Raw genomic sequence first — 490,535 nt, 5'->3', positions numbered from 1 at the left:
ATTGGGGAGACCATGCAGACGCTACGACAACGGATGAATGAACATCACTCGACAATCACCAGGCAAGACTGTTCCCTTCCTGTTGGCGAACACTTCAGTGGTCACGGGCATTCAGCCTCTGACCTTCGGGTAAGCGTTCTCCAAGGCGGCCTTCACGACACACGACAGCGCAGAGTCGCTGAACAGAGACTGATAGCCAAGTTCCGCACACATGAGGACGGTCTCAACAGGGATCTTGGGTTCATGTCACACTATCTGTAACCCCCGTGGCTTGCCTGGGTTTGCAAAACCTCACTTACTGTACTGTCTGGAGACAATACACATCTCTTTAAACTGTGATCAGTGCTCCTTCCACTCACATTGTCAGCCACTTTAGGTCTTGAACAGCAGGTTAGGTGTAAAGATTCGCATTCTAATCAGTAATCTGTAAACTGTCTGTGCTTTATATGCTCTGTCTGAGGCCAGAACTCTCCATTCACCTGACGAAGAGGGAAACCTCGAAAGCTTGTGTGTTTACTATCAAATAAACCGGTTGGACTGAAACCTGGTGTTGTCAGACTTTTTACTGTGTTTACCCCAGTCCAACGCTGGCACGTCCACATCATGACTACTATCGACACCACAAACTGCCGGATCCAAGTAGAGAGGATCTCCAAGAAGATTGCGCATATCGACACAGACATCAAGTTTTTACAGAGATGGAAGAAAGCAGACAAGATACCAAAAGGACTACAGATCACGAACCCACTCAGGTCAACCTATAACACAGACTACGCTGAGAGACTTTGCCGTCGCACCTCTCTCATACTCCTCAACCACCTCATACACCAGCTTTACAGCAAATGCCGCACCCTGGAAACTAAAATGGAATACATTTTCTCAACTTGCGCTCAGGATGCAGACCAACTGCGAAACTCTGCCAAGCAGATGAGACAAAGAAACTACACCACCTACATGCACACCAAGAACAGGAAACTTGAGAAACTCAGCATCGCCTCCAGCAACAACCAAGCCTCCCCCGGCACCACAGTAGAAAACAGCACTACCGCAGGGAGGTCTATTGTCAACTTGTCGGACTACACACTTCAACCAGATGAAATCGAAGTTCTCAGTCGAGGGCTCAGTTTCTGCCTCACCACCAAAATGAACCCCATCAGACTCGCAGCAGACACAGAGGAATTCATCAGGCGAATGAGGCTGCGGGAGTTTTTCCACAAACCCCAAGAGGCCTACAGCAAACACAATGAGACAGCCGATGAACCAGAACAGCTGACAGAGAGATCCGCAGTGCAACAACCTAAGAGGAAGGAATCCAATTGGACTCCTCCAGAAGGCCGCTGCCCTCGACTGGACTTGTATGCCCAAACCATCAGGAGGTGCGTTAACACCAGAATCATCAGCCGCACTCACAAGACAGCCCCGAACATCACCCAAGCACAACGCAACGCCATCCACACTCTCAAGACAAACCGCAACATTGTCATCAAACCAGCAGACAAAGGAGGGGCCATCGTCATACTGAACAGAACGGATTACTGTAAAGAAGTGTACCGACAACTAAACAATGAGGAACACTACAGACAATTACCCACAGATCCAACCAAAGAACACACTCGTCAACTCAACAATCTGATCAAGACCTTTGATCCGGACCTTCAGAGCACCCTCCGTGCTCTCATTCCACGTACTCCCCGCATTGGAGATCTCTACTGCCTCCCAAAGATACACAAGGCAAACACACCTGGCCGTCCCATTGTATCGGGCAATGGGATTCTGTGTGAGAACCTCTCCGGCTACGTCAAGGGCATCCTGAAACCCATTGTACAAAGAACCCCCAGCTTTTGTCGTGACACTACGGACTTCCTACAGAAACTCAGCACACGTGGAGCAGTTGAACCAGGGACACTCCTTGTCACAATGGATGTCTCGGCGCTCTACACCAACATCCCCCACAATGATGGCGTTGCTGGGACTGCCTCAGTACTCAATGCTGACAACTGCCAGTTTCCAGATGCAATTTTACAACTCATCCGCTTTATCCTGGACCACAATGTCTTCACCTTCGACAACCAGTTTTTCATCCAGACACACGGAACAGCCATGGGGACCAAATTTGCACCTCAATATGCCAACATCTTCATGCACAAGTTCGAACAAGACTTCTTCACTGCACAGAATCTTCAACCAATGCGATACACTAGATACATCGATGACATCTTCTTCCTTTGGCCTCATGGTGAACAATCACTGAAACAACTATATGATGATATCAACAAATTCCACCCCACCATCAGACTCACCATGGACTATTCCCCAGAATCAGTTGCATTCTTGGACACACGCATCTCTATCAAGGATGGTCACCTCAGCACCTCACTGTACCGCAAGCCCACAGACAATCTCACAATGCTCCACTTCTCCAGCTTCCACCCTAAACATGTTAAAGAAGCCATTCCCTATGGACAAGCCCTCCATATACACAGGATTTGCTCAGATGAGGAGGATCGTGACAGACACCTCCAGACACTGAAAGATGCCCTCTTAAGAACAGGGTATGGCGCTCGACTCATAGATCGACACTTCCGATGCACCACAGCGAAAAACCGCACCGACCTCCTCAAAAGACAAACACAGGACACAGTGGACAGAGTACCCTTCGTCGTCCAGTACTTCCCCGGAGCAGAGAAGCTACGACATCTTCTCCGGAGTCTTTGACACATCATTGATGAAGACGGACATCTCGCCAGGGCCGTCCCCACACCCCCACTTCTTGTCTTCAGACAACCACACAACCTCAAACAGACCATTGTTCACAGCAAACTACCCAGCCTTCAGGGGAACAGTGACCACAACACCACACAACCTTGCCACAGCAACCTCTGCAAGACATGCCGGATCATCGACATGGATACCATCATCACACGTGAGAATACCATCCACCAGGTACACGGTAAATACTCTTGCAACTCGGCCAACATTATCTACCTGATACATTGCAAGAAAGGATGTCCCGAAGCATGGTACATTGGGGAGACCATGCAGACGCTACGACAACGGATGAATGAACATCGCTCGACAATCACCAGGCAAGACTGTTCCCTTCCTGTTGGCGAACACTTCAGTGGTCACGGGCATTCAGCCTCTGACCTTTGGGTAAGCGTTCTCCAAGGCGGCCTTCACGACACACGACAGCGCAGAGTCGCTGAACAGAGACTGATAGCCAAGTTCCGCACACATGAGGACGGTCTCAACAGGGATCTTGGGTTCATGTCACACTATCTGTAACCCCCGTGGCTTGCCTGGGTTTGCAAAACCTCACTCACTGTGCTGTCTGGAGACAATACACATCTCTTTAACCTGTGATCAGTGCTCCTTCCACACACATTGTCAGCCACTTTAGGACTTGAACAGCAGGTTAGGTGTAAAGATTTGCATTCTAATCAGTAATCTCTAAACTGTCTGTGCTTTATATGCTCTGTCTGAGGCCAGAACTCTCCATTCACCTGACGAAGAGGGAAACCTCGAAAGCTTGTGCGTTTACTATCAAATAAATCGGTTGGACTAAAACCTGGTGTTGTCAGACTTTTTACTGTGATCTCCTGTGAATGCAGAGATAATGGAGGCTGATTACCATCTCAACAAAAACCATATCCTGTGAGTTATAGCCTAGACTGTGGACATGAAGTGAATTGAAAGACAGAAAGTTTTGGGTGAAAGACATGTTTGTGCTTTTCTGCCAATGCACCAGAAAAAGGGTTAATGGCAACTGCAATCAGGCCCCTATGTGTCAGTGTTCTAGTTCTACTGAGCTAGTAAAGGTTGCAGCTGAAGAACATCTATTAGGCATCTATATGTTTGCACTTTCTCTCATTCCTGGAAGCAAGTCAGCAAAGCCACAGTCATAAAGAAGAAATTCCTTCAGCTATTCTTCAGAACCAGGAATCTCCAAATCAACTGCTGAAGTTAACACTACCAGCATCACCCATTTTAATGGCTGCAATATGTCACCATCAACTCCTCACTTTGATGCCAAAGACTGATTTGCATATCTTTTTTAACTTTTGTTTTTGGACTTGCTTCTTATTTCTAATCTGTGTTGACGAGTGTTACATTTTGCTATTTTCTTCTCACATTTAGTAACTAATAAGCTCTTTCTTTAACTCAAGAAAACCGAGTTGTAGTGATTCCTTTTAAAACACAAGTACATTTGGATTGGGTAAAGTTACCCATGAGGGAAGAAATCCTTTTAAAGTTCATCTTGTTGCAACCAACTGAGGGATTGAATAAAGAAGGGGAGCCAGATCTTCCATCCTCACCTTGGAGCATAAGAATTTTGGGGAGTATCTCACCAGGGTTAAAGCAAATTGGAGGACCTTACTAGGACTGGTCATAATAAATTGGGGGCTCATAGCCAGAATTGTTCCCATGGGCAAAATGAATGAATTAGACCAGGGAAAGTAAATTGCTTCCTTGAAACAATTTTTAATAACCTGCAAAAAGACTTTCTTGAATCTGTGCTACCAACGTACAGAAATGTCCACATTTGATGCCAGTGCTTTCTCTAGGAGATTTAGAGAAAATTATATTTGAGGATGTGAAAGTTCTGTACTTCAAACAGTTAAAAGCAAGACACTTAGGATTAGAAGAATTTCACCCGAAAAACAAGGAAGCTCCAAATTTTAAAAGGGGTGGCCAGCACTTTACAGATGGAAAATGAGGACAATGAAATGGATAGAGTAGAAATAGAGAAGTTAAATGTGAACGAGTAGAAATTTCAGGAAAAAGAAAAGGGGAAAAGAAAGAGAATAAGGACATGAAACGGCACAGAGAGAAGGAATTTCAGTCAAAAGAAACGGAAAGGAGAAGAAAGAGAGAATAAGGACGGAATAGGGCACGGAGAGAAGAGAAAGGATTTCAGGAAAGACAGCAAGAGAAAATGGAAAGGCAGGAAAGGACTCAAAGAGAAAAGAGTGTTTCAGGACACTGAGAAAGAAGGGAGTTTAACTCAAACTAAGGCGAAGGAATCCTGGGGTGAAGACACCACTAGCTCAAACTTGAAGGCCGAGGCAAGTTGATTTGCTCATTTAACCCCACGGTATGATGAAACGGAGGTGGAAGCCTTCTTTATCTCTTCCAAGCAGTTAAAAAGTGGCCTGTCCAACCTTATCACTGCTGATTAACTTTCAGAGAAAGGTCACAAGGTTTACTCCTTCTTGCCTGAGGAGAGTGTACACACTAAGTATGTACCAGTTAGTGCTGAAGGCATACCGTCGCAAATTCCATACTCTCAGGAAATAGCCCGCCCAGACATATCTGCAATTTGAAAGGCATAAACAACTTGCTTTTGACCAGTGGGTACAGGCACTCAGAAGCCACTTACAAAATCCGCTTTGAAATAATTGTCCTTGAAGAATTTAAAAACTCTATACCCTTCACAACAAGAAAACACTTAGAGGGACAGAGAGTAACAAGGGCAGCCTCACTGAGTGGTGAATATCAGCTGAGCCCAAACCCCTGTTCCAGAAGAGGCTCTCCTCAATTCGCCCCCAAGGAAGGATAGAGGTAGAGATTGGAAACTGAGCACCCAAAGGAGAGAGGGAAATGCTAGGGGACCTTCTCGGGACAGAAAGGGTCATGCTCAAAAAAAAACTGAGGCTGAGAAGCTTGTGTGTTTAACTGCCAGAAGGTAGGGCACATCCAGTCCAACAGCTAGAGGCTGCGTGAAAAGCCATGATGTGGAGATGCCAGCGTTGGACTGGGGTGGGCACAGTAAGAAGTCTCACAACATCAGGTTAAAGTCCAACAGGTTTATTTGGTGGCACGAGCTTTCAGAGTCTCGCTCCTTCTTCAGGTGAGTGAAGAGTTGTGTTCACAAACAGGGCGTACATAGACACAAACTCAATTTACAAGATAATGGTTGGAATGTGAATCTTTACAGGTAATCAAGTCTTAAAGGTACAGACAATGTGAGTGAAGAGCGGGGTAAGCACAGGGTAAAGCGATGTGAAGCGTCTCCAGCCAGGACAGTAAGTGAGGTTTTGCAAGCCCAGGCAAGTCGTCGGGTTTACAGATAGTGCAACATGAACCCAAGATCCCGGTTGGGGCCATCCTCATGTGTGCAGAACTTGACTATCAGTCTCTGCTCAGCGATTCTGCATTGTCGAGTGTCGTGAAGACCACCTTGGAGAATGCTTACCCCGAAGATCAGAGGTTGAGCGCTCTTGACTGCTAAAGTGTTCGTCAACAGGAAGGGAACAGTCTTGCCTGGTGATTGTCTTGTGATGTTCATTCATCCATTGTCGTAGCATCTGCATGGTCTCCCCAATGTACCATGCTTCGGGACATCCTTTCCTGCAGCGTATCAAGTAGACAATGTTGGCCAAGTTGCAAGAATATGTACCGTGTACCTTGTGGATGGTATTCTCATGTGAAATGATTGCATCTGTGTTGATGATCCGGCATGCCTTGCAGAGATTGCTGTGGCAGGGTTGTGTAGTGTTGTGGTCATTGTTCTCCTGAAGGCTGGGTAGTTTGCTGCTGACAATGGTCTGTTTGATGTTGTGCAGAAATTAGGAATGGCCTTAGCGAGATGTTCGTCTTCATCGATGACATGTTGAAGGCTCCAGAGAAGATATCGTAGCTTCTCCACTCTGGGGAAGTTCTGGACGACGAAGGGTACTCTGTCCGCCATGTCCCGCATTTGTCTTCTGAGAAGGTCGGTGTAGTTTTTCGCTGTGGCGTGTTGGAAATGTCGATCGATGAGTCAAGCGCCATATTCTGTTCTTATGAGGGCATCTTTCAGCGTCTGTAGATTCTGTTGCAATCCTCCTCATCTGAGCAGAGGGCTTGACTGTAGGGGATGGCTTCTTTAACATGTTTAGGCTGGAGAAGTGGAGCATCATGAGGTTATCCGTGGGTGAGATGACCGTCCTTGACGGAGATGCATATGTCCAAGAATGCAACCGATTCCGCAGAATAGTCCATGGTGGGCCTGATGATGGGATGAAACTTGTTGATGTCATCATATAGTTGTTTCAGTGATTGTTCTCCATGAATCCAAAGGAAGAAAATGTCATCAATGTATTAGTGTACAGCATCGGTTGAATGTCCTGTGCGGTGAAGAGGTCTTGTTCAAACCTATGCGTAAAGAGGTGCAACTTTGGTCCTCATGGCTGTTCTGTATGTCTGAATGAAGAATTGGTTATTGAAGGTGAAGACATTGTGGACCAGGAAGAAGCAGATGAGTTGTAGAATTGCATTTGGAGATTGGCAATTGTTGGCATTGAGTACTGAGGCAGTTGCAGCAATGCCATCATCGTGGGGGATGCTGGTGTCAAGTGCTCAGACATCCATTGTGATGAGGAGTGCTCCTGGTTCAACTGCTCCATGTGTGCTGAGTTTCTGTAGGAAGTCCACAGTGTCGCGACAAAAGCTGGGGGTTCTTTGTACAATGGATTTCAGGATGCCCTCGACGTAGCCGGAGAGGTTCTCACACAGGGTCCCATTGCCTAATGTAATGGGAAGGCCAGGTGTGTTGGCCTTGTGTATCTTCAGGAGGCAGTAGAGATCTTCAACACGGAGTACGTAGGATGAGAGCATGGAGGGTGCTCTGAAGGTCCAGATCAAAGGTCTTGATTTGTTGCATTGACAGATGTGTTCTTTGGTCAGATCTGTGGATAACTTTATGTCATATTCCTCATCTCTCAGTTGTCAGTACACTTCTTTGCAGTAATCCGTTCTGTTCAGTGTAACAGTGGCCGCTTCTTTGTCTGCTGGTTTGATGACAATGTTGCAGTTGGTCTTGAGAGCGTGGATGGCGTTGTGTTGTGCTTGAGTGATGTTCGGGACTGTCTTGTGAGGGCAGTTGATGAATCTGATGTTGACAAACCTCCTGATGGCTTGGGCATACATGTCCGGTCGAGGGCAGCGGCCTTCTGGAGGAGTCCAATTCGACTCTTTCCTCTTCGGTTGCTGCACTGTGGCTGTCTCTGTTAGCTGTTCCAGTTCATTGGCTGTCTCATTGTATTCGCTGTTGGCCTCTTGGGGTTTGTGGAAGAACTCCCATAGCCTCATTCGCCAGATGAATTCCTCCGAGTCCACAGCAAGACTGATGGGGTCCATTTTGGTGGTGGAGCAGAAATTGAGCCCTCGGCTGAGAACTTTGATTTCGTCTGGTTGAAGTGTGTAGTCCGACAAGTTGACAATAGATTTCCCTGCTGTGGTGCTGTTTTCTACTGTGGTACCAGAGGAGGATTGATTGCTGGTGGCGGAGATGCCGAGTTTCTCAAGTTTCCTGTTCTTGGTCTGCATGCAGATGGCTTAGTTTCATAGTTTTGTCTGCTTGGCAGTGTTTCGCAGCTGGTCTGCGTCCTGAGCAAGAGTTGAGAATATGGATTCTATCTTGGTTTCCAGGTTGCGGCATCAGCTGTAAAGCTGGTGTGTGAGGTAGCTGAGGAGTGTGGGAGAGCTGCAACGGCAAAGTGTCTCAGCGTAGTTTGTGTTATAGGTTGGCTTGAGTGGGTTCGTGATCTGTAGTCCTTTCGGTGTCTTGTCTGCTTTTTTGAAAAGGCAGTGGGATTTACTGGGGCACATACACCCTGTGCAGAGAATGGGAGTCAGTCAGAGGGCATACAAGACTAGGCTATGGCTCTGACTGTGGCTGTGAATCCCTGCAGGGTCACTCCTGAGACGGCAGATGATGTTAAACAAATCTCGGAGAATTACCAGGATTCTGTACCTGAAGAAAAGGCTGGTCACCTTTCCCCAGGATAAAGCAAGTAAGCCTGTAGCAATACTGAGGATACAGGGGCCAGCCATACTGTACTGCTGGGAAAAGGCATGACCTTCCCACCACAGAGTGCAGTAAATGCCAAGGTGTTGCAAAGGGGACTGAAGGAGAGGACATGTCCATTCCTCTGTGTCGGATACATTGCGAGTGTGTTCTTATATCAGGACCATTGACTGTGGGTATCGTCCCCACTTTGCTCCTGGTTAGGGTCAAGCTGCTCTTCGCCAATGACCAACGGGTTCAAAGGTCAATACATCTCCAGTGATCTCAGAGAAGTCCATTTAAGTCAAGGAGACCAAGAAAATGTCTGGCTGTGTGGTAACCCAATCCATAAGCAGCAAGCTCCATCAGAGGAAGTAGAGGTGGTGTTGCAGCTAGAAAGCCCTCTGGTCTGCTTATTGGAAATGTTTCTTGGGAGTCTGGACAATCCTAAGGAAATAGTAAATAAATCTTCCCAAGGTCATTTGAAAATCTCCGAAACTGCTAGGAAAAACACCCAGACAAACATGCCAAGACCCAAAACGTCCAGCCAGGAGATTTTGGGTGAGATTTACGTGGCATGTTTTGTGGCAGTGGAGACAGCTTGCCTTTGGCTGGTGGTGGGATCTTCCACTGTCACGGGGTTTTGACAGTCTACCCTACTTCTTTTAATCATTGTAAACACCTCAAGAAAGTAAACCAAAGAGATTTCAGGAGAGATTGTTTGGAAGATGACAAGGGTATATCTATAGAACTAAGAATGGAAAACATTGGAGACGGTATGACTGGATAAAAGGAAGTTAGGAAAGGTCATTGAGGTGAGGTTTTGAAGCAGGTACACTGATGGAATTTTTGAAAGGTCAGAGGGCAATAACAGAAGGTGCAGCTTCACAAATGTCAAGAAAAGCAGCAGCAGGAGGAGAGAACCCGCTGGAGCAAAGTGATGGCTCTCCTATAGCCAAGTGAGATGGGGAACAAGTACAGGGTAAAAATTGCTAAATATTGCAGCATGAGGACTGATATGTTGGAAGAGCTGAAAAATGGCACAGGAAGGGGAGGAGCTAACAGCAAAAGAAGGAAAGGCAGGACAACAGATTTAATCGCAGACACAGAAGAGGTTGATGAATGTGAATGTACAGAGAGAGGCCAAATAAACCAGTTAGTGCTGTATTTTAAAGTTTGTTTATTGGTGTCACAAGTAGGCTTACATTGACAGTGCAATGAAGTTACTGTGAAAATCCCCTAGTCGCCTGTTTGGGTACACTGAGGGAGAATTTAGCATGGTCAATACACCTAACTAACATGCCTTTTGGACTCTGGAAGGAATCCAGAATATCCAGAGGAAACCCACGCAGACAAGGGGAAAATGTGCAGACTCCACACAGACAGTGACCCAAGTCTCTCGGGAATTGAACCCGAGTCTCTGGCACTGTGAGGCAGCAGTCCCACCATCGTGTCACCCCATGGTAGAAGGATCTGGTACCTAAAGGGCTAACATGGGACTGAGTACAGTATCACCCACATGGAGATTTAACAAAGGCAACAGGCTTATTTGGTAGCACAAGCCACTAGCTTTCGGAGTGCTGCTCCTTCATCAGGTAAGTGGGAGTTCCGTTCACAAACAGGGCATAAAAAGACACAAACTCAATTTACAAAATAATGGTTGTAATATGAGTCTTCACAGGTAATCAAGTCTTAAAGGTATTGACAATGTGAATGGAGAGAGGGTTAAGCGCAGGTTAAAGAGATATGTATTGTCTCCAGCTACTGATAGCCAAGTTCCACACACATGAGGACGGCCTCAACCAGGATCCTGGATTCATCTCACACTACCTGTAACCCCCACGACTTGCCTGGGCTTGCAAAATCTCACTAACTGTCCTAGGTAAAGACAATACACATCTCTTTACCCTGTGCTTAACCCCCTCTGCATTCACATTGTCTGTACCTTTAACACTTGATTACCTGTGAAGACTTGCATTCCGACCATTATTTTATAAATTGAGTTTGTGTGTTTATATGCCCTGTTTGTGAACAGAACTTCCACTTACCTGACGAAGGAGCAGCGCTCCAAAAGCTAGTGGCTTTTGCTACCAAATAAACCTGTTGGACTTCAACCTGGTGTTGTGAGACTTCTTACTGTGTTTACCCCAGTCTAACGCCGGCATCGCCACACCATGATTTAAAAAGGCACATGGCCTAGAGCTAAAGCCCAGCCTAGCAATAAGTAGCAACATGTAACGAATAGTATGGGGTGCTCTCCTTTAACCTCAATGTATATGTACATAATTCAGCACTGTGAATAAATACTCCTTTCTAACTTCAACAAGACGACTTCATGGTGTTCAAGCATACCCATCATGAATAGAACATAAGAACATAAGAAATAGGAGCAGGAGTAGGCCATCTAGCCCTTCGAGCCTGCCCCGCCATTCAATAAGATCATGGCTGATCTGTCGTGGCTCAGTTCCACTTTCCCGCCCTCTCCCCATAACCCTTAATCCCCTCTCTTATCAAGAACCCATCAACCCGCTTCTTAAAAATATTTAGCGAGGCAGCCTCCACCACTTCAACGGGCAGAGAATTCCAGAGATTCACCACCCTTTGAGTGAAGAAGTTCCTCCTCAACTCCGTTCTAAACCGCCTCCCCTTTATCTTGAGGCTGTGCCCCCTAGTCCTACTGTCTTTTTTGAGCGGGAAGAGTCTCTCCACCTCTGTCCTATCCATCCCATTCATCATCTTATACGTCTCAATGAGATCTCCCCTCATTCTTCTAAACTCTAACGAGTACAAGCCTAGTTTATTCAGCCTCTCCTCATAGCTCAATCCCCTCAACTCCGGTATCAGCCTAGTAAACCTCCTCTGCACTCCCTCCAGGGCCAAAATATCCTTGCGCAGATGCGGCGCCCAAAACTGCACACAGTACTCCAGCTGCGGCCTCACCAATGCCCTATACAGCTGCAGCAAGACCTCCCTACTTTTATATTCAATCCCCCTCGCTATGAAGGCCAGCATCCCATTCGCCTTCCTGACCACCTGCTGCACCTGCAAGCTGGGTTTTTGCGACTCATGCACAAGGACCCCGAGGTCCCTCTGCACCGTCGCCTGCTGCAGTTTTTCGCCACGTAAGTAATAGTCCTTCCTACCATTCTTCCTACCAAAGTGGACCACCTCACACTTGCCAACATTAAATTCCATTTGCCATTTCCTGGCCCATTCGCCCAGCCTATCTAGATCCTTCTGCAGACTCTCCACACACTCCGCACAATTTGCCTTTCCCCCAATTTTGGTGTCATCAGCAAATTTCGACACCCTACACTCGGTTCCCTCCTCCAGATCATCTATATAAATGGTAAATAGCTGAGGCCCCAGCACCGACCCCTGGGGCACCCCACTAGTCACCAACCGCCAATCCGAATAGCACCCATTGACCCCCACTCTCTGCCTCCTATTTGACAACCAATCCTCTATCCACGCTAACACCCTACCCCCAACTCCATGTCCCCTGACCTTCTGCAATAACCTCTTGTGAGGTACCTTGTCAAACGCCTTCTGAAAATCCAGAAAGACCACATCCACCGGCTCTCCTCTATCCACTGCCCTAGACACATCCTCATAGAACTCCAGTAAATTTGTCAGACACAACTTCCCTTTAATGAAACCGTGTTGCGTCTGCCCTATCAAGCAATTCCCTTCAAGATGCCTCGCAATTTCCTCCTTAATGACGGATACTAACATTTTACCTACCACAGACGTTAAACTAACCGGCCTATAATTCCCCGCCTTTTGCCTGGCACCCTTCTTAAACAACGGCGTAACATTAGCCGTTTTCCAATCTTCCGGCACTTCCCCGGAATCCAGCGACGTCTGGAAAATAACCACCAAGGCAACCACTATAACCTCCGCCATTTCTTTCAGAACCCTCGGATGCATTCCATCCGGTCCTGGGGACTTGTCCACAATCAGCCCCTCCAGTCTGTCGAGCACTGCCTCTCTAGTAACAGTAATGTCATTGAGACCCTCCAGTCCTACCACCTTTCCATCGCTAACACCCGGCAAATTATTCACGTCCTCCTCCGTGAAGACAGAAACAAAAAAGTTATTCAAGACCTTAGCCATATCCCCATCCCCTACCACTAGCTCCCCTTTCTCATCCTCTAAAGGACGAACGTTCACCCTAGCCAGCCTCTTCCTTTTTATATATTTATAAAAACTCTTGCTATCCTTTTTTATATTAAGTGCTAGCCCAGCTTCATAGCTTCTCCTACCCTCCTTTATCAACTTCTTTGTCAATCTTTGTTGACATTTAAACCTTTCCCAATCCTCTTCTCGCCCACTGCTCTTAGCTACTCTAAATTCCTCCGCTTTTAATTTAACACTTTCCTTCACCTCCTTCATTATCCACGGCTTATTACCTCTCCTCCTACTGTCCTTTTTGACCATCGGAATAAATTTCTGCTGAGCACCAAGAAAGATCTCCTTAAAGATCCTCCACTGCTCCTCAGCAGACCTACCTTCCAACGCGCTCCCCCAGTCCACATTCGCCAATTCTTCTCTCATCCTACCATACTCCCCTCTGTTCAAACAAAGGACGCGTGTCCAGGAACCCACTTTCTCCTCCTCCATCTGCAACAGAAACTCCACCATGCAATGATCACTCTCTCCAAGAGGATCCTTCACCGCAAGGTCCCTAATTCTACCTGCTTCATTACATAGCACCAGATCCAAGATAGCTCGCTCCCTCGTCGGCTCCAACACACACTGTTCAAGGAAATTATCCCGGCAGCATTCCAAGAACTCCTCCTCGAGCCCACCTCGTCCAACATGGGTCGACCAATCAATATGCAGATTGAAATCTCCCATAACTACTGCCGTCCCATTCCTGCACGCCGCACTTATCTGCGCGTTAACAGCCCGCCCCCACCTCCAGATCATTATTCGGGGGCCTATAGACGACACCCACCAGCGTCTTCCTCCCTTTGCTGTTCCTAATCTCCACCCACAACGATTCCACTTTCTGCTCTTTGGCTCCGATATCATCCCTTGCTACCACCGTGATACTATCCTTAATCAGCAGAGCTACGCCACCCCCTCTTTCCTCCTGCCTATCCTTCCTAAACACTTGATAGCCCTGTACATTCATCTCCCAGTCCCTGTCACCTTGCAGCCACGTCTCTGTAATGGCCACCAGATCGTATCCATTTGTGTCGATCTGCGCCACCAGCTCATCCACTTTATTCCGAATGCTTCGTGCATTCAGATAAAGCGCTTTCATCCCAGCCTTCACCTGGACCCTATTTGCCGTAACGCCACCAATTGGGACATCCTCGGCCTCTTCCCTTACCTGTACCCTATCCTTAACCTTAGACCTCGTAGCGTCACCTACCCTCGCACCCTCCCCCCCACTAATTAGTTTAAAGCCCTGTCTACAGTCCTCTTTACTCGATTCGCCAACACTCTGGTCCCAGCACGGTTCAGACCAACCCCATCCCGCCCGAACAAGTCCCACCTACCCCAATACTGGTGCCAATGCCCCATAAATTCGAACCCATTCCTCCCACACCAATCCCTGAGCCACCCATTCACTTCCTTAATCCTGTCAACCCTACGCCCGTCTGCACTCGGTTCAGGCAGTAGCCCAGAGACGACCACCTTGTCGGTTCTACTTTTTAATTCCATTCCCAGCTTCTCATACTCCCTCCCCAGATCCTCAGTCCGCACTTTGCCTACGTCGCCGGCACCCACATGTACCACAACGACCGGATTCTCACCCTCCCACTCCAGGTTCCTCTGCAGCCCAGCTGCGACATCCCATACCCGAGCACCAGGCAGACAACACACCCTTCTGTGCACTTTGTCATTGTGACAAAGGACAGTGTCAATACCCTTCACCCCACTATCTCCAATCACTACTACGTTCCTTTTCACCTTCTCTTTGCCTATGTCCTGCTGCATCACTGTACCGTGTGCAGTTTGCTCACCAACCTCACCTGCCTCGTCCTCTTCCAGACCGGAAGCAAGAACCTCAAACCTGTTATGCAGATTAAGAGGCTGAGGCCTCCGCTCCTCACCCCCCTTCCTCCTCCCAGCAGCCCCCTTTTGTCCCTGACCCTTAGATTTAGCCAGTCTAGGGGGGGTGGATGTCACTTGCACCCCATTGACAATGGCACCCTCTCTCCCCCTGATGAGCCTCAGTGTCTGTAGCTCAGAGGCCAGCTCATCCACCTTGAGCTGGAGCTCCTCCAGCAACCTGCACTTACTACAGACATGGTCACTGGGAAGGACCCTGGGGTCCACCAGTTCCCACATCATACAGAAACCAGTGACAATAGAACAGATCAAGTGCTGGAGAGGGGGTGTTCAGAGTGTCCTTTTCTACCAGACTGATCCTGGTGTGACAAGAAGATTTAGCCACACAGAGATTAGAGAGAAAGTGAGAGGATCACTGCAATGAACTTTATCAAACTGGTAAAGAATTAAATAACAAAAAGAAATGACAAGATTGGTTCTGATGTGGATGTGCTGGCATTGGACTGGGGTAAACACAGTAAAAAGTCTGACAACACCAGGTTTTAGTCCAACCGATTTATTTGATAGTAAACGCACAAGCTTTCGAGGTTTCCCTCTTCGTCAGGTGAATGGAGAGTTCTGGCCTCGGACAGAGCATATAAAGCACAGACAGTTACAATCTCTAAACTGTCTGTGCTTTGTACACCCAAGATTGGTTCTGACAAGGGGTTACACCCAAAATGTCAACTTGATTTTTTTTCTCTTTTTGATGCTGCTGAATGGCCTGATGAGGATTTCCAGCATTTTCTCTTTGTGATTCACATTTCCAGCATTATCTTGCCGGTTTTATATTTTCAGTTTTTAAGAAATTAAATAAATGTGTTAAAGAACAACTCAGAGCACCTCTCCAGAATCTGCCAAAGATTTTTGCATTTTACTTAGCAGTGGCCGACTTCATAGGGTGTGGAAGGAATGTAGTCAGACGTGTCTCCCGACACTGTCAATAGGTGTTTCGTCCAAGATTTACTCCACCAGTCTGACTCAGTCACACTGCCTCTATAAATTGCTAAATAAACAAATCAGCGTTCAGGCCTCTCTTTAATGACTGATATAAGGATTTATGTTCTTCCAGTTTTAGATTGGGGAAGTTTGTTTTTGAGTGGGTCTCCTTGAAATTTCTAAAATGTAAATGTTGCACCAAAATATTTCCAATCACCTTCCTCTTTTACCTGTATAATGATAATGCTTTAGAGACAAACATTTCTCCTATTTTCAGGGTCAAAGAAATAATTTTTTTAATTTGATTGGTATACAGTTTTATTTCTTGCATGCTATACAGACAAAGCATACCGTTCATAGGGAAGAAAAGGAGAGGGTGCAGAATGTAGTGTTACAGTCATAGGTTGGGCGTTGAGAAAGATCAACTTAATATGAGGTCGGTCCATTCAAAAGTCTAATGGCAGCAGGGGAAAAGCTGTTTTTGAGACATGACCTCAGGCTTTGGCACATTTTTCCCAATGGAATAAGGTGGAAGAGAGAATGTCCGGAGTGCATGGGGACCTTGATTATGCTGGCTGCTTTTCCTAGGCAGTGGGAAGTGTAGACAGAGTCAATAGAGGGAAGGATGGTTTCAATGATGGACCGGGCTACATTCATAACCCTTTGTAGTTGTGAGGCTCTGACCCAGTCTGCAGCCACACTGTAGAAAGGGACAAAATGAGCCCATATTTTTTATCTCTGACTCATATTCCTTAGCAAGGACCTTCTTGAAAAGTTCCAGCCTTAAGCTATGACTCCACCTGCTATTGTGTTGATCACAGTTTGAACTTGTTAAAAGCAGTTTTTTTTTAAAACTTTATTCCAATCCAATCAAGTCAAATCAAGTTCCGAGTCCCAACAAGTTGGGACATTCCTGATCCAAGCTGACAAGACAGGGCTCTCACCTCCTGTCTTGGGCTTGACCTACATGATCCAAGCTGATTGGAGTAGGTGTGACTCCACCTCCAAGGCTTGATCTCATTTGTATCTTAGCCAAAAGGCCCAGATGCCGCTTTAAAAAATTGCTTCAAATGAAACTGAAATGTAACCTAATGACCTCAACCAAGTGCAACATGTCGATACTACACTTGAACTTGTTAAAGGCATGGCGAACCATCACATAGTGACACTCAGAGCCATTAAACCCCTCCCAGGGAGACGTCAAAGATTTCACAGTGTTGCAAGAACAGGAGAATCCTTCTGATGACTGAGTCGATATTTATCTCCCAATCAACAACACCAATGAACCAGATGACCTGGTCATTAGCTCCTAGCTGTTTGTGGAAGCTTGCTGTGCACAAATTGTCTGCCACATTTCCTTATATACAACAGTGTATATAGACTTCAAAAGCACTTAATTGACAAAAAATGTTGTCTAAATGCAAGTCCTGTTTTTCCTGTACATCTCATTTATATATCTAAATCCTGCCACAAGTGAATGTACAAGGGGATGAATAGTACAAGGGGTCATGGGAGGGAGTGTGATGGCAGGGGGTGGGGGCTGGGGGGGGAGTAGTTCTGCCCAAGACTGCATCAGTGACCATTGCCAGGATTGTAACGAGTAGGAAGAAGAAAGCCCATGGATCCCCTGAGCAGGTAAGTCCATGGTGTTGGACAGAGAAGGTTTTGGTAGGTCAGTGGGACTTTAGAGGGGGAAGGGGGGTGGATTTAAGGCCGCAAGTAGATAGGAAGGAATTGGGGTGCATTTGATCTTCAGGAAGCAGCTGAATGGCAAAGGGAAGCTCCCAAGGATAGATATCCTCCTCACCCTTGACCACTTAACTTCCTACACTTTGAAAAACTTGGATTAAAAAAATTGCTCCCACCCGGCTGTCCACACCAAACCTTTTATGGCATTGCAGTGTATTATCAGGGTCAATTGGCTCTTAACCAGCCTAACTGACCATTGATTACTTATTTGAATATCGTGGGTGGGCTGCTAATTCCACCACACCCCCCCCTCCCCAGAATTATGTGGGTGAACTCAGGAATGGGTGGGAAGGTGACGGGTAGGCACCTGTCCTATTTTACATGCCCACCCCTGCTAAAACATGTAAAATACAGTCCTGGTGTATGCATCAGGAAACTGTACACCCACATCATCATGGATGCCAATCTTGATGTGGTATTATGAGATGTATTGATGATGTATACCAACGCATGGCAAGGCTGAATTTTTACCAAATTATACTGTAAGGTTATTAAAAAATACTTCTAGTAGGTCTAATTTGCTTTTTAGTCCTTCTTTTAGATTTGATTTCTAATCTCAAGTTCATACATTAATTTGTTCCTTCTCCTATTTTTATCCTTCTGCCACCAAAATGTTTTCAATTGATTTTCAAAATTTTTTTTCATGAGTTCCTGTTCAATGTTGTCCATTTGTTTTGATAGTCTTCTGGTCCCCTTTAACATTCTGAGAAATGTGGTAAAGGGACTGTGGGGAGGGAGGTATTGTCATTTGATCTCAGGCCATTATTGAGACTGCTCTAATACGGCACAACACAGCTCAACATTCAGCACAGTTAGCACTGCGGGCTCACAGTGTCAGAGACCCAGGTTAATTCCAGCCTTGGGTGATTGTCAGTGTGGAGTCTGCACATTCTCTCTGCGTGGGTTTTCTCCTGGCGCTCCAGTTTTCATCCACAGTCCAAAGATGTGCAAGTTAGGTGGAGTGGCCATGCTAAATTGCCTCTTGGTGTCCTAGGATATCCTGGTTAGGGGGATTAGCCACGTTAAATGTGCATGATTACAGGAATAAAGTGGGGAGTGGAGCTGGGTAAAATGCTTTTCAGAGAATCAGTGCAGACTCAATGGGCCTTCTGCGATGTAGGGATTCTATAATTTGCCAGTGCTTTGCCTTCATTTGGCCTCACCCACGTTACCATGGCAACAGCACAAACTTGTTTATATGGGCCTAGCAGGTGTGAAACTATGTTATAACTCACCTTTGTATTACCCATTAAATTCAATTTAATAGCCATAGGTGTTTCTCTACATCCTTTCTCAATTAATTTACTATAGCCTTGATCCCGTCCCCTCACTACGTAAGATGTTTATAGTTTGTTTTTGTTTTCCGCTCTGTTTCTCACTTGCAGCTTAGGGTTTCCTAAAATCGAGAAGCCAAGTTAAGAAGACACCCGGGCCTATAAAAAAGATCAGAAGGATCGTGTCTTAAAGCACCTTTACAGAATGTCCAAAGGTGCCCCACAATCAATAAAGTACAGTGAAACCTGCCCCGATTTAGCGCAAATTCAGATATAACGCGATGAATCATTGGACCTTTTGTTTTTGCTCTTTCCAGGGCACTGAAAAGTTTTTGGTGAGTTAATTTCATGTTTTCTTAGATCAAAATGGAACAAACTGCTAGAAAAAGAAAATCTTTTGCTGTGAAAGGTAAGCTTCACGCTGTTGACGTGATCAAGACTAAAAGTCAAACTCACGTTGCGCGAGACCTCAGGATAGTGGAATCAACACTTTTGTGGCTGGAAATCTCAAGAAGAAAACTTACACGCTTCACTTTGCAAAGTTGAAGAAGAAGGGGGACTAAAAGCCAAACACCTGAAGACAGCCAAAGATGTCAGCCTTGATGACTCCTTGTATAAGTGATTCGTTCAAGCTTGCTCAGAAGGCCTTCCAACTTCTGGTCCTATTCTCAAAGCTCAAGCTGTGAAGTTTGACAAGTAGATGATTGGCAAATCTCGCTCGCTCCGCTGTTTCCACCATGCCAACATGAAATCATTACTATTCGAGTACACGCACGGCAGCAATGCTTGGATGACAAGTGTCATCTTTGAGGATTGGTTTCACAAAACTTTTGTTCCTGCCGTCCACGCTCATTTGCGCAAGGAAAAGCTAGAATCCAAAGCTTTTTTTTGCCTAACAACTGTCCCGCTCATCCGCCAGCTGCCAACCTAGTAAGCCGTAACGGAAAGATCCAAGTTTCTTACCCCACCAAGAACACCACATCCAAGATCCAGCCCCTAGAATCAGGGGATCATCTCTGTGTTCAAGCAGAATTACAGGCAGGAATTTATTCATAGATTTGTAGATGACTCAACAACGCTTGAAACCTATCTGAAAAGCCTGAACGTGAAGGAAGCTTGCCACTTAGGTGGAAAAGCCTGGGCGACAGTCAGCTCGTCATGTAGGCTGGAGATTGGCTGTTGGCTGGAGATCCAGGAGGTGGATCACATAAAAATCCTCCAACTCAGAAGCATTCTAGATTTCGTTCGCAGCCAGCAGAATGCTACATCCAGAATACTACCGGAAGGACATGGAGACTCTGGAGAGAGTGCAGAGGAGGTTTACCAGGATGTTGCCTGGTATGGAAGGACTGGGGTATGAAGAAAGATTGAAGAAATTGGGGCTCTTTTCCCTTGAAAGACGCCGACTGAGGGGGGATCTAATAGAGGTATATAAGATTATGAAGGGTATAGATAGAGTAAACAGAGGTAAGCTATTTCCTATGATAGAGACACGTGGGACAAGGGGCCATGGACTTAAGGTGAGGGGGGAGAGGTCCAACACAGATATTAGAGGGTGGTTTTTCACACAGAGGGTAGTGGGGGTGTGGAATGCTCTGCCAAGTAAGGTGGTGGAGGCAAACACACTAGAGTCCTTTAAGAGTAACTTAGACAGGCACATAACTGAGTTGGAGATGAGTGGATATAGGAGATCCTTTTAAATAAGGGTCATTAGCATTGGGGCATCCCTGGTAATGTAAATGGGTATAGTATGAAAATAATGTTTTTTCTCTTTTCATTCACAGGTTTTAAGTCGGTCCACCTCGTGTCCAACGAGGGGCATACACATGATGGGTCGTACTGGGACTGCTCTTGGTTGTTCGAGATTGGCCTAGTGCTTCATGTCGTTAGTGTGTGCCTAAACTGGACCAGATACTGGGCAAGACGACAGCTCAGTGACTATCACTGATTGCTGTGCAGACACATGGATTTGGGCCGGTGTCTGTGGGAGTTTGCGCATTCTCCCCGTGGTTGCGTGGGTTTTCTCCGGGTGCTTCGGTTTCCTCCCACACCCCAAAGATGTGCTGTTAGGCTGATTGGCAGGAATAAATTGTCCCTAAATCAGTTTCCCTCAATCTGGATGGCCATAAAACATTAGACAGGGGTCATGGGCGGAGAGGGGGCCTGGTGGTGTTGAGATGGCGGCGCGGGCTCGTTGGGCCGAAGGGCCTGTTTCCCGGGCTGTTTTTGTTCTTTGTTTTTGTTCAAGCAAGGAACCCTCGATCACATTTTTAAGAAATAAACTGTTGTTGTTTTGTTTATTTAAAAGCTTGACTAAAAATTAATTTGTTTTAACTTCTACTATAACAACAACGATTTATTTGCGGAATTCTTTAATTAAAAGGTAATTTACTTGCCAAATGGTAAACGTGCAAAAAGAGGGTCAAACAGGGCGATAATAGCGGTGTTTTAGGATGTTAAGTCAACATTGGGTCAATTTGAACCCTGATTTTCTTGAACCCCGATTTAGCACAACCCCGCTTTTTTCACGATAACATTTTATGGACCCCAACCATCGCGGCATAGCGGAGCTGCACTGTATTTCAAAATGTACTTACTGTTGTAATGAAGTGAAATGGTGCAAAAAAAAATTGTGCACAACAAAATTTCTCAAGAAAAATGAAATGAATAACCAGACATACATTTTGCTTATAGTTTTAGCCATATTCGTTAAAGGATAAATGTTAGCTAGGCCGAAAGGGAAAGCCTTCCAGCTTTTCTCCAAATTAAATGTTTATTGGTAATAGTCACAGGGTCACAGGGGCAAGGGTTCAGGCCCCACTCTAAGCTAGGCCTCATTTAGCATCTCACCTTACATAACAGCACTTTTGACAGCGCGGCACTCCCTCAGTACTGCACAAGCATCAGTTCAGATTACAAGCAAGGCAGTAGCACTGTTTAAAAAAAATAAGAGATGAGATAACTCAGATAAATGTGGTGAAGTTGCCTCCAGTTTGAGTCTCAAAAGCCTGAAGATTGAGAAAGAGGGAATTTGGAGGTCCACACAAAGTCAAAAAAAAAGAGTAAGAACAAGACGATGAATTTGGGGTCTGAAAATCCTTGGATAGCCTCCCTCATCAATAGTTCTGCAGGGCAGGGATCCTGGTCACTGCTGACCTCCACTCCTCAACTGTTGGCTCATTCAGAATCAGAATGGGATCACTTGATTGAAATATTTTTTAGAGAACACCCATATTAAGAGAGCAACTTAAACAATTAATAGAGGAAGAGAGCAGGAGATGGATTGTCAGGGATATTCCCCTGAAAAAGGAGCAGCCACATTACAAGTGGTCAGTCCCATGGGCCAGTTATAAAAAGTGATTCCAGGTTTTGTAGGGGGTTGCCTAGGCAATTGATTTTACTCACCTTGCCATTGTTTATTTATTTATTAGTCACAAGTAGGCTTACATTAACACTGCAATTAAGTTATGTGAAAGTCTCCTAGTTGCCACACTCCAGTAACTGTTTGGGTACACTGAGTGAGAATGTAGCGAGGCCAATGCACCTAACCTGCACATCTTTGGGCTGTGGGAGGAAACTGGAGCACCTGGAGGAAACCCAAGCAGACACAAGGAGAACATGCAAACTCCACACAGCCAGTGACCCAAGCCGAAAATCAAACCAGGGTCCCTGGCTCTGTGAGGCAGCAGAGATAACCACTGTGCTACCGTGCTGCCCTCATTGGTGGCTATGCCTTCCGTTCTGAGGTCCTCAACTTTGGAACTTCCCGCCTCAACTTCTCAACCTTAATGCTGTCTTCTTGGAAGACCCTCCATAAAACCCAAAGGATAGAGGATAGCAAACGTGGTCTCGTTATCTAAGAAGGGTAGCAAGGATAACCCGGGTAAATATAGGCCAGTGAGCTTGATGTCCATGGTAGGAAAATTGTTAGAGAAGATTCTTAGAGATAGGATCAAGACACATTTGGAACTGAATAGTCTCATTAGCAAATGACAACATGGTTTTATATGAGGGAGGTCATGCCTCACAAATTTGGTTGAGTTTTTTGAGTAGGTGACAAAAATGATTGATGAGGGAAGGGGCGTGGATGTTGTCTACATGGATTTTAGTAAAGCATTTGACAAGGTCCCTCATGGCAGGCTGGTGCAAAAGGTTAAATCTCACGGGATCAAAGGTGAACTAGCTAGATGGGTGGAGAACTGACTTGGCCATAGAAGACAGAGGGTAGCAGTGGAGGGGTCTTTTTCTGATTGGAGGTCTGTGACCAGTGGTGTTCTGCACGCCTCTCTACAGGGACCTCTGCTGTTTGTGATATATATAAATGATTTGGGAGAAGATATAGCTGGTCTAATTAGTAAGTTTGCGGACAATACAAAGATTGCTGGAGTTGCGGATAGTGATGAACATTGTCAGAGAATACAGCAGGATATAGATAGGCTGGAAAATTGGGCAGAGAAATGGTAGATGGAATTTAATCCAGATAAATGCGAAGTGATGCATTTTGATAGATCTAATGCAGGGGGGAGCTATACAATAACCATCAGGAGTATAGTCACACAGAGGGATCTGGGTGTGCAAGTCCACAGATCCTTAAAGGTGACAGCATAGGTGGAAAAGGCGGTAAAGAAAGCATATGGCATGCTTGCCTTTATTGGAAGGGGGCATAGAGTATAAAAGTTGGCATATGCTGTTGCAATTATATAGAATGTTGGTTCGGCCACATTTGGAATACTGCATCCAGTTCTGGTCGCCACACTACCAGAGGAGGTTTTGGAGAGAGTGCAGAAAAGGTTTACCAGGATGTTGCCTGGTATGCAGGGTATTAGCTATGAGTTGAGATTGAGTAAACTAGGGTTGTTCTCCCTGGAAAGATGGAAGTTGAGGGGTGACCTAATAGAAGTTTATGAAATTATGAAGGGCATAGATAGGGTGAACAGTTGGAAGCTTTTTCCCAGGTCAGAAATGACAAACACAAGGGGTCACAAGTTCAAGATAAGGGGGACAAGTTTCAATACAGATACACGGGGGGCATATTTTACACAGAGGGTGGTGGGGGCCTGAATGCACTACCAAGCAAGGTGGTTGAGGCAGACACACTAGGATCATTTAAGATTTATCTAGCTAGCCACATGAACTGACTGGGAATAGAGGGATACAAACGGATGGTCTAGTTAGGAACATATGATCGGTGCAGGCTTGGTGGGCCAAAGGGCCTGTTCCTATGCTGTATTGTTCTTTGTACCCAGTTGACCAAGCAGTAGAGTGCTGAAAAAAGAGGATTGCTGTCAAACCTTTCCTTCTTACACTCAGCAGAACACAAGTGCAAGATAATCGCAAAGGGAACAACAATGAAAAGAAATTTCTGATTGGTTGGCAATCATTGGTCGTCCTCATGAGTGCAAAGCAAAAAATTTTCTTTTTCAGCAATACTCATGAGGTTATATGTTGAGGTTGGGAGTGTTGTTGTTTTTTTCAGACTGGAGATCTTGGTGAGTCCCACCACTGTTCCAAAGATGATTGGAATGCTAATCTCTTCCCCATGTTCAGAGCACTGTAGAGAAAGTAGATGCACAGGAATTGCAGCAAAGAAGCCATCCGTCCAAAGCCACCTGATCTCAGAGAGCATGCTGCAGGGTAGATGGATGTTTAAAAATCAACAAAGATTGACAAAGAAGTTGATAAAGAAGGGTAGGAGAAACTATGAAGCTGGGCTAGCGCTTAATATAAAAAAGGATAGCAAGAGTTTTTATAAATATATAAAAAGGAAGAGGCTGGCTAGGGTGAATGTAGGTCCTTTAGAGGATGAGAAAGGGGACCTAGTGGTAGGGGATGGGGATATGGCTAAGGTATTGAATAACTTTTTTGTTTCTGTCTTCACGGAGGAGGACGTGAATAATTTGCCGGGTGTTAGCGATGGAAAGGTGGTAGGACTGGAGGGTCTTAATGACATTACTGTTACTAGAGAGGCGGTGCTCGACAGACTGGAGGGGCTGATTGTGGACAAGTCCCCAGGACCGGATGGAATGCATCCGAGGGTTCTGAAAGAAATGGCGGAGGTGATAGTGGATGCCTTGGTGGTTATTTTCCAGACGTCGCTGGATTCCGGGGAAGTGCCGGATGATTGGAAAACGGCTAATGTTACGCCGTTGTTTAAGAAGGGTGCCAGGCAAAAGGCGGGGAATTATAGGCTGGTTAGTTTAACGTCTGTGGTAGGTAAAATGTTAGAATCTGTCATTAAGGAGGAAATTGCGAGGCATCTTGAAGGGAATTGCTTGATAGAGCAGACGCAGCACGGTTTCATTAAAGGGAAGTCGTGTCTGACAAATTTACTGGAGTTCTATGAGGATGTGTCTAGGGCGGTGGATAGAGGAGAGCCGGTGGATGTGGTCTTTCTAGATTTTCAGAAGGCGTTTGACAAAGTGCCTCACAAGAGGTTATTGCAGAAGGTCGAGGGACATGGAGTTGGGGGTAGGGTGTTAGCGTGGATAGAGGATTGGTTGTCAAATAGGAGGCAGAGAGTGGGGGTCAACGGGTGCTATTCGGATTGGCGGATGGTGACTAGTGGAGTGCCCCAGGGGTCGGTGCTGGGGCCTCAGCTTTTTACCATTTATATAGATGATCTGGAGGAGGGAACCGAGTGTAGAGTGTCGAAATTTGCTGATGACACCAAGATTGGGGGAACGGCAAATTGTGCGGAGGGTGTGGAGAGTCTACAGAAGGATCTAGATAGGCTGGGCGAATGGGCCAGGAAATGGCAAATGGAATTTAATGTTGGCAAGTGTGAGGTGGTCCACTTTGGTAGGAAGAATGGTAGGAAGGACTATTACTTACGGGGCGAAAAACTGCAGCAGGCGACGGTGCAGAGGGACCTCGGGGTCCTTGTGCATGAGTCGCAAAAACCCAGCTTGCAGGTGCAGCAGGTGGTCAGGAAGGCGAATGGGATGCTGGCCTTCATAGCGAAGGGGATTGAATATAAAAGTAGGGAGGTCTTGCTGCAGCTGTATAGGGCATTGGTGAGGCCGCAGCTGGAGTACTGTGTGCAGTTTTGGGCGCCGCACCTGCGCAAAGATATTTTGGCCTTGGAGGGAGTGCAGAGGAGGTTTACTAGGCTGATACCGGAGTTGAGGGGGTTGAGCTATGAGGAGAGGCTGAATAAACTGGGCTTGTACTCGTTAGAGTTTAGAAGAATGAGGGGAGATCTCATTGAGACGTATAAGATGATGAATGGGATGGATAGGATAGAGGTGGAAAGACTCTTCCCGCTCAAAAAAGACAGTAGGACTAGGGGGCACAGCCTCAAGATAAAAGGGGGGCGGTTTAGAACGGAGTTGAGGAGGAACTTCTTCACTCAAAGGGTGGTGAATCTCTGGAATTCTCTGCCCGTTGAAGTGGTGGAGGCTGCCTCGCTAAATATTTTTAAGATGCGGGTTGATGGGTTTTTGATAGGAGAGGGGATTAAGGGTTATGGGGAGAAGGCGGGAAAGTGGAACTGAGCAGCGACAGATCAGCCATGATCTTATTGAATGGTGGGGCAGGCTCGAAGGGCTGGATGGCCTACTCCTGCTCCTATTTCTTATGTTCTTATTTTTATGTTCTATTTAGCCTATCAGGAACTGCCTGGATACCTGGCATATCTAGGTCCTGTGTGATTTTGCTCCCTCTCTTGCATCTAATTTCCATGGGAACTCTCCTGACCTGCCATGCTTCTCCTCAATTCTTCAGAGGTTCCACTGATGTTCTGTTGAAATCACAGCCAGAGATCAGGAGAACACTAATGGAGATTCTGGATGATACTGTTTAAGTTCCAGTTTCAGTTTCCAGTATCCACAAACCAGCATCCCGTGCTCAGAAAATTAAATCCAAATCTCTTAACCCCATCGGTAGAACTGTGGACTCATGTAAACAGCGTCAGTTTGAGTGATTGTCTTCTGAGTTAGAAAGTTGTGGGTTCAAGCTGCCACGCTCAGGATTTGAGCACAGGATCTAAACAAGCACTTCAATGCAAAACCAAGGCAGTGCTCCATTGTCAGAGACACATTGCCCACATGAAGTAAGTTGACTTGCCAATTTGTGGGTGTGTGAAAAAGGTCACATATTACAAAGAGCAGAGAATTATTGAGGTCAGTCTTTCCTCAGGCAAACCACAAAAATTTTAATTTACCATCCACCATTTATTTGCTGCCTGTGGGGCCTTGCTGTGAATAAATTGGCCACCATATTTTCAACTGAACCAAAGTGACTGCACTTTATTAGTGATCTATTGGCTGTGAAGTAACAAGTACCAACCATCTCAAGAATAACTTCTTCCCTGCTGCCATCAGACTTTTGAATAAACCTACTTTATATTAAGTTGATCTTTCTCTATACCCTAGCTATGACTGTAACACAACATTCTGCACCCTCTCCTTTCCTTCTCCTCTACGTACTCTATGAACGGTTTGCTTTCTCTGGATAGCATGCAAGAAACAATAGTTTTTACTGTATATCAATACATGTGACAATAATAAATCAAATCAGATCGAAATCAAAGTATTTTTGAACATTCTGAGGACTTGATAAGGTCCTGTGCAAATTCAGGCTGCTTCACAGAATCCAAACTAAAGCACCACCATAACCAGCCATTTTAATGTTGAAAGTTCTTGCAATGCAAGAGTGAACTTGCCAAATACCCAGGAAAAATGCATCTTTCCAGCAGCATTCCGATCTACCAAACTTAGTCTTGATCCTAGAATCAGGAGCTGGCAGTACTAAATTCAGTACCATAGAAAGGCATCTTTTAATGTGTCTCCTGTCAGTGCATGGTGGTAGCAATTAGGCCTCTTTTTTTTTGTTTATAAGAAATAGGAGCAGGAGTAGGCCATCTAGCCCTTCGAGCCTGCCCCGCCATTCAATAAGATCATGGCTGATCTGTTGTGGCTCAGTTCCACATTCCCGCCCTCTCCCCATAACCCTTAATCCCCTCTCTTATCAAAAACCCATCAACCCACGTCTTAAAAATATTTAGCGAGGCAGCCTCCACCACTTCAACGGGCAGAGAATTCCAGAGATTCACCACCCTTTGAGTGAAGAAGTTCCTCCTCAACTCCGTTCTAAACCACCCCCCCCTTTATCTTGAGGCTGTGCCCTCTAGTCCTACTGTCCTTTCTGAGCGGGAAGAGTCTCTCCACCTCTATCCTATCCATCCCATTCATCATCTTATACGTCTCAATGAGATCTCCCCTCATTCTTCTAAACTCTAACGAGTACAAGCCTAGTTTATTCAGCCTCTCCTCATAGCTCAACCCCCTCAACTCCGGTATCAGCCTAGTAAACCTCCTCTGCACTCCCTCCAAAGCCAAAATATCTTTGCGCAGGTGCGGCGCCCAAAACTGCACACAGTACTCCAGCTGTGGCCTCACCAATGCCCTATACAGCTGCAGCAAGACCTCCCTACTTTTATATTCAATCCCCCTCGCTATGAATCTATCCAATTCGATCCAATCAAGTCCAATTCAGAGTCTCATTAGTGAGACATTCCTGATCCAAGCTAAGACAGGGCTCTCACCTCCTGTCTTGGGCTTGACCTACACGATCCAAGCTGATTGCACCTTCTCCAAGGCTTGATGTCATTTGCATCTTAACCAAAATGTCAAGATGCCACTTTTAAAAATTGCTTCAAATGAAGACATGATATAACCTTATGACTTCAACCAAGTACAGCATGTCGATACTACACTTGATCTTAGCCAAAATGCTGAGAAGCAATTAGGCTTCATATATCTGTTTATATTGGGCATCTGCTCTGCAAAGAATCTGCCGCTTTAATTCTTAGTAAAAAGTCTGACAACACCAGGTTTTAGTCCAGCCGATTTATTTGATAGTAAACGCACAAGCTTTCAGGTTAGTCCCTTCGTCAGGTGAATGGAGAGTTCTGGCCTCAGACAGAGCATATAAAGCACAGACTGTTTACAGATTACTGATTAGAATGCGAATCCTTACACCTAACCTGCTGTTCAAGTCCTAAAGTGGCTGACAATGTGAGTGGAAGGAGCACTGATCACAGGTTAAAGAGATGTGTATTGTCTCCAGACAGTACAGTAAGTGAGGTTTTGCAAACCCAGGCAAGTGTTGGGGGTTACAGATAGTACCATCTGTCGCACAATCTGTAACCCCCAACACTTGCCTGGGTTTGCAAAACCTCACTCACTGTACTGTCTGGAGACAATACACATCTCTTTAACCTGTGATCAGTGCTCCTTCCACTCTCATTGTCAGCCACTTTAGGACTTGAACAGCAGGTTAGGTGTAAAGATTCGCATTCTAATCAGTAATCTGTAAACTGTCTGCTTTATATGCTCTGTCTGAGGCCAGAACTCTCCATTCACCTGACGAAGGGACTAACCCGAAAGCTTGTGCGTTTACTATCAAATAAATCGGTTGGACTAAAACCTGGTGTTGTCAGACTTTTTACTGTGTTTACCCCAGTCCAACGCGGGCACATCCACATCATGGCTTTAATCCTTACACAGGGACTACTCTGTAATGGGGTCAGGCAGAGGTGTAAACCACACCTCTTCAGTGCTGTTGGGACTTGTGAATGGACACATAAAAGATAGAACTTGCAAAACAATAAGAAAAAAAACAGCTGACTGTAACAACTAGATGAAGCCTGTTCTCTGCAGAAGGTGAGGAATGTAAAGCCAAACATCAGGGAGCTGCCATCAAGCAACCTATTCAGGCACCTGGTGAAGTTTCTGCCAAACCTGCCTGACCAGTTGAGCAGCAATAACTGAGATACTGTCATCTGACCACTCCCGAAACAGGCCTGCGTAAGTAATCTGAACTTCAGGTCTGCTGCATCCTCGAAAACACCATTAAGAAGAGGAGAGAGTACAAAGGAAGACACCAATTCAGCTCTTTGTGCAGGCATTGTTTTATCATTCAATGTTTCCTGCTCATATAGTTCATGTTTTAATCTTGGAAATGGCCAACTTTTCCACCCAAAGATAATTCCTCCCCTCTTTTGCTAAAGATAATGATGATTCACATCAGGATTTGATTCCACAGGCAATAGATTCAACACCCTTCAGTAAGTTTTGAAAGAGAGCTGGGTAATTACCAGAAAAGGAAGAATTTTACAGGGCTGTGTAAGGATGCAGGGGAGTGGGATTTAGCTTTTTACAAACAACCAACATGATAGGCCTTCTCCCGTGTGGTGTATGATGTGGAAGAAAATTCTGCTGCTGTTGTAATTGCCCCTTTCTGATCACAAACTGTGATTACAACTAACCTGCGACCCAGCCCAGTGCATCACACTAGGCACACCCAAGAAGGGGCATAAAGAACCTTGCAGGTATTGCCTGAAGGCTGTGATGAGGAGTGTGCCACGATTTACGTCATATATAAAAACGTTTGCAAATAAAGCATTCCTATTTCTCAACCAAATGAACTGCCCACTGAATCCAAACAGGAAAGCATTTTAGATTAACAACTGTCGAATGTGTCATCATGTGGGTATGCCGGCGTTGGACTGGCGTAAACACAGTAAAAAGTCTGACAACACCAGGTTTTAGTCCAACCTATTTATTTGATAATATTCTCACAAGCTTTCGAGGGGACAGCCTCTTCGTCAGGTGAATGGAGAGTTCTGGCCTCAGACAGAGCATATAAAGCACAGACAGTTTAGAGATAATCTCTAAACTGTCTGTGCTTTATATGCTCTGTCTGAGGCCAGAACTCTCCATTCACCTGACGAAGAGGCTGTCCCCTCGAAAGCTTGTGAGAATATTATCAAATAAATAGGTTGGACTAAAACCTGGTGTTGTCAGACTTTTGAATGTGTCATCCGCAGCATTGACAAAGTAGAGATATTGGACACTGTGCTCCTCTGCCCTGAACTAAGCTGCAAGGAGGATGTTAGCATAGCAGGAGTAGCAAAGACAAAGAAAATGGGGAGGGAAGGAAATGATCCATGATTAGATTGGGGGGGCAGAGGGGTATAAGAGAGCAGCAGCAAAATGTAGAGAAGCAAAAGTTGCACCCCAAATCCACATGAGTGATTACAGCAGAATATCAAACAACAAAAACCATTGGAATCAAGATAGTTTCTGGGCAATCAGATTCTCAGGAAGTTCTTATGTGTGCTCGTATTCTTGCCGCATCCACCATGATCCTGTTTTTTTAATTTCCTCAATCTCCTCTCTTCCAATGTTCCCTTGGCTTTAACTACCAGCTAACCATTAATTTCAACCACCACTGTTAACTCCTATGCATGTCATAGAATCATAGAATCCCTACAGTGTAGCAGGAGGCCATTCGGCCCATCAAGCCTGCACCAACAACAATCCCACCCAGGCCCTATTCCCCTGCTAACTCACCTGACACTAAGGATCAATTTAGCCTGGCCAATCAAGCTAACCTGCATGGCTTTGGACTCCAACCAGTAGAGAGATCCCCCCCCCGATTCACATTGGCTCCAGTTTTGTTGGAACATTTTGATGCTAGACTTGGTCAAATGCTGCTTTGACGTTGAGGATAATCATTCTCACCTCACTTCTTGAACTCACCTGTCTTGTCCATTTTTGGATAAAGGTAATAAGGGTCAGAGCAGAGTGGTCCTGAATTGAGTGTCGATGAGCAATTCCGTGCCCGTTGGGCACCGCAGGGGCTGAGGTGCCTTATAGACCCCGATAATCACATTTTGATTTGACGTGTCTTAAGTTTCCTTTGTACCTTTTGTTTCTGTTCGGGCCGTTCCCCCTCCTTTTGGGGAGCTGCCCCCTTTTTCTTTGTCCAAATGTAATTTAAGTTTGTTTACTTGGTTTGACCCGAAAGATCAGTGTCGATGAGCAAGTAAGTGCTAGTTAATCGCTCTATTCACAACACCTTTCACCAATTTGCTGATGATCAGGTGTAGATGAAAGGGATGGTATTTTGTCGGAATGCATTTGTCCTGCTTCTTGTGGAGAAAACATAGCACTCAGGAGATGCCAGTGTTGTAACTGGGACAACTTTGCTAGGGTTGTGGCTAGTTTTGGAGCACAAGTCTCCACCTCCAAAGCCAGGGTGCTGCTGGATGTTTGCTGTATAATTCTTTTTGTTTGTTCTCCTTGATGGGCTCTGGAAGTTTTGTTTGCTTGGCTTCCAAATTGCCAGGTCTCTCTCGACATCAAGACTACACTTCCACAGTGGACAACATTGAATTACATCCCAAGGCTCAGCTGTTGTCTCTCTGCTGCTTAAACTTAAAAGTAAGATCAGCCTACTTCCTATACCCCCCACACTGCTGCTGACCCCTGCTCAGCCAATAAGTGGTCTATTGGTTGTACTAGTTTTCCAGCTTCGATTAGAATGACACAGTGGTTAGCACTGCTACCTCACAGTGCTAGGGACCCAGGTTCGATTACGACCTCAGGTCACTGTATGTGCCGAGTTTGCACATTCTCTCCAAGTCTGCATGAGTTTCCTCCGGGTGCTCCAGTTTCCTCCCAAAGTTCTGGGGGTTAGATTGATTGGCCATGATAAATTGCCCCTTATTGTGAGCGGGATTAGGAGGGTAAATATGTGGGTTTACGGGGATATGACCTGGATAGGATTGTTGTAGATGGGCCAAATTGCCTCCTTCTGCACAGTTAATGCTGTGATAATTACAGGCTGCTTTCTGGTTGAACTCTTGGATGAAGTACATGTCTTCAACACTTCTTGATCTTATGGTGACCTCCCACTGTTTTCTTGTCCCATGATCAAGATCTGCACTGTGTCTTTAAGTGGTTTGGAAGGAAATTGTGGTGAATTATTGTAGTGCATCTTGCAGTTGGTAAAAATTGCAAATATAGAGCACCAGTAGTGGAGGGAGTGAATGTTTAAGGTGGTGGATGGGGTGCTAATGAAGTGGGCAGCAACCTGGTTGGCATTGATATTCTTGAGTGTTGTTAGTGTGGTACTTATCCAGGCACGTGGAAAATATTCCATCACACCTTGTTTTGTGCCTTGTAGATGATGGACAGGCTTTGAGGAATCATGAGGTGAGTTATTTTGCATAGAACATGATGTTCTAGCCATGGTTTTATGTGACGATTCCAGTTAAGTTTCAGGTCCGTGGTGAGCAGAATGTTGATGATGGGTGGGGTTCTGTGACAGTAAGACTGTTGAATGCTAAGACAGGTTGGTTAGACTGTCCCTGTTGGAGATGGCCACATACCAGCAGAAGCCTGATTGTTGTCCCGGCCTGGCTGTATTTGAGCCTGGAGGAGGAGTTCACTGTCAGAGTGGCTGGACAATCAGACTTTTCAACATTGTGTTGAGTTATGTGAAGTTGCAGAGGCTAGAGTTTACAAACTGAAGTGTTGATGTCAATCAGTTTGCAGTCCTGATTTGATATCATAATCTGCCTGCTTTACATGCTGCCAGCAGTCATTACATCCATACATGCAAACTCCTTTGCTAACATGGTATCTGGCACATATCCTTTCAGAAGTAACTTGGACAGCATTTTTGACCATCAGGTGCTGGAAAATGACCATGACAGAGCCCACCATCTTCACACTGGCAAGCAGCAGTACAAGAACCAAATACCAATGATATGTGGCATCTACTACATAATGCTCCTGGAATGAGTCAGGCTTCACAGAATACTGGGGAAGTTGTCAAAGTGCTGGCAACACCTCTATGTTCGGTCTGAAAATTCAAACCTCAGGTGAATAAAATCCCTTATATTTGCATTCTGTTGTCTACTAGGTCTCTTGATGGACTCTTTCCCTCTGCCAGATATAGAATAGATTCTAACTGCTCACTCATTCCAAACAGCTAGAGTATTATTACACACCTAGACTCAAAATGTACCATAGGAATAGGTACATAGGAACACGAGTAAGCAATTTATTCTCTTGGACCCGTCCTGCCATTCACTGAGATGTATGGCCTCACCCACATTCCAGTCCTTATTCCTGTTATAAAGTTATGCCTTGTGTTGAAAATGACAGGTTGAGTTTTAAGACTGGGCGCTACTGAAAATCCAAACCTGGGGATTACATCAAGTTGGAATTTACAAAGAGGAAACGAAAGCATCAGTATTTCGAAGCAAGAGCTTTCTCTCTTTGGAGCAGAACCTCGTGAGATTATAATTGTGCCTCATTCAAAGACAATGATGAGAAATGTAAAGCTGAACAGATAACAGTTGTTGCAAACACACCTGCTGTAGCAGTTATGAGATTTGTGTGTGTGAATGTTTGTGTCTTCATACGTGTCTATTTCTCTTTCTCAAACAATGTTACCATGAAATGCTGTTACATTTTTCTAGACTTTTTTCATTTTGCCTGCTGGGGAGGCATTATAAAGCAATACTTTATACAGAATATGGTCAGGATTTTCCACTCCACTCACCCTCACGAAGGGTTTCCCTGCAGACGATACGAAAGTCTTGCCAAAGGCCACAGGGTATTGCATGGTTCACCTGACCCATTGCCAGGGAATCAAACTTTGTCCTTAGCCCCAGTTTCTCCAAAACAACAGAAATAGTTTTTCATAAATATCCTTTCAGTTTCATCTAATACCTTAAAACTCAATCAGATTACCAGCTCACCATCTAAATTCAAAGGAATAAAACTCTAATTTGTATAATCTCATCTTGTAATTTAACACCTGGAGTGTACACAACAATCCCTCCAAAGCCAATATTTTCACCTTAAAGTGCGTTGTCCAGAATTGAGTGCAATAGTTCAGGTGCAATCTAACCGCGGCTTTGCGTAGCTATGGCATGACCTCTTGTATTCTGGTCATCGCCATGTAAAAGCCAACATTTCTTCAATAATTTTGTTATTTTTCTGTAGCTGTTCACATTTTAATGATCTAACTAGAACCCCAGTCAACTCTTCAGACTGCCACTATTTCTACCTTTCCACAATTTATAAAGTCCTTATTACCCTTCTGTTCACATAGATCAAAATCCATTGGCCTCAGATTTGCCCGTTTACTATTAACATCTTTTTGTAATTTTCTGCTTTTATCTATACAGCTTACAATATATTGCATCATGGGCAAATATGGACTTCACATACCATTATCTACTTTCATTCAGGTCTCAGCTATTTTCTCATTACCTCCAGCTGCTCTGCCAATTTCTGAACCACGTTCATAATTTGCTTTTAGGGCTAACAGCTTCTGCTAACAGCCTCCTGTAAGGAATTTTAATCAAATTATTTCAGGTAGTCCACTACTCTAGCCAGCTCTGCAAAGCTCTTTAAAAATCCATACTGGCTCTCTTTGATCAGCAGCTCAGTTACCCTGTTAATTCATAATATCTTAGATATCAGGAGCACTTGTCTATAACACACTAATTTTCCCCTTTTGTTTGTCTTATTACATACCTGCCATCTCAAAGACAAAAGTGCATGCATGTGCGCCAATTTGAACCTAAAAAAAATCTCTTCTCCCTCATGCAGTGTCAAATCTGGCTCAATTTGAAGCACTCTTGTATCTGTCAGAAAATTGTAAGGTCTACTCCAGAACTTGAGCACATGCTTCTTGTGTACAATTAGTTGCTGTGCTTCCCACATTACAACTATTGCACTTAAGCATTTCATTGGCTGCAAGGTGCTTGGAAACAGCCAGTAGTTGTGAAAGGGTTATGTAAATGCATGTCTTTTTCTGTTTTTTTAAACCCCCCCCTCACATGGCTGTAATTTATACCTGTTGCATGATGGCAATGTCAAACCACAATTAAGAATGTGTTAGAGAGAGTTGAATTCAACTTCCAAGTTCAAGTCAGAAGTAGGCTGCAACCAGCCAATGATGAGACATCAATGGAGCATAATGTATTTAATAACTGCTTTTGAAAAAAAATTGTAATAGTGACTGCTGATTAGTTGAAGAGTTTTCACAGTTGCAAAGATAAATGCAATATTCCTCAGTCATCACAAGTTTCCTTTCATGGTTTAACATATCCCCAAACTATTAGAGCTATTAAATCCAATTTCAGGAAAGAATCAGCTGGAACATTTTTGTAAGAGATAGAGCAAAGGTGTTAAATTTCCTTGTGGACCAATTGTTGCTTGGAAAACTGGTGACACATCAACTAAATCTTCAGTTTAGCAACTGCCCTAAACTCAAGTGCCATATCAAGGGTTAATTTATACATTTGTTTTGGGTATCACCATGATGTTCACCCCCTAACATGTGTGGTTGATGTCACCTTGTATTCACCAGGTTCACTGGGGCAGATTCTAGCCCCCACTCACCCATCCCCTCTAAATGAGAGGGTCTTCTACCACGATAAAATGTTAATTAGAAAAAGGTCCAAAATCCATTTCAGCCGACTCACTGAACTTGAAACACTCCTGCCATAAAAACTTAACCTTCAGCTATTTCTGGCTTTAAAAAAAATTTGTACTATTTTCCAACTACCCATCCTTCCTAAATACTAGTTTTACAAATATTCAGACCAAACCCCTGCAAAATTAACCCTGATAGACTGGACAGTGTCTAGATCCATCACATCCCCTGTTTTTTCAATGTCCAGTATTCCTGGGAAAAGATAAAAAAACCACTTCAAAAGACACTGAAGCTCCACTTGAAACATGATACTGTAGGCTTTGAGGGGAACTTGCTCCCAATTGTTCAAAATGGCAACAACAACTTGCCAAACTACATCATGTTAAGACCAAAATACATTAAAATAGGCAGACAAGGAAAGAAATCCAACAGTTTGCATCTCATTTCATTGCGATAGCTCAAATGATTACAAATCTGCAAGTCAAGAAATCAACTGAAAGATCATCCATGGGACAAAACCTCAAATCTCAAGTACACATCCTTGAATGGAGGACAGCTGACAACAATCTTCGTTCTTACATAGCACTGAACTTCCACCAGATAAGAAGTGTCAGTTCATTTGGTGAGTGTTGCAGATTCACCACAAGTACCAAACATGGCCAAGGAATTAGGGTCAAAGTCACATGAGTATCATTAAGAGACTGGAACCACTTGGAATCTGCATGCAATTAAAGGCTCTTCCTCCCATCTTTGGAAGATTTTTTGGGGTATACTGAGATTGACCACAATGTACTAGGTCAAAACAATGGTACAGTAGTGTTTTCCAAACTGTTATTATTATGGAACATCTCAATCTGTCTTAATGGAAGCACGGTACCAACCCTCAGCCAAGATTGAAAACCACTGAAATCAAGTGGGCAGGATCAAATACAACACCACCTAGCCACAACCACATTTAAAAGTGTAACTTGGATTAAAGGGAGCACAATTCTCAACATGTTAAAATGATTGAAAATAGAGATAAGGGTATATGTAAAGAAAAAGCATTAAAATGACCCCACAGCACTCAGAACAGAAGATACTCAGTCTGTCTCATTACTCCCATTGGCTCCATACCCCAGTGTCACTTAATAACTTTGTAAGGATGCTGGGTTTTATGCACCGGCTCATACTCAACTCACTCAAGTTTAAAACTTAGTCAGACAAAGCTTGCAATGGCTTCTCCCAAATCACCATTCCTGCACTGCACACACAATAAAGACATTTTTGCAACTAATTGGGTTTGTTGTGCAAAGAAAGTTAACACAATTACAATCTTTCAATTCATTGGTAAAATAAGAGCAATATTGTTCAGCCTCCAATAGCCCAAGCTATTTTCAACTTCTGGCTTCCTTCCTGCCCTAGGCTCAAATCTGTGTGTGATATTTTCCATTTGTTCTCCAAACCTCTCACCCATGGCTACGTGTGCTCTCAGTTTGACTTGGTTTACTTAAACTGAATTATTCACTTCTGCTCTGTCCTCAAACCCGATTCATCTCTAGCACATCTATTTCAACTGACTTCATGAACTCTACATATTCTTCAAGCTAAGGTACACCTAGAATGAACCAAGGTAAACCTAGAATGAACAATAAATGTTGGTCTGGTTAACAAAAAAAACCTTGTCCCAAACTGCTTCTGAAATATTCTCCACCACTCAGACGTGAAATTTCCTCAAAACCTTCTACTTTGCTATGTTTTCCTTTTCCACACCGATCCCTCATCCTGTCATACAATTGTTTTGCTTTGCACTATTTCAGAATTCTGCTTAGTGAAGCTGTTGCCCTCCAAACACATTCTTCTGATCAATGAAGAGAGGAGCAAGATTTACATCTGGTCCTACTTCCAGCAGGAATAATTCAAATTCCAAAAATCCAAGTGTAGCAATAAGAATCCAGCGTATCAAAACTGAAGAACCACGTTGCAGTTAGATTGTTAAATGCCTTCACTATGAGCATCTCAAATCAGCTCTGTCCAAGTGTCATTCTTCCAAATAGACTGCATTTGGAATAAAATGGTGCTTTGTGATAAAACTGATTCATTCACCTTTGAGGTGGTTATGCAAGAGAGAGATGATCCTGGTTTATTGAAGAATTCTGTAGCTCAACATGGTGCAGCTTTGCAAGCACCCTAGTTTCATTCAATCAACTGCCACATTGACCTGAAGATTAATAATTTATTCTTAAAAATTAAATGCTTTCATACATTAGAAAAGATATAAAAGAAACCCCACAATATACATATATTACACATTTAATATTCCTTTTACAGAAGAGGTGGAAAGGTACCAAATACATTATCACCTATAAAGCAGTACTTGAATTTTAAGTTTCCTCCAATAATATCTTCAATCTTTTTACATGGACAACCTCAATATCAGCTAAGGTTACATGTGGGGTTGTACACTGGCACAGACCATTTTATTGCTCGAAGAGTGATGATAACATGTAGATTTAAATTGTATAGTTAGAAGAGGGAGGAGGATAGACCATAAAGCTTGCTCATACTTTTCTGCTACACAATAGTTAAGTTTTGGGTCTCTTTCTAAGTCATTCCCTCTTGGAAAAAATTAATTTTGTAATGCTCAATTCTAATTATTAACATAACTAACAAGCAGATGAGCTATTTTGAGTGTTGAACATGGCTTATCTATTCTCCAATCTGTAAGGGCTAACTCACCAACCCTTACATTTGAAGTCACTTTAGAGGACTGGTTGAAATATCTACCTTTCTTATCACCAACTGATAAGTTACAGGGAGGTGAACTGTTTATGGTGAAGCTAGTTTCAGGACATACAAAAGACAACAAATTGCTGGGTTGAATGTCAGATACAAGAGGATTGCAGTTTTTAGAACTATTTAACAAATTTATAGGACTTAAAAAGGCAGAAATTACAACTATTTAAAAAAGGCCTTCATCAGGCCAACAGGTGGAGGTGTAACAGACTATCAACTGAATACAATAGATTATTGTTACTCTCAATACTTCACAGGTTCAGTTAAGAGTCCTCAGTATTGCCACGAGGGGTAGGACTGCATACACATTTGATTTCAAGCCCATATATTTGAAGTCCAGTGCCATGCTTTAACTCTCCAGTATAGCATAATAGTACATTGATCCAGCAAGGACAAAGAACTGAAACAAGAAAAACAAACAAGTCAGCTTGCATAGTAAAGTTCATGCCAAATTATCCATTTATAACATGCCAAAGCAGCAATTCCTCCAGTATTACCCAAAGTAGTTCAAGATAATAAGAATGTGCTAATCTGTTTAGTCATGATGTAGGTAGAATAAATTACAGCTAAGATGCCATAGAAATATCCTGCTTCCTGTCTGAAATGCGATGTTCTTTGTTTAACAAGCAATTTAAAAGAGGGCAACCATGACAACATCAACCTAGGTTTTGGTTTCTAGACAAGAGTTCAGCATCAACCCACAGCCCTCATTTTCTCCTCTTTTCCCTCAGACCCGCCCTTCACTGTTTTCCTCAGCCCAAGGCATGACTCAACCCAAGAGACACGAGCCTCAAGTAAAATAAAGCAAATAGATCACTTTCAATTAAATTGAATAGAGTTACAGATTGAAGGGAGTTTTGAGAGGCCCATTTTCTGCATATTGTCTACTTGGTAACATACTATTGCGTCAGTCAACAAAACATCCAAAAACAGCCTCCTTTCATTGCTCAATTACTTGTGCCATGTAGCCTAGAATCTAAACTGAAACAATTGGAGTACCCCTAGATCTCCAAAGTTTGCCCAGCATCCTAGGCCATGGAGGGAAATACAAGATTTCAAACTTAAAGTGGAATTTAGCAATCTAGACTAAGACATACACAAAAATCAAATCTGGGTTTAGCGGCGATTTCTTCCCCACAGTTGAATAATGCAGGCATCACAACTAAGCAACATGTGAATGGCCATTGAGAGAGTCGCACCCAAATGGAGCCAAAACCCAGCATAAACTGTTTTGAGAAAAAAAGGGAGCAGAGAAAGCAATTAAGAAAATCTAAAACATAATAAAATAAAGCTATTTGCAGCTTTAGCTTTATATCCAGCACCAAGTTTAAAAAACAATTAAATATTATGGTGAGTTGCAATGATTAGCTTGGATTGACAAAACCAAGGAATATTCAGAAGGTGGACCAGCAGCTTTCATTCACAATGTTCACACTGAACAACATGGCAGCCTGCAAACTGCACAGACCAAGTAAAATCATTCACACAAAAGGTTTTGAGGGATTGTGCACAACTAAAACTTGAACTATCACACAGCATTGAAATGTGCATGCAAGATGATGAATTAATTAGCAGTAAAATGAGCACAGAAAAAGCACTTACAGTCCAACAGAGGATAGCAAATCCAAACCATGCCACACCCCAAGCATGTCTATTCAGAGGACCAGAGATAAATTCAAAGCATCCCTGCAATAAAAAAGAAAGGCATGTTAGAAAAGCAATTGCATTGTGTAACAATTTTCAATACATTATACAAATAAAATATCAAACTTCATGGGTCATGGAACTGACATTTCCACCTTTGGATTCATTGATCACCTTGAACCGAATGAACACATGGTAGTATTTCATGTACAGTTGAAGCAGACCACAAAAGGAATCATTATTTGTAGAATACAGACTCATTGAATATGGACAAAGAGAGAGAAAACCTGGCACTGAAAATGGTTGCAAATTTGGATTTGCCATAGTTACATTCTCCAACTACTCCATAAACACATCCACAGTACTTACTTTTGAGTTGACTTGCATTGTTACCCAGTGTGGCAACATCAGCACCTCCACGATCAGAACTAGATTTTTTTTGTGCACAGTTCTCTGATCTCTCCAAAAAGAGAGATATAAAACTGGATAGGAACTCAGAACAGCTATTCAAATCTTTATATAATTTGAAAATGAACAGTATGATACTTCAGTGAGTCACCTTGTTCATTTTCAAGCTAACTTCCAACTCTATTCTTATACTGCATCTTTATCATCATGTACAAGAGTCTTGTTTTCCCTTTTCTATCCACAGGAAGTTGTGATTGGTTCCTGACATTCCTGGCTAACCTCTGTATGAGGAAGAGTTGATAATCAAAACTGATGTCACAAACTCCTTTGAAAGTTGTTTTGTAGAATGTCATTGTCAACCCTTGTGTGTATTCCTTTCCTTGCATCACTATCACCTAGTCAGCAACCTCTTGGAGATGATACACAATACTATCACTGTGCATCAGTGGTGGAGGGAGTGAGCCTGTGGATGTAGTGCCAATCAAGTAGGCTGCTTTGTCCTGGATAGCATCCAGCTTCTGGGAGCTGCACTCATCCAGGCAACTCCTGCTCCTATTTCTTATGTTCTTATGTAAGTTAACAACATTGCGGAGCACTCCTAACTCGTGCCTAAATTGTGGCCAGACTTCGGGAGTCAGGAAATCAGTTACTCACCACAGTATTACAAGTTTCTGACCTATTCTTACCACATATTTATATGGCTAATTTTACTTTTATTCACTCATGGGATATGGGGATTGCTGGCTGAGCCAACATTTATTGCCCCTCCAAGTGCCTCACTAGGCCATTTCAGAGGCTATTTAAGAATCAGTCACATTGCTGTGGATCTGAAACCACACCAGGTAAGGACATCAGATTTCCTTCCCTAAAAGGACATTAGTGAACTAGATAGACTTTTACAACTGGCAGTGGTTTCATGGTCATCAGTAGATTCTTAGTTCCAGGGTAGAGTTTTACATTGAAGTGGGCAGGGTCTCTGGTGGGAAGCCTACTCTTGCCCTTGTTAAAGGGCACCTCATGGCCATTTAATAACCACTCAGCCTCATGTTAGGGTTAGAAAGACAAAAGTCAATCTTGGGTAGGAAGGAGGTGCTTCGATCAGAAGCTCCTTCTGTCTGGAGGCACCCTTTTCTTTAGGCCACCCAGCAATCCTTCAAAAGACCTGTCTCTGGAATTCCATATCCTCAAAACAACACCATCATCCCAGAAATTAGTTTTATATCCCTCAAGTAAAGAAATCAAGGCTGTGCAGAGTACTCTAAGTGCAGTCTCACCAATGCCCTGTATAGTTGTAGTAAGGAAGTTGAATAATCCAATCTTTACATTACCTGCCTATGAACGTAACCATTAACACCAAGTTTGCAAGCATCCAACCCCGTGATCGTATTAAATGAGTTGGTTACACAACACTCTCGAGGCCAGGGGAAGTCAGAATCTGAGTGGGTCGATCTGAATGCAGAGTTGAAGTTAATCCAGTCCTCTGGTCCATTTACTCCACAGCAATTATTCTGCAAAAAAAAGTGTGAAGAAAAAAAATATTCAGAGGCACGCTGTCTCCTGAAGAGACAAAAAAAAACATGGTCAAGCAAATCATCCTTTCTTCACCCACCCCTAAACAATTCCTTCTTTCTCACAGCAGAAGAGCTGGAAAAAAAAACTTAAACAGCTAGTGGATTGCCTGCATAATGTGACAAAATACCTTAATGCAACTTTATACTTAGAGTTTGGCAAAATAAGTGTTAGAAATATGGTAATTCTGAAAGTGTGGTTGGGCTTGTCCAATGGAATTTCCACTAGTGGTTGCCCCCATTGCAGGATTCCAGTGGCATGGGGTGGCTTCAATGGGAATTTCCATTAGTAATGGCAGGACCAGAGGATCCAGAACCAGTGAACATCACACTGCCTCCTGCTACTGAGGAAATCTGAGGGGAGGCCTGAGAATTTTGCCCGACAAATGAGATCAGCTTTACGGATTGTCAGAACACAGCTAGAAGATAAACAGATGGAAGAAAAGTTAGAATTTTTTTTGTTTGAAAAGTGGGACAAGACTTGAGTCAAACTTGCAAATGAACACTGATGACCCACAAGAGGAATTTGTTGTCTCATCTGAGACATAGACCAATCTTCCAAAATTCAGAATCTCAATGATCAGTAGTTCTCACCAGCCTGTCCGTCCACCCCCACAAAAGAAAAACCATTCACTGAGATCCATTTTCTGTCCCACACTATTGTATAAAGTAATAAGATTTATTCCAATAACTTTTCAAATCCTGACCTTGGATCCTAAGAAAGTCGTACATACTTTAGTTTACTCATCTCTACTTGTTCCATCCTAATATCACTTAAAGCCAACTTCATCAATATATAAGCTCTCTTCCCCTATCCTGCTTTACTTACCTCAGTCATGACGCGATTCCAAGATTTGGTGAGACCCACGTAGTTTCTGAACTGATCATCATTCTGCCAGTTCTTGTTGTCATACAACTGGAGCATTTGCTTGAGGAAGAAGTTTGGAACTAACTGCAAAATAATTTTTTCGGAAGGTGTTTAAAAAAAAATGTACAAGCTATTCTAACCCACGAGAAAGTCCAATGAAATGAACTCTCAAGATTTTAAAAAAATCATCTAAGGATAATTTGGGCTAGGGCAACAAGTGGAGGTGTTGCCTTCCACCTTCACTTGTCATTTAATATAAGAATTTGGCCATATTGGAAATCATTATGATAGGGGGCATAAATTAACACTGTTATAACAAAGAGTTTAAAGTGGGCTTTACTCTGCTTCTTGCCATCCAGTAACAAATCTGTGTGTCCTTAATGACTCTGAGCTGCCCAAAGTTAAGGAGGTCTACTTGGGATACTGCTGGAGTACCTTGCATCCAAGTATGATTTGCAGACAAAGTGAATTAGAACTTGCAAAATTGCTATAACCTAAAATTGAAGTATTTTCCTTGGATTTGTAGGTGTCCAGAAGGTTAGAATTTCATACTACAAGTTCTGATGTAGTATGAGGTACACCTGCAGGTATAAAATGTGACCTGACTTTTCCAGCTGTTCACACACCAGTGGAATTTTTACCTGTTGTGTATCCCCACTGCAGGATTCCAGTGGCATGGGGTGGTTTCAGTGGGAATTCGCATCAATACTGGCAGGACCAGAGGATCCAGAACCAGTGAACAGCACACTGCCTTCTGCTGCTGAGAAAATCTGAGGGAATCTTCCTTGGAGGTATCAGTATGCAGTGCTTGTGTCTCCCCACCATTGCAAACTCGAATCTTCGGGTGCTGATTTCAACTATCTATAAATTCTCCAGGGTACAACCCTCCGAGAACAGAAGATCTGGGCCATTGTGTTGGAGCTCAGGTCAAACTGGATATGTCCACAGCCAGGTGACAAGGCCATAGTCAATTAAATCAAACAGAACCAATTTTAGTCATAAGTGTTTTCAAAATGTTTGCTGCCAAACTTATTCAATCTTCTCAGCTGAACTTGGTTTATTCTTGATTTCCATCAGAACTTGTAGTACGAAAATCAAATCTTCTGGTCACCAACAAATCCATGGAAAATAGTTCAATTTTAGGTTATAGCACTTTTTCAAGTTCCAATTCACTTTGTCTGCAAATTATACTCAGATAAAAAGGTACCCCAGCAGGGAGACCTCCTTAACCTTGGGCAGCCAATAGTCAATAGGCACACAGGTTTGTTACTGGATAGCAAGAAGCAGAGTAAAGCCCGCTTAAACTCTATGTTATAACAGTGTTAATTTATGCTCCCTATCATCTTAATGATTTCCAATATGCCAAATGACAATCACACACTGGAATTTTTCATGATCTATTCCAGATAGGACTTCAATTCATTAGCCAATGTCACCAGTCAGCTACAAATTGTGATCCTTATATTCAGTAGTGATATGAATATAAAGCTGTCCATGAATGAGAAAGGTTACTTACGTAGTCCCTGTGTGTTGCAGCTGTGATGCATGAAGCAACTTCAAAGATGTAGACAATTAGCATCAAAATAACATACTGAAAAACAGGACAGAAATATGTATGCACCTTAAAACTGCAACGAACAAAATAATCACTGCACATTTCTTGATTAACAGCTTGCTAATCAGAATAGTTGTACTAGCAAGATTGATTTTACATGAAAAGGGTGCAGTGTTTCATTCCGGCAGACATGCTGGAACTTAACTGCCTTCGTTAGTTGGGTATGCACCATAGCAACTGTAATTGTAATTGTAATTAAATCCATCAAACCAAGGAAAGTCAATTTAAAAATCAGAAGTTGACTGTTCTCTCATTTCTTTATAAAAGCAATGCACAAAGAAAGGTGGAATTTTCCCCCAAAATTTGAAGTGTTAAAAGAGATGGTTTTAATAACTCAGAGCTTAGTTTTGATAATTTATGGTACTGTATAATCCAAACACTGTTTGGAGATTCATGCCAATAGGACCTTGGACAGAGATTAATCCTGCCAGAGAAACCAGCAGAGACTGCTTCTGCTGCCAGTGGGCATGCACCTTACTCCCAGTATATTAGGAGGTCTACTCACCTCCCACAAGGGCTCCCTCCAACCCCCAAGACATCTTCTCTCATGAACGAATGTTGAGTCTCTCACCTCCAATCCCCTGCCAGCTATCATCTTTCACCCCTTGCCCTCCCCCCACCACCAGTCCCCAACCACTGATTGAGATTCATTCCCTCCACTGCCCCCCCCAACCATGGACATTCCCCACCTTTATGCCCAGAGGGCAGTGCTACAAGGGGCACTGCTCAGCCCCACCCCCAAGTACCCAGGGGCTTCAATGGCCTTCAGTCTCACCAGTGACGCCATCACATCGGTCCCCATTGGGGATCATCTGTGATCCTTGTCAGTGAAGACCTCCACTGGAGGAGGTTGGAAAGCTAAGTGAGCCCAGACTCACTGATGATACTAAAATGATCTTATTAATACTTAAATAAGGGTCATGCCCTTCCCTGGTGTGAGGCACATTGGCAGAACAGAGCCAACAATATTAGGAGGTAAGAAATCAGACGCAAGCCCAATCTTTCACCTTTAGTTCATACGCTACTCGATTAGTGCAGTAGGGCAGGTGAATGTCTCCCAATGTATCAATTAACTAGTGACAATTCACTGTGCACATGGTAAAGCCCACAATTAGATTAGAAAAGTGCTCAGTTCAAGGAAACCATACTCAGGATGTGTTTCAGGTTGAAACCAATGCTCATAGCCTTACTTCTTCAAAAAGGCAGGTCATGCTCTGGGGCAGGGAAACCCATAACTGAATGCAAATGGTAGAAGTGATTCATAAATCACAACAAGCTGGGAAGAATTGAAACTTACTGCTAAGATAACCTTCCTCGCCGATTTCATGATTCCAAATACGCCAACAATGCTCAGTACAAATAGGCAGAAGCCAACAAAAAGTCCAATCCAAGCTGCAGCAAAAATATCATCATTGTTGGCAGCTGAAAGTAAAGGCCAGAGACCGTGCTGATCCGAAACATGAAAAATGCATTCTGCCATTAACGCAATGCCACATAACTGAAAACAGAAGGAGGAGAGAGTTAATAGACAGTTCTTAAATCTTTTATCTCAAAATGCAACTCACCATACAAACAGAAACATTTCATCTTAGGACTGAGGCGCCAATTAAAAGACTGAACCAGTCTTTTAGTTTGCAGCTGAAGAGGAGATCAGCTAAACATCAGAAAGAAATTCTAACTAAAGAGGCCAATGAGATGAAACATCCAACAATTATTCTTCCAGTAATCAAATTCCAGAGACCAAGCACATTATTTGAACTTGAGATTCTGTGCTGATTTCAAGATTAGTTAGGAGGACTAGACAGGAACATCAGCGGCAAATTCCAGAAGGTGTGGAAAGCATTAAAGAACTTGGAATGCAGTCATCATTATAAAAATGTCCATTGAAATTCTCAATGAGCACTTACTAATTCTCTCATTCACCATCCCATTACAAAAATGTATTTAATCTACCTGCGGGTGAAACTTAAAAAGCCTATCATTCCTGTCAAATATCCGTTTGTCAAGCCCATCCTAAATTGAGGATGAGGATATCTTCCCTATAATTGTAATATCTGATCTCTCCCACTCACATTTCCAACATCATCCAAGAACATAAACCATTTATGGCACCAAATACCATGATTTTGATCAGCTCAGCACACAGACACTTTGCATGTGGAATGCTCCCTGCCTAAACAGTGCCTTCACCATTAAGTTACTGAAGTGCAGCAGCAGGGTGTTAACAATCCTTGCTCATTTCTAGCTCTAAGCTGGAGTCCATACACCCTTCATTAAAAATATTATACAAGTTTGAGCTATACTATTTAGAACCCAATCAAAATATCCTGTTCAATAAACAAGCACAAAAGAGCAGTCTTTCAAGTACTTCTGTGCTTGGCAGTAAGTTTCCTTCAAAATGACATTCCCAGTCTTTCAAGACCTTCTGAATCTGTATAAATGACCAAATATCACTTACACAAAGCAACCTTTTGTGTTCACATCAGATGCCAACGTTAGTTACTCTATTGGTACAGGTATCTGTTATTTCAGTTTCCTCCTTGCGTTTACACACATCAAAAGAAATCCATCCACTCCCAAGCAGCAATTGGGAAATGTTGGAACCACCCTATGAGAAACACACCTATAATTTCATCTTCAATACCAAGCATGGGAATCTCATTTTGAAGGAAACTTATTGCCAAGCACAGAAAATATTAAAAAATTACAATTTTTTGAATAGGATTTAGGTATTAGGGAAGTCTTAGTTTAGATAGCCTTCTCAATCAAAAAAGGCAAAATAAAAGATTGCCTTGGCTTTCACCCAATTTATAGGCCAAAATGGTTGCTTCCACTATTTGGGCAGGTATTTTCTTTAACAAGGCAAACTGATACTTCGAATACCAAGAGTTAGCTGGGAGAAAAATTCAAATTCACATCAAGTCATTCTGGATTTAACATTAGAGAGAGTCAAGTTACTAAGGAACAGAAATGTTGTGAGTGATAACTTAATCTCATTGCAATGCAGGGATTGGGAGAGCAAGTGTGGGAAATCTCAGCTAGTAAGAAAACTGGACAGGAGTCAGTGTCAGGCAATTCAAAGTATAATAACCTGGTACAGTGACAAAGATTTATTAGGGTTTGGTTCTAGGGAATTGTAAAGATTCAATATTAAATGTTTGCAAGGGCTGTTTCCATAGTGGAAGAAAAGAAAGACGTGGCTTTAAAAAAAATGATTAGATCAAACACATTAGTGTGCTGTAGGAAAAGAAAGCACAGATATTTTGCACATTTGAAATTTGGGAGTAATTTTATGCCAACTTGTTAAAATTCAGCTAATTCACTAGATTGGTACCAGCACAAGGAAGCAAACAAATTGGATTAATTTGAAGTAGGGTTGTCAACTGTGAATGAATGTGTTCCTGCAAGTTTCACCACATGACTTGCCCCCCACCTCCCCCCCACTCCAACCATTATTCAACCAACACCCATCCTTGATATTCTGCTTTCCTCTGCTAATTGAAAAGCAAAAGATGTCATTGCCCAATAGATATGCCTTTCCTTTTTCTCCTCCCAATATTTTTGTATTTGGTAAAAAAGATTTAAAAGTAAATGACAGAAAAAATTACTGTCCCAATGATTGTTTTCTCCCCAAGGTTGCATACAGTCGTGTCTATAAGATGTAGGAGCAGAAGTAGGCCATTCAGCCCAATGAAATCATGACTAATCTGATAATCCTCAACTCCACTTTATTCCCTTAACCTTTGATTCCCTCACTGATTAAAAATTTCTCAGCCATGAACAAACTTAATGCCCCAGCCACTGCAGTCTTCAGTGATGAAGAATTCCACAGATTCATTACCTTCAGACAAAATTCCTCCTCATCTGTCCTGGAGGGTTGGAAATTCCACTATAAAAGAAAACATCTGCAATATTTGATTCCAAAAGCCTAGTACTACTGGAACCACTGCTACTTGTCAGACAATTTCTTGAAGTTGATATGCTATTTGATATAGACAGCAAAACGTTTCTATTTGCTCATGCCATTAGGATTCTCCAATTCTATCAGCAGCACTTCTCTACCCACAGGTTTCAAATGGGAAAGCCCATTGACAGTTGTGGGACCAGAGAATCCCGCTGCTAGCAACAGAATGTCGCCTCCCACCAACAGGAAACATATAGATGGAGGCCGGAGAATCTTGTCTACTGAATCATGTGCCAGTCAGCGGTAATAACATGGAAATGTGAAATAATAGGGATATGCAAAACAAAATTACAAACGCAATTTTTCTATAACTGATTACCTTGCTTCCAATGCAATTCTTAAATAGAGCAACATTCAACATACTTTAATAATAAAACAGTCAATACATACCATGATGACCACATTTCCAAAAATGAGTAATCCTTGGAAAACCCTCACTCCAGAAGTTCCTTTGGCCATTTTTGATCAGCTAAAATAGAAAACAGGGAAGAGAAAACACTTGATGTTTAAATGCCTTCATATTTGGCGTATTACAATTACCAGTTTATTTCAGTGGTATTTAATCTCCAGAAAGAGTGTGCTGCATTAGTTTCAGAACGTAACCTATAATCAGATGGTTCCTCTGTTGTGGAATAACTATAACTAAGTTGTGGTTCAAAGTAGCAGAGAATGGCAATACACTTACCAATTCTTTATAATAGCTATTAACAGATCTTTTAAAAACCCACAGGAGGTGAAAAATCCTCAAGTCATGTTTTATATAATGATTTCTATGCACGCACCACAGGACTTCAAACCAAAATGAATTCACAGAGCATCCATAGGCGTGATTGACAGTGTAGCAAATGCATTGCCAAACAAAATTAAGCCCATGACCACATATATCCACAGACCACAATCAGTAAGGATAGGCATCAACACCTCCTCCACAATAATCCTCAACAGCAGTGCCCCATAAGGCTGTGTTTGCAACCCCCTACTATATTCCTTGTACACGTATGACTGTGTGGCCAAATTCCCTTTCAATTCGATTTTCAAGTTTGTTGATGACACCAAGGTAGTGGGTTGGATCTCAAATAATGACGAGAGTATAGGAATGAGATAGAGAATCTGATGAACTACTGTGGCAACAATAATCTCTCCCTCATGTCAACAAAACAAAGGAGATTGTCATCGACTTCAAGAAGCATAGTGGAGAACATGCCCGTCTACATCAATGGGGACAAAGTAGAAAAGATTGAGAGCTTCAAGTTTTTAGGTGTCCAGGTCACCAATAACCTATCCTGGTCTCCCATGCCAACACTATAGTTAAGAAAGCCCACCAACACCTCTACTTTCTCAGAAGACTAAGGAAATTTGGCACGTCAGCTACGATTCTCACCAACTTTCACAGGTACAACCAAAAAGAATGCTTTCTATGGTGCATCACAGCTTGGTATGGCTCCTGCTCTGCCCAAGACAGCAAGGAACTATAAAAGGTAGTGAATGTAGACTAATCGATCACACAAACCATCCATTGACCCTCACTATACTTCCCACTGCCTCAGTGAAGCAGCCAGTATATTTAAGGACCCCACACAAGCCAGACATTCTCTCTTCCACCTTCGGGAAAAAGATAAAAAGTCTGAGGTCACATACTAACTGACTAAAGAACAGCTTCTTCTCTGCTGCTGTCAGACTTCTGGATGGACTTACCTTGCATCAAGTTGCTCTTTCTCTACACCGTAGCTATGATGTAACATTACATTCTGCACTCTCATGTTTCCTTCTCTATGAATGGTATGTTTTGTCTGTATAGCATGCAAGAAACCATAACTTTTCACTGTATGTTAATACACGTGGCAATAATAAATCAAATATCCCGACAGAAATGTGGCTACATCAATGACTATCAGTGCTAAAAGTGTGCACCTACAAGATCCACTGTAGCAACTCATCATGGCTCTGACAACACTTCCTATATTCATCTCTACCACCTGGAAGATGGAGGGCTGTGGATGCAAGTCACACACCATCCTGACTTGAGTTGTTTCTGGGTCAAAATCCTGGAACTTCCTTCCCAATAGGATTGGGACAGCACATCTCTAAATCACATGGACTGCAATGTTTCAAGAAGGTGGCTCAGTTGTCTTTCACACAGGCAACCGTTGGCCTACCTAACAACACTTACCTCATGAGTGAAAATGATCACAGCCAAGACAACTATTGCTGTACTTGGACAGCGAGTAAAACAGTCTCTGTATTTTAACACAGCTTTACATCAAACAACAAAACGCTTGATCAAATAATTTGCTATTAAAGCACATTGAAGGGTAGATGTGATTTCAAAACAAGGCACAGATAATTGAAGGCACAGTGATGAAAATCAAGTATGTAAAAGTTAGCATATGTGTAGCTCTCAGTTACTCTCCCTTTGGGTGGTTGGGGAGATCAGCTAGGATTATCAAGATTTGGCCAAGCTCAAAGTGATCAGTGGCCTCCTGATTCCTGATCAAGTGATCACTTCTTTGATGGATGGCAGAGGACTGCCAGCAGCCAAAATAATTCCACCTAACACCTTCATTTTAAAATGGAGAAAACTCCCAAATAAAGTCACAACTCAAATGACATCTTATACAAATCCATGTGGAAAGGTGATCATATTTACATATCTTAACCCAACATTGAGATTCCATTGTAGAACAAGCACTGTGGAATCCCATCCCCAAATCCCCTCCTTAGATAAAAAAATGCCTGCGGCTCAGAGGCTGTTAGGTGGTAACAGGTTCATCAACATTCTTAGAGAGACAAATGCCAACAATCCAAGTCATCAACTGGGAAAGGATTTACAACCAGGGCCACTAACAACAAAAGTATTTGGTCATTTACACTAAGAAAAAAAACTAAACCAAAACCTCGCCTAAATTACGTGTTGGTTTTCTGGTTACATCACAAGAATAGGTTGAAGATACACTAAAAGAGAGCTACAAATGCACCACACCCAATAGGCAGCATCTATTTACAGGACTGATTCGAGTGTTTTAACCGGTGAAAGAAAATAAAAACCGCTTTGAAATATCACAAACTACAACTCTGTTCTCATAACAGGCAGCATTAGGCTCGAAGGGCTAGATGGCCTACTCCTGCTCCTATTTCTTATTTCTAGAAAGCAGAAGACAATCTAATCAAACTTAAGTTTACCAGCTGAGCTTAAAAAAAATTAATGTTGCTGGAATTTCAACCACTTTCCTGCCCTTTAACTTCAAGTTACAGCGACGGATAATGAACAATCCGAACATATTTCAAAGCCAAAAAAAAGTGCTCGCAAGTTGTTTAAAACTGATAAACGAAACAGATGAAACAGCTAACAATGCAATCCACGCAGCAAGTACTACATAGGCGCTCAGTGCAGTTAGTGGCAAGGCAGATCTAGCTGACTCACCTCGTGTGCGTCTCCCAGCTCCTCTCCCTGAACTGTTCCTACCTCCCAGCTCCTCTCCCTGAACTGTTCCTACCTCTCAGCTCCTCTCTCCTGTATCTACTCTGGGAGGAGCCCCACTTACAACAGTTAAAAGGGCTCAACAGCTCCAACGCTTGCGCACATTGCTGGCCCCCATCCATGCCACACCTGTACAATGCTTTGCTCTCGATTCATTGAGATTTCTTCTTTGTAACGTTAACAGTGTGCCTCCTTTTAGAAAAAAGATAAAAGAAACAATGTATGAAAGGCAGCCACCTTCTGGACAATGGGGAAGTGACATCCGTCTCTTACACTATAGTGTGATTTTTCGCCTTCCAGAAAGACTGAAGTTCAAATGAAACATTGTAGTCAAATGTTGCCTTCAGCCTTAATGGGTTCTCGTCGGAATGTGCGCTGAAGTAAGGTGTCAAACTCTTTCAATTGGCATTTGACACAATATGTGGAGATGCCAGTGTTGGACTGGGGTAAACACAGTAAGAAATCTCACAACACCAGGTTAAAGTCCAACAGGTTTATTTGGTAGCAAAAGCCACAAGCTTTCGGAGCACTGCCCTTTGTCAGGTAAGTGGGAGTTCTGTTCACAACCAGGGCATATAAAGACACAAACTCAATTTACAAAATAATGGTTTGCGAGTTTTTACAGGTAATCAAATCTTAAATGTGAGTGGGGAGAGGGTTAAGCACAAGTTAAAGAGATGTATATTGTCTCAAGACAGGACAGTTACTGAGATTTTGCAAGACCAGGCAAGTTGGGGAGGTTACAGATAGTGTGACATGAACCCAAGATCCCGGTTGAGGCCATCCTCATGCGTACGGAACTTGGCTGTCAGTCTCTGCTCAGCGATTCTGCATTGTGTGTCGTGAAGGCCATCTTAGAGAACGCTTACCCGAAGATCAGAGGCCGAATGCCTGTGACCGCTGAAGTGTTCCCGCACAGGAAGAGAACACTCTTGCCTAGTGATTTTCAAGCAGTGTTCATTCATTTGTTGTTGTAGCGTCTGCATGGTCTCCCCAATGTACCATACCTCAAGACATCCTTTCCTGCAGCGTATCAGGTAGACAACGTTGGTCGAGTTGCAAGAGTTATGTACCGTGTACCTGGTGGATGGTGTTCTCATGTGAGATGATGGCATCAGTGTTGATGATCCAGCACGTCTTGCAGAGGTTGCTGTGGCAGGGTTGTGTAGTGTTGTGATCATTATTCTCCTGAAGGCTGGGTAGTTTGCTGCGGACAGTGGTCTGTTTGAGGTTGTGCGGTTGTTTGAAAGCAAGAACTAGGGATATGGGGATGGCCTTGGCAAGATGTTCATCTTTATCAATGACATGTTGAAGGCTCCAGAGACAATGTCGTAGCTTCTCCGCTCCGGGGAAGTACTGGATGACAAAGGTACTCTGTCCACCGTGTCCCGTGTTTGTCTTCTGAGGAGGTTGGTACGGTTTTTCGCTGTGGCGGATCAGAACCCCGTGTCTGCATGAGTTTCTGCTGGGGCCTCAGGTTTCCTTCCACAGTTTGGAAGACGTACTGGTTAGGTGAATTGGCTATGTTAAATTCTTCCTCAGTGCACCCGAACAGGCACCGGAGTGTGGCGACTTGGGGATTTTCACAGTAACTTCATTGCAATGTTAATGTAAGCCTATTTGTGACACTAATAAATAATAATAATAAAATACCCCTGCATGATACCGTCCAATATCACCCCATGACTTACTAGTTCCCAATTTACAGACTGCAGATCCCCCCTTCCCTCCTGTGTTGCAATCGGTTTATACCAGTCATGCTGCTGTGTTATTCCCTTCACCTGGTCTTGCCTGACAATTAAAATTGAATTTAAATTTTTACTCCATCCTTAAAGTTACAAAGGCAATGCTCAGAGTGGTCCAGGCAAACCCAAATCCATTCCTGGCTTGCTCCAAAAACCACATTCAAATTTCAATTGAATCCAATTCATGGTCCCCCACAAGAGAAACAATCAAGAACAATCAAGAGAATCATTATTTTGTAAATTGAGTTTGTGTCTTTATATGCCCTGTTTGTGAACAGAACTCCCCTTACCTGATGAAGGGGCAGCACTCTGAAAGCTAGTAACTATTAATATAAAATCAGACAGTTAAAAATTACCACAAGTATTTAAATAGGAATAGTGTGGCTAATACTAGTATTGGTCCTCTACAGAGAAAGTCTGGTGAATTTATAAAGGAAAATGAAGAAATAATATCAGCAGAATTAATTTTTAAAATATTTTTACACCATTCTTAAAGTTACAAAGCCAATGCTCAGAGTGGACCAGGCAAACCATTCCTTACTTGCTCTAAATTTAAATTGAATCCAATTCACGGTCCCCACAAGAGAGACATACAAGATCCAAGCTGATACAATAAGGCAATGCACCCCATCATGGGCTTGATATGATGCTTGATCTTAGCAAAATGGCTTTCAAGTAGCAGTGAGATATGGCAGCACCACTGTTAAAGCTAGGCAAAAGCAACTTCTACATACCTCAAAGTCACTAGTGAAATGAAGATTACTAGTTGCACACCATTAATAAATGGTTGTAAATCAGACTGGCCAAATTATCCAGTGGCAGGGCACTTAATTTGTCGGGAGAACACGATTCCAGTGAGTTGGATCTTTAATGAGTATTCATGGTTTGGAAATACTTGCAAATGAGGTTCCCAACATGGATCAGGAGGAAAGCCAAACCACCATCAACATGTCAGGAAAGTCCAAATTAAATTCCCACCAGTGGGAATCTGACTTTCCCCATCACTCCATATTTTGTATCCTTGCCCATGATTCCTGCTACTGGGTGAAAATTCTGCTCATAAGTAGCAATTAATGTAAGCCATGAGCTGGTTTTGATCATTTAATAGGATTAGATGGGTTAAGAAAGGGAAATTTGTCTATTTGGCAAACTCCTGTGTGACGGATCGTGAACAGTAAACTCACACATTATTCTCAGTTATACCTTGCCACTCAAATGAGATCCTAGAACTTCCTATCCATCCAGCAAATACTCAAATTTCTGCTTATTATGTAAGAAAATTCAGCAAAGAATCATCCATAAAGGCACCTCTCATGATGATGATTCATCACTTTGTTGATGCTGTCTCCAATGCCTCTACTTTCTCAGGAGGCTAAGGAAATTTGGCATGTTTGCTATGACTCACCAACTTTTACAGATGCACCAAGGAAAGCATACTTTCCGGTTGTATCACAGCTTGGTATGGCTCCTGCTCTGTCCAAGACCGCAAGAAACTACAAAGTGTTGTGAACAAAGCCCAGTCCATCATGCAAACCAGACTCCCATTCATTGATTCTGTTTACATTTCCCACTGCTTTGGAAAAGCAGCCAGCATAATTAAGGACACCACGCACCAAGGATATAACCTCTTTCACCATCTTTTGTCAGGAAGAAGATACAAATGTCTGAGATCACGTACCAACTGACTGAAGAACAGTTTCTTCCCTGCAGCCATCAGACTCTTGAATGGACTTACCTCGTATTAAGTTGATCTTTCTCTACACTCTAGCTATGACTGTAACACTACATTCTGCATCTTCTTTCCTTCTCTATGTATGCTATGCTTTGTATAACATGCAAGAAACAATACTTTTCACTGTATACCAATACATATGACAATAATAAATCAAATCAAATCAATACCTAATCAACTACAAAACCAAGTCTTGCTTGAAAAATCCAGATTCCCTACCTAGTACAATGGAGGTTCACTGCTTGCTCTGCTCAATCTGAAGAAGGGGGGAACAGTTTGTTTGAGGAAGGGGCGGTGAATTAGCAAACCAAGAGGATACCTTGTTATGCATAAGCATAGATATCAAAGTATTGATCAATGGGAAATGCTTTTGTCCAAATGCAGCTCAATGAAAGGTGTGGGACATGGGGCAGAGGTCCTAGCAAGGCAGTGACATACTGGTATTGTCATTAAACACATGACCCAGAGACCCAGAGTTTGAAATTTGAATTCAATAACAATCTGGTATTAAAAGTCTAATGATGATCATGAAATTGTTATCATTTGTCATCAAAACCAATTCCTTTAGGGAAGGAAATTTTCCATCTTTAACTGGTCTGTCTTACATGGGACTTCAGATACACAGCAGCGTGACCATACCATACCAGTGACCATGTCTGCAGTAAGTGCAGGTTGCTGGAGGAGCTCCAGCTCAGGGTAAATGAGCTGGCCTCTGAGCTACAAACACTGAGGCTCATCAGGGGGAGAGAGGGTGCCATTGTCAATGGGGTGCAAGTGACATCCACCCCCCCTAGACTGGCTAACTCTAAGGGTCAGGGACAAGAGGGGGCTGCTGGGAAGAGGAAGGGGGGTGAGGAGCGGAGGCCTCAGCCTCTTAATCTGCATAACAGGTTTGAGGTTCTTGCTTCCAAGTTGGACGAGAACGAGGCAGGTGAGGTTGGTGAGCAAGCTGCACACGGTACAGTGCTGCAGCAGGACATAGGCAAAGAGAAAAGGAAAAGGAACGTAGTAGTTATTGGGGATAGTGGGGTGAAGGGTATTGACACTGTCCTTTGTCACAATGACAAAGTGCACAGAAGGGTGTGTTGTCTGCCTGGTGCTCGGGTACGGGATGTCGCAGCTGGGCTGCAGAGGAACCTGGAGTGGGAGGGTGAGAATCCGGTCGTTGTGGTACATGTGGGTGCCGGCGACGTAAGCAAAATGCAGACTGAGGATCTGGGGAGGGAGTATGAAAAGCTGGGAATGGAATTAAAAAGTAGAACCGACAAGGTGATTATCTCTGGGCTACTGCCTGAACCGTGTGCAGATGGGCGTAGGGTTGACAGGATTAAGGAAGTGAATGGGTGGCTCAGGGATTGGTGTGGGAGGAATGGGTTTGAATTTATGGGGCATTGGCACCAGTATTGGGGTAGGTGGGACCTGTTCGGGAGGGATGGGGTTGGTCTGAACCGTGCTGGGACCAGAGTGCTGGCGAATCTCCTGCTCCTATTTCTTATGTTCTTATGTTCTTATGTGATTGGCTTGTAAATGCCCACTAGAAAAGCTTATCAAGCCATTCAGCTCTTGTGCAATTAGGGATGGGTAGTAAATGCTAGCCCAACCAGTAACTCATGCATGAATGAATTTTTAAAAAACCACAGGCAAACATGTTATGAAAGAAACATAGAAAATAGAATCAGGAGTAGGCCATTCAGCCCTTTGAGCTTGCTCCACCATTCATTTTGACTATGGCTGATCATCAAATTCAATTTCCTGATCCTCCCTTTCCCATATCCCTTGATCCCTTTAGTCCCGAGAGCTAATTTCTTCTTGAAATCAGATGTTTTGGCCTCAACTACATCCTGTGATAATGAATTTCACACATTCACCACCCTCTAGGTGAAGAAATTTCTTCTCACCTTGGTTCTAAAAGGTTTACTCCTTATTCGCAAACTATGACCCCTAGTTCTGGACTCCCCCACTATTGGGAATATTCTTTCTGAATCTACCCTGTCTAACCCTGTTAGAATTTTATAAGTTTCTTAGATCCCCTCTCACTCTTCTAAACTCCAGTGAATATAATCCTAACCAACTTAATCTCTCCCCATATGACAAACCTGCCATCCCCAGTAATCAGCCTGGTAAACGTTCGCTGTACTCTCTCTATAGCAAGGACATCCGTCCTCAGATAAGGACACTAAAACTGTACGTAATACTCCAGGTGTGGCCTCATCAATGTCCTACACAATTGCAGCAAAACATCCCTACTCAAATACTCAAATCCACTCGCTATGAAGGGCAACATACTATTTGCCTTCTTTACTGTCTGCTGTACTTACGTACTTACTTTCAGTGATTGATGCATGAAGACACCAAGATCCTGCTGAATATCCATCTCTGTCAATTTTTTACCCATTCAACTAATAGTCTGTGTTAATTATTGCTAACAAAGTAGATAACCTCACATTTATCCACACTATGCTGCCAAATAATTAATATACAATGTGAACAGGTGGGGTCCTAGTACAGATCCCTGTGGCACCACACTGGTCACTGACTGCCAATCAGAAAAAGATCCATTTATGCCAACTCTTTGCTTCCTATCTGCTAATCAGATGCTAATATGAGGGGTACAGTGCCCCGTGGGTCACAATTATTAGCATCAAAAAGCACATTGAAAGAGGGCCAAGTGCGACACGGTGGCACAATGGTTAGCTCTGCTGCCTCATAGCTCCAGGGACCCAAGTTCAATTCCCGGTTTGGGTCACTACATGTGTGGAGCTTGCACATTCTCCCCGTGTCTGCGTGGCTTTCCTCCAGTTCCTTCCACAACCCGAAAGACGTGCTGGTTAGGTGCATGGGCCATGGTAAGTTCTCCCTCAGGGTACCTGAACAGGCAACGGATGGAATGTGGCGACTAGGGGATTTTCACAGTAGCTTCATTGCAGTGTTAACATAAGTCTACATGTGACACTAATAAATAAACTTAAACTTGGAGAAAAAAGTGTGCAGCCAATGGATACACTTAGGGTAAATGCAGGGAACAGGAAGGCTGGGGTCCAGGTCAGGCCAGGGGAAGGAGCAGCATAATCAGGATGTGGCTTTACAAGAATCTGAGAGCAGATTCTGGTCTGCTGTCCTCAGAAAGGATCATGGGATCACAAGAGACCAACATAAAAGCAAGCAGAGGGGCGAGGTGACAATTTTCCAGGGAGCGAGACAAAGCCAAAAAAAAACAAGAAATTTTACATAAATTTAAAATTCACCTCCATGACAACATGGCAATTGCAGGCTATGAAGATTCAAAAACCTGAGCTGTTACACAGTCATGATGTGGGAATGCCGGCGTTGGACTGGCGTAAACACAGTCATACTATGTCAGACTTTTTACTGTTACACAGTGACATTTGGAGGCCAAAGTATGTAATTACATGCAGGTGCAAACAGTTTTGATATTAATCCAAAAAAGTCACTGATCTGAAATATTGGCTGGAATTTTACCACCCCACCCACCATGGGAATCAAAGTGGGTGAGGAGCAGACAATGGGAAGGTCCATTGACATCGGGACGAGTGAGGCTGTAAAATCCCGCCCACTATCTCTGTTCCTCTCTCCATGCATGGTGCCTGACTTGCTGAGCATTTTCCTGCAGTATCTGCATTTTATTTTCAGATTCCCAGCAACTGCAGTGTTTTGTTTTTATATATAGCTGCTAATATTACTTGATATTGAATGTATTCAACAACTATTATAGACATAACAGTGTTGCACATAGATTTTGTTAAGGGTTTTAGTTTTAAGATGGTACAATATAGAATTTTCCAATGCATTTTGAAATAGAATATTATGCACTGATCAGCAGGTTCAGTAAATAATAAATTGCATGTTGTAGGCTCTGAAACCTGTTTTCCAAGAATAGCTGCAGAGTTAGCATCATATTTAGTTTAATTCACATCTCAGAACATCACCATTTCAAAATGTATGATTTTTCCATTTCCTATACCACTCATTCTTGAGAGGACTCTGAAACAGATAGTACATTCAGGCCATTCTTGTGCTGATTCTGTTCACCTTAATCTCATGTAGGTTTGTCACACCCTCTTGAATTTGGGTTTTAACTCAAACTCAGGAGGTGAAAGGACAGCGTACTGAGCCCCCCAGTTTCTTTTTGCTCATGTGAAAAGGTGAGACGAGATAATCATTGAATCATAGATACTCTATACACTTTTAGAGAGTATGGAAGGAGGCCATTCAGCCCATTGGGCCTGTGCTGGCCTTGGGCTGACTGAACGGCCCAAGTGGCCTGCACTCACTCCTAATTCTTACAATGTCACAAATGAGATGAGTTAAATTGCTTTTCCTGTGCTGATATTAGCTTGATGCCAAATGCAGGCAATTGGAATTAGCTTAGGGGTTTTAAAAAAGAAAGAGTGGCATGTACAAGTTGGGCCAAAGGGCCTGTTTCCATGCTGTAAACCTCCTATGACTCTATGACCCTATGTGCTGAATGGCATCCTTCTATATGCTTTAATGAGCTAGCACATGCACAATGGGCTGAATGGCTTCCTTATGTGTTCTAGGTTTCTACAATTCAATGAGTACATTATTCCACATGAGAAATAAGAGATTGGGTGGCACAGTGCACTAGTCCCTATGAAAACAGAAATTCTACCTTCCAGGTAATAGTTGAAAGAATGACAAATTATTTTTAAACATTTACAGTAATAGTAATCTAAAAGCACTATTCACTAAATACTATCTTTGTCGACAACTTCTGCTTTAAAACGTAGGCCAGTCTTATGCTGCAGACATAGGCTAGTCGGCTCTCGGCTGATTCTGTTCACCTTACCGTTCTTGGCCAGCTGAAAAAATATACTTCACAGTTATACTTTACATTATCCTTTATGGAGACATTCAATTTTCCCAGAATCAATTCAAAGTGATTCTTGGCTTTTAATAGTTTATTCTTGTTCTTTAATTCTCTCAGCCTGGTAACTAGCAATCCTAGAACTAAGATTTTATTTCCCTGGACACACTTCCTTTAAACTAAGCTGGATAACTCTTCAAGTCTCATTTAATACCCCACAAATTTAGTCTTTTCAATTCAAGCAGAAGCTTCCACATGCATTCTTCAATGGTGAGCATTGGAGACACCTCTGGCCTCTAGCTGTTCCCTCTCTCCTGGATCCAGGCAGCCTGAAGCCACTATCTGTGAAATTCTAGGAAAGCTAGAGACCGGATTTTCAGAGTGGCTTCCTTCTGCATTCTTCTCATGGTAACATGATTCACATGGGCCTTGTATCAAGGTAAGAATGACCATTTATTTCCTTATTAGGCAAACGATTAATACCAGAAATCAACCTAGTGAATCTTCTTGGAAATATTTCCAATGTAAGTATATCTCTCTTTAAGTAAGGATACAAAAATTGTATACAATACTCTAGGTACAATATTACCAAAGTCCTAGCTATACAGTTATGGCAAGAATTTTCTACTTTTATATCCTACCCTCAGCAAGAAAGGACTTCCCATTGGTCTTCTTAATTATTTGCTGTACCTGAATGCAGATATTTTGTGATTCCTGTACAACGACACCCAGACCGCTTGCTATTCTCCTTCACTTTATGACACATTCATCATAACATTGCAAATTTTATTCTTCAGGTGCTTATCTAAATTCCTTTGAAAGCCACCACTGAATCTGCCTTCACCAGATCGTAATCACTCACAATGTCATTTTTGTTAACCATTCCTCTAAATCTGTGTCTTTTGATTCTTGCTCCTTCTGCACCAATGAAGACAGTTTCTCCCTATCTAATCAGGCTTCTCAGGGTCTTGAACACAGTTATCAAACCTCCTCTCAATCTTCTCTTCTCTAAGCAGAACTGCCCCAGACTCTCCAACCTATTCACATCACTGAAATCCCTTAACCCTGGAATCATTTTTGTGAATCTTTTCTGCACCCACTCCAAAATGCTTTCACATCCTTTCCAAGGTGCAATGCTCAGAATTTGGACACAATATTCAGTTGAGGCTAACTATGTTTATAAAAGTTCATCATGACTTCCTCGCTTTAGTGATCTATTCTATTTATTAAATTTAAGATTCCATTTACCTTTGTAACCACTTTCTCAACCTGCCTGACCATCTCATTGATTTGTGTACATGTAACATGTAATTCCTCCGCCACTATTCTCATTGTACCTTTACTTTACACCGCCTCTCTTCATTCTACCTTCCGAAATATATCACTTTCCCTGCTTTGTGTTAAATGTTATTTTTTGTCCCATCAGCCAGTCTGTTTCCCCATGAAGTTGATCATATTTCCCCTCACAGTTCACAATGCTGCCAAGTTTTATGTCATCTGCACATTTTGAAATTGTGTCCCACACAGCCAAGTCTAAGCCATTACTTTATACTTCAGAAAGCAAGAGTTCTGACACTGACCCCCAGGAACCCCACTATATATATATATGCAGTTCAAAATACAATTGTTCATCACTAGCGGTAGACAGAGGGGAACTGGTGGATGTGGTGTTTCTAGATTTTCAAAAGGCATTTGATAAGGTGCCTCACACAAGGTTGCTACAGAAGGTTAGGGTGCATGGAGTTGGGGGTAAGGTGTTAGCGTGGATAGAGGATTGGTTGTCTAATAGGAGGCAGAGAGTTGGTATCAATGGGTGCTATTCTGATTGGCGGTTGGTGACTAGTGGAGTGCCACAGGGATCGGTGCTGGGGCCTCAGCGATTTACCATTTATAGAGATGATCTGGAGGAGGGGTCTGAGTGTAGGGTGACGAAATTTGCTGATGACACGAAGATGAGTGGAAAAGCAAATTGCGTGGAGGGTGTGTAAAGTCTGCAGAGGGATCTGGATAGGCTGAGTGAGTGGGCGAGGACCTGGCAGATGGAGTATAATGTTGGCAAGTGTGAGGTTATCCACTTTGGCAGAAATAATAGTAGGAGGGATTACTATTTAAAGGGCAAAAAGCTGCAGCATGCTATGGTGCAGAGGGACCTGGGGGTCCTTGCGCATGAGCCACAAAACCCAGTCTGTGGGTGCAGCAGGTGATCAAGAAGGCGAATGGTATGCTGGCCTTTATAGCGAGGGGGATAGAATATAAAAGCAGGGAGGTCTTGCTGCAACTGTACAGGACACTGGTGAGGCTGCAGCTGGAGTACTGTGTGCAGTTTTGGTCACTGCACTTGCGCAAAGATATTTTGGCCTTGAAGGGAGTGCAGAGGAGGTTCACTAGGCTGATACCGGAGATGAGGGAGTTGGACTATGAAGAGAGACTAAATAGACTGGGTCTGTACTCGTTGGAGTTTAGAAGGATGAGGGGGGATCTTATAGAGACGTATAATATAATGAAAGGGATGGATAGGGTAGAGGTAGAGAGATTCTTCCCGCTTAGAAAGGTTAGCAGGACTAGAGGGCACAGCCTCAAGATAATGGGCGGGCAGTTTAGATCGGAGTTGAGGAGGAACTTCTTCACTCAAAGGGTGGTGAATCTCTGGAATTCTCTGCCCGTTGAAGTGGTGGAGGCTACCTCGCTAAATATATTTAAGTCATGGGTAGATAGGTTTTTGACAGACAAGGGAATTAAGGGTTATGGGGAGAAAGCGGGAAAGTGGAACTGATCCACTTCATATCAGCCATGATCTTATTGAATGGCGGGGCAGGCTCGAAGAGCTAGATGGCCTACTCCTGCTTCTATTTCTTATGTTCTTATGTTCTTAGTCTCCATTTCTCATAACTCTGCTAATTTTATATTCATGTCGCTACCATCCTGTTCATTCTATTGGCTTTAACTTTGTTGACTTTATTATGTGGCATTTTATAAAATACTTCTTGGAAATAGGGGCAGCACAGTGGCACAGTGGTTAGCACTGCTGCTTCACAGCTCCAGGGATCTGGTTTTGATTCCTGGCTCGGGTCACTGTCTGTGTGGAGTTTGCACATTCTCCTCGTGTCTGCATGGGTTTCCTCTGGGTGCTCCAGTTTTACTCCCACAGTCCAAAGATGTGCGGGTTAGGTTGATTGGCCATGCTAAAATTGCCACTTAGTGTCCTGGGATGTGTAGGTTAGAGGGATTAGCGGGTAAATATGTAGGGATATGGGGGTAGGGCCTGGGTAGGATTGTGGTCGGTGCAGACTTGATGGACTGAAGGGCCTATTTCTGCACTGTAGGATTCTATGTTCTTCTTCAAAACCATTTATGTCATCCTTCATATAATTGTGTTTAGTCCCACATCCTGCTTTCTGCCTGTATTCATCCTTAAATACCCTGTAAAATTACTTACAGAGTAAATGTTTGTGACAGTGGTGGCTGAGTTGCCAGCACACTTGCCCAATATAAGTCAGAACTTTGTTGGTTTAAGTCTGGCTCAAATGTAGGACTGAGGGAGTGCTGCATCCTTCAGAAGTGAGATTTAGACTATCTTGTTTTCGTTTTCAATAGATGTAAAAGATCCATACCACTATATTGGTGCCCTGGCCAATATTTAACCCTCAACAAATGTCAGAAAAAAGTTGTCACTTTATTCTTTGTGGACACCTATTGTGTAAATTGGCTGCCATGTTTCCTGTATTACAACCATAACTACACTCCAAAGGTAAAGTATGGGGTTAATTTTCCAGTTCTGCCCACCATGGAAATTGTCACCAGAGGGACGGAATACTTGACAGACCATTTAAATGTCCTTTGACCTCGGGTGGGATTTTCTGGTCTCAGCACAGGTACAACAGGAAAATCCTGCCCTATGTCACTGACTGGAAAGCACTTTTATGGTTTCCTACAACAGTGAAAAGCACCTTATAAATGCTAGCTTCTTTTACCGCTTTCTTCCGGCTTCCACCGTCTTTTCAGACAGAATATTCCAGTTTCTAACAACTCTCTGGGTGAAAACACTTTCTCTTCTCCTCTCAAGCTATTTTGCCAAATGATTTTAAATCTATGATCTTCTGGTTGTGGGCCCAATCATCAGAGGCTACATAGCCTTTCTTTCCCAAAATCCCATCATCCTGAAAATGTCAGTGGGAAGAGAGAGAGAGATGAGGTTTAATGCCAAGGTTGTAGCTGTGAGAAACTGGAAGCAGCAGCAGCACAGCCAGAAGTTTGGTGAGCTCACATGAGTTGTCTAGATTAGTACATTCAAATGGCATATCCTGCCAACTTCAGCAATTTACCTCATCCACTGCTCAATTCACTAGACCTTCATCACCCAGCAACCAACAATCCCTGTCAATCAGGACTCAGGATGTGGAGATGCTGGTGTTGGACTGGGGTAAACACAGTATGAAGTCTCACAACACCAGGTTAAAATCCAACAGGTTTATTTGGTAATAAACGCCACTACTCAGCCCAGCCCTGCATGTGCTTTACCACACACTCACACAGTTTGAACTGTTCCAAACCCCACACCACAAACACTAGCAGTTATTCAATTACAACAGACACATCACCCCAACATATTGCACAACACTCACTGATGCAGTTTTCTCTTTCTTCCGAGAGAAAGTGGCCCATTGAAGAAAACAACAGGAAAGAATTCAAGTGGAGGCGTTTGCACAACCATGTTGGAGGTAATATGAAGAGATTTTTGATTTGATTTTTGATTTTGATTTGATTTGATTTATTGTCACATGTATTAGTATACAGTGAAAATTATTGTTTCTTGCACACTGTACAGACAAAGCATAATATTCATAAAAAAGGAAAGGAGAGAGTGCGGAATGTAGTGTTACAGTCATAACTAGGGTGTAGAGAAAGATCAATTTAATGCAAGGTAGGCCCATTCAAAAGTCTGATGACAGCTGGGAAGAAGCTGGTCTTGAGTTGGTTGGTACATGACCTCAGACTTTTGTATCTTTTTCCCATTGGAAGAAGTGTGAGGTTATGCACTTTGGAAGGAGAATGGAGGCAAAGACTATTTTTTAAATGGGGAAATGCTTAGGAAATCAGAAACACAAAGGGAGTCCTTGTTCAAGATCCTCCTAAGGTTATCGTACAGGTTCAGTTGGCAGTTAGGAAGGCAAATGCAATGTTAGCATTCATGTCAAGACAGCTAGAATACAAGAGCAGGGACGTACTTCTCAGCCTGTATAAGGCTCTGGTCAGAGCCCATTTGGAATATTGTGAGCAGTTTTGAACCTCATATCTAAAAAAACGATGTGCTGGCCTTGGAAAGGGTCCAGAGGTGGTTCACAAGAATGATTAGTGGAATGAAGAGCTTGTTGTAAGAGGAATAGTGGAGGACTCTGGGTCTGTACTCGTTGGAGTTTAGAAGGATGAGGGGGGATCTTATCAAAACTTACAGGATACTGCAAGGCCTAGATAGAGTGGACATGGAGAGGATATTTCTGCTAATGGGAAAAAGTAGAACCAGAGGGCTCAACTTTAGGCTAAAGGGATGATCCTCAGAGATGAGGAGGAATTTCTTCAGCTAGAGAGTGGTGAATCTGTGGAACTCTTTGCCGCAGAAGGCTGTGGCGGCCAGGTCATTGTATGTCTTTAATACAGAGGTAAGTATTTTCTGGATTAATAAAGAGATTAGGGGTTATGGGAAAAGGCAGGAGGATGGGGGTGAGAAAAATATTAGCCATGATTGAATGGCAGCGCAGACACAATGGGCTGAGTGACCTAATTCTGCTCCTGTGTCTTATAGTCTTATAGAAGGTGTAAGAGAGAATGTCTGGAATGCATGGGGTCCTTAATTATGCTGGCTGCTTTGCTGAGGCAGCGGGAAGTGTAGACAGAGTCGATGGATGGGAGGCTGGTTTGCATGATGGATTGGGCTATGTTCACGATCTTTTGTAGTTTCTTGCAGTCTTGGGCAGAGCAGGATATTGCTGAGGTTGTGCCCACCAAAGGGGGTAAAGGGATTGATGATGAGGGTACTGCATTCTTAAACCTCCTTTCTTTCCATTTCTCCCTCATCCTTCGATCACTTCTAGCAGAGAAAACTGCAAATGGTGCAAGTAGGCACTTTTTACTTTCAAAAGCATCAAAGGAGACAATTTTTACTTCCAAAACCAATCCAATTGTCCCTCATTTTTATTTTGGATGAAAAGAACAAGAAACTGCCCAGCACATGGGGAAAGAAGAAGAAAGTGAAGGTGAAGAGACACCATCGTTCAATGTCACAGTCCCAGCCATCAACTCAGATCAACTGGAACTGTGCATAACTTACAGACTAGGTTAGGAGCAGGATCTATATGTGCTGAGGCACTGGGCATCTAAACAAAAGCCAGGACCTAGGAAAGGATAGCACAGCTAACTGAAGGGTGAGACTGGACACTAGTTTTGCTGCAGAGTTCTCACGTAACTTAGCTGGTCTCAGCTGGATGATGGCTGATGGGTATACATAAGCGAATGCTTGGTGCAACAGAAAGCCTGTTAGTAACCCTGCATAGGAGTATGGAAGAATGTAGCACTAACCTGGCAGGGGTTTTGCGCAGAGCTTGGAGCTCATTCTATCCAAAATGGAATCAGTGGCTGATCTCTATTCACACTCCTGCGGAACCACGATGCACTATTCAATGTTCAATGTCTTAGCTTCCATTGTAGCAGCAGCAGCTTCGACTAAACGTTTGAACTCTGCAAGGGAAGTTCAGACTAAAGTCAAGCAGGCTCAGCAACTATCATGCTGTGAATGACAGTGTTCAAAGGGGTTTGCAGCGTCTCACATCACCAAACAATGACTCGGATTTCTGATGAGCCACTCCGGGGGAGTAGCAGTGGTTCCATGGAGACCTGGCTTGTTGTCCTATCTCAGGATGACAGCATTCTGTCAGTTCCCTTGCTCTTGCCTGTCACAAGTCAACACTGATGCCTCCAAGGCTAAGATGGTGCAACCGGAAACCTGGCTCTCGAGGATTCATCTTTCAAAATCAACTGATGGCCAGCTGTCTTCCACTAGCCACATGGTATCCACTGATGAAACCCTCATTGAAGCACTAGGAGAGACAAAGGAAGAGGCACTAAGGGAATGTACAGGGATGGTAGATTTTTATGTATTGTGATTTAATTCATAAATTTGGATTCAAATGTGTATTTTGTATTGGCTGTTAGTTTTGCATTGTGGAAAGAGGACAATGCAATGGTCAGTGACAGGGGAAAGGTAAAGAGTGTGGGACTGTTGGTGACTGGAGAGTTGTGGTTGAAGTTATGCGTTCTCGCTTATATACATTTGATCACAAAGAGCTTGCTAGGAGGAGAGTGTTTACATTGCAGTCTCTTCTAATGTGTCTCCTCCTACTCCTCAGCTTCTTACCTGATAGATGTTGACAATAGCAAATACACTCCTGAATTGGTCTCGGTAGCAGCTATAATGCTTGAGGACATCAATATGCTCTGTAATAAAAGCAAATACTGCAGATTCTGGAAATCTGAAATAAAAACAGAAAATGCTGGATAAACGTAGCAGGTCTGGCAGCATTTGTTGGGTGAGAAACAGAGTTAACGTTTTGAGTCTGAGTTCTGTAGAAGGGTCACATGAATTTGAAACAGGTCTATTGTTCACGTGTGTTCAGGAAAATGGTGAGGCAATAAGTATGAAGTCAATGATACCCTGTACCGCAGGGAGACCAAAAACCAGCACATCCTTACGCTCACTCTATCTATTTGTGTCTGGCAAGAGGGAATGAGATGAACTTTTTATAAAGAGAGTCTCAGAAACCACCTTTATATGGTACAGCACTGTAAAATGTGCAGCTTTGGTAAGAGCCAAGCACATAAAAGTTAATTACCAAGGCTACTCTGACAGCCTCAGGAAATGTAGTCCTTGTCCTGCTTTGAGAATGGAATTGTGGATGCAGCAGGCTGCAGATTTCAGTCACAACCTCTTTGATGGAACCAACATTTCATTGTCGTTCAAGTTCAGGTATGAGAATTGCACTTTAAACATCCTTGTGGGTATAGCCTCTTCCTCAGACTCCTTCTCCCTCTTCTAGCAGTACACCCTACTCTGCTTGACTGTTTGGGACATCATTGGTGACCATGCAGGGCCATGGGCAGTTCCCCATCTTGCCTGCAGCAAAGACAATCCAGGCTGGAGGTTGCACTAGAACAACATGGAGCCACTGGTCAGGAGCAGGACCCGGCCACCTCTCAGCCCGCGAAGAGGCCAGAAGACAGTAGAGAAGAATACGTGGGCTGGACAGGACTCCGATGAGCTGCTGGGCACCATGTGCCACAGAAGACTCCACCTCAGCAAAGAGACAGTGCAGCACCTGTGCCATGTCATTGCGGACCTGACACCTGCGGAGGAGGAGGTCACCTGCTCCCAGTGGCCAAGAAGTCTATGGCAGCCCTAAACTTCTTTGCCACAGGATCATTCCAAAGCTCAGTTGGAGACTTGTGTAGCGTCTTTCAATCATTGGCCCACAATTCATCCGGGAGGTCATGGATACCCTGTATGCCTGAGCATTCCACTCCATCCAGTTTGACCTGGGCCAGGCACAACTAGTCTGTGGGCTTCTCTGCTATTGCTGATATGCTGCAGGTGCAGTGGGCTATAGACACCACGCATGTCGCTCTGTGAGCCCAGTGGAATCAGGGAGTGCCCTTCACTAAAGACAAAGGGTTCCACTCCCTTAATGTCCAAATTGTGTGCGACCATCTGTTCCAAATCCTGTATGTGTGTGCATGCTACCCGGGGACCACACATGACAGCTTCATCCTGGGGTACTCGAATAACCCAGGGGTCTTTGAGGACCACTCCAGGCTGCCAGGATGAGTGGTGGGGTTGTTACAATGCGGAGGTGATGTTTTCCTCTGTTCAATTTTGGAACCACCCAAAGGGATATACCTTGTCTCGTATGTGTGTGTGTGAGGTAGTAAGAAGTTGTTGGTTTTAGTAAATTAAAGCAGGATCTGACACTCTCTATCATGAAAATAAACAGGTCTTTATTTTTAAAACTGGTGACAACCTTATTAAAGCAATTAACAAATGGAATAAAATCCCAATAGGATGCTGTTCAAATATAATAAGACTTATTCAGGAATAATGAAATATATCATTACAGAATTCAATCACTCTCAAATAATATACAACCAGGCATCTTTTGGAAGCATGAAACTTCTCTGGTGATGCTCTCGGCTGAACACTTTGAGGCGGTATCTCTATTTAGATGGTGATTTTATGGAAACATACATGAAACTGCAAGGTTTACATGAGAATCTCGCCTTCCCTCCTTCCGAGGTGGCAAGCATACGCTAACTGTTATCCCCTCTTTTCTGGGTTTATATCCCTGGAATTACCTTACAGTATTCCCGTGATCTTGCTTGAGGCTGTCAACAACCCTCACATTTGAATTCCATTCGTTCTGTGTCTGCGTGCTTGCTTTAAACTCATTGGTCCAATTCAAAAGTCTGTTTGTCAGGTTGGAACATTGACTATTAAGCTTTGATACAAATGTTGCAAAAATCAGCTTCTGCAGCCTGCCCTTCATAATTTAAAAATCCACAATAAAGACACATGCTTTTTAAAGAGAAAATGCTATATAATTTATTTGTCTTCCTTAGCATTTGCTGAGGGATTATGGTCTCACTTTACCCTCTTGGAAAGTTGAGGCCTTCCACTGGGAACATATAGCTGGATGATTTGAAATGTACAGTATACATTCAAAAGATGTGCACCTTGGGTTGATTGGCCATGTTAAGTTGACCCTAGTGTCAGGGGATTAGCAGGGTAAATATGTGGCGTTATGGGAATAGGGCCTGGGTGGGATTGTGGTCAGTGCAGATTCAATGGGTCAAATGGCCTCCTTCTGCACTGGAGAGCTTCTATTCTATGAATTTTAAGATAAGGACTCCCACTGGACAAGGTTCTCTAATTGGAAAACTCTACCCACAGAGTAAACAGGCAGAGAGAGAAAAGTGACTAAGCCTCTTCTGAAGCCTTGATATAAGACAGTGAAAGGATGAACCAAAGAGATTATCAAGGTTCCAGGTAGAATCTTGGGGTTCACTCTCAACTGGGGAAGCAATCGAAAAGCTGGTCTCAGCAACCAAGATTAGAATGGGGAAACAATGGAAAAGCTTAGAGCTGCTCTCAGCAACCCAGATTAGAGTGGGGAAATGGCAGAATGGTGACTAAAGTTCCTGTTGTTGATTGCTTCTGTCCAGCAATTGTTGTAAATGTGAGCACATGTAACCACTGATAGATATTGATTAGTACACACTGTCAAGGACAATGCCCATTTGTAGGAGGTGCTCGGCCAGGTTCAAATCACAAACCTGAAATAGAGACAAAACTCAGAACCAGCAAATGTACAGCAAACACTAGACGCAAAAACATTGATGCTTTCAGATATTTAATCATCTTTCAGAAAAGGCTGAAGTTATCACAGCTTAACAGCAAAAACATGTAAACTCCACATGATTGCAAATATAGGTGACCTGATTTTCTTGCTTTTTGCATGGAAATGAAATGCTACAACTGATCCATTTGTGGTCATTGATCCCTTGCATTAAGTTCTCTATATGTATACAGTGCTGCACATGATACTACAGTAATGGAAACAATAAGAGAGGACTTGCTAAAATCAAAACAAGTCAAATCCTACATAATGCCTTCATAGCACAATTTGCTGGAGTGCAGATTATTCCACACAGATTTCTTTGTCACGCATCCAAATCAATGCCTGTACCTGTTAAGGAGTGGAAATAGCCAGTTATCAAATATGTACTTTTTTGTGCACATCCTAGAGTAATCAAATATCTGATTTGTGCTAAATTTAAAACACATCAGCATATTCTGTGATACAAAGTCCAGTTTGTGAGAAAAATATAAAACTGTCATAACAGTAGAGAGAAATATTATCACAATTCAACAAGAAATAGTAACATTTTAAGAATTCTTGAAGCAAATATCATAAATATTTTGTGACAGGATCCAGAGAAATTAAAAATAATATAAGCGACAAGGATTATTTGAAGGAAATGGAAGAGTCACCAACTTGCATCACTTGATCCCAAAATCTCAGAATAAGGAAATGGAGAAAAGCTAGTACTGAGAATTTCCCAGGAAGAAAGCAATTTTTGGAGTGAGAGTTTGAGAGGGTAGTCACAACAATAAGGTTGAGGGAGCAGGTTAAGGAAGACTGGGTGACTACCCAAGAACCAGAAAAAGACAACAAGGAAAGATTCATGATAGAGACACCCAAAACAATTTATGCTTTGAAACAAGCTTGAAGCTCTAGCTCCCTCTGGGGAAAATGAGTACTATGGCAGGAGCCTCAAACAAATATCTAACTACATCAGGAGATGGCTCAATAAAAGGACGCTACTAGTGGAATGTGGGGTGGGGAGGGGACGGTGGAGTGATTTCTTGGCATGACTAGAAATGATTAATAATTGGGGGTTTCAAAATCTCATAATTTTGTACAGTCTACACCACACAGTGTTGCCTCCCAGATGTTCAGGTAAGTAAAATGTCACATAGGTTTGAAAAGACTGTGAAGTCAAGAAAGAGTGATCAGTTATCATAGTCCATTTGAAGCTGATTATGTGAATAAGCAATAGTCCGTAGACCTGCAAAATGAGTTTGGGAGATTAGAAAACAATCTTAGGAACAAAAGTTCATGGGTGATAATCTCAAGGTTTTTTTTTCCCTAGCCATGTGCTACAGTAGGGAAGAAAGATTAAATCATTCAAATAGTCGCTTGGTGGTACAGCACTTGAGTACAGTATTAAAAAAGACATGTCGTTGAAGCCTTTTGTTTTACACTCATCAGGACAAACGTAAGAATATCACATTTCAAAGGGAACAACAATTTATACTGAAGAAAAAAAGGGTGCTGTTTGGTTGGCAAGTAGACTCTGATTGGTCGCTGTGTTGTTATGAAGATTGTATCAGGAAACAGTTATCCCCAAGCTTGTTAAGATTGAGAAAAGGAAAGTCAGCTCTGATTGGTCAAGGCATTGCTATGGCGAACTGCTGTTCCCCCATGCTTTTGTATAATTGTAAACGATACAATACCTGGGCACGTTCTTTCTGCTTGCAGAAGACAGGCCCTGCATATGAGTATAGTAGCTTCTAGCAAGCATAAATGAACCACATTGTGAGCCTGACACAATCCTAAATTAGTGTGATTCTTAGTACGCTCTGGATTGTTCAATAATTGTTATCCTATCACAAAATCACATCTAATGTTAGAAACTGAGTTTAGTAAGATCAAGTACAACCAGTACTTTCTTTCTGCCTACTGCAAACAGCTGAAGAGACCAATCAGAATCAGTTAATACAAAAGAGAGAAATAGATGGTGATGGAAGCAATTTGGTAAGAAGGATGGATTTGTTTTAATTGTGGAAAATACCAACATAAAAGAGATGCAACTTACAGGTTATGAGATATAAGCATGGTGAATTTGAAGCAAATATATTACAGGGACACCTACTAATGCTTCATTGCATCAACAGAAACCCCCTAGTTGCAAACTGGGCAAGAATGGAAAATAAACACATTAAGATAGAATTTGTTTAGAAATATAGGGAAAGAGACAGATGGCAATATTGATGCAAAAGTGAAATTATCCTGTTGATGAAGTGTCAACTTTTATTAGAATTTAAATAGAAAAAAAGGCTTATCAAATTATTATGGGTTTATTACAAATTTCCCAACAATGGGAAGCTAATGAAAGAAAACTGCAGTTCGATTAGACAGGAATAAGAAAATTACTTTCCTGGAAGATTTTAATTATCAATTTGCTGTTTGGGACAGAAAGGAAGTAAACAGAGCAAAGGGGCTAGAATTTCTAAGATGTGTGTGGGACTCCTTAAGTGTTGTGGTAGGAGGCCTAAAAAGATAGATGGATTGCTGGATTTGCGATGGGTGATATAATGGATCAGGTAGATGAACTATATTGGATGGTAAGATTCAAGATCATGTCGAGAGGGCAAAAAATTGTAGAAAGCCAAAATAACAGAAGGGATGAGGACAGTTCAAAAAATTAAAAGTAAACTGGTTGAGAAGTGGATGAAGACACTTGAACAAAGTTTGGCATTGCAACAGTGGATTGTAAAAGAACAAATTGCAGAGTTCAGAATAATTACATTCTATTAAAACAAGAAAACTGATGGAAAAGTGTCATGAGGTAAGCAATCAATTGCACAGAAGACAATAATAAGAAATAAAAGCTGAAAAGAGAATATGAGAAATAGGAAAATAGGTTAAAGGAGAAGTTAAGGTTATGTTTGAGGAAACTATTTATAAAACATCAAAAGAAAAGTAAGGGTAATTTAGCAGTCCATCGGTAAAAGAGGATTCTTCAAAGCATGATGGTATTCCTGGGAGAACAGGACTGTCAATCTGTGAATGATGATCAAATGTTACGGAGGTGCAGGAGGACAGACCTGGGTGCATATGTACATAAGTCACTAAAAATAGCAAGATGTGTTGAGAATGCGATTATTAAAAAATACATTATTCTAGGCTTTATTAATATGTGCATAGGACACAAGGATGTTGTGCTAGACCTGTATACGACACTGGTTCAGCCTCAGCTGGAGAATTGTGTCCAGTTCTATATGCTGCACTTTAAGAAAAATGAGAAGGAATGAGTGCAGATTCACAAGAATGGTTCCAGATATGAGGAAGTTTCGTTATGAAAATAGATTGGAGAAGTTGGGATTGTTTTTCTTGAAGAAAAGGAGATTTGATAGAGATATTCAGAATCATCAGGGATCTAGAAAGAGTAAATAGTGAGAAACTGTTTGCATTCATGCAAGGATCGAGAATGAGAAAACATAGATTTAAAGTAATTGGCAAAAGAAACAAAAGCAACAGGAGAAAACCTTTTTTCACTCAGCGAGTAGTTGGGGTCTGGAATACACTACCTGAGACTGTCATGGAGATAGGTTCAATCGAGGCATTCAAAAAGGGAATTAGACTGTCATCTAAAGAGGACAAATGTGCAAGGTTATGGGGAGAAGGCAGGAGAATGGCTCTCTGGGAACTACTCATCCAGAAAGCCGTAACATAAAAAATAGGTGCAGATTAGGCCGGTCAGCCCTTTCGGCTTGCACCACCATTCAATATGATCATGGTTGATCATGCACTTTCAGTATCCCACTCTCTCCATACCTCTTGATCCCTTTTGCCACAAGGGCCACGTCCAGCTCTCTCTTGAACATATCTAATGAACTGGCCCCAACAGCTTTCTGTGGTAGAGAATTCCACAGGTTCACAACTCTCTGAGTGAAGAGGCTCTTCCTCATCTCAATCCTGAATGACTTACCTCTTATTCTTAGACTGTGACCCTTAGTTTGCACTTCTCCAACATCAGGAACATAGTTCCCGCATCTAGCCTATCCAGTCCCATCAAGATTTTACATGTGGGACTGGACAGGCTAGATAGACAGACCAAATGGCCTCCTTTTGAGGATACTCTGTAAGGTATCAGTCTTTTACAAAGAGAAGGATACCTGACGAGGTGAATCCTAAAGCCATGGGAAGTGAAATGATGGATGAAAGGGAATTCTTAACTAAATGTGTCTAGATATCATGGAACAAAATAAGGCAACTAACTCCAAAGGACTAGGTGGGAAGAAGACATGATTTAATAGATACATATGAGGATCTTGAGGAGGACAAGGGAGAACATTTCTGAGCCCCTAAAATTTGTAGGTCAAGACTATGTTGGGTCAGTGTGCTTGCGAGAGGCCTGGGGACTGGGAAATGTAATATCCATTGTCAAAAAGAGAAGGGCACTTTCCAATGCATCAACATCCTTCAGGTATTCTGGTCACCATACTACTGGAAGTATGTTGATGCATTGGAAATGGTGCAGAAGAGATTTACCAGGATGTTGCTTGGTTTGGAGGATATGGACTATGGAGAAAGGTTGAATTGTTTTCATTGGAGCGTCAGGGGATGAGGGGGGCCTGATAGAGAGTTACAAGACTATGATAGGCTTAGATAGAGTGGATAGTCAGAGTCTTTCCCAAAGTCAACGGGTCAATTACTCGGGGGCATAGGTTGAAAGCAAGGGGGGAAATTTAAAATAGATATAAGGGCACACAAAGGGTGGTGAATGCCTGAAATGCGCTGCCTCAGGGGATAGTGGAAGCAGATTCTTTCACAATGATCACGAGGCATCTGAATAGATCCAGGAATAGGCAGGGGATGGAGGGATATGGACTGTGTAGAGGCAACAAAATATTAGATTAAAGAGGCATCTGTGTTGCCACATACTTGGCCTGTTCCTGTGTTGTACAGTTCTTTATAGTGTGGTAACGACAGGCCAGGTAATGTAACATCTTTGGTGGGGAAAACTCAAGAGTCTTGAATGAAAAATGAAGTCACAAGAGTTGACTACTTCCATCCAATGGACTTTGCTCATTTGTAGACCTGGATGCTGAATGGTGGGCACAAAATCAATCTTGGAGCAACAGAACATTCAAGTCCAGCCCATTGTTTGTCCAAAATGTCCATTAGCCAACAATTAGCAGGTGGGAAACCACAAACATTTCCGTTGTATAAACCAAAAACAACTATATCAATTGTAGCAGCCTACAGCCATCCTTCAGAAGTTTAGTAAGGTTTTTGGGATCAGACAGAGAGAGGATATGTCCTCATTTCTTTGTGCTCTGCCACCTTCCTTTCAGCTCAAATCCAACCCTTGTTGTCCCCTGTGATGCCTTACCCTTATCTTGTAGCTTGTTGTCTTCTTGTACATATTATATATTAATATTCGTGTTAGTTTTTTCTTTTGTGGGGTGGTGAATGGTGTGGGTACCCTCATGTGGCAAAACAGAAAGAGTAGGTGGTGGGGGGGGAAGAACAAAGGAATACAGGGTAATAATCTGTTTCTGTCATATTTTAGGAGGTTGCGGGGGGAGGTGGTTGTTGAAGTGGTGTAAGGTTAGAGTAGGGATCCAATTAGGACTTCCTGGTCTCTTTACCTTAGTACCACATTTCACAGTATCATTACCCACTGAGATATCAGGAGAACCTTGGTCGACAGGGCATTATTTAGAAAGATAGTACTGTTCTCATACCTGATGTAACATGAACTCAAGTGGGTCATCTGGTCTTTCATACACCAGATTTTCAGTCATTCTCTGTAAAATAAAACATATTTAAAATCATTTTGGCATTTGCTTATAACGTTTAAATCTAAAATTCAGTCTGAAACGCAAATTGTCAGCATTCCACTCACGTTATTTGGAGAGTCACAAGTTGATTATAATTTAGTTTCACAAGTGATAATTAATAGAATGTGCTTATCTAATAAAAGTTAGCATAGAAGATGAGTTAGTTAATTGCATATATGTATAATCGGTACAGCAAAATTTATTGTGATCTAATCCTGTCATATGATTCATTATCTCTTTACCTGTTCATTTAGCTCACTGAAATTGATTCTTTTCACCTGCTGTAATATTTCACTTTTCGTTTAAATTAATGTGCATTTTTTCCAGAGTATTTTTGTTATACCACAGTTACTGTATTTGTTCTTGTAGACCACAGATTCCATATTAATGCACTAATCTAATATGAATATACAAAAATCTCCTTTGTTCCACCCTCTGCCAATGCTGCTTTCTGTTTGCAACCATCAACATTGGTTTTCCTCCAGTCAGACAGATCTTGAACATTACCATAAATAGAACAGCCCAAGTTTTCCATGCTTGTTTAGTCCAGCCACACTTTTTGATTCCTTCACTTGAAGAAATGGAAAACCTTAGCTAGCATCTCTGGCTCTATTGCATGTGATGACAAAAATACCTTCACTTACAGAGCAGCCAACAACATATAAATTAATTAATCATTTGTGATTTAATACAACTTTCTTATCAGTATAGATTGCACTAATAAGGAAATATGATGTCCAAATCCACACGTAAATTTATTTCAGTTTTTGAGTGTGTTCAAATGAAATCACATTTCACAAGAAACTGCAGACACATTCATTCATAGCAATACCAAGTTAGAATGATCCAAAGAACCAAAAGAAACTGAATGCTAATTGAAAGGGGTTGGTGATCAGTGTACAATAAAATGTCTTTCTTCTCTAGGACCATGAAGTTCAGGACAAACAGGTGAAAATGAACGACCTCACCTAGTTCACAGCGAACATGACTGTACAGCACTAAACTCTCATTGACACTGAATTGACATGCATAGAGCTGTGATTTAATTCTTATGAAAAAGAAATCACATCAATCAAAAATGGACTCTCGTGATATAGGTTTAAGAAACATATTGAAGTTTAAATTCCATTGATAGCAATTTGGCAGAGCCTCTCATTTATTCAGAGCTAATACATTCCCAGCAAAATATTCGCTGTGCTCTGAGCAGTTATTACAGAAAACAAGATTTCCTGCTAAGAGCATGACTGTGTAGGAGCAACTCCACTTGCAGAGCTCAGAGAAATCAGACATCTCCTGCAGTGTCTTTGTGGCAGAAGTCTGCTAATATCCAGAAGACAGCTTACATGTTTATATTCCAGGACACAATTGGTAAAGAATATTATCAAAGAAGCCAATCTTTTTTCATTCTAATGTTTATTTGCAGGATTAAACATTTGAAGCATACCCCTCTTAACTCAACTCCACCTCAGTGTCAATCAGTGCCTCCTTATACTCTTTTGAGCAGCATAAATGGGGTACTTTGTTTTGTGGCACAACAAGTTGTGTTTAATTTATCTGTGGGACATGGGTGTCGCTGGCTGGCTAGCATTTATTGCCCATCCCTGGTTGCCCTTATTCAGAGGGCAGTTGAGAGTCAACCAAATTGCTGTGGCCCTGGGACCACATGTAGACCAGGCCAGGTAAGGAGAGTAGATTTCCTTCCCTAAAGACATTAGTGAACGAGATGGGTTTTTCTGATAATCGATAATGGTTTCATGGTCATCAGTAGATTCTTAATTCCAAATATTTTTTATGGGATTCAAATTCCACAGTCTGCCATGGCAGGATTTGAACCCAAGTCTCCAGAACGTTAGCTGAGTCTCTGGATTAATAGTCTATTGATAATACCACAAGGCTATCACCTCCCCAAACACAAATGGGGTAAAATCAACAGATTAACAAGTTCACAATTTAATAATTTAAGGGAACAGTCCCTTAAAGGGACAGTGTCTCTATAACTGCTTAAGTGAAGGCCCTCCACCTGCATATAATTAAACATAATTTAAGGTCCAAAGAAGTGCAGGTTAGGTTGAATGGCCATGGTAAATTGACCCTCGTGTCAGGGGATTAATAAGGTAAATATGTGAGGTTACGGGAATAGTGTCTGGATGGGACTGTGGATGGTGCAGACTTGATGGGCCGAATGGCCTCCTTCTGCACTGTAGAGTTTCTATGATTCTATGACAATTGGTATACAATTAACATAGATTGGATATCAGCAGTACAGCAGAAAAGTTGAAAGCAAACAAAAGGGACCATGGTGATCCAAAGAAACAAGCATTAAAGAAATGCAAAGGAACTATACAATAGTGAGGACTAATCTGACTAAAACATTAGGATAGTTATAACTTTGGGTATAGTTGTGTCCTTTATGACTTAAGGGGCAGGATTTTTTGGCCATGCTTGCCCCAAAACCAGAAAATCCCACCGAGGTCAATGGGCCTTTGTATGGTCCACACCCTGCCCGCTACAATTTCCGTGGCGGGGGGATGGGAAAATTCCCCTCAAGATTGTGCCAACTGGCTTTGTGTCAATGTAATGATTCCAAACAGCATCCCCAAAATTCCTTAATATCAATCTTACAAAGAGCACCTTCATGCCTCAAATAAATGCACTTCATATGCAACACAAGTTGGCAATCCTCTGCCTCTCTTTTCCATATCATTAGAAAACCCATAAAACCTAATCCTGATGTTCATCTCCCTCTGTGTTCACAAGAACAATTTCAGCCCCATTATTGGAACCGACTAGATGGAGCGAGCCCGATTCTCCCAAAAAAATTCAAAGTGCTGAATTGGTGGAAAACTTGGTGTTATTCACAATTGTATATTTTCAGTAGGAGTTCAGCCTCGAATCTCCCACACTCTGTGCAATGCGAAGGTCACAATCGTGAATCTCACTAAAAGCTCAGAGGGACTCTTCACGCTGGAGTCTGTCGTTTTGGGCCTCCACGCATGCACAGTGCCTTTGAACCATCAGCCTGCAGTTTGTTGGCAAGCTCAATCGCTGGCCAGCCCAGGATCCTCACAGTGTTGCCCTTCTAGCCCCACCCCCCAAAACGGCCCAATTGCAGCGAGCAGAAGCATTCCCAGGCCATCTCAAACAATCTCCCCTGGAGCGCCCCCGATCTCTAGCCCTCCCTAGCAGTGATAATCTCCCATCCCCTATCCGCTACGCCCCCCCCCCCGCCACCCCCCCACCCCAGGGAGGCAGATACCCCCCAGGGGATGTAGAGGCCCCACCCTCCATCCGGGAGGCAGACATACCCTCCACTCCCAGCAGACCACCCCACCCAGCCCAAACCAATCGCTGACCTCCCTCCAGCCCCAACCGATCCTATCTGCAGAGTGGCAGCAGAACCCCACCCTCACCGGTTGCCCCTTGGCCCCACCCACAGTAGGCCTAACCCTTTGGCCCCAACCTACTTGGCCTAGTCCCCTGCCCTTAGGCCCCACCCCCTTGGCACTGCCTGATGACCAGTGGGCAGTGCCAAGGTGCTCCCTGGACATGGACACTTTGCCCCTGGGGACTGCCAGGGTGCCGATGCCTAGGGTGCACTCCACCCCACCTCCCACCGCCCAACCCCCTGGGGGGCTCCAATTGCCCTCCCTTCACTCCAGAAGGATCTCCCGCTAGTTCCCCGCTACTCTAAATCCTGCAGGAGTGAAATACCCCTGGTGGGGTGGGAGATGCTTTTGGGCCTGGAGAATCTGTGCCGGGCCTGGTGATGATATTTAAAATACCTCCCTGAGGCTATTCTTCATGTGTGAAGCTAGACAGTGAGTGTCAGCATCAAAGTCAGGCAAAAGGGCAACAGTGGTTAGCACTGCTGCCTCACAGCGCCAGAGACCTGGGTTCAATTCTGGCCTCGGTCACTGTCTGTGTGGAGTTTGCACATTCTCCCTTGTGTCGGGCTAGGTTGATTGGCCATGGTAAATTGACCCGAATGTCAGGGGAATAATAGAGTAAATATGTGGGGTTACGGGAATAGAGCCTGGGTGGGATTGTGGTCGGTGCAGACTCGATGGGCCAAAAAACCTTCTTCTGCACTGTAGGGATGTTATTGATTCTATGATTCAAAATCATATCCTCATCTAAAGTTAAAGTTTATTTATCAATGTCACAAGTAGGCTTACATTACCACTGCAATGAAGTTACTGTGAAAATCCCTTGGTCGCTGCACTCCGGCACCTATTTGGCTTTACTGAGCACAGACAGTGACCCAAGTCAGAAATTGCACCTGGGTTCCTGGCATTGTGAGACAGCAGTGCTAACCACTGTGCCATCATGCCATCCTCACCTTCTGTCCACAGTGATATTTTTCCAGCAGGAATCAGAATCTGGTGCAGGAACCATGACTGAATTTTCTCCTTCTTAGCCCAGGGATCTGGATACAAGTTGGAAGGATCCTCATGCAAGCTGAGATCATCCAATTTAATAACAAACAAGTAACCTTCCTGCAGCCAAACACATTAATGGTAGATTCTAAAAGCGCTTATGTCTTGGTAAAGTAATATGATCAATGGAACAGAGTAGAGGGGTAACAGTGGACAACTGAAGTAAACCATTTCTAATTCACACAGAACCATTCTTCCCTAAGAGGAGACCATGCAATTTGAAACAGATATCACCAAAGACGAATCCTTTTAGGTAATAGGCAGACTAATAGTAGCCCATAGACTTTGAACAGTACACGAACCTGAAACATCTCTAGAATGTTGTGTTTCTCCATGTACATCACAGATCGAATATATGGATCCTCAAAACATGTTGAAAATTTGTCCTCAGAAAGAGTAGATTTCTGGGCCTCATTAAATGCATCTGAGGACAGAGTTGGAAGCTGATCTGCAATTAGACTTGTCGTGCCAATTTGAGGCTGAGTAGTCATCTCAGTTGCAAATTCAGCTGGAGATTCACCTTCAACTGATGGCCCAGTTTTAGATTCAGCTGCAGCCTCTGCTTCTGAATCAGCTGTAGCCTCTGTTTCTGGTTCAGCTGTAGCCTCTGTTTCTGGTTCAACTGTAGCCTCTGTTTCTGGTTCAACTGTAGCCTCTGTTTCTGGTTCAACTGTAGCCTCTGTTTCTGGCTCAGCTGTAGCCTCTGTTTCTGGCTCAGCCATAGCTTCTGTTTCTGGTTCAACTGTAGCCTCTGTTTCTGGTTCAACTGTAGCCTCTGTTTCTGGTTGAACTGTAGCCTCTGGTTCTGGTTGAACTGCAGCCTCTGTTCCCGGCTCAGCTGTAGCCTCTGTTTCTGGTTCAACTGTAGCCTCTGTTTCTGGTTCAGCTCCAGCCTCTGCTTCTGATTCAACTGCAGTCTCTGCTGCTTCGATGGCTGCCTGTGCTTCTGGCTCAGCTGCAGTCTCCACGAGCGGTTCAGCTGTAGCCTCTACTTCTGTTTGATCTGCCAGCTCAGCTTCTGGTTCAGCTGCAGCCTCTGCAAATGGTTCTGTTGTAGCCTCTGCATCTGATTCAACTGTAGCTTCTGCAAGTGGTTCAGCTGCAGCCTCTGCAGCTGAATCAACCTCCACATCTGGTTCAGCTGCAGCCTCCACATCTGGTTCAGCTGCAGCTTCTGCATCTGGTTCACCTGCTGTTTCTGCTTCTGTTGCAGCCGCAGCCTCTACTTCTGCTTCCATAGCTGCATCCTCTGTTTCTGGTTTGGCAGGGGCCTGTATATCTGATTCAGCTGTATCCTCTGCTTCTGATTGAGCTGTGGGCTCTACTGCAGACTCCGCCATTTGCTTTTCTGCAGGTATGGGATCGTTATTCTTTTTGATTGAAAAAAAAGTGGAAGAGTTCATTGTTAATAAATATATAATTACAATAGTTTGATGCAAGAAGCTGACAATATACTGACTTGATTAGTTTGAATTTTCATTACATAACCAAATGTGCCAAGCTCATTGATGGTACCTGATACATTCTGCTCATGCTAAGTGCCACCCAATTGTGGGGGAATGGCCGTTGATTCAAGAACAAAACATATTATGAAATTACAAAATCAAGGTACAGGAAATCTGAAAATAGAAAGTACTCAGCAAGTCAGGCAGTACCTGTAGAGAGAAAGAGTTACTTTTTCAGATTTGTTCACTCTGTTTATCTCTCCACAGATGCTGCCCAACTTGCGGGGTACTTCAAGTATTTTCTGCTGTGAAACTTAGTTGTTAAAAATATTGCTTTAGCCCTTTGCAGTGACTTTAACATTTACAACTGAACTTTTGCTGCAATCCCCTGACAGCTTGTCCAGGGTTAGGCTGCATAAAATGGATATGATCAACATCCAACGTAAAACTCAGAGCAAAACCTGGAATGATGTATAATGCATGTGGGGAAACAAGTGCATCTTTAGTATTAATATTATGTAAATGACTGTGAGTGATAATCTGCCTTCTAATTCACCACATCACCATGTGTTTTTTGTGGATCTTCTGCCAATGGATATATCATCATGTCTCTTTTGATGATAAAGTTACATAAGAAGCAACAGACAACATTGATCAATTTTTTTTGCAGGGCTGTGTTGCAACAACCGTGCTCTACCAAGGCATCAGAATGTTATTTCAATATCTCAATAGCCCAGTGCAAAACAATCACGATGGTGTCTGTTCCTCATTATACACTGGAGAATATTGGAGAGAAGGGATAAACAAAGCAGGAGTTCTGTACTTAAATGGTTGAGGTATTAAGCAAGGAAGATTGGTGTTCAAATTCACAGAGAATACCAAAATCGGAAGCAATGTAAAGAATTCCGAGGGCCAACGAAACTACAAGGAAATATTTATGAGATGTTGGAATGGGCAAATGAATAGTGGCAAATGAAGTTCAATGTCAAGATATGTGTACTTTGGTGGGTACTTATGGGTGGTTGCACAAAGCAACACATGCAACCTGACTGCCCACGATCTAGTAGGTCTACCTCTTTAGATACCAGTGATATGGACAAATAGATTGACAGAAAGGTAATCAAGGTAATCATGATGCACTTCAAGGCACTGAGAAGTAAGTGGTTACCTGTGGTACAGATAAAAAGAATAGATCAGTTTTGATTGAGACAGATTCTATAATGCAGAGTGGTGAGGCAGATGGTGGAATTTAGATATTTTCTTTTCTGATGTGGCCAAGAGTGCTTCTCAGCCAGGAGGGTTCTGAACATCACAAAACAAATACAAATGTGAGATTCTGTAAAGGGATTTCAAAACATTAAGTTCTAGGCCCTGGAGAAAAGTGTCCAGGCTAATAATTTTTGGATTATTCCCTGTGCCGGGTGCTGAGCCAGACAGGGAGAAAAGGAGGTTGGAAGGATTGCGTAAAAGGGAAGGAGGGTTTCAAATTACTGGGACCAGTTTTGGAGCCTGGAAAGACTGTACAATGGGATGGGATGGCATTGACCTAAAGCAGAAAGGGTAAATAAGATAGCATTGAAAGGTTTAAATTAGTTTGAGGAAGGGGTGTCACGGTGGCATAGTGATTGGCACTGCTGCCTCACAGCACTAGGGAACCGGATTTGACTCCGGCCTTGGGTCACTGTCTGTGTGGAGTTTGCACATTCTCCCCATATCTGTGTGGGTTTCCTCCAGATACTCTGGTTTCCTCCCACAGTCCGAAAGATATGCTGATTAGGTGCATTGGCCGTTGCTAAATTTACCCTCACTGTACTCAGATAGGTGCTGGAATGTGGCAATTAGAGGATTCTCACAGTAACTTCATTGCAGTGTTAATATAAGCCTACTTATGACACTGATAAATAAACTATACTAAAAAAGACTGACTCTATAATCAGTACTGAGCGAGTGTCTTCTCTCTTCAGTGCATGCAAAACATTCATGGAACCTTCTAAAGAAAGGTAGGTGAGTTATCAGTGTCCTGGTCAGCATTTATCTCACTACCAATGCCACCAAAAACAAAGCATCTGTCCATTTATATCATTACATTTTTGGGGTCTTGCTGTGTGCAAATTGCTTGCCAATTTCCTGCCAATAAAAAAAATGCTTAACTTGATGTGAAGCATTTTGGGACATCCTAAGGCAATAAAAGCATAGATACAAGTCCTGGCTTCTAGCAGCTCAGCCAAGAATAACATATGACAAAGTTGCACTTTTGAAATGCTGCGCAACTTTGTCATCTCAGTTTATGCACATAAGTCCCAGAATGTTTCCACTTGAACCAAGTTGAAAGTTTGCTGGAGATCATTCATATATTTTGCTCTAAGTCCATTTCTGTCCTAATATAGTAAAACCAGAAAAATGTTGGAAACACTTGACCTTTTACTGACCTGAAACATTAACCCAGTTTCTCTCTCCACAGTTACTACCTGACCTACTGTCCGCTTTTAATTCAGATTTTCAACATTCAAAGTATATTACTTTCATCTTTTCTTGCAGCTTGCCTGGAGGGTAATATACCAGTTGGACCAGCAGCCCATTTCTGCGCTGTATGTTCTGTGTTTTCATAGATCATAGAATCCTACAGTGCAGAAACAGGCCCTTCAGCCCATCGAGTCTGCACCAACCACAATCCCATCCAGGCCCTATCCCCATATCCCTACACACTTACCCGCTAATCCCTCTAACCTACACATCCCTGAACACTAAGGGGCAATTTTTTAGCATGGCCAATCAACCCAACCCGCACATCTTTGGACTGTGGGAGGAAACCGGAGCGCCCGGAGGAAACCCACGCAGACACGAGGAGAATGTGCAAACTCCAGACAGACAGTGACCCGAGCCAGGAATCGAACCCAGGTCCCTGGAGCTGTGAAGCAGCAGTGCTAACCAATGTGCTACTGTGCTACCCTAATGATCCTTTCCTTCGCGATGACAATTTATTTGGATGCTGTTTGGAAATCTTTGAATTATCTTACATTACAATCATACGTTATTCTACCTAGAATGTAAGGTATGAAAAGTCCCAAGCTGTGGTGCCTTTATTTTAAGACCACAACTAAATCTGTTATATACATGCATTTATTTACAGATAATCTTACAGTCATGGACAATAGGATTAAATAAAATTGCTCTGGATTACTTCCTTTAATTGAAAATAGGCTTCATGGGTATGTTAGCATATCTTTAATTCAGCAGGGAACACAACAAATGCAATCTTGCACATGTATATCATATAACTTCGAGCCTTTTTAGCAGACATCTGTGTTTTATCGAAAAATAGACAGGGAATGGCAGAAATACACCAATCGTAAGTTATTTAGAAGAAAACAAAGATTAAAGTTTTGGGGTGGAGGGATACTTGAGCCTGAAGATATTAATCCATCCAATCACATATTCGTGCCATCACTAAGAATGCCATTTCCACTGCTATTATATTACCCAACTTGACTCACCTGCTGCTGAAACCCTTCTTCTTGCCTTCGTTAAATCTAGACCTGGCTATCCCAACATACTCCTAGCTTGTCTCCCACATTCTACATTTGAGAACATCCAAAACTGTGGAGTGTGTGTCTTAACTCGCATCAAGTCTCATTTACCAACACATCTGTGCTTGCAGATCTACTGAGGCTCACCAATAAGCAGTGTCTTGATTTTAAAATACTCATCCTCGTTTTCAAATCCACCCCGTTTCCTGCTATGGCCTTGTCCTTCCCCATCTCTGCAACTTCCTTTAGTCACACATCCTTCTGAGAAATTTACACTCATCTAATTTTGGGTCTTGAGCATCTCTAAATTTAACCATTCTACCATTTATGACCATGCCTTCAGTTACCTCGGTTTTAAGCTCTGGAATTTTTTTCCGACATCTCTCCACCTCATTGTTCTCCTTTAGATATTCAGTAAAACTTAGCCTTTGCTTGTCTGGACTAACACCTCCTTATGTGACTCATTGTCATATTTTGTTTTCTAATGCTCATGTGACGTGCCTTGGGGTATTTTGTTATGTTCAATATAAATATGAATTGTTGTTATTTTGCTATCAATCATCTTTAGATGTTGACTGACCATTCTGAGCATTTTCACTGTTCTTTTTGAAATGCATTACGGCCACTTTGCTATTTTGACACACATTCCTTAGGGAACCATGTCTACAGTGTTCCATTTCATGGGACACTGCCCTCAGTTACAGGAACAGGAAGAAACTGTAGAACCAAGGTCCTAACAGAATTGAAGAAACAGGGCTGTAAGTAAGACTTTAAAGAGAGAGATTAAAGGAGGGATCTGATAGAAACAACAGTAGCATCAAGGCACATGAAATTAGAGTAAAAGGTCAGGCTAATAAAGTAACATAAAGTATCAGGAATCAGATAAAGTTATAAAACATAAATGTAAGTTAATTTACAAATCAAGTGGGATGAAGAATTAATTTTTTAAAAACAGCTCCCATTGGTGGAAGGATCAGAAACCAGAGGCCATAGATTTAAGATAATTGGCAAAAGAAGCATTGGCGCATGAGGAAATACTTTTTCACCTACAGCAACTGGTTAGGAACTGGAATGCACTGCCTGAGTGTGGTGGAGGCAGATTTAATCAAGGCATTCAAGAGGGAAGTGGATTATTATCTGAAAAGGAAGAATGTGCAGGGCTACAGAGTGTTATTTATTAGTGTCACAAGTAGGCACAACACTGCAATGAAGTTACTGTGAAAATCCCCTAGTCACCACACCTCTTTGGGTACACAAAGGGAGAATTTAGCATGGCCAATACACCTAACCAGCATGTCTTTCAGACTGTGGAAGGAAACTGGCACATCTGGACGAAACCCATGCAGACATGAGGAGAACATGCAAACTGTACAGACAGTGACCCAAGCCGGGAACTGAACCCAGATCCCTGGCACTATGAGGTAGCAGTGCTAACCACTGTGCCACCGTTTCACTCAGGAGAAATGGGGGAATGGCAATGGATGAATTTCTCCTTCAGAGAATCAAGCACGGAGCTGATGGGCCGAATTGTTTCTTTCTGAGCTGTAACTATGCAAAGGTGCGCTTGACAAAAGAGCCGAATGGGGATATGAAGTGGGAGAAGGACCGTAGGAGCACGAATGGTCTGATAGCCAGAAATCACTCAGCAAGTATAGTCTCCGAGCACAAATTGATCTACACCCAATCTGTAAGATTGGCATCTCTGCTCTCTCGACAACTAAGTGGTGAAAAGTTTATAGTTAGTGCCACACTCCCCGGCCCCAAGGGTTTTTACTGTTGTTTTCTCACCAACACCGGATTTCAGAAATGCAGGAACTCATTTCAAGACTTTGTCGTTGTTGTTGCTGGACAATGATTTTGTTCTCCAGCCGCACAGTGCCCAGGGCAGGATGAGCCTGGCTCAGTGTTAAACAGCTCGGCAAGAGTCGGCACAAAGCTACTACGATGCGATTACCTCACTCATTGCTGCACGGATGGACTTCCACACTCTCTTCCTCAAACTCCAACGCTGGGAAATTAAAGCCACTTATTTCCACACAGCACGCCCGACAGTTTCGCCCTCCCTCCCTCCCCTCCCGCCCGCCCGCCCCGCTACCCGCCCGCCCTCAGTGCCTCCCCGACTCCCTCCCTCCCATTGTATCCACTCTCCGAGCGACCGGTTACCCGGGAAACCCATGACAACATACACAGCTGGTCGCCCTGGCAACGCTGTTCTCGCCCCGCCCCCTCGTCGCTCCGGATTGGTTGGTGCGATCCAGGGGGAGGAGTCAATTGGAGTCACGCCACAATTCATTGAGCGTGGGAATAAAACAGTGAAACCAGGATTGCGAGTAACAGTGGGGCTGGGAACACCACAGGCTGGGTTTGGGAGTAACACTGGGACTGGGAACACCACAGACTGGGTTTGGGAGTAACAGTAGAGCTGGGAACACCACAGACTGAGTTTGGGAATAACACTGGGACAAGGAACGCCACAGACTGGGTTTGGGAGTATCACTGGGACTGGGAACTCCACAGACTGGGTTTGGGAATAACATTGGGGCAGGGAACGCCACAGACTGGGCTTGCAGTAACACTGGGACTATGAACACCACAAACTGGGTTTGGGAATAATACTGGGGCAAGGAACACCACAGACTGGGTTTGCAGTAACACTGGAGCTATGAACACCACAGACTGGGTTTGGGATTAACACTGGGGCTGGGAACACCACAGACTGGGTTTGGGAATAACACTGGGGCTGGGAACACCACAGACTGGGTTTTGGAGTAACACTGAAGCTGGGAACACCACTTACCGGGTTTGGGAGTAACAATGGGGCTGCGAACACTGCAGACTGGGTTTGGGAAGAACACTGGGGCTGTGAACACCACAGACTGAGTTTGGGAGTTACACTGGGATTGTGAGCACCATAGACTAAGTTTGGGAAGAACATGGGACAGGGAACACCACAGTTTGGATCTGTGGAAAATACTGGGATTGGGAATATTACATATTGATAAAAGGCAAAATACTGCAGATGCTGAAACAAAAACAGAAAATGCTGGAAAATCTCAACATATCTGGTAGCATCTGTGCGGAAAGCCTTGATGACCCTTCCTCAGAAGCAAGAGCACTTAGCTCTGAGCTCTTAGCTCTGATGAAGAGTCATCCAGACTCAAAATGTTGGCTCTATTCTCGTTGCTGTTGTGAATATTACATTCTGAATCTTTGGATAATATTGGGATTAGAAATACAACAGACTGGATCTGTAGATAACACTGGGACTGGGAATACTACAGACTGGATCTGTGAATAAAACTGAGAATGATAATAGTTGGGATTATGAAGACACGGCCTCAAGTTGACCAAGGATGTGAACTAAACATTGAGGGCTATTCAGTGTTTAGGAAGGACAGACAGAAAGAAAAAAGGTGGTGGAGTTCATTGTTGATTAAAGAAGATATTGATACAATATTGAGAAAGGGTATCAGCACAAACAATGTGGAATCTGTATGGATCAGGTTAAGAAACACCAACAGGCAAAATACATTTGTGAGGGTGGTTTACAGACCATGTAACTGCCATGGTAATATTAGGAATAGCAGTAGATGGGAAATCAGAGATACATGTGACAAAGAAACATCTATGATTATGGATAACTTTAATCTGCTTATAGATTGGGTGAGTCAAATTAAAGTATAATAGAGGAGGAATTTATGGTTATCTGGACTAATAAATTCAGGATCCAATAAGGGAACAGACTATCTTGAAGTGGGTACATAATAGGAAAGGATTAGTTGGCAATCTAGTTGTGACCATCATATAATAGAATCCTTTATCAAGGTGGATAGTGAGGAAGGTAGATGATTCTGACACCAGGGTCCTGAATTTCAATAAAGGTAACTATGATGGTATGAGGCATGAAATGACTACAGTGGACTGAGAAACATTACTGAAAGAAAGGACAGTGGACAAGCAATGGCAGACGTTCAAGGAATGAATAGGAGATCTCAAAAAGTTTTTTTATTCATATTTGGTACAAGAGTGGAAATGAAACTGTGGCCAAACCACGGCTTATAAGGGAAATTAGAGATAGTATTAGATTCAAAGAAGAAATACACAGATGGCAAGAAAGAGCCATAAACATGAGGAGTTTAAAATTTAGCAAAAGTGGATTGATTAAGAAGGACAAAATAGTGTATGAAAATAAATTGTGGGGAACATAAAAGCTGACTGTAAAAGTTTCTATAGGCATTTAAAGAGAAAGAGATTGACAAAATTGAATGTAGGACCCTTACGGTCAGAAACAGGTGAATTCACAATGGGGAACAAGAAAGTGGCTGAGGTGTGGCACAGTAGCACAGTGGTTAGCACTGCTGCTTCACAGCTCCAGGGACCTGGGTTTGATTCCTGGCTTGGGTCACTGCCTGTGTGGAGTTTGCACATTCTCCCTGTGTCTGCGTGGGTTTCCTCGCACAGTCCAAAGATGTGTGGGTTAGGTTGATTGGCCATGCTAAAAGTAAAATGTCCCTTACTGTTCTGGGTTAGAGGGATTAGTGGCTAAATATGTTGGGATATGGGGGTAGGGCCTGGGTGGGATTGTGGTTGGTGCAGACTCGATGGGCCAAATGGCCTTTTCCTGCACGGTAGGAATTCTATGATAACTAGATTCATACTTCACAAAGGAAGACATAAGAAATGTACTGCAAGTTCTGAGAAACACAAGTTTTAGTGAGGAGCTGAAGGAAATCAGTATTAGTAGAGAAATAGTTTTGGGGAGATTAATGAAATTGAAGGCACATAAATCTCCAGGGCCTGATAATTTTCATCCCACAGTACTTAAGGAAGTGACCCTAGAAATAGTTGATCCACTAGTGGGTATTTTCCAAAATTCTGTGGACTCTGGAACAGTTTCTACAGATTGGAGGGAGCTAATGTAAGCCCACTATTCAAAAAAGGAGGTAGAGAGAAAACATGAAACAATAGACTAATGAGACTAACATTAGCAGTAGGGAGATTGCTAGAGTCCATTATCAAGGATTTCATAACTCAACATTTGGAAAGCAGTGGTATAATCAGGCAAAGGCAGCACAGATTTATGAAAGGGATATCATGCTTGACAAATCTACTGGAATTCTTTTATCATGTAATTAGAAGAGTTGACCAGGGAGAACCGGTAGATACGGTTTATTTAGACTTTCAGAAGGCTTTCAACAAGATCTCACATAACAGATTACTATGTAACGTTAAAGCATATGATATTGCAGGTAGTGTATTAAGATGGATAGAAAGCTGGTTAGCAGTCAGGGAGCAAAGATTTGGAATAAATGGGTCTTTTTCCAATTGACAGACATTGACCAGTGGGGTACCGCATGGATCTGTGCTAGGACCCCAACTGTTCACATTATGTATTAATGATTTGGATGAGGGAACTAAATGTATTATCTCCAAATTTGCAGATGATATAAAATTGGGGAAAAAGTGTGGAGGATACCGAGATGCATCAGCATGATTTGGACAGGCTGAGTGAGTGGGCACGAAGACACCAAGATCTCACTGAGTATCCACCTCTCTCAATTTAAATAATAGTATGTACAGTAGATGCAATATAATGTGGATAAATGTGAGATTATCCACTTTGGTAGCAAAAAAGGAAGGCAGATTATTATTTGAATGGGTGTAAATTGAGAGAGGTGGATACTCAGCGAGACCTCAGTGTCCACATGCATCAGTCACTGAAAATAAGCTCGCAGGTACAGCAGGTAGTAAAGAAGGCAAATGGTATGTTGCCCTTCATACTGAGAGGATTTGAGTATAGGAATAGGGATTTTTTACAATAATTGTATAGAATGTAGGGATAGGGATGTTTTACAACAATTGTATAGGTGGTGGGGGAGTCCAGAACTAGGATCACAGTTTGAGGAGAAAGGGTGAACCTTTTAGGACTGAAGAGAAGAGAAATTTCTTTACGCAGAAAGTGGTGAATTTGTGGAATTCACTACTACAGAAAGTAATTGAGGCCAAAATGTTTTGTGACTTCAAGAAGGAATTAGACATAGCTCTTGGGGCTAAAGGGATCAAGGATTGGTGGGGATGGGGAGCAGAGGGGCTGCCAGGGTTGGCAGGGGGTGGTGGTGAAGCTGTGATCAGGTTATTGAATTTGATTATCAGCCATGATCATAATGAATGGGATCACTACAGCTTGGGTCTGGGATTAACACCGGGACTGCAAAAACTACAGACTGGATCTGTGAATAAAACTGCCACTTGAAACACTACAGATAGTGTCTGGAACTATCATTTGGACTGGGAATACTATAGACTGGGATGTGAAAAATACTATCACTGGCAACATTACAGAGTGGGAATGATACTGGAATGGGATTACCCAGGCACTGAGAATTTTACTGGGACTGGGAATATCAAGGCAATGGAAATAACAATTATGACGATGGAAATGTGAACATCATGGACAGTGAGAATGATATAGGTAATAGGAATTGGAAGAATATGGAATATAAATATCAGAAGAAATTCAATGACACAGTGACCTTGACAGCTACTAGCAGAACATGGTGACTTGCTGCAAGAGGACAGATGTCTGTGACCATTTGGGGAGTTGCAGTCTCTTGTGGCACTTGATCTCAATCATCTCCAGGTAGTTCCATCTTTGAAGGTAGACTCTGTATTGAGGTTAAGGCCTACATTGCCTTTCTGCTTTTCCCTACTTCATGTCATCCTGCTGCATGGATTTCAAGCTTTCCTGGAGACAAGTATGCTCCTCATCAACACTGAGCTAAAAATGTGATGATTACAGTGTGCAGTTCCATTTATAATTCTCCATTTAATAAAGCAGTCTATCTCACTTGCAGCAAGACCTGACAGTATTCAGGTTTAGGTTAATCTGTAGAAAGTAATATTTGCGCTACACAGGTGTCAGGCAATGACATCCCCAAAAAGAGTGTCTCACCAACTTTCCTTGACATGCATTGGCATTGCAAGCATTGAATTCTGCACCAATGGTAGTCACCATTTTAACGAAGATGTGTTTTAAAAATACTATTTCTAATTCTCTTTTTACTGGCTGTATTTAAAAGAAAGTAAACTGTAATCTCATAAGACAATGGAGGACTACTAGCTAGCCAGAATATACAACTTGCATTTCACTCAAATTGGGTGGAAAGGGAACAGACACTATCTTGAAACTCTTCAAAGTTTCTGAGATAAAAATCAAAATGCAATCCTGTCCTACGCAACAATGGCTACAACAGACATGGTAATCAAATTCCTCTGAAATATACAGCCAACAGAACTTCTAAGAATTGTTTACCAAGCTGGAGAGATCAGAGAAAACCGAATGCTGTAATAAAAAGCTGCAGGAAGACTGCTTTTCTCACTTCCTCTCTCACAAGTATTGTGTGTGGATTTGCAGAGTAACGAACCTGAGAAGGAAACCTAATGCAAACAAAATATTTTGGGAATAAAACATTGAAATCTACTCCATATAACAGTGCCCAGTAAGGCAACTGAACAAAATGACCACAACATGGAATCAATCACCAAAGGACAATTAATCAAATATTCCTTTCTTTATTTTTTCATAAGCCATAAAACATCTTTAAATTTATTTGCTTGTTCTATCATTTGCATCAGTGCACGTATGGACCCAGGGAATGTGTGATGCTTTAATTCTGATTGTGAACTAGTTAGTTTTTCTTAAATTCTGGAAGTAACGTCTTATTTTATTCTTTGTTTAAACTCAGGAAGCCTGTCTGGCCAATTCTTTATCATTTGAAAGTGTACATAGATTTCAGCACAACTTGTTCCCACATCCAGCCATTAGTCAGCCAACTCATCCATTCTTGTGATGCACTGCCTTTCTGCACCAATTGGAAGAAAAAAAGACTTGTTACCCAGTTGGATGATGCTTGAATGACAATATAACAGTTATTTCCTATCTTTAATATTTTTACTTCTGGTAAAGACAAATGGCGGGAAGCAAAGCATTTTTTTTTAACGTCCTGATGAGTTTCCTCCAGGATCACACACGGTTGTGTCCTGTAGAATGATCTACAGTTGCTGACGGCACCAAGTGAACCCCGGAGGTTTCGCAAGCTAAGGGCTGGTAAAGGATCCTTCACTGCTCCCCCACTCAGGTATCATGTTAATATGGCAGATTAGGCCTAGATGTGCATATTAAAATAGTGTCCATTGGTTTTGATCAGGTGCCCTTGCTACATGAAATTTTAAAAAGCAGTCAATCAGATGAGGGTGGGAAAGCAGAGAATATTTTGACTGATTGGTTTACTCTATTTTGACTGATTCCCATCAGCTGACTTCTGCAATGCCGTGAAGCCAAAATCAAGATAGATAATTTCCCTCAACACACACAAGAAGCTGAGGATGTGATTTCAATAAACGGAACTCTTTAATAACAATTGGATCAGAGCTCACAGATCTGCCGTTGTATTTCACGATGGCCTCAAATTTTGATGGTGGAAAATTCAAGGTCATTTGCCAAGTCCTTCACGCTCCACCCATTCAATGTAGCCTCCTTGATAGTGACGAGCTCTAGAATCAAAATATAGATAAAGTGATGCATATGATATAAAAACTTGCAGTGAATTTCAGGATGCAATTGATGTAAATATTCAGCTATCTAGCTTCTAAGCTACAAGTCCATCGCTTTGAACTTTTCCATATTAGACTTTTAATTGTGTCTGGTTAGCACAGCTAATGGCTCCAAAGTTCATTGAGCTTGCTGGTGACGGGAATTTTGAAGGCGACACAGGGCAGAAATTCCGGCGGAACCCAGAAACATTGATCTCCACCTCACAAAATAAATTTGTCAATGTTACAATTGTGACTGCATTTCAAAAATACTTGATTGGCTCTAAAATACATTTGGACATTCTTAAGGACATGAAAAGCACTAAATAAATGCAGGTTCTTTCCTTTCGTTTAAATGAGTTGTGACACACTGTAAGCACATTGTAAGATTTCAGCAACTCTACTAGCTTTATTTCAGAGGTAAAAAGATAGTTTTCATTGAATTTTCATTATATTTGGGTTCAAATTATTGGACTAATGTCATAACATTTGGATACTCGATGGCAATGACTTAAATATTGTTGAGTCAACTGTTAATTGTAAGGTAATTTGTAAGGTTCACAACACAATTCAACTGTGACACATTGGTAGTGTAACACATGAAACAGACTTAATTCATACACAATATAAGTAAACAATCCAATACACATAAAGGAGTAGCTTTCACTCTCTGTACCTTTTGAGCATGCCAACTAATTCAAGAAACTCATACTCCCTTATACAGCACAGTTTGCTTGCTTCAAAGTTGCATTTCACAGATAAATATGCATGATTTATCTGATCATCCTCAACACCAGTGCCCCACAAGGCTGTGTTCTCAGCCCCATACTATACTCCTTATACACCAATGACTGTGTGGCTAAATTCCCCTTCAATTCAATTTTCAAGTTTGCTGACGACACCACCATAAAGGATCTCAAACAGTGACAAGACAGAGTACAGGAATGAGATAGAAAATCTGGTGAACTGGTGTGGCAGTAATAATCTCTCCCCCAATATCAACAAAACAAAGGAAATTGTCATCAACTTCAGGAAGCATAAAGGAGAACATGCTCCTGTCTACATCAATGGGGACAAAGTAGAAAGGATCGAGAGCTTCAAGTTTTTAGGTGTCCAGATCACCAACAACCGGTCTTGGTCCCCCCATGCCAACACTATAATTAAGAAAGCCCATCAATGCCTCTATTTTCTCAGAAGACTAAGAAAATTTGGCATGTCAGCTACAACTTTCACCAACTTTTACAGACGCACCATAGAAAGCATTCTTTGAAAGTGTCATAGAAAGCATTGGTTGTATCACAGTTTGGTATGGCTCCTGCTCTGCCCAAAACTGCAAGGAACTACAAAAGGTTGTGAATGTAGCCCAATCTATCATGCAAACCAGACTCCCACCCATTGACACCGTATACACTTCCGCTGTCTCGGCAAAGCAGCCAGCATACTTAAGGACCCCACGCACTCCAGAGATTCTCTCTTCCACCTTCTTTCAAACAAAAGTCTGAAGTCACGTACCAACTGATTCAAGAACTGCTTCTACCCTGCTGCTGTCAGACTTTTGAATGGACTTACTTTACATTAAAATGATCTTTCTCTACACCCTAGCTATGACTGTAACACTACATTCTGCATTCTCTTGTTTCCTCCTCTATGAATGGTATGCTTTGTCTGTATAGTATGCAAGAAACAATACTTTTCACTGTATGTTAATACATGTGACAATAATAAATCAAATCAAAAATCTTGAATCCCCTCAAAGATACTTTGTGCAACTAAGACTTTCTGATCTAACTGTTATTGAATCCGTTGAGAACTAGTTTTATTGGCAGTGTATCTTCATAAATATCCCTCTGTACTATTGTTATTTGATCCCTTTTGGCTAACTTTATTACATTAGGCACTAAAATTATTGTCCAGATCAATGTCATTCTAATCACCATTTCCTCATAGAAATATCTCTGTTTTCTTGCTTATCTTTGCTCTATGACCAGTTACAATTACATAGATCAGATTGATCTTTAATCCTGAACTCCAAGATGTTCAACTAATACTCCGTGAGACATAAAAAACTCTGAATGCTTCTTTCTATGAAATAACAAGCTCCACTAGTGTGTTCTATGTTGGATTCTAGGCATGGGACTTGGTTCTTAGACAGACTGTAGACATATTCTGATATCTGCTTAACACTCATGTATTAATGTAACATCAAAACAGGTTACATAAGAACATAAGAAATAGGAGCAGGAGTAGGCCATCTAGCCCTTCGAGCCTGCCCCGCCATTCAATAAGATCATGGCTGATCTGTCGTGGCTCAGTTCCACATTCCCGCCCTCTCCCCATAACCCTTAATCCCCTCGCTTATCAAAAACCCATCAACCCGCGTCTTAAAAATATTTAGCGAGGCAGCCTCCACCACCTCAACGGGCAGAGAATTCCAGAGATTCACCACCCTTTGAGTGAAGAAGTTCCTCCTCAACTCCGTTCTAAACCGCCCCCCCTTTATCTTGAGGCTGTGCCCCCTAGTCCTACTGTCCTTTCTGAGCGGGAAGAGTCTCTCCACCTCTATCCTATCCATCCCATTCATCATCTTAGTTACAGAGTAGGCATGTTACTCCCAGGCATGATTTTGACTTCTCTCAAGAGACACTCTAACATATGACTGACTGATGTCAGTGGTACATCACTAGCTTCACTATATATTAGCATATCCCATCTGTTATTCTACACCTGCCCTCAGTACACTACCCCACTTTCAAAAACAACATGAAACCATGGGCAGATTCTTACCAAAAAAATGGCAAAGCGCTGGGTCCGACTGAAAACCAACATGTTTCTCTCCAGAGAAGCAGGCAGGCCTTTTCATCAGGTGTTTTGACACCTTGTCAAAGAAATGGATGGTGGGGGTGGTGGGCTGTTCCACGCACGGGCAGAGCCTGAGCACATCAGCAAAGCCAAGCTGCATTGAGAACAGGATAAAAAAAAACCTCCCCACCATGGAGGTCTCAGGGGCTGCTCCATGCCCCACAATCAAAGTTGGCATCCCCCATTCCTACAATAAAAGCCAGCATCTCTCCCCCTCTGCGATCATTGTCAGCATCATCCCCTCTCTCCTTCCAACCCCCTCCCCCATCAACATTCATCACCAGCATTGGATATCTTTCTCCCCACCCCCAATCCCCAAACAGCCATCACTGGCACCCAACTCCAACCCCTGGAAAATTGCCAGCTTCAGACACCTCTCACCCACCCATCCCAAAAAGACATTTCCAGCATCCCCACCATTCCCACATCTGCTCCCCCCATCACCACAAATAAATGAATTCCCATCAATGAGGCTCCTGCTAGGGTCCAGCCAACACATTATACAGGTTTAACAGATGGGATATGCTAAATGTATGACGTTGCTGATGATGCACAGTGACATCAGTCAATCATGCATTAGACTCTTTTTCTTTCACTCTCCTGAGATAGAGAGATTGGAATCATGTTCAGGAACAACATGCCCACTGAGAAGTAACCTGCTGAGAAGTAGTACCAATAAACAAATGTTGAACAGAAACCAGAGTATGTCTTAAGTCTGCCTAAGAAACAAGTCCTATGCCTAAATTCCAAAGTAGAAGCATCCATCTCAGAACATGATGGCAGCTGTGGAGGTATCGCTGTAAAAGATACACCAATATTACTGAATGAACCCCAAAGTGGAAAAATCTTTGAAAGCAGCTTGAAAAACGTTAACAGAAGAAGGAGGCACACTGAAGTGAGGTAGCAGTGCTCCAAAAGCTCATGATTCCAACTAAACCTGATCGGCTTTATTTGGTGTTGTAAAACTGCTTACTATTTCTTGATAGTCTTATGGTAATTTTTTTTGAAAATCTTCAATGTTTTTTCAGTTTTTGATACAGCAGTTGAGGATTGTGGCATTGTGAAGAAGCTGTGGCATTCTTTCCAGGGGTTGAAGATCATTCCTCTTCTGAGCTTTTTCCCAGTGCCCTTCAAGAGAGCAACATTTCCCCAGAGGTCCTGAGTTCTCTTCAATCCCAGAAGATCCAAAGATCAATGCTCTTCAGTCTTCCCTTTTGTATCAGTTTTTTGTAACAAAGTCTTCACTGTCTTTGCAGTTCAGTCATCCTGTAACAAACACTCTGCTTCCCAGCAATGCTGATAAAATGTTGCCATACCAGATATGGAAGAAAGGTTTCAAGTTTCCAAAACATCATCCATAAAAGCAGAAAATACTGAGGAACTTTGGATCCCCAGGACTATGACTTGGGGAAGGGAAGAATTGGAGTTGGAATTCAGTAGAGTCTACAGTTGTAACAAAGGAAGGTACAGAAATGTAGTGTAAATAATTAAAGACATAGGGGTGAGCTTGAACCCATGAGAATGGCAGCAGGGGCTCTAGATCCAGCGAAACCTGGAAATGGTGAAGCTCACCAGTAAGATAGCGATTTCCAATTTCTGCTGCCCTTCACCAGTGATGTAATTAGGTTCACACCCACAAAGGGCAAGAGCCTCATATAATGCTTTGTAATGAATTTTCTCCTTCTTCTGCCAACATTTTTCAAGCTGCTTTCAAAGGTTTTTCCACTCTGGGGTTCATTCAGTAATATTGGTGTATCTTTTACAGCGATACCACAGCTGCCATCATGTTCTGAGATGGATGCTTCTACTTTGGACTTTAGGCATAGAACTTTGTTCTTAGACAGACTTCAGACGTAGTCTGGTTTCTGTTCAACACTTGTTTATTGGTACTACATCTCAACATGTTAAGCAGTGGACATGTAGTTCCTGAACATGATTCCAATCTCCCTATCTCAGGAGAATGAAAGAAAAAGAGTCTAACACATGATTAACTGATGTCACTGTGCATCATCAGCATTTAGTATATCCCATCTGTTAAACCCGTATAATAGTGTGGTTAAGATCATAAGAAATGGCCCATTCAGCCTCCTCTGCTACTCAGTAAGTTTATGGCTGACCTTCCACTTCAGCTCCTGCACTATCCCAATATCACTTGATCCACTTAGTTTTTTTTATTGAATGCTGGGTTGCAACATTTATTGCCCATCCCTAATTGCCCTTGAACTGAATGGCTTGCTAGGATATTTCAGGGGGGCAGTTAAGAGTCAACCACATTGCTGTGGAACTGGAGTTATATGAAGGACAGACCAGATTTCCTTCCTTAAAGGACATTAGTGAACCAGATGAATTTTTATGACAATCAACAATGATTCCATGATTATTATTACTTTTAATTCCAGATTTTTACTGAAATCAAATTTCATTATCTGCCACAGTGGGATTCAAACTTGAGTCTCCGCATGACTAGTCCAGTTTTTTAAATTCATTCTTGGGACACAAGCATTGCTAGCTGGCTCGCATTTATCGTCCATCTACAGTTGCCGTTGAGAAGGTGGTGGTGAGCTGCCTTCTTGAAACGCTGTAGTCCATGTGCAGGATTTTAACTCAGCGACTGCGAAGGAACAGTGATATGTTTCCAAGTCAGGATAGTGTGTGGCTTGGAGAGGAACTTGCAGGTGGTGGTGTTCCCATGTATCTGCTGCCCATGTCCTGGTGAATTGCTGAAGTGCATATTGTAGATAGTATATACTGTGTACTATTGTCACTGCGGCAATGGTAACTGGACAGCAGAGGATGGTTGATGGATTTTGAGAGTAAGAGATAAAAGTCCTAAAATTTACTAAGACATCTGGGACCAACTTTGGAGGATATAGACTGTTATCATCTTCTTTGTCTATGGCTTTTACTGAAATCTTTTGATTCAAATCTAGAATCCTCATTTTTAGCACAAAGAATAGCTTTTGAATAATACAGTCGTCACTAGGACGCTTACCGGTAGTTGTAGTTTTTTTTCTCGGTTCTATAAGCACCTACCTCCGAGTATCGGCCTCATTGTTCCTGAGGAGCAGCATCGAGAGGCAGCGATTTTTGGGCGTGTGAGGAGGTCGCAAGAAAGGTACATTTTCTGTTTATATTTTTTAACTTTTTATTTCTAGTTTAAAGTCGCGAGTAGCGGTGGTTTTTTTTAAAAATTAGTTAGAAACCGGAAGTCGTCACTAGGACGCTTACCGGTAGTTGTAGTTTTTTTTCTCGGGTCCCTGACCCTATAAATTAGCGCAGAGAGGATACCCGATCCTCTACACTGGTAGAGAATCCCACCCTCCCACCTCCTCTAACCTAATTATAAGTGTGTGGGAAGTTTTTTTTTAATATTTTTTTTTCTGCTGGTAATTGTTTCAGGGATGGCAGTTCAGGCAGTAAGCTGCATCTCCTGTGGGATGTATGTGGTGAGGGACTCCAGTAGTGTTTCTGGTGATTTTACCTGTAGGAAGTGTGTTCGATTGCAGCTTCTGGAGGAGCGTGTTAAGGAGCTGGAGTTGGAATTAGAGGAACTCCGCATAATTCGGGAGGCGGAGGCGGACATTGATAGGAGTTATAAGGAGATAGTCACTCCTAGAAATGAGTCTTGGGTAAATGCCAGGAAGAGGGGAAAGAAGCAATTGGGGGGACAATCCCCTAGGGCTGTTCCCCTCCAAAATAGGTTTTCGGTCCTGGAGGCTACAGTTGAGGAGGAATCAACTGGAGATAGCCAAAGGGAGCAGGTCTCTGGGGGTGAGCCTATTGTGAAAGCTCAGGTGGTTAGGGGATGTAAAAGATTGGGCCTAGTGATTGGGGACTCCACAGTTAGGGGGACGGATAGGAGAGTCGGAAGTAATGGTAGGGACTCAGGGCTGGTGTGTTGCCTCCCAGGGGCTGGGGTCCAGGATGTATCGGAAAGGGTATTCAGGACTCTTAGGGGAGAGGGAGATCAACCCCAAGTCATAGTTCACGTGGGGATGCATGACATAGGGAGGTTAAGGGAAGGGGATATTAAGCAGAAATTTATGGAGTTGGGGTGGAAACTAAAGGCCAAGTCAGAAAGAGTGGTTATCTCCGGGCTCTTGCCTGTGCCACGGGATAGTTTAGAGCGGAATAGAGAGAGGAAAAGTTTGAACTCGTGGCTGAGGGGATGGTGCAGGAGGGAGGGGTTCAGGTACTTGAGCAATTGGGGCTCATTCTGGGGAAGGTGGGACCTCTATAAGAGTGATGGTCTACACCTGAATCAGAGGGGAACCAATATCCTGGGGGGTAAATTTGCAAAGGCTATGCAGGGAGGTTTAAACTGATTCGGAGGGGGGGGTGGGATCCTGAGTAGAGGGGGTGAAAGTGAGGGGGGCATAGATGGGGACTGCAATGCACGGCATCGTGGGGGTGGGGCAGAGCAGGGTCTGAAATGCGTATACTTTAATGCAAGGAGTATTCGCAATAAAGTGGATGAACTTGCAGCGTGGATCAGTACCTGGGACTTTGATGTTGTGGCCATTTCAGAGACATGGATAGAGCAGGGTCAGGAATGGTTGTTGCAGGTCCCGGGGTTCAAATGCTTCAGTCGGAGTAGAGAAGGAGGTAGAAGGGGGGGAGGGGTAGCATTATTAGTCAAGGACTGTATCACAGTGTCAGAGAGGAAGTTTGATGAGGACTTGTCTGTTGAGGTAGTATGGGCGGAGATTAGAAAAAGGAGAGGAGAGGTCACCCTGTTGGGAGTCTTTTATAGACCTCCTAAAAGTTCTAGAGAGGTTGAGGAAAGGATTGCAGAGACAATCCTGGTTAGGAGTGAAAGTAATAGGGTAATTGTTATGGGGGACTTTAACTTTACTAATATTGATTGGAATTGCTATAGCTCTAGCTCGTTAGAGGGGTCAGTTTTTGTACAAAGCGTGCAGGAAGGTTTTTTGACTCAGTATGTAGATAGGCCAACTAGAGGTGAGGCTATATTGGATTTGGTGCTGGGAAATGAGCCAGACCAGGTGCTAGACTTGGAAGTTGGTGTGCATTTTGGTGATAGTGACCACAATTCGGTTACGTTCACCTTAGTGATGGAAAGGGATAGGCATGAACCTCGGGTCAGTAATTTTAGCTGGGGGAAGGGTAATTATGAGGCTATTAGGAGAGAATTAGGAAGCATAGGTTAGACTAGGAGACTACAGGGACTGGGAACGTCCGAAATGTGGAGTTTTTTCAAGGAGCAGCTACTGCGAGTCCTTGATAGGTATGTCCCTGTCAGGCAAGGAGGAATTGGTCGAGCTAGGGAACCGTGGTGCACTAAAAAAGTTGATTAAAAGTTGGTTAAAAAGAAAAAGGAGGCTTATGTTCGGATGAGACTTGAGGGCTCAGGTAGTGCACTAGAAAGCTTTAGATTGGCTGGGAGGGAGTTGAAGAGTGAGTTAAGAAGGGCTAAAAGAGGACATGAGAAGACTTTGGCTGATAGGATTAAGGAGAATCCTAAGGCGTTCTATAGGTATGTTAAGAACAGAAGGTTGGTTAGGGCAAGATTAGGGCCAGTTACAGACAGCAGAGGGAAGTTGTGTGTGGAACCGGAAGAGATTGGAGAGGCATTGAACCAATATTTCTCTTCGGTGTTCACGCAGGGGGACATAAATGTAGCTGAGGAGAACACTGGGTTGCAGGGGTGTAAACTAGACAGTGTTGCAGTTGATAAGGGGGATGTGCTGGATATTCTTGAGGGTTTAAAAATAGATAAGTCCCCTGGGCCAGACGGGATTTACCCTAGGATTCTCTGGGAGGCAAGAGAGGTGATTGCAGAGCCTCTCGCTCTGATCTTCAGGTCGTCGTTGGTCTCAGGTATAGTGCCGGAAGATTGGAGGATAGCGAATGTTGTCCCATTGTTTAAGAAGGGGAACAGAGACTTCCCCGGGAATTACAGACCGGTGAGTCTTACTTCTGTTGTGGGCAAGGTTTTGGAAAAAATTATTAGGGATAGGATTTATAGTTATTTGGAGAGTAATGAATTGATTGGAGATAGTCAGCATGGTTTTGTAGCGGGTAGGTCATGCCTTACTAACCTTATTGAGTTTTTTGAGAAAGTGACCAAAGAGGTGGATGGGGGTAAGGCAGTTGACGTGGTATATATGGATTTTAGTAAGGCATTTGATAAGGTTCACCATGGAAGGCTTCTGCAGAAAATGCAGATGTATGGGATTGGGGGTAATCTAGGTAATTGGATCAGGAATTGGCTAGCAGATAGGAGGCAGAGGGTGGTGGTTGATGGTAAGTATTCGTCATGGAGTTCGGTTACGAGTGGTGTGCCTCAGGGATCTGTTTTGGGGCCACTGCTGTTTGTAATTTTTATTAATGATCTGGATGAGGGTATAGTTGGGTGGATTAGTAAATTTGCTGATGACACCAAAGTCGGAGGTGTGGTAGATTGTGAGGAAGGGTGTCATAGTTTGCAGGGAGACTTAGACAGGTTGCAGAGCTGGGCCGAGAGGTGGCGGATGGAGTTTAATGCAGAGAAGTGTGAGGTAATTCACTTTGGTAGGAATAACAGATGTGTCAAGTATAGGGCTAACGGGAGGACTCTGAATAGTGTGGATGAACAGAGGGATCTAGGTGTATGTGTACATAGATCCCTGAAAGTTGGGAATCAAGTAGATAAGGTTGTTAAGAAGGCATACGGTGTCTTGGCGTTTATTGGTAGGGGGATTGAATTTAGGAGTTGCAGCATCATGTTACAACTGTACACAACTCTGGTGTGGCCGCACTTGGAGTATTGTGTGCAGTTCTGGTCCCCACATTATAGGAAGGATGTGGAGGCTTTGGAGAGGGTGCAGAGGAGGTTTACCAGGATGTTGCCTGGTATGGAGCGGAGGTCCTATGAGGAGAGACTGAGGAATTTGGGGTTGTTTTCGCTAGAAAGAAGGCGGCTAAGAGGGGATCTTATTGAACATATAAGATGATTAGAGGTTTAGATAGGGTGGACAGTGATAGCCTTTTTCCTCAGATGGAGAAAGCTAGCACGAGGGGGCATGGCTTTAAATTAAGGGGGGGTAGTTATAGGACGGATGTCAGGGGTAGGTTCTTTACCCAGAGGGTGGTGAGGGATTGGAATGCCCTGCCTGCTGCAGTTGTAAATGCGCCTAGTTTGGGGGCGTTTAAGAGATCCGTGGATAGGTTTATGGATGGAAAGGGATTGGTTTAGGTTAGAGAGTCATTGTTTTTTAACTGGTCGGTGCAACATTGTGGGCCGAAGGGCCTGTTCTGCGCTGTAATGTTCTATGTTCTACATTGCCCTGCCACTTTGTCATACTTAACCAATTCCAACGTCTTATCCACCCCCCCATGATACCTTTCCCATGAGCCCCTCCTTCCTGTGCCATTCCATTCCTCCCATGCCATCCCAGCCCCATGCCATCCACCTGTTACTCTTGCATCCCCATCACTCCCAACAATTCCATCTCATCCCTCATGGAAACAATCTCTCCAACCATGGTAAATTTATTGTTGGGTTCCACGTATCTTCCTCAACCTTTGTACTCCAGGGATATCTCTACCTTTCCACTATTGCTATCACAAACTATTGGCAGCCAAAAAGGCATCATGCATTCCACCCGTGGGTCTCCCTGTGCGCCAGGCAATGGCTTTCAATACGCTCAACAAGATACATACCCACTGAACTGACCAATGGCAACAGTCTGAACAGATAACAATTAATTGTTGTTATTATAGATTTAAATAGCCATTATTTATTTCAAACAACTGTTGCTGAATTCAAAGGCAAAATACAGCAGATTCTAGAAATCTGAAATAAAAACAGAAACAATTCAGAGGTTTGTCAGCATCTGTGGAGAGACAAACAAGAGTTACAGGTGGTGACCTTTCATCAACTGAATTCCTATGTGTGTGTGTGCAATGTTATCAGTCTCAGGCCATTGGTAATGATGCTGAAGCAGGTTAGACATCAGTCTCATAAAGCTGGCTTGCACTTCCCTTTTCTTTTTAACTTTAGGTCAATATCAATTAGAACCAGGCAGAAACTGGATCCTTCTTACTACTGACCAAAATTACATATTTGTTCCATGACAAATGTTATCCTCTGGAATTTGGACTAAAGGAAGACCAGGTCCTTTTTGATCTTTTTATTTCCAATTTCCAACATCTGCAGTACTCTGCCTTATTATTCTCTTCGATTTTAACTGGCAGTGGTCTGAAATATAAAGGTGGGAACAACTTGCATACATATACACTGACAAAAGATGAAGAACTTGCATTCAAATAGCGCCTGATCATATCTCCCATAAACATACCAAGGCATTGCTACACAGGAGGGTGAGATTTTATGGTTACCATTGTAAAATCTATAAACGTGGCAAGCATTTTATCAACAAATAGCAGTAAGAATAATTATTCAAGTTGTTTTAGCATGTTAGTAGAAGGAGGATTTTTTTTTAAACCAGACCCCTAGGAGAATTCTGTGCTCTTCTATTGAATTGTGCCATCTGATCTTTAACACCCACCTGAATCAGTTGAGCAGATAGCTCAGAAAAGGAGAGATAACTGCATCAAGAAGGCAATAAACTGTTCTTGTTTCCTCAAAGATGGAAATGCTCTTTCGGCATAACCTTTCGTATTCTCCTCGCCAAGAGGCACAAATAATAACATGAGGTCATATGCTTCCTGATTAATAACGAACAAATGCTTAATATCTGCATGAAATTCCTTTGTTTTCTATTTTAGCAGAGGCATGCATCTTTGAAATTATTTAGCAAATATCATCACTTATCATGAAAAGAATTGCAGGTTTCTATATCTGTTACAGACTCCATTGTAGAAAATGATTTTTCTGGGCCTGATATTTTGTAATGTTTTCGAACTGTACGTACTTAGAATATCCCAGATTCCGAGCTGTTTCTAAGGCAGTCAGGCTTCTTTTACCAGACCGGCAGTGAAAGACAATGTTAGAGTCCTCCTTTTTTGGCTTCTGAGAATTATATGTCTCCTGAAATGGCCCAGCATCCATCTTAAGGGCAGTCTCAACCTGACCTACTGTAAAAAGCAAGATCAAAATCAGTGGGTTTGGGGAATAGAGCATAATTAGATCTTAACCTTAATCATTAAGGTATAAGTATGGAATAATTAATTGACATAGAACAATGAAACTCTATTTTACAGGGAATGTTGATGGAAGTGGGAATCTTGCCCTCAGCCACCTCTTCTGGCTGTCGCACATCATAAAGTTGGATATTATTTTTTGCAATCATCTGCTTCAGCTCTTCAAAATAGACCACCTCAGCTGGAAAACAAAAAAAAAGCACAAAACTCAAAATATAACTGTCTGTATAGTTTTTACAAAACTATAAATGGAGACTAAGCAAAACATATGGTAACGGAACATGTTTTTCATTTGAAAAAGTTCCACTTGCATCTGAAAAAAGGAATAACGGTTCTGACTGTCCTGTGTTTAAAGACTGCAGAGCTTCTTTAGTGTCCTCCCAGCAAGAGGTCCTTATTGAACTGATTCTAAGATGGCAGCTTAAAGAGATTGCCTCATGGCAGGAGTTACCTGAATATAGAAAGTCAGATTGGACGTGTAGTGCTGACTGCATTTCAAATATAAGTCTTTACCCAAACATCAAGTTTTTAAAGTTTAATTCTTAGTGTCACGAGTAGGCTTACATTAACACTGCAAATGAAGTTACTCTGAAAATCCCCTGGTCTAGCCAATCGGTCTAGCTCTTCTGACATTTTTTCAACATAGTAGTGTACATTCACATAGTGTGAATGTACACTATCTCAAGTGTACATAACATATCTCAAGGTGCTTCACATATCTCATAACATATCTCAAGGTGCTTCACATATGCTCATTCAAAAAAAATCTAAAAATATTAGGAGGGCGTTAAGCAAGATTTTGTCAAGGAGATGGATTTCAAGGAGGATCTTAAAGCATGGGAGCAAGGCAATGTAAATAATTTAGTGGCAGGTGAGCTTAAAGATTGAACTCCAGAGTGTGGGTCTAAATAGCAGAAGGCAAACAATGGGCGAGAAGCAAAAGGGCCTAGAGCCAGAAGTGAGTTCAGAGATAGGGGTAAATTGTTAAGTTTTTTTATTAGTGTCACAAGTAGGCTTACATTAACATTGCAATGAAGTTACTGTGAAAATCCCCTAGTTGCCACATCCTGTCACCTGTTCAGGTACACTAATGGAGAATTTAGCATGGCCAATGTACCTAACATGTGGGAGGAAACCAGAGCACCCGGAGGAAACCCATGCAAACACAGGGAGAACGTGCAGACTTTGCACAGACAATGACCCAGGCCAAGATTTGAACCTGGGTCCTTGGTGCTGAGAGGCAGAAATACCGAGATGCCCCCTTTTTTAAGTATTTGAATATAATAACAATCAATTTTAAATTTGCGTTATCAGGGGACTCAAGATGATTTAGAGCAGCTAAGCAGCATAGTTTTGATTGAGCTGAATTTGAGAATTGAGGACTGTAAGCAATCAGAGGAGCACTGGAACAGGCATGTCTGGAGTCTGGATTGCAACAGGACCTTGATCAGTTGGGTCAGTGAGCTGATGATTGGCAGATGGAGTTTAATTTAGACAAATGCAAGGTGATGCATTTCAGTAGATTGAACCAGGGCAGGACTTACTCAGTTAGTGGTAGGGCGTTATGGAGAGTTACAGAACAAAGAGATCTACGGGTACATGTTCATAGTTCCTTGAAAGTAGAGTCACAGGTGGATAGAGTGGTGAAAAAGGCATTCAGCATGCTTGGTTTCGATCAGAATATTGAATACAGGAGTTGGGACATCTTGTTGAAGTTGTACAAGATATTGGTAAGGCCAAACTTCGAATACTGTGTGCAATTCTGGTCACTCTATTATAGAAAGGGTATTATTAGACTAGAAAGAGTGCAGAAAAGATTTACTGAGGTGCTACCGGGACTTGATGAATTGAGTTTTAAGGAGAAGTTGGACAGACTGGGACTTTTTTCTCTGGAGTGTAGGAGGCTGAGGGGTGATCTTATAGAGGTCTATAAAATAATGAGGAGCATAGATCAGCTACATAGTCAATACCTTTTCCCAAAGGTAGGGGAGTCTAAAACTAGAGGGCATAGGTTTAAGGTGAGAGGGGAGAGAAGGTGGTGTGTGTCTGAAACAAGCTGCCAGAGGTAGAAGTAGAGGCGGGTACAATTTTGTCCCTTAAAAAGCATTTAGATAGTTACATTGGTACAATGGGTATAAAGGGATATAGGTGAAATGCAGGCAATTGGGATTAGCTTAGGGGTATTAACAAAGAAAGGATGGCATAGATAAGTTGGGCCGAAGGGCCTGCTGTAAACCTCTATGACTCTAACAGGCTTGCTTCATACCAGATGAAATTGTGGTGTCCACGTTTTCTGTAATGAAGAGAAAATGGGGTTGCAAGTTTCATTTCAGTTTGAAAAGAATGCCAAAGTCATAAGCAGACTTTACATTGAATTATAAAAGCAATCCTTCCAAAAATCCTTCAGTAAGGCACTACATAATAAAGAAATGGATAATGTTGAGCTTGCAGAGTCAGAGTATGAGTACCAGATAGCTAGCTGGCTACAAAACAGACATTAGCAGTAAAGGGTCGGAATTTGGGAAAGCAAAAGACAGAAAGTGGAATTGCACAAGGGATCACTGCTGGATTCACTATCATTTACTTCCATTAATTATTTGGATCAATTAGTTCTAATTGGGGGGAAACAGTCAGTGCTGCAACAAGTTGCAAAAAGACATTTTAAAACTTGTAGAATGGGCATTTAATTGGCTAATAAATTTTGCCACAGATAGGTATTGTTACAGTTCCTGTAAAGACTGACAACTTTTAAAAAGAGATATCAATTTCCCAGTGACCATCTCAAAGGATCATATGATAATATTTCATCATTTTAAAATTTTTACTATAATAATCACATAAAATCAACAGAGGACAAACATTACTTAGTAGGCAATTAATACACTAAACTACAGAAAAGTAATTCTGCGTTAGTTTCTTAACACAAGTGAAAATTCCATACAATATTCATGCATTACACTGTAATCTCAGCAGAAATGTAATCTTGTGTTTAAAGTCTCAAACTTCTCCTGGCTTTAACGAGGATCTCTTCTTCATGATCTACCAGGGTGGATCTTCCAGTGTCCTTTCAAATAAAATGCCGTTCACTCAATCTTCTGAACACAGTTGACTGGACTTCCAGCATCAAGGTTCGCTCTGCTGGCTCCTTGGCCTTTAATTTTCAAGAAACTTTGTTTCTTTGAACCAGGAATCCACCCTCACCAGCACTTTGCTTGGTGTTTAACCAGAAAACAGTAATTTTCTCTTGTTTAACACAGCAGCATCTTTTGTGGGTCTTCTTCCCCAAATCCTTCAGGTCTGACTGACTCGACAGTGGTACAGTGGTTAGCACTGCTGCCTCACAGTGCCAGTGGCCTGGGTTCAGTTCCCGGGTTGGGTCGTTGTCTGTGCAGAGTCTGCACGTTCTCCCTGTGTCTGAATGAGTTTCCTCTGGGTGCTCCAGTTTCCTCTCATTGTGCGAAAGATGTGTCGGTTAGGTGCGTTGCTAAATTCTCCATCAGTATACTCAAATAGGGGCCGGAGTGTGGCAATTAGCAGATTTTCACAGTAACTTCATTGCAATATTAATGTAAGTCTACTTGTGACTAATAAATAAACTTCACTGGGCAGCAGCAAGGCCAGCTGCTTCCACTTTTGCGTCAACATGTTAAAACCGGCACTTGACTTTAAGTTAATTACCAAACATTTGTGTAAATTTAAACCAGGTGTGTTGACCCTGATTGGTCAAAGTATTGCCACGGGAAATTCACGAGGGAGTGGCTGGCCCCGATGCTCTAGTTTAGTCGAAAAAGACACAATGCATGGACGTGATCTCTCTATTTGCAAAGGTTAGGGCCTTTTGAATGAAAATACGTCACTTCTATCTGTAAACAGAGCCACATTGCAAGCCCAGCTGATCATCTTCAATTGGTTGTTAATGTACAATCAAGGTTGTTTAGTAAGAGCAAAATCTTGTCTAATGTTGGACACTATAGGGGCAATTTTATCTTTTTTTTGTGTAAGTGCTGGGTGGACTTGAAACTTTTAGACATGTTTTCAGGCCCCATTCCCAACGCCCTCTGCCTGCAACATTCTGAGTGAGCCTGTTGCTCGCTGTAGAAGCCTACAGACAGGGCTTAACGTGCCAGAAAGTCTGCAGAGGGAGGTAGTGCGCATAAGCAGGCCTCTGATGCTGCACATGCGCATTAGCAGTAGCAGGAGTTTAACAGAAAAGACAGCCCCAAGCAACTATCCCGCCCCTCCGCAATCATGGGGGTCCACAGCCCAAGGTACAGGTCTGTTGACTCCACCCGCCACCCACACCAATCGCAGACTCCCTCCCACCTCCACCAATCACTGACCTGCCACCCTCCCCCCCACCAATCGCTGCAGAGTGGCAGCGGACCCGCTCCCCATTAGCCCCGCCCCCATTGGCCCTTTCCTATTAGCCCCATCCCCCACTGGCCCTTTCCCCTACTGGCCTTGCCCCCATTAGACCTTCCCCATTAGCCCCACCCCGTGGCATGACCCGATGGGCATTGCCCAAGTGCCCAGAGGGCAGTGCTCAGGTGCCAGTATGCCACTGTCAGTCTAGCACTGCCCAAGAGGCACACCCCCTCCCCTTGCCTTAGGCCTCAATGGCCTCTAGTTGCACCAGTGAGGCCATGTCGACTGCTCCCCGTTCATGGAGAGCATGCCTACTCCTTGCCGGTGAGAACCTGTCGTGGTGAGGTCATAAAGGGGGTGCAAACCCAGATGATCCAGCATCAGGTTCACTAAGCAGATGTAAAACAGCATTTAAATAACTTTCCATACAATGACCTGCTTCTCACCCACTTCCGGTGAGAGGCTGACTACACTGGAAATCTGGCGCTCATAAAATGGCGCTGGTCATGAAAACTGGCACCAATCAGCTAAGTGCTTTATGCCCCACTTTACCACCACGCCACACCCAAAGACCAGTGCAACACAACGATAAAATCACCCCCTATGTCTGAATTTTGCAAGCAACGGGTGGTTGAGTAGGGGCAGTACTTCGTGTGTTGCAAGAACCACATAGTAGTAGATTGGGTGTTATAGTCTAGCAGAAGCCAGCGTGGAGATAGTTTTCAATCACCATTATTACCAAGAAAACTGTAGTCATGGAACAAGGTATTGTGTCTCCACTTGTGATCAGACTCAACACACTACTGGAAGCAGTTAGCAAATTTGAGTCTACAGTGACAGACAATCTCTTTTTTGATGAAGAGCTCAGCACATGCATTGAAATGACATCCACCAACTTAGTCAACTAAAATAAAAAGCATGAAGAAACAACAAACTGATTCACAGAATATTGATGCTTATCTATAAGATCTGTGTGCTCAGCACATTGCTGTAGACAGCAAAGCCTGGACAACTAACACCTCCAAGAAAAAAGATTCAATAATGTCAATCTCCAGTATCTCCAAGCAACATTGGCATCACATGGAAAAGACAAAGTAGCCAATCAAGTGGTCCTTTCTAGGGTAAACATGCCGAGCATGCTAGCACTAATCACGCAAAGTATGCTTCATTGGTTTGGACATGTACACACGATGTGAGACAGCCACATCCCCAAGGATATGCTATACATGGAGGTGCCAAGAGACCAGGTGGGTGGCAAGGCTTCAATTCAAGGATGCTATCAAAAGAGGCATCAACATCAATCATGACAAGTGGGAAACACTAGCTGACAATTGATACAAATAGTGAAACCAGCTGTCGGCTGGAATTTGCCACCACCATGGCATGGAATGTGATTCTGAGCCTTGCAATAGTGGTCCGAGGGATCACTGACATAGGCGGAAAGTCTACAGAGAATCAGGAAATGTGGAGAGATTGTGTTCCCAAGTTTCCATCGCCACAGCCAGTGACGTCACGGGGTTCACACCCATGAAGGGCAAGAAACACATTTTAATGGATTTAAATAACTTTTAGTGTGATTATCAAGTCCCCATCTCCGCCACATGATACCCCCTCACCGAATACTGAAACCTCACCCCAGGTTTTCAAGATGAGATTCAGTTGACTGGATTCCCCCTGTTGGGAGAGGGACATGCCCGGGCAGTTTGCCGGCACTAACCCAATACATTATGCCAAGGACAGACAATAGAATTATTTTTTCAGCTTCTGGAATTTCATATTTCATTGTACAAACCCTGTGTAAGTAATGTGAGCAGTGGAAGTGCAGATGAACTGGCTCCCCGCACATCCTGATCTATCCCACAAGAGAAAGATCGAAACCCGTTGTATTGGAAGAGATGTTAATGATTAATTCATCTCTTTCCTAAGGAGGGATAATGGAATCCTGACCAGGAGCATAGAAAGAAATTGTTAAACTGCAATTAATGATTATTGGCCATATTACATGATGAATGTCCCTGGCTGTTTGGACAGTTTTAACACTGCAGTTTTGGGGCTCATGGTGAGGCTGCCTTTTTAACTTCAACTGATATTCATTGCTTTGGTGGTCTTTATAATGTTAAACTAATTTTTCTACCCCCACCTTTTATTGTGTCTTTATGTGCAGAATGGGAAGCGTGTCCCTTTGTCAAAGGGTCGCTTAGATTCGAAAGGTCAGCTCTTTTCTCTTCTTACAGGTGCTGCCAGACCTGCTGAGATTTTCCAGCGTTTTCTCTTTTGGTTTCAGATTCCAACATTCGCAGTATTTTGCTTTTACTCCTTTTTCCAGCCTTTGAATGTGTAAAAAAATCCAACTTTCTCAGTTAATCCTAACTCAAATTGCTTATGGATTATTCTTAAATTTAGATCACATAAACCAAGGGATTGGGAAAACATGCCAACACCCATTCTTTTAAAAATGAATTCAAATCATCTTCTGCTTACAGACGGGTAGTATGAGGAAATCAGTTCAGGTTGTCTGTTTCTCTCTTGTCCGCAGAACTATCTACCTTGCACAGATTCTAAAAACAACTAGAAAATTTAACTTGCTTATGGACGCAATCTTATGATCAATCTTGTTTCTGACTAGCTTTCATTGGTATAAAAATGTCCAAGCACTTTGAAAAGAATGGTCACAAAGATACGCATGACTTCTCCCCATATCTCATTACAGAATTCTACATTATTTTATTGTGCTATTACCTAATTATAGTATTAGTTAAAGGATCAAATGTACTTCCATGTACACAGGCAATCACATAAAAAGATCACTTACAGGAATCTTATTAAGAGAAAGGAAATGACTACTACTGAAGTACACAAAAAAAAACATTTTTTACCTGTTAAATGTCTGCAGTGTGTGTTGAATGTAAGCCTGGTCGTAACCGCAAAAAATGATCTTGACTGTACCACAAACATAGCTCACGTTATTTTATCAAACTCTTACACACAGCAGAAAGAAACAATGTCAAAGAGCAGAATGTAACATTCCCTTTAGTCATTGATGCTTGAGTTAGTCACTCTTTAACAGTGGTTGAGCAATATTAATTTCAGTAAATAGGTTTACCTCCAAGTTTCCAACCTCTTTAGTATCTTTGCTTATATTTTGATTAGGATATACAACCAAACATTTAATTTGTATTTCTGTTTACGGGTATAGACTGACCTATATACATTTTCTGTCAGGTTTCAATATTTACTATTTCCCTTCATATTATAGGTTTAGTTTCCCTTGCTTTTATGCCCCTTCAATTCCTCAAAGTTCTGATAATCGACTTCTAAATAAACAGAAGAGCTATTCTCTAGTTGTCATTGAGGATTTTATCCAATTAATGGGAATCTGAGCCCATGTGGCCTCCCCAACTCTATTAGATCATGGCAGATCTGAAGCTGCACTCCATTTTCTTGCCTATTCTCCGTAACCCTCGGTATCCTTACCTAATAAAGATCCATTGAACTCCACCCTGAAAATTTCAAATGACCCAATATTCTCACCATAATAAAGGAGAATGTTCCAAATTTCTATTATCCATTTGTGAGATTTCAGTGGAATTCTCTAACCTCATCCACAGCTGGGATTCTCCAGACCTGCTACAGTGAGCGCCAAACCCTCCATTCACACTGGCAGCGGTGGCAGGGTGACCAAGATCAGAGAATCCCTATCTACATGTCTAAATAGCCTCACTCTAATTTTATGATTATGCCTCTACCTGCTACCAAAAGTAACATTTTCTCTGCATTTACTTTATTAAATCCTTTTATAATTTTAAAGACTTTGATTAGATCTGCCCTCAAACAAAACTAAAGGAATATAAAGCAACCTTACACAATTTATCTGCTTAATTTAATCCACCCATAAATTCCATCAGTAAAGGGGCTAATTTCTTGTGTGTTTGGCCTCTGCATTTGGATACAAACAAAATGGTAGAGGTGGGAAATCTAACAGAAACAAATTCTGGAAAATTTAGAGCCTGCTCCAGTTTCTGGTCAGGATCTGGGATAGACAAACGGAACTCCCATTTTAAGCAGGGTCATTTTTGCCTGTTGAGGAGGGAGAGGGGGAGGATACAGTTTCCTTTACAGATCTGTGAGCATGCTGGCACTCATTCATCAGTAAGCCCTGTAAAACCTGGCAGTCTCGATCTGCTTTTTTTCTTCTTCCAGGCCCTCTGAAATAATTCGTTCGACACATCAAAAAAGCCATTTAAATTAGATCATGAGCATTCACTCTTTAGGTCTTTCAAGGATCTTTATGATGGCATTAACTTCAGCTTAGCACCAGAAGATTTACGACACAAAACTTTGGGCCACGTTAAAAGTTGTCCTGAACTTGTTCTTGTTTGAAATCAAGACTCTGGGTATACATAGTTGTAAAGATTCTAATATCCTTAAAGAGCCTTTGGTTAAAATGACTCTGTGATGAGTTTTCAGAAGACAAAGTTTGCTGATGACACCACTGTGGTGGGACAGATCTCAAACAATGACGAGACAAGTACAGGGTGAGATAGAAAATCTGGTGAACTGGTGCAACAAAAGTAATCTCTCCCTCATGTCTACAAGACAAAGGAGATAATCATCAACTTCAGGAAGTGTAGTGGAGGACATGGCCCTGGCTACATCAATGGGGACAAAGTAGAAATGTTTAAACACTTCAAGTTTTTAGGTGTTCAGATCACCACAACCTGCTCTGGTCCACCCATGTCAAAACTACAGTTAAGAAAGCTCACCTACACCTCTACTTTCCCAGAAGACTAAGGAAATTTGGCATGTAAGCTACGACTCTCACTATTTTACAGATGCACCATTGAAAACATTCTTTCTGGTTGTATCACAGCTTGGTATGGCTCCTGCTCTGCTCAAGACTGCAAGAAACTACAAAGACCGTGAACGTAGCCCAGTCCATCATGCAAACCAGCTTCCCATCCATACACTTCCCGCTGTCTTGGAAAAGCAGCCAGCAGAAGTAAGGACCCCACGCACCATGTACATACTCTCTTCCACCTTCTTCCATTGGAAAAAAGATACAAATGTCTGAGGTCAAGAATAGCTTCTGCCCAGTGCCATCAGACTTCTGAATGTACCTACCTCACACTAAGTTGATCTTTCTTTACACACTAGCTATGACTGTAACATTACATTCTGCACTCTCTCGCTTCCTTCTCTATGAATGGTATGCTTTGTCTGTACAGTATGCAAGAAACAATACTTTTCACTGTATACTTATACATGTGACAATAATAAATCAAATCAAATCAGCACAGCTGTAGGATAGGTGGCAGGTAACATAATTCTAAAGCTCTGTTATTGTGCATGGGTTGATCTGGCAGGTCAACAATGTTATCATTTTCAGAAACAAAACCTCCAGGAATGGCTTCAGTCATGGTTGGCAATCCTACCTAGTATATTATAATGTCCTATAGGGAGTTGTTTTAAGACAGTGTCCAATGGAAGGAGTTCAAAAAAGATAATGGGGAATGGTACAATTCTCAGTCTGTACTGCATAACATTGGAAATGGGATAGGGGGATATATTAGCAGACAATTCAAAGAGTTATATAAAAGTAACAGGACAATAGTATTGGGTGATTTTAATTATTCCAAGAAAAACTAAAGGACAAAGTGGGATGTATTTTAGACTACACCAAGACTACTCCCTCAGTAAATATGTTTCTTATCCAACAGAGACTCTTGAAAGTCTCTGGAAAGGGTGCAGAGGAGGTTTACCAGGATGTTGCCTGGCATGGAGGGGCTGGGTTACGAGGAAAGGTTGGAGAAACTGGGACTATTCTCCTTGGAAAGACGGAGATTGAGGGGGACATGATAGAGGTATATAAGATACTGAAGGGAATAGATAGAGTTAATAGTGAAAGACTGCTCCCTAGACTGAGTACAAATACGAGAGGTCATGATTTAAGGGTGAGGGGGAGAGGTATAATTTGGAAGTGAGAGGAAGGTTCTTTACGCAGAGAGTTGTGGGGGTATGGAACGCGCTACCGAGTAGGGTGGTGGAGGCAGGAACATTGGACTCGTTTAAGGTTCAGTTAGATAGACACATGAGTGAAACGAGGATGGAGGGTTATGGTAGGGGCTATTAAATAAGGTTAGAACCTCGGGAGACACCGGAAAAGCAGACTTGTAAGATTAACGTTTTTGTCTTTTTATTCCGCAGGTGGAGGTCCACCTCGTGTCAAACGAGGGGCATGCACATGGTGGGTCGTGCGTGGGCTGCTCTTGGAAGTTCCGGGAGTGGCCTAGTACTTCGTGTCGGTGTGTGTGCTTGATCCTGGACCGGTAGACGGGCGCCGCAACAGCTCGGTGACTAGCACTGCTAGCTGTGCAGATATATGGATTTGGGCCTGTGTCTGTGGGAGTTTGCGCATTCTCCCTGTGGTTGCGTGGGTTTCCTCCGGGCGCTCCGGTTTCCTCCCACACCCCAAAGGTGTGCTCTTAGGCTGATTGGTTTTACCAAATTGACACTATTCTCTCCAGAATCTGGCTAAGTTAGGGGTTCCATTCGTAGACACGCAGGGTAGAATAGGTGTAGGGTGATGCGGCGCGCGCAGGCTTGTTGGGCCGAAGGGCCTGTTTCCCGTGCTGGGTTGTTCTTTGTTCTTTGTAAGGACAGTGGCATTGTGTGATATGGTCTTAGGAAATAACTGATTTGAAAGAAGGAAAACAATTACGAAATGTTGGCTGCAGCATAAATTAGGTTCAATGTACAACCAGATAACAAAGTTCAAAGATAAGGGTGTTAGACTTGGGAAGAACAAAATTCAGCTGGATAAGAAAAATGGTTCAAATTCAGTTCGTAGAAAAATCACAAACAGGTTAATAGATCAGAAAGGCAAATTTCAAGAGGACTAGAATACAAGAGCAGGAATGTACTGCTGCAGCTTTATAAGGCTTTGGTCAGACCACATTTGGAGTATTGTGAGCAATTTTAGGCCCCGTAGCTAAGGAGAGATGTGCTGGCCCAGGAGAAGGTTCACGAGAAAGAACCCAGGAATGAAAAGCTTGACATATGAGGGCCATTTGAGGACTCTAGGTCTGTACTTGATGGAGATTAGAAGGATGAGGGGATCTCATTGAAGAGTGGATGTGGGAAAGATGTTTGCATTAGTAAATGAGACTAGGATCCAAGGGCACAATCTCAGAATAAAAGGATGACCCTTTAGAACGGAGATGAGAAGGAATTTCTTCAGCCAGACACAGAAGGCTGTGGAGGCCAGGTCATTGAGTGTATCTAAGACAGAGCTAGATAGTTCTTGATTGGTAAGGAGATCAAAAGTTACGGGAAAAAGGTGGGAAAATGAGGTTGAGAAACGTATCAGCCATGAATGAATTGAGGAGCAGACTCGATGGGCCGAATAGCCTAATTCTGCTTCTATATCTAATGGTCTTATGATCAAACAATGAAAAACAGAGATGTACAGAATGCAAAAGGTTCCTATAAAACAAAAAGCAGTTAACTCTCTTTTACTTTCACGCCTCAGGGGAGGGGGAATCTAAGACCTGTGGGACTCCCCACACCCCCTCCCCTAGCCAAAAAGTTGTGGTGCCAACGCCCCCTCCCAGTTTGTGCCATCCCCTGCCCTGCCCCCACCTGTCTTCATGCCTTGCCCACAGGACGGAGGCAAGAGCACGACAAAACATAGAGACAAAAAGAAACAAGTGCTGCCGCAGTCCTCCAGGTGGGACTCCTCAGGGCAGGGTGGGAGCGGGGCCCCTGAGCCTCGGTTCCGCCCAGTAGAATTCACCTCCCCAGAGTTGTTCTTCTTCAGCCTTCTGGGGGATTGTGGTGGCACCCCTACGTTTGGGTCCCCGGAAAAGACAATAAAAAATAAAAAGAAAAAAAATCCATAACGACAGCATTTTACACTATCTTAATCTTTTTCGTATTTCTGTTTCAGAAACATATACTTAACCTTAGAGATCAGGAACTATAGGTCTTGATAGACTTCAGGCCTAGACATGTGCTTGACGGACTTCAGGCCTTCCAGACTTGGGAATTTTCTGCTTATCTGGGAAGGAACTCGTCTTGTAATCTTGTCCAGAAGGGAAAAACAGAAAATAGCAGTAAGAGGCAGGTCAAATGACTTGGTAGTGAATGCCATCGTAATGGTGTACCCCACGAAGTAGGAGACGGCGGGGGAGGGGGGGGGGGCTGCAGTGTACAGGAGGAAGATCTCAAACCAGGGAAGGGAAAAGGGAGAGACCCCAAAATGTATGTGACAAAATCAAGGGATGGAAAGAGGTCTCTTAAGTAAAATTAAATAAATGAGAAGAGTAATAGTTCTGAATCCAAGGAAGAGCTGCAGGGAGCAGATTTTGAGTGAAGTGGACATAAGAGGAGCCCTGTAGAGCCAAGAAGGCAAATAAAGATTGGTGACTCCATGCTGCAGATTGTTGGTGCAAAGGTACCGCTTTGGAGTGGTTGTGTTCTGCTTGACACAATCAAAGATCTGAAATTGTGTGTAGAAGGTGAAGCCTGAGTTTACTCGGAGATCAAGGAGGAGAATCACATAAGGTCCGATTGAGAGGTGAAGACGTCTGGATGGATGCAACCTGTGAATAGACTTCCAAGGCAAGATCTTCAAATGTGGGAATTGGAAACTCCTGTGAGAAGGATGAGTTTTAGTGAGATTTGTTAGCTCACAACGTGACAAATGTCTGGGTAGGTTGTTGGGAAATCTATGGAATCTATTTTGGTTGCATGTCGTCTATTGTGTAGAACCACAGTTCACCTGTAAATTCACATGTACCTCACGAATGTTGGAGTATAAGCTAGATACTGAACTTGCATAGGAAAGATTATTTTTATTTGTTCAAATCTTGCGGAGTCTTGTGGCTTTATTCACTTAGTGTCTTGAATCTCAAGCTTCATATACTTTTAAACAAAACGTTATTGGTCCCTTACCAGGCACTCCCCCACAATTTAAGGTCTGGCCAAGAATCATAACATCCATTTTAACTCTTTGGGTGAAATTATACCAAAAAATGGCAGGGTGTTGTTTCCAGTGTGAAAAATTGACTGTTTCCCACCAACAGTGTTTTCAATCTGAATCTTATGCTTCATTAGTAATTTTCCATCTGATTCATCCACTTTGCAACAACTTAACTGCTGCATGCACTGGAGAGCTCTATATAAACAACTCCCCAGTACTTGTTCCACAACAATTTCAACATATGGTAACCAAGGAGCCAGCACCATGCTTTTCAGAGGGGACCTTCACCAGGTTGCTGGATGGAGTGAAGCAGAGGCAGGACACACTCTACTCCCGTTCAGGAGACTCAATTTCAGCAGAGTCACGAACCCCACCTAGGATGCAGTGGCAGCTCTGGTGAGTGCAAATGCACTCCAGAAGAGGACAGGGCAGCAGTGTCAGAAGGAGACGAATGGTTTTCTTCACTGAGCCAGGGTAAGTGAATGACCTGCAGTATCTCTATGGACCCCCTCAGACACCCCCACACCCCGAAACATTTCTCTCACTCAGCCACCTCGGCCTTTGCCAACAACAGACACCAGGTACTCACTACCCCTCACTCCCACAGTTATCATATTTCTCCCAGTAGCTGTTATGCTCCTCACACTCCAGTTTCCACTCAAGCCCATGCCTGTGACTCTTCACCACCATCTCCCACCCACATTCTCACTACCTGTGTCACTGCAGGACAAACTCAACCACAAACAATGTGAGGGGGTGCAGCCAGCTTGAGTCATGCCCGAACTCAGTGGATGGAGAGCGCAGGCTCACAATCACCACCTGTCTTTCTTTTCTTATTTTCCCAGTACAATTTAAATATCTCTCATGAACACTGATATAATCGTTAGCACTAATTTTATCATACGCCTTTCATTTTAAATTTCAGTTTACTTTTAAGCACTATATCCATAGGACCCCCTCAGGCCTTGCCTCTTTTTGCTTTACAGGACCAATTTTGAGTTGAAGGAGAAAGTCTGATTGTGGAGGATGATAACAACATGATGAAATTTCTTAATGAAATTGATTCTTAGAAATGGGTATAGAATCGAGAGCGTGGGTGTCATAGAGGATAAAATGGGACAAGTTAGAGATATTGTAGAAAAGAAAGTGGGATCTAGAAACACTTAGCCAAAATTAAAAAGTCACTGGGTCCCAATGCTGTGTACCCTGGGCTGTTGAAAAATATTAGAACAGAAGTAGCAGAAGGTCTGGCCAAAATGTCTAAATTTTTCTTAAATATGCGAATTGTGCCGTGGGAATGGAGAGTAGCTGATGTTATACTCCCGTTCAAGGACAACATTTTAAACAGGACAAGTTAGATGTAATTTTAACCTAACTCCCCCAGTGGGATACTATGAGATCAGGGAAAACGATAGTTTTGTACTGCAATATGGCAGCAGGGAGTAAGATCAGACTGGGTGTAAACTTCCCAAAGTTATCCTGTCAAATTTCCAACAGGTGGGTTAGATTAAAATTGTCCCAAAGAATACATAAATATAGATAAAATAATTTTCAGAGGTATAGGTTAATGAAGTACAGCTGACCTATTATGGCTCCGGGTTAAACAGAAATTCATTTGTTCAAACACTTCCATGGCCTTGCTCCATAATCTCCCCCAGCCCTACATTAACCTAACCCTTTGAGATATCTGAGCTCCTCTAATTCTGGCCTTCAGGGCATCCTCAAGTTGCTTCACCATTGTTACCTAGGCCGCAAGCTCTGGGATACTGTCTCCCTATCTTTCTGCCTCTATTTCATTTACCCATTTAACACCTCACCCTTTGTTGAAATTTTGCTTATTTGGTAGTGGGGTTTGGTGAGGGCCTGGGGAATCACTAACTGTCAGCCTATCTGCTCAACTTTTCAAATACTGGGGGAAGCAATGCTGCTCTTGCCCACCTCAATGCTCCAAAAACCCAGAGTTAAATCTTTTGTTATTCCATTCTTAAAGCTACAAAGTAAATGCTCACAGGGCACAGGGCACGCCTAAATCCATCTCCTTGCTTGCTGCAAATACCAAATTCAAATTGAACCCAATTCATGGCCCTCACAAGAGAGACGTACAAGATTCAACCTGACAAGAAAAGACATTGCACCCCATCTTAATAAGAACATAAGAAATGTGTTCTTATGGACTTGACTTGATCTTAACCAAAAGAGCGTTTCCTGTTAAATCGAAAGCTGGGCTGACGATAGTGTCTGAGCCCCCTTGAGTCCGCACAGCCCGAACAAGAACACGTCCATCAAATCCCAAGCCCCACCCCCTTCACCGGATCTCCAATCCCCGCCCCCTTCGCGCTAACCTCCAAACCCCGCCCCCTTCACCTGATCTCCAAATCCCGTCCCTTCACTTGATTTCCAGACCCCACCCCCTCCGCCCTGATCTGCAAACCCCGCTTCTTTATCCCGTCGTTCAGGCCCCGCCCATTTTGCCCTGATCTCCAAACCCCACCCCTTCGCCAAAGCCTTAGACCCCGCCCCCTCCGCCCTGATCTCCAAACACCGCTCCTTCACCGTGAGCTCCAAACCGCTTTGAATTCCAGACCCCGCCCCTTCGCTCTGATCTCTCGACCCCGCTTTTTCACCATGAGTTCTAAATCCCGCTCCCTTCGCTCTGGATCCCAGACCCCGCCCACTTCGTCCTGAGATCCAAATCCCGCCCCTTTTGCCTGTTATCCGACGGTTGCTGTGAATTCCAGGCCCCGCCCTCAGACGGTTGCTGTGAACTCCAGGCCCCGCCCTCCCACAGACCGCGTGGGAAGACGGTTACCCGGAAGTGCTCGCTGTTGTTTTGGTCGGCTTGCGGGAAGTGACGCGAGGCGCCATTGGCAGTGCACCCGGTGGAAGAGAAGATGGCGGCGGTAGGCTGGAGCTGACACTCAGATTCGGGGGTGGGGGGAAACGGCGCCAACGTTGTTGGCGGTTAAGCGCCGAGGGAGGCCGAGCGTGGAGAAGAGACAGCGCCGGCTCCCCCCAGGAGCTGCTTCTAAAGAGAAGGATAAATTGTGGATGCGGAGCGGCAGCTACTGATGTTGGTGAGTGTGAGGCGTGCAGCACCCGGGAAATCTGCTAGGCACAACGACTGCCCTTACTGCAGATAGGCTAACGGGCGTTAGCTTTCAGATCAAACATTTCCCATCATTTGGTCTGTCTTGTAGTAGGCAGCTGCCTGGACTGTGCGACCCAGAGTGAGAAACACCTGTTTATTTTCTAATTTTAGTAGAAATTCTAAAGAGCAAATTGAGGGTCAAACTTGGGGACTAGAGTTTGTTCTTAAAAAAAATACTTTTTCACCCTGACTCTCGCCATTTGTGGATTACTTAATTTGTTGTATGTATTTTTAAATGAGACTTAGTGAGGTTAGCTTTTCAGGTCTATTTTTAAACATTAGATTTTCGTACATGGCTGAACTTCATTAAACCCACTCATTTCCCTTAGATAACCGGGATTCAAATGGAATGTAATGCACTCAAATGTGTTGAAGCAAATTTTGTTTTAGAAGCGCAGAATTATTTTAGGTGAATAAATGCAGAACTTTAATTTTTGATGTTTTACTTGTGATCGCGTAAGAAAGTGCTTTGCAGGGCAACCTGGCACTGTAATCACCGTACCATTTTAAAATTTTGTATTCTTCAAATCTCATTTTTGAATTTCAGATTGCAAGAATCACGCTGGCAAGTTGTTAAGGAAGATATTTGGTATTAACTTTTGAGATTACAATATTGTATAAATGATATTGAGGGCCATGCTTAGTGCAGTTTTCTTTTGTTCACTCATGGGGTGTGGATGTCTTTGGCAAGAGTGGTATTTGTTGCCCATCCTGGATTAAAATCCATAGAATCCTTAGTGCTAAAGGGGGCCATTTGGCCCATCGAATCTCTGAAAAAGCATCTTACTTCGGCCCCCAGTGCCCTAGTTCCATAACCCCATGCATTTACCATGGCTATCTACAAATGAAAAACGCATGCAGACATAAGGGGAATGTGCAAATTTCACACGGTCACCTAAGGGTGGAATTGAACCTGCACTCTGAGGCAGCAGTGTTAACCACTGTGCCACCATGCTGACTTTTAAGAAGTTGGTGATGAGCTTTGGCCTTGGCAAGACCACACCTGGAGTATTGCTTGCAGTTTGGCCTCCTTACCTAAAAAATGAATGATATACTTGCCTTAGGTGGAGTGCAGGAGATATTTAGTAGCAGATACAGGGATTGGCAGGACTGTTCTATGAGGAGAGAGCGGTTTGACTGGGCCTGTATTCACTGGAATTTATAATGATGAGAGGATATCGGATTGAAACATAGAAAACTCTAACAGGGCTGGACAGATTAGCTACAAGGAGGATGTTTTTATTGAGGGCTAGTTAATGTAATCTCACTATTTAAAAAGAGTAGAGAGAAAACAGGGAATTATAGACCAGTCAGCCTGACTTTGGTAATGAGGAAAATTCTAGAGTCTAATATCAAAGATTCTATAATAGAGCACTTGGAAAACAGTGGCAGGATCGGATAGTGTCAGTATGGATTTATGAATGGAAGTCATGCTTGAGATATCTACTGGAATATTTTGAGTATGTAACTTTATTTATTACTGTCATAATGAGCTTACATTAACACTGCATTGTGTGAAAATCCCCATATCCTATTAAACACTGCAGTGAAAAAGCAATCTGTTTCTTTGATGAACCAAAGGTTCAAAACAGTAATTTATGTTATTGAGATTCTGCAATGTGTAATTGATAGGTTTCAGAAATGATTGAATGCAGAAACACATAAAAGGAAGTTTTTGTTAAACAGAACAGATACAACATGCTAATTCGGAGAAAGAGAAATCAATTTTACAAAGACAATATGATGGATTGCATTAACAGATAGAATACAAATCAAAAAACGTGTTTTGTTACTACATAAAGCTAATCAGATCCTATCTGGAAAATTGTCTGCAGTTTTAGTCACCTATGTTTATATTTATGTATTAGTGTCACAAATAGGCTTATATTAACACTGCAATGAAGTTACTGTGGAAATGCCCTAGTCACCACACTTTGGTGCTTGTTTGGGTAAATTTTATCATGGCCAATGCACCTAACCAGCACGTCTTTCGGACCGTGGGAGGAAACTGGAGCACCCAGAGGAAAACCACGCAGAGATGAGAAGAACATGCAGACTCTGCACGCAGTAACCCAAGCTGGGAATCGAACCCGGGTCCCTGACGCTGAGAGGCAGCAGTGTTAACAACTCTGCCACTGGCTGCCTCAGTGGACAAAAACAAAGACGAGGAATGAATGGGTCTTTTTCCAAATGATAGGCAGTGACTCGCAGGGTACCACAGGAATCAGTGCTAGGACCCCACATATTTACAATTATATTAATTTAGAGAGAGGACTAAATGTAATATCTCCAGACTTGCAGATGACACAAAGTTGGGTGAGCTTTGTCTACAGAGATGCTTCAGTGTGATTTGGACGGGATGAGTGAGTCGGCAAATGCAAATAATGTGAGATTATCTACTTTGGTAGCAAAAATAGGACAATAAATTATTATTTGAATGACTATAAATTGAGAGAGGGGAATGTGCAGCAAGACCTGCATGTCCTCGTACACCAGTCTCGCTGAAGGTAAGCATGCAGGTGGTAAAGGTGGCAAATGGTATGTTGCCTTCATAGGATTTGATACAGGAGCAGGGATGTCTTGTTGCGATTATACAAGACCTTGGCGAGGCCACACCTGGAATATTGTGTGCAGTTTTCGTTTTCTTATCTGAGGAAGGATGTTCTTTGTATAGAGGGACTGCAACGAAGTTTACCAGGCTGATTCCTGGGATGGCAGGACTGACGTATGAGAAGAGATTGAGTCACTTAGCATTATATTTGCTGGAGTTCAGAAGAATGAGGCCAATAAAATGTTAACAGGACTAGACAAGGTATACGCAGGAAGGATGTTTCTGATGGTGGAAGAGTCTAGAACCAAGGGTCATAGTCTTAAGAATACAGGGTAAACCTTTTAGGACTTTAATGAAGAAAAATTTCTTCACCAAAAGTTGTAAGCTTGTGGAATTCACTGCCACGGAAATCAGTTGATGCCAAAGCATTTTTAAGAAGGAGTTAGGTGTAGTTCTTGGGGCAAATGGGATCAAAAGATATGGGGGCAAGGTAGGATCAGGTTGGATGATCAGCCATGATATTGAATGGGGGAGCAAGCTCAAATGGTCTCACCTGTTTTTATTTTCTATGTTTCCCTGATTGGGAAATCTGGATGTGGAGATGCCGGCGTTGGGGTAAAATGGAAAGAAATCCCACAACACCAGTTTAAAGTCCAAACAGGTTTATTTGTAGCAAAAGCTGCAAGCTTTCGGGACAGCCTGTCCCTTCGTCAGGTGGCTGGGAGTTCTGGTCGTAAAAAGGACACAGACACAAACTCAATTTACATGCATAATGATTGGAATGTGAGTCTTTACAGCTAATCAATTCTTCAAGGTACAGACAATGTGAGTGGAAAGAGCTTTAAGCACAAGTTAAAGGGATGTGTATTGTTTCCAGACAGGAAAGTTAGTGAGATTTTGCAAGTCCAGGCAAGTTGTGGGGGTTACAGATAGTGTGACGTGAACCCAGGATCCCGTTGAGGCGTCTCGTGTTTGTCTGGGGAATTTTGAAGCAGGTGGCACCATCTCAGGATACATGGTGGACCATTTAGGAATGAGATGAGTAACAATATCTTTGTGCACATTGTTGCGAACCTATGGAATTCTCTACCACAGAAGGCTGTGGCGGTCAAGTCTCTCGGCCTTTTGGCTAAGATCAAGTGTAGCATCGACATGCTGTGCTTGGTTGAAGTCATTAGTTACGTTTCAGCTTCATTTGAAGCAATTGTTAACAGCGGCATCTCGGCCTTTTGGCTAAGATGCAAATGATCTCATTTGCAGAAGAAGCGATGCCTACTCTGATCAGCTTGGATCATGTAGATCAAGCCCAAGACAGGAGGTGAGAGCCCTGTCTTGTCAGCTTGGATTGGGAATGTCTCAACTTGAGACTCTGAATTGGTCTTGATTTGATCGAATTGGAATAAAAACCAAAAAAAAGAAAGAGATGGATACTTTTAAAAAAATTTTAATGGCATCAAGGACTATGAGGCAAAGGCAAGAAAATCATTGAGATCAGCCATGTTTATATTGAATGGCAGAGCAGACTTGAATGGCCTACTCCTCCTCATAGTTGGTGTTTCTTGTCACTTATCAGCCCAAGCCTGGATGTTGTTTAGATCTTGCTGCAAATGGGCATGGACTACTTCACTATCTGAGGAGTTGCAAATAATGCAGAACATTGTGCAATCATCAGCAAAAAATTTACCTGATTCTCACTGAGTATAATTTTTTATTTGATTTATTATTGTCACATATATTAGCATACAGTGAAAAGTATGTTTTCTTGCGTGCTATACAGACAAAACATACCGTTTGTAGAGAAGGAACGAGAGTGCAGAATGTAGTGTTACAGTCATAGTTAGGATGTAGAGAATGATCAACTTGATGTAAGGTAAGTCCATTCAAAAGTCTGACAGCAGCAAGGAAGAAGCTGTTCTTGAGTCGGTTGGTACGTGACCTCTGACTTTTGTATCTTTTTCCCGAAGGAAGAAGGTGGAAGAGAGGAATCCTAAGTGTATGAGGTCCTTAATTACGCTGGCTGTTCTGCTGAGGCAGCAGAAAGTGTAGACAGAGTCAGTGGATGGGAGATTGGTCTGCTTGATGAATTGGGCTACATTCAAGACCTTTTTTAGTTTCTTGTGGTTTTTATGAGGTTGATGTTACGTTGATTTCATTGCTGCTTTTATGTCAAGGGTTGACATTCTTGATTCACCTCTTAAATTCTGCTCTTTTGTTGGTCTTAGATCAAGGCAGCAATGAGATCATTAACCAAGTTGCCCTAGGGAAAACCCAAACTGTGCATTGATGGGCAAGTTATTGCTGATAAAATGCTGCGTGATAGCACTATCAGGAGACCTATCATCACTTTACTGTTGATTAAGGAAACCCAGTAAATGGTTTGATTGGGCTTGTCCTTTTTTTTGGCAGGACATACCTGGACAATTTTCCATATTGTCACATAGATGTTAGTACTGTAGCTGTACTTAGGCAGTTTGGCTAGGGGTGTGGCCAGTTCTGGAGCACACATTTTCATAACTTCAGCTGGTGTGTTGGCAGGGCTCATTGCCTTTTGATATCCATACCTTTTCTTACTATTTAGTCAAAATAGGCAAGCTGTGCTTGCGCTTAATATAAAAAAGGATAGCAAGAGTTTTTATAAATATATAAAAAGGAAGAGGCTGGCTAGGGTGAACGTTGGTCCCTTAGAGGATGAGAAGGGGGACTTAGTGGTAGGAGATGGGGATATGGCTGAGGTCCTGAATAACTTTTTTGTTTCTGTCTTCACGGAGGAGGACGTGAATAATTTGCCGGGTGTTAGAGATGGAAAGGTGGTAGGACTGGAGGGTCTTAATGACATTACTGTTACTAGAGAGGAGGTGCTCGACAGACTGGAGGGACTGATTGTGGACAAGTCGCCAGGACCGGATGGAATGCATCCGAGGGTTCTGAAAGAAATGGCGGAGGTGATAGTGGATGCCTTGGTGGTTATTTTCCAGACGTCGCTGGATTCCAGGGAAGTGCCAGAAGATTGGAAAACGGCTAATGTTACGCCGTTGTTTAAGAAGGGTGGCAGGCAAAAGGCAGGGAATTATAGGCCGGTTAGTTTAACGTCTGTTGTAGGTAAAATGTTAGAATCCGTCATCAAGGAGGAAATAGCGAGGCATCTTGAGAGGAATTGCTTGATAGAGCAGACGCAGCACGGTTTCGTTAAAGGGAAGTCGTGTCTGACAAAATTACTGGAGTTCTATGAGGATGTGTCTAGGGCGGTGGATAGAGGAGAGCCGGTGGATGTGGTCTTTCTGGATTTTCAGAAGGCGTTTGACAAGGTACCTCACAGGAGGTTATTGCAGAAGGTTAGGGGACAGGGAGTTGGGGATAGGGTGTTAGCGTGGATAGAGGATTGGTTGTCAAATAGGAGGCAGAGAGTGGGGGTCAATGGGTGCTATTCGGATTGGCGGATGGTGACTAGTGGAGTGCCTCGGGTCGGTGCTGGGGCCTCAGCTATTTACCATTTATATAGATGATCTGGAGGAGGGAACCGAGAGTATGGTGTCGAAATTTGCTGATGACACCAAGATTGGAGGAACAGCAAATTGTGCGGAGGGTGTGGAGAGTCTGCAGAAGGATCTAGATAGGCTGGGCGAATGGGCCAGGAACTGGCAAATGGAATTTAATGTTGGCAAGTGCGAGGTGGTCCACTTTGGTAGGAATAATGGTAGGAAGGATTATCACTTACGTGGCGAAAAACTGCAGCAGGCAACGGTGCAGAGGGACCTTGGGGTCTTTGTGCATGAGTCGCAAAAACCCAGCTTGCAGGTGCAGCAGGTGATCAGGAAGGCGAATGGGATGCTGGCCTTCATAGCGAGGGGGATTGAATATAAAAGTAGGGAGGTCTTGCAGCTGTATAGGACATTGGTGAGGCCGCAGCTGGAGTACTGTGTGCAGTTTTGGGCGCCGTACTTACGCAAGGATATTTTGGCCTTGGAGGGAGTGCAGAGGAGGTTTACTAGGCTGATGCCGGAGTTGAGGAGATTGAGCTATGAGGAGAGGCTGATTAAACTAGGCTTGTACTCATTAGAGTTTAGAAGAATGAGGGGAGATCTCATTGAGACATATAAGATGATGAATGGGATGGATAGGATAGAGGTGGAGAGACTCTTCCCACTCAGAAAGGATAATAGGACTAGGGGGCACAGCCTCAAGATAAAGGGGGGGCGGTTTAGAATGGAGTTGAGGAGGAACTTCTTCACTCAAAGGGTGGTGAATCTCTGGAATTCTCTGCCTGTTGAAGTGGTGGAGGCTGCCTCGCTAAATATTTTTAAGACGCGGGTTGATGGGTTTTTGATAAGAGAGGGGATTAAGGGTTATGGGGAGAGGGTGGGAATGTGGAACTGAGCCACGACAGATCAGCCATGATCTTATTGAATGGCGGGGCAGGCTCGAAGGGCTAGATGGCCTACTCCTGCTCCTATTTCTTATGTTCTTAGTCAAGATAGTCTGATGCTGGGACCTCGGGAGGAGGTTGAGATGGATCATCCATTTGGTAATTCTGGCTAAAGATGATTGCACATATTTCTGCCTTGTCTTTTGTACTGATGCATTAGTCTCCCCCATTGCTGAGGATGTATACCAATCTGCCATCACCTTTGTTGGGTCTGTACTACCGCCAGAGCATAACGGGGATAGTGACATTAGCTATAACGTATGATTCTGTGAGTATGACGATGTCAGGCCTATGGGACAACTCTCCCAGTTTTGGCACAAGATGTGGTTACTGCAGAGGACTTTGGAGGATTGATTGGCAGTGTGTGCCTTTCTCATTTCCCATGCCTAGTTAGATGCTGGGTGGTCTGTCCGATTTTATTGTTGTTTGACTTTTTTGTAATAATTTGAAACATCTGAGTTGCTTGACTACTTCAGAGGGCAATTAAGTGTCAACCCACTGTTATGCCCCTGGAATAAGAACATAAGAAATAGGAGCAGGAGTAGGCCATCTAGCCCTTCGAGCCTGCCCCGCCATTCAATAAGATCATGGCTGATCTGTCGTGGCTCAGTTCCACTTTCCCGCCCTCTCCCCATAACCCTTAATCCCCTCTCTTATCAAGAACCCATCAACCCGCTTCTTAAAAATATTTAGCGAGGCAGCCTCCACCACTTCAACGGGCAGAGAATTCCAGAGATTCACCACCCTTTGAGTGAAGAAGTTCCTCCTCAACTCCGTTCTAAACCGCCTCCCCTTTATCTTGAGGCTGTGCCCCCTAGTCCTACTGTCTTTTTTGAGCGGGAAGAGTCTCTCCACCTCTACCCTATCCATCCCATTCATCATCTTATACGTCTCAATGAGATCTCCCCTCATTCTTCTAAACTCTAACGAGTACAAGCCTAGTTTATTCAGCCTCTCCTCATAGCTCAATCCCCTCAACTCCGGTATCAGCCTAGTAAACCTCCTCTGCACTCCCTCCAGGGCCAAAATATCCTTGCGCAGGTGCGGCGCCCAAAACTGCACACAGTACTCCAGCTGCGGCCTCACCAATGCCCTATACAGCTGCAGCAAGACCTCCCTACTTTTATATTCAATCCCCCTCGCTATGAAGGCCAGCATCCCATTCGCCTTCCTGACCACCTGCTGCACCTGCAAGCTGGGTTTTTGCGATTCATGCACAAGGACCCCGAGGTCCCTCTGCACCGTCGCCTGCTGCAGTTTTTCGCCACGTAAGTAATAGTCCTTCCTACCATTCTTCCTACCAAAGTGGACCACCTCACACTTGCCAACATTAAATTCCAAAGGACGTCAGATTTCATTCCTTCCAGAACATGAGTGAATTAGATGGGATTGTTGTACTAACCTATGGTTTCATGGTCACCATTAACAAGACTAGCTTTTTATTCTAGGTCTAATCTAAATTCTCCAGCTGCTGTGGTTGGATTTGAACTCCTGTTTCTGGGGCCTCATGTCCAGGCCTTTGGTTTATTAACCCAGTAACATTACCACAATGCTACCATTCCCTTAATAGTATTCCTATTACTATCACAAACTGATAGCCTGATTTAACATTCTGATATACGATTTCTTGACGAGGATTTTAACAACCATTTTAAAATGTCCAACCTGAAACAGGGCAAAAAACTGGGTATGAACTATAAACAGAAAATAATTGAATTGGCAGAGCTTTGGGTCATATGGCCCAAGTGCTATAGTGTAGGCATACCTGCATCAGAGTATCAAAGTATATCAATTAATTATAATTCCTTAAAAGACGTGACATTTCAGCGTTAATCCTTGGGTGCTTAGTGGTTTGTTTCTTAGTTTTAGCTTGGCAAATTTAAAATAGTTCATAGAAGCCTAAAATTTGCATTTTCTGATAGTTTAGCGGGTAAATACACCTGTCATTAATGTTCAGTTGCATTGGGGTAACAGCTCTTAATCGGGGAAATATGTGGCCATTTTTGCTGAATAAATTCAATGCTGTCAAGTGGGCCAAAATATCCTTGCGCAGGTGCGGCGCCCAAAACTGCACACAGTACTCCAGCTGCGGCCTCACCAATGCCCTATACAGCTGCAGCAAGACCTCCCTACTTTTATATTCAATCCCCCTTGCTATGAAGGCCAGCATCCCATTTGCCTTCCTGACCACCTGCTGCACCTGCAAGCTGGGTTTTTGCGACTCATGCACAAGGACCCCGAGGTCCCTCTGCACCGTCGCCTGCTGCAGTTTTTCGCCACGTAAGTAATAGTCCTTCCTACCATTCTTCCTACCAAAGTGGACCATCTCACACTTGCCAACATTAAATTCCATTTGCCATTTCCTGGCCCATTCGCCCAGCCTATCTAGATCCTTCTGCAGACTCTCCACACCCTCTGCACAATTTGCCTTTCCCCCAATCTTGGTGTCATCAGCAAATTTCGACACCCTGCACTCGGCTCCCTCCTCCAGATCATCTATATAAATGGTAAATAGCTGAGGCCCCAGCACCGACCCCTGGGGCACCCCACTAGTCACCAACCGCCAATCCGAATAGCACCCATTGACCCCCACTCTCTGCCTCCTATTTGACAACCAATCCTCTATCCACGCTAACACCCTACCCCCAACTCCATGTCCCCTGACCTTCTGCAATAACCTCTTGTGAGGGAGGGAGTGCAGAGGAGGTTTACTAGGCTGATACCGGAGTTGAGGGGATTGAGCTATGAGGAGAGGCTGAATAAACTAGGCTTGTACTCGTTAGAGTTTAGAAGAATGAGGGGAGATCTCATTGAGACGTATAAGATGATGAATGGGATGGATAGGATAGAGGTGGAGAGACTCTTCCCGCTCAAAAAAGACAGTAGGACTAGGGGGCACAGCCTCAAGATAAAGGGGAGGCGGTTTAGAACGGAGTTGAGGAGGAACTTCTTCACTCAAAGGGTGGTGAATCTCTGGAATTCTCTGCCCGTTGAAGTGGTGGAGGCTGCCTCGCTAAATATTTTTAAGAAGCGGGTTGATGGGTTCTTGATAAGAGAGGGGATTAAGGGTTATGGGGAGAGGGCGGGAAAGTGGAACTGAGCCACAACAGATCAGCCATGATCTTATTGAATGGCGGGGCAGGCTCGAAGGGCTAGATGGCCTACTCCTGCTCCTATTTCTTATGTTCTTATGACCCCCCGACTTGGATAGTACATGTTTGGATGATGGTAAAGTGTAGGATTGAGCTTGAATGTGATTCCCTCCACAGTTAATCAACTTGCCACAAAGTTTCAACTCAAGATACGAAAAGTAGCTGCTTGGACAAAATAAGATGGCTGCAGTAAGCCAGGACACCAAGAAAGGGGAACCAATTTGAGAAAACGGGAAAACTGTAAATATGTCCTTTTAGGCGTTATCTCTGTCATAAAAACATTAGGGGTTAGCCATTTGAATTGAATTAGGAAACAATATGCAAACTTATTATCATTTTTTTTCTCTTCTATACAGACTAGTGTGGAGCCTCCTTTGGGCAGGAGCACAGGACGGTTGGGTCTGCGGACATCCTCACGGGTTTCATCAATGTTACTCCACGCTCATTCAACAGAAGGTGCACTTGCAGCAGGGTGAGACGACTGTCAGATATTTCCTCTTTTGATAAGATTGGTGTGCTATTTCCAGTCATACAATCTCTCTTACAAGCAGCCTGGCCACGTATTCATGATGCCTACTTGGCTCCTCACCTCTGGGCTGTGTCGAGTGGGCACCTTTGGAGCCATGCCCACGGCTGTGAGGTAGTTGCAGTGTTGCCTTGCTATTGAGCTTTCTATGATTAAACATTTCAGACAGTCAAAAGTCAAACAAATTAACAAATCTTTGTCAACATGCATGCAAATAATACAGTTAAATGCATTCGTGTATAAACGTGGGAGGTATATGTAATCATTATTAACAGTGCACCACTCCCTGCCGTTTTAGGATATCTGTGCGACCTGAAGCCACAGAGGTTTTGAAAAACCTTTTTTGTTTCTTATGGTAATTACTCTCCTTAGGCAACCTGGCGGAAATGAGACCTTTTTGTATAGGGAAATCTGGTCACAGTCCTGTTTCTTGCTTAGTATGCCACCAAATTATCTGGTGGGTATCTAAGTCGTTTTTTTAAAAGAAAATTTGCATTGTGGTAGAATACGACTTGTGCATGCTGTTCTTTCACAAATTTTTACAAAAGGCTTGGTAGAACAAAAATAGAATTCACTAGATCATGAAAAAGAGCATGAGTGAGATGAAGGTGGTTTAAAAAAAGGGTGTGTGTGATATAATACAGGCAAGAACTGAGCTGAAGCTAGGAAGTTCAGAGGGCAAGTCAAATAAATAATGAGAAGTAGAGAGACTATGAGAAGAGACTGGCAGCAAGCCAGAAAGGGAATCCAAAAATTTTCTCTAAGCATATAAAAAGAAGGGTTTGCAGCCAATTAGAGACACTAAAGGAAATTTATACATCAGAGGACTTGCTTGAGATGCTAACCAAGTAATTTGTATCTGCTTTCACCCAGGAAGAAGATGCAAGCAACGCAATAATGAAATGGAGGTACTTGAGGTTTTGGGTGGAATAAAAATTGGTGAAGAGGAGATGTTAGAAAGGCTGGCGGTTCTCAGTTCATAAGTTATCTGGACTGAACTGGGGAACTACAAAATGCTTGGTCTGGATCAGCCTAGCAACCGTAGGTCAATCAGTTTAACCTCAGTAGTGGGAAAGAGTGTAGAAATGACGATCTAAGACAAAATTAAGTCACTTGCCCAAGTGTGAATTAATTAAAGTCAGCAGGAGTTTGTTAAAAGCAAATCATGTTTAACTAACTTGCTTGAATTCTTTGAGGTAATAGAGGGAGTTGTCACATAATAGTGCCACATAATAGGCTTGTTCGCAAAGACAGAGTGACAGGAAGCAGCATAGCAGTTTTTTGTTTTGGTCGAAGGAAGATATTTAGTGTGTTGCCCAAGGGATAGTTATTTGGACCATTGCTTTTCTTAATCTAGATTTGTGTATGCAGGACATAGTTTCAAAATTTGCAGTGACACAAAACTTGAAAGTATTGTGTACTGAGGAAGAAAGTGATAGACTTCTGAAGTGGAATGGGTGGATACATGGCAGATGAAATTTAATGCCAAGAAGTGTGATGTGATATTTTTGCTTGAAGGACAAGGAGAGGCAGTATGAAATAAAGGATACAATTATTAAAAAGGGTGCGGAGTAGAGTCTCCTGGGGGATTATATGTGCCCAAATTATTGAATGTGGCATGGCAGGTTTAGAAAGTGTAAGGTATAATGAATCAAGGGCTTTATAAATCGAGTACAAAAGCAAGGAGGTTATGGCAAGTTATGTTAAACACTGGGACAGCCTCACCTGGAGTATTGTGTCCAATTCTGGGTACCACGCTTTTGGAAGAATGCAAAGGCATTAGGAAGGTTGCAAAAAAAAAATACAAGAATGATTCCAGAGTGAAGGATGCCTGTTACCGGGAAATACTGACAGATCTGGAGCTGTTCTTTTTTTGAGAAGATAAGGTTAAGAGGAAGCTCAAAATCACGAGTAGAGTATATAGGGGAAAACTGTACCCACTGGCAGAAAGATTGAGATTCAGAGGACACTGATCTAAGGTTAATACCAAAATAAGCAAAGATGAGGTGAGGATAAACATTTTTGCACAGCATGTATTTAGGACTCGGAATGTACTGTCTGCAAGTGTAGTGGAGAAAATTCAATCGTGACTTTCATGAGAAAATTGGATAATTATCTGAGCAGAAATCCTTTGCAGGTCAACAGGGAAATGGCAGGGAAGGGGTGAAACTAGCTGATTTGCTATTGCATAGAGTGGCATGGACACACATGACCTCCAGTGCCGTAACCATATGCTTAGATGAAGAAATGTGAAGACATTTTTCTACCTATAGGTTATTCCACATCATGCCTTTTTTTCCCAGATTGGAACAGCATGACAATCATATTTCATAACTGTTAGCAAAATAGTAAGAAGTACCCATTTGAGGGAGAGTCACTGGCTTACCCCAATCCCTCTAATCTGTTTTGAACATGGTTTCTTATGAAAACTTGTGCAGAATCACAAGAGAACTGAAGTTTTCGGCTTGTTTCTTCATATAATCATAGAATAGTATACCACGGAAGGAGGCCATTTGAGGGCTGTTTTTGAAGAGTATTTCAGTTAATGTCTCTCCTCCACTCATACCCCACAACCCTCCTTTCCTGTTTCACTTTATTAACCTGCCAAATTCCTTTCAAAAGCTACTGTTGAATTTGTTTCCAAATTCAAACAAATTCTTGCATAAAGTGTTTCTCATGTCACCTCCAAAGAACGAAGAACAACACAGCGCAGGAAACAGGCCCTTTGGCCCAATGAGCCTGCGCTGCCATTTTAACATTGAGTCACCCCTCCACCCATGACTCTTGTCTACGCTTATGACATTCCACATTGAGGGAAGACTAATTTAGGGACAATTTGTTATGCCAATCAGCCTAACAGCACATCTTTGGGGTGTGGGAGGGAACCGGAGCACCCAGAGAAAACCCAGGCAATTAAATCTGTGCCCTCTGATTATCACCCCTTCAGCCGTTGGGAATTGTTCTCTATTTATCCTATCCAACCTGTTCATGATTATAAATACATCTATCAAATATTCTCTTCAAGCTTTTGTATTCTACTGAGAACAATTTCAGTTTCTCCAGTCTATCTATATAATCGATCCCTTATCCCTGGTACTGTTTTAGTGAATCACTTCTGCACCCTATTGAACGTCCTTCTAAGTTATGGCTTTGAAATACCATTAATAGAATAAGCTAAGTAAAAGTATATATGAAAAAAACATTATTAGAATGTTCAGTAAAAAGTAACATTTTAGTGATATTTAACAAATTGTGGTAGGCTACTATTAAATAGCAAAAAAGCTGCTTTGCTTCTATGGAAGGGGCAATGGAAAACAATGAATTTGTCCTCAGTGCTTTAAATTAACAGTTGGTCATCCTCAGTTATGAGACAGTTGAGTGAAACTGAGAAGCATGCCCACATAAAAGGAAAGCTGATGTCTAAATTGCTGTTCACGTTCATGCAGTTCTTGCTAGTTAATGACTAATTAACAGCCACATTGAAGGTCAGAGTTGAGGCTTGCTTTTACCCCCTCTGTCAATAGGTGTGAGCAGATTATTTTTCAATTAGCAAAATGATTGTCTTCATGGAAAAACAGGTAGAATTCCAGCTGCAGAATGCTGCTCAGTGGTTCATATGGGAAATGTGTTTGTTGATGGGGTTTGGCTGAGATAACCACTGTGGGATTATATCCCATTGACAGTCATAAGATTCCAAACTTGGCAAGCATGCAAGTCCCAGCAGTAAAGCGGACTGGCTGGGAAATTGAAGCTAGCGCCTCCTGATTATGATTGGCTTTCAGCAACAGAACAGTGGGAGTTTAGGTTAGAAACATGGTGGGTTTAATAGTGGAAGCCTCAAAATTGCAGCAGGTGGCAGCACTGTACATGTGTGCATTAGACAAATAATGTTTATATGTAGAACTGTTAAGATGAATAAAGGAACAAATGCAGCAGCTGAATGTAGTTAAGGAAACAAATGCTATTTCCAAGAAAAGCACAAATTTTGACTTAATTTTAACTGCCATAAACTGTAGCACACAGAAATGAACAGTATAAATGAAGTAATGTCCTGCCCTATACTAAAGCCCAGCATGAGCAGCAGTCTCTCAATTGGTGTTCTTCCAGAGAGCCAGCCTGGGTCAAATGGCCTTCTTTCGTGCTGAAACAGTTCTCTGATTTTGCAACTTTACAGTACAGGAATATGCTTGAATGGGCAAAGAGCCATAGACCTATGCTCGAACAAGAGTTTCTGCCTATTTGTACTAGGAAGAAAAATTATCATGCCTGATTGTACTTTCCAGAATTGTTGTGAGCCTTATTAATAGGCTTTATTCAGTGTTTGACAACAGGTGCTGTCTCATATAAAAGGAGTTGCTCCACTTTTTTGCTAGTTAATTACTATTCGTTTGTATTTAAAATGTGTGAATTATCAAAGATTTATGCAACAAATCTGTTTGTGTTTCATATAACGCTGTTGTTTTAGAATCACTAAAATTTCAAAACAAAATGAGGCTGTTTGGCCATCATGTGTGTGCCATAACTAGATTTTACATTTAGAACTTATTGTAATCTAAGTTCCACATCCTTTCTCTGCCGTCTTCTTGAAACCTGTATCTACTGCCAGATGTTTTGTTCCTCTGATTCTAATTTTCAATGCATTTCCCTATCCTTTTTCCCCACATTAATAACAGTGTGCTGAACAGCTTCAGTCTAAATTGTGAGGCTCTCCCTGAAACATTGCCACCTCTTTCCCCACATTCTTAAATAAAGTCAAGACCCATCACTTTGGCTGTGGTTTTATTCACCCTCCCAAACTTGTTTTCCAGATCAGTAACAGATTTCCTTGTGCCTTGGGATGTGCCTTTCATAAAAGGTGCTATCTAGATACAAGTTGTTAGAAAATGGATGTTGAAATTGAGCTGCATTGTGTTTTGTTACTCTGAAAGAGTGAAAGCACAGCCCGACCAGGTGAATTCCAACTTTGATAAAAGCAAAAGTTTATTTTCTTCTTCAAAAAGTGCCCTGCTTAACAGTGAGAGACCTACTTGCATCTTGTAGTATCAGAACGCAGATGTACACCCCTTTTTAGATAACAAAAGCAAGAAAGATCAAATTTTATAGAAAATGAATAGATGGAAGTTGAAGTCAACTCATTTGTCTTATTTTGCTAGCTAAATGTACAGTGGCTTAGCTAGGATTTCAACTGTTGAATAATTTAAAGTTGCAGCAGATTTGCTATTGTTTTATGTTTCTGGTGAGGCAGTATCTTTTTACGTGTCATGGTTTAGGATCAGTGACTTTTTTCTGACAGTCCTGCTACTAAGCCAATTCAAGTTTAAAATTGGCACGTAATGAAATGCAACTTGAAAGGTAATATTTTTGGCATTTAATGATTTACTGATTTAGAGTTGGAGCAGGGATGGCTGAAATGTGTATATTTTTTCCCAATTACAGAAGCATCTTAATTTATCTACCTGAAATAGTAAATTAAATCTTAATTTGCAGCTTCTATGAAGGGATCAAAAAGAAACTTGAGAAATAATTGACTGAATATGTTAACACATGCAAGATGCATAAAACATGCATTGTCCTTGAATCCGGTCACAATGCCAAGAAGCAACTCAGTTGGATGGGTGCAGAAATTGTATGGTTGCTGGCTTCTAATGAAACCTGTCCTAAATATTCATAAATTGGGTCAAGTTTATGCTTGAGAAACTTTATTTCAAGTTCATTAACCTGGACATGCTGTCAGCTTTCGCACAAATGATGACACACAGCTTGACCTCAGCGTCATCTCTCTTGACTCCTTCACTGTCTCTAAATTATTATACTGCCTATCCACTCTTCAGTGCTGTGGACAGAAATTTCTTCCAACTAAATATGGGAAGGTCAAAGCCATTGTCTTCAGTCCTCACCACAAACTGTATTCTCCAGCAAGCAGATCTATTCCTCTTTTTGGCAACTGTTTGAGGCGCAACTATGCTGTTTGCTATCTAGATGTCATATTTGGCATTATCCGTGTCATCATTTCCATCTCCGTGTCATTGACCAATTCTACCCCAACCTCAATTCATTTGTTGCTGAAACTCATCTATGCGGTAGTTACCTCTTGACTGTGACAATGCATTTCTGACCAGCCTTCCACCTGTTATCCTCTGTAAATTCCAGGTCCTAATTGCATCAAGTGGGTTTAAAGAGCTGCCCAAGAGTGTGTGTTTGACGTGAAGTGTGGCAGCACAGGAGGAGGGAAAGATCAAGTCCTATTGGACAGAGGGTTGGGACAGACAGCAACAGAAGATATGCTTTTGGAATGATGGAAACACTTTGCTTCTCCTGATCTCACAAGCAATGTTTTTAAAGTACTAGAATCCTGGTATCATGTCTCCAACCTCCCTTTAGCTTCAGGTTTCCTGAGTACTAGGTGACTTTGCCAGCAGGCAAAAAATTCAAATGGTTCTACCTTCTCCACCTATGCCATAATCTGGTAGATTTGATTATCAGCTCATTATATTATTTGTCTGATTTTCATCGTTCTCATGCCGCTAGTTTGATTGGCATAAAATGAGGTAGGCTGTATAACAGGGTGATTGAGTCTGCCAAGTTAACGCCTGGTGTTGAAGATGGAAAGCTATTACAATTGTGTACAAAGCACTTTTCTTTGGGAAAAGAAACTTGCTGTTTTGTAAAATAACACTGAATAAGAAACCCACACAGACATGAAGAGAAAATGCAAACTCCTCACAGACTGACCCAAGCTGGGAATCAAACCTGGGTCAGTGATTAGCACTGCTGTCTCAAGCGCCAGGAACAGAGGTTCAATTCCTGGCTTGGGTCACTGTCTTGTGTAGTTTGCACATTCTCATGTCTGGATTTCTTCTGGGTGCTTCAGTTTCCTCCCATAGTCCAAAGATGTGCAGGTTAGGTGGATTGGCCATGCTAAATTGCCCCTTAGTGTCAGGGGTATTAGCTAGGATAATCGCATGGGGTTATGGGGATAGGGCCTGAGTTGTATTGTGGTGGTGGCAGACTTGATGGGCTGAATGGCCTCCTTTTGCACTGTAAGATTCTGTTCTAAGAAAGGTCTGTTTGAATTTAAATTTCGCAATTATGTATTTGCATATCAGTTGAATGCTGAATATTTGAGAACATCAGAATTAGCCAGAAAGCTTTGGTTTAAAGGTTGAAACCTGTTAATTTTTTTTTAGTCACGTTGTGGTGATGTTCTTTTTAAAATACATTTTTAAAAATGTGATATATATTTATTATGTTGTATTTAATATTTAAAAATGGATGAAATGAAAAGCTGAAACAGGATGTTAATTGTGTGTTAATCATTTTGTTCTGCTGGGTTAGGCAAAGCCAAGATGGAATTGGAAGTAAGTGATTTCATTGAATTCTAAATATCCTTCAAAACTCAGTTAGTTGTTTCAGGCTATCACTGAAAAATTTAGATTAGAAATAAACACTGATAGCATTAGTAATCATCATAAAAAGATACTGATCGTGAACACAGGCTAATAGTATTTGTATCAAGAATGAGCAGTATAAATGCAAACTGATGATGGTGAACAAAACTTTGGATTGAATGTTCTTGAACTTTAGAAAAATAAATCAAACTTTCCGCTTTGAATTGAGCAAGTGCAGTGACTGAGGGCGGATGTGAATATCAATGCCATTGTAACTAATTTATTTAGTCTGATCTAATTAGTTAGCCTGATCTAAATCCTTGACAACTGTATATAAAAGTACTTGTTAGTTTTACTTTGTTAACCTAGTATAAATGTTAAATTTCTAAAATATAGCTACAAGCATGAGCATTGTGTTATGTCAGAGGTTATAGTATTTGTTGTCAAGAGAAGGGAGCAGCAACTGGGGTGAGCACTAGTGGCTACTAACTCTATCGGATTTTTTAAAGATTAAATGTATGAATCCATATTAAGATTGATCCTTTTGATTGTTTCAGGGTATTAATGGCAGGAAACGTGGATGTGTACAACTCTTCTGTTCATGACTCCTGTGTTTCTTCAGGGTTTAAAACCCTGTATGAAGAGGGATTGCTGTTTGATGTCACACTTGTAATTGAGGACCATCAGTTCCAAGCTCACAAGGCACTACTGGCTACGCAAAGTGACTACTTTCGAATAATGTTCACAGCTGACATGAGGGAGCGGGACCAGAACAAGATTCACCTTAAAGGACTGACTCCAACAGGTTTTAGTCATGTGCTTCAGTTTATGTATTATGGCTCCATTGAACTGAACATGAGCACTGTCCATGAGATCCTGCAGGCAGCCATGTATGTCCAGTTGACTGAAGTGGTGAAATTCTGCTGTTCTTTCCTGTTGTCAAAAATCTGCTTGGATAACTGTGCAGAAATCATGCGGCTCTTGGATGATTTCAGTGTTAATATAGACGGTATCCAAGAACAGCTGGACAAGTTCCTTCTTGAGAATTTCGTGCCACTCATGTCCCGAGCTGACTTTCTGTCCTACTTGAGTGTTGAAAAGCTTTTGTCATGTTTGGAGAATGATCAGCTGAGCCGATTCCCAGAGATTGAGCTTTTTGAGGCTGCGCAGGCCTGGCTGCGACATGACAGAAGCCGTTGGAGGCACACAGATACCATTGTTCAGAATGTCAGGTTTTGTCTGATGAATACGACAAACGTTTTGGAAAAGGTTAGTATGTTTGAAAGCAGTAACCAAGAATCATTTAGCTAGACCATTGTGTGCTGTGGGGAAAATATCAGAGTCCATTTACTCTTTGCTTTAGCTTGCTGATCTGTCATTGTTAGCAATTACTCTGCTTTTTTTTTGCTTCTTTCTTCACTTTCTAGCCATTGCTTTATGCAGTTGCAGATTATGCAGGCTTCTTGTATCACGGAGTGACTTAACGACATTTATGAAAAATAAGATTACAATAACTTTTTGCATGTCATATTGTACTGTGATGTAAAAGTTTTTTGATTTTAAAAGAAACAAAAATATAGATAAAATGCTTTGATATCAAATTGATTTCTTGTTGATACATTTGGGGAAGAAGAGAGATTTCGGAATGTTACTGTAATGCAAGCAGTTATATTAAGCTTTGTAGTAAAAGCTCTAAAGCTCGACTTTAAAATTTCCTCTCAGTGCTTCCCATCTCTGATGCATTGTTGATTGAGGATGGCAGCACAAAGACCTTGGATTTTTGAGAAGCAGATTCTAGGGAGCTTTTTAGTCACTGGTGGTCTTAAACTCTATTTTACGTGGAACTGGGAGTGAACTAGAGTGGTCCTGAATCTAACTGCAAGTATAAAACAATAAGACGGAAGGGCAAGTAATCATGGGTTAAGGGTCAGCATCAGATCACATAGTTGACATTCTCAACAAAATATCTCTATACAATTGGCTATCCAACTGGCTTTGGTTGGTTATCTGGTTGACCGGTGTTATTTACAACTTTGGTGAAATCAACTGATCTTTTTTTAAACTTCACAGAAGAAACTTGCTTTCCAGCAATCATTTTATGGTTTTGTTTTATTTTTCTGCCGTTTGCTCGTGGTCCTGCCATTTCTTTTTTATAGTGCAACTATAGAGAGGGGTCCAAGTGTGTTTGTGTTCAAAATCTTGCATTGACATGTTGGGAACTTTTGTGTGCAGCAGGAGACTGTTAAGTTACTTTGTTGGATCTGTAAACATCCTAGCAAACTCTGCAGAAGCTGTTAAATTTGTGTATGTCATAGTCACCATGAATTCAGAGGAATCAAATAAACAAAGCTCAGGAGATTTGAATTCAGGCGGGTCTTGGTTGGGCTTATTCCCTATAAAGGACAATTATGTACCCTTTTGTACTTGTGTGTGTGCAGATTTAAATACACCTATTTTAGCAAGAAATGTCCTGATCTGTCTCCAATGTTTGTGTGGAATGATTGCAATACAATTGGTTATAACTTCTGTAAGTATGATAATTCTTGTAGTTAAGAAATACAGTGGAGCACACTTAAGATCAATTATTTTTCTCTCCCAAGCTGTGCACTTCTTGCAACCAAGTGGATTGATGTGAGAGTTGCTGTGTGGGTATCTATTAGGAGACCAGAGGAATGGTCTGCTGAGTGTGAATTTTAATTTTCTCCTTCCTTTTAATTGTTAGCAGCGTGATTGTAATGAAGTGGAAGCTTGAGCCTGTGCTCTTTCCTCTTCCCTTTACTTACTCATCTTTCTCCAACATCTTGAGCTCTGCACCACAAATAGCTAATGGTCAGTTCATAGGAGATCCAATTTCCTTCAAAGTTTTGTAAGCCACAAGCAGAACCATTTTGATTTTCAAATTTAAATACCACCTATCAACCTTTTTAAACCAACATTATCAGCAATGATCACTTTTAGAGTCTGTAGCTCAAAGAATATAACTCGCTAATTCAATGAACTACACACACTTTTGTGTCCATACATCCAGTGTTGATTAATATTCAAGCTGACTTTGCTGTTCTAATATGACATGAATGGTGCAGTTTAATAACAGCCTGCAGCTGACATACCCCATCAACCTTGGGTTTCTAGCCATCAGTGATCACTAGATGCCTGTAGTCAAATACAGTACATTATTCACAGTGAGCTAGTGATTCCTGTCTGCTTGAAGTAGATTCTGCCCTATTATACTTCAGTCAACCAATACTGATGGTGAACGATGGGATTGAGACTGAAATGTTTTCAGGCAGGCGAGAATTGAGCTTAAGATGGTTCCACTGTTATCAATCAAAGGCACATGTTACAGATACTGTTATTCAAAGTTGTGATTTGGTGAGGTGGGAATAAAGGAAGCAGAGTAAATATACCACTTTTAGTGTCTGTAATTACCATTCATCTTGTATGTGAAAATGTACACACTTGTGTTGTTGATTTAATTACAGAAACTTTCTTGAGCAAAATAGATGTGTTTATTGTTTTTGTTTGGTGTTTCATTTGGTGGTGGGAGGGAGGGAAGGGACAAGACACACACTTTTACTCTAATACAGCTCACCTTTTGCAGTAACACACCAGTCGTGTGGCGTGGACTGATACTCCCAGCACACATCAAAGTGTGGAGAGCATTTGTACTGGGGATACCAACCTAGCCTGTAAGTCTTTGTGCGTTTATTTGTACATAACGAGTGTAACTAAAACACAAACTTTAAGAATGATTGGAACACTGTGCCAATTTGCGCAGACTGTGTAATAAATAAGATTGGCCATAATCCAAGGAAGAAAGACATGATAGTTTTCATATTTTAAATTAATTTGGAACTTTCCTCATAATTACAGAGGATCTTATTACTGTTTGATTTCTGTATCTCCTCCCTGCCTCCTGAATTAACCAGTTGATCAACCATAACAAAACATGGAGTATGAGAGGTTTTTCCACGTGAGGCTGACAAGGTAACTCAAAGTAATATCACAGTCAATTGTACTTGAATTTTTCAAAATCTGACCAGTCTTACTTTGAGAAGAGGAAAATTATTAAATGGTGCGTTTTAATTTTGCTTGTGCTGAAAAGCACCAGGACTTTGTTTTCTTTTCCCACAAAAATGATGTAATTTTGTGTATTGAAGTTAAATTATTGCTAGGATAAAACAACTGTAGCATGAGGCTAGCTATATTAATCCAGAGTTTTCACACATTCAAAATTCCACCTTGATGTGTATACTATGATGCATTCAGATGCAACAAAATGATACCAAGGACTATCTGACTTTCAGGCACTCATTCTGCATTCTGTCCGATCCATCCACGCTAAGAAAAAGGATTCTTTGCTGCTTTATCATCCAGTATTAAATGGGCAGTATTATCTCTTTACCAACTTCCTTCCATTTCAAATGCTTGTTTTGCTAAGTAATTATTATGGCCTGCTCATAATTGAGGTTGCGTAAGTAGCAAGCTCTTCCTATTAAAACAGTTGTGATGTTGTTTAAGTAACGAGTAGGTTGGATACCATACTACAGCTTTAGAATTACAATACCTTCTCCTGCATCACTGCCTCCCTTAATTCCCCACAACTGCTGTCCTCCAAAGAAAAGTGAATTGCTTCAGGTGATTCATGAACATAATCCTTGTTAAACTTGTTTTTTTTCTTCTCAGGTTAAATGTTTTGTTGGACTTTGGGACTTGTGCACTTAATTGGCTAACTTCTAAAACCAGACATGCTAGGAATTGCTTGGTGTTGAAATAAATATTTTTAAAGGATTAATTCAAATGTATTTTTACAAATTGAATGCTTGGCACAGTAACCCTTACATCCCAGATTTGCAACTATTTTGAGTTTTAATAGTTATTCTTTCATTTTTTTGGCAAGCACTAAGCTTTACTCTTGAGATATTAGTACATCATCCACATGTGACTCATCCTTAGGGGGTTGCCATGCAGGTGTTGTGGAAAACTTTTCAGTGAGCTATTCATTAAAAGTTGCAAGCTTCTAAGATATCCGCAATATTTTTAAGTTTTTACAAGTGAGAGTTTGTTACCCCCAGCACTTTTCTTCAGAGGAAGAGTATTAGTAAGAGGAAATAAAATGTTGGGTACATCCAAAGGATTTTTTCTTAAAAAGGAGAACAGTTTGTGAATTTGCATGAGAGTGATCTCAGCATCCTCAGTTTGCTCTCTGAACTCCTAGCCATGAATAGGAAAAATCAACCAGTGCTTTTTTTGATCACATTATCAAGTTCCCTTTTCTGAAGTTGTGTTATGACAAGCATGGTCTTAACTATGATGCTGCTAGCCTCAGTTGCCAGTATTCATTCTCTTAAGTTTATTAAAGGGGAATTGTGGTGGGAGAATGCAAATATGCAGCAATACCTTTTCCTGTTAGAATGAGACTTGTATGTCATTATGTGTTGTCACATTCTTTATTTGTTTTAAACATAATTTCACTATTTTATATGAAGTGTCATTGAGTGTTCCTTCGTCAAATCTTATAACATCACATAAGGTGTTAGGTGGGAAATCTGCCCATCCCTATGCTGTTTTCTAAAGTTCAAGGAAGTACCAAATTCAACTTGTCATTCCATCGAGGAATCAGGCAATGAAGAACCGTGAAAGATTTCTTGTGGATGGAATTATTTCTTGTGGAAGAAAGTTGTTAGGCCAATTTCTAATGTTTACATTAAAAGGTTGTAGGGAGTGTTTGCAGTGCAGTCACAGGCTACTTATTTATGAAAGTGAAGGTGGTGGGTATATTGATTGTTGCACGTGACTGAAATTTGTCAAGAAATGTGCAAGAAGTAAAAAACAAACTTGCTTCGTATTATAGTTTTTAATTTCTTTTGTATTAACTATGCAAAGCCAGTCCGGGTCAATGTGTATGGTTTTTTTTGTTGTAGCATTCCAGCTGTTCTCTTTCTCTGTTCCCAGATTTTTGCACAAGTGTATATTATTTCCTGATGTGAACAAATGTTGTCCAAAGTCTGTGAAACATAAATTCCCTGGCCCTATCATCAATTTATATAAATAACAAAGGATATTATCACACATTCTCAGTTGAATCCATATGGCAGAACATAATTGCTGTACTTTCAGAAGGAAAAGTTGATAAATGTGACATCAAAATAATATATTTAAGCGAGACTACTTAAATGTTTTCCATTCCCTACAGTATTAAATATCCAGATTATGTTGGAGATGGTCAGATATTTAAGTTTTTAATATAGAGCAATTCAGTTCTAACCTCCACGTGCCATAGTGACTTGATAACTAAACCATTAGGAACAAAGCATGATGGCAAAGTTTAAAATATCTAAAATATTGCCATTGCTGAGGTTTAATTTCCTGAAGAAAATTTGATCCACCTGCACAGTTCTTTTCTCAGAGTTGATGTAATATAGACTAAATATTAATAGATGTATTTTATCACACTTTGCTCATATTCATTTGTAAAGTACTTGGGGCAGAAAGAGCAACATAAAGTTTCTACTTTTCTGTGACAGAGCCACTACTCCTCTAAACAGTCTGCAGTAACATATGAGCTGTGTAATTAGATTTTACATCACTACTTGCACATTGTACTTGTGCATAGTTCATGCGCTTTGCTATTGCTAACTAGTGTGTGATGGCTGGATTGCAATGTTATGCCAAAGTCCTAAAATCGCATAACCATGAAGTCTAGTGCTTTTGATTTTGATTGCTGCAATTGGTGATTTTATTGGGCAAGGACTTTTTTATTGTAAGTACTAATTATATTAGAGTTTAGAAGTGAACTGAAGATTGAAGCAGAGGTATTCTTGTTATTTAAAGTTAATCTTTCCTATTTCCAAATTGTCACCATGTTATTATATGTTCTCATTTCTTCTCAGGTGAAACCATCTGAATTTTATCGCTACTCACGGCAGCTTCGATTTGAGGTTGAGCAGGCTTTAAGTTACTTTCAGAACATTAATCAACAGCCTCTTCTGGAGATGAGATCTAATCACATTCGCTCTGCCAAGGCACAAACTGCAGTTTTCCGAGGAATGATTGGACATAGCATGGTGAATAGCAAGATTCTTCTGTTGCACAGGCCAAGGGTCTGGTGGGAACTCGAGGGTCCACAAGTACCACTGCGACCTGATTGTCTTGCAGTAGTGAACAACTTTGTGTTTCTATTGGGAGGGGAAGAATTGGGTCCTGATGGTGAATTTCATGCCTCGTCCAAAGTTTTCAGGTATGATCCCCGACAAAATTCATGGTTGAGAATGTCTGACATGTCCGTCCCTCGATCTGAGTTTGCTGTTGGCATCATTGGAAAATATATCTATGCTGTGGCAGGGAGAACGAGAGATGAAACCTTTTACTCAACAGAACGTTATGACATAACACAAAACAAATGGGAATTCATTGATCCATATCCAGTTAATAAATATGGCCATGAAGGAACAGTTCTCAACAATAAGCTATACATAACTGGTGGCATAATGTCCTCTTCGACCTCTAAACAAGTGTGTGTATTTGATCCCAGTAAGGAAGGGACTGTAGAACAGCGGACAAGGAGAACACAAGTGGTTACAACATGTTGGGAGAACAAGGCCAAAATGAATTATGCACGCTGTTTTCATAAGATGATAGCCCACAATGGGAAACTCTATGTATTTGGCGGGGTGTGTGTGATTTTACGGGCATCTTTTGAGTCTCAAGGCTGTCCATCCACAGAAGTTTATAATCCTGATACTGACCAATGGACCATCCTAGCATCAATGCCTATAGGTAGAAGTGGACATGGGGTGGCAGTTGTTGAAAAGCAGATAATAGTTCTTGGTGGTCTTTGTTACAATGGCCAGTATAGTGACTCCATACTTACCTTCGATCCAGAAGAAAATAAGTGGAAAGAAGATGAATACCCAAGGATGCCTTGTAAGCTGGATGGCTTGCAAGTCTGCAGCCTTTACTTTCCTGACTTCATATTGGAGCATGTTCGGAGATGTACCTAAGACGTGGCTACGGCTACATTACACTAATCAGCTGGAGGGGAAACAGTAGACCTTTAATGGATTTGGGTGAGAGCAAGTTATGCAGTATTGAAAAAGTATTGCCCTTAAAATACAAGATGCCAAAAGAAGAAGCTGTGTACGTCTTTTATGTGCAGTTCAGTGTTATTTTTTGTTTAACTTTATTAGATGTAGTCTTTGTCAAAAATCTGTAAAAGATTTTAGATTAATTCTCTATCATTTAACCTTTTAAAAAGTCATTAGTTGTGAATGGGGAAGTTTACGTTTGTAACTGTAGTTTACAATTTGCCCCTTGATAGCCTCGCATTATCAGCTTGGCACTCTTAGTAACTGATATAATTTCTGAAGAGCTTACCTAATTTTTTTGGCCATTTTTATAATTTTTTTCTTTTAGTTTCCTCTCATGTTTATAAATCTAGCATCAACTTTGGCCTTTCCACTAAAATCTTTCTTCTCATGAATTTGGAAGCAAGTTTTCCATGATGTCTTTCGTGGTTTGATTGTTCTGGCTCAGAATTATGAACCCATCAAATAATGAATTATTTAGGACAGTAACATTGAAAATACCCCTTGTGCAGTTACTTTAATGCAGGAGGCAACAGAAATCACAAGAGCCAAATAGGAAAACTATTTCTGCGGTTTGTGGGAGGTAGGAAGAGCATGGAGAAAGAAGATGCTGCTGGGAGAATTTTAGAGTGATTCAGCCAATTATTTTGGGGAAATGAAACTTCTTGAAGGAAATTTTGAGTTTCCTTCTGTGTATAAACCTGTGTTTGACAGATTTTTTTGTGTTCCCTTTTCATAAGCTTTAACATGAATACAATCTTTTGGTTTTTACATTTATCTGTAATGTAAAAGTTATATTTTTAGAGTTTCCGAAGGACAGCCCTGGAAACTTAAACTCCAGTGTGAATTGTATCCTACAAATAGCTTAATCGTATAAGCTCATTTAAGAAAGGATTGCTGGTAAATCCTTTATTAGGTCACTGCATCTTTTGTATGTTTAAACTTCATCACCTTTGTGTGAATGTAGGGTTTGAGATAATATAGTAAGTTTTCAATAGAACTACAGAAGTCGGGTAAACAAGTCTCACATCGAATTGAGTTGAAATGAAGTGTATTGTATTTGGATGGTGATAACACTGGAAAGGCTTCTGTTTTAAAAAAATGTTCTGTTCTAAGAACAAGCCATTTTTCAAAATGCATGCAAATGTACATTTTAGTACCATCTCCATGCCATCAGTTATTCTAGAATGGGCAGTAAACCTTTTGCAGCTTGAACAATTTATCTTGCACATTTGTAACAATCTTTGTTTCTCTTTGTGACTCAAAGCTTATTTAAAAAATATTGGACATGTCTACCATTTTAACCATTCTGGAAACCAAAAAAAGTCATGGATTTGATTGTAGGAAAACTAGAAGATTTATCAAAAAAATGTAAAGGGACAAAAAAAAATCAGGAAGTGTAAAAAGTGTTGCAATGTAAATACTGAATCTTATTTTTCACTCTGGGCAAAGTGGATGCATCAAGCTTCCAAATGAAGTGTATTTAGTTAGCTGTAGTCTTGAAAATTTGTGCTACGGAAAATTAAAATGTTTTTAAAAAATTATCACTGAAGTTATTGTTGTAGCAATTAAGCAATCTAAAATTTAAAACCTCTCCGTTACAAGGTGATATCTGTAAATCAACTGGCAATGTTCATTAATTCTGTGGGGGGTGACTAACTATCCATGTCACTTTACAATCTGTTCTAGTTCAATAGGATGCATATTTGCAAACAACCATCTTGCTTGTTCTATAGATTCCATTTCCACTAATGTAACTCTATCTGCTAGACTGTAAGTTACCATTACTTTTAACACACAACTCCCTGTATTGAGTGGTCCGCTTTTTATATCAAGCTTTCAGATGAGGCTAATTTATAATAAAGATTTGAGAAACCTACTTGTGTGCAGGATGAGGGGGGAAGAAATTGAATCAATCCATAAATTAGTCATAAGAAAGACCTTGCGTTGTATAGAAGTATATGTCGCTCACATTTGGTGCCTGGAGACTTTACGCTCTGTTAATGGTATGACTCAATTTGTGTACAAGCCAGATGTCCTGTGCATTTAAAAAATAATAATTTAAAGATCTTGTAGTTGGCAATCGGAAAATACTTAATTCTTTAGTTTTCTGAGCATTTTGGTAACTGTTGTCCCAGGAGTTTTAAGTGCCTACGTTCACAAACTAAACGTGAGAGTAAGATCAGACTGCAAGGATTCTTTAAGTAAATCATTTTGTTCCATTGTGACTAAATTGGGGCACTGCAAAGCACAGTAAACCTAAGCTTCTCTAATACATTAAAGTTTTGAGTAAAAGGGAAGGTTTTCTACATTTGAAACAGATTGTAAATTATAAATGTTGGGCTGTTCTTGGACTATTTCACAAATGCAGCCAATGTAATTAAAGTACAACAAAATAAATTATAGTTTTCTTAAATGCTGTAACTTTTTTTTAGATTTTATTCTCCTACTTGAAGCCTACTCATCTCTGGTCATTGTAGAATCATGGACCAACTGTTCTGTTGGTGCAGGGGGCCACCTTTACCAGCAGGAGCAGGCAGTAGCACTTGCAACCTAAGACAGACCCAAGCTGAAATGTATTTACATGTTAACTGTTTGACAGAATGTTCATGTCTTATTATTTATATTAACTATATCCTCACTGGAAAAAATGGAACCACACTACCATACAATATACAAAATATTCAAATACCCACTTAATCAGTGCAAAAAAATTTTGTGACTTTTTAAAGCTGAAGATATTTGTAAAAATTGTAAAAAGTGTTAAATAAAAGAGTTGACTTTTAAAAATGACTCCTTTATTTGTCAATCCTCCTTGAACAGTTGAACATCTATCAACATATGTTGACTTAATTCCCATTAAAAGTAATGCCAGAAAAATCCCAAAAATAATATTTATGAACTTGTCTTGATTTCTCAGTTTGAAGGAAGAATGGGTTTAAATTTATTTATTTTGTATCTTATTAATGTACCAGTGACTATACAATGATTGTTTTCAACAGTGGCAGTAGACAACTGATCATTAGATGAGTAAAAAAAGTGTGTAATATCTTTTTCATCTCAAAAATGGTCTGTATAAAATTCAGTGAGTGATTTCCTGATGAGTGCATTTAGAATTTTTGACATTGTCAAATGTCAAAAAATGTTTTCACTTTATTTGCATATGCAAATTTTTTGTAATTTATTGTATTTATAATTTTGATTAAACCAATTACTCCCATTCCCTCTACTCAATTGAAATGTTTAAGTAAATGTTTATTTCACCAAGGAAACAAGTTTATCTTTTTAAACGTGGCATGTATATTTGCCTGGACATTGTCTCTTTTCTATGTTAAATTTATGAATATGCTCTGTAAAAATAAAGATGTTATTTTGTTTGCTACAATAGTGATAGGGTGGATCTCTTTCTACCTGCTAACACAATGCTTAATGAGAAATTGAATATTTTAAATATTTTTAGCACTGCTGCCTCACAGCGCCAGGGACCCAGTTCAGTTCCAGGCTTGGGTCACTGTCTGTGTGGAGTTTGCACGTTCTCCCCATGCGTGCATGGGTTTCCTCCAGCTGCTGAGATTTCTTCCCACATTCTGAAAGACGTGTTGGTTAGGTGCATTGGCCCGAAGGGGGGCCCGAGTGTGGCAACGAGGGGAATTTCACAGTAACTTCATTGCAGTGTTTTAAATGTAAGCCTTATTTGTGACTAATAAATAAACTTTAACTTTTAACTTTAAATGCTTGCACCTTAAATTTGCACCTGATGTAAAAATTTAGAGTAACTTGTAGTTTTGCTGAATAAAATCTTTGTTCAGCTAACAGGAGCAGTCCTTAAAAGAAATTGCTCTCAATGGATTAACAGTCTTTTGACTTGTTGCACCATTAAGACGAGAAAATTTCTGTTTTTGAGTTTTTGTCAGTTCTTGAACAAACTAAACTCATTAGGTGTAATTGAAACTGGCCTCAGAATTTCTGGGTTGAATAGTAACAAGATCGGCCATTGTCCTGAAAAGGTGCACAAGTGAGTATTTGCTGTTGACTGGATTTGATTTTGCTGCGATTTTCCCTTGTCAAATAATCTGCTTGTTAACTGGATTTGCACAATATGAACAATCAATTGTGAGAGCTGCTCGTATACACAAAATTACTGTCCTCGGGTCAAGAGTAGAAAAAATGTTCATTTTATTTTCAAGATAAGGAAGTATGAATATCATGACAATGAATGCATTGGTAATAACCAGAAATCACCATGTATAATGCTAAATGGCGACAGTTATGGTTGTAATGCCTAGTATATTGGATTGATTCCCAACCATTCAAACATTGCTCATGCTTGTTTTGAAGACTTGTATTGGTTTTGAAATGTTAATGCTGTTTCTCTCCATAGATGCTGCCAAACCTGCTGCATTTTTCCAACATTTCGTATTGTTTTCTATTTGTGGCTTTTACTGACATTTTCTGCAGGCTGTGGTTAAGCTTGTAAATTTGTAACCATTCTTGGTTTCATATTTCACTGCAGAATTTACTGCATTCCATTCATTGATATTTTAAAAAATAATGTAGGGGAGGGATGATATGGTGCGTCTGTACCAACATACCACATTTCTCAGTTTGAGGTTAACCTGGGATTTCTGCCAGTGTAAAGACCTGGGCATTGTAATCTTGCTGGACATAATTAGCATCAATTCATTTAGCTTTTCTGATGGTTAAGATCTTATCTCAAATTACTTTTTGGTCACCGTTGAATTAATTCCTCAGAGAATTTGTTATTAAAGTTTTCAATTTCAATGTGTTTATAGAAACATGCTTAAAATTTGAAAAATAGCAAATACAGCATTGTACATTAGGGTCTACTTCCTACCACTTCTTAGGTGCTGCCTTCTCAAATGCTTATCGTTAGTACACTTGTAACTCCATTGTCCCTGAAGGAGCTTGTCTGTGCTAGTTCTGGGGGCACTATTACTTTGCCCAAGTAGATAATGAACCTTTTCCTCTTGTAGAGGAACTTTTAAGTATCCAACTGGATTGCTACAAAACAACAGGTGTTAATGGTAGCACTTTTGCTCTTCAGTCTGTAGGTTATGTCTCCAATCCACACTGCAGTGAAATGAGCATACAATCTAGGCTGACACTTCACTGCAGAATTAATGGATTTTAATGGAGAGAAACCATCAGTTGCAGTCTTGGATGAGATGTCAAACTAAAACCCTCTGCAATATCAGATAGATCTTAAAGATCACAGGGCACCTTTTGAAGAAAAGCAGTAACATGTTAGATAGAGGCTTTAATGTGATAAAATATCCAAAGAGGTTTTAAAGGAGCCCTATCAAACAAATTATGATGCCAAACCACATAAGCAGGTATTAGGTCAGCTTGATCAGAAGGGTAGGTTTCAAGGAGTGCTTTAAGGAAGGAGGGTGAAAGAAAGGTATTTGGAGGGAATTCCAAGGTTTAGCACCAAGGCAAACTGAAGGCACAGTCACTGATGGTAAAATGATTAACATCAAGAATGTTTGAGGCCAGAATTAGAAGAACACAGATATGTTGGAGGACTGTGGAATTAGTGAGGATTATGAGGTGGGAAGGATATAGAGACATTTGCAAACAAGAATGAGATTTTTAAAATCAAGACGATGCTTGATTTAAGTCAATGTAAATCAGCAAACAGAACAGATGGGGGACATAAGTTGCTGCAAGTTAAGATATGGGTAACAGTGTTTTGGATTACCTCAGGTTTACAGAATGTGGGAGATCAGCCAGATCAGACAGGAGGTTTCAGCAGCAGATGAGCTGAGACTGGGGTGAGGTTCACTGATGTTAAGGAGGTAGAAAAAGACTCTTAGTGATGGCATTAATATGAGGGAAGTTCAGGTTCAGGATCACATGACAACCAGGTTGCTCGCGAGAGATGGAGTTAGAAACTGGGGAATGAAATTCGGGAAGGGATTTTTCCCAATGCCCTGGCCAATATTTATTCCTGAAATACCACCACTAAAAAGATCATCTGGTCATTCATTTTTGTACTTTTGACCTTTATGTACAAATTGGGTGCCATGTTTCCTGAAATTATGATATTTCAAAAGTAACTAATTTCCTGCAAAATATTTTAGGAACATACCGAGTGGAAAGCAGCTGTCTAAATACAATGCTTTGTTTAAATGCTTAAACAGTGAACCCTGCTGCAATCTGGAGGCTAAGATGCAAGATTGTATTTAACTACATAACATAATGCAATATGGTCTCTTGACAACATATTAGCGGGTGATTAATTCCCATGTACCTTGTGCAGCATGAGTCACATCTTCAGATGAGAAAAATCAGACTAGGGATGGAGGGAAGGAAGGGCAATGTCGTTTGAAGTTCTTGCAACAATGTAATCTATTTACTGTTGCCAAGAGGCCTTAATTTCATGCACTCTAAATGCTTAACATTTACATTGAAAACCTAAAGCCATTCAGTTTGTAATTTATCCTGTGTATGCAACCAGTAGGTTATTAGAATACAGTGTCAAAGTGTAGCCTTCAAAAGCCTTCAAAGGATATTAAGTTTTCTGAACAGTTGTAAATGGTTCTGAACGCAAAGATCAAAGTCTGGCAGCTGATGTATCACTTCCAATATGTAGTCTTATTTAAGTCAGGGAAACGTCCATCTAACAGTCAAGTGAAAGCTCCTGCGTCCAAGCATAGAGTTCATCCACTTCAAGCTCCCACTCTTCATCTGAAGCTAAAAGGGCAACCTGACTTTTCTTCTCTTCATCACAGCTTGTGACAAGCTGAAAACTATCCTGCGCAAGATTGTGTTGAGTGGTTTTATTTAGTTCATCCTGGAAATCACATTGATGAAGAATCATGGATTAAAGAAAGATGAAACAAAATAATCAACAATTAGGTTCTTAAAACTTGATATCAATACTGTATCTTTGTTATGTGGAATGAAAATTAGTTAATTTTCATTAACTAATACAGGCACAATGGGCTGACTGGCCTCTTTCTGTGCTGTAACCTTTGTATGGTTTTGTGGTAAGTAAAACCTTCAATGCAAAGTCATTCATGTGTGCATAAGGTTCTGAAGCTCAATCTGAGTCTACATTTTACAGAACTCGCATACGCAAAGCTCCCTGATACATGCTCAATTCATTGGTCCTGATAATTTGCTCAGTGAACAGGAAACAGCATCCTTCCTTTGTGCTCATCAAGGTAAGGAAATGCTAGGAATGGAACACTGCATTTCAAGTATCCAGTGTCAGCAGTGTGCATTCCCAAGAACAACATCTTGTATTAATCTTAGTGCCTTAAAGTAACAGAAAATTTGATCAAAAAGGCGAATTTTGAGAAGTTTAGTAGAGTGATAGAAATGCAATGAGATTTAGGCGTGTACAGCATGTTGGTAATGGGTAGGCACTTGAGAAGTTGAGTTTCTAAATCTGGCAGAAGCATGGCTAAGGGTTTCAGCATCAGACTGAGCTGGATATGACTACAACTGTTTGTACAACAGAATAAGGTGGGAAAAAGCTACCATGATTTTGCACAATCTGGTTGAGTCAGAGTGAGTGGCTGAGGAAGGGGATTGAATCACTGGAAAGAGTGCCAGATTTTATGGTCGGGCTGAAAGTTTTGTTTTCAATCTTCCACATGTTCAGTTAGAGAAAGATGTGACTCTAAAAGTTTGATGGCACTGAGATGAGCATGGTAAGAAGGCTCACAACATCACGTTTTATTTGGTAGCACAAGCCACAAGCTTTCAGAGTGCAAGGAGCAGCACTCTGAAAGCTTGTGGCTTGTGCTACCAAATAAGCCTGTTGGACTTTAACCTGGTGTTGTGAAACTTAGTGTTTATCCCAATCCAACGCCAGCATCATGGCACTGAGGTGGTCAGGAAGTCAACAGGAGCAGTAGAGTTTGATACCCCAGTCTAAGGATGGAATTTGCTAGCAGATGATTTCACAAAGCAAGTAATATAGATAAGAATGAAAAATCGGCCAAGGATACATTCTGGGGGAAGGCTGGAGGTGAGGATGCAGAAGTGACAAGTGAAGGCTCTTCTGGAGATCTGCCAGCTGTGCTCAAAGCTATAATCGAACCCCATGAGTGAAGTTCTAAGTGTGTGAAAACCGCAAGTGGATCATTTAATTGAAAGTTTGATTAACTTAGTGGATCAGTGAATTATTGTCCAGTATATCACACTGGGGCTATGAAATAAAAGAAATGCAATTATTTTGCCAAACACTGGATTAACTGGTGTAGTCATTGCTCTTTAGGTAACAGAAATAGAGAATTAAAACATCTGTATATAAATCATTGTTTTACCTCTTTATCCAAACCATACAACTTTCTCATTTTGGAGACTTTCAGTTGCGTTTTATAAGAACGGCGTTGTGATTCTCTTGATGTTTTTGAGGAAATTGAGGATCGCCGTGGAGGAAATTGTGACGATACACATGGTGGCCTAGGAATTAAACACATAGCTCTTTCTAGTTTTTAGTTTGTCTATCGATGTACCTTGTGTGTAAATGGGTGGGGCAGGCAGGGTTATGTGGCTGTTGTGTGTATTGTGTTGCAGAATTTCCATCCACCCAACTCACTTTCATGTTAATGACTGGTTTTAATCGCTCTGAAATTAGTCTAGACCAGAAGTGCCCAAAATATTACTGAGCAGGTGCAAACTGACTATGGGAAATCAGGAAGCGATTTCCTGAGTGCCTCCATGAATAGATTCGCCCCATCAACAGGGACCAGATCTGATGGCCTTGCATGGGATCAGAAGCTATTAAAGCTAGGGGCAGGGCCAAGAAGTGCCGCAATCTGTGTTAAAATGAAACTCCAGGCCTAACCCTCCACGGTTTGTAGAAGCAGAGGTGAGTAGTCTTTGCAATGGAGAGGACATCAGGGCAGCAGTTGATCTTGTGGTAAAGGACATTGAGGTGTGAACAGACCTGTTTGGACAATGGATAGTTTTGTTTTATTTTTATTTGTTCATGTATTGGAGATGCTGGCAATGCTAGCATTTATTGCCCATCACTAGTTGTTCTTTAGAAGTTGGTCCATCTTCTTGAACCATTGTTGATCATGTGGTGAAGATTCTCCCAAAGTGCTGTGGTAGGATGTGCAGGATTTTGACTCAACATGAAGGAATGGCAGTGTTTCCTAATCAGGACGGTGTGCATCTTGGAGAGAAATGTGTAGGTAATGATGTTCCTGTGCGACTGTTGCTCTTCTATTTGGCAGAGGTCACAGTTTTGGAGGTGGTGTTGAAGGAGCTTTGGTGAGTTGCTGCAGTGTATAGGTGTAGATGATACAAGTGGCTGTCATATCGCGCTGATGGTGGAGGCAGTGAATGTCTAAGGTGTTTATCAAGCAGCTACTTTGTCCTGGATGTTAAGCTTTATCAGTATTGTTGGAGGTGCATTCATCCAAGCAAGTGAAGAGGGCTCCACTCTTGATTTGTCTCGTAAAAGCTGACCCATTGCTAATGATATGATCAAGGGACTTACTATAAATGAGGAAAAGGAGGGAACTTAGAATGGATTCTTTGGGAATGTATGGGAGGGGAAAAGTTCTGGTCACGACCTTGCATGACCAAGCAACGGCAGTTGCTCAGAGCTAGATAATGGAGCAGCATTGGGAAGAGAATTACCTATCTAATGTGTTAGAGTATTTGGTGACAGGTATCAGTTGTAACTAAATTATCAAACAAAAGCAAACAGCTAGAAATAATCAGCTTTATAATACTGAAGATTACTGTGATAATCTTCACGTCAGCCAATGGAAAGAATTAGAGACAGCATAGGAAACAGGCCCTTTGGTCCCACAAACCTGCTCCACCCATTTTAACACTGAGTGCCTCATTCCAATCCTCCTTCTACCTATGACTTTTGCCTACATCTCGTGGATTCCCCAATAAAGGGGTGCAAATTTAGGGAATTATATGTGCGCCAGATTAAGGGAGATCTAATTTAGGAACAATTTATTAACACCAATCAGCCTAAAAGCACATTTTTGGGTTGTGGGAGGAAACCAGAGCACCTGGAGAAAACCATGCAAGCACGGGGAGAATGTGCAAACTCCCATAGACACTGACCCAAGTCGGAGATCTGACCCGGGTCCCTGTAACTGCACAGCAAACAGTGATAGTCACTGAGCTGTCGTGTTGCCCGTCAACTGGTCCAGTTTAAGCATACGCTAATGACGTGAAGCACTAGGCAACTCTTGAAGCAACATCCAAGAGCAGCCCTCGCACGCCCCACCGCGTGTATGCCCCTTGTTGGCCAACAAGGCGGACCGAATCGCCTGTGGATGTAAAAAAAAAAGAGACATCAATAAACATACAACAGCCTATACAGACATTAACGGAAGATCCCCAATAGTTCCAATGTAAGAGACAGGTGAGCCTTAAAATTCGTTGGATGGCCGATAGGAATCTATTAATTCCCAGGAACGTCCTGAGGCTCTTGATCCTCAACTAGAACATCCTTTGGTATCCCTCCATCTCTAGTCAGCTCCAGCTGACAAAATAGGGTGGTCTTCACTGGCCCAAAATTCAAAGAAACACAGGCCAATACCAATAGCACAGCTCTCCCTATCAGTACTAAAGGCCTCAACTCCCTCTTAGTGACAAGCTCAACCCCTTACTGTAAAGAAAATATTCTTGTGCAAAATATTTACTTTCTCTGTTCTCTCATCCTTGTAAGAATTTTGTCAGAAAATGTATTAAATGTATGTTTATAATGCTGCATTTGTAGGTTTATAATGCTACGACATTTCCATCTTTATCCATCTTATGTAATTTTTCTTTTATTCATTCATGGGCCATGGGCATCACTGGCTGGCCAGCATCTGTTGCCCATTCCTAGTTGCCTTGAGAAGGTGGTGGTGAGCTGCCTTCTTGAATCGCTGCAGTCTATGTTCTGTGGATTGACCAACAATGCCGTTAGGGAGGGAATTCCAGGATTTTGACCCAATGATCGCCAAAGAATAGCAATATATTTCCAACTCACGATGGTGAGTGGCTTGGAGGGGCACTTGCAGATACCCTTGTCCTTTTAAATGGAAGTGGAGTCTGATTTCTGAATATAAAATATTACAAGCATTTCACAAAGTTGCTCCCTTCTATTAGGTACCTGGTTTGAGAGATGGCTTTAATGTGTTGAAGCTGAATTTCTTCAGTAATTGGTTTGGAAAGCATAGTTGGCAATTCCTTCTTCAAACGCTGAGATAAAGTTTTGCTTTGAGCATAGTCCATAATGTCATACATAATTGTTGTTCTGGGTAGATTTGTCAGGGTCAACATTCTCCAGCAGTTGTCTCTTCCCCCGAGATAAGCTGGAGTCTCATCCAGATTACTTGTATACTACACGAGAAAAATATAAACAGCACACTTAACAACCAACTAATTCTTGTAGCATCATTTGTGTGAGTCATGTGATATACGTGAACAACCAAAAGTAGGACAAAAAAGAACCTTATAATCTCCAGTTAAAAATGGTGACAGCGGCAATTAATGGAAAGAGGCGGCTTCATCACCGATGGGCAAGATGGAGTGGTGAAATATTTACAAGTACATTGGATATCCATCCCATTGCACGGATTTTCAGGGCTAAATTAAATGATGGCTGAGAGATTTTATTTTTGAACAAGTGACAATGTTATTGTAATATTTGAATGAAGTCACAACAGTATTATTTTAACATGTATATAGTATCCTATTGATTGTGAGCAAAATTTTCAGCGATTGACCATGTTTCATGCATACCCAGAATTGCCATGGACTGACGTGTGTATGCAAATTAAATTAAAGAACCCAGAAATATGATTGATTTTCAGGCTATTTCTGCAGTGTATTTTTTTTGCTCTTTTCCAGCTGTGACTGAAGAGTTTTTATAACAATAATATTGTTTTTTCTCCCATCAGCTCCATCAATGCGACATTGGGGCTCTCCATGGAAGGAGAAAAGAACCAAGAGAGGAATGCCAGGCAATGGGGAATGCAGCAGATATATTCTGCACCCATCCAATCATATGCTGCCATATTTCCATCTGAATTCTTTGTGCAGAAAAGATAGGCTAAAGGTATAAATGGTTAAATGTAATTTGTTTCATCTCAGTAAGAGTATATATAATTCTGGTCCCAGCAGAATACCCAAAGGAAGCAAGTGCCAGTATAGTATAGGGTTTGCCAATTCTGATTGGTGTATAGCTGGAGGTTTCAGTGCATGATCTTCCATGTTGATTCATCGTGCCTTCAGACTCAGCACTGTCCATCCTGCAGATACGCTGCCTTTCCACAGCAATTGGAAAGGGAAGAAGAAGAAGAACAAAAAATCAGCCTGGGAAACAGGCCCTTCGGCCCAACGAGCCCGCGCCGCCATCTCAACACCACCAGTCCACCTCTCTACCCACGACCCCTGTCTAATGTTTTATGGCCATCCAGATTGAGGGAAACTGATTTAGGGACAATTTATTCCTGCCAATCAGCCTAACAGCACATCTTTGGGGTGTGGGAGGAAACCGAAGCACCCGGAGAAAACCCACGCAACCACGGGGAGAATACGCAAACTCCCACAGACACCGGCCCAAATCCATGTGTCTGCACAGCAATCAGTGATAGTCACTGAGCTGTCGTCTTGCCCAGTATCTTGTCCAGTTTAGGCACACGCTAACGACATGAAGCACTAGGCCAATCTCGAACAACCAAGAGCAGCCCCAGTACGACCCATCGCGTGTATGCCCCTCGTTGGACACGAGGTGGACCGACTTAAAACCTGTGAATGAAAAGAGAAAAAACATTATTTTCATACTATACCCATTTACATTACCAGGGACGCCCCAATGCTAATGACCCTTATTTAAAAGGGTCTCCTATATCCACCCATCTCCAACTCAGTCATGTGCCTAAGTTACTCTTAAAGGACTCTAGCGTGTTTGCCTCCACCACCTTACTTGGCAGAGCATTCCACACCCCCACTACCCTCTGTGTGAAAAACCACCCTCTAATATCTGTGTTGTACCTCTCCCCCCTCACCTTAAGTCCATGGCCCCTTGTCCTACGTGTCTCTATCATAGGAAATAGCTTACCTCTGTTTTACTCTATCTATACCCTTCATAATCTTATATACCTCTATTAGATCCCCCCTCAGTCGGCATCTTTCAAGGGGAAAGAGCCCCAATTTCTTCAATCTTTCTTCATACCCCAGTCCTTCCATACCAGGCAACATCCTGGTAAACCTCCTCTGCACTCTCTCCAGCGTCTCCATGTCCTTCCGGTAGTAAGGCGACCAGAACTGGATGCAGTACTCCAAATGCGGCCTAACCAACGTTCTGTACAACTGCAACATTAGACTCCAGCTCTTATATTCTATACCCCTTCCTATAAAGGCTAACATACCATAGGCTTTCTTCACCACACTCTCCACTTCCACTGCCACCTTCAAAGACTTGTGCACTTGCACCCCCAGGTCTCGCTGCGATTCTATACTCCTTACAGGCTTACCCTTTATCATATAACTTCCCCCTACATTATTCCAGCCAAAATGCATCACCTCACATTTATCCGGATTAAACTCCATTTGCCACATATCTGCCCAATCAACCAGCCTATCAATATCCCGCTGTATTGCCAGACACTGCTCCTCACTGCCCGCCAATCCAGCCATCTTGGTGTCATCAGCAAATTTGCTGATCACACCACCTACTCCCTCTTCCAAATCATTTATATACACTACAAAGAGAAGAGGTCCCAGTACCGAGCCCTGCGGCACACCACTAGTGACAGACCTCCAGCTAGAAAAAGACCCCTCCACTACTACTCTCTGACTCCTCTTTGCAAGCCAGTTCTCTACCCATCTAGGTACCTGACCACATATCCCATGAGCGTTAATCTTCTGTACCAACCTACCATGGGGGACTTTGTCAAACGCCTTACTGAAATCCATATCCACTTTGGTAGGAATAATGGTAGGAAGGACTATTACTTACGTGGCGAAAAACTGCAGCAGGCGACGGTGCAGAGGGACCTTGGGGTCCTTGTGCATGAGTCGCAAAAACCCAGCCTGCAGGTGCAGCAGGTGGTCAGGAAGGCTAATGGGATGCTGGCCTTCATAGCGAGGGGGATTGAATATAAAAGTAGGGAGGTCTTGCTGCAGCTGTATAGGGCACTGGTGAGGCCACAGCTGGAGTACTGTGTGCAGTTTTGGTCGCCGCACTTACGCAAGGATATTTTGGCCTTGGAGGGAATGCAGAGGAGGTTTATTAGGCTGATGCCAGAGTTGAGGGGGTTGAGCTATGAGGAGAGGCTGGATAAACTAGGCTTGTACTCGTTAGAGTTTAGAAGAATGAGGGGAGATCTCATTGAGACGTATAAGATGATGAATGGGATGGATAAGATAGAGGTGGAGAGACTCTTCCCGCTCAGAAAGGACAGTAGGACTAGGGGGCACAGCCTCAAGATAAAGGGGGGGCGGTTTAGAACGGAGTTGAGGAGGAACTTCTTCACTCAAAGGGTGGTGAATCTCTGGAATTCTCTGCCTGTTGAAGTGGTGGAGGCTGCCTCGCTAAATATTTTTAAGACGCAGGTTGATGGGTTTTTGATAAGTGAGGGGATTAAGGGTTACGGGGAGAGGGCGGGAATGTGGAACTGAGCCACGACAGATCAGCCATGATCTTATTGAATGGCGGGGCAGGCTCGAAGGGCTAGATGGCCTACTCCTGCTCCTATTTCTTATGTTCTTGTGACATCAACGGCTTGTCCTTCATCAACCGTTTTTGTCACCTCCTCAAAGAATTCTACCAGATTCGTAAGGCAAGACTTCCCCTTGACAAAGCCATGCTGCGTATCCTTAATCAGATCACAATGCTCCATGTGCGCATACATCCTATCCCTAAGAATCCTCTCCATCAACTTACCTACCACTGACGTTAAGCTCACCGGCCTAAAGTTACCCGGGCTATCCCGCCTACCCTTTTTAAACAATGGTACCATGTTCGCTATCCTCCAGTCCTCTGGGACCTCACCTGTGTCCAAAGAAGAGACAAAGATTCGCGTCAGAGGCCCAGCAATCTCATCCCTCGCCTCTCTAAGCAGCCTAGGATAAATGCAATCGGGCCCCGGAGATTTATCGGTTTTAATGCCATCTAAAAGCCCTAACACTTCTTCCCTCATAATCGATAGATCTTTCAATTGGCCTACCACTCCCTCAATGACCGTACCAGACATCAAGCCCCTCTCCTTTGTGAATACTGACGCAAAGTATTCATTCAGGATCAAGGGGACAAACTCTTTGCTACCCAATTGGATTAATCGTGACTATTGGTGAAACAGTCAATTTTTCTCACCTTCAATATTTTTATAACAAAATTAAAGTGGTCAAAGAGAAGGTAAAACGAACACAGTTCTCCTTAATGCTCCTTTGAGTTCCCGCCTGGGTTTCTTGCAGCAGTGAGCTAGAGATTAATCTTCAGTTTAGAGAGGGTTGGCAATCTTTGTGTGGTAGTCTTGTTTGTAATTCATGGGACGTTTTTGAGTACTAGGAATGCAGATGGGCTATACTTACATACAATATTAGTTTAGTAAATAGTAGCATTACAAACCCAGGTTTCAAACCTGCATATAATCTTTCATTGTAACGATATCAACTTCATCAGCTATTTTGGTTCTTTGATACTGAAGGTTATCCTGTATTATAAGATTGTAGAATTTCCTGCGTCCCATAATTTGGCAGGAAGCTGCAGCTGCCTGTAGAGAAAAGAAACCCAGAATGGCTTTGACGATGATTGAAAATATTTCTGTGAATTATAAAATTAAAGCCTAGAAAAGAAAGGCAATTCATATCACCTTCTCAAACCCTCCCTCCAAAAAACAAAGCACATCACTCAATAAAATTTAAGCAATAAGGCAGTGGGTAATGTTACTGGCTTAGTAACTGGAAACCAGGACCAATAATCTAAAGATAACCAAAAAACAGTTCATTCATTAAACAACTCAGGATTGTCATAAAACACAATTGGTTCACTAATGGTGAAGAAAATCTAGCCTACTTGATATCCAGAACCACCGCAATGTGATTGACCTTTAACTGCCCCCTGAAATGACCTGGCAAGCTGTTCAGTTTGAAGAAAATTGCTACAAAGATCTATAGGCAAGTTTTTCTGACCCTGCCCTCCAATGGGATTGTCTGGTCTGCCAATTTCAATGGACTTTTGATTGGCCCACTGCATTCCCCACAGCGTCAGATAATCCCAGTCTACGATAAGAATAAAACTGGATAGATTTTCAGGTGTTGACCTAGGCTCCAGATTCAGATGTGGTAAAGGAACACCCTACAAAGTCTTTTGGGGACATCTAGGACTTTGTGACAAAATTGGGAGATCTGTCCCCACCGACTAGTCAAGCAACAGCCTGGCATAGTAAAACTCACGGTATTATATTTTTAAGTCAATGTTTTGCGACTCCTCCACTGACAAGATGATCATCAGAGGTGGTGGTGGCACAATGGTATATCATTGGGTGAAAGTGATCCTGGGGGTTCTCAACATTGACTCTGAGGAGGGAATTTTCCTGTTCCACCCACTATGGGAATTTTGGCGGGCATAAGGCAGGCCATGCAAAGGTCCACTGACTTTGGACGCGTTTTTCCTGTTTTGGGGGAGCATGGTCAGAAAATCCTGCCCTGAATCTCAAAGTCCAGTGAAATCAGGTCAAACATAGTCAAGGAAACTGCACACTAATTACCACCTATAAACTTCCCTCAACTGATGAACCTGTTGAAGGAAGATTTAAAGAATAGGTTTAGGAGGAATAATATCCTTGGGTTAGGTGCCTGTATAACAATTTATATTCAATGATACCTGTATAGCAATTTATATTGGTAGGGATAAATAGTATATAATAAATATGTATGAATTTATTGTTATACGATCACAGAAAGCATGCATGTGAGCTCCACCATGTTAACAGGAGTTCAGAATATTAAAACAACACAAAATGGATACTAGCTGTATTAGCCATATTCCTGAACACCATTAGCCTTCAGCATAAGCTTGTGTACAGTTGATCACAGGTACTGGTGACTGGTACCAGTCTATGATCTGAGGTCTCAGATGAAAACCAGACATGGAGGATTAGGGAGTAGAGTCATGGAAGATGATAAGGAGACCCACTAGACAAGGAATATTGTACACTCAATGAATCCAGATGGGAGAAAGAAAGATAATATTGATGAGGTACCATGAGTTGTGTCCATGAGACCATGAGCTGATGATGCACAAGCTCACCTTACATAATGCCTTTTTCATTGGCTATGTGACTGCTGTATGTAATCTGTAATCAATTTTATTGGCAAGATCCAGCCATGATGGGCTGTGTAGATGTTTGAAAAATGTATAAGAATGGATGTTTTTTCTTTGTTTGTCAGAGAGAAAGGCACTGGGTTTAACAGAAGCCATCTCCACACCGGCGAAAATAAACCGTTTGATGCAAGGACCAACCCTGAGCGTTGAGTGATTTCTTTGAGATTCTCTCCCGCTAACAAACTGTTCCATGCCAGACACCACTTGAAAGAGGCACTGAAGGTAGTAAGAGAACTGAATGTGTTCTGCCTGAGGGACTTAAATGTCCATCACTAAAAAGGGCTCATTAACCCCACTACTGATCAGGTTGGCTGAATCTTTAAGGATTTATCTGCCAGACTGGGCCTGTGGCAGGTGATAGAAAAATCAACAAGACCTAGTTTTCACCAATCTACATGTTGAAGATATATCTGTTCATGACAGTGGTAGGACTGACCACCTCTTTGTTGAGACAAAGTATCATCTTTGCACCAAGGATACCATCCATTACAATGTGTTCCACTACCCATGTGTGATTCGAGATACATTCAGAATAAATGTTTCAACTCAAAATTGGGCATCCATGAGACACTGTTGCCCATGATTAGGCAACAGTATTGTTAGTACTGCCCCAATCTGTAGTTACGTGACCCAACATATTTCTCACTCTATCATTATCATCAGTCAAGAGTGCGAAGAGGATAATAGACAAACGTGCCAGAGCAGAGGTGCCAATCTAGTTGCTGATGATTGCGCAGTGTTCCATTCACAGTTTCTCAAATAATGAGGCTGTCTGTGCCCAAATAAAGCATGAGCTGGACAACGTTCTAGCTTGAGATGATGAATAACAAGTAATATTTGCGCCACACAAGTATCAAACAATGGCCATTCCCAGCAAAAGAAAGAATAACCATCTCCTATTGACATTCAACGACATTACTATCGTAAAACCTCCATCGTCAATATCCTGTAGGTCATCATTGACCAGGAAATTACCTGGACAAGCCGCATAAATACTACAAGACCATAAGATAGAGGAGCAAAATTAGGCCACTTGGCCCATCGCATCTGCTCCGCCATTCAATCATGGCTGATATTTTTCTCATCCACATTCTCCTGCCTTTTCCCCATAATCCCTGATCCCTTTATTAATCAAGAACCTAGCTATCTTTGTCTTAAAGATACTTAATGACTTGACTTCCACAACCTTCTGCGGCAAAGAGTTCCACTGATTCACCACTCTCTAGCTGAAGAAATTCCTCCTCATCTCTGTTTTAAAGGATCATCCCTTTAGCTGAAGTTGAGCCCTCTGGTTCTAGTTTTTCCCACTAGTGGAAACATGCTCTCCACAACCACTCTATCCAGGTCTCGCAGTATCCTGTAACTTTCAATAAGAACCCCCCTCATCCTTCTAAACTCCAACGAGTACAGACCCAGAGTCCTCAAACATTCCTCAAATGACAAGCAATATTATGACTCTGCAAAGTCTGTTCTTCATCTATAAACTACAAGTGTGATGGAACAGTCCCCACTTGCCTGGGTGACTGCAACTCCAAAAACACTCAAGAGATTCCATATCATCCAGGACAGTTTGACTGACATCCCTTCCACTCCCTTAAATGTTTAATCCCACCATTCCTGCAGCACTTTGCTGCACTGTGTATCAGTGGGTCCTACAAGATGCACAGCTGCATTTCACCAGGGTGTCTTCAACAGCACCTTCCACTTAGAAGAACAAGGGCATCAGGCACATGGGAACACCACCACGTCAAAGTTCTCTTCCAAGTCATACATCATTATAACTTGAAAATATGCTGCCAACATATTGAGCATATAAGTGAAAGTTACTGATATCAGCTTGATCACAGAACAGTTCATCAAAAACTATTATATGTTTAAACTTCCTACCAGCAAAATTCAAGTGTTTACATTTGGACAAAATAAATCCTACAAACTAACAGCCAGACTACAATACTAATGGAGGGATTAAGAATAATTTGTGCCTCCATATAGAATCCATACCACTCTATGTACCAGGATATATGCCAGATTAGTTCTAGCAAAGCATGTGTATGGGCAAGTGCCAAACAGTGGTTGAAGTCAGCTCCATGTGCATGACCATCAGGTAAAGACAGTATTAAGTTATACTGTGATATCTTCCACAGGTGAATAACTTGATAGCACTCACAGTCAAGGTTCACATTTGATATTGAAAAATGATGCAAGTTACCTCCTGCAGAGGAATCTGCTCCAGCAAGGGAATCAACATTTTCTGGAGAGCAGAAAACAGAAAGGGCAAGCTATGAAAATGGAGTTACCTCAGTTGCAGGCTTGATTATTCTTTTTCCACTGAAGTATTGATTTTTATAATTCCCTGTGTGTTGAAAAATCTTAAACACAAGGATAGGAGGAAATTCTTCTCCGGCAAATCTGAGGGAAAATCAAACAATTGATTTCTGTAAATGGTGCTGGCCATTCTATGTGGATAACTGTGCTGTTCCGTCTTTTAAATTAGAAGCCAAGAGCAGTACATTCCTGGTCCATCATTCAATATTTAAGTGTGCTGATCACACAAATTCAGTAAAAAGTCTGACAACACCAGGTTTAAGTCCAACCGATTTATTTGATAGTAAACTCACTAGCTTTCAAGGTTTCCCTCTTCGTCAGGTGAATGGAGAGTTCTGGCCTTTTTACTGTGTTTACCTCAGTCCAACGCCGGCATATCCACATCATGACACACAAATTCAAACAGGGGTTATCATTGCAATTCTGTCCTATCAGCATTACAGTAGCACAAATGGGCGACATGGTAGCACAATGGTTAGCACTGCTGCTTCACAGCTCCAGGGACCTGGGTTCGATTCCCAGCTTGGGTCACTGTCTGTATGGGGTTTGCACATTCTCCTCGTGTCTGCGTGGGTTTCCTCTGGGTGCTCCGGTTTCCTCCCACAGTCCAAAGATGTGCGAGTTAGGTTGATTGGCCACGCTAAAATTGCCCCTTAATGTCCTGAGATGCGTAGATTAGAGGGATTAGTGGGTAAGTATGTAGGGCTATGGGGGTAGGGCCTGGGTGAGATTGTGGGCCAAATGGCCTCTTTCTGCACTGTAGGGTTTCTGTGATTCTACAAAATAGTACTCTGGTTATACGTGATACCATAAAGCTTACAAAGCAGAACTTGTTAAATATGCAGTAGGAACAATGAAACAGCTCCTAAAGTTTAGCTAATTTTGAAATTAAAAGTAGTTTTCTGCTGATAGATAAAAATTATGAAAAGCTACATATAATTGAACAATTACAGCTCTACTCTGCATTATTATGCATTTCTCAAATACAGACAATTCTGTAGTTGTTTATTTTGCACTTCTCTTTTCTTTATAGGCTTGTTATAGTTTTTTTTGTTAGATAGATCTTACCTGAATCTAACTTTATATGACATGCTGGTGTCCTTTAGGAGCTCAGCATCAGAAGGTTGCAGTTTCCTAAGAATGTCAGTTGTCAGGCAGTGTTCCTATCTCAAAAGAAAACTGTAGTAAATTTATATAAATTTTCACACAAGCGCATTATATGATAAACAGCATGTACGCTTTGGGGAAAAATAGCACTGACTGATTCAAGTACAATGACCTTCTGGGTATAGTGTAGTGAATAAGGTAGAGTTTAGTGAATAAGGTAGATGAGCTTAGGGCGTGGATTGCTGCTTGGGAATGTGATGTGGTGGCCATTACGGAGACTTGGATGTCTCAGGGACAGGACTGGGTACTTCAGGTGCCAGGATTCAGATGCTTCAGGAAGGACAGGGAGGGTGGCAGAAGAGGTGGTGGAGTGGCACTGTTGATCAGGGACAGTGTCATGGCTGCAGAGAAGGAGGATGCCGTGGAGGGACTATCTACAGAGTCTCTGTGGGTGGAAGTTAGGAACAGCAAAGGGTCAAAAACTTTGCTGGGTGTATTCTATAGGCCGCCCAATAGTGACAGGGAAGTTGAGGTGCAGATAGGGAAACAGATTCTAGAGAGATGTAGTAATAACAGAGTTGTCGTGATGGGAGACTTCAATTTCCCAAACATCGACTGGAATATCCCTAGGGTAAGGGGTTTGGATGGGGAGGAGTTTGTTAGGTGTGTTCAGGAAGGTTTCCTGACACAGTACGTGGATAAGCCCACGAGGGGAGAGGCTGTACTTGACCTGGTACTGGTGAATGAACCAGGACAGGTGATGGATCTCTCGGTAGGAGGGCATCTTGGGAATGGTGATCATAATTCTATCTCCTTCACAATTGCATTGGAACGAGATAGGATCAGGCAGGCTAGGAAGGTGTTTGTCTGGAGTAAGGGGAAATACGAAGAAGTCAGGAGGTTACTTGGACAAATAAACTGGAAGGAGGCGTTCTTAGGGAAAAGTACCGAAGGAAGGTGGCGGATATTCAAGGAATGTTTGTCTGGAGCTCTGCATGACAACGTTCCGATGAGACAAGGGGGTTTTGGTAGGTTGAGGGAACTGTGGTGCATGAAGGCTGTGGTGAACCTAGTCAGGAGGAAAAGGAAGGTGTACAAAAGGTTCAGGGAACTAGGAGATGTTAAGGACCTTGAGGAGTATAAGGACTGTAGAAGGGAGCTTAAAAGGGAAATTAGGAGAGCCAGAAGGGGTTATGAGAAGACCTTGGCTGGTAAGATTAAGGAGAATCCCAAGGCCTTCTATAAATATGTGAAAAGTAAAAGGATGAGAACAGAAGGGATAGGACCTACAAAAGGTGAAGGGGGAAAGGTCTGTGTGGAACCAGAAGAAATGGCAGAAGTGCTTAATGAGTACTTTGCCTCAGTATTCACAGTGGAAACTGATCTGGGAGATTTTGCTACGGATTTGCAGCAGATGGAAAAGATTGAGTATGTGGATATTAAGGAGGAGGATGTATTAGAACTTTTGAATTCTATCAAGATAGATAAGTCGCCAGGGCCAGATGGGATGTACCCCAGGATACTGTGGGAGGTGAGGGAAGTGATTGCAGAGCCCCTGGCGATGATCTTTGCGTCGTCAATGGAGACGGGAGAGGTTCCGGAAGATTGGAGGATTGCGGATGTAGTTCCTATTTTCAAGAAAGGGAACAGAGATAGCCCGGGAAATTACCGACCGGTGAGTCTGACCTCAGTGGTTGGTAAGCTGATGGAGAGGCTTCTGAGGGGCAAGATTTACGAGCATTTGGAGAGGTTTGACACGATCAGAAATAGTCAGCATGGTTTTGTCAAGGGCAGGTCGTGCCTTACGAGCCTAGTTGAGTTCTTCGAAAATGTGACTGAACACATTGACGAAGGAAGTGCAGTGGACGTGGTGTACATGGACTTCAGCAAGGCGTTTGATAAGGTCCCCCATGCAAGACTTCTTGAGAAGGTGAGAGGGCATGGGATCCAAGGGCCTTTGGCCTTGTGGATCCAGAACTGGCTTGCCTGCAGAAGGCAGAGAGTGGTTGTGGATGGGTCTTTTTCTGCATGGAGGTCAGTCACCAGTGGAATGCCCCAGGGATCTGTTCTAGGACCCTTGCTGTTTGTCATTTTCATAAATGACCTAGATGAGGAAGTGGAGGGATGGGTAAGTAAGTTCGCTGATGACACGAAGGTCGGTGGTGTTGTGGATGGTCTGGAAGGATGTCAAAAGTTGCAGCAGGACATAAATAGGATGCGGGACTGGGCGGAGAAGTGGCAGATGGACTTCAACGCGGATAAATGTGTAGTCGTCCATTTTGGCAGAACCAATGGGATGAACGAGTACACTATCAAGGGCAGGAGTCTTAGTAGTGTTGAAGAGCAGAAGGATCTTGGGGTCCGGGTCCACAGGACTCTTAAATCGGCCTCGCAGGTGGAGGATGTGGTCAAGAAGGCGTATGGTGTACTGGCCTTCATTAATCGAGGGATTGAGTTTAGGAACCGGGAGGTAATGCTGCAACTTTATAAGACTCTTGTCGGGCCTCATTTGGAGTACTGTGCGCAGTTCTGGTTGTCTCACTATAGGAAGGACGTAGAAGCTATTGAAAGGGTACAGAGGAGATTTACAAGGATGTTGCCTGGACTGGGAGGCATGCCTTATGAAGTTAGGTTGAGGGAGCTGGGACTCTTTTCCCTGGAGAGACGAAGGTTGAGAGGCGACCTGATAGAAGTTTATAAAATGTTGAGAGGAACAGATAGGGTGGATTCTTAGAGGCTATTTCCCCGGGTTGAAATGGTCGCTACGAGAGGACACAGATTTAAGGTGCGGGGAGGCAAGTACAGAAGTGATGTTAGGGGTAAGTTTTTCACTCAGAGGGTGGTGAGTGAATGGAATCGGCTGCCGTCAGTGGTGGTGGAGACGAACTCGCTGGGGTCTTCTAAAAGACTTCTGGATGAGTATATGGGATTTAATGGGATTGGGGGTTATAGATAGGTCTATAGATTAGTAGGTGTTGATATGATCGGCGCAGCTCGTGGGCCGAAGGGCCTGTTTGTGCTGTAGTGTTCTATGTTCTATGTATCTTCTAATGTCAGAAATAACTATTATATTCAGTTAAGTATAATAATATACAAAGAAAGAATTATTGTCTTTTTGTGAATTTTTTTTAGAAAGGATTGGTAAAACTTAATTCAAAGTTCTGGAAACGAAGTGTAACTTTATTGGATGGGCTTTGCTGGTTCAATATCTAATCGTTGGAAAGACTAATGGTGGTTAGCAGATATTTGGATAATAATGCTGGAAAATCTCAGCAGGTCTGACAGCATCTGTGGAGAGAGAACAGAGCTAACATTTCAATTCTGGATGACTTGACACCAATCCTCCACCATGAACATTCACTCCCTTCAACACTGACATATGGTGGCAGCAGTGTGTACCATCTACAAGATGCACTGCAGCAATTTGCCAAGGCTCATCCAACAGCACTGTAGTAGCAAGCATCTCCAACGGGCAAGCTGTCAGAGGGGTCATGTGACCCATTTGGCCAACTAGACTGAATCCTGGGGCTGACAACAGGGTCTCCCAGGCAGTCTGGAGACTGGAGTCCAAGTAATTGGTAGCATCTTTCTCACTCTCTGTATATAGTTACTCCTGTTAATAAATAGCTTTGTAGCTACTCCACTTGGTGGTCACTACTCTACTTGGTGGTCACTACTCTTTCCAAGATGTTACATTTGGCGACGAGGCTCAATGGAGCACTTTCCATTTGCCATGGAGAACAGCTGAGCAGACCTTGTGTACAAATTGTTGGAAGTACATTTAGTCAGCTTCTATTTGGAAAGCTTGAACCATTGTCCCTAATTTTGAGGATTGGGTTCACAATGCTGAACGCCTGCAATTTTTCTTCAAAGCAAACAAACTAGGAGGGAAGAAGAAGCAGAGGGTAATTTTGTTAACAGCCTGCAGTGCCCAAACCTATAAGATAAGGAGCTTGACTTCTCCAGACACTCTGACACTAAAACTTTCGAAGAACTCACAGAAATAGTAAAAAGGCAATATCACCCAAAGCGCTTGGTGACTTTGTAAAGATACAATTTTAACTCAATGGCAATAGACCCTGGGTGGGGGGAGGGGAGGGGGGTGTGGTGATAACAGTTTTTGTGGTGAGATTGAGGCAAATAGCTGAGCATTGCATATTTGGGTCTGCCCTTAATGAGATGTTGAGAGTCTGGCTAGTTCCACAAGACAGAAGGTTGCCCTAACAGGAAGATTTCTCATGAATATTAGTCATTGATGTAGAAGTTTTTAAAAAGTCAAAGCAATGACTTTCTCCAGTTTTTTCATCATTAACAATCTATTAAACAGGTTCTGCTTTTATATTTACCGCTGCACAGATTGTGTGCTTGAGTAGGCGAAATAGTTGTTTATTTCTGTAGGAACACCATGATGTCTGAATAATTCTAGCTGCAAAATTTGGATCAATTCTGAAAGACAGAAAAGTAAAGATCAGCTGATATTATGTCAAAATTGACATCTATTTGAGGGATTCACTAGTACAGACAAAGTAAGAAATACTTTAATCTATCTGATACAAGTAAACGTGCTAATTTTTAAAAATTTGTTCATTGGGCATGAGCAGTGGTGAAGGCCAGCATTTATTGTCCATCCTAATGGCCATGGAGAAGTGAAAATAAGCAATCTTCCTGAAGCACTACATTCCATGTGGTGTAATACCTCTAGGGTAATTTTTCATCTTCAGGATTTTGATCCAGTGACAGTGAAGGAACAGGGATTTATTTCCATTAGGATGCTTTGTGACTTGGGGAATTTGCAGGTAGTAATGTTCTCACGTGCTTACTGCCCTTGTTATTCTAGGCAGAAGAGGTTGCCTGTTTGAAAGGTGCTGTCAAAGGAGACTTGGTGAGTTGCTGCAATGCATCTTGTAGATGGCACATACTGCTGCCACTCTGTGCCTATGTGAAGGGGGTGAATATTTACCATGATGGATGGGTGATAATCAAGATTTGCTTTATCCTGGATGGTGCTGGGCTCCCCCCATGTTATCAGTGGAGGAGTCGCAAAACATTGGCTTAAAAATACAATACCATGAGTTTGACTATGCCAGGCTGTTGCTTGACTAGTCAGTGGGGACAGATCTCTCAATTTTGTCACAAAGTCCTAGATGTCCCCAGAAGACTTTGTAGGGTGTTCCTTTGCTACATCTGAATCTGGAGCCGAGGTCAACGCCCGAAGATCTATACAGTTTTATTCTTATCGTAGGCTGGGATTATCTGACGCTGTGGGGAATGCAGTGGGCCAATCAAAAGTCAAATGAGATTCACGCATCCAAGCAACAATTCATTATTGATTCTTTCTTTCTCTAACTACGTCTCCTCCTTTTCCACTGTAATAGTCTAAAATGGACAGCCTCAGAAATTCTCTACTCCTTCACTTCGACCTCCAAAACCTATGGTGGGAGTCCCGAGAAAGAAAAAAGGTAAATACAGAATGATAGTTACAGTAAAGGAAATATAGCCTCATCTATGTATTGAAGTTTCATTTATTACAATTGTATAGACCACGGTTAGTATGACAAACATTAGCTTATTCCTGACATTTTGGTGGGTCAATTGATTTACTTGTCACAGTGTGAGCTGGAAATATACAAAGCTTTGTGGACAATGAAAACAGTCATTCCACTGAACCTAACAGCATAGCAGTTTAAACATTACATATCATGCTCTGACACAGGAATATATACAAATCTATAATACCATCTAATAGCTAAAACCAAAATAGGTGTAAAGCTTTGACTCCCAGATCTATTTCTTCCTACCTCACTTCCTGTAAAAACTTCAATCTCTTTTCCCTGTTTCTCCATTAGCTGTATTTGCTCTGAAAACATCACTTTCCATACCAGAGTTTCCAAAGTGTTTGACTGAGGAATTCCCTCCACCATGGTAACAGGACTTGCTACGGCATTGGATGTATTTCCCATGCTTCTGCAATTGATCCTTCCTCTCTCGCTCTGCACTATCATTATACAGTTCCTCATCTTTATCTTCCAACCCACCAACTTTTAATTTCAACAGACCACCTTTTGCCACTTCCAATATATCAAATTGCCAAACATGTATTCCCCTCTACTCTTTGTTTTCCAAATAAAAATGTTTCCTCTGTGACAGCTTGATTCATTCACTGTACCACTATTCCTATCACAAGTTCTCCTTCCCAGGCACCTTTCCATGCAAAATCAGGAGGCGAAATGCCTATTTTATCCCACTTCCTCCACACCACTTCATAAACAGTCCATTTTAATGAGACAGCAATTTATATGCACTTCCTCAATTCCAGTTTACTTTATTCACTGCTGATGGTGCAGTCTTCTTTATTATTAAGACAAAATGTAGACTAAGTGACTACTTTATTGAACCCATTACCTGTAAGTTGTGACTCTGATCACCATATTACCTGCCACATTAATTCAATTACCTACTCAGGTGGTTGTAAAAGATCCTAAAGCATAATTCAAAGACGACTGGGGGGAAGAGAGGTGGCTATTCCTTGTGTCCTGGCTACTATTTACTCTTAATAAGAACATAAGAACATAAGAAATAGGAGCAGGAGTAGGCCATCTAGCCCTTCGAGCCTGCCCCGCCATTCAATAAGATCATGGCTGATCTGTTGTGGCTCAGTTCCACTTTCCCGCCCTCTCCCCATAACCCTTAATCCCCTCGCTTATCAAAAACCCATCAACCCGAGTCTTAAAAATATTTAGCGAGGCAGCCTCCACCACCTCAACGGGCAGAGAATTCCAGAGATTCACCACCCTTTGAGTGAAGAAGTTCCTCCTCAACTCCGTTCTAAACCGCCCCCCCTTTTATCTTGAGGCTGTGTCCCCTAGTCCTACTGTCCGTTCTGAGCGGGAAGAGTCTCTCCACCTCTATCCTATCCATCCCATTCATCATCTTATATGTCTCAATGAGATCTCCCCTCATTCTTCTAAACTCTAACGAGTACAAGCCTAGTTTATTCAGCCTCTCCTCATAGCTCAACCCCCTCAACTCCAGCATCAGCCTAGTAAACCTCCTCTGCACTCCCTCCAAGGCCAAAATATCCTTGCGTAAGTGCGGCGACCAAAACTGCACACAGTACTCCAGCTGCGGCCTCACCAGTGCCCTATACAGCTGCAGCAAGACCTCCCTGCTTTTATATTCAATCCCCCTCGCTATGAAGGCCAGCATCCCATTAGCCTTCCTGACCACCTGCTGCACCTGCAGGCTGGGTTTTTGCGACTCATGCACAAGGACCCCAAGGTCCCTCTGCACCGTCGCCTGCTGCAGTTTTTCGCCATGTAAGTAATAGTCCTTCCTACCATTATTCCTACCAAAGTGGACCACCTTGCACTTGCCAACATTAAATTCCATTTGCCAGTTCCTGGCCCATTCGCCCAGCCTATCTAGATCCTTCTGCAGACCCTCCACACCCTCCGCACAATTTGCCGTTCCACCAATCTTGGTGCCATCAGCAAATTTCGACACCATACACTCGGTTCCCTCCTCCAGATCATCTATATAAATGGTAAATAGCTGAGGCCCCAGCACCGACCCCTGGGGCACTCCACTAGTCACCAATCCGAATAGCACCCATTGACCCCCACTCATAATTTAAAAAGATCAACTGTTATTATCACACTGTTGTTTGTGGGAGTTTGCTGTGAGCAAATTACCTGTCCTGCTTCCTACATTAATACTGCTTCAAAATTGCTTCATTAATGGAAAGGACTTTGAGACACCCAGTGGTCATGAAAAGCACTCTAAAAATGCAGCTTTTTCTCTTTTTAAGAAACAGGACCTCATCATTCTTTTAGGCATTTTGCAGACTCTGACCTTAATAATGACTTTACTTCAGATTTTAATTGTGACTCCTATTGTCTCTTTGGCAGGTCATGTGGATGATGCAGGATAGATGTGCTTGTTGGGGAGGAACATTTTAATGGGGATCTACCATTGGAACAGTGGAGGTGATCTGCATCCTTGGTATTGACTTGTTCTTTTTCTCACACAAGCTCCAGGGCGGTTAAAGCCTGCTTAACTTCCCTAATTTCTCATGCTTCTGTTCAAACTTGATTCATCTCCTATTCCCTTTGTGATTCACATATCCTCTGCGACTTCCAGCTGTGCTCGCCCCACGACCAAAACTCCCACCCACAGTCCACGGATCTTTGCATAGTCCTATCCCGTCTGCTACAATTCCCATGGTGGGCAGGATGAGAAAATTCCACCCATGCTGTTCTTCAGTTTGATTGCTTTTATTAGGCCCCATACCAATATCAATTCTGTCATTTAACTATCAGTGGGTTTTCATTAATGCATTCAAAACCATTCAACTTCTTCTCTCTTGTGTGTGTGTGTGTGTGTTTATTTTTTTCCCTTTTTTTCTGTTCCTTTTAAGATAATATTCATTTGAAACATCCATCAGTTGTGGTGAAAAATCATGCTGGATATGGACAGACCTCAGGAAGGACATATTGGCTTTCTAGAGAGCGCAGCATAGCCTTACCAGAATGATACTTGGACACCAAGGGTTGAATTATATGGAGGGGTTACACAAACAGAATTATATTCCCTGTAATTTAGAATGCCTGGGAAAACTGGCAGAATAGATACAGAAATGTTGTTTTGCTAGCTGGGGAATCTAAGACTAGGAGACATAGCCTAAAAATTAAAGCCCGATCTTTCACCAGAGAAGTTAGAAAGCACTTTCTTAAAGGATGGCCGAAGTTTGGAATTCACTTCTGCAAATGCAGTTGAAGTTAGATCAATTGTTAATTTTAAAATCTGGTACTGATAGATTAAGGGATCTGGACTAGCGTATGTAGTTCAGTCATGTCAGTCATCTGTATGGTTTCAAACATACCCTCAAAACCAACCCAACAGCTGCCTGGTTTCAACCTTCCAAAGAAAGAGTGGTCTACCCTCAACAGGTTCAGGATTGGCCCTCGCCACTGCTTGCCCAAACTCCATAGATGGGGCATTAGTGCCGGCCCATTATGTTCCTGTGGGAAAGAATAAACTATGCACCACATTATAGAAGTGTCCAATCCACAGATTCAATGGAGGCCTATCTGCACTCAACACAACAGGAGTGAAAGAAACTACATGCTTAGGGACTTTGCACTTGCTGAATAAATAACTGAATGGCATGCTAAAGGAAATGGCCGATTCCTATAAACTCATCCACTCTCTATACAACTGCTGCTTGATCTGTGCCTCTAGCAATTTTTATTTTTGTATATAGATTATTGTTTTTTAAGTAGAAAGTAAACTGGCAGCACATGAATTGAACCATTTTAAGCAAATTATATCTGTTTCTTTATTATACATATAAGATTATACAAAAACATTTTAATAATCTTTTTTATAATAACCTAAAACCACAGATAAACAAAGAGAAATTTGGAGAGACCATCAGTCTAGCAGTTAAATAAATGCACAGATGGACGGAAGACTGGAACAGTGATAATGTAAAAAGAGAAGTAGGGTTAGGAGATGGGCTATAACTAACAAAGTTATATGTATGCATTTCTTGGTGTGAAAGACAAGTATTTTTGCAGTAATGTAAATATTCCTTTACTCTCTTCTGGTAACCTATTGATGTTACTTATGTTAAACATAGAGTAACCCAAAACAAAACATCTGAATCAATTTATATTGGTAATGAAAAATACTTGTGAATTACTTACATCTTTGATTCACATGTTTGTGTGTGTGATGTTATTTCTTTGTTATTCTGTAATAAGTGATCATTTTGCGGAACTTGTGGACTTTTACTTTCCAATTTAATAGGGTCCATTATTAGTATTGCAAAATCATTCTGAAGACATAAAAATGAGCTAAAGTAATTAACTCATATTTACCATCTGTATCATTAAGTAATGTTTTTTGAAAGTAGTTGAGTGAGGCATCAATGTTGTATCAATACAGTATTATAATTAGGCACTGGATCATTTTCACTTACCATTCGTTTCACAAGAGGAATTTCACATGTTTAAATTATCACAACACGTTAAATATGTGTGAACTTAATTTTTTTGTAGAGTATAATGCATTGGTACTCATACTTACATCTCAATCAACAAGTATAAATCAGAGTCAACTATTGCTTGTAATCTGGTTGTTTATTAAAAGCTGATTATTCTTAAAAAGTATGTAATGGATTGCTCAGCCTTTCCCTCTCCATCCTTATTAGTTTATTGAATTAAAGAGACTCTGTCATCTTCATACTTGAAAAGGTAAATATAGCTACAAATTCTGCAAGGATGAGGCAATTCATTGTGGTGAATTCATGATATAAAGGAGCTTATAGATTGCCTAAACTAGGAGAGCGACAGTAAGGGCAGAATGCTAACCGATACATTCTTTAACAGGTTGTATTCCACAGGACCATCGACCTAAATATTCTTCTTTAGGGGATTATGAAATCAGAAACTCATTGAGGCTGAGATAACACACTTGGAAGTGGCTTTAGGTTTCTGCAAAATAATCCAATATTTGAAGCAGGTAAATTTGTAATGATGTGGTTAGTAATGATATGCCAGCCTTGATGGTGTACTGGCCTTCATCAACCAAGGGATTGAGTTTAGGAGTTGGGAGATAATGTTGCAGCTTTATAGGACTCTAGTCAGACCTCTCTTGGAATACTGTGCTCAGTTCTAGTCGCCTCATTACAGGAAGGATGTGGAAGCTCTTGGAAGGGTGCAGAGGAGATTTACAAGGATGTTGCCTGGATTGGGTGGCATGCCTTATGAGGATAGGTTGAGGGAGCTCGGTCTTTTCTCCTTAGAGAGACGAAGAATGAGAGATGACCTGATAGAAGTGTATAAGATGTTGAGAGGTATAGATTGGGTGGACTCTCAGAGGCTTTTTCCAAGGGCTGGAATGGTTGCTATGAGATGACACAGGTTTAAGGTGCTGGGGCGTAGGTACAGAGGAGATATCAGGGGTAAGTTTTTCACTCAGAGGGTGACGGGTGAATGGAACCGGCTGCCATCAGTGGTGGTGGAGGCAAATTCAATAGGATGTTTCAAGAAACTTCTGGATGAGTACATGGGACTTAATAGAATTAAGGGTTATAGGTAAGCCTAGTAGGATATCATCAGCACAACTTGTGGGCCGAAAGGCCTGTTTGTGCTGTAGTTGTTCTATGTTCTATGATGGTAGTTCAAGGATTCATATATCAATGGCAGCTGAAATTCTTCCCACTAAACTCCAGATAATCACAAAAGTCAGTCAAAGTCACCATATCTCAGATATCTATAGGCTGCTTTCCCCTTTGAGGGGGAAGAACTGACTGGTGGTGATTTAACCTGTGGATCACCACATCTTGGGTAAGGGGCAAGGTTGAGAAGGCAGGCCTTCATGAATAATCTCAGCCGGGACAGGAACTGAACCCACACTGTTGGCATCGCTCTGCAGCACTAACCAGCTGTCTAGCCAATTAAGCTAAACCAACCCCAAAAGCCAATGCACTAGTATGTGTGAAGGTGCCAGCTGCATCAACAACATGAGATTAACTAGTTGTTTCCATATTAAACGTATTTATAAACCAATTGTTAACAGGTTGTCTTTATCAAAATGAAAAAGCATTTGATTCAACCATTAAATGAATCTCTACATACTGGAAATCAGCCATACACAACTTTGGTTGGGGCTATTTTTGTGCTGCAGCAGGGTTAGACAATCTGTTTTAAACAGGAATAGATGTGCTAACCCACCTAATCTGCATGTCTTTTGACTGTGGCAAGAAACCAGAGCACCCGAAGAAAACCCATGCACACATGGGGAGAACATGCAAACTCCACACAGACAGTGACCCGAGGCCAGAATTGATCCCAGGTCCCTGGTGCCATGAAGGCAGCAGTGCTAATGCCCTTATTGTTATTATTATAATTATTATGATTGCCCATCCCTCATTGCCTGTGACAAGGTGGCGTGGAGCTCCCTTCTTGAACTGCTATGGTTCATGTGATGTAGCCCACACTATTTATTTCTGTAGCAGTTTGATACAACTGAATGGCTTGTGAGGCCATTTCAGAATGATGTTAAAAATAAACCACATTGCTACGGGTCTGGAATAATGAGCGGGCAAACTTCCTCCTCTGAAGGGCATTAGTGAAACAGATGCATTTATATGGCAACCTGGTACTCTCTAAATGTCCAGATTTATCAACTGAATCTAAATTCTCTCAGCTACTATGATGGGAATTGAACTCATGAGCCAGAGCATCAATCCAGGCTTCATTTATGGTGAGTTTAAATTATTTTATGGTTCCATTTGCAAATATTTCAGCATTAAAACAAACATTTTGTGGAACAGCACTTTGGGTCAAACTGATTTTTTAAAATTTGCTCATGGGATATGAGTGTCGCTAGTGGGGCCAACATTTGTTGCCCATCCCAGATTGCCCTTGAAGGGACATTTAAGAGTCAGGTATAGGCCACACCAAGCAAGGATGGCAGATTTCCATTCCCTAAAGTACATTAGTGAATCGGATGGGTTTTAACAACAATCGACAATGGTTTCATGGTCATCGATGGATTTTAATTCCAGATTTTAAAAACTGAATTCATATTTCACCATCTGCCATGTGGATTTGTGCCTGTGACCCCAGAGCATTATTTCAGGTCTCTGGATTACTAGTCCAGCGACAATATCACTATGCCACCAGCTGTATAACTGTCTAAAACAAAATGTTTGCGGGGAGTGGGACCAGGCAACTTGGTCTTTCAGAGAGAGTTGGCATAGACACAATGGCCTGAATGGCATCCTGTGCTGTAACCACTCTACCATTCTATCAAAGGAGGATGTAGGCTGCACCAGTTCTGTGGGGTGCCTGTGAAAAGGATGCAACTTTCCAAGCTTTGTCTTCAGGTTCTGCCCCAACAATACGAACCCCAGTATCTGAAAAATATCCCCATGGAGTGACTTAAAGGGGGAAATAGTGAAAATAAGCTTGATAAGTTTGGACCACCCTTGACCCTGAAACATTTTACTAGGTTACCACGCTGCTTGCTATACAGATAGACAAATACCTTGTTGTTGTCTTTCTGAAAGGCATTTACATTTCAGATCAAACAGCTGGAGAAAGGAGGTGCCACCAAATGGCCATGAGTTGAGTGGGGCCTCTCGGGTTGGTACTTTGATGCTGAGGCCAAGGCCGCCCGCTTCCCTCTGACTCTTCACCAGCTCTGCCGCCTTCGCTTCTTGCCCCAAAAGTTAGGGATTCCGGCCAAAAACAGCAAACCCAACAATGTCGCCACACGTCTGGGGAAAGGGAAAAGACCGGCCACTCGATTCAAAACCAGGTTGTTCCAGAGTCCGAGCGGCTGAAAGCGGAATTCAATCCGGTCTCCCTCCCGGCCGGAGAGCAGAAAACCGGCACAGAGTTACCGTTACCAGGCAACAGGAGAGGGCGCGAGACAAATCCCGTCACTGAGGGAGAGAGAGAGAGACTCACACACAGGGAGTGAGAGAGAGGTAAGCAAAGCGGGCGCAATGGAAAGGGGGAGAGGTAGAAACTGTAAACACGTCCACTTCTGCTACTTCAGCAGACTGTGTGTTTTAGCAGAGCTCTCCAGGAGGTCGGATCAGGGAAATTGTGCATGGCCAGCTACTCATTATTCTGCACAGTGGTGCAAGTGTAACCTGCATTCTTTTCTGTAGGATTTTGACTTTGTACTTACCTTGTCTACGATCCAATCTTCTGAAGTTTACAATAGCCCTGTCCATCTAGACTTCCTGCTGCCTCGGAAAAGCAGTCAACATAATCAAGGACGTCATGCACTCCTGACATTCTCTCTTCCACCTTCTCCCATCGGGAAAAAGATACAGAAGTCTGAGGTCACATACCAACAGACTCAAGAACAGCTTCGTCCCTGCTGCTGTCAGACTTTTGAATGGACCTACCTTATATTAAACTGATCTTTCTCTACACTCTACCTATGACTATAGCACTATATTCTGCAGCCTCTCCTTTCCTCTCCGCTGTGTACTCTATGAACAGTATGTCTTGTCTGTGCAGCACACAAAAAACAATACTTTTCACTGTATCCCAATACGTGACAATAATAAATCAAATCTACAAATCTAATAGTTACAGGCATTGTCTTTTTAATCTGAAAAATGACTTTAATTGAAAACTACGTTGTGAATGAAGTATTTTTGCTCTTAATACTACATTTATATGGTGTGCATCTCACCTGTCTATCTTCCTGTTTCTCTTCATCCCTACTATTTTCCTTAAGTTTCTTTCCAATCTGCTTTTCACTCCAAAGTTTTTTCATGCTTATGTCTTTTTCTTCTTTCCTGCTAGGTGGTAGGTGGTAATTGATGCTATGGAGCGTAGCAGGGAAGGAAGCTGCCAACAGTTTTAGGATACATTTTACTAATAGTGGTTTCAGTCTCTTTCCAATACAGTATTTCTCTCCATCTCCTGACTTCCATCTTGTCCTCTATTCCTTGATGTCTTCCCTTTATGTTTCTACCACTTCATCATTTCCATCACTACGTATACCTCTTTTGAACTACTTGCTCAACTCCTGTATCCTTTCATTATACTGTCACTAATCTCACCACCAACACAACATACACTCTGCAAGGACATGAGGCCAGGAAACACCTTATCCTCAACTCAATCCATTCCCTCCCTTCCTAGCCTTCTTTTGTTGAAATAGGCTTTGATTTAAAAATTCATTGTTTAAAAAAGTTAATTGAAAACGAGGAAAGTCTGTCTCTTTGTTATGTATGTTATAGCAATTAGTTTGTGCTTTGAGTCAGGAAAATAGGCTATGTCATTACAGGCTGTCAAATTCAAAATTCAATGTATTTTTTGAACAATTAACTAAAATTAGGATGGAAAAGACACTCAACATAATTTGGTTTCTGAAGTCCATTGAGCACAAAAGGAAATGCTATAGCAGGCATAAAACCATGACAATGCAATTATTTCTGTCTCATTTACACACAGATACAAAACACAATCTTCCTTTCATAAAAAAACTTGGCTAACCTTTGACTAAATATCTGAAATTTATCTTCCACCATTAAAATAAATTGCAAACAATTGAACAGCTAGAAACTAAAGAATATATGTTGCAGATTGCAAAGAGCATGTGAACAAACTCAAAGGCATTCAGAAATGATCTTAGCTAATGTGTATGTAAGCTATTGACACAATCAAACAACTGAATATATGTTCACTAGCTGAAAGATGGAAAATACTCTGTCTGGATATCACTAGAAAACTCTTCAACCCCATTTACATTGGCATTACCTTGCAAAAGTAAATGTGAGATGGAATTAAGGAGAAAAGAATCATTACACAAATAAGTTTGCTGGAGCAGACGAGTGAAGGAGCAGAGAGAGAGCTAAGATTTTACCTGTTAAAAACCTGTTTAAAATAAGTTTAAAGCACTTTGTTCTTTGTAGAACTGTTTAAAGCATTTATTTATTGTATTTACTGCTTTAAGAATTCTGAGGGAGTGGTTAGCAGGCAGTTGTGGGCCATCAGCTTTAAATATCAACTGACCACACGGTGAAGCCTTCCATTGTTTGCTGGAGCAGACGAGTGAAGGAGCAGAGAGAGAGCTAAGATTTTACCTGTTAAAAACCTGTTTAAAATAAGTTTAAAGCACTTTGTTCTTTGTAGAACTGTTTAAAGCATTTATTTATTGTATTTACTGCTTTAAGAATTCTGAGGGAGTGGTTAGCAGGCAGTTGTGGGCCATCAGCTTTAAATATCAACTGACCACACGGTGAAGCCTTCCATTGTTTGCTGGAGCAGACGAGTGAAGGAGCAGAGAGAGAGCTAAGATTTTACCTGTTAAAAACCTGTTTAAAATAAGTTTAAAGCACTTTGTTCTTTGTAGAACTGTTTAAAGCATTTATTTATTGTATTTACTGCTTTAAGAATTCTGAGGGAGTGGTTAGCAGGCAGTTGTGGGCCATCAGCTTTAAATCAGCGCCAGGTTTAAAAGGAGGCCTGGTGTAGACAGCGGGCAGCGGAGTGAGTGGGCAGCAGAGTGAGTGGGAAGCAGAGTGAGTGGGAAGCAGAGTGAGCTACTAGGGCTTAATATCAAAAAAGGGCTGGAAGGAAAAAAGGCCAGGTGAGTTCGTTTGAAAAACAAAAAAAACAAAAAAAATTTTTTTCAAAACTACTACAGTGAATAATGGAGGGGCATGTGATGTGTGGTTTCTGTATGATGTGGGAACTGGTGGACCCTAGGGTTCATCCCAGTGACCATGTCTGCAGTAAGTGCAGGTTGCTGGAGGAGCTCCAGCTCAGGGTAAATGAGCTGGCCTCTGAGCTACAGACACTGAGGCTCATCAGGGGGAGAGAGGGTGCCATTGTCAATGGAGTGCAAGTGACATCCACCCCCCCTAGACTGGCTAAATCTAAGGGTCAGGGACAAGAGGGGGCTGCTGGGAGGAGGAAGGGGGGTGAGGAGCGGAGGCCTCAGCCTCTTAATCTGCATAACAGGTTTGAGGTTCTTGCTTCCAGGCTGGACGAGAACGAGGCAGGTGAGGTTGGTGAGCAAGCTGCACACGGTACAGTGCTGCAGCAGGACATAGGCAAAGAGAAAGGGAAAAGGAACGTAGTAGTGATTGGGGATAGTGGGGTGAAGGGTATTGACACTATCCTTTGTCACAATGACAAAGTGCACAGAAGGGTGTGTTGTCTGCCTGGTGCTCGGGTCCAGGATGTCGCAGCTGGGCTGCAGAGGAACCTGGAGTGGGAGGGTGAGAATCCGGTCGTTGTGGTTCATGTGGGTGCCGGCGACGTAAGCAAAATGCAGACTGAGGATCTGGGGAGGGAGTATGAAAAGCTTGGAATGGAATTAAAAAGTAGAACCGACAAGGTGGTTATCTCTGGGCTACTGCCTGAACCGTGTGCAGATGGGCGTAGGGTTGACAGGATTAAGGAAGTGAATGGGTGGCTCAGGGATTGGTGTGGGAGGAATGGGTTTGAATTTATGGGGCATTGGCACCAGTATTGGGGTAGGTGGGACCTGTTCGGGCGGGATGGGGCTGGTCTGAACCGTGCTGGGACCAGAGTGCTGGCGAATCGAGTAAAGAGGACTGTAGACAGGGCTTTAAACTAATTGGGGGGGGAGGGTGCGAGGGTAGGTGACCTTACGAGGTCTAAAGTTAAGGAGAGTGTACATGTAAGGGAAGAGGCCGAGGATGTCCCAATAATAGAGGGAGTAGGGAGCGTGAGTATAGTTGGTGGCGTTGCGGCAAATAGGGTCCAGGTGAAGGCTGGGATGAAAGCACTTTATCTGAATGCACGAAGCATTCGGAATAAAGTGGATGAGCTGGTGGCGCAGATCGACACAAATGGATACGATCTGGTGGCCATTACAGAGACGTGGCTGCAGGGTGACAGGGAATGGGAACTGAATGTACAGGGCTATCAAGTGTTTAGGAAGGATAGGCAGGAGGGAAAAGCGGGGGGGGCGTAGCTCTGCTGATTAAGGATAGCATCACGGTGGTAACAAGGGTTGATATTGGAGCCAAGGAGCAGAGGGTGGAATCGTTGTGGGTGGAGATTAGGAACAGCAAAGGGAGGAAGACGCTGGTGGGTGTCGCCTATAGGCCCCCGAATAATGATCTGGAGATGGGGTGGGCTGTTAACGCGCAAATAAGTGCGGCGTGCAGGAATGGGATTTCAATCTGCATATTGATTGGTCGACCCATGTTGGACGTGGGGGGCTCGAGGAAGAGTTCTTGGAATGCTGCCGGGATAGTTTCCTCGAACAGTGTGTGTTGGAGCCGACGAGGGAGCGAGCTATCTTGGATCTGGTGCTATGTAATGAAGCGGGTAGAATTAAGGACCTTGTGGTGAAGGATCCTCTTGGGGAGAGTGATCATTGTATGGTGGAGTTTCTGGTGCAGATGGAGGAGGAGAAAGTGGGTTCCCGGACACGCGTCCTTTGTTTGAATAGAGGGGAATACGGTAGGATGAAAGAAGAATTGGCGAATGTTGACTGGGAGAGCACGTTGGAGGGAGGGTCTGTTGAGGAGCAGTGGAGGATCTTTAAGGAGATCTTTCTTGGTGCTCAACGGAAATTTATTCTGATGGTCAAAAAGGATAGTAGGAGGAGAGGTAATAAGCCGTGGATAACGAAGGAGGTGAAGGAAAGTGTTAAACTAAAAGTGGAGGAATTTAAAGTAGCTAAGAGTAGTGGGCGAGAAGGGGATTGGGAGAGGTTTAAATGTCAACAAAGATGGACAAAGAAGTTGATAAGGAAGGGTAGGAGAAACTATGAAGCTGGGCTAGCGCTTAATATAAAAAAAAAGCAAGAGTTTTTATAAATATATAAAAAGGAAGAGGCTGGCTAGGGTGAATGTTGGTCCTTTAGAGGATGAGAAAGGGGACCTAGTGGTAGGGGATGGGGATATGGCTAAGGTATTGAATAAATTTTTTGTTTCTGTCTTCACGGAGGAGGACGTGAATAATTTGCCGGGTGTTAGCGATGGAAAGGTGGTAGGACTGGAGAGTCTTAATGGCATTACTGTTACTAGAAAGGCGGTGCTCGACAGACTGGAGGGGCTGATTGTGGACAAGTCCCCAGGACCGGATGGAATGCATCCGAGGGTTCTGAAAGAAATGGCGGAGGTGATAGTGGATGCCTTGGTGGTTATTTTCCAAACGTCGCTGGATTCCGGGGAAGTGCCGGATGATTGGAAAACGGCTAATGTTACGCCGTTGTTTAAGAAGGGTGCCAGGCAAAAGGTGGGGAATTATAGGCCGGTTAGTTTAACGTCTGTGGTAGGTAAAATGTTAGAATCTGTCATTAACGAGGAAATTGCGAGGCATCTTGAAGGGAATTGCTTGATAGAGCAGACGCAGCACTGTTTCATTAAAGGGAAGTCGTGTCTGACAAATTTACTGGAGTTCTATGAGGATGTGTCTAGGGCGGTGGATAGAGGAGAGCCGGTGGATGTGGTCTTTCTAGATTTTCAGAAGGCGTTTGACAAAGTGCCTCACAAGAGGTTATTGCAGAAGGTCGAGGGACATGGAGTTGGGGGTAGGGTGTTAGCGTGGATAGAGGATTGGTTGTCAAATAGGAGGCAGAGAGTGGGGGTCAACGGGTGCTATTTGGATTGGCGGATGGTGACTAGTGGAGTGCCCCAGGGGTCGGTGCTGGGGCCTCAGCTTTTTACCATTTATATAGATGATCTGGAGGAGGGAACCGAGTGTAGAGTGTTGAAATTTGCTGATGACACCAAGATTGGGGGAACGGCAAATTGTGCGGAGGGTGTGGAGAGTCTGCAGAAGGATCTAGATAGGCTGGGCGAATGGGCCAGGAAATGGCAAATGGAATTTAATGTTGGCAAGTGTGAGGTGGTCCACTTTGGTAGGAATAATGGTAGGAAGGACTATTACTTACGGGGCGAAAAACTGCAGCAGGCGACGGTGCAGAGGGACCTCGGGGTCCTTGTGCATGAGTCGCAAAAACCCAGCTTGCAGGTGCAACAGGTGGTCAGGAAGGCGAATGGGATGCTGGCCTTCATAGCAAAGGGGATTGAATATAAAAGTAGGGAGGTCTTGCTGCAGCTGTATAGGGCATTGGTGAGGCCGCAACTGGAGTACTGTGTGCATTTTTGGGCGCCGCACCTGCGCAAAGATATTTTGGGCTTGGAAGGAGTGCAGAGGAGGTTTACTAGGCTGATACCGGAGTTGAGGGGGTTGAGCTATGAGGAGAGGCTGAATAAACTGGGCTTGTACTCGTTAGAGTTTAGAAGAATGAGAGGAGATCTCATTGAGATGTATAAGATGATGAATGGGATGGATAGGATAGAGGTGGAAAGACTCTTCCCGCTCAAAAAAGACAATAGGACTAGGGGGCACAGCCTCAAGATAAAAGGGGGGCGGTTTAGAACGGAGTTGAGGAAGAACTTCTTCACTCAAAGGGTGGTCAATCTTTGGAATTCTCTGCCCGTTGAAGTGGTAGAGGCTGCCTTGCTAAATATTTTTAAGACGCGGGTTGATGGGTTTTTGATAGGAGAGGGGATTAAGGGTTATGGAGAGAGGGCGGGAAAGTGGAACTGAGCAGCGACAGATCAGCCATGATCTTACTGAATGGCGGGGCAGGCTCGAAGGGCTGGATGGCCTACTCCTGCTCCTATTTCTTATGTTCTTAAGAAATAGAATGAATAAAGCACGAGGCAGCTCAATCCCTTACTTTATAAAATGCAAAAATGCTATGTATATGATTGAGAATTTAATGAACTCAACTGGACGACATTCTATCAATGGATTTTAATGCAAAATGCAGAGCATCATGGACGTTTCATTTTTATTCTCTAAATTAAGGATCCCAGATTTTGCTACGTTTTGAAATTATTTGTGTACTGAAATGATCATAGTTGTACAATCATTCTACTTTATATTTCAATTTTTAGTTTTATGATTGTCTACAACTATGTTACGAATTATTATTTCTTGTTTTATTTGTATTGTCAGTGGAGATTGGTCAGCTAGAAGGCTGGTTCATGATGTGGAGTGATGCCAGTGCGTGTTCAATTCCCTTACCGGCTTAAGTTATCCAAGAAGGCCCATCTTCTCAACCTTGCCCCTTGCCTGAGGTGTGGTAAATGTTAAAATCACCATCAGTCGGCTCTCTCTCTCAAAGCAGAGAGCCGCCTGTGGTCCTCTGGAACTATGGCAAACTGCATTGTCAGTATCTGATGCCATGATGAACTTTCAATAAACTAATCATTATTATCCATCCACAACTTCACTCCATCCTCATCCATCCAACCATTGTCATGGACATGCACAAAAATCCCTGCAGGGAACTTGATTTTCAACATGGTTTTACATTTGAAAATTACCATAAGTTTTAATTGCGCTCTGTTGGCCAAATGGCTTGCACTATGTCCTGTGGTTTTCATTAGAACTGTTTCAAACCTTCCCATTTCATAGTTTGGTTGCTAGGCATATAGAAATTCGTAGCCATTTCATTCATGTTGCCAATGTGGCATAAAGTGTACTTAATTTTGCTACTGTTGGATAGTGAATGACTGAAAACTGGTAATTTTGGTATTGTGGTTTTTGGTTTCCCAGTGACCTTGATCTTCTGCTGCAACACTAAACCTTTTAGTTCTGTAAAACAACTACACCAACTAGCTATTGCTCTGGATCATTCAGTTTGATTTGGCCTTAAGTGCATATATATGTGTATATATATATATATATATACACATACACACACACTTTTTATTTCTGGTGACAATGTAGCCATTCTGATGACTCTCAAGGATTCATTCCAATGCATACTTCTCAAGATTAGGCCAGTAGCTGGTCTCTGTTCTCATAGTGCATTCGGTCTTGGGCAGTTTCCTTCTTCTATTCTCAAACCAGTTTTTCACTAACACCAAATTCCCTTGCTGCAGTGCAGTTATTTGAAGAGTTAGCAAAGGTTACGACTTCCAGCTTGAAATCAGCTAGGTACTTAATTCTTTTTGCCAGGAAATCCTTTTTCTGTTCATTTGCCATACACAATCTGCTCTCTGTGAGTGTCTTAAACTCCTGCGCAACTTCTTGGCAATACAGCATGCATTGCCTGTGTCATCTCATACACTAATTTATAAGGGTAAAATTTCTGAGGTAAAAAAAATTGAGGCCCACTCCTCATTTGAGAATAGCATTTCTTAGCAGAATAAAATGGCTGTCCTATATGCAGGTCGACTTATATGCCTATGACAAATGAATCAGAGTTTTTAAATTTTCCATTTGACTGTAGTAAAATTGCCCTTTCATTAATAGAGAATTTGCTATGATGCCTTAATTCCAGGTAGCAATTGTGATTTATTTTTGAATAGTTTATCTGAGCTATTACTAAAGGATTTGAGAGTAAATAATTACCATTAATGTATTAGTCTGTCAACACAAATATTTGAGTAACAATACACAACTTTATATGATTCCTCAATAAGCAGCCAGTATTACAAGTTTGTCCGAGTAGTTTTTATAAAGCCAGGTTCATCGGAATTAGTCTTGTTTGATCATACTCTCTGTAAATACTAATTTTAGTCTCAAATAATATTCACATATTAATTTATAATTCATACTTTTAATCATATTACAAAAATCATTTCAAACACAATGCATATGCTTTACATCATAAAATTTTATGGTACAGATTCTAGACAATCTCCTATCCAGCTCTCTCTCTCTCCTTTACCAGCGATGACCAGAAATCTGACCCAGCAGCAGATATGCAGAAGTTAGCTAGCGTTTTATGAGAGATTTCATGGAAGCTTGGATGCTCAATTCACAAATTTAAAAATTGCAAATACTGTGGCAGCTTAGCTCTGTTGATACTCTTTTGCTATTTGTGTCAGAAAATTATGTATTCCAGTCCCAGGCCAAGACTTGGGCACACAATCTAGGCCAATCTTTCAAAGTAATACTGAGCAATGCTGCTATATTAAGAGATGAGATATTAAAACTGTGGCTGGAGGTACTCGAAAGAGGAGTTGAGAATCTGTGTGTTTTGGTTAGCATGTCTCTGGTAACTGGACATAGGGACAATTGTTGTTCATGGGATTTTGCCACATGCAAATTGCTTGCCAAATTGTCAACATAATGAATTACTTATGAAGTGAAATTACTTGTGTGAAATGTTTTGGAATATCTGGGAGAGTTGAAAAGCACTATTTAAATTCAACTTTTGATTCTAAAATCCGAAAATTATTCTAAGAAATTAAGATTTTTAAATATTGAAAGCTACTAATTCAATGCCTAGTAGCTTAATATATGCATCTTAAGGCAGCACAATGGCACAGTGGTGAGCACTACTGCCTTATAGCGCCAGGGACCTGGGTTCGATTCCAGTTTGAATCACTGTCCATGCGGAGATCGCATGTTCTCCATGTGTCTGCATGGGTTTCCTCCGGGTGCTCCGGTGTCCTCCCACAGTATGAAGGATGTGTTGGTTAGGTGCATTGGCTATGCTAAATTCTCCCTCAGTGTACCCTAACAGGCGCCTTAGTGTGGCGACTAGGGGATTTTCACAGTACCTTCATTGCAGTGTTAATGTAAGCTTACTTATGACAATAATAAATAAACTTTAAACCTTTTATCTTTCTCTCTGTGCTACTGAAATGCTAATGCATTTAAAATAAGTTAACACTTGTTGAAATAGCACTGGAATTTTAGATGAAAGTTTTAAGCATGTGTAGCCCTACACCCCAGTTTTACAGCCTCATGAAATAGGGGATTGTGCTTGTAAAGTGGTAGTCCTATATAAAATAGGTTATCATGGTGGTGCAGATTCCAACTAACATTTCCACTGATCTACATGAAAAAGGCTGGACAGTTTGTTCAACAATAATCATTAACAGAAATTGGTGGCCATCATTTTAGAATGAGCAACACTCCATATAGATGAATATTTATGAGATTGAGTAGAGAATTAAAACTACAGGTAAAACAAAATTGACTGGTGCAAGAATTATTCATTCACATTATGCAGTACTAGTTCATTATTAAGAACTTTACTATTGAACACGATTCAGGTCACAAAATATTTTAAATTGCAAGGAAATTATCACAAAGTTTTAAAATCATCTTGCTTAATTGGGTGGGTGCGATAGTTTGCATGTTTGATCACCTTCTGCAGAGTTAAAACCAGGCATTATCCCAAAATATGGGAGGAGAAAAAAGGAGAGTATTTCTAAAGTCACTCCCAATCATTTATTTCCCAGTAGCTGATCCACAAAACACTAATAGAGACACAGAAAGAAGTTGCCACACATCCTGAAGACAAATTGGAGCATGGGGATGAATAGAAGAGGGGCTTTATCTTCAACAATTGTATTTATTGCCATTTGTTTCATTGATAAATTTGATTATGGAAAATTACTGATGCTTTTTATTGAATGTTGACACAAGTATTCCAAGATTACAGTTTTGTATCAGAAGTGAACAATTAAAAAAATTCAGCTGTGATATTCAAATATTGTCAGTTTCTGACCACCATAAAGTTCTTAATTGATGCACTCTGCTTCATGACTGCAATCCTCCTAGACTCCAGTACGCAGTGACAATATGAGAAGAAAAGTCAAACTGTCTCAAAAGAATGTCTCTCGACAAAGTGGGCAGGAAGACTTGTTGCTGGAAGTAAACCATCGGTACTGTAAACATAAAAATTTTAAAAAATTAGAAAATGCTGTTAAAGGAAAACAAAATAGAAAAACATTGCAGAGATTTATTCAGAACTTAAAAAGTAGTTTGCATGTAAGCACACAAATTCTTCCTAATTTTTACCTTTAATTGAAAATTGAAGCTAACTCAATCAAGAGCAAGAAATTAAGTTCCAGCAACATAATTCCAGAATGTTCTCAACAAAATAGAGGTCAAAGACCATAAGACATAGGAGCAGAATTAGTTTTCTCGGCCCATCGAATCTGCTCCACCATTCAATCATGGCTGATACTTTTTTCATCCCCATTCTTCTGGCTTTTCCCCATAATCCCTGATCCCCTTATTAATCAAGAATCTATCTATCCCTGTCTTAAAGACCCTCAATGACCTGGCCTCCACAGCCTTCTTTGGCAAAGAGTTCCACAGATTCACAGTCTCTGGCTGAAGAAATTCCCCCTCATCTCTGTCTTAAAGGATCGTCCCTTTAGCCTGAGGTTGTGCCATCTGGTTCTAGTTTTTCCTACTCGTGGAAACATCCTCTCCACATTCATTCTATCCAGGTCTTGCAATATCCTGTAAGTTTCAATAAGATCCCCCCTCATCTTTCTAAACTCCAACGAGTACAGACCCAGAGTCCGCAACTGTTCCTCATATGACAAGCTCTTCATTCCAGTGATCATTCTTGTGAACCTCCACTAGATTCTAAGGCCAGCACATCCTTCCTTAGATATGGGGTCCAAAACTGCTCACAATACTTCAAATGGGGTCTGACCAGAGCATTATACAGCCTCAGAAGTACACCCCTGCTCTTGTATTCTAGCCCTCTGGACAATCAAAGCATCTCTCAATCACCTCTCAATTAACTAGTGTTGTTGCTTTGTGTGTGCACAAAAATATCAAATGTTTCCTAATAGAGCAGATTTTGTATATGAATGTCAGAAGACAAAAATAATTAAAATAACTGGTCAAATATGTCCTTGCTCCCATTACTATCCAGATTTTAGAGATATTTGTCCATGTTCGAAAATTACAACCTCTTTGTAGAAATCAGTGTAATTTTATTCATTTGCTGCAGTATTCCAATCTGAAAAAATGATTTTACCATTATATTGAGCAATATCAATCAGCTATAATACTGAATATTACTCACTGATTTTAATTTTAGACAAAACAGTTTTAGAACAGTGAAACTGACTTGTTAAATTTCAAAACTATTTTAGAAAATGAGAAAGATTAGAAAACAAAACTGAAGGCAAATTTACTAAAAAAGTAGGCCATAAGGACAAAAGGCAAAATATGTTCCAAGGGACATTAGGAAATGTAATAATTAATTAGTGATATTCATCATGGTTAAGGAACAAGTGGAGCTCCTTCAGGCATTACATTTACACAAAATTTGCATTTTCATAACACTGTTATGGGAGAAAAAGTTAATTTTGTAGTAATTAGTTGGGCATACAGCTGAATTAATGTAGTAGCAGAGCTATGCAACGAAATGATAATTTAAAATTTTTGTATTTTGATATTCATGAGGTATAATAATGCAATAGCATAAATGAATACCTTTTTTGCCTTAATCTTGACTATGATTAACTTCTTGATGCATCTTACAAATCAACCTTTTTATTAGTTAAAATTGAGAACATTATTCACCTTCCAAAACAATAGCCAAGATGGGGGCACTGTCTGGAGTTATTTGATATCAAAACCTTTTACATATGAATAAATGTCAAAGGATTTATCAATGGATTGGAGCAGTTCAAACAGGCGAAATTCAATTTATTGAGAATTTCTCTCACCTCTAAAGCAGGTGATGGAGCAAAGAGGAAGAAGAAATAAATAGATTTTTGCATTAGTGAAGATGAGAAAAATAAATTTAAACTTAAAAAATTGGGGCAAATATGATGGAGACAGGGGACAACACAGTATAAGGTTTTTAGTCTTTTTAAAATTAAAATAGCATTTTAAATGTTAAAATTAAAATAAAGTGATCATTATGATAAAACTATTGATGCTTTTGAGTAGCTTTGCAATTATAATATATTTCTGTGTGAACTGAAAGCTTGTTAATTCAGCATGAATGTCATTTCTGTGGTTTGCAGCAGTCTAAGGATTAATAGTTTGCGAGAACATTACAGGCGGTTTTAAAAAATATATCACAAATATCTCCAGTGGATGAGAACCAGGGATGAGTACATCTGTTTTCACAAGTTACGTGATCATTGCAACTTGGGTTAAAGCACTCACTTACATAATCAAAATTATGCCTCATTAGTCCCAAGGTGAAAAAGCAATCACAATTAATAAAGTAGTGTGGGTCAATTAAGTTTAGGACAATATCTATAACAATGCTTCTGGAGATTTTAGGATGTAATCCTTAAAGGAAATCAGTTTTTAAAAAAATTTGCAAAATGTGAATGGCTAGGCCAACATTTTTTGCCATCCCTAATTGCTCTTAAAGGTGGTGGTGAGCGGCCTTCTTAAACTGCTGCAGTCCGCAGTGCTGTTCGGAAGTGAATTCCAATATTCTACCCAGCAACCATGAAGGAACCGCAGCCAAGTCAAAATGGTGAGCGCTTTGGAGGGGAAGCTCCAAGTAGTGGTGTTCCCATGCATCTGCTGCCCTTGTACTTCTAGATGGTAACGGTCATGGGTTTTGAAGATGTTGTCAAAAGAGCCTTGATCAGTTCCTCCATTTTGTTGATGGTACATATGGCTGTCATTGTGCACTGGTGGTGGAAGATGTGACTGTTTGTGGATATGGTGTCAGTCAAGCGGGTTGCTTTATACTGGATGGTGTCAAGCTTTTGGAGTGTTGTTAGAGGTGCAACCATCCAGGCAAGTGGAGAGTATTTGTGACCTGTGCCTTGTAGATGATGGGCAGGCTTTGGGGAGTAAAGAGGCAAGTTACTTGCCACAGGATTCCGAGCCTCTGACCTGCTCTTGCAGCCACAGTATTTACAAGGTTGGTCCACTTCAGCTTCTGCTCAACGGTAATACCCAGAATGTTGATATGAATGTTAAATGAAAAGTTCTCTTAAACTACCACTGTTGAAAAATAGCTTTCCACTTCCATTTCTGCTATGCTCCTTAATGCTTTAAAGTGACAATTTTTGTGAGGGAGTGAGGAAATGTAATGGTTTGGTTTCAAAAGCGCACAGGAACAGGTTTTATATTTGCACACAGTCAGATAGTGAAGTTCATGTTTATGAGAGAATAAAAACAATGGGAGGAATCTTGAGCCTGCATTCTCGTCCACGAGATCACTGGCGGGATCGCAAGATCCAGCAAAACCTAGAAATCATGAATCTCACCAGTGAGATTGAGATACCTGATTTTCCCCACTCTTGGCTGGTGACACAATCAGATTCATGCTGAGAATGGGTAAGAACCGGATTTGTGTTCATTCAAATACATTTCAATCTCATTAAACACTGCCGGTGCCAGAGCTTCCCCTCTCACTAGATCTTCAAACTCAGTTGGTGGGATTTATAATAGGTTTGTCCAGACATGAACCTCCACTGTGGAATTAATTTGTTGTCCAATAATCCTTTAAAAATGGCGTCTCAATCTCAGTGGAAATGGTTTCTGCCTCTAAGAGTCCCCACTTTGCTAGACTGACAGCACTAACCATGCCCACCCTTTTTTTATGGCTGTTAAAGTGACAAGATCAGGAAAGAAAACTGGCCAGCGGAGCTTGAGATTTCCACACCAGTTCTCGCTAGAACTGACACCAAATTCTCACAAGATTCCATCCTTTGAATAAATTTTAAAAGCAACTGGTTCATTAAGAGCCTTCAAGAAAAGGAATCTGCCACCCGTTTCTGGTCTTGTCTACAAGGGACCTGAGTCCCATGTACTGGTTGCCTCTTAATTCCCTCAAAGGCAATAAGGCTGAAAAAGAAGTGCTGTTCCTTGCATCCTGAGAATCAACGTAAAAAGAAATTGAGCTCTATTCAGTTGCTTCCTATCTTTTCAAACATTTGCAAACATCGATAATTTTGCTTAGAAGAAAGCTAATAATCTCGTTGGTGTTTGAGATGTAATTCACAGAAGGTGAAGCACAGCAGATGCTTGCCCCAATAATGGACTATACGTAATATTAAACGATCTATGAAGCATTATAAGGGGACTACTCAGAATTTTTAAAAATATTCAAAGATATTTCATTGTCCATTTTGGACGAAAAAAGTATAGATTAGGGTACTTTCTAGATGGTAGTAGATATCCAAAGATTTGGGGGTTCAGGTGCATAGATCTTTAAAATTCCACAAACAAGTACAAAAAATAATCAAGAAGGCTAATGGAACGCTGGCATTTATATGTAAAGGACTGGAGTATAAAATATAGAGGTTATGCTGCAGCTAAACCCCATTGGTTAGACCCCACTTGGAAAACTGTGAGCAGATCTGGGCACCACACCTTAGGAATGATATACTGGCCTTGGAAGAAGTGTAGTGTAAGTTTACAAGAAAGATACCTGAACTTCAGGGGTTAAGCTATAAGGAGAGATTATCAGGCTTGTTTTGTCTAGAATTTAGAAGGTTAAGGGATGATTTGATCAAAGTCTTCAAGATATTAACAAGAAAAGGCAGGATAAAGATAAACCATTTCCATTGTTTGGAGATTCTAGAACTAGGGGATCTGGTCCAGAAATTAGGGCCAAATCATTCAGGAGAGATGGTAGGAAGCACTTCTACACACAAAGGATGGTAAAAGTTTGCAGATCTCTTCCACAAGGGTGGTAGTGGGGGGTTTTGTCTGAGCCTGGGAAGGTTGACTAGGCTAGCATATAGAATCCAGCATTTAAGTATATTTAAAATGAGCAACTGATGCTAGATCGGTTGCTAATTTTAAATCTGAGATAGATACATTTTTGTTAAGCAAAGGTATTGAAGGATATGGGCCAAAAACAGGTACATGGATTTAGGCTACAGATCAGCAATGATGTTATTGAATGGTATAACAGACTTTAAGGTCTGAATGGCCTATTCCTGTTCCCATGTTCCTCCTGATAGCAATATGGAATCTACAATTTTTAAACACAGTTTGAGGGACTAAATGTCCTGACATAAAAATGGATTTGCTCATGTAATCTGCTTTCTGGCATTGCTTGACAATTCTAAAAATTGTTTTCCTGGTTTAAAGTGCTTACCAAGCAGGCTGAATGGAACTTTTTCTTGCAGGTTCTGCAGGCTTTCTTTGGAAGTGAATAGTTAGAACCATGAATTACTGAAAAGCAGATCATGCATTCCTCAGTTCCTTCAAAACGTTTATCCACATTGCTCTTCCACAATGCAAGGCCTTCCATGATGCTGCCGTTCTATAAAAATAGCAATGCAAAACAATAAAATGTACATAGTTAATTATGAATGTTACAGGAACTACAATAAATTTAATTTGTATCCAAGTTTTTACACCATTTTAAATAGTTATATTAACATAAAAGTAACCATTACTACAAATAAGTACGACACTGATAACCGACAAATGATTTAAGTAATTGGGAATTGTCTCATGTTGATCAATTATGTTAATCTTACTTTGCCTTCATTTGGAAGTCAGTTTGCACTGCTCCAACTAAACCAGGCAGAAAATTACATGAAATAAAAACAAAAAATGTTTTAAAAATTTACCATGACAATAACTGATAGATTTGGTTCAGGTGGCTGAGTAAAAAGGTTAGAAATAAGAGTCCTAACACTGACCCATCTACATCTGATTTTAATTGAGATGGGAATGGGCAATTGGCGGTGGCATGTGAGGGCAGTTGTTCAGTTGACCAATCTACTTCAAGAAAATGCGTTGGTGTTTCAAAAATTCTGAAGATGCAACATTTTGAATTTAACTATGAACGGCTGGGTTTCCTAAACCTCAGGAAACATTGCAAATATATCGAAATGTAGACTATTGGACCCTATGTGCTAACCTAGTCAACCTTCCCAGGCTCACACAAACCCACCCCTCCTACTACTCTTACCCCCTTACAATCCCACCATGATCTCCCCCACAACACAGAGGCCTTCCATGGATCTTTCCAATCACATCAATTTGCTTTGTTAAGTTTGATCATGGATATATAGCTGATACAGTGCTGCACCAGAAGGTCTCCAAAGAACAGTGCAATGAACAGCCAGACCTTTATCACAGCATAAGTAGCGTTAACTGACACCATTATCTCCCCTTTTCCTCTTGACTGTTATTGAGGTACCATTACATGGATGGCAGTAACCTTCCTGTATATTGTCTAAAAAGCCTGTCTTCATGTGAGAACCTCAACAGTGAATGTTTGCAAATTGTTTGACTGAGGATCAATCCTGCTCCCATCTGAAGTTTGGAAACTCACACTTTGGAATTAGGGTCAGTGAATAGTAATTAAAACTGGAGCCCCAATTTATCTTCCCTATCTTTACTTCAAGAGCACTGAGCTAAATACAAATATCTGCAGTGCCATAATGTCTGAGATCTGTTAATTCACCTTGGAACCTAATAGCAAAGAAATGTTAATACAATGACACCACAAGGAAATCTGCTTTAATCTCAGAACACATTTTTACTAAAATTATTGAACAGAGTGAAACAACTCAATTTCTCTGTTAAGTGCCTTTTCTGACAAGACCAACTGGGAAGCTAAAGGTCTTTCTTCCATAAATGTTCCAGCACATTATCCAGATGAAAGAAACAGCCTATTTTACAAGCAAACTGTTCCTAAGGAAACACAGGCACTTAGACCAATTTAAAAAAATCATTATGTAGAACAAAGAGTACTGGGGAGGTTGGGATGAGGAGAAATTTTAAAGCTATGAACAAGTGCTGAAATATGTTAGCTGCTCACAAAATGCTACATGTAGAATACTTATGGGGTGACGGATAGAAATATTTAAAATATTTTTTAAAGAAACTGGTATACAAAGATTAACTTTTTATATTAGACATAAACTAAAGGTTAAAAGAATGCAAACTCATGTTGGGAAAATGGGCAAGACAGAATGAACACATGCAATCATCAATGGCATTTCAGCATTACTGAAAATTGATGGACTCAAGAAAATTATTGTTCCAAAGTTATCAACAATTTAAGGGAAGACTATGAGAGAGGATCCAGATAGGCTTCAATGATGTGCTTCTTAGCTCTTTTCCTGGAGTTTCCACTGTAATTAAATTGAATAACTCAGTACAGGATCTATCATTAACGTTAAAATGTATTGTATCAGTTGTTTATCATGAACAGAGGAAATTTTCCCTCCAACCTATTACCTGAATGGGTTTATAATTTACTTAATACCTTACAAAATATATTTTTCTATATACTCTGGATCACAATGCATCAGAAGTGTCAAGTCAAACAGCAATATGGAATGCAAATACTCAGACTTTTTTTTGGGAGGCACTGAAAAAGCTTACATGGCAAGATGGCAAAATTGAACTTTTACTCCTTTTGGGAGGAGGAATGTTTTCAATATGTTGTTTGATAAACCCAGTTTACTCTGGTGCTTTGCAATTGACATTTGTGCTGAAAGGAAACAAAATAATCAATTTTTCATCCATCTGACTGCACCCAGCAAAGGTAATAAGAGGTGTATTGAACATGTACTAAATTCTATTGCAAAAGTAAAAGATTTTTTCCCCTGTATTATAATCTACAAATAGAAAAACATCAACCTATATCTGACTCTCTGATGCACGAGTAACTCCATTAAAAACTCAAGTTTTTGCATGGAAATTAACTGAAAGTGTACACATTTTGTTCACATAAAAGCTATTCATTTATTCATAAGACAATTATTAATGAAACATAAACTGAAACCCAATGCCAATTGCCTTTAAGACACTTTTACTATTCACTAGTGTCCCTGCCTCATGCTTCAGTGAATAATCCCCAAAAAAACTACTGCAGATAACAGCAATCCCCAGAGCTGATGTGATAAAATGCACATGCTGCCCATGGAGGTTTGGTCACTGGAGAAAAATGTTAATAACAGACAAAAAGAATTAACATTCATTTTTAGTAAATTCTCAACATAGTTTCAATACTGATAAACTATTTATTGTAAATCATTTTATTCATGTAACTGTAAAGTTCTGACATGCTCTCTCTTGGAATTTTTGAAATCATAGTCATACTAGATTTCAACATTTTAAAAATTTATACTTTCCAAACTGGTATAATCCAGGTAGACTGAGAAAATTTATTAGCAGAAAAGTGGTGGGGGTAGGTTGATTTACATGTTGAATATAGGCCTAAACATCCTGTTCTGAGCCAAAAAAATATTGTTGTCACACATGCCTTGTCTATTTATATTTATACAGTGTTATTTAATTTCCTAACAGAAAACAAACATGTGTGTTACAAGATCCTAAAATTAAAGCTCAGTTGAGATTTTAGGATCCTCTAAAGTTTCAGGTTTGTTTCAGCCAACTAAAAGTGGAAAACAAATTCAAGAAAAGCTAACTTTCACCCTGCTTGTAAATTTGCAATGCCCAATTTAGATAAATTAAAATAAACTGAAGAACATAAGAACATGTCTTCATCTCATCTCTGAACAAAACAGGTGCAAGCCATAGGAGAAAACAATTCTAAAATATTTAGTGAAACGGGAATAAATTCTGAAACCAATGTACAGTAAAGTTAATCTGGTTATATAATATAACCTACTGACAGTAGGTTAGTGTTTAACAAATGCTGATTAAGATATCACATTGTGTTTAATCTTACAGTACCTGAAGATTAAGAAACGTATTCAGCTGCATCATCCAGTGGCGCCACTGCTGAACAGCCACACCAACTCGTTTACCACTTTCTACAGTAACTGACCCAAGAGGATAGTTTGTTGGTAAATGTATAACAAGCTCAATGAATATGTCATCCACAGAATAGGTAGCAAGTACCTCTCGGGCCACAGGACGGGCTTTAACCTAATATGAAAGCAAAGGAAAATGGCTGAAAACACCTCAACAGTGCTTTTACAGCTTGCAGAACAGACAATTTTGTTACAGTAAACTAGTTGCTGCAAACATACCACATATTCCAATCATGTAACCAATCTTATAAAGGTACATGGTAATCCAAAATAAAGGTGTTGCTTTATTGTGCAGCAGAAGCATTACTTGCAATAGGAACTAGAATTATAATAGCAATAACACAGATGTGTGATTTTCATGTGTTTCGAAGCACAAATAATAGGATTAAGAAAGCCTGGATTCCATGGAGTTTGATAAGTGATACCAGCAATGAATACCCTAAACCTGTGGAAGTATGATTTGTGAAGACGACAGGACCAGGTGATACTGTTTTTTGTAACACAGCCAAGAAGATATTTTGCAGTACTGAATGTGGTTCTACTGCTGTGTAAAAAACATTAAATATGATGTTAAACATGATAAAAGTGTGAGTGTATACAATCAATGTGAGAGTTGTTCTCTTGTTGCCACAGTCTGTAGTTATTGGGCAAATATTGGAATACAAATTTCAGTATCATAGAGAAATTAGAAATTAACAGTGATCACAATGATAAAAGCAGTATCAAAGTATTTAAACAGCTGAGTCTGAGAGAAATAGCTATTATAGTCAATATCTTAGTAATTGTTAGTTGTTAACTGTTAATTGTCCAGCATAGACTGTCACCCATTCTAACCATGAGGAATGTAAGTGGTGGAGGCTGTGTCAATTAGCCTTTCAAAAATATGCAGAATCTTTGAAGATATCTGGGAATGAATAATTTTAAATTATATCATTTAATTCACTTCAAATCATATTAACCAAGAATTGGAAAAATCTTTCCAAATTTAGCTCGAGCACAAGAATTTCTCCAGTGTTTGTTATTTATAATTTACTGAAACTAACCGGAATAAGAGCCAATATTTCTCAAAAAAAAGTGGTAACGAGTTTTCATGCTGCAAAATAGGATTCTGAATACATCAAAATAATCACTAACCACCATGCTCTTGAATGTTTGTGTACTGGCTTGTACAGCTGAAATTTCCTGTGATGAAAGAATGCTGCTGACGTATTTGCTGGTGTATTTATCAACTGTGCTGGACACCCGCTTGTCTTGATTATTCCACCAAAGGCGAACTGTGGCTGGCAAATCTTCCAAAACGCTATAATATACAGCACAAGCCAACTTGGAAACCTCGGTGTTTAAGGTTTCTGTCTCTAGTTTAAAAAAAATTGCATTACTTGATTTGATATTTATTAAAAATTGTCCTTACGACCAAAATTCAAAATTCTAAAACATCCTAAATGGTTGTGTGATCAGACCAAACAACAGTCACCACGCCAAAGAAACATTAAGATAGGTGACATAAGGTTTGGTAAAAGGTAACTTTTAAGGAATATCTTAAAAAGAAAGAAGAGGGAAAACTGTGTGTGGAATTAGGGAGTTTAGGGCCTACATACCTAATGTTAATAAAACTTTGAGTTAAGGCAGAGGTGATGAAAGAGATTTGTTGCAGTGTTATGTGACTGTTTAAAATAAATTGAGGATAAAAGCAAGTGTTACAAAATGGAAAAAAAGGCTGGAGGATAAACTAAGGGCAAAGGAAAAGCATTCACATCAAAGCTCCACAATGCTATCAGCAGTCCAAATAAAACTAAACAATTCATTCCTCCATATTTATTTAAACATCAACTTTTAGGAAAATCAGAAGAAAATGTCAGTGAGTATACCAAAGATAGTGTGGGTTTAAGTGACTTGAGAATAAATTTCTAAATAATTTTCATTTATTTTTATACCTTGGAAAAGAATGACATGTTTCTCACTGAATAGTGTCCGTAGCCCTTTACTAGCAGAATCAGCAATTTGTCCAGGAATAGTTGGATTTTCTGGCATCAGTCTAAAGAGATATTGCAGTAATCTGTGCAAGCATTTACTCTTACGAAGATAAGTTGCATATATAGCCCGCAACTAGAGAATAGGGAAAACAAAAAAAAGGTCATCTCATATACGGTATGTGCTATTTTGTTTCCAATATCTTGCTACATAAAGATGCAGTTACAATCATTTCAAGTATGTTAAATTTTCCATTTTATAAGTGGTAACGTTCACATTTTTTTTACTGGATCATGCTACTTAACCTAAATGACAATTAATATTTTTGTCATTTCAAAGAAACCTTGCAGTGATTCAAGAATATTATGCTGCACACTCACAAATATCAACACATATTACAATCAACAGCCCTTCTGAGAGGAAAAGTAAAAAGATTGATTTTAGGAAAGATAATCTTTTGAAATAAAACTCCAAGTTATGGAGAGTATCTCGGAATTAGCATTTACTATGCATTGAAGAGTAGAGGAGACAAATTTAAACTTCTAGCATACTGAAAAGTGTAGACAGTTTAGTTTTAATTTTTAAAAAATTATGAAGATTAACAAGTGCCGTAAAATTGGTAAGTCTCAAGGTAAATATTAGGAAAACAAATCGACACCTATTAAAATAAGTTATTGCTACATCAAGTGAAATTAATACATGTTCTTTGCTCAATATATTGCCCATCACATCCAATTAATTATTTCCAGTTTTTTTTTAAGTGTGGTCACTGTTGTAATGCAAGAAACATGGTAGATAAGAGATGCACCTCAAGGTTCGAAAAACAGTAATCTTTTTGATTAGAGATGATGATTATGGGAGAAATACTGATCAACATTCTGGGAAAACTCTTCTCCCCGTCTTCAAAAGTCTCATGATTTTTTTTTGTGTCTACCTGATTGATGAGGCCTTGATTGAATAGCTGATCTGAAAGATAACCTATCTGACAATGCACTGCTCTCTTGGTATTGCGCTAAGCCACTTGACTGGGACCTGAACCAATCACCTCTTCAAAGGCATTAATTCTACCACTGATTCAAAGCTGACAACTTAAGGAACGTTGTTGTAATACTTCTGTTTTTGAACGTTTTCAATTTTACACCAAAGTATTTTACTTTTATTGGTAAGAAGCCCTCAGCTATGTCAATTATTTCATGTGCAATGCACTAACATCAGCATATTCCCAGGTTAACACCTATAAAAACTTGAATAGTGTCAAAGTGTAGTATGAGTTTTTTTTTCTTTTGGAGCATACAGAAGTAACCAAATTATAAAAATTGTAAACAAAAATAAGATAAAGATGGAAAAACAAGTCAGTCAACAACTATGAAGAAACAGTTTGGTCACATATTCTTCCAGGCATTATCCTGACACATAGCCCTCTTCATAGACACAGACTGGCTTGGTGTTGGTTCCAGTTTTTCTTCCTTTTTGTTTAATAACTGTTTTTGTAGGACCAATTTTCTGTTATCTGTTGTTGCGTGTGTGATTTGTAATTATAAATAATAATAATCCATTGATAAAACATGGTAAACACTCAAGACAACTCCAATCCACACATATCTACCTCAGATGGTGATGCTTTGAAAAATATGAGAAGCAGCTTCCATGCAAGCAGGTATCCCAGAATGGAATAGTACGCTTCACTTAGTGGCTCAATATCTGTGTACACTCCAACTGGAATATTACAGAACATATTCTCCAACTCTGCTTCCTGAGTATCAATTACTGACATAAGTGCTGCAGGTGGTGATCTGAAGGATGAAAAAGAAACTCTTAAAATAACATACAAGATTTACATGACTACTACACTGGAAAAACTGTCAATTGGTCCATATGTTCCTTGGTTATTTTTAAATACTTCAAGAATAATTCCAGTTGAAAAACTTTCATAAGAAAGTAAGAAGTACCTCCAAAGTCAATGGGCTGGTGCCCTATTTTCACCAGGATTTATATCCTGATTTATTTATAGAATTGAAATTGTAGGCAACAAGCTGATTAGCAGATTCATATGCCTTTGGAAAGCTCTGCAAGACAAGTTCACTTGGAAGGTTTATGTATTATTAATTATTATTATTCATTATGTATTCAATGTTCATAAACAAATAGCCAAAATATCTTGTTAATTTGCAGGTTTCTTTTGATTATCCTTGGCAATAAATTTGGTGGCTATTCTTAGTGTTAACAGACAATAATGAGCACGATAGTGAAGCCAATGTGAAACTCTAAGTGAAGAAATATTACAAAGTAGGTTTCACACAGTATAGAAGCAAACTCAATAGCAATTGTGTCAATGAGTAAGATTTGTAGTAATTCAAAGTAGCTCTAGGATACAGCAGGATAAATGGAATGATTTAATACTCAATGGCACTTGCAGTCTAAGCTTCATCTTAATCTATGAGTGGAATGAAGAACAATGAAAGGCATTCAGGAGGTCAAAGTTACTTTGATTAAGAGTTCTCAGGCAATTACTTACAAAATGTGCTCTTCGTCATTCCCATTATCATCATAAGATTTCAGATGTTCATTATCAAAGGCAGGTAACTCTGACATTAACCTGGTAGTTACAAATCAGAAGCAATACGGTCACAATGTTTCTTATTTATCCTCAGAAAATATATCGAGGTAGATTATCATTCTCATCACTTGGGCAGTAATCTGGCAAGTATTGCAAGTTCTTTATCATTCAATGCAATGAAACTCAGGCAAGTTCTTCACAGGTTATGCAAACAGCCCCATCACATTACCAAAATTAAAGATGAAAATTTACCCGATAATTCCTATATTTTAGTCTTGTTTAGTCTGTTAATTTTCTTACTTGTGCAATATATGGTAGGTTGTAATTTGCACAGGTCTCGCCTTGCAGAGCAGCAGTGGAGCCAATGTATTCAGAGCTGTCTGAAGTTTGTCAGGTAAATTAGTTTTCTGACCAGCAATGAATTTAGCTGGTAAACTGTGATTCATCAACTGCTTCAATGGAATAAGTGCAGAAGCTTCACCCAAGGCTGTTAACAAACACATTGAGGAGGGGAGAAGAATGGTTCCTTTGCATTCAGCTGTGGAGAAAGTAAAAAAATTAGGGTTGTTTTTGAGGAAGCGTATCTTGCAAATTGATGTTCTCTTAGTATGGGCGGAATTCTCCCCTAAAAATTCGAAGTGTCGCATTGCACGAAAACTAGAGTGGATCATGCTGTTGTTTTCAGTGGGGGTTCAGAGAAGAATCTCCCACACTCTGTGCGCTGCAGAGGCCACCAGCATGAATAATATTAAACGTCAAGGGGCGGGGCTATTCCTGCTGGAGAGGCTGAAATCAGTTCGCTGAGCAGGACAATGTGTACGTACCGATCTGTGCCGGCTGAGATCAACGCATGTGCAGTGCCGGCCCATCACGATCTCCAGCCTCCCGCCAACAGTAACTCACCACCATCCACCGCCCCCCGCCCGCAATCCTGACCTCCCCAGCAGGCTGACCCCACCCCCAGTCCACCCTAATTGTTGGCCTCTCTGCTCCTCTCAACAATCCCTATGCAGAGAGACAGCAGGACCCCCCCCCCCATCGTCCCATAGGATCCACTCCCACCAGTTCCTGCCCCCATGTGTCCCGCCCCATGCTCGATGGACAGTGCCAAGAGGCCCCCTGGGCTTTGGCACTTTGCCCTCAGGTCACAGGCTGGTACTGCCAGAGTACCAATGCCCAGGCCCCCCTCTCCCCCCAACAACTGGGGAGGGAGGGGGGTAAATTGTCCCCCTTCACTCCAGTGGGGTTGGGCTGCAAGCTCCCTGAAAGTGGGGAACTACTGTAATCCTTGCTGAAATGAAATACTCTTGGAGATGCAAGCGGGTCCTGAGTCTTCCGGCGCAGGGAGACACAAGCAGGGCATAAACCCCGCGCATTGGCCAACATGACAATCTCCCGGCTTGCTGCGCTAAAAAATTAGCACAGCAGGATGGGAGAATCACAGCTAATACCTTAAACAGAACAATCTACTGTATGGATGGACAATATACTCAGCATGTTTTTGCAGGTTCAGAATTACTGATCATTCTTACAACTGCAGCTTGCATCTTTTATGATCACAAATGCATATTTTGTCTGTTCAGTTTCGAAGATGAATAATAGAGCACAATTTGCATACACTGTCTATTGGAATATTATCACACATCACATTAATTCTCCTTTCTCTTCAGGTATTTGACTGAATAAACAATCTAAACACTCTAACTGTTTTGAGTCACATGATTTTAACCAATAAACAGTTTTACATAAATAAAATAGAACAACAGGACACATTTTAATGATGCATAATGCATTTTCGAACACTGCTTGATATATAAAAGCAACAAAGATGCAGCATGCTCTCTGTCTCTAGCTTGTGATCCATGCTTCGAGAGACAGAGACAGTCACTTGCAGTAAACTTGTATTGGCATGACTCTTTCCAATTAACCTGGCTCAGATGGTGGCAAGGTCATGACATAGGTCTTAAATGAATATTTTGCATCTGTTTTTATTAAAGAGAAAGATACTACCCAGAACATGGTGACATTGGAGAAAACTCTTTCACTAGGAGGGTTCAAAATTGATAAGGTGGAGGTATTGGATAGGCCATTGGTACTTAAAGTTGATAAAGCTGGGATGCATCCAAGGATATTAAACAAAGTGAAAGTGGGAATTGCACGGGAACTGGTCATAATCTTTCAGTCCTTGCTGGACTCAAATGACCAAGTGACTTTGATTGCCTATTTCTGAAGCCAATGCTATCTCAGTCTCTCCAAATCAGTTGGCAACTGTTGGTAATGATTCTGCATTTTCCCATTAACATCATGTTGGGACACATCTTTTACTTCTATTCTTGTCCCAATACCAATTCCATTGTTGCCTTGCACCCACGTTTAACCTCTCCAATTTTACACTCTAAACCTTTCCTTTTGTTCTTTTCCTCCCCTTCCCGACTTTAAACCTGCTACATCGCAAACTTCTTCCAGTTTTGATGAAATGACATCAGCCCAAACTATTTCTACCTCCATAGATTTTGTCAGACCTGCATTTTCTGTTTGTATTTCACATTTTCAGCATTTGCAGTTTTTTAAATTAAACTTCTGAAAGTCTCAGTCCAACATGAGGGCCGGACAATGTCCGAGAAACCACTCGGTATATTGAGGTCAGAGGTCACATATTCTGCAGCGAGTCATTCACTTCCTGACTTCCCAAAGCCCTTCCACCATCTACAATGCACAAGCCAGCCATGATCACATTGAATGACAAAGCAGGCTCGAAGCGCTAAATGAACTTTCTCTGCTCCTATTTTCTATGCATTTATGTTTCTATGTGATGACATACTCTCCACTTGCTTGGACAAATGCAAGAACATTCAAGCAGCTCAACACTAACCAAGACAAAACAGCCCATAATATTGGCACCCATCCATTGCACTTTACTCATTAATTCCTTTCACCACCAGTGCACTACCTGGTACCATCCATAACGTACACCTCAACAACTTAACTTCTTCAATAGCACTTTCCAAACCCATGATCACCATTGCCGAGAATAACAAAAGCACTAGATGCACAGAATCACCCAAGTTCCCCTCCAAGTCACGCACCATCCTAACTTAGAAACATATTGACATTCCTTCATTATCACTGGGTCAGAATCCGTAAATGCTCTTCCTGACAGCATTGTGAAAATACCTATACTATGCCTTAACGCCATGCAACCTGTAGCTGCTCACCATCGCATTCTCAAGGACAATTAGGGATGGGCTATAAGTGTTGGCTTTGTGATGTCTCTATTCCTTAAATGAATAAAAACACTCACTAACTCATGACTGTACTTGCTTACATTATGTCCAATGGGGCAGCAATAGTAAATAGAATATGTGCCCTATAGTATAGAACGCTTTGGCTTTCAACACATCTTGCCACACCTTTACAGAACTTGTTGATTCAGACAATAGAACATGTGCATAGAAATTACACACAATCTTTTAAGAAGAGAATGACATGTAGCCAGTACAAGTGAGGTGAATTATGCACTCCAGCTTACAAAGTTTGGATTTCAGCCAAGGTAGACACAACACTGTTAGTTTCCAATAATTGAAAACATTAAAACTGGGACAAACCTGCTGGGACATGGGAACATAGTAATTATAACCTTTGGCTATATAAAAATTATACACTTCAATTTCTTCTTCAACAAAAAAACCTGTCCACTTTATTTAAATTAAGCCCACTAAATCCAGACTTTGCAGTATTGATTGTAATTTATTTCATAAATTAATCACCCTCTGGAAGAAAAACATAATTCCCTTCGAGATTTCAGCCTTAGGTATTTCATTTCAGATTAAGTACAAGGTAGCTCTATAATATTAATACTTTTTTAAAAAAAGTGTATTTTCAATCGTAAGGATAATTGGAAGTTTGTCAGCAGCCCTTTAAAATGTGAGATTACTTTTGCAATAAATTGAATTTTCCAATTTTTACACTTGAAAATACCCTGCACAAGAATAAAAATTACAACATGGAAACAGGCTATTTGGTCCAATCAGTCCATGGTGGTTGTTATTCTTTGAGTGAGCAAATAGTTCTAATCATATTCACGCAGCCTATCCCTGTATTCCTTCAACCTCTTTCTCTTCATCCACTTAATTTTTTGAATGCTGATATCGTTTTTGCTTCAACCCTAGAATCGAATTCCACATACCCATAACCCTCTGAAATGACAGCTGATAATCATGAAAAACATACAAAGATCCATGAAAGATTATTTTGCTCAGTTCCCCTTCATATCAATATGGCATTGCCTAACCAATGAACCAGTTTGCTGCTTTCCACTATTGCTATACTATATCTGGTTTCGGACAGTTACGTATCAGACGCGATTCCTTACTTGGCATGCCAAATGCATTCCTGAAAAATGGCGCTCAAATTGAGAACATGCTAACCAGAATAACTTGCCCAAAAGAAAGCATGCAATAAGGGTGGCTTACATTCTGGACCTGTAATTTTTAGATTAATAAATTTATTTTTTGTGTATGAATTGAATGCACTTAGGGTAATTTATGTATTTATTAAACACAAACACTTGAACATGCAACAAGTGATGCCTTACCAAACGTGCATCAATTCAGGAACTCGGGTTGTTAGTTTCAGGATGACATATCAAAGCGCTTTTTAACTGCTGAAACCAAAACTCTTTGGCTGTAATGAAACACTGAAGATGGAAGTTGAACTCCAAGAGATCTGCTGACTTCATAGGGCCAAGGAATGCTGAGTCCAGCTCGTAATCCTATCTGCAGATATTTTGCACAGAGACCCTGGGCAAGTGTAAATTTTATTCACCATAAAAATGTCAGAAAGGGTGCAGTGGCAGATCTGGTACCCACTTCAGAGTCCAAGTTTGGACCTCTCATCAGAAAACCAACATCAAACCTTTCACCAGAGCACCAACATCATTGCCCAACATTTGGCCAACAAACTAATGTTGTAGAAGGGGTTTGAAGAGCACCTTGCCTGTGCCATAACAGCCACTCTTTCAAGATACTTTCCAAATAAGGTGACTGAGCCACGACTCCAAATACTGTAGTGAGATCAAAAGTATGTAAGCAATGACTGCCCAAATGCATTTCTTGGCACATGTGCAGTAAACGTGCTTCATGAAAAATTGAGGTCATGGTCTGCAGCATCATTTGGGAAAGTTTCCTTATTTGAAAACCACTGTGAAATGAAAATGTGTTATTAAAATGCAGTGTGAATAAGAAAGAGTTGTGCAGATAACTCAGTTCCTTCAGAAATATCCAGACACTGCCCATTCTTTCAGATAAAACCTTAAACAGCAGTCCCATCTTCTCTTTCAAAAGACTTAAAAGATCCTACTTAACACCCAAAGAAGAGCTGTGGGGTACTTAAGAACATAAGAACATAAGAAATAGGAGCAGGAGTAGGCCATCTGGCCCTTCGAGCCTGCCCCGCCATTCAATAAGATCATGGCTGATCTGTCGTGGCTCAGTTCCACTTTCCTGCCCTCTCCCCATAACCCTTAATCCCCTCTCTTATCAAAAACCCATCAACCCGCTTCTTAAAAATATTTAGCGAGGCAGCCTCCACCACTTCAACGGGCAGAGAATTCCAGATATTCACCACCCTTTGAGTGAAGAAGTTCCTCCTCAACTCCGTTCTAAACCGCCCCCCCTTTATCTTGAGGCTGTGCCCCCTAGTCCTACTGTCTTTTTTGAGCGGGAAGAGTCTCTCCACCTCTATCCTATCCATCCCATTCATCATCTTATACGTCTCAATGAGATCTCCCCTCATTCTTCTAAACTCTAACGAGTACAAGCCTAGTTTATTCAGCCTCTCCTCATAGCTCAACCCCCTCAACTCTGGTATCAGCCTAGTAAACCTCCTCTGCACTCCCTCCAGGGCCAAAATATCCTTGCGCAGGTGCGGCGCCCAAAACTGCACACAGTACTCCAGCTGCGGCCTCACCAATGCCCTATACAGCTGCCGCAAGACCTCCCTACTTTTATATTCAATCCCCCTCGCTATGAAGGCCAGCATCCCATTCGCCTTCCTGACCACCTGCTGCACCTGCAGGCTGGGTTTTTGCGACTCATGCACAAGGACCCCGAGGTCCCTCTGCACCGTCGCCTGCTGCAATTTTTCGCCACGTAAGTAATAGTCCTTCCTACCATTCTTCCTACCAAAGTGGACCACCTCACACTTGCCAACATTAAATTCCATTTGCCATTTCCTGGCCCATTCGCCCAGCCTATCTAGATCCTTCTGCAGACTCTCCACACCCTCCGCACAATTTGCCTTTCCCCCAATCTTGGTGTCATCAGCAAATTTCGACACCCTACACTCGGTTCCCTCCTCCAGATCATCTATATAAATGGTAAATAGCTGTATTCCCAGCACGATGGTTAATATTTAGTCCTCAACCAACTGAGTCAACAAATTAAGAAGTCATTTATTGTGTTCTTTTGGGGGCTTTACTCTGCTCAAGCTGGCTGTCTCATTTCCCTACATTAGATTGTTGACCAAGTACTTACTTGACTGTAAAGCACTTTGTGATGTCCTGAGATGATGAAAGGTGCCGCATGATTTTTCTTTTTGTCTTGTAACTCAGCTTTGTGACACTGAAGATTTCAAACTGTCTGAATATTTCATAAGAATGATACAGCACAAAAGGTCATTTGACATGTTGTTCCTGTGCCAGCTCTTTAAATGGGCCATCCAATTAGTCTCACTAGCCTACTCTTTCCAAATAACCCTGAAAATCTTTCCACTTTCCCACTCCACAGAGTGCTTCAGAGGGATTCATACTGGTAACTGATGGGGTGGGGCCTCATCCTGCTGGAATGAGTGTACTAAGCAGGCCACTGTGTATGTGCCAATTAGTGAGGAGATTGATGCATAGGCACTGGGTCCCTTGTCGCTGGCTCCTGAATGCCAGTCCCCTTCTCCCGACTGCCAGATTACCAAATGCCCCCCACTCCCAGACCTATTTGATTCCCCCACCCCCACATCCCCTCAATCATCGGCCTACCCAACCCCTTTTCTCTGATTGCCAGCCTCCGTGCCCCCCAACTGCCAGCCCCCCTATCCCATGGCCAATACCGATCACCTCCTACCTCCCTCTTCCACCAATCCTATCACAGAGCGAGGTGTGGGTCCCCCCACTCCCATGATCGCCAATTAGCCCTGTCCCCTCTGGGCCTACCCCTTTGGTGGTGAGTGTCAGGATGCCAGGCTGGCACTTCCCATAAAGCAAGCCCCCTGCCCCCAACCTCCTGAGGGAGGGTAGCTAACTGGCCTCTGTCCCATCAGCAGAGTGATCATACCTGGTCTCTGTTGATGGGGACCAGTTGTAATCGCTGCTGGTGGGAACCGCTCCTGGAGCGTGGATAAGGAGAGAGAGAGAGACTAGCATCCCAGTCGGAATTTCAATGTTATAATGAGTCTCATGCCAATTTCCAGCACAAAGCTGTTACATGGAAGAACACTGCCAGGGAGTTTTGCAATCGGCTGGATGCTGGTCATGAATCCTGCTACAGGACTCCCCCACCTTGATGTTTCCTGGCCCGCTGCGCTGCACAAGCAGCATTTTTTGAGTGAGTTGATTATTCCCACACTCTGCCAAACCAAGGGGACTCCTGATCACTGTTGAGGAATAATTGCTAGTGGCACATATGACTAATGTCAGGGTACGGGGTTGAACTGGATTATAGTTCAACCACAGTTAAAAAAAATCAAGATCAACATAAATTATATTCATTAAGACAAGACATCCATGGGAACATTATCCCCAAAAGCAGTCAACAGCTGGGATTCTCCCAAAAAAAACTAAGTGACCAACGGGCAGGAAAATGAGAGAATTTCCTGGTCGTTCTTTGGGCGTACTTATCTGAATGAATCTCCAACACTCTGCGCATCGGAGTTTTGGGGGGGGGGGGGGGGGGGGGAGGGAGGCTCATCCTGCCCAAGAGGCCAACAGTGAGCCACGGCGGATGTGCCAATCAGTGGGGAGATCGACACATGCACACTGGCTCCCATATCGCCTGCTTCCTGTTACTCCTGGACCCCCACACTGATCGCTGCCTCCCCCTCCTGATCACTGGCCTCCTAACAATCTCTTGATTGCCAGCCTTCCCGAACCATCCCCGAATTGCAGGCTTACCGGATCCTCTCCTCCTCGGGCCAGCCCTGATCTTCCCACCACCTCCCCCCATAACCAGCCCCTACCATCCCCCACCCCCAACACACACACACTGATGACTAACCCTGATTGCCTTCCTTTTCACATTATCCCAGTGCAGAGTGGCAGTGGGTCCCCCACCTCCCTACTCAACAACTGATCACACCCCTCTGGCTTCGCCTCCTTGGCACTGCATGGTCACTAGTGGGCAATGCCAAGGTACCCCTTGGGTAGTGCAGGGTGCTAAGCTAGCGCTGCCCAAGGGGGAACCTCCTCCCATGCCCCCGGTCTCCTGGGGGGTTGGGGAGGCCTCAATGTCCTCTGCACCAACCAGTGAGATGAGGATGCCTATTTCCCGTTAGTGGGGAACAGTTGTAAACCCTGCTGGTGGGAATGTCTCATGGACAGATGAGGAGATGGTAGCAGGCTCAGAGGCTACTGCCCTGGGCCCACTAATCATATTGAAATTTAGATTTCCAGCATGGAGCTGATACCCTGAAGAAAAAAGGGCCTTGGAGACTTCCAATATCCTGCTAAAGGTTCCCCGCTGTTGTCTCCTGGGCTGCTGTGCTACTTGAGCAGCGCAGTGGACTGGAAGAATCCTGGCCAATGTATTTGGGGAAGACAGGGAGAACGTGGCACAAGAAAATAAAAATTCTAAGCACAACTGACACAGGAGAAAAGAAACCTTTTTGTTATACTATTTAATAGAAAACTTGGTTTTGAGGATAATATTAGATTGTCATGAATATCTTTTGTAAGCAACACTCTCCTAACACCTGAAACTAAGGGTGGGATTTTCCAGCCCACCCACTGCCTGGATCATCCAGTCCAGACAAAACTCGATGGAATTTGGCTGGGCCGCTGAAACTCCTATGACAGATCCTGCCATATCCAGGCCGGAAAATCCCAACCTAAATGTCCCTGAAGCACATTTTGGACTTCCTTCTTGATCCCAATATTAAAAATGCAGGAAAAACAACTGTAGCCTATAGAAAGTGTTTTTGTGTGGTGTGGAAAGAAAAATTAATTGCAAGATTGACATGAAAATTAGCTTATACACTCAATATTTACATAAATCTATTGCTTATTTTTTGATTGAAATGTTTTGAGTTCAGTCAATAAAATTCAGAAATGAGTAATTATCCTTGCCTGCAATTTTTAAGAACAGCGGTAACAGCTGTCCATATGCTCCTTCCACAAAGAAGCTGTTCCATTCATTTAGAAGGTTAGCAGGGAGAGTCTTACTTATCTCTGGTGCTATTGTCTGAAACATGTAGCAAAGGTTCGACAGCATACCGCAAATCTGGCAAACAAAATGCAGCACCAGCGGTTTGGAATCAAGTGATACAGTTTCACTCATAGTCTGAAATAAAAAGGACATACACAAAATATATATAGTACGGTGAATTGTCATTCAAATCAACTTGCACATCAAACCTGAGAAGAATAAGTTTGACAGACAAACAAATATAGCACATTGCAAATACCAAGATAAAGAATCACTTAACAGAATGCAGGGTACTATTTAATGTACTATATGCTATCCAGTATGAATACTATAGTCTTTATAAAGTAAACATGTGCCACTCTTGAATAGGAATTTGAGAATTCACACAAACAAATAAACATGTTTGAAACTTAAAGTGCTAAAACTGTTGATTTTTTTCTCAATTCTATGCTCAAGGTGAGGATCTTAACACTTAGAAACAGAACATATGTCCATTTCAGCGCTCAATATTAGCATTAAATATCTTTCAGGAAGCATGGCAAGGTCAATTAAAGCGATAAAGTTCCATCTGTGCTGCCTTAAATTCTGAAGAACATCATTAATGCATCAGTGTGACAATGCTCCATCTTTCAAAATCGTTCATCTTGTAACCTTTCAAAGAAACATTTACGAATTTAGTTTTGATTAGAATTAGTAGCAGAGTTAATACAATAATTTTAAACAGGACTTTAGCAGTGGTATGGAAAAATTGTCAACTTTCAACACATCTTGCTCACTATATAAATAGCCTTATTTTTATTTCCATTGACTTGAACTGAAGAAATTGGAACAGCCAACTTGTACTGCTAGTTTTATGCTTGAATAACAAAAGTGACAATGTACCCCGTGTACTTAATCACAAATTCTAAGTAAGATTTGAAAGAGTAGGTGAACCTTTCAGCAGGACAACAGACTTTACCATCAAAGGAGACAGCTATTTTGAATGTTCTATTTTTTCCAATGATGCTAAATCACAGGAAATGAAATGCAATGCTGCATTAATCTTTTCACAGATACAAAGGCTGCACTCACCTTCATCAACAAGTTAAATCAGTGAGGGGAAGATTAGGCCATCAGAGATTTATTTCAATCTGATTAAGTTCAAGTTATTCCATTTTGACAAATATTTTAGATCCTGGCACTAAATGCATGTACATGCAGAATAGAGCTACAATGACTTGAATCAAGTGGTAGTGTTTTGTTAACAGTCTGAAAGAAAAAGGACAATTCCAAAAAAAATTGCTGCTCTGACACTATATGTACTTATGGGCACAGAAGAGCCACTGTGACTGGCACCACAGCACAGCCACTGTCACTGGCACAAGCCCACTTGCCTCCTGGGACTACTTGACTATTTCTTGTGTTAGCTTTCATTGTCATCATATTGTCACATGATTTTCATCCCAATGCAAATTTGAGGTCATCCAAAACACTGCTCTCCTTGTCTCAACTTGCAGCAAATTCCCTAACATCCTGTTGCTCTAAAGTGGTTCCAGTCAAGCAACATGGATTTTAAAATTCTCATCCTCATTTTCAAATTCCTCACCCCATCCTACCCTACCTCTGTGATCACCTCCAAACCACAATCCTCTGAGGTATCTGTGCTCCTCTAATTCTGACCTCTTGTGCATTCCTGATTATAGCTGCCCCACTATTGGTGGCCACACTTCCAGTTGCTGAAGCCCCAGTCTTGGAATTCCCTCCACCTCTACCATGCCTGCCGCCTTTAAGACACTACTTAAAACCTATCTCTTTCACCAAATTTTTGGTCATCTGACCCAATGCGCCTGATGTATATCAATATCATACTTCATTTATTTAATGCTACTTTGAGGTACCTTGGAATGTTTCATTACATTAAAGGCACTATATAAGTTGTTGCTGTTGTGAATTTAAATGCGAGTGGAGGATGCTGCACATAGCCTACCAAAATACAATTTTTTTCCCTTTAAACTGATTTACTAGGGTGAAAAATCAACATAAATAAATTGAATGTACTGAAAGCCACTGGGACAGTTAACAGTATACATTTATTCACAATTTGGAACCCTAAAAAAGGATGCTAGAATGGAGTTCAGGTTCAACATTCCCTAACAGCTTTCAGTCCCACGTACCATGCAAGGGTACAGACTGCAGATGCCAGATAGAATAGAACAGAATCCCTACAGTGCAAGAGGCCATTCGGCCCATCAAGCCTGTGCCGGCACCAATCCCACCCAGGCCCTATCTCGTAACCCCATGAATTTACCCTGCTTATCTCCCTGACACTAAGGAGCAATTCAACATAGCCAATCAACTTAAGCCACGAGGAAACCGGAGCACCCAGAGAAAACCCATGCAGACAATGGGGAGAATGTGCGACCCAGGATCCTTGGCACTGTGAAGCATCAGTGCTAATCATTGTGCTATCATGCTGCTCTGAATGTCTGGAAGGGAAAGAAAGTTTGATGCAAAACTTACAAAAAGCAGCTTTCTACACTACCCTACTCAGCACAAAGAGTTTAAACCAGGAAGCTGAAGTTAGAATATTTAATTCAAAGCAAAATCATGTAAAGGAAGTGAAGAAGTAAAATATAGGATTGAGAGAAATTTTGAGACAGAAAGAAAAACTTGCACAAAATCTCCAACACTTATTAAAATTGAAAGAAACGAGTCTCCATACTGACAAAAGGACATTTTCAGTGCTAGAGAGGTAGTGAGGGAAGCAATGATGCTCATTGGTGGATTAAAACTTCACTTACACTTGAATGGACAATCACTTGTCAGCTTACTTAGTAGGCATCTAGTGCAGCATCTAGGTGCTGCAACTTCACATCTTTCATGTGTTTGAATGTTGAGCCTTTCAGTGAGTTACCACTGTAGCAAAACTTACAGAAAACAGGACAACAACATCCTAATTTCTATGATAAAAGCAAAATACTGCTGATGCTGAAATCTGAAACAAAAGAAATGCTGGAAAATCTCAGCAGGTCTGACAGTATCTATGGAGAGAGAATAGAATCAATGTCCTCGAAACATTGGCTCTATTCTCTCTCCACAGATGCTGTCAGACCTGAGATTTTCCAGAATTTTCTATTTTTGATCCCAATTTCTATGTTTAATTGCACATGTGCAAATGCCAGAATTTGCAGTCCAATTTACCCTTTAATAGTGGTGGGCGTTGATGATTTCACCGTTATTTTTACTTCAAGATCTGGGCCAGTGTTAATCAAAGTCTTCCTGATGGTTACCAAGAGGTTTGAAATATCCAACTCTCAGGAGATATATTTTGTATTAGCCTTGCTAAATCAACTAATGAAAATCATAATTTTCTTTTCTGAGTAGCAGTCAGTGTCCTTGTTCTAAACTTTACCTCCAACCACGTCAAAATGGAGCACATGATGAAGTCCCACTGTTCACTTGTTACTGAAGTTGGCAAACGTTTGATCAGCAATCTCAAAAAGCGTAGAATTTCCACATTGAGTCCAAGCAGGTAAGACTCAGGAGGCTTTAGAGTGCTGCAGAGAAATTGGAGATGTTAAAACTTTCATAAAACTCTTGTTCACTAAACAACGTAAGCCACAGAGTCAAAGTTCCTCCAAATAACATTTTAAAATGATTTGATAATGCTCTCAACCCAAATATTAGGAACCTCAGGCTTGCTTTAATATGTCACTCTTACTACAAAAGCTGATAATCAGATTTTTTTAATGTGGAATTTTCTAATTTAGCAACATTTCTAGCAACATTATCTAGCTTAGAAAGTGGGTCAAAGCCACTGGAAATCTCAATCAATGCTGCTTGTTAACCAAAAGATTAAAAAAAGCATGATAATCATTTGGGTTGAACAACCACCTAGTTCCCATTTATTATGTTAAGAAGTGTCTTTTTTCTGCTCTATGCCTCCTTCAATATTACCTTAAAGAAAAGGGGAAAAATCATTATGAAATAGAACAGAACGATGGAAAAATTAGCTGAAGGAAGTTATATTTTCAGTTGAGAGCTCAGAACTCTTTGGCTGTTAAATAAAGATTTACAAAATTAATTCAGAGGATTATGAATTATCTGACGAGGAAAGATTAAATAGACTAGCCTTTATTCTCTGGAGTTTAGAAGAAAGAGAGGTGATCTCATTCGAACATACAAAATTCTTACAGGGCTTGACAGGGTAGATGCAGAAGAGATGTTTCCTTTGGCTCAGGGATCTTGAACAAGAGTAAAAGTCTCAGAGTAAGGGGCAGGCCATTTACGGTTGAGATGAGAAGAAATTTCTTCACTCAGAGAATGATGAATCTTTGGAATTCTCTGCTCCAAAGATCCTGTGGAGGCTCAGTTATTGATTGTATTCAAGACGGAGATGAATGATTTTCTACATATTCAAAACATCAAGGGACACATACACAGTGCAGGAAAATGGTGTTGAAGTAGGAGATTAGGCATGATCTTATTGAATGGTGGAGGGGGATTGAAGGGCTGCATGGTCTACTCTTGCTCCTATTTCTTACGTTCTTAGATAGGTCCAATATCAAGGTCAAACAAACATTCCGGTTTGTACTAAATTAACTGGGTTTTCCTTTTACCCACCTGATGCATATATTGATCACCTAAACCGCTTCACTTTTATACTGTTTATTAGCAATTGCAGATTTTGTGGTTCTGAAAAGTGCACATTTTCTGAACTTTGCATCTGCATGAATCTTTACTCTGGATGTTGGCAAATGTGGTTCTTTTAGCCAATAATCATGTTCTAGTTTCCATCCATATTTATAGATTACTTGAAACTTTGTTTTCTATGACCAATATAATCAATATACCACTAGTGATCTGTTCTTGCTCCGAGAGTTCTGCACATAAACCAGGCTGACACTGTAAGAAGTGCCATCATTTGGCTGAAAAATTAAATTAAGTCCTGTCAGTCTTCTCTAGTGGACATTGAATATCCCAAGGCATTATTCAAAAAGGGTAGCTCTCCAGATATCCCCAGCTTTCACAACCAAAATCATCATAAGCTAAAACCTAATCAGTCATCCATTCCCAATTGCAGCATTTGAGTGGCACAGGAAGAAAACCTGCATTTATTTGGCACCATTCAGAGCCTCAGGACATCCTAAAGTACCTCACAGTTAATTAAAAGCTTCTGGAGTGTAGACATTGTGGCAATATAAGAACCTACTGCATTTGAAACATGACAGGAGTCCCTGTACATCAATAGAAATCTAATTTGTGAAATACTCTGAAATAATAAACCGAATATAAAATTTCATCAGGAGATTCACTAGGCAGATCTTACATCGTCCATGTAAACAGCAGATTTAATTTTCTCCTCCATGTTTTCCAACATTCTAATCATTAAAATTATTGCTGTGTTGTGGACTAAAGCAAAGTTATACTTCAACATTAAGCTATCTATACCATCAAGCTCTCTGGTTTTCTAACCACATATGCTCTATAGAGGTTGAATATCAGTGGTTATTGATCAAGAGTAGCACTACACTTGCAAAGGTTTAGAATCTGTCTCAAATTAAAATTTTATCGGGAAAATACAACGCCACTGCATAACGAGGTATTTGGCATAAGATGACTCAATTTTCCCAGTTTAACAGTGTTGTTGAAATATGCTTTACCTACTTTATGTTACGTCCTTACACAAAACATACTAACATTCAACTAAGTTCAATCAAGTATCTCAGCAAAACAAACTCATATGCAAAAAGATTGATTTTGCTACCTATAACTAGTGTTTTTTAAAGTGGCAACTATGGGAACTTAATGTTTTCAGGTAGAATATTTACGTTTTGCACGAAAAATAAGATAGAAAAAAAAGTTACAAGATTAACTTACCAGTCAAACAAAAATATTTCTTCTTCACAATTTCTCCATTCCATAACTGTATTTAATACATTCATAAATAACTGATCATCCACAAGATGCTCATCCACATCAGTTCCATTCTGTATGCAACTATTTATAATGACAAGGCTTCCAAACCCTCCTGTAAATTTAATACAAGCAGCATACATCAGATACATGATTAAGTTATATATACATATCTGTAGCTAAGTAAAATACAAAACAATAACCTCTTACAACTATTAAATGAAATACTTGGCACGATGAGATTTCAGATCTATGGAGCATCATGAATGTGACAGGACCACCAGTGAAATAAATGGTGCGGAAGAAAAGAAATCTGAAACTGTGATAACAAAGAGAGCAGCAGCAGAGCCCATGGAATGTACTATTCATGTTCTCTACCTTTAGCCAATCAATTTTTAATAAATAATTATATAAATAAGTAATCAGAGTAATTCTTTACTAATCAATTAAAATCAAGCTAAATCCTAAACCATATAAACTTACCCAACACCTCACGGTTCAGCTGATAATAAATTAAAATATAGAAATGGTTGCACAGGCAGTGTACCTAGGCTTCAGTATAAGAAAACTTGTGGACAGTCACAGGCTGTCCTAGATTCTAACATTTGTCAGAAATGTCTCTACCTTGAGATGCTCCAGCTCAGAGATGGAGTGTGATTTACAGGCATTCGACAAATAAGGGAGGAGCAGAATATCTGGATAGTTTATAACAAAGTATACTCGCACCTCAGGGTAAAGCACAAGTGCAGGAATGGATGTGTGAGACAGTCAATAGGATAGGAGAATCTAAGGAGACAAAGAAAGAGGTACCACAGACATTCATCCTATCCAGCAGCTATGGTATAGTTGCTGCATGTAAGAATAAGGAGGAAGGCTCTAGGTAGGGTAGTCAGAATAATTTCAGGAACATATAACAGCTTCTGCAACTAGAAATGCTAGTAAGTTGTTTATCTTGTACGCGCATAAAGGACATCTTGTGAGTAACTTAAAATGGGGGGTGAAAGATCCAGTCACAGCCCATGTTGGGATCAATAACATTGGGAAGAAAGGAGAGGAAGTTCAGCTCAGAGCATTAGGAGCTATGAGCTTTAAATTAAGAAGAGGATTCTCCAGAACTGCTAATTATTACCTAAGCCATAAACTAATTGGCACAAGGATAGACCAATCATGATCTATGGATCATTGGCATATCTTCAGCAATCATGTCATCACTGGCTACATTATTCCATAAATAATAGTTTTTTTGTGCTGTCAAGTGCATTGGATTCCTGCATTCCTTAAATGATTTGACAACAATCTCCAGATTTCATCCCAGGCCTCGACAACCCATTCACATAGTGTTGCTAATATCGGAACTAGTATGCTGCCTCCCTTGGTAAATGATTGCTGAAGATATGGCAATAAATACATGAAAGAGGAGATGGAAATTGAGTTTTTGCAAAAGTACTCATTCTTATTCAGTACATAATTAGCCCAACAAGAGAGGAATCACTGATGGAACAGGAAATGAACTAGACAGGATAAGACAAATAAGTGTTCAGGAGCATCCATCATAGACAGACACAATAAGGGCCAATATAACAGACTTCAAAAAGGCTAATCATGAGAGAATGGGATGGCTCTGGGGAAAGGTAGACTGGAAAGAATATTAACGAACAAAAAGATAGAACAGTGTGGGAAATATTGGAAAAAGTGATCAGGAGTAACAAAATCCTACTGAAAAACAAGAACTATCTAGCAAATAATGAAAGGCTGTTGGTGAACCGAGAGATAAAGGCAAATGTTAAACTAAAGAAAAAGGCAGAACCTGAATACAGGCTTATCATATTTCAGTGGTTTATAATCAAACATCGATAAAAGAACAGATATAAATTGGCCTGTATCGGGAACAAGGATGAGGCTCCCCTGAATTATGACATGTTCTCCAGTCAAACTGTGAACAAAGTTGGAGGGAAAACGGTAAATTCAACTAGCCAGGAAAAGAATAGATTCACCATTGTGGTGTTGTGCATGTCGATGGGACAAAGCCTAATTCAAAAGATGATCCGTCGCAAAACAACAATTCCAAAAAAGATGAGTTATCCATGTTTATAAAGGATGGATGGATGAAGGTGGTTTTGAAAATATCCCGGTGGTCTAACCAGCTCTGTTCAACCTTTGGAGGCTTCTCTAAACAAGCCCTTCAAGACTAACATGTATGTCTGGAAAATTGGAGGAGAGAAGACATTTACCAAGACAGGCAGCATACTAGCTCCAATATTAGCAACGCTATGTGAGTGGATTGTAGAGGCCTGGGATGAAATCAGGAGATTGTTGTCAAATTATTTAAGATGTGCAGGAATCCAATGCACTTAATGGCACGAAAAAAAACCCAATTATTTGTGCAATAGCTTAGCCAATGATGACATGATTGCTGAAGATATGCCAATGATCCACATGATGACGCTATTCAAGAAGCAGGTTACGATATGTTATTGGATTCAGAAGACGAGGAGGAGGGTGATTTTTCATGAATTTTAATACACATTCAGGGCATGCTCTGCTGCTAGGTAATACTATCTTTTGTGTTGTAAAATAATGAATAAAATTGTGTAAATTTGTCTACATGGCTTTTGTTTTTGATAAATTTTGGCCATTATTTATTGATTAAAAATTCAACGATTAAAAATACTTTTTCGCTCTCTTTGCACTACTTTTGGACACAAGGTTGACAGGAACAGTCACCGACCTGGTAACTGTGATAGCAAGTCAATAGGAGAGGGTGGATTTCAATCTCTCCAGAATATTCTTCATGTAAAAGTTGATTACTTATTTGTTGACTGTAAAAACAATTTCCAGAAATACTATTGCAGGAATTTCTTTGGCATACTGCTTTATTGATGAATTAACCGTTCTCTATGATCAGTGCTGCATTCTGATCCTGTGATGGCAAGTAGCTCTGCTAACAAAATCTGCCAAGTCTGGCATGAGAAAAGACCTAGTTAAATCAGATTTTGGTTCTGATTTCTAAATCTTTGCAGAAGGAGTCATTGGATAACTAACAGGAATAGAACCAGGATTCATATCCCACCCTCTACCTAGACATATTGTTGTTGTTAAATGCAGTGTCTCTTCAGTCTCTCCGATAAAAGTCAGACACTGCAGAACAGCATGGGATGGCAGCCTCAGACCTATTGGTCTGTGTGGCTCTATTGCATATTATCTCTGCTGACCAAGTTATTAGGGAAGCATGAGATAAAACATTTCTTGGTGTTAATCATTTTAGTTTTTCATCGATACACCCTAATCTGATAACTGATTGTATATGTAAAATAACCAATATTTTGGTCCATATACTTTGTAAATATGCATGTACCAACATATCTGTGTTTATATATTAAAATTCTTGCTTGGTTTGAATGTCCATTGAAAACTGCAATGAAATGTTTCCTGACAATAATTTGCCTGCTAAATTTCAATGTTTATTACTTGTCTCATCAACCCTATTAAACTATCATGTGGTGTAAATTTTACCTTAAAAACGTCTGTGTTCTTCTGGTCTTTACACGGAATGCACAAAAATGCAAATAAGGGTTCAAATAAAATAATCCAAATTATTGCATATTTCATAATGGCAAAATTAAAATTCTCTAATCGGTTCTCTAATTCATTTTAATGCCTCATTTAAGTTATTATCTGAAAGCCTCAGTTTGGGTTGGAAGATGATATTGTTGTTGTGACACAGCTGAATTTTGATTGTGCAGTCTGAGCACGTGCAGTGTATCTACTCTCCCTGCATGCAGCACCACAGTCAGCTGTAATGGTGAAATAATTTTTTCAGCTTCAAGGCAATTGTTTTTCAATAGTATTTGGAGAAAAGTTAGGGACCTAATAAACTTTTTTTAAAGTACAATTTGCATGAAGTAACATTTGACATACAGGAATATCTTTAATGCTCACTTTTTTTTTAAAAAAGATAGAATTTTATAAACAAAGTTTCACTGATGAGAGAATGTGTGGATGTGCAGGAAATCAGTTGAAGGTGAGAAGTTTCTAATGTCTTGCAAATTGCAATTAGGTGGATGTAAGGAGGGAACCAGTTGTAAGGTTAAGAGGGATGAAAGCATTAACAGTGGGGAAGATGGGAGGATATGGAGTCGAGCATACAGTTCAAAGGGTGAGAAAACTGCACAAAAGAAAAATAAGTTGAGAAAGACACAAAAAATTATGCAAAAAAGAGAAAATAAAACAGGAGAAACTAAAAAAGTAAACTGACAAAATTAACAATGAGTCATAAGGTTTCTGGAGAGAGGAACATGCGAGTCTTTTAACTATATATGTATTGTTTAAAATAGAAGTGTATTATTACATTAATTTCTTAAAAATTAACAGAAAATTAACATTAATCTTGATTTTATTTCTCAGCCTTTTTGTTACATAACTGAGTTGAGATGACAAGAGGAGTTTGAGCTTTTGAGTGCAATGAACTGAACTTTACACAAATGAAACTGGAACATCTGGAGATAGCAATTTATTTAAATTCAAATCCTCATCTGAAATCAGTATCTGAATTGAAACATTTCCAAGCTAGCAGCTTCATAATAATTAAATCTTCACTTTGATATAGGGTTCTAATGGTGAGATTCTTTCTTTAATGAAAGGAATAAAGATCTTGGACTTATGTAGTGCTTTCACTCAGAAATTCCACAAAGCACACAAGGACTCAAATTCAATTAAATAAATAACTAGATAGTCTATTTTCAGTGATGCTGGTTGAAGGATAAAGGGCTTTGTGCCAAGACATCAGAGAAATCCCTTACTTTTCTTTGAATAATGCCAAAAGATCTTTTATATCCCTCTGAAAAGGCAGATGGGGCCTTGGTTTAATGTCTCATCTGAAAGATCGCTGCAGCACTTTTTCAGGACTGTACTGAAGTGTCAGCCAAGATTATGTACTCAGTTGTCTGTTGTGCAACTTGAAATTATAAACTCAGAAGAAAGTGCTACCATTGAGCCAAAACTAAGGTTGGAACTGTACCACTGTTTTTCCCATCCTGTCATAGTGAGCGGAGATTTGGCTGGCTGCCAAATTCTCTGACCTCGCTGAAGCATGAGTATGACATGAACGGCGGGTAAGATTATGCCCTAAAACTTGGGTGCAACCTTGCCAGCCATTCATGCCACGCTCCCATTGCAGCGAAGTCAGAGAAGTAGGCATCCAGCCAAATTCAGTGGAATGGAAAAATCCCAGCCGTGACAATGTCAGAGAATCCGGCCTTTCATTTTTTAAACTAAAGATATTTTGACATAAGAACAAATAACACAAAACACTGACCATCAACGCTGGTGATATCTGCACCCTTGCTTGTAGAAAGTTTTGCAGCGCACTGTGTCACAAGAAGATTTTTATCTTCCCGGAGAAGAAATGGAGCAATGCTCTGAATTGTGTGCAGGCTTGCCTCAGTCAAAGGGAAAAATCTGGAAACATAAATTCAAATTACTGAATAAGGATGGTAGCATTCAATTGTCAGGAGATACTCACCAACTGCTTATATCGGAAAAGGAACTTGTAGGTCTCTCAAACAAGTAAAAGTGTTACCTCAGATTGGTAACTAAGGTCTTTTTGATTTATTATTGTCACATGTGTAACATACAGTGAAAAGTATTGTTTCTGGCACTCTATATAGACAAAAACATACCATTCATAGAGAAGGAAACGAGAGAGTGCAGAATGTAATATTGCAGTCACAGCTAGGGTGGAGAGAAAGATCAACTTAATGTAAGGTAAGTCCATTTAAAAGTCTGACAGCAGCAGGGAAGGAGCTGTTCCTGAGTTGGGGTTGGTATGTGTCCTCAGACCTTTGTATCTTTTTCCTGAAGGAAGGAGGTGGAAGAGAGAATGTCCAGGGCGCGTGGTGTCCTTAATTATGCTAGCTGTTTGCCGAGGCAGCAGGAAGTGTAGACAGAGTCAATGGATAGGAGGCTGGTTTGTGTGATGGAATAGGCTACATTCATGACTTTTTGTAGTTCCTTGCAGTCTTTGGCAGAGCAGGAGCCATACCAAGCTGTGATACAACAGAAAGAATACTTTCTTTGGTGCATCTGTAAAAGTTAGAGAGAGTCGTAACCGACCTGCCAAATTTCCTTAGTCTTCTGAGAAAGTAGAGGCATTCTTTCTTAGCTATAGTGTCAGCATGGGGGGACCAAGACAGGTTACTGGTGATCTGGACACCTAAAAACTTGAAGCTCTCGACCCTTTATTTCATCCCCACTGATGTAGAAAGGGGCATGTTCTCCTTCATGCTTTCTGAAGTCGATGACAATTTCCTTTGTTTTGTTGACATTGAGGGAGAGATTATTGTTGCTGCATCAGTTCACCAGATTCTCTATCTCATTCCTGTACTCTATTGTGTCATTGTTTGAGATCTGACTCATTATGGTGGTGTCATCAGCAAACTTGAAAATTGAATTGGAGGGGCATTTGGCTGCACAGTCATAAGGTATAAGAAGTATATTAGGGGACTGAAAACACAGCCTTGTAGGGCACCGGTGTTGAGCATGATTGTGGAGGAGGTGTTGTGGTCTGTGAGTTAGGAAGTTCAGAATCCAGTCTCAGAGAGAGGGATCGAGGCCCAGGTCATGGAGGTTGGAAATGAGTTTCTTGGGAATAATAGTGTTGAAGGCTAAGTAGTAGCCAATAAATAGGAGTCTGACATAGGTATCCTTGTTATCTGGGTGTTCCAGGGTTGAATGCAGGGCCAGGGAAATGGCGTCTGCTATGGATCTGTTGCAGCGATTCACCGCTGCATCAGTGTTCCAAGATGGCAGGACTTCTGCCTGCAATGGCACCTCCATCAATGTTATACTTGAACCTAGTTTCCTATGTTAGGATTCATCCTGTATATACACTGGGTTCATAGCCAGGAAGGAGCCCACACACTTCCTGGTCACAATCTCCTAGCCATGCTAAAGTGGGACTAGAAGTTGCCAGGAAATTAAAGGGGCAGCTGTACCCAAAGATTGGGCCAATTACATCCTCTTAGCTGGGTTCAGATTGGAGGGAGAAAAGGCCAATATTAGACTTTCTCCCTTCATTTCAAAGTCAAATTATTACTAATGCTTCCTAGGGTCTACAACCACCAACTTCCTCATGATAGTTCCAAGAAGTGGCAATACCTATAAGATAAGCAGAAAATTCACTCTAAGTCAGGGCCTTAGGAGTCAAGAGTCATTACTGTAAAAGAGGTGGTCTTCTACCAGCTTCCCATGAAGCAATCCAATTAGTCCCAAACCCAGCCCTGCAACTTTATTTTTCTCAAATTCCAACTAATTTTCTTTTCGAAAACATTCATTAACCCGTACCTCCATCAACCTCATAAGCAGCGAGTTCTGGCTCAGAATGCAAGCAGTTTTTTAAAACAGCCTCACATCACCCCTCTATATCTTCTCCAAAAGCTAAATCTGTGTTCCCTAGTTTTTGTACCATCAGCTAATGGGAACAGCTATTCTTTGTCTACTTTATTTAATCCTGTCATAATCTTGTATAATCTCCCCTCAACCTCTTTGCTCCAAGGAGAATAATTCTAGCTTCTCCAATCTAACTATGTGTCTAAAATCCGTCAACTGCGGAACCAGTCTGTTCAATCTACTCTGCACCCTTTCAAGGACGCTCACACTTTTCTAAAGTGTGGTGACCAGAATTGGATGTAATACTCTGCTTGTGGTCTAAATGAATAAAAAGGAATATTTATAATGGTTTAAAAGATGTTTTTACATTCAACACCTCTATTTATGAAGCCTACATTTTCTATAAATTCAGGGATTGGGCTTCACTGGCTAGACCAGTATTTATTCCCTAATTACTCTTGAGGGGGTTGGGGGCTGGGGGGTGGTGAGCTGCCTTCTTGGGCCACTCAGTCCATGTGGCATAGGTGCACCCACAGTGTTGTTAGGAAGGGAGATCCAGGATTTTGACCCAGTGACAGTGAAGGAACTCGGATATTTCCAAGTCAGGATGGTGAGTGGCTTGGAGGGGAAGTCCCATTTGTAATAAATAATCTTTCAGTTAGTCAAAAGATCAATGCATATTAACCCCAGCACCCCACCCCATTTGAATGCACTGTGCAGCCTGTAGGAATTCTGGGAGGAAGTAAAACATAAAATTCTAACAGAGTTAGATAGGGTAGATTCAGAAAACATGTTCCCAATGGTGAGGAGTCCAAAACTAGGCATCATAGTTTGAGAATAAGAGGTAAACTTTTTAGAACTGAGGTGAGAAGAAATTTCTTCACCCAGAGGGTGGTGAATGTGTGGAATTCACCACGACAGAATGTGGTTGAAGCCAAAACCTCAACTCTGATTTCAAGAAGAAATTAGATAAAGCTTTTGGGCAAAGGGATCAAGGGGGCGGAGGGGGGGAGAGGGGGGCGGAGGGGGGGAGAGGGGGGCGGAGGGGGGGAGAGGGGGGCGGAGGGGGGGAGAGGGGGGCGGAGGGGGGGGAGAGGGGGGGAGAGGGGGGGCGGAGGGGGGGCGGAGGGGGGGCGGAGGGGGGGAGAGGGGGGTGGAGGGGGGGAGAGGGGGGCGGAGGGGGGGAGAGGGGGGCGGAGGGGGGGAGAGGGGGGCGGAGGGGGGGAGAGGGGGGCGGAGGGGGGGGAGAGGGGGGCGGAGGGGGGGAGAGGGGGGCGGAGGGGGGGAGAGGGGGGCGGAGGGGGGGGAGAGGGGGCGGAGGGGGGGGAGAGGGGGCGGAGGGGGGGCGGAGAGGGGAGAGAGGGGGGTTGGAGAATCAGGAATTTGATGATCTGGCCATGATCAAAATGACGGGAGGAGCAGGCTGGAAGAGCCAAACGGCCTGTTTCTAGTTCTAGTTTCAATGTAAATACCAATTGAGACAGTAAGAAAACAGCAGGCTTAAATTTTTCTTTGTTCTTTATTATGAGGACACCCAGATCAGATAGGAATAGAGAAGAGAATACTGTTTAGTGCTCAAACAGAAGCAATTAAAATCAATAGCAATACATTAGTATGACAAAAATAGCATACTGGAAATGGGCTCAAAAGGGAAGAGTTTACCGGAACAAGGTGTTTTAATTACAAGAAATTATATGTGCAAGATTTTTATTATTAAAGGAAAGGAAACATAATAAATAAAATCTTTGAGGGTGCCTTTGTTAGAAAATAAAGTCATTTTAAAAAAAGTAGTTCTGAATCTACAACAGACTCGCCCAGAAATAGAAATGAAGTAACTTGACAAAACAATGTGATAAGTGCAATTAGATCCTAATTGGCTGCAGGATGTTATAACAATTAGATTTAATGGTCTTAAAGGAACAGGTACTATAAACATCAATATCTGTTTTACACTGTGCAATTTTCAAGTCTTTTTTTTCTCTATCTTTTGCCTAACATCAAGCATGAGATTAATGCCTATTCTTGTCAGCTTGGATCTAATAGGTCTCTCACATGGGGACCATGAATTGGATTCAATTTGAATTCGGTTTTGGAGCAAGCAAAGAGATGGATTAAGGACTTGCTCTGTCCATTCTGCGAACTGGCTTCGTAACTCGGAGAAAGGAATAAATTTAAAACAGTACACTCTCTGAAACACTGCAAGCAACCCCATAGAAAATCCACTTTGTGAAATATACAATTTTGAATGTGTAAGATTTCTTTCAGGTAAGTAAGACAAGACAGTATAGAACAGCTCCACCATCAAGATAACAATGTACTAATTCTGCCACGAACAATAAATGTAGGGACACAGTGCAGGAAATTTCAAATAATAATTAAAGTTTAGCTTCTTGAAATGAATATTGTTGAAAAAACTGACAAGCTGTCAAAGATTTTCATTTTATACTAATCAGGACAAATTCGCAAAAATATGAATTCTAAAGTGAACAACAATTTACACTTCACGAGAAGAATGCACTGATTGGTTGGCAAGTGGACTCTAGTTGATAGAGGTGTTGTCATGGAAAAGGCATTAGGGAACAGACAACTGCCAAGCTTTTGTTTAAATTCAAACCAAACAGTTCAACATAGATCGGTCAGGGCATTGCCACGGAGAATGAATCAGGGACTAGTTATTCCCCAAGTTGGCTTATGAGGAAAGACTGGGACTAGATTCACTGGGATCTTATAGAAACATAAAATTATGAACGGGATTAGATAAGATAGAAGCAGGGAGGTTGGTTCCACTGGTGGGTAAAACCAGAACTAGGGGGTGGAAACAGATTTAGGACTGAGCTGAGGAGGGACTTCTTCACCCAAAGGATTATGAATCTGTGGAATTCCTTGCCCAATGATGCAGTTGAGGCTACCTTGTTGAATGTTTTTAAGGCAAAGATAGATAGACTTTTGAACAGTAAAGGAAGTAAGGGTTATGGTGAGTGGGCAGTAAGTGGAGCTGAGTCTACAGAAAGATCTGCCATGATAAAGGTGGTGCAGGCTCAAGGGGCCAAATGGCCTACTCCTGCTTCCAGTTCTTATGTTTTAAGTTTTTGTTCAGTTGAAAAAGGTACACTGCGCGGATATGGAGGGATTTTCCGCAAAACCTGCCGCAGGGATGACCTGCCATTAGTTGCATCATGATCTTCTGGTCCTGCCGGCAATGGTGTTTCCAGTTGAATGCACCCCTTGCTGCCACAAAACACGTGATTCATTGTCAGCAGGACTGGACAATCTCACTGGTGCGGAAGGCTGGATAATTCCATTTGGTATTTCTGTTTGCAAAGGACAGGGCCCTGTGTGTGAATCGATGTAGCTTATAGTACATGTAAATGAGCCACAATAAGGATAATCTTGAATTGTTCTAAGAATAATACTACCAACCAATCAGGATTTTTTAGAAATACTGTCCAATTGTGGAATCACATCTAATGTTCTGAATTTCATAAGCAAAGTAAGCAAACAAAGTCAGTACTTTGCCTGGCCTGAACAGCTGAAGGAACATGCTGTTTGATATGATCCACATGTTATTGAGGAATGCAGTCTAAATACCAGCACCAAAATTCATACAGCATATTACTCTTTTGTGTGATAGGCAGAACATCTTATTGGCTTGACAGCAGCATGCTGTTAGTGGAGAATACCATTTGTGTTGCTACTGCATAGCAGCAATGTGAAATTACTAGTCTTAACTGTTGATCAAATGTTTGAGACGACTCACCCTTGCTAGACTGGGCACTTTTCAAGACAGTAGCCTTAGGCCCATTCAAAAGTCTGTGCAACATAAAGCAAGAAATGATCTGATCACGTAGCATATCCTGTAGGATAGCTTTGGTGTGCCCTATTCAACATCAAGTTTGCACAGTGAGAAAATGGCTCAAAATTGCTGATAAGACCAATCTTTTCGCACATGGAACTGTAGGAAACCTAACACATATATTGACCAGTGAGGGAAGGCTTGAAGTAGACAGCAGTAGAGAACCCATTGACAATTTCTCAACCAGCACATCGAAGAAAGTGGGTTAATTTACTCCACTGCAAAGGTGAACTTGAATACAGGATGAAGCCCATTAAGACGCTTTAACAAATTCTTACATGCAGCTGCAGATTCAAATATAGCAAATGTATCATCTATCATCAGGAGGTTAGGTGTCATTCCAAAGCTGGGTTTCTCATGGAAAACGCCAAATCTGTTGACTGCCAATTGAAAAGCTTGGAAAGTGCACCTCTTTTTGCAATAATACCCAAGTCCTGTCTGTGCCCAAGGTTATTTCGTGACACAGTCAAAACCTTACCTGTCCACTGTAGTGTACAGTCGTTTTAGGTTGCAACCACCATCCACTTTTGTTTGGGTGAGAAACTGAGATACAGTTAAAGCCCAGAGTAATCCATTCTGTAATGATCTATTTGAAAGAAGAAAAAAGTCCTTAGAGGTTTTTGTTCAATCAGGCTTCCAAGGAATTTGGAGAAAAAGGCAGATAAATTGAGGTAACTGAATGGTGGAACAGGTTTCAAGGGCTGAATGGCCTCCTCCTGTTCCCTCTTCTTTACAAAAAGAATTAAGAGAATTTCCTTCCAATAATTTAATTTTCGTCCACTGTTCAAATATATTTGATGGATCAAGTGTGCCTGACATGAAGTAATTTATTCGCAAATGGGGTTTACGAAGATTTGATGTTGATTCCACGGATTTCACACAGGATCATCTAAGTGTAGTTACTTGTCTTTATAAGGTCCATGCTCATTGTTGCTTCTACTGGGAGTTAAGTGTTATATTTTCTCCTTTCTACCTGAGATTCATTTTTGAAAATCTCATTAATATTGAAACTTTTTTTACCGTCAACAAAAGTATTCAACTGTAGCCTTCAAAAGAAATTAAATTCCTGAAAGAAAAAATAATTTCAAAGACATGGCAAAAGAGCAGGGTTATGAGACCAGCTGAACTGTTTTTCCAAAGAGCCGCACAGACTGGATGGGGCAAATAGCTCCAATCTGCATTGTACCATTATGTGATTCTGCTAGAGATGTTATCTGTGTAAAAGTAGGAATTAACCTAATCCTATACGCTGCATCCTATATTAGTGACCAAATTATAGTCAGCACCATCACTGAAGCTTGTTAAGAACATAACCCAGTTCAATGTTTTGATTAAACTATTACAAAAATAGAATTTGAGAATGGGGAGAGGAAAGAGATGTTTCATACTAAAGTTCCAGTTCCCTTAAATTCCTTTTTCTGCTTTCTCAAGGTATTGTGTAAGCAGTAATAATGTAATCAATAGGATCTTTAAGGTCAATCAGATATTGCAATGTAGGATATGTGCAAATCCTGTGTCTGAAAGAAAACATTCAGGATCATTTTCATTGGTACACGCTGTTCAGGATTCAAGATTCTCATTATTTACCCCTTACTGGAGCACTGCAAAATAAAAAAATTGTTTTTGCATAGTTACTGCTCACTTGCACTAAAGTATTGATGTACTCTACTTATTTTTAAACAATGATATAAAATATTTACAGCAGAAGTCAAGATTATTTTTATCTTCCAGCCATTCAATCTCTATGCCTGAAGAGGATCATCATATAGCAGTCAACGTCGCATAAGCAGCAACGTCATGGGATCACCATCACTTTCAAGTCCTAAGTATATCACACTTCATCTGATGTTGACACAGAACTGGAGTATTTTTATTGTTAATGGATCAAATTCCTGGAATTCCCTAACTCGTACCATTGTTGCTGCACTTCATCACAAGGGCAGCAACAGTTCAGGGAGAAGGTTCACCATCACTTTCTCAGGGTGTCTCAGAATGGGTGATGTTGCCATAGTTAAACATAGGCAAAACAAGGGGAAAAAAGTTCCATAAAGTATCATATATTACAAAGGAGCAAAGGTGTTAAAATTCCAATGAATCCACAGCCTCCCAAGTTGAAAAATACTGACCAATTGAGGTACAGGGTCATAAATATTGATAGAGTGCTCCGTCACTGTAAGAGGATAGCATCCATCTCAAAATGTCAGAGTGATTCCATGGTATTCTGGTATAGCACCACTCCAGAAATCAGCCATTAAAATACTGTGGCTATAAGAGCAGGTCAGAGGCTGGGAACTAAGTAGTGGGTACTCACCTCTTAACTCCCCAAAGTCTATCCACTATCTACATTGCACAAGTCAGGCATATGTTGGATTACTCTCCCCTTTCCTAGATTAGTGCAGTTCCAACAACACTTGAAGCTTGACACCATCCAGGACAAAGTAGCCCACTTGATTGGGACCCATCCATAAACATTCATTCCCTCCATGATGAATATATATCGCTCTTCCTTCATGGTCAATAATCATGAAACTCACTCCCTAACGGCGTTGTGGATGTACCTGCACCACGTGGACTGCAACAGTTCACGAAGGCAGCTCACCACTACCTTCTCAAGGTGAATTAGGATGGACAATTAATGCTGGTTGATGCCAGTATCCCATGAATTAATTTTTAAAAAGTCATAATACAATGCAATAAGAGTTTACTGAGTTAATAAATGCTTAGTCACAAAATAAGTTTGATTACCTGCTGAAAAGAGTTTCACACAGTGTGCTACAGGCTTTCCTCAGTCTTTCATATGTAATATCAAATTGAAGAAGCAGCTCACGGTACTTCAAAATAGTAGGACAAAAATCTTTCATTTCTTCACACCATTGCAAAGAGTACAACATCTCTGCAGCAACTAGTAAAAACAAAAACAAAACATAAGAGTTTCCAGAGTATCTCCTGAAATGAAACAGAACACTCAGATGTCTTGAGTCTTTTCATTATGTTGCCACATTTTTGATTATAAACCAAATCAGATTTATTTCACAAATCTAAAGTAGTGTAAAGCTAATCTGTCTATTTAACTTGTGCCCTCTAACATGAAATACATATAAATAGTGAACAGAAATTAATATTAACATATTCTTCTTCACCCCACCTAATAGGGATGCATCAGTCATAATATGAAGGGTGATGATAGGAGACTGATGACTGAAGCACTGGATGAGGCCAGTGGGCTATGAAGGCCTCATGAAGAGTCTTACATCAGTACTTTGAAAATAAATGTAGCCAGGAAAGAAGGTCATTTAGGTTGTGTGTGCTAGATGTTGGACACAGTTGTGTGGTAGAGAAAGTAGTTGGTTGATGGCCTGCAAAATCCCACAGAAAGCATTATTAATCCTTAAAATCCATTGTGATGACCATTGGGAAATCAAGAGAACAGGCTCAACACCTGAGGCATGATACACAAGAGACAACATTATGACACTGCTTTAACAAACCTGGCACTTATTTATTTTTCACTATAAAAACGCCATCATAGAATTCAATGTGTGCTCCTAGCATTAAAATGGTTATATTATTTTCATGATTCTCTTATTTACAGAATAAACATTAGTCTTATGGAAGCAGACAGAAAAACAATGACAAAACAAATGAAATGCAAGAGAGTACCTTTAAAGAAGAGTTACACAATAGAATGATGTAATGAAGTATTAAAGAGACATATCTAAGAAGGTTACCACAGAATCTGCTAACTTGATCCATAGATAGGGTCTTTTAAGAGACTCCTGGATGAGTATATGGGACTTTGTAGGATTGAGGGTTATAGGTAAGCCTAGCAGGTAGAGACATGATTGGCACAACTTGTGGGCCGAAGGGCCTGTTTGTGCTGTAGTTTTTCTATGTTCTATATGTTATGTTTTCTGCTTCTCGTAAGTTAGAAATAATCACACTTTAGATTTAAAATGCCAGAGCTTGTGGACTGATATACTGATATGTTGTTACTCAGCATTTGACTGCAGTGCATCAGGGACACCCCGGGATGTATACTCATATTACAATTAGCTCCTATCTCTGTACGAGTAACATAACAATGTTGAAGCAAAGAAATGAACTCTACGGGAAACAACTAGAAAGTACAATTCACTATGCAAAAAAAACACTTTAGCACAAAGACACAATTCAATACAATCACTGCTGATCTTGGGCTTCAATTCCATTTTGTTGCCATTCTACAGATCCCTTAATTCACCCAGAGACCAAAATTCCATCAATCCCTGCCTTGAATGTATTCAACTGTGGAATATCCATAGAATAGATTGAGAATTCCAGAAATTCACAACACTGTGTGTGAAGTAATTTCTCCTCATCTTAGACCTAAATGATCGGCCCCTTATCCCAAGACTGTGTCCCCGTGTTTTAGATTCCTTGGCCAGCAGGAAAAAAACGCTTAACGCCTACCCTATCAAGCCCCTTCAGAATTTTGAAGGGTTCAATGAGATTGCCTCGGATTCTTCTAAATAGCAGAGTATAAGCCCAATTTATAGCCTCTCATCATGGCTAACCTTCCCATTAAGAAATCTCAGAACACCAGGTTAAAGTCCAACAGGTTTATTCAGTAGCACAAGCTTTTGGAGCATCGCTTCATCTTCAGCTGAGTGGGAGCTGAAGGAGCGATACTCCGAAAGCCTGTGCTACCAAATAACCTGTTGGACTTTAACCTGTGTTGTGAGACTTCTTACTGTGCTTACCCCTGTCCAATGCCAGCATCTCCACGTCATAATCTCCTCATCCCAGGGACCAATTTAGTGAACCTTTGCTGATCATCTTAAAACATTGGAAAACCCTTTTCAAAACAATCAACTGAAATAATTTGCATTTGTAAAAAGTAATTAAGATTTGAGTAAACCGATTAGCAATTTTACTGATATATCATTAGCTACATTGCTAAGGGTTGGATGATTCATTTCTTCTAACATGGCAGTATCCTGTGGTTACGTCACCATCTCAGCTATTGTGAAAAGGTCCCATATGGTGTAAAACAGTTATTTGATTAACATTAGCCATCACTGTGAGAACTAAAACTGTGCTGGTAACTTTAGCCACTTGACACATCTGCTAAGAAGCAACAGAGAAAAAAAAGACAAAGTTTACTGGGTTTTCAATAATCCATAAGGTTAGAAACTCAGTCTAGGCTGCATTACTGGTTATAATCTGGGCTCTTCTGGTATGAACATTTTTATATACGTTTATACCTTGTGCACACACACAAAGCCATAACTTCAAGACATAACTGATCATGTAGCTGGAATGCTGCAATCAGTCTCAATATCACTGAGTTAAGGAGGTGCAAAAACTGCACCTTGTCCTTGCTTCTGCAATTGACACTCGATGAATGAGGCCAAGCTGTGTTCAGTTGTAATTATAGGACAGCCTGCTAGTAATTAAAGTTGTGGTTCACACATGAATAATAACCATGTGATCGATATAGCAGAGGATGATCAGATTTGTGAAAACCCAGCAAGGAATTAAGATAACATAAATTTCATCTGAGCAGAAGATCAGTCTCCAGCTGTGAGAAACTAGTAGAATGCCAAAGAGAGTGTGATTAGCATCAAAAGCAGCAATTAAGACACAAGTATTTACATGTTAATTTATTTTACTGTATTTTGATTTAATTTATGGCATAAACTCAGCTTTTCATACTAGGAGTTGTTTTAAAGTGGTTTATTTGGGTATTTATCTGTATCTTGAATAGGAAATAGATTAATGAATTAGTTAAAAAGGATGTGTCATTAACTTCACCTCTTTTTGGAGATTGCCCCTCCACAGTGTCCAATACCCAACCCACTTCTACCTTCTTCCCAAAACAAGACTGCCCTGGTAGACCAAACATTTCAACCTGTTCCTACCCACTGAACTGATTCTTCCCATCTCAACACTTTCCCCTGCTCTTGCCCAGTCTCTTCACAGTTTGACGTGGAAGCAGTACCATAAAGAAAATTTGTGATTTATTTAGCGTCTGTGGAATGTAATTGTTTTTAAGAATGTCTGAAAAAGACTTTTAAGTTTGAAACAATTGTAAATCAATCAATTGTAATTTTCTTGAATAATCATTAAAAACACTGGCCTGGGTGACCTGGTGATTTCTGGCCTGGAAGCAGTACCAACAGAGAGGGAGTTAAGACAGAAATTTTGTGACTAGACACAAAGGAAAGCTGCAGTAAAAGGAGATTGGAGAAGCACAGTAAGAATTTGTGCACATGTGATGCAGTTAAACAGGATAAAAAGCTGGAAACAGGGTTAGAGCAGGGATTGTGAATTGGACAGTTTTAACTGCTGTTTCTTCAGTTTTGCCAGAGTCAATGACACTGTTTAATGAGAGCTATTAAAGGGGTCGGATAAAGGAATCTCTGGGGAAAGTCTGTGCTAACAAGACTATCATGAATCTAGCTAAGGAGCTTTTACAGGAGTGTACTATTCAGGTGAGAATCATCTCCAGGGATCTTGGATGGAATATGGTTGCCAGTGAACCCAATTTAAGGGCCAAATCGATTGAGTGGGAAAGTGAGAAAGCCAACCTGAGGCCAAGGTAGAAAGACTCAGATAGCAAATGGTGTAATATTGGTGTGAGGAGTGATGCAAATGCTTGTAATTTCATGAGATGGTCTTTATTATATTTGCTATCCCATGTGCAAATTATAGTTTTTACCAACCAATTTATCAGTTAATTTATGTTGATTTAGATTAATGTTCAAGCTACAAAAAATGAAATCATGTCAGCGATTTCTATATTTGAGGGTTATTTGGTAAGTTTGGTTTATAGTTCTCCCATGAGACCATAAGAACACCTGTGACTTTTTGCTGTCCTCAGTCACCTCATCAATTTCCGGCTTTTTGGTCCTAACCTTTTCCTTTTCAACAGGTCTAATCTCCCTAGATCTCCATCCCTCACAAGGATGGTCTTATGGTTCCCTGTTTCTTTCTTGACTGGAGGCACATCACCACCATCACGCTCCTCCATCCACCATCAGCTTTCTCCATCTGACTAAATTTGTTCTCACCTTGAACAACATTTTCTTTAACTATATTTATTTCTTCCAAATAAAAAAAAATTGTTATGGGAACCCATATTAGTCTGAGCTGCACCTGCCTTTTATTGTGGGACCTTTTTCTAGCTCTTTGATGTACACCACTTTTCCTAGTACATTAATGAATTGGTGCTCTTTTCTGTTCTTAGTTGACGTGGAAAGTTTCATCACCTTTGCTTCCAATTTCCACCCATTTCTCGCCTTCACACTGTACATCTCTGACTCTTCCCCTTCTCCCCCTCCCTTGAATTCTCAAGCTACATTTCTGGGGATAGGTTATCAATCAAAATTCACCACAAGACCATAGCTACCTGAACTACACTTTACCACAAGGATTCCATTCCATTCTTTAAGCTTCTCCGTTTCTATGCATTTCTTCTGATGATGCAATTTCAACTTCAGTCCATCCACCATGGCTGACAGGGTCCTCAAACATGATAATGGCTTTCACCCCTTCTCTTCTCTCCCAGAAATGATGTGGTTCCCTGTGTCCTCACATTCCATCGAAGGAGCCTCAGTTTTCAACAGATCACCTTTCACCATTTTTGGCACTCCACGATGCCACCTCCAAATCTACCTTCCCCTCTCCTTTCAGCATTATGGAGGGACCATTCCCTCTGATCCATTCCTCAATCTCTCCCAATATCACCTATTCTCCCCACAACACCTTTCAATGGCTGCCCTTTTCCCTCCTTTTTTCTTACTGCTCAAGTCCCCTAGCAGTTCTTTCAGATCTAATCAATATATATGTACATATTTTTTCCACTTTAATAGAGTAGCATTCATGACTCATGTTGCAACCTCCTCTACAATAGGGAAACCAAACACAGATCCCTTTGCAGAATACTGCTGATCAGTACACAAGTGTGATCCCAAGCTTCTGACTATCTGCAATTTTAATTTTCCACCTTTTTCCTCATTCTGATATCCATCTTTGGTCTCTTGAGGTGTTCCAATGAAGTACAGCTTAAAAGTTGAGAAACAGTACTTCATGTTATGATTAGGCACTTAAAAGCCTTCCACACAACACTGAGTTCAGCAATTTGTAGCCTCTGCCCATTGTGCGTGCTTTTTTGCAGATTTTCATTTTATTGTCTTATTTTCCTCTTTTTCTCTTTTGCATTAGGACAGACATTCATTAATTTGCCATTCACACCTCCTATAGACTTTCACTTCCTTTGACTTCGTACACCATCTCTTTTGCCAGTTAATTTCTCCTGCTTTCCACCCTATCGCAGGCCTCCCCTTTGTCTTTTATCCCATTTCCCATCCTTTCACATACTAAGCCATTAATATAGATCAAGAAAAGCAGTGGTTCCAATACCAACCCCTGGGGAACCCCACTATGTAACTTCCTCCAGTCCAAAAGAACAACCTTTCACCACGACTGTCTGTTTCCATTCACTTAGCCAACCTCATACCATATTGCCACTGTCCCTTTAATTTCATGATCTGTTATGTGGCACTTTATAAAACACCCTTTGGAAGTCCATGTACCACATTAACCATATTGCCTCATCAAAAAACTTAGTCAAATGAGTGAAACGTGATTTGCTTTCAACAAATCCTTGCAGGCTTTTCTTAATTAATCCATATGTGTTCAAGTACCTGTTAGTTTTGTCTCAAACCATTGTTTCTAAAGTTTTCCCACCTCTGAGATTAAACTGATTGGTCTGTAGTTGCTGGGCTGGTCATTATACCCTTTCCTAAACATGGGTACAATATTTGCAATTCTTTAGCCCCCCTATACCACCTTTGTTTTGGGAAGATATTGTATTTGAACATAATGGTAGCTGCCAGTGTGCTAACAATGAATAGATTCTGAGTTTCCAAAGTCCAAGTGTTCAGATGTCAGGTTGTAAAGAGTTGGAATTAAATGGGGAGTTTAAAGCACAAGAGGAAAGAGAGTTGGGCTCTCAAACAGAATTTATCAGCATTTCTACCTGGATACAATCAATCAAATTGCCACGGTGATGGCTGTGAGGTGGAAAGGATACAGGCATTGTGTATCGTGTTACAGGATTTCTTAATATCTCACTGACTATCACAGAGTGGTTAGTCTTCCAGAGTCAGGCAGACAGAGAGAAAGAGAGACATACAGAGAGAGGGAGAGAGAACGAAGCTGAAAGGCTCTATGGTTCACTGTGATAGATTGCGGATGGAAACCATGCTAGGATTGAAAAGACCAAATTTGTGAAAGAAAAGTTCATTTAATTTGTGTTCAAGGGAGGATCTCCAATAATACTCTTATCATAAAGGGCTTTTCTGTAGTTAAAAGTTACCAGATTGAGAAAGGAAACAAAGCAAAATCTCCAAAGCAAAGAGTCATTTTGGACAGAATCTTAAAGAATTGAATGCCTACTCAAAGGGCAGAGTAATGTATCCTCCAAAATGCTTTTTTGCTACAAGTAAAAAGGGAAAAATTCTGTTCTGTAGTTTGAAGTAGAATTTGCCACATACGCAAACATTCCTTTTTTTGTTACATTGAATGTCTTAAAATATGACATTTGTGTCATTCTTTTACCTATTAACTGGCCTCAATTTCTTTTTTTAAATAAAGGTATCAGTCTGTCTGGGGATCTGTATTTTCCACCCTTACATCCCTCAATATCCTCGATGTCTCTACTCTGGTCCTGATGACTTTAACTACAGCTAGTTTATCCAATACTTATCAGCTTTTAGCCCATCTGGTGTCTCAACTTCCTCCTCTTTTGCTGCCACTTTATTGGCAGCACCTTCTTCCTTGGTAAAGACAGATGCAAAGCTCTCATTTAGTATCTCAGCCATGTCATCTGCATCCCATGCTATATTCTCCTTTTTGGTCCTTAATCGGCCCTACCCTTCTTTCTACCAATCTTTTGTTTAATTGCTTTTCGTTGATTGGTGATGTGGGAGTTCAGGTTAATATTATTTATACTTTGAAGTTAGAGTTAAAGGGTAGGTGCAGTACAAGGGTCTTCAGTCTATAGGATAATACAATTCCATTAATCACTGAAAATGTAATTGCTGAAGCACTGGATACATCATAAGAGGGTGAGGTGTTTATGAATCTTGGCTTGCCAATCTGTGGCCATTATTAAGAACTTGTATTTACATTGTATCTTTAATTAGCTTGGTCAATAAGATCGGTGCCAGAAATGTCATAATATGGGGATATTTTAGGGGAGAACTTAGCAACCATCTACAATGGCAGGAGAGGGAGTTAGGACACACAGGTATGCCAAAACCCATGTAACTGGACTGCCCAACAGGTACACAGCATTGAATACATCATCTCACTGGATAGATTAAGGAGAGGTAAAGAGAGGAAATAGTGGAGGCTCTGGCCATTATTTTAAAATTTCTTTACTGTGCCACAGAACTGAAGAGTAGCCATCTCCATTCACGAAGGGAGTGATAGACTGAGTAATTATATTCTAAATGTTAACAGTCGGAAAACCCACAAATTTCATAATTTGAGCTACTTTGGCCAACATTTAGAAACACGAGGATTAAGCAAGGAGAGTCATCATTTTAAGGGAAAGCAGACGATGCGGTGAATAGTTATTTTTCAAAAATTCTAATTAAAGTGGTGATAAGTGGCTTCCCACAGCAGTACCCAAGATGAGAACTCCTAATTCTGTCCATTTTAGGGAGACAGATTTTATGGATGTAAAGGCAGTCTGAATATTAAGTGGACTTGTGTAGTTTAAGAACAAAAGGAATTTATTATTGGAATTGCTTTCAAGTTCTTGTCCCAAATTTGATTCTATCCACAAATCAAGATGCCTCTGACAATGTGAACAGCAGTGATGATGGTCAGATTAATCAAATAGAATAAATAAATATGCAATTTAAACACAGAAAAAAAAATAGCTATTCTACAGGGACTGTTTACTATTAAAGCATACACATTTTCATTTTAGTTACCTTTCAAACTAAAATTCTTCCCATAAAAAAGGTTTGTATATTTATAACATATATGGTTCTAGCACCATATTGACCACTGCACTGTTAGTGTTTAACCACAGAAATATCATTCCACAAGCTGCTTGCTTATTGTTCTCCGGAGCAGTGTACCTGGTGGCTGTGGTGAGTGTTGGATTTACTTTAAAAGCTTTTGACTTCATTTCCGGTTCGCGGAGTTTCTGAGAGTACTTTTTATTTCTGTAGCGGAAGTTAGGCGAGGGGCTAGGTGGGAAGGGAGAGAGGGGGGTATAAAAAGAAGGCAGTAATAGACAGCGGGCAGTGTTGGGAGTGGGCAGCGGAGTGAGTGGGAGCTGAGTGAGAGCTATAAGGGCTTTGGCTCGTTGGGCTTAGGTGAGAGCAAGCTTAGGGAAGGTGAGTTGCCGGTCCCATCTTTCCGGTGTTGCATTTCGGTACATATAATTCCAAGGGAGGTCAGGACATGGCAGGGGCTATGGGAAGGCGCTTTAGCTGTGTCAGATGCCATATGTGGGAGTTCTTGGAGGCATCACGTCTCCCGAAGGCCCACATCTGCGTCAAGTGTTTAGAGCTGCAGCATTTGAGGGCCCGGGTCAGGCAACTGGAGCTGCGTTTAGAGGATGCATTTCTGGTTAGGGAGAATGAGGAGTTAATGGCTATGAACCATGAACAAGTGGAGGTCCCAGGGCCTGGGGGACAGGATGGGTGGGTAACTGTTAGGAGGAGGAAGAGGAAGAAGAAGAATAGTCCTGGTCCAAAGACCACCCCAGTGGCCCCCCAAAAGGCAGGGGTACAAAAGGAAAGACAGGAGGGGCAGAATGACTCAGAGGGAAGGAAGGGGGCTGGCAATGAGATAGTGGTGGGAGATGGGAGGGTCAAAGGAATTGATAGGCGGTTCTGTGGGCAAAAGCATGATTCAAGGATGGTAGTCTGCCTCCCTGGAGCAGGGGTACAGGATGTATCGGGGAGGATAGAAGGAATTTTGAAGGGAGAGGAGACCCAGGCAGAAATAATAATACACATAGGAGAAAAGGACGTAGGGTAGATGAATGTAGGCAATTTAGGGAGTTGGGGGCCAAGCTGAAGAGCAGGGCCTCCAGGGTGGCATTCTCTGGGCTGCTGCCTAGTACCAACAGGGCTAGGAATAATGAGATCATGCAGCTGAATGCGTGGCTGAGGGATTGGTGCAAGGTAGAGGGCTTTACTTTTTTCGATCACTGGGAAGTATTTGTGAGAGAAGGGCACCTGTACAGGAAGGATGAGGAGCATTTGAATGGGAGGGGTACCAATGTCTTAGCTGGGAGGTTAGCTGGAGTGTTTAGGCAGGGTTTAAACTCATATGGAGGGGGGGTGGGGATGAGACTGATAGCTTATTAGGCACTGGGATCGGGAGCGAGTTGGGTGACAGGGTAGATTTGGGTGAAAGGAAAATTATCAGGGGAAAGGAGGATCTGAGTGGGCCTGGAGGGTTGGATTGCGTCTGTTTTAATTCGAGGAGTGTAATGGGTAAGACGGATGAGCTTAGGGCCTTGATGTGGTGGCAGTGACGGAGACGTGGTTAAAGGAAGGGCAGGACTGGCAGCTGAATATTCCTGGGTATAAGTGTTTCAGGTGTGACAGAGAAGGGTTGAAGAGAGGTGGTGGGGTGGCATTGTTAGTTAAGGAGCACATCACAGCAGTGCAGAGGGAGGACAATATGGAGGAGTTAGGGATTGAGTCGCTGTGGGTGGAATTGAGGAATAGAAAGGGAGAAATTACGATGCTAGGGGTATACTATAGGCCACCCAACAGCCCAAGAGCAGTGGAGGAAGGTATTTGTAGAGACGTTTTAGATAGGTGCAGAAAGAATAGGGTGGTTGTAGTGGGTGACTTTAATCTTCCTGGAGTGGATTGGAAGGTGCCTAGAGCTGGGGGTACTGATGGGGAGGAATTTGTAAAATGTGTGTTGGAAGGGTCCTTGGAGCAGTACGTAACTAGCTCGACTAGGGAGGGGGCTATACTGGATTTAGTGTTGGGTAGTAAGCCGGGGCAGGTGGTTGAGGTTGCAGCAGGCGGACATATGGCTAACAGTGACCACAAGTTTGTCTACTTTAGGATAAAAATGGAAAGGGATGAGTGCCGTCCGAAGGGAGGGTGCTGAACTGGGGGAAGGCGAGCTATAGCCGGATTAGGAAGGAGCTGAAGGATACTGATTGGGAGGGGTTGTTAGCGGACAAGTCCACGATTGGCAAGTGGGAGGCTTTCAAGGGCAAACTGATAATGTTGCAGGAAAGGCATGTGCCGGTAAAGAGGAAGGATGGGAAAGGCAGGATTAGCGAGCCGTGGATTACAGGGGATATTGAGAACTTGGTCAGGAAGAAGAGGGTGGCATATGTTAGGCTGAAACAACTGGGAACGGAGAGAGCGCTGGAGGAATATAGAGAGAGTAGGAGGGAGCTTAAAAGGGGAGTTAGAAGGGCGAAAAAGGGGCATGAAATGGCTTTGGCTGATAGGATTAAGGAAAATCCAAAGGCATTTTACTCTTATATTAGGAACAAGAGAGTGGTTAGAGGGAAAATTGGTCCTCTTAGGGACAAAGGACAGGAGCTATGCATCAAGTCTGAGGGAATGGGGGAGATCCTGAATGAATACTTTGCGTCGATATTCACAAAGGAGAGGGGTTTGGTGTCTTGTAATGTCTTGGAGGGAGTTGTAGATCATTTGAAGGAAATATCCATTACGAGGGAGGAAGTGTTAGGGTTTTTAGGTATCATAAAAACGGATAAAGCTCCAGGGCCTGATGGTATTTATCCCAGGCTGCTTAGGGAGGTGAAAGGTGAAATTGCTGGGCCTCTGATGCAAATCTTTGTCTCTTCTTTGGACACAGGTGAGGTCCCGGAGGACTGGAGGGTAGCTAATGTGGTACTGCTGTTTAAAAAGGGCAGTAGGGATAACCCTGGTAATTATAGACCAGTGAGTTTGACATCGGTGGTAGGAAAATTGTTGGAAAAAATTCTTAGGGATAGGATGTATAAGCAATTGGAGCGTTGCGATCTGATTAGGGATACACAACATGGCTTTGTTCAGGGGAGGTCTTGCCTTACGAATCTGGTAGAATTTTTTGAGGAGGTGACAAAAACGGTTGATGATGGGCGAGCCGTTGATGTCATCTATATGGATTTCAGTAAGGCGTTTGACAAAGTCCCTCACGGTAGGCTGATAGAAAAATTTAAGGCACATGGGATACAAGGACAGGTAGCTAGATGGATTGAAAACTGGCTAGGCAACAGGAGACAGATAGTAGTAGTGGAAGGGTCCTTTTCTGGCTGGAGGTCTGTCACCAGTGGTGTGCCACAGGGCTCAGTACTGGGACCTCTTCTTTTCATAATATATATAAACGACTTGGAATAGGGCGTACGTGGTGTGATCAGCAAGATTGCAGATGACACCAAGATGGCAGGATTGGCGGATACTGAGGAAGATTGTCAGGTGACACAGCAGGATATGGACAGGTTGGTATACTGGGGCAGATAGATGGCAGATGGAATTTAATCCTGACAAATGCGAGGTGATGCATTTTGGAAGGAATAATGCAGGGAGGAGTTACATGATAAAAGGTAGACCAATTAAGAGTATAGAAATGCAGAGGGACCTGGGAGTGCAAGTGCACAAGTCTCTGAAGGTGTCAACACAGGTGGAGAAGGTTGCAAAGAAAGCTTATGGAATGCTAGCCTTTATAGGAAGGGCTATAGAGTATAAGAGCTGTCGTCTAATGCTTCAGTTGTACAGAACATTGGTTAGACCGCATTTGGAGTACTGCGTCCAGTTCTGGTCACCTTACTACCGGAAGGACATGGAGACCCTGGAGAGAGTGCAAAGGAGGTTTACCAGGGTGCTGCCTGGTATGGAAGAACTGGGTTATGAGGGAAGATTGGGAAAACTGGGGCTCTTCTCCTTAGAAAGACGGAGATTAAGGGGGGATCTGATAGAGGTGTATAAAATAATGAGGGGTATAGATAGAGTCAACAGTGGCAGGCTTTTCCCTAGATTGGAGACAACTATCACGAGAGGTCACGATCTAAGGGTGAAGGGGGGAGAAGTATAATTTGGATACTAGAGGAAGGTTTTTCACACAGAGGGTCATGGGGGTATGGAATGCGCTACCAAGTAAGGTGGTGGAGGCAGGCATGCTGGACTTGTTTAAGGTTTACTTAGATAGGCACATGAGTGAAACAGGGATGGAGGGTTATATAAGACAGTTTTAAGAAGGGTCAGAGCCTCGGGTCGATACTGGAAATGTAATACTACATGTTAATGTTTTGTCTCTTTTAATCCACAGGTGTCGGTCCACCTTGTTGTCAAACGAGGGGCATGCACACGGTGGGTCGTGCGTGGGCTGCTCTTGGATGTTTTGAGAGTGGCCTAGTAAGAACATAAGAAATAGGAGCAGGAGTAGGCCATCTAGCCCTTCGAGCCTGCCCCGCCATTCAATAACATCATGGCTGATCTGTCGTGGCTCAGTTCCACATTCCCGCCCTCTCCCCATAACCCTTAATCCCCTCGCTTGTCAAAAACCCATCAACCCGCGTCTTAAAAATATTTAGCAAGGCAGCCTCCACCACCTCAACGGGCAGAGAATTCCAGAGATTCACCACCCTTTGAGTGAAGAAGTTCCTCCTCAACTCCGTTCTAAACCGCACCCCCCCTTTATCTTGAGGCTGTGCCCCCTAGTCCTACTGTCCTTTCTGAGCGGGAAGAGTCTCTCCACCTCTATCCTATCCATCTCATTCATCATCTTATACGTCTCAATGAGATCTCCCCTCATTCTTCTAAACTCTAACGAGTACAAGCCTAGTTTATTCAGCCTCTCCTCATAGCTCAACCCCCTCAACTCCGGTATCAGCCTAGTAAACCTCCTCTGCACTCCCTCCAAGGCCAAAATATCCTTGCGTAAGTACGGCGACCAAAACTGCACACAGTATTCCAGCTGCAGCCTCACCAATGCCCTATACAGCCGCAGCAAGACCTCCCTACTTTTATATTCAATCCCCCTCGCTATGAAGGCCAGCATCCCATTAGCCTTCCTGACCACCTGCTGCACCTGCAGGCTGGGTTTTTGCGAATCATGCACAAGTACTTCATGTCGTTGTGTGTGCTTAAACCTGGACCAGCAGACGGGCACCACAACAGCTCAGTGACTACCACTGCTAGCTGTGCAGATACATGGATTTGGGCCAGTGTCTGTGGGAGTTTGCGCATCCTCCCTGTGGTTGCGTGGGTTTCCTCCGGGTGCTCTGGTTTCCTCCCACACCCCAAAGATGTGCTCTTAGGCTGATTGGTGTACCAAATTGACTCTACACTATTCTCCCCTGAATCTGGCTACAATAGGGGTACCATTCGAATACACACGGGGTAAGGTAGGTGTAGGAAAATGCTTTGTCGGAGTGGCGGCGCGTGCTCGTTAGGCCGAAGGACCTGTTTCCCGTGCTGGGTTGTTCTTTGAATTATAAATATTAAATCATTTTCTTAGCTGTCTGGGTCATAAACTATTTCACATGCATCAGTGATTTTTAATTAACAGATATTTATATCTGTAGTTAATTATCTAACAACATGACTAACACCAGTGATTTAGTTTTACTCCCAAGCAAACTTACTTTGTGATGTAGACATGACTGAATGAATTTCTTCCTGTTCATTAAAGTTATCAGCTTCTAGTATCTGTAATAGCACTTGGTTTAATAATGCTGTGGTACACAAATGATTTGGTATCTTGTCAGAAGAGTAAATATCAGTGCCAGCACACAAAGCATCTCTGTTCAGACTCAGCTGCTCCATCAGCAACACTTTACTCAGCCACTGTGAAAAAAACACATGTTAAATTTTGCAAGTTACGTATCATTAAACTTTTAGATGGCATTAAGAAATCAATTTTATTTTTAATTATAAACAGTAAAATTACCAGTCATGTTAGGTCATCAAGTGACATTTAATCATTGAATACAGTGGCTGAAGTTACAATTCAATGAATTAAATTTCAAACAATATTGTATCATTGCATTAAAGGATTACCCAGAAGAAATTCAGAAGCATATAAATTTACAAGAGTTAAATTATAATTACCAGAAACTTAAACAACCATATAAATACTGTGGCTAAAGAACAGGTCAGAGACTGGGAATTCTGCAGCCAGTAACTCATCTCCTGATTCCCAAAGCCTGTCCACCTTCTGCAAGGCACAAGTCAGGTGTGTGATGGAATACACCCCACTTGCCTGGATGAGTGGAGCACAAGACCACTAAAGAAGTCTAACACCGTCTAGGATGAAGCTGCCTGCTTTATTGACACCCAATTCACCACCTTAAACATTGGCTCCCTCCACCACTGACTCACAGTGGCAGCAACATGTGTACCATGCACAAGATGTACTGCAGCAACACAGTCTCTTTCAACAGCACCATCCAAACCCAGATTTCTACTACCAAGAAGCACAAACATGAGCACACCAGCATCTGCAGTTCCTCTCCAAGCTACACACCATCCTGACTTGGAGCTAAATTGTTATTTCTTCACTGGGTCGAAATTCTGGAAGTTCCTTAACTGGACTTTGGATGTATCGACCACACCGGGTGATCTGTAGCAGGTTAAGAAGGTGGCTTGCTTCCTTCTTCTCAAGGTCAATCAGGGATGGGGAACAAATATTGGTCTTGCCAGTGACACTCACTTTTCATGAATAAAAGAAATGGATGCAAGTTTATGTTAGGCTGGACATTACGTTTTACCTGTGGAGTAAGTTTCTGCCTCAGATTTTCCCATTCAGAGTTGTTTGGAGCCATCCATTCAACTAATGTTATGAGATGACCAAGAGGTTGAGGTTGAGTTGCTTTCAGCTTATCAAGCAATGTGTATGTGCAGGAAAGAAGCACCTGAAGGCTTTACAGGAGGAAAAAAAATGAATGAACATCAACCACAAACAATTCTCAAGGAATTAGATAATTATCAATAAAGCAAGTTTTAACACAAATATGATTTTAGATTACTTCCAAAAAGAACAAAACGATGCAGGCCATTTTTTATTTCAGGTGATTTTCAGTTTCCTATGAGATCACTTCTCATTCTTCTGTATTCCAATGAATAGAATCTCAACCTGTCTCAAGACCATCCCTTCAGACCGGGATCATCTTAGTGAACCTGTACTCAACTGCCTCCAATGAAATGATTTCTTTCCTTAAATAAAGGGACCAAAACTGCTCAAAGTACTCCAGACGTGGTCTTACCATATCTTGTACAGTTGCAGCACGACTTCTCTACTCTTATACTCAAATCCCCTTGAAATAAGAGTCAACATCCCATTAGCCATCTTGATAAATTGCTGAATCTGTGTGCTAGCTTTCTGTGTTTTGTACACAAGTACCACCACCGCCCCCGCCAAGTCCCTTTGTGTTGCAGCTTTCTGCAATTTTTCTCCATTTAAATAATGCTCTGTCCTTTTACTCTCCCTTCCAAAACAAACTTCACACTTTCCCACATTATACTCCATCATCAACTTTTTGCCCACCTACTTAACTTATCAATATCTCTTTGTAAACTGATTGTATCCCTCTTGCAACTTAGCTTTTCACCTATTTTTGTGTCCTCTGCAAATCTGGCTACAGTACATTCACTTCCTTCTTCCCTCCAAATCATTAATGACATTGTAAATGGTTGTGGTCCCAGCACTAATCCCTATGAAATTCCATTGGTTACAGGTCACCCACCTGCAAACGAACCCCTTATCCCCACTTGCTGTTTCCTGCCCATTAGCCAATTCTCCACCTATACCAATATACCATCTCCAACACCATGGGCATTTATGATTTAATCTTTAGTGAGGTGTTTGTCAAATGCCTTCTTGAAGTCCAAACACAACATATCCACTGGTTTCCCTCTAAATATTCTGATTGAGACTTCCTCGAAAAACCCAAATAAATTAGTCAGACATTATTTTCTTTTCATGAAGCCATGCTGATCCTGCATGATTAGATTGTGAGTTTCCAAACGTGCTGCCAATACTTCCTTAATAATCGATTCCAACATTTTTCCAACAATAGATGTTAGGGTAATCAGCCTATAGTTACCTGCTTTTTGCCCCCTTCCCTTTTTGAATAGGTGTGTCACATTGGCAGTTTTCCAATTCTCTAATAAGTTCCAATCAATGCATCTACTTTCTCTGCAGCTACTTTTAGGATCCTAGGATGCAAGCCATCAGGGCCAAGGGACTTATCCTGCCTTTAGACCCACTCGTTTGTCTAATACTATTTTTCTAGTGACGGTGATGGTACTTAATTCCTCCCCCATATTCTTTAGTATGAATGAGATGTTCAAAGTATCTTCTCTCGTAAAGACTGATACAAAATATCTGTTTAACTCCTTTGCCATTTCCTTCTTCTCCATAATTATCTCCCCGGATTCGTTTTCTAAGGGGCCTGTGTTCACTTTGAATTCTCACTTTCTTTTTATATATTTAAAGAAGCTCTTGTCAGTTTTAATATTCCTTGCTAGTTCGTGCTTGTAGTTTATTTTCTCTCTCATTATCTCCTTTGCATCATTTAAAAATGCACAAAAAGAATCTATTTTACCATACCTTTAAAAGTTGAGGGTTAAATCACCGTTTATAGGCTGTTGGAATGAATGCCAATTTTCTCCTGAAGACAGAATGGGGCACTGTGATCCTAAAGTCACTGTCAGGTCATTCAGATATTGAATAGTATCAAATAATTTGCATCAGATGAAAGTGTTTTGAAATTATGGTGCAATAAACTGTTGGTTAGTTTTTAGTTTTATTCCCCAGTTTGCCACCCTGCTTCCAAATTGAAAACAAAATTAAAAAAGCATTTTTCCTTTCACCTAGTTTTCCCTTGATTTGGCCACTTCACTTGACTACAGCTTGTTAACAAAACAGGTGCACATTCTGATCTACTTCCAGAGAAATAGTTCATGCTGCTTCTGATTCAAACTTTGAAGTACTTATTTCTGTTCATCAGTCCCTTCTCTTCAATTTGGCTACATGAAAAACCACTGCCCTATTCACTTGCCTTTCCATCTTAAGTACATTTCAAAATGTCACCTGGGACCATATTTTGAATGCGACTCTCCCGATCTCTAAGGCAACGCACTAATAAACTGTATCACTGGATTACTTAATATTTGAATTATATAAATAAATATAATTTAAAACATCGATCTAAAATACTAATGTATTCAAAATCTGACAATATGCTTGCTTGCTGCTTGTTCTTTTTTCAACAAAATATTTGTATGCAATAAGAAATCACTTAGCTCTGGGCAACATTCTTATCATCACACTGCAGCTGGACCTTTCCTACATAATTCTCAAGACTGGAAGTTCAAGAAGAGTAATTACATTTGCTAAGAATACATAATGCAAAAAAGCCTCACCTCAAATTTAACTGCATGATGTAATGGTACATATGTCATAGGACATTATAAGACCAAGAAAGTATGCAATATAATTAAGTAGCTGCTTTACACAACAGGTAAACTAAAACTTATTAGGGTGGATAAGGGTTAGCTTCTCACAGGAAAACATATTTAGAGGTGAACAAAGTATTAGGGAAAAGGTATATTTATTCATTAAATAATACCTCTTCACATCCAGAGCTGATGTTTGGACTTGGCTTTTCAACCATGTTGCACAGTTATGAAAGAAGCCACAGTTTCTAAAATTTCGGTCTTGTTGATTAATTAGTGAAGTTAATCCCAGCAACCAAGTTTGTTGCAGTTTATGCAGATCAGCATCTAAAACAGGATTACAAAACACAATCTTTCAAACAAAAAATAAAATGTATATCAACTTGCTTCAGAAACCTACAGTTTGTTCTGAGATTTGGGAATGTTTCCTCTAAAATTACTGCTTGTTTAAACTCCACAAAGGAATACCCAAGGGTGCATTAATCAAAGTTTCCACATCTGACTTAAAGTATGTGAATATGAGAAAAGAAAATTAAAATGCCACGAGGTTGAAGACTGAGACGTTACATAAATTAAGTGAATAAGTACTAATAGAATGATCGGTATGAAATTGATATCACAGATTGCATTTTATATTGAAATGAACAATAAAATAGCCAAACTATAATTTCCCATTATTTTGACATTCTAAAAGAAATGGTGTAATGCAATTCTCAACGAGGTGACAGTTTGTTCATACAAACATATGAATTTAAAACAGGAGTAGGCCATTTGGGCCCTCAAGCATGCTCCGCCATCTGATCGGATTGTAGTCTCAACTCCATTTTCCTGTCTACCCCTTATAACCTTCGACTCCTGAATCAATCAAGAATTTATCTAGCTCAGCCTTAAAAATATTCAAAGACCTTGCTTCCATTGCACTGTGAGGAAGAGAATTCCACAGACAACTGACTCTCTGTGAGGGAAAAATCTCATCTCTGTCTTAAATGCAAGACTATTTACTTTTAAATTGCTTCCCCTTGTTCATGTCCCCTCAGTAATCTTATATGCTTCAATAATATCACCTTTCGTTCTTCGAAACTCCAATGGATACAGGCATATCCCAACATATCCAATCTTACCTAATAAAATAACCTCTTCATCCCAATAATCAGGTGAGCAAATCTTCTCTGAACTACTTCTAAGGCAATTATATCCTAAAGAGACCAAATTGTACACAGTACTTCAGAATCTAGTCTCACCAATGCCCTGTACAACTGTAACATAACCTCCCCCCTTTTATAATCCATCCCCCTTGCAATAAACAACAACATTCCATTTGCCTTCCAAATCTTGCTGGAACTGCATAATACCTTTTTATGATTCAGATACCAGGACACCCAATTCCTCTATATCTAAAGTTCTAACATTTCTCACCATTTAGATAACATGCTGCTTGTCCATTCTTCCTGCCAAAACGGACATGTTCACATTTTCTCTCATTATACTTCATCTGCCAAACTTTTGTCCACTCACTAACCCATCTCTATCCCTTTGCAGACCCTTGTGCCTTCTTCACAACTTACTCTTCTATCTGTCTCTGTGTCATCAGCAAATTTTGCAACCATACATTCTGTCCCTTCATTCAAATAACTAATACAGATTGCAATTAGTTGGGGTCCCAGCATTGATCACTGTGACACTCCCCAGCTTGCCTACCTGAAAATGATCCATTTATCCCTCTCTACTTCCTGTTAGTTAACCTATTCTCTATCCACGTTAACAAGTTACCCCCTTCACCATGAGCTCTTACTTTGTTTAGCAACCTTTGGTTTGGCACGTGCAGGCTTACCTTTTCCAATGACGCTTGTTATTCCACAAAGAACTTTAATAAATTAGTTCAATACGATTTATCTTTCACAAAGCCAGGTTGACTTTGCCTGACTACATTAAGATTTTCTAAGTGCAGTTCTCCAACCTTGTTACGGAATATTGCATTTCCCCTAATGACTGATGTTAGGACAACTGGTCTGAAGATTCCTACTTTCTGTCTTCCTCCTTTCTTGAATAGTTATATTTTTAATTTTCCAATCTGAGGGGAATGTTGCTGAAACTACAACCAATGCATTTGTCATCTCAACAGACCCTTCAGAAGCAAACCATGAGGTCCTGGGCACCTGTCAATCTTTAATTCTAATAGTTTTCTCCAAACTCTTTCCCTGGTGATGCTGACTGTATTAAGTTCCTCCCTCCCTTTCACCTCTTGATTTGCAATTATTCCTGGAATGTTATTTGTGCCTTTTACAGTGAAGACAGGCACAAAATATCAGTTCAACACTTCCATTTACATATTTTCCATTATTAATTGCCTAGACACTGTCTAGAGAACCAACTCTCTCATTAGTTATTCTTTTCCTTCAGGCATTTGTATTCTAAAAAAATGACTGATCAACAGAAGGGCAGATTTGATTTTAAATTTAAAGTGAAAATATAATTTAATTACTCATTTCCCTTGTAATCTTCTTACCAATGTAAGTTGTATGGATAAATTTGTCATCTGTACATAAGAACATAAGAACATAAGAAATAGGAGCAGGAGTAGGCCATCCAGCCCTTCGAGCCTGCCCCGCCATTCAATAAGATCATGGCTGATCTGTTGCTGCTCAGTTCCACTTTCCCGCTCTCTCCCCATAACCCTTAATTCCCTCTCCTATCAAAAACCCATCAACCCGCGTCTTAAAAATATTTAGCGAGGCAGCCTCCACCACTTCAACGGGCAGAGAATTCCAGAGATTCACCACCCTTTGAGTGAAGAAGTTCCTCCTCAACTCTGTTCTAAACCGCCCCCCTTTTATCTTGAGGCTGTGCCCCCTAGTCCTATTGTCTTTTTTGAGCGGGAAGAGTCTTTCCACCTCTATCCTATCCATCCCATTCATCATCTTATACGTTTCAATGAGATCTCCTCTCATTCTTCTAAACTCCAACGAGTACAAGCCCAGTTTATTCAGCCTCTCCTCATAGCTCAACCCTTTCAACTCCGGTATCAGCCTAGTAAACCTCCTCTGCACTCCCTCCAAGGCCAAAATATCTTTGCGCAGGTGCGGCGCCCAAAAATGCACACAGTACTCCAGTTGCGGCCTCACCAATGCCCTATACAGCTGCAGCAAGACCTCCCTACTTTTATATTCAATCCCCCTCGCTATGAAGGCCAGCATCCCATTCGCCTTCCTGACCACCTGCTGCACCTGCAAGCTGGGTTTTTGCGACTCATGCACAAGGACCCCGAGGTCCCTCTGCACCGTTGCCTGCTGCAGTTTTTCGCCTCGTAAGTAATAGTCCTTCCTACCATTTTTCCTACCAAAGTGGACCACCTCACACTTGCCAACATTAAATTCCATTTGCCATTTCCTGGCCCATTCGCCCAGCCTATCTAGATCCTTCTGCAGACTCTCCACAACCTCCGCACAATTTGCCGTTCCCCCAATCTTGGTGTCATCAGCAAATTTCGACACTCTACACTCGGTTCCCTCCTCCAGATCATCTATATAAATGGTAAAAAGCTGAGGCCCCAGCACCGACCCCTGGGGCACTCCACTAGTCACCATCCGCCAATCTGAATAGCACCCGTTGACTCCCACTCTCTGCCTCCTATTTGACAACCAATCCTCTATCCACGCTAACACCCTACCCCCAACTCCATGTCCCTCGACCTTCTGCAATAACCTCTTGTGAGGCACTTTGTCAAACGCTTTCTGAAAATCTAGAAAGACCACATCTACCGGCTCTCCTCTATCCACCGCCCTAGACACATCCTCATAGAACTCCAGTAAATTTGTCAGACACGACTTCCCTTTAATGAAACCGTGCTGCGTCTGCTCTATCAAGCAATTCCCTTCAAGATGCCTCGCAATTTCCTCCTTAATGACAGATTTTAACATTTTACCTACCACAAATGTTAAACTAACCGGCCTATAATTCCCCGCCTTTTGTCTGGCACCCTTCTTAAACAACGGCGTAACATTAGCCGTTTTCCAATCATCCGGCACTTCCCCGGAATCCAGCGACGTTTGGAAAATAACCACCAAGGCATCCACTATCACCTCCGCCATTTCTTTCAGAACCCTCGGATGCATTCCATCCGGTCCTGGGGACTTGTCCACAATCAGCCCCTCCAGTCTGTCGAGCACCGCCTTTCTAGTAACAGTAATGTCATTAAGACCCTCCAGTCCTACCACCTTTCTATCGCTAACACCCGGCAAATTATTCACGTCCTCCTCCGTGAAGACAGAAACAAAAAAGTTATTCAATACCTTAGCCATATCCCCATCCCCTACCACTAGGTCCCCTTTCTCATCCTCTAAAGGACCAACATTTACCCTAGCCAGCCTCTTCCTTTTTATATATTTATAAAAACTCTTGCTATCCTTTTTTATATTAAGCGCTAGCCCAGCTTCATAGTTTCTCCTGCCCTTCTTTATCAACTTCTTTGTCAATCTTTGTTGACATTTAAACCTCTCCCAATCCTCTTCTCGCCCACTACTCTTAGCTACTCTAAATTCCTCCGCTTTTAGTTTAACACTTTCCTTCACCTCCTTTGTTATCCACGGCTTATTACCTCTCCTCCTACTATCCTTTTTGACCATCGGAATAAATTTCCGTTGAGCACCAAGAAAGATCTCCTTAAAGATCCTCCACTGCTCCTTAACAGACCCTCCCTCCAACGCGCTCTCCCAGTCCACATTCGCCAATTCTTCTCTCATCCTACCGTATTTCCCTCTATTCAAACAAAGGACGCGTGTCTGGGAACCCACTTTCTCCTCCTCCATCTGCACCAGAAACTCCACCATACAATGATCACTCTCCCCAAGAGGGTCCTTCACCACAAGGTCCCTAATTCTACCCGCTTCATTACATAGCACCAGATCCAAGATAGCTCGCTCCCTCGTCGGCTCCAACACACACTGTTCGAGGAAACTATCCCGGCAGCATTCCAAGAACTCTTCCTCGAGCCCCCCACGTCCAACATGGGTCGACCAATCAATATGCAGATTGAAATCCCCCATAACTACGGCCGTCCCATTCCTGCACGCCGCACTTATTTGCGCGTTAACAGCCCGCCCCATCTCCAGATCATTATTCGGGGGCCTATAGACGACACCCACCAGCGTCTTCCTCCCTTTGCTGTTCCTAATCTCCACCCACAACGACTCCACCCTCTGCTCCTTGGCTCCAATATCATCCCTTACTACCACCGTGATGCTATCCTTAATCAGCAGAGCTACGCCCCCCCCTTTTCCCTCCTGTCTATCCTTCCTAAACACTTGATAGCCCTGTACATTCAGCTCCCAGTCCCTGTCACCCTGCAGCCACGTCTCTGTAATGGCCACCAGATCGTATCCATTTGTGTCGATCTGCGCCACCAGCTCATCCACTTTATTCCGAATACTTCGTGCATTCAGATAAAGCGCTTTCATCCCAGCCTTCACCTGGACCCTATTTGCCGCAACGCCACCAACTATACTCACGCCCCCTACTCCCTCTATTATTGGGACATCGTCGGCCTCTTCCCTTACATGTACACTCTCCTTAACTTTAGACCTCGTAAGGTCACCTACCCTCACACCCCCCTAATTAGTTTAAAGCCCTGTCTACAGTCCTCTTTACTCGATTTGCCAGCACTCTGGTCCCAGCACGGTTCAGACCAACCCCAGCCCTCCCGAACAGGTCCCACCTATTCCAATACTGGTGCCAATGCCCCATAAATTCAAACCCATTCCTCCCACACCAATCCCTGAGCCACCCATTCACTTCCTTAATCCTGTCAACCCTACGCCCATCTGCACACGGTTCAGGCAGTAGCCCAGAGATAACCACCTTGTCGGTTCTACTTTTTAATTCCATTCCAAGCTTTTCATACTCCCTCCCCAGATCCTCAGTCTGCATTTTGCTTACGTCGCCGGCACCCACATGTACCACAACGACCGGATTCTCACCCTCCCACTCCAGGTTCCTCTGCAGCCCAGCTGCGACATCCCGTACCCGAGCACCAGGCAGACAACACACCCTTCTGTGCACTTTGTCATTGTGACAAAGGACAGTGTCAATACCCTTCACCCCACTATCCCCAATAATTACTACGTTCCTTTTCCTTTTCTCTTTGCCTATGTTCTGCTGCAGCACTGTACCGTGTACAACTTGCTCACCAACCTTACCTGCCTCGTTCTCGTCCAACTTGGAAGCAAGAACCTCAAACCTGTTATGCAGATTAAGAGGCTGAGGCCTCCGCTCCTCACCCCCCTTCCTCTTCCCAGTAGCCCCCTCTTGTCCCTGACCCTTAGAGTTAGCCAGTCTAGGGGGGGTGGATGTCACTTGCACCCCATTGACAATGGCACCCTCTCTCCCCTTGATGAGCCTCAGTGTCTGTAGCTCAGAGGCCAGCTCATTTACCCTGAGCTGGAGCACCTCCAGCAACCTGCACTTACTGCAGACATGGTCACTGGGATGAACCCTAGGGTCCACCAGTTCCCACATCATACAGAAACCACACATCACATGCCCCTCCATTATTTACTGTAGTAGTTTTGAAAACATTTTTTTTTTTTGGTTTTTTTTGTTTTTTTTGTTTTTCAAACGAACTCACCTGGCCTTTTCTCTTTCAAGCCCTTTTTGATATTAAGCCCTAGTAGCTCACTCTGCTTCCCACTCACTCTGCTGCCCGCTCAGACGCTGCCCGCTGTCTACACCAGGCCTCCTTTTAAACCTGGCGCTGATTTAAATCTGATGAACCACAATTGCCTGCTAACCACTCCCTCAGAATTCTTAAAGCAGTAAATACAATAAATAAATGCTTTAAACAGTTCTACAAAGAACAAAGTGCTTTAAACTTATTTTAAACTGGTTTTTAACAGGTAAAATCTTAGCTGTCTCTCTGCTCCTTCACTCGTCTGCTCCAGCAAACAATGGAAGGCTTCACCTTGTACAACTGCCTTAGACAAGATTCAAGTAAACTCATGTAATAAGAACAAAATAACATTTCCTAGTGGTTGTAAAAATAGATAATGCTTCTTCACAAAAAAATTTCAAAAGATAATCTCTCGCAGCAGCAGAATTTAATTTTTAGAAGTGGCAACAAGAGTAAAAACATTATAGTTGACATGTGAACATCCAAAATGCATTAAGAAGTCTGTGTCTTCTTAAACAGCACTAGCAATGAAAAATTAGTTGATTTGCTCAATGCGACAGTGTAAATAAGTGATTAGTATAAGTGAAGTATAAAAAAGCCAAATAGCTCCATCTGATTATAAAATCTAACAACATTGTTCAGAATACTGAAGAAAATAAATTTCCAAAAATGTAGTTACAACAACAAATGGTGAGACGCAGGACAACAGTGGAAAACTGCAGCACTACGACAGCAATTAGTAATATACTTGCATTATAGTATACTTAGAATTGTTCCAAAAACAACTAACTACTTTTAATAACAATACAACTGTGAGGGCGGAGTGTGGGTGAGGTGGCAGTGATGAGGTAGTAGGTAGGTGAATAGGTGGGTTGGGGTAATTGGGTTTGGAGGGGTTGTCAGATTGGGTGGTAGGAGTTAGTGAAGTAGGGAGGGGTAGTTGGATTGCCAGGGAGGGGGGTCTTCAGGTCAGGGCAGTGGTCAAGTGTTCTGGGAGGGTGGTTAGGAGGTCAGGGAGAAGCCAAATGAGAGTTGGAGTCAAGGGGTCAATGAGAGTGATTGTAGAGTCAGCCTTGTAGTTTCCGGATGTTGGACAAGATTTGAATCTGACTAACGTTTTGTGGAACTATCTGGCAAAGTCCCAAGGCCCTGTCCAAAGTCTCTGACTCTAGCTCAAAGTTAGAGATGTTCAGAGAGGGTCCAGGAGAGCAGGGGAATTGCCAAGTGAAAGACGAAACTTCTTGGGCAATGGGATCAGTATGTCAGGATTTCTGCAGGGTCCTGATGCATCTCCTGGGTCATTGGTCTCTGGCAATACAGTGATCAGATGATCTGGATCCACAAGAAGGAAACTGGCTGGAGATAGAAAATGTCTTATTATTCTGAGAATAGCCTAGCAAATTCAGTCTGGGACAATCTAGGATGATGTGGGTATGCCGGCGTTGGACTGGCGTAAACACAGTAAAAAGTCTGACAAATAAATAGCTTGGACTAAAACCTGGTGTTGTCAGACTTTTTACAATCTAGGATCTCAGAGGGAAGACATCTCATCCTAAAAAGCAAAGAATCCAGTCTTGAAAAAATCATTGCAGGCACAGTGGAGATTTTCTTGTACCTGCAAAATTACAATTAGAATTGTATGCTGCACACCGTCCGATGGGTTCTGAGGTAGAAGGATGAGACACAAAGACTACAAGGGGGTACCATCTATAAGATGCACTGCAGTAATTTTTCAGCCTCCTTTAGCAGTACCTTTTAAACCTGCCATTACCATCTAGAGGATCAAGGACATGGGTACACGACTACCTGCAAATTCCCCTCCAACCCACACGCCATCATGACTTGGAACTATGCCACAATTCTTTCACACTTACTAGGTCAAAATCCTATTTTCCCAGTTTAATAAATTAGATAGGATATGGGGGGGAAGGGGTCACAATTTTATATTACACAAGACTACAAGACTAAACCTAAGTTGGATGTTAGATGGTTCTTCTTCCAGAGAATAAAGGAGCTGTCAAATACTGACTCATGCTCCTGTGAGAGTGGAGTCTGCTTTCTACCTACAAAAAATAGATCTTCCTAGGAAATTATCCAGGGTTTCAATTATCATGATTGAGAAAGGTCAGTAAATAATTTCTCGGATGTTATTTTCCCTTGCAAATTGTCTGGGTTCTCACCTTTCCCTGGTTTTGGATGAAGTGGAAAATTTATATATTGTGGTTCACAACAGTTGTGTGGAATATGTTAGTTGGACAAAATAATTATGTTTCCAGTTCATTGGTGTTCGTGTGCTCAGCATTAAATCTTTAAAGGTTCTGAGTTCTGCTGAAGTGCTTTTGAATATTTTCTTCCCATTTATTTTTAATTATTACTAAACATTTAAACTGCCTAAAAAAAATTGAAGGTGAAAATAGCACTGCAGATTATAATAGTGGTTTAAATAGTTAGAAACATTATCACTGTGACATGCAACCTACTGAAGTAGACAGAAAATCAAGGTGAATGATACAAACATATCAATCCATTTTCTTAACAAGTGAACAGAAAAACTTTTCTAATTACAATAAAATTACTATCATGTCTAATTTTACGACATGTACAAACGTACACAAAATATAACCAAGGGATTGCTATCTAATTTAGCAACAGCATTTTGTTTCATGTTATCTCAATTATCCATGTTTCATGTTATCTGTAATATTTAGACAAATAGAGTAATAAGTAACAAGAGTAATGTTTTTAAATTTATTTTATTTAGGATAACAGAGTTCATTGCTTGTTGAAGGAGGATTGTGGCATCATTCTCTGAAATATAACTTAAATAACTGTTGGCATTAAGATGCATTTCCAATGCAGCAAAATCTGGCAAAGCAAAAAACAGGAGTTTTAATGGGCTGCAGTTCCAAAGAAGAACTAAGAGGCATGGTTTAATGTGCATTACAGTAATTCAATAGGCTGATCTACGTGGTCTGCATGATTGGCTGCACTGCTATCCACATAATAGTGCAACTGCTTGCAGACCGTTTCAATCAAGACTCAAGTGAAATTTTCTCCTACTGAGAAGTCACTCAGATGCATTTAAATATGAAGAATGATTTCTTACAGGATTGGTAACTAAAAATATTCATATATACAGCAAAATAATGAATGCTAAATACATCATTGTTCTTCTAATCATATTGATAGCTATGTCTTCAGTATGTGAAGGTAAGTGCTGTATTTTTACAAAGAATACGTCGAGTGCAAATTATAATTCAGACCAAGATAATCAACATTTTAAACTATGTGCTGAAATCATTTTACTGCGTCACAAAGTAACATCAGTTTTCAACAGCAATGCTTCTTATGTTTAGCTTGCATGGGCTGTAGTTGTTATTAATATGAAGTTAAGGGAATGCCTGTAGCATTCTATTTTGTTACTCTCCGTTTTAGGTGGTAAATACGTTCAGTTGGGCTTTCGAAGTTGAAAGCAACATATGCTTATTTTGTTCTGCAGTAGTATTTAGTTTTTGTTAACGTTTTCTAATGGTTGAAACTAGCTGTGTTTATATTTGTTGCTTATTGATAATACATTTTTAACAGTCACAGTAAGCCATCAAATCCTGAGTGATTTATTTATTCCTTTGTTAGGGCTTCAGCAGTTTGCACGTTGGGCAGAAACAGAGCCAACAGAAGATGTTAGTCAATCAGTAAACCGTATCATTCGCTGCTCAGGGTGTAAACAGTCTGCTACAAAAGAAAATAAACGCGTACGACCCAAACTCTCTCACAAAAGTCCACTGCCTTTCTAAACCAGGTAACAAAAACACAATATTTCATTTAGCTTGTCTTCTCTGGCTACTCTTTAGCACACCTTATTACAAATACTGCTGTGTGAAAATGAACATCAGAGTGGAATGATTAAATAAACTGGTTACAAGAACACTGAAATCTCTAGAGGACAAACAGGTGTTTTTTTTTCAGGATCAGATCCATTACATTTCAGAATGAATTGTTCCTTATTGACAATATCACTAAAAGCTGGTTAAGAGTAAATAGACTGAAAATAAAATACTGGAAGGGTGTTGCTTCTTTCAGATGAAGATGGAGCACGTTTGTAGATGTCAGGCTATAAGGGGAACCATGTGCCATTTAACCTGCATTCTGATCACTGAGTGACAAGATAACAATTATACATTTGGCCAGGACTGCAAATGCAGTCACAACCACAAAATCATCAAGTCAATAAGAGTTAGAGGTCTCTAAAGTAGGGTTCAGAAAACATTTTCAGTCCTTTTCAACTGAAAACCCATCCACCAGCCAAAGCATGCCACTTATCATATCTTCTCTGCAAAGAAAACAGCAAAAAAGGAACAGAAATGAATGGAGTTTGAGAAAATGAGTTGAAAGTAATTGCTAATATTAAGTTGTCTATTATCTGAGCAAAGATATGGATATTTGTACTAGCTTTTAATTAAAAAAAAAACTTTTTAAAGGACCAGTGAATGGTAATAGCTAATGTAGATGACAAATAATTTGTCTTAGACTTTAGCTGGAGCATGTGTAATTGGTATCGATGAGAAGAAAGGCATTTCCCAACAGGAGATGGGAAAATATTGGACACTGATACAACAAGCCCTTTTCACGCATCTCCCAACAGTCTAGTTACAGAGGGGCATACCCTCTTGACCATCTATATACCCTCTTGACCAAATTGGTTCAGTTCACAGTGAAGGGAAAAAGTCCAGTAATGCCCATTTATTCTTGCTTGCATCAATATACTAAATACAGTAAATTAAAATTAAACTAAAAAATGAAAATAATGTTTGGTAATAGAATCAGAATAGCCATTCATTTTCAATCAGTAAGGTAAATCATAAAGTCTGTGCCAGGAAAACAGTTAAGCAGTGCACGAGCAAACACTCAGGCTCTATAGTAAATCAATCATTTGCCTTTTTCCATCAGAACCATAGCAACCTCTTGCAGTCATTCCTTACTTAAAAAGGAATTTGGATTTGAAATACAGGGCCAGTATTGTATCACTGGGCCTGCTGTCCAGTTTGCCACAGTAACGTAAAAACAAAGCCACTTCTATAAATTCAATATAATTTCTCTTCTGTTTATTTTTCTGCCTTACAGACACTCTACTGCACCGAACACACATTTTCTGCAAAGATCATGTCCTGTGCCATCTAGGAATAGAACTACCAAGGACAAACATCCTTTTATGATCTCTTTGAGGAATACAATCTATATTTCTGTTGGAATGCATAAGATATCAGTTTCAGCTGCTCACTACTGCTGCCACAGAAGGATCCCATTTTTTCCAGATGTGAATGTGCCACTTGAGTGAATATAATCAAAAGGTCAAAAGAAAATGCAACATGCTTTGAGACAGCCTGTTCATGACAACCACCATTTTCTCCACATATTCCAGAGCAGACCAATCTATCTGTATGCAAAAACAAACCTTGTTAACAGCTGTTTCTGCTTAACAAAATAAATGATGTGATTGAGAATTAATTTTAAAAGTGATAACCATCTGACATTTGAAATAGCAATATTGAGATTTCAAGAAAATTTGTCATTCCGGATGATTTCATAAGTGAAATACTGCCAATTCCAGGGGATCTACTTGAATTATTCATTGACCACATAAAGAGATAGATAAATACTGGTAAATCAGTACTGAAATATAATCCAAGATTTTGTGAAAAATCTTTAGTTACATTTCAGTGCTACAAGATTGTACTTTGCTATTTTCGGTTAAGAAATTTTCAAGAGGGAAAATAAGATCTTGCCACATACACCCTGAGGACATTGCTTAATGCATTATAAAAAAGCAACAAAATTTACCAAGCATTTGAAAATTTTGTCACAAATTAACGCTGATGCATTTAACAAAAATCAGTTTATAACTGAAGGGAGAATACATAAATGAGAATAGTTATTTCATAAAATAGTTTATTTTCAATCACTAAACTGGCCTGAAGCCTTATGACAAAGTTCTACAATTAAAATTAAATTTACAATTTTTCTTACTATTTTAAAGTTATTGTGCTAATTCAAATTACTCCACTTCTTAGAAATTATATCGAATATTTAGCTCTTTCTGCTGTTGTTTTAGACTTAAACTGTCAGTTGTTCTAAAGAATACTCTGCTCTCTGGGCTGGCTACTTCTAAATTTTCAGATCACAGAATACATAGCTGTTAAATGGTCTACTGCAAGAGAATTCAATATTTTTGTTATTAAAATATAAATTAAAATATATTATTATACTAAATTAGCACTGTGCTGGTCTCCATGCCCATTCTCGACTAACAGTTAATCAGATATGAGACTCCAAAAACCAGCACCAGAGCAATTTAAAAAAAAACGGCATCAGGGCATTATAGTTTGGCCTGATCACAACATGAAAGCAATCATGCCAAATTTATGAGGCATTTCAGTTCTATCATGGGCACATTGGTCACATATTAACTGCCACTAACCATAAGTAAGACAAACATCAGCAGATAGCTATTTATTTAGCTCTGTTACAGACGTTGCCATCTCAAGCGTTTCATTCCCTTTTTGCTCCAATTTTCATTAGCTGTTACAGATTTATAATAAAATAATCCCTTGTTAGCTTGCCTGTTGCTTCAATCTATGGAATCAAATGATTGCCTCGGTACTCAGATTTTCGCACTTTAAGATTCTATCAAATGGTATCTAAGAACTGAATAAAATTCCCTTTAATACCAAAATAAAATTGTACTTTGATTTTGTTCCTCATGAGGTTCTGCATCAAAAATACAGAATTGTGAACTGGTGATTTTTATATGTTTAAATGGGAGAAGTAAAAGAATTTATATAGCTATATATTTGTGGTCAGGAAGTGCTGGAAACACTCAGCAAGTTATTTAGAACTTGTGAAGAGAACTACCAAGTTAATGTTTCAAATAGCCTCCTAGAGGAAAAAAATGCATAGTAGATCAGCATTTAAAAAGACACAGAGAAGGGAAAAAGCACACAAATAAATAAGAAGTAGAATGAATTGTAAAATGTTTACAATGGAAGAGAGGACATGTTTAAATGGTCCAAATTTCAGTCTCTTTGCATTCACCCATGATCACCAACATCATCTTGATAGTCAATGTTCCTTCAGTTACTGCTGTTACCACTTCACGAATTACTGCCTCTGCACTATCACAGAACTGCATGCATGTTCTCTTCAGCAACACTAAGTGTTTGTACAGGTCCTCATTTCAATAATACATCCTTCATCTCATTCAGCATTTCTTTCAAAAACTATATGACATTTCTTCAAGCAACAAGGGCCATAATATCAACAACTCTTGGGGGCCAGCCAGGGCAATTAGAAATGGGTAATAAATGATGGTGTCACCAGCCATTTTCACATCCCATGAACGAATTAAAAAAACGAATCGCCTAATCCCTTGTCCTCTTCACTTTCTTACAATCCCATTTGTCCTCTATTCTCGCCTCTTGCCAGATTTACACTATCCTCTTCAACATACCCCTTTGACTTTAAAAAATCCTTTGTCAACTTCAACCTATTCTGACCCTCGGCTCGGTGAACTCCTGGTTTGACATGATGCTTAGCACCTTTGCCACTTTCATCTTCTTCAACTTTGATCCATCACGAATCTTTTCTCTAGTCTCTTATGTTCTCAATATTTCCACCAAATATCACTGGTATGTTACAAGGCATCAGTTTTCCACTCCCCTCGCTCACTCAAATTTATGTTCCACAAATTTGAAATGCTGATTCTTTCAAGTTTCACCCTTATCAAATCTGCTGCCATGGGACCACTGTTGTTGCATACCACAAAGATCCCCATTTTGATAAAGCCAAACTACATTATACACTGCACTTCTTATCTCCTTTTGGACTATGACCTGTTACTGAACAAACACTCAATTTCCCGGATGGTTGTTACCTCATTTCTTCTTGCAATCCTCCTCCTCACTGCTTCCAACCCGAGTACCACAATCTCATAAGTTAGCCTTATTCGAACTACTCCTCAAGACACACAAAGAGGACATTAGTACATCGATCATTTCAATTTACTTCTGTCCCACCAAACCAATTTCTTCTCATCTTGACATTACTTTATCCTCCCCACCCACCACTGTTCTGTTCAAATTCACCAAATTGAATTCATTTCATTGAATTTGTTCAAATTGACAGATTCACATCTGATAGCAAAAATGATATGTTTGGGATCAGAAAACCAGTATTTTTTGTGATGAAAACTGTTGATCCACAAGTCCTTTACATTATCATCCTTCCTCTGGATGGCCGAAGGTCTTTTCTTTGATAAATGATCCAGCCAATTCCCACCAACCATCACTCTACTCAAACCGGCTGAATATGTTCTCACCTTAAATAACTTCTTTAACTCCACTTCGAAGAAATAAAAGGCGTTAGGTCTAAAAGAAATAATTTGGATCCTGGCACCATCTGCCTTTTTGAAAAGGCTATGATCAAAGTCACAAACAAAGGGGACAGTTCTCCCAAAATAGTCCTAAGTTTGAATTCGCATAAAAACTGGAGTAAATCCCACTGTTTTTTTTAAATCGAAGTTTCAAATTGAATCTTCCACAGTCTGAGCACTGCAGAGTGCATTGGCATAAATCATGCTAAAAAGCTGCGGGTGGGGCTTATTCCTGCTGGAGGGGCCAGTAACATAGCACTGAGCAGGCTACTGCGCATATTTACCAATCTGTCAGTAACGAGATCAGCGTGTGCACTGGCATTGTCAGCCAGTTTAATCGCTGGCCAGCCCTGCGATCCCAAATCATTGACCTATCGACTCCCCCACAGCCTGATTGTTGGCGCCGTCCCCCTACCGGGCATGTCCCGCCAGACTCAATCTCCCTCCCCCAGCAGCCCCAATCTCCCAATCCTCCCCACCCAGATGGCCAGCCCCAATTGCTGGCCTCCCTTCCTCTGCTCACGATCCCAAATGCAAAGTGGCATTGCGGCCTCCCACCCTCACAGCCCCAGAGACTCCATCCGCAATAGACCCCACTCCCTTGGCATTGCTTGATGTCCTGTGGGCATAGCCAAGGTGCCCCCCTGGGCATTGCCACTCTGTCCCATTAGGAGTGGTCAAGGTGGCAATGTCCAGGATGCACCCCTCTTACCCATGAGCCTGTAGCGGGCCTCGATTGTCCTCTTTAATTCCAGTGGTGTCAGGTCGCTAGTTTCCTGCAAATGGGAAGCTATAGCAAACCCTGCTGGAGTGAAACACTCATGGCGGGCGGGCGGGGGGGGCTGCTGCTGCTGGTGGTGGTGTGGTGTGGTGTGGTGTGTGTGTGTGTGTGTGTGTGTGTGTGTGAGATGGTGGTGGTGGTGCAGAAAAGGGAAAGGCTAACGGGACCAGAGATTTCAGTCCCAGGCTCATTAATGATATTTAAAATAGATGTAAATGGTTACTTAAATAAATTATGCAGCTCCACACCAGAAATTGCCACGTAGCTGACGGTGTCAGAAATCTGGCTGCTGGAGACATACGGAGGCCCTGGCACCCTGCGTGAAGACTGCAAAATGGTCTCCGCTTAAGTCTCCCAGCCTGCTGCACTACAAAAGCAGTGCTGCGGGCGGAGAGAATCAACCCCAATATCTTCGATGAATGTGACCACATTGAACTATCTCTACTGATCCACTTCAATGTCTGGAGCCTTTGAGTTCTAAAATATTCTCCTCAAGCCCTCCACCTCTCATGTAGGCTTGACAGTCTTCACTTTTGGCATCTACCAACTTTTTACTCCTTCTCAGCTTATCAGTTGCTCTTGCGTTTTGCTGGATTGTCTGATTTCTATTCCAAAACTGCCTCAGCTATTCATATGTCCAGTGTTTTTTTTAAATTTACATGTGTATGCATGTCTACTCCTTCCTTCTTCTATTATCTATTTTGTCAAATATTTTAATCTGTAATTCTATTAAGTTCTGATGAATAAAGCAGTGGAGGAAGGGTCATTGAATTTATTTCAGACAGATTTTTGGATAGACAAGTGAGACAAAGGCTATGGTATGGAATGGACAGAAAAGTGGAGTTGAGACCAAAATCAGGTCAGCTGACTGAATGGCGGAGCAGGCTCAATGGGCCAAATGGCTTACTTCTGCTCCTACATACTATGTTCCTATGAAGGGTTACACCCGAAATGTTAACTTCTCAGTTCTCTCCATATTTTGGCTAACTTGATAAATGTTTCGAGCATTTTCTATTTTGTTTCAGATCTACAGTTTTAGTTTTTGTATATGCATGTATGGATTTGTGTGAAAAGTACTCTCTTGTACATCATATCATGCTGTATCACTAAAACTAAAGATATTTTAACCCATTTTTTGAAAGACTTCGTTGAGATGTTTTCTGTCACTACCTTTTAATCTGTGTCACACTAGAATAAAGATTAACGTTTCAGTTTTGTGAATTGTATTAAAACATTTGCAGGAAAATCTCTGTTATCCAACACACTCCCAAAATGGGAGATGCTGGTTAATCAATTCTGTCTAGTAACTGAGATATAAGGTAACTTCTGTCTTTTCATCCAATGAGGAAGCAACAGAATGATCAACAGATTTTGAGGTCTCAAAATGTGTGGGAGCGCACAAATCCAGTGGCACTGAGGAGAGATGCTGCTGCACAACAGTGAGAGGCTGAGACTAGAGTCAGGACAGGTTCTAATAATTATTACCAGTGAGTCTGACATTGTTAATCAAAAAACAGATCTGACGCCGGAATTCCTGTTAATAGAAAATTCCGGTCAGCAGAGTGTCTGATGACAGTTTTACTGTACATTTCACTTGTGATAAAAAAGGTCTCAACTGAGGGGGACTAAGTGGGTAAACGGACAAAATACTTTTACTGAGAGATAAGATATCCTTTTACAAAAACATCGGAATGAAAGGTTAATAATGCCATTAAAGTGTTCTTTAAAATGGAATAAAGACAATAGAGTAACATACAACTAGACTGACGACCTACAGACTGCTTTTAAGAAACAATTTATTTTTTCAACAGTTGAAACTTTTCTCAAATGGACTGCACATGTCAACAACGTGATGGACTTTTATAAGGATGACCATTATAGAACACTTCAGATTCACTATAATGCAGATTTTGGAATCCAGCCAAAGACAAGCATCTCACATTAGCACTATAATTAATAATGCATAAGGCAACACAAGTACAAATAGTCCAAATAAAATGACAGAATTATACTATCCAAGTATTGTATTTAAACATTAAAAATTTTTAATGAAAGCAAAAGGCCAACAGCTACTCCGACCTGCAGTATGTTAGCTTGTGCTATCTGACACACATACATGGAAGGCCACTCATCTTTACTTCTTTAAAGAATTCCAGGCGAATTCCTATCTCTCCAAGTAATTGAACAATTACTAATGTGAGTGGGTTGCCATACAACACCCATCCTCCCCAGTCCAAGGTTAAGGGGAAAAAGAGTGGCATTTTAATGTGCAGGAAAGACAAGCAAAGTGCCAAGCCATCAAAAGTATGTGAAACAGGTAAGAAACCTAAACAAGCCTAAGCGCGCAGAAAGGCATGGCTTACTCTTTTATATGGGCTCTATGATGAGCAAGTGTCTCATGAACAAAAGAAGTTTAAACCACCCTGGTTTGTAGTATGGCATTAGCTTGTTTCGTGTCACCGCTCTGCTATTATAATGTTTAAAATATTCAAACGATCTTTGTGGCTTTATGTTATTTATTGCATGGAGGTATGCTAATCCTAAAAATAGTCTTCAGGGTGAAGCCGAATGGAACACAACATATTGATGTACTAATGTATGTTATCTTGGAAGAGTAATAAAGACTGATTCCCTTGTTGTGCTGAGTTCCCTATATTAGAGCACTAAGGCTGAGGCATTGACTGAAGTTTGGTCATATCTTTGAGTGGGGTGGGGTGGGATAAAATATAAATCAATAGAAGTCAGGCATATATAACTAAGCTTCTTCACAATAACTAGCTTAACATTACTTCTGAAGCTATCTACTATGTGCTTCGTAACAAAAATTAATAAGCTTAGAGCCTCAGGCTACATCATCTAATTCTCATTCATACTACAGGAGTGCTTTGGGAGGCACAAGCTTCACCAGCATCAACCCTCAAGCAGAAACAATTCAATGTTCTTGCTGTCAGAGGCAGCAACAAGCTCTTGAGACTGTTGTCAACTAACCAAACTGCTAATGATGGAAAATACAAACAACAGGTACTCTGACAGCAAATAAATCAGGGCAAAGAAATGGGAATCTGGCTGTGGGCATTACCAGCCAGTCATTTCCCCAACTCTGCAATAACTGCAGCTGCACAGGATTTGCATGGCATGTCAAGGCCCACATAAGTACCAGATAACAGCATTCAACTTCTTTCAGACACAGTAAATGTAAAGAGAAGAGCGTATTTAATAATAGCCAGTAACAATGATACAAGTCAGAAATAGCAACAGCTCTTTCAGCCTCTCTATATGTGTGCAGTCACTTTCCCTGCTGTTGCCAAATCCATCAAGCAGTATTAATGTGGGCTGAACATAGAAACAGGAGTAGCCCATTTAGCCTGTTGAATCTGGTCTGCCATTCACTGGGATCATGCTTAATTTGCAGCCTAACTTCATACAACTTTGCCCCATCTCCTTTGACAAACAAAGAAACCCCAATCTAAGTTTTAATATTAACAAATGATCTAATATCAATTAATGCTTGTGGAAGAGAATTCCAAACTTCTACCAGTTTTTGTATGAAGAAATGTTTCCTAATTTCACTCCTGAAGATTCTGATTATGTCCCCTACTTCTAGACATATCAGAAATAGTTTCTCCCAATCTACTCTATTGGTTCCCCTTAATATCTTCACAGAATCTTTATAGTGCATAAGGAGGCCATTTGATCCAGCAAGTCTGCACTGGCTCTCTGGAAGAGAATTCTACCTTGTTCCACTACCTTGCCTTATCCCCTTAATCTTGCAGTCTTTCTTTTCAGATAGCAATCCAATTCCCTTTTGAACATCTGATCAAACCTACAACCATTTCAGGCAGTTCATTCCAGACTCCAACCATCCTCTGGGTGAAAATATTTTAACTCACATAACTCTTTTTTTGCCAATTATTTTGAAACTGCACCCTCTAGTTTTTTATGCCCTGAGTGGGAACAGTTCCTCACTATGTACCTGTCCATACACCTCAAGGTCTTGAATACCTATTAGTCTTCTCTTCTCTAAGGAAAACAGTCCCAACCTGTTCTCAAAGCTATGGTTCTGTATGCCCAGAATCATTCTTGTGAATCTCATCTGTACCCTCCCCAATGCCTTCACATCTGCCTCAAGTGTGGCATGCAGAACTAGACACAGTACTCCAGATGAGACCTATACAAATATCTTATCCAATTTCAACATGACCTCTTTGCTCTTGTATTCGGTGCCCTTATTAATGAAGCCAAAGGTACCATATACTTTTTGATATGCCCTGCTATCCTCAATGACTAGTATACATATACTGCAAGGTCCCTCTGTTCCTGTACCTCCTTTAAAGTTTCTGCCTTTATTTTCTATCACCTCTCCATATTCTTCCTGCCAAAATGAATCACCTCACACTTCTTTGCACTGAATCTCATCTACCACTTGCGTGCCCAATCCACCAACTTGACTATGTGCTTTTGTAGTTCAAGACTATCCTTTTCACAGTTGACGATATTTCCCATTTTCATTTCATCTGCAAATTTTGAAATCAGCCCTGAACACTAATGTCTAGGTCATTAACATATATCTTGACAACTTTGATCAAACATAGAATAGAAGCCCTACAGAACAGGAGGCAACCATTCAGCACACGGAGTCTGCACCGACTCTCCGACAGAGTATTTTACCCAGACCCTATTGCCACTAATTCCCCTAACCTACATATCTTGAGACACTAAGGGGTAATTTAGCATGGCCAATCCACCTATCCTGCACATCTTTGGACAGTGGGAGGGAACTGGAGCACCTGGAGAAAACCCACATAGATATAAAGAGGGCGTGCAAATGCCACATAGACAGTTGCCTCAGGCCAGAATGAACTTGAGTCCTTGACTGTGAGCTAACCACTGTGCCACCCTGCCCCCCTCTGCCTTCTAAATCCAAAGGAAAACAATCCAGGTTTGCGTAATTACATCTCATAATTTAACCCTTGCAGTCCAGGTATCATTCCACTAAATATGTGCTTCATCTGTTCCAAGACCAATATATTTTTGCTAAATGGGGCTTTGTGTACCTGAAGCTACACATTCTTATATTCTATTCTTCCAAATATAAAAGCCAACATTCCACTAGTTTTTTTAAAGTTATTTTCTGTAGCTGTTCATGACATTTTAGTGATGTGTGTGCCTGGAACCTCAAATCTCTTTGGACTTTCACTGTTTCTAAAATTACACCTTTTAAGAAGTATTTGTTCTAATCTTTTGCAGTCCTGAGTATATGTCCTCTCATTTGTCTACACTGAAACCCATTTGTCACAGTTCTGCACATTCATTTAATCTATTAATTAATGTAATTTTATACATCTACACTATTTACAATGCTGTCTGCATTTGCACATACTACTAAGACATTTTCAGCAGAACCTCAGTTATACAAAAGTGATGGGGGTAAAGGCAATGCCCAATTTGGTACTGAATTATACAGGCTGGAGCATCCATGTTTACTTTCTGATTTGTGCCTGGTTACCTGATCTCTCCCAGGGTTCCTATTCCCTGGGCAAAAGGAGGTGGGAAAAGCAGTCAGAATTCTGATTCTTGCTTACTATCATATTGGTTCCTTGTGGAAATTGAGAGGTTGGGGGATAGGGTTTAACTCTCTACTGAAGAATGTTATTTGGATGAGGTAACGTATAGAAGCTATGAAAATATATTTGCCATCAGTTAGCATCTTCAAGGGATCTGGTGAGTTAAGAAAGAAAAAACATTGCTGTGTTTTTGTTTCTGTTTTAAATTATTCAGGTTCACTGAACTATTTCAGTAATGCATCAGTTTGAGAACAGTACAGAAGATCACAAGAAAGGAATTGTGAGCAACTGCCGCATTTCATCTTATATTCTTAGAACATACCAGACAATAAACTCTTATTCAGGCATTAATCTCCATTTGTACTAACCATTCTCCTTTGCGCATGATAGACACTTGTGCCATCTTTGGTACATTCCAACGAATAAGAAGTTGTTCAAGGCACTGAGCTATGTGGCACACAGTCATTCCATCTTGCCAACCTGAAAATAACCCATTTGTACCTACTCTCTGCTCCCTTTCAGCCAGCATGCCTTTTATTTTCCGCACTAACCTTTGATGAGCCACTTTATCAAATGACACATAAGTCCAAGAATGGAAGCCAATCACAGATGCAGGCATTCTGAATAATACAATATTTCCCAAAATAGAAAAAAAATCCAATAGAAGCTACACTATCTTTGACTAAGCACAAATGGTAAAGAAATAATTGGACTGTTAATGCTTGAGTGGAATTGAGTTGAACTGAGGATTTACAAAAAAACAAAATTCAGGAAAAATTAGAAATAGAAACTAAATCATTAACGAGGTAAGTGGTTTCCTTAGGGATTCAAATAGACTGGTGCACAGTGTTATAGCCATATTGCTCAGAGCCAGAGTTGGCAGGAGGGGAGGGAAAGAAAAGTTTGATCTCCACTTTACATTGTCACATGAAGGTAATCACATCACGCAGCAACAAAACTCTGCATGGCGAAGTCTAGCAATCTCCTGCTAGCTATCTTGTATTGTAATAATTACTGCTGCAGCTTCCATTTTTATAGCCTCCTTGGAAGAGAAAAATATTCCAACATGCTTTATAGATCCATAATCAATCAAAACTGGTTTGCAATGCAATGAAGGAAGTAAGCAAGTGGGTGACCAGAAGTTTGATCAAAAACGTATGATTTAAGCATTTGTCTTAAAAGAGGGAGACGGTGAGGCACAAGAGTTTAGGGAGGGAACTCCAGAGCATGGGACCTACATGGATGAAGACGTGAATGCCAGTGGTGGAGGATATATAAGGGGGATTTCATAGGAGGTACTTTAGCATAAAACCAGCAGCAGCAAAGGCCCTTGTGTCAAGTGAATGAAAAATAGATATTTTGTTTTTAAAGAAAATAAGTGTCATTTTTTAAAGTCTCAAATCAACTTCCCTCCATGCTGTAGAAAAAGTAATGAGTTAGTTACAACTCTTGCCCAGTTCCCAAAATGCTTGTGAAAGCATACTGCTAGAGATCCTTCACAGTGTTTAGGTGATAAAGGCATTAATCTTATTGTAGAAATCAGGCTTGTGGTTGCTCATCACCTGATTCCTGATAAATGACAATGCCTTTCAGATAGAGAGTATTAAAATGGCTTATTGCTGTAATTAAAATAGATTTCACTTCACTGTTGAGAGGGAAGTAATAGATTTGGGCAGATAAGAACAACTTTTGCGTGGTGTGCATATATGTGTGGTGGTTATTTATGGATAGTGGAGCTTCTCAACCTTTTTATGTAGCCAGTTTAATTCTTCTATGCTAGAGAATGAGTTTGGTTATTAGAAGTATTAAGCCTCAGCTGGGGGAGAATTAGAAAAGAGGGCAAGGGTATGCCCAATGTTCACAATTGGAGTTCAACATGTATTAAACAGTGCAATATTGCAGTTTATTGCACAGTCAAGTTCTATATATTGATTCTATTCCACTTCACTTCAACGAATGTAATTGAATCACATTTTAAATTTGTTTTAAACTAAAAGTGAAGATACTAAAGAACAACAGTTTTGTAAGTTACTCAATTTAAAATATCCATTTATCCGATAGAAAAGCCATGGACATGTCTCGTAACAGCATAATACCATGCTAACATGTCTAAGGAGCATAGGTGTGCATTACATCAATTTAATTGACATAGAAACACATGTACACATCTTAACATTGCATGAGTTTGAAAATAAAAGCTTAATTTTATAAAATTACACTTCACCTGCAAGATGAGTCTTCTCCTGGCTCTGGGCACAGAGCTGGAAGATTGTATAAAGAAGACCTTCAGCAGAAGACATCTGCAAACATCCCTTGATGGAGCAGAAAAAATTAGATGCCAAATCACAAATGAAGGAAAGTGATGGCTCCAGAGCTCCAGATTTAGATGGGTCCGTCGAGAAATCCTTAGAAAGCGCATAGTGCAGTCTATCTATTATTCTTTCAATATACACCTCATCAATCAAGAACTCTATATAAAAGAAACAATAAAATTAAAAGATACAACTTAATTCAAGACCATGTGGATTCCTTTGTGATGCTATAGTCCAATTTTGGCTTATATTATAGAATCAACATATGAACGAGGAGCTGGAGTAGACCACTCAGCCCCTCAAGCTAGCTTCACCATTTAATAGAATCATGGTTGATCTGATAGTAACCTCAGATGTGTATCTCACCCACTCCTGATAACCCATCACCCATCCTTGCTTATGTGACAATACTGTGCCTTTAAAAATATATTTGTGTCACGTTTCTTGCGAGGTGAACGTTTTCTCTTTCAGCTCTGATTATGGTGCTGATTGTCTATAAACAACAGCCGATATGCTAAGCATGCAGAAAAATAACTGCTCCTAATTAGTGGGGTGTTTGTTTTAATCTAAGTTAATGCATTTTTGTTATTTTTTAGGTTGTCCCCTGGGGTTTCAGAGTAGGATTTAATTAGGTTGGTTGACTTGAGTGTCATGTGCTAATGGGAGGAGCTAGGCTTACAGAGAGACAAGCAGGTAGTTGTGTTTGAATTTGAAAGGTGCAGCTCTTTCTCTCTGAAAATTGAAGTCTAGGACTGGCTAGAAGTCTGCAAAAAGCAAGAGGTATTTTCTTTCTTCCTCTCTCTGTGGAGTTCTGCTGTATAAAGACAGGTTGTAGGGATCATTCATTTGTTTGAATAGACGAGGGGACAGCAATTGATATAAGTTTTATAAATGGTTTTCTTTTATTGAACAAAACTTCAAAAGTAATTAACATGACAGAAGTGAGAAGAGAGCAGACTTGAAGACTGGCTTCACAGCCAGGCCTTGTACAAAAAAATGTACTGAGTTGAGCAAGATCTAAGAACTGAACTAAACATGTACTGAAATAAAAATGTATTTCAATCTTTACCTCATTATCAGAAGTGTTTTTCACATGCCATCTATGTCTATGAAAACAGGTCTTGCAGCTGCTATTATGAAAAGCTTGTTTTGCCTGCATTGTGTACCTTTTAGGAATGCAATTTTTGGCTAATCCAATATCCCTTCTGAGTTTTAAAACGTAGTCAAGTTAGCAGTGTTAGTTAACCCCGACAGTCTAGCATTTAAATGTAATTGCATATGCAGAAATATCTTAAAATGAACTATATGCCTGGATGAAGCAAACAGAGTTAAGCATACATAGGATCTCTCACAAGTCTTTCTCTGGAGACTGATATCCAAGAGAGAGAAGACAGTTCTCTCTCTATATCCCTGTCCAGAGATGTTAGAAGGCAGCTCATGTAAGGCTATGAGTTTTCTCTGATTCTGAAGAGGAGTTTACATTTATGAAGAATATTGCTTGAATTGGAACCAACAGAGATAGCTAGCAGTTAAGAATTATACCTTGTCATGTTTAAGTATTTCAATTCATAAAAGTTGTGATAATTCTTTTAAACTGCACTATGTTTTAATAAAATCATACCTGGAGCAAAACACCTTATGCTCACTAGTGTCAAAATCAAAAACAGTTAGGGTCTAGACTAACTTCATTATATATTTTGGAGTTTCTGATTTGGTCCTAACACTTATTATATAGATTATATCAATAATCTATCCACCTCTGCCTTAAAAATATTCAAAGACTGTGGTTCAATAACCTTTGCAGGAAGAATTCCAAAGACCCATGATCCTCAGAGAAATAAATTCACCTAATTTCTGTTTTAAATGAGCAACCCTCGTTTTAAATTGGTGACCTCTAGTTCTAGATTGTCCCACAAGAGGTAACATCCTCTCCACATCCACCCTGTCAAGATCCCTCAAGATCTTATATGTTTCCACCAAGTCGCCTCCTACCATTCTAAACTCCTGAAGATAGATGCCTAGCCTATCTAATCTTCCCTCATAAGTCATTACCTCTATTCTAGGTATTAAGTTTGGTAAACCCTCTCTAAATTGCTTTCAATGCATATACATCTTCTTTAAATGAAGTGAACAATATTGTACACAAACTCCAAATATGGTCTCACTAGCGCTCTGTACAACTGAAGCATAATCTCCCAACATTTGTAGTTAATTCCCCTCATAATAAATAATAACATTTCATGAACTTTCCTGACCTGCAAACTAGCCTTTGTGATTCATACACTAGGATACCCAGGTCCCTCTGCACCTCAAAGCTCTGCAATTTCTCACCATTTAGATAATATGCTTCTTTTTTATTCTTCCTGTCAAATGAACAATTTCACATTTCCTCACATTATACTCTGTTTGCTAGATCTTTGCCCACTCACTTAAACTATATATTTTTACAGCCTTCTTGTATCCTCCTCATAACTTACTTTCCTTGCTATCTTTGTATCAGAAAATTTGGCAACTATTCCTTCATCCAAGTCATTGTAAACAGTCAAGATTCTGAATCGATCTCTGTGGCACACCACTCATTACATCTTGCCAACCTAAAAAAGACCTATTCTCTCTGCTTCCTGTCCACCAGTCAATCTTCTATCCATGCCAAGGTGTTATCTCCTATAGCATAAGTTTTTATGTTTCACAATAACCTTTGATGTGCCATTTTATCAAATGCCTTCTGGGAATCTAAGTGTAGTACATCGTCTGGTTTCCCTTCATCCACAGCATGTTATTTCCTCAAAGAACTCCAATAAGTTGGTTAAACATGATATTGCTTTCATAAAAACATGTTGACTCTGCCTGATTATCTTGAACTTATCCAAGTACCCTGATACGACTACTTTAATAATAGCTTCTCACATTTCCCTTGCTGTTCCTTATATGCTGTTCCTATATCCTTATATGCTGTTCCTTATATTCCTTCCACCTATCTTTGCATTATATGCTTTTCTTTAAATCTGATGCTATCGCGAATCTTTCTAGTTAACCACTGATGGTAGATCCAACCCTTGGACTTTTTCCTTACTCATTGGAATGTATCTTCTGTACATTCTGACACATCCCCCTAAATAGTTGCCATAGCATCTCTATTGACCCATCCCTTAATGTTAAGCTAATTGGGCTGTAGCTTCCCACTTTTTTTCTCCCTTCCTATTTGAACAGAGTTACGTTGGCTATTTTCCAATCTAAAGGAACCTTCCCCAAATTGAGGGAGTTTTGGAAAATTAAAACCTTAAACTTATCCCTTCCCTCATCCCTAGGTGGAGAAAGCAACTTGACCCTGCCTGCCTTCACTATAACAGATCACAATATTGGTGAACAAAGCTTCTATTGGTCCTCTACTGCACAGCAAGATTCATTTTTACTACAACTACAGAATATGCTATGAGGCAAGTTACAACTTGTTTTCAATTATGCTTCAAAAGGAGTGACTAAAGTTTCATTCTTCAAAAATGATACGTCAGCACAGAAAAGTGACCACCAGATTTCTTTTTCTCTATGTGAAATCAAAGAGGCAAAATACTGCAAAATCGATATGACCTTGTACATTTGTGTTACAAAATATAAAGAAGTCTATGCAGGCAAGATTTTTTTGTATATCTGTATGATGAAAATTGAAATCTTGCTATCTCAAGATGGGAAAGGGAAATAAATTCTACATATTTAGAAAGGTTCAGGATTTTACAAGCTAACACTGCATATGTGAAAAACTGAATGTTGTAAATTATCCATGAGTGATAAAAATAAAGGGTTTATTCACATCTAGTCAAAATGATTCTTTTTACTACCCATTTTTGGAAACAAATTAGGACACAAATCACTGTATTAAAGAAAACTGTGAATTCTCGTCTATTGATAAGCAGGCTCGTTTAACCTTTCCATGGCTTCCAAGATTAAGCAATCTGAGTGTTCCGTTTAAGAACATAAGAAATAGGAGCAGGAGTAGGCCATCTAGCCCTTTGAACCTGCCCTGCCATTCAATAAGATCATGGCTGATCTGAAGTGAATCAGTTTCATGTTCCCGCTTTATCCCCATAACCCTTAATTCCCTTGTCTATCAAAAATCTATCTACCTGTGACTTAAATATATTCAACGAGATAGCCTCCACCACTTCACTTTATGCATACACATAGAGGTGAATGTTCTAGTTGTATCTGCCGCAGGGCTTGTCATGGATGGGACGTTAAATTTGGCAGACCATGTAAAGTCTGCTGATCTCAGGTGGGAATTTCTGGCTTTGCTGCAAGTGTAAACAGTCAGTCCCATCCATAAACTCAACAGCAAAAAAAATCACAACAAGACTCCCATATGAACCCAAACCTAAACAAGTCATTGCAAAATGTGTTTATTTAGAATCTCAATTGCAGATAAAGTCAACTATTTTTAATATAAAAAATACACTAAGCTTTTTTCAATATTAAAGAGGAATTAAGTTTCCAATAAAAGTTAATAAATAACAGAATATCAACAAGTATTTTCCTTTCACTATTTTTACTAAAGTCAATAGAAAGAATCTTTGAAACAGAGTAGTCAGAGTAGTGACCTATTCAGTCCCTCAAACATGTTGTACCATTCATTTAGATCATGGCTGATCAGTACCTTTGGCCCCCTTTGATTTACACCATTATTACACTACCTTTACAAACATCAATCAATCCCAGACTTTAAATTGTTAACTAGCACAACTTCCACAACCTTTTAGAGGAAGCAAGTTCCAGTTTGTCAATGCACCTTTTGGGAAAAAGGGGTTTCCTGGTTTTACTCCTAAAATGTCTCAGTTCAATTTAAAGATTGCGCTTACCTGCTCTGGATTCCTCAACCTAAGGAACTGTTTTCTGATTTTAAACTCCTCAATGAGATTGTATTTTGATTCTGAAAATGTGGAACTTGCTACCTCAAGGAACAGTGCAGTTGCATTTAAGGAGATGTTAGGCAAGCATATATGGTTAGAGAGTTATGACCTGCTAGATGCAGGTGAGGAAAAATAAGAGGAGGCTTTAGCACAATGCCAATATAGATTGGCATTTGGAGTATTGCGTCCAGTTCTGGTCACCTTACCACCGGAAGGACGTGGAGACCCTGGAGAGAGTGCAGAGGAGGTTTACCAGGATGCTGCCTGGTATGGAAGGACTGGGTTATGAGGAAAGATTGGGTAAATTGGGGCTGTTTTCCTTAGAAAGACGGAGATTGAGGGGGGGATCTAACAGAGGTGTATAAGATAATGAAGAGTATAGATAGAGTAAACAGTGGCAGGCTTTTTCCTAGATTGGAGACAAATATCACGAGGGGCCATGGGCTTAAGGTGAGGGGGGAGAGGTATAATTTGGATGCTAGAGGGAGGTTTTTCACACAGAGGGTCGTGGGAGATATGGAATGCACTGCCAAGTAAGGTGGTGGAGGCAGGCATGCTGGACTTGTTTAAGGTTTACTTAGATAGACACATGAGCGAAGTAGGGATGGAGGGTTATAGAAGACTGTTTTAAATAAGGATCAGAGCCTCAGGATGTTCCTGGAAACCAACTGTTCCATGTGTTGATGTTTTTCTCTTTTACTCCGCAGGTGCGTCGGTCCACCTTGTTGTCTAACGAGGGGCATACACACGGTGGGTCGTGCGTGGGCTGCTCTTGGATGTTTCGAGAGTAGCCTAGTACTTCGTGTCGTTTGTGTATGCTTAATACTGGACCAGCAGATGGGCACCACGACAGCTCAGTGACTAACACTGTTTGCTGTGCAGATACATGGATTTGGGCCAGTGTCTGTGGGAGTTTGTGCATTCTCCCTGTGATTGCGTGGGTTTCCTCCCACACCCCAAAGATGTGCTCTTAGGCTGACTGGTGTAACAAATTGTCCCTAAATTATTCTCCCCTTAATCTGGTTTCCAATAGGGGTACGATAAGCATAGACATGGGTCAAGGATGGAGGAGGAAAAACACATTGTTAAGATGGCGATGCGGGCTCGTTGGGCCGAAGGGCCTGTTTCCCATGCTGTGTTGTTCTTTGGTTGGGCTGAATGGCCTGTTTCATGCCATATATCCTATGTAGTCTATAATAACAAGTGACATTCTGAAAGGTTCTTGTATGAAACTTCTGCACGTACCATTATTGATGTGCTCGGACAGAGCTAGCCTAAGTAGCACCCAGCTCTGAGAGTGAACATCTTTTGGCCAATTGCTTGTTATTCCAATTGTACAGAGTTTGTCAGTTAAAAAGACCAGCTTCTCTCCCAACATTTCTCCTTTCAACCAATCAGAAATAGCAGCATATTTAACTGGATCCACACATGCCTGAAAGAAACAGGTTGGAAACGGGTAAGGATAAATATTATCATGCAATATAACTATTGTAGTTAGTTATTTTGAAAAAAGTAATGTTTATAAACATGAATACTGCTGAAAAGAGAGACAGGCTGCCATTGCTTTTCATTTTGCACGCATCAGAGCAAATGTAAGTTTCAAATGATCCCAATAGTTTCTACTACAGGAGAAAGGGGCAAATAAACTCTGATTGGCTGAGTTGTTGCCATGGAAAAAGGATTGAAGAACTATAGGCTTCCTAAGATTCCGGATTATGCAAAAACATGCAAGGGCTTAGAACATTCCTTTCATTTGCAGAGAAGAGCAACTAGGGATAGGCAATAAATGTTGGCCTGGCCAGCGATGCCCATGTCCCGTAAAATGAATTTAAAGGAACTGATCCCTGCATTTCCAATCAGTACTTGTAGTATAAAATGTCGTGATCATTTGAAATTTTACATTCCAGCAATTCTCCTGATAAAATCAAAGCAAAAAGCTTCAGCAATATGTCTCCCTCTTCAGCAATTTTCCAATTCTGTACTATTGAGCAAATGTTTATAAACTTCTGAATATCTTGTTGTAAATTAAATCAAATCATTATTTAAGGTTAGTTTCTTGGTTTTGATGATCAAAAAACACATTACCTATGGCATTAGTTCCTTCTACCTCTAAATATTCAAAATTGGCGCAGAAATAATACCATCTTTTTTACGCAAGTTAAATTTGTTGAATGTGTTGCAAAATTTCATTTAATCTCTATAAATGGAGAAAACCATAGTAAAACTGTCAACATGTGCTTGTAATACCAATTATGTCTACCGGAATTGATGAAAATGGCCAATTTCCAACTTAAATGTGTCACATATTAACAAATGAAACAGATGTTGAAGACAAACAGCTTCTTCGGTCCTCAAAGAACAAACCAACCACAAAGAATTTTAATCAAAATTCTCTCAGTTCAAGTATTTTTACACAGTACGCTACGTACATAATCAAATGACTTAGACATTTTCTGAATCTTACATTTTGAAAGCTGAATGAATAGCAGCTGATTCAAAATTAAATCAACATTACCCATTTATGTTACTGTTGGACATGTAAGTTAAATTTATGAACATGCAAGAAAATCTGCCCTTCTATTTTTAATGAAGTGAGAGATGTGTAAACTCCCAAAGAACGAGTGTTTCTGACACTCTAAACTTTGTAAATAAACATCAACAGTATGAAAAATTACCTTTTGTATAATGAGAGACAGAATGAGCCATCCTTTTTCCATCTACAAAGAAAAAAATAATATTCTTCTGTGAAGAGGTAATGTTGTAACAACTTGCATTTGTATGGCAGCTTTAACACCTGAACTATACCATGGTGCTTCACGGAGATGTCAAAGAAAATTAGATGTTGAGTCAAAGTATTTATTAGAAGTTGTGACTAAAAGACTGTGGTGTCGATGGTGGCCATGATGTGGAGATGCCGGTGTTGGACTGGGGTGAATAAGATGAGGGGTCACATGATACCAGGTTACAGTCCAACAAGTTTATTTGAAATCATGTGCTTTCAGGGCACTGCTCCTTCGCCAGGTGAAGTGATGAAGGAGCAGCGCTCGAAAGCTTGTGATTTCAAATAAACTGATTGGACTATAACCTGGTGTTGTGTGACCTCTCACCTTGACTAAAGGTTTGTTAGATTTAAAGGAAAGTCTTGAAGGAGATGAGAGGGGCAGAGGGATTCTGAGGTTTAGGGAGAGAATTCAGAACTGAAGTCCAAGGCAGCTGTGGCTGGGTGAACGAGATCGAAAATTGCCCGATATCTTCTGAATGTTTAATGAAAAGAAATAGGAGCTCATCCAAAACTCTATGGTGGACAAGCAAATTGACAACACAGAGGCAGCAGTTGGATTTAGAGATTTTTGAGAGGTTTAATTACGTGTCTTTGTAATTTTGGTAAGTACCTTGGAAAGGAGAGAAGCGCAGAAAAAAAATGACACATAAGCAGAAGCTCAGAACAGGTCACAGTACTGACTTGTCACTTGGGTACATGATAAGCACTGTGAAAAGTGGGAAATCAAATAATTCAAATAGGGTAGAAGAAACAAATAACAATGTAGAGAAATTAAAAGTCAATATTAAAGATTTCGCAACTGACAGAAGACATGATAAAAGAACATCCATACTGTGTCCAGCTAGAACCTCATGTCACCGTATTTGGATGAGCCAGGTTTCCACGACATACAATAAGGACACTACTACATTAACATCTCTGTGGCTCTGAAAGCTCTAATCTGTACCATCCTGAAGCAATTCATTCATTGGAACTCAATCCTTCTGCATCTGAGCCAGAACTACAGAAGACAGGATTTAAACTGTGACCTGTAATTCAGACTCAAATTATCAGGTGTTGGGATTCCACTTTTACTTTCAATTTGATAGGATCTGGTACTACAATTGCTAATACAGTGGGCTCAATTTTACAGCTAGATTTGGGTTGTCAATGGGACCCAATATGCCAGGAATTGGAATGGATCAGCAATTTTCCTGGAGGCCATTTTCTAATTAGCTGCTTTGGGGCTGGATGTCCAGTTAAGGATGGCAGGCATGATGGAGAGGCTGCAGAACCAATTTAGAAAGTTGGAAGCTCTAAAACATCTTCCCCATTAACCCAGGTGGAAGGAACTTTGCTACAAAGCTAAAAATGAAGTTGTACTGTCAATCATTAGAGAGCACAATTTGCATTTGTTGCAGTTGATTTAATCTCATGGTTCTCAATTTATAGACATGTCTCACTACTATGTTACTTTAGACTTGGCCAGATGGGCCACAAGACTGGGAGATCCAGGATCAACAATTTATGAATCTAAACAGATAGTACTGCGATTTTTTTCCCTGTTTGACTATAAATCACAGGAATTGTACATGGTTCTCATTTTATAACTCAGCTTTTCACTTATTTCAAATACTCTGAACTCCAATAGCAGCCTGTTCCTTCCCACCTCTGTTGCCCCTTTCGTTCCAAGTCATTTTATTTGTACTCTACATTCACCAGTTTTCACAATTGGCACCATGAAAGCTGCAAGAAAGACAAGGAAAATTGTTGCAGAAACAAACTGTTAAGTGAAAATAAAGGAAGTTACGGAGAAATGGGAGAAGAACATGGCACTATAAATGTTGCAGATATGAGGAAGAACTTTATTCACACACTGAGTGTTCATGATCACGAAGGTGATGGAAATAGAGATTATAATTGACTTCAAAAGAAAGTTGGACGGCACTTGAAGGACATAAACCAGCGGAGCTTCGGGGATAGCACCGGGGACAAGGTCTGATTGAATTGCTCTTCGGAGAGCAGGCATGAAGTTAATGTGAACCCCTTCTATGCTGCAATGACTGTATGTTCTGCTGGGATCAGAGTCCATTGCAGGCAAAGCATGAACAACTGCAAAACAGTCTTGAACATGTTTCAGAACTATTGACCAAAGCTTTAAAAAAAGTGGTAAATAGAATTGCCCTTTATATGTTATATTTATTCACCTACCTCAGAGATTTGATTCAGTATTATTTTCCTTTCATTGTTATTGCAGCAATGAAAAACACTGTAGAGCATATCAACCAAAAAACTTAAGTCAGTTCTAGATTCTTGCACCCAGATTAGGAGTTTGTGAATCAGAAACTGTATGGCAGGGTTATTTGCTATCGCTTTCACTTCATTATTTGTTTCAAGGAAAGATACAGCATTCTCTGGGTTGTCATTTTCCAGTAAAATAGTAAATAGCTTCCTTGATGGAAATGAGCTAACCAGTGTGGACAAGAATGTAAGATGCATTTCAGAGTTCTGTTCATTAACAAAGGTCATGCTCAGTTTGGCAAGTTCACAGACAAGACCTTCCAAAGGCACTGTTCTGGCAGGATGGTTGTCTCCCACATATTCAGATTCCAAAGCATTCTTAGTTCCGAAAGTTAATTCTGTCAGGTGATTGGTAACATTATCATCACGATTCTCGGTTTCTTCTTCGTCAATAAATCTGATTTTTCCTTTCTTTTTCACCGATTGTTTCATAGTGCTGTCAGACTTTCTCAAGAACTTGAGCAAAGATGAGACTCCTTCCAACAAATTTTTGTCAGCTTCTGCACTGCCTACCCGAGACAGGCATGCTTGAGAAAGACCAACCCAAAAATCAGATAACAGTCTTCCGTATGCATCAGCACACTCTTCTATATCCGGATTATAAGTTCGTTTTTCCCACGAGACAAGAGTGTCTGCGAGTTGGGAGAAAGTGCTGGCTTGCAGTTTGGGATACTTCCAAGCAGAATATATAAGAGGTAGTAGCTGTAGAAAATAAGAAGTTCAACTTTATTCTTTCTGAAATTACACAAACAATGTGAAACATTTTTTCTTTATTCTATATACTCTCAGCCTGTATTTGTTCATGTTTTCCTTTCCATACGTCACATACATAACTTCAACTGTCTAAAATTTCTGACAAGCAAGCTATATACAAACCCGACATTCAGGCATTCTGATGTGTAAAATGTTAGCTATCAACAAATAAAAGGATTAAAAATAATGGTACAAAAACAAAAATGCTGAAAATCTCAGCAGGACTGACAGCATCTGTGGAGAGAGAACAGAACTAATGTTTCAAATCTGGATGACTCTTCATCAGATAGATATAATAATGTTGCTATCTCCAGAAAGGCTCCTAACTTTGACAAGGATGCTTAAATTTCTAGTAATTGAAAAGACCGCATGGCAAAAGTTCAAGTTTTAAAACACTCACTGTAACAAACTAAAAGCAACATTGAACTAAACACTATTTAGTAGGCAACTTGTATTTTAAACTACAGAAAAGATCCATCCCCCCCCCCATGTACTTACGGCTGAGATATCCGCGGCAATGGTTATACTGTAAGCTGTTCTTTAAACAGACACTTTATTCTCCTGGAGCCAATCCCAGTAGCCTGTTTCCATTATTTCTTTTGCAGCTTGTAACATCTAATCCCAAAACTGATTTGTACTGAGGGTTTTACTGGAAATTCATTCTCTCTACCCAAGGTTAGGCAAATCTATGAGCCTTTCTTAAATCCTTTAATCTGAGTGCATGCTTCCACTTGCTTTGAGAGTAGTGAACAACAGAAGCCATATTTTCCCTGCTTTCGATGCTTCTATCTTCTGCTCTCTCACAGATTCTTGCGGACTGACGTGTCCATGAGGTTCAGTGATATCTTGACTCAATACCATAATGGCTTTCTGTGGATTTGCCTTCCCAAAGCCCATGCCTAAGACAACATAAATCACTTGGGCCTTCTATCCAGTTGGAAATGTTAATTTGCTATTGTTAACTTCATTCTGCGCTGATACCTCAAAGTATAGCCTTTTATAAAACATGGCATTCCTAACACCTCCCTGTGATTTTACCCAGTCACTGCTCTTACCAATGTTTAGAGATGTGAACATCAAGCAATTTCTTCTTGCTAAGACAACCTGAACTTGCCTTTAATCTTCAATAACCAAGATTTGTTATTGGGCATAATTCAGAGCAGATCACATGACAACATTCATTCTTCCATTTTATCTTAAAGAGACAGTACAACAACATAACAATCTTGCAGCCTTTGTATTTGTAACAATAGTTAAAGTAAATGATGACTTGCATTAAGGCTAAATTCAAAAGGCAAGATGGTGTTTGTTATTTCCTAAGCATGCTATACAAAAGAGTGATAGGATGAAGATTTGTGTCCACAATTCTCCACACAGCAAGTTACCAATCCCATCTTTTGAACAGAACTACCAGTGGCCAGATACTCCGAGCAGTTTTGAATCCACAGTAAGAAGTCTCATAACACCAGGTTAAAGTCCAACAGGTTTATTTGGTAGCAGTTTTGAATCAGTAGGAAAATTAAGGGTTATAGCGCAAAGGCAAGAAATTGGACTTCGTGAGTGTTAAATCAGCCATGATCTCATTAAATGGTGGAGTAAGCCCAACAGGCTGAATGCCTACCTCTGTTCCTATTTCCTATAGTTTAATAGAAGGGAAAAATGCCATAGCCTGTTCCATGGTATATGCATGATGCATAACTATTCTCTTAGACAAGGATATTACGCCACAGGAGAAAATTTCAGAATGGAAACAGAATGAGAAAAACTCAAAAAAAATCAAGGAAAAATCATCACTGGTGAAATGGTACCACAGTACAATAAGATGCATAATGGTGTTGATTAATGGGCTACAGATTCCCAGACTCTCTTGAGTTTTCAATTTTAGCACGAAAATTCTCAACATTTTTATGAAATGTTAGTGTAGCTTTTCATATACCTGTTCATTTATGAGCATTTGTTGGAGTTTCTGCTGATCCTCGGCCTTTCCAAGATTCTGGTGTAGAGTGAAACGCAAACATTCCATAAAAGCTGATACAATTGCTGAACTTTCAGTGCAGCTCATCGAGGCACGCTCGCTCAGTAATCTAATGAACAATAGAAGTACATATTTTTAAAATCACTTGAGAAATTAGTTCTCAAAATTATTGCTACAGAAAAATTGTAAACAATTTGTTCTCAAAAAGAGTTTATATATTCATTAATCTAAATTTTCCAAATAATTTTTTGCACCACTTTTGGGTCACATGATTAAGAGTAACAAAATGAGGCTTCTGAGACATGACAAGGCAGTTTTCAAATTCTGCGTCAGCATTAGAAAGGGGAAAATATTTAAAATTCACAAGGTGTCCTTTGATGAATTTATTTTTGAAACTACATTCAATTACCCTTTGATCACAATCTATTTTGACCACTTGCAGCAAGTAACAATTATACAATCTGGGGCCAAAACCAACCTTATTGCTTTAGAAATAAGGGAGTTGGACCATTTTTAATAGAAGCAAACATAATCCTACCAAAAATATAAACCTTACAAAAGACTTGTGCAGTACAATGCAATGTTCAGAAACCAATGGAGAAGCTTTGCAATCAGAGTCACAACTTAGGTGGGCAGGAAGTGTTGATTTCCAACATATAGCTCCTTTGTTATAAGAGGACTGGCCATTCTTAGCAGGGGGAAGGGGTGGAAATAATACAAGTTAAATGCAGGTGACTCCAAGGTGCAAGCACAGCCACAGAAGATAAGAACACTAACTTTCTGTAATAGACCTGGTCATCTGAAACAAGCTCACAACTCAGCAATGGTAGACTTTCCACGTGAACAGGTACTTTTCTCACTTGGCTCCAGATAACCTGTAAGCTAACATTTTGACAAGTTGTGTGGTTGTATGTGTGGATCAGCAGTGGGGAAGTAGTCAGTGTAGCAGTATCGTGCGTGGGTTTAGCTGATTCAATTCCAGCAACACTCTTGCACACACCTGAAGATGTCTAAGCCTTGATTATTGTTGAAACGTGTTTAAGATGACATAAGTGCAGTACATATACTTCATACCAGATAAGCTGAAATTTTTATCTTGCAATAAAGATCTATGTAAGCTAGATAGTAATAAATATATTTAAACAATTTCTTCACTATTGTCTGTATATGCATCTTTTCACTGCATGATTTATTGTTAAAATATTTTCACTATTTCTGAAAAAGCAAAATTGCTTTAATTAGCTAAACTGGCCAGGTACTGCATTGAATTTCTATTTCACACGTTTATATACTGCTCTGGAGTTTATTCCGTAGTAAACAAAAGTGACAGAAAAAACATTTTCAATGCTCCATATGCTATAAAATACAGCTGAAGCATCCATTTTAAAAATCCCTAATTGAAAAGATGATTTTCTGTTTTACTGCAAAAAGGAACATCCTGGAATAAGACAGTTAATTCTATATTGATCAATCAGATTCCAATCGCTCTTTAAGATTGTCCTATTATAATAAGCCCATTAAAAATCTGAATAGGAAAATTCCTAAAAACATTATATGAAAGGAACAGATTGGATAGCGGTGCAAGAAAATTTAGAGTTTTTTCTCCTCGAATCTCCCCCATCAGCTCAACGTTGTTTCTATTCAGGCCACTTCCAAACACTCCATTTCTTTAACTTTGGTCTTTTGTACATATCCTTTACCCTTTGTTCACAGCAGAGCTTTAAGTCAACTGGATACAACCAGCTGAAAAACCTTTCCAATGCTTCAGCTTCTTCTGCTCCTTAAAAAACTACTCAAAGCATCTCTCTGCTACATTCCTGACATGCAAATTCATTAAGAAATTCAGGAGTGGTCAGAATGGGGGAGTATTTTCAAGTTGGCAACCTGTGACTAGTGCAGTGCCACAAGGATCAGTGTTGGAGACTTAGCTTTTTGAAATCTATTTTAATGACTTAGACCGAGGAGGCAGAGAGTAGTAATGTATTTAAGTTCATTGGTGATACAAAGCTAGGTGGGAATGCAAGCTCTGGGGCGGACACAGAGATTTGGAGATTAAATGAGTGGACAACAAGATTAAAGATTTAATGTGGGGAAGTGAGGCTAATCATTTTCATCACCAGAATAGAAAAACAGAATACTTTTTAAAAGGCATGAAACCCGTAAATGTGGATTTTCAGATAGATGAGTGTACTCATACAAGGAACACAAAAAGTTAACAAGGAGTTACAGCAAGCAATTAGGAAAGCAAGTGGCTTTATTGTAATGAATTAAAGTCCAAGAATAAAGAAATTGTGCTACAATCGTACAGGACTTTGACGAGGCCACAGCTGGAATACTGTGTGCAGTTTTGATTTCCATATTTAAAGAATGAATATTGGAGGCAATATAGCAAAGGTTCACTATATTCACTCAGGGGATGAGGGGGTTGTCCTGTTATCAGAAGGTGAATAAATTGAGTTTATATTCTCATGAGTTTAGAAGAACACGAAGTGATCTCATTGAAATATTCAAGACTAGGTGAGCAATTGAAGTGCCATAGCATACAAGTGAAATGCTGGAAAATGGGATTAGGACAGATGATTAATGACTGATGCAGATACGATGGGTTGAAGAGCCTCTCTTCATGCTGCTAAACTCAATGGGCAAGATTTTCCGCCACATTCGCCCCAAAATCAGAAAACCCTGCCCGTAGTCAACAGATATTTGCATGGTCCACTCCCTGCCCGCTACGATTCCCATGGCAGGTGGGACAGGAAAATTCCATCCTATGACTCTATGATTCTGAAGGAACTGAATAAAGTTGGTACAGAGATTGTTTGCCCTGGCTAGGGAGTATAGACTGGGGGACACAGTTTCAGGATAAGCAGTCACCATTTTGAATTGAAATGAGAATTTCCTTCACTCAGAGTTATGAATCTTCGAAATTCTCTACTCCAGAGGTTTGTGGATGTACTATCATTTAACATATTTAAGGCTGCGATAGCCAGAATTTGGGACTCTCAAAAGGTCAAAGGATACGGGGAGTTAGTGGGAAATGGAGTTGAAGCCTAAGATTAGCCATGCTCATACTGAACAGCAGAGCAGGCTTGTTGTGTGGTCTTCACCTGCTTCAGTTTCTTATGCAGTCACAAAAATAATTTTGAATAGCATATATTATAATCCAGTACGTTCACAGTTGTCATTTTTTGTACTGGGGTTGTCCTTGCTCCTTTCATTTGGATTCAGAGTAATCAAGGTGGAATGGACTTTGACCCAGGAACTAGAAACAAAATAGCAGCATGCTATACCACTGGTCCACTCAATGATCCCCTTTTTTTAAGATTTCTCTTGTCTTCTCTAGAAACCTGTACTCCAGGACTTTTTTTTAAAAAAGTGAAACACCAAATTATGTTATGAAAATTGCCTCAGATCATTCTGTTTTCATTAATAGCTAAATAACATCATAGAGTTTACTAGTGATGGAAACGATCAAACAAATCATACCCCTTGCTAAAGGTACTGAAAAACAAGGTGAAGAACTCCATCTTTGATCCAATTATTTCTTCAGGTAACCTGCTGATAAATGGTAAAAGACTTGGATAGACAAAAGTTGCCAAGCCACGGCCACCTTCTTTAAGAACTGCCCATAGTTTTGGTAAAACTCCTTTCTTCGTATTTACATGAGTCCAGCAATCCTAACAAGAACATAAACAAAATAGATCAGTGTTACTAAAATTTACAGCACTTGATGGAAAACATGAAGTTGGTGAAACCGAAATCTCTGTATGTCAAATAAATTATGAAACCAAATTAGCTACAATATTATGATATAGCACCAATCTTAAATGGAAGATGCTATTAAGAATCTTTACATAAGGAATAGGAGCAGGAGTAAGCCATCTAGCCCTTCGAAACTGCCCTGCCATTCAACAAGATCACGGTTGATCTGAAGTGGATCAGTTCCACTTTCCCGCTTTCTCCCCATAACCCTTAATTCCCTTGTCTATCAGAAACCTATCTACCCGTGACTTAAATATATTCAGCGAGGTAGTCTCCACCGCTTCAATGGGCAGAGAATTCCAGAGACTCACCACCCTTTGAGTGAAGACGTTCCTCCTCAACTCCGATCTAAACTGCGCCCCCCCCAACCCCCCTTATTTTGAGGCTGTGCCCTCTAGTTCTGCTATCCTTTCTAAGCGGGAAGAATCTCTCTATCTCTACCCTATCTAGCCCCTTCATTATTTTGTACGTCTCTATAAGATCCCCCCTCAGCCTTCTAAACTCCAACGAGTACAGACCCAGTCTATTCAATCTCTCCTCATAGGCTAGCCCCCTCATCTCCGGTATCAGCCTAGTGAACCTTCTCTGCACTCCCTCCAAGGCCAATATATCCTTTCGCAAACGTGGCAACCAAAACTGGACACAGTACTCCAGTTGAGGCCTCACCAGTGCCCTGTACAGTTGCAGCAAGACCTCCTTGCTTGTATATTCTAACCCCTTCGCTATGAAGGGCAACATTCCATTTGCCTTCCTGATCACCTGCTGCACCTGCAGACTGGGTTTTTGTAACTCATGCACAAGGACACCCAGGTCCCTCTGCACCGTAGCATGCTGCAGCTTTTCGCCCTTTAAATAATATTTCCTCCTACTATTATTTCTACCAAAGTGGATAACCTCACATTTGCTAATATTATACTCCATCTGCCAGGTCCTCGCCCACTCACTCAGCCTATCCAGATCTCTCTGCAGACTTTCTGCACCTTCCACGCAATTTGCTTTTCCACTCATCTTCATGTCATCAGCAAATTTCGTTACCCTACACTCAGCCCCCTCCTCCAGATCGTCTATGTAAATGGTAAACAGTTGAGGCCCCAGCACTGATCCCTGCGGCACTCCACTAGTCACCAACTGCCAACCAGAATAGCACCCATTGATTCCAACTCTCTGCATCCGATTAGACAACCAATCCTCTATCCACGTTAACACCTTACCCCCAACTCTGTACACCCTAACCTTTTGTAGCAACCTTTTGTGAGGCACCTTATCAAACGCCTTCTGGAAATCTAAAAACACTACATCCACTGGTTCCCCTCTGTCTACTGCACTGGTCACATCCTCACAGAAATCCAATAACTTCATTAAACATGACTTCCCCTTAACGAATCCGTGCTGCATCTGCTTGATCAAACTGTTCTTTTCTAGGTGCCTCGCTATTTCTTCTTTGATGACGGATTCTAGCATTTTTCCAACTACAGACGTTAAACTAACCGGCCTATAATTCCCTGCCTTTTGTCTACTACCTTTTTTAAACAGAGGCGTAACATTAGCCGTTTTCCAATCTTCTGGCACTTCCCCAGAGTCCAGCAAATTTTGATAAATAATTACTAAGGCATCTGCTATCACCTCTGCCATTTCTTTCAGAACCCTGGGGTGCATTCCATCCGGTTCTGGGGACTTGTCTATCTTCAGTCCCATTAGTCTATCAAGCACTGCCTCTCTAGTGACAGTAATTGCATTAAGGACCTCATCTCCTACCATCCTTGTATCTTTAATATTCAGCAAGCTATTTGTGTCCTCCTCCGTGAAGACCGACACAAAAAAACTTATTTAAAGCCTCAGCCATTTCCTCGTCACCTGCTGCTAAATCTCCCCCCTCGTCCTCCAAGGGTCCACCATTCACTCTAGCCAGTCTCTCTTCTTTATATATTTGTAAAAACTTTTACTATCATTCTTTGTATTTAGAGCTAGTTTAGCTTCATACTCTATCTTTCCTTTCTTTATCGCTTTCTTAGTGATTCTTTGTTGTTTTTTAAATCTTTCCCAATCTTTTAATCGCCCATTATTTTTAGCCGCTCTGAATGCATCAGCTTTTAATTTAAATCTCCTTTATTTCCTTTGATAACCATGGCTGTTTATCTTTTCTCTTACAGTCCTTCTTTATCATCAGAATATATTTCTGCTGAGTACTGAAAAAGATCTCCTTAAAAATCCTCCACTATTCCTCAGCCGTCCTACCAACCAATCTGCGCCAATCTACATTCGCCAATTCCACCCTCATCTTATCATACTCCCCTCTGTTCAAAGAGAGGACACAGTTCGGGACCCTACTTTCTCATCCTCCATCCGCATCAGAAACTTTCTCATCCTCCATCTGCATCAGAAACCTTCTCATCCTCCATCTGCATCAGATGGTGCAATTTTATAATTTTTTTCACAGCAACTACAGAATTTCAAAGATCTCTCCTATCTTCATTTATTTGTATTTCTAATAACATTTTAATAAAAACAATTATTTGTTTTATGATGGTGACCATGAAAATTATTGGTAACAAAGGACTGTGAGTAACTCAGTGGTACGAAATCAATATAATGTTCAAATGTGCAAAATTATAAACTCTAATACAAGAGTATAGTTGAGATTGTACACCATTCCACTGAGCCTAAATCAGCAGCTAAGAATAAGGATAAATAGAGGCATAGGGTGTGGAGTTTTGAGTGTAAACTGAACAGATTTACACCCACAAGGCATTTCACTCAATGTTGTAAGATGGTGCTTATCTATCATGCTTTCAAAAATTCTAATAAAAACCAAACTATGTGTCTGTGGCTTCATTGTCCTCTGCTGTAAAACACTCAGTCTACTTCTTTTACTAATTGAATAACCAGCTATGACTTAAAAAGAACTCTGACTTCTTTGACACAAATTGTTTTTATTACTCAAGACTGTCTGAGGAATATTTCCACTTCAGGCAGTGGTAGCTGGAACAGATGGAAAATAAAAATAAATTTTATTCCAGAATTTTCCCCTGCTCCACTTCTCGCCTCCTCTAGCTGTGGTTAATGTTCACCAGACATCCTACTGATATCTATTGACACCTATAAATGGCCACTGTTTATATGCGAGTTCGATTAGGTGCCAATAGCTGACGCACTCAATGGCAGCGACACAGTTGAACACATTACTATTGTCATCCGATACTCACACAGATATAATTCTAGAGCAGCGGTCGCAAGACAATGCTCAGAAGCAAATAGCCTGGCAAACTTCCCCTCCCTTCGCAGGGGTAACTGAGGTAAACAGCAGCATCTCTACTGTTCAGCTGAAATCAACTGACTTTGAGGGTAGATAAGTTCCCTGGGCCAGATGGGGTATATCCTAGGATTCTTTGGGAGGCAAGGGATGAGATTGCAGAGCCTTTAGCTTTGATCTCTTGGTCCTCACCATCCACGGGGATAGTGCCAGAGAACTGGAGAGTGGCAAATGTTGTTCCTCTGTTCAAGAAAGGGAATAGGAATGACCCTGGTAATCATAGGCCAGTTAGTCTTACTTCGATGATCGGTAAGTTAACGGAAAAGGTCCTGAGAGATAGGATTGATGACCATTTGGAAAAATGCAGCTTAATCTGGGATAGTCAGCACAAATTTGTGAAGGGTAAGTCTTGCCTCACAAATTTGATTGAATTCTTTGAGGAGGTAACTAAGTGTGTAGATGAAGGTAGAGCAGTTGATGTTGTATACATAGATTTTAGTAAGGCGTTTGATAAGGTTCCCCATGGTAGGCTCATGAAGAAAGTAAGGAGGTGTGGGATAGAGGGATATTTGGCCAATTGGATAAGTAACTGGCTATCTCATAGAAGACAGAGGGTGGTGGTGGTGGGTGGAAAATTTTCAGACTGGAGACCAGTTACCAGCAGTGTACCACAGGGATCAGTGCTGGGTCCTCTGCTATTTGTGATTTTTATCAATGACTTGGAGGAGGGGACTGAAGGATGAGTCAGTAAATTTGCTGATGACACCAAGATCGGTGGAGTAGTGAATGAGGTGGAGGGCTGTTGTAGGCTGCAAAGGGACATTAATGGGAAGCAGAGCTGGGCCGAAAAGTGGCAGATGGCGTTTAACCCTGGTAAGTGCGAGGTGATTCATTTTGGTAGGACAAATTTGAATGTGGACTACAGGGTCAAGGGCAGGGTTCTGAGGAATGTGGATGAACAGAAAGCTCTTGGGGTTCATATCCACAGATCTCTGAAGGTTGCCACTCAAGTGGACAAAGCCATGAAGAAGGCCTATAGTGTGTTAACGTTTATTAACAGGGTGTTTGAGTTTAAGAGCTGTGGAGTAATGCTGCAACTGTACAGGACCTTGGTGAGACCACATTTGGAATATTGTCTGCAGTTCTGGTCACCTCACTATAAGGAGGATGTGGAAGCATTAGAGAGAGTGCAGAGGAGATTTACCAGAATGCTGCCTGGTTTGGAGGGTAGGTCTTATGAAGAAAGGTTAAGGGAGCGAGGGCTTTTCTCTTTAGGGTGGAGGATGATGAAAGGCGACTTAATAGAGGTTTATAAGATGATAAGGGGATAGAGTGGATGTTCAGAGATTATTTCCTCGGGTGGATGTAGCTGTTACTAGCGGGCATAACTAGAAGGTTCATGGCAGGAGATGTAGGAGGGATATCCGAGGTAGGTTCTTTACTGAGAGAGTAGTTGGAGTGTGAAATGGACTGCCTGCTGTGATAGTGGAGTTGAGATACTTTAGGGACTTTCAAGCGGTTATTGGATGGGCACATGGAGCATACCAGAATGATAGGGAGTGGGATAGCTTGATCTTGGTTTTGGACAAAGCTCGGCACAACATCGAGGGCCGAAGGGCCTGTACTGTGCTGTACTGTGCTATGTTCTATGACTCAGTACAGATCAAATGGTGGTGGTGGTAGCCAGGTGGGGGGGACTTCCCAGTCTGCACGGCTCAACTACTCATTACCATAACCCAGTGCCTACTGAGTACTCCATAGATTCAGGCTGTCTACGTACCTGATTTAAAATAAAACACCAATCATAATTTAGGATGGCACAGTAATTAGCACTTTTGCCTCTCAGCACTAGCGATCCGGGTTCAATTCCAGCCTTGGGTGACTGTGTGGAGTTTGCACATTATCTGCGTGTCTGCTTGGGTTTTCTCTGGGTGTTCCTGTCCTCCCACAGTCCAAAGACATACAGGTTAAGTGGATTAACAGGGCAACCATGTGGGGTTACAGGGATAGGGTGGAGGTGGACCTGTGTCAGATGGTCTTTTGAAGAATCGACGCAGACCCATTGGACCAAATGACCTCTTTCTGCACTGCAGTGATTCTATGATTCGATGATAACTTCACCAAAACAATACATTCAACTAACTTTCTTCAATGTTTTTTAAATCTGATTTGTGCCCGAATCGTCTATTTCAGGCTTCACTTTACCTCAATGCAGGTGAGCACGTAAAGTGCTGCTGTCCAGACAGGAGGGCAGACTACTGGATCCATATCATCTATGCTCAATAGCACAGTGGGGCACACTCTTGCAGCTTCAATCTTCATCAGTTCAGGCAAATATTGGCAAAATGCAATAATTAATTCAAAGAAAGCTGAACGGATCTATCAAATGAAAGAACAAAAGCTGTAAGTGTTTCTGATTCTCACCATTTTGACCAAGATATTGACATTAATATTTCACACTCAGAACAGTATATGGTTGAATCTGATATGCAAAATTCAAATGATCAACAAAATGTACTGTGTAGTCATCACGTTATATTATTTTGAATGAAGGTTAAAAAGTAAGAAACAGACTCTTTTATACAATTAATTTTGCTGTATAAAGGAATCAAATTTCCCTCAATTGTCTTATTCTGCATTGAAATCTCTAAAAGTAAAGTTTTAAGTTCAGATAAAATTAAGCATTAGTTTTGGTGAGATAAAATCTATGCAAGACAATATTTTGATGTTATGTTTGAAATAAAAATGTATCTATTGATAAAAAATAAAAACTACACATTCTTCTTAAGACTCAATTAGAATCATCATGCTTCCTCCTCCAATTTAGAGGCCCACATCGTCTGTGATTTGGACTTTGAACACTGGTAATTGCAGACCTGTAGGTTGAACAAATCCTGCCATTATTCATTCCTCTTCCCACAGATCCTGAAGTTGTCAAACATGACATATTCAGTGAATGGACTATAATATACCTAACAAAAGGTAAATTCAAAATTAGAAACACCGGTCAGCGGTCCAGTGTTTTACTGCTTTACTTTCCTCCTACACTTTACAGTATCCTCCTATCTTTAACAAAATTGTTGAAATAAATACTTCTATGAACATTAACTTCAGTACATAATGAAAATGTGGAAAACATTTAAATTTGAAAACTTTCGCTGTCAAGGAGCTTGATTTCTTGTGTAATAGATGAATTACATATTGTAATATGTCTTTTTTTATATATCAGAGAGTGGTTAAGTCAAACCTGCGGAGTTTTATGTTTGCTGTATTTCCAGAACTTGGGCTGTGATACAAGTTCCATCAGTTTGTCTTTCAAGGCAGCGTTCTCATTTTCAGGGAGAAGATCAAGCAGCTTTTTCAGAGCCAATAGCGAACTTGTAACAACCCTCAAGTATTTGCCTTCCCTTTCTTCCTCAGGCACACTTCTAAGTTTCAACGACAAGTTACAGTTGTAAATTTACAGTGGTACTGGTAGTATTAAAAGTAATCAACTCTGAAAAATAAGTCAAAGATCTCCACATTTTTCAAAAAGTTTTTGCAATAGCAAAAAAAATTACAGTGGTAATAGAGAATCCCGAAGAGAGATTGCCTATGTTTATTTGACTTCATCTTCCAAGCTCCATGGCCAGTAGTCAGGGATCAAAATAATTTTATTTTCTCAAGGATTCTTTGAGATTTTCTGGAGGCCTAACTCTTGATTTTCAGGATTTCCTTCTTTCCTCCATTCTCATTAACTCCATTATTAAATGATGCAGTCACATAATAACATCACCATCTGTACGTGTGCCTTTTGTTCTTTAGAAAGACAAGATAGCACAAATACAAAACGGAAAGAATCTACAATATATAGCAGCTCATCTAATCTAAAGCCATAGGTCAATTAGATCTAAATAATATGCCTGCCACATGTCAATGCTATAATGTCATGTTATTGCCCATCCCCAATTACACACAAGAACCTTGGTGAGCCACCTTCTAGAATTTAACTGAGTGACTTGCCAGGCCATTTCAGAGGACAGTTAAGAGTTAACAACACTGATATGGGTTTGGGATTACTTACAGGCCAAGCAGGGTAAGGATAATTTCTTTCCCTAAAAATCATCAGTGCATCAGATGTTTTTTATTGCAACAATCCAGATTAATTAACTGAGTTTAAGTTCCCTTGTGGAAAGGAAAATCCTGCCTTCCTATCATTAATTCAGGTTTCTGTGCAATTAGTTGAGTAAGGTGAGCTACTCTGCTACCGTTCCCTGTCATGAACTAAACTAGGGTCAAATGTAAAAGCTTCTCAGCACATTCTTATCTTCACTACTCCAGGTCATATGTCCTGATACCCACTTACTTCAATGTCTTATTGAATCAGGACCTAGGAGCATTTACTCTTCAGTACTCTCCCCAAACATAGGCTTCATTCACAGTGCAAACTGGAGTCAACTTGAAGAGATTTGGACGCAAATCACAGCACAAGATATAGCTCAAAGTTGAGCTGACACTGGCACAAAGTGTGATGAAGGATTCTGCAGGGGGGAGTTTTGCTCCCCATTCAATCTGGAGGCAATGTGGACTGCAGATTTTAATCCATTGAAAAATGGAAACTGCTTTCCAAAAATATTACAGTAGTAAATACAAATACAGCTTTAGCAGCAACATAACTAAGGCCAGTGGCACACTTAGGGCAAAATGTAACAGAGGTATAAATAAAAAAGTTTAATGGTTTAAAGAATCTAATATGCAAGCATTTCAAATTAATAGTTCAACGTTATGGGGCTGAAAGCTTTGAAACAGTTCCCTGACAGGAATTGTGATGTGGGTGTATTGCTCACATAAGCTCTTAATCTTCATGGCTTCTCACTTTTTCCCCTGGTCAAGCTTGGACTATGACTGCCATAAGTTCCATAATGAAATATGTTTACCAGGAACTGGGCCTCACACCTGTGCCATCCTTGTTTTGTCTCTCTCATATAAGAGGACGACCTTTCTTTCATTTGTCACCCCTTTTCCGAGGGTTTTGAGGGCAATTTGCATGTTGTCTCCATATATTTTGAACCCTGTCACTAGTGTACTAAGCAAATGCATTTGCAATTATCATGTCAGATATTTCTGAAATTAGATACCTTTGAAAAATTTCAACAAATATCTGATTTGGTGGCTTATAATGGTCCACCAGAGAAAATAAAAGCTCAATGAATTAAAAATTTGGTTATTGTAGCAAACTGGTCCAAGGGGTCACTGCATCTCAAAGTCCATCACACAAACAGGGGAGGTGGTGGCACAGTGGTATTGTCATTGGGCTCGTGATCCAGAGATCCAGGGCAATGCTCTGGAGACCTGGGTTCAAATCCCACCACACGTAGACAGTGAAATTTAAATTCAATAAAGATCTAGGAAAATTAGGGATGGGCAATAAATGCTGGTCCAGCCAGCAATACCCACATCCCTGAACAAATAACATAGCCACAGGAGTATGGGTGAAGTAAGGTGTATAACCTACAAGATAAAATGTAATTGTCTCGATTAGACAGATTTTGAATCTAAATGCAATTTGGAATGTGTTTTAATTTTAGTGTATAGATTACTATATAAAATTCATCACAATATTGTTTTTTAACACAAGAAACTGGAATTAGGCCATTTGATCTTCTAATGGGACTGAAGGTGGACAAGTCCCCAGGACCGGATGGAATGCATCCCAGGGTTCTGAAGGAAATGGCAGAGGTGATAGTGGATGCCTTAGTGATTATTTACCAAAATTCACTGGATTCCGGGGAAGTGCCAGAAGATTGGAAAACGACTAATATTACGCCGCCGTTTAAAAAAGGTAGCAGACAAAGGGCAGGGAATTATAGGCCGGTTAGTTTAACGTCTGTAGTTGGAAAAATGCTTGAATCCGTCATCAAAGAAGAAATAGCGAGGCACCTAGAAAGGAATGGTTTGATAGAGCAGACACAGCACGGATTCATTAAGGGGAAGTCGTATTTGACAAATTTACTGGATTTCTAGGAGGATGTGACTAGTGCGGTAGACAGGGGAACCGGTGGGTGTGGTGTTTCTAGATTTTGAAAAGGCGTTTGATAAGGTGCCTCATAAAAGGTTGCTACAGAAGGTTAGGGTGCACAGAGTTGGGGGTAAGGTGTTAGCGTGGATAGAGGATTGGTCGTCTAATAGGAAGCAGAGAGTTGGTATCAATGGGTGCTATTCTGATTGGCGGTTGGTGACTAGTGGAGTGCCGCAGGGATCGGTGCTGGGGCCTCAGCTATTTACCATTTATATAGATGATCTGGAGAAGGGGGCTGAGTGTAGGGTGACAAAATTTGCTTATGACATGAAGATGAGTGGTAAAGCAAATTGCGTAGAGGGTGTGGAAAGTCTGCAGAGGGATCTGGATAGGCTGAGTGAGTGGGCGAGGACCTGGCAGATGGAATATAATGTTAGCAAGTGTGAGGTTATCCACTTTTGCAGAAATAATAGTAGGAGGGATTACTATTTAAAGGGCGAAAAGCTGCAGCATGCTACAGTGCAGAGAACATAAGAAATAGGAGCAGGAGTAGGCCATCTAGCCCCTCGAGCCTGCCCCGCCATTCAATAAGATCATGGCTGATCTGTCATGTCTCAGTTCCACATTCCCGCCCTCTCCCCATAACCCTTAATCCCCTTGCCTATCAAAAACCTATCAACCCACGTCTTAAAAATATTTAGCGAGGCAGCCTCCACCACTTCAACGGGCAGAAAATTCCAGAAATTCACCACCCTTTGAGTGAAGAAGTTCCTCCTCAAATCCGTTCTAAACCGCCCCCCCTTTATCTTGAGGCTGTGCCCTCTAGTCCTACTGTCCTTTCTGAGCGGGAAGAGCCTCTCCACCTCTATCCTATCCATCCCATTCATCATCTTATATGTCTCAATGAGATCTCCCCTCATTCTTCTAAACTCTAACGAGTACAAGCCTAGTTTATTCAGCCTCTCCTCATAGTTCAACCCCCTCAACTCCAGTATCAGCCTAGTAAACTTCCTCTGCACTCCCTCCAAGGCCAAAATATCCTTGCGTAAGTGCGGCTACCAAAACTGCACACAGTACTCCAGCTGCGGCCTCACCAGTGCCCTATACAGCTGCAGCAAGACCTCCCTACTTTTATATTCAATCCCCCTCGCTATGAAGGCCAGCATCCCATTTGCCTTCCTGACCACCTGCTGCACCTGTAGGCTAGGTTTTTGCGACTCATGCACAAGGACCCCGAGGTCCCTCTGCACCGTTGCATGCTGCAGTTTTTCGCCATGTAAGTAATAGTCTTTCCTACCATTATTCCTACCAAAGTGGACAACCTCACATTTGCCAACATTAAATTCCATTTGCCAGTTCCTGGCCCATTCGCCCAGCCTATCTAGATCCTTCTGCAGACTTTCCACACCCTCCGCACAATTTGCCGTTCCACCAATCTTGGTGTCGTTGGCAAATTTCGACACCATACACTCGGTTCCCTCCTCCAGATCGTCTATATAAATGGTAAATAGCTGAGGCTCAAGCACCGACCCCTGGGGCACTCCACTAGTCACCAACCGCCAATCCGAATAGCACCCATTGACCCCCACTCTCTGCCTCCTATTTGACAGCCAATCCTCTATCCACGCTAACACCCTACCCCCAACTCCATGCCCCCTGACCTTCTGTAATAACCTCTTGTGAGGCGTCTTATCAAACGCCTTCTGAAAATCAAGAAACACCACATCCACCGGTTCTCCTCTATCCACCGCCCTAGACACATCCTCATAGAACTCCAATAAATTCGTCAGACACGACTTCCCCTTAACGAAACCGTGCTGCGTCTGCTCTATCAAACAATTCTCCTCAAGATGCCTCGCTATTTTCTCCTTGATCACGGATTCTAACATTTTACCTACAACAGACGTTAAACTAACCGGCCTATAATTCCCTGCCTTTTACCTGCCACCCTTCTTAAACAACAGCGTAACATTAGCCGTTTTCCAATCTTCCGGCACTTCTCCAGAATCCAGTGACGTTTGGAAAATAATCACCAAAGCATCCACTATCACCTCTGCCATTTCTTTCAGAACCCTTGGATGCATTCCATCTGGTCCTGGGGACTTGTCCACAATCAGTCCCTCCAGTCTGTCGAGCACTGCCTCTCTAGTAACAATAATGTCATTCAGGCCCTCCACTCCTACCATCTTTCCATCACTAACACCCGGCAAATTATTCACGTCCTCCTCCGTGAAGACCGAAACAAAAATGTTATTCAAGGGACCTGGGGGTCCTTGTGCATGAGTTGCAAAAACTCAGTCTGCAGGTGCAGCAGGTGATCAAGAAGGCGAATGGAATGCTGGCCTTTATAGCGAGGGGGATAGAATATAAAAGCAGGAGGTCTTGCTGCAACTGTACAGGATACTGGTGAGGCCGCAGCTGGAGTACTGTGTGCAGTTTTGGTCACCACACTTGCGCAGGGATATTTTGGCCCTGGAGGGAGTGCAGAGGAGGTTCACTAGGCTGATACTGGAGATGAGGGGGTCGGCCTATGAAGAGAGACTAAACAGACTGGGTCTGTACTCGGAGTTTAGATGGATGAGGGGGGATATTATAGAGATGTATAAGATAATGAAAGGGATGGACAGGGTAGAGGTAGAGAGATTCTTCCTGCTTAGAAAGGATAGCAGGACTAGAGGACACAGCCTCAAGATAAGGTGGCGGGGGGGGGGGGGGCGGGGGGGGGGGGGGGTGCAGTTTAGATCGGAGTTGAGGAGGAACTTCTTCACTCAAAGGGTGCTGAATCTCTGGAATTCTCTGCCCGTTGAAGTGGTGGAGGCTACCTCACTAAATATATTTAAGTCACGGATAGATAGGTTTTTGACAGATAAGGGAATTAAGGGTTATGGGGAGAAAGCAGGAAAGTGGAACTGATCCACTTCAGATCAGCCATGATCTTATTGAATGGCAGGGCAGGCTCGAGGGGCTAGATGGCCTGCTCCTGCTCCTATTTCTTATGTTCTTATGATCTGTTGGGTCTGCTCCACCATTCAAAAAGATCATAACTGATCTGATTGTGGCTTTAATACCATTTTCTTTCCTGTCTGCCAGAACACTTGTTTCCCACATCTACCAAATATCTGTCTAATTCAGCCTTGAATCAATAACCCAGTCTCTACAGATGAACAGCCCTTGGAGAATAAATTCCTCATCCCCATTTGCATAGGAGATTCTTTTCTTTTTAAAAAACTGTGTCACCATATTCTAGCTTGTTCCACAAGGGGAAACATCCTTCCAGCATCCACTGTGTCAATCCCCTCAGAAACTTACATGTTTTAATTAGGTCATAAATAATTGCAACCTCAGCACTGTTCCTTGTGACATTTCACTAGTTGCAATTTGCCAAGTGAAAATGACCTATTTTTCCCAACTCTGTCTCCTGTTAGCCAATCCTCAATCTGTTAAAAATCACCTCACCATAATGATCCATCTTATGCTGCAACCTTTTATGTGACATCTGATCGAATTCTTTTTGAAATCCAAATACATCTACTGGTACCCCATTATCCAGCCTGCTTGTTACACCCTCAAAAAACTCTAATGAACCATGTTGAATGTGCCTGATGCTATTATGATTTTCTAAATGTCCTGCTGCATCCTCCTACGTTAACTGGCCTGTACCTTTCTCATTTCTTTAGTGATGTTACATCTGCATCTTTTAAGTCCTCTGTGATCTTTCCAAAATCAAAAGAAATTTGGAAGATTATAACCAATTCATCCATGATCTCCGCAGCCAATTCATCAAAGATTCTTGGATGCAGGCCATCAGGTCCAGGGGAGCAGTCTTTAGTCCCATTACTTTTACTAGTATTTCCTCTCTGGTGATTGTGGTTGTTTTAAATTCCCCTCTCCCTTTTTACCACTGTTTATCTACTATTCTTGGATGCTTTAAGTACCTTCTACTATGAAGACAGATACAAAATAGTTGCTGAAATCCTCTGTCATTTCTTCATTTCCCATTATTAATTCTCCAGTCTCAATATCTGTGGGCCTAATGCTTACCATTGCTAGTGTTCCCTCATGAAGCTTCAATCATCTGTTTTTAAATTTCTTGTTAATTTTCTCTCATACTCCAATCTTCATTTTTTTCAGTTATCCTTTTGTGGTTTCTCAAAGATTCCCAATTTTCTGACTTATAGTTAATATTTACAGCATCATATTACTTTTCTTTCAATTTGACACGATATTTTTTAATATGCCATGGAAAGCATTTCTCCATCTGATACATTTTACTTGAATAATTAAATATCTCCTTAAATGTCTGCCACTGTTTTCTACCATCCTACCTGTTAACTTATTTTTCCAGTCCACTTTAACTAACACTATGTTTATACCCTTTTAAAGACCTTCATTGAAGTTTAAGATGCTAATTGCAGACTCAAGTTCCTCACCCTCACTGTAAAGCACTGCAGATTACACTTTGATATTGTAATCATAGAGTCCCTACAGTGCAGAAGGAGGCTATTTGGCCCCGAGTCTGCACCGACTCTCCGAAAAAGTATCTTACCCAGGACCATCCCCCTCCCTATCTCCATAATCCCACGCATTTACCATGGCTAATTCACCTTACCTGCACATATTTGGATGCTAAGGGGCAATTTAGCATGGCCAATCCACCTAATTTACACATTTTTGGACTGGTGATGATCTGGTCAACAAAAGTTGACATGCATGTTCACATTGATGTATTACAATCACAGATGAACCATTTGCATAAAACATGAGATGGGTGGTACATTCTGAAGTTTATCCCAACAACAGTTTTACAGCAACATTGCTATAGACAGACTTAATGTCTTACTATAAAGGTAGCAGTTGGCTTTAGCAAGAACAACACTGGAATTATGCTCAGGGAATGTTTCTAAATCACAATAATAGAATTTAATGCATCTGGGAGACTGCTTATATAGGAATACATCTTTAACACCATTACTGCTACACTCCATAATTATTTTTTAATAAATTATCTGCAAGCCAAATAACCTACTGTGGATCGCTGAGGGTCTCTGGAGTTTCCTTCAAGATGTAATCATATAGAATCTGTGAAACAGAAAAATTACAGCTACATCATGCATTAAAATAAATTACGGTACAATATTACTGACACATCAACAAAAGATTTATTGTAGGAATACAGCAAGTTTCAAAAACAAAGCTAAACAATTACATATTTATTTTACTTTCCTGCCAATAAATTTTCATTGTTTTACAACCACTAAAATGCAGATACAATTAAAAACTGTGCTTAAAAAATAAGTCACTCTCCTTTGCATTTTTATTCTGAAATTTCATATCCTGCTGACGCTAATGACAGAATATGTTTAGAGGAATTACATAGACAGATGAATTGAATGCATCCCAATTTAGTGGCATTTCTATACACATTAACTAATGGCTTTCATATTGCTTGGCTCAATGATTTGTATCAAGTAACTGTATAATTAATGTAAAGGTGTAAGAAGAATTTATTTCCATTTCCCATTTAAAAGCAGTATCAATAAGCATTTCATTGATAGAGGTCACTGCTGCACAATACATAGGACACAAGTTTGCTTTTGTAGTTCCTCACATAGCAAGTTCAGATCTCTACCATGCACCGAATGGAAAGGAGACATTTTCTCAAAACAAAAAGAAAACACAGCTGGTTTAAGTCATCAATTAACAAATAGTCATAAGCTACTAGTATAGACCTAAGTGAACAATTATGTTCATAGTTAAAAACAGAAGGGATAGAAAACTTTGTCTCAGCATTCATTTTTGACTAATTTAGTTACACCCCTAAAGTACATTGGTATGTTTATGTTACAGGTATTAAACAAATGCATGTTGTTAATGGCTTATCAATCATTGTTCAGCGCTAATATGTAATTTTGCCAATAGATGGCACTGGAATCAAATGTTTTTGCAAAAGATAATTAAAAGTGAAACTGGAAAAGGGAAGGAGTTTGGTATAAAAACAATATTAAAATACGTGTACAATAGGAACATGGAATGAATCAGTAGATCTAAAAAAGATTTCTACACAGTAAATTGGGTCGGTACTGAGGAATGGTGCATTTTTACATTTTTGCCAATATGTCAGCATCAATTGCTTTCAGCTCAGCTACAGCACACTTGGATTCAGGGAAAAATTCCCGCTACCCTGAGGCTATGCCATCAGCCAAAACCACATTAGAATACTCTCAATTGCATTATAGTGATATTTTTAATTTTCCCTTTATGGACTCCCAAAGGTTCATAACGTAGAGCCAATTTGTGACCTCACATCCACAAGGATTTTAGTTGTCAATACGCAAACACATTTTGCAAAGAGAGCTTACCAGCCAATAAAGCAAAGAGACTTTTAAGCCATTAAGGTGTGCTGGATTGAAACACAGTTGTGAGGGGCTTTTTTATTGGACAATTCAGCGGCAACTCTTCTCTCCACACCCCCACCATGCCATGTTCTGGATCAATTTTGTGATCTGACATTTTGGGATGAGTTAAAGAGATAAATGACTGGCATTTAATAGTTTGGTTAGTTAGGCCACATCAATGGGCTTATTTGTACAATATGCACAAGGCGGCAAATGAAAATGAGCATAAACAGTCAGTGCAGGATTAAATCTGGCAATTTCTGACAACGTTCCTGGCTGCCTAGAAAAAGCACAACAATGCTGCTAAAATATAGAAGCCACATCGAACTGTCAATAACACAACCTCTTGTAACTACTAAAAGGCCGGCATGCAAAATTTAACCAGAAATACCAAAGAGAAAGTCAGTTTAAAACTTACATTCATAATTTCTTCTTTACAAAAAGCAACAGCCTCTGGTTGTTTATTTAATGGAAAAGCAACTTGAAATGCTACTTTTGCTGCAGAGGCTGCTGGATTGTAGGTGTCACACTGAGCAATAAGCCAAGGCCCCATAATATTCTTCAAATAAGGTGCTAAGTTTCGCTTCACTTGAAGGATGAGCGGTTCAAATGCCTGCTGTACTGCTTCTCGAACTCGACGGTCATGGTCCTGGAGTTGAGCAAACAGGAATTAATACCGAGCAGAAATTGCCATTCCTAAGTTAAGGATGCTGACATTTTTGATAAACAATGAATAACAGTTGGCAGTAAGCATTAAAGAGTGAATGATTTTGCTTGTGTCTTATGCATTATCTAACTGGTAACATGTATTCAGTACACATGGATATTGTACAAAGTTTCAACCTCACTTCACTAACCAAATTGAAAACATAAAAATGTTAATAAGTGTAACGCTATTACTTAAACGTAACTTCCTTCCATGCACCCCTCTCAATAGGTCATCAGCAAGTTTATCCAGTAGGTAAATGAACCCAAACCAGGAACATCCCAGATGCAATCTGTGGTTTGCATGGAATCATGTGAACTCAATGGAAACATTAGGGTTGGGGATAGGGTCTTGGAGCCCTGAATTAGCAAGGCAGCAATCACCCATGGTTTCCACTTTCGATTGCTAATTGGCATATCAGCTCAGATATAGTGTCAATGTCAGGATTAGGATGACCAAGTTATCCTGGAGTTGAATACATTCAGTATTCAGGTTCGTATGTCAAGAATATCTACCTAAAGTAAGTACTAAAGGTTACTACGGCACAGTATCATAGTAAGGAATAGAAAATTGGATGGGAGAAAATTAATGGAGCAAATCTAAGTTTTAAAAAATTATGAAATATTCAAATATGATGAAATTATACATGGTGCTCTGGGCCCATGTGGGCCTCTCCACTTTATGCAATAGATTCAGAGAGGGCATGCAGATTCCTTGTTTCAATCAATCACCAAGAAATGTGTAAGAACAGCAGGAAAGGATTTGCCATCCTTTTAGAAAGCAGCAAATCTCAGAGCCAAGATCGACATCCTACTACGAATAAATTGCTGATCAACTGTACTTTGAGTCAAGACACATCTAAAATTGAAGTGTATTGAAAATCTCTTCTGTATTGTATTTTTGAAAACAAATACATTGACAATCTGCATATTTATACACAAATAGCAATAACCCTTTTAAGAAGGTTGCTACACCAATCCTTTGCATCAAGGCAAGTTAACAGGCAGGTGCAATCCATGGAATTTTTCTGTTAGAGTTCAGCAAATTTGTACTTTGGAATGCATAGTAAACATTGAAAATTTCAACATTTTAAACAAAATTACCTTTAACAAGCAGTGTCAATTTCAAAGAAGAAAAATCTTGCAGTAGTAAGATCCAAGATTTAATGTAAATGGTATTTTAATTATATTTTGAAGATACACAGGTGAAGGACGTTGTTTAATTAAGTACTTTGAGCACGTCTAAAGATAAACGTTTTCATTTAATTATGCAAGGTTCTTTTAAAATTCTGTTTTGTTACAGTGTCCTTTAAGGGGCTATCAATTTGTTGAATTAGCTATTTTTAATTTGTTTAATTAATACTCAAAAAAGTTGAGAGACAAGCTATTGGGATTAGTAGGTAGGAAGCAGGTATTTGTTGTGCTGCGTTCTGTGAATGAACACATTGTCGAGAAAAGTTTGTGCGTTTGGTTTCATGCTTCGCCAGCTGGCTTTGGATCAATTTAACATTTATAAGTGTAAGTCCTAAATAAAGGAGCAAAAGCACGCTAATTGTTTTTAAAAGGGTTATCACTGTGAGTATATAAAATGTACAGACTGTCGATGTATTTGTTTTCAAAAATACAATACAGAAAAATTTTTTAATACACATTAATTTTAAGGTGTTGATTCTTAGACAGTGGTAACTTCTAAGTTTGTTGATAAAGTGATTAATGTTTAAGCATGCCAATGTGTAGAAGTGAATACTGAAACATAATGATGCAGAGATTGGTAGTAATATTAGTGGAAGCTTAGGACAAATCTACTGTCTGTACGTCTGGCTACAGCTAGTGCACGGTTGTTGTTTTGAGAGAATGTCAGTTGTAAAATTGCATTTAGACCAAGAGTCAAGAATATTAAGATACTAAAAAACACAGGAGAGGAACTAAAAGAACACAACAAAAGTTTTCAAAAAAAAAAATGAAATTAGGAAGCCTCCTTCTGATAAATTAAATACAATGAAGGTAGGAATTATTTTTAAAAGCAGATTTATTACAAATAAAACCATCTGTAATCAAGAAACTTCAACAGAATTGTAGAGAATAAAGCCCTGAAAATTCAAAATGGATCAATAAATTTTGGTTCACATTAAAAAAATTAATAGCTTTTGCAACTACATGACATTTACATAAAAGTTATATTCTGGAATCTTAATACACCACTAGACCCAAGCGATCACAAGGTATCTAGAATTTGTTCAGTCACATGAAAATGCATGGCAGAAACTCGCAACCTCAGTAGATGTCATTGTCAAATCAAGAGACAGCCAATAACAACAATAACTAGAGTTAAATATGACAAGTATTGACAAATGAAATACGTGAGTAACAGATTAGTAATTAGGAACAATGTGGTTACAAACATTCTTAAATTGGGTTAAAACTCCTTTGCATGGTGGATGTGAACTATGATAATACTAGACATTATTGGTGTTGTTTTCATATTTATTGATTTGCAGACTCTGACTACAATATTAAGGGTACTCCACTCCCCACCCCCATCTAACGACAGTCTGCAAAGGGGAGGGTTAAATGTTTCAAAATGGGGAATTTATCCCCAACCTGGCTGCATATGCAAACTTTATCAATTTTACAGCAGTAGGCTTTATGTTGACTCAGCATTTCTCTCCAGGACACTTCATAAACATATTTAAATCAGGCTCCCACAGTACAATGCAAGTCAATTTAATAGTTGCTACCTAGTTCCCAGTGCAGCGAAAAAGAAAAACGGGAGCTTCAAACTCAAGGCAGCAAATGTCTTTTAACAGCACTTCTTATAGCTCAAAAACAGCAGTACCCTCTAGGAAGCCTTTGGTCTGTCGATAACAACTACCCTGCCAAGCCCCAACTTCATATTTTCTCCTCCTGCAAAGGCCTCCCTCTATCCCAATCTCTCACTCCCTCTTTCCTACTAATTGTCAGGAACTGGCCCCAAGGGTCCCCAGTTCTGCAACTTGTTTTTCATACTCAACAACTCACTTGGTTACTGCCAGGTGGAGAATGGAAAATTAAAAAATTATAAAATGCGGCTGTTAAAATGCAGAAGGAACACCACACCCCTGGCTTTGTCAGGTTTCTTATTGTTACCATGCCCTTATTGGCTCCTTGTAAATACTGGACCAAAATCTCAGTTGTAGGCACAACAGATATCACTTATTCGTTTGCATCCGTTCAGTTTAAAACTTATGGGAATAATAAACACAAAGAAGCTTACCAAGGAAATTTTACAGTAAATCCTTGACCAATAAGGAAGAACTCCTTTAATATTCTCTGGGTGTTTCTCTTTGCACATTGTCCCAAACTCTTGTACAGCCTTAGAAGAAACAGGAATTGAGTATTTGATGAGTAATTCAAGCATTAGTAAAATAAAACCTACTCCACACTGAAAATAATGATCGTGAACTTCATAATTTCACAAAACACAATTCTGTTCTCTCAAATTTCATGTGTAATTGAACTCTACCTTCTATACACTGTAACTTTTAAATGATGGGTAATCAATAATCCTAGAATAGCTTGAATCAGAACAGTTCATTTACATTTATCTAAATAATTCATCTTTGGTGCACAGCAAGACAACTAACATCAGAAAAGTAAATACAGCATTGTTGTTTCATTCAAAACTCAACTAATACATGACTAAAAAAAATCCAATCAGCAATTTAATTAAAATAAAAAGAATTAACATTAAAGAGAATCTTTTATAACCTCAGGACATAGAACTTCAGAATTAAAGTACTTTTTAAAATGTAGCTACATTTGTAATGTTGGAAAACATGGCAGACAGTTTGCACGTAGCAGGATTCCCCAAAACAGTAATGATATAAGCAGCCAGATAACCGTGCTGTATACATGCTGTAGGTGCTTTCCAAAGCAGAGAAAAAAATACCTCCTCTTCTAATGGTGCTACAGGACATTGTACATCCAACTGAGTGAGCTGACAAGACCTCTGTTTAACATCTCATCTGAAAGATAGTACAGTGCAATGTTCCCTCGATGTATAGACTATGTGTTCAAGAGTCTGGAGAACATGCTGAACCCATAGTTGGAATGATTGAGAAGCAAGAGTGCCACCACAAAGGGTCTTTGACAAAGGGTCATCTGGACTTGAAACGTCAGTTCTTTTCTCTCCATACAGTTGCTACCAGGTCTGCTGAGATTTTCCAGTGTTTTCTCTTTTGCTGCCACCACAAAGCCAAGTTTAAAATCCAATGCCAAGACTGAGCTTGATAAATCCACACCCAAAAATCAGTGTTAGCAGGTAGTCTAGCAATTGATCTCAATTGGTTTGGCATTTAAAGAGAGTGGAAGGGAATGCCATCTTTTACCCGCAATTCATAAATACATTCAATCATATCAATCAGCAAGTTTGATCCCTGCCTGCAGCAGCTTCGCAATAGTATGATTTCACCCCAAGTTACATAGTTGTTCAATAGGTTCAAGGCCCGTTCCAGATACTTTTGAGCATATAATCAGAGCTCCACTAATGAGTAAACGTATTGTTAAAGATTATATATTTTGAATATATTAGTTAGGTTTGGTACTTGGGAACAGATATAGGTCATTCAGACCCTCGAGCTTACTGTGCTATTCCATTAGCTCAAAGCTGATCTGTAACTCCACTCCATTTATTCCATATCTTCTGAGATCTTTTACAAACAAAAAAAAATCAGTTTTAGTCTTTGTCAATTTACACAGTTTTTTTAGGGACTGGATTCTAAATGTCCATAATACCTTGTGAAAAAGTGCCTTGTAATTCACTCGGAACTGGCATAGTTCCAGTGTTAACAACATGTCCATGCCCCGTTGTTTTATTTATTCTTTCATGGATTGTGGGCATCGCTGACTAGGTCAACATTTTTTGTCCAACACTAATTGCCCTCGAGAAGGAAGTGGTGAGCTTCCTTCCTGAACTGCTGCAATCCATATGGTGCGAGTACACCCACATTGCCGTCAGGAAATGAGTTCCAGGATTTTGATCCAGCAAGAGTGAAGGAAGGTCAATATAGTTCCCTGAGGAACACCACTTGTCACAATCCTCCATTCAGTAACACACCCTTCCACTGCTACCCTCTGTCTTCTTTGACCGACATGATGTAGAGATGTTGGACTGGGGTAAACACAGTAAGAAGTCTCACAACACCAGGTTAGAGTCCAACCAGTTTATTTGATAGTAGTCTCACAAGCTTTTGGAAACGGTGATCCTTCGTCAGGTGTGTGGAAGCTTGTGAGACTACTATCAAACAAACTGGTTGGACTCTAACCTGGTGTTGTGAGACTTCTCACTTCTTTGACCGAGCCAGTTTTGTACCCACCTTGCTAGCTCACCTCTGATCCCATGCAACTTCACCTTCTGCACCAGTCTGCCATGAGAGATGTTGTCAAAGGTCTTACTGAAGTCCATGTAGACAACATCCATTGCCCTACCCTCATCAATCATCTTCATCACTTCCTCGAAAAACTCGATCAAATTAGTGAGACACGACCTCCCCTTCACAAAACCATGTTGCCTCTCACTAATACGTCCACTTATTTCCAAGTGGAATAAATCCTGTCTCGAAGAATCCTCTCCAATAATTTCCCTACCACTGATGTAAGGCTCACCAGCCTGTAATTATAGTTGGATTATTCTTGCTACCCTTCTTAAACAAAGGAACAACACTGGCTATTCTCCAATCCTCTGAGACCTCCTCTGTAGCCAGTGAGGATACGAAGATTTCTCTCAAGGCTGCAGCAATTTCCTTCCTTGCCTCTCTCAGTATTCTGGAGTATATTCTATCAGGCCCTGGGGACTTGTCTACCTTAATGTTTCTCAAGAACTCCAATACCTCCTCCTTTTTGATCTCAACATGACTCAAACTACTTACACACCCTTTCCCAGACTCATCATCCACCAAGTCCTTCTCTTTGATGAATACTGATGCAAAGTACTCATTTAATATCTCACCCATTTCCTCTAGCTCCATGCATAGATTCCCTCCCTTGTCCTTGAGTGGGCCAACCCTCCCCCAGACTACCCTCTTGCTCTTTATATGTATAAAAAGCCTCGGGATTTTCCTTAATCCTGCTGGCCAATGCTTTTTTGTGACCCCTTCTAGCCCTGCTTACTCAAGTTTCTTTCTACTTTCCTTGTATTCCACACTTGCTTTGTGTGTTCCCAACCTCCTAGCTTTGACAAATGCTTCCCTTTCTCTTTGACTAGGTTCACAATATTTCTCATTATCCAAGGATACCAAAACTTATCCTTACTATCCTGACTTGGAAATATCTTACTGTTCCTCCACTTTTGCTGTCCTAAGATACTTTCATGTTAACTAACGTAATCGAGATACATGTTACAACTCCTTTTGCTATGCACCACACTTCTGTCAGACATATGACTTTACAAGATCCAGACCCAATTCATTCTCAGCTTCCAGCAGGCTCATTTCTCCTTTTCACACCGGGTCCTATGAAAACCACCTCACCCCCTCTGCCTGAATAAACTGACTTCCACCAGCAAGGTCCATTTTGGCAACTCAATGTTCCATAAATTGCCAAAAGTCTTGTTTGTTCTGCCTTCTTTTTGAACAGAGAATCAAGTCTCACTAGCATCCTGCTTGACTATTAACACAAGCATAATCTTTCCCTGCTCATCACAGCAGTTGCATTGTTTCTCTCACTATCTCTCTATCTTAAAAAACAGCTGTACCTTTTTTTGTGTGAAGGTTTGAAAACAGTCAGTTGATTTTCATTAAGTTTTGCTTTGGGTTTCTTTTCCATGAAAAACAGATCACATGGGCCTGTCTCCGGGCAGAGGTTTAGTATAGATATGATCCCTCTATTCAGAGCACTTTGTTTCACCTCAAGTGAAAATATAGTGAGATTTAAAACATAACAGTCTCGTAAAATGCCACATTTTTAAGCAATATTTTTCAAAATTTATAATTTACAATATATTCCAAGATTTGCAATATATTTACATGTTACAAAATTTACAATAAATTTGCAATAATGTCAAACATTTTTTCTTTTAACTGTTTGTATCTCAGTCGAAATCTGGATTTCACTTTTGTCATCAGTGTAGTCTATGTCATGAAGAACCTCAAAATCCTGTAATCTAGAATTATAACAATTTTTCCCTATATAAAAATGCATCAGTATAGGCATGATGAGCTGAGTAGCCTTCTTCTATGTTGAACAATTCTTTGGTAACCATATAAAATTAAAGCAAACTTAACTCCTATTAACAGTAGCACATAGGAAGACTTGCTGTAGCTTGTAATTTGTTTTGTCTCTATTTTAACTAGTACCACTGATTTTACCTGTTGTTAGTACCGTGCTCACTGAGATTGCACTGATGCGTTTTTTCCCTGCAAGCATTTTGTTGGGGGAGAAGACCACCATGTGCTAATCACAAAAAAATTAAAAATTATATCCCTCTTGTTAATTCTATGAAAATGCACCAACTCCACAGAGTAAATCTAATTGTGAGAAGGATTGTTGGATTGGGAGGGTTCAACAATATTAGAAAATATGTTTAGTCAATCGAAATTCAGCATTTTGAATATTCATAATTTAACTGTGGGCACAGTATGCATTTTGTTCACCTTATTTATTGAAATAGATTACAAAAAAATTAGAACAACTTATTTTGTAACTCAGACATTTGTCAATACAAGTATTTAAATTGTATCTCAAAGATTATTTTCTGTTTTATTTTCATGATATTGGTCAATTAAAATTACATTACAAAGCACTAATAAAACAAAACACCACCTGTTAAAAATAAAGTTAACTAAGATGCAAAAAAAACCTGAAGATAAATACAATAACTATAACCTCCCAGCCAAAGCTGCATCATTCTATCCTTGAATTTTCAACCAAAGGGCAAGAGTTCAGATTTCAGAGCACTTGCTTTGGCAATTATTTCCATCATAGTTGTAACATGGGATGAGTTAAAAAAAACTAGTCAACTTGTGATTTTTGCTCATAACAAACAAGCAGTGATGCTAAAAGAAAGACACGCAACAGTCTAGAGTGACCTACTCTCCTAAAAAAAAAGTTATGGAAAAAAATGCCATTACAGTAACTGCATCTCTTCCTCTCAATGTCATTGACATGTAGTTGCAAATAAAACCGTAGAGTGTGCTTACACCGCAATGTCTTCTGCAGAAGATGATAGTTGCAATTTCATGTCATTGCGACACTAAGTGAGATCTACCTATCACTTCAACAACTAGACAAAAACAGACTGAACTGTTTAAAAGAGAACATGTTTTGTAAAAAAATGCTGACCAAAAATGGTACCATTAATCACCTGATGTCCGGTGATGTAACTTGACCACTTAACTAGAAAGTTCTGATACAGTTTGCACTATAGACCTCCTCTAATGTGTTGCATAGCATTTCACACCTTGGAGGAGGGGGTGGTGATGGCAGTGTCAAGGTCTACTTCAAACCCAGACTTTTGAAAAGGAAAGCACTGAAAACACAAAGTGACTTTAATCAGTTGTACTTCTGCCATGAAAACAGGAATTGCTGACCAGCCAGATACAATCAATAGGGGTCCCAAAACCAATGTGTAGGATGAAATAGCTGCACCTTCTGTTGGTTTCTGCTCTATCAAAATATGTCAAAAGTGTCTGAATGAAAGATCAAAAATTTGATTATTTGTTTGACAACAACTGCAAATCTTGTTAATCAAATTCACAAACAGAAGACTTAAGTATTTGTTTTGTCAAGCTAAACACAGAGAAAAATCAAAGTCATCTGGAAAAACTGAAGGGAACTGTAGACAATCTTCTACTCTTTCTGAAGACAAAATTGACTCCAGCTCATAAATTTTAAGGAAACGAGCTAACTTCAGAATACTGCAACATTCAACAATCTACATCTCAAGGACAAACAACGGACTTGATTGTATATTCTTTTAACTTTTCTTTAGGCACTTTTCCTACTTCTGAGATGTGTTTGTGTGAGTGTATCGCCACGTTTCATTTTTCATCAGGTTTACCACTAATAAACTTACTCCTTCTTTGATTCAAAAAAGCCTGGTTTTATTTTCTCTTTATTAAAAGGAATGTAAAAAACCTTTGTTGCAATCAACTGAGGGGGCTGAAAACAAAGGAAGCCAATTCACTCCTCACCCAGTTATAAAATAGCAAAGCATACTTTTAATTTTGTGGTTGCATCTCTCTTTGACATTTTGCGTAGGACCATTCGGAAGTCAGCATCCACCAAACCATCCACATCTTCTAAGCCTTGGACTGCAGGAACATAACCCAGTTCATTCTGGTTGGCTCCAAATCCAATAAAGCCTGGGACTGTTCCCTTGTCTTTAGCCAGCAGTTCAGCTGCTTTACCACTGCTGGATGGCTGTAAAAAAAACCCAAAGCAGATCAAATTAGTCTTATATGAACTTCCTTAGGAGCCAAACTAAACATGCAGTGTTCTGACTTCAATTCATTGCAACTATTGAAGAAGATTTTAAAAACGTATTAGGATAAAAATGGGCACTTGATTTGTTAAGAAGCGTAAAAGTTTAGGGTGATAGCACCAAGCTCTAAGCAAATATAATCTTCAATCTCTGCTCAATTCCCAACCTGTGATTTTTCTAAATGTGTGCTAAAATATCTTGGGAGAACAAATTAAAAGGACAGTTACTACTAAGCCAAAGCTTTGTACTCTCAAAGTAATGTCAGAATTTCTAACAAAAACATTTACAAATGAATGGACTGCAATTGGAATTGTCCAGTACTAGTGTTAGCATTCAGAAAATCAGAATTAGGAAGTGGCAAAGACATCTGCAGGAAACAATGATGCCTATGATGTGATATGGACAATATGGAAGTTTTCAGGGCAGAAACAGGTCTACTGAAAAACAAGAAACATTCTCCCACTGACTCCCTCACGAGATGAAGTCAGTCCAGCTCGAATAAAAGGGGCTGCAAATGGTCCACAATGTGCAGTGTTTTCTTAATAACCACATACCACAAAGCAGCCCAGTATAAATCCCAGCAAAATAGGTTCACAATTGAAAAGTTTCCTGGTGATTCTAAGAGTTGCGCATCCATTCCTGAAAATGGATGATGGTAGCATTTGCAGTTACTCCAGAGCTTTTAACATATAGACTAGGCTGACATTCAGTGCAATACAATGGGAGCACTGCACAGTAGAAGTGAGACGTTAAAAACGAAGCCCTGTATGCCCTCACTGGTGGACATAAACAATTCCATGATACTTTATTCAAAGGGAAGGGAGTTCTTCTGGAGTCCTGAGCAATATGTGTCCTTCACCAACAACACTGAGACATGTTAATGGTGATTATTACATTGTCGTGCAGAGATGGACTGTGGAGTTTAATATAGTCATAGAATCCTATAGTGCAGATAAAAACCATTTGGCCCACTGAGTCTGTACTGACCACAATTCCACCCAGGCCCTATCCTCAATACCCTATGCAATTACCCTAGCTAAACTCCCTGACACTAAGGGGAACTTAGCATCCACTTAACTCGATCCACACAGACAGTGACCCAAGACGGGAGTCGAACCCAAGTCCCTAGTGCTGTGAGGCAGCAATGCTAACCACTGTACCACCACCGTGCCACCCTCACTATTCAAATAGTGACTCTTCAGAAGTACTCCCACTGGAACGTCCCAGAATCGTGGAAAAGTGCGACACAGGAGGCCTGCGTATGGCTGGGTGACAAGGTAAGTCCTTGAAAGGGGAGCGAATCTGACGGGGTTACGTTGAAAGGCTTGGGGTGGCGGGGGTCAAGTGGAGCTAACTAGGATAGCTCCTTCCAAAAAGACCACGGGCCGAGCGGCCGCCTCATGTGTGGTTTCATGTAGAGCAGTGCTCCTTTCCGTTTGGTACAGAACGGGACCGAGCCCCTCTCCCTCTGTGCCTGGCACGCAGGCACTAATGACACTCAGTCCCTTACCCGCACATTGCCTTTGGTCCGCTGTTTGTTCTTCCCACCCATCGCGAGCCCACTTGTCCGGCTCGCGGCACTTCCGTTACTTTCAAACAAGTCACCACATTCCCCGCTCACTGCGCCTGCGCCAGGGCTCCCGGTGTGTACTCCTCTTGAACCGACCGGCTAGAAACAATAACCACGAGAGGTGAGTCCTTTTTCCGTGTGTCACAGTCCAAACAGAACAAGTGCTGGCGCGCCACACCATTGTGCAGTGATCGATTTGACCTTTTTTGAAGAGGGGAGGGGGAAATGGCTGGGTAAACCTAGGTGGCACATCACTGCAAGAAATGTAGATTTTTGTCACGGTTTCTGTGCATTTTCACAGTAACTTCATTGCAGTGTTAATGTAAAAAAAAGTAATGGTCTCGATAGTGAGCCCTGAAGCACCCCATTCTGTACTTCTTCGCCATTCCAAGCACAACGTAAGTGCTTCAGCCATGAAACAGATTTTAAAATAAGGCTGATTTCCAATTTCTAGTTCACAATGGTCCTATTTTTTCTGAGTTAAAAATACCAGGGTATCTACCAATGGATATTTCTCTTCAGTAAACTTATGCTCCAGTTTGTTTTAGGCTATTTTCAATAAATATGAGGTACCGTTTCCTTTCTTTGTAATGTACGCTTGATACACAGAAAAGGAAACTTTGCTTTTAGATGTTTGAACTATTGGCATAATTGCAATTATGCTAACAGCAGTCTCCCCAACACAAATTGTTGATTATTGCTGAATTGTTACATATTTACTCCCTAACTCTTTCCTTCCAGAATCCATCAATTACTAATATAATGTCTCTGACATTCAAGATCAGAGTACAGGGGAGGACAGTAGCAGAAGAGGAAACCCAGAAATCCCAGGGATGCAATCGAAATGCTAAATTTAATGACAGGATTTCATTATCAACTTTTAAAATCCTGTTTCCAATTCAGCAGCTGGTCATGTTGACAAATTGACTTTTGTTAGTGAGAAAGACTGCAGCCAAGGATTGTTGGGGGGAAATCGGAACCTGGCAATTAAGAGGGAGTAAAAGATGGACTTTGAAAGCAGGGTTGGGAGTCAGACCGACAATTGGGAACGGAAGGTTGGCTGATCTTCAGGCAGGAAGCTTAGGATCTCAGTAGATCAGGCCAGTGAGAAGGCAGCTGATTTGCACGAGGGGCAATTGGGAACACAGAAGAAACATAATTTACTAAAATAAGTTACTTCTTGGGAAGGCTAAAAAAGCAAATTCAATATCACCTTTGTTCCATAGAGTATTTATTTAGAAACATAGAAAAATTTACAGTACAGAAAATGCTGGATATACTCAGCAGATCAGGTAGAATTCTATGGCTGTTAACAGTTAACATTTCAGGAGATCATTCAGCTCTTTGTGTTCAGACCAGCCGACAAACAGAAAAAAAAGTTAATCCCACTTTCCTGCTCTTGGTCTTTAGCCCAGTATATTACAGTATCTCAAGTGTGTATCTAAATGTCGTTAAAATATGATGACTTATCAATCTATAGATTCTACAAGTAGTTTTGAACAATTGTTCATAACTTGATTTGTTGATAAATATTAATGTAATTATTTTATTTCAGAGTAGACTTATGTCAAGTTTCTTCGTAACCAAAACATGTATTCTGGATGATGAAACTAGCTTTTTAACGATCATTTGAGCTTTTCTTCTCATTGTTACCATTCACAATATTACTGTCCTCAATGCCATTTAGTTGAAGGTAGAACTGGTAAAAGATATTGAGAATCATCACTATTCATCCATTTAAGTTTGCTTTTAAGCGGTTTTCTTTGGTAGGAACCACATTTAGTGTTTCTAATATATCTAACTTCTCTGGTTAATTCATTAACCATGCACCTATTATTGTCATTACTGGATACATCTGATCATAGGAGTCTAAAGATTACAATTAGAATATTGCTAAATTCATACAAGACATATAAAAGCAACATAAAAAGTCAAGGAGGATTAAGATTCCTAGGTGGAAAAATCAAATTATTTTAAAAGCTATTCAGCCAGTACAGACACGATGGACCAAATACCCCCTTCTCTACTGTAACCATTCTATGATTGAATCCATAAGTTTTTGATAAATCTAATTAGATTTCTAATTTCTATAGCTGGATAGGACACTGGAGTGCACTACTATATTGTATGACATTTAGAACGTATTTAAACATTTTTCTGTTACAATAAAACAATGATGTGAACACAAAAATAATTTAAGACATTTTCCCTTCAACACCAAAGTACAATTGGAAAATGTCTCCACATTCCTTTTCATTTAAGAATTGGTACAACTGCCCCAGATCCATATGATTTCCCTTGGTACCATGTACATCAAATATTTTTTCTTCAAAGTCTGTAAACTTGCGAAACATTTGCATCGCAGTATCAACATCAAAGTTTGTAATGTTGAAGGGAACGTCTTCTCTGTGGCGGATTAGAATCCTCTTCCAGGTCAACCGCTTTGCTCTGTAAGGAGATTAGAAATATGTTAGAAGAACGTGGAAGAGGTGGTGCAGTGTGTCAGTACACAAAATTACAACAATGGTACAGTGTTTAGCACTGCTGCCTCATAGATCCAGGGACCTGGGTTCGACTCCTGGCTTAGGTCATTGTCCATGTGGAGTTTGCACATTCTCCCCGTGTCTGTGTGGGTTTCCTCCAACAGTCCAAACACGTGCAGGTTAGGTTGACTGGCCATGCTAAATTGCCCCTTAGTGTCCCGGGATCTTTAGGTTAGAGTGATTAGCTGGATAAATATGTGGGGTTATGGGGAGAGGGCCTGGATGGGATTGTTATTGGTGCAGAATTGATGGGCCAAGTGACCTCCTACAGCACTGCAGGGATTCTATGATGATGGTTTGTGCCTAAGATGACCATAGCACTTAGTTCCCAGTGTTAGCCATATCATTCTGGGAATGCATCAAAATTTAGATCAGGAACTATACTCTTTAACTTACTCAAGTTAGTCAAGCACAATTTACCTATACCAAATCCTTACTGAGATTCATTATCAGCCCCTAATTTTTTGAATGCTGAATAATTTTGTCCTGGATTAAAGTCGCTAAAATGTTGTCCACCATTGTCATTGTGCTGACTTGGCCCATTATTGACAGATTGATGCCTCAGTCATTTTTGTTTGAATTGAGCTGCAACATTTATAATCCCCCAGGTACAATTTACATCTTTGGTTCTGTTAGCAGATAGTCTGCTTTCAATTGGAACAGTTTCTTCGCTCATGTATTTTGCTGCATTATCCTTGATCCATTCAATTGCATTCAACATGCATATCTCACCACAACAGTTCTCTCTCAGATACTGATATATGTGTGTTGTGTGAATACAATAAAAATTAAAGGCAACTCCGTGGATAGAATCCAAACTGGGAAAATCTGTTGGCACCCAGGAGTGCAAATTTATTAATTACAATTCTGTTTACTTAAACAATGATGAGGAATATAAATTCATGTCTTATCCTATGCTCTGTTGCACTTCTTGATGATACTTGTTCTGATAAAACAAATAGTGTACAAAAGTCAAACCTTGTCCAGTATTCTTCACATGCACTCTGTGGCCCTTCCACACAAATCACTCCAGGTTTACCAGGCATACTGAACCCGGTAAGTGAAAGCTCTTTTGCCCACTCGAGAATATTTTTTCTCTTTTCTTTGTTATAGATGTGGTGGCTGTAGATCCAGAGTCGGGTACAAATTACATCTTTGGTTCTGTTAGCAGATAGTCTCCTTTCAGTTGGAACAGTTTCTTTGCTCATGTAGTTTGCTGCATTTTCCTTAATCCATTCAATTGCATTCAACACGCATATCTCACCACAACAGTTCTTTCTTAGATACTCATGAAGATCCATATTTAACTGCCCTTGTTGTGTTCTGTGTATAGCATCAGATCTATAAAAAAGAATGTTAGTTACTTTAAACTAGAGTTTACTGCATTTCTACACAGAAAAATCACTTGAACATATGCTTTCAACCCAACTCTGAGGATTTATGTTTTTTTTAATACAGAACTTCTTCTATAATTGTAAAAAATGCTGAAATAGTCAGCCAGTATAAAAACATTTGGAAAAAACAAATAATGGATAACATTTTGAATGCAAGTGTTTAAACATTTACCTCTGTTTTGGGTTTCCAGATGCTGACAATCATTAATTTTTCATCATTTTCAGTTTTTATTTCAGTACCTGCAGCTTTTGTTTTAAATCTTCCACACTTCTACTGTTTTCCCTGATGATAAAACCATTTATGCTGTACAGTGGAAAACCGCAATTGCAAGTTCTCATTGGAAATCAAAAAGACAGATTTGACAGAAATTCTTGGTTGGCAACCATCAGCATTTTTCTATTTGTGGAATCCAGAGAAGCTGTCCCAAGGAGGGCTTCACTGCTGACCTATGCAGATTGTTTATGCTACAAACTTGTCTTCAAAACTACTCCACTACGTAGATCAACCCTTGAAGGAAAAGAGGGGGTTAAACATCGACTTTCAGCTACTGGAACATTAACAGTGTCCACATCCGATAATATGACAACACCCATGTTCCAATACTTGAATTAAGAAAATAGTTCTAGATCTATCCCAAAAACTTATGGTATCAACAGTTCCCTTCCCATCAGAGACATCACAATGGCTATTGCTTCTCAATACAGACTATACACATATACAATCAAGGCGCTGTTTTACTGGAATTTTCCAACAATCCTATCAGCCTGAATATCTGAGGCGCCAAAGTGCATGCACTTCTCCTCCAGCAGGAATTCTTTTGAGGGCAGGCCACTCACTTATTTGCACACAGTTTCTAGCTGCCTCATAGCAACATTTACAATTTACTTAACCAAGATGTGGGAAGTTACAACAGCAGATAAAAGAAGAAACAAATTAAATAGTGAAACGTTAACTGTTATTCACCAAAAATAGCTTGTCATGTGAGTTATGGCAACCCAAACATTTGGCACTGAAGATTCAATTTCTAGTTCTGTTGTAATTTGAATATGCTTTGTTTATAATGTTTCTTTTCTACCAGTAATTAGAATGATGACTTTACTTTTGCTTAAAATAATCTATTGCACAAATCTGCCTTAAGGGCATATACTGTACCTTGTTGATATTTCTGGTTGCACTGCTGGATAATTTGGAGGAAAGGCACAAGATAATGCACAAACTACCTGCAATAAAAGAAGTAATTCCATTGGAGCAAGGGAAATTACTTTTACATACAATTATTCAAAACAGTCAAAAAGATGTACATAAACATTTGCCAATGCAGTACTGACATTAGGAACATCCAGCTGGAGGTGTACAGTGAACTGAAGTCTTAAAGTCGGTGGGTCCAATAATTTCCCTTGTGTGTAGTCTCTGAGATCTGCTAAAGCCAACGGATCATCCACCTGAAGTTCATTAGGAAACATACTGAACAGAAGTTCCAGTTCAGATATCTGGGCCTCAGCATTAGCAGGACTGCTCATTTTTTAACGAATGGCTCCAAAGAGTGTGATAACCCAAAGAAAACCTAAAATAAGAAAAGTTAACATTTGGCCCTTGATGTGCACAATATGTAAAACTCATATGGTTAAAATGGCATTTTGTTTACATTTCTTAAGGGAAAATTCACTGAAGTTTTTCCTGTAGAATCAGTATGGAGGTCTCCATGAATGGTTTCCTCATTCCTGGTGATGAATGCATATAAGTAAATTATAGGAGAATTATATAAAAGAAAATACTATATTTACAGTCTGTCATCTAAAGCATATTCTAATCCATCATAGAATCCAACAGTGCAAAAGAAGGCCATTCGGCCCATTGAGGCTTCACTGACAACAATCCCACCGAGGTCCTATTCCCGAAGCCCCATGTGTTTACCCTGCTGGTCCCCCTGACATGTTGGGTAAATTTAGCATGGCCAATCAGCCTAACCTGCATATCTTTGGACTGTGGGATGAAACCAGAGCATGTGGAAGAAACCCACGTAGACACAGGGAGAAATATGCAAATGCCACATGGTGACCTGAGGCTGGAATTGAACTCAGGTTTCTGGCACTGTGAGGCAGCAGTGCTAGCCACTGTGCTGCCACCAAATCTTGCCTGTAATCTATAATGAACTGGAAATTTTACCAATTTGCATTCAGTTTTGCCCATTGAACCTCTGGTATCAGAAATTCATCAGAATTATGCCAGGGCTTAAAGGGTTCAATAATTAAACCAAGTTTCATAAATGTATCTCGTATTCCCTTCCATTTATAAGGTTAATGGATAATTTAATCAAGTGTTTAAAATGGTAAAGGGATCTGATATTGTAGATGCAAAGAAGCTATTCCCTCTGGAAGATAACTTCAAAAAGTCAGTGGTGGTTTTAATGTTGCAGCTCAAAAAATATGATGTCTCTGTCCTATTGTTACATATTCAAGTCTGTCATAAATACCTTCTTAGTTACAGTAACACAAGTGGTTTGTGCATCTCACTATTGAGGTCTAATCCTGATAATATTATCAGAATAACTTTCTGAGTATATTTTAATTTATTTCAGCTCCATCACCAAGACTTACACCAACACTGTCCAACCCTTCTGAAACATTCATCTGTGGTTTTGTTACCACTAACTCTGGCTCCTTGTGCATCTCTGATTTTAACCAATGCATCACAGGAGACTGTATGTTCAGCTGCCTTGACCCTAAACTCTGGAATTCCCTAACTAAACCTTTCTGCCTCTCCACCACTCTTTCTTCTAAGATGCTCCTTAAAATCCTGTCTCTTTGACCAGACATTTGGTCATCCACTCTGATATCTCCTGTGGCTTTGGTGGCTGTGTAGAGTTTGCATGTTTCCCCCCAATGTCTGTGTGGGTTTTCTCCAAGTGCTTCAGTTTCTTCCCAGACTCAAAGATGTGCAGGTTAGGTTGATTGGCCATGATAATTTGCTCCTTAGTGTCAGGCTAAATTAGCAGGATAAATATGTGGGGTTATGGGGATAGGGCCTGGGTGAGATTGTTGTCAGTGCAGGCTCAATGGACCAAATGGCCTCCTTCTGCACCATGGGGATTCTATGATTCCAAGAAAAATGTTTTCATTGATATTGCTTCAGTTAAGAACCTTGGAATATTTTACTATATAAATGTAAATTGTTTGATGGCTGCCAGTAAGAGCAGAAGAGTTACTCAGGGTTTCTGTTGCTAAACTATTTTTTTCTGGGCAAGAGAGAAACTTTTTATCTTACTCATAAACTGATCTGTTCCAGCAAGGAGGAATGAAAAGTGATTGATTTTGTATTAAACTGCAGTGCACATTTGTTCTAAACTTGAGAAGGTAGAGAATTAAGTGTAAGCCTTAGCAGTGCAGTTTTAACAGGTATGTATTTACATGTCTATTGTCAGTCAATCCACCGTTCAAAGCCCATCTGTTGAGAATACTGTCAAAGTTGCTGCTGCTTCTTTTACAGTTAAACTTTGCCACTCAATTGGATATTCAAATTTTTTTTCATTTCTCAGAGTAGCTTTCCTATAGAGTGTTTAACAAATTTACAAACACATGCGATAATGTCATTTATACAGTAAATGGCAGAACCTTTAAGACTATTGTTGGGCAGAAGGATCTGGATGCACAGGTACACAGGTCACTGAAAGTGCAACGCAGGTGGAGAAGGTAGTCAAGAAGGCATACAGCATGCTTGCCTTCACCAGCTGGGGCACTGAGTTTAAAAATTGGAAGTCATGTTGCAGCTTTATAAAACCTTAGTTAGACCATACTTGGAATATAGTATTCAATTCTGGTTGCCACACTACGAGAAGAATGTGGAGGCTTTGGAGAGGGTACAGAAAAGATTTACCAGGATGTTGCCTGATATGGAAGGCATTAGCTATGAGGAGAGGTTGGAGATTGGAGGGAGGTTGGTTTCTTCTCACTGGAAAGATGGAGGTTGAGGAGCGACCTGCTAGAAGAGTACAAGATTATGAGGGGCATGAACAGAGTGGATAGTCAGAAGCTTTCTCTCAGGATGGAAGAGTCAGTTACTAGGGGGCACGGGTTTAAGGTTTAAAGAAGATATACGAGGCAATTTTTTTTACACAGAGGGTGGTGGGTGCCTGGAACTTGCTGCTGGGGGAGGTAATGAAACCAGATACGACACTGACTTTTAAGGGGTGTCTTGACAAATACATGAATAGGATGGGAACAGAGGGATATAGTCCCTGGGAGGGTAGGGGGTTTTAGTACAGTCAAGCCGCATTGTCGGTGCAGGCTTGGAGGGCTGAAGGGCCTGTTCCTGTGCTGTAATTTTCTTTGTTCTCACATTTTTGATCTGAATTATTATTGTCATGTGTATTCGTATACAATGAAAAATATTATTTCTTGCACGCTATACAAAGCATACCATACATAGAGAAGGCAAGGAGAAGGTGCAGAACGTAGTGTTACAGTCGACTACCAAGGTATTGTGTCAAGAAAGGTCAACTTAATAGAAGGTAGGTCCATTCTAAAGTCTGATGGCAGCAGGGAGGAAGTTGTTCTTCAGTCACATAGTGAAATGTGTCATAACTTCACTTCCAAGTAATAGCCCTTTTCATTCCACAAGGATGACCCCCTTGCTGGAACAAGGCAGTTTGTGAGTAAGGCAAAAGTCTCTCTTCTGGCTGCCGTATTTTTTTAATTCTCTTCTCAAATTCTATAATAGAGGAACAAAGCTTGGCCTGTCAGGATACTGTACATAGATGTGGTCCTGAATGTAGTATACACACAAATAAATACAACAATGATGCAAAAGACAGAGAAGGCTTAAACTGATCAACATCAAACGGGTCAACGTGTCAGCATAAAAGTAATTCGGTGGGAAGGGCTGGGTGATATTAAATGAAGATAATGTCACCTTGGCCTTCCAGGTCCCTTTATTAGCCATTTTCTGTGGGACACTTATCACATCGAGAACACGAAATTCAATGTTGTAATGTACCTGCTCTTCGGCATTTGTTCTCCAGTTCCGGCTACCGCAGGGCTCTCGGTGAGAGACAGACTGAGACAAAGACAAACTAACTGAGACAGGTTCGACTGAGACTGAGCGAACGGACTTTGTCACTTTTCGGCCACCGTCTCCCCCGGCTGAGCCACGCATGCGTGCTGCTGGATGCCGTTGGTGACCTGGAGGCGCGGTGGTGGCGGCGGCGGCCACGGGAGTGGAGGGCAGCTGGTGAGAGCGAGCCAGGCAACGAAAACTCCGGTAGGGGGACTGTGTGTGAGAAACTGGACCTGGCTTTAGCAGCACTTCGGTATTTCAGTTTGGCCCATTTCACTAAATATTTATTCACGTATTTCGGGAACTCTCAGCAGTGCCTTTGCTACCTCCAGGCATGACTAATCCAACACACTCCTAGCTGGCCTTCCATCTGTCTGTGTGTGTCTTACCTGGCCTTCCATCCTCCGTATATGTGTACTTGAGGTCATCCAAATCTGGGTTACCTGTATCTAAGTTGCACTAATTCCTGTTTATCCTCCACCTCTATGCTCATTGACCTAGTCGAACAGCATCTTGATTTTAAAATTCTCCTTGTTTTGAAACCCTCCCATGTTCTCATCGCTCTTTATTTCTGTAATCTCCTCCAATTGATCTCTTGAGATATCTATATTCATCTAACTCTGGTCTCTTCTGTGCAAGGATGGCACAGTGGTCGGCACTCTGACCTCGGTGTCAGAGTAATAGCCCTTTTCATTCCACAAGGATGACCCCCTTGCTGGAACAAGGCAGTTTGTGAGTAAGGCAAAAGTCTCTCTTCTGGCTGCCGTATTTTTTTAATTCTCTTCTCAAATTCTATAATAGAGGAACAAAGCTTGGCCTGTCAGGATACTGTACATAGATGTGGTCCTGAATGTAGTATACACACAAATAAATACAACAATGATGCAAAAGACAGAGAAGGCTTAAACTGATCAACATGAAACGGGTCAACGGGTCAAGTGCGTTGCACTTTCAGTGACCTGTGTACCTGTGCATCCAGATCCTTCTGCCCAACAATAGTCTTAAAGGTTCTGCCATTTACTGTATAAATGACATTATCGCATGTGTTTAATTCCAGTCTTGGGTGACTGAAGTTTGCAAGTTCTCCCATACGCGCCTGATTTCCTCCAGGTTCTCTAGTTTCCTCCCACACTCTAAAGATGAGCAGATTAGGTTGATTGGCCATGCTAAATTGTCAGGGGGACTAGTGGGGTAAATACATGGGGTTAGGGCCTGGATGGAATTGTTGGTGCAGGCTTGATGGGCTGAATGCCTCCTCCTGCACTGTAGACATTCAATGATCTCATTTTCATCATTCCACCATCAGTGGCCATGTTTTCAGCTAAACTGGGCCTCTGGAATTCCTTCCTGAAACCTCTTTGTTTCAATTAAAACACTCCTTAAACTGAGCCTGTTAGAACATGCTTTTGGTCAACTGCCCTTTTATCTCAGGTGGTGGTGGTCACACCTGGTAGATTAAGTACATCTAATTTGGTCAGCTGAACCCAACTGTTTGGTCAGCCAGGTATGACTGCAAGTGAGGCAGACAGAGGGATCCTGAATTTAGGAATGGAGGAGCCTCAGCTCTTGACCTTGGCCAACACATATGAGGTATTTGCTTCCTGTGTGGATGAGGAAAAGGGCTATAAGGAGGGTAAGCTTGCTGACCACTGCACAGTGGTACAGGATGCATGGGGGGGGAAGGGGGGGGGGGAGAGGGGGGGGAAGGGGGAAGGGGGGGGGGAAGGGGGGGGGAGAGGGGGGGGGGGAGAGGGGGAAGGGGGGGGGGAGGGGGGGGGGAAGGGGGAAGGGGGGGGAGGGGGGGGGGAAGGGGGAAGGGGGGGGGGGAAGGGGGAAGGGGGGGGGGGAGGGGGGAAGGGGGGGGGGAGGGGGGGGGGAAGGGGGAAGGGGGGGGGGGGGAAAGACAAATGGTAGTTGTAGGGTATTCTATAATTAAGGAATTGATAGCATCCTTTGTAAGCAGGATCAAGAGTCCCGCATGGTATGTTGCCTTTCCGGTGCCAGGGTGAGGGACATCTCTCACCAGCTGAAAAGATATTGAAGTGGGAGGGGGAGGATCCCATTGTTGTGGTCCATGTTGGGACAGCATAGGCAAGACAAGGAGAGAGGACCTGTTTGGGGATTATCAGGCACTAGGAACTAAATTAAAGAACAGGTCCTCAAGGATTTATAATCTCCGGATTGCTACCTAAGTCATGTGAATTGGCATTGGAATGAGAAAATTAGAGATGTAAACATGTGGCAAAAGGAGTGGTGCAGGAAAGTGGGGTTACCACCACATCCCTCGACTCCTCAGGCATATCTAAATTGTCATACTGCCTGTCTGACATCCATGACCAGATGAGCAAAAAATTTCTCCAAATAAATATTAGGAAGACTGAAGCAGTTATCTTCTGTTTCCAATACAGACTCCACTCCCTAGCTGCCAATACTATCTGCCTCTCTGGCAACCATCTGATGCTGAACCCAACCATTTGCAACCTTGGGGTCATATTTGATTTTGAGTTCTGATCACATATCTGTCCCAGGAACTGGAACTGCTCATTGCCATCTGTGCAACATTTCACAACTCAGAACCTGTCTCAGCTTATCTGCTGTTAAAATTCATTCATGCCTTCCTAATCCTCTGTCCCTCTTTCCTCCTTTAAAATGTTTGTTAAAATCTATATCTTTCACCAAACTTTCTACTCCAATATCTCGTGGCTCGGTATCATATTTTGTTTTCTAAGCTCCTGTGAAGTACCTTCTGACTTATGTTAGAAGCACTATATAAATAGAAGTTGTTGTTGAAGTTGAAACTCAATTTCTCACTCCACCTGCTCTGAGTTTTCTAATATTTTCCTTTCTTAGTTTCACACTTCCAGCTTTCACAGTATATACAACTATTCGCATTTTGGATCTTAAAAGCACAATAATTCCTCCTATACAAAACTCTTCCATGGGAACTTTATGGATGGAAATCAGAAAAGCTAAATCTACATTGTGGAAGGAGAATAAGATTATAAAATGATGAAACAAAGTGGTCTGTGAATCACATGCATTAGGAATTAGTCACTCATAAGTTTGAACGTGTGATTTACTGGCAATACGAATTGATTAAACACCACCCACATACTGAGAGGGCTGCAATCCATCTCAAGCTCTGATGACAAACTTGATGCTTAGTATTACTCAAAATCTTTTATAAACATTTGAACAAGGCTGAATTGAATACAGATCAAAGACTTACACACCAAGGACATGGTAGTCCTCTGTCCCAAGCCTAAACATTGGGCCAAACAACTTGCATAGAATCATAGGCTACAGTGCAGAAGGAGGCTATTTGGGCCATTGAGTCTGCACCAACCACACCTCACCCAGGCACTGTCCCCATAACCCCATGCATTTACCCTAGCTAGTCGCCTGACATATGGGGCAGTTTAGCCAATCCACCTAACCTGCACATCTTTGGTCTGTGGGAGGAAACCGGAGGAAACCCGTGCAGACACGGAGAGAATGTGCAAACAGATAGTGACCCAAGCCAAGAATTGAGCCCAGGTTCCTGGTAATGTGAGGCAGCAGTGTGAATCAGTGTGCCATCATGCTGCCCCTGATATAGCAGAAACATTATCAAAAATTGATACTTAGCTACAAGAGGAGAAAAGAACATAAGAGTGAGGAGTAGCAGTAGACCATTTGGCCCCTTGAGCCTGCTCCGCCATTCAGTAAGATCATGGCTGATCTTCTCATGGACTCAGTTTTGTTTTATCAGCATACATAGAAGTCTATAGTGCAGAAAGAGGCCCTTCAGCCCATCAAGTCTGCACCGGACACAATCCCACCCAGGCCCTACCTCCATATCCTTACATATTATACCCACTAATCCCTCTAACCTACACATCCCTGGACACTAAGGGGCAATTTTGTTTTTAGCATAGCTAATCAACCTAACCTGCACATCTTTGCACTGTGGGAGGAAACCGGAGTACCAGGAGGAAACCCACGCAGACACGAGGAGAACGTGAAAACTCCACACAGACAGTGACCCGAGCCAGGAATTGAACCCAGAACCCTGGAGCTGTGAAGCAGCAGTGCTAACCACTGTGCTACCGTGCTGCCCAATGTGGAAACTAACGTACCATTTTTGGACTATATTACCAAGGGACAGTTTTTTTAATTTCAGATTTCCAGCATTACAGTATTTTGCTTTAGGCACAATGAGCATTCAGCAAATTAATGAAAATAGGGTTGAGAAGCAGGAAGTAAGTGTCATGGACGACATGACCGAAAAAGGGACAAGGGGAGATAGAGACTAGCGTAAGATACAAATTTAGGGCTAGGAAATGGAGGAAAGTGGCAGAGGCAACTAATTGGATTATCTCAAAGAAGCCCATGAACTATTTGTCATAATGTTGGAGATGAAGGTGTAGAAGATGAGGGGAATGCATAGTAGAAAAGAGGGGCTGGGTGTTATATTTGCATTCCATCTTGGAGTAGTGCTCAGTTCTGGCAGATTAGAGCATGGTACTTTAGTGCTTTATGTGCGTCCAACCAGATTTGGTGTTGAATGGCTAAAGCAGCTGTCTGTTCAAATCTGCATCTCTTGGACATAATGGAGCAGGATGAGGGCCATACTGGGGAAATTACCATTTCCTCAAAGATCTTTCATATGAAATGTATGTTAGCTCTGTTTCTCTCTCTCCCACAGACAGTGATTGAGTTCCTGAATCTTTCTAGCTTTTCTGCTTTTGTTTCAGCTACGTAGATAGTTTTCGACGGTTTGAGCAGAACTGCACACAGATGTGCATTGTCTGTCGACATGCAGGTGGAAGTTGAACTTTTGAATGTGAGGGGTTTGGAAAATTACATTTAGTTATTTGTCCATCTTATGATCCTTGCAGAGACTGGTAACTTTTAAAAAAGAGATGAATTTTCCAGTGGATCATACAAGATTTCACATTTTAAGACTTCTCCTGTAACAAACTAAAATCAATATCAATTAAATTACAGAAAAGGATTTCCCTTTAACTTGCAATGGAAACCCCAATCATGTTTGTACATTATACCGCACTCTCTTTAGAGTGTAGGTTTAAGTTTAAAGTCCAACTCCTTGCAGCATTAATAAGATCCCTTCTTCATGTCCTGCCAAGGTGAATCTTCCAGTATCCTTTTAAACAAGGTGGTCTTCACTCAACCCTTTGAACAGACTCCTCAGTGCAAGGTTCCATCTGGTGATTCTGTAAACTCTTAACATTTCACAAGTTTTGTTTCCTCAAATATTGGCTCCTTCCTGACTACCTCCCTCCTGCAATTCTTTGAAATTGTGCCATGGAATCTTTTGCATCCACTTGAGAGGGATGATGGAAGCTCAGTTTAATGTCCCACCCAAAAGATCTCCATAGACTCCCTTTACACAATTCATGTCAACCTCGATTTTGTACTCAAGATGTGGAGTTGGACTTGAACCTGCAATCTTCTGATTCAGAGGCAACAATATCACCACTGAGCTGCAGCTAATACACAGAGCAGAGGGAGTTCAGAGTTGAGTGAATTTGTGAGGATGCTGGGGAGAAATTGTTTCCTTTATCGGATGATAAATTTAGTGGGGTTTTGAAGATAATATTGCTTATAAGGGAGATGGGAGGTTTGTTTAGTTGTGTGCTGATTATTCAGATGTGATCAGGGTTTGTTTACTCCTGTAGATCCTATAGTCATTTTGTTCATAATGTACATTTGTGAAGTTATTTTTAACATCATTGCATGTTGTTTTTATTTACTATCTTCAGGTGCACAATTTTCCAGATGCTTGGTCTTGAAGTTACCATTCTTTCTTTGTGGGCACTATAGTTGAAGAATACTGAGAGACCATTGAAATGGGAAAGAAAAAGGAAAGACAAAATTCTCCACAGATCGCTGAGACCTGTGGTAAGAAAATGTTTCTTTGATTACAAATTGTGATGTGAGGGCAAGTGAAACGAATAGGAATATGCTCTGAATGTGTCAGCTTGGGTACAATGGTCTGTCTTGTGATGTACTATTCTGTGAACTATGCTTTTCCTACAAAAGTATATTCTTTCACATCATTTCAGTTTTGTTGAGATTCTTTTAGACTATCTTTCATATGTAGAGAGCTGTGGCTCAAATAAATTAGGGTCAAATAAATCAGTAATCAAAACAATTAAAATAAAAGTTGATTTGATTTATTATTGTCACATATTAGTAAACAGTGAAAAGTGTTGTTTCTTGCACGCTATACAAAGCATACTGTTCATAGAGAAGGAAAGGAGAGAGTGCAGAATGTAGTGTTACAGTCATGGCTAGGGTGTAGAGAAAGATCACCTTAATGTGAGGTAGGTCCATTCCAAAGTCTGATGGCAGCAGGGAAGAAGTTGGTCTTGAGTCAGTTGATACATGACCTCAGACTTCCCATGTAAAAGATTACATGTAAAAAAACTGTAAATGTCTGGTGGCTTTGGGTGATACTTGGGTGGAACCTTTGTTTTACTGTAAATGCTCAGTGTTTTCTAAATAGCTATCCATACAAGACATTTATTTTTATTAGTACCGTGTAGAGTAAAATGTATAAGTTGATTGACTGCACTAGTTTTAAAGCACATTGAGGACTCCTTCATGCAACAAGCCTAATTTTGGTTGGTAAATAGACAGCTAGATGTAGCAGGGTAGATACCTGGGTAGTTCTGCATTAAGCAGGGGAGCATTACTTTATTTCTTGCACAATATCACTTGATTTCTTTAATTGACAGAATGCACTACCCTCTAGCTTATCGACCAGGACCCAACTGATCGCAGTTAGAACACTAGCCAGTTTAGAAAGTTTGAAACAAAAGATTTCTAAATGGTGGTTGAAACCAACTGCAACAAATTACAATAAGGCATGAATAAATGGGCACATCATTGTCCAATTTCAACATCATTAAGTATGAAGTGTAACATTTTGAACAAAAAAGGAAGATGTCACATATTACTTGGAAAATAAGAATCTAAACAGGGCAGAGGAACAAGGGGATCTCTGAGTACAAATTCAAAAATCACAACATTACAGCATTCAATAAGGCCATCAAAAAAAGCAAACTAAGTACTAAAATTTATTTCCAGAAGAACTGAATTGAGAAATAGAGATATTATGCTTAAGTCTGTTTGGAACCTTGGCTAGACCACACTTGGAGTACTGTCTTTCTTGAATAAAAATTGAGAGGTAGCTCCCAGAATTCAGACGGAACTTCTAGAGAGTGGTGAGAATGTGGAACTTGTTACCACAGAGAATAGTTGAGGTAAGTAATGTAAATCAGACTTGCCCAGAGTTTGGCCCACCAAGGGTGTCTATTCAATCAGTTTTCAAAATACACTAATAAATCTATCAGCAATAAACATGGAAGGGAAACAGAAGGAAGGTGAGTGGCAGCCCTCAGCCTGAGACCTGATGACCATATCTCTAAAGGTGTGACAGACAGAATGTTTGAGTGTTTGTCTGCTGAGGGTTGGGGGAGAGGGTGTTACGGAGTGTTTGTCTGCCAGGGATGAATTGAAACTGATCAGTTACTGTGGGAGGCAAGAGGAAAAGTAGCTGGAGCCTTAATAGATATCTCCACATCCTGTTTGACCACAGGTGAGGTCTCAGAGGACTGGAGAATAGCCAATGTTGCTCTCTTGTTTAAGAAAGCAGTCAGGGATAATCCAGGAAATTATAGGTCAATGAGCCTCACATCTATGGTGGAAAAGCTTTTGGAGATGATACTGAAGGAGAGGATACATGAACATTTGGAAGAAAATGGACTAGTTAGTGACAAGCAGCATGGTTTTGTATGGGGAAGGTCATGTCTCACCAACTTGATTGAATTTTTTTGAAGAGATGACAAAGATAATTGAGGGAAAGGTGGTGGATGTAGTTTATTTGACAAAGCCCCTCATGACAGACTGATACAAAAGCTAGAATCACATGGGATTTGGAGCAGGCTAGCCAGATGGATATAGACCAAGCTTGATTATAGAAGACAAAGAGTAGTGATGGAAGGGAATTTTTCAGAATAGAGATCTGTAGCTAGTGGTATTTCACAGGGATCAGTGCTGGGACCTCTGCTGTTTGTAGTGTATATAAATGATCTGGAGGGTGGAGCTGCTGATAGTGCCAGGGATTGTCAGAGGATACAACAGGATATAGATAGATTTGAGAATTGGGCACAGAAATGGCAAATGGAGTTTAATCTGGACAAATGTGAGGTGAAATATTTTGAAGGATCAAATTTAGATGTGAAGGTGATTAGGAAGGCATATGGCATGCTTGATTTCGTTAGCCTGGGCATTGAGTACAAGAGTTGGGAAATCATGTTGCAGCTATATAAAACCTTGGTTAGGCCGCGTTTGGAATATTGCGTTCAATTCTGGTCACCACACCACGAGAAGGACGTGGAAACTTTGGAGAGAGTGCAAAGGAGGTTCACTCTGATGTTGCCTGGTCTCGATGGTCTTTGAGAGGCATAGACAGTGTGGGTAGTGTGGCTTTTTCTAAGGATGAAAGTGTCAATTACAAGGGAGTACAGCTTCAAGGTGAGAGGGGGAAAGTACAAGGGAAATGTGCTGGGGAAGTTTTTCATGCAGACATTGATGGGTGCCTCCAAAGCACTGCATGAGGAGATGGTGGAAGCAGGCACATTAGCAACATTTAAGAGATATCTGGATAGGTATGTGAAAAGGGAGGGAATAGAGAGATACAGACCAAGTAAGGGCAGAAGATTTTTTAGTTAGGGCATCGCGATCAGCACAGGCTTGGAGGATGGAAGGGCCTGTTCCTGTGCTGTACTTCTCTTTGTTCTAGTAATTACTGTAGCAAATCAAGAATTATTCTGCCAATATCCTGTAAGCAACAAGTACTGAATTGAAATATTGGGTGCCAGATCAGCAGGAAATTCATAGATTTGTATCAGAATTGCTGCTGTTTATGCTGTTTGTGTTGGAATTGTGTGACTTGTGCCTTTCTTTGCTATTAGAAAGCGATGTAGTTTTGCAGCACTGACTCTAGGGGATGCTTTGGGTCTGCTGTGCCATTTCCTGGCTGAATGTGCTCACAGATTCACAGTCGTTTAGTTCTTCACCTACTTAATTCCCATTGACAGTCACTGAACGTCAGTTTGGGCTATCAGGTGTAGGTCAACGACCTTGAATCAGCCTTAAACTCACACTCTAGGCAGCTGTTGTAAGTGCTAAACTTGGCAGCAGTGAGCAAGCTGTTAATGCAAGATATGTCTGCTTTAGGGCAGGAGCTTCATTCCATTTTAAAAGCCCTTGAATTAAGTTGGATTGCTGTTGGAATTAATTACACTGTTAGGTTGCTTTAGGACAGGAGAGAGAGAAAAAAACAAGAACAATACAGAATTTGCAATCCATCGCTTTTCACCATCTCGGGGCTACCTTGCACGAGTCCCATTCACCCATCACCTCCTGTGCTTGGTGACCAATATTGGTCTCTGGTCAAGCAACTCCTGTTTCTAAATTCTCAGCAAGTAAGCTAATAAATTAGTCTTCTTTGAAGCATGCACGTTTCTTGCTTTTATAACTAGCAAGAGAGATTTCTAATGTCTTATCTTTCGTTCACCCTGTGAGAAAATAATTGAAATATGGCCCCGATCTAAGAAAATTAAATACCCCTGATGTAAATGCATTTAAAGGGAACCAAAGTAAGCACACAGGTGAGAAGGAAATAAAGGGCTTCGCTGAAAGATGAGGAAGGCTTGAAGAAAACTGCAGTAGAGTTAGATGGCCCCGTTTGTCATATTCTGCATCATTCAATATAACAGTGACCAGTGATGTAAATGCACAAAACACGGCCACTGTACAGAGAAAAAATTTTTAAGTTATATTAGCGGTTTCCACATCTCAAAAGTACTTCACTGTCAAAAAGCTACTTTAGAAGTGTCGTCATTGCAGGCAAACAGTAACATCTACTTATGTACCGCAAGCTCCCACAATAAATGGGTTGGTAATCAGTTTTACTATTTGGGATCAGAGTATTAGGAAAACACCTTTGTCCTTCAGATAGCTTCACAGGACATTTTATGTACACCTGAACAGACAAATATTGCATCTGCAAAATATTTTGGTGCAACATTCTCACGTGAACTGTTGGCCTAAATTTTATTTTAAATTTTTTTGGATTCGGGCTTGAATCCATGACCATGTGAAAGTGCTACCCCTCGAAGAAGACTGGAACCGACATTAATCTGTACTACAGAAGAGGTATTTTAGTTCCTGCAAAATCGTGATAAGAAGTAATTGTAACAAAAATGTGAGGCTACGTAGCTTTTAATTAAAAATTTCTTCCTGACTGCCCCCGATTAATGTTCTGTATCTCCAATCTCATAGTAAGGTAAGCAGGTGACCTGCTTTCAGATTATTTGAGTTGCTGTAGTCAACCACTTAGAGGTGCGCATGATCATAGCTATATCGGCCAAGATTTGATAGTCAAAAGTGAAGTGACACTATTTACCATTGACCTCGAAGAATGTTGCCCACGAAGATCTAATAATCACTGGTGTGGACTTTACTTTCTTGACATTAATTCCATTCCAGCTTCAGCTCTAGCATCTAACACCAAGCAGTCCAAGTAACCAGTTATACAATCTACAGTGCAGAACGAGGCCATTTGGTCCATCAAGCCTGCACTGACAACAGTCCCAACCAGGTCGTGTTCTATCTCTACAACCCCACATATTTATCCTCCTAATTCCCTAATATTAGGGGGCAATTTATCATGGCCAATCAACCTAACCTGCACATATTTGAACTGCGGGAGGAAACCAGAGCACCCATGCAGACACACGAAGAATGTGCAAACTCCACACAGTAACCCAAGGCTGGAATTGAACCTGGGTCCCTGGCGCTGTGAGGCAGCAGTGCTAACTACTGTACCGCAGTGCCGCCCCACAGTCACATTGACAATTTTTCACAGACAGCAAGCAAAAGCACTGATTATCCTTTATGTTTAAATCATTTTGCAGAGAATAATAAAGATTGGGATATGCATATGGGATCAAGAAGATGAAATATGTTGAACGTTAAAAAGAAATTAAAGTCTTTGAATATTTAAATTATAATTTAGAAATTTAACATTCCACAGATACAGAATCAGTTTTGCAGGCACTGAGAGATTGTTCAGCAGTAATTAAGGTATGATATGCTGTTTAAAAATCCAATTACACCTCATTCAAGATATAAGATTTTTACAGTGCGACACATGGTGTGTAAAGTGAGAGAGCAGGTAATCACTGGCAGCAACTCCAGGTTTCCAGGTTTAAATACATATATGAATTTGCCAGGAACTGCTGTCAATTTCAGAGTTGTAATGATGAAAAACACTGACATTATAACTGCAAACTCCTGACCAGTAATTTATCTGTCAACTTCGTGGGGCAATATTTTCTTTATATTGGTGCACCAACAAAGACCAAGAATGCAATGGGAATGTACAAATATCAGTCTGTCCTCCTCCTATTCCAAAGTATGACACAATGGCACTGCAGCTTTAACTTTCTGTCAATACATAGCATTACTCTATATTAATATCAGAACATGTTCATTATACATTTTATCATGCATTTGTATTAGGCATATAGCAGCAGTTCAAGTTAAATCTTCCTTTAAACTATTTGAATTTAATCAATACCGTTTTGTGTACAACTCAATACCAAAAATTCTAAACAACCTGTTGCTTAATTTCTGGTTTATTGCAGTGACACAATGTGTACATACTCGTAAGGGACTGAACCTAAACCAGATTAAAAAACAATTGCATCAGCGCTGTTGGAATGCTTGTGAGGACTGCAAAACAAATGTCAAAACAGAGAACAAACACGAACTTGATGACCATCCAACTGTCTGGTTATGTTTAAAATGCGGGCATCAGGTAAATTGCTGTAGTTTTGAGCTATTACTCTGAAACATATTATCCTGGGATCTATGAAAACTTTTGTTCTGGGCCATCTACTTCAGGCTGCTAATTTCCTTGATCACGTTTTCTAAAGAACTTCAAACCTATTGAATGCATTTCATGTTTAGTTTACTTTTGTAGCTAAGAGAACAATATTTTTAGAATGATCTGACAAATGCTGAAATGTATATAACGTCAGGCACGGAGGTAGCTAATTGATTTTTTTTGTGTGTGTTGCCTACAATCATAAGATTTAGTATTTGTCGTTAAAGTCATGTTCAAAATGCTAACTAACTGCAGGGGGCTAGAATCTGAATCACAACAATAACAAATGTAACATTAAGCGTCACAGCAGCACAATTGCACAGTTAAGGAGTACAGTAGTGTAACTGAATAATATTGTGTGGAAATTCACAGTGCAGAATTGTTGTGATTAAGCTCAAAGTTTATACTGTGAGGTGGCATTGATGGCCTTCCATTTTGATCCTATCCCTTATGTAACAGGATAAAGGCAAACAGACTATATCAAGTTAATTATTTAATTAACCTGTATTGTGTAGCTCCATCTCTTCAGTGTTGCAAGTCAGTTTTGATGGGCACTTCTATATTTTTTTAAAAAGCCTTCAGCTTTCTTCCTCCTATTTTTCTTTTTAGTTGCTGTGTTGAACATACTGTTATTTTGTACCCCTGGGTGATGAGGAAAATTGAATGAGCAGAATTTTTTGGAATATTATTTCCAATTAATATCTGCACCAAGAGGAAAATAGGTCTGTGGTAGTTATATCCATTTTCTGTGGCACGTTACCAAGTGGTCTAGAAAAAATAGACATTAAAAATTGAACCATTCCATCCACAAAACTACATTGGCATTTAAAATAAACTTAATGTATAACCATTTTGTCAAAAGTCTCCTGTAATTTGGTGAGCTTTTCAGCAGCAGTCACAGATTCTGAAAAGCTCATGTTGATGCACCCTGTAACTACAATGGAGCAGTGATTACAGGAGTAATAATACAATTGCAATTCATAATTTTATTAACCTGCCAACCTTTATCTACCATCCTGCTACCTGACCAGTCATCGTGGATGCTGGAGACCTGAAATAAAAACAAAAAATGCAGATCAGACAGCATTTATAGAGTGAGAAACCATATTAACGTTTCAGATTGATAACTTTCTCACAACCGCACTGCAATTCAAGTATTGACAGTGTGGTTATACATGTACATATAGTAATTTAATTCATTTCAGGATGGAGGCAAACTAGCATCATCTTTTCTAATTGTTTGCTGTTTAGAGTCACTTGCTGTACAGTGCGATCTGGTTGCAGATATTAGCCCATTTCTCTAGACTGCTTAGTACCTTTCTAGTTCAGCATTTTGTGCATGGGAATATTCAAATTACATTGCAAGTACATATTCTGGTGGGGCAGGGGCATTTGATATGCCATCAGCTGTAAGATTAGTTCAGAGCAGATGCCTCTTAGATGTTCACACCCAATGTTGTGAATGTCTGCAGAGAAAATTCCTTCTTTCTCTGTCAGTACTACCCAATCCTCTAAGCAGGCCTTATATTAATTTTATATATTAAATTCTTGCAAGAAAATTAAGCTTTTCAATTCTGAAATAGCATTTTCAAGTTATGTCCGTAATATTCACTGGTCATGTTTATTTGGTAATCAACTACAAATTATTTCTTTGAAAATTTACAATCATTTTACTACAACAATTAATTCTTCAGTGTGAGATTCATTGAAGTGTTTTAGCAATTTACAGCCACACGCTAAACCCAAAATTGAGTAGTCCTGGAAAATTAATGTGTTGTTTGGGCTCACCTGAGGAAGGAGTAATGCTCCAAAAGTGCATGATTCCAAATAAACCTGTTGGACTTTAACCTGGTGTTGTGAGAATTCTTACTGTGTTTGGAAAAAACAGCCATTCAATGTAGTACTCTAACTTCAAGGAACAAATGAAGTATTCAACTATCTCAGATGGTTAATAGTGCCTGAATTATTCAATTGCACGATGCTCTTGTCATCCTCAAAGGCATTCTTCGTGTAACTTCAACTAAAATAATTGTTAGTCAAATCATGCATGAAAATTATAACTGAATGAAACCTTTGGCCTGCTGCATGTTTCTGTTGTTCCCTTTGTGTAATATAAAATGATTTGTTCGGCATTATACAAAATGTCCTGGCTTGCTTTGTATTTTACAGGGCTGTGGGAGGGACTCTGAAGAACAACATGCTCTTAAGCACTATGAGAAGCAGCATTCAGAATCACATTGTGTGGTTCTTAATTTAGACTCCTGGAGTGTATGGTAGGTTCAGTATCTCATATACAGTGGCAGCTTCATGGATTATCAATGGAATAATAGCATGGAATTTAATTAGTTTTTTGAATCAGTTTATGACACGCTCTTGCTACTCTGATGGTGGATGCTACAATTGAGAATCCTCATAGAACAGTCTGAAACCAAATATCCAACATTAATTAGAATTAGTTACATTTTTTGATGTCTCTAATCCCTGCTGTCTAATAAATATGATGTGGAGATGCTGGCGTTGGACTGGGCTAAACTTAGTAAGAAGTCTCACAGTACCAGCTAAAGTCCAACCGGTTCATTTGGTAGCAGAAGCCACTAGCTTTCAGAGTGCTGCCCTTCATCAGGTGAGTGGGATTTCAGTTCACAAACGTAGAAAGACACAAACTCAGTGTACAAAATAATAGTTGGAATGCAAGTCTTTAAGGTAATCAAGTCTTAAACGTACAGGCAATGTGAGTGGAAAGAAGGTTAAGCACACATTAGAGAGATGGGCATTGTCTCCAGCCAGGACAGTTAGTAAGATTTTGCAAGCCCAGATAAAGTTGTGGAGGTTACAGATAGTGTGACATGAACCCAAGATCTCAGTTGAGGATCTTGTTTTCATCTTGGGTTCTTGGAATCTTGGATTCATGTCACACTAGCTGTAACCCCCACGACTTGCCTGGGCTTGCAAAATCTCACTAACTGTCCTGGCTGGAGACAATGCACATCTCTTTACCCTGTGCTTAACCTGCTCCCCACTCACATTGTCTGTACCTTTGAGACTTGATTACATATAAAGACTCATTCTAATCATTATTTTGTAAATTGAGTTTGTGTCTTTGTATGCCCTATTTGTGAACTAAAATCCCATTCACCTGATGAAGGGACAGCACTCCGAAAACTAGTAGCCTGTGCTACCAAATAAACCTGTTGGACTTTAACCTGGTGTTGTGAGACTTCTTACTATGCCCAATAAATATGATATGGAGATGACAGCATTGGACTGGGGTAGAAACAGTAAGAAGTCTCACAACACCAGGTTAAAGTCCAACAGGTTTATTTGGTGGCACAAGCTACTAGCTTTTGGAGTGCTGCTCCTTCATCGGGTGAGTGGAGTTCTATTCACAAACAGGGCATATAAAGACACAAACTAAATTTACAAAATGGTTGGAATGCGAGTCTCTTCAGGTAATCAAGTGTTAAAGGTACAGACTGAGAGTGGAGAGAGGGTTAAGCATAGGTTTAAGGGATGTGTATTGTCTTCAGCCAGGACAGTTAGTGAGATTTTGCAAGCCCAGGCAAGTTGTGGGGGTTACAGATAGTGTGACGTGAACCCAAGATCACGGTTGAGGCCATCCTCACATGTGCGGAACTTGGCTATCAGTCTCTTTAGCGACTCTGCGTTGTCATGTGTCATGAAGGCCGTCTTGGAGAGCACTTACCCGAAGATCAGAGGCCGAATGCCCATGACCGGTGAAATATTCGCCAACAGGAAGAGAACAGTCTTGCCTAGTGATCGTCAAGTTCATTCATCCGTTGTCGTAGTGTCTGCATGGTTTCCCCAATGTACCATGCCTCAGGACATCCTTTCCTGCAGCATATCAGGTAGACAATGTTGGCCAAGTTGCAAGCGTATGTACCGTGGACTTGGTGGATGGTGTTCTTACGTGAAATGATGGCATCCGTGTTGATGATCCAGCGCGTCTTGCAGAGATTGCTGTGGCAGGGTTGTGTGGTGTCATGGTCACTGTTCTCCTGAAGACTGGGTAGTTTGCTGCTGACAGTGGTCTGTTTGAGATTGTGCGGTGGTTTGAAGGCAAGAAGTGGGATGTGGGGATGGCCGTGGCAAAATGTTTGACTTCATCAATGACATCTGGAGGAGATGATGTATCTTCTCCACTCCAGGCAAGTACTGGATGACAAAGAGTACTCTGTCTGCTGTGTCTCGTGTTTGTTCTCTGAGAAGGTCAGTGCAGGTTTTCACTGTGACGCGTTGGAACTATCAAATGAGTCGAGTGCCATCACCTGTTCTTATGAAGGCATCTTTCAACGAATGGAGGTGTCTGTTGCGATCCTCCTCAGCTGAGCAAATCCTGTGTATAATGAGGGATTGTCCGTAAGGGATGGTTTCTTTAACGTGTTTAGGGTGGAACTTGGAGAAGTGGAGTATCGTGAGGTTATCCGTAAGCTTGCGGTACAGTGAAGTGCTGAGGTGACGGTCCTTGATGGAGATGCGTGTGTCCAAGAATGCACCTGATTCTGGAGAGTAGTCCACGGTGAGTCTGATGGTGGGATGGAACTTGTTGATGTCATCATATAGTTGTTCTAGTGATTGTTCACCATGAGTCCAAAAGAAGAAAATGTCATTGATGTATCTAATGTATAGCATTGGTTGAAGATCCTGTTCAGTGAAGAGGTCTTGTTTGAACTTGTGCATGAAGATGCTGACATATTGAGGTGCGAATTTGGTCCCCATGGCTGTTCTGTGTGTCTGGATGAAGAACTGGTTGTTGAAGGTGAAGACATTGTGGTCCATGATGAAGCGGATGAGTTGTAAAATTGCATCTGGAGATTGACAATTGTCAGCGTTGAGTACTGAGGCAGTTGCAGCAATGCCACTGTGGTGGGTGTAGAGTGCCGAGACATCCATTGTGATGAATGGGAGTGCCCCTGGTTCACCTGCTCCATGTGTGCTGAGTTTCTGTAGGAAGTCCATAGTGTCGCGACAAAAGCTAATAAATACACAGGGCAGGATTTTAAGAGAATTAACTAACGTCACTGAAGTCAGATGTTTGAGCATCAGTGTTATCTGTCACTAAATTGTTTTCCATTGACCAGTGAACCATAAGAAAGCTTGTGGTATGAAATTATAAGCAGCAATGAAGTGTTGATTATGGCTTTAGGAAAAATATTGCTAATTAGAGTAGTGGATGCAGAGAGAGTAGTGTTTGCGGGGTGGGATTGAGCGAGAGGGAAGAATGGAAACAGCTGTATAAGAATACCTTAAAAAAAAGTACTGCTGCAAGATTAAAATGTAGGAGGGATTTTGGAAAGAATTGATGTGATGGACAGAGCATTTGCATTGATTTTGTTTTTGTTTTGATTAACTCGTCATTGTTTTTATACAGGTGCTACTTGTGTGATGCTGAAGTGCATTATGAAGTCAAAGATCAATTAGGTCAAATGGTAACTTGTATCCAAAAAAAGACAGCTGACAAGTGCACCAAAAGAGGTGAGTTACGAGGAGGTTGTTTGCGGTAAATGTTTATATAAATATATATAAAGTATACATCATTAATTCTCACTTTGCTGGATGTTACAGTGCAGTTATTACAGAATGCTGAAAGTTCTCCATAGATTTAACACACACCGATGTAAGAACATAAAGCTGATTTGTACAGTTCCAGTTAAGTTTGCAGCACAAAATTAGACTGCTTATCTGACAAAATCAACTTGAAATGTGTGCAGATATATTGGCATCTGTGGAATATGATTAAATTGAGTGCAGTAGCAGGTGTGATGATACTTGATGTTCAAGTGATTAATGTGAGTAACACAGATGCATCTAGTTTAAATTGTGTTACATTTTATAATTACAGCTGAACTGCCTGAAACAAATGAAAACGGTAAAGGAGTAGAAGACAACACAACAGAAACTGGGAAACCCGAGAAAGGGAAGACTGTGGCACAAAACAGCCAACTGATACCAGTGAAAGGACTCAGCAATCTTGGCAATACCTGCTTTTTTAATGCTGTCATGCAGGTGAATATAAAGCCTTAACGTGAAACACTGTATCGCATTGTTACAAAATATCAGCTATCTAGCTCACATTTTATTTAGTTGACATTTTAAATTCCATTACTAAAAATTGCACGAATGGGAAAACTCAAGATAGTATTGTAATAAGGTATGGATTTTAATCATAGCACAAAAGGATTATTATACTAAAATGTACAATAACTTGTTTCCTCTATTTTCATTAAGGGGTGGGAAGATTAGCCTAAAGTACGATCATTATAAACATCATTTACTGCTGCTGCACTTTCTATTTAAAGACTATTCTCTATCCTGATGCTTTATATAGGAATATTTTTGAATGTTGTTTGATTGAATTTTGCTCATTGAAGTTATTTTACTTTCTAATCACTTCTGATAATTGTAAGAAACAGACGATATCATTATCATTATTTGTTAATCCAGGTCTTATCACAGACTTATGTGCTGAATGAGTTGATTCAGGGGTTAAAAATGAATGAAGCTACAATGACCGTTGTAACACCTGACTCTCTAAATCTGGTAGGTGAATATTTGTGACAAAGCACTTGAAAGGCTTCCATTTTATAGTTTGTAACCTACCATTTTATGAAACTTAACCATTGTATGAGATTAATATTAAAAACTTTTGAGCTTTTATACGCTACCTGTCCTAATATCTGGAAATCTTTGAATGATTTACTCTAAGGAACATTTTACAAAGACTAGCAAAAATCATGATGGCAATTCTCCCCAAAAAATTCTAAGTGTCGCATTTATGTAAAAACTGGAGTAAATCCTGCTGTTTTTTTTCTCAGCGGGAGTTTAAAAATGAATCTCCCACACTCTGTGCACTGCAGAGTGCCTCAGCATGGATCATGCTGAAATTCAATTTGCTAGCATCAAAGCAGTTGAGCGGGCCACTGTGCATGGGCCGATCTGTCAGCGTCAAGATTGGCACATGCGCAGTGACCTTGTGCTGTCGACCTCCAAGTCTTTGGCCCCCCAAACATGTCCGGGCCCCCCCAAAAGAGGCTGACCCCTCACCCCAATGCCCAACTGGTTTCCTCCCTGCCTAGTCACTCAGCCAGATAGCAGAGTGGTAGTGGGGTCCCTCACCAATCACCTCTTACTTATCCCCAGCAGAAGCACCCCACCCCTTGGTAATTCCTGATGCTCAGTGGGCAATGTCAAGGTGCCTCTGGACATTGCTACTTTGCCCCTTGGGCAGTGCCAGGGGGCCCAGACTGGCGGAGCCCAGCCTAATGGGGGCCCTTTATTGCTCACCTTCACTCCAGTGTGGACAGGCTGCCAGCTCCTCCCAATTCGGGTATAGTAAACCTCACTGTAAGGAACCACTCCTGGCAAGTTGGTATCAATGGGTGCTATTCTGATTGGCAGTTGGTGACTAGTGGAGTGCTGCAGGGATCGGTGCTGGGGCCTCAGCTATTTACTATTTATATAGACGATCTGGAGGAGGGGGCTGAGTGTAGGGTGGTGAAATTTGCTGATGACACGAAGATGAGTGGTAAAGCAAATGGTGTGGAAAGTCTGCAGAGGGATCTGGATAGGCTGAGCGAGTTGGGGAGGACCTGGCAGATGGAGTATAATGTTAGCAAGTGTGAGGTTATCCACTTTGGCAGAAATTATAGTAGGAGGGATTACTATTTAAAGGGCGAAAAGCTGCAGCATGCTACGTTTGCAGAGGGACCTGGGGTCCTTGTGCATGAGTAGCAAAAACCCAGTCTGCAGGTGCAGCAGAAGGCGAATGGTATGCTGGCTTTTATAGCTAGGGGGATAGAATATAAAAGCAGGGAGGTCTTGCTGCAACTGTACAGGGTACTGGTGAGGCCGCAGCTGGAGTACTGTGTGCAGTTTTGGTCGCCGCACTTGCGGAAGGATATATTGGCCTTGGAGGGAGTGCAGAGGAGGTTCACTAGGCTGATTCCGGAGATGAGGGGGTTGGACTATGAAGAGAGACTAAATAGACTGGGTCTGTACTCGCTGGAGTTTAGAAGGATGAGGGGGGGATCTTATAGAGACTTATAAGATGATGAAAGGGATGGATAGGGTAGAGATAGAGAGATTCTTCCCGCTTAGAAAGGATAGCAGGACTAGAGGGCGCAGCCTCAAGATAAGGGGGGGGGCGGGGTGCAGGTTAGATCGGAGTGGAGGAGGAACTTCTTCACTCAAAGGGTGGTGAGTCTCTGGAATTCTCTGCCCGTTGAAGTGGTGGCGGCTACCTCACTAAATATATTTAAGTCACGTTAGATAGGTTTTTGACAGACAAGGGAATTAAGGGTTACGGGGGGGGGAAAGTGGAACTGATCCACTTCAGATCAGCCGTGATCTTATTGAATGGCGGAGCAGGCTTGAAGTTCTAGATGGCCTACTCCTGCTCTTATTTCTTGTGTTCTTATGGCGGGGGAGGTAGGGGGGAGCACTAATGAGATTTCAATTGTAGGGAAATAAAGATTACCATAATTTATTCAGTCACACACCAATTTCTAGTGGCACCGGAAATTCAGCTGCCACAGACTAGCGGAGGCCGTGGTGCCCAGCATGGAGCCTGCAAAACCTCATCCACTTAAGTCTGCCGGCCCACTGTGCTACAAAAGCAATGCAGCAGGCTGGGAGAATCGTTTGGCCCATATGTTATAAGACAAGTGAATTTGTAGAATTATCTGTAGAAATTAAAGTACCTTTAACCCCTTACACAAGCTTAATTTTGACTTCTGGTCCAACAATGAAGGATTGTTTATTGGAGGTGACGGTCTAGTTGCACCTCCAGAATTTAGTTTTTCTACAAAAACGTATTAGTAGTTCATGCCAGAAAGTGGACAATTTTCATTCAATAACTGTTACAAAATTATGATGTTTAATTTATTGTAAATCTAATAATTATGCAATTAACTTGTGGACAATTTAGGTTTGATTTCCAGCTTATCTCATGAGGTAGCTTTTTGGCCACTAATTTACCAGTGTCTACAAAGGTCATGAAAATAAAACCACTTTGATCGGAAAAGAGCCCAGTCAGATCCTGGTGTAGTACCCACTAATTGATCAGATATGCAAAATAGTAACTTCTTGAATTGTTTTTTAATTATTTTATGCTGAAGTAGCCACATCATCTGATAATTACGTTAAATATACATGTTTCAGACAATTAGCCTCTTGTCCATAAACTCTATTGTTATGCTTTGGACTTCATATTGGAATTAGGAATTTTCTTGTACTCACCACAGTTGGATATGGCCAAATGTAACTTGCAAGTAATTATAGCCCAAAGAGTGCATATGTAATAATTTTCTAAGTCTGCTCCTGCCAAGTCTCAAAAGCATTATCTTTCAGCAAATGAGTTGCTATTTATTCTGGAGTGAGCGTAGGCTCTTTCTGATGTCCTGGCTAACATTCCTTTCTCCACCAACACAATGCCAGAGAATGATTGCAGTGCCATTTGGGGACCAAGTTGTGCAAAGTAGCTACTGCATTTACCCACATTATAGCAACAATGACATAATGCAATGTGAAGTGCTGAGATGTTTCTGACCGATAATTTCAGTTTTTCTTTTTTCTCTGTTTGCCTTTTAAGACTAAACATTACACTTTTTAAACCAGAAGAAATTTGCAGGGCTATGGCAAAAGAAGAGAGAAATTGAATTAATGGATAGTTCTTTCAAAGAACATACAGATACATTGGGTGGAAGGGTCACCATCAGTTATATAATGCAATGTAAACGAAAGTAAGGGTAAAGATTTCTAGGCATCGGGCATCTTTTCTCTGAGATTATAGTTTCATGGAATAATGCAGCACGGAATTTCACTTGTTTTTTATAGAACCAGAAAACAGGTTGAATAGTCTACTTCTGCCCCTATCAAGTCTGCTCTGCTGTTCGATGAGAATACATAATTCGGTTTTATATAATTTTGAATTTGAATTTTACTTTAAATTATCAGGGACACCTAGAGATTCACCTTGACCAACCAGGACCGCTGTCATCAGCAATGCGCCAATTTCTCCTTGATTTTCAAGACACGAAAAAGAATGTTCTCACCCCGAAGGAACTGTTCACTCAGGTCTGTAAAAAGTGAGTATCCACAGTCATTGCTACACAGGCATGAAACCAATAGTATTCAGACTAAAACATCTGCGTTTTCAGCACAAACATAATTTGAAAATTGTGTTCTAGACTTGAGAAAGGTAGCCTTACGTTGACTAGATAATTCGTAGAATCATAAAATCCCTACTGTGCAGAAGGAGGCCATTAGGCCCATTGAGTCTGCACTGACCACAATCCCACTCAGACCCTATGCTCATAAGTCCACATATTTACGATGCTAATCCTCCTAACTTTAGGGTCAATTTAGCATGGCCAATCCACCTGACTTGCACATCTTTGGACTGTGGAAGGAAACCAGAGCACCCGGAGGAAGCCCAAGGGAGAATGTGCTTAAGGCAGCAGTGTTGGCCACTGTGTTGCTAGTTTATTCCATTTACTTAATTGCCCACATCGACTTTCAATTTTGATGTTTTGTATGTCAGTAAATGGTTCTCCTTGACCTTATTGATAATGTTCCTTCATAATGACAGCGTTCTTCTACTATCTTATATAATCTCTTCTACAATTGAATTATAACTAATGGTGAAAAGAACAGAAAGATGTGCATTCATTTGGCATTTCTCATATTGTCAGTATTCCAAACTGCTAATTGAGTTTTTATTCAAGTGTAGTCACTGCTGCACAAAATGTGGCTGCCAACAAGCAGTTGAACAAGCAGCAAGGCGTAAATAACCTATTTTAGTTTTGATTGTGGGATAATTGTTTGCCAGGAATATACTTCTCTTCTCCAAGAAGTGTTATGGGATATTCTTTGTTTACCTGAGAGGGCAGGCAGGACCTCAGTTTAAAAGCTTATTCTGCTTATGTACCTCAACAAAGTCTTAGTGTAGATCAATGTGCTCAATTCTCGAGTAGCGCTTGAACAAACGACCTCCTGATTCATTGGTGAGAAGACTAAGTTGAGCCTGATTTTAAAAAAATGAATGTTTTGTCTATAGAATATCTGTGTTTCAGATCCATAAGTTGCATTTTGTAACTTTTTCCTCAGAGCTGTACGATTTAAAGGATTTCAACAGCAAGACAGCCAAGAATTGCTTCGTTACTTATTAGATGGAATGAGAACTGAGGAAATCAAAGTAAGTGGACTTCAATGTGTTATAAATTAAACAAGCAGTTTAACTTTCCATGCTATTAAAATTTACGTCTTGATGGAGTCAACCCCTGTAATACTAGTGGCTTTCAATCTCACTCGCTATCTGCCTGCTTCACTCTTTTTACCTTTCCTTCCCTGTTTCTACCTCTCCCGCCCTCCCGCTCTCTACCCCTCTTTCTTTCTTCCTCCCTCCCCCTCCTGCTTTCTAGCCCTCTCTTCCTGCCTCCCCCTCCCACTTTTTAGCCCTCTCTTCCTCCCGCCCCTCCCGCTTTTTAGCCCTCTCTTCCTCCCGCCCCTCCCGCTTTTTACCCCTCTCTTCCTCCCGCCCCTCCCGCTTTCTACCCCACTTGATCTCAGATTTCTGCAGGAAGAGCGATACGTGATTAATGCAGGTGGTTATTCATATTTTTGGCAATTCCACACCGGCAGGTGTAAACATTTTCAATTAAGCTTTTATCCACGTGTAGGGAGTCCTGTAGTGATGATACAATCATTGGCATTTCAAAATTATATAAACTTGTTTGTCGCATCTTTAGAACAAAAATCGCCCGTTTCCACTGTGTACTCTTAAGACTCCGTTTCCTTATCTTCAGTTTATTAAACATAGGTAACAACTTGAAGCAAAAAGACAATTATAAAGCTCACTTTCCATATAGAATCCTGTTTTTAAACATTTATTAAGAATGTTTAGTTATGCAATATGAGCAATAGCACTGGGGTGTTGTTAAACAGAAACAGAGGATGAAAATTCTTTCTTGTGCTTTTTAAAAATTCTTATTTATCCCTTATAGCATTAACATGAATGTGCTTACTGTAAGCAGAGGGGACTGTTCATTTAAAACACCAAGGAGATTTTTCACCATGTAATCCAATGTGGTTCTCAACTTATTTATCCAGGTCTCTTTGCTGTCCTTCACCTTGGATGTTTGAAACTTTGCTGAATGTAATATCAAGAAGTATTTTCAAAAAGCATTTTTAAAATATGTTTAACTCTCAGCGTATAGGTGCTGGCATTTTAAAAGCTTTGAATTACTCTTCAGAGATGATGGAAAATGAAGAATCCAGGAAAACCATGAAAGGTAATACCATAGTATCATCACGTAGTTTTGCTACAGAATATGGGACCCTCCCCCCGCCGTTGCTGTTTGTGTTGAGGTCTTGAGGGGTGATGGAGGAAAGATGAGATTGACCAGATTATTGAAAGACCTTCAATTAAGAGTAAGCCTGGATACACCTGTGATGCACCAGGTCAAACCATCTTTTTAAATTTGACTTATTATTGTCACATGTATTAGCATACAGTGAAAAGTATTGTTTCTTGCATGCTATATGACAAAGCATACCATTCATTGAGAAGGAAAGGAGAGTGTGCAGAATGTAGCGTTGAAGTCATAGCTGAGGTGTAGAGAAAGATCAACTTAATATGTGGTGGATTTGTGTTTTGATCTGTTGATGACTTTAAACTAACATATTTTGTAAGCAACTTAATTGAATTTAAAAAAAAGGTTCCCCTTTAGTATTGATACATCCAATTTTTTTATACTTATGTAACAAGTATGTGGGCACATTCACAGTATTTAAGTGTTTAACAGATTTATTTGTTTTCAGCCATCATTCTTCGTATGTTTTTTGTCTATTTTTATTTGCCTAAAATATATAAGTGACCAACACTGACTAACTTTCAATTCCAGATTTATTAATTAATTGAATTTAGTGTAAAATGATTTCAGTTCCACCAGCTGCCACAATGGTACTTGAACTGTTGTCCACAGAGCATTAGCCCTGGTCTCTTCTAGTTACTAGTCCAGCATCATTACCACTATACTACCGTCTTCCTTATGCTTTCAGGTTACTAAGTCTTTGGACTGGAAAGGATTACTCAGCATCAGTGGTTGTGAATTCCTTTGGTTCGAAATCCAGATTACAGAAAGTATTTTACTTTAATAGAGTTCAAGGGTGTTACTTCCATGTTGCTTACAATTTCTGCTCAGCTCATTAGCAGCCCCTTGTGGTTGAAATCAGATATTCAGTACTGCATAGCTTAGGGCCTGTTATTTGCATGTTAATAATTCCATGCTTGTTCATGCAGAATAATTGAATACATCGGTTTTCTTCCTTAGTGTATGAAAAAGAGGCGTCCATGTTGAACTTTGTTGACCAGGTATTTGGTGGTACATTGACAAGTACAATCATGTGCGAGGAGTGCAAAATGGTGAGATTAATTCCTGTTGATCTATTAAAAAAATTGGATGCAGAATATTAATGGAAAAACAACTTTGTCAATGATATATTAACTGTTCTTAAGAACCCAGTTGATGTTAAATGCTCAGGTGTTCCAAATCCCAGCAGGGAAACATGGAATGCTGGTTCCTAACTTCTTTTTTTGCAATTTGGTATAATCTGAGGAAAGATCGTTGAGGAAGGTTCCAGTCTTGTAATAGTTAAGCAAAATAAATTAAACGGTAAAAGACACAACAAAAAACATATGCTTAACTACAATGGTAGCGACACACAATGTAATTAAATTGACCCAGTTCCAAACTGTTTTCCTAAACTCAGAGCTAAACCTCCCCAAACAACATCTCATCAGTATTAGCACTGTAAACTTACCCCAGCAATACTGACCACACTCTGTGCTTATATCTGTTTTGAGAATTGTTTCTGGTTTAGAATAGCAACCAATGGTGGTTCAAACAGAGATTTCCCAGGAGATGCCTTGTTTGGAGTGAACACAGTATGGCTGTGACCTTGGACCTGCTCTGCTCCGCTTAACTCAGCTCATAGTGCCAGGGTTCATCCTGATGCACTGCTTTTCCTTTTAATGTTTTCTCATATGAACTATTTATCTTAGTGGTCCCTCTTTATGACATTTCTTACATAAATTCACCCTCATCTTCTGTTTTGAAATTTACTATCAGTGCTTTAATTCCTGAAATTTTATGTCCTGTTGTTATCCATTTTGCATGGATAAATATATGTTTATGGTGTTGCTAGACTAATCTGCATAACGAAGACCTCAGTCGCTCTATCTCTCTAACCAATTCCCATTTATTAAGTTTCTTTATTTCATTTTAATGCAACATCTTGACACTATTAGGGATTTGAAAATCGTTTAATTTTGTTACATTGCGTATTTTTGATTCAGTTAATTTGTAAACCAATGTTGTTTTGTTTGTGTATACTCGACCAGTTTTCTTGTCCCTTCCCCTTCACTCTTGTGTTGATTTCTTGTTGAGTTACAATTTCACTGTGCCAGGTATTCTCCAGTACTTTAACCATGTGTTCCCACTTGTTTGTGTGAGTCTTAACAATGAGCATCAGCAGGTTATCTGGATATGGGCGCATCTGAATCTGATCCTGATCTCTGTACAGGTGAACTTCCAGTAAGCAACCTTGGGTACTGTTCAAATTTGGCCCTTGGGCAAATTGCAGCACTTTTAGTCCTGTTCTAGCTGAGGTCACCTAATTAAGAAGAGGCTGGCAATCAAACCTTGAATTTTCCTAATCATATGATGGAATTGCCAGCAGAACATTGAAGCTCTTGCATCAGCCCTGCAAAACCTGAATTGAATAACACAGGAGAATAGTACAGTTTATAGTCCCTGTCTAATATGCCATTGTACAAAAGTGATTTGTGCAATTTGTGTCCTCTCCTTAAATTATTTTGTTTTGAAAACAAAACTGTAGGTTTGCCTGATAATTTAGGAACTTTATATCATGCAGACTCAGGTCTGCTGTCATTCTATGTTTTGTTCAGGTAACTACCTACCAACATGTCTGTGCATGAACTTAATGTCATCATTTCTGTATTTTATAACTAAAATTTATTTTAGGTGCTAAAATTTATTTTTTTTTGAAAATGATAACATTTTAACTACTGAGGAATAACTTGTTATTTTCAGTTTCAAGTTGATTATTTTAATTGTTATCTTCAGGCAATTTGGATCATCGTCTGCATTTAAAACATGGGTCTGATCTGATTTTACAGGATGCACACAAGTTTAAAACATTTTATGCAGAGATGTGATTTCATAGGCTAAGTATACTCAAGGTGATCTGTAACAGTTGTCAGGTTTTATTTAAATACAGATTTAACTCTGATCTAATTCAAGGCAGCAGTTAGAAGGTTACTATTTGCGTGCAATCTACGAACAGGAGAAAATAATTTAATGTTTATGCTGCTGGCTGCTTTGTTAAAGTGCATGTGTATACCTAGGTTAGGACCGTTATCAGGCTCACCTGTACCATCCTGAATGGTAAAATAGTGTGGTGACTCATTAAGAATAGCTACTTGGGTAACATATCAGAGAGCTCTCGTTGCCAAGAAACTACTTTGGCAGTGGCAGAAGAAGAAAATATCTGTTGCTCATCTGCAAATTCAACAATAAATTGCCAAAAAAAGTAATAGAAATATTTTGTCTGCTTTGTTCTCAGGTTACATTAGTAAAAGAATCTTTTTTAGACTTGTCGCTTCCTGTTTTGGATGAACAGGTAAAAATGGTACTGTGGACTCTTTCATTGTTTACATTCTATGTTTTTTCCTGGCTTTTTCCTTCATTTTGATTCCAAGGTCAATGCTTGGAAGCTCATTGCTGCAAAGCCCAAGCTGCATAACAGCTGAATTGGCACTGTTAGCAACAATGTCCCAAAACTTATTCCTGCGGAATATTGTTTGATGTGTAATGTTCTGAGTGTTAAGATAGTTGCTCAATGTATGTTTTTTTTTCCACAATGGCACAGTAATTAAGTGAGCCATGAACAGAAGGGTTCCATATTTTGCACATGGCTGTGCTGTTCATTGATCCCAACCAGAGTAGCCATAGAGGTCATTATAATGATCTTAGCCTCTTAGTGTTGTGGAGGGAAGGCCAATCAAGGTTCCCAACCTCACTACCCAACAGTCGCTGCTGGAACCGTTGTGTAATTGTTGTTGGGTGTTAATTTGGTAAAGGCTAATCAGTTTGATTTGGCAGTGACTGGGATTGTGGTCTTATGAACATAAGAACAGCTTTCTCAAGTCTGTTCTGCCGTTCATTTAGGTCATAACTATTCTGCCTCTTAACTCCATTTGATCATATTCTCATGAGCATTTTGGGTAAGGGTGTTCCGGATTTCCACATCGCTTTGTGTGCAGAAGACCCCACTAAATGGCTGAGCTCTAATTTAAAAAAGATTATTGACTCCCTTCTACTGGGCTGCTCCATCACAGAAACTAATTGCTCTCTACCAAATTAACACCTTTAAAATTTGCTCAATAAGACCATTATCCATCAGTAAAGCTTGCTGGACTTTGCTGCCAATATCCAAACAAGAATCTTGGCTACAGAGTCAGTTTAAGGAAGTTTCTTAAGACCTTGGAATATCCCCCTCCTGAAGGAGTCAGTACTTTCTGGCTGAATATACTATGAAATATTTGATGTGTACACTTATTAATATAACTTTAATTGTCCTTGGAAAAATAGCAGTGCTTTGTCAAAGAATGACTGTTTCTGAGCAGAGATCTGTTTGGTCTGTATCAATAAAGTCACAGCACCCAAACCTTGCAGTATTTTGATGTATTTTGTTGTTCATCTGTCTCGCAGTAATGTGGCAAAATGCACGTGACCTTGTTTGTATTGCAGAGGCTATTCGTAAAAATTATTTTGCATTCAGGGTTATGATTGTCAGTAAATTAATTGTGATGTTTAAATGCAGAATGATAAAAAAGCTTTGGGAAAAAGTGGAAGAAAGACGAGTGAAGATAATCAGAATGATAACCATGGGAATTGTGACGGAAACTTTGTTTCCAAGAACAGAGGCGATGTCTCAACTGGTGTTAGCAAATGCCAACAAAAGAAAGCAAAGAAACAGGCTAGAAAGCAAGCCAAGGTAAAGCGCACCTAACTGTAATCTGAACAAATGTGATCAGCTAGTTTGTCATTTGAATCCACCAAAGGTTATGGCTCAGAAACAACCAGTTGGACTATTGGATCTGTAGTAACACACTGCCCACGCAATCCAAATTAATACCAGTGACCCATTCTCAACTCTCCCCTTTAACCTTGTTCTGTTTTTCATCAACATGCTATTCCTTAGCAACATCATCCAGCAATGTGTTCTCAGGTTCCATGTGAACACTGAAGATACCCAACTCTAACTCACCAGCAACCCACTGACCTCCCCACTCTCTCTCTAAATTGTCCACTGCTGGCCTGACATCCAGTACCAAATGAACGGAAATTTCATCCAACTAAATGTTAGAAAGACTGAACGCATTGGTCCCCTCCACAAACTCCACTCCCAAGACATCAACACTTGCCCTCTGCCTCTCCCTGTTAACTATCTGAGGCTAAACCAAACCATTTATAACTTTTGCGTTCTATTCATCCTCAAGATGAGTTTCTGATGCCACATCCTCTCGAACACCGAACAATTGAAGTAAATTCAGTTTTGTAGGTCTCTCCAAGCTAAGAACCCCCAAGTTCCATAATCATTGAACCATATTATTCACCACATACATCTACCCCCTTGCAGCAACATTGCAAGGAATTTATGCACATACATTGTTACTGGCCCATTCTATATCTCCACCATTGTTGCTATATTATTCAACATCAACTTGTGTAACTTCCCATAGTTCATTATAGGCAAGCTTGAATGCACCTTGTTCATTTTGCATTTGCCTCAAGCACTGAGTCCATCAGGCTGTCCAGCTGTAGGTGCTTCTTTGGGCAGGTCTTGGTCATGCACAGCCTCAAAGTTGTAATTTTCTACCCCATGGACCGTATTTCAAGTCAAGTCCCTACACATCTCTATTCTCTCCCACCCTATCTGGGTACTCTTCTTGAACCATATATCTTAGTTCACCCCCTCCATCTGAACCAGCTCTCTTGTTCCAACATCGGAGGGCAATCTATCAGTATTTCAGCTAACTACAATTAATTTACATCTTAAAAAGTGTGCCAAATGAGTATTGGCATTATTGTTAGCAATTATTTATTGCTAATATATCTTACATAATTAAGCTTATATTTCAAAATCTTATCCCTGTTTGAATCTTCAATCTATACTTTCAGTACATTGTCTCCTTTTATGCTCACTATGTTCTCACTAGGTATACTTGACAAATAATATGATTGGATTATGGGAAAACATCTTGAGTTAATGCATTCAATTTTTGTACTGAAACATCCCTAATTTGCTGATACCAGTGACTTGTTTTGCTTTGCTGCACCCAGTACAGAAAGAAATTTCCACTAACTTGACCTGCATGACATTCTTGGCCAATGTCATTGCTGTGATATTCCGAGCCATGCAAAGATAGATGTTTGCTACTTCTTTTGTTACTTGAATTCTCCTGAAACTGCCACTTTTTTGTTTTGGTTTATTTGTAGAACCAACGTCAACAGCAAAAGCACCAGGCAAAAGTGCTTGATTTGGAGAACTCGCCTGTCAAATGTTCCATGGATGAAGTACAGAATGAAATAGATACTGCTGCTTCAGAAAGCAAGGCTGATCTAGAATCAGATGACATTGTAGAAGAGGTTTCTCCAGAAGAGGGTCTTTCTGATAGCTTACTTCCCGACCAGTGTCGTGGAACCATAAGAGAAGAGTCCATGGAAGAAAATGGCCAAGAACTGAACCAAGACAATATTGATGTAGATAATGAGGAAAAGGAGTCTAGTGAAATTTTACATAAAGAAGAACACTCTGATCATTCCCACAGCTCGAAAAACTTTAACTCTTCAGATATATTTGAGTCAAACACGATGAATGGAAACCAATGTAGTGCACTTTGTTCCAGTGAAGATGAAGAAAATATTATCAATAATATGAATAAATTAAATCTGAATGCGTGCACAGTGAATCAAGATGAAATAACTTTAACCCTGGAGGAGTATAAGAACTCTTCTGGAACTACAAATGATTTGCTTCCTTCCACGAAAGACAAACAGGTGGTTTTTCTGGATCCAGAGAAAGCATTTTGCACCCTGACAGACAATGAACCGTTGAGTATAGAGGACTGTTCTGTTGGGGCTTGTTTACGTCAGTTCACTCAGATAGAAAAACTCATTGGAGCAAATAAACTGCTGTGCGAAGAATGTACCCAAAGACAGCACAAAAATGGATCAAAGAACAATGCCAAAGGTAGTAAAATAACTGAGAATTGTGTTTACAATTTGAAATAACAAATGCCTTGTATTATGGATGCATAGTGTGGGTTTAGTATAATCTATCTTAAATCGTTTGGGATTGGTATGTTATAGCTCTTAAATGCTTATTCCAGAATTTGAACCCAAGTTTAAACACTTGCTACCAATAATATTTGAGTGCAGTAATAATCCCCATTTTGACCAGCATCCCAGGAAGAACTTGGATTTCTATAATGTTCTTAGCATGGTAAAACTTACCAACCTACACAGATGACACAGAAGTGTGATCAGTCAGTAATTTGATGCCAAACCAAAGGAGGAAGACCTTGAGACAGGTGACCAAAAGTTTGGTGAAAGACATACGTTTGAAACAGCGCCTGAAAGAGAGAAGAAGAGGCAAAGGTTTTGGGAGGGAAATTTCACAACTCAGAAGGCCAGTCACAGGATTACTACAAATCATGGTCAGGGTTAAGAGATGTTTGATGTGCTTATATGTATCTCCTAATTCATTATGTTCAGTACCTACAGTTTTGCAGAGATGTTTGAGGGACAACAAGGTCCTCTATGACTGAAAAAAATTAAATTTCATTGGAATATAATCAGACACATTTAATCTTTCCTCCTTTTAAAAATATATGTATGTATATTTGCAGATGAAAAAAAAGTGTACACAAATGCCAGAAAACAAATGCTTATTTCATCTCCGCCTCCAATTCTTACACTTCATTTGAAAAGATTTCAGCAGGTAATCATTCAGAATTGCTTTTCAATACAAAATTTATGCATCTGGTGGGATTCTGTGTTTCTACGTTTTTTTGTTGCATTTGCCAGTGAATTGGTGTGACTTGCATAAAATGAACGTGGAATATGTCTAATGTCCAGACTTTTACAGGCTGTAAATGCAAACTCGAGTATCATCCTATATATTAATGCACGTAAAATGCATTTTGGACAATAAGGTCTTTTTGTTTTGTGGGTATAAATGTAGTAACTTCATTTCAGGAGTGACTAAAACTTCACGTACCTCGTTGGCTGTGAAGTGCTTTGAGTCTGTGAAAGATGCTATATGTTTCAAGTTCATTTTAATGGAAAATATTTTTAAGGACTTTATTGGACACAATTGTTTGGTTTGAAAAATAAAATCTAGATACGCTCGTAAATTCCATGCCTGAAATAAATGGTTTAGTGATCTCTGATCGAAGTTATAAATAACTGTAAATTTTTAGCTGGTAACTACAATTAAGGAGCTTATCAGAATGTAGTTTTTAAAAAATTATTTCATGGAATGTGGGCATTGCGGGCATTTGTTGCCCATCCATAACGGTCATTGAACTGTGTGGCTTGTTAGGCCACTTCAGTGGACAATTAAGAGGCAACCACCATTGCTGTGGGTCTGGAGTCACATGCAGGTCAGATGGGTAAAGCTGGCAGATTTCCTTCCCTAAAGACCATTAATGAACGAGATGGATTGTTACGACAATCAGTGATAGTTTCATGGTTACCATTATTGAGATTAGCTTTTTCTATATTCTAAATATATTAGCTGAATCCAAATTCCAACAGCTGCCATGGTGAGATTCGAACCCATGTCCCCAAAATATTAGCCTGGGTCTCTGACTGAATGATTATACCACTATTTTCTCTGTTTTGAAGAACAAATAATTACTTTTGCAAAAATTGGCATAAAGCAAGTTTATTAAGTTTCAATGCAATTTTTAAAAGTATATTCTGACTTATATTGGCGAAACAGTTAGTTTGAAATATAACATGGACTTTTAAGAAACCATTCTGTGGGCCTAAACATTAGTAACAGTTGAATATTCACTCTTCTGTGATGAGATCAAATGAAAACCAGAATTGCTAGGATTCTTAATGGCTTATCAACTTATTATTCATTTTGTAAAATATGTTTTGCAGAACTATTGCTATAAATTTTAGATTATTTTGGTACATCAGTGAAAGACCAGCTTTATTTTTTGTTATTAATGATTGCGATTATACTAAAAATGTTTTTTTTTTCTCCTTGTAGTTAGGGTTCAATCTCCGTAAAATAAATAAGCATATCCATTTCCCAAAAGTGCTTGATCTTGCTCCGTTCTGTGCACTAAACTGCAAGGTAAGATTTAAAAAACCACATGGTTTCACCCGTTGTTATAACTTTGCAGATGAGGCAGTGTCATTGGTGTCATGAAGTTTTATTACCTTATACATCCAAACCTTTTCTGTCCCAGTTTCCCTCTCTTCTTCTCCCCTTTTCCTGGCAAGTAACTTATGCTAGGAACATTTTCCAAATGAGGCATGATATTGCTGGCAGTAGGTTTGTTTCACTGCATATCCAATAATTCTAATTTGTGTAGGAAAAGAACTGTTGCATTCTGTTTAGAATAAGTATTTCAAAGAATAACATTTACTGGTTTACAGTGAAGGAGTTTAAATTCTGTGTGCTGAAATTCCAATTAATCAATGTAAATGAATAGCAGAAATTACAAACAAAATAATTGAAACAAAAAGTGTGGTTTTTGTTTGAGGTTTTGTTATCCAGTAATTCTCCTTCCCTCACCTATTTTTGATCAATGGTTGCTTGAAGTTCATTGAAGGGTTAGCACAGAAAGAGGCCATTTGGTCAGTAGTGTTCAAGAGCTTGTCACCCTCCCTCATTCCACCCTTTCTGTGATTAAATGAATTCTTAGAGGTTTCATCACGTGATGTGCTCCCAAACTCCAATCATCATTCAGCCAAAATATGCATCTTTGTTATGCACTACTTCACTACACCATTTGGAAAGCAAAATGACTCTTACCCATTTGGATAATGGTTAACTTCAGCCAAACAGCCCATTTTTTTCCCCCCATTTTCAATATTTTATATCTGGTTAAAAAAAAATTTAAAAAATGAAAAGAAAACAAATATTTTAAGTCCTAATATTTTCCTACAGGGTCTTGGAGATTGATCATCAATTCCTGGGGACTCCAGGCCAACCCTGGAGTGTTGACTATCCTAATCAAACTCTCAGGCTGTGCATTCCAGATCTTCACCACTTGCTGAGTAAAAATGTTTTTCTTAATTTGCATTTGATGCTTTTGGCATTCACCTTAAATTGGTATTCTTTGATACTCAGCCCTTTCATAAATAGGAACAGTTCCTCCCTATTTACTCTGTTCAGACCCCTCCAAGTCTCCTCTTAATCTTTTTCCGAAGGAGAACAACCCCAGCTTCTCCGATCTATCCACAAAACTGAGGTTCCTCATACTTGGAATCATTCCCATATATCTTTCTTATCCTTCCTAAAGTGTAGTGCCAAGAATTGGACACAGTTCTCCAGTTGAGATTGGACTAGTGTTTTGTATAGGTTCACCAGAACTTCTATGTTTTTGTACTCTGCCTGATTTCATTTTCTCAACCTGCCCTGCTACCTTCAACAATTTGTGTGCATATACCCAGAAGTTCCACTTCTGCTACGGCCTGTGTAGAATTGTATATTTTGTTTTGCCTTGTTCTTCATACCAGAGTGTATCACACTTCTCTGCATTAAATCTGCTCTGCCTATGCTGCCAGCCTGTTTGTCCTTTTACGTAGAAAATAGGGCTAGGCCATTCGGCCCGTTGAGCTGTTCCTCCATTCAGCATGATCATAGTTGATCATCCAACTCAATAGTCTGATCTCACCTTCCCCTCCCCCATATCCTTTGATCCCTTTCACCCCAAGAGCTATACCCAAATCCTTCTGAAAACATGATGTTTTGGCCTCAACTGCTTTCTACGGCAGTGAATTCCACATGCCCATCACTCTTTGGGTGAAGAAATTTCTCATCTCAGTCCCAAAAAGATTTTCCCCTTTAGACTATGAACCTGGTTCTGAACTCTATCCCTATTCTAAGATAAAAACAATTTGCTAAGAATGCTCGAATCTGAAACAGAAAATACTGGAAAATCTCAGGTCTGACAGCATCTGTGGAGAGAGAAAAGAACCAATGGCTCTTTCTTGTTTTGTCTATCCCCACCCTCCTCACTGTTTAGAATTCAGTTTTGTGTCATCCACAAATTTTGAAATTATGTCTTGGGTGGGCAGACACTAATATTGATGAAGAAAAGAGGTATTCCTAATAACCCTGGGGAACTTCAATTTAATCTTTTTCCTGTCTGAAAGACAATTGTTCACTACGTTGTTTCCTGTCACCCAGTTAATCTCCATATCCATACTGCTAGCGTCCCTTTATTCCATTGATTTTAATGTTGCTGGCTAGCCTATTATGTGGCAATTTTATCAAATACCTTTAGGAAGCTTGTGTATGTAACAATCACAGTACCCTAATCAGTCAAAAACTCAATTGAATTTAACACAATGCATGCTGGCTTTCTGTAATTAACCCACATTTGTCCAAGTGCATGTTAAATTTGTCTTGGATTATCATTTCTAGAAGCTTTCTCACCACCCAGATTAAACTGACTGATCTGTAATTGCTGCGTTTATACTTGCACCTTTTTTGATGTCCAATCCTCTGGCATCGAAGGAGGATTGGATGATAATGACCATTGCTTCTGAAATTTCCACTCATAGTTCCCCCTCATTGTCCTTGGATGCATGTGATCTGGTCCTGATGAGTTATCAACTTTTAAGTTCAACAGCCTTTCTAATACATGGTCTTTATCAATTTTTACCCCATCCAGGATCTCGGCTACCACCTCTGTCACTGTACCTTTGGCAAAGACATACAAAGTGCTTATTTAAAACCTCAGCCATGCCTTCTGCCTCTATATGTAAATCCTCTTTTTGCTCACTAACAGCCCCACTTCTCTTTTCACAATTCATATGCCAACATGTTAAGCATTTGTGATTCATGCCATATCTTCAAATTGGGAAAATCCATTCCCTGTACGTGTCGTGACATAAAGCGTGAAGCTGGCTACAGAATGGTGTGACAGCCGCCTGGTAATAATTTTCCTTCCCTTCTGTTGCACCTTAATTTTCTTGCTGCGGTGTGCTGCAAAACAGTCAGTCTGCACTTAATTTCTTTGCTGGCTGTTTATCGTTATTTAAAGGTGTGAAGATGTGGCTAGATTTGAATAATTGTATTCAATCATTTAATGCTAATAAATACAACAATAAATCTTAAGAGTTTAGTATTTTCCTTGCAACTCAATAGTAACTGTCTTGAGTTAATTGCCATCCCTTTGTTTTGTTACACAGAATGTGACAGCGAACTGTACAAATGTATTATATAGTCTATATGGAGTTGTGGAGCATAGTGGCACTATGCGATCTGGACATTATACAGCTTATGTTAAGGTGCGAACTCCCAGCAGCCAACTTGCTGAATACGCAATGACTAGATGTACACTGCCAGGTAAGTGTTGTCTATAACACTTCATGAATATTATTGCTGGCCAAGTCCATTATATAATTCTGATTATCATTGTTTGAGATAAATAATTAGAATAGATTTAAAGATTAAAAATCCATTTTTAAAATTCTTGTATATCAAAGCAAGGCCAGAATTCTCAAATGTCGTTCACCCTGCCACCACATGCCAGCGGGAACAGAATTGTGCTCAAATAGTCTCCATTCACTGTATCAGGACCAGGGCATCCCAGCCACAGTCAAGGTCTGGCCTCTTTTACTACAGAAGTAAAATTTGTGGTTGCTGGAAATTTGAAACAATGCTGGAGTTAGTCAGCCAATCTGGCAACATCTGCAAAGAGAGATAGTGGTTTCTAACATATTCCGTTTTTAACTCTGCTACTAAATTGATTCAGATTTTAATACCTAAGCAAAGGTAGAAAGAGTACTTATTTGGGGAAATAACTGCAGAAATTTTAAACTGTGCTGCTTACAGGTTTGGAATTCATTTTATCATGTTCATCCATTTCACCCAAAACAATTACAGGTCTTGACATATTGAATTTAAAGATTGTTCCATCTTTTAATTAGTACCTTTTAGAAACAGAAAAATGGGCACTTAGCCTATTACTCTCTTCTTTGATACATTAGAAGGAGGTTTACAGTCACAAATATTTCGAGCAGTGCATTCCTAAACACAACCTTTGGACAGTCCTTCCAGCTCATTTTTAAATTGAATGTCAAAATGATACAAGCCCGTTTGCAGTTAACTTACTGGAACACAGTGCAATTTAAATAAATTCTGTTTTTCAGTAACTTTGAGGGAAAGCTGACTATAAGCCTTTAATGTAATTACCTGGCTTTTTTATTTTAACTACATGGTAATTGACAGTTCTGTTTATTTTGTTAACAGAAAGCAACACAGAACCACCTATGGGTAACTGGTTCCACATAAGCGATACTCGTGTACAAGCTGTGCCAGAGATGAAAGTACTGGGTGCTCAGGCCTACTTGCTGTTTTATGAGAGAATTCTCTAACTGTTGCCTATGAAAGGACATTAACAATTTGTCTCATTTCTGAACAGACCACTTGTTTAATTTCTGGCAGAAAAATAGAAAACGGTGTCAAGGTTCTAAATCTATGCAACATTCAGTGAAATTAAATAATTGTCTACTGTTCAACAAGCTGAGGGAGGAAATGGCTTGTATGATATAAACCCTTATGTGCTACTGTAGGTAAAAACAAATGCTTTGTATTTTGCCTGGATGTTTATTAAACAAAAAAAAGTAGTAATTTTGAAAGTAAGCCATACAAAACTTGAGAATAAAATGTTTTGACCTGAGTACTTTTGATAGCAAAATATACTTCTGATTATACACCATTTTAAAAAATGTTCACAGCCCTAATTTCTTATCCTAAAAGCATGTGAGCATTTCAAAAATTTGAAACCAAATGTTCATGGGAGTCAAAGGGAAGAATTTTAAAAAATTAAATTATTCTACTCATTTAACTGTTGTGAAATGATATTTCCAGGTTTGAAAATGAGGAAAACTATATCTGTTGATCAGACCAATTAGCTTTCACTCAAAGCAAGCAGACACCATTTTGAAACAAATGCATAATACAATGTTGTAAAGTTTATTGATCAAAAGTCATAGGCAATCACAACTGGAATAAAACAAGTTTTTATATTCACTTTGTAATTTTTTGTCTGGTAAATTTGGTAGCATCATAGAGAATAAGATCTTTCAAATCCAGCTTTGTGGTTTTTACAAGCTTGCCTCACTGCAGCTTCCGCCTGCTACCGCCAAACTGTTGGTGGTGTGGTCCTTAACAGCACATCATGGTCTCCAACAAATTACCTCCCACTTTCTAAATCTGAACTGCTTAACTGTTGGCCCTCATTTCCCATAGTATACTACAACCATCAGTTGCCCACAAGATTTGTTCATGGCTGCTTTTGATGATCTTGTCCCTGGAAAAACCATTGACCCTATCATTCCAAGTTGAAGGGGTGCAGCCTTCAGTTTTTTTAACACTAATTTTGGCATCCATGGAGCAACAGTCAAGGGTATTTTTAAATACTTAAGTGTTGTGTTCACTTTTATGTTTTAGACATAAAAATGTTTCAAAGTCAAACAAAAGCTGTATATAATTAATGAAATATGGAGGAAAAATAAACATCTCTTTGCAAAGAAACATTTTAAACTTTGGCACGCACATTTAAAATACCAGCACTGCCCCCTGGCTGAAAGCTGAAACTACTTCAAACTAAAGCACTTGTTCAATTTGCTTTTGGTAATGCATTTAAGTCTGGGTTAAATCAATTTTTAATGCACAAAATGACAAGGAGTAAGTACTACCTTCAACTCGTTCTGCCAAATGTCTCTGATTCTGGGTGGCATGTAACTACTTTAAAGCTACTTAGAATGCAGTGAGCCCCCAGGTGTTTTTAGATCACTTTGCTGTAAACAGATTCACCATACAAGATATTTGATTTGATTTGAATTATTATTGTCAAATGTCTTAACAGTGAAAAGTCTTGTTTCTTGCGTGCTATAGACATAACGAGAAAGTGCAGAATGTAGTGTTAGCATCATAGCGAGGGTGTAGAAAAAGATCCATTTAATGCAAGGGAAGTCTATTCAAAAGTCTGACAGCATGGAAGAAGCTATTTTTTATGTTGGTGGGTACGTGATGTTAGACTTTTGTATCTTTTTCCTGAAGGAAGGTGGAAGAGAATGTCCAGGATGCGTGGGGGTCCTTAATTATGCTGGCTGCGTTGCTGAGGCAGTGGGAAGTGTAGACAATCGATGGAGGCTGGTTTACGTGATAGATTAGGCTGTATTCACAACCTTTTATAGTTTCTTGTGGTCTTGGGTAGAGTAGGAGCCATACCAAGCTGTGACACAACTAGAAAGAACACTTCCTATGGTGTAAACATTGGTGAGAGTCATGGCTGACATGCCAAATTTCCTTAATCTTCTGAGGCAGTAGAGGTGTTGGTGGGCTTTAACTATGTTAGCATGGGGGCACTAGGACATGTGATTGGTGATCTGGACACTTAAACTTGAAGCTCTCAACCCTATTTCATTCCCATTGATGTAGACAAGGGCATATTGTCCTTTATTTCCTTATGTCAACGACAATCTCCTTTTTGTTGACATTGAGGGAAAGATTATTGTTGCCACACCAGTTCATCAGATTTTCTATCTCATTCCTGTATTGTTTTGTCATTGTTTGAGATCTGACCCACTACATTGGTGTTGTCAGTAAACTCACATCAAATTGGAGGGGAATTTGGCTGCACAATCAGATATGAGCATAGTAGGGAGCTCAGAACACAGCCTTGTGGGGCACCAGTGTTGAGGATTATCATGGAGGTCGTGTTGTTGCCTATCCTTGTGTGATCTGAGTTAGGGAGGTGCTGAGGCCCAGGCCACACAGTTTGGAGATGAGTTTCATGGTAACAATACTGGATTCACATTTAGAATAGTTTCATAGTACACTACAGGTGGGAGTCATTAACCTTTATTTCACAACTGCTACAATAAATATTTGTAGAGTTTTCATTTCATGTGCCTGGCAAAATGTCAGGTGCCATATTAAGGTACTGTGATTTCAACTGCTAAGTTGTTAGCACAGTTGAAATTGAAAGTCTAGAGAATATTTAATCAAAAAAAATTTAGGCTATGATGAGCTAGTAAGTTATTAGACAGATACCTTGAAAGTGCATTTCATTTTAAAACAGGAGCAAGTAGATGAAAGCAGCAACAAACTCAGGACCTCTATTTACATCAGTGAAAAGCCCAAGAAACAGAATCTAAGTTTACAACTCAAGTCCTTCTAACACTCAACTGATCCCAAACCACACAACAAAACAAAGGGAATTTAAGGCTCTGAATTACTCAACTTTAAGATAAAGAAAACATGACAGTTTGTTGAAGGTAATGCTGTTGTTGCAGTGCACATGGATTTGAAAAGTGTTTGATAGTGCCCAGACTTAAACTTTATAGCTCTTGAAATAAAAGGGGCAGTGGTAAGGTGGATATAAAATTGACTAAGTAATAGGGAGTAGTGAGTAATGGACAGTTTTTGGACCCTTGCTTTTGTGATTATATATTATATAAACATACATACATCTTGGTGTGAAGAGAACAATAAGGCTTGCAGATGCCAAAACTTGCAAGCATTGTAAACTGAAGAGAACAACTTCAAAACAACATAGTTGGACCGACTGGATAAGTGGCAGATGAAGTTCCATGAAGTGTGATACATTGTTAGAAAGAACATGGATAAACAAAAATAAGGGGTATAATTCTACCAAGTACAGCAGCAGAGAACATTGAAAGTGGTAGGGCAGGTGGCAAGAGCAGTTAATAAAGCATATGATATCCTGGGCTTTAATACAGGCAGAGTACAAGAGCAAGAATGAGAGGGCACAAATTTAAAGTGATGAAAGGAAACAGTCGTTTGGGTCTTAATGCAGTGCTTGGATGTGTGGTTGAGGCACGTTCAATCAAGGCATTCAACAGACCATTAAATAATTATTTGAATAAAGTGTAGAGTCTTGGGGAAAAGGCACCAAGTCCTAATGCTCATTTGGAGAACCAGTACAAACACGATGTACCAAATGGCTTCCTTCTGTACCATAATGGGTGATATTTCATTTTAATACTCAAACTGAGCACTAACATTGAAGATTGTTAATTTGTAAGTGATAAGGAAAATCAAAGTAAACAAAAGACAAGCTTATTTCGGTAGTCAAGTCTTTTATTAGACAGAACAGTGCCAGTATTTTGTGACCCTTCAGCATAATACCACAATTTTGTATCTCATAAGTAAACAAGCTGCATAAATAACAAAACTTAAACAGGTCCAATTTGTACGACAAAGTAGGGTTTCTGCTCAGTACATACATTAGTTGGTAAAAATTAATTCCTAGGTGGTTAAAATTGTTCAGTCATTTTGATCATCATCCCAGTCTTTCTTCTGCGCTGGAGGTTTGGGTCCACCTGCCTGTTTTGCCATTATTATCTGTAAAGAAAAAAACCACCATTGAGGATACTGATAAATTAAAACCAGCAGCAGAATTTGAGTCATGCAGTTATCCAACAGAAGAGCAAATAAAAGCTTGTAGAACAGCTAATGAAAAATTGTTTTTTGGGTGGAATGCAAGATTTTTGAATACACAGGCTGCATTAATCACTTCAGTTTATGAAGCACCTAAAAGTTTCAGATGTATTTAATGAAATACAAAAATAGAGACATGGGAACATCAGCACCTGGAAGTTCCCCACCAAGTCACTCACCATCCTGACTTGGAAATGCATCACCTTTTCCTTTACTGTAGCTGGGTCAAAATCCTGGAACTCCCAACAGCATTGAGATTGTACTTACACAACAGCAAGAGTTCAAGAAGGCAGCTCACCACCACTTTCTCAAGGGCAATAAATGCTGGCTTATCCAGTGATGCCCACATCTCAAATGAACAGAAGGATGTTTAGCTTTCACAGATCAGAAAATAGATCAACGCTGAATTAGATGATTTCAACTAATAACATCTAGAATTTGCATTTGGTTCCAAAGAAACAGTTAAAAATTAACAGATTTCCACTCCCAATTGCAATCCACTGCATCCAGCTGGAGGTGCATATCTAATGTTAGACAAGGACACCCAATAATTTGGGGACATTCTGAAGAATGGGCACTTGGGCAAAGTTCCAAAGATATTTATGGGAACTTTTTACTACAGATTAAGAAAACTCCTAATGTAATTGCACATATTATCCTTCTTCAACTTTCAGTGGAAAACCAGTAAGGAAATGTTTTAAAAACATTTATAATACCTGCAAAACATGAAAACTGAAATAGCCATTTTGTTAAATATCTAACATGTCTTCTCCACAGAACTCTATTTTGTCAACTAAGGATACATTTACAATGATGCTGTTCCATGCAATTCAGAACCATTCTGAGATGCACAAATTAGAGAGGTTAACATTCTCCAAACTCACAAATTGCCACAAAAGACTTGAATATCAGCATTTCAAAAATAGTTTGAGATCCAGGCCTGTATGCTACATATTTTCAAAGCTGCGAAACCCTATGATGCACAGTAAAAATCTAAAACCGAATATCTATGTAAGTGAAGCAACAGACATTTAAAATCCTTCAAGTAAGCCAACATCATTCTGGGAGCCATTACTCACCTGGTCTACTCTCAGAACAGTTACAGCAGCATTGGTGGCAAGCTTAATACCCCAGTATTTAACCAAGTATGGGTCTAGTATTCCAGCCTCCAGCATGTCCTTCAGGCCTGAACCTTCACCCTGAAAAGAATATAATGGGGAAAAAAAAATCAAATCAAATCATCCACTCAACCAATTTAGGAAGACCTAACAATTATTGGGATTTATTTCTCAAAGAAAAGTAACTGATAAAACATTGACTTAGTCTAGTGCAAAAACTGTGTTAAGATATGCCCTCGAGTAACATCTTAGCACATATTCAGTTTTTGGTTTACAATTCCAAATCAAAATGGTCACAGAGTAGTTTTGGTCAGTAAAAAGTTACTGTGGCTACTTGACTCCATGGAAAGACTTAACACAAACGTCTGGTACCAGACACTCGTCATTCTTATAATACAGAAACAGCAGTTCCCATGCATTAAAATAGTGAACTGCTTTGAGGTAAACCATTTGAATGTAAAGTTGTAGTCAATATTTTGGAGTTAATGTTCATTAAAATGAAAAATACAGAAAAAAATTTAGCCACCACTTAGAGCACTACATAAAGCAGCAGTCAGATGAAGAATGAAACTGCTTTGAGAGAATTTACAATTGTATCGTGAATTTTCCCATTATCAGCCCACTTTTCTTCAGCTGTTTTGGTAGATAGGAATCGGCATCATAAAATTAATTGGAATTGGATTTGTTAAAGCAGCTGAATTAAATTCATATTAGGGCTTTTACACCAGAAGTAGAGATTTGCAATCCATCTATATGCGTTAGATATTAGCCAAGATTCCAGAGGCAAAGACAATGCATCCACTTCCTGCTGAGGATGAGAGACTGAAGACATTCAATCCAGAGCATCGGTAACTGTTGCAATGATTAGACAAACTAAGGATTATTGAGGATTAATTACCTCAATATCAAATCCGATGTTTTTGTTTCCTTCCTGATGTACTGCATACAATTTTGAAATGATTTCAGTAGCTCGAACACCAGAGTTCTCAGCCAAAGCTCGTGGAATACTTTCAAAAGCTTCTGCAAATTTCTTGATGCCATATTGCTCAAGACCAGGACATGACTGAAAAGAAACAAAGAAATCAATTATTAATTCTTAACTGCAAATTTCTTAAAAATGACAAACTGCTAGTTTCCTCCCTTACCTCTCCATAAGTTGTGATCCGCTTGGCCAACTCAATTTCAGTTGCTCCTGCACCTGGTACACAGCGTTTATCCTGTTGATTGAACATTTGGTTAATAAGACAGTATAACTGAACAAATTAGACTGTGTAACACACATTAGATTAAATATAAAGAACTACGCAATACAGTCCTTTAACAGTAATAAAGGGATCATTCATCCAGTTAAAACAAGGAAGTTATAAAGTTTATACTCAGTTGCCCCCCACAACAGAAACAAAACTGGTCCGGAGATTAAAACTTAATTTGTAAACCTTAAATTCTAGAATACTTGGTCAACTCTCAAAGGACACACAAGTGGAAATAGTCTTGCATGTATTCTATACACATGTAGACATACAGCTAAAGACAAAGGAAATTACACAATTGCTCATCTCAAGTATCAATCCACCAACTTGAACAATAAGTTTCAAGTCTTCAACACATCATGTAAACCTTAGATGATCGCACACTAAAAATCAGTTAACAGATCCAATATCTAGAGAACCAAAAGAAAACATCTTTCATTAGATTTCAAATCTAATCAGTTTACAGTACCTTTGTGAGAACTTTAAAAATGTTGACACCATCATCAACTGCCCTCTCAACATCATCCATTATATTATCTGTAGAACCACGGACTACAACTGTGGAGATTGCACCATCTTCTTTCTCTGCAATAAGTCATAATCCAGCAATTAGTGTTTATATTGCAGTGAGTAATGATTTCATTTTTGCCTAGTTGAAGTAGTAAAAGATAAGTCTAAGCAGATGCTTGTGTGATATCCATAAAGACATTCTATTTTAGACAGAGTCTAGAGTGGAATTTTGGAAAAAAAAGATTAACTGTGCCATCGTTATACTACATCTATAAAACATGCCAGGTTATTAAAATTGGTAATGAATGCAGAATCACATCCAAAGTACAACTACATTTTGTTGAGAAAAGTTTCTACAGCTCTCAAGCTGTAGTGGAATTGTAAATACACAAATAATCGAGCATGACAAAACTTAAAAATGAAAAGATGACCAACCAACAGCAGGAACAAACACTGTTGACATTTTAACACTGCAGTGCAGCACTGAGGTGGAAGAAATGAAGAACAGCATTGTCAGAGGTGCTACCTTTGGGATGAAATGTTCATCTGTCTGCTCAGGTGGATGTAAAAAAAAATCTGTTACTCCTTTAACAGTAGGGGAGTTATCCCTGGTGTCCTTGCCAATGTTTATCCAACAATATCACAACAACAGATCTGGTCATGCTAACACTGCTGTTTATGGGAGTTCACGGAGATCAAATTAGTAATCGCATTTCCTACATTACCAAAGTGACTATGTCCAAAAGTATCGCACTGGCTCTGAAGTGTATTGAGAGGTCTTGAAGTGCTACGTAAGCTTTTTTTTTATTTTTAAGATTAAAATTACTGTTTCAGACTTCATCAGAATTGAAAAAAAATGAACCACTCTTCCACAAAATAAAATCAAGGAAATATTTTGGTGGGCAAGGAGGAAGGGTTTGATAGATTCTGGCAAAGTGCCCATTTTTTTCTCAGCTGTTTTAAGTGCTTTGTCTGCATCTTTTTATTTACAGATTCTAACTGACTTGCTCTGCTTAACATTTGCTTTTTTTGTTCGTTTCTCTTAGCAAAAATCTTCTGCTTCTCTACGAATTCTTTGCATAGAATTAAAGCAACCAAAGATTTTATATTGCCTGGAAAGTAGCCTCAGAGCACAGATTACATTAAGGACTCCCACATATCTCAACAGCCTAACACACTCATTTTTATATCACTTGTGTTTCTTCTAAAAGAATATTTTATTGAAGTTTAAGTGATATTTAAAACATGGGGACATTTAAAACATAGCTTTGTGACCTATTTAAAATCGGTTAGTTTAAATCCACATACTTGAAAAGGACGATTTAAATACCATTAAATACATGGAATACACAATGCAGCATGTTCACTCACTTCAGGGGAAAGGCGGGGGTGGGTGAACCACCTCAACATAGACTGCAGTTTAAAACAAGTTTTCATTTGACAAACCTATGCTAATGACATGACAAGTTGACAGAACTAAGTCTCCTGTGATTCTTTGTCCCATCAGTGTACAAGGCACTCACAGATGTGTCTGAATTAAAGAGGTCTGAAGAACATATTCTCAAGTGAGCTTATCAAGAGAATGAGTTTATTGTTGACTCAAAAACACCACCTTCCATATTTCTGCTCATAGGAAGCCCAGGCTTCCACATGGAAAAATTTTTTCCCTCAGTAGATTTCAGGGAAAACCGTACTTTGAGATATCAAACATTGATAATCCATACTAAAAACTCACCATGCTTAAATATCACCACCTGTGTGTCACCAACTTCTGACAAATAAACGCTATCACAGTACCCCATTTCTTCTGGAGTAGGTGGTGTCTGAAAAAAGAAAACTAAATTTAAAACTGCATTTAACTTTAATATTGTTAAGAAATTTTATTCACTATTCTACTTACCAATCTTGGAAGGGCTGTACCTCCTACTGTTTTGCATAGTCGTCTTAAATCCCATTTAGAGTTTAACCTGGAAAAAGAAAATGGAGACCATAGATGAGGTCATGAAAATAAGCAATTTAGGCTTATTTTGACTACAATTTGAAACCTTACATGAACAGACATTTTGGAATCAACAGCAAAGCCAATCATCAAATAAGAAGCTAACTGATAGCACACTTATAGCCACAAAATTATAATATTCTGGATCACCTCATTCTTGAATGCCGATTTCCCCACCTCCATGTTTTCCTTCCTCTAAGATCAGTGGTTCCTGCCATGGTACCATCCCACAAGGGCCTTCATTTCTAATAATTCAGACAAGTGGTTGACATGCTGCTGGCTATACTTTTGTTATCTGACTGACAGCACTGCACCCTTACCTAAACCCATCATTCACATGCACACACTTGCCTCAGTAGATCTTTAAAGATCCACAAGCTTCTATACTAATTGAAAATTAAAATGTTTCACCAAATAGAATTATTTACTTGAAATACTGAATAAATGGCCCGGATGCATAATACACAATGGTAATGTCACACTTAGTAAGCTAAGCTGATCTGTGAAAAAAATAAATATTAGCAATCACTGCATCCTAATGGAACACTCGGATCAGCCTCAGCACGAAACAAGGAGAAATTAACGTGGTCCAAAAACGAATTTATAAAGTCACTTGCCTAACCACCATCAGCTGATATTTGTTAGCATAATGCAAAGCCATGTCGGCTACTTTCCCTCCAGTTACGATTAGATTAGCACCAGCATCTGCTATAGCCTTCACTTGAACTTCCATGAGATCCTCCTCTCCTTTGCTGAAAGTCATCAATTCATCTGCATTCTTTAATAAAACTGTACCCTGCAAAAAAAAAATTTCATACTGGAAAAGATTGTTCGCTCCTTATGCAAAATAAACTTGACTACTTCCGGCAACGATTGTGCTCAAATGCAGCTTGGAACAGAAAATTCATACAGAATGTGTTATGGGTCTTTGCATAATGTCAGATGAAATTTAACAAATTATCCCTAAAATTGCTCCTAAGGAGGGTTTAGGTTATCCACGAATATACAATGTGAATACAGCTAAATGAGAGCAAATATGCTCCAGCTCTCAATTTCCATTTTGCAAAATAACCAGAGCAGAATCAGAAGACTTTGAATGAAATCACTTGTGAAAAAACAAATCACGTTTACTAAGATCACTGCCGCAATGTTGCAACTCAAAGTTCGCACAACCATCAGAACTATTTTCTTTTAAAATGGGGAAATGATATTCACCAAACCCAAATCCTCTTACCCGGAGAGATAGTGGCAGCACCGATACCCAATATAGCCATAATCAGATAATATGTGCACAGATAGTAACGCAGGAAGTGACCAAAATGGGAAATATGCATCATACTTTATGAAGGAATAGGCTGCTGACCACCAATGGGATTGAACTTTTTGATGGAAGTTCTGGCTGCAGACCCCTTAACAAGTGCATTATGAAACAACTGGAGAACATAACACTTTCACCACTGTGTGTGACACAAAAGACACTTTCAGACAGTACAAGATTGAAGCTAGAAGCAGCAACAGAACTGATGGTTAAAAAAAATAAACTTACTGACATCAGGTTTATCTGTAGCAATTCTACTTTGACATTTAAACTTAAAAGTTCAGATTAAACAACTCCACTTTGAGCATAACATACATGTAGCATCACGATCCTAACATTAAAAACAGGCCACCAATGTCCCATGAGCAGTCTTTCAAAATAACAGTATATTTTGCATCTATTTTGCATATTTTACAGTTCATAAATACAGATTTTGAAAAGTTATCAAACAGAATCTATGGTACCTTTGTCTCTGTTACCATGCAGTCAAAAGGACAAGAATATATTGCTATTTTAGCATCTTTGACAGAGGTGACATCCCCCTCAGTTTCTCGTTTGAAAACCATTCCATGAAGCACTGATGAAGTAAGCACACCAGATCCCTAAAAAAAATGTATACATTAATATCACACCATGCCCTTTCCAGTCATGCCACTATGATATCATTCAGTTAAGCTAATATTTCTGCCAACAGCCATGAATGCCTCAAAAATCCATTTAAACTAAAAATGTTAATGTTCTGCAAAATTCCAATTTCATTCAACAAAATACTTACAATGCTACAGAAGCAACAACTTGCATTTGTACAACACGTTTAATGCAATAAAACGTCCCAAGGAACTTCACAGGAGTATTATAAAATACTCTGCAGTGATAGTGGAGTCGGACACTTCAGGAACTTTCAAGCGGTTACTGGATAGGCACATGAGGCACACCAGAATTATAGGAAGAGGGATAGCTTGATCTTGGAATTGGACATAGCTCGGCACAACATTGAGGGCCGAAGGGCCTGTACTGTGCTGTAATGTTTAAAACATGAGGTTGAGCCAAATAAGGAGGTATGTCAGATGACCAAAAGCTTTGTCAAAGAACAGGTTTTAAGGGGTTTCTTAAAGGAGAAAACATGGCAGAGAAACAGAGGCGTAGGTAGGGAATTCTAAAGCTTAAAGCCTAGGCAACTGAAGACACAGTCAATGGTGCAGCAATTAAAAATCAGCCTTGGTGATTATTTTCCAAACATCGCTGGATTCTGGGGAAGTGCCGGAAGATTGGAAAACGGCTAATGTTACGCCGTTGTTTAAGAAGGGTGGCAGGCAAAAGGCAGGGAATTATAGGTCGGTTACTTTAACGTCTGTTGTAGGTAAAATGTTAGAATCCGTGATCAAGGAGAAAATAGCGAGGCATCTTGAGGAGAATTGTTTGATAGAGCAGACGCAGCACGGTTTCGTTAAGGGGAAGTCGTGTCTGACGAATTTATTGGAGTTCTATGAGGATGTGTCTAGGGCGGTGGATAGAGGTGGTGTTTCTTGATTTTCAGAAGGTGTTTGATAAGGTGCCGCACAAGAGGTTATTACAGAAGGTCAGGGGGCATGGAGTTGGGGGTAGGGTGTTAGCGTGGATAGGGGATTGGCTGTCAAATAGGAGGCAGAGAGTGGGGGTCAATGGGTGCTATTCGGATTGGCGGTCAGTGACTAGTGGAGTGCCCCAGGGGGTCGGTGCTGGCGCCTCAGCTATTTACCATTTATACAGATGATCTGGAGGAGGGAACCAAGTGTATGGTGTCGAAATTTGCTGATGACACCAAGATTGGTGGAACGGCAAATTGTGCGGAGGGTGTGGAAAGTTTGCAGAAGGATCTAAATAGGCTGGGCGAATGGAATTTAATGTTGGCAAGTCTGAAGTTGTCCACTTTGGTAGGAAGGACTATTACTTACATGGCAAAAAACTGCAGCATGCAACGGTGCAGAGGGACCTCGGGGTCCTTGTGCATGAGTCGCAAAAACCCAGCCTGCAGGTGGTCAGGAAGGCTAATAGGATGCTGGCCTTCATAGCGAGGGGGATTGAATATAAAAGTAGGGAGGTCTTGCTGCAGCTGTATAGGGCATTGGTGAGGCCACAGCTGGAGTACTGTGTGCAGTTTTGGGCGCCGCACTTACGCAAGGATATTTTGGCCTTGGGGGGAGTGCAGAGGAGGTTTACTAGGCTGATACCGGAGTTGAGGGGGTTGAACTATGAGGAGAGGCTGAATAAACTAGGTTTGTACTCGTTAGAGTTTAGAAGAATGAGGGGAGATCTCATTGAGACATATAAGATGATGAATGGGATGGATAGGATAGAGGTGGAGAGGCTCTTCTTGCTCAGAAAGGACAGTAGGACTAGAGGGCACAGCCTCAAGATAAAGGGGGGGGGGCGGTTTAGAACGGAGTTGAGGAGGAACTTCTTCACTCAAAGGGTGGTGAATCTCTGGAATTCTCTGCCCGTTGAAGTGGTGGAGGCTGCCTTGCTAAATATATTTAAGACGCGGGTTGATAGGTTTTTGATAGGCAAGGGGATTAAGGGTTATGGGGAGAGGGCGGGAATGTGGAACTGAGACACAACAGATCAGCCATGATCTTATTGAATGGCGGGGCAGGCTCGAAGGGCTAGATGGCCTACACCTGCTCCTATTTCTTATGGATGCACAAGCAGCCAGAATTAGGAGCGCAAATATCTCGGTCTTTTGGGTCGAACCAAGTAAACAAACTTAAATTACATTCAGACAAAGAAAAAGGGGGCAGCTCCCCAAAAGGAGGGGGAACAGCCCAAACAGAAACAAAAAGTACAAAAGAAACTTAAGACACATCAAATCAAAACATGACTGTCAGGGTCTATAAGGCACCTCAGCCCCTGTGGTGCCCAATGGGCACGGAAGGCCTCGACTGCCCGCGGACACTGCGTGCTCCCTCTCCAGGGACACCCGGCCGCGAACGTAGCCGCAGTAGAGGGGCAGACAGTCGGGACAGATGGCCCTGTTGATCACCCATTGCCTGGACCTGTTGATGGCGCGTCTCGCCAGGCCCAGGAGCAGGTTCACGAGGAGATCGGCATCCTGACCCTCCCCTCTCCGCACCGGGTGTCCGTAGATCAGGAGCTTTTTTAGATTACAGATTAAAAAAAAGACCCTAAAGTGATTTAACAATAAGGATGAAAATTTCAAAATCAAGATATTGTTTGAGTGGGAGCCAATGTAGGCTCAGCAAGCACAGAGGCAACAGGACCTGGCAAGGCTTGGACCAGCAGAAAAGATTTGGGTGCCCCCAGGTATATGGAGGGCAGAATGTGACAGTTGGAATAGTCAAGTGTAGAGGCAACAAAAACATGAAAAGGGGTTTCCGCACCAGATGAACTGAGATGGGGCAAAGTTTGGGAGTAGAAATAGGCTTAGAGAATGAATGAGGTCAGAAGCTCATCTTGCGATCAAATGTGACAAGGCTGCAACAGACTAACCAATCTCAGACCGACAGGCAACCAAAAACTGAAAGCTTTGTTATTTGTATTTAAGGTGTAAATTTTAGAAAGTTTAATACTGGAATAATAGAAGTCTTATTTCACCCATGTGACTCACCAGAATTTTGCAGACCCGAATATTGTCCACATTAAAATGTCCAGATTCTGAGTAGATAGATACTAAAAGGAAAACAAAGTAATTACTATACAAGCTTTCAATAGAATCTGATAGGGTTCCTCACATTAAGTTGTTTTATTTACATATATGAACATAAGAAAGAGGAGTAGGCCATCTAGCCCTTCGAGCCTGCTCCGCCATTCAATAAGATCATGGCTGATCTGAAGTGGATCAGTTCCACTTTCCCACTTTCTCCCCATAACCCTTAATTCCCTTGTCTGTCAAAAACCTATCTAACGTGACTTAAATATATTTAGCAAGGTAGCCTCCACCACTTCAACAGGCAGAGAATTCCAGAGACTCACCACCCTTTGAGTAAAGAAGTTCCTCCTCAACTCCGATCTCAACTGCTCCCCCCCCCCACCGATCTTGAGGCTGCACCCTCTGGTCCTGCTATCCTTTCTAAGCGGAAAAATCTCGCTACCTCCACCCTATCCATCCCTTTCATTACCTTATACGTCTCTATAAGATCCCCCCTCATCCTCCTAAACTCCAACGAGTACAGACCCAGTCTATTTAGTCTCTCTTCATAGTCCAACCCCCTCATCTCCAGTATCAGCCTAGTGAACCTCCTCTGCACTCCCTCCAAGGCCAAAATATCCTTTCGCAAGTGCGGTGACCTAAATATGTATTATTGCTCCCAACCAAACACATACCACATGCTTGTGTGATTAGTTTAGACAGGAAATCAGCATTGCCATATTGTTTGCTCATTACAGCACTTCGAATGACAGGCAATGCATCTTCTGCATCCCGCAGGTTCTTGACAGAGGAACAGATCAGGTCTGGAAGGATCTCTAGAGCCTTTTTGGCCGCTGCCTCATAGCCTTCTATTACCTGCATAATAAAAACAGCACAAAACAAATGGAAAACTTTTTTTTTTCTGTCCAAGGCATTCTTAAATGCTGTGTCTTCCCTCAACAAAAATAGTAATCACACTCAATTTTAGTTAACTTCTAAATCCCTGCTTACCGATCACAGTAGTAATGTACAGCAACTTCAAGCACAGATTCTTACATTTCCTCTGGAACAGATACTAACTGAATCAAGAAGCACAGCTTTATCCAGTAAAGGCACCAATGCCTCTCGGCTAACAAAACTGAACCGAGACAACCACTGAAGCAAAATTCAGACCACCCTGAACCTGTCAGCAATTAGGAACTGTCTCACTATTTAAGGACCCCAAACTTAGAAGGATAAATTACAGAAAGAAATTAAACATGTACTTTGGCCAGAGCCAATTAGCACATATTTATGACAAGTATCCTGTGAAAATATAGCACACAAGGTTCATTGTTTAATATCCATTCCTCAAGCTTTGAACATTACAAAACATATCTCAAAACTACAAAGGGAAAGTTCCAATTTTTTAAAGAAACTACACACCTCGGAGACCGAAAGACCCATTCGCAGAAGTTCCTCAGCTAATTCCAGTAGAGCACCAGAAAAAACTAGCACAAAATTTGTTCCATCTCCGACTTCTTGTTCTTGCATATGGGAAGCCATTACCAACATCTTTGCAGCAGGGTGCTGAACCTGTATCCAACAAATACAATAATTCATTGGGAGAATCACCAAAAATCGAGATTGATTCATAATTGTTTAAATAAGTTTGCATACTGTGGGAAGTTAGGGTTATGAAGACTGGTTCAAGTGACTAGGCTTACTATTGCAACAGAAAAAAAACTGAGGGGAATACATTTAAAGGGTACAGAAGATGTGAAGAACAGCTTGTATTTATACTATGCTTTAAGGTAGACCTCTCAAGATACTTCACACAAGGTGATCAAACAAAATTTCACACCATGCCACAGTGATATTCTGCAGGTTTGGTTATTGTGGCAGGTTTGGACAGCATGTTAAAAGAGAAAATAGTGCAAAGAGATTTAGGGAGAAAATTCAGACACTTATGACCAGGGGAGACAGCTGTCAAAAGCGGAGCAAACACCAGAATTGAAAAGAGCAGAGACATACATATGGGAAATTACTGAGAAAGGGAGGGGATGAGAATCTTAAACAAGTGAAAGCAAGCAACTTATTTATCATGGGCTTTGATGATAGGAACACAAGGAACATAAGTAGACCTAGTGATCAAATCTTTCCACCCAAGAGGATAGTGGATGTATACAATGAAAAGACTGTTGACTCAGGATCAACTGACATCATCTACTGAAAAGCAGGAGAGAAGAATCTCTTCAAATGGAAGAAGTAAATTTATATGCCTTAAAGAGAGCATCAACAGATGGAATGCTTTGGACTTGATCAAGAATTCCACATGTTCTTCTGAATGGAATGCAATGAAAACATTATTCATACCAGCAGGTATCATAATGCTACTGAAGAAAATATCCGAACTTGCAGACATTGCAGACTCAACACAATTTTTTCAACCAGCCTTTGGAAGAACTGTCGCTTTTCTAATGGTTCTATAATTTTTGTGAATTACAGCTGTACTTTGCAAACATAAACAGCTGATGTTAGTACGAAATTGCCAAATTGAAATTAACGTGTCATTAAACAGGCTCCACTCATTGCTAAAAGTAACTTGACCACCAACCTCTAATTCACGTAGTATGGTAGCAGCATCATTGGTGACAAAGAGCTTCTCCACGTGATTGATGACCATTTTATTCATTCCTATGAAGAAATTAAGTCTATTAGTACAAGAGTATCTATAATAAAAACAACAGAATTATATGAAGTAACATAAATGTACCATTTGGACCGTAAGCTGTACGGGTAGTCTGAGCCAGCTCCTTGCAAGCTTGAATATTCCTGTAAACTGCTTCCTCCAAGCCTGAAAAGTGCTGAAAATATACAGAGAAACAGAGCTACTATTATGAAAAATTATGACCCTTGGTGAAGTTAAATGCAGTGAACTAGTGATGAAATAACTTTCACAGAATGATATGAAATCATTCCACTTATTATGCATGCTGTTAGGAAAGTACTAACGCAATTCCCCTCACTAAGATGCTGCTTGACCTGCTAAGTCATTTCCAGCACTTTCTATATAGTGTAATCAATAAGTCAGCTACAAATATATAGTCAATAAAGGATATTAGTTTCTTGCCCATTGGTTTCTAACAAGATCCTCTATGATTCTGCTTCCTCTACCTTACTAGCATCTCAATTTCACCAGTGCTCGTAATCACAACCACTTCCTCAACTAGTGACAGTAGCCAAGTCAAGGGTTATTGACAAGTTAAAGTATTCAACTGCCAACATGCCCTCATGATCCCTTGAATAATTACACACCTTCCATACACCATTTACTGTTTATATGTGTGTTATATCCAAATAGGGCTGTTTCAAATCCAGCCTCACTAACCTCAATTCCAACTCTATACAAACTCCAAACATAAACTCTAGTCTGTACCTTGGCCCATACCTATCTATCATCCCATCATCCTTGACCTATTGGTTCCCATTCCCCGACATGCTGATTTCTTCATTCACACCCTAGCTGTAGCCAACATTGCATTTCTCTTCTGCATTCCAATTTCCGTTAGCACCACCATTGGGTCACACCACCCTCAACACTTAAAGGATGCAGAGAAGATTTACCAAGATGTTGTCTGGCTGAAATTTTTCAGCTATGAAGACAGCTGATTCATTTGAGGTTGTTCTTCTCAGAGCCAAGAGGATTTGATTAAGATGTACAAAATAATGAAGGGCATAGCTAGGGTAGGCAAGAAGAAACTCTTTTCCCTTAGTAGATGGTCAATAACCAGGGGAATAAAGTTAAGGTAATGGGTAGGAGATTTAGAAGGATTTGAGGAAATTCTTCTTCACCCAGTGGGTCATGAGAACCTGGAACTCACTACCTGAAAGGGTGGTAGCAACAGGAATCCTCACATTTAAGAAGCATTTAGATGAGCACTTGAAACACCATATCTTACAAGGCTACAGAACAAGTACTGGAAAATTAATTAGGATAGATAGGTGCTTGATGGCCAGCAGACACAGTAGGCCAAAGGACCTCATCCTGTGCAATAAATCTTTATGACTCAACTCTCACTGACCTTCTGTTTCGTGTCTGCTACAAAGCAATTTACAATGTCTCTCTAGAAAATACAAAAGTCAGTTGTTTGCATATTTTGCACAAGTATAAACGTATTTAAGATTTTTGTGATATGATGGAGACAAGAAAAGTTGGTGACAACCCCCCCCATAAAACAGCTACACCACTAATTGACAAATTAAATTAAATATCAAACCATAAACTTGCAACTAATCTAATACCTTGTAGCCATTCCAAACTCATCCAATTCATCGCTGACAGTGCAAAAAAACTTGAAATGCGACGTTGCTGTACACTCTCATCTTACAACAAACTAGATAACAATTCAGCAAATACTTCCTGACAATGGGAAAAGGATGAACAATACTTGTGAGTCCTAATAACTAACCAATATCTCAACTTTAATAAATGAGATCAGTTATAACTGCAGCTGAAATATGATCCTAATTCACATAATAGATAAGGTGCAGCCACCCGTTGCTTGGTGTTTCATTAAAATCCACCCCCCAAACCCGGGCTCTGGTTACGAACTGGATTCACGGCTTAAACTACAAATTTGTAAATCCAGCACCAACACTATCCCCTTCCTTCCCTTTCGGAGCCTCCTGGTCTCACTGTCAAAGGGGCCGCCTCCCCGCACTAGGCCTCGAGCAGCCCCGCGCACATGCAACCACCGACCCCCCGCCCCGGGCTCAGCCAGAGCCCCGCGGCAGGAACGGACCTCAGCTGAGGATCGGCCCCAAACAGATTATAGGTCCCAGCCGGGTGCGGGCGGGCGGGAATCACCGCCGACATTTCTCGGTCTTTCTGGAACTTTCTCAGCACGCGCTTCTTGAAAAGGCCGGGCACCTTTCTCACGCTCTCCCCCCCCCCCCCCCCCCCGAGCACACCAGTCCTCTTCCCTCTCCACCCATCGACGACCACCTCAACAACGCACCTTCGCGCCGTCTTTTAACATCTGGGCAAAGCCCGGAGCTTTGGGTAAATGCAACGCCATTTTCAGTTACTTTGTGTCGCCCAAAAACCGATAGAGAACCGCCCAGAACACAGTGCTGCTCGCTACCCAGCTCCCTTCCTCCCGGCAGCCAGTGCCTCCACACGCCCTTCTTCCCAGCGGCCACTGCGTCCACGCGCCCTTCTTCCCAGCGGCCACTGCGTCCACGCGCCCTTCTTCCCAGCGGTCACCGTGGTCAGGGCGCCGATGTGTCGGAGCCGGTCTCACCACTGAGGAAAGGTGGACATTGTGTTTTTTTTTGTTTTTTTCTACTTCCCCCGCTTTTAACCGATTGCATGCTATCGAGATATCAAACGGAAGGCAAAGAGCTATCTCAGCTCCCATCAGCATTCCTTGGCCTATTATTCATCCCATGTACACCAGGATTTTAGGATTAGCTTCTGCAGTCGGTGCAGAGATCACCCAAAATTAACTCGTGGCTTCTGTTGACAATTTTCGATTTTACGAACGTACTTGGGAGCATGGGGCGGGGGAACAGAAAATGCTGGAAAATCTCAGCAGGTGTGACAGTATCTGTGGAGAAAGAGAACCAATGTCTCATCCAAACTCGAATCGTTGGTTCTATTCTCTCTGATGTAGAGATGCCGGCGTTGGACTGGGGTGAACACACTAAGAAATCTCACAACACCAGGTTAAAGTCGTTTGGACTAGTCTCTCTCCACAGATGCTGTCAGACCTGCTGAGATTTTCCAGCATTTTCTGTTATTTTCAGTTTCCAACGTCTGCAGTAATTTGCTTTTACTTTAGACGCTTGAAAAGATGAGCAGGTTCATTGAGCCCTGACCCTTCAATCAAATTGAAACTACAACAAATTGCATTCACTAGTAACATTAAAAAAAATTTCAAAGCATTTCACAGGAATGTCAGCAAACAAAATTGGTAACTGAGCTATGGTCACTTGGCCGTAAGTTTGGTGAAAGAAATTCGTTTCTGCCCAAACTCTAGCCCCTCGTTAGGGCAGAATTGATGTTCTTCAGCTAGTGCAGACATGATGGCTGAATGGCCTCCAGCACTGTAAATCTTTTGTTGCTTAAAGCAGGAAAGTGAGGTACCTGAAGGCATACCAGCGATGGAATAATTAAAGTTGGAAATTCTGGAGACCAGAATTAGAAGAGCACAGCTCTCTTGGGGACATGAGTTGGAAGAGATTACAGAGATGGGGAGGGATGAGATGATGGAGGGATTTGAAAACTACGATGAGAATTTTGAAATCAAGATCTTTAATGTCAGTTTGGAACAGTGAGCACAGGTTTGGTTAGCTTAAGGTGTATGGTGCTAGGTCAGTGAGGAGACCTTTGGCATAGGAGTAAAAAAGATTTTCTTCTTTTATAAGTTTCCCCAACTCTTAAATTTTAAATGTTCTAAGCCACTATGAACAACTCACACAGCAAACTTGAGAATGAGATAAAATTGGTTTATTTCACACACATGAAACACGGGAATAAGGTTTCACAATGTCTCCTCCTTCTGCATTCATACATTACAAGAGGGATAAGGGAAAGAGGGATGCAGGGACAGGCCACAATAACAATTCAAGTTATGATTTTAAATGAGTTTCTTCCAAGCATAGGTTGGTTGACTTGATGGCACATGGTTAGCACTTCTGCCTCAAAGTGCCAGTGGCCTGGTTCAATTCCTGCCTTGGATGATTGTGTGGAGTTTGCATGTTCTCTCCATGCCTCCAGGTACTCCGGTTTCCTCCCACAGTCTGAAAGACGTGCTGGTTAGATGCATTGGCCATGCCAATTCTCCCTCAGTGTACCTGAACAGGTGGCAGAGTGTGGCAACTAGGGGATTTTTCACAGTAACTTCATTGCAGTGTTAATGTAAGCCAACTTGTGACAATAATAAATAAACTTAAAATTACAGATATTGAATCTCTGATAATTTGAAATTCCTCTTCGATGATTCATGGGTAATCATGAAAAGCCTTGTCAATTTGAAAAAAAAATAGTTTTTGCACAATAGTCTAGGTGATGTAGATTTGTCTTTATTTTCCATCCCATCTCAGCCAGGACAGTAAGTGAATGGGAAAAATTGTGACAATGGATTGAAATGAGAGATCATCCACTCTAGATCTAAAAGGAAGAGCAGATCACTTTCTAAATGGAAGAAGGCTAGAAACAGTGGAGGTCCAAAGACATTGGAAACGCAAATACAGGTACACAGATGATTAAAATACCCTGGATAGGTATGGAAAGTAATCAAAAAGCCTAATAGAATGCTGGTTTTTATATCTAAAGGACAAGAATGAAAGAGTGTAGATGTTATGCTACAGCTGTCCAAAGCACTGATTAGAGCACACCGACAGTGCTGTGAGCAGTCCTGGGGACTGTGTTTTAGGCACTTTATATTGGATGTGGCGGAAGTGCAGGATGGAGTTAGCAGAATGATACCTGGACACCAAGGGATATTATAAGGAGAGAATTTATAAGTTTAAGGGATAATTTGAACAAAATTTTCAAGATATTGTGGGCTACAGGCAGTGTCAATAGAGTGAAACTATTTCAGTTATTTGGGAAATCTAGGATTGGGGGAGTGGGGAATAGAATGAGAATCAGAGTCTGACCTTTCAGGTATGAAATTAGGAAACACTTCTTCGCAGAAAGGATGGTTGAAATTTGGAACACTTTCACAAGTAGCAATTGATACAAACAAGATCAAATGTCAATTTTAAAACTAAAATTGATAGGCTTTTGTAATCCAAAGTTATAAAGTTATATATGGGACAAAGGATGGAGTTAAGTCACAGATCAACCATGATCAACCAATGAATGGTGGAACCAGCTCAAGGGGCTAAATGGTCTTGTTCTGTTCTTAAATTCCTTTATTTGTTGATAGCGAGAGGTAGAAAGCTTGCCTCGTTTTTGATTCATCAAACCAATAAGTCCCTTTGCCTCCCTATTGCCCCAACTGAGGTATGATGCACAGGCACCTCTCTCAGGTAACCATTATAACGGCTTCGGCCTTGATAATCATGATTTTTCATACGGTTATAGAAAGACATGAAGACAACTTGTATCCTGTCCCCACACATGCAACTTGGAGCCGTGGTTAATTCTTCACCACTTTAAGCTAGGAATGCCAAAGTGAATTGTAAAGCACTGAAAGTCACTTGAGAAGAAATTATCCAATTCAGAGCAGATGGGTATTGAACATGGGACCTTGCAGGTCTGCATGATTCAGCTCCCCATCTAAATTTCCTGGGTTTTCAAGGTGCCACACTACTTTTTTCACATTCAACATTCAGTTAATTCCTTGTTTATTTGGTCAAATGACTGGGTTATTATTCCATTTGTTTACTGTGTGACACTCGGGTTTTAACTAGATTGATTGAATACCTTCCATGATGTGAATAAGTTATTTGGTTTTGGCTAGTTTTGACTCGTAATAATAAATGACACAGATTATATAAATATATAGTGCACTGCTTGTCAATGTGTCATATATAGAGTTACAGTCAGCCTATTGCACAGAAACAGGAAATCTGATCCAACTGCTTCATACTTCACATGAGACTTGTCCAACCCCTCTTTACCCAACCTGTCATCCTCTTCCTTTTCCCTTCATGTGTTCATCTGGCTTCCCCTTAAATGCATCTATCTATTTGCTTTAATTACTCCTTGTGTTGGTGCATTCCAGATTCTCACGCTGTCTTGGTAAAAAAGTTTCTCCTAAATTCTCGATTAGATTTATTAGTAATTATCTTAGAATTATGATTCCCAAGTTTTTGTTTCTCTCACAAATTCTCCCCATCCTATCAACCTTTTCATAATCTTAAAGACCTCTAACAGGTTAAGCCTCAGCCTGTTTAGCCTTCTCTGTTAAGTCTCAATTCCTCTCAGTTATGGAATTTAACTTTGTGTTGATATTCTTTTCCTAATTCTTCTAGTTTCAACAGCATTTCAAAACTTCATTTCTCAGAAGTAAATCAAGTTCCAAATCAAACAAAACTTTCTGTCGATTAAAAACGCACATCCTGCAAGGAGATCTCCAGATTGCAGATTGTTAGCAGTATGCGAGCATGCATACGAAAGGCCTCAGACTGCGATGGAAGCTATAGTACATGATAGGAATGGACCTGGCTTCAGAATCTACTTTCAAAAACACTAACCCACTCAAGCCACAAACTCACCAAAAAAAACCCCAGTTTTTTTTATCTCTCAAAAGCTCTAAGTCCATTTTTTTTCCTTTCCTCTTTCTACTTGTTTACTTCTGCAAAACTCAAGAGTTTCCATTATCCTGCTCTGACTGCAATCTCAAGGCTAGGGTTTGCTCAAGATGTTACACATTACAGTTGCTTAAATTCACCACCACTGTTCTACTACCCACTTGGCAAGTACCATACATACTCATGTTAAAAAGACAAATTTTGAGACCAGTTTTTTGGGACTAAAAATCATGGGGTCAACATTTACATGGGTGATGTTTTCAATGGATTGACAATATATTTTTTGATTTGTGCCCAAGTGAAATCCAAAAAAGACCATCAACACAGAATTTAAAAAAGTAAAAACAAAAGAATTATATTAGATCTATAACATTTTTATAAAGTTATTTTATAACTTTACAAACCATATACATTGCATTCATATCAATTATCTAGCACTTATTCATATTTTTACATTTAACACTACATACATTTCCTTCAACGCAATATACAATAGATTTTCATTCATGTTTGGTCTTTTATGATGAAATCAAACCATTGATATCCTCAGAATTATAATTTGACTCAATTTTTTGGGTTTCGATCACTGAAAAACTGGAGTTGACTTTTACACAAGATATATGAAAAATTATGGATTTCAGAGTTAAAAATTATGGGATGATCTTTACACAAGTATAGAGGGTACATTGATATCACTTTTCCACAGCTGAAGACTATATCTATAGAACTGCATTCCCTTGTTTTAGAGCCCACCCTAATGACTGAAGACTATGGACTTTTTATTTCTGGGCCAGGGTTTTCTTCACCACACTCCAAGGAGCCTGTATGTAAAGTCTCAGGTGTGATTTCTGTTCAGCAATAAATTTCTGATCTTTGTGGGAGTGGCAGCAGGAAACATTACATATGATAGGAACACACCCAGGTTAGTAAGCAGAAGAAACAGCAAGGCCTTTGTACTCGCGATCGGTGTCAGTGACTTTTGTTTGGAAAATGCACGTGTGGACATTGGGTGGAAACAGGATTGAACCTCGGTCCTGATCTTTCCACCAATCAAATAAAGTTTATGGCACGCAATTTCTATGATTTTGCATGAAGAATGACCACATGGGCAGATCACTGAAGGGCTTCTGAGGAACCCCTCACTTTATGTACCTTAATTATGTGCCTTAAGGGCAGAATGAAAGTTAATTGATGAAATAAGCACCTTATTTATTTTGTAATTTATTAATATTGTGATTCTTTTGGTTAACATTGATTAAGTATGCCATGCTATTTGACTACAGGGAGCATTATCGATAAAACATGTTAAAAGCACCAGAGGAGTACGAGATACAATATAAAATGTACAGCACAGAAGGTTGCCTTCAGACCATCGCAAAAATGTCATAAGTGGCTAATCCCACGTTCCAGCTCTTAGTGCAATATTTGGCCATTGTGTTAATGGGATATTACTCTATTAATTACAGTGTCCTGAATGAGAAGAGGAAATCCTTATGTATAAATAATAAATTAAAATTGTATATAATTTTAAAGGGAATTAACTGGATCATACTTTAAAAAGAAAATGGTAACAGGCCAGTTTGGGAATTAGCGGCATGGTGGCACAGTGCTGCCTCACAGTGCCAGGGACCCAGATTCAATTCCCAGGTTGGGTCGCTGTGCAGAATTTGCACATTTTCCCCAGGTCTGCGTGGATTTCCTCCCACGGTCCGAAAGATGTGCTGGTTAGGGGTGCATTGGCAATGCTAAATTCTCCCTCAGTGTCCCTGAACAGGCGCCAGCGTGTGGTATCTAGGGGATTTTCACTGCTAATTCATTGCAGTGTTAATGTAAGCCTACTTATTATACTAATAAATACACACTAGTTTTGTTGAATATTGGCTGTGCAGTTTTTGGATATGGTGTTTAATCTGCCACAAGAGGGCAGCAAACAATGATGCTGTCCCTCACCATGTGATCATTTGGTTCTCTGATTCTCGCTGGTCATGCCCTGATTGAGACTTTTACAGCTCTGCCTTCCTCAGTTCGGAATGAGAAAGAAAAAGCACATGCAAGCACTGAGAACATAAAACAAAGCAGAAAAGGAAGCTAGGTAAGAAAAATTAAATAACCGTGATTTATATGGGGAAATCTGTACATCTTTTACACTAGCCTCAACAGAAACTGGAGTTACCATGCAGAGGGGTGGCCAATGTTTACTATTGGTCTTCCTCATGGTTATAATAAATCCTATAAATAGTGCATAGCTTTACTTTATGGCGAGCAATTTGCTCATGCTTTGCATGCCGTAATTGGAATTATTTACAAAATGTAGTAAACCGTGTTGAGTGGCAATGGATAGATTTCAGCATACTGAAGTCTCAATCCAACCAGTTAAATAAAAACTGAATTGCTGTTTAATAACTGGAGGTTGATAGGGTTCCAGCAAATAACTATGGACTAGTTTCACGTCTATACAGCCTTCAAATAATGTGAGGGATAGAATCCATAGTGTGGAGAAGAAGGCCATTTGGCCCATCAAATCTGCACCAACTCTCTGGAAGAGCATCTTATCAAGGCCCTCCCTGCTCTATCTGTGTAAGCCTGTGCATTTACTGCAGCTAATCCACCTAACCTGCACATTTTTAGACACTCAGGGGCAACTTAGCTTGGGCAATTCACCTAACCTGCACATCTTTGGAGTGTGGGAGGAAACAGAGGAGACCCATGCAGACACGGAGAGAACATGCAAACTCCACACCATCCAAGGCTGGAATCGAACCTGAATCTCTGGCATTAGCACAGTAATATCCACTGTGCCACCATGCCACACTTGAAGCCATTGGTATAGCAAACAACAATTCTTCACATTGATAGACAAATCGCCGTGTACACTGGGCTGGATTCCTGGTCAGCCACTTGTGGAAGCAAAGGCCAATCACTGCAGTACCTTGCCAAGCATAATGTTTGACCAAAACCTGGAAGTCCATGGTCACCAACACTGTCTTAGGAAACAGTACCTGAAGAGAGAGAGTGAGACACTGGGCCGAAGCACCTTGAGTAAACCTCAGAATATCTACACAAGAATAATATGCACTTGTATAACATCTTCAACATAGAAAATGTCGTAAGGTGCTTTACAGAGCTGTGAGGAAAAGATGACACTCAGCCGAAAAAGTAAAGTTTAAGAGGGGTGTGTAAAATGTTGGACTTTTCAGTTGATGTGTTGGGGATCTGAGAACTGGGCCTGGTGATGATTGTCACGCAAGACCTTGTGCTCTGATGGTTTTGAAGTGTTGAGAACGGGAGGTCCCATGTGTAGATGGCAATGAGGATAGGTTGAGGCAGGGCACATTACAGAGGTGAAAACGGCTGTTCCTGGAAAGGACTTGGGGATTGAAACTCAGCTCAGTGTTGGAGGAAACCAAGATTGCGAACAGTCTGGTTCAGCCTAAGGCAGGGTCCGGCATGGAGAATACTGCCAGAAAAGGGGTGCCAAAGTGTGTAATGGGGCAAAACATGATGGCTTCAGTCTTCAGATCATTTAACTGAAGGAAGTTTTGGCTTCTGCAGACGAGATGTTGAAAAAATACTGCGATGGGAGTACAATGACACCCAGGAGATGGTGGAGAAATAAAGCCAGGTATCATCAGTGTATGATGTCACTAAAAGGACCGTATGTATATCCTCTGATAAAGCTTCCAGTCCTACAATCCCTACCACCAAAAAGGAGTTTAGGTAGTAATAACAAGGAACAACATAATCTCCAAATCATCCTCTGAGAATGCTTGGAATGCTGCCGGGATGGTTTCCTTGAGCAGTGTGTGTTAGAGCCGACGAGGGAGCGAGCTATCTTGGATCTGGTGCTATGTAATGAGGCGGGTAGAATTAGGGAACTTGCGGTGAAGGATCCTCTTGGGGAGAGTGATCATTGTGTGGTGGAGTTTCTGGTGCAGATGGAGGAGGAGAAAGTGGGTTCCCGGACACGCGTCCTTTGTTTGAACAGAGGGGAGTACGGTAGGATGAGAGAAGAATTGGCGAATGTTGACTGGGGGAGCGCGTTGGAAGGTAGGTCTGCTGAGGAGCAGTGGAGGATCTTTAAGGAGATCTTTTTTTGTGCTCAGCGGAAATTTATTCCGATGGTCAAAAAGGACCGTAGGAGGAGAGGTAATAAGCCGTGGATAACGAAGGAGGTGAAGGAAAGTGTTAAATTAAAAGCGGAGGCGTTTAGAGTAGCTAAGAGTAGTGGGCGAGAAGAGGATTGGGAGAGGTTTAAATGTCAACAAAGATTGACAAAGAAGTTGATAAAGAAGGGTAGGAGAAACTATGAAGCTGGGCTAGTGCTTAATATAAAAAAGGATAGCAAGAGTTTTTATAAATATATAAAAAGGAAGAGGCTGGCTAGGGTGAACATTGGTCCCTTAGAGGATGAGAAGGGGGACTTAGTGGTAGGGGATGGGGATATCGCGGAGGTCTTGAATAACTTTTTTGTTTCGGTCTTCACGGAGGAGGACGTGAATAATTTGCCAGATGTTAGAGATGGAAAGGTGGTAGGACTGGAGGGTCTCGATGACATTACTGTTACTAGAGAGGTGGTGCTCGACAGACTGGAGGGGGCTGATTGTGGACAAGTCCCCAGGACCAGATGGAATGCATCCAAGGGTTCTGAAGGAAATGGCGGAGGTGTTAGTGGATGCCTTGGTGGTTACTTTCCAGACGTCGCTGGATTCCGGGGAAGTGCCGGAAGATTGGAAAACGGCTAATGTTACGCCATTGTTCAAGAAGGGTGCCAGGCAAAAGGCGGGGAATTATAGGCCTGTTAGTTTAACGTCTGTTGTAGGTAAAATGTTAGAATCCGTCATCAAGGGGGAAATAGCGAGGCATCTTGAGGGGAACTGCTTGATAGAACAGACGCAGCACGGTTTCCTTAAAGGGAAGTCGTGTCTGACAAATTTACTGGAGTTCTATGAGGATGTGTCTAGGGCGGTGGATAGAGGAGAGCCGGTGGATGTGGTCTTTCTGGATTTTCAGAAAGCGTTTGACAAGGTACCTCACAAGAGGTTATTACAGAAGGTCAGGGGGCATGGAGTTGGGGTAGGGTGTTAGCGTGGATAGAGGACTGGTTGTCAAATAGGAGGCAGAGAGTGGGGCTCAATGGGTGCTATTCGGATTGGCGGATGGTGACTAGTGGAGTGCCCCAGGGGTCGGTGCTGGGGCCTCAGCTATTTACCATTTATATAGATGATCTGGAGGAGGGAACCGAGTGTAGGGTGTCGAAATTTGCTGATGACACCAAAATTGGTGGAAAGGCAAATTGTGCGGAGGGTGGGGAGTGTCTACAGAAGGATCTAGATAGGCTGGGCGAATGGGCCAGGAAATGGCAAATGGAATTTAATGTTGGTAAGTGCGAGGTGGTCCACTTTGGTAGGAATAATGGTAGGAAGGATTATTACTTACGTGGAAAAAAACTGCAGCAGGCGACGGTGCAGAGGGACCTCGGGGTCCTTGTGCATGAGTCGCAAAAACCCAGCTTGCAGGTGCAGCAGGTGGTCAGGAAGGCGAATGGGATGCTGGCCTTCATAGCGAGGGGGATTGAATATAAAAGTAGGGAGGTCTTGTTGCGGCTGTATAGGGCGTTGGTGAGGCCGCAGCTGGAGTACTGTGTGCAGTTTTGGGCGCCGTACTTACGCAAGGATATTTTGGCCTTGGAGGGAGTGCAGAGGAGGTTTACTAGGCTGATGCCGGAGTTGAGGGGGTTGAGCTATGAGGAGAGGCTGAATAGATTAGGCTTGTACTCGTTAGAGTTTAGAAGAACGAGGGGAGATCTCATTGAGACATATAAGATGATGAATGGGATGGATAGGATAGAGGTGGAGAGACTCTTCCCGCTCAGAAAGGATAGTAGGACTTGGGGGCATAGCCTCAAGATAAAGGGGGGGTGGTTTAGAACGGAGTTGAGGAGGAACTTCTTCACTCAAAGGGTGGTGAATCTCTGGAATTCTCTGCCCGTTGAAGTGGTGGAGGCTACCTTGCTAAATATTTTTAAGACGCGGGTTGATGGGTTTTTGATGAGAGAGGGGATTAAGGGTTATGGGGAGAGGGCGGGAATGTGGAACTGAGCCACGACAGATCAGCCATGATCTTATTGAATGGCGGGGCAGGCTCGAAGGGCTAGTTGGCCTACTCCTGCTCCTATTTCTTATGTTCTTATGTTCTCTGAGCCATGTGGCATCCTGGCTTGGACATCAATCGATTCCAACAGAGATAGATGATGGTTCTGAAATCTTGGGAGAGAGAATGGGGCGTATTTGTCTTTTTGGCCAAAGGAAGGAGAAGTGCAGTGACAGTGGGCAATGTGTGTTCTTAATCTTTATTACAGATAAATCCAGGAGCTTCTTCAACCTGTTAAAGCAGGAGTTGATAGGGAGAGAAGAATAGGAGGGTGGTTTGTTATAGTGAAAAAAAGCTTGATGTTAGATTTGCTCTCCAATGTGTGAGATTTTGCAGGGAAGATCAACCCTCAAACCACAAGGTAATTAAGCCAGCTGTGGCATTGGATAGCTGTAAGCCAGCTGTGTTTCAGGTTTGCTTGTGTGGACACGAGGGAGCAAAAAATAGACAATTAATGCATCCATGACAGGAATAGCTCACAATGACAGCTTTGCGGGGAATAACATGATTAGAATAGGAATCAATTGGCCCGTTGTGTCTGCTCTGCCATTCAATGAGATCCTGGCTGATCTGCAACTCCATATACTTGCCTTTGCCCCATTTCCCTTAAAATATTGGTTAATAAAAAGCTAACAATCTCATTTTTACGCTTAATAATTGAACGAGCATTAATTTTTAGAAATGATGATTTAGAACAAAATTAACAGTCTCTTGGACAAATGTAGGTTCGTGAAGGAATGCCAGCGTGGATTTGAGAGCAAATCATGTTTAACTGACTGCTTTGAGTTTTTTGATGAGGTTGAACAGAAGGTAGATGGGATTAACACAATTGATGTGGTGTAGATGAACTTCTAAAATACATTTGACAAAGTATCACACTGCCTATCAACAAAGTCAAGAGTCCTTGGCATAATAGCATGGATACAAAGTTGGCTGAGTGACAGGAAAGAGAGACCAGTGGTGAATGGTTGATGTGAATAGTGGAGTTCCTCAGGTGTTCCTCCATTGCCTTCCTCCAGCAAGTTCATTCCAGCGAGAAACTACTCACCTGCTCCACATGTGGGAAGGGATTCACAATGCAAGAATCGCACCCTGGCATGTTTTTTGCACTAAGTGCAGCCTGCCAAGAAAACTGGCACGATTTTGTCACATCTTCTCACTCGTCCAACACTTAGGCGATGATTGTATGACTTTGTCCTGCCCAACTTTCTGTGAGGTATGGTGGTAGGGAGGCAGAAAATCAGGTTCACGCTGGGTTTGTCACTTCCCCTGATTTTGCCAGCAAAATTGGCTTCCCTCCCAGAAAGGACACAAAGCTGATTTAAATGTCATTAATGACTCCCTGATGCTACCATCTAGGCTCACTTAGCTTTTCCATCTGTGATGTTAGCCTACCTTTAAGAGATTTTTTTTAAAATCATGTCCTCTGCAGCTCAGTGTTGTGGAGTTGTCTATAGAAGCCCTTTTATTTCTCCTTCAGTGCAGCTGTGTTTCTTTCTCTCTCCCTCCCCTAGTTTTGGAAGTTCTGCTGGTTAGCTGAAAGCAAGGCTACTTGCTTTCCTGGAGTAGAGAACCTGCTGTTGGTGGCTTGATCAGAGTATCTCCCTGGTGTAAATATATTTAAGTCATGGGTAGATAGGTTTTTGATAGACAGGGGAATTAAGGGTTATGGGGAGAAAGCGGGAAAGTGGAACTGATCCACTTCAGATCAGCCATGATCTTGTTGAATGGTGGGGCAGGCTCGAAGGGCTAGATGGCCTACTCCTGCTCCTATTTCTTATGTTCTGGAAAGCAGTTCTGACTTCAAACTGTTCTAAGTGTACCCAGAAGGCTGCTAGCAGTTATAAGGCTGAGAAGTCAGGATTTTCAATTCTTCAACCAAATGATTCAATTCCAATATCATGTGAGCATTAGTCTTTGCTATGTTAAACTCGTGGAAGGGTTTTGTTTGATTGGAACATCTTAGATATATTTGTTGAGGGTTATACATTCTGGTAGTTGTTTTGTTTTTGTTTGTAATTGATAAAAGTTAATTACTAACTTTCTTTCCATACGTGTTAACTGTACTCTCAAATAAACTTTGTTTGATAAAAGCTCCCTAGTGGGTCATTCGAATCATACCTGAGGTGAAGCATATCATAGTTATCCTAGCTAAATTCAAGATGCAAAACTTGATCCAGGCGGGTTCCATAAAACACTTTGGAGTTTCTAACCTCAACCATGACACACCTCACCAACAGATGTTCTTCCTGACAAGAATCATATATGGTGCCCACCAATAGGGACCACCTAATGGTCTTGCTCAAGGGATCAGAGGCCATCAAAGACCCCCAGGTGGTCGGGCCAGGGCTGGGGAGTGCCCAATGGGCAGTGTCAGCCTGGCATCCTGGCACTGCCAGCCTGGCACCATTACTGTACCAGGGCAGTATCAAGGAAGCAGAGTCAGAGTGGGACAGAGCCAAAAGGTGAAGCCATGATGGCAGGGGTGAGGGGGCTGAGACATGCAGGGAGCTCCTCAGGTGTGGGATGGAAACTCTGTCACAGTGGGTAGGAAGGAGAACTTTGCCAGGGGGTTGATTAGTGATTGGTGAGGGAGGGAGGGAACTCTGCATGATGGTGGGGCATGATCTGTGAACGGGGAGGGAGCTCTTCAAGGGGGGACGCAATCTGAAATTGAGGAGGGAGGGAACTCTGCATGGGGTGGGCAGAGATGATGTCCGTGGGTGAGGCAGGCTCCCAATATACATGCAAGGTCCTGATGACCATGAGAGGTGGGGGTGGGAGCAGGAGATATCCCAGTACACTGCCCAGTAGCACCCCTAGAGCTCAGCAGCTGGCTTCCCAGTGAGCTGAGGCCCCTCCCCCTTGCTGGCGAGAATCGTATCATGGCTTGTTTTCTGTAATAAGTGCCATACGATTGCATTTTGAACTCACCCAAAGAACGAGTCTGAATTCTTTCTGTTTCTCATTCGCACAAAACTTCAGTGTAAAATTCCACCCTTAGAATTGTTTTTGTAAAATTGCAAGTTTCTGAGAGACCAGGTGGCTCACAATCTGGCTAGTGTCTGATAAGAAGTTGATGAGGAATCTGTGGAGATTGTTTTGGGTGATAACGTGGTTTCAGAGTGTGATGTATCCGGCCACAAGTATATAAGGACTGTGCATTTACTTGAACAGTAAGAAGTCTCACAACATCAGGTTAAAGTCCAACAGGTTTATTTGGTAGCACAGCCACTAGCTTTCGGAGCACTGCCCCTTCATCAGGTGAGTGGGAGTCCTGTTCATAAACAGGACATATAAAGACACAAACTCAATTTACAAGATAATGGTTGGAATGCGAGTCTTTACAGGTAATCAAGTCTTAAAGATACAGACAATATGAGTGGAGAGAGGGTTAAGCACAGGTTAGAGATGTGTATTGTCTCCAGCCAGGACAGTTAGTGAGATTTCGCAAGCCCAGGTAAGTCGTGGGGTTTACAGATAGTGTGACATAAACCCAAGATCCCGTTTGAGGCCGTCCTCATGTGTGTGGAACTTAGTATCAGTTTTTGCTCAGTGATTCTGTGTGGTCGTGTGTGGTGAAGGCTGCCTTGAAGAACACTTACCCAAAGATCAGAAGCTGAATGCCCTTAACTACTGAAGTGTTCCCCAACAGGATGAGAGCACTCATGTGGTAATTGTCAAGCAGTGTTCATTCATGCATTGTCATAGCGCCTGCATGGTCTGCTCAATGTACCACGCCTTGGGATATTCTTTCCTGCAGCTTATCAGGTAGACAACGTTGGCCGAGTTGCAAGATTATGTACCGTGTACCTAATGGATAGCGTTCTCACGTGTGATGATGGCATCCATGTCGATGATCCAGCATGTCTAGCAGATGTTGCTGTGGCAGGGTTGTTTGGTGTCGTGGTCACTGTTCTCCTGAAGGCTGGGTAGTGCTGTGGACAATGGTCTGTATGAGGTTGTGCAGTTGTTTGAAGGCAAGAAGTGGGGGTGTAGGGATGGCCTTGGTGAGATGTTCGTCTTCATCGATGATATGTTGAAGGCTCAGGAGAAGATGTCGTAGCTTCTTTGCTCCGGGGAAGTACTGGACAACGAAGGTTACTCTGTCCAGTGTTTGTATTCTGAGGAGGTCGGTGCAGTTTTTCGCTGTGGCACATCGGAACTGTCGATCGATGAGTCGAGTGCCATATCCTGTTCTTATGAAGGCATCTTTTAGCGTCTGGAGGTTTCAGTTATGATCTTCCTCATCTGAACAGATCCTGTGTATACAGAGGACTTGTCTGTAGGGGATGGCTCCTTTAGTGTGTTTAGGGTGGAAGCTGGAGAAGTGGAGGATCATGAGGTTATCCTTGGACTTGCAGTATAGTGAAGTGCTACAACATCTTCTCAGGAGCCTTCAACATATCATCCCCACACCCCACTTCTTGCCTTCAAACAACTGCACAACCTCAAACACTGTCCACAGCAAACAACCCAGTCCTCAGGAGAACAGTGACCACAACACCACACAACCCTGCCACATCAACCACTGCAAGATGTGCTGGATCATCAACATGGATGCCATCATCTCATGTGAGCACACTATCCACCCCGGGGAAACTAGATCAGGGCAAAGACAACATTAAAGAGATGGTGCTGGTGAGGTAGATGGTCAGAGTAGCAGTAGGCAGTGAGGCACGTGACACTAGGAGCAGAGAAATGAGAACAAGGCCCCACTCCAGCAAAGAATGATAGAAAATGATAGCTCGAAAGGAAGAGTGGAGCAGAGCAGAGTCAGCATGAAGTAAATCACCAGGTCATTTCATTTCTTTGCTGTTAAGCTCCATCAACTTAACTAAGAAAGTCTTGTTTTTGCAGAAAGTTTCCAGATGCAGCATTGTGTGTTAGTTTTTAAATCTTCCCCTATTTCCCACTAACAACTTTTCATCTCCAGCTGGCTTGGGCAGGGTGTGAAACAGCTGTTAGTCCATGGCTTGCTGTTGAATGGTGTGCTTTGGAAGCCTGGAGGTCAGCCCAGCAGATCTGAATTAAATCACTGTGGCATGTGTTGTGTTCAGCAGCAAGGATCAGCAGGTAAAATATGTTGGTCAAATGCAGGATCTTCAATGTGCAGGTTAAAAGTACAAGTGTCCAATAATTAATTAGTGTTTGGATAATGCTCAAATTCCTGTTGGCAGTGCTCAAGGCTAAATGTGGTGTTCGGTGATATGAAAGGAATTCAGTGATAATAATCCAAGGTCACCATTGTTGGAACAGGATCAGAGGCCTATTAAATAATATATTTATTTGATAGCTATTTTTGTTTCCTGCTGCTCACAAAACAAAAATAAATTGATACAGGATACATTTTAAATGATAGCGTGAGAACTGATGAGCATAAAGCCAGCTGAAGCCTTGCGACGGTACCAAACATTTTATATTGGAAGGTAAAATGCAAAAGGCAGAATAATTTATGCGCTATTGTGTTGCATGCAAATGGTGATGATTTTATTTAATTTGACCTTGTTTACTGTAAGAAGTTCTACCTTGCTTCCCACAGCTACTACCAAATTATATAGTGCTTGCTGGGAATTTGATATCCACAAAAATGACTTCTTATGATCGAACATTAAATATTACTGATTTAATTCATTGAATCTGCTTCCACCGTATTCCAGATCACAGCAAACGTGGATTTTGTTTCTGTGACAATAACAACTTGTACTTATATAATATCTTTAATGTAATAAAATATCCAAAAGTACTCCTTAAGAACATTACTGTAATGACTTCAATCAGGCCATTGAGATTGGGCTATTGGAATATGAGCTCCCCGATTAAGAAATCATTGATGGCAAATCAGGGAGTCTTTTCCTTGTATTTAACCAGGAGTGTCAGTTCCTCTGGCACTCTCAAAGGTAGACTGCTGACTGATAGCACTCTATACTGTTATTGGAATTGTAAATAAAGGAATTTTGGTGAAGGAACTTCTGCCTCTGAAGACTTATTACAATTACAAAACAAAATTTTATGGCGCGTCCCATAAGGTGATATGAAGACTGATGAGCTTGGTCAAAGTGGTAGATGTTAAGCTGCTTTTTAAAAAAAGAAAGAGAGGTTGAGAAAGAGAATTCCCAATTTTGGAGCCTTAGCAACGAGCGGAAGGTGCGGCCAACAGTGGTGAAGCACTTCAATTGGAGGATAAGCAAAAGGGCAGAATTCAAAGAGTTCAGATAATTGCGGCTGAAGGAGATTACAGAGATTATGTAGAGAGGGATGGAGACAAGAAGGAATTCAAAACAAGGTTGAGAAAATCAATGTGTTTCTTGAGAGGAGCCAATGTAAGTCAGCGAACACAGAGGTGATTGGGGAATAGAACTTAGTGTAAGTTAGGACACGAGAAGCAGAGTTTTGGATAACCTCAAGTTTACAAAGGGTAGAATGTGGGAAACCAGCCAATAGTTAAAATAGTCAAGACCCAAGGTAACAAGAGCATATGTGAGGGTTTTAACAGCAGATGAGTTGGTATAGGGGCAGAGACAAGCAATGTTACAGTAGTGGAAATTGGCGCTCTTAGCATTGGCAGAGATTGATTGCTTAATTAAAAGCTCATTTCATCATCAGATATTGAGATCAACATGCAAACAGTCTACTTTCGGTGGCATGCTAGCACAATGGTGAGCACTGCTGTCTCACAGCACCAAGGACCCAGATTCAATTTTGGCCTCGGGTTGCTGTCTGTGTGGAGTTTGCACATTCTCCCGCTGTCTAGATGGGTTTCCTCTGGGTGCTCCCATTTCATCATGCAGTCCAAAGATGTGCGGGTCAGGTTGTTTGGCCATGCTAAATTGCCCCTCAGTGTCGAGGGTCTAGCTAGGGTAAATGCATGGGTTATGGGGATAGGGTCTGGGTGGGATTGTGGTTAGTGCAGATTGATAGGCCAAATGGCTTCCTTTCACACTGTAGGATTCTATAGTTCAGCCTCAGAAAGTTGACAGGGAGAGGGGTGGGTTTGGTGGCAACAGAGAAGAGCTTATAGTAGGGAACAAAGTCAATAATTCTTTAAGTTTAACTTTTTCCAATACTTAATTGGAGGAAATTTCTGCTTATCCAGTACTGGATGTTGGAGAAGCAAGTTAGAGAAAAGTGGAGGGGTTTGAGAGAGGTTGTGATGAAGTAGAACTGGGTGTTGTCAGCATACTTGTAAGAACTGAGGCTGCCTTTTTGCTTGAAAAACAGAAAATGGTGGATAAACTCAGCCAGTCTAGCAGCATCATGGAGAGAGAAACAGAGTTAATCTTTTGAGTCCATATGACTCTTCATTAGAGCTGAAGAGGGGTTAAAATGTGATGAATTATATAACTGGAGGGGGGTACAGAAAGTGCAACAGAATAGAAGGTCAGGAATAGGTGGTAGTTCAAGAGAGATTGACAAAGATGTCATGGACCCAAGATAGAGGGGGTGTTAATGATGGAATACGGATTGAAGAAGATTTTTGGATGATATGGCTGGGGCATAACATGCAGATGAGAAAGTGCAAGGAAAGATCCTTAAGAACATGAGAGGAAATATTGTGGGAGTGGAAAAGAAGCACCTCTGGTTCTTTTCCCAAAATTTTTAAATCCCTGTCCTCTGGTTATTGTACCTTTCTGCCACTTGGAAGTTTCTTTTTATTTACACTATTGAAGCGCTTCATGATTTTGAATGCCTCTTCCAAACTTCCCATAATCTCTCTACTGTAAGGAGGACAAACCCAGATTCAGTCTCTCAACATAACTGAAGTCCCACATCCCTGGTACCATCCTAACAAATCTCCCCTACACCTGCTCCAAAGCCTTAACATCCTTCCTAAAAGGTGATGTCAAGAATTGCCAGTTGAACAAATTAATCACTAATATTTTGATATTTGATTTGAATTATGTTTAGTAAGGCATGGATCAAGGAGAAAGGAAAATTTATAATCCTATATACTGCTTGGGCTGCGTACTGAAACATCTTCTATACCATAAGAGTTGATTTGATTTATTATTGTCACGTGTTGGGATACAGTGAAAAGTATTGTTTCTTGTGCACTGTGCAGACAAAACATACCGTTCGCAGAAGAAAAGGAGAGGATACAGAATGTAGTGTTGTAGTCGTAGCCAGGGTGTAGAGAAAGATCAAATTAATATAAGATAGGTCCATTCAAAAGTCTGATGGTAGCAGAGGTGTGCCTTGCACCATGGGTTTTTAATATGAAGTAATCAGGGAAGGGTGCAAGGAAATGCCAGGTGTTTCCCCATGGAGATGGAAGAAGAGTTGAAGGGCAAGTCAGACGAGGTCACTCTCATGCATTTGTTAGCAGCCAATTTCAGAATGGCATTGGGAGAAGTTTTATTGCCTGTCCAATTTGCTAGGGAATGGCACGTGGCTTGGGACAACCTAAAAGAAGAGGTGATATAACAAAAAAAGGGAGGTTATAAATAACTGCTGGGGCCCTCAGCAGATTAATTACTAATCGACCCAGCCAGCTTTAAATCTACATTTGTTTTAAATCTGAGCTAACTCCATGCCCATGTGCAGATTCCCAAGGGAAGGCATTCATTGCCAGACTCATGTTTACTGTGAAACTCCAGCGGTCCTCCGATTTTTTTGAAAAGAAAAGGCGTTGATTTTACTGACAAATCATGGGTGGAAGTTTGACTGTCAAATTCAGCAGGCTGTGCTATAACGGACTGCTGCATCTGAAAATGTGGTTATCTGATATGAGTTGTAGAAAACATGCCAAAATATGTCGAGGATTTTCATGTCAGATGAGGCTGACACCTGTCATTACTGTCATTCAAGTGTTATTCATTTCTATTGCACATACGACTATTCTGTCATATTGTGCTGAAGCATAGACACAGAGCCTCAGTTTGGAAAACTGCATCATGGTACATTTACGCACTGTTACAGCTGCAGTCCAAACTGGCTATGTAACCCTGAGCTAATTGGGGTCACAGGCATTTTTACTGACTGGAGTCATGTTGTTTAAAGGAGTTTGCTGTGGCAGACAGGGGTTGTGTGCTGACAATATTTTTTTTTCTCTAGTTTAAAGGCAGTTTGTTTGTGGAGTTTCTAAACTGTAAAACAAAATGCTAGAGGAAGCTTCAGAGACGGAGGAATTCCATCCTGTGTGAATAAAGTTCTGTGCCTTTTTCCCTAGGAGAGGAAGGGAAAGACCGCCTGACAAAAAGGAGGCCCGGGGGAGCCCAGAGCCCATGGGAAGTGCAGGTAACAGCATGCTGTCCTAGCAGCTGTTTCAGCGTCTATTACACTGTCAATTTGTGCATGCAGCAGATGCTTTATCTCACATTTAATCTTTAATACTCTGCAAAGGCAAAGACCAGGCAGGACACAAGTCCATTCAGAACGTTGCATCGGCAGGTGTGGAATTGTGCAAGGTAAGGCAATAGGTGTAATCTATCTGGTTTTATATCAAAAAGTGATTTATTACATTTAAGTTTGTAAAGTTTCTTTGCCTATTTGGAGTTATCCTTTTGATGACTGGCAATTAATTTTGCCTACTGTGAACTTTTATGAAGTATTAAGTTAAATAGAACACATGATCCAGTGTTCTGGATTCTGAAAGTTGTTACCCACAAGGAAGACAGAAAATCCAGTGTATTCTTGTGCTTTGTATCCCAGCCTAGTCGCTTGAGATTATTCCTTATTTTATTTTTAATTTCACATTTGACATTGGAAGGGGATAGGGAGCTCACCCTGGATTACATTTACAAAACTGGCTCCAGCTGAACATTGCTATTTCTTTACATGTGGTGCTAAAAAGGCTTTCTTTTGGAAATGACAATGATTCGCAATACCAATCTTTCCTCCCAGCTAAAGAACAGAAATTACAGCCGGACCTTTAGTCCCATTGACCATATGATTACCACAAGGAGGCTGCCTTCGGATAAACCTGTCCACATTTCCTTGAGCTTAGATGACCTTACAGGTAAGACAACATATATCAGTAACAAAATATGAAGATAAATAGGTTGAGCTATAATGTGGCATCCTTTGGTTAGTATTACTATTTTTATGTATCTAAACATTTGTAAAACTAACATCATTTTTTAAAAAGAAACAGGCTGCACAAGATTTCACTTTTAGGAAATGAAAGGAATTTGAAAATATTAGATTTTTTTGTAGTTGTAGGGAAGAGGCAAATTATCAAATAAAATTTATGTTGTTTTACTGTACTCCAATGACTGACTCACTCCAGCATTTTTTGAATACATCCCAGCGACAATAATTTTTGAAGGTGCAATAAGTAATTGTGTGTGATGTTTGACAATGAGTCCAAGCATGATCTTTCTAAGTTTTATCTAAATTACTTTTCTTTTTCCTGAAGCTATGTACTGTATTTGTTAAGGCAATCCAGGTTCGTTATTTAATCAAAACTAGAAAGTGCTGGAAAATCTCAGCAGGTCTGACAGCATCTGTGGCGAAAGAATAGAGATAATCTATCGAGCCTGGGTGACCCTTTGTCAGAGCTGAAGACAATAGAAAATAGGATGAGATTTATACTGTGATGGGGAGGAGGGAGCTGTGGGGGGTTGGGCGGGGGAGTGGTGTTTGCTTTTGGGGCTGGATAGAGAGCCAGTGGTAGGTGGAGATCGGGGAGATTGACAAAGATGAAGGGAATGTAATTGGTGGTGATTATGACTAAGAAAGCTGCGGATAGTGGCCATTAAGATATCAGAATGTAAATAGCAAAACATAGGTAAGCAGTATGTTAAAGAACAACCTGAAACATGTAACAGATGGCCCTAGTGGGCAGTGGGAAAGGGAGCCAATGGTAAGGGAAAATAGATGAAAGCAAAATTTTAAAAATTGTTTCACTGAAAATAAATTGATGGAAATGGGGTGAAGGTGGTGGGGGAGGGTAGAATTCATGGTCTGAAGTTGCTGAAATCAATGTTACGTCTGGAAGGCTGTAAAGTGCCAGTCAGAAGATGAGGTTGCATTGGGCTTCACTGGAATATTGCAACAGGCCAAGGATGGACATGAGGATACAAGAGAGCGGATGGTTTGTTGAAATGGCAAGCAACAGGAAGGTCTGGGTCTTACTTACGGACGGACTGAAGGTGTTCAGCAAAGGAGTCACTCAGTCTACATTTGGTCTTTCTGATGTAGAGTAGACCAAATTGGGAGCAGCGAATGCAATAGACCAAATTACAGGAGGTGCTCATGAAGCACTGTTTCACTTGAAAAGAATGTCTAGGCCCTGGGATGGTGAGCAGGGAGGAAGTAAAAGTGCAGGTATTGCATGGAAAGGTGCTGTGGGAAGGGAGTGAGATGTTGGTTATAGTGAAGGAGTGGATCAGGGTGTCCCAGAATGCTAATAGGGGAGTGAGGGTGTGATGTATTTGGTGGTGGCATCATGCTAGAGTTGGCAGAAATGGCAGAGGATGATCCTTTATATGCAGGGGCTGGTGTGGGGAAAAGTGAGGACTATCCTGGTTCTGGGAATGAGAGGAGGGGCTGAGAGCAATGGCCTGGGGGATGGGTTAGATGGGATTGAGAGCACTATCAAACATAGTGAGTGGGAGACCACAATTAAGGAAGATGTATCAGCAGCCATTTTGGAAAGTGGCATCATCATTGGAAGAAATGTGGTGGAGGCGAAGGAACTGAAAGAATGGGATGGAGTCCTTACAGGGTGTGGGGTGTGAAGAGCTGTAGTCAAGGTAGCTGCAGGAGTTGGTAGGCGTGTAGTGGATGGATACGGGTGGACTGTCTATTATGCAAAATGGCATCAGAGATGGACCATGTGAAGGTGATAGAGAAATGGAAGTTGGAAATGAAGTTGATAAATTTTTCCAGGTCCAGTCGAGAGAATGAAGCAGCATTGAAATAGTTGTCAATGTACTGGTAAAAGAGTTGTTGGAGGAGGCCAGAATAGGACTGGAACAAGCAAAGTTCCACATTCCTCATAAAAAGACAGGCATAATTAGGACCCTTATGGGTACCTATAGACACACCTTTTATGTGGAGGAAGTGAGACAAGTTAAAGGGAAAATTATTCAATGAGAGAACAGTTCAGCCAGATGGAGGTGAGTGGTGGTGGATGGGGAGTGTTCAGACGTCTTTTCAAGGGAGAAGTGGAGATGGTAGGGGATGGAGGTAGAGGAGGGATTGATTATCCATGGTAAAAAGGAAGCAGTTTGGACAAGGGAATTGGGACTTGCTATCTTTGCAGCACACCATCCTTCTCTCATGTCCACCCTTGGTCTGTGGCAATGTTCCAGTGAAGCCCAAAGCACGCTGGAGAAATAGTTCCTGATGTTCCGTTTAGGCACTTTACAGCCTTCTGGAATTAACCTTGAGTTCAATAACTTCAGACCATGAACTCTCTTCCCCTATATTCACCCCATTTCTATCAATTTGTTTAATTTTATTTTTAAAATTTATATTCATTTCTTCCATTGTTTCATTTTTCAATTTTTAAAATCTCGTTTTCTATCTTTTTCCATTTAGCACTGGTTTCCCTCTGCTCCTCCACTTGGGCCAACTGTTACCTGTTTCAGGTTGTCCTTTGACATACTACCATTACCCATTCTGATCACTTGATGTACCGCTGTCAGCCGCCCTTCTTAGCCAAGATCACCACCATTTACATTCTCTTTGTCTTTTTGTCCATGATAGTTTTTCAATCTCTCCCATCTCCAACAACTGTTAGCTCTCTATCCAGCTCCACAGTATAAATCTCATCCTATTTTCCATTGTCTCCAACTCTGATGAAGAGTCTTCCAGTCTCTAAACGTTGGTTCTATGCTCTCTCTACAGATACTGTCAGACCTGCTGAGATTATCCAACATTTTCTGTTTTTGTTTCAAATTCCAACATCTGCAGTAATTTGCCTTTACCTTAGTCATTTAATCAATTCAGAGTAATGCATGATCTTTTCTATTGTCTGAAGTGATGGGAGATGTGAGCATATTTTCTATTCCACATAGCTTATGGCACCAAGCGCATGAAATAGTGCAGAGCTCATTGGTGCCAGATTTCTGTCCAATGTGCCCAATCTTTCTTGCAGTTTGGTCTAAAGTGTTTTTGCACAAGATACCCAAGAGTTTCAATTCAAGCTATGGTAATTACAGAGTAACCAGCATGTGATCTGTTCCCTGATAAATGGGTGATGAAGCTTAGGCCAGTTCTGATCCAACAGCCTGTGACTGATTGAAGGGGGACCAGCTAGATTTTCGACAAGTACTTTTCTGATAGTGAACTTTGAATGTTGATTTCTGAGAATTGAATTTCCATGATTTTTGCCTGCTTTTTTTGTTCATTTTCTTTATCAAACACCAGATTTTTGGCAGCAATGTTTTTGGCTGCTGCAATTAAAAATCAGAATATGGGAAATTACATAAGTTCTTCCATTCTGTGTTATTTGGAGACGAAAGAAGAGGGTGAGAGAGATGGAACATGAGAAAGGTTTGCTTGTACTGTACCTGAGAAAAGCTGATTGTAATCGCTATCATCCATGAAGTCATGTATACAGAGCCAGGCACAAACTACCTTGATTGTCTGAGGAAAAACAGCCTCTGCAGGAGTTCTCATGTTGGTGAGAGGTATAAAAGCATTCAGTTTGCTGATGTCTGAATACAAACCAGTCGCTATCAAGGCCACCTTAATTCTGTGCTTCCTGCTTCCAAGTTACTGCCATGCACAGTTGTATCAAGCAAGTAATTGATGCATTCTTTACCAGCTCAAGCAACTTAATCAATTTGTCTATGACAACCACTAGCAAAATGAGATGAAACTGCAATTTAACAAAATCTGGAGCATCATTGAACTATTTGGGGCCCAACATTGAGTTCCATTGCCTTTAAGAGCAGGAAGGATTTTTGCTCCGTAAATGAACAGTGATCAATGACAGCAACACAGAATGACGTACATCAATACCTGCTTCCTAGGTAGCAGCCATACCATTTTGACTTTATGAGTGCTAAATTGGAGAAGGATGAGGTGACCTTCAGCCAGTGACAGCACAGGATTGTTTAAATGGCCTGGACAATATCTCTGCTAAATTTGCAGCTGGAGCCATGTGCTAGATTCTTGCAGATAAAGATTTTTAGCTCAATGTAGCGTATGTGAACGGCTTCTAGGCACATATCCTCTGCAGCAGTTGAGCTACTAAGACCTAGCTCTTACAGAAGAAAACTATTTGGATGTAGCTGATATAAACTGTGATCAAATTTATTATCCTGAAAGTGATGAATGTTCACACCATGTGCATTTTTCCCAGTGTTTTCCTGATTGGAATAGCCTTCATTTTCTGATCACTTTCTTGGAAGGTGTACTAAGATTTGAGAAAAGGAACCTAGTTGTCTCAATGTTGCATTGCCCTAGTTTGATTTGATTTGATTTATTACTGTCACATGCATTAGCACATAGTGAAAAGTATTGTTTCTTGTGCACCATACAGACAAAGCATATCTTCATAGAGAAGAAGAGACTACAGAATGTAGTGTTACAGTCATAGCTAGAGTGTAGGGAAAGATCAACTTGTATGTACTGAGCCTGATTTTCATGAACATTGCATTTAAAAACATGTAATGTTTTGAAATGTATGCATGACATTACAATCCAAAATAAGACAGAAGCAGACTGCAGCCTGTTCTAGTCCTGTTCCAATTCATGGTTTGATTTGGTGCTCTCCATAATGACAGCACCTTAATTTAGTACCTGCAAGTGGCATTGAAGTTACCTACTTGATTTCCAATGGATAGGAGTGCTGAACACAAAGTCGAGCCTGTAGCCAGGTTACCTGGAGTGTATAGCAATGCTAGGAGCCAGCCTTCAGGTCATAAAAAAGGTGCAGGGATGTTGAAAACAAGCGCTGTTCAACCACATCTCATCAGATTTGATGAAGTTATTTTCCTGCTGGTGCTGTCGTTCTCGCCTGTCTTGGTGTCAGATTTACTTGTTTTTGAATCAGAGGTAGCTCAGTTGGTAACATTTTTGCCTTTGAGTCAGAAGATTGTGAATATGTATCCCTCAATGGACATCATAAATAGCAGATTATCTGGTCATTATCACATTGCTTTTAGTGGATGCTTCCTGTGCACAACTTGCTGCCACATTTCCTATTTAACAACAGTAATCACAATTTAAAAATACTTTATTGGTTATACATACTTTGAGATCATGAAAGGTGCTGTAGAAATGCAATTTTTTCTTTTTCTCTTTGCTCCCAGCATTATTAGTGCCATCAATGGATTTTCCAATGGGAATCATCTAAGCTGAGGTGTCTGGAAGAGTTACAGGAGCTGTGGAGGGATAACAGGAATGTCAGGCTGCCTGAGGGGTGCACCATGCTCTGTTGGTTATACCTGCACACCTAGTTACAAAGTGAGATGGAATTTCCACACTATGGCCTTGTGGAAGTTCATCTTTTAGAAGTAAATCTCTGATGGTGTTACTTCAATCTGTGAATGCCTAATTCATTGTTCTATTGAACTGTTGTTCAGTCATTACATTATGCTTTACACAACACTGCTTTTTTTCATTCATGGGACATGGGCGTCGCTGGCTGGCCAGCATTTATTGCCCATCCCTAGTTGCCCTTGGGAAGGTGGTGGTGAGCTGCCTTCTTGAACTGCTGCAGTCCATATTCTGTGGGTTGACCCACAATGCCGATAGAGAGGGAATTCCAGGATTTTGATCCAGCGACTACGAAGGAACAGCTTTGAAAGAACAGTGCTTAGTAGGCCATAACTCTTGACATACTACTTATAGAACATAGAACAGTACAGCACAGTACAGGCCCTTCGACCCTCAATGTTGTGCCGACCTATGTCCAAACCCAAGATCAAGCCATCCCACTCCCTATCATTCTGGTGTGCTCTATGTGCCTATCCAGTAACCGCTTGAAAGTTCTTAAAGTGTCAGACTCCATTATCACAGCAGGCAGTGCATTCCACACTCCAGCCACTCTCTGAGTGAAGAATCTACCTTGGACAACCCTCCTATATCTCCCGCCATGAACCTTACAGTTATGCCCCCTAGTAACACCTACACCCACCCCAGGAAATAGTCTCTGCACGTCAACTCTACCTATCCTCCTCATCATCTTGTAAACCTCTGTTAAGTCGCCTCACATCCTCTTCTGCTCTAAAGAGAAAAGCCCCAGCTCCCTCAACCTTTCCTCATAAGACCTACCCTCCAAACCAGGCAGCATCCTGGTAAATCTCGTCTGCAGTCTCTCCAATGCTTCCACATCTTTCTTATAGTGAGGTGACCAGAACTGCACACAATATTCCAAATGTGGTCTCACCAAGGTCCGGTATAGTTGCAGCATAACCCCACAGCTCTTAAACTCAAACCCCCTATTAACCAGGCTGGAAACTGGGAGGAAGGCAGGAAAGTCATTTGAATCTTTTTTAAGATGTTTTAAATGTATTTTATGAAAATGACTAGTTTATCTCTACTGTCTGGTTTTCTGTCTGTTAACCAACCCTGAAACCATAATACCCCAATCCCATGAAGCCTGCCTTTTGTGTAATAATAATATACTTATTAGTTCATGCTGTCTCCCCTCATTTTTACATCCTGTTTCTCTGTTAAAATGCAATTTTCCACAGACTGTCCCCTATAATCTGCTCCTGTATATTGCATGGAATTTGTGTACCGCCTCTAACAATAAGGGTGGGATTCTCCAGCTGTTCACACCAGCGGGATTCTCTGCTCCCGCTGCAGTGAACAAGAGATTTGGCTGAGTGTCAAGCAGTGGCAGGGTGTGAACAGCCGGAGAATTTGGACTTAAGCCATGTATCAATATCTGACATATCAATACGTTAAAAGTACATTAATCACCACTGTCTCTCTCTCTCTTCCCTCTCAAAAGACAGAAAACAACACACAGACCAAAGATTGATTTGGTCAGATTTATTTACAAGCTGGCCAGCTTTCTCCTTTGGTACACATTATCCATAGCAAAAACCCAGTCTGCAGGTGCAGCAGGTGATCAAGAAGGCGAATGGGATGCTGGCCCTTATAGCGAGGGGGTTAGAATATAAATACAGTAAAAAGTCTGACAACACCAGGTTTTAGTCCAACCGATTTATTTGATAATAGATTCACAAGCTTTCGAGGTTTCCCTCTTTGTCAGGTGAGGGAAGAAGAGGGAAACCTCGAAAGCTTGTGAGTCTATTATCAAATAAATCGGTTGGACTAAAACCTGGTGTTGTCAGACTTTTTACTGTGTTTACGCCAGTCCAACGCCGGCATACCCACATCATTTAGAATATAAAAGCAGGGAGGTCTTGCTGCGACTGTACAGGGCACTGGTGAGGCCGCAGCTGGAGTACTGTGTGCAGTTTTGGTCGCCGCACTTGCGCAAGGATATTTTGGCCTTGGTGGGAGTGCAGAGGAGGTTCACTAGGCTGATACCGGAGATGAGGGCGTTGGACTATGAAGAGAGACTAAATAGACTGGGTCTGTACTTGTTGGAGTTTAGAAGGATGAGGGGGGATCTTATAGAGACGTATAAGATAATGAAGGGGATGGATAGGGTAGAGGTAGAGAGATTCTTCCTGCTCAGAAAGGACAGTAGGACTAGAGGGCACTGCCTCAAGATAATGGGGGGGCAGTTTAGAACGGAGTTGAGGAGGAACTTCTTCACTCAAAGGGTGGTGAATCTCTGGAATTCTCTGCCCGTTGATGTGGTGGAGACTACTTCGCTAAATATATTTAAATCACGGGTAGATAGGTTTTTGGTAGGCAAGGGAATTAAGGGTTATGGGGAGAAAGCGGGAAAGTGGAACTGAGCCACTTCAGATCAGCCATGATCTTATTGAATGGCGGGGCAGGCTCGAAGAGCTAGATGGCCTACTCCTGCTCCTACTTCTTATGTTCTTATTATGTTCTTATGTTCATAGCTTTCAGGATAGAATCATAGAATCTCTACAGCGCAGAAGGAGGCCACTTGGTCCATCGAGCCCGCACCAACCACAGTCCCACCCAAGCCCTATTCCTGTAACCCATTTACCCTGATAGACCCCCTGACACTAAGGGGCAATTTAGCATGGCCAATCCACCCAACCCGCACGCCTTTCGGACTGTAGGAGGAAACCGGCGCACCTGGAGGAAACCCACACAGACACGGGGAGAATGTGCAAACTCCATACAGACAGCGAGCCAAACCAGAAACTGAACCCAGCTCCCCGGCACCGCGAGGCAGCAGAGTTGCCTCAGTAAGTTGACTTATATGCACATTTGTTCTCCTGTCAGTAGTATTGTCTCTACACTTTGTGTCAGCACCCCATCAAATAAATGATTATGTCAATGAGTTTATGTTGGAGAATTGAACTCTATTTATAAATTATCTTTTTTGTGGATTTAGGGAAAACATCTTAAATTTTAACATTTTAATCATTTTTCCTACATTTGACCTTATTCACAATGTACTATTAAATGTCTTGTTGTTATACACTTATCTTTGAACAAAATGGGATGTGCTCCTTTGTGGCCTTGCCTTTTTTATTTAATTTTTTTTTAAATAGCCTCTCTTAAATCCTCTCCCTACCTTTCTGGTTTAAAGCCCTATCTACGAGTCTAGTTATACAATTTGGCAGCAGACTGATCCCAGCCCAGGTTAAGTGCAGCCCATCCCAGTGAAACAGCAATTAGGTTTGTAGATTGAGTAAAGGTAGAAAATATGGGCAAATAAGGAGGCAATCTTACAGGGAGTGGGGTGTGAGGAGCTGTGGTCGAGGTAGCTGTGGCTATTGAGAGTTTGGAGTTAAAGCAAGCTTTCAAAGTGGTAGGATCAAACTGAATACTGTGCCTGGTTCTTTCTCATTGTGCTGGATTTGACAATGTTAAGTTACTAATCTTATGAGATTCTGCTGAGGAATTAAAAAAAAACAAAATCTCAAAATAATGTCTCGAGTGCTACCTGAACCATGTACAAATTTGCATAACGTCAAACAGATCAGAGAATTGACTGCATGGCTCAGAGTGATATGCGAGACAGGAGTTTCAACTCATGGGCTATTGGAAAGAGATAGCTGTTTCATTGGGATGGGCTGCACTTAACCTGGGCTGGGATCAGTCTGCTGCCAAATTGTATAACTAAACTCGTAGATAGGGCTTTAAACCAGGAAGGTAGGAAGAGGATTTAAGAGAGGCTATTTAAGAAAAAAATTAAATAAAAAAGGCAAGGCCACAAAGCAGCACATCCCATTTTGTTCAAAGATAAGTGTATAACAACAAGACATTTAATAGTACATTGTGAATAAGTCAAATGTAGGAAAAATGATTAAAATGTTAAAATTTAAGATGTTTTCCCTGAATCCTCAAAGCATTTGTAACAAAATAGAGAAGATAATGACAAACTGCTGACTAAAGTCAGGGAATGTGGAGTCACGGGGCAGGTGATAGAATGATTTGCGAGATGGCTTCAAAACAGAAAGCAGAGAATGGCAATAAAAGATAGTTATTCAGAGTGGCAGAAGGTGGGAAGTGGTGTTCCACAACGATCAGTGCTGGGACCACTGCTTTTAGCAATTTAGGAAGAAGTGGAAGAAGGGAATCGAGGGTTACAATGATCGATTTGGATGAGGAAAAATGGGAGCAGGTTAAAGTGGATGGGATGAATGGCCTATTTCTGTGGCAAATATCTTATGTAGTTCTCTGTAAACAGATCAATAGATTTAATCTGATAGACATTAAAGAGACATGGTTTCATGGTGATCATGATTGGGGAATACATGTTCCAGTCTACTTAACATTTTGAAAAGACAGACAAAGTGGAAAATTTGGTGGGGGCATAATGGGGGACAGGGGAGTGGGGGAAGGCTTGACAACAAAGGATGGCTCAAGAATAGTGGAAGGATCTTGGCTCTAAAGTCCGAGAAGGTGAATTAATATGGGTACAAGTAAGAAATAACAAAGATCAGAAAAGGATGTGGGAGTTTATAGGCCCTCTTACAATAGCTACACTATTGAATAGGCATTACCTCAAAAAATAAGATAGGCTTGTAACAAACACAGTGCAATAATCCTGGGGATTTTAATTTTTGTATAGATTGGACAAATCTAATTGACAAAAGTAGGCTGGAGATTGAAATGCACTCAAGACAATTTGCTGGAACAACACATCATAGAACCAACTAGGGAAGAGGCTAATTTAGATCTTTAGTGCAATGAGGGCTGGATTCATTAGTAGACTTATTGTAAGGGATCATCTGTTGGGAAAGAGTAGTCATAATAAAAAAGAAACAAATATTAAGTTTGAATGTAACTTAATGGTCTGAAATTAGAGTGTTCAACTCTAATAATAAAGATAAATTACATAGAATAAAGACAATTACATAGATATGAGATGAGTTGGATATAGTAGATTTGGAAATTAGGCTCAAAGGCATGACTACAGATGAGCAATGGTGGTTATTTCAATAAATATTTCATAATTCTCAGTGAATCTATATTCCATTGAGAAATAAAATCTACGTGGAAGAAGATAGCCACCAACGGCTGACTAAAAAAGGTAAAGGAAAGTGTTAAATTAGAAGAATAGGCTTCTGATATTGCCAAGAAGAAGACTTACGCAATGTTAGGATTGCATAATACTAACAAAGGATGACCAAAAATTCTTAAAGCGAGAGAAAATAGAACAGATAGTAAGGCAGAAATTTAAGAAAGAATTGTAAGAGTTTCTACAAGTATGTAAAAAGGAAAACAGTAGCCACTGTAAATGCAGGTCGTATTGTTTCAGACAGGAGAAGTTATAATGGGTAGTGGCAATAGGTAAATATTTTCTGTCTGTCGTCACAGTAGAAGACAGAAAAACCACTCCAGAAATAGTAGGGAATCAAGGCCCCGTGAGTGTGATTGATATTGGACCTGGTGTGGAGACCTGTCCACTTTTTAGATTCTTAAATATGTTGAAACGAATATTGCTCGAGATAGCTCATGGTAATATTTTGAAGTTGCATGTTGTTATCGCTGCAGAATGAGGTAGATATTCAGCCTTCCCCTTTGTGTCTTTTTAGTTCTTGGGTTGGTGCTCATTCGTGTCAGTCACATTGCCAGAGACCCGGGTTCAATTTCGGCCTCAGGTTACTGTCTGTGTGGAGTTTGCATTGGGTCTGCGTAGGTTTCCTCTGGGTACCCTAGTTTCCTCCCACAGTCCAAAAGATGAGCGGGTTAGGTGGATTGGCCATGCTAAATTGCCCCTTAGTATCAGGGGGACTAGCTAGGGTAAATTCATGGGGAAGGGGCCTGGGTGGGCTTGTGGTTGGTGTAGACATGATGGGCTGAATGGACTCCTTCTGCATTGTAGGATTCTATGATATTAGTAAAGGTACTGGAGAAATGAACAGGATGGAAAGCTGTTGAATCCCCTGGACCTGACAGTCCTAAAAGCGGTGGCTGCAAAATTAGAGCCAGGCATCCCTTGCTATTTTCTACAGTTCACTAGATTCTAGAATAGTCCCAGTTGGAGTTAAAACAAGCAAATGTAATGCTGCGATTCAAGAAAAGACGGAACAAAAACCAGGAACCACAGGCCAGTTAGCATGATGTCAGCCAATGGAAAATTACTGGAAACCATTCTTAAGCAAGTGACAGCATTACACTTAAGAAAGCATATGATCAGCCAAAATCAATATATTTTGCAAGGGAAATCACATTTGACAAATTCATTAGTTTTTTTTGAAGATATAACTGGTAAGATAGATAGATAAAGGGATCTACTCGGTTTTAGTATATTTGGATTTCAAAAGGCACTTCATATGGTGCCAGAAGAAATGTTGTTAATTGCATAAAACTAGAACTCACAGGATGGGGTGTGGAGGGTGTAATATATTAACATATGTAAGAATTAAAAAATTGACAGGAGGACAAAAAAAATAAGTAGTAAAAAATGGGTTATTTTTCAAATGGCATGCTGTCACCAGTAGGGTGCCACAAGGCTTAGTGCTGGGGTCTCAGCTTCTTACAGTCTACATTAATGACTTAGACAAAAGAGACAGTAAACAATGTATCCAAGTTTGCTGTTGATATAAATCTAGGTGGGAATGCAAGATGTGAGAAGGATTCCAAAGTCTGCAAAGGGATGCAAGTCAACTAAGAGAGTATGTAAAATGATGGCACATGGAGTATATTCCAGGGAAGTTTGAAGTTATTCACTTTGTTAGGAAGAATAGAAAAATTGATTTCTTTTCTCATTGTAAGAAACGAATAGACGTCAGTGTTCAGAGGGATTTGGGTTTCCTTTAGAAACATGGAAATTTAACATTCATGTATATCAAACAGTTAGGAAGGCAAATGGTATGTTGGCCTTCATTGCAAGTTGGATTGGAGTAAAAGAGTCGGGAAGTCTCGTTACAACTGTGCAGAACTTTAGTGGAGCTGCACAGTAATGCTATGCACAGTTTTCATGTCTAAGGAAGGATAAACTTGTGTCGGAGTAAAAAGTTTGCTAGATTGATTTCTGGGCTGAGAGAATTGTTCTCTGACAGCTTTGATTAAAATGGGTTCATATTCTCAACAGTTTAGATCAACAATAAGTGATCTCGTTAAAACATGTATAATTCAGGCAAGGCTTCACAAGGTAGATGCTGGGAGTCTGCTTTGATTGGCTGGAGAGTTCAGAACTAGAAGTCAGATAGTCAGGATAAGGAGCTGGCCATTTTGGACTGAGATAAGGAGAAATTTCTTCACTCTGAATTGCAAACCTTTGGAATTCCCTCTGTCGTGAGAATATTTGAGGCAGAGATCAGTAATCTGTTTGGACTATCAGATGAGAACGTGTAGTTGAGTTTAAGAATCAGTCACAATTTAATTGAATACCAGAGCAAGTTCAAGAGGCTCAATGGCTTACACCTGCTCCTATTCTTAGCTTCTTAAGTTTTTATGTCAACTTGCGCAACTGAGGAAAATAAGTGTATGGGTAACACTGCGTTCTGGAGCTATCATGCAAAAACATAAGGAAATAGACATAAAAAAAGAAAGATATGTAGAAAAACATATTAGTGATTCCCCATAGTGATGTCAGAACAAAATCACCAATGCCAATCTTGTTTGGTGTCTCCTTGTTGTCTTCCCAACTAGGTGCCCAGCTGCCTTCACTTAGTTATAAGATCTTTCTCATTCAGTGTCTCTTAGTAGTGCAAAGTGGGCGGCATGGTTGCACAGTGATTGGCAGTGCTGCTCCATTGCACCAGGGACCTGGGTTCAATTCCTGGCTTGGGTCACTGTCTGTGTGGAGTTTGCACGTTCTCCCCATGTGTGAGTTTCCTCCGGGTGCTCTGATTTCCTCCCACATTCTGAAACACATGCTGGTTAGGTGCATTGACCAGAACAGGCGCCGGACTGTGGCAACAAGTGGAATTTCACAGTAACTTCTTTGCAGTGTTAATGTAAGTTTGACTTGTGACAAATAAATAAACTTTAAGATCTGCTCACTCATCACTAACTAAGTTAAATATAAATTAATTGACCACACAACTAATTCCTTGAAACCTTGCTTCAATAAAATGGCTGCTGTTTTTTCCTACATAACAAGTTATTGCACTTAATTGTTTGCAAAGAGCTTTGGGAAGTCTTGGGAATCCTTACGAGTTTTTATTTATTGCCTTCTAGGTGCTATTGTGCCTTTCAACATCTGTGTCAGGGTCTCACTCGGGGTCTCACTCACTCAGGGAATAGGGTCTCAGTCATTCAAGTGTATATACCGGAATTTTACCACCTCGCCTGCCTGAGGCTTGTAAGATCCCACTCATGGCAAATGGAGAATGCCATTCTATGAGCCTCGCTTGCCCCAATTCTGAGGTGAGAGTGCCGGTAAAATTCCGGCCATAGTTTCCATTATTTAAAACATAGTCCTCTCTCGTTCAGTGCCAGAATTTCTCCACTTAGCAGTAGTGTTTGGAAATCTGAGATTCATTGTCTGGAGTTTCTATTTTACTGTTCTCTGTCATTCAGTGACAGAGTGTTTCTCAATCTCAGTGTCAGCATATCATTCGCTCAATAACAGGTATATTTCACCCAGTGGCATAGTCTTTGTTATTCAGTGTGAAGGTCTGTCTTTGTCCATGCCAGACTGTTCTCCTTGAATCATCGTCAACTGTCCCAAGAATCAAGGGTTTACTCAGGGTCGCAAACTTCTGGAAAGTATTGGCTGATGAGGTGGATTCACTGTTGAGGAGTTGTTCAAAATATTTTCTTAAGGGTGACAGATGGCACTGTCACCCTTAAGAAGATAAACACCATCTTGTGAACGAAGAGGATTTTCTTTCCATGTGACATTGGTCTATAAGTGGCCTTAAGAACATAAGAAATAGGAGCAGGAGTAGGCCACCTAGCCCTTCGAGCCTGCCCCGCCATTCAATAAGATCATGGCTGATCTGTCGTGTCTCAGTTCCACATTCCCGCCCTCTCCCCATAACCCTTAATCCCCTCGCTTATCAAAAACCCATCAACCCGCGTCTTAAAAATATTTAGTGAGGCAGCCTCCACCACTTCAACGGGCAGAGAATTCCAGAGATTCACCACCCTTTGAGTGAAGAAGTTCCTCCTCAACTCCGTTCTAAACCGCCCCCCCTTTATCTTGAGGCTGTGCCCCCTAGTCCTACTGTCCTTTCTGAGCGGGAAGAGCCTCTCCACCTCTATCCTAGCCACCCCATTCATCATCTTATACGTCTCAATGAGATCTCCCCTCATTCTTCTAAACTCTAACGAGTACAAGCCTAGTTTATCCGATGGTTAAAAAGGACCGTAGGAGGAGAGGTAATAAGCCGTGGATAATGAAGGAGGTGAAGGAAAGTGTTAAATTAAAAGCGGAGGCATTTAGAGTAGCTAAGAGTAGTGGGCGAGAAGAGGATTGGGAGAGGTTTAAAAGTCAACAAAGATTGACAAAGAAGTTGATAAAGAAGGGTAGGATAAACTATGAAGCTGGGCTAGCGCTTAATATAAAAAAGGATAGCAAGAGTTTTTATAAATATATAAAACGGAAGAGGCTGGCTAGGGTGAACGTTGGACCTTTAGAGGATGAGAGGGGAGACTTAGTGGTAGGGGATGGGGAAATGGCTGAGGCCTTGAATAACTTTTTTGTTTCGGTCTTCACGGAGGAGGACGTGAATAATTTGCCGGGTGTTAGCGATGGAAAGATGGTAGGACAGGAGGGTCTCAATGACATTATTGTTACTAGAGAGGCGGTGCTCGACAGACTGGAGGGACTGATTGTGGACAAGTCCCCAGGACCGGATGGAATGCATCCAAGGGTTCTGAAAGAAATGGCGGAGGTGATAGTGGATGCCTTGGTGGTTATTTTCCAAACGTCGCTGGATTCTAGGGAAGTGCCGGAAGATTGGTAAACGGCTAATGTTACGCCATTGTTTAAGAAGGGTGGCAGGCAAAAGGCAGGGAATTATAGGCCAGTTAGTTTAACGTCTGTTGTAGGTAAAATGTTAGAATCCGTCGTCAAGGAGGAAATAGCGAGGCATCTTGAGGGGAATTGCTTGATAGAGCAGACGCAACACGGTTTCGTTATGGGGAAGTCGTGTCTGACAAATTTATTGGAGTTCTATGAGGATGTGTCTAGGGCGGTGGATAGAGGAGAGCCGGTGGATATGGTCTTTCTGGATTTTCAGAAGGCGTTGACAAGGTACCTCACAAGAGGTTATTGCAGAAGGTAAGGGGGCATGGAGTTGGGGATAGGGTGTTAGCGTGGATAGAGGATTGGCTGTCAGATAGGAGGCAGAGAGTGGGGTCAATGGGTGCTATTCGGATTGGCGGTTGGTGACTAGTGGAGTGCCCCAGGGGTCGGTGCTGGGGCCTCAGCTATTTACCATTTATATAGATGATCTGGAGGAGGGAACCGAGTGTATGGTGTCGAAATTTGCTGATGACACTCTGCTGAGCACCAAGAAAGAGCTCCTTAAAGATCCTCCACTGCTCCTCAGCAGACCTACCTTCCAACGTGTTCCCCCAGTCAACGTTCGCCAATTCTTCTCTCATCCTTCCGTACTCCCCTCTGTTCAAACAAAGGACATGTGTCCGGGAACCCACTTTCTCCTCCATCTGCACCAGAAACTCCACCATACAATGATCACTCTCCCCAAGAGGATCCTTCACCACAAGGTCCCTAATTCTACCCGCCTCGTTACATAACACCAGATCCAAGATCGCTCGCTCCCTCGTCGGCTCCAACACACACTGTTCAAGGAAACTTCCCGGCAGCATTCCAAGAACTCCTCCTCGAGCCCACCGCGTCCATGGCTTCAAAAAGCTTTGCATATCATGTTGATAAGCTTGGGGTTGGATCTTGTGAGAATTTTCTACGCACTACATGTTCTTCATCTTCTAGATTTGTCTTTGGGTGTCAACCTTGAGCTGATGGAATGCTGCCTTCTAATGTTCTGATGTTGGCTTTTTCTGCCAGGCAATGAAGGCTCTTGTTTTTGTTCCAGGAGGTTACATATTTGAGCACCATTTTCAATAATCCATTCCTGGTGTTGATAGTGCTCAAACCCAATGGTCTGGACACAGGAGGCCAGTATGGCTGACTTTATTTGATCCCATTGTTGTGGAATGGAGTTGGATGTGTGAAAGTTTTTCAGGTTGATTGTGGGCTTCACTTGGAATTCCTCTCATTGATTGGGCTGCTTTAGGCTGAAACATTGACCTTTTGAGCCTTACAATGTCTTGGTGCTAGGTGGATATTCATCACTGATTGAACAAGTTGATAATCTTCTTAATATGTCCAATCAAGAACCAAATTGATCCAATCAAAGTCCCTACAAGGGAAATATTACAGATCCAAGCTGACAAAACAGGCCCCGCTTTTCCTGTCTTGGGCTCAATCAACAAAATCCAAGCTGATAGAAGCAGGCATTACACACCTTCTTGATTTGAGCTTCATCTTAAACAAAAGGCCTAGATAGCATAAACAAGTTGGTCCATCAGGCATTAGTACCTGCATGCGTCGACATGCATAGACATCATTTAGAGCTTTGATTCAAACAATTACACTATCCAGGAGGTAAATGTGCTATGACCTAGGATGCCTTTTTAAAAATTTATCCTTCTGTTTGAATAGGGCATTTGTTATAATGAGGCCATGCTGACAGACTTCATCAGTGGGTGGATGCCATTTGGAATGGCTTTTCCCACCCCATTTTTTTCCAACGGTTCTGCTCACAAAACAATGGAATGGTAATCCAGAAACAATAAAGCAAAATGTGACTCAACAATCAGAACACCACCATATTTGGTAAAGAAACCACAATTGTGAAGATGAAAAGGTCACATGGTGGAAAAGCCATAATTGGTCTTCTAAATCTTTAAGTGAGAAATGCAGTCTGTAGAATAACCAGAGACGAAGAAAATGAAGCAACATCTGTAGCTGAGAAGACTGTGTGAAATCTGTGGCTTCTTGGCCTTTTGGCTAAGATTTAAGTGTAGAAGTTTGATCCTACACTTGATAGAAGTCAATGAGGTTACATTGAGGCTTCATTTGAAGCAATTTTTTAAAACGCCATCTCGGCCTTTTGTTTAAGATGAAGCTCAAAGCAAGAAGGTGTGTAATGCCTGCTTCTATCAGCTGGATCTTGTTGATTGAGCCCAAGACAGGAAAAGCGGGGCCTGTTTTGTCAGCTTGGATCTGTAATATCTCCCTTGTAGGGACTTTGATTGGATCAATTTGGTTTTTGATTGGATGTATTAAAAAAAAATCTGTGGCTGAGGAAGATCTGAAGGCTGTAACACTATATAGTCTCCAAGTCTGTTTCATTTTTGGTTCACTAAAACAACAAACTGACCCCCTTGTAATGAGACTATAAGAAACTGGTGATAGATGAACATTTCTATTTTTTCTATTTAAGCTGTAACAGCGCACTACTCTCTTCAGCTCTACCTTCCTTGTGTGTGCCAGTGTTACAGTGGGTGCTATAACATTCAATTTTGGGAAGAGTGCTTAAATAACCAGCCCAGTCATACCTTCATTTAAACCCATTGTCACAAACAAAAGTTACATTAACATTATCTGTGGGGGTGTCCCAACTCAGAACACCGGTTCATAAGGGTGTATAATTTGTTTACGAGAATGATGTGAGATGTGACGTGGCAAACCCAGTGAAAAAGTAATCAGCCCAATCATAGTATAACACTAAGACTATTTATTACAATAAAGAAAAGACACATTTACACAAACAAGACCATAATGATCTAAGACAGTTATGTACAGGAACTACTAATAACATCCACGCATGTTCCAAAGAAATGAAGAAATCTGAACTTTTTCAGGACTTCCCTCTTCCCAAACAACATCTACTTCAACATATTTATAAGTAAAGGCCAGCTAATAGCCACGTTGTACAGAATTGAGAAGTTATTCTGGGAAATTTTATCTTGTTTTCTGATATGGTTTAATCTGTCTCCATAAAGGCTTCTGCACTCTTGCTTCTGTTCTTCTAGCTCGAACTGGCTTCCAGTTGCTAACTGGGATCTGCCTCTCTGCTTCCCCAGAGGTTGGCAATTATACTATTTTCTCTTGGATTGATCTCTCTGTGAATTTGCTGTCTGTCCTCTCAAATTGTGTGGCTCTAGAAATTAAGATATGTCTGCCTCCCCTTGATGGTTTAATCATCTAATTAAGGAACTTTCTGTTAGCATGAAAATGTATTATTCTGGTCTCTCCACAGTCTGCTAATCTCGGTATTGGGAGACACTCATCCTGTGAAATGCCTTGGTTCTGTGGTTCACCGTAAATGCTAGTGGCGGCTTCTACCTGTTAGTTTTGTTACATTCTTGGTATTGCTTATTATAGACACCCAAGAAAAGCTTGCTACTCCAAATCATCCACACACACTTGGTTATTCCAGATTATTTTAACACATACACCTTCCTCTCAAAAGAAGTTCACTGATTACAAACAGATGAGAAGGGGACAAGGATTTCAAAAGTTCTCTGTCACCTTGTCCCTTAACAAATTTTTCATTTATAGAACTGGAAAAGTTTGCTAGTGCATCTAAGATTCTGTTTTGGATGGCAAAACCAACCCCGTGCACATGGGATGATTGTCAGCCTTTTCTTTTTAATGTAAGGAGTATCCCAATGCTTTGGTATGTCAATTGTCCCTTCCCAAGAAGGCAGCCTCACTGAGGCTGGTACTGCCAATTTGAAGCCTTGATAGCTCACATGATATAATTGCAGTTATTCTTTCTGGACGGTCACTCTTGTGGTTATCCATGAGTGTTCTAACATTCCAAGTTGCAAAATTTAGGGCTTTCTTTCTTTGACTACAAAGATGATGATCCCACAGGGTGCAGTTTCCCTAGCTAGGAGAAGGCCTAAAAGCTTACTTTTAGGGCATCTTTTCTAGCCCCCTCCCTATATGGGGTGAGCCGAAGAGGATTGCTCAGTCAAAGATGATGCTTCCCAAAGACATCTCTATGCCAATATAGGTGACTAATGACCTTCATGCAGCTGTTATCTATATGAAGGTTTTTCAATTTTTCCATAAGGGTGGCACGGTGGCACAGTGGTTAGCACTGCTGCCTCACAGTGCCAGGGACCAGGTTCAACTCAGCCTCGGATTACTGTCTGTGTGGAGTTTGCACATTCTCCCCGTGTCTACTTGGGTTTCCTCCAGGTGCTCTGGTTTCCTCCTACACTCCAAAGATGTGTTGATTGGCCATGCTAAATTGACCCTAGTGTCAGGGGATTTGTGGGGTAAATATGTGGGATTACGCCTGGGCGGGATTGTGATCAGTGCAGACTCAATGGGCCGAATCCCTCCTTCTGCACTGTAGAGATCCTATGATTGTATGATTCTAATAGGAGCTCCCAGGTTCACAATCCCAATCCCTTCCCCAATTCTCCATCGGCACAGAAGTCTTAATGCACTGTTATTATTTGAAAAAAGTAAACCTGGTTTTAGTAAAGAAAATCCTCTTAGACAAACTTATTGATGATGTAGCCAGTCGGGTAGATAATGGGGAATATGTAGTAGACGTAGTCTATCTAGATTTCCAAAAGGCATTCGATAAGGTGCCACACGAAAGGTTAACAGGCAAGATAGGGATTTATAGACTTGGGTGTTGAGTTAATAAGTAATAATGGATAGAGGATTAGCTAACAGATAGAAAACAGAGCAGGCATAAACAGGACTTTTTCAAGTTGGTGGTGGAGTGCCACAAGGATCAGTGCTGGGAGATCAGCTATTTACAATCTATATTAATGACTTAAATTAAGAGGCAGTACAATGTATCCAAGTTTGCTGATTAAACCAAGCTAGGTGAAAGATGAGCTGTGGGGAGGAGAGAGAGAGACTGCAAAGAGATGTAAATACATTAAGTGAATGGGCAACAAAATGACAGATGGAGTATGTTGTAGGAAAATGAGAAGTTATTCAGTTTGTAAAAATAGAAAAGCAGAATGTTTTTTAAAAAGTAAGAAACTTGCAAGTGTTGATGTTCAAAGAGACATGGACATGCTCATATAAGGAACACAGAAAGTTACATACAGATAAGCAAACAATTAGGAAAGCAAATGGCATGTTGACCTTCATTGCAAGGTGTTTGGAGAATAAAGATGTTTTGTGACAATGTGTTTTGGTGAGACTGAACCTGTAATACTGTAATACTATAATACTGTAATACTGCAATTTTGGTTTCTATTTTTAAGAAAGGATATACTTGCATCAGAGCTAGTGTAACAAAGGTTCACAAATTGATCCTTGGGGCGAGGAAGTTGTCCTGTGATGAGAGGTTGAGTAAATTGGACTTATTTTGACCTCTACAAGAAGGACGGGTTGCATTTAAACTGGAAGGGCATAAATATTCTGGCCAGGAAGTTTGCTAGTGTCAAACGAGAGGATTTAAACTAGTTTGGCATGGGGGTGGGAACCAAATCAAAGGTGAATTAACTAAAGGGGAACTAGAGAGTAGGGCCAGTAAGACTCAGGGAAAGAGCAGTCTGGTTGCTAAGAGGGTCTAGTGGACTGAATTGCATTTGTTTCAATGTGAGAAGTGTAACAGGCAAGGCAGATGAAGTTAGAGCTTGAATTAGTACTTGGAACTATGATGTTGCTATTACAGAGACTTGGTTAAGGGAAGGACAGGCTTAACGTCCCAGAATACAGATGTTTCAGGCAGGATAGAGGGGAATGTAAAAGGGGTGGGGGAGTTGCACTGCTGGTTAAGGAGAATATCACAGCTGTACAGCAGGAGGAAACCTCAGAGGACTCATACAATGAGGCAATATGGATAGACCTCAGGAATAAGAAGGGTGTAGTCACAATGTTGGGTGTTTACTGTAGGCTGCCCAATTCCCAGCGGGAAATAGAAGAACAAATATGTAGGCAGATTTTGGCAAGGTGCAAAAGTAACAAGGTTGTTGTGATGGGAGATTTTAACTTATCCTATATTGACTGGGACTCACTTAATTCTGGGGCCTGGATGGGGCAGAGTTTGTAAGGAGCACCCAGGAGGGCTTCTTGAAACAGTATGTGGATACTGTTTCCCCAATTAGAGAAAGGGCCATGCTGGACCTGGTATTTTGGAATGAGTCTGCTCAGGTGGTCAATGTTTCAATAGAGGAGCAGTTTGGGAACAGTGGCCACAATTTTAAAGTACTGATGGATAAAGATAAGTGTAGTTCTCAAGTGAAGGTGCTAAATTGGGAGAAGGCTAATTGCAACAATATTAGGCAGGAACTGAAGAATGTAGATTGGGGCAGATGTTTGAGGGCAAATCAATATCTGGCATGTGGGAGGCTTACACCACATAAGGAACACAGAAAGTTGATAAGGATTCAGGACTGGCACATTCCTGTAAGGATGAAAGATACGTATGGCAAGTTTTGGGAACCTTGGATAACAAGAGATATTGTGAGCCTAGTCAAAGAGAAAAAGGAATCATTTGTCAAGGCTATGAGGCTGGGAACTCATGACGCAAATGTGGAATACAAGGAAAGTAGAAAGAAACTCAAGCAAGGAGTAAGGAGGGCTAAAAGGAGTCACGAAAAATCATTGTCCAGCAGGATTAAGGAAAATCCCAAGTTTTTTTATACATATGTAAAGAGCAAGAGGGTAGCCACGGAGAGGGTTGGCCCACTCAAGGACAGGGGAGGGAATATATGCTTGGAACCAGAAGAAATGGGCAAAGTATTAAATGAGCACGTTGCGTCAGTATTCACGAATGAGAAGGGCTTGGTGGATGATGAGTCTGGGAAAGGGTGTGGAGAGTTTGAGTCATATTGAGATCAAAAAGGAGGATATATTGGGGTTCTTCAGAAACATTAAGGTAGGCAAGTCCCCAGGGCCTGATGGGATATACCCCAGGATACTGAGAGGGGCAAGGGAGGAAATTGCTGGGACCTTGAGAGAAATCTTTGTATCCTCACTAGCTACAGGGGAGGTCCCAGAGGACTGGAAAATAGCCAATGTTGTTCTTTGTTTAAGAAGGGTAGTAAGAATAGTCCAAGTAATTACAGGCTGGCGAGCTTTACAGCAGTGATAGGGAAATTACTGGAGAGAATTTTTTGAGATAGGATTTAATCCCACTTGGAAATAAGTAGACATATTAGCGAGAGGCAACATGGTTTTGTGAAGGCTTGGTCATATCTCACTTGATCAAATTTTTCGAAGAAGTGACGAAGATGATTGATGAGGGTAAGGCAGTGGATCTTGTCCACATGGACTTCAGTAAGGCTTTTGACAAGGTCCCTCATGGTAGACTGGTGCAGAAGGTGAAGTCACATGGGATCAGAGGTGAGCTGGCAAGGTAGATATAGAACTGGCTCGGATATAGAAGACAGGGGGTAGCAGTGGAAGGATGGATTTCTGAATGAAGGGCTGTGACAAGTGGCGTTCCTCAGAGATCAGTGTTGGGACCTTTGCTGTTTGTAAGATATGTAAATGATTTGGAGGAAAATGTAACTAGTTTGATCAGTAAGTTTGTGGTTGTCACAAAGGTTGGTGGATGTGCTGATAGCGATAAGGATCATCAGAGGACACAGCAGGACATAGCTCAGCTGGAGACTTGGGCAGAGAGATGACAGATGGAGTTTAATCCAGACAAATGTGAGGCAATGCATTTTGGAAGGTCTAAAGCAGATAGGAAATATACAGTAAATGGCAGAACCCTTATGAGTATTGATTGGCAAAGGGATCTGGGAACACAGGTACACAGGTCACTGAAAGTGGAAATGCAGGTGGAGAAGATAGTCAAGAAGGCATACACCATGCTTGCCTTCATCAGCCAGGGCATTGAGTTTAAAAATTGGCAACTCGTATTGCAGCTTTATAGAACCTTTGGTTGCACTTGGAATATAATGGACAATTCTGGTTGCTACACTACCAGAAAGATGTGGAGGCTTTGGAGAGGGTACAGAAATGATTTAACAGGATGTTGCCTCGTATGGAGGGCATTAGCTGTGAGGAGAGTTGGAGAAACTTTGTTTGTTCTCACTGGAATGATGGACGTTGAGGGATGACCTGATAGAAGTTTACAAGATTGTGAGGGGCATGAACAGAGTGGATAGTCAGAAGCTTTTTCCCAGGGTGGAAGAGTCAATTACTTGGGGGCATTGGTTTAAGGTGTGAGGGGCAAGGTTTAAAGGAGATGTATGAGGCAAATTTTTTACACAGAGGGTGGTGTTGCTGGGGAAGGTGGTGTAAGTGGATACGGTACTGACTTTTAAGGGGCCTCTTGACAAATACATGAAAAGGATAGGAATGGAGGGATATGGTCCCCGGAAGGGTAGGGGGGTTTTAGTTCAGTCGCGCAGCATGGTTGGTGCAGGCTTGGAGGACTGAAAGGCCTTTTCCTGTGCTGTAATTTTCTTTGTTCTTTGGCGTTTAGAAGAATGAGAGGTGACGGCATTGAAACCTAGGCAATCCTTAAAGGACTTGACAAGGTGGATGCTGGGAGATTGTTTCCATTGGTTGAGAAATCTAAAACACGGGAACAGTCTCACGATAAGGAGCCAATCATTTAGCATTGAGATGAGGAGAAATTTCATCACTCAAAGGGTGTATCTTTCGAAGATGATATATCTTTCAATACATTTAGGACTGGCATGGACAGGTTTTTGGTCCCTCGGGGAATCAAGGGATATGGGGAACAGACAGGAAAACGAAGTTGAAGCCCAAGATTAGCTATGATCGTACTGAATGGCGGAGCAGATTTGACAAGTCAGATGATCTACTCCTGCTCTGACTTCTTACATTCTTGTGACTTAGTTGATGGACCCTGGTAGAAGCTTGCGTATGACTTCATTTAACATGGGCACATTGGAGCATGTCATTGTCCACACAATCTTAATCGGCTGGTAGTCAGATCTCAATGACACGTCAAACCAAAAGACCCTGAATGACAAAACAAGCAAAGGAAGACTTTGCTCCCATTTTTTCTTGCTCTCTCTCTCTCTCTTTCTCTATCTCTCAGTACAAAGATTTTATAATACAGATGCTAGAAATCTGAAATAAAAACAGGAAATGCTGGAAACACTCGAGCCTGACAGCAACAATGAAGTGAGAAACAGAGTTAACATTTCAGGTAATGACACATCAGAACTGGGAAAGATCAGAAATATAACCGGTTTTAACCAAGTGAAAGAGTGGGGATAAAGAACATAAGGGAAGCTGTACGATAGAGTGAAAGACAGGAGACAGCACTGAGTGAGATCCTGTCAGCAGCACATCGAACCTTTACCAGGCAGGAGATAGTAAGACAATGTTCGAAAAACAGAAAATCCGGGAAAGTCTCAGCAGGTCTGACAGCATCTGTGGAGCGAGAATACAGCCAATGTTTCGAGTCTGGATGACCCTTCGTCGGAGCGACCTTCGTCAAGGCTCTGATGAAGGCTCATCCAGACTCGAAACATTGGTTCTATTCTTTCTCCATAGATGCTGTCAGACCCGCTGAGATTTTCCAGCCTTTTCTGTTTTGTTTCAAATTCCAGCATCCACAGTATTTTGCTTTTATAAGAGAATATTCCAACCCAAATAAGGATTCTAAGTAAAATGTATTGCTATGAAAATCCATTTGGATCCTAAATAATTTTATGGATATGTGGAACAGGTTTTGTTGCAGTCCTATCCAAGTTCCCTTTCCACCACTATTTTCATTGTATTAATGACTGTCTCACTTCCTGCTCTCTGCCAAACTGAAAAAATTCATTAACTTTGTTTCCAATTTGCACCCTTCCCTCTGGCCATGCATCTTTCATTTCGTTACTTCACCCCATTTTGCCTTGCACAATCAACCCTTTTGTCATTTAGTTTAAAGTGTATTTATTAGTGTCATGAGTAGGTTTACATTAACACTGCAGTGAGGTTACTGTGAAAATCCCCTAATTTAATCTCTTCAGTCTCCCACCCTAGTACAGACCTTACTGTGTGTTCTTTGTTCTTCGTCCTCCCTTCCCTGTCTCTATGCATGCTTAAAATGCGCTACACCCTAACCTCCTGCAGGTCTGATAGAAGGTCATGGACCTGAAACATTAACTTGCCTTCTCCTTCTATGGATGCTGCCTGATCTGCTGTGTATTTCCAGCATTCTTCTCTTTCTATTCCCGTGGTCACTGTCAGACAGATGTACCAGAATTTGCAGAAATGTTTATTGGCATCTTGGCAAGTGTGATCGATCAGATAGTGTTGCCTGTCAATCTTCCTGCTGGATATTCATTCTTACATGTATTGCTGTGTTGCTCAAAGCCTTACTGTGATTGAGCATCTTGGGGATTCACCAATAAGTGTTGGGCATTCAGATATCTTAGTGATGGAATTGGGTCCATTATCCCTACTTTATTATGGGAACAAGAAATTCTGCTCATACTAATCATCTGCCAAAGTGAGCTATGATGCCAATCTCCCCATATCATTATACAGAGTCTCTCCTATGCAGCTGGTCTTGCCTGATATCCTTGATCATTGGTCCTCTTATTCCAAACACTTTGGATATTTTCGCCAATAATAGTAGTGGGGGATTTGAGAACTGAAGTATCAGCAGGAAAAAAGAAATACTGATTTAGAAATTACCCATGACAGTGCTGTACCCTTTCCATGATTTACACAATGCTTCACCATCTACCATCCATGGCCACTAGTCTCAACCGAATATGTTGTGCAACAAAACCTCAGGAAGTGACTTGCAGGGTAGACACGCTCACAAATTAAATCTTGCTCATATCTGATTGAGGCAGGAGCTTGGACATAAACTGGTTCTGACCACAACAAAATATGTCAGTATACAAAATTTTGGAGAGGTGGGACACAGTTGACTCTGCTGAGACAGATCAGGTTTCAGATGACTACACCAAATATACATCAAGTATGCGCAACTCTATAACATTCTGACTTGAGAAAATGCAAATGGACACTATGCCAGGGGAATGGCAAGGATAGGAGATGATGAATGATTGAGAGGAACAAGGCTGGCAAAAGGAAGAAGTGAAGCGTTACTCTCACCAAATGCTCACAATCTCACTCAGTCTTAGTGTCTGGATCTCTCAGTCATTGCTAAGAATCCTATCTTCCTTGTTTGGGCCTGAGCTCCAAAATGCATCTGGGCTCATTTGAGTTCAGGTCAGATGCATGCAAAAAGCTGAATGCCTGACATACACTGGAAAGATCAGGAAGGTGAAGTGACCATGCTACTTTAATTCAGTGCTCGTATTTTTCTCAGCCAATGCCAGCGCCAGTCTCCCTCACTCAGATTTTAGTGCCAGGATCTATCTGACTCTATGCCAGGCTGTCTGTGTCTCAATGCCAGTGTATCGCACAATTGCAGGGTCACCATGAATTAGTATCAATTTCTATTTGAAATAATGCCAGAGTTTCTCTCACTTGCTATCATTTCTAGGATTTCTCTCACTGTCAGTACCAGAGTTCCTGACTTAGTGTGAGCTTGCCTCTAACTCAGTGCCAGGATCTCTCATGTTCAGGGCCTGGGCCCCTCTCAGTCAGCACCAGTGTCACTTTTACTCAGCAACCAGGTCAAGTAACTTTGTCAAGGGATGGGATTTTACAGCCTCCTCACAGTGGAGACGGGACAAGGGCAGGAAAATTCAGTGAGCTGTTCAAAAGTCCATTGACTTTGGTAGGACTGGAAGTCCCTGTAAAATTTCACCCATGGCCTTGTTCACTCAGCACCACAGTTTTGCTCATTCCTAAGATCTGTTTTAATATCTGCTAGGATCTCTATCTTGCAGAGTGTTAAGTTTTGCTGTATCCAGGTTATCTGACTCAGTGCCAGGATGTTTTTCACCTGATGCAGCACTCACACTCTGCGTGGAACTTGCCAACTGTTCAGGCCAGCAGGATCTTCCGGTCCTGCCAATGGTGCAGTTTCCTGGCAGGGAGAGGTACATTCAATGGGAAACCCCATTGACAATGGCAGGGCCAGAAGATTCCACTGCCAGCCAATGGCTGGTCGCTTCTTGCTGCCACAAAACAGCAGGTAGTGTGGTAAATCTTGCCTACTGTGTCAGGAATGCTCCACTTCAAAGTCTTTTTTTCATGTAGTGTGTGTCCATGTGTGTTTACCTTTTTCTTGCGGTCACTCTTTCTCATTGCCAAGGTTATTTTTGCTTAATGCTAGACTCTTCCTCATATTGTATCAGTGTTGTAGTCTTTTACTCAAGACTTATTTCTTTGGCTGCCAAGGTCTTTTCTCATCCATTGTGGCTGGTCGCTTTCTCTCAGTGCTGCTATAATAGTGTTTCTTTCTTGCTCAGTGCCAGATTTTCTCTCTCTACGTCTCTCTCTTAATGCTATGATTTCAATCAGTCAGGGTCCAAAGCTGTATCTCATTGTCTGGTCTTTATCACTTAGTGCTTCTGTCATGCATTTCCTGTCTCTCTTTCTCTCTCCCTCTCTCACATGCACACACTCAGTGCCACTTTTATTCACTGCCAGGTTTTCCTGAAGTGCCAATTTGTGTCTCTCTCAGCAAAGTCTGTCTATCCGTCCCTTTTTCTGACAGGAACTCTTTCACACTGTCACAATTGAGGGTTCAGAGCCAGAGATGCAAGTCAGTATGGATCTGTGACAACTTGTGACAACTTTGGACTCACCATCAACATTAAAAAGACTGAAGTCAAGCACCAGTCTGCTCCCCATGCACTGTACACAGAACCCAGAATGACAATCAAAGGGAAGAAACTTCAGGCAGTGGACCAGTTCACTTATCTTGACAGCACCCTCTTCCAAGCAGTGACTATTGATACAGAAGTTAACTGCAGAATAGCAAAGGCAAGTTCCGCTTTTGGTAGACTGCGCTCCACTGTACGGGAACGTCCAGCAACAAAACTGAAGGGCTACAGCACTGCGGTACTCACTACCCTCCTGTATGCCTGTGAAACGTCGACTGTGTATCGAAGGCATGCAAGACAGCTCAATCATTTCCACGTGATGCAGAATATTACGCATCAGATGGCAAGACAAAGTACCAGACACTGAAGTTCTCTCTGAGCAAGTCTACCATCAGTCCACACACTGCTGATGAGAGCGCAGACCCGGTGGGCAGGTCATGTCATCCGTATGTCAGACGAGTGCATACCCAAGCAGCTCCTTTTTGGGGAACTCTCTGCTGGAAGACACTCACATGGAAGGCAGAAGAAACGTTTCAAAGATACGTTCAAGGCCTCCCTGAAGTCGCTTGACATTGACACGACCACTTGGGAAATGCTGGCACAAAACCGCCCTACGTGGCACTGCCTCGTCTACAAAGGCTGTCAAGCTCACAAAGCAAGGTGTATTGCTGAAGCACAACTTAAGCGTGAGCAACTACAGTGCCAACACAAGTCTGTCCAATATGTGCCAAGACATTCTGTGCCCGAATTGGCCTGATCAGTCATCTTTGGACACACTGCAACCAGCCTCAAAATGACAAATGATGCCGAGGTCCTCATTGATGATGATGGACAAACAACATTGGGGCTAGCCATGTTGTTGGGAAGTCTGTAGTTCTTAGGGATAAGGGTCAAGAACAAGGGGACCTGGCAAACCACTGCCACCTTAAATGCCACTTTGAAGTCCACGTTGTGTAAGGTGCACGCCCAGTGTTGTTAGGGAGGGGATTCCAGAATTTAGATCCAGAGACTGAAGGAACAGTGATATATTTCCAAGTGGGGATGGTGTGTGGCTTGGAGGTTTCCTGTGCATTGGCTGTCTTTGCTCTTCCCAGTGGTAGAGGTCGTAGATTTGGAAGGATTATAGTTGTTGTTTCAACAGTAGACAAAGAATGTGTCCTTGCATTAAGCTAATCTTTCACTATACCCTAACAATGACTGTAACATACATTTTACACTCTCTCATTTCCTTCTCTGTGAACAGTATGCCATGTCTATATAGCACACAAGAAACAGTACCTTTCACTAATGCATGTAACAATAATAAATCAAATCAAATCAAAAGTAATTAAAAGATGCTTAAGTAGCACTGGGCTCTTGTCTCTTTATAACTATTAACAATTAAAGGAAGCTTAGAATTAATGTATTTGTTGAACCCATGGGTATAGGATCTTGATTAATGTTACATAAATCTACAAGTGTAACATAATTTTTTAGATTCTTAAAACTAGTAGTACTTACAATACTTGGGGAAGTAGATATTAAGGATGTGGAGAAATGCTTGTCAACTTTGCTTAAAAAGAGTTACGAAGGCTAACAAAGTTGCATTGGGTTTACACCAGAGAAATGGGCTATTCAGCCCATATGTTGACAATGTTTCACATGAGCTTGCTCTCATCTCTCTTCATCTAACACTATCATTATATCCTTATAGTCCTTTGTTCTCCCTGTAAATGTGTCCATGCTTTTAGCTTCAAATACTCCTTGCAGTAATGCATTCCATATTCTTAGCACTCTTTTGGTGAAGGTATTTCTCCTGAATTCCCTATTGAATTTACTAATGACTATCAACAGATGCCATCTGATGACACTGCCCCTTTAAGATTTGTAGACATGTAAGTAATTTCAACATCAAAGAAAGATTTGCATTTTTCATAACCTCAAGATGCCCCAAAGTCCTTAATAGCCAATAAAGCACAAGAGCGGCAGCCACTCTTGTGATGTAAGCAATACCACAGCCAGTGTGTGCAGAGGAAGCTCCCACAAGCAGCCAAATGATAACGTCCAGATAATTTGTGTTTTTGTGATTATTGGTTGAGGATGTTGGACAGGGAAAACTCTTCGGCCATTCTTCAAAGTCACACCATCGGATCTTTTACATCCACCTAAAAAGACAGAGTCTTGCTTTAATCCCAAAGATGGCATTTCTGATAGTGCTGTACTTCTTCAGTATTGAACTGGACTGTTAGCCTCTCAGTGGCAAGGTAGACTTCATATGCAAAATGGCTAAATGCTCATAGTTCTTATGCATCTTTTAAAGGAAACGTGTTTACATATATATGAAACTAGAGAATGAGAACAGAGCAGTAAGAGTCATTTTGGTTGTTTTAGGCAAGAGTTAGCACCATTACTATGAGCTAATTGGCTGCTTTCTGATTTGTAAACCTCTGTGATTGCATGGAAAGTTATTAAGAATCAAAATTCATATTCAGGAACTTGCAAATGAAAGGAATAAAAGTTCCATTCTTCATCATCATTTAATGTATTTGTGGACAGGCCTATCTAAGCTCATGAATCCTGCTTATTCACACCAAAAGCACAGTTTGGAATTTTATACAGGTGAACACAGCATCCCACCTGGAGAAGCCATTTTGTTCACTTCTTAAAAGCTGCCTGGCTTAGCAATCCCTGGTTTCAGAACTTGGTGGGGATGTGTGAATTTGTTCATGTCGTGTTGCTTCAAAAATTTAATTTGTCTGTGTATTTTGTTTTTCTGTCTTGACCACCTTCCATTCAAACCACAAAGCACAATGACTAAAGCCTCCCTGTGTAGAATGTCTTTAGTCTACAGGGCTGTAGTTGCAGAGGCTCGCACTTCTAGCCAATGGAAGAGGTGAACTTGGACTGTTTCCAAACAAGAGATTCCAGAATAATGAGAAGTGGGGATAAAAGTTGGAAAATTGGAATCTTTGTTGACAGTGTGTTAACATGATTTCTGAGGTATGATTTTTCTGGATATAATTCAACATCATTTCAGAAATAGAAGAATTGGGATGGCATGGTGGCACAGTGGTTAGCACTGATGCCTCACAGCGCCAGGAACCCAGGTTTGATTCCCAGCTTGGGTCACTGTCTGTGTGGAGTTTGCACGTTCTCTCTGTGTCTGCGTGGGTTTTCTCTGGGTGCTCCGGTTTCCTCCCACAGTCCAAAGATGTGCGGTTTAGGTGGCTTGGCCATGCTAAATTGCCTCTGAGTGTCAGCGGGGACTACCTACAGTAAATGCATGGGGTTAATCCCTGGATGGGATTGTCGTTGATGCAGACTCGATGGGCTGAAAGGCACTGTAGGATTCTATGATTCTACGAGAAATACATCATCTGTGCTGACAACACTAAAGATCCTGGGAACTTGAGAAATAAGAAATTTCCAGGTTGCCTTCGCTGTTTCTGGTTAAGTATATGTTAACGTAAATACTTATTATTCATATCTTGTTAGTGCAGGCACAACTGAGCAACCTAGTGTTAGAAATGAAAAGCTCAGAATTTAGAAATTTTAATTATAAGTGTTTTATACCTCCAAATTCTAAAACCTTAATTTCGCCTCTGTCCTAGCTTATATGCTGTTGTAACCTTATTTATCTGTTCATTACCTCTAAACTCGGTTATTCCAATGCATCACTGGCTGGTCTCCCACATTCTACCCCCCTTAAATTTGAGGTCATCCAAAATTCAGCTGCCCATCTCTTAACCTGCAGCAAGTCCCTTTTCCCTATCAGCTCGGTGCTCACTGACCTATGTTGATTAATCAAGCAACAACTTGATTTTAAAATTCTCATTCCTGGTTTCAAATTCTTTTCTGTAATCCCCTCCCAACCTCACAACCTCCATGATACCTGTACTCCTCTAACTCTGGCCATTCATGCATTCCCAATTATGATTACTTCACCATTGGTGATCATGTCTTTAGTTGACTCCTAGTCCCAAGCTCTGGCATTCCCTTCCTATACCTCTTAGAATATTTCATAATGTTAAAAGTGTTTTATAAATATAAGCTGTTGATGCCATTCATTTTCCACCTTTTTTACGTTTGTCTGAATCAATTCTTTGTTCCTCTGTCTCTTTCTCATGCTCCATTAATTTGTAATTCTCAAAACAGGAAAAAAGGCAATGGTAAAATATAAGTAATATTAATGGATATAATAGGAATCAGAGTGCCATTCTCACATATTGTTTGATCCCCAGATAAATAGAAGAAATATTATTTGAGGAAAGAACGTTGTTATAATAGCTATGCCTGTATTATGTGTAAAATACTTATAACTTCCTTGTTTGCAATGAAATGCAAGCTCAAAATCCAGAAAGCCTGTCTAAAGCAATAAAACAAATGAGTAATGAAATAGTACAGATCTCTCCCATCTGCAGGTCTTATTTACAGTACCCTCATTTAGAACTGACATAAAGATGTTTATTAAATACATTGGCATCCTGTTAAAAACTGATTTTCTATTAATGACAGTCATCTTGAAAATGCTAGATAAGAAATAGCTGGTAAACATCCATGTGAGTAGTAGGATGCAGTAGTAAAAAATAACAAACATGTATTCACCAACTTTAGTTTGAAGAGTAAAAGTCGGAACAAAAGTCTCAATCAAGTGACCACATGTCATTTTTGGATGTATTGTATTGCAACTTCTGTACGTTTCATTGAGTCAGTCTGGTACAACTTCAACATCATGTAAAAATGTACCAGGGAATTAGCCTCAAAATGATTTATTATACCTGTGTCATTTGGTTTGGTAGTGGGTGGCTAAATAGGTAGATCATATACAAAAAATATTTTTAATTAGTTCAATTTATGATGTAAACATAAAGAGTTAAATTCCAAAATCCTCACTGATCAAGTCTTTTGGAATCAGAAAGTTCATATTGTTTTGTTGGGCTTTAATTAAAACGCATCAGGCACCGTTCAGGGGCAACACATTATGTGACCTTTACTACAAAGATTGGGCACAGTAAGAAGTCTCACAGATACAATAGTAACTTTTAAGGGGCGTCTGGACAAATACATGAATAGGATTGGAATAGAGGGATATGGTTCCTGAAAGGGTAGGGCGTTTTAGTTTAGTCAGGCAGCATGTTTGGTGGAGGCTTGGAGAGCCGAGGACCTGTTCCTGTGCTGTAATTTTCTTTGTTCAATAAGTCCAATAAGTTTATTTGGAATCATGAGCTTTCGGAGCACTGCTCCTTCAGCTGATGAACCTGGTGCTGTGAGATTTCTTACTGTGCCCACTCCAGTCCAATGCTGACATCGCCACATTATAAAGATTGCATTTTATTCTTCCCTAAATAAAGTTTAAAAACTGTTGTAACCCACATTTGCCGGGCATGTGTCAGCACTTTTTTTGGTTCTAACTCCTTACTGATAACTCCCAGCTGTGAAATAATGTCTGCTAAGCTTAGCTGCAGGAGGTGAAAAGTCTTTTTATGTCAAGGTCCATAAGCCATACCAGTGCCAAATGAATTTCCTATTACCTGTATCCAGAAACTAGAATTGTCCCATATAAGAAGTAGGTAAGCATATGTTCCAATTATCAGGCTACCTTTTCAGTTCCTTGGAAGCATCCATTAGCTTAATAACCCAGAAAGCAGAATTATTGAAGATTTCATGTCAAACATTAATCGCAATGTACTTTAGAATCGCTGCAGTTTAACTAAAGTAAGATTGTCATCATTAATGTAAAAAAGTGATCTTTCTAAGACAAGTTCCATCCAATGTCCAACCTTCAGACTAATTCTCTGGTCCTCAGTCTTGCACTAGTGTCGACATGTTTTACAATTAGTCCCAAACATTGCCACAGCAACTGTGGTGTTGTCATTACAGACCTTTATTATTTTCACCATACTGGCCATCTGGACTATGATTCATCCATCTGTTTTTAGACTACTGACCTATTTTCAGCATCCAGTAAGAAAATCTGTAATTAGCTAACAAGTAAACAAATTGTGTATTTGAGACTGATGTTTATATAAAAAATGTGATTTCTCGCTAGATATTAAGTAGGATTTGGTTTTAAAATGCTGCAAGTTCAATGGTTAGAAATCACAATGTGACAGTCTGGTGTGAACTGAAGTCAAATGCTATCCTGAATTAAATACATGCCCTAGCAGAATAGATATCAGTATTCATTGCTACATTGCTGTTGAGTGATGTGTGACTAACCGTTCAGAAATGACCAGCACCTGCAAAAAGTATTCCTGTAAGATGTACATCATCACCAGAACTTTTTTCTCGGGTTGGGAATTGCATCATTCTTCAGAAAACATGTTTAAAAATATGTGATCTAACATGTGTGATTAAGTGAATGGATTTCCCCTGGAGTGATGAATTCTATATGGTATGTTACTAAGGGCAATAAAATGAAAGTCTTCCCTAATGCCCAAATACATAAGTCCAGTGCAAGGTGTGGCACTGAGCTATGGATGGCAAGAATGTCAAATGTTTGATTTCTTGTCTTTGCTGAGTTGGCTTGTCTCTGCTATCGAAGCAATGGACGCTATAATTGGCTTAGCATTCCAGGCTGAGAAACAGAAAACAAATCGGAAAGGATTTGCCATCAAGTGACATCTTCTGAAATGTCCCGGGGTGAGGGAAACTAGAGTTAGTCTCTGTGATGGTGCCCAAATAATTGATTGACATTGTCTGACTAGAATTAAGCATAAAGAAAGGTCATTTGACAAAGTTACTATGGAGCTGCTGCATGCGCGTCGCCCTTCAGTAGAATTGAATGAATTCAATGGTGATCGTCCTATAATTGTGTGTGTGTGTGTGTGTAGTTATTTATTAAATTTAATAATTGAAACTTGAGGCAGTTTCACCCTCTTTTTTCGCTCTACCTCCCCATACCTTCATGACGGTATAGATAAATTATAGAGAAAGTTTACATTATTAGGGGTACTTAGGCTTCAGTGAACTTAAATTGTTTATATCATTTATGTGATGACTTCAGCCAGGCTAATGAGGTTGGCTTGCTAGAGTATGAAGTGCCTCCCTGTAGAGCATGAGTTCTCCATAAGTTAATTTGAGTTTGTTTATTTGTTTGGTATGCAAAAGATATGATGAGTACTAATTGATGGTTAAATCAGGGAGCCTCATACTTCCTGTTTAAAGCAGGTGTGTCAGACTCCCAGCCTACATCCAGCAGGGAGCAACTGAAGAGCTGGCTGTGTACAGATGTATGGTGTAAATAAAGTAACTTGGTGACGGGACTTTCGCCTCCATGGAATTATTATAGAGGCAATGAGGAAAAAGGAGTGATCTGAAGGAACTTGCTGAACCACCACATATATTGAGGGTAAGCCATTGTTGAAAAAAACATGCTGCTGTTTGGGAAATTGGACTGTTTTGACCCCGCAGTGGAGGACTGGGCTCAATGTGTGCAGAGGATGAAGTATTTGTTCAGAGCAAGTGACATAATCTCAGATGAGAAGCAAAGGTTATCCTGCTGATTGTGTGTGCACACCAGTAACTTTTGCGATTATGCGCAGTTTAACTTTCCCAGAGGCACCGGACACAAAGTCCTTCCAAGAATTGGCCGACTTAGTTCATGAATATTATGACCCTAAGCCACCCCTGATCCTGTGGAGGTATCTTTACAACTCCACATATAGAGGAGTGGTGGAATCAATCACCAATTTCCTAACAAGACTAAGATGTCTGGTGGAGGCTTGCGATTTCGAGGGGGACACTAAATGAGATGTTCCAAGACCGGTTGGTGTGCGAAATTAACAATATTAATGTACAGAACTGCCTGTTGGCAGAGGCCTGGCTGGACTATCATGAGGCATTACAGTTGACTTGGTTGTTAGAAAAAGTGGCAAGATATCCCGATGGAGGTAAAGGCGATCATCAGGGAGACTGGGTTAGGAGACTACCACTACAGGACAGGCCATTACATAGCGGCCCTCCGGAAGGATTCGAATATGAGGGAGCGCAAGTCCGCCTGTAGAACTGCACCCAGACAAGGTCAGGTTAAACCCGGAGTGACAGCAGTTCTTGTAGAGCCCCACCCGACACAACATTGCTATGGTTGCCAATATCAGGATGCACAGAGGAAAAGCAAGTCTCCTAAACCAACATGGCTGAAAAAAACACATAGGCCGAGGGACAGGAGAATGCACAACTTGGAAGCTCCCCCACCTCAATTGAGAACAGCTACTATTCACAAAACTGGACATGAGCCACGCATACCTGCAACTACGGCTGGACGAGGATGCACAGAAATTTGCCACAATAAATATGCTGAAAGGCCTTTTCCAGTGTAAAAGATTGCCTTTCAGGGTTTTTTCAGCTTGTGCCATATTCCAAAGGACCATGTAGAGCATCCTACAGGGATTACCGCAGATTGCCACTTACATGGTCGATGTCCTCATTACAGGTAAAATAAGGGCAGAACATCCTTAGAACCTGGAGAATTTCTCAGGAAATTTGCAGCAGTGGGAGTGAGTCTGAAAAGGGAGAAATGTGTCTTTTTAGCACAACAAGTAACTACTGCAGGTACAAAGTAGATTAGCCAGGTTTACATCCTCTGGAAGATCAGATGCGAGCAATAAAAGACGCCCCGGCCCCCACAACCACCCAGGAGCTATGGTCATTTTTTAGGACTGGTAACTTACTACAGGAAATTCATACAGAATAGGGCCTCCATTCTGGACCCCCTCAACCAGTTGCTAAAAAAAGGACAAGCTTGGGAATGGTCAGCCCACCAGAACAGGACCTTCAAGAAAATTAAACAACAACTCGCATCCGAAAATGTATTGGTACATTATGACCCCAGGCAGGAATTGGTACTTACCTGTGACATGTCCCCATATGGAGTGGGCACAGTCCTGGCACACAGGTGGCACAATGGACGAAAGCAGTCAATAGCGTATGCCTCCAGGACCCTGGCAATGATAGAGCGAAGATATGAAAAGGAAGGACTGGCAGTAATCTTCGCAGTCAAAAAATTTCACCAGAATTTGTACAGGTGAAAATTTATGATCATAACAGATCATAAACCTTTGTAGGGCCTACTGAAGGAAGACAAAGCAGTGCTGTTGACAGCATCAGCCTGGATCCAGCTTGGGCATTATTGCTGGTGGCACATCAGCATCGATTGGAGCACTGACCAGGGACTAGAATGCCTTAAGCTGGCTACCGTTACCTGACACCCACCAGAATGGAGGACACCGTGATGACGTTAAACTTTATGGATACCCTCCCACGGTATGCACACAATATGTGCCAGTGGACGCAGAAGGACCCTGTATTGGCCGAGGTACTTACCTGGTGCTAACAGGGCAGCTGGAAAGACCAGTCCATCTGTAGTTCCACCCATACTGGAGCAGGAGGTAGCAGATCACAGTGGAAGACGGGATACTGCTGTGGGGAGCATGGGTCATCGCCCCAAGGCAGGCCATCGGGACATACTGGCTGAACTACACCAAGGGAATGCTGGAGTATCAAAAATGAAGATGCTGGCCTGGAGCTACGTCTGGTGGCTTGGTCTGGATGCAGACATAGCGAAACTGGTAGAACAATGCAGGAGTGCCAACAGGGGCAGAAGGCACTATCAGCAGCCCTGCCGCACCTGTGGGAATAACCAGGCAGACCATAGTCACGACTCCATGTCGGTTTTGCAGGCCTGTTTACAGGGTCCACGTTTCTGTTGATAATAGATGTCCATTCCAAGTGTTTAGACGTCTATAAACTGAACTTGGCAAACACAACAGCAACCATTGAGAAACTGCGCACCTTGTTTGCAGTGCATGGGATACTGGAGGTATTAGTTTCCAATAATGATTCAGTGTTCACCAACCTAGAGTTCACAAAATTTATGAAATCAAATGGGATCTGGCACATCAAGATGGCACCTTACCACCTGGCATCAAATGGGCTAGCGGAGAGAGCAATTCAGACATTAAAGGCCAGGTTGAAAAAACAGCCAGCAACCTCATTAAAGACAAAACTCTCAAGATAGTTATTTGACTATAGGGCCACTCCACACACCACCACGAGAACTGCACCAGCAGAGTTACTGATGGGCAGATGGCCCTGCACTAGACTGAACCTGTTGTTGCCAAACCTGGGTGGAAAGGTGGAAAAACACCAGGAAGCCCGATACAGGGGCCATAACAACACCCGCCGAGAGAGGCACTTTGAGTGGAGAGGAGAGTTTGGGTCAGAAATTATGCAAATGGACCGCCTGGATAACTGGAACAATCGAGTTCAGGACCAGACCGGTATTCTACTGAGTACACATAGGTGAGACAGTGGTAAGGAAACACCTTGACCAGGTTTGGACTTCAAGCTCTCCACCCGTTCTGGAGCCGAGTCCTCCCTGCAGCCCTGGGGACGAGCAGACTCCCTCTCGACAAGTCTGTATCACCTCCCCTGCACCCTTGATGGGATCCTCAGGGTCCGAAATGGACACAGGGGATGAAGCTGCAGCGATTCCCCTACTATCTGAAGTGGACGAGGAACCAGACCTCTGGCGTTCGCGGAAGAAGAGACAGGCGCCCAGCCGTTACACACCGCTGACATCAGAGGCTGAGTTGGAGAATCCTGACCTGGCGTTCAAGCAGAGGAAAAGACCCCTGAGGGAAGCAAACCGAGGGGATTCCTCGGACTTGGTTTGGCGGGGGGGGAGTGTTGTGATAACTTCATCCAGATTAATGAGATTGGCTTTCTAAAGTATGAACTACTTGATGAGTCCATACAGAAAGAGATACCTGATGAGTCCTAATTGATGGTTAAATCGGGGAGCCTCATGCTCCCTATTTAAAGGAGGTGTATCAGACTCCCAGCCTGCATTCAACAGGGAGCAACTGGAGAGCTGGCTGTGTATAGACGTGTGGTGTAAATAAGGTAACTTGGTGATGGGACTTTCGCCTCCCTGGAGTTACAATTTACCACTAGTTAACTGACAAATATCTGCTTTTACATGTAATAAGGAAAAGCGTTTAGTGATAGACTTAAGAAGCTCACTCCACAGAATCAACTTGGGCCAGAACCTCTATCTATATTGTGACAGTTGATATAGAGAAAGTGTTACCAAAAATTCTCAAGATCAGTTATTAGTCATGGAAATGTGCAGTATCCATGAAACTTGTATTAAAATATAGATATAGGTACACAATTAATAATATAGGACACTCAGGATGCTCTGGTGACTTCATAAAGTGCTTGATTCAATTACTGTATTATATCTCTGTTGCCAAATTTTATTTTTTGTCATATATTACTGGATCTTCTGCAGTGAATTACTGCAGTGTGTGTTGTAGATGGTACAAATTGCAGCTATTGCACATTAGAGATAGAGTGGATTATGTATCATATTAACCGTCCATGAAGGCTGAACTTCGATACACGGATTCAGATAAATGCTGATTGAACTAACATGAATTTTTTGTATTTTTCCGACTTCCTTCTTTGGGAAAATAATCTTCAATGCAATCAAATTGCAATAATCATCCTTACAAGGTTTAAAAATAGGTTCTGCCCATTTTAAGAAGGCTTCATTTCCCACGTTGCTTTCCAAAGTTGCAATTTTAAAATTATAAATGTGAATCTGATATTAAATTGGCATTCATACATTGCTTTCTCTGTACAAAACTCTGTCATCAGCATTTACTCAAATATGGATTTTCAAATGACTCTTGTGCCAATGACACTTGTTCAGAGTTCCTGACTCAGGCAATTTGCATAATGGTGCCAGGTTTCTGCATCATTATCAGCGTATTCTGGTCACCCATCAAAAATATTCAGGTACCATGTTTGGTCCCTTTATAAAAGAGTGAAGCCTATAAGCCAGAATTGTATTATTAGAATGTTTCAAGCCGAGTCAGACCAACTGAGATGCCATGCAGCCAGCCCTGTCTGTGTTTAATACATTAACCACAACATTGTGATTGATTCTTAACAGCTCTCAAGGGCAATTAGGGAGTGTCACCATCACCCATATCCCATGTAAGAATTTTCTGGGGTTCCCTGCAGCAGATGCCCTGAGCCATTCAAAGCTCCATTGATCTCAACAGGACTGGAAGATCCCACTGGCAGGAAGGGCTGGAAAATCCCACCCAAAATGGCTGCTTAAAGAAATTGGAAAAAAGTTGCTTGAACTATGAGGTTTGATCAGCATCTTTGTAAATGGAAGTTAAATAATTAAAAATGCTTTTGTCTGCATTTCTGGCCCTTGATTAACAACAGAAGCTTTGATATCTGAAGAGAGTTGGATATTTGAACAAACTAATACGGCTAACCAAAGGGATCTTGATTATTTACACCTTTCAGAATGATCTGCACACATATACATGTAAAATGTGATGGATTACGCTGTGATACCCTATAGCCTAGCTTATTCTTTCTTCTGCATTTTTATAACTTGTGCTGCTTAAATTATGTGAAACTGACCATGACCACCATCCACTTTACTGTGGAACAAAGCAGCTTACTGATGCATACTGTCTCACCAAATTTTGGTTCAGTTTGCCTGTTAGGAGATTGAATCATGGGTTTAAAAGATACAAGTGCTTTTTCAGACCACAAGGCACATGGGGGTGCCATTGTGGTGTTTGTAAAGATTACATTGTAAGACAAAAAGGTCATGTCCAACATAATGACATCAAGGTTCATGACCATATCGTTGAAACAAATAACAAGCAAGGCAAACTAACACCCCAATTCACATCACTAATCTACATCATGCTGTAGCTTTTGGGTGTACACTGTCCATTTTTCAGGTTCTAAATAATCTCCCTGCGCTTCAGGTACGGTTAATAACCAAACGATCATTATGAGCCATTAATGTGTGATTTGCCATATAGATAGAAGTAAATAATTTGTTGTCTGGGGGCAATGCCTGAAACAGGTGTTTGACACTTGACTTATGCAAATAAGGAGCGTGTCAGCAATGTTAGCTTGCCTTGGGACAGTTGGCACTGGCTGTATACAGGAAAAACAAGTTCACATGTCAAAACAGGTGATCCTGTTAGCAGTATGGCAAGATTCTAAAATATATTTACCTGAACAGGTGCTTTCATGAAAAAAAACCTTGTCACACCTGAAAGACAAATATATGTGAAATTTTGTTTTATGTTTTGCAAAACCTAGTTACTTGTTTTTGACAAATGAAAGTCCATCAAAGCAAAAGATGTAGTGCATTTACCATGAGACAGAAGCAAGGACAGTGCTGTGTTTAAATAGCATGGAGTAGCCTTAAGTTTGTAAAGACAGCACCAAAATAAACAGGACAAATATTTGCCACGGTCAATGTCATTCTCCTCCAGGTTCCTTTTTTCTTGCTGTCAATGCTCTCTGTCTTTTCTTTTTTACCCATTGTAATGGCACCTTAAACTATCCTGTCTCTGTCATCCCACATTGGCTCTTAATCTTAATCTCAAGAACATTTATTTTAAACATTTGTTCATAATAACATACAGCAAGGTAAAGAGGCAGACATACTGGATTTATTCACAGTAAAATAAGATGAGGAAGTTAATGTTAACAGTGCCAGTATTTGTGAATTTGCCAGGATTTCTTAAGCTCACAATTCATGTGGCAAACTTAAATATGTAGAAGGCAATGTTTAAGTTTTGTGTCTGAATCATGAATATTATGAAACCATCTCAAATTGAGTGTTGCAACATGATAATTTACTGGAGGATTGAATATCAGGAAAACAGATATTTGGTCATTATCACTTTGTACTTTGTGAGAGTTTACTGTGTACAAATTGTGTCTTTCCTACATTACAACAGTGACTCTACTTCAAAAATATTTCATTAGCTATAAAGCCCTGTGGTTGTTGTCCTTTTTTTTGCAAAATGACTTTTTCTCACTGTTGATTGATTTCAAATTGCCTATCTCACTATTTCGTGGTGTAATTCTTACAACACTGGGGAATGTACCACTGATCCTGGATATATTTAACAGAGAACTAAAATGTACATATGTGTGTTGAATGAAATTTGAAGATGCTGCAACTTTTAAAGTCGATGAACGTCTTTAGGCAAAGAGAGGTGGTTCTTATTAAAATAATCTATCTCTATTTGTGATAAATATAAATGACCGTGGAATTGATTGCAGTATTATGACTAAATTGATTTCTTCACTGAATACAACAGAATGAGTTGCTTTTGTTCACCCTGTATGTATTATATCAAATGCCATTTTAAAACTTTAGTTTACTTATTTAATTGTAATGTCCTAATCTTTTTAAGAACATAAGAACATAAGAAATAGGAGCAGGAGTAGGCCATCTAGTCCTTCAAGCCTGCCCCGTCGTTCAATAAGATCATGGCTGATCTGAAGTGGATCAGTTCCACTTTCCTGCTTTCTCCCCATGACCCTTAATTTTTCAAATCCCACACCCTCTCTATTTCTGTAACTTCGTTCTGCAACCTCCGAAGTACTTGTTCCCTTCCAATTTTGGCCTCACTCTGACCCCCTCCCCCCATTTTAATTGCTTCACCATTGGTGGCTGTGCTTTCAGCTGCCTTGACTTTGGATTCTGAATTTTCTTCATTAAACCCCTCAACCTCCCTCTCTTCCTTTAAATGCACTGTAAAATCTACCTCTTTGACCAAGGATTTGTACATCCGTACAGATATCTTAATGTGTGTCTCCATGTCAAAAATGCTTTATTATTGTTAAATGTCTCAGGGCGTTTTACTCCATTAAATCTGCTGATGCACTAAGTGAATGAAAGTTATGTTATGCCAGGAACAATGCTTTTAGTTATCTAGAATAGTGAAAGGTGGTTTACTTACACTGAACTATATACATTGTATACTATGTCAGTGGTGTGCAATGGCATAACTGCAGTTCTTCTAAATGAGTTCTGCTGCCTACAAAAGTAATTTAACAGAAAATATTCTTTGAAGACAGCAACTGATGAAGAGCAATCTGAGTATTAATATGATAGAAGAAAGTAAATACAGGAAAGCGTTTCTTGAAATCCATCATAAGTTTCAAAAATTGTTGTTACTCATATGACACCAGTAAAAAGATGTGACTTATGCATAAAAAGGTATTGTGCCTTGAGTGCCGGTAATGCAAAAAGACGGTATGTGTAATGGTGGACAATATTCCACTCCTTCAGTATTTAACATGCATTTATTGGACAGTTTTAATTGTACAGTCTGTTCAGCATTAATGTTTAAAACTATTGCATGCTGACTGACATATGTGGTATTATTTTCAGTATCAAGGTGATAAAGGGGCAATTTGTAGAATGAAGTTTTTGCAGGCTTCATTTTTATTTTGGGTTTCCACGCCACATGGCATGCATAGGACCTGTTCTCGGGTCTGCCTTTCTTTACATTCTAGTCATGCAGGTAGCTGTACAAGAATGAACAACATCCTAGTCTGTCTTTCTCTATCGTGAACTGGCTAAAAATTTGCATTCTACCACACCACATTGTACGTTACTGCACTACAACACCATATGCGATTCTTTGTCTAAGTTCATTTTATAAGTATCAGAATTTATAGAACTATAGTAACAATATAAATTATTTTCTTTGGTTGCTTTTGTTTAAATATGACTTCATTTACTTAATATATTAATTTCTTTTTCTTTAGAACTGAATATCCCTGATGATTTTATTCCAAACGTTTACCTCCAACTTGATCAGCACCTTCAGGTAAAACATGTCAAGTTGTGTTTAATTTTAGGAGCAAAGAAAAAAAGGTCACCTCAATAAATAACATTTATGGGCCAATTTCAACTGAAAGTACAAAACATTAGCATTTTATACTACCAAAATACTGTGGTTTGAATTAAGAATATTTCTAAAATCATCAAGATTCCTTAATGTGATTGCATCCTCTCTGCTGTCATGGAGAAGGCTGCAGCATTTTGACATCATGACTGCAAGGGAATTATGATGTACATTTTGAGGTTAGGGTGTTATGTGGCTTGGAGGAGATTTTGCAGTCATTGGTGTTTCCATGTTTCTGCTACTATTGCCCCTCTGGTGGTAAAGATCAAGGAGTTTGGAAGGTCCTGTCAAAGGAGGCTTGGCAGTTTGTTGCGGTGCATCTTGTATACGCTGCACAAAGCTGTCACTGCATGTTGATGGTAGAGGGAATAAAAGTTTAAGATAGGAAATGGGGTGCCAGTAAAGCTGCTGCTTTAGCCTGAATGGTGTCGAGCTTCTTAGGTGTTGCACAAACTGCACTCATCCACGCAAGAAGAGAAAAGTCCACCACACTCCTTGGCTCAAGACTATAATGAGATCTAGAGTCACGTACTCCTGGTGGAATCCAAAATTAACAGATTATGGGTGTCTAGATGCTGCTTGACTGCCCTGTCATTGATTTGTTCATTACATTGCTAATGATTGAAAATAGATTGAAGGATGGTAATTAGCTGGGGTGGAATTGTCTTTTCTTGTGGACAGGACATTCATACCCAAACAATTTTCCACTTTGTTGGGTTAATGCTAGTATTGTAGTTGTACTGGACACCGTGGCTCAGGCTGCAGCTGGTTCTGGGAAACAAGTCAGGGTGTTGCCAAGATGTTGTTGGAACCCATAGCCTTTTCTGTATCAAGTGTACTCAGCTATTTCTTTATTAATCAAATTGGCTGCAGATCCATATCTTTGATGCAGGGGACTCAGGAGCAGGCCAAAGTGACTCATCTACTCAATATGATGCAGAGATGTCTTTTGCAATGTGGTGCTGGACTTAGCCATTCATAGGATGGTAGTGTTCATGGAGCCTCTTCTTTCTATTGTTACCATCACCATTTACAACAGGATACGGCAGGATTGATCAGTTCTTTGGTTAAGGTATTACTTAGCTCCGTCTAAGGCATGGTGCTGCCAGTATTTTGCATGCATGTATCCTGTGGTTTCAGCAGGTTCATTTTTAAAGATGCCAGTTGATGTTCCCAGCATGCTGTTCTTTGCTCCTTATTTGAAAAGGGTTTGAGGCCTCTTGCTTATTGGTAATGGTCAAGTGAGGCATGTGCCATGTAATGAGGTTATTAATTGGTGGAATACCATTCTCATTTGCTGATGGCCATGGCGCTCATGGATATCCAATTTCGATCTGCTAGATCTTTTCTAAACCTAATCCATTTAGCATGGTAACAGTACCTTGCAGTACAATGGAGAGTGTCCTTGGTGTGAAAGTAGGACTTTTTCTCCACAAGGACTATGCAATGGTCACTTCTACCAATATTGTCATGGACAGTTGCATTAGCGACAGGTATATTGTTGGGATGATATCAAGGAGGTTTCTCCCTCATGTCACAGACCGAATTGGATAGAAGTGTCCGATGAGCTCAGCCAGGTTAGTCAGTTTTTGAGCGACTTTTGATGATGGAAATCGAAGTCCCCCACACAGGAGTACATTCTGTGCCCTTGCTACCTTCAGTGCTTCTTGTGAGTGATGGTCAACATGGAAGAGTACTGATTCATCAATTGTGAGAGGGCAGTAGGTGGTAATCAACAAGATGGATCCCCTTCCCACCAGTGCTTTGTGAAGGGATCACCAACTACTTTCATATTAATTGTTGATTTATTTCTACTGGTTGTTTCTATAATTGTACAAGGATTTAGTGCTTTCTGAAGTTCTTTAAAGTTGCTAATGATTTATGCTGTTGGAAGGTGCTGAAGAATTTTGTCCTGACTCCCAGACATGAGATCAGTCGTAAGCGTTTCCTTTGAAATACTGGAGTATGACTTGAAGAAGGAGCTAAGGACAAGCGGCTAGAGAAAGGGAGGGGAAGAGGAGAGGGAGAAGTGTTCTCAGCAGTGTTATCAGCTGTGAGTCTGGAGTCACATGTAGACCAGACCGGGTAAGGACAGCAAATGGGTGTTATGACAATCAATAATGTCAACATTAGTCCTTTTAATTCCAGATTTTTATTGAATTCAAAACCACTGTCTGCTGTGGTGTGATTCAGATCTGGGTCCTTCGATCATTACCCTGTACCTCTGGATTGTTAGTGACACTATCACTTTGCCACTGCCTCCCATGTGGTAATTAATTTTTACACATTGGTATCATTCCAGACTAGAGAAAAAGATATTTACAACGCCTTGCAGTTTACTGTCCATTGTTGTGTAAGGGAAGTCACTGACTTTAGTTGGAGGGAGGTAGCTGCAGGCTTAACAAAAGTGGCAGAATTCCCCATGGTGCAGGTTGCCATTAACGGGAAGACATTTGCTCAGGTGGCATCATGTCAATCAGTTCTACTCACTACGTTTTGCCTGTCAGCTGAGACAGTGCCAGGGCATGGCACTTGAAACCAGCGATGAGAATTCAGTGTCAGCGAGAACCAGTCATTTCAGTCCATCCCACAAGTAGGGCGCAGCTGACTGAAAATACAAAGATAAACACCATACATAATACCAGCATTAACATTACATGGACAAATATCTTATATTTCATAAGAAAATGCAATTGAAGTAGGGAGCAACATGTGGTGTTTAGTTATAAAAATTTTAAATTATTCTTAAACATTGTTTATACATGGATAAATACACTAAAGATTTTCATAATTAGCACCCACTAATTAATTAATTTGGCACCCACTTAAAGCTCACTTGGTAGCTTCCCCAACCCCAGCCACCACTCTCCTGTCGCACTATCTTCTTCATCTTGGCCACTTAGACCAATATCATCTATCTTCTGCTCCATTTGCTGCATCCCATCCCAGCATGGTTCAACGTTCTCTACCCCCAACTTATTGACTTTTCATCCAGCACAGTAGCCTCGTCCTCCTCTCCCTTGACCCACCTCCTCTCCTCCACAACCTATTTTCCCTCCCCTCCCACTTTCCTACCCTCCCCACCCCCCCTTTCTGCTTCTCCTCCCCTCTTCCTTTGTTCTTGCCTCCATTCTGATCAGACTTACTGACTTGCTGTCACTATTTACAGCATTGCAGTCACTTATTCGGAGTTTCAGTCTAACTCCGATGTCTTCCACCAGTCCCTTTGATTCTCGCTCTTTCGGAATCTCTCTTTCTAATCTTGCTCTAATGCTCCCACTATCCCCTCCCAAGTCCCCCACCAACATCCACGCCCAGTCATCAGGCACCCAAACCCTTTTCCTCCCTCCCCCTCTTCCTCTCCATTTCAGCTTTCAACTGGAAAGGATTCCTGGATGTATCATGATGTCCCAAAATAGAATAAATACAGTAAGAAGTCTCACAACACCAGGTTCAAGTCCAACAGATTTATTTGGTATCATAAGCTTTTGGAGCACTACTCCTTCATCAGGTGAGTGTAATAAATATCTTATTAAACTCCAACTTAACCGATATTCCTGGTATTTGCATGTGTCTATACTAAATCTTTTTGGATACTTTGTCGCAATGGAGTTTGTCACAATGTCTATAACTGTGTTAGCATAGCAGGAATCAAAATTAGTATTGAAACAGAGAAGTATTCTTTAATTCATTCCAGGAATTAGATTGGCTATTAATATTGGATTATACACAAAATAACAATTTAATGCAAGCTATTGTTATCATTAAGCCAACTGCAAAAAGCCACTTCCCGTCACTCCTGACGCATTCATAACCATGACTCATGCATGCAGGATGGAAACAAGAACTAGAAATAGCAAAGCTCTGAATAACTTTAGAAGCTTAAAAATTGAGCTGAGTGATAGCTGGATACAATAAGGCTATTCAGAGTGTTCCTCACTTAGACCAATATCATCTATCTTCTTACTCAGTATCAAGCAAAGTAAAGAAATAAAAAGCTTTGCGACAGAACAAGAGAACAAAATTAATTACCAAATATAAAACCTCCAGGGTATGTAGCAGACATATTGGAACCATTACATTGTGGGCTCGCTTCCTAATGTTTTTCAGTAACATTCACACTACAGATATGCACTGTCTTATGCATTCATGCAAGTTGTAGTCACGGGTGAGGCCAACATCTGCCCTTGAGCTGCCTTCTTGAATTTCTGCTGTGTGGGGGGGTGTAGGTACATCCACAGTGCTGTTAGGTGGGCTGTCAAGAATTTTGACCCAGTGATGGTGGTGGTGATGATGATCCAAGTCACGATGATGAGTGACTTGGAGGAGGATTTGTAGGTGGTAATATTCCAATATGCATGTCTGCTCTTGTTCTTCTAGGTGGTAAAGGTGACAGGTTGGAAGGATATGCCAAAGTAACTTTGGGCGAGTTGCTGCAGTACCTTTTGTAGCTGACGCCTACAGCTGCCAATAGTGAAGGGAGTGAATGTTTAAGGTGATAGATGGGATTCTTTGTCCTGCATAGTGTCGGCTTCTTTTATGTTAAAGGATCAATGTTTTGACTCTTGTTTAGAATAGTCTTTGCCTGCCACTTGTGTGGCACTAATTTTACTTGCCACTTAACAGCCCAAGTTTGGATCTTGCCTACATCATGCTGCATGTGGACATTATCTGAGTTGTGAATGAAACTGGACATTGTTTTATCATCATCAAACCCCTCACTTTTGATGAAAACAAAGTTATCAATGAAGCAGTGGAAGATGGTAAAGCCCATGACACTGCCCTGAGGAATTCCACCAATGATTTCCTGAAACTGAGAGGATTGGCCTGCACAATTATAACCCTCTTTGTGCAAGGTATGACTCCAACTAGAAGAGAGTTTCATTGAGGTATAGAGTTTTACAGCACAAACAAGGCCTTTCAGCCCATCATGTCTGCACTGGCCATCAAGCATCTGTCTATTCTAATCCCATTTTCCAGTAGTTGGTCCATATCCTTGTGTGTTTCCCTCTCATTCTCACTACCATAATTCTTGATGCCACAGGCTGCCAAATTTCTGATTTGAAGACAAGAGCAGTCACTTTCATCTCACTTTTCAGCTCTTTTTGTTCATGTTTGAACCAAAGTTATAATGAGGACCGGTACTGAGCGTTCTAGCTAGAACGGCTTACTAGACCATTGCAGAGGGCAGTTAGGAAGCAGCCTTATTACTGTGGATCTGGAACCAGACCAGTTAAAGATAATAGATTTATTTTCCTAAAGGACATTACTTTTTAAAGTTTTAAATTTATTTATTAATGCCAGAATTAGGCTTACATTAACACTTCAATGAAGAGACTGTGAAAGTCCCCTAGCCTCCACATTCCGCTGCCTTTTTGGGTACACTGAAGGAGAATTTAGCACGGCCAATGCACCTAACCAGCATGTCTTTTGGACTGTGGGAGGAAACCGGAGTACCTTTATAGAGGTTTATAAAATAATGAGGGGCATAGACAAGGTAGATAGTCAAAATCTTTTCCCAAAGATAGGGGAATCTAAAACTAGTGGGCATAGGTTTAAGATGAGAGGGGAGATTTACAAAAGTGACCAGAGGGGCAATTTTTTTCACACAGAGGATAGTGAGTGTCTAGAACAAACTGCCAGAGGTAGTAGTAGAGGCGGGTACAATTTTATCTTTTAAAAAGCTTTAGATTGTTACATGGGTACGATGGGTATAGAGGGATATGGACCAAATATGGGCAATTGGGATTAGTTTAGGGGTTTTAATAGAAGAAAGGGCAACACGGACAAGTTGAGCCGAAGGGCCTCTTTCCATGCTGTAAACCTCTATGACACCCAGAAGAAACCCAAGCAGACACAGGGAGAACATGTAGACTCCGCACAGACAGTGACCCAAACCGGGAATCAAACCCAGGTCCCTGACGGTGTGAGGCAACAGTGCTAACAATAGAACATAGAACATTACAGCGCAGTACAGGCCCTTCGGCCCTCGATGTTGCGCCGACCAGTGGAACCAATCTAATGACCCTCAAACCTAAACTATTCCAATGTTATCCATATGCCTTTCCACTGCCCATTTGAACACCCTTAAAGTTGGCAACCGTGCCACCGTAGCACATTCCAGAACCAGATGGATTTTTATGACCATCCAATAGCTTCATAGCTCCCCATTCGTGATACTAGCTTTTTTTAAAAAATCCAGATTGCTTTCATTAATTAAATTAAAATGTCCCAGCTGCTGTAGTGGGATTTGAACTCTTCTCTTCAAATCATTGGCCCTGGCCTCTGGGAAACTAGTTCTGTAGCATGACCACTATGCTACCATAATCCTTAAAATATCTTTTTTGAACTGAAATGTGAATGGATTAGCATGTCACGTGATAATTATCCTTCTTGATATCTTGTCCCACTACAGCAGCTGGGACATTTTAATTTAATTAATGAAAGCGATCTGGATTTTTTTTAAAAAAGCTAGTATCGTGAATGGGGAACTATGAAGCTATTGGATGGTCATAAAAATCCATCTGGTTCAGGAACGTGCTACGGTGGTACGGTTGCCAACTTTAAGGGCATTCAAATGGGCAGTGGATAGGCATATGGATAACATTGGAATAGTTTAGGTTTGAGGGTCATTAGATTGGTTCCACTGGTCGGCGCGATATTGAGGGCTGAAGGGCCTGTACTGCGCTGTAATGTTCTATGTTCTATTGTTAGCACTGTTGCCTCACACCGTCAGGGACCTGGGTTTGATTCCCGGTTTGGGTCACTGTCTGTGCGGAGCCTACATGTTCTCCCTGTGTCTGCTTGGGTTTCTTCTGGGTGTCATAGAGTCATAGAGGTTTACAGCATGGAAAGAGGCCCTTCGGCCCAACTTGTCCATGCCGCCCTTTCTTTTGTTGTTGGATTTCTTGTTTTGTCAACAAGTTCTCCCCTTTGAATGGGTCAAAACCACTCTTCCCCAAGTCATCCATTCAGGCTAAAAAGATAACATCAACTTTAATTATTTCCAAGTAAAGGATTCCATAGACCCAAATTAATATAATGAATCCAGCAGCATAAAACTGTTTTGAAAAGTAATAATCCAATATTTGAAGTGTTTCTCTAAGAATATTTGAACTGAATCTCTGTTGAATAAGGCATGACCTGCTGACTTCCATTGTTCCACTTTTCATCACATTGAAACAGACAGTTAAGGGTGACACTATAGACTCTAGGAAAATCATGTCGCTCTTTGACATTTCTCTTGGATTTCCTCAGATAGTTATCTTTGATACCAAAAGTAATCATGATATTAATTCATTTGACTACCTGAGTGGGTGTGGCAGGAGTAGCATTTGCCTCCCTAATTTTTGAGTAGTTTGTTTATGATGTAATATTGTATTGGATATGGGCCATGGGGCCCAGTCTGTCTGTGCTGTTGTTTATCATGATGTGGAGATGCCAGCGTTGAACTGGGGTAAACACAGTAAGTCATCTCACAATACCAGGTTAAAGTCCAACAGGTTTATTTGGTAGCAAAAGCCACTAGCTTTCAGAGCGCTGCTCCTTCATTAGGTAAGTGGGAATTCTGTTCACAAACGGCATATAAAAACACAAACTCAGTTTACAAAATAATGGTTGGAATGCGAGACTTTACAGGTAACCAAGTCTTAAAGGTACAGACAGTGTGAGGGGAGAGAGCGTTAAGCACAGGTTAAAGAGATGTGTATTGTCTCCAATGCAATACACTAGATAATCGATGACATTTTCTTCCTTTGGACTCATGGTGAACAATCACTGAAACAACTATTTGATGACATCAACAAGTTCCATCCCACCATCAGACTCACCGTGGACTACTCTTCGGAATCGTTTGCATTCTTGGACACATGCATCTCCATCAAGGAGGGTCACCTCAGCACTTCACTGTACCGCAAGCCCACAGATAACCTCATGATGCTTCACTTCTCCAGTTTCCACCCTAAACATGTAAAAGAAGCCATCCCCTATGGACAAGTCCTCTGTATACACAGGATCTGCTCAGATGAGGAGGATCGCAATGGACACCTCCAGAAGCTGAAAGAGGTCCTCATAAGAACAGGATATGGCACTCGACTCAATGATCGACGCGCCGCAGCAAAAAACTGCATCGATCTTCTCAGAAGACAAACACAGGACGCGGTGGACAGAATACCCTTCATCGCCCAGTACTTCCCTGGAGCGGAGAAGCTATGACATCTTCTCTGGAGTCTTCAACATGTCGTTGATGAAGACAAACTTCTCGCCAAGGCCATCCCCACACCCCCACTTCTTGCCTTCAAACAACCATACAACCTCAAACAGATCATTGTCTGCAGCAAACTACCTAGCCTTCAAGAGCACAGTGACCATGACACCACAGAAGCCTGCCACAGCAACCACTGCAGGACATGCCGGATCATCGACACAGATGCCATCATCTCATGTGAGAACACCATCCACCAGGTACATGGTACATACTCTTACAACTCAGCCAACGTTGTCTACCTGATACACTGCAGGAAAGGATGTCCCAAAGCATGGTACATTGGGGAGACCATGCAGATGCTACGACAACAGATGAATGAACACCGCTTGACAATCACCAGGCAAGAGTCCTTCCTGTTGGGGAACACTTCAGCAGTTACAGACATTCAGCCTTTGATCTTCAGATAAATGTTCTCCAAGGTGGCCTTCACGACACACAACAACACAGAGTCGCTGAGCAGAAACTGATAGCCAAGTTCTGCACACATGAGGACGGCCTCAACCAGGATTTTGGGTTCATGTCACACTAAGTGTAACCCCCACAACTTGCCTGGGCTTGCAAAATCTCACTAACTGTCCTGTCTGGAGACAATACACATCTCTTTAACCTGTGCTTAACACTCTCCATTCACATTGTCTAAAACTTTAAGACTTGATTACTTGTAAAGACTCGCATTCCAACTATTATTTTGTTAAATTGAGTTTGTGTTTTTATATGCCGTTTGTGAACAGAATTCGCACTTACTTGATGAAGGATCAGTGCTCCGAAAGCTGGTGGCTTTTGCTACCAAATAAACCTGTTGGACTTTAACTTGGTGTTGTGAGACTTCTTACTGTTGTTTATCCCCAGCACAAACAGATTCCCAAATCATTCCCCTTGTGTTTAGCCACGTGGCTGACCTATTCCTGATCCATTCCAAAATGTTCACATAGTTTCTGCCTCAATCACTCACTTCACAAAAGTGTTGTCCTACTTCATATTTTAAGTTAATCGTACGTTCTAAGTTCTTTCATTTCATATTTATCAACCACTGTGAATGGGGGAGTATTCCATTCTTATCGATTCTATTCCATCCCTTTCTAATTTTAAATATCCCCTTATAATTTTACCTATCTCTATCAAACCATGCTCTAATTTTTCTCTAACAAAACAGCCAGACATCTATCCAACGCCTTTAGTAATGCATATTGAAATTTCCACTGGTTTGAAGCTTTTTTGGTGACATAGCTTTCAAGTGTAAAAGAAGTGCTGTCTTTTATGGCCTCAGGCAGCAATATTACTATGGAGTGTTAACTCACCCAGAGAAATATGATTCTCTTCAGCCAGTTTACTATTCAGTATGTCCCAGATATCTAGACAAAGAAAATACTTCTTAAAAAATGTCTATCTCTTTCTAAAATCCCAACAGCAAAATAAAACCCTGTAATTTTAATATATGAGGCATAGCTCATCTCAGGTTTCATGAGAGGGATACGATTCGATAGCAGCCTAAGTAACATTGAGTATGATTTGATGTGGCTTTTTGGTATATAGTATGGCGAGCAATTTGTGACAAAAATAGATGGACGAAAGTAGAACTTGGCGCAGTCTTTAATTATGAGATATGTTAATTAAAATCACAGCCAGGCATTACAATTTGCTGAGATGATATTCAAAACATCCTGAAACTTCAATTATGTCAAGCTGTTTATCTTTATTGGATTATTGTAAATTACACAGAGGCTAAATGCTAAATATCCAGCTTTTTTAAAAATCCTGTAGAAGGAGTTAGAATTACATGTGACTTTTTGGTTGTTTCCAAGTAGGCAGATAGAAGAACTGCAATATCTGGTACATTAGCTAATGGACATTGGAAGACAAAAGAGGTGTTTTCTATTGGTACAAAGTACTTAACCTTAACCCACTGAAGCGTGGTCATTTTAAAGTTGCTCCCCTGAAAAAAATATTTGTTACTTTCCCATGTATTTTTAAGCCATTGCTCTTTGTATTGTATTTATTTATGCCTTCAGGTTTCTTTGTCTCCACCAAGAGTTGTCCGAGACTTACTCTGAGATCTCTGTCAATGTCATGCTATAGTCAGTTGCTTAAATGCAGCTTTGGGATGACTATCTTTCTGACTTGGTTTTCCTTTCCTACCTACTGGGAACAGCTCTGGCCTCTGTTTGGATCCTAGTTGTGATTTTGGGATCAAACAGCATGCTGGAGACCCAAAGCATGGCACTAATAAGTTGCTGCACTCACTTCATTGTTGCTCTTGGCAGCCTTTGAACCCTATCCTGCCTCATAGACCATCTCTTTTATTCATTCATGGGATATGGGCCTCGCTGGCTGGCCAGCATTTAAAGCCCATCCTAGTTGCCCTTGTTCAAAGGGCAGTTAAGAGTCAACCACATTGCTGTGGTTCTGGAGTTACATGTAGTCTAGACCAGATGGCAGATTTCCTTCCTGAAAGGGCAGTAATGAACCAGATGGATTTTTCTGATAACTGACAATGGTTTCATGGTCATCGCTGGATTCTTAATTCCAAATATTTTTTGTGGAATTCAAAATCCAGCCTCTGCCGTGGTGGGATTCAAACACAAGTCCTCACGACATTAGCTGAGTTTCTGGATTAATAGTCTAACGATAATACTACTAAGCCATTGCCTCCCCTAACCAAAAGAGTTGGCCAATGACCTTTCTGATTAGGAGATGCACTAGAACTGCTCAGCCTGATATTCTTTAGTTTTATCAATTTGCTTTTGAGAATTGCCCAGCCTATGGGGAGCTTTTATTAAAATGAGAACCGGCAAATAGTGAACCAGAAAAATAAACCTTTAAGTTGAAGTTTATAGTGTCATAAGTAGGCTTACATTAACACTGCAATGAAGTTACTGCAAAAATCCCCTAGTCGCCGCACTCCGGCGCCTGTTCAGGTACATTGAAGGAGAATTTAGCACGGCCAATGCATCTAACCAGCACGTATTTCGGACAGTGGGAGGAAACAGGAGCAGCCAGGGTAAACCCACGTAGACACAGGGAGAATGTGCAGATTCCTCACAGTGACCCAAGCTGGGAATCGAACCGAGATCTTCTGGTCCTGTGAGGCAATAGTGCTAACCACTGTGCCACCATGCCATCCTTCTTTGATCCTAGTACATCATGGCAGACTGTGTTAGTGCAGGAAGATGCTGCAGCAGCATGATATGATTTATAACTTAACTATGCATTAGAAAAATGCATTGTTTGCATCAAAATTTTGATCTCTTTTGTTTGATAGCCTCTGCAGCCATGCCTCAACTCTAAGGAGTCTATACTGGTGTTTCAGCAACACTGCAGGATAGCTGAAGAGTACCACAAAGTGCGGAAAGAGATTGCGCTGCTCCAAGAACGAAAGTAAGTGAAGTTCCACAATTATAAGTTGATGCTTTGTATATGTATTCCATTAAGGATAATTTCTGCTTACATCTGAGGAACCAGAAAACATTGCATTACACCCCTGACCACTTAATTCTGTGTTTAGATTACATAAACTTAATGGTAATCATTAAAAAAGAGTCTAAAACTTAAATCTGGTGACAATATAAGTGTCATACCTGCTGAGATTTTCAAGCATATTTCTGTTTTTGTTTCAAATTCCAGCATTCACAGTATTTTGCATTTACAATTTAAGTGTTTTAGGTTAGCCTGATCGCTCAGTGGTAATTGTTGTATGGTCTTGACTCTTGCAGAACAGGAAAATCTCAGCTTTAATCCTTGATCTGTGCTGATTTCCAGATGTCCTGGAACTAAGTTCTTCCTCTTGGCTGGAGGAAGAAATCAGCCAAAGTTCTTGTCCCTGGTTACTTTTCACTGATGCTGTCTGAAAAGGATATGTGATTACAGATCCAAGTTTAAATCTAATGTTCCTCCTCTGCCAAAATCCACAAGGTACCAAAAGGCAACTAGCATCCATGGAATCATGCTTCAGCATCAGTCCCCATCTTCAGAAATGGAGGGATAGGATAAGGAAAATAAATAAGGATTTTTCTTTCCTAACTTTTAGAATATTGCATGTTCATTTATCTGGTTGTGAAAGAAGAGTCAGTTGCTTCAACCTACGCAATGAGTGTCACATAAAGTCTGATCTTTAATCTTGAAGAATGAGCACCATTGACTCTGGTGAAAACACTGTATGACAGTTGCAAGGAGCACATTTGCTCTCATTTTTATTGCTAACAGGTATGTTTTGTAAGCGGAAAAACACAAATAACACTTTTGTCAAAAAGTTATTGCTACCATTTCTCTTGCCATATTTCTCTGCTCTGCTTTTTGACTCTCTGCCAAGTTATAGTTCCTGAGGACGTTGGTCATACTTCAGTGTCTCAGCAATTACGATCCTGTTTTTTCCAAATGCATCAAAACAAAGATAAAGGCCTAGAACTTGCATCAACAATAACAGTGAGAATAAGGTGCTCATTGTTATTGTGGTACAAACTGAACAAGCCATTTCTGAAGTGTGCATGCAGTCAGAAATCCAGAATTTGTGACTTGAGTTATCCTGTTCTTCCCTATGGTGACCTGAAACAGTACCTCACCAACAGAACTGATATCAATGTAAGTGCACAATGTTGCTGCATTCACCCAGCCATTTGTCACCAAACACAACGGTAAAAGTTAGAACTGGTGCATTCTGGTGTAAGTGAATTTTTACCAGCATCACCAGTTATTGCCAAACAACTTCTCTGGTTCTGTAAATTTAATTTTAACACATGTGTGGTTTGCAGCTGCAACTGTGACCAGGCAGAGAGTGGTTAGAGGGCTTCCTTGAAGATATCCGACAGCACTGTCCAACCACACCCTCTCCCTGGTCTGCCATCGGATGGCCGGCTCCAGATAGCTGCCGTACTGTTGATGCTGCAGCAATGGACATGGTCAGCTTTTTAGTGACCTCTATTGGCACCCTGCCCCAATTTGTCCTTTAGGAAAATGATCTGGCAGCAGAATGGTAAATAGATATGCAAGCTGAAGATATGAAATAACATACCTGTCAGCCTCCATTCCCACCCTCATTCCAGTGCCTTAAGTTCTTTCTCAAAAGCCCATGAACACACTGTGGACAGCTATCAACCTTGTGCACAGTGAGCTTCATTTCTGGAATAAAGAGACTAAGAATTGATTTTTTAAAATTCATTCAAGGGCTGTGGTCTTCACTGGCTAGGCCAGAGTTTATTGCCCATCCCTAATTGCCTATGAGAAGGTGGTGATGAGATGCCACCATAAATTGTTGCAGTCCATGTAGTGTAGGTACATACACAGTGCTAAGAGCAAAATGCTGCAAATGCTGGAAAGCATCTGTGGAGAGAGAAACAGTGTTAACATTTCAAGTCATTGACACTTACAGGATACTGTGAGGCCTGGATAGAGTGGATGTGGAGAGGATGTTCCCATTAGGAGGAAAGACAGAGGGCATAACCCCAGGCTAAAGGGACGTCCTTTAAAACAGATGAGGAGGAATTTCTTTAGCCAGAGAGTGGTGCATCTGTGTTACTCTTTGCCACAGAAGGTTGTAGAGGCCAGATCATTGAGTGTCTTTAAGACAGACCCCTGATCCTCTTATTAATCAAGAACCTATCTAAGAGGATCAGGGGTCATGGGGAAAGGGCAGGAGAATGGGAATGAGAAAAATATCAGCCATGATTGAATGGCGGAGTAGATTCGATGGACTAAGTGCCCTAATTTTGCTCCTATGTCTTATGGTCTAAGTCCATATGACTAAAGAGAAAGAGAAATTTGACAGATTTTCTACTATTAGAGAGAGGGTGCAGCAAGTGGAGCAAAAGTCAGTAATAAGCGTGATGTAGGAGAGATTACAGAAACATGTTTAGGGCAAAGGATGTGTTAATGGCAGTGTTAAGTACCATAGAAGGTGCTGATAGTGACATAAAGGAAGATAACTGAATATGTTAATAGGAGAACAAAGATCAATGCTCAGTGAGGTTAAAACATAAGAACAAGTCACAGCCCTATGGGAGAGCGAGGGATTGCACTGGGGACAGTGCTGTTAGGGATTTTGACCGAGCAACAGTGTGAAGGAATGGCAAGATATTTCCAAATCAGAATGCTGAGTGGCTTGCAGGGGCACTTACATGTTCCCATGTGTCTGCTGCCTTTGGCCTACTTGATAGCTGTGACCAAGAGTTTAGCAAGTGCTGTCTCAGGAGGCTTGGGGTTTGGTGTGGAGGAATTGAATGTTTATGGATAGGGTGCCAGCCAAGATGGCTGCTTTTTCCAGAATGGTGTCAAACTTCTTGAATGTTGTGGGAGTTGCACTCATCCAGCAAAGTGGAGAGTATTCTAACATAATCCTGACTAATGCTTGTCAATGGTGGGCAGGCTTGGGGAGTCAAGGGGTAAGTTACACACCACAGGGTTCCTAGCCTTTGATCTGCTCTGGTAGCCACAATACTTATACTGTGTTCAGTTCAGTTTCTGGTCAATGGTAACCCCAAGAATGTCAAGGGGCAATGGTTAGATTCCCTCTTGTTGAAAATGGTCATTGCCTGGCATTTATGTAGCATAAATGTTACTTGCCACTTGTCAGCCCCACTTCTCACCTTATGGTGCAGAGAATGTCATTGATCAGGCAGCTGAAGATTGTTGTGCCTAGGACAGTACCCTGAGGAACTCCTGCAGTGATGCCTGAAACTGAAATGATTGACCGCCAACAACCACAACCATCTTCTGTTGTGCCAGGCATGACTCCAGAGAGGTTTTCCCCTAATTCCCATTGACTCCAGTGTGCTAGGGCTCCTTGATGTCCCACTTGATCAATTGTTGCTTTGATGTCAAGGGCAAGCTCTCTCACCTCACCTCTTGAGTTCAGCTCTTTTGTATGAACCAAGTCTGCAATGAGATCAGGAGCTGAGTGACCCTGGTGGAATCCAAATTGAATGTCTGTGAACAAGTTATTGTTAAGCATGTGCCACTTGATAGCACTGCTGATGACCCCTTCCATCAGTTCACTGATAATCAAGAATAGACTAATGGGATGGTAATTGGCAGGGTTGGATTTGTCTGCTTTTTATGCACAGGACATACCTGGGCAGTTTTCCACATTGCTGGGTAGATGCCAGTGCTGTAGCTGTACTGGAACAGCTTGGCTGGAGCATGGATAGTTCTGGAGCACAAGTCTTTAATACTATTGCCGATATGTATTAGGGTCCATAGCTTTTGCAGTATCCGGTATCTTCAGTCATTTCTTGATATCACGGCTGGAATTGGCCGAAGACTGGCACCTGTGATGCAAGGGCATCGGATGGCTTCCAGAGGAGGCCAAGATGGTTTATCCACTCAACACGCCTGGATGAAGGTTGTGTGAATCCAAATGAATCCTTCATTTGTACTAATGTGCTGGGCTCCCCCATCATTGAGGATGGGGGATATTTGTGGAGCCCCATCCTCCAATGAGTTGTTTCATTGACCACCACCATTCACAGCAGGACTGCAGAGCTTAGATCTGTTCCATTAGCAGTCAAATAACTTGGCTCCATCTGTCACTTGCTGCTCATGCCGTTTGATTCCCTGGCTTGGTGGTAATGCTAGAGTAGGGAATATTCTGGGCCATGAGTTTTTCAGATTGTGGTGAAGTACAAATCTGTTGTTGCTGATGGTCAACAGCAACTTATAGTTTTCCAGTCTTGATTTGCTAGATTTGTTCAAAATCAATTACAAGGTGGTAGTGCCACAACAGGATAGAGAGTACCTTCAATGATAAGACGGGACTTGGTCTGCGCAGGACCGTGCGCTAATCACTCTTACTTGCACTGTCATGGACTGATGCATTTGCGCCAGGTAGGTTGGTGAGGATGAGATCAAGTATGTTGTCCTCCTAGCTGGTTGCCTTACCAATAGCTGCAGTCCCAGTTGAGCACCTATGTCCATTAGGACCTGACCAATTCGGTCAGTAGACGTGATACCAAATTACTATTGAAGCCCTGCCCAGAGAACATTCTATGCCCTTCCCACCCGCAGTGCTTCCTCCAAGTGGTGTTCAACATGGAGCAGTACTGATTCGTCAGCTGAAGAGGGTGATAGGTGGTAATCAGCAGCAGGTTTCCTGATGTTTGACCTGATGCCATGACACCAGAGTTGATGTTGAGGACTCCTAGGGCAACTTTCAGCTAACTATGTACCACTGTGCCATCACTTCTGCTGGGTCTGTTCTGCCAGCAGGACAAGACACACCCAGGAATAATGATGGTGGAGGCTGGGACATTATCTGTAAGGTATGTTTCTGTGAGTATGATTGTCTCAGGCTGCTGCATGACTAATCTGTGAGACGGCTCTCCTAATTTTGGCACTGCCTCCCAATGTTAGTAAGGAGGACTCTGCAGAGTTGCGTTTGCCATTATTATTTTTGGTGCCCAGGTTAGTGCTGAGTGGACCGTTCAGTTTCAGACTTTTAGACTTTATAGCAGATTGAGTGGCTTGCTCAGCCATTTCAGAGGGCATTTAAGAGTCAACCTCATTGCTGTGGATCTGGAGTCATATGTAAGCCTGTAGTGGGATTCAAACCTGGGCACCCCAAGCATTACCTGGGTCTCAGGATTCTGACTGTGGAAACAATACCACAGCCTCCCCATGGTAGGATTTGAAACAGAATCAAAATCAGCAAAAAAGAGGAAGGATTAGCTCCATTTTATCTAGTTGCAATACAATTAGTACAGAATACTTTGTGAGAAGAAACGAATTAAACATTTGAGCAACAACTAATTTAAAATTTCACTTCCTATTCCCAGGAACACAGTAGCAAAATTCTGCTGCTTAAACAATTACGGTAGTATTCAGTATTTATTCAAGAAATAGACAAGGAGTACATATTTCAAAACATTCCTGTGCAGTCTCGATTAGCTATCTTGCTGTCACGTCCTTATCAAACTGTTTCTGCTTGTCACAGATTTTTCTGTATTACCTCATTTGTTTTTCTACATGAAAATGTGTGTGGTAATAACAGGGAAAAATACAGGCACTAAGATAATTAGTGCTGAAAATCTAAATTAAAATTTCGATGTGCTTTTTGACATGTGGTAACAGTCTCTCCCTGGTATTTCTGACATTCCCGGAGTTATTCAGCAAAATGTGCCACATTGGAGATGGAAAGTAATTGGTGAGGACTGAAGAAATGAGGATGGCACCTTTGCTAATGTTGCCTGTATTGAAGAAATGAGGAATCGTGCCTGAAGAGAAGGAAGCACTGATAAAATGGGAGCCAGGAAGGGGCGGATGATTAGTCAGCAGCTTAGTCTAAAGAGAATTGCGGAAGCAGGAAGAATGTCTCATTGATGAGATGACAAATTCATATCAGGAGAATGCGATTTGTAAATTAGAAAGAATCAAGATGATACTTCAAGCGCAGAATTTATGAATACCTCTACAAATTTGTGAGATTCACAATATTTTCATGGAGATTCTAACAAAATTAGTATGAACAATTCAATTCAGAGATAACCGGCAAGACATTATTAGGTAATTTTAACTGAGTGAACTTGCAATGAAAATCAGCAGAATTGTATAACAGGAAGCTGAACTGATATCATCCATTTTCCACTAGGCAAGAACACAATATTATTGTTTCAGTGACACTTCAAAGTCATGACAAATTAACTCGAGTTGAATTGGTTTAGGCTACATTTTGGTGCCTTGTTTTCCAAACAGTTCTGTTCCTAAAATCGAATTGAGGTTAGTTTGGAGACTGCTGTTAACAGTCGGGCATGTTTGCACATACAACTAAGGTGACTGTATTGCGAATGAGTGCCATCTGCTGACCAAACACAAATGATGTATTCGCGGAGTATCAGAAAGCAAGTAAGTGACTTACACCAAGCAATAATTTATGTTCAAAAGTAGAAGGTTGTTGAGAAGTAGTATATTTGTGAACTTTATGTATTTTGTTCATAGATGAACTATACAGTTCATATAGACTGCAAAGAAAATTGATACAGATACAGATCAACTACACCTCCAGCACAAGAAATTACTTAGCAATTAGAACTGAGAACTTCTGCTAATATTTTTTACCCATCCTTGAAACCCATTGAGATGATCTTATTGAAACTTAATTAAGAAGCACTTAGATGAGCACTTAATACACCATTGCATTCAAGGCCAGCATGGGCACAGTGGGCCAAAGGGTCTCTTTTTGTGCTGCAAAACTTTATGACTATGAACTGCTGATCACAGACAAGGAGTTGAATTTGGTTTGTTTCTGATCTCTGTCAGCGCAACTGAAATAGTGATGCTGTTACCTCTGAGTCAGATGGTTGTGTGTTTGAGTCACACTCACCAACTTTAACATAAATTCTAGACTAACATTCCATTGCAGTGCTAAAATCTTATAATAAATAGAGACCTACTTAGTGGACATTAAAGATCTTATGGCACTACTTGTAGAAAATAAGAGATTGCCAACATTCCTCCTGCAAACAGCACTATCTCAAACAAATCAATTGCTTTTTCAGATTTTTTTTTGTTGAACCTTGCTGTATGCAAATTGATTATAACACTTGCTACATATTAAGAATAATCCACTGTCTGAGAAGCATTTTGGAACATTTTTATAGGGTAAAAGGCATTATATAAATGAAGTTTCTTTCTTTGGAAACCATTTTAATCAGCTAAGTGATTGGAAAGAGCTTTCTGTTGAGAAACTGCTTAAAGATCCAAGGCTATACATTATCAAGGTCATAACAAATCAGTGTAAGATGTGATAAGTCAACACGATGCTGGATTGGTGTTTTCAAATTTAGGCTTTAAAGTTTATTTAGTGTCACAAGTAAGCTTATATTAATACTGAAATGATGTTACTGTGAAAATCCCCTAGTTGCCACACTCCAGTGCCTGTTCGGGTATGCTGAGGGAGATTTATCGTGGCCAATACACCAAACCAGCACGTATTTCCGACTGTGGGAGGAAACCGGAGGACCCAGAGGAAACCCATGCAGACACAGGGAAAATGTCTGTGTGGAGTTTGCACAGTGACCCGAGACTGGAATTGAACCTGGGCCCTTGGCACTGTGAGGCTGCAGTGCTAACCACTGTGCCACCCCTAAGTTAGTAGATTAGATGAAAAAGGGAAAGCTAAAGGAAGAAATATTTTGGAAAGCTCAAGAAAGATTGTGTAGGAAACAGAACAATAGTCCTAATTCCAACTTTGTGTTCAGAGTGATCAGAAGGATGCCAAGCTATTGGGGCGTTTTCTCTAAAAGCACAGTGTTTCTTTTGCAAATATTCTTTTCCTCTTTCCTGAAAGCACTATTTACAATGGAATACAATTCCAGAGATGCCAGAGATCCTTTTTGACCTCAGCTAGATAGGTATTCTTCACTTGAACCTGGCCAATGAGCATTGAAAGAGTCAGTTGTTACAATCAGGAATAGAGTTATTCGATGAGGATTTCAATCACGTGTGCACGAATCACTGGGTTACTAGATCAGGATCATAATCATGTAAGCATATGTCATTGTTCCATTGACAGAACTGCAATCAGGTAAGCATGAATCACTGTTTAGTAGATGAGAATTGCATCAATATTTGTATGGATTATTTGGTGAAAGTCCATCAGCATGATACTATGATTAGCTCCACATGACGTGACAGTCTGCAACTCAGGGACTAGAGTGCGCAGAAATTTACTTATTTTATTTATTTGTGGCAAGTAGGCTGACATTAACATTAATTAAGTTACTGTGAAACCAAAAGAGAAAATGCTGGAAAATCTCAGCAGGACTGACAGCATCTGTAAGGAGAGAAAAGAGCTGATGTTTTGAGCCCAGATGACCCTTTGTCAAAGCTGTTATTGTGAAAATCCCCTGGTCGCCACAGTCAGGTGCCTGTTTGGCTTCACTGATGGAGAATTTAGCATGGCCATTACACCTAACCCACACATCTATCAGACTGTGGGAGGAAACTGAAGCACCTGGAGGAAATCCATGCAAACATGGGGAGACATGCAGACTCGGCAAGATAGTGACCTAAGCTAGAAATCGAACCCGGGTCCCTGGCACTGGGAGGCAGCAGTGCTAACCATTGTGCCATCGTGCTGCCCTGCCACTTTAATCCAATTGACAAAATTTCCTTTAAGTTTTGGTTTTTGTTGTTACAGGACATGGTGCTCTTTCAAAAGGGCACTTAGTTTCTCTATATTAGCAAACCTCTGGATCAAAAGAGGTATAATTCATAAATGAGCAATCTATGAATGCCAATCATTTAGATCAAGATAAGAGGTTATAGCATTGACCTGGCAGAAGGAATGATCCTTGTATTTGAATAGATTGAAATAGGTGTACTCAATATTAGGCCTCATGTCAAATTCAGAAGAGACCAGCGAGCTTTGAGTGCAATCCAAACATCTCCCTACTTTGCCAATTGAGAAACTTTGAATCTTGATAGGTGGGTAAAAGGGAAGGAAGGGAAATCAGGAGGAAAATTGGGGAATTAGGATCATTCCAGACACTGAGACAGGGATTGAGTTGGTAATTAAGAGGGCAAAAGTAGTAGTGGCCAGTGGTTTCAAAGGGGTTGGGAGGAGTTCTGCTTCCCCTCCTGGTTCCACGTTAAGCAGTTTTTTTTTCATGCTTGCCATTCTGGTGGTGATATGCAGTAGTCCCTTTAATCTGCATGTAGACCAGCAGACAAATTTGTATAACAAAAAAAAAGATGCTTGTTGTCATTGTAGGCTGTCCCTCAGTCCCAGTATTCAAGCAGGATCTCAGGTCATGAGTTAATGCCAATGTCTTCCCGTGACTAAACAGGCCAATTCTTGACCTGCAGACCTTTGGGCACTTCCTGCGAGATAATAGGACCCAGAGTGCAGGACTCACTTCGTTTCCTTTCCCTCTCATCTGCTGCTCTGCCTCACCGTTAGAGCTTCTGGACTCAAAGCAAAGCAAGCTTGTTACATGCATACACAATTCCTATTTCAGGTGCCTAGAATGACTATATTTTTGCCGATGCGAGTATGACATTCAAGACACTTCCAACTTAAAATTGGTGTGTGCTTCATGCTGGACATGGCAGAGACCTAAATGTCCATTTAAACTGGTGCATCATCATCAAGTTTCTAGGCCTATATTCTGAAGCACTGTCAACTGTACTGATAACAAACGTTTTATGGAACAAATGACCTAACTGAATTTTAGTGACAGTCAGGATATGTTCAAACCTCAAAATGATGAGGCACTTTATCAATTTAAGGGTGATGGTGTCACAGTAGTAATGTCGTTGAACAAGTACTCCAGAAGCCCAGGCTAATGTTCTGAGGACAGGGGTTCAAATCCCACCATATCAGCTGGTCAAATTTAATTTCAGTTAGAAAAATCTGGAATATAAAGCTAGTTATTAGTAATGGTGACCATTAGAGATCATCGATTATTGCAATAATCATCTGGTTCACTAAAGCCTTTTAAGGAAGGAAATCTGCCATCCTACAAGTCTACATATGACCCCAGACCCACAACAATATGGCTGATTGTCAATTTCCCTCTGAAATGACTGAGTAAACCGCTAAGTTCAAGGGCAATTAGGAATGGGCAACAAATGCTGGCCTTGTCCACATCCCATGAATTAGTATTTTTAAAATTTCAACAATTCTCTAATCATGAAGTTAACAATCTGTTTTGAATTATGATGTGTGACTTGACTGAGTTTAGCTGGTAAATGCACAGGACTATGGGGATAGGGCACAGGGAAGGGCCTAGGTAGAATGCTCTTTGTGAGAGTCGGTGGGCCGAATGGCCTCTTCTGCACTACAGGGGTTCTATGGTACTAATTCTGGAGTGCACAACAGCTACAGATTGTGGAAAAAACATTCGAGCATGTTACAAATTTTTGAGATGTGCATTATTAATTCTCTGGGACTGTGACCATATTTGCAGCCGAGAAGATGGTCATTTGACCCAAAATACCAATGTTGACTTCCTGAGAGATCTTCCATTTGTTTACATTTCCTTACACCATGTTAAATTGAGCTTTATAAAATCATGAAGATCTTCTGCAACCAGCGTACCTGCTGTGAATCCATAAACTAACTTTATAGTCCTTGCATTGTAGGATCATTTTTCTTGAAATTTGATTTGTCAAAGCAAGATGTCATTATGGTTGAAGACTGCTAAATGAGCTGCCCAGTGTTTGAGATAGACAGTAGAAACAACCCGTCATGCCAAACCTAACTGCACATTGCCCCATCCATGATCCTCAGACCATTTCCTGAATTATAATTGAACTTGTACTTGTTGTGCTGTTTCATATGTGAACCTGAGCTTAGACAGATGGCTATTGTGAAAAAGAGGATCATGATCCAGAGACTGACTGTTTCCTGTAACTGAACTGAAACAAACATTGTAAATAGATATAAATTTAATAAAGAGGAAGTTTCTTCATTCAGGGCCCTTTTTGAAACCAGACTGTTGAACTAAAATTAAAGTTTTTTAAAAATTTTTTCAAATATATATACATTTATCATTTCCTGGATACAAAATCGTAGAATGATACAGCATAAAAGGAGACCATTCAGCCCTTCGGACGTGCAACATTAACATGAGCATCAACACTGCCAGATTCCAGGATGCAAAGTAAAACTCACTGACTGAAGTTTAGTCTCAAAACAAAACTGACATGAAGTTCCCTTCATGTCTGGTGTTCAGATGACCAGCTCTGTTTTTGAGTGGGGTAGCTGCAAATTTACAAAATGTAAAGTTAGACACTGAGGGATAAATTCCCCCTATTTCTTTTACTGTGGAGTGGAAGTATTGGCATGGTGGAGTACACGATGGAAAAGTCCCTTTAAATAAATCCTGGGGGAAAGAAATCTTAGAATTGGCAGCTGACACCAGAATCTAGTGGAATGAGAGTCACGATAACCATCCCAGCTCTCCTCCACCTCACATTGTCTGTTCACCTTTGGGGGCTAGATTCAGAAAATCTATCCCATATCGCATCCATTTTTAATCTTTTAAGAGATAATCTTAGTCTGTGTCCATGTGTTGTCAACACCTATCCTTTTCGGCAGATATTGTTTGGATGTCTAAACAATCATTCATGTTAGATCCCCATGATATTCCAAGACAATGTTAAAGTTCTAATTCTCCTAATGTTTTAAGCTTTAAAAATAGAATTATGAAAGTACACAAGGGAGAAGTGTTTTGTATCATAATTACTTCCCAGTAGAATATGGTTCCTCTTTAATGGTTGACATCTTTGTGTGGCTGCAAAGGAGACGATATCAGTTCCATTGGGGGTAGGGTGTTAGCGTGGATAGAGGATTGGTTGTCAAATAGGAGGCAGAGAGTGGGGGTCAATGGGTGCTATTCGGATTGGCGGTTGGTGACTAGTGGGGTGCCCCAGGGGTCGGTGCTGGGGCCTCAGCTATTTACCATTTATATAGATGACCTGGAGGAGGGAACCGAGTGCAGGGTGTCGAAATTTGCTGATGACACCAAGATTGGGGGAAAGGCAAATTGTGCGGAGGGTGTGGAGAGTCTGCAGAAGGATCTAGATAGGCTGGGCGAATGGGCCAGGAAATGGCAAATGGAATTTAATGTTGGCAAGTGTGAGGTGGTCCACTTTGGTAGGAAGAATGGTAGGAAGGACTATTACTTACGTGGCGAAAAACTGCAGCAGGCGACGGTGCAGAGGGACCTCGGGGTCCTTGTGCATGAGTCGCAAAAACCCAGCTTGCAGGTGCAGCAGGTGGTCAGGAAGGCGAATGGGATGCTGGCCTTCATAGCGAGGGGGATTGAATATAAAAGTAGGGAGGTCTTGCTGCAGCTGTATAGGGCATTGGTGAGGCCGCAGCTGGAGTACTGTGTGCAGTTTTGGGCGCCGCACCTGCGCAAGGATATTTTGGCCCTGGAGGGAGTGCAGAGGAGGTTTACTAGGCTGATACCGGAGTTGAGGGGGTTGAGCTATGAGGAGAGGCTGAATAAACTGGGCTTGTACTCGTTAGAGTTTAGAAGAATGAGGGGAGATCTCATTGAGACGTATAAGATGATGAATGGGATGGATAGGATAGAGGTGGAGAGACTCTTCCCGCTCAAAAAAGACAGTAGGACTAGGGGGCACAGCCTCAAGATAAGGGGGAGGCGGTTTAGAACGGAGTTGAGGAGGAACTTCTTCACTCAAAGGGTGGTGAATCTCTGGAATTCTCTGCCCGTTGAAGTGGTGGAGGCTGCCTCGCTAAATATTTTTAAGAAGCGGGTTGATGGGTTCTTGATAAGAGAGGGGATTAAGGGTTATGGGGAGAGGGCGGGAAAGTGGAACTGAGCCACGACAGATCAGCCATGATCTTATTGAATGGCGGGGCAGGCTCGAAGGGCTAGATGGCCTATTCCTGCTCCTATTTCTTATGTTCTTATGTTCACCTGATATTAACTGATTCACAAAATGGACTTCCATCTGAAATGAACTGTAAGGTGTCCATAGGAGTTGTTGTTGGGAATGATTTCCCTCTGTTTTCAAATCAGTTATGGAGCTGAGATATAGAAAATAAATACTTTGTATGAAATTCTATTTCTTTAAGCATATTAGTGCCAGTCATTGATTTAATTACAAGGGAAATGACCAAGGAGATGTAGCAGCAGAAAACAATAATATACCAAGTAAAATGATGAATTGAGAGTATGAATCAATCTTACCACATTGATTTATTATAGCTTTCCTGATGGTTCATTGAGAGGTACATCGGTGTGAACAGGAGGTCCCAAGTTCGATGTCTACACTTTGTCGGGTTGCTGATCTCAGCAAGCCAACATTAGGCCTTAGTCTTGCTCTTGTTTCCATACAATTGTTTTAAACATACCAGAAATCTAATTTATCAAAGTCTTTTCTATTTCTTATATGTACATATTTGCTATAATTAAAACGTTCTCTCGTGAAAAAGCATACTTAGGTCTTACCTTTTCAATGGAAGAAGTGATGCTGCTCCTTTGGTTCAAATGGGAAGAGTGCTGCTGGAATGCTGGATTTTTATATTGGTCACACACACATGTGCACACTCGCGCACACCCACTCTCACACACTCTCTCAAACACACACTCTCTCGCGCACACATACACACACACTCACGTTCACACACACTCACTCTCGTGTGCACACCCTCACACACACACACTCACACACACTTTCTTGCACACAGACACTTCCTCGCACATACACACTCTTGCACACATTCTGTTGCACATACACACTCTCGCATGCACACACTCTCTCACACACCCATACTCTGGCACATACACACACACACACATACACTTGCACACCCACTCTCGGACACACAGTCTCTCACACACACACATTCTTGCACATACACGCACTCTCGTGCACACACACACTCACACATACACACTGTCACACAGACACACTGTCACATACACACACTCTCTCACATATACACGTATTCATTCTTACACAACGCACACTCACTCTCACACATGGGCACACACTCTCGCACAAACACACTCTCTCACACACAGACACTCTCTCGCACACACATACTCTCTCATAAGTACACAATTCACTTTCACACACATGCACACATTCTCACACACAGACTCACTCTCACACATGCACACTCACACACATGTACACACTCTTGCACGCACACACACTCTCCTGCACACACACACTCTCGCGCACACACTCAGACACACACACACACATACAAGCTCCTTCACTCTCTCACTCACTCTATCTCTCTCTCACTCACTCTCTCTCGCTCTCTTCACACTTTTCACTCTCATCTCACACTTGCTTTCATTTTACACACACTCATCTCTTGCACATTCACTTACCTTCATCTCTCTCTCTCTCACATGCACACATTCACTCTTGTCTCACATACCCTCTCACTCATTTCACACTCACTCACTCTCAACTCTCACACTCACTGTCATCTCTCTCTCTCATATACTCTCATCTCACACACTTGTACACACTTACTCTCATCTATCTTACATACTCACTTCTCTCCAAGGCCCAGCCTCTGCTCCTTGCCCAAGCTGGGGCCTTGTCCCAACTCCTTGCCTGACCCCCATTCTTTCTCCATGCTCATCCTGATTTATACAATTTGAGTTTCATGCTGTGTCCAATTTATCCATTCATAGGCTGGATTCAGGAGAATAGATCAGCCATGTCTGCTGTGGAACCCCTGGGAGGCTCCCACAGAACCTTGGGGTTCCACAGATCTCAGTTTGGGAACCTCTGAGCTAGATCACAACGGACCATCTACCTCAATGCTATTTTCCTGCACTGCCCCCCATAACCTTTAATGTTGTTTGCATCTATAAATCCATTATATAGATCCATCATTGTTTTGAAGGTACTGAATGACTGATAGTCTTGATACCATGAATATATATATACCTGTTGAATTATCATTCCTGTAATCTATGACAAAGCTATTTGGAGCCTGGTCTGATTTCTTACCCAAAACTTACCTTGCAATAGTTCACTCAGTGTCAGCTATGGTACAATGAAACCGTTCTGTAACAAACCATCTCATTGGTGATATCTTTGATCCGACGAATATGGAAGGAAAGTTTCAATTACTAATAGATTATGACTGGAATATCACAATAATTCTTCATATTTAAACCAGACCCCACCATGTTTGTGACTGTGAAATAATTGAAATGTTTGACTCCCGAAGGAGATTGTTTAGACTTTTGGATGAATGTTTGTGCTTATCAATTTGGGTGTTGAGCTGGAATCAAAACCACATCACAACCTATGACACCCAGTATTATCATTTCCACGTGAAAACGCAAATTGGTTGCAAAATGAAACTTCTTCCAGACAGTCCCATCGGTGTGACATAGAAACTTAGAAATAGGAGCAGGAGAAGGCCATTTGGTCCTTTGAGCCCACTCCACCATTCAATATGATCATACTGATTCTCTATCTCTACACCATACTCTCACACTCTCACAGTACCTCTTGATGCCTTCAGAGTCTAAAAACCTATTTCCTCTTTAAGTATATTCGGTGACTTGGCCTCCACAGCCTTCTGTGGAAGAGTATTCCACAGCTTCACTGCCCTCTGAGTGAAGATGTTTCTCCTCATGAAATTGTAACCCCTTGTTTTAGACACCACAGCCAGAGGAAACTGCATCCAGTCTGTTTCAATGAGATCCCCTCCCATTCTTCAAAATTCCAAAGAATAAAGGCCTAGTTGACCCACCCTTTCCTCATGAAAAAGCTGCCATCCAAGGAATTAATCCTGTGAACCTTTGCTGCACACCCTACATGGCAAGTATATCCTTTCTTAGATAAGGAGACCAAAACTGCACACAATACTCCCGATATGTTCTCACAAAGGCCCTGTACATCTGCAGTGAGACATCCTCAAAATGTTTTCACAGAATTGTTACAGTGCAGAAGGAGACACTCAGCCCATTGCGTCTGCACCATCACTCCAAATGAGCGTTTCATTTAGTATCATTCTCCATCCTCTTGACTACAATCCTGTAGATTCTTCCTTTCCAGATTTTGTCTTTGATTAAACCATGCCTCCACCACACTCTCAGGCATTGCATTTCCAGGTCTTAACCACTCATTCCACTTTTTTAACCATTCATTGCTTTTGCTTTTTTTGCCAATTACTTTAAACCTGTGTCCACTCGTTCTCAATCCTGATTGGCAACAGTTTCTCCCTATGTACTTGTCCAGACCCCTCATGGTTTTTTACTTTTGCCAAATCTCCTCTCTTCTCCAAGGGAAACAATCTTAACTTCTCCAAACTATCTTCAGAACTGAAGTTCCTCATTCCTGGTAAACCCTATCTGCATTCTCTCCAATGACCTCACATCCTTCTGAAAGTATGGCATTCAGAACTGGATGCAATTTCCTAGCTGTTGGCAGGCCGAACTAGTGTTTTATACAAGTTCAACATAACCTCCTTTCTCTTGTACTCTATGCTTTGATTAAGAAAGCTTAGAATGCTCGAGACTCGGGGACACGATGGCTCAGTGGTCTTATCACTAGACTATTAATTCAGAAACTCATCTAATGTTCTGGGGACCTGGGTTTGAATTCTGCCACGGCAGATGGTGGAATTTGAATTCAATAAAAAAAAAAATCCAGAATTAAGAATCTACTGATGTCCGTGAAACCATTGTCAATTGTCGGAAAAACCCATCTAGTTAACTAATGTCCTTTTAAGGAAGGAAATCTGCTGTTTTTACCTGGTCTGGCGTACATGTAACTCCAGAGCCACAGCAGTGTGGTTAACTTTCAACTGCCCTCGAAGGGCAACAACGATGGGCAATAAATGCTGGAAAGACAGCGATGCACATGTTCAATGAATGAGTTTAAAAAAAACACTTTCATCTTGTCCAAAAGTTCTAATTCTTTTATTCAATGCTTTATGCACATATATCCCTCTGCTCCTATACCTTTAAAGTTGTATTCTTTATTTTATATTGTCTCTCTGTGTTCTTACTAGCAAAATTAATCACTTGATATTTTTCTGCATTGAACATCATCTGTCACAAGTCTGTCCATTCCACCAACCTGTCTGTCATTTTAAGGTACTACATTATACTCCTCACAGTGCTTCCATGTTTTGTATCATCCACAAATTTTGAAATTGTGTCCTGGACATCAATATCTAGATGATTCATATATATATCAGGAAAATCAAGGGTTTCAACATCAACCCCTGCGTAACTCCAATAGAAATCGTCCTTGAGTATGAAAACATCCATTAACCACTAACCTCTGTTGCCTGTGACTCAGTCAGTTTTGTATCCATGTTCCTTTTATTACTTTACTCACAATTCTATTGTGCGGTGCTGTATCAAATGCCTTTTAGAAGTCCATGTACAGTACATCAACAGATTGCTCTCATCAACAACCACTCTCAAGGAATATTATTGCTTCTTCAGAAGGAATTAATTCTTTTCCCACCTCCTATCTGCATGTGTGTCAGGTGTGAAAATGAAGATAGTTTTGTGCTCTAGACTCAAACCCACACAGTTGCAACAGTTGTTTTGACTCTCATGTTTTACATATGGCAGGGAAATAAATTTTTGTCTCATTAATTCAGGCTAATTTTACATCCTATGCCCAAAGAGAGAAGAAAAGTGTTCCAACTTATGAGACACCTATCCCTTATAATAGTAAGGTGTATCGCCTTACTATTTATAAAGGTTCCAAATATGTTACAAGACAAGTCAATATTTAATTATGATTATGAATAAATGGAGAGATTTCTTATCAATATCAGTCTTGTTCATGGGTAAATTATCAAGGTTTGAGAGTATTAGAAATTCCAAGTGTGTTATCTGTGCTTCTAAACTACCTTGTGCCCTGCAGTATGAGCTATAATAACTATTTATGCAGTGTTCAGTGTTTGAATATACAGAATTCCAAACTGAGCGCTTCAAGTAATAAATGGACACCTCATGTTGCAACGTCTGATTCATTTATCTGTATACACTGTTCAGAAAATTGAATGAAGCAGCATGACACAGTCATTTCAGGCTTATCTTGGAGGACAAATATTTACCACAATGTGCAGCAGTGGCATTTTCAAGGGCACTCATCAGGAAACAAGCAACAACAGTGTTTTCTTGTCAGAGATTTGCTGACGATTTCGGTCCTTTGCAATAATGTGATAATTGCAGCAACTGAACAATTAATTTTCGCATTTAAGATGCCTGATTTTCCACATGAATTCACGTGCAGTTTCTTTTCTTTTTGCATGTACCTATGGAGTCTCAAAACATTTGCTTTGTTGCGGTGTGAACCAGTTTATTCTAGTTGTTAAATATTGCCCACGCTATGCATGTTCCGTAATAGGGAAGAAGGATTGTTTATGTGGGTTTAATTCTTGAAGCAAACAGGGGATAGAATAGACATAGCGTGCTACGAATTATTGTAGATAAATGCGCATATTGGAGAGAGTCATGGAATCAAGCATTTCTTAACTAGGCTGACACTTCGTTACAGCACTAAGAGAATACTGCATTCTTGGAAGTGCTTTCTTACAAATGGGATGTTAATCCAAGGCTGCTCAGGTGGATGCAAAATATTCTGATAATTTGAAGAATATTATGACATCTTCCTGATGTGAATGTCAACATTCCTCCATTACATATCACCACTAAACACAGATCCTGTAATGATTCATCAATTTATCCACATTTAGGACCCAACTGTGTCAAAAAAAAACTGCAGTTTTCCTATATAACAAAAGCAATACCATTTTAAAAGCAATCCATAGATTGCAAAATACTTTGGGATTTCCTGAAGGCATGATAACATGCTATATAAATGCAGTTATTACTTCCTATAACATATTCAAGAAAGATTGATTTACATTTATGTAACATGCTTCAGTTCTGAAGGTTTTCCATGGTTAGCCTTAGTCAGCACCTTGTTGGATGAGTGAGGCAATGTGGAACTTGACATTCTTTCTAGGCTGTTATGCTCAAGAAAACGCTACATCCAAAATTGTTAAATTCGGACATCAGAATTTAAGGCTCTTTTTCCCAACAATTCAGACTTGGATCCAAACTTTAACCCTCCGAGTGGGCAGAATCCCAACATTCCCTATGCAGTCTTCTGAGGCTTGTTTCTTAAAGAACGTTTAGTTTCTTGCTTTGGGTTACAAAAGTGGAATTTATAAAAAAAACATAGCTTTCCTGTGTCCAGTGGTTAACTAGTCTCCTATCTGTTGACTCTGTCTACACTTCCCGTTGCCTCGGCAAAGCAGCCAGCATTATTAAGGACCCCACGCTCCCCGGACATTCTCTCTTCCACCTTCTTCTTTCGGTAAAAAGATACAGAAGTCTGAGGTCACGTACCAACCAACTCAAGTACAGCTTCTTCCCTACTGCTGTCAAATTTTTAATGCACTTACCTTGCATTAAGTTGATCTTTCTCTACACCCTAGCTATGACTGTAACACTACATTCTGCACTCTCTTGTTTCCTTCTCTATGAATGATATGTTTTGACTGTATACCACGCAAGAAACAGTTCTTTTCATTGTATGATAATACATGCGACAATAATAAATCAAATCAGATCAAAATCAAATCAAGATTTGAATAAAAACAAAATACTAGGAATTCTGGATATTGAAAATAAAACAGAAAAAGCTGGAAATACTCAGCTCTGTCAGCATATGTGGAAATGTATTACCTTTCTTCGGAATGCCCAGTGCTGATGTCTTTGTAAGCTTATCTCTCTCCCCAGAAGTGGCTTGGCCAGCTGAGTGTTTCCTCCTATTCTGTTTTTATTTAATATTTAAACAATTTGGTCAGGTGCAATCCTGCATCAAATCTCATATATTTAAAGTTTGGTAAAAGGTATCCATTGGGTGCCTTGGTTTTCTTTTCCTGTTGAATTGCAACAAGTAATTATCTATCTCAAGTCTTGTCCAGTGATTAGCCCAAGTTTTATGCGTAAAACAAAATTTTACGGCCCCATCTGCTGATTGGATCTTCCAGTTCTGCTGGAAATCAATGGACTTTTGAATGGCTCGCTGCATTTTACAGCCCCTGATTGGGCCTTTAAATTCTACCTGCAGAATCAGCAGTTCCCTAATAGTATGTCTGAAAAGTACAAGTTGGCATGATCATATTTTGTTGTAAAGTACATAGAAGGTAAGCGCATAATTGTGACCCATTACGTGATGTGTTAGAAAATACAATTTTTTCTGTATTCATGTTTCTGTTACTTGTCAGAAAACAGTTGATTGCAGAACTTGATCAAGATGAAAAGGATCAACTGAATGCTACACATCTCACACAGGAATACCAGGAGCTCTCAGAAGAGAACCACTCTCTGACTTCCTACCATTTACAGTGTAGAGAACATCTAGAGAAACTTCAAGTGCTACTGCAGCAGCAACAGGGATCTTCCTGACTCCAGGCATGCGGTGCTATATTTATGACAAACAAAATGCTGGAATAACTGCAGAATCTTCTTTGCAGATTCACAGAATCAATTGCAAGAGTTTACAACAAGGAGAACAGAAGCCAATTTGGTAGTTCAGTGATTTACTGGGAGGCTGATTTGCAGCATTGTTGTAGTTTTTTTCCAGATGAGCTTTTCTTTTTATTTGTATACAGTATGTAGCAATATTTCAATTTGTTGACATCAAAGAATACAATATGGAAAGGTTGAAAACCCCACAAGTTGTAAACATGCAAATATTAAATGCATCAATGTTTTTGATTTAAACAAATCGAATACGTGAAAAATATTTTTTAAACAGACAAAAGATTTGTATAATGATCAACTAAATGCCGCTGATAAAGTATCGTATATATCATAACAGAATATTCTGTACTAAGTTCTTTAAAATTCAAATTTAATTAAGTTTAAAACGAGCAGCTTCTTTTTAAATCAACAGTGCATGCATGCAACAAAAATATGAAAGGGTTTGCTTGAGATTTCAAAAACAATATTTGAAACCTATGAAGATTTTCTGAGCTATTTCTCTTTTTGTTTTTTGGTCCTTTGCAAATGAAAAACTGCACTTAAAATGAGTTAATCATGCAGGACATTTATATATGATATGCACCATAAGTTTCAATATTTACTCTTTCAGTCAATTAAGTACACAAGTGCAAATGGACAATTTATTCAGGTTATAATCTTGTAACATTTTTATACATACGTGGTTTAGCAGTTTTTATGTTTTAATTTTTGGAGGATACTTGTAGCAATTCGCTACCATGTTTTACAAGGTGTAATCACATTTAGCATTTTACCTATAGAAAGTCATATCTGGAGTACTTTCATTATTTTCCACTGCTAACTAAATCTTCTTTATGGAACTCCTCTCTTTCAATTGTTATTGGATGGAAAGGATATATTGGGAACTGCATAGGATGTTAAGTATTCAAAGAATTAAGAGATTCAAAATTGGTCTCCACTGTATCATTTGTGATAGTTGTACAGTTACCTACAAATTCAATAAAACCCAAACATAACTTTTACAGATCATTTACATAGGAGCCTAGATTTTCCAATTAGTTTCACCCAATAAGTTTTTGTAAAAGGGGCTGAACCAACTGGAATTGGGAACGAGATCAGTGTCATTGAATATCTGTGCCTTTAGTATCATGTCCAAATTCTTATCCTTAAACAGCACCAGAAATGCTTGTCATATTGCGAATAAGGTCAAAATAACATCATGGTGTTACTCATACCAGTTCCCAGCACTCAGGCTAATATAACAAGTAGCGTTTATCCACCTGTATTAAAGTCTACAAATGGTGCAACTTTGAAGTCGCTTTATTCAATCGTGTGACAGGATTGGGAAGAATATTGGAAGCTTTTTTTTCCCATCAATTTATTTATATTTTGTCCCTGTTGTCACTAAGGTTATCGGGGATTTTTGTGTTAATTACTGCTGTTTCAAGATGAGAGCCAACAAAGAGATGCTCACCCACCAGCTAGTAATCCCCACAACAGAACTTGCAGGTAGAGACGCACATATTCCCCATTGTCAGTGGAATTGTGACATAGAGATTTTGATTTACAAGGGGTGCCATTAGCGCCTTGTGATGATGCATACTCCAAACTGATTTGTCAGCGCAGCATTGCCAATGGCTATCAAGGTAACAATGATCTTTAGTTTTAATGCTGCATAGAATCATAGAATCCCTACAGTGCAGAAGGAAGCCATTCGGCCCATTGAGCCTGCACTGATAACAATCCCACTCAGATCCTATCCCCATAACCCCATGTTTTTATCCTGCATGCCCCCTGACACTAAAGGGCAATTTAACATGGTCAATCCACTTAACCCACACATCTTTGCACCATGGGAGGAAACCAGAGCACCTGGAGCAAACTCACGCAGATAGTGACCCGAGGCCAGAATTGAACCCGATCCCTGGCACTGTGAGGCAGCAGTGCGAACCACTGCCACCATGCCACACTGATTACAGGTTACCATTCAAAACCTCTGCAACATAAGTCAAACAGCTGAATGTAGTTACTCAGAGCAAGTGACAGATTGTCTTGTTTGCTTCAGCAAGCGATATAATCTCCTTCACATAGGCAACTAACATAGTATAAGAGGGCTGTACAACTTTGACACAATTTGGAAAGATCTAGGTGATTACAGATTGCAGACAGGTGACCCAGGTTCTCCCTTGTATGCAGCAGCCACAGTGCACACAGCTTTTATTCATCTACTGTTTGCCTACCATCCCCGACCCCACCCCACCCCACCCCATCCCATCCCACCCAACCAAGTGACAGAGAGCAGGTTGTGAACTTTTAGCTCCAGTCTTGCAGCTCACCTGTCTGTTGCCTTGTAAAGCCTCTGAAGATTGAGGTGGTAATGATTTACCTGCAGTTGTGTCCTCAGAAGGTCCAGCTATTGGCAGAGTTGCTTCTGTATGTGTGGCCTGGTCCTGTGTACCTTCTGACATATATGCAGAAATAGCACCACCACCTGTGCTTATTCCAGCAGTGGTCCTATTAATGAGCATTGCTTCCCCATGACAATTGACTGGTTTGGTATCAGACCATCCATATGGTCAGTGGACAAAGCTTTCTTATTTGTCACATTTTGGCCCATGTGGATTTCAAAGGCCCAATTAAAGAAAAATAACTCTTCACCAGATGGTAGAGCAGCCTTGTGATCAGCCACCCCATTGGGAAGCAGCAGTAGGTATTGGGTCTCATTAATGTGCCCGTCACTGACTTCAAGATCACAATGACCAGGAAATCGCAAGAAGCAGCCACCCAACTCTTGCCTATCAGAGGCTGTTGCCTCCTCCCAACTAGAGGAATATTTGAGGATGGGTCAGCTATTTGGGATGAGGAGAGTCCAAGCAGGCATCGCATACACACCCCATTGTTGGGGTTCAGAAAAAATAAGTGTTTAGATGGAGAGGCCTCAGTTGATCCTGTGAGCATTAGCTTCAGAAGCAGGAAACTTACAGCCTGTTTTCCACTTGGTCCAAAATTTATATGACACTCAGGTATTCAGAATTTCAGCAAATCCCAAATATGAATTTCACTGTGTGCAGCAGGTAAGCGTCGTGTTCCCCTTTATCTCATTCTTGGCACCCAGCTGGAGCTATTCAGGGATATAAAACCCCTGTCCTCATATTTCTAAAGAGGGCTGGCCAGTCTCCAAAACTGCAAATCATTAGACCTGCCCTTTGAACTGCTGGTCATTAAATCCTGCAGCAGTGCCTGATTCCTGACTCAGCAGAGGGGTTAACCCATATTATAATAATGTGACTAATTCCAAAAGTAGTTACACATTCAGTGCACTGAAGGAATGGCAGGGCCCTTCTGATTAAGCTAACAGTTGGTCATAAACTTCTGGATGAAATATTAAACGCTTATCTCCTCAGGAGTAATTTTCAATTAGGAAATTTTTGATACCTGCTTATTCTCTGAGACTTAAAAGATTTTTGGTCTGGTCATGTAGTTGCCACTCATTGTACATATTTATATTTGTTGGCTGGCAAGACTTTTTAAATGATTGTTTTCTTCACCGTCACTGCTGTTAAAAGGGTGAGGTGGTAAGAATTTTTGAATTATGATTTGAGGTAGCAAACATACAGGTCTGCTAATGTGTACACAATAAGCATACAATAAACATCCTAAATTGTTCAAATGCAATGTTTTAATTATTCTTTTATTAGGAACAGACCTTGCATCTTTCTCTACACCCTAGCTATGACTGTAACACTACATCCTGCACTCTCTCCTTCTCTAAGTATGGTGTGCTTTGTATAGCATGCAAGAAACAATACTTTTCACTGTATATTAATACATGTGTCAATAATCAATCAAATCAAATCATTTCAAATTTTATTTTTAAATCATGTGCCTACAAAATGCTCAACAGAAAAACCTTGTCCCAGAAAGTTATACTCTTTGCATTGGTCTTGGGACATGTGGCAACATTTACACTTGATCTCCAATACAAGCTGACCATATTTTCAGTCTGTAAAATTGGGCATGTGTAACCTGCTAATTAAACAGAAAGATAGAATTTGACTTCTTCTTCAGATGAAGCAAGGAACCAGAGGTGGTAATTACTGGATAATCTAGTTTTTTTTTGGTAATGTTAATTGCTCTTGTTTTAAGTAACACAATGAGGTCATTCGCCCAAGCAGGTAGATAGGACTATGGTTTGACATTTCATCTGAAGCCAAACTTCTGATAGTGGAGCATTCACTCACTCCAGCACTGGCTTTGATTCATTTTTATGTTCAGGTCCAGAGGTTTGACTTGAACCCAGCACCTTGCAATTCAGAGGCATGAGTGCTACCAACTGAGCCTAGACTGACACAGATGAACAGTTAGCACAGAGGAGAAGGAAGTTGAGTGTTTCCAATAGTTAAGGGGTCAAGACCAATGTACCATAGACACAAGATTAAATATAAAAGTGGACAGCAAAGATTTCTTCATGCATGGCAGGATTATGGAAAATTCACTTCAGCGGTTAATGGTTCATGTCGAAATTATGCCAACGTTCAAGATTAGGTTGGATAGTTGAATAAATAAAAAATGGTGACAGGGATGTGGGTAGAGGGTGCATGAATGTGATTAGATCTATTCACTCACTTGGAGGGTCACTGCTGACATGGACTGATTGGACCTTTAAGTCTGTTTCTATGGTATAACTTGTATGCATTTACATGTCGCTTTGGAAAGGATCGGTGTAACCAGATGACTGTTCCTTTAAATAGCATTTAACCTAGTTTACTAACATTTAGTGTCATTTTAATCAGAAGAGAATATAATTTTAATCAGAAGGGAACAGGTATAAGAGACAAACTAAATTGATTAAAATAAAATCAGTGTATTTTATATAACTATTTTAAGATAAAGTAGTTCTGCAATACATTTCACTCCTGGGCAAAATCTTCTGATTTTGCATTCCCAGTGAAGAGGGAATTGGAGGGAAAGCTGAAATTTGACAGGGCCTTTTGGAGTAGACAAAGAAGTGGTGGTGAGTAGAAATCCAACATAATCAGATGGTTTCTGTTTCGGGTATAATGACAGCAATTTTCTTGTCTTAATAAGAGGCAGTATTCAACAGATTAGAAACAACAGCCAACAGGCAGCCTCCCTCATGACAGCCACATGTTTATGGTAACTCAGTGGTAAACTTAGTAAGATCACATTTCCATAACGCAAATATCCTCTTTTATGTGTTAATAAAAAAGATACAAACTTTCCCTTTTGCCTAGCAAACAAAAAACACATTTGCATGTATAATCCTGTGTGAGTGTTATCCAAGTTACCCACTATTCTCATGCATTACCAGCTGTTTTACAAGCCAGTCTCTACACATGCATTGCACGCACACTGCAAAATTTTCCCATCCTGCCTATGACGGTTTTTTAATGGGGAGCAGAGAATCCAGTGGCAGACAAAAAATTGGAAACCCACTGGCATGAAAACAATTTGTAACTCTCTCAATGATGGGTTAATAGCAGATCCAACTAGTGGTGTGAACATTCATTAATATCTCATAAAGATACTGCCTACTGGAATCTCATCACGCCTTCCAATATTGTATCATGCCAGTGGGAAATTACAACCCGAAACCATTTTTAAAGAGATGGCATGCACATAGTGGACTTCAGTTTACATGTGACTTTGAGGTGAGTGCAACATACCCACCATAGTTCTATGCTGGTCTCATTGCGACAAATGCCAGAAAGCCAAGGCTGTAGGATTGGTCTCCTGCTCTTTGTCTATGTTGCCCAGAAGGAAACTACTCTGTAATTGTGCAGGCATCCACATTCAGACACTGACCTTAACTGTGGCTGGAGTTGGGGAGTGCAAGGTCCTTCTGCTCACACTTTCATCCACAAGGACACTATTGTGCATTTGTATTCAGAACTCCACTTTCACAAATGAGCATTTCGACCAGCGATGCGATGTGAGGGTAGGGTGGGGCTGATGAACAAGGGGAGGATTGGGGAAGGAAGGCTGTGTGAGCGCTGTTGGGGGGAAAGGGCAAACACAAAGGAGGAATGGGGAAGGAAGTCTTAGCAAGGGCTATGAGGGAGAAAGAGGGCACGATGGCAGAGGAGCAAGCAGGTGGAGGAGAATGTGAGAGTAGACTGAGGAGTCAGAAGCTGGAGCTCAACAAGGGTACGTGAA

General features: G+C 41.0%; 10 protein-coding genes, 1 long non-coding RNA gene and 1 other non-coding gene across 19 annotated transcripts; 4 read left to right on the top strand and 8 right to left on the bottom strand.

Moving 5' to 3' along the window:
• Positions 1-28,349: 28,349 nt before the first annotated feature.
• Positions 28,350-28,543, bottom strand: LOC145353556 (U2 spliceosomal RNA). The gene has a single exon (XR_013888728.1). It is a non-coding gene; the product is annotated as a U2 spliceosomal RNA (small nuclear RNA).
• A 9,701-nt stretch (positions 28,544-38,244) lies between these two features.
• On the bottom strand, positions 38,245-52,398 carry LOC145353325 (uroplakin-1b-like). Its single transcript, XM_080203977.1, has 9 exons — positions 52,382-52,398; positions 52,309-52,319; positions 49,278-49,356; positions 46,221-46,421; positions 44,825-44,899; positions 43,270-43,392; positions 42,201-42,380; positions 40,423-40,506; positions 38,245-39,220 (listed from the first exon to the last, which is right to left on the bottom strand). The coding sequence occupies exons 3-9, from the start codon at positions 49,344-49,346 to the stop codon at positions 39,170-39,172; spliced, it is 783 nt and encodes a 260-aa protein (XP_080060103.1). The 5' UTR covers positions 49,347-49,356; positions 52,309-52,319; positions 52,382-52,398; the 3' UTR covers positions 38,245-39,169.
• An 18,728-nt stretch (positions 52,399-71,126) lies between these two features.
• tex55 (testis expressed 55) lies at positions 71,127-88,389 on the bottom strand. The gene is made up of 4 exons (XM_080203294.1): positions 88,285-88,389; positions 81,661-82,728; positions 76,827-76,889; positions 71,127-71,475 (listed from the first exon to the last, which is right to left on the bottom strand). The coding sequence occupies exons 1-4, from the start codon at positions 88,291-88,293 to the stop codon at positions 71,428-71,430; spliced, it is 1,188 nt and encodes a 395-aa protein (XP_080059420.1). The 5' UTR covers positions 88,294-88,389; the 3' UTR covers positions 71,127-71,427.
• Positions 88,390-93,877: 5,488 nt separating this feature from the next.
• On the bottom strand, positions 93,878-114,274 carry LOC145353324 (thiosulfate:glutathione sulfurtransferase). The gene is made up of 4 exons (XM_080203975.1): positions 114,131-114,274; positions 106,948-107,070; positions 106,661-106,823; positions 93,878-94,883 (listed from the first exon to the last, which is right to left on the bottom strand). Exons 1-4 carry the CDS (start codon positions 114,207-114,209, stop codon positions 94,823-94,825), a joined length of 426 nt encoding a protein of 141 aa, XP_080060101.1. The 5' UTR covers positions 114,210-114,274; the 3' UTR covers positions 93,878-94,822.
• An 8,826-nt stretch (positions 114,275-123,100) lies between these two features.
• Positions 123,101-161,427, top strand: klhl15 (kelch-like family member 15). Of its 3 annotated transcripts, none has more exons than XR_013888682.1 (5): positions 123,101-123,308; positions 133,865-133,980; positions 141,980-142,691; positions 148,316-149,491; positions 161,410-161,427. XR_013888682.1 is itself a non-coding variant. In XM_080203972.1 (5 exons), exons 3-5 carry the CDS (start codon positions 133,937-133,939, stop codon positions 149,423-149,425), a joined length of 1,866 nt encoding a protein of 621 aa, XP_080060098.1. In that variant the 5' UTR covers positions 123,101-123,308; positions 133,626-133,748; positions 133,865-133,936; the 3' UTR covers positions 149,426-152,894. The 3 variants fall into 3 exon arrangements, 2 of the variants coding, with proteins under 2 accessions (XP_080060098.1, XP_080060097.1); XM_080203972.1 differs by lacking the exon at positions 161,410-161,427 and adding an exon at positions 133,626-133,748 and having other exon boundaries at positions 148,316-152,894; XM_080203971.1 differs by lacking the exon at positions 161,410-161,427 and having other exon boundaries at positions 148,316-152,894.
• Positions 153,669-183,681, bottom strand: c15hxorf58 (chromosome 15 CXorf58 homolog). 2 transcript variants are annotated; one of them, XM_080203974.1, is made up of 8 exons: positions 183,330-183,681; positions 174,620-174,719; positions 170,235-170,329; positions 169,139-169,250; positions 165,097-165,228; positions 160,620-160,849; positions 157,810-157,948; positions 153,669-156,326 (listed from the first exon to the last, which is right to left on the bottom strand). In XM_080203974.1, the coding sequence occupies exons 1-8, from the start codon at positions 183,353-183,355 to the stop codon at positions 156,153-156,155; spliced, it is 1,008 nt and encodes a 335-aa protein (XP_080060100.1). In that variant the 5' UTR covers positions 183,356-183,681; the 3' UTR covers positions 153,669-156,152. The 2 variants fall into 2 exon arrangements, with proteins under 2 accessions (XP_080060100.1, XP_080060099.1); XM_080203973.1 differs by lacking the exon at positions 183,330-183,681 and adding an exon at positions 179,981-181,034.
• An 8,676-nt stretch (positions 183,682-192,357) lies between these two features.
• ltn1 (listerin E3 ubiquitin protein ligase 1) lies at positions 192,358-322,387 on the bottom strand. The gene is made up of 30 exons (XM_080203970.1): positions 322,287-322,387; positions 320,512-320,715; positions 314,573-314,671; positions 311,033-311,263; positions 309,246-309,298; positions 301,469-301,649; positions 300,427-300,600; positions 294,696-294,886; positions 291,174-291,321; positions 288,395-289,186; positions 286,098-286,139; positions 284,668-284,854; positions 278,434-278,679; positions 254,952-255,105; positions 252,090-252,240; positions 250,965-251,166; positions 237,071-237,227; positions 234,804-234,911; positions 228,401-228,543; positions 223,051-223,201; positions 220,583-220,727; positions 217,113-217,326; positions 208,082-208,319; positions 207,740-207,820; positions 206,831-207,017; positions 205,188-205,359; positions 204,388-204,608; positions 203,174-203,368; positions 199,608-199,775; positions 192,358-194,442 (listed from the first exon to the last, which is right to left on the bottom strand). Exons 1-30 carry the CDS (start codon positions 322,326-322,328, stop codon positions 194,380-194,382), a joined length of 5,340 nt encoding a protein of 1,779 aa, XP_080060096.1. The 5' UTR covers positions 322,329-322,387; the 3' UTR covers positions 192,358-194,379.
• LOC145353320 (uncharacterized) lies at positions 264,294-270,174 on the top strand. Its single transcript, XR_013888681.1, has 3 exons — positions 264,294-264,649; positions 265,073-265,238; positions 266,561-270,174. It is a non-coding gene; the product is annotated as an uncharacterized LOC145353320 (long non-coding RNA).
• A 1,179-nt stretch (positions 322,388-323,566) lies between the features above and the next one.
• Positions 323,567-331,372, bottom strand: rwdd2b (RWD domain containing 2B). Its single transcript, XM_080203969.1, has 5 exons — positions 331,277-331,372; positions 327,613-327,848; positions 327,437-327,504; positions 325,868-326,230; positions 323,567-324,794 (listed from the first exon to the last, which is right to left on the bottom strand). Exons 2-5 carry the CDS (start codon positions 327,802-327,804, stop codon positions 324,542-324,544), a joined length of 876 nt encoding a protein of 291 aa, XP_080060095.1. The 5' UTR covers positions 327,805-327,848; positions 331,277-331,372; the 3' UTR covers positions 323,567-324,541.
• Positions 331,373-331,460: 88 nt separating this feature from the next.
• Positions 331,461-369,691, top strand: usp16 (ubiquitin specific peptidase 16). 4 transcript variants are annotated; one of them, XM_080203966.1, is made up of 18 exons: positions 331,461-331,540; positions 337,102-337,240; positions 343,060-343,232; positions 345,471-345,574; positions 348,691-348,794; positions 349,162-349,325; positions 349,764-349,859; positions 353,274-353,404; positions 354,426-354,513; positions 355,528-355,609; positions 356,651-356,742; positions 358,965-359,021; positions 360,225-360,398; positions 361,904-362,657; positions 363,316-363,407; positions 364,692-364,778; positions 367,850-368,006; positions 368,913-369,691. In XM_080203966.1, the coding sequence occupies exons 2-18, from the start codon at positions 337,189-337,191 to the stop codon at positions 369,035-369,037; spliced, it is 2,532 nt and encodes an 843-aa protein (XP_080060092.1). In that variant the 5' UTR covers positions 331,461-331,540; positions 337,102-337,188; the 3' UTR covers positions 369,038-369,691. The 4 variants fall into 4 exon arrangements, with proteins under 4 accessions (XP_080060092.1, XP_080060091.1, XP_080060093.1 ...); XM_080203965.1 differs by having other exon boundaries at positions 358,965-359,030; XM_080203967.1 differs by lacking the exons at positions 367,850-368,006; positions 368,913-369,691 and adding an exon at positions 365,598-367,010 and having other exon boundaries at positions 358,965-359,030.
• A 3,049-nt stretch (positions 369,692-372,740) lies between these two features.
• cct8 (chaperonin containing TCP1, subunit 8 (theta)) lies at positions 372,741-388,120 on the bottom strand. Its single transcript, XM_080203964.1, has 15 exons — positions 387,954-388,120; positions 385,709-385,799; positions 385,550-385,629; positions 384,379-384,528; positions 383,649-383,829; positions 382,933-382,994; positions 379,793-379,930; positions 378,628-378,806; positions 377,912-377,978; positions 377,747-377,834; positions 375,971-376,086; positions 375,397-375,468; positions 375,150-375,314; positions 374,213-374,332; positions 372,741-373,037 (listed from the first exon to the last, which is right to left on the bottom strand). Exons 1-15 carry the CDS (start codon positions 388,011-388,013, stop codon positions 372,960-372,962), a joined length of 1,647 nt encoding a protein of 548 aa, XP_080060090.1. The 5' UTR covers positions 388,014-388,120; the 3' UTR covers positions 372,741-372,959.
• Positions 388,121-394,203: 6,083 nt separating this feature from the next.
• map3k7cl (map3k7 C-terminal like) lies at positions 394,204-488,009 on the top strand. Of its 2 annotated transcripts, XM_080203963.1 has the most exons (7): positions 394,204-394,294; positions 407,522-407,589; positions 407,695-407,759; positions 408,196-408,310; positions 452,011-452,072; positions 463,676-463,791; positions 484,121-488,009. In XM_080203963.1, exons 2-7 carry the CDS (start codon positions 407,577-407,579, stop codon positions 484,299-484,301), a joined length of 552 nt encoding a protein of 183 aa, XP_080060089.1. In that variant the 5' UTR covers positions 394,204-394,294; positions 407,522-407,576; the 3' UTR covers positions 484,302-488,009. The 2 variants fall into 2 exon arrangements, with proteins under 2 accessions (XP_080060089.1, XP_080060088.1); XM_080203962.1 differs by lacking the exon at positions 394,204-394,294 and having other exon boundaries at positions 407,338-407,589.
• Positions 488,010-490,535: the final 2,526 nt, after the last annotated feature.

Source organism: Carcharhinus amblyrhynchos, chromosome 15 (assembly GCF_965287045.1).
Source record: "Carcharhinus amblyrhynchos chromosome 15, sCarAmb.v2.hapA, whole genome shotgun sequence".
Lineage (NCBI taxonomy): Eukaryota > Metazoa > Chordata > Chondrichthyes > Carcharhiniformes > Carcharhinidae > Carcharhinus > Carcharhinus amblyrhynchos.
This window is presented reverse-complemented; position numbering and strand designations above follow the sequence as displayed.

What these genes read in the sequence shown, in the direction of transcription:
- LOC145353325 (XM_080203977.1), bottom strand. Translation starts at nt 49,346, where the DNA reads ATGGCCAAAGGAACTTCTGGAGTGAGGGTTTTCCAAGGATTACTCATT. An exon ending in CTGCAACACACAGGGACTAC is followed by an intron (nt 43,393 to 44,824) that starts GTAAGTAACCTT and finishes ATTATTTTGCAG; the next exon opens with TTAGTTCCAAACTTCTTCCT. An exon ending in ATGGTTACGTTCATAGGCAG is followed by an intron (nt 40,507 to 42,200) that starts GTAATGTAAAGA and finishes TTTTTATTGCAG; the next exon opens with GGATGCTTTGAATTTATCTC.
- tex55 (XM_080203294.1), bottom strand. An exon ending in ACATTCTAGAGATGTTTCAG is followed by an intron (nt 76,890 to 81,660) that starts GTTCGTGTACTG and finishes TTTATTTTACAG; the next exon opens with AGAATGACTGAAAATCTGGT. An exon ending in TTGAGTTCATGTTACATCAG is followed by an intron (nt 71,476 to 76,826) that starts GTATGAGAACAG and finishes ACTCCTTAACAG; the next exon opens with GTACAGGCATTGATTTGGAT.
- LOC145353324 (XM_080203975.1), bottom strand. Translation starts at nt 114,209, where the DNA reads ATGTTTGTGGTACAGTCAAGATCATTTTTTGCGGTTACGACCAGGCTT. An exon ending in CACTTCCATCAACATTCCCT is followed by an intron (nt 106,824 to 106,947) that starts GTAAAATAGAGT and finishes TGCTTTTTACAG; the next exon opens with TAGGTCAGGTTGAGACTGCC. An exon ending in CGGAATCTGGGATATTCTAA is followed by an intron (nt 94,884 to 106,660) that starts GTACGTACAGTT and finishes TTTTGATTCTAG; the next exon opens with AGCTCGTCACTATCAAGGAG.
- klhl15 (XM_080203971.1), top strand. An exon ending in GAAGGTGCACTTGCAGCAGG is followed by an intron (nt 133,981 to 141,979) that starts GTGAGACGACTG and finishes TGATTGTTTCAG; the next exon opens with GGTATTAATGGCAGGAAACG. An exon ending in CGACAAACGTTTTGGAAAAG is followed by an intron (nt 142,692 to 148,315) that starts GTTAGTATGTTT and finishes ATTTCTTCTCAG; the next exon opens with GTGAAACCATCTGAATTTTA.
- c15hxorf58 (XM_080203973.1), bottom strand. Translation starts at nt 180,090, where the DNA reads ATGGACCCTATTAAATTGGAAAGTAAAAGTCCACAAGTTCCGCAAAAT. An exon ending in CAAACATGTGAATCAAAGAT is followed by an intron (nt 174,720 to 179,980) that starts GTAAGTAATTCA and finishes TCTGTCTTTCAG; the next exon opens with AATTGATCCAAATTTTGCAG. An exon ending in AGCACACAATCTGTGCAGCG is followed by an intron (nt 170,330 to 174,619) that starts GTAAATATAAAA and finishes CTTTTGAGATAG; the next exon opens with GAACACTGCCTGACAACTGA.
- ltn1 (XM_080203970.1), bottom strand. Translation starts at nt 322,328, where the DNA reads ATGGGTGGGAAGAACAAACAGCGGACCAAAGGCAATGTGCGG. An exon ending in TGTGAAACTCTTTTCAGCAG is followed by an intron (nt 234,912 to 237,070) that starts GTAATCAAACTT and finishes TCTTTCAAATAG; the next exon opens with ATCATTACAGAATGGATTAC. An exon ending in ATACGTTTCTTAATCTTCAG is followed by an intron (nt 199,776 to 203,173) that starts GTACTGTAAGAT and finishes CTATTTTTATAG; the next exon opens with AACGGCAGCATCATGGAAGG.
- rwdd2b (XM_080203969.1), bottom strand. Translation starts at nt 327,804, where the DNA reads ATGAGCAGTCCTGCTAATGCTGAGGCCCAGATATCTGAACTGGAACTT. An exon ending in TCCAGCTGGATGTTCCTAAT is followed by an intron (nt 327,505 to 327,612) that starts GTCAGTACTGCA and finishes CTTTTATTGCAG; the next exon opens with GTAGTTTGTGCATTATCTTG. An exon ending in CAACCAGAAATATCAACAAG is followed by an intron (nt 326,231 to 327,436) that starts GTACAGTATATG and finishes TCTTTTTTATAG; the next exon opens with ATCTGATGCTATACACAGAA.
- usp16 (XM_080203965.1), top strand. Translation starts at nt 337,189, where the DNA reads ATGGGAAAGAAAAAGGAAAGACAAAATTCTCCACAGATCGCTGAGACC. An exon ending in TGTGCGAGGAGTGCAAAATG is followed by an intron (nt 356,743 to 358,964) that starts GTGAGATTAATT and finishes CTTTGTTCTCAG; the next exon opens with GTTACATTAGTAAAAGAATC. An exon ending in TGGATGAACAGGTAAAAATG is followed by an intron (nt 359,031 to 360,224) that starts GTACTGTGGACT and finishes GTTTAAATGCAG; the next exon opens with AATGATAAAAAAGCTTTGGG.
- cct8 (XM_080203964.1), bottom strand. Translation starts at nt 388,013, where the DNA reads ATGGCGTTGCATTTACCCAAAGCTCCGGGCTTTGCCCAGATGTTAAAA. An exon ending in TACAGCTTACGGTCCAAATG is followed by an intron (nt 385,630 to 385,708) that starts GTACATTTATGT and finishes ATTTCTTCATAG; the next exon opens with GAATGAATAAAATGGTCATC. An exon ending in GGATCACAACTTATGGAGAG is followed by an intron (nt 375,315 to 375,396) that starts GTAAGGGAGGAA and finishes GTTTCTTTTCAG; the next exon opens with TCATGTCCTGGTCTTGAGCA.
- map3k7cl (XM_080203963.1), top strand. An exon ending in AACTTGATCAGCACCTTCAG is followed by an intron (nt 452,073 to 463,675) that starts GTAAAACATGTC and finishes TTTGTTTGATAG; the next exon opens with CCTCTGCAGCCATGCCTCAA. An exon ending in GCGCTGCTCCAAGAACGAAA is followed by an intron (nt 463,792 to 484,120) that starts GTAAGTGAAGTT and finishes GTTACTTGTCAG; the next exon opens with AAAACAGTTGATTGCAGAAC.